The sequence below is a fragment of the Archocentrus centrarchus genome, chromosome 8 (assembly GCF_007364275.1).
Source record: "Archocentrus centrarchus isolate MPI-CPG fArcCen1 chromosome 8, fArcCen1, whole genome shotgun sequence".
NCBI lineage: Eukaryota > Metazoa > Chordata > Actinopteri > Cichliformes > Cichlidae > Archocentrus > Archocentrus centrarchus.
The window spans coordinates 22,523,911-23,033,385 of record NC_044353.1 but is presented as its reverse complement, the minus strand read 5'-3'; the positions used below and the strand labels follow the sequence as shown (position 1 = coordinate 23,033,385).

At 41.3% G+C, this 509,475-nt stretch overlaps 23 protein-coding genes across 35 annotated transcripts; 11 read left to right on the top strand and 12 right to left on the bottom strand.

Moving 5' to 3' along the window:
• The first annotated feature begins 72,707 nt into the window (after positions 1 to 72,707).
• Positions 72,708 to 169,332, top strand: adgrl1a (adhesion G protein-coupled receptor L1a). The gene is made up of 26 exons (XM_030735191.1): positions 72,708 to 72,842; positions 109,290 to 109,467; positions 124,877 to 125,090; positions 126,662 to 126,771; positions 133,218 to 133,232; positions 141,267 to 141,474; positions 141,692 to 141,956; positions 144,446 to 144,773; positions 147,997 to 148,290; positions 149,623 to 149,726; positions 150,677 to 150,862; positions 151,064 to 151,102; positions 152,811 to 152,991; positions 153,314 to 153,436; positions 154,324 to 154,532; positions 154,625 to 154,798; positions 155,349 to 155,552; positions 156,072 to 156,292; positions 156,580 to 156,646; positions 156,818 to 156,909; positions 157,038 to 157,206; positions 157,490 to 157,645; positions 158,764 to 158,860; positions 161,518 to 161,640; positions 163,019 to 163,036; positions 163,129 to 169,332. The coding sequence occupies exons 2-26, from the start codon at positions 109,398 to 109,400 to the stop codon at positions 164,034 to 164,036; spliced, it is 4,575 nt and encodes a 1,524-aa protein (XP_030591051.1). The 5' UTR covers positions 72,708 to 72,842; positions 109,290 to 109,397; the 3' UTR covers positions 164,037 to 169,332.
• Positions 169,333 to 172,397: 3,065 nt separating this feature from the next.
• Positions 172,398 to 176,001, bottom strand: LOC115784134 (uncharacterized). 2 transcript variants are annotated; one of them, XM_030735240.1, is made up of 13 exons: positions 175,878 to 176,001; positions 175,561 to 175,670; positions 175,109 to 175,252; positions 174,981 to 175,020; positions 174,789 to 174,836; positions 174,564 to 174,669; positions 173,939 to 174,013; positions 173,743 to 173,832; positions 173,579 to 173,635; positions 173,432 to 173,485; positions 173,015 to 173,095; positions 172,617 to 172,710; positions 172,398 to 172,529 (listed from the first exon to the last, which is right to left on the bottom strand). In XM_030735240.1, the coding sequence occupies exons 1-13, from the start codon at positions 175,942 to 175,944 to the stop codon at positions 172,485 to 172,487; spliced, it is 1,011 nt and encodes a 336-aa protein (XP_030591100.1). In that variant the 5' UTR covers positions 175,945 to 176,001; the 3' UTR covers positions 172,398 to 172,484. The 2 variants fall into 2 exon arrangements, with proteins under 2 accessions (XP_030591100.1, XP_030591101.1); XM_030735241.1 differs by having other exon boundaries at positions 174,564 to 174,639.
• Positions 176,002 to 186,548: 10,547 nt separating this feature from the next.
• Positions 186,549 to 202,152, bottom strand: ppap2d (phosphatidic acid phosphatase type 2D). Of its 2 annotated transcripts, XM_030735242.1 has the most exons (6): positions 201,506 to 202,152; positions 191,656 to 191,813; positions 191,187 to 191,476; positions 191,027 to 191,084; positions 188,258 to 188,434; positions 186,549 to 188,042 (listed from the first exon to the last, which is right to left on the bottom strand). In XM_030735242.1, exons 1-6 carry the CDS (start codon positions 201,711 to 201,713, stop codon positions 187,941 to 187,943), a joined length of 993 nt encoding a protein of 330 aa, XP_030591102.1. In that variant the 5' UTR covers positions 201,714 to 202,152; the 3' UTR covers positions 186,549 to 187,940. The 2 variants fall into 2 exon arrangements, with proteins under 2 accessions (XP_030591102.1, XP_030591103.1); XM_030735243.1 differs by lacking the exon at positions 191,027 to 191,084 and having other exon boundaries at positions 191,192 to 191,476.
• A 6,836-nt stretch (positions 202,153 to 208,988) lies between these two features.
• tnfsf18 (TNF superfamily member 18) lies at positions 208,989 to 211,816 on the top strand. Its single transcript, XM_030735253.1, has 4 exons — positions 208,989 to 209,121; positions 209,839 to 209,892; positions 210,406 to 210,466; positions 210,721 to 211,816. Exons 1-4 carry the CDS (start codon positions 209,005 to 209,007, stop codon positions 211,101 to 211,103), a joined length of 615 nt encoding a protein of 204 aa, XP_030591113.1. The 5' UTR covers positions 208,989 to 209,004; the 3' UTR covers positions 211,104 to 211,816.
• A 4,035-nt stretch (positions 211,817 to 215,851) lies between these two features.
• On the bottom strand, positions 215,852 to 222,992 carry tnfsf14 (TNF superfamily member 14). 5 transcript variants are annotated; one of them, XM_030735247.1, is made up of 5 exons: positions 222,909 to 222,992; positions 218,250 to 218,466; positions 216,934 to 216,967; positions 216,781 to 216,846; positions 215,852 to 216,657 (listed from the first exon to the last, which is right to left on the bottom strand). In XM_030735247.1, exons 2-5 carry the CDS (start codon positions 218,448 to 218,450, stop codon positions 216,272 to 216,274), a joined length of 687 nt encoding a protein of 228 aa, XP_030591107.1. In that variant the 5' UTR covers positions 218,451 to 218,466; positions 222,909 to 222,992; the 3' UTR covers positions 215,852 to 216,271. The 5 variants fall into 5 exon arrangements, with proteins under 5 accessions (XP_030591107.1, XP_030591111.1, XP_030591109.1 ...); XM_030735251.1 differs by lacking the exon at positions 222,909 to 222,992 and adding an exon at positions 220,813 to 220,893; XM_030735249.1 differs by lacking the exon at positions 222,909 to 222,992 and adding an exon at positions 218,628 to 218,769.
• On the top strand, positions 222,676 to 225,887 carry LOC115784138 (transmembrane emp24 domain-containing protein 1). Its single transcript, XM_075074391.1, is given in 5 exon segments — positions 222,676 to 222,976; positions 224,023 to 224,120; positions 224,851 to 224,924; positions 224,927 to 225,036; positions 225,149 to 225,887. Coding segments are annotated over 5 exon segments (696 nt in total). The 5' UTR covers positions 222,676 to 222,781; the 3' UTR covers positions 225,368 to 225,887.
• On the bottom strand, positions 225,864 to 257,656 carry dnm2a (dynamin 2a). Its single transcript, XM_030735198.1, is given in 23 exon segments — positions 225,864 to 226,381; positions 229,722 to 229,985; positions 230,115 to 230,338; positions 231,610 to 231,774; positions 232,070 to 232,181; positions 232,321 to 232,430; positions 234,532 to 234,642; positions 236,842 to 236,853; positions 237,789 to 237,840; positions 239,627 to 239,697; positions 240,783 to 240,869; positions 242,729 to 242,867; positions 243,528 to 243,595; positions 243,728 to 243,863; positions 244,014 to 244,156; positions 244,288 to 244,448; positions 244,544 to 244,642; positions 245,599 to 245,802; positions 247,230 to 247,244; positions 247,247 to 247,312; positions 247,315 to 247,374; positions 247,608 to 247,681; positions 257,203 to 257,656. Coding segments are annotated over 23 exon segments (2,568 nt in total). The 5' UTR covers positions 257,364 to 257,656; the 3' UTR covers positions 225,864 to 226,347.
• Positions 257,657 to 257,865: 209 nt separating this feature from the next.
• On the top strand, positions 257,866 to 262,189 carry qtrt1 (queuine tRNA-ribosyltransferase 1). The gene is given in 12 exon segments (XM_030735220.1): positions 257,866 to 258,130; positions 258,132 to 258,164; positions 258,284 to 258,352; positions 258,493 to 258,631; positions 258,721 to 258,734; positions 258,736 to 258,838; positions 258,841 to 258,915; positions 259,956 to 260,094; positions 260,202 to 260,277; positions 260,377 to 260,486; positions 260,769 to 260,853; positions 261,609 to 262,189. Coding segments are annotated over 12 exon segments (1,251 nt in total). The 5' UTR covers positions 257,866 to 257,875; the 3' UTR covers positions 261,762 to 262,189.
• Positions 262,190 to 263,803: 1,614 nt separating this feature from the next.
• kcnt2b (potassium sodium-activated channel subfamily T member 2b) lies at positions 263,804 to 305,819 on the top strand. Of its 4 annotated transcripts, none has more exons than XM_030735194.1 (29): positions 263,804 to 264,038; positions 280,092 to 280,171; positions 280,898 to 281,000; positions 282,141 to 282,189; positions 282,666 to 282,725; positions 284,468 to 284,542; positions 284,813 to 284,896; positions 285,386 to 285,480; positions 286,176 to 286,356; positions 288,666 to 288,830; positions 289,456 to 289,592; positions 290,166 to 290,229; positions 291,191 to 291,299; positions 296,114 to 296,222; positions 298,480 to 298,632; positions 298,718 to 298,971; positions 299,394 to 299,429; positions 299,505 to 299,690; positions 299,768 to 299,898; positions 299,979 to 300,151; positions 300,644 to 300,715; positions 300,795 to 300,929; positions 301,049 to 301,160; positions 301,959 to 302,060; positions 302,161 to 302,244; positions 302,328 to 302,456; positions 302,977 to 303,322; positions 304,802 to 304,886; positions 305,001 to 305,819. In XM_030735194.1, exons 1-29 carry the CDS (start codon positions 263,950 to 263,952, stop codon positions 305,116 to 305,118), a joined length of 3,516 nt encoding a protein of 1,171 aa, XP_030591054.1. In that variant the 5' UTR covers positions 263,804 to 263,949; the 3' UTR covers positions 305,119 to 305,819. The 4 variants fall into 4 exon arrangements, with proteins under 4 accessions (XP_030591054.1, XP_030591055.1, XP_030591056.1 ...); XM_030735195.1 differs by having other exon boundaries at positions 299,394 to 299,432; positions 299,505 to 299,700; positions 299,793 to 299,898; XM_030735196.1 differs by lacking the exon at positions 300,644 to 300,715.
• Positions 305,820 to 310,140: 4,321 nt separating this feature from the next.
• LOC115784117 (tripartite motif-containing protein 35-like) lies at positions 310,141 to 315,675 on the bottom strand. The gene is made up of 6 exons (XM_030735211.1): positions 315,069 to 315,675; positions 314,604 to 314,699; positions 312,245 to 312,475; positions 312,140 to 312,162; positions 311,922 to 312,040; positions 310,141 to 311,720 (listed from the first exon to the last, which is right to left on the bottom strand). Exons 1-6 carry the CDS (start codon positions 315,600 to 315,602, stop codon positions 311,161 to 311,163), a joined length of 1,563 nt encoding a protein of 520 aa, XP_030591071.1. The 5' UTR covers positions 315,603 to 315,675; the 3' UTR covers positions 310,141 to 311,160.
• An 862-nt stretch (positions 315,676 to 316,537) lies between these two features.
• gipc1 (GIPC PDZ domain containing family, member 1) lies at positions 316,538 to 321,678 on the bottom strand. 2 transcript variants are annotated; one of them, XM_030735239.1, is made up of 7 exons: positions 321,630 to 321,678; positions 319,640 to 320,212; positions 319,359 to 319,544; positions 318,990 to 319,170; positions 318,477 to 318,589; positions 318,320 to 318,401; positions 316,538 to 318,241 (listed from the first exon to the last, which is right to left on the bottom strand). In XM_030735239.1, the coding sequence occupies exons 2-7, from the start codon at positions 319,937 to 319,939 to the stop codon at positions 318,090 to 318,092; spliced, it is 1,014 nt and encodes a 337-aa protein (XP_030591099.1). In that variant the 5' UTR covers positions 319,940 to 320,212; positions 321,630 to 321,678; the 3' UTR covers positions 316,538 to 318,089. The 2 variants fall into 2 exon arrangements, with proteins under 2 accessions (XP_030591099.1, XP_030591098.1); XM_030735238.1 differs by lacking the exon at positions 321,630 to 321,678 and adding an exon at positions 321,440 to 321,621.
• Positions 321,679 to 323,525: 1,847 nt separating this feature from the next.
• LOC115784114 (piggyBac transposable element-derived protein 4-like) lies at positions 323,526 to 326,267 on the top strand. The gene is made up of 3 exons (XM_030735207.1): positions 323,526 to 323,749; positions 324,099 to 325,762; positions 326,040 to 326,267. Exons 1-3 carry the CDS (start codon positions 323,646 to 323,648, stop codon positions 326,078 to 326,080), a joined length of 1,809 nt encoding a protein of 602 aa, XP_030591067.1. The 5' UTR covers positions 323,526 to 323,645; the 3' UTR covers positions 326,081 to 326,267.
• A 7,704-nt stretch (positions 326,268 to 333,971) lies between these two features.
• On the top strand, positions 333,972 to 336,737 carry LOC115784113 (piggyBac transposable element-derived protein 4-like). Its single transcript, XM_030735206.1, has 3 exons — positions 333,972 to 334,195; positions 334,550 to 336,228; positions 336,506 to 336,737. The coding sequence occupies exons 1-3, from the start codon at positions 334,092 to 334,094 to the stop codon at positions 336,544 to 336,546; spliced, it is 1,824 nt and encodes a 607-aa protein (XP_030591066.1). The 5' UTR covers positions 333,972 to 334,091; the 3' UTR covers positions 336,547 to 336,737.
• Positions 336,738 to 337,185: 448 nt separating this feature from the next.
• dnajb1a (DnaJ heat shock protein family (Hsp40) member B1a) lies at positions 337,186 to 341,750 on the bottom strand. Its single transcript, XM_030735237.1, has 3 exons — positions 341,184 to 341,750; positions 339,826 to 340,409; positions 337,186 to 339,703 (listed from the first exon to the last, which is right to left on the bottom strand). Exons 1-3 carry the CDS (start codon positions 341,392 to 341,394, stop codon positions 339,473 to 339,475), a joined length of 1,026 nt encoding a protein of 341 aa, XP_030591097.1. The 5' UTR covers positions 341,395 to 341,750; the 3' UTR covers positions 337,186 to 339,472.
• A 2,236-nt stretch (positions 341,751 to 343,986) lies between these two features.
• Positions 343,987 to 351,689, top strand: tecra (trans-2,3-enoyl-CoA reductase a). The gene is made up of 11 exons (XM_030735236.1): positions 343,987 to 344,404; positions 345,155 to 345,206; positions 345,435 to 345,479; positions 345,583 to 345,686; positions 349,558 to 349,673; positions 349,917 to 350,022; positions 350,153 to 350,225; positions 350,314 to 350,357; positions 350,448 to 350,505; positions 350,594 to 350,682; positions 350,977 to 351,689. Exons 1-11 carry the CDS (start codon positions 344,237 to 344,239, stop codon positions 351,148 to 351,150), a joined length of 1,029 nt encoding a protein of 342 aa, XP_030591096.1. The 5' UTR covers positions 343,987 to 344,236; the 3' UTR covers positions 351,151 to 351,689.
• A 219-nt stretch (positions 351,690 to 351,908) lies between these two features.
• samd1a (sterile alpha motif domain containing 1a) lies at positions 351,909 to 360,614 on the bottom strand. 2 transcript variants are annotated; one of them, XM_030735221.1, is made up of 7 exons: positions 360,091 to 360,614; positions 357,238 to 357,574; positions 356,739 to 356,878; positions 356,550 to 356,610; positions 354,697 to 354,775; positions 354,012 to 354,123; positions 351,909 to 353,778 (listed from the first exon to the last, which is right to left on the bottom strand). In XM_030735221.1, exons 1-7 carry the CDS (start codon positions 360,451 to 360,453, stop codon positions 353,632 to 353,634), a joined length of 1,239 nt encoding a protein of 412 aa, XP_030591081.1. In that variant the 5' UTR covers positions 360,454 to 360,614; the 3' UTR covers positions 351,909 to 353,631. The 2 variants fall into 2 exon arrangements, with proteins under 2 accessions (XP_030591081.1, XP_030591082.1); XM_030735222.1 differs by having other exon boundaries at positions 356,739 to 356,875.
• A 4,994-nt stretch (positions 360,615 to 365,608) lies between these two features.
• On the bottom strand, positions 365,609 to 384,464 carry prkacaa (protein kinase, cAMP-dependent, catalytic, alpha, genome duplicate a). Of its 2 annotated transcripts, none has more exons than XM_030735229.1 (10): positions 383,693 to 384,464; positions 372,773 to 372,834; positions 371,553 to 371,681; positions 371,235 to 371,333; positions 371,039 to 371,121; positions 370,830 to 370,956; positions 370,600 to 370,695; positions 370,287 to 370,409; positions 368,865 to 369,029; positions 365,609 to 367,242 (listed from the first exon to the last, which is right to left on the bottom strand). In XM_030735229.1, exons 1-10 carry the CDS (start codon positions 383,736 to 383,738, stop codon positions 367,117 to 367,119), a joined length of 1,056 nt encoding a protein of 351 aa, XP_030591089.1. In that variant the 5' UTR covers positions 383,739 to 384,464; the 3' UTR covers positions 365,609 to 367,116. The 2 variants fall into 2 exon arrangements, with proteins under 2 accessions (XP_030591089.1, XP_030591088.1); XM_030735228.1 differs by lacking the exon at positions 383,693 to 384,464 and adding an exon at positions 375,802 to 376,190.
• A 545-nt stretch (positions 384,465 to 385,009) lies between these two features.
• asf1ba (anti-silencing function 1Ba histone chaperone) lies at positions 385,010 to 389,421 on the bottom strand. The gene is made up of 4 exons (XM_030735254.1): positions 389,059 to 389,421; positions 388,343 to 388,458; positions 388,021 to 388,197; positions 385,010 to 385,752 (listed from the first exon to the last, which is right to left on the bottom strand). The coding sequence occupies exons 1-4, from the start codon at positions 389,165 to 389,167 to the stop codon at positions 385,561 to 385,563; spliced, it is 594 nt and encodes a 197-aa protein (XP_030591114.1). The 5' UTR covers positions 389,168 to 389,421; the 3' UTR covers positions 385,010 to 385,560.
• A 4,209-nt stretch (positions 389,422 to 393,630) lies between these two features.
• crb3a (crumbs homolog 3a) lies at positions 393,631 to 397,563 on the top strand. The gene is made up of 4 exons (XM_030735256.1): positions 393,631 to 394,161; positions 394,485 to 394,689; positions 396,447 to 396,493; positions 396,575 to 397,563. Exons 2-4 carry the CDS (start codon positions 394,548 to 394,550, stop codon positions 396,782 to 396,784), a joined length of 399 nt encoding a protein of 132 aa, XP_030591116.1. The 5' UTR covers positions 393,631 to 394,161; positions 394,485 to 394,547; the 3' UTR covers positions 396,785 to 397,563.
• Positions 397,564 to 398,537: 974 nt separating this feature from the next.
• tubb4bl (tubulin, beta 4B class IVb-like) lies at positions 398,538 to 401,348 on the bottom strand. Its single transcript, XM_030734985.1, has 4 exons — positions 401,155 to 401,348; positions 400,266 to 400,374; positions 400,005 to 400,115; positions 398,538 to 399,914 (listed from the first exon to the last, which is right to left on the bottom strand). The coding sequence occupies exons 1-4, from the start codon at positions 401,209 to 401,211 to the stop codon at positions 398,857 to 398,859; spliced, it is 1,335 nt and encodes a 444-aa protein (XP_030590845.1). The 5' UTR covers positions 401,212 to 401,348; the 3' UTR covers positions 398,538 to 398,856.
• A 1,534-nt stretch (positions 401,349 to 402,882) lies between these two features.
• On the top strand, positions 402,883 to 406,134 carry LOC115784895 (zinc-binding protein A33). The gene is made up of 6 exons (XM_030736297.1): positions 402,883 to 403,468; positions 403,639 to 403,734; positions 403,824 to 404,054; positions 404,138 to 404,160; positions 404,240 to 404,358; positions 404,456 to 406,134. Exons 1-6 carry the CDS (start codon positions 403,076 to 403,078, stop codon positions 404,992 to 404,994), a joined length of 1,401 nt encoding a protein of 466 aa, XP_030592157.1. The 5' UTR covers positions 402,883 to 403,075; the 3' UTR covers positions 404,995 to 406,134.
• A 226-nt stretch (positions 406,135 to 406,360) lies between these two features.
• LOC115785175 (G-protein coupled receptor 183-like) lies at positions 406,361 to 407,326 on the bottom strand. The gene has a single exon (XM_030736667.1). The coding sequence runs from the start codon at positions 407,324 to 407,326 to the stop codon at positions 406,361 to 406,363; it is 966 nt and encodes a 321-aa protein (XP_030592527.1).
• A 16,295-nt stretch (positions 407,327 to 423,621) lies between these two features.
• gcgra (glucagon receptor a) lies at positions 423,622 to 468,415 on the top strand. Its single transcript, XM_030736842.1, has 14 exons — positions 423,622 to 423,915; positions 455,801 to 455,939; positions 456,406 to 456,502; positions 458,364 to 458,471; positions 458,607 to 458,701; positions 458,822 to 458,916; positions 459,030 to 459,219; positions 460,759 to 460,918; positions 461,084 to 461,144; positions 461,568 to 461,637; positions 464,132 to 464,220; positions 464,321 to 464,465; positions 466,422 to 466,463; positions 466,555 to 468,415. The coding sequence occupies exons 2-14, from the start codon at positions 455,895 to 455,897 to the stop codon at positions 466,918 to 466,920; spliced, it is 1,563 nt and encodes a 520-aa protein (XP_030592702.1). The 5' UTR covers positions 423,622 to 423,915; positions 455,801 to 455,894; the 3' UTR covers positions 466,921 to 468,415.
• Positions 468,416 to 509,475: the final 41,060 nt, after the last annotated feature.

Here is a 509,475-nt window from a genome sequence, read left to right as displayed (position 1 = left end):
TCTCCAACAACACACATCTCATAGAATGACCTAACCCTTCTATCTGCCTGTCTGATGCTGAAGTGATACACTGAGATGACTAAATTTGAGGTGGGAGGGCTCTCTCTCTCTCTCTCTCTCTCTCTCCCTGTGTGTGTGTGTCTTTCTCTCTTACTCACACACACTTGCACACACACACACACGCACACACACACACAAAAGATTGGGCCTCTGACGCAGAGGTTTTTTCTATGGGAGTAAAACCAGAAGCTTTCTTTTAGGAACTGCTGTTTTTGTTGGGGTGTGTGACAGAGGAAGCCCAGTATTTATGACAGCTCACTTGATTTCAGACCAATACTCTACATTACTCTACATTACTCAACACTGATAATTTATGTTTCTCATTTTGCCTTAGCTCACTTGTCATTCGATCTTTCTCCTCAGTTACACAGAGTGTACCCTGGGGGCAGACGGGGGTTAAGACTTTAGATTGTGAGGCTAGTTATTGTTTTACAGTGTCCTGCTGGCTGGCATATCCTCCCATAGTCCCACAGTGTGCTGATTATGATGATGACATATACATAGCTTTTGCCCCTGACCACATCTTTTTTACACAATATAACAATGGTAACAGCATTTAGCTTTATTTAGAAAGAATTAAACAAAGAAGGCTTCTACTATTTTGTTTCCTGTACATAGTATATAGTCTGTATTTAATTTCCCATTCCCAGAGTGAGGCTTACTGCACTTTGATTCAATAAAAGGACAGATTAAGCACTAGGGCCATGGATAAATGCATACAGTACTGAATGACAACACCAAAAATATACCATCTGCTTCTACAAACCAAAATCTTTATGAGTTTCCTGTTACACTGCATTCTGAGTAACAGCAGGAAACATAGCTTTGGAAACTCTGTGAGGGAACTTGATGTTCTTTCTTCTTTGCACATGTGTGTGTGTGTGTGTGTAATATATATATATATATATATACATACATATATAAATATATATACACACTAGGGCTGGGACTTTAACGCGTTAATTTCGATTAATTAATTACGGGGAAATTAACGAATTAAAAATTTTAACGCTTTTAATGCACTTTGCACCGTGGAACGTTTCTCAGTGCACGAGTTCCAGGCATACAGATTATATCGACGCACAATGTCCAAATTCAGGGGCCGCATCCTGCGAAGGACCCGGCCCACTTCCTTCAGAGCCCACGAAGACCGCAAAGGGAGGAAGTGAGCGGCTGGCCTTCATATCAGTGTCACCTGCCGTCACCTCTGCGTAGCTCATGTCGCCTAGCAACCGTGAGTGTGAAGCCCAGCTGTGTAAAAGCAGCTGGTTAAACGGAAAACGAACTTTTTCTCCTTTTGTGGTTTAATTTTAATTATTTTATTCAAAATAAGCTGTTAAAACAAGCATGACACATTTCAACATCAAGGAATACAGCTGAGAGAATGATTAATTTCCAACTATAAAGTGAGTCATTAATGTTGAAGAAAACTGTCCAGTTATGATGCTTAACTTTAATTTCAGGAGTTTGCTTATCACAGGAGCACTTCCATCCTTCGTTGGTCTGTGTAGTAGACTGTGGGAAAATAAACAAAATTTTGAAGTTTAAGCTTATGATATTGATTCATTCATCAACCAAACTTAAATTATATTTCTCATGTCAAATATTGAAATGCAATTAAAATGCGATTAATTTTGATTAATTAATTACAAAGCTTGTAATTAATTCGATTAATTTTTTTAATCGAGTCCCACCCCTAATACACACATACATACATACACATATATATATATATATATATATATATATAAAACACTGACAAAATGACACTTTGACACAATGAAAAGTAGTCTGTGTGCAGCTTATATAACAGTCTTCATGTAGAGCAACAATTCATCTTTTAAGGTCCTCAGAGAGTTCTTTGTCATGAGGTGCCATGTTGGAACTTTCAGTGACCAGTATGAGAGAGTGTGAGAGCTGCACTACAAAATTGAACACACCTGCTCCCTATGCACACCTGAGACCTAGTAACACTAATGAGTCACATGACATTTTGGAGGCGAAATGGACAAGCAGTGCTCAATTTGGACATTTACGGGTGTAGTCTCTTAGGGGTGTGCTCACTTTTGTTGCTGCTGGTTTAGACATTAATAGCTGTATATTGAGTTATTTTGAGGGAAGAATAAATTTACACTGTTATATAAGCTGCACACAGACTACTTTCATTGTGTCAAAGTGTCTTTTTGTCAGTGTTGTCCCATGAAAAGATATACTTAAATATCTGCAGAAATGTGAGGGGTGTACTCACTTTTGTGATAAACTGTGTATATATATATTAGGGGGTGGGACTCGATTAAAAAAATTAATCGAATTAATTACAAGCTTTGTAATTAATTAATCGAAATTAATCGCATTTCAATATTTGACATGAGAAATATTAATTTAAGTTTGGTTGATGAATGAATCAATATACATAAACTTAAACTTCAAAATTTTGTTTATTTTCCCACCAGTTTACTACACAGACCAACAAAGGGTGGAAGTGCTCCTGGATGACAGATGACCAGGATGCATGAAGAGAAACATGGAAATGATCTGATGTTAGCATAACCTATTTAAAAAAAAGAAGAAAAAAAAACACTGCCTGAGAATTTCTCTGAACAAGAAGTTATTAATTTCTTCAGCTAGTAAGATAATTAACAAATTCTTTCTAGTGCTCCCTCTAACAAAATTAAGTGTAAATTAAAAAGTAATAGACATTAAATGAGCGTGGAGTCAGGTCTGAGATATTGGGCCCTTACTGTAAATAATCAAAGAGCTCATATTCAGTCTGGAGCAACTACTGCTACAGCTATCTTTAAAAAAAAAATCCACATCAGTAAGTTCCTGCAAAACTAATTAACATCCTGTCATATTTAAATTACCATATCGTTGCACCTTTGAGTGCAGCTTTCTGTACTACAGCTCAGCCACTGTGTAGTTGCTTGTACTTTAGCTGTTTGGTGAGGCAGGTTATTAAGCATTAGTGTTGGGTTTTGACTAAAAACACAGAGTAAATTAAAATGTAGCTGATGAAGATGGGAATCTGGAGCTGTTTTTAGAAGATGGCTGTCAATAACAACAGGAAACCCTGTGTACATTTATGATGATGACACCAAGAATCTATGAAGGTAAATGTGTTGCAAAATGTGAGAAAGTGTAAAATAAATGTGTAGAAAAAGTTCGAACTTTTGTTTCACTTGTAACATTTTTCACACACGTGTTCTAAATTTACAGAAAAATTCACAAATGTGCAGATTGATATTTATACAATAAACTGAAAGCTGCAAACTTTTAATTCAAATCTGACTCATATTTATTTATTTTGTTTGCTACTTAGAACCAAACGCTGTGATTACAATCCCTCAAATCAATAAAACTACCCAATTGCTCTCGAGTCACAAATTCACAAATTTGCGAGCTTTGGCTTTTGCCACACTTCGTGTGGTAAATGTGGTGCGAAACTGACATTTGTAGCTGAAGCCGAGGGGGTGTAAGGGCCAGGAGTAGAGGTCGGCCAGTCAGAAAGCAGAAGACCAAGAGGTCTCATTCCCCGCTGTCCTCTGTCCACCATGCTGGATTCACAACCACAGAGCACACGTAACCACGGTAAGACCCCTTCAAAATAGTGCCGTTAGTTCACTTCTTAGCCCTCACTCTGAACCACAGGACTGTTACTCAGGGACATCAGAATACCCCCAAACCAGAGTCTTCCTCAGTACCTTCATGCTAATTTACCCTTATTTATTATGATACAAGGAAACAAGTGGTGCCAGACACAACAAACCCTGCCTCCGCACACCATTTAGCTGATTTGAACATCTCACAAACATGTCACTCTCCAAACATTGAATCACCAAGATAACACACAGGTCCTATTGTCAATGCCCATAATTTTCCAAGGGTTAAAAACTGAACTAAAATAACTTTCCCTTTAGCAGCTTGCAAATGCAGAATTTGGATTGGATCACATTTACTTTTAAACTAAAGCATGAAAAGATGCTTTCAGTGACTGAAAAAAAGAAAAACAGTCAGCTGCCAGTGCCACCCCTCAGCAACTTGGCAGTAGGTGGCACAAATCCCCTGGAAGTCAACAGCTCACATAATTACCAGGTCTCAGTAGATCTCAATGGGGTGCATATGAGCCTTAGTCACTTGAAAATGTCTAGGTAAGAACCAGGATTAAGAAATGCTAAAATCATAATAAATATAAATCACTGAGAGTACTGCCACTTTCTGTGATTGGCACTATTATGGTAACAGCTAAGTTGTCTCAGATGTGGATGCATCTATGGTATGAATTTGAACATGCTAGTTAGTCAGGGGCTACTTTGACTACCATCAGAAAATCTGCAACAAGGAGGAACCAAATAACAATAATCCCAGCCAATTTGTTTATTCCATTTACCTAATGTCAGAGGCCTCATCTCATTTCTCAATTTTGTGGCTCCTATCGCTTCTGTATCTTGAGACCCAAAATTAATTTCAGTTTGGCATTTTAGAGTATGTCTTGCATCTGGAGGGCAGAGGAGGCTTGCTGGATAAGTGATGACTGAGGAGGTACAGGTGTATGCGTTTGTAAGTGGTTTTACCTGTGCTGCATAGAAAAAGAGCAACAAAAAAGCTGGAATATATAAATCACAAGGACTATAAACTGAGCATTTCTTTGTATTCTTAAGTTTTAGTTATTTAAGATGATCAAGTATGTGATCAAACTTTCTCTGCTTCACCATTTGTGACAAAAAACAGTGGATATTTGTACATTTTACACTGTGACACTTAGTAAGCTTAATCAAAAGGAAATATTTAAGTTGTCATCAGCAGAGGTGGGAAGTAACGAAGTATCTGTACTTCGTTACTGAACTTAGTTTATTGTTATGTGATGAATTTACATGTACAGTAAAGCTCTGTGTTGGACTGTTGCACAGCAGCTGTGATGTTATTGGTCAGAGTTATGTTACAAGTGTAGCAGAGATGAATTTGAATATAAGCTGACGATGCTTAGATTAATTCACTGAATTCAACCTTTACACCAGCTGTAAACTGTCAGTATAAAGAAATTATAAGCCGTATATTGTCAGTGTAGGGGATGAAAATCAGCCAAGATACTGGGTCACATCTCATTGAATTCAGTTGTGTAAATCAACAAAGATTGGCAGCAGCAGCACAGCTCAGCTGATCACAGCCTGCACAGAAAGAAAATCTACTGGAGCTCACAATAGAAAGTTGTGATTCTTTTCCTCACGCAACTATAACCAATCTTAGGGTTCCCCCCACCTGCTGAATCTCACTTTAACCCCTGATTAGACTAATTTTTAGGCAGAGATACCCTCTAGAATGTTAACAGCAAATAGAGCTTCTTCATGTTCTACATAACAGATTTAAGCTGAACACATGCATTAGAATTCAAATTTAGATTGAATTATCATATAATAACATTGTATTATTATTATTACATTAATTTAGCACAAGGTTCAGTTAGCTTTGCATAATGGTAGAAACGTCCTTCAAAGAGCTACTTTCACTTTCTTATTTTGAGTACATTTAACAGTATGTACTTTTTCACTTTATTTTAGTAAAGCAGTTGAATCAGTACTTCAACTTTTACCAGAGTATTTTTAAGACAAGTGTCTATACTTCTACTTAAGTAAAGAATGGCTGTACTTTTGCCACCTTTGGTTATGAGTGATGTTATTCTCATCTTTCAGAGATCATGAGACACAGCAGTGGAAAAGACAATGGACATATGATACAAATTTGCAACACCTCTTTTAATTGGCATCACATTAAAATGAGGCTCTAAAATAAAGATGTTGTATCACTAGAATGATGCTGACTGGACTCCTCTCTCTCCTCATGTCTCTTCCTCACCTCTTCTGCTTGCATTTCTGGTGAAGGTACTGACACTGGTTGGAGAGGCGGTGAGGAAAAGAACTGAGGATATACAAGCTGAGAAATAAATGGTAAATGGACTAGTTCTTATATGGCACTTTTCTACTCTAACTGAACACTCAAAGCGCTTATGCAACACGTTTGCATTCACCCATTCAAACAAGCACTTCCATTTGAAGCTAAGCTAAGTGCTTACTGTCTACCATTCAGGCACATTCACACTCCAATGCTTGCATCAGAGAGCAACTTGGGGTTCAGTATCTTGCCCAAGGATACTTTGGTATGCAGCCCAGAGCAGCCAGGAATCAAACTGCCAACCTTCTGATTAGTAGGTGACCTACTCTACCTCCTGAGCCACAGCCACCCCGTAAGAATAAGAAGAGAGGTGTGTTCTTCAATTCCCTTTCCCCAACCTGTTACAACAAAAATAGAAACAGCACACACACACGACCTCTGGTAGACTATGGCAGAGTGGCTCAGTCCTGAAACTGAGCAAATTATCACCTTCTGTGTTCATCCACTACACTGAATGTGTGGACAGCAGCATGAAAGAGGTTCTCAAAAACATGGGAAAATGAAGAATAATACATGGAATGAGAGTTGACCCACACAATGAGGACTTTTTAAGTGAGCAACTTGCAGAGGCACTGAGTTTCAACACCCTGTTCCTCAATGGGCTTGAGCCCACAAAACATGATGTGAGGTATTTACAGAAATGGCTACAAATCCAGGTATCCAGGTTTACAGTAGGAGCTCTTTGGTGTGTGGACCTCCTCCTTTTTTTATTGAGTTTTGCTTGGATCCAGCACCCCGGTTAATTTTTGGATGTGTGTGTTTCTCTTTTACAAATCCAGGTATGCCATAGCAGGGATGAATAAAGGCTCACAATAACAGGCATGCACAGATCATCTTACAGACCCACACAAATATTTGGTGGACCCTAGCCAAATTAATTTGGCTAAGCTCTTTTTTAATTCTTCAATAATTAAACCTAGCCTACAATAATGAGTTAATAGGTGTACACAGAACAGACCTAAATTGGGAGCACTACATCTTATTGAAACAAAACCGATACAATTTCACAAAAAACTTGAAAGTATCTGATATTTAATGGAAAATCAAGCATGTCAGTGCAACAAGGGGACACACCTGAGTACTAATGTGATGTACCTAGCCCGCATGTACAGTACCAATTATGGTCAATGTCAGGGTTTGTGGGTAAGGATGTTTCTGAGGGAGGATATTTTGCATACCACAATCAAATCTGTGCCTAACATGGAAAATCCACATGAGCAGTAATGAGTTCAGAGCTCAGGCGTGCCTTCGTACATACTTTGTATTCAAGCATTGAATCTGTTCCACTTGAGTTGGCTGACTGTCTTCCTACAGTACTGTTAATTTTGGCTTCTTTTTCACAGAGTGATTTTTACCAAGAATGATCTTGGCAAGCATCCAGGGCTTATCCTGTTATCTTGTTACCTTCCTGCCCATAACAAGCTAGTATAATTACAGAATTTTGTGTGTTTTGTGTTAGTTGTGTTTGTTTTTCTTAGTTTCTTTCTGGATTCTCAAACAATGAGGAGGGACCTGAATGTGGCCCAGCTGTCTCAACAACTTCCTGACCTACCCTGAACCTAGAGGTCAAAATGGAGTCTGAATGTTTTGGTTTCGTGTCTGTGTCTTACACTGATGAATATAGCCTCCTAAGACCCAGCGGTTCATTTTTTTCCTCTGTAGGGGGCCTGAGTCTGAGACCTGCACGCTAAGCACGCTTTATGCCATTTATTTGATTCTTGAGGACATCCTGCGCTTTATGCTGATGCCACATTTGTGGGTGTGTGTTTAACAGAGCAGATTAACCTTCGTTCAAAATCTGGAAATTGTAGCATCCGCATTTCATGCAACAAGGGAAGTTTAGCAATACGTTTTTTTTACAGATATTATTTTTGCGTCACTAAAAATCAACTTGTTTCTTCAATGTGAGATTCTTAAGATTTCAGAAATGTAAAATCATTTTAACCCCTTCAAAACAAAAGTCTTATTCATTGTCCTTTGTGGCGGACAACAGGACTCACTACCTCCCATTTTCAACCTATGCCCATACTTCAGGAAGCAGAGGGCTGAAAGAGGCAGAAGGGGAAGGGGAGTTAGAGCCTTCAGGAGATGAGGTGGAGGAGGTCTAGACATTAGAGCAGGAAGGTGACAGCTTGGAGGAGGAGATACCAGCTTTCGAACAGCCTGAGTAGGGACAAAGTGACAGCACCCACCCTCCTTTATATGGATACTGTGTAAGCTAGAGCCCTGGAGTTGTGGGATTTGGTTTCCCTGGCACAAGCTGCCATACAGGACACCAGCCTGTGAAGGTAATCATCTGTTCATCTACACAGGCGTTGCATGATCTCAGCAGATTGAGGTACCCTTGGTGCACACTATTTAAGAGAAGTCTAATCAATATTTTTTGCTAAGAGTGCATTAAACCATTAAACTCTGCCACTTCTTTCTTTATTAATTCAATTTCAACCCTTTTGAAATTGGGTTGAAATTGTTTTTAACATGAAACATGAAAACAGGACAACACTGGCCACAACCACCAAGACTCTTTTTTATGTTAAACAAATTTGTAAAAAGACAAACAATAGAACAGGATTTCATAAGGTGATAGCAGTAAAAATGTCTGAATACTAACCATAAGACAGCAGTAAGAAACATAAATTACATATCGAATCAGCATCAAACCTGTGGAATGATGGGAGCAGGTCCAGCAAAAGGTCCTTAAAGAATGAAGTGTGTTTTTCCATGCCTTTGCATATTCCTTTTACAGAAGACAAGCATCAGCTCCAAAGTGTGCTGAACAGTCAAACAAGTCTCAAAATATCTGACAGGTCAGACTGGCTTTATTTATACAGAGAAAAATGCGAGTTAACTTATTATTGAACAGGTAACTTCAATAAGAAGGACAAACAGGGCAATAAAAAAATATATCACTAAACGGAGGTCCCACTAACAGTCTGATATCTCTGTGTCAGTATTGGTGTTGTTCCTACAGCAACATAATTATTTTTTTCTAGAACCAACATTCAAACTGATCAATCACATTTTGGTGACATAATGTGACACTTTGCACTTCAGGGAAAAGAATTGGAGAAATACTAAATGCTTAATCTAATCCTAACCTGAAAAACAGTAAAACTGCTGATGATTTATGCAACAAATGGTTTAAAAATCAAATCGTATTTGATAAATGGGTCAGTCAGAAAATGCATGTCTGTGACTCTGTTAGTACCCGGACTAATTTGCTAAATGAACTTGCTATTACCATTAGCTATTGTCTGTGCCATCTTTGAAGAACCGCATTTGTACTTTCTTCTCCAAACAAAGCCCACAACTCCTGTTACACAACATAAGGAAAGTATTAATTTACAGAAAAAAAAATTCACATTGTGATATTTGTCTCTTGAGTTTCATGCTGCTCTTGTTTACTTGATTGCTGATCTAGAACTTTCTAGATGTGTAAGTGTGTGGGCGGGGAAACGTTGCTGTTGCTGGGAAGAAATTGAGGTAGACGTGAAAATCAAACCCTAGTCTGTACATTTAGTTTCTATCTGGCTGAAAGTAGATTTAGCTAAGCATAGCTCACTACCATGACTCTGGTGTATTAAAGAGCACAGCAACATAACCTATATAATGTAGCTTAAGCAAATTCAAGCAACACACATTACACCAACTGTTTTTCTCAGGAAGTATCCATTGCTTTTCCTTCTTTTCTCATTTTCCACCATTTGGATAACATTTTTATGAAAATGTTTTATTCTTGTTTTATTGAGCCTGTTTGAACTTTTTCTTTAATCTGTTGGTTTGGTTCTCTGAGCATCAAGAACAAAAGAAGGTTAGAGAACGTTGTGAAACTGGGTCAGAGCCGCCCAAAAGGCAGAAAGGATTCGGGGTGACAGCACTCACCCCCTGTCCTCAAAGTATCAGTTATTGCCTTCAAGAAGGAGGTACTCTCTGCCACACTGCAGAACAAACAGATTTGAATTCTCATTTATTCTCAATACTATTAACATTTTGAATTCTTTTAGATGATTGTGTCCTTGGTTGTATGTGTTGTATGTTTGATTGTTTTACTCATTTATTTATTCTTGCTGTTGGCTGCAATTTGCCCCTCGAGGATAATAAGTATTTTGATTGATTGATTGATTTGTCTTAAATCATGGTAGTGAAGTTTGATTGGATCAGCTCAGAAAGGTGAGGGTTTGTAGTGCTGTTGCCAAGCAAAGCACAAATGTCAAGGAAGCTGGAAAACTATTTGTTAAAAATTCTAACACTGAAAAAGAAAAAGATTTATTTTTAAACCCACCTTCTAGCTTTCAGTGATCTTGTGTTAAAATAACAACATAACTACAGTTTAAACTAAATTTTTTCTTTTGTAATTTAAAAAAATGACATCTTAAAGATGGGGACCTTCTTTAAGATGTAATTTTTCCTTACATCCCATCCTAGTAGAACCTCAGATTCAAGAGGAACAATGCAGTTTTCATCCTGGTTACAGAACGCTGGACCAGCTCTTCATCCTCACGAGGACTTTCGAGTGTGCGTGGGAGTTTGCCCATCCAGTCTACATGTGTTTTGTGGACTTGGAGAAGGCGTTCAACCACATCCCTTGGGATATCCTGTGGGGGGTGCTGTTGGAGTATGGGGTGTCTGACCTGATGTTGGGGTCCATTCAGTCCCTGTACAACCGGAATGAGAGCTTGGTCACCGGCAATAAGTCAGACTTGTTCCCAGTGGGTGTTGGACTCCACCAGGGCTGCCCTTTGACAGGCTTCTGCTTCGGTGGCCTCAGAAGGTCATCTCTGCTTTTGTGCGGATGATGCAGTCCTATTGGCTTCATCAGGTGGGGGCCTCCAGCTCGCAGTGGAACAGTTGACCGCCGATTGTGAAGTGGCTGGTATGAGAATTAGCACCTCTAAGTCTGAGGCCGTGGCCCTGAGCCAAAAAAGGGTGGAGTGCTCAGGGATGAGTCGCCACTTGAGGTGGAGGAGTGTAGCCCTTTAAGACCTATAATAGAACAAGTCTGCCAGACCATATCTTTTTTTTTTTTTTTTTAAAGCCTGTCATGTCTGGCAGATCTTGCAAACAGAATTGTGATCTGAATGCACTGTTGTGCCAAACATATTTGCTATTTCAAGATGAGCTCTATAGGTTCGCTATAGGCATGCGAAATTCAAAATTGTGTGGGGGGGAAAAAAAAAAAAAGGACGCATGGTTATACAAACCAACCATTTTGTGTTATGATTACGTGGGTGTTTGTGTCATGACCAGACCATATCTTTACAGTTATACATACTGTAGAACCATCTTGTGGAATACTGCAACTCACTATACATTAATAGAATCCTCAGAACCCTAATTATAATAATATGTATGAAGGAAATCCATAGTAACTACATAAGGTAGCTAAAAAGTGCACCAACCCATAAAGAAATTGAAAACCATTTTCTGTATCTACATATTATGGTAGATACAGAAATGCCACAGCTCTACATGCTTCTGTTGTTAGCACTTTCGAGATTTTTGCGCACCTGTTAGAGCAGTGGTTCTCAAATCCAGGCCTCCAGGACTCAGGACTCAGGTGTGTTGAAGCAGACAGACATCTAAAACCTGCAGGACACTGGGCCACGAGGCCTGGATTTGAGAACCACTGTGTTAGAGGAAGTATACAGTGCTCTGGGACACACTGAATGCATTATATGTGAGTGTAAGTCCTCTGGTTTTATTTATTTATAAATTATTGCTCTATTTTATGTGGTTGCAATTCTACCGGCATTTAAAAGCAGTTAGCAGCTGGGAACAGTTGCCTGGTAATCTGATAGCGTGAATAAAACTAGAGGACCAAAACGTAATATTTCAAAAATAATTGCTGTTTATATTCAAAAGAAAATGTGTTCTAGTATTTACTTTACGTACTTGTTTGTTCCTCTTGTCAAAGGAATTGATTCCATGTGTTCCCTTGAATGGACGAACCAGATTTCCAACTGTAGGTAATTTGCTGGCGCAACTCGAATTGATGTGTTCATTCATGATGTATATCCCAGGATTGTAAGAGTGCAATATAATCTGTTGATTTGACTAAGGGAGTTATAGCAAGTTGGGCCAACAATAAGCATAGTCAGGAAATGGTTGTGTTAATTCATTATCGATCTTCAAAGATTTTTGATAACACAGAGTTAAAAAGCTTGGCAAACAATAATTCAACATTAATCAGGTTGATGTTTTTACAGTAAATATTTCTACTTGTTTCAGCCCTCTGTGATCACCGTTAGTGCCATGTGTGACGTGGTCTAACAATCTAGATTGCAGTGACAATTAGATGAGCACAATGTAGTTTAATCAAAAAAGTTTGACTATGAGAAGTTAAAACAGTGTCTTAGTGTTCAGCAGAGGTGGCAAAAGTACTGACATTCTGTACTTAAGTAGAAGTACAAGTACTTATGTTAAAAAATACTTTAGTAAAAGTCGAAGTACTGGTTCAACTTCTCTACTTAAGTAAAAGTAAAAAAGTACAGGCTCTGAAATGTACTCAAAGTAAGAAAGTAAAAGTAGTTCTTTGGAGGATGTTTCTACAAGCTATTTTTGTGTAAAACTAACCGAACCTCATTACATATTATTGTAATAATATAAAATAATATTACATGAGAATACAAACGTTATTCCAATCTAAATTTTAATTCTAATGAATGCACTCAGCTTGAAACTGTTATGTAGGACACAAACTGTGAAAGGGAATTTAAACACAGCTCTGTTCTCTGTGTCCTCCATAGTAGAGGGTGACTGTGTCTCCACCTAAACACCAACATGAGGATACTCAGGGGTTACAGTGGGATTCAGAAGGTGGAGGAACCCTAAGATCAGCTGTAGTGTCTCTGCATGGGGAGAAGAATCACAACTTTCTATTGTGAGCTGCAGTAAATGATGTTGGTGTGCAGGCTGTGATCAGCTGACCTGCTGCTGCTGCTCTGAGGTTTACTGCTCTGTGTGGATGAAGTGAACTCACAAAGATGTAACCCAGTATTTCACAGCTCTCTGAGCTGATCTCCATCCCCTACACTGACAGCATACAGGCTGTAGAAATGTTGGATTCAGTGAATGAATCTCAGCATCAGCAGCTTTGATTCAAACTCATCTCTGCTGCACTGATGTAACCTGTAACTCTGACCATGAACACAGTCTCTGTGCACCAACACAGAGCTTTACTGTAAATACAGTACAACAAGCTAACCTAAACTGTAGTATTTTCATAGAATCTTTGAATTACACAAAGTCAGCATACTTCAGTTTATTTTCCAGTCCTTACCTTTAATTCTAACCTCTCTTCTTCCTCTCCTGTCCTCTTTCTCCATCTCTGAGTGAACTTCTCTCTCTTTGCTCTCCCTGAAATACAGCAGCTCTTCTTTTAGCTAGCTGTGTAACAAACTGCACACACTTTGTGTGTTTGCTGATATTTGTTGAGCATTTAGAAACGTTGCATTTACCTGCCACACGTTACTCCCTTCATGCTCGCTCCTCTTCAGTAGCGCTAGCTAAGCTGTTTATGTGCCGCAGCGCAACTTACGGACTCGGTCCGGCCCGCTGTAACCCCTGATTATAGCGCTATAAATGATACATTAATTATATGGGTTTGCGTATTTAATCCCTTTGTACGAGATAAGCCCCGATGATGGAGGATACGCCAGTACGATTGTCTCTAATGTGTTATTATTCCTCCGTTTAGGCTCAGATCGTTTGATGTTTGACGGCGCACTGACCGGAAATGCAAACTTCTTCTGACGTGTTAAAAAGTAACGAGTCTGTTTGAAAATGTAAGAAGTAGAAAGTACAGATACTTGTGTAAAAATGTAGGGAGTAAAAGTAAAAAGTAGTCAGAAAAATAAATACTTAAGTAAAGTACAGATACCTGAAAAATCTACTTAAGTACAGTAACGAAGTATTTGTACTTCGTTACTTCCCACCTCTGGTGTTCAGATGTGTTTCCTTTATCTAACTGCTTTAATGTTCATGAAATAAAAATACATTTTTACCATATATCCCAGTTTGTAGCTGTCTGTGTAAATAAAATGCTAAAAATGGCTTTACTGTTAAATTTCCACTTCCTCCTTTCTCTTCTGCTTTCCTTCTTCTACAAGAACGTTTTGTTCAAACAACCCTTCTACTCCTTACTTGTAACAGAAGAGAGGCAAAACTGTAACATTTAATGTAACCAATTCAATAGCTTGTTGGTGTCTCAAAATCTGTTTCTTTTTGGTTCTCTGAGGTGTCGAGTTACCATCAGTGACAACCCCGACCCTAACACTAAACCTAGGCAAACAGAATATGTATTTTCTTTGTATTAAATTGTTTTCTTAAGTCATGCATTCAGGAAATAAAACAAACAAACAAAAAAAAAAATCATTCTAAAACTATTCACATTTCTTTTTCAAAAAAGTAATAGTAAAAGTACAGGGTCAATATTGTTTTCATCACTTTTAGCCTTGCAGTATCAAACCTATGACACACAGGATGTGGTTGAGGTTAGCAACTAAATAGATATCACAACTGGGGAATTCGGCACATGTAGACCTCTAAATGAACCACTAAAACACCAAATAACTTACGTTTTCACCCACATTTTATTGTGAAAATGTTGCTGAAATTACATTGCTTACTCTTTCATTTAATTGCTTAGGCTAATAGTTTGATCATTATTTTTTTAAAGCTCGTATCACGGTCTATGTGTTTAGCTGTACATACAAGGACTGAGTGGCAGGTCTAATCCTGACTTCCTTTCATTTTTTTTTTTTTTACGTTTGTACGGTTGACAACTTGATTTAGTGTTAATCTTAGAACATGTGGGTAATTTTGACATGAATAAATGTTGAAAGGCTATTCATAATGAGTCCCAGAGTTTCTGAATGCAGCGTTCAACGCTGCCATTCTGTACTGACTGGTGTCACAATATGTGCAGAGACTTTTCCTTTTATAGCTGTGAAAAAATAGCTCTCATGTATATAGAGGAAGTGTGCTCATGGTGTCACCATCTTTTCACACCTACTGTACGACCTAAGCTTTTATAAAGTGCTGATATCAGGGGTGGGGGGAAGTTAGGAAACTTTTTTTGGTTGCAGCTTGTGTTCCGGTTTGTTACATAATCTCTTTTTGTGCTTGTTGGTCTTTTGGTGAAATTAATGCAAATTTAAAAGTGAAGAAAAGGGATGAAAAGCAGAATAATGACATAGAGGGAGGAAACAATAAGTTTAGAAGAAGATCTTAGTTGCATTTTATTAAGCAAATGTATGCTTTACTATCCTGTTCTTTCAGTCATTTGATCTCTGCTGTATGAAAAGCTCCTAAAAGTCATTTATGTTTAATCCAGCAAAGTCACCCAAATACTCGCCGATTGTTAATGAATAAGTCAAAACAAATCAAATTATGATGAAACATGGTAATTTTTTCTTGACTTTACAGACAGAAAATATCATCATTATTGTTAAAACATACTTTAAATCTGCTCTGTCTGGACAGAAACATGTCCAAAATTTTCTTAGTGCCAAAATGGCGTGTTAGTGCTCAGTGTGAATGTTTTGTCACGGTGAAGTTGCATAATCTAGTGGAGAAATATAGGTACTACACTTTTACTCATTTCCCCCCCACTACTCATTCACTGGGCTGGCAAATTAAGTTGCAAATCTTGGAGACATCTGGCGTGCATCATTTCAGTTGTTGTATTTAAATATCTGGTCCAAATCTGACTTCTGTGCCACCATGCATTTTTATTCTCACAATCTATGGATCTTGCTATATGCAATAATGCATCTCTTATGCCTGGGGAAATTCAGATGTTTGATTGCCTTAAAAAAAAGATTGAAACTCTACTTGGTGGTGCAGATTAGGCCAGTCAATTTCTCAGTAGAGACTATATTAGATGAAAGATAATTTTCAGTGTTGAGAATTAGTCTTATCAAGTGCACAGTGGAAAGAAAAAACAATTTAACTAGTGCTGTTGGGCTGGAAATTAAGGTGGATCCACTAACTCAGCATATTCAGCAAGTTTAAAGAAAACTCTTAAATATGCTGACTTAAGTATTTTAAACACAGTGCTGGTTTACATGTAAAGCTCTAAAGCCAGAGGGCTGCTTTCAGGCAAATGATAAAACCACGTTTTATGTTAACACCCCCTCTAACCACCCAGGTCCAAAGGGGACTCTTTCAGACTGTTAGTTTGGATATTGCATTGGATTATTAGACAGTATGCACTGAGATTCTCACACAGCATGTCACTGTTAAGTACCATTACCCAAGCTGACTACTAATTTACAGGGTCTCTATTCAAGAACTGTAAACTTACAGCTTCCTCCACAGTCTTGCACCAAGACATTTATCTAATCATACTGAGCAATTTGATTTGCAGGCAACCCTACTGTAAGTGCATTTCTTTATACAGATATGGCATATTAATCATATTTAAATATTTACAGTGCTTCATTTTAAACACTGTGTAATACTGTTTTGCTCAGCTCAACATGACACTTCATGTCCGATATTTTTTTTTTATGTCAACAACAAAGGAAGCAGGTGGAACTAATGAATCCCATATGCTCTTACTACTGTGAGAAAGGTTTATTATTATTATTATTATTATTATGAACAATAGTCTCATTCTGTGACTCCTTTTGAGTTGCTTATTTTGAGCTAGTCTTCTGGAAACATGGAACAAAATGGAGCCAGTTCATTAGCAGAAGCTGTTGTTGTGTCTTTAGCCCCAGGAGGACAGAGCTCCTGACTGAGTGAACCACCGCTATTTTAACCAAATCAAACACGCCCACGATGTGATGCTGTTCGACAGGTGCATGCTGGGTGTATCAGTTACAGTAAAAGGCCCATTGTGGGTCCTGTAATCAGGTGATCTTCCTGTTTTTGTTTCTTTTTTACAATTCTATCACATTTGTAATTTAAAATGTCTGAATTTGAGGAGTGCAGTGAGATGGTGGAGAATTTTGTGGTGCACAAGTTTAACAGAATGCCCTGCAGAGTGGTGGGTACATAAACACTGTTACAGCCTTTTAAGAAGAACATCATCAACAACCACTGTGCTGCAGGCTGTGTTCTTCTATGCAAGAATTTAATTCTGTATAATAATTGTGCAGGTTCTCTTTTTTCCTTTAATGCAAGTTCATGGTTTGAACCTAATGTATAGTGAATACTGAAAAGAGCTAGACCTCACCTCCACCCCCAGATTAAAATATAACACTTTAATGTGGGTTTGAGTAAATTTTAACTGAACTACCTTTTCATTTTATTTGAGAATCTATTTTTTTTACAACCTCAACAACCTACATACATCATAGAAAAGGGTCTTTGACTTTTTAAGCTGTCTATTTGACTTGAATTCCTGCATGTCAAGATTCACCATTGAAGACTGTCATTTACTGCTAATAGAGAGCTGCAGAGAGTGGCAGATGCCCTTTTAATTCCCCACAGACAGACTGAACTGGACTCCTCTAATTTGCTCCAAGGCCCATGAACCACTGCTTCAGAAGTGGATAGTAGATGAATTTTGAATCATCTTACAATGCAGTCTGGCCTGAATAATCAGTTCAGTTCGACCACAAATTAGAGACAGGATACATATATTATCCTGCCCTGCGCTGTCATTATCAGGGCAGCCGAGAAAAGCTGTCTTTTGTCACTCACAAAAACCGTCAGGTCTGCTGAGTCATTTGCAAATTGGGTACTAAAGAGACTACAGAACTGTTCAGCCAACAACAGTCTGGTCTTCCATTTAAATGTGCCCACAGAGATGTGCCTAGCTGTAAAATCTGCCTGGCCCTACATATGAAGTTCAATGTAGAGGTTTCTGGCACAACTTCACTTACTTCCATGGAGCATGGAGAAGAACAAGTGTCTTAAGAAGTTGAAGCTCCAGCAACACCGGTGCATTTTGGCCTGTACTGTACCCTGACGAAGGCTACAGGATAAACCCCATTTGTCAAACATTAAAGTTGTTCTTCATACTTCAAGTGTTGCTGGAGCTTCAACCTCTAGACCTGTGTGAATGTCATCCATGAGAAATACTTTATATTATGGGCATGCTGCTTGGGCCTCAGAGGTCATGTTCTGTCTCTGAGGTGCTCAGGCTTCCTGGAGGAAAAAAAGAGAAGTTTTTTTTTTGTACTCCTGTTTGCCTAGGGCTCTAGTGAAACACCTTCTGTGCTTGGATGGAGATGAAGACAGGCAGGAACTGCATGTTCATAGTGTGGCAAATCTTAACAAAGTATATTTGTCCTAAAGCATACTGCAGGTAAAACTAGACAGCATTATGGGAAAAACTACAGTCTGAATACTTGATACTGAGGGTGAGAATGACACTTACCTGGGACAGTATCTCATATATGAAGTCTCAGTACATTTTGCTGATTATGGGAAAGACTGCTATTTTGCACTATAGTATGTTATGTTTGGATATATTGTTAATCATATTAATGGCAGCCTACTCATAGATAATTACACCCTCATTAACACTGTTAAAACTTTTTTCTTCCCCAGAGTTGTGCATTATTCACAATTCCTTCATATTTTTAAGAATATTTAATAACTATAGTGTTTACTAAAGTCTATGTGTAAGAGGCCATTACCCAGATTAGCTTGGACAAATTTATGCATTATAAGACCCATTTTATTCACAGTAGTTGAGATCTGGTAATTTTAGGCTTTTTAATGGTTAATAATAAGTATATTTATGTTCTTACTGTGCCAACTGAATAGCTACTGTGTGAGTGTTGGCAGAGTGGTAGTTTTCAGCAAGGGGCAAAGCCTTTAAAGAAATTATTGTTTGGAGTTGCAAGATTCTGTGTAAATTATGGAGTAAATCATTACAACTTAATCACATTAAGGTGATCATTATATTATTATGGGAATCTATGCAAGTAAGTGCTGTATTTAAAGCTAGACTGCATCACTAACAGCTCAGCAATTGCTCACTTCAGAGCACTGATGTCTTTGGCTAATGTTGATTTAAGCATTCACTGCTGTCAGCACCAAGTCTGAGATAGCCCATTTGTTTTAAAGTAAATCCAGCTAGACCAATTCACCATCACTAAGTTAATAATCACAGATGGATGTACTTCATATTGCATGAAATGCATTTGAACTTGATATCATAATTTGATTGCAAGTGTTAACAATACAAATGTGACGCATTTTCACTTTTTGATGAGAGTGAGTAAACAAAACGCTGCAGGGATGCTTAAGGGACAATACAATAATTTAATAACCTCAGGGTAATTGCATTGCTCTGTCTTCAGTCAAGTTCATAACGTCATACCGTTGTGTTTATCTGTGCAAGTGTGAAGGGAAAAGTCACAGAGCTGCATTCATAGGTATTTTAGGAGTCATGAGTGCCAAAATGTTAGGATCCACCAGAATGCTCAAAAAATATTTTTGCTTATGCTGTAAAAAAAATAAATTACACTGGAAACACTGTTAAGGAGCAAGCTCTAAATAAAATGCTGGAATTGCCCAGAACTCAATACCAAAGATGTATTACCCACTATATAAGGTTATCAGTGCCAACAAAAAGAAATTAGATTTTTAAGACTATGTGTGGATCTCTCTCTCTCTCTTTTATTTTTATCTGCTTTTTGTCGACTATAATACAAAACATGACATTATCAAAATGTACAGTAAAGGTCTGGCAATTAGTGCTTGAAAACAATACTGTAGGTACACTAGTTGCAGTCCTAATTCCCATGGATCAGTTTGGAAGCCGTATGTGCGTTCTGTTAGTGTAAGCATTTTAGAATTCCTTTGAACTCACATCTGAGACATCAAGATTTGTTGATGTTCTTGTGCTTTGTACATTTGTCTTTATTGTCCCAAATGCTATGCAAGCATTGCATATATTTCTCTATGTACAATTGATGGAGAATAATTTTTTTTTTCAGACATCAAAACTCATCAAAGGAATTGTTTTTGGAGTTGTCTCAGCAACGGCAATAGCACGTTTCTCGTCGGTGTGTTTTATGCAAGAACGGTGCAGTGGTACTTTAATGTGATAACAGCTGACATGTTTTGGAATTCAAAGGCTGTAAACTCTACAAATAATAGATCATATTCAGTCTGTGAGTTAGGCAATGGTAAAAGAGCTTCAGAGTTTTATCAGTGCTGCTCAAAATCAGGCTGTGCATTCCAGTTTGGCTTCAATCAGGGCTGAGTTTGCAGAGGGCTCCGGCTGTAAATGAAAAACTGTAGATAAAGCACAAGTTGGTCAAGCGGCCACATATGATAGAGAGAGGGAGAGGCTTGTTGTTTTTATTCTCAACCAGCAGGATGCACTGCAGCCACATCAGGCACTAACTTTAATGCCATGAAAACCATCAAGCTCAAAAGCACCATTTCAGTAAGTCTGAGATGAATATTTATGTATGTGGGAAAATGAATACCATTTTTCACATAAATGAATATCTGCACTCAAATTAGAGGTTGGAGAAATGACTGAGATTATCTTGTTGCTTAATACTTAATTGAAGCCAGCTTCTAATTAGCTTGGCTATTATCATCCAACTTAGGAACAATTCCAGATTTCTTAAACTTTTCAACATTGTGAGAATAGAATTTGGCCCCCAGAAATAAATTTAAACCTACTGCATTATGAACAACTCTAATCTGTGTCCTCTTGTCATAGCCTCACCCACTGTGACCTCTTTTTAATTCTCATCCTGCTCAACATTAATTTAGCTAAGAGCAAAATCTCTGAATTAATGCTCCTTCATTTCTTTTTCTAACTGTGTCACCTTCATTACATGCTATGTAAGTGCCGGGTGTCTTAACCTCTCACAAGCCAAATGGAAGTTCACTATAGCTGCAGCAAATTTTCTTCACTTTAATTCTGAGCACTGTGCTGCCTAAGACAAATGACACACCGTTTGCTGTACAGAATGGAGATGTGCTCTGAGCATTGAGGCTATGAATAGACTCCCCACGGTTTTTGTAAGAGTATAATTCCTCTGGTTGTGTCTGCACTGCAGGCTGGTGGCAGCTCTGATTGTGGCCATACTGCGTCGCTGCCAGTGTGAATGAATTGTTCCAAAGTGATGTCCTGCACAAAGAGCTTACCTGGGAACAAAGCCCGATAGATTTCCTAGCACTGTTAGAGTGCCAGAAATTCCGGTTCTCAAAAACGTCCACCAGGACACCCCCGAAGGTGTTTTTTAACATGTCTGACATCCATATGCACACGAAAAGCAGTGGTGGTGTTGATAATTTCTAACTCATGGGCAATGAGCACTCACGCACTGGCCCTCAGCCCTCTATATAAAATATATTTTAAATACCTTTCAACTAGAAGTTTGCATTCTGTCACCTTCTTTTTCCACATCCACATTTGAATTATCGAGCTCTTTCTTTCAAGGGGACCAGTTCCTCTCCTCAGATGTGTAGGCCATCAAGTTTGCTTCACCGCTCCTTCACCCGAGGCTGCAGCCACCCCCATGTTGCCTCATGACATTGAGGAAATCACTCACATGTCCCTCACTTACATTTCACTCACTCAGCCACTTGGTCCCTCTCAATCTTTTAACAGGCTTCTACCCCCCTAACCCTGTCTTTAAATCTTTCCCTTTTGCTTTCACAAACTCCATTCCTTTTTCTCCAATGTTCCTACTTCTATTTCATTCAAACCACCCTCTCTTCCCCCTTTCCCTCCCTTCTTTTTTTGCTCTGTTTTTCTGTAATGTCACGGCCCACTGCAGGGTGTCACTGAATTGATGGAGGGAAAAAATGGAGGAGTGAGGCAAGGGAGGGGCTTGACAGGAGTATGTGCATGCATGGACATCTTGGTATGGAAGACGGGGCAAGAGAGAGAGAGAGACATACAGAGAAGCAGAGCAACCGACATTGTGCCTGGGGGTGTGTCTTGTGTAAAATGCTCAATTCCGGTGAAAACACGTTTGGCAGTTAGTGCTCCACTGTTTGCAATAAAGCTATACAGCCTGGTGCTTGTGACTCCTCTAATGGCATTCCATTACAATCTCCCAAAGGACCTCTTTTTGTATATAGACACACAGACTGTCGTAAGCCTCCACTGTCTTATTATGCAATTCTGTGCCAATCTGAAGCCAAGTGCATTGTCTGGCACTAATGTATACACATGGAAAACCGTTGGATACCGATTAAACTGTAATACTGCATCACATGTTTATCTTGCAGACAACTGCCACATCACTGCCTCTATCTGACTTTAGAAGACCGCAGCTGTGTTTGTAGCACACCTCTATTGCTGTAGGTTCATTTTATGCCACAGCAAGCACTGAAGCGAACCTTTTAAAGATCCCGTTTAAGACCAAAGGTAGCAACACATGACCTAAAACCTAATCAGAGAGACATTTCAGCTTGGTACAATTGGAGCATTATGAGAGTCGATAAGACCTTACTGTTTAATACAGTGATTTTCACGTGTCATCTCTCTTTATCGTACAGGTCAGTCAATAGAATTGATTCAATCAGCAGCAAAGAACAAAAACAGCAATTGAAAAAAAAGGAAATCACCCATTCAGTGGCAAACACAATTCACACTGATGGTAGCAAACATGTCACATCTCCATGTTGCACAGACACGCATGCTCACACAATTACTAAACAGTGACTTGGGGATTGGGGTTTGAAGGTGTTTATGCACAAAGGATTTGGACCGTGAATTGGGTGTGAATTCTGTTTGAGGAAAAGACAGATGTGTGCTCAGCCACCAAGACAGTAAATTTAGTGGGAAGTGCTTTTGGAAAGCCCCCCACAGCTATTCAAACAGATTAACGGCAACAAACAGCCAAACAAAGCACTATAAAACACTGACAGTGGATGGTCGCCAACTGACCGATGGCAACAATTGATTAATGTTTCATAGGATGCTTTGTATGGAAGGTTGGGAGTTTCGCCAGAGAAAAAGAAGACTAGTAGTTTTGTGTGGGTTTCCGTGTGTAGGATTAGGGTTGGGAAATGTCTTTGGCATGAGTAGGTGGTAAAATGCCCCAACTCCTGTGATATGTGATGATCTGAGGAGGAAGTGGGAAGTGGCTGATCCGGTCCATGTTATTAGTTGAGCTCTGTTAGACCATGTAATAGCCTCATAGCGCAACAGGGAGTCGCTGTTCCAAGAGCCAACTCTGCCCAGTATGACATCCTGATATGGAAGGTAACAGTACTACAGCAAAACTCACTGGATTGCTGTGCACAGGTGTGCGTGTGTGTGTGTGTGTGTGTGTGTGTGTGTGTGCGTGTGTGTGTGTGTGTGTGTGGCTAGTTCCTCAGAGTGTTTGCATAAGTGCTGATTCTGCTCTTCCAAACCCTTCAACTCTGCATTTTTTCACAGACTTTCCCTCCTCTGCTGTGCCCTCATCTCCTCTCCTCTCTTCATCGACACACAGCTTGCCTCCTCGCCCTTTGCCTCAATTCGTCACACATACCTTTTCATTACCCCTTTCCGCCCCTTTGTACCCTGCCAAAAACAGAAAAAGGCCCTCTACCACTTTCTTCTATCACAGGAAGTTAAAAACAACAAGAAATAGAGGGCATCAAGCAACAGCCTATGGAAACGTGATGGCTCCACAAAATAAGACAGCTATGAACAATAGTTATGGTACACTTGCAGTCAAAAGTTTACATGCACTCATCATGTGCATGAATGTTGTGCGTAATTTTGGGTTTTTAATGATTTCTTTCAACTGTTCTTTTTCCAGGGTGGAATTGTACAGCATACATCTTTAATGATTTCTACCAGACCTTGGCAAAGTGTTGACACATCCAAATAACTTTTACTTAAGTACAATTACTTGAACTGATGATCTTGGAATCTGCAGTTGTTTAGAAATGACTCCAAGAGACCTCCCCAACTTGTGTAAATCTACAGTTCTCCTTCTTATATCTTGGACTACTGCTCTGAGTATCAGCCAAGTGCCTTGAGGTGACTATTTGTTGTAATTGGGCACTATATAAATAAAATTGAATTGAATTGAATCTAATGAGTGCTGTCAAACAAATCCTTTTTATGCAAAGAGAAACTACAAGTTGTAGTCAGTCATGATCTCTAACGAGAAGTTAATAGGGCTTGGCCTTTTTTCAAGTTAAAAGACACTGTAGAACCGTCAGCACCACTTATAATAAGATTTAAGTGAATGTATGTATATATTTGAGCCTATATGAATACTTTTGACCCTGTGTGGATTAGAGAAAATCCTAAATAAATTCCAATTTGCGTACCCAATTCTTGTTTTTTTTTAAGTAATTAAAAAAATTTATGCTGTATTCCACCCTGGAAAAGGAACAGTTTAAGGAAATCATTAAAAGTCCTAAATTACCATGACATTCATGCCCATGATGAGTGTAAGCTTCTGACCACAACTGTAAAGAGAACAAATGTCTGCAGTTTGGATGCACTAGAGTTTGGGACTGGAATCAGGTGATAAAAGACGGGAACATCAGTTAAGAACTAATGCGGGACAGTTATTTAGGGTGGGAAACAAAAAATAATTGAGAGGAGACAGAGATCCTGACAAAGGGTGAAAAAGTCAAACAGTTCTACAAAATAACTCGAGGAAAAAATGGTTATGTATTGGTGTTAAAAGTAAAATTAAAAAAAAAATACTGACAGAGCATATTGTATGATGAGTCACTCCAGGTCTGCCTTAGTGCTCAGGAGAATGTTGATCTTATTTCTCTGGGGGGCACGTCACCCGTTTCCTGTAGTTCAGATAACAAAAGGTTGCCAAGTAGCAGAGAAGCATTATCACTATTACAAGATTACACTAGGAAATATCTACCTGCGGATCTTAACAAAGGAAGAGTGTGCAGCTTAATCACAGGCATCATACATACATCAGACATTGCTGTTTAAAAAAAAAAAAAAAACTTTTTCAATTTCTACAGAAAAAAAATGGAATGGGTGTATTGCTTCTGCAGAAAGCAGCTTAGATACAGATCATAGCATAAATGTACACATACACACATGCTCTCACTCCAAACTGTGCTCATGCAACCATACAGCATATTTAGCTAAGTAATAAAACAGCATTGTTTAAAGAGAGAAAATACAGCAAATGAATCAATATACGGCCCTCATGCCAGGGCATTTTTTGTGGCATCTGTTTTCCATTCCTTTGCTCGGCACAGAGAGTTGGCTGGCTGCCGCACCATTGCAGCCAATCTCTCTCAGCCAGTGTTGAGGTATGCAATCTGCATTAGGCTTCATCTCATTTGAGCTCACAGCGACCTCGTTCAACATGCGCTTGTCTGTTGCCGGGAGTTTGGATGTATATCTGTCAGAATGGGCACAGAACAAATAAAAAAAGCAACAGTTGAGCTTTACTGGAGAGGTATAATGCATTTTACAGTGAACTGGTGTATCCTCAATACTACACTCCCTCTGATGTTGTGATCCATAACTCTTATTCTTTTCCCATGTTTCTTTGCTTGCTTGCATCCCTCTCTTCCTCTTTTCCTGAAATTGTCTCCCATCTCCCATCTCCCTCTCTCTCTCTCTGTTTGCTTCATCTTTAGTTATTGTAGTACCACTGGGATCTCATTAAGCCACTAACTTCAAATAAATAAAACAAACAGCAGAGACAAAATGAGGAAAATATATATTATAAAAAACTGACTTGTAATGAGTTTTCCTTTTCTGTGTTCTGACACCTTTCTGACACTCCTTTGTCACTTCCTTTTCTTTGTCTCACTGGTTGCCTCTGTCAAGTAATTTAATTTCAAATAGGCTTTATTGGCATGGCTGAGGCAATGTAATGGTGCCAAAGCTTTAGAACCTCCCCCAAAAAAAGAAACACTATATGTGCCTCTCCATGTTTTCCTCATTTCCCAGCCTTAGTGCATCCTCACTGTTTCCCTGCCAGCAGAAAACAAAGCTACCTCGGTTGTTTCCTAACTGAAATACACTATATTGCCAAAAGTATTCACTCATCTGCCTTTACAAACATATGAGCTTGAGTGACATCCAATTCTTAATCCTTAATTAATATGATGTCAATCCACCCTTTGCAGCTATTATGTCTTCACCTCTTGTGTTTATGGGAATTTTTAAACATTCTTAAAAAAGTGCATTTGTGAGGTCAGACAGTGGTGTCGGATGAGACATCCTGGCTTGCAGTCTCTGCTCTAATTCCTCCCAAAGGTGTTCTGCTGGGATGAGGTCAGGACTGTGTAGGCAAGTGAAGTTCTGCCACCCCAAACTCACTCATCCATGTCCTTTTGGCCCCTGCTTTGTGCACTGGTGCGCAGTCATTTTGGACCCCACTCTGCAATTTTACGTGGTCTCCACTTTGTGGCTGAGGTGCAGTCATTCACAATCGCTTCCACTTTTTTTTAAATAACACCACTAACAGCTGACTGTGGAATATTTAGTAGCAAGGAAATTTTTGACTGAGCAGTGGACTCTGGACAGGTGGTATTCTATCACGGTACCACACTGGAATTTACTGAGCTCCTGAGAGTGACCCATTCTTTCACAAATGTTTGTAGAAGCAGTCTGCATGCCTAGGTTCTTGGTTTTATGCACCTGTGGCTGTGGAAGTGATTGGAACACATGAATTCAGTTATTTGGATGGATGAGTGAATATTTTTGGCAATATAGTGTATTCCAGTTGCCTTTCTTGAGATGGAAAAGATGTCAATATAAAATGGATATAAATAAAGATGGAAGGTCAGAGGCCATGGTGCCTACATCTCTCCTGGTTTCTTCCCCTCACCCTCTTTCCCCCACTTCTCCAGTTGGCCCCTCTGTTTTTTTGCCTGTGTTCATGCACAGTAGCAGGTATTTTACCATCTTCTTTGGGCATTAGTCCCAGCTCATCTTGCTGGATTCTTTGTCCAGGGGCGACAAGAGAGCTGAAGCTGATCCCGGAGTCACTTTCGTAGAGGCTGAAAATTGGGAGGCTTGACTTGCTGTTGCAAGGGTCAGTCTTGTTTTACATAGCTGAACTAGGATTGAACCTGACAAGAGTAGAAGTGTGGGTCATGGAAATGAGATAAGCATCCTGGGAAAATCTCTTATTTTTTGAATTGATCAACTGTTAGAGGGTGAGTACCACCAAATGTCTGCCAGTGGAGTATCTTGTGCCTTGTGCTCCTAGGACTTCCACTGAGATCAAGAAGCTGCTGATGTCGATTGAGAAAAGGGAGAGAGAGAGAGAGAGGGGGGAAACAAAGCAATGGGAGAAAGCAAAAGGAAAAAAAATAGAAGGATAAAAGAAATCTTGATTTTGTCTGAGAGAGTATTGATTTTTTCCTCTGGGTTGGCCATGTGCGCACAGCCTGTTATTAGTTTAGAAACAAAAAATGGAATTGTGTGTGTGTGTGTGTGTGTGTGTGTGTGTGTGTGTGTGTGTGTGTGTGTGTGTGTGTGTGTGTGTGTGTGTGTGTGTGTGTGTGTGCTCTTGCTGCCTGGCTGTTTGCATATATTTCTTCTGTGTGAGAGTTCCTGTTGCCTGAGTGCAGCACTTGTGTATGAGGTGTGTGGGTTTGTGCATTGAGTGTTTGTGTGTTTAGGCCTGGCTTTTGGACTGGTGCATGAGCCCGTGTGCTTTGGAGCCTCTGGCTGGTTGGAGATGTTGGGATTAGAGAGAGATTAGAGCGGTGATTACACAATGTCTTCGCTCTAATGATCCCAACTGTTTGTTCATCTTATCAGCTGCACTGCACTGGATTCCACGACTGCCGCTGATATGAGATAACACTCGGATTACTTCCATACCTCCGACTCTCCAGTCCCCCAACTCCAACCATCACACCAGTCAGAAAGAGGAGTGACCCTAGCGAGGGGGCACACAAGCCTTCGGGTAAAGAGAGAGCAAGAGATGGACATGTACTGTAGGAAATTCATACTAACACTAGGTGACTCTCAGGACTGACCTCTCAAGTCCATGTAAGCATTAGCCAGAGTACTCATTGTTCACTGAGACAATACACTGACCCCCCGGAGAGCCCTCAGTATGCAGTGCAATGTAGCCACACAGCCACAGCATATTACAGAGGGAGCAGTGGGTGGAAGCAGTGATAAGGTGTCCAATGTACTCTGGTATACAATGTAGTGTGAGTGTACATTTTCTGGCTGTTGGGGAGAAGTATGAGGTTATTAGTGTATGTGTGTGTGTGTGTGTGTGTGTGTGTGTGTGCGCATGTGTGTGTGTCATATATTTCTCTGTAAAAGGAAAATGTACTTGGTTTCTGTTGGTGTGGTGGCCTGTGAAATAACGGAGAGCGTGTGAGGATGGGTGTGCGTATTTTTTATTCTTTTTTATTTTTTTAATAAAGTAAGGATTCACAGATTTGTGTGCTTAAGTGTGTTTGCCTAAATATGACTATGTGCATGACAGAGTACAGTATATGTGTGTATCACCATGTGTGTGCGCACTTCTCTTCATGCCTGCATGGCACTCTGATCTCCCCATTACAAGGTCGATTAAGCCACTAATCCCCAAAATACACGCGTCCAACAGCACGACACTGGAAAAAAGTCTCTACCAAGGAAAAAAATGGCTGAATCTTCCCTTTCCTGTTGCTCGGAGCTTAAGCCACACACCAGTGCTGCCTGCTACAGAGCAAGAGCACGGAAATGTGTTTCTACCTCCATAACCACACAGGCAGGGGATTAACAGACACCCTAAACCCTGGAAAAGCAGCTACTTTTACACTCCTATGGCTACAGAAGAAAAAAATTGAATACACAGTCATGGTGACACAGCAGGATTTTGAGTCCTACATATTGGGTATCTTTTATGCTAAGTAAGATTCACAGGATAACTGATTTTCCCAAGTCTTTTACTATAGGTGGCATTCGCTCAAACATGTCCTCCAACTAAAGCTGGGATTATACTCTCTTGTGGACATGGACAGCTGTGGCCACCACGGATGACAAGTTTTTCCTATTATATAGTTTTTTAGTCAGTTTGGTGTCTGCCTGCAGGATGTAGGTGTAGTCATATTGTAGTATCATGTCTTCACAGGCAAGTCCATGCAGTCACAACAAATTGGAGGGCATGCAACCTTCTACATGGAGCCTTAAGTTGTTCCTCTGATGACAAAATTTAACTCACCTGGTCCCAGGTGTAACATACAACCCATAAAACGGTTCCTGTAACAACTTACAGCTGGATTTCCAGTTAAAAAGACTAACACCTCTTCAGGTACAGTGCGGTTAAAAAGTATTTGCCCCCTTCCTGATTTCTTGTTATTTTGACATATTTGTCACACTTCAATAATTTAGATCACCAAACAAATTTTAATATTAGACAAAGATAACCCAGAGTAAAAACAAAATGCAGTTTTTAAATGATGATTTCATCTATTAAGGGAAAACAGCTATCCAAAACCTACCCGGCCATCTGTGAACAAGTAATTGCTCCTCTTTGTTAAATCATTAATTAAACTGTGATTAACTACAGTTTTTGGAAAGCTGATTTCAATTTCACTAGCCACACCCAGGCCTGATTACTGCCAGACCTGCTGGATAAATAAATCACTTAAATAAAACCTGTCTGATAAAGTGAAGCAGGCTAAAAGAGTTCAAAAATCAACACACATGCCACGATCTGAAAGAGCAGCGGAGAGACAAAGTCATTTGTTTCTGACATCTGTCAATCTGGAAAGAGTTACAAAGACATTTCTAAGGCTTTGGGACTCAAGCAAGCCATAGTGAGAACCATTATCCACAAATGAAGAAAACTTGGAACAATGGTGAACTTTCCCAGGAGTGTCTGCCCTACCAAAATTACTCCAAGAGCACATCGATGACTCATCCAGGAGGTCACAAAAGAACCCAGAACACCATCTAAAGAACTGCAGGCCACACTTGTCTCGGTTAAGGTCAGAATTTATGATTCAACAATAAGAACGAGACTGGGCAAAAATGATATCCATGTCCAAGTTTCACATTTGCCAAAAAACATCTGGATGAGCTACATGTGTCTAATGTTAAAAAAACTAAGAAATCAGGAAGGGGCACTACACATACTTTTTTAAAGTTACAGCACTGCTTAGTAAATTTAGGCTCCAAAAATACTTGATTAAAGTTAAGAAAATGTCATCGTTGGAGTCAAACGATGACATCTTTAAACATTATTACAAAGCTCCAGTGTGACACACTGTGACACCGGCAACACTTTTTTTTTTTTTTTTTTAAATGAAGGTTCTCAAATCCATCAATTAGTAAGTGCTTTTTAGCATGCATTACCGTATTATTTTTAAACACCCTATCCTAAATGGCCATGTTTTACAACTAGTCTTTCACTCATTAACCGCTAAAAAAGGATCAAATTGATATAATCGGTGTATAGTAATCTTAACCTGCTTTGCTCTCATGGGCCTTACAAGGTGGTAGTCATTTTCACCCACTAACACTCAGTAAAAATGGTTTACTGAGAATCTTTTTTTGAGTGATGGGTTAAAGCTTGAAAAATGTACTGGGGGTTACTGGGGGTGCAGGTAACCAAGCTTTTTGTTTTTGTTTGTTTTTTTTTTAAATGAAGGATACTAAAGATTTGTTAATAATCATCATGTTAATTATCATATCAAACCTCTTTGGGTTAGTAAGTGTCAAATGTCTAGTGAATGGGTGATAAGCAAAACCTCAGTACTGAAAGTACAACGTATTGAATTATAATGATTATTCTGTAGTACTACCTCCTCAGAAGGTGCATACTGGGCAAAGGATATTGATATCATATTTTACTGTATGACAACTTCCTTTTCTCAGTTGTAGAACATGATCATGCAGAAAAACCCATTACTTCTTCACAACAAATGATAAAGAGCCAATATCCTACTAATATGCCCGCCATCAAGCAAATAGCTATTGGGGAGCATGTGTGCATTTAAAGTAAAGTGGTACCAAAGCTTCTTATGTCTTTTTTTCCAACACAGGCTAGCACACATGACCTTTCATATTATCCTTTTCTCATGACTACATGCTGGAAAATAGTAATTACTGGACTCTTTTTGTATCCCTGTTGTGCTGCCCTGCTCTCTGCATGGGATGTAGAGGAATCTGCATAATGTTTAATTAGAGTGCTGGTGTTCAGAGCTGAGGCTCCATCAGGGAATTGAAGCTGAGCAGAGGACCAGGGGCCCTCAGAGCCATCCTGATTCCACAATCTACTGCCTAATTTGGCATTATTCACTTGGTGCCCTCAAGTCGAGCGTGGCCTAACATTTATACTTCTCCAATCTCTCCCTTAAATTTGGCGTTGCAAGGTGAATTGGACTTCTTTCCAGAGGAACAGTATAATGTAAAGAATGGTTTATATTTAATAATTTGGGTCATTTTAGTTGTTTGCAAAAGTTGGCTTAACTAGGTTAGTAATATTTTTTTCTTTTGTGATGCATAGTGCTCTTCACTATTATTAAAATGATCTAGTGAACTAATTGGCATGCTGGGGACCAAATTTCTGCAGTGTCAATCATTTTCACAAAGAAGATGTTCCTGTAAAAGTTCTGCTCCAGTGTCTTGCCGTTTCTTTCTATCTCAAACTGGGTTGCTGCACACACTAAAGTATGGAATTTATAATCTGCCTGCTCTGGATCAGACAAGTGTTTTATTTATTGCTATGAGTGTTGCTCAGAAAGAGTCAGTCTTAGCTGCTAAATGTTTTCATGATGAATGCCAGCTTGCTAACCCGAATGACCTCAAACATTTGTATAACAAACAGTGGTTCATCTGATGCTCGAGGAGCAACTGTGAATATAAATATGTATTCAGAAAAAAAAAATCCAGTGTGATTTATTTTATTAAAATCCCGCTAGATAAATTGTTTGTAATGGTTATGCTCATGCTCAGAAGGTGGGGACTGGGCATGAATTGTTCTGAGCTAAAAGACAAATGGTTGATTTTGGAAGACACTGAACCTTATGCTCCTGAGAACTGCTTTAACCTGGTCCAACAAAATCCAACATATTTAACAACAATCAGCTTCAAGGTTTCATCTTCTGACAGCAACACTAACATCTCCTGCATTCATTTGTTTATATATTTCAGTTAATCTAATAACAACAATGACCATCCCTGACTAAACTAAAAGTGATCTTAAACTGAACTGCAACACTAACAAGGTTTATCTGTGTGTCCACAGTGTGTTATGTGGCTTCTTGCTGTTGGACACTGCAGTTCGCCTCCTCGAAATGAAAAATCCCATCAATATACTAGGTAACACCTTCTATCATGAAAAATATGGCTAGAATAATTTTTTGTTAAACCGCTTGACCTCTGTAGTTCTGTACGGTCCTGTGGTGTCTGCTGTGATATGCTTGGGTCCTGTCGCAGCTGGAGGTCTCGCAGCTTGCTTGTGGGGTATAGATCTGTTCTGCTCTCCAAGGATCCCGTTAACATGGCTGACCTCTGCCTCTGCAGGTTGTGTGCTCTTAGAGATTTCTGTCTGGGACTGTCTGGCTGCACCTTCAGGAACTGCTCGGGAGAGTTCCTTCTGTTGTGACCCCATCCTAATTGAATTTCCTAAATGTCTGCATCCACTGAGGCTGCTGGAGACAAAGTCTTATACTTATAACACCATATATCCTAATAATATTAAATCAGATCATGATACCAAATCATAGATTTGCCAGTTTTGTACATTAAAATTAATCATATGGATGGTAATAAGGGTAATTAGCATCTGCCTTACTGAGGTAATTAGTATGAAGCAATGCAAGCACAGTTGGTTCATTTGTCCTGTTTACTTATGGCCCATCAATGCATAATTAGCCATGGTAAAGGTGCAGGTGATGTATTGTAGCTATCCAATCCAGTCATCAATAATGGATATGTCCCACCTTAGCTAAAATGAACTGCAATATGATGGAATCCACCTCAAAACTTTATAATGAAATGCCATATAAATCATCAAACTCTCTCAAATGCTGTAGGCAATACTATCTTTGTTGTCATAATCCCTTTTAATGTAATGATTAAACTGTGTTTGCTTCATTTGAAATAAAACAATCCAAAGGGCTAATGTTAACTGTATTAATTATGTAATCATTCTTAGTGCTAGATCTATCCCAATCAGTGCTCAATTTAAGATAAACACCTGGTTTATCCTTGATTATCTGCTAATGAGAAATTAATTAATGTTTTTCAGAAACACAAAACAGGAGCACCGGGTCCCTTAATTATAATCTACCAGTTGGCTGTGACAACCTCAAAAACCATCTTTGCACCATGGTGTCTTCTTCATGAAGGAACCAGAAAGAAACAACAAATGACACAGAAAAATGCCGTACATAAAAAGCTAATACAAGAGGCTCCAAGGAGAAGTATTATAATGGTACCTACTGTGAAAGATGAGTGCATTGTTCCTACTGAGACAGAATTCATTCAAACACTTTACTGTATTTTTTCCTCTCTGCCCTCAGAAAATCTCCAGAGTCCAGGTGTCGCCTGTGGGTGTATAAGTATGTGTGTAATTTTTTGTTTGTTGAAAGTATTATTTTTTTTTCGTGTTGTGTAATTATAAGGCACACTTTGCTGAATGGTGCTGCTGCTCCAGCTGACCAATCAATGAGTAATGAGAGGCCCAGAGACCTGTAAGAGATTGACTGCAACCGCAACCCCTTCTTCTTATTCAGATCTTAATCACAGTGGTCCCTGAGGATCCTGTGATGCATGCCTGGAAATGTTTGGACCTGTTTGACTCGATAGGGGTATGAACTGCCCAGACCTCATCCTTCTTTCCACTCTGTGCCCTCCCTCCTCCCCCTCCAATGCCTGATGGAAGTGGGAGGATGGAATTGAAGCCAAGAGCTGGACTGTAGTATACCTGAGGGGGGCAAAGCAGTTCTTTAAATGGAGAAGTGAAAAGGCTCATGAATAGCATTTTAACCCGAGGACAAAGTCTGCAGGTTAAAATGTCCACTTTCACAGGGTCGCGGTCAAATCAAGAATGGAGGAGAGATTCAGTGAAATCCTTAATTAAATCCACTGATATCTACAGGCAACCTAATTAAATCAGGGCCATAGTTTAATTGCATTTTCAAAAGGCTTTTCATTTGATTGGTATATTTTCGCCTTCTTGAAGCAGAAGGAGAGTAGACTGTAAATTCTCTTCCATTCTGTCACTTCTTATGTATGATTAATATTCAGTGTTGGTTCTCCTCATGCATTTAATCTGTCTGGTCATTACGGCACACGTAGAAAACTGTAACGGTCCTGTCAAGCAATCATGGGACTTCCAATGGACTATTTAATAACCTATATAAACAATGTAAATTTGAAACACTATGATAAAGTATGTCACTGTCATTGCTGTCAGTCCCCAGTTCTGCTACTGATGTGGTTCATTTAGAAGCACTGGGAGAGCTGGTGGTGGGAAATGTGTAACTCTTTGCCCACATTATTCAGTGTAGGGTCAGTTCATTTTAAAAATAATATGTTTTAGACTCAAAATCTTGCTGGAATTATAGCACACATCTGTTGAGTGGGGATAAATAGAGACTGGGAGATAAGGATAAAGAGAGAAGACATTGTAAAAGTTACTTTAAGTGTTCAAGAAAAATTAAAAGGTATGAAATATTCAACAGTTAAGGACCGCAGGCAGTTTTATTACACAGACTTAGACACCTGGTCCCTGAAAATAGAGTGAAAAAGAAGTGAGAGAGATGATTGAAAGGCAGAGGGGGAAGGGGTGAATAGAGTGAGCTGCAGTGAGCCAGTCCCTCAGGAGCACATTAAGTGAACAGTTCTTTGGTGTAGGTGTGTAATGTCCCTTTGTAAAACCTGCCCTTGCTTCTATAGCAACACGCCTCTGTGGCTCGATGCACCAACGTGTGAACTCGGCTCTGCATGCTTACTGATGGCCACCATCCTCAAGTGTTCCCACACTCCTTAACAGAAATAACACTCTACTCCATTGTGCTTGTGCCGCTGCTGCCGCACTGTTGTCACTTCATTCTGACACTGGAAGGGCTTATGCAAGAGCTAATTTGTAAGTTTTTTTTACTCACACTGATTCATTTGTGTGCATTTACAGTTACAGTTTAGCCATAACTACCCCCCCCCCCCCAAACTGCCAAAAACAAACAAGATCTCTGCAGTATTATGATAAATGTTTTCCTCTCAGGCAGCAGAAAGATGATTTAAAGGTCTGTAAAATAAACTATGACCTCTATTGGCAACCAGCATCATTAGAACTCATCTTCTCCTACACAGTTAACACGCCTCCCTCCCCCCCACATGTTCCCTCTCCCTCAGTCCAACTGAAACAAACAACAAAGCCATATATTCACACAGAGATGAATAAGGTGGCTAATTAGACCCGAGATCCAACAGAAATAGCTTGTACATAGGTAATACATCACCATGCAAAATACAAAACACTGCAATAATAATACTGCTGTGTCACTTGCTTTTTTTTTTTTTTTTGCTTAAGCAAAGGGCTTCTCAGCCTTTGTAGCTGAAATGTTAATGCAGATGTTAAAACACTATTTGCTTGATTGTAGTACCATTCTGAAGATGTTTTGAAACCGACAATGAGAGTACAGATGACAGCTAATCAGGAGTTTCTTTTTCCAAGATATGTTATGAACTGGATACTGGCTAGGTAATTCTTCTAAAAGCCAGAGATCATGACTCTCAAGGGAATAATCAATGAGCCATTTGTATTGATCAAAAACCATTCCATCTACTTTGTGGATATATTATGGTGCTACTGTGAAAATATGACAGCACTTATTGCCTCATTAAAATGTGTCATCCTTCAGTGTCTCTCACTGAAAGATTTAAAGCTGCAGTAGGCAGAAATCTAAAAATTGAAAATAGACAATTCTCCTCCTACATCTCACCCCTCTCCCCTCACTGATCGAAGGTCCTCCCACCAGAAAAGTTTAAAATACTCTTAGAGTAAGTCAGTGCTGAATCCTGGCTCCACACAGGACTAAAACCCCAATCTTCCAGGTGAGAGTCATCTACTTAACTCATTACACCAACACATCTAAGTGGACTTTCATGTTTTAAATGATCGAGTCCAGGGAACAGAGACTGACCAAGGAGCCTATCCCAGCTGCCACAGGACGAAAGGCAGGTTACAGTACAACCTGGACAGGTTGGCAGTCTGTCGCAGGGCTAACACAGAGAGACACAAACATCAGCTTATTGTATGAGTTAAACTCCCAGAATGGATACTGTGGAGCTGTCAGTGGAGTTTCCTGAGATTCACCCATTAGACAGCGTGCATGTTTTTGTTTTTGGCTGCAGTGCATATTTTAAATTCATGAGCTTCTTTGACTATGAAGGAAAGCGTCTGATGAAGCTGCTAAAATACTTCCCCAGATTCGTATTTACCCTAAAATATGTAATGTGAGGTCAACCTACAAGCCTCGGTAGCTGAAAAACTATTAGGAGGCTCAGTGTAACTCCTGCTTTTTAACGTCTACTGTGGTTCAAGAAGCTTTTAAAAGTGAAGGAACCCATAAGGGTTTTGTCCCATTTGTGTATTTAATAAATGATATTCCTCCAAAAGTGGAATAATGCATTTGCTTAAATGGTACCTCAGAACTGAGCAGACCCTTTACAAGAATAGATTAAGTTTTCTTCGAATCCTTACTTCCAGGGAAAATAAACTGGTCTGTGGCATCTGCTACCAGCCTACTTGCCAGAATTGTATCACCAGTGTCCATATGGTCACCGCCACCCAGAGTCAGTCTCTCCATAACTTAGTTTTCTTAATTAAAATAAATATTTTCATTTCTCCTACTGTAATCATAATTAAATTGGAGTGAGGGAGATGATGAGACAGGACAAGCAAGAGGAAAAAAGCTTATAATGAAGGAAATGTGTAAAAAGCTGAGAGGGCACTTATTGAGTGAAGTATGTGTGAAAATTGAGTCTGAAAGCTTTGTCTGTCGCTGGCAGTTGTGTTGAAAGGGAGCTTGCGTGCCATACTAATAGACTTGTCTGTTTTTTGGGAAAGATGAAAAATGCATCACGGCCAAACTACCCAAATAGTAGCATATTGTACAGTTACAAGATAGGTTTGCTTTTGCCATTTTTGCAGCATATACTCCTGAAATTTGACTGTCAGATGATATGACCCACTGTAGTTAAGTACAATCTCTTTGCATACACACCGACGTGAACCCATATTTGCACACACAGGTTGCACTAGATACAAACATGGTGCACTGCTTGTGTCTACCTGCTGTTTTTGGGGGGGTTTTTGGAAAGAACAAATAGGTCAAATTAATTTCCACTGCTTTCAGGGTTAAACCCATTTGATCCTCTTCTGTAGTAGTTCTGTGACAGCTTTGCCAAACCAGGTAAGAAATCTCTAATTCCCCCAGCTGTTGTGGATAGTTTTATCTTATTTTGTACATTAACACAAAGCATAAAAGAAAGTGAGATGCACTGATGCACGTGCACACACACACACACACACACACACACACACACACACACACACACACACACACACACACACACACACACACACACACACACGCACATTAAGAATATGATCAGACACCTCCCTCCAGACAGGTGACAGTACAATGAACGGCTTCAGATCAGGGTATTCTGTAGATAAAGATGTCCTCTGTTATTATTAATTCCTCTTGGAGAATTTCTCTACATGTTGGTTCCCTGTCAATTAAGTATACAACAATGAAGACAAACTCACCTCCATTGGCCCTCTGTTGCAAGCAAACCACTTTTTTTTTTTTTTACTTTTTTCTTTCCCAGGAATCAATTCTCAATGGTAGACTTCAGTAAGCTCATTAGGCTCTCACTAGGCACAGACTCCATTACAACTGCATAATTATCAGAGTTCTCCCTTCATCCCCCTCTCTGAAAGAAACACCTTCATTCTGGGTCTGACAGTGATTATTGTTATGATACATCACCTGGGAACTGAGAGCAGAAATAATTCTTTGCACCATTGTGTGCTTACGTTTTCACTCACATATAGTAGATGTATTACTAAAGCGTGGCCGTTTCATAATCTGCATTTGCATTTTCAGCTGTTTGCAAGCAGTAGTTGTGGTTACAGTATATCTTCATGCTTTCATCACATTTTCCTGCATTCACAAATTACAATAGATAATATTTTTTTTTTTTGCAGATGCAATTTCATACAATAGATATTTATTTGATTTACATATGTTCCTTTGCCCTTGCATATGCAGTAACATATAGCTGTTTGTTCACATAAAAGTGTGCATTTGTTTCTATTTCCACTGACTCTGTGTGTGCTGTGTGCAGTTTGTGCATGTGTGAATAAATGCACAGATGGGATTCGGGTGGCTAGAGCAGGAAAGGCTGCAGTGGGAGTAGCAGCCACGCTTTGCTTGTCTTTCTTTTCACAGGCGTTGCAAAGGAAGTGTAACATGACTTGAAGATAATTAAAAAAGCAGATCCATATATATTAAAAACTGAAAGCCCATGGTAGGAAGACTAGACTGAGCATCATTAGGATTCTGTCCATGCTGTAAAGTTAAACCAGGCCTTAACTAATCACCCCGAAGGTAGAGCAACCCTCTAAGAGAGCATATATTTCATTACTCCAGTCTGGAGGGACAGAGTGTGCCCCACCCCTAACAACCTCACCCTGCCTCACCCCCCAGCCTCTCTGGGTTGATCTGTACCTGGACACTCCCCATGGGAGTTTAGCTCATACTATCTTGAGTGGAAAAAGACATTTTCAGTACAACCCACTCATGTGAGGTGACTCAACAAGTACTTGAATCCTGTCGATGCTGCCTCTCCAAACATGTAATATTGAATGTTACTGCTTGCCAGGAAAATAAAAAAATTTCAATAAAAATTAATCTATCCAGGCCAGCTGCTATGAATACCAGCAGACTAAATTGCTACCAGGTAGATTTTTATTACTTTTAGGTATGAATTCACATGAGACAGACAGAAATGTGAGCTGCAAAAAAGGTGTGAAAGCTAACACTGTAAAGCAACAAGATGTATGTGTGCTGCTATAAGCTGCTGCTGCCATCTTGCTTGTATGTAATGGACAGTAGCCTTTCTACAAAATGCACCCCTTTGTGTGTGTATATGTCCTGAAGTGGACTGCTGTATCCATGTACCCCCTGGCCACCCTGAGAGCACAGGAATTGGCCATGATAACAGCTTTAACAACGGAGTATATGATCTAATAGGAGCCCAGTTGTTCGGAAATGAATATATTTCTTGAGGGGATGATTAAATGAGAACATTGCAGAGGAGGTGATAGATGAAAAAAGAGATAGAGATGTGCTGGGAAGGAGTGGGAAGCCAACAGATAGTGAGGGAGAAAGGCAGAAAGAAGTGAAAATTAGCAGGTGGGAGTAGGAGAGCTGAAATATAAAAAAACGAGAGTGAGGCAAGCTGAAAGTAAAAGACAGATCATGGAGCAAGAGGGAGGAAAGAAGGAGACGAGTCTGATTGCCGGGCAGAGAAGGCATAAGAATATTAGCTGTTTCATTACACAGAGCAAGAGAGCCTGAATCTTTCCACACAGAAAGGTTTAAGTATCTTTCATTAGAGGGCTACAGCTTCCAAACTGCTCCCAAAAAGGGACTTTCTGTTTGGCCCTAATTTTCTTTCCCATTCACCGTGAAAGCAGGGTCACAGTGGTGAAGACTTTTGTGTTACTGGCTATAAATTCCAAGTGTTTATGTCAGTACATCTTGAAAAAAAAAGAGATATTAGTCTGTCAAAGCAATGCAACTGTCATTTTTCCAATTAATGCTTGAAAAATGTCCTTATGTGTTGTTAAATACAGTATTTCAAGGAAGTAAAGGCAGGGTTTTGCCTCTGTGTGTGTGTGTGTGTGTGTGTGTGTGTGTGTGTGTGTGTGTGTGTGTGTTGTGTGTGTGTGTGTGTGTGTGTCTCTGTGTGTGTGTGCCTCCATTTTACTGTATCTGTGAAAGAAAGCAAGTGAATGAGAGGTGCAGGTGACTTCATCAGTCAGGGTGACGGGTGGGTTCCGTCAGTGTGACGGCCTCGTCAGCGGCCCATATTAAACACATTAAACACTGGGCCGAGCTCCTCATTAATCAGCCCAGAGGGATGACAGCCAGCTCTGCTATCGGCCCTATACATCCACGCATGCCCAGGGCTGTCTGGGCTCCAGGTAATATACCCTTCCCGCAGATAACACCATGATAGATCGACTGCAGTCGTTCTGATTGGGGCTCACTAGTGTAATACCACCTTGTCTGGCTTTATCAGAGAACTCCGTTGAGCAGTCATGGCAGATTGGCTTTTCAAAAGCTTCATGATTCAACTGATTTTTGACTGGAAGGGAGTGTCTGGATGTTCATGTCAGCTGATTTAGTATTAGACCTATAAGGTGATACAGGCACTTTAAAGGTACCATCCAAAGATAATTGTCATGGCTGCACCCTCTCAGAGAGAATAATGATGTCCTGCATGCAACCTGTCACATTAATTATAAGAGAATTATTAACCCTTTGAGAGACCCTCTACCAGTTTGAAAGTTGTGATTAATTCTCACAGTTTCCTACTGCTCATTTGATACACACCAGAAAACATCAGAAATAATTTTTTTCTTTCGAGTAACACAATACAATTATGGCAGCAGAAAGTTGTAGTACAAGTTAACTATACATTAACTTTTGAGCACTGCCTTTATCGGGCTTCTCCAAAAACAGTCTTTTCCACTCTGACTTTAATTGATTTGTGATTATGTCACCTACCTGAGGGGCAGCTTTTAATCATCCTTGGAAGGTAATAAGAGTCTCATTCTTCATATATACCACACACATCAACCTGAACGGCCACCAAAGATTGAACCTCATCCATAACAATATTGTCCTTTCTCACAAACTACCCCAAGAAACAAAAACAAATCAACTGTCTAAGAAAGACTCTGTAGCTGATGGCAAGCAATGTGGAAATTACACCAATAACTGCTGTAGTTAGTGTTTCAATTAGATTAATGTGGCCTTATTAAGGGTCCTAAGAGAGGAGAAGGCATAATGGTGGTGTGCGGTTAAGTTAGTTGGGATAGAAAGTGTTGTCCAGGTTCAGTTGTCGAAGGCATTTCTTCTGCACCACTAGGTGTCTCTCTTCAGATGGGTTAGAGTCCGAGTTTGAAGCTCATACAGAGTAACTGAGGGGCTGAGAGAGGTCAGACCTAGAGAAGAGGGTGGAGAAGAAAGAAGCTAGGGCAATTCTACTAGGTCCTCTGCTTCTCTTTGTGCCCCTGTTTGTACACAGACGTGACTGTTTTTTCAGCTGCTCGTTGAGCCATAAGGCTTCCGTCTAGCTGTTTTTAGTTGTTTTTGAGAGCAACTCTTTAAGTGCATTCTGCTCATCTATTTGCTTCAACTCATTTGTGATGTAAAATTCAGAATGCACAACTGTCATCTATAAATTCTGCAGAGATAATATTTTCTTAAAGTCCTGAAGCCAGTGAATAAAATGTCTTCTTTTCATGTATTCATTTACTCAGGTACTTTGTATGTGTTATTTATTGCCCTCTTTTCACCTCCACGGACCTTTTGTTCGGCTTAATGCGCTTTGTCATTCTCTCCCTCTCTGGTTTTGTTAAGATATGCTGTCCGCTTTTCCATTCCATTGCCTCCCCCTTCTTTTGGAGGAACTCATACATTTCCTCCACACTCTTTGTTGCTCCTCCATTCCCTTGTATCAACTGCAGTCCTGAGCAGCAGAGGTTACATCAGTTTGTATTGGAGGGTCAGAAGTGCAGCAGTATGCTCGCCCACGGGCAGCTTATCTCAGCAACGCCATAAGACTGGATTCCAGCAAATCCCACTGAAACCACATAACATATTTGATCTTGGTAAAACACTTGCAAAATGAACCCGGAATGAAAACCACAGCAGAAAAAATATCCACAAGCTTTTTATCACCTCTTTGCATATTTGGTTTGGTCTTTTCACAAATCCAGACGAACACCATTTCCCCACTGTCTGCATTGCCTTGTTACAGTGTGCAGGCCCTTCTACTGTGATTCTCCCGAATGCATCGGGAATGTGGCCAATCAGCAGTGGGCATCATGTTGCCACAGCCTGTCTTTAATGCTGTGGTGTGGAACAGACATGGAGCCAGTGTAATTACTTCCATTATCACTGCCACACAATACAGAGTGACACGAGGAAGACAAGGATTGAAGTTGACTCATAATGGGACATATGAAATCTACCTTCAACTTGGATGTGCTGGCAGACAGAGAGTGTGAGGGTGTCATATAGGGAGGAAGGGGGATAGACAAAAATGATTCTGGTGTGCGTGAGTTTAGCTGTCTCTCTGCCTTTTTCTTTAACAAGTTTGCAGAGAGAGAGGGGGGAGCTATGAATTCAGCTTCTTCCCCGAGCTTGTAATCAGCAGGCATGTCAGTAAACACTGTTAATAGGGGTGGACACTTTCTCCCTTCTCACCCAAGACCCCTGCAGTAGCTAATTGGGATAAATGCAATGCCATGCTTCATTTACTGTCACCCTCTCTGTTTCTTTTTGTCTTCTTCCCCTCCTGTTTTCTTCACCTCCTTCATTTCTGCTTTAACCTCATCTTTCTCTGCGGCTCTGCCTTGTGTTGTTCTCTTTGCTTGTTAATAGCTTCCCGGCTCATTGATACCCCAGATGTTTTTTATAATCAAAACATGAGAAACTGCAGAGTGGACATGACGGTGTCTCATCCACCATGGGTGATTTGAAATGAGTCATTTGCTGCATGTGTTCAATGTTGACAGACAAAAAATGGACTGTGTAATGAATGACATATGAGATACTGTGAACAACTGGTAATTCAAATCACTTGCTTCCATTTTCTATCATTATTGTAAAATACCCTGCAACCAAGACACGCTGTACCAAAAGTTCCTGCATAATACATACTTCATGTACCTCAGAGTAAAGAAATAACTATTTGATTTGATATTATTCATTATGATTTATTATTTCGCTGCTACTTTCCACCCATACTTTGTGTATATATGATGGTGTAATGTATTCATGGGTCTTGCTGCACCATCATTGCTTTTGTGATGTAATCTCTTTTCCCTTGGCTTGGACCCCACCTGTGGGAGAAGGAGAGAGAGAGCTGTAAGTGCTTGTGTGATGTAAAATGCCTAATTTAGGGGGTGATTGATGGTTTAATATTGCAGCCTGCAACCTTGCTGCCCCCACCTACCCAATGAAGCTGCAGGCAGGTGTGAAGCTGTAGCACTGTGTGAGTATAATGTCACTTTCTATTCTCACATTCAAACCCAGTCGGCGGAATTAAACCAATTCTGAGTTTGTTTGTTTTGGGGTGTGTGTGTGTGTGTGTGTGTGTGTGTGTGTGTGTGTACACTGTGGGCATGCTGGAGCATTTCTTCCATCGTGGCAGAGCTAAAATCCACTTAGATGTATTGACTGTGGTTTAGAGTCCGTGGTCAGTTATTGCAGCCATTTCTGTTTTCCTCATTTTAACCAACCTTCCCTCATTTCGTCTGCCTCCTCTCGTTTCCCAAAGATACAGTGAATGGCCTGTGTCATTGCCATTTCCTTAATGTCATGAACAGCCCCCACTTTCTCTTCTTTTTTTTTTTTATACAGTTATATACCAATCCCAAACCCATATTGATTTCTTTTACTGACATCTCCAGGAAAAAAAAAAGTTTATCAATCAAATCTTACACCTAAACCCAGGCACAGTGGGGAGAGATTATACAGTTATATAAAATTTAGTATTGGCTATTGGCCGTTTCTTTTGGGAAGGAATATTTTTAGAGAAGTAATTTTTTATAAAGCTTATAAAACAAAACAGTTACAATTTAATTAAATATGGTGTGAAGGACATTCAGAACCCCTGCAGGACTAGGATCTCAGCCCATAATAAACAGAACCGTAATCGAAACCAGAGCCTTGTCAGCCCTTTCGTGGTTTTTACAGCTCTCCATTTCTAAAGATGTCTTATCTGTCGTTTTGTTGGAGGCCTTTTAGTCAAAGAATGCGATCCCTTTACTGAAGGAAAATCTGAAAGGTTGCCTCCAGCTGAATGTTTCAAACTACATTCTGCCATCTTGATTTTACAGTGCTGTATGGGAGGTCACTAGCCTCTTTATAAGCACCGGGAGGGACAACGGTCCAGCAGTGCATGCCCTAAACTGCATGCACTGCTGGACCAGTTTCAAAAACAAAAACACAGATTATGTATTTAAGTTACACTACTCGTAGAATGATTACATCTCGTTCCACAGTTAGCTATATAGTACCAGGTGTTATTCAGTACCCTAACTTTAGATATTACAGTCAGTTTTAGGAGACAAAAAATGGAATCAGTTAATAAGGTGGGAATAACTCAGCTGTAAAAGAAGTTGTGGGAGAAGAACAAGTGAAACTTAATCCAAAAAAGCCAAAAAAGAGGCAAACTTTGCCCAGACAGGTGGTGTCAGTTTCGACATATCACTACCCTTCTTTCTACTGTGAGAGAAATGGGCCAGGAAATGTTATCTTCACCAGATGTGGAAGAATATCTCTGCAGGAGAAGCTCATTAAGTTTCTGGGGTTCATTTATTATACGAACCTTACTACCAAAAAACAAAAACGAAGTGCTGTGTACCACAAAGCCATGCAAATTCCAAGGAAGAGCAGCAAGTTGCTTATTTACTCAATACTTACTAACAAGCAAAGTTTACCAAAGCTTTTGAATGTTGACATGCCCACAGCGCCAAGTGAGAGGTGGTAAAGGTGGTGCCATATGATTCAGTCTTTTTGGTAATGCAAAAATGTTGTAGTTGGGAAACTCTTGAAACCGTTTCCTTTTTGCATGTGTTGATGTTTTTGTTGTTTTGCCTTTCAGTCTTTCTATAGTTTTCTTTTTTTTTTTCTTTTTTCTGTCTGTCCACTTCCCCTCCGGTCAGCTCAAGTATCCAGTTAGGATGGACAACACCTGAGGAGCAAACAGAAAAATGATGATCAGTATCATTTTCAAAAGTTAGATAAAGTGCCTTTAAATCTCTGTGGATGTGTTGATCTGTATTCTATACAGTTCTCAGTGGGGAAATGAATCATGGTGCCATGCCTCTGAGTCATCTAGCCGTGCAGAAACTATGGTGTCATTATGTTGATATTTTGTCTACTATTAGCCACAAGGAACAACTGTTCACGCTGATATGCATAATGCCAGCCAGTGTGGACAATTGCTAAAAAATACATTGAGCTTACTTTTTCTGAATTTGAAATGCAGACACGCACACACCACATGTGCATGTGTATGGACACAGTCTCAAATGGTTGTTGTGCTAATATGTTTTTAATGTCTTTGGGATGCAGTCGACATCTCTAATTTGTTTTTGTCTAAGCTGTGTGCTTATGTGGATGGGGACATCAAAGCAGTAAAAATAGCATTTCTCATTAACCACCCTTTCCCTCTCATTTATTTTCCTCATCCTCACTTGCCAGTTTGTCCACATAAGTGTTTTTTTTTAGGGACAGCTTGTGAAGTTGTGAGGAGGAGTTGGTGAAGAAAAGATAATGGGCCGATGCTTGGTCTCCGTTTACCGTTTCCTATATTCAGTCCTCAGCAGGCTTTCATTAGAAACTCATCATCATTTGAATTTTCTGCAGCAAAAAACCTCGTGTGAAATCAAGTCACATAATGTGAATGAAACATCCAATTTAGTTATTCAAATGGACAGATAGCATGAATAATGTTTGAGACAAACATTAAAAAAATATTAATTTCATTTGCACTGTTGATTTCAGAAGGACCTTAACCTCTGCTGACAGTCAGTAAAACCTGGAGGGACCTTTTCTTTTCTTTTTCTTTTTTCCCCTTATTCACAATTGTACAGTTGGTATTCACTTATATCTTTATGAAAGATGAAAGTGAATCACTTGAGTAATTCACAATGTATTAGCAGAAAATGTATTAAAAACTTATTATTTAAGTTCATTTCAGTTAGTTGTCCACTGTAGAAGTTCATGACACCCTAGATCAAATAATCCAGCAAAATCTCTATCATGGGAGTCCATCTCTTGACTCACTTTATGCTGTACAGTGAAATTCAGTTTTACATTAGTTTAATAAATAAAGCACAATGGATGTTGCAGAGCCTTCATGCGCTAGTAAATTGATGCATCTATAAATATGGAAGTGCAAGGTCTGCAGACTTGAGTTTTGAACATCATATTCTAGACATTTGTTTATTTGTCTTGTGTATAAGGCTTGCAGCTACAGACAGGTTGCAAATGAAAGGAAAAACTTTGACCCTAACAATGAAGGGATGCAGAAATGTATTTTTCCCATAAGACATTGTGCTGGCATTCTGACATATTATATCCTGGCTGGGTAGTTGCATCCGCTTGTGTAGTTGAGTTAAAAACAACAACAACAAAAACATCTGAATTGTATTATATGGCTTTTGTAGTTACCAGATCCAAACCAGTTAATAACATAGAGGATATTTTGAATCAGTGTGAGATGGGATTCTCCATCACCATCATCAAACATCAAATTAGGAACAAATGGCTTTCCATGTCTCCTGTAGAGTTCCGCAGACTTGGAGAATCAATGCCAAGAAGCTATTTTGTTGGCATATGACAGCCCAACACCTTACTAAAATGTGGGTGTTTGTATCTCTATAAAAAACATTTTTCACTCAAGCAAGAAGAATAGATCAACTTTAATATATTAGTGTGATTCCAGAGCAAATAAACACCAGGTGTTTCTGATTGATCACCTCTTCCCTTTGATGAAATGTATCAATCTCGTCCCCTTCAGATCTTTTTGTACCATTCTATATTTATCCATGAAGTCAGATGACACATCAATTAGTTAAACTACAGCCATGTCTTGAAGATATAAAGACCTGGATGACCTTTAATTTCCTGCTTCTAAATTCAGACAAAACTCAGGTAATTGTACTCGGCCCTAGAAATCTTAGAAACATGGTGTTTGGTCAGATACTTAGTCTGGATAGCATTACCGTGGCCTCCAGTAACACTGTTAGGAATCTTGGAGTCATTTTTGACCAGGATATGTCCTTCATTGTGCACATTATTTTCATCTGCACAATATTGCTAAAGTTAGAAACATCCTGTCTCAGAGTGAAAAGCTGGTTCATGCATTTATTACTTGCAGGCTGGAGTATTGTAAATCATTATTATCAGGTCACTCTAAAAGCTCCCTGAAAAGCTTTCAGTTGTTCCAGAACACTGCAGTGAAAGTACTCACAGGGACTAAAAAGCGAGACCATATTTCTCCTGTATTGCTTCTCTTCACTGGCTCCCTCTTAAATCCAGAATTGAAATTAAAATCCTTCTCCTCACATACAAAGTCTTGAATAATCAGGCATCATCTTATCTTGAAGATCTCATAGTATCATATTATCCCAATAGAGCACTTCACTCTCAGACTGCAGGCTTACTTGTGGCTCCTAGAGTTTCTAAAAGTAGAATGGGAGGCAGAGTCTTCAGTTATCAGACCCCTCAACTGTGGAACCAGCTCCCTGTCTGTATTTGAGAGACAGACATGCTCTTTGCTTTTTGGATTAGGTTCAAAACTTTCCATTTTGATTAAACTTATAGTTAGGGCTGGATCGAGTGACCCTGAGTCATCCTTTAGTTTAGTTCTCATGATATACTAAGCATTTCTTCTTCACTCACCTCTTTTCAACCCCCATGTGTTTATACGTCACTATTGAATTTAATTGGTGTTATATAAATTAAACTGAATTGAAATGAACCAAAAATTCTACAAAGTCAAGAAGAATCGATCTACTTTACCATAACTCTGGTTATGGTCATGGTTAATTTTATGACACTTTAGCTAGTGTTACGATCTGCCTCAGCATGGGTGACAAGGATGGAGTCTGCACAAGAGGCTTAGCGATAAAATTAATTATTAAACATAAAGACACAAATATCTGGGAGGGTTGGTGCTGTTTAGAATGAAAGAGAGAGTGAGCAGTTTATCTAAGCCAGCTTTGAGTCTGGAAGGCACAGGTGAGTTGCTTTAGCTGATGACCTTCCCATGTCAGCCAATTATTAGTAAAAGTAGGCCAGGACTTTCTTTAGAAGTGGGAGGGCAATGGTCCCCCACCCCACCATACAGGCTACTCATACTCAGAGGTGGGAAGTAACAAAATGCAAACACTACTCCTTGTTACTTTAGGTTTAATGCATCTGATGTAAGTTTTTATTTCCTATCACTGTGCACTTTCAATCATTAAACCGATTTGAACCTAAATGGAGGCAACAAACACATAAAAGACAATGCTACTGGTGTATCCAGGGCTTACAAAGAGGTGAAAGAGCCAAATCCATATAATTTATACATCATTTATCAGTGGTTCGGAATCAGGAGACATACACCGTCTCTACTGTTAAGATTAGGCTTGAAACTTTCCTGTTTGATAAAGCTCATAGTCAAGGCTGGATCAGGTGAGCCTGAACCACCCCTTAGTTATGCTGCAATAGACCTAGGTTGCTGTTTCTTCTTCACTCACCTCTTTTTACTCTATGTGTTTATATGCCATTAGTTATTATTAATCTCTGGTTCTCTTCCACAGTGTGTCTTTTGTCCTGTCTCCCTCCCCTCACCGCCAGCTGACCAGTCATTAAAAATGGTCAGTTGGAGGTTGTTTTTCCTTCCCACTGTTGCCCCCAAGGGGGTTGTCTGATTGTTGGGTTTTTCTCTCTGTTAATGCAGGGATGTACCTTACAGTATACTGAATGTTGTGATTTGGAACTATATCAATAAAAATGACTCGAATTTAACTGAATTTCAGATGACGCTTAGATTCATTCACTGAATTCTACCTTTATACCCAGTCTTAGGGTTCCCCACCTGCCAAATCCCACTTTAACCCCTGATAATGCTCATTTTCCTGTTTAGGTGTGGAATCAAAGTTTAAAAAAAAAACAGTTTGTATTCCCATCTATTATTACTTTATTACTATATTAATATAGCAAGACGTTCAGTTGGCTTTGTACAAATGTAGCTGGAAGAAATCTCCTTCAAGGAGATGCTTTTTACTATCTTTCTTTGAATCCATTTCAGACCCTTTACTTTTTCACTTTTACTTGAGTAAAGAAGTTGAATCAGTACTTAAAAATTTACTGGAGTATTTTTTTTAATACAAGTATATGTATTTCTACTTATGTAAAGTGTGCCTGTATTTTTGCCACTTCTGCTCAGGCTCCCAACCAGCTCTAGTTTTCCTACTCAGTGCCATGTTTTTAAGCACAATTTAACATTAAGGGAAAGCTATGGTATGGTAGAAAAGGGTGGCTGCTTGAAAATGTAAAACTAGTACACAGAAGAGTGCACGTAGTATCTGATCCAACTGGCAGATCCATCCTTGCGGGTACATACAACAAGAAATTAGTTAACCTCAGAACAACAAGTACAAATCAAATTGTTGCTCCCTGAATGAGCACCAGAGCACATGTCTAATACCACATGGCCTGCAGCTACAAACAAAAACACCACACTGCTTTGCCGAAATTCCAGCAACGAAAGCACAAAACTGGAATTAAAACACAAGCAGCAACCAAAGTAGTATATTCAAAAAGATCCTCCAAACAAAGGTTCTCTAGCCAACCAAAACCATTCCCAAGACACCAGCCAAGAGGGAATCAAGCTACAACAAAGCTCAGACCAATTCAAAGTACAAGTAATTAAACCTAATCAGACAAGTATTTCTAATTAAAAGTGATCCATTCTCCTTTGTGCTAAATAAGCCGGTGTTGCTTCAGGTGTAACGATTATAAAAACGTTTTTGGCAAATTAAGAGAGAGCCACATTTGACTGATGTAGGTGCTGATGAAAATGTACAACTTTCACATGGCGTTACAGTACCAGCGTTTAGTTAATTGTTATGGTGTAATGTCGCCTCTTCTGTGTTTTTTTTTTCTCTCCATCCATTGGTTGTGGCTCCACAGCAACATAATGAATGTTACAGTTTTTAACCACACAATTAGGAAATTCTCCAAAATGCACCATCCCAAGTTCAATATTTGGCTGTAGATTGTTAATAAGAAAGACATAAAATTGCCTCTGCTCTGATTTTTTTTTTGTTTTTTTGTAAGTCTAGAGTTTAGCCAGCAGTGATGTTACAAACCTCTGCTGCCTTTCATTCAGCTGAAGTTCCATAGTTTAAATTTCCCTGGATTTTTGTATGAATTTGCTCACCTTGAACTTTTTTCATTTTTAATAAAGAAAGTTGTATTATTTGTGAAATTGTTCAATTGCTCACACTGTAATGTGTACGTTAAGATGAATTTAGACAAACTCTGGAATTAAGAAAAATGAAGTCAGTTGAATGTTGAACTGTTGAAAGGAGATATGTGCAAATGTCGGTTTGCTGGGGACTGGAAAAAACTGTTTATTCCTCTTGTCACAGATTCAGCCTGATTGTGAGTGACTCAGTATGGTCAAATGTTGGAAAATCGTCAGTTCTGAAAGATGTGATCTTGGCCTAAATTTCTGAATTGGATTTGGTTACCATAGTAATGGCCAGAGACTGGTCCATCCATTGAATAGTGCCAGTGGGCAAGCATTTTTATGACTGTTCAGCCGGTCTGTATAAGTTTGCATTCTTTCCATCTAACATTGTTATTCAAGCCAAACTGTTGCTCATTTTAAATCATATAGTCACACTAATGGCTGTATTATTGCATTGATTTGGTTACAGGCAATTCTGAAGTTCCTTTAAAACAGTGTGAGATGAGGAGTCTAACACTGATTCTAAAACAGAACAGGATCATGCTAATCATCCCCAGCCATAACTGAATACATTATTCTTAGCCACTTCATGTTGCTGTGGAAACTGTTTTAGAGTCAGTAGGTCTGCCAAGGGTGTGCAGATAAACATGTCATTTGTGTGAATGTGTGTGTGTGCGTGTTTGTATGGCTTGGCATACTATGTGTTTTATCAATTGAAATGTTGCACAACCCAGCTGCAATGCATGTTTGACAGGTTGATTTGAAAAACTGAGGAACAGATTCACAGAGATCCATGGTGGGTGAGAAATAAATGAAAAAGTAATGATGGAGAGAAAAAAAAAGTGACAGACGACGATGGGGGGGGGATGCACTAAGAGTTACAATGAACACAGAGCTAAAGGCGGAGTGAGGACAGATCTTTGGACAAAGGGGGAGACAACGACACACACAGAGAGAGAAAGTGCTTGATATGATTGTTGTGGCATGTATGTACAGTGTATGGGGGTGTCTGTTAAACCATCTCTGTGAGGTTCAATGAATTGGCTCTATTAATGAAACTGTGAACCACTGTGTGGTCACAGAGCTGGGACACGCACACACACATAGACATGCACTATGCCCACTCTTCAGACTCATATCATTACCCATCATTACACCCCCCATTTGGCATCAGCCGGCCAGATCGATCATGGCCGATAACTCTGTCTCACTCCAGGCCAGCCTATCTATCTCTATATCACCCTCTCTCATATCTTGCTCTGCCTGTATCTCTTTTTCACACCATATCTCCTCTCTTCCTGTCTCAACCCCCTCACACAACTCTCTCCTGCCTACAAACTGTATCAGTTTCAAAATTGCTTAAATTGTCCGCCTACCCTATCCTCGTTACTTTTTAGCTTTGCTTTCTAAAGCGTCTCTTCTCTTCACCTCTTGATGAACAAATCTCACTATCTAACACTCGCTAATCTCCTTATGACTTCTCTTTAGGTTCTGAACCACATTTTCCTCATTCATATCTCTAGCTTTTACCACTCTGACAGGCATAGCAGTCACCTTGTATTTTCATTTGTTGCTGACCTGCTTTCAGCCTCACTATAATATACCTCTTCTTCTTCTACTGTACCCTGCTGCATCCTTTCATCTTTCTCTCTGTCTCTGTCACCCATCTTGCTTTCACTTAGGCAGCCCAGTCACACCAGCTGTGTCTGCACGTGGCTCACCATTGCTTCGTCCTCCTTATCGTCTGCCATGTGCTCCTCTTCCTCTTCTAACTCTGCACCCCCCATCTTTGTCTTTTCTGCTAAAAGTGATGCTTACGTCAAGATTTGAAGACCCAAGGCTGGGCTCAACAGTCACTTGGAAAACTTGGGAGATGTTTTTTTGTGTGTGTGTTCACACAACCAAACAAACAAACAACATGCAGATGTAATGATGAACACTTCAAGAACAGAAAAAAATTTTTTTCTATTAGTCTCATTGGAAGGTTTGATGAGATAGTTGGAATGGAGAAGCGCGATCAGCTTAGTTTTGGCTTCTTCTATTTCACTGTCCCTCTCTTTGCTTACATCTCTTCATCTAATGATGCTCTTGCTTGTGTATGCTCCACATTGATTCTAATTCAATTTGGATGGAATGGGTCTTTCAGACAATTGTCTGCAGCGATGGCCCCAGATGGATTTTTAGCTTCCTCTGCAGGCATTAGAGATTAATGGGAGGAAGGCCACACTGGACAGAAGAGAGCAACAATCAATTTCTCAATAATTCCATATTTACACATTCTCATGTAAAGAGAGTAGTAAAGAAGAGAGAGGGAAAAAAAGGGGGGAATATGCCTCAACAGTGGAGCACCACTCTCCTGGGAGAAAAACAGTATTCCAAGAAGAAATTAATGCAACATTGTCACAACAAGGCGAGTCTGTGCCATTCTATATTTATGACATGCCCTTCTGTGCATGTCATAAATATGCATGCATGCAAGAAAAATCCTTGTTCATGAAACATGGGAAGAGAATTTGATGAATTGGTATTCAAGGATGATTAACGTTGACCTATAATAACTCCATGAAAAAACGTACTATTCCCATGTATTATTGTACCTCATTTAGTATTTTTACCGATTATAACATTTTCATTACTGATTGTAACATTTTGTGACTCACACATTTTGTGGTTACAGCCATGTCCCCTTCAGTTTCAAGCTGCATAACAAGCAGACACATGCATTATGTACAATTTTAGTAACATGAGTTACTAAAATTGTTATAACTTGCATAACTATTGGTTAAAAAAATCCAAAATAAGACCCAGCCTGTACATGCATGCTGCAGTCAGAGCTGTGGCTATTTGAATGCAATCATGTACTGACATGCAGCCTTTGTGCAACAGATTTGCTTTGACACAGCCTGTTTTCTTGCCCACTGTTGTGGCACTGGCCACAGGGAACTAAGTCCACGTGTGTCCCTTCATACAAATGTGCACAAGTGTGTTGGACAGTATGTGCACTTGTCCTGAGGCATATCACTATATACTACATTTGTCTCACGTCAAAACACTGGTGACTTGCCAGACGTGAGCTGTGTGGTGATGTCTTATAAAGCAGCATAAAGCAGCACATGCCTGCAGAATAGCAACCCTGGCCCCTCAATATCCCTGGCTGACTGTAGTGGCTATTGTTTTCTTGCTTTCCAACTCCTTGAGCATCTGGCTGAGACGGTCTCTGGAGGACATGCTATAAGCCCCTGATTCGCTCCCTGCAGGACATCTCTTTGACAGGAGATCAGACTACATCAGTATGTGTGAGAGGTACAGCGGGATCTGAGGGATGGATCCTATTTCAGCTGATCCAGCACACTGAGTGGTGGTTGCTAGATACTCACAAAAACTGACTTTGTGCACCTTTGTGTGTTTGTGTGGACATGTGTGTTCTTAGCTGTGTGTGATCTGTTAGATGTGAGTTTTTTAAAAGCAGTGAAAAACTGTTGAGATAGTGAGAGAGAGAGAGAGAGAGAGAGAGAGAGAGAGAGAGACAGAGAGAGAGAGAGAGAGAGAGAGAGAGATGGAAAATATGTTTGCCCTGTTCACACCGATCTGTTTGTGTGGGAGTGAATTAACATCTATGTGGGCTGGAAGGGAGGCTGAATATGCAAAACAGTTGGAACAAAGGCTAATAACTCTGGAGCTGCTGTGCAAAAAGATGGTACATTTCCTTGACTTTTGTGATAGCCAAACAGGCTTCGTTTGGAGGAGGAAGATGGGTGTCTGTTATTTTTGAGTAATTTAGAAAGCATATCTGAACCAAAGGAAGGAATTTTCAGCCTTAGTGGTAAACCGAGATGGTTGAATTTGAAACTACTTATCCTTAACATTTTAGGATCAATTCACTTTTAATAGAGTTCATCTGTTATCTGAAATATGTTTAAGTAACATATTTAATAATCAGAAAATGATAAAATGGTTTTAAATTGCAGCTTCTATTGCAAGATCGCTTCAAAGGCGAGGACAAATGAAATGAATGAAATGAAGGTGATAACAGTTATAATTGGAAGGAATTTGACTGTGTGATGTAAATGTTTGAGGGCACAAATTATTAATTCAATTAAATAAATTAAGCAATTTGAGGCTTCAAATTACTAAACTGAGGGGATGAGAAAGGATACTGAGTGCATAATGTGTTGGTGCAATGTGCTTATTTGAAAGAATAATTCATGCAAAAGATAAAACCCAAGTCTCGTCTGGCTCCTTAACAGTGAATCCACTCATTGTTTTCATGGTCACTTCTTAAATGTTTTGTTATTAGTGGAATATTTTTCCAGTCATTCACTTTAGGAGTGTGAATGGTGTTGCTGCCATTTCTGCACGGGCATGATCTAAAAATGTCAGGTCTATGTTGCGTTTTGTAACACTGTGTGTGAATGGGCATCTTTGTGTCTCTGTGCTCACGTTTGCCAGAATACACACAACAGGGTGTAATGATGTGTGTGTGTGTGTGTGTGTGTGTGTTTGTGTGTGTGTCCGTATGTGTGCTTTCTTTTATTTCAGTAGTGGAAGGTTGCTGGCAGTAAAGGGATTTGAAAAGTGCGATTTTGAACTTCTTCATGTTAGAAGTCAGTTTGATCAATGTCTGCTGCAGCTCTCACTTGCTTCAGGGCACAGTGAACCACTGATAGATGAATTCCTCTGTGTGAGTCCATGGACTGATGTGTAGGTGTACAGTGAGGAAAAAAAGAACAAAAGCAAATCAGAGTCTAAAAGTGTGTGTGTGTGTGTGTGTGTGTGTGTGTGTGTGTGTGTGTGTGTGTGTGTGTGTGTGTGAGAGAGAGAGAGAGAGAGAGAGAGAAAACATGTACAGATACCATAATATCTACATACTGTATCTTTTGTATCTTTTTAGTATGGAAGAGGTGTGGGTGTTGTGTATCTGTGAACTTCTGCATCTGTGTTGCTTGGTGATTCAATCACATATTGAAAGCCTGTAATTAGTATCATCTTACTTGTAGACTTGTGGTAGCAAACAAAGACACCGATGATTCTCTGGACTTTATCAGCACGTCCAGCGACAGTCCACTTGGCAGTCAGACTTCGGTGCTTAGTCTGGCCCCGGAGCCCAATGGTGTAGCGAGGAACCCATGTACAGAAACCTTTTAGAGCTCCAGCAATCTGATTATGGCATCTATTTTTCTGCAGCTCTGTTGATGCTGAGATAAGTGTTCTACTGGACTCCTCAGATCAATTGTAAAAGCACTATTTCATTAAACCAAGAACTCGAATTTCTGAGTGGATCATTTTGGTTTTCTTCATACATTTTGAGGAGGTTAGATGGAGTTGAAAAGCTTGCACATATGCGCACACAGAGACACACAAACATAAACACTGGGCATCAAGATGTGAAATAATGACGCCGGAGGAAAGGTGCTAGTGACAAAGTGAGAAGCGCCTGATGAGTAGGCATATTTTACACTTTAGATTTGCTGAAATAAATTTGAATTATGATTTTAGCATGCGCTGTGTTGGTTTATGTGGTTTCTAAAAGACAGGTACAACTTGAAAATCCTCCATATTTATCTCCAAGTGTTCTGGCAGAGTGTCAGTAGGATGATGGATGATGTCTTCATCGGTGGCCAATTCTCTGAAGTTGTGGTTTGAGCGCTGGACTGAAAAACAAGATTACATTTAATGGACATTCACTCCCATCCAGAATTAACTGCAGGCTAAACACATACAGCTGCTCATAACACTGCATCCAATAAACCATTTCGGCATCCAGTGTTTAAAGAAATTGCTAAGCAACAGACAGATAAATAAGATTACTTACAATTTTAAAGTCTTTTGTGGAGCGATGAAGAACATATCCTCGGCTCTCATCTGAATGAAGTTAAACGTATTTACTGAGCAACTGAAAATGTTTACATGAAATTTTCATGCAGTTTTTTTTTGTTTTTTTTTAAATATGTGCTTAACCCTGTGTGTGGTACTGTAGTGTAGAATAGTATTTGTATTGATAAAGTATTTCAATACAAATTCAACCTTGTCACGACTTTGTTCACAATGTCCAAATATGATTTAATTGTAATTTGCTTTTTTCAGAGGATAATTTTGAGACACTGAGGGACAGAAAATTGAAATGTATTTAGCAGAATTGATGCATTACCTTGAGCCGAGCCGTTAGCAGAAAAATGAAAAGCATGACAAGGTGCAATACTGGGTAAATGACAGAAAAGGCTCGTTACTGTATCCTTTGTAGCTTAAAAATACCTTACCTCGATCACTTCTGGACTCTAAGTAACTTAATCAACATTATCATAAATATTCTGTAAACAATTATTAATATATAAATAAAATATGTGGTTAATTTTTCCATGGCAGCATAATTAATCAGTATACATAAATAAGTATGTGAGCATGTAGATCAACTTAGTAATAATGTTTCAAGCTAGTTAAGATATTGGCATGCATAGCCACTTGCAGCTCCCATCTCCATCAGAGAGTGACCTTTAGCACGGCCCGTTCCTGTATAGTTTTCCTCAGGGTGCAAGGATGTGGGCAGAGCTTGGCTATATACAGTAGGAGTACTCAGTAGGATCGATACCTCTCTCTAAAGCTGTACCCAGACACATCTGCAGTACCTAGGGGTGGCCTTTGTGACACACAGATAAAGAGAAAACACTCCCCAGGCTGTTAGTGTCTACCGATCTCCTCCTGTCCCTGATTTCCCTCCTCCTCTTCCTCCGCAGCCCGCTCAGAGGAAGATGGATAAATCAAACTCGCTTGACAGAGGGGGAAGCATTGCTAATATTTCTATGATCCACAACAATATTGTTGTGACTTAACCTTTTCTTAAAGGGGAGAAAAAAATCCTACCATCCATCCATGCCAGGCTGTGCTGAGACAGCTGAAAGAGCTGGAGGGCGGGGTCCATGTATATTTACTAACTCACTGCTCCATCCATCAAAAGACACACCATGTTGGCTCCACCTGTCTGTCATTGTCCTCTCACATTCCCTGGCAACTTCCTCTCCCCCAGCCACTTCATGGTCTCCTTCACTTGATATGTGCATTTTTAAGGAGAGTGCTCCTCTCTTTGTCTGCACTGACTCTTTTCTGTCTCTGCTCTGTTGTTGCTGACTCCAGTCTTCCAACTTATACTGTCTTTTTGTTCCTTTTCACTCCCCTTTTCTTGCATTTTCTGAATGCTCCTGGAACTGTAGTGTGTGTCATATGAGTGTGCTGCCCAGGAAGGTTAGAGAGGGTAATTTGAGGCTCTGAGGGTGCCGCGAGGCTTGGATTTAGTTTTGGAAGGTGTGCTGACAGTCAGCAATCCAACACTGATCACACCAAAGTCACACAGATTGGTAAGATGTGTAAAATCCTGGTGGGAAGAGGGTAAGTGTAAATGAGTTAAGGAGAGAGTGCAGAAGAAGGAGTGATTGTAGTTTTATCCACACAGACAGAGTCGACAGAAATGTCACTTTCACCGTGGGCTATGTTAGCTATTGAGCTGAAGCCTATTTGCACCTGACACAATGGGAAAGCGAGTTTTCTGCCTGAATCCACATGTGTGCTGGCTGGGCACTGGCTCAGTGCTACCTGTGTGGGGGGGTGCAGTGTGAGCATATTTAGAAAGAAATAAGTCTGATGGGGTCTGCTGTTTAAATTTGTTTAAAAACAGCATATCACATCTCAGCTAAGAGCTGACACATACTCAATTGCACAACACACAAACACACCCAGAAAGAAAGAGAGTTGGAGTTGAAGTTGGAGTTTGAGTGGAGTAGACAAGCGTCTGGTATAGAAGCAGTTTTAATATGTTAGCCTGTCTCCCTGCTGGCTTCCCCTCCCCCTTTCAGGGACGGCACTAATGCCATTAAGTGTGGGACAGATCTGTTCCATGTCTGCAGGCCTGCCAGTCTACTGGTCTGCCCCGAGACCACTCTCCATCTAATCCTATCCTCTCTCTCCCTCTATCCTCCTCCTCCCCTCCACACCAGAGACAGGAAGAGGCGGCTGGGAGAAAAATCTAATAAATAAATGAGAGGATGCAAGAGGAAAAAAATATATAAATTAAGTTCTCCGTTCTCGTAAATCATGTTGCCAACTTCCAGTAGACAGGAGGGCGGAGCTTAGGGTAGAGAGAGTGAGACCATAGGTGGAAGGGCGAGTGAGAGGCAGTGAGTAAGAGAGAGGAGGGAGAGACGAGCGATTGTGAAAGGGAGAGAAAGAGGTGCGGGAAGCGTTTCTATTCCACCCTCAACCTAGGCTCGGCTCTGGAGACTCAGCGGCGAGGTGTTTTTAATTGATTTTTGATTAGATAGACATTGGGGGGGGGGGGGTGTCCATTAGCATGAGGGGAATGAACCTCTGAGAGGAAGTGAGTGAGAGAGGATGGTACAATGAAGGAGAGAGAGAGAGCGAGAGAGACAGAGAGAGAGATAGAGAGAGAGAGGGAGAAGAAGGAATTGTGAAAGACACAGAGGAAAATGACAAGTCAATAAATGGATATACATATTTGATATGCACCGATGGGATATAACTTTTTTAATTTAAACTGCTTTGCAGCTTAATTGACTAAATTATAAGCTTTAATTATAACCTATTACTCAGGGATTTAAGGCTTCTATTGATACAGGAACATTTTCAGGCAAGACACAATAAAAAAATTCACTTCTGGTCACTCACAATAATCTAAAAAATTCAGATCCTTTCTCCAAGGCCCCTCCTACTGAGAGACACGTTAAGCACAATCCAGGTAGACAGTGGTATTGATATTTTAGATGAATGCATTGTGTGCATCTCAACCACTAGAAGCATTCACCTACTTTTCTACTGTTCTGAAAGTGGCATGCTTTCAGAACAGGTGAATAGGACGTTAGTGGGAATAAAGCTGATGCCATTTGCCCTAAAACAACTTAAAGTACCATAAAAACCATTTTGAAGCTTTTATGTTATGGTAAAATAGATGCATATTATTACATTTTGAGCATAGTTGTGAGAAAAGCTTTAAGCCAAGCTATATTTTTCATGTAAATTAACAATAGAATATGAAAGCAACAAAACACTTCCATCCATTTTATGAGCACTTTTATTTGTTAAGTAATGTCAAATGGCTAGATTAGCCTTTGATCAAACCCACATTTTTACCCCATATAGGCCTGGATTGCATCTTCGTCAAAGGCTCCATAAACAGAGTTACAATTTAGATTTTAATGAACAACTTCTGATAATTTTATGGTCCTACTTTTTAACAAGTGTTTCATTGTGCTTATATTCACTAATGGTCTGTGGAGTATATTAATTTTGATTTGAGTCCACTATTGCACTGGAATAAAAAGCCTTCACAAGGTTTACAGTCCAAGGTTACTGTTATTTTTATCTAATTGAATTCAGCTTCACAGTTTACTCTTTATTTCAGAGCTGCATTCAGCTGCTGATAATGCAAGCCAAAGTGCTCCTAATACTAGTGCAAAAGAGCATTCGACTGACAAAACATGGGGTGGCCTTTATGGTCAAGCAGTTATAGGAAATATGTATTTCATATCCAAATACAAAGATGTATCCAAAGACAACATGAGTCATTTTCAACATTTAATCAGTCTCTGGATCATTTTTACTTTTTCTAAGTAATGAAACTGAAAGTAGCAGCTGATTAAAAGCTGCAGGCGACAAGCTGGTCTCTAAACTCCTCTGAAAAGTTAACCAACTGTTTATTTTGAGCTGCTGCTGTGTGAAAAAAAAAAACGACTCGTGCAATGTGCGGTGTAAAATCACGCCAAGGTACCAGTTGTTATTGAATGATTTCTTGATTAAATCAAGGTTAGTTTTATTTAGTCGTGCTGGAATCAAGTATAACAGTTGCTCTTCTGTTCACTGAGAATGCTTCCTGTTTGCAGAGGTATCGCCAGATCAGCGGGGACTGAAATCAACTGCAGCAATAAATGTGGGACCCGTCACCTACACTGGAATCTGCACCGCAGCTTACACATGTCCGCTGACATGAAGAGTCACTGTGAGTAAACTGTGAGAGTTTATTGCCCAGAGATCATAAAAAAATTGTCTCTTTCTATCTCGTAGTTAGCCCTCCCTCAGTCTCAGTGCAGTTATCCGCTGATCAAATGGCACTGTTTTCGCTCACAGTAACTGTTCCACAGTTCCAATAAAGCGCTCCAAACATGTTTGGTGTGATCGCACTATAAGTGTCCCTTTATGCCAGTAGCAATCAACACAAAAACTCCTGCCTCAGTCTCTGCTAACTGAGAAGGTGCTGAAGCTAAAACCTGGCCCACCATTTTATGCAACTGATTGCTTAACAGTAGAAATTTCTGCACATTTGCACAAATCTGGTTTGAATTTGTTTCTTAAACAGTAAACCTCAGTAAATATACATTGATAGATATTATTGAATTAAGATGCAACATGTACCTCAATAGGCAAGACATATTAACTTTGATGACTTATATCTTTGGTACTAAACTTAAAGTGCTGATTATTTTTAGCCTTGTGACTTTTTGTATTAACATAATTAAAAAAAAAATCAGCATTTATTAGTTGTTGCTTTACTGTTTGTGTAATTTGGTTGTATTTTCCCAGAGCAATAAGTTTGTAATTTTATTTTATCTTGACCCCACCTAGTCACAGATAACGCATGCTAAGACCCTGCGCTAATATGATGAAAACAGAAGGGAATTTACTGCAATCATTAGAAATGATTAGAGGCCCCATATAAGATGACTGTATTGCCATCAAGAAAAATGAACTACCTTCACCCAGGAAAAGGCACTGACAAATGACCTCTCACATATTGATCGCTGTACACCCAGAGCCTCACACACAGCATAATAACAACCAACAGCGGGCATAGCAGCGTTGATATTTGTTGTGTGTTGATTTTTTTTTTTTTTTTTTTTTTTTTATTTCCTATTTGTCCTCAGGTTTAGTTTTAATGGCTGAGTGAACCAAGGAGAGAAACACAACACGGTATTCTCCAACCATAAATTAGATTTGCACCTCCAGCAAACTTTCACTTTGCTACTTGGTAACTTATCTCAGTTCTCATAAGTTTTCTAGTCTCCAGACGCCCACCCCTCCTCTCCTCAGTTCTCATCCTCTTGGTCAGTGAAACCGGTCCCAGCTGCACTTAAACAAAAACCCAGAGCTGCGGACGTAGACACATTCACACACTCCCACTCCCACACCGATTCCCTCAGAGGCACATAGGGTTAGAGTAATATCCAAAGTGCAGGTGGGACCTCGCTTTTGTAGCGAGGCTGAACAGAGCAGGGCGAGAGCACGAGCCAAGTAATGGAGTGATGATCACTGCAGAGATTGAACAATCAAAGTGGGGAGGCCGTTGGTGGGGGCACTCATGGACTTAGGGAACTTGCACACTAATTGTATCTTATGACTAATTGGTAAATTAGTGAAACCTATTTCAAGGCGCCAGGCTTAGCTTTGGGGGACACCCACAGCTCATTATAGACTCATATTCTGGGCAGAGGAGGAGAAAAATAAAGGAAATTATACAATTGCTCAGGTGAGAATGGCAATTAAGCAAGTGCTTAAGAAGAGCAGGAAATGAAGCCTCATACACGCATAATTTACTATACTCTCTTGTGTCGGGCTTTAAATCACCGCTGATCCAGGGCATATATTTATGATGGCACGAAGAGGGAATAAGGACCGTATGTGTTTTTTGTGTACTTATTTTTGTTTGTGTGCATATTAACATGAGCGTAATATAATCGTACATAATAACATACGTTGGTGTTGTTTATCCTGCTAGTTTTAATCAATTACACAAATGAAAATTACCATTTTTTTTTTTTATTTTTAATGTCACTTCAAGGTCAACAAATGGCAAGTTTGCTCAGGGAAACTATGAAGACCCTTCATGAACATTTTTTTCAGCACATTGATATTGTGCTTTTGAGAATATTACATTATATGAAGAAATCAAAATTTTCAAAGTCCTGCAGGGAGAGGACAACTTTATTAAGAGGAATATAATGTAATGTAATTCTCTGAAGATCTGACTTTTCTTTCTTTCTTTTTTTTTTTTTTTTTTTTTACATCCAGGGCAGTTGGATCAAATAAAGCTAATTAAAATCGCAACTACTAAGTATTATTAGTCCATGTAAATAAATGGACACAGATGAGATCATTGGCTTTCAGGTTGAAGATTGCACAATTTAACTGCAAAGTGGGTTCTGGGGAAGATTTTCACTGCTCCCACTCCTGAGAAAAATGTAAGCCAAGTAAAATCCAAAAATACACATACTGGTACTGAGGCTTAGCAACAGTTCAGCTATTAAGAATTGAAAGTAGAATTTCTAGGAAGCAGATAAAAATAATAACCAGGAGGTGAGATTTGTGTACAAGAGACTTATTTTCCGTGTCCTTTATCTAAAGGCATACCTATCACACAATCACCTGGTGTCTGTAGAAGCTGTAGAGGTCAGAAACAGGATTGTTCTGGTTGAATTCTTAATCTTCAGTCCTGCTCATCTTATCCCTTCTCCTTCCTTCCCTCCTATAGCATGCCTCTTTTATACTGTCACTGCATGCTGAGTATTTGTTCACCCGGTTCTGGCTTTACATTATGTTCTATTGCGTCAACGCCATTTTGGGGACATGTGCAATATTTCCTCAAGGAGACAACTGAGCTATCCAAAACCCTCTTACCAAGCCTCCCTAACCAATTTGCCAGGAGTAAAACTAATATTGTCTTTAATCAGATGCAATTAGGTCTGCAAGTTAAGATCTTCTCCCAATTAAAACTCATTAGGCCCATAATGTCATTAGGGGAGTCCTGAGTAACCACCACTTGCTTTGGCAGCCTACTTGTCACAAACAACAGTGCAAGTCAATAGCTCTGTACCACATAATATGTTTATTACAAGACAGCACAGAGAAAAGAGGTTTGAGTGCAAAGGTTCAAGGTTGTTGGGGGGGGGGGGGGGGGGGGGGGGGGTTCAGTCACTTGAAATTTAACAGGAGAAAAGCAAAAAGTTCAGCCTCATGTCTGAGATGTGGGAAAGTTGCGCTGCACTCAGTAAGACTTTCTATATATAACTACAATCGTCTGATGGAGGGAAAAGGAACGCGGAATGTGGCATGTGTTCATTACATAACATTCATGAAATATGAATTAAATTGTGTGATGCTCTTGAACATTGCTTTAAAATACTGTTTTATTGTTAAAGCAGGACTCTGTTGGGATTGTTTTAAAGGAAGCGCTTACTAAAGTTTACAAATGTGTGTCTGCTTGTGCTCCCAGTACTTCATAAAGAATGTCTTTATTAATCACTAAAGTAGCTATCAAAATATATTTGCCAAGTTAAGATAACTCTGATTTAATACATTGCATGTCATGTGGTGTGCTATCACACAGTTTATTATACGGCTAATTTAAAAAATATTAAAATAGGTTTAAACAGTTATTAAGTAGTCACCTGTGTCTTCCGCATATGTGCAGTGCAACTGGGTTATGTGTGTTTGTCTATACATATTTACTTGGAGAAAAAACAATCAATAACATGGTAGACCATAGCCTTCTGTAATACAACTACAAACAAAAGCAGCAGCAGCAAGGTCAAATTTTAAATTTTCATTACCATCTGCAAAATAAACAAATAAATGGATTATGGTGGACAAAATCTAATAAAGCATGGATAACCACAGATGCACAACAAAATGAAAATATATGAAGTAACTGATTTTATGTTTTGCCTGAAATACCCTACATTAAGCTACAAAAAAAATGTTGAACAAACTCAGACAGCAAAACTGCTGAAGGTATATTGAATTTGTGGGTCTTTGTCGTGCTCAAAAGCAGTTCATCATTGATTTCTCTGCACACTGCCGAAGAGTTTTTCTAAAACCTTGAGACAGAACTACCTTGAAGTTAATGTGCTAAAGGCACACAGACACGGGGCTCTTGCTAGATAGAAATTCACACTGTCTCAGCCCTTCCTTTGAAAGCTTTCCCACTGCACTATATTCACTGAACATGTAAAGAAATCTGAAAGCATATTATAATTCTGCAAACTTTAAATGACCTGAGCAGAAATCCATTTTAATTCTAATTCGATTCCGTTTGTGATCAGAAGTGGCTGCATTGTAAAGGGACATTTATCAATATCACTGTGTAGGGTCTGTAAAATGACTGTGTGACACCAATCAGCGGTAATTACCAGAGGGGTTAGAGTTTTCCTCCTGTCTCTAATTGGCCTTTGCTGTCAATCAACAAGTGATTTCTGTTCACAATTGAACTAAGGGGAATGATAGAAGCAGCGATGGCGGGATAATTGAAAATAATTGAGCAAATTGCAGATTTGAGAAGTTGGCTTCATCAGCTCTGCGGGGGCGAAATATGAGCATGTGGAGAGAAGAGAGGTGAACAGAGATAAAGCCAGATCTTAATGATAATGAACAAAACACTCATCTCCATTTTGCCTTCACCCCCGAGGATAGATCTGCTTATCTGAATAATCAGCCTCTACATGTCTCAATGTCACATGTGCTGCTGAAGATGAGCATCTTTGATCTCTGTATCCTGAGCTTCTGCAGCTCTTCACCAGCCCTCAGGCTGGCCTATCTCAAAAAGTCCCTGAAGCATGTGATGCAACTATGTTGGTGGAGTAACTTCATGTAGATAAATGTGTATTCAGCAGTGGTGATGTCTGAGAGTGCGTGTTCACATATGGTATGCATGTGTATGTCAGCACCCCCCCCCCCCCCCCCCCCCCCCCCCCCCCCCCCCCCCCCCCCCCCCCCCCCCCCCCATAATTCTGTTTTTAGTTTTTAGAAACAGAAAAACTGCCTTCATAGATAAATGAACAAACAAAATACAAAAAAATAAACCTACAGTAACAATGCTACAGAGATGCTGTTAAACTAGTACATAAGAGTACATAAGATGAGAAGTAGTAGCATCATATTTAGTGAAGAGTGAGGACCCCAAGTGCAGACTCGTAGACAGGCAAGTATCCAGTGAAGCAATCTTTATTGAGGAAAAAAATCTAAATCCATAAATCACAGAGAAAAGCTGGTAAAACACTGGGACCTGGAAACTAAGGTGAACTCAGGAAACAGAGGGAACAGGTGGTAGGGTGAACAGGAAACAGGCTGAGGGAAGTTCCTGAGGGTTGAGGGAAACAGGATGACATGGCAAAGGACTACATGGAAACAAAGGCTATAAACACACACATAAGGTAATTGGGAGATGGAAAACTCAGGGTTCAAGACCCAGGGAGTGTGACAATAAAATATAGCCAAATTCAACAATATATGAATCCAATCCATGTACTTTTAGTCAAAAAATGTGGCAGTTGTCCACATTATCAGTTTAAATCCAGATTATAATCAACCCCAAGAAGTTCCAGTGGCCAGTGAGATTTCCACGTGGAAATAGAACAAGGATCCTCTCTGACCCATTTTACCATTATGGCTTTTCTTGCTAGCATTAAAAGAAACTGGATGGCATCCTTTTTTTCTTCAAGAGAGGCAGAAACCTTCCTAAGCAGAGACTTCCAAGCAGATTTGCCAAAATCTGCTGACCTATTGCTGTACTAACACTTGAACATACTGCAGTCCAGAATGTTTGAATTTTCATGCATTCCCACAAACAATGCAACCTGGTTCCTACACAAGATTTAAATTTGGAGCAGTTTGGTAAGGTTTCCATTCTGTGTATACTATAGATGTATGGAGATATGTAGATATGGTGCAAAATATTATATTATATAATTATATAATTCTTTATGTCAGCTTTATCCAAATCATAATTGGAAATATATAATATAACTAATGTACACTCTTTTCTGTGCAAACTTTTCTTTGAGCTTCACAGTGTGTATGTGTGTAGCAAAATAAATCAACTTCAGTCTACTATATTTTCTTCCGTGGGTGGATTTGTGTATCTGATAAAGTAGCAATACTGACAAGCTATTGGGACTAAAGGCAGCCCTTCAGTTTCAGTTGTTTGTCATCGCTTTCTTTTCTTCCTCCTACTCTCCCCATCCTCAAGAGCTGCTTACCTTCCACATCTTTCAAAAAAAAAAAAAGAAAAAACCATCTTGCCTGTAATTTACATTTCCATATGCTGCCAGTGGCGCCAGGGAGAGTGGATAATTGGGTTGAAAGTGGTGACGGTGAAAGCAGGATAGAAAGGGATACAGAGAAGGCCAACAGAAAAAAAAAAAAAACAAGCCATTACAGGATGGTTTCTTTTTTTCCCCCCCTTCACTCGTCATTTTGCCATGCTGCTCTTAACCACTTGTGCAGCTGAAAAGATTTACCTTGGCCTTCCATTCTCTCTCACTCTGTACTCGCCTCCCCCAGAGCCTCATTCCCTCCCTGCATCTGCCTCATCCATATTCATCCCGCATCTCTCTCTCTTCCTCTTTCTCTCTCTATCTCTCTTTCAACCTCGCTCTCTCTTCCTCTCTCTCACTGTGTCACCCACAGCATGGCGTTAATACACCAATTAGTACTAAGAGCAGATAATGGACGATGTCATATTGCAAAAGGGAAACCGAGACACAGAGCCACAGTGAGTGAAAATTAGCAAAAGAGCAAGATTGAGAGTATGAGTGAGGAAAGGGAAATGAGAGAGAGAGAGAGAGAGAGAGAGAGAGAGAGAGAGAGAGAGAGAGAGAGAGAGAGAGAGAGAGAGGTGGAGGTGTCTTTATGGATGCAGTCTCTGAAAATGTTGAAATACTGCTTTTACAATGATCATCCCAATGGAAAGAGTGATAGGGAGAGCGCTCTGGTGGTCACAGGTTGCTATATAAAAGCAGAGGTGTTACACCAACGCTTTGCAGGCTCCAAATACCGATGTCTGCTTTGTTAGACTCTTAAACCCCTTTCATTGGTTTCCTTCCCTTTCAGTACTGGAAATACCATACAGTTTTCTTTCCTGCTATTGTGTTCATTTGTACGCCCACAGGCCTTCAACTACACTACACCGTGTACACAGGGCATGCATGAAAGGCTATAAAGACTTCCTCCAATAATAGTGGTTTTCTGTAGTAGCATGTTTTTATTTGCCAAACAATATGGCAACCGGCTGAAAAGACACGCAGGTGATATCTTCATTAATTTATATTCATACACAAAGTGCATAGCAGTGATTTGTATGAAACTGATTAATTTTGAAGTAATGCATATCATGCTCTAATATATCACTAAGTAGCAACCTTATCTGTACAGAAACACATGCAAACATTATTCTGCTTATTATTTTATACAGCACATTGTGAAATGTGATGTGCTTTGATAACAAGTCTCGCAAAAATAAATTTTGGTTTTGTGGTTTGTGGTACAGGAGATAATTTGTCAATCAGTGCAAAACACAAAGCCGTATAACTGTGAAAATAAGAGCTATTTGCAAATAGGGTAAGGTGTTATGTAAATATGGTGCCGCACAAACATGAGCTCTGACTAGGAAGAATTGGCATTAATCAAACATGAGCTAGAACAAATTAAAGTACGCCAGCTGTATGAGTCCATTTTCTCTGCCTTTTCAGGAGAACACAAGAAAAATATTCAGGCAAACAGGAGCACTGATGCTTTGTTGATAAAGTCTGTCTTATCGAGCAAAACATCGCTGTATTGAGAAGCTAAATGCAACATGGAACACAAATGAAGAAAAAGAACGATTATTAACAGTGACTGAGATTTTCAGTCATGGTTGAGCCTGAATGAAATTATTCAGTGCTAGAACATCCTCACACACCAGTACAAAAAAATACCCACTACAGTGCTACACAGTTGCTGACTCTTATCTTGTGTTTTCTTTAAACGCCCCCCCCCCTTGTGCTCTGTGTTTTAACCACTACCTTTATCAACACTTATCTGGATCACTTTTTTAGGCGAAAGCATCAGAGTAATTACCATGTGGTCTCTGTAAAACATATTTCTGAATAAAGCTGGACTTTTGATTTGCACTCAGTTTCCTGTGTGCATCTATTTGTTTGAGAGCCTCTTAAAACAACACAACTATGCGTGGAGAGACAGAGGACAGGCGATATATTTGAGCACCATGAACTTTGCACTATAATGTATTATAATGCACCCTAAAGTAACTGTGTTCTGTTTTGTATGCACATGTATTAGTTTTATGATAAACTATTCATTGTATTTATAATGTATTTTAAACCACAGACCGTAACTATCATAACTATCAAATGCACACCGTTCTGTTTCTCAATCAAGAGCTTCAATAAAGCTCTATAATTCTTTATGTTTATTTATCTTTTATATCATTTGACTTTCAAAGATCGTATTATTTATGAGCAACGTGATCAAACAGCGCTTACGAAGCCAATCAGCCCTTAATCAGAGTTAGTGTTGTTGTTGCTAAGAGACCAGCGTGCAATGAACACTTGCTGAGACTTTGTAAAGCATGACTTGATGCTTTAACTCTGTCGACATTTGTTTTTAGAGGTCCGCAGAGGACCAGGTGGCAAGTTTTTCCTACAGCCTAATTACACAGTGTACTGTGACTTTGCATGAATAACATCTGTTTCTGAAAAAAATACTGATTGAGTGCAAGACCGCCACAGAGCACAAACTACATTATGCCTGTGTTTATTGACACAATGAGTCAGGCGGCCCGTGAAGGTCAAGTGCCTAGATTTGAGAGTAGTATGAAAGAGTAGATACCGTGTAACAGAAAGCTAAATGGCAAAGGCGTGTAGCGCCTATTCAGTAGAGTCCAACATTAGCTACCACAATAGAAACTGCCAAAAGGATTTTCAGAGTGAAAAGAAAAATTGCAACATGTACCCTGAACTGGTGCAATTATTGCGTGTGATATGGAAGTTAAATAATTTCATCTGGCACCGGAGCACTTACCCTGTGTTCACCTGGAGACAAAGAGTTCCTGGGATTAATCCAGAGTTATTACTCATGACAAGGACAGTCTAAAAAATTCAAACAATATAATATTATGATCGTAGTTCTCAAATATTTTTAGTAATTGGTTCAAGTTTAAATATACTTAATGGCTTTCAAGTAGATATAGCAAAATAGGTTTCCATTGAACACACACACACACACACACACACACACACACACACACACACACACACACACACACACACACACACACACACACACACACACACACACACCAAGGTGCACATATTAAAAATGCTTTTAGTGACTAACAAATAACTTCTTCTGAACAGGTGTATTTGAGAGATAATTGCAGATTACATTTTCTTGGGTTTCAGTTTATTTAAGCACATAAATATTAAGCTACCTCACTGAAAGCCAGAATATTTGGACCACAAATAAGGAGCTCTAAACCTACTGTGTGTCTGTCTCAGCTTCTCATTGTAATATTGTCTGTGACTGTCTGTGTGGGTAGCAGTAACACAGTGGAACAGTCTTAAGATCATGAATGATGAAGTAATGTAATTTATGCAATTTGTGTTTTAAGGCATCATTAGACAGTGTAGTCATGTTACCATAGACTGTACATAATGTATACATTTAAAAAAAAAAAAGGACAGTACCATATTTATGTGAGAGGATCCAGCTCTCACTAGCCAGTGGTAGGCCTGGCTTGCTAGTTTGCTTATCAAGTTACATCTGTAAAGTGGGATGCTAATTTTAAGTTTCCGTGAGAGAAACAGGCTTTAAAGAATATACTCACCAGAAAAAGTAAACAGCTGCTTCATCTAAGAGTGGCTTTTAGTGGAACTACCAAGATGCCGCAATACCTCCAATTTGTTGCTGTCCTTTTCTTCCTTCGTTCCTCATACTATCACCCGTCTTAGCCACCTGTGAACATCCTGGAGAACACTTGCCAATTTACTGATTCAGCACAGCCCAGCACACATTTTTTTTTTCAGCAAACTGATGTCAGAAGAACCAGAAAAGTAATCTTTTTTTTTTTTTTTAATCCCATCTATTCCTGGACAGAAGTACAGCAGACTGTAATCTTAAGTTTCTTTTGAACATTGGTGCTTTGACATTAGTTAGAACCATTTTTTTTTTTTAAAGTTCTTTAAAACTAACGGAAAAAATAAAAAGCACAGATGTGTTAATTCATGGTGCACATAAGTGAAGAATCTACAAGTCTTGTATCAGAACAGAAAACTTGCTGTATTTGATTTAAATGACTCCTACGCAAAGTTATTATGGCAGGTTTATTGATTTATTGTGCATGCAGTATGAAATTGTTATACTTTTAAAATAAATCTTTAACACTCAGTCAACATAATGTCCAGCTCTGAAGCTTCAGCCCTGTCCTGACATTAGACATTTAAGCTCTCGAGCAGCAAGGTTCAGTCATGCTGACACGCGAATGAAACGTTGTCATGACATATCTTCTTTTTAAAAAAAATTTGAAGATTTTTTAGTGAAACACCTCTTTAAAATTAATGCAGTGAAAGCATTTCAGTAGCAGGCTAAGTAGTTGGATTATAGCACTGGTTATATTTAATTTAAAAAATAGTTGCATGCAGTCTTAAATGAAAATCAACCCATTTCCAATGATTTGCAAATGGTTTACATAAGAACATAAATACAACATATCAAACTTGAAAATGAGAATTTTTTTTGTTTTATTTAAAAAAAAATTATATAGACTCATTTTGAATTTGATCCCAGCAACATTTCTAAAAACGTTTTTTCCAGTGTTTACCTATGTGTTGCATTACCATCATCTTCTTTTAAGATGACTCTCTAAGTGTTTAGGGACTGAGGAGGTAATTGCTGTAGTTTTACAAGCAAATTGTCAGCTGCTGCAGCAGTTCAGAGTCTTCTTTGTCATATTTTTATATCAGTTGTTTCTGAATTGGTAATTCTGCTGGAATACATGTGGGATGTGACCTGGCATTGTCTTGCTGAAATAAGAAAGTAACCTGGGTAGCAGCATATAATACTAAAAGCAGTATATATCATTCAGAAGTCATGGAGCCTTCACAGATTTGCAAGTTTCCCATGCTATGTGCAGTAATGCGCACCCATGCCATCAAAGATGCTGACTTGTTAAACTGTACTCGGACAACAAGACCAATGGCGTCTCCCCTCTTGAATCGGTGAATACAGCATTCATGATTTCCAAAAAAAAATCCAAATGCCAATCAGTCATTCCACAGGGCAGTTTTCTGCTTCAGTCAGTCTTTAAGGAGCTGTGGCACCAAGAAGAATCCAGTAATTCTGGATCTTGCTTGTATTTGAGGATGCAGTTAGACTCTGTTCAAGAAGTGTCACTGAGCCCATTTAAAGATTTGTCAATGCCATTGTGAAATGCCCTTGGCTGCAGAGACTGATTTTACTGTAGATTATGTAATTTTCTATTTTTTTAAATGTTATTTTTAAATTGCTGTTCTATTATCCATGTAGCCTGTTCACAGAGTGGTGAACCCGTCCCCACCTTTGCCTGTGAAAGACTCAACCTCTCTCATATGTTCCTTTTATATTTAGTTACATTAGTGACCTATTGCTAATTAACCTAATTAATCATGAGATGTTCCACGAGCTATTTTGTAATCATTACACAACTTTCCAGGACCCTGCCCCAGCTTTGGAACAGTTTGTACGGTGATACCAGAGAAAGGTGGAGAGCGGTTCTGAGCAAAGTTAATCTAGGAATCAAATATTCCGTGTCTTTTTCTCTTACAGGTACTTCGGGACGATTTGCTTACACCGTGTGCAATTAAGCTGCACCTAATTTGCAGGGCAATTACAAATGATCATTTAAAGGACCTCTGGCGGTTCCTGATGTCCACCTTGGGAAACCACGTGGGTTAGGCATCTGAAAAAAAAAAAAGGTGCTAATGTTATACAAAGACAGCAGTTTCTCTAGTGGGCGGGTAGACGTGGTGTAGACTACATTTCCCTAACTTAAGTCGGCTCAGGCTTGGTTATAAAACTGTCATGAAACTGTCTTCAAGGTCCCAAACTGTATGTGAAAGCCAGTGACGAATGCGCTAGGTTGTAATTGGCCTGATGCAGAACTGCAGAGGTTGAACATACCGTGTGGACGGTCCTGATGAGAGTGTGCGCTGCCTGTCGACAAAGAGGGAAACTGGAGTGATCCGTTCTGTGCGTCAAGACGCACAAGATAAACGCATATGGCCTGTGTAGACTGTCCTAATTGCAACGGATGATTTTCACACTGTAGAACTGCACGAAGTCGACGAGTCTACAGTTCGGGGGGGAAAAGCGTGTAACAGAAACACATCAGGCATTCAAGAGTCTGATCTGTATTACGCAGACGTTTTGCGACGGTGGAACAGTTGCTCAAATGCTCACCACCAAAACAGCGACGGACGGACAATTACAACTTGAATTTTGTTAATAATCCACTATAGGTTAACATTTCGGTCACCTTGAACGTTAAAGTGTTTCGCATGCTAGAATTTTTATTTTTTTCTAGCAGGATGGTGTCGTCGCTGTTATTTATTTTGATGCCCACACGGGCGCATTTTCGTGAGAATCTGTTTTGTCCGTAAGGATTTTCCCTCCACTGCCTTTATCATATTTTTTTTTGTCGGTGGAATTTTTTTCCCCTGTCTCCCGTCTTTCAGATAGCAGGCTATTAATTTTTAATTCTTATGCATCCGCACGAAGACGGCACCAGAGAGGAGAAAACGAGTGATAACCAGAGGGGCAGAGAAGGAGAAGGAGGCAAGTGAGGAGAAAAACGAGAATGAATGAGACACACTGAGCAAACAAGGAGAAGGAGATTGGAGGAATCAAGGTAAGATCGATGTCCAGTTTTTATGTTACACGTGTTCGAAATACGTGTGATACGAGTGCGACAGTAATAGCATGTAATGCGCAGTAGCCAGGCTTCTCGTGTCAGCCTGCGTGAGGTGCTCAGACGTGGTAATACGATTTATTTATTTAATATTTTATGTTTTGACAGCGAAGTTCATGTTTACGGAGCGTCAACAGCAGTCACCTCATAATTAAAATGCGTGCTGGATGTTCTAAATTAGTCGCATCTGAGAGTGTAACTCTCGGTCTGTGGGCCTGTGCATTGCACCGTGGCCTGGACGGAAACAGATTTTGGCATTTTTAATTAATACATAGGGTCTGTGAGCTTGAAAGTGACAGTGTGCTTGTCCTGCAAAAGTGAAGAAGTGGTGAAGTATTTTCAGCTGGCATTGGAAAATCGAAGCAAATCACGACTCTTTTTTAAAAGCCCACAGTATAAGCGAAGAGCTGTTTATAAGCCGAACAGAAAAGGGAGATAAGCAAAAAGAGATATCCTTGATACTGGTGACATAAGTGATTTTAGTAAGCACCCTGTTCACTGTTTTTGCTCTTTCTCTATCTCTGCAAGTTCCTCTCAAGAGAGAATGGAATAAGTAACTCATTGATTATTAGGGAATCGTATCAGAGCAAGTGTACAGCCTCAGTGTGAACTACTCTGTCCAATCCCCGTGTCCAACACTACATCATTAATCCTTACCTTGTCAAATCATTAACTATAGGCTAGCTGTTGGGAGTCCCAGGAGTCCTTGGGAAGTGTTTCTGGGTCTCCCCAACTAACTGAGAAGTTCTTTTAAATTTAGCCTACACCAAATTCTAATTATAGATTTTATACAAAAGGGCAAAAGGATAAGTTATTTTCTTAATACAGCATCACTACAAACCACTGGAAGCATACCATCTTTCATCCAAATTTAATCAAATGTTACCCCCTTAATGTTTAGGGGGTTCAAATCATGGTAACTGAGACCCCATTATAATGTTACTATGCTGAACTAATTCCCAATTTAATAATAAAATCCCTAATAAAAAGGAATCAGCAGCCTATATTGCAGTCATAGATAGATGAAATCAAGCCTTTTGTCTTTGTGTGTTGTTATGATAAAATTGAACCTGAGGAGGCACACAAGAAAGCCCCTGAAAACAGTTATTTTCCGTTTGTAATCCTTTCCCTCATTCTTTCCCTCATTTCACTGGGGTGCATTGTGTTTGCCCTGCCAATTCTTAGGGAAAAATTGGCATGTCTACTATTCTGAAGGGGCTGAATCAAATTTAAATTCTTCAGGTGGTAAAACAGCAATATTGCAACTGTCTGATTGCGTTATCTGGGCATTCAAGAAGCCAGACTTGGAATTGGTTTACTGCCAAACACACTCCCCGGGAAGACAGAAGGATTTATTTCCCCCTTGTCTGTGTGTCACATCACCATCAGAAAAATTATTCCCAGCTTTCAATGGTTGAATAATAGTCATATATTAGCATGGCATTAATGATCGTCACACATTTAATAAGTCACTAATCATAATAAGATTTACTTGAGTTTTCAGAGGTTTTGCAATGCTGTGGTCAGGATTCGCTCATTGTTTTATTTTGTTTAAAACACCAGCTGTGAAGAAGACACTGTCCACAGAACCTGCCTGATGGCATTAGCACATAAGAGTGTATTTATTTAAATTTGTTTTATCCATTTAGGTTTAAAGTATATTTATTGCATATGCATGCACATGTCAAAGGCACATACTGTTGCTTTCGTTTACGGTATGTGTGTCTGCATGCATGGAGGCACTCACACACACACACACACACACAGACATGTACAGACACTCTTTTATAAATAACAGCGCAAAGTTAGTGAGTACTCCCTTATATTTTTACTTTTCTTTCTGCTTCCCGCTGTGTAAACCATACAGCTCTTTGACAATGCTGACCAAATGAATATGTTGATAGAAAATAACCAGAAAGGAAAAGCCTGATGATTTTCACAAAATAACCTGTGTTGTTTTTCACTAATTATATTAAATTGACGCTGTTTCAAAGAAACATTAGAAAAATAACATTGACTGGATTTAAAAAAAAAAAAAATGCTGATACCTGTTCTGTCACTGTAATACTTAATTTTGAAATTTTTTTCTCACCACAATTGTTAATTGCTGCAAGCAACACATATTGAATGTTACATGCCAAAAGCAGGATTGTTGATTTTGACACTGCATGGAAATTTATCCTTAACCTGTGAAGGGCAGTGACATATTTTTCACGCAAAAGATGGTGTGAAATGAAAATGAGTGTGGCTTTTAGTAACAGTATAACAGTACATTGTTCTACAGTTTTAATGCCCTCTGTGGGAGCAAATAACGTAACTCAAAATACACACGAGCACATAATACAGATAAATACACAGTTCAATTAAATTTTCTGTTTTGTGATCAAATTATTTTCAATTTCCTGTTCTCAGTGGGCAATTATACACATTATTAAAATAATAATAAAAAAAAGCTAGAGAATAGAAGTGAGCAGTTTGGTCTGGAAATCTCTTAATTAAAGCCATCCGTCAGCCAAGACAAGACACAGAATTTTATATTGTGCGACAAACATAAAATTATTTAACTACAACTACACACAGTGACACATGTAGCCATTTAGCTTCATTTTTTTTGTCACAGTGAAAGCGTAAATCGTGTGCGTATACTTAAAGTAGATCATTTAAAATAATTTAAATTCATTAAAACTGTTGCAGAGCTAGATGAGTGCTGGTGGTGTTTTAACATGCACACTTAACAACACACACTTTACTGTGCACACACACTGCCACTATAAGATATTTCAGTCTCCAGGAGGAAAATATTTGTGCCAGTGCAGAAGAGTAGAACTCTACTGTGGCACTGCAGTATATTCTAATGATAAACGTAATCTCAGAATTGTCTTTTGATGATGGAAAGCTCCCAGATATGATATCGGATTAGTAAAAGCCTTGCACATATACCAGTTGCAGGCTTCTCATAATCTATTGAACAGGAGAGTTTATTTTTGGTTATGTGCATGGTCAAGATATAGATTTATCATAAATCTGAAGATTATTTTCCATTGTAATACATGGCAAAAAAACAACTTTTTCATAATCTGTTTTCTTCATAGCGCACAAAAGGATTCAGATGAATGATATAGCATCGTTACATTATGAGATTAAGAAGCGCTCTTCAACCTATTCCATCTCATTAGGGTGGAGGCGACCAGTGAGGGTTGTGGCAGTGATGGGATCCATGCCCATTTTTATTGTCTCACGGGATGCTGCCTGGGTACCTGTTGGGAATGGGCAGGAGTATTATTTTATTCCTCTTTTTGTTATGTCAAAATGCTGTGTGTCAGTCGGGCTGTTTTTCTCTGGACTGACCCAGAAACTCTGTATTTTGGAGTGCCAGTAGCTTTTCCTTGCTCCTTGCCTTTGTAGTTAGCAATGCTTACCTGGCAGTGGCAGTTCTGTGGTTGTCACCAGCCTTGTCCTGACTGGAAAACCATTATGATTATGACAGTTATTGTGTTTCAGTGTTTTACCACTGCTGACAAAACACACTGGAAATGGTTTTTAACAGCTTTTGTTGGACTAATTATTGCAATCAAAAATACCATATTATGTTTTCTAAAGCCATTTGTAATGTGTTGGCTGTTTTCCCCTTAAACGCTAGACTACATTTTGGAGGATAAACATGCAATAATGGATTGGAAATAAAGCGGCAAGAAGAGGAAGACAGGAAAGAAAAATACAAGGGATGAAGAGTAGAGGGTGCACTAGCCAGAGATACGCATAATGGCCAAGAAGCAGAGCCTGTCTTTGCTGTGGCAATGAGGTGCAGATGCGGTGGGCATTGAATGTCCTTTGTGGAGCTCCTGGCTTTTGTGCTGTGGAGTTATCTGTGATGTAGTCACGCAGCCATGCTGCAGCCTGTTGGTTATCGGCTCTGGCGTCTCTGCTACATCTGGAGAAAGTCTGGAGGTGTGGGTTTTGAGGAGCCAATCTTACAGGAACCCTACCACACACTAATTCAATTCAGTTGCTGCCAGCCTTGAGCACGTGTAGGCGCCGGCGTGGCGAAAATGAACAGGAGCAATAAGAGCACACGAACAGAAAAAAATCGATGAGGACTCTTTTTCATAAATGGAGTGGGTGTTAAATTAGCTGGATTGGCCCATGTAGCAACACATTGGATTGAGTGCCTGGTGTATTTGGGTTGTGTCTATCGACTGAGAGACGACTGGGTGTACAGCAGGGAAAAGACTCAGTGATGCTCATTCAATGTGACCAATCAACCTCACCAGCAATTCATTCAGTTTTACACTGATTTGTCAGAGGGAAGGGGATCTCTGTTAAAAATGTATCACTGGAGTTTCAGTGACTGTATTCCAGCTGTTGTTTGTAAGGTTTGTATTTATTGTAATTTTGCGCCTTTATTAGATATTCAAAGTTTAGTTTGGTAGGAAAAATATGCCCTAACCACCTGGCTATCCAATCACCTCTAATGTTTAGCCTCAATAGAATCTTTGAGCCTGTCTAATTTGCTTCTAACAGAATATATAGAAAACTTTAAATCCTGGTCATCAGATCACTTTGTTTTGCAGTTTTCATTTCCTAACGTCTATTTTAGAGGTTTCCAAAGCCCTATGCCAAGATACAATTTTAAAGGCACTTGAAAATAATGATCATAAATCAGTATAATTTTGCCCTGCGGGTTGTCTGGCATTTTGGAAAATCAGTTGTGGCAGCTCCTGCCAAAGGTGTATAATGGCAACGGTGCCATTGAGATCAACTTCAGTCCTTCTGTATAGCAAACTGTGGACGCAATCACAGAAAAATGTATGAATGCTAATATATGCAACAAAATAAACACAAATACTTATAAAATCCTTTCATGTAAACTGAATGCAAATTTTCAAGTAAAATCAAATACCCCAAAGAGCAGAAGGGAGAAACTTTGACTACTAAACTGACTGAAAAAAGGTGAAGCTTCAGGTAATTGGAGTAGGCTTCCACATCCAAACTGTCCATCTGAAAAAGGAGGAGCACACAGATGAAAGGAAACAGGGATCAATTGACCTAATAGCTTGTCCAATCAATCCTTATGTTTTCTGATAGCTTGATGGAGGGTGCAGACCGGAGTGGCGGATGAGCCCCTCTAATTGGCTTGGCCAAAATGGACAGAGCAGGAGACGGAGTGGTAATGGCAGAAGTAGTCGTCACTCCTCCTCACACCTGGTGCTCTCATTCTGCCTGCGTCAATACTGACACCTTTATCCTCATTACCTTCTGCTTAGTGCCATGTCCAGGCCCTTCATCTTCAATGGAACTTCAATGTTCCTTTATTACTTCTCCGTTGCGCAATCCACTTTCTTTCTCGCTTTCTGCCACCGGCCCCCTCACAGTCAATGACTGCAGGAGTTACTCAGTGTTGTCTACGCTTTCCCGGCATTTTGTTGGGCACTAGAATTAGGAGAGACATGTTTATAAACAGGATCCTTGCAAGCTGTGTTCATGCGAGACACACCTGAGTCATTCCACAGAGGGATGGCCCTAGTGGGTTTGTATTTGTGTCAGCAGCACTCCCCTTGGAGTATATGGTGTTGGACTGGTGTGAGCATGTTTGTGTCTGTATGTCTCTGTGTTCCGTGCTGTGAGTACTGAGAACACCAAGAAACAACATGGGACCGAAAGAAGCCGCTTGTTTTCCTGTCTGCCAAGATGGGAGCTGGAGGAAAGCAGATTGAGGAAAGAGAAATGAGGTAGGGGAGGAGGGGAATGGAAGAGGAGATGGAGCTCCTTGAGAAAGGTAGGAAAGGGCACATATATACATAAACAGCTGCAAAAACACCTAGAGCATTTTACATGATGCCAGATAAGACGGAGAGGGGGAAGTGCACCTTGATGGAAAAAGTCCATAAACACCTAAAGCAATGAACTTCAAGAGAGAGCGAGAGAGAGAGAGAGAGAGAGAGAGAGAGAGCACGCATCCGAGGTGGATTAATTAAGGATTATAATTATGTTGGGACTATGCATGTCTCACCTGAGACTAGCCTGTGCCGCGCCTCTCCAATCCTCATGCCCTCTGCTCCTCTGCGCATATGGACACAAACCAAAGTACTACCCACACTTGTGGTATCATAGATTCACCTCCCTGACACTGTGCGCAAAAGTGAATGAGTGCAACAGCTTATTAACCTTTTTGCTGCTGTTTTTTTTTTTAATCGGCCCAGTACAACATCATTTTTATAATGTTCACCTTTGTACTCATGCAGCAAATGTGCCAAATGTATCTGGACTGCACACAACATAGTACAATAAGACTGAATTAAAAGTGAATTTTTGGCCAGGCAATTTTTAAATTCCCAACAACTAGTTGATAGTGCTAAAGGAGTTTAGCACAATTTACAGTTTTCACCTGCTTTGCTTAATTTAGAACAGTGATTGAGTATCAGTTGACACGATGAACATGTTAACTAACAGCTGCTTCTTTACACATTTGGTACATGCACAGCAGCAATATTTATTTGATATTTTTCTGGTTACCTTATGAAATGTACTCTCTTTTTAGCAGCTAATTGCTTTATCGTGTTCGTTAGCAAGTTCGGTACTTTTCTGTTTTTTGTGGTGGAAGGCAGGTAGCATGAAGTGGGTTTATCAACATCTTTTCATGAGCACCTGCAGTGTATGGACATGGGGCTGATGAGGGTGATGAGAATGAACTGCAAAATCCAAGCTAATTCAGTGCTGATGAGCTATAGAGGCACAGATACATGTCTCTTTGCATTACAAAGATAGTATTGAGGCTGCAATGCCCCATTCCTCTGAGTGGACTAGAGCCTTGTGTTTTCCAGTGAATCTGCTCAGCAGTCAACAACTAGCACCCAGGTGTGGTATTAACAGACTCAATGTGAGGTAAGATGCTGCTAAAAATGACCATGCATGCTCAGCAAACCCTCTGTGGAAGGTTTTTTTTTTTTCTTGTCGTTTCTAAAAACTACACTGCTGCGCAGCAATTTTTAGTAATCGAGTGCTTTGTTACCTTCATCTGAAACGGGGACAAAAGAAAGTCAAATGTTGTTTTAGGAAAAATGAAAATCTAAAGATGGGCACGGCAAGAGGTGACACGGTGGATGGTGAAGGACGTGTTTATAATTGAATATAGTAGCTAGTCATTCTGCCAGAATATGATTGTGCTTTTAATCTAATAACAATTACTTTCACACCACTTGTCCTCCTGTAGTGCTGTTTGAACATGAACCACACATCATACGTCATCTGACCACAATAGGCAGTTGCTAGAGCACGACCTAGCCTCTGGTCACCTCACTTCCCCACAATGATACAGAAAAGACACGCATAACATAAACCGATCACCCAAAACACGCGCGCACACACATGCTTTCTGCAGCTGCAGAGGCATTTAGGGAACAGAATGGGAATGGATTTAATTGAGTCTTTGATCATTATAGAATTACCATGTGCCTTCTTGGCACCCTGGTTATTGTTTCATGGATTAATCATTTTCATTCAACAAATTGTGGAATCCACACAGTAAATCAGTGTTCTGCCTGCTTGACACAGATATGCAGTTGGAGCACGGGAATTCTAATGTGTCCTTGCCCTCCAATTGGCTGCAGTCGGCCATGCGACTTGATTTATTTGACAGATTGGTTTTATTGATTTACTGAATTAATGTGGTGCCTGTTTAATCAGTGTACTGTGGAACTATGCGGAATTTGACATCCCTGTGAACTCAAATGAATTGAGTGTATAATATTGATTTGGTTATCTACAGTATTTATTCAGCTATTTGTCTAAGAGCTGATTAATTCAGTGTTTACGAAATAATTTAGGTATGTGTTGGCTGTGCAGCTGATTATACATTTATCTCTGTGTGTCTTTCTCTCTGTAGCAATGTTTAGAAGGTATAACTTTTCTGCAAAAGCTTGCTGCCACTGTACGTTGCCTAAATGACTCATCACATCAAGGCTCGGCTCATGTGTGATTAGTATTAATGCATACACACACTGCGAGTACAGTATATGCATGTCTGGGGACTGTGCTTAAAACTGTGCTATGTGTGAGTTGTCCCTTTATCAGTACTACGCCTTATAATTGCAGATTGCAGATCATAATCATGAATATTTCAGGCAATGGTGTGGTCAGGATTATTTAAATGATTACTCTTCAAGTGTTCCCAAAAAGCTGAATGGGTTTTACCTTTCCTGTAGACCGAAGCCTCTCTTCCCTTTATCTTAGTTGGGGCTGAACTTAACTTGAGCCCTGTGGTGAATAAGTTTTGGGTTTTGAAAAGGGAAGAAATTGCACCACTGTAAATGAAAGCGGTGCACTAGATTTATGACACCAAACAAAAGCATCTTGTTATCTCAATTATCAGGCTTCATAATGGACAGAAGCCAAAATGATAAATGAAAATAAAATTCAGCTTAATTGCACTGCCCTAGTTGGAGCAGTGTTCAGCATCGGTGTGGTGATTGAGCAGTATCTGTCAAAGAAGGCCAGAAGAAGGAGCAAAACAGTTCTCTAATTAGAGCTAACTCGGGATGGATATGGATGCTTTCTGACAGCTGTCTCATCTGATTCTGCTGCCCCATGGAAGAAGCAGTTGTTTGGAGATGTTTATTTAAGCTCATTGTGGATAAAAGTAGAAGCTTTGCACATCTCTTTTCTCCTATTCCATGTTTTTGTTGTTACACAGATAGCTCAACTGTCAATTGGTTTCCGGTATTTGTAGAGCATCTTGTGTGTTCACAAGACACTTTGCAGTCCCAGATGTGATCCTGCAATGGAGAATGTGGGGATGAAAACATTTGAGTGTATTGAGAGATCATCAGTGATGCATTTCTAAGGCTCGGCATCAGTCTACAGTAGCGCTAGAATACTATAAGGTATCAAACTGTTTATGTGATTGAAGATCTATAGCTATTGTAGATTCTTGGAGAATTATCTAGCACGAAAAATGCTAACTTATTAATGAGGATACAGTGAACTATGTACAGTAAACTCTTACTCCATGTATTTATTCAGTCATATGACATGGACCACTGCTTAGGTCATAATTACCATACAAGCTCAAACAAATGCAAAGGGCAGCATTCCGTATTCCACTGACATTTCTGCTGTGCATTATTTTACACTGTATATTTAATGATGTCTGACTGAAAAATGCTGTATTAAAGAGGCTTATGGACAAATACGGTGGGGGTGCTGGGGGGGGGGGTGCCTTCATTCATTTTATAAGAAGAATTTCATTATGTTTTCTATTGTTGGTGGTTTTCACAAAGTCATGTAATAATTATGCTGTAGAGATTTTGGACGCCTTAAATTCTTTAACAGCTTAAAAAAAAAAAATTAACCACCAGCACTCAGTGCAGAATACATTATTTCTTTATCTTTCTTTTTCTTTTCTTTTTAGCCACTTTAACCCACCATGAATGCTAGTAACCTGATTAAATCAGATCAAGACGGTACTCAAATTATTGCAGCAGTCATGTAATCATGCTACTGTAACTGGATTATCTTAGCTAAATTACAGCCAGAATTGAAGAATGGCTAACTTAGGTGACTGACCTCAAAATCAGCCTTTTGCTTTGCTGTGTAATATACCTTCACTTGTATTTCTTGTTTCTGTGCAAAGCAGTGGGTTTATGTACAACACCAAGGCAGGACTAGAGGTAGACAGCCAACTGAAAAAAGCACAACACATTTCTGGGTGACAGAGAAGTGTCTTTTGTGTTTCAACGTCAAGTAACAGAGCCTGTGTTGCAGGGCTCTGTAAACTCATCATCACAGCAAAACAGACTCGAACATTTTCCTTGTGGTGCTAAAAACATGTTTTGCTTGGCTGCTTTGCATCAAACACATCATGTGAACACCGTCTACCGAGCAAATCGAGTTACTGCAAACCATGATCGTACAATCGCCTTGAGGTGGTTACACACAGTAAACGGGTTATGGTTTGTATTTAAACAAACTGTTTCACACAGATTCACTACTTTGGGTTATCTGTTGAGCTGTTAGACCGCATTTTAGACTTTTAGATGCTTTTCTCTTTTCTCTCTCTCTCTGTAATAAGTCTGAAAGCATGTACATTAGCCTATTTTTCTCTGCTCTTTTTGTTACCCTCTAAACAATTTGTCCTGCCCTCACAGACTCTGTTTGTCGACTAGTCTAAATAATTACGGTGCTTCAGCCCACATACATAACTGTTTGTTCACCTACCATTTGCAGTTTACAGGCCTAAATGTCTATGTGCTCACTGGTTCTCCTAATATGTGCCTGTTTACACTCTCTTACCCCATCATCCTGCGCTTCACGCACCTTTGTGGATTCTGCTTCCTTTTGCGAGTGTAGTAACGTTTGCCCTACATTCACCTTCTCTCCTGCTCATGTGCCCCCCTAACTCACCTTTTGATGCAAGCAGATATGGATGGAAATACAAATGACCCCTGATGAACCCAGATATTGAGCTGTTTTAAAGCCAGAGGCTTTAGACAATATCCCTTCCTTGCTCCAACATGCTGAAGAAGGAGGGGCCGGTGTTTCTCACTATATCTGGGTTTTATGGGATTTACGACCCTTGTCCTAGCAGACGTCTCTCCCACCACTGCCGTTTTTCCCATTGGGTAGAATTAGCAGGCGAGGAAAACAGGCAAATTAAAAGGAAACAAACACAACATCTAATAAGCATGTAGTGAAGGCTTTCAGCAGGATATGGGCTGAGGGAGGGAGAGAGACGGAACAGCAGTGTGTAATCTCAACTCTCTCCCCCGTCTTCTCTTTTTGCATTTCCCTCTAATTTCCTTCTGCCTCGCTGTCCCCTCCGCCCTCTGTGACTTGCTGGTGGGGCTCTCCGAGGAGATCATCTCCGAGCATGGGCAGTGTGAGACAGATGGGCGGATGATGGATCTGACGTGATAGACAGGAGGGTGATGGATGGCTGGCTGGCTGATAGGGGATTAATGCAGTGCTGGGGCCGCTGCCACACAGTGGATGGCTTAGTGATAGATAGATAAAACTGACGAGGAGATAAACAAGAGAGCACTAATCCACGCCCCCTTGATGGACAGAAAATCAAAGTGAAGGCAAAGAGCCACATAGGGAGAGGTGGACCTTTGTAATGCTGTTGCATGGTGTAGCGCTTTCATGTGAGGGAATGTAAGTTGATGTTGATGCAGGGCGAGATCAGGTAGAGTGAGGAGGAGAGTTAAGGAAGGGCACTGTGTTGCAGAAGTGTGTGTAAGCATGGTTAATAGCACATCTGTCAAGCCAGGCTTGGATATATATATATATATATATATATATGATGATGATGCTTTATTGATCCCACAATGAGGGAATTACAGTTAACAGAACACCCATCCAAGAAGTCAAACAAACATGGGGAGATAGGTGAACTGTGGCCATGCTGCCCCCCTTCTGGAGGCACTGCCATTAAAAAGACAGAAACAATAGAGAAAACATACAGGGATGAGTGAGGAAAAAAATCATCTCATACTTATATATATATATATATATATATATATATATATATATATATATATATATATATATATATATATAATATGTGTGTGCGTGTGTGTTTGTGATAGTTTCTTGATATGGCATTGCAGGTGACAGTGAGGGTTTTTGCTATGCTTTTTCAAGTGATGGTGAACAGTTTGACTTCAGGATTAGGCATAGCAGCAAATTGGCCATAGTGGGATGTGATGGGATGATTGGGCAGCAGAGAGTGTGCTGCTTGGTAATAGAAGATAACTGTGATTGTTGTGTCTGTAGGTATTTTTTAATGCACTTTCATCGGTACAACAGCTTAATCTTCTGTGTAATGTACAAAAATAAAGATTTTAGGTCAGAGATTTTCGTCTCTCTGTTTAAGTGGTGAGTTGAAAAGGTCTGTCATGATGAAAGGATGAGGAAAAAAAAAGTGAGGAGAGTGGAGGACAAACCCAGGGAGAGTACCTCTGAAAATAGGGAGCAAGCTACCTATCCTTGCGTTATTATCGAGTGCTAAGCTTTGTCTCTGTTCACCATTTCAGGGGACCCCAGGGGTTCTGGCATCGATCTAGTGTGCTTAGAATGCTCTCCAGTGTCACCTATTTAAACACAGCGAGCCGCTAGCCAACAAAGACGAGCCTTTATTTATCAAGCCTCTGATTTTGGCTGCACGGATGACAACCTGATTAGCACTTAAAGGAGCTCTTAAATCTAATATTGGAATGGGTGGAAGCAATCTATACATAGAGGGAGACAGCACTCTTGGCCAGAGAGAGTTAGAGTGGAGGATGAACAGAGAGGTGAGTGAGTGTGTCATCCATGAGGTTAATGAAGGGACGGGGAGGGATGGACTGGATGAGGGGTGTGTGACAGAGACAAGCAAAAGGGGATGAGAAAGAGAGTGTGTGTGACAGGGACCGATGGGTGAGAAGCGGAAGGAACAAGTGGATGAGAGAATGAGAATGTGAAGGAGGAGTGGTGGCAAAGATTGAGGGGACCAGATGAGAGCATGAGTGGCTAGGACAATAAACGAATGTCAAATGAAGGGGCGAGGATATTGTGAACAAGTGAAGGCCTGAGCAAATGAACAAATTGCTAAGCAAACAAGTGGGTGATGACTGTGTGTTTCTGTGTGTTCATGCAAATTGTGGGGGCGTTGTTGCACATGTGTGCTTGCAGCCAAATGAATGAGTGAGGCATGATGGAAGAGACTAAGTGAGTGAGTAATGGGGGTTAGTGATGGGTGTGTTGACAGAAAGTGTCAGCTTTAACCACACTGACCTGCGAATACAGGCTGCATGCACAAGTGGCTGAATTTGAGTGCCAGCTTGGACGTGAACTGACTGTAAAATTGGATGTGAATTTCGAGTTGGATGTGGAATGAATGTAAATAGGAAAAGTAGGTGGATGGTGTTTGCACATTTATCTCTATGTGTCAGTCTACTGTCGTTTCTACATCATTTTAGATGAGCCCAGGAGATGAGCATCTTTCTAGGCTCCTTGGCACAAAAACGCAGCTACATTTGAACACCTCATTTCATCTTCTGTGTAATTATAGCAAGTGGGTTTGGGCTGTGTAATTTTTCAGGGAACCTCTTCTATCCTTGCCTCTTGTCATCCAGAGAGTACCAAAATTGAGGCTTGTATTTTTAGTTCAGCTTAAACTCCATTAAAAAATAATCTCAAGCTTCTTGGCAAGCTGTAACTGGGAACCATTTTGTTTCATGTAATAGACAAGTTTATTTACTCTCCTAGAGAGAGGAACACTAAGCGATGCCAGTGCTCGATTAGAGAAGAGCTGTTACTAGAGAGCAGCAAAATAATTTATTCTTGCTTTCTTTCCCTTGGGATGCCAATGGCCGATTTGCTTTCAACGCCAAGAAGTGTGTGTACGTATTTTATGTGCAACACTGGCAGTGGGATGATGTAGGGACATTTGTGATTAGGCTATTGTCTGTCCAGCCTGTGCTGCACTCCAATCCTTCCCCATCTTACCCCATCTTCATCAGTAACCCAGCAGCAAACCAATACTGAGTATAAAATGTCAGGAGAATTTGCATGGTATAAATACACATACATTGTCTGCTGTCGCTCCTTCTTTATCAGGCTTTCACTTTTTTTTGCTCGCTTGTCTGTCTCATCTTCTTGTCTACATTGCACTGTCTCCTGAACTCTCCAGCATCCTCAGCTGCAGCATTCTTGCCTGACCGTGCCGTAGTCTCCTTCAGGGTCTGTCTCTTGGTGATCAAGCTCCATTATTTATGCTGTATCATGTTTCACCATCAATTCGTGCAGTGTAACAGTGAACAATTGAGACAGATTTCCTTGACTGTCACAACAGCAGTGAGACTCAGCAGAGGTTGGAAATGGGATTAGCCCTAAATGGAATTTAATTTACACCGTTGTTGTCTCTGAAACCTGCCTACCACATGATTCACTCTGGTAGTGCTTTCACCATTGTGTGTGTGTGTGTGTGTGTGTGTGTGTGTGTGTGTGTGTGTGTGTGTGTGTGTGAGTGAAAGATTACTGCTTTACTGCCCAATGGACACCGTAGAATTTGTAATGTGATGCACATGTGCAGCTGCTACATTTCTCCAAGGCACTGCAATTCTATTGTGGTGCAGCTTTGCTCAGTCTTGTTAAAGAAAGTCTTACTTTAACAACTTGCAGTTGTCAGTGTTATGTCTATCAGCTTACAGACTGAAGATGCCGAAGCCTCAGTCCATGATGCAGCAGAATATGCTTTGTTTTTTTTACCATTTGATTGATGGAAAAATACACAGCCCTTGCACAGTCTTCCACAACAAACAAAATAAGATATTTTTGTGTCTAATTAGTTAAAAAAAAAAAAAAGAAAAAGAAAGAAAGAATCATATCAAAGTTCTACATGATTCAATTACTAGTCTTTATCCATGGCAGCTGGCAGTTCTTTGACATGGAATGTATAAGTGAATGGATGAGTAAATAGATAAATGTATAAGAGTGAATTGAAGTGTGAATCAATGTTTATGGATCGGCATCCAAAGGCCTGCTGTGCTACAGATGAAATGAATGTGGTAGTGGTTGCAGTGTGTGCATGTCAGTGTTTGTGTTTCTGAGTAAGACGGGATCTGGGTATGGAAGCTGCAGTGATGCATTTCACTTGCATCGGCGTGTGTGTACATGTATGATGCATTTGTCCTTGGTAATTGAGGGGTGTGCGTGTCAGCAGTGTTTGTTTCCTGAATGGTAATGGTAGCTTCTGATGAATTCTTATTCGTGTTTTTCTGACTTCCCGGTGCTCTTTTTCCTTGTGCTTAACACAAACATAATCAATACTTGAATTAATGTGTAAGTAAAGAGGCAAAACATGTCACACTGGGCTTGGCGCAAGCTGTTGCCCTGCCCCCACCCTAGCAACCTTCAACCCAGCTGGGCTAAGCAAAGTCAAGGAAGAAGTGAAGAGAAAGAAAGAAAAAGTAAGTGTTCATAATAAACACATTGTGGAAGTAAATTAGAATGCATTCTGCATTCTGCATTCTGCAGTCTTTTCTTTTTTTTTTTTTTTGCTGCTGCTGTATTAATTTTACTAATTATTAGTCAAGAGGTAATTATGTCTTGCTGCATGGATGATGACTCTTGACAAGGAAGGAAGCACTGTGGTGAATGATGTGTGCACTCAAGTGTTTGGGTGAATGTAGTGTTAGGTGTGAGGAGCACTGACTACAGAATGACGAGATAGGCCACAGGTGTGGGTGTCAGCTCAAGGTAGGGTGTGTGTGTGTGTGTGTGTGTGTGTGTGTGTGAGCGTAAGCATTAGCATTTGTGTGCAAGTGATGGGTTGTGAGGCCTAAGAAGAAGAATGGTGATTCGTGAGTGTTGTACTCGTGTAATCTGCTCAGATCAGATCAACTATAGCCAATAATGCCACACTGCTCTTTCTTTATCTCTCACTTCTTTCTCTCAGTCTCTGTTTCTCCATCCTCTCTCTGTCTTTTTTCTTTTCACTGCAGTGGGAGCCAGCTTTGCTGCAGAGGGAAAGATGGGGTAAAGATGGGGGTAGAGAGAAAGACATACTAGAAAGAGTCTGGAAGATTGATGGTGAGAAATGGAGATAGGAGGGTGACTCAGGGAACAGAGGAGTAAGGTGGACGGGATTGAACAGTAAACGATTACTGCTTTGCTTGTGTGTGCTCCTGTTAGAGCCTGATACCAAATCAAACAGTGCTCTTTCTTTCTATTGACACACACACTCAGGCACAGACACAGGCACAGACACACACACACACACACACACACACACACTGGCCACAAGCATTTGAGTTTGTTTTTGGCCAGTTCTGGGTGGTGCTTGGCAGAAGAAATTAAGCCTAACAACCGTGGCATCTGTCTCAGCAGCAGGAGAGTCCCGCCTCCCCACCCACACATGACCTGCCCTGCTTTCATTCACTGAACTGCCTGCTGCCAGCCTCAGGATGGGCTGCTGCCTCCGCCACTGCCCACTACCCCTCCCGTCATCCTCCCTCTGCCCCGGCCTCTCTGTACTGCCAAGCACTCTATGCCCGCACCCATGTTTCCCCCTCAAGCCACAACCAGGAGCCTAGTGTTATGGCTGCTTCAAATATTCATAACGGCCACGCTGCAACATAGAACTATCCACTCCCCTCCATTTTGAGAGGCAATTCTTATGACGTAGCTTCTCTTGGCCCGAACACAGCGCTCTGAGTCAACTACTCTGTGGTCAGTCTGTATGAACAGTACAGTAATAATCAGTGCTTTCAAAATTCAGTCTAGTCCCCCAACTTACTGTGTGCTGAGCTAAATATAAACATTCTTCTTTTCTCTTTCACACTGTCCACTATACTAACCCTGCCCCTCTCCCAGGTCTGGGCACAACCATCAGTTGCTAAAGGGTTTGCGCTACTTAAACTACACTGAAGCGTAGCCACAGCAGTCAAAGGAAACCTATTATGCATGCAAAAGAGACACCAATGCTATACTTAGGCAACAGCACACTACTGGGCCGGTGTGTAATACATGCGAAGATTATTAGGAACAGAAATATATTTCAGCTTTTTTTGTGCACACACAAACACACAGGCCCATAGAGTGATGTGAGAGGCAGCTTCCGGTAAAAGTTCTACTATGTGTCTCCTAGGAAGCCACAGGCTGGATAAACATCCATGTGGAGCAGCAGCAGCAGATGCCTCCGTCTTCCTCTAATGCTTGCCCCCCCTTCTTCTCTTCTTTTATCACCTCACATACTACAGTACCACCTACTCATTCCTCATTCTCTCCTTTCTGCCTCTTTTAATGAAGCCCCCCCAACACCTTCCCCACGCGCTCCCCCTTCCCCATGCCCTCCATTTCTTTACTCATTTCCTCTATTGTTGTCTCCAGTTCTCATTTTCTCTCCATCTCTGTCCCTCTTTATTTTATTTTCCCTGTCTTCTCATCATGCAGGCTTTCTGCTAGTGTAGGGCCATGCTGCTTATCCCCCTGTATTCACTCATTGTATCTGCAGATTATTTCTCTGGGGGGCATCCTGTGTGTGCTCTCCAACATACTGTGTTATCTACCTCATGAAGTGGGATAGAGTGGATCAAGATGGGAGAGGGTTAAGACTTGATGCTCTGGGTTGCGGCAAACAGGTGGCTCGTAGGGATGAGCACTAACAGTGATAGAAAGGCATGGAAAGATGATTTCTGAACATTAAGGCATTGTTTATAAGGGTGTGCCACTGTTATGATTAAGTTGTTAAGCAACACACTGAGCCCAACAGCAGCCAGTGAACTAAAGATGGATGAAATAGCTGCTGGAACTAATGTGGCAGCTAAGTCTCAGAACATGAGCCTGAATAATATTAGCTGTTAAGTTCTAGAGATCACCTTTATGTGATTATTTTAACTGCATTGGGGCACCCACAAATTGGCATTGATCATTGTTGGCTGGCTAGCTTTTAATGGCTGGGCCAGTGTTAATGTTCCTGTCAGGGAGGGGTTATCATGTAACCTGTTTCTCCTGTCTCCTGTCCTTGCAACTGCTAAATGGCAAGCCATCTTCCTAAGAGAGAAGGCGAGAGAGCATGAAAAAGAGAGCAGTGCAGCACAGAGCCCTTATTAAAGCTGTCCTCAGAGGCTGCCCTCTGTCTGATTCCCCCTGTAAATCTCACGTTTAATTGGAGAGAGTACAAAAAGAAAGGTGGTGGCTCAATCACAAATGTATCTGTGTCTAGAAGAATGAGTTGGCGAGAGAGACAGGCAGAGTGTGAGACAGTCATAGTTCTGAATGTAGGGATTGTGACCAAACATAAGTCAGCTATAAATGCAGTGAGGGTTTGAGAAGGAAGATGACATATTTACATTCGCCTGGGATGTAGGAGCCTGGAGGTGAGAAGATGAAAAGGTAGCATAGTAATAGAGAGAGACGGGCAGAGAGGTGTGCCAAGGGTGATGCAAGGAGAGGAGGAGAAGGACAATGGGTGAGGAAGGCAAAAGTAATGGAGGGAGACAAATAGAAATGGCTGGCAGTGAAAGAAAGGGAAGGTGTATGTATGTGTGTGAAAGAACGAGAGAGAGAGAGAGAGAGAGAGAGGTAGAAAGGAGACAGGATGATTTCACCAGAGTTGTTGCCTGACTGTCCTCCCTTAATGGGGTTGCCATGACAACAGTGTATAAGAGAGTGAGGCACCAGTGGTGTGTGTGGTATGAGGATGTGTGTGTGGATTTGTGTGCGCGTGCCCTGCTCCTTTAGTGACTGATTATCTGCGAGACAATATACAGTATGATACTATAACACAAGTGCAGCTTAGTCAGTTTTTGTTAGAAGGTGGGTGAGAGTTCATTTTCTTTACCTGCTTATTCGGTTCCATGTCTTTGTTTGAATGATGAAATGAGGGACAGATGCAGTGAGGAGGAAAGGAGAAGGTCTTATCGTTGGCCATAGCGTCACAGCCAAGTAGGTGTGTAGTAGCTGTCGTGCAGCGGCCATGTCACTTGTACCATGGGCAGCCACGTTGAATGAGGTTAGGTGATGTCATGCCAGTCAGGTGACAGCGTCTGGAGGACCCAGCTGTCACGAAGCAGAGGCGGTCCCACAGGAGCGCCAATCTGTCATCATTATATTAATGACACGCGTAACACTGCAGTGTCATTTCTTACGTGTGCCAAAGCTAACGAGCAGTGCCTTGATTGTAAAATTAATTAAAAAACATTTTGATTAAAGACCACTCTCTGCACCCAGGCTTCCTCCATCTTCATCAGTTCCCTTTTCGCTTTCTCCTTCTTTATACCCCCCACCCCCTTTGAGTTTGAGGCCCAAAGACTCTCATTCACACAATTTCCTCACTGTCTTTTCTGTCTCCCTCTACATTTGCATCTCTGACCTTCTTCTCTTTTCCTCTGTGTTCTATTTCTCCTTCAACCTATTGCAACTCACCAACATGTTCACTAGCCCATCATTTTCTCCTCCCCTCAACATACTCATTTTCCACTATCTGTCACTCTCTTCTTTCGTTAGGCAAATTACAACTCTCTTATGTGCTCAATCTCTATCCTCATCCCTCCCTCCCTCTCCTCCTCTTTGTCTTTTCCCATCAGGCTTCCCTCTGTGCTGCTGTCTCTCTTGTTTTTCTCCCCGTGTCTCCATTACTCTCTGTTTTACATCCGTAGTATGCCTCCGTATATATGTTTGTATTCCGTGGTGGAGTTGTACGGAAAGGAAAGGACAGGAGTTGTTGTGGTTGCTATAGTTGTCTGTGTTCAGCTTTGACCTTTAACTTTGGCCCAGCTACCCCTAAGTCCTTTGTTTCCTCAGAGAGTGGTCAGCTGTTTCTCCTTCTCCCCTCTCTTGCAAAGCCTCAGAGCCCCAGGAAAAGAGGGAGAGAGGGATATGGTGAGTGCATTTTCTAACATCCCCTCACATCTTGCCTCTACTTGTGTTGCTCTCCATTTTCCCCCTGGTGTGCTATGAGGTCAAGTTTATCATTCTTCCACAGACTCCACGAGATTTCTGCCTTTTTATGTGTGTGCTTTTTGCACATGTCATTATCTAGAAAAGAAATGACGCATTAGCTATTGTAGCTTCTTTTGTGTGCCTGAGAACACACAATGTGTGTGATTACAAAATTTAAAGGTGTGAGAATAAGAACATATATAGGCCAGAATGATAAGAACACCATTCTTCAATAATGTCATTTCTTGCAGTAATGATACTGAAAAAAGAGGAGACATTGATCATCAGTGAATGATCAATAATGGGGTGTACTGATCAGAACAACAGTTTGTCACTGTGCAGATCGGCATCCCTGTAGGACACCAGGCTCTTAGGGGAGGGTGTTACTTCCTCACCACAGGCTCTTATGTTCATTTATTCAAGAGGAAACATAGGCACAAACAAATGCCAGTCTGATGAATGTCTGTTTTGTGCATAATTAGGTAAAGATAGCTCTTAGCCAATAGTAGAATGGATTCATGAATTAAATCTTCCAGTGTGAATAATGTGCTCTGAACATGGGTATTGAACAGCTCAGGAAAAACCCGCAAACTTTTCATGTTGCCATAATAGCTACGCAGAGAACATGAGAATGTGAGGAAGGTAATGTTAGGGAAAATATACACATACAAAACAATATCAGGTGCCTACATGGGAGACTGGAAATGGCTCTCTCTTCCTGGCTAGCTTTTCACAAACCATTCCTGTTGGCCATTTTTCCAGGGCCTTGACTGTTTTTGGAGAATAACTGGCAGTGAAAGAAAACATAACAAAATGACTGTAATACCGGGTGGAGTGTTACCATAGAAACGCAGCGTCACAGCTCCTAAGCAGATAACACATTCAGTGATATTCCCTTCATCGTGATTCCCACATCTGAGGATGAAGCGGGAACAGGTGTGATCAACAGCTTTCTTAAATATAACAGGGGAGGGGTAAGGGAGTGTTTGGCACCAGGACGGACAGTCGCTCTCAGAATTTTAAAGCTTGTTTTGTTGTAATGACAACCTTGGGGAACAAGCATGAGACAGGTCTGAAAGCAGCGCTTGCGTGTGTTAAAATGCAAAGCCAGGTGATCTAAATGGAGGTACATTTGCAAAGCACATATTACATTCTAGCAAAAGTTAATAATGGTAACAGTTTCTGCTGCTTTCTGCATAAAGCAATTTTAAGTCAAACACCATCTGTTATTTACCACTATCTGATTAGCTGGGGCCATAATTTAATTTATAATCCTCCATGTACACACTCCCCTTTACACTTTTTTTTTTGGTTATTTAAGACTAGAGAAAAAGAGGAAATGGCAATGTTGGACAAGATGTTCAATGTGTTACTCTTCACATTCATGTTTGTTAGGGGCTGGCCCAAAGGCAGATCACCAAACAGCTGTCTGTTAGTGCCAGCGAGTACACATTTGGTCCACTCGACCTGTAACGCTGGCACAGAGGGTGGGGAACGGTGTCCAAGTCTTCCTCTCAAATCCTCGGTCCATCCTCCCATCCCTTCTCATTGTCCCCGGGGCAGCAGGCGGGCTCAGCTAAATACTGATCTGCCTGAACGGGCACAGGTGCAGCAGGGGGTCTGTTCCTCTGCCAAATGTGGTGCTTCTGTTTCCTTTTGGCTTTTGAGAGGGTGTTGCTTCTCCCTCTCTCACTTCTGGAAGGATTGAAAAAGCTGCAGATGCAAGTGTTTGATCAGCCTGGCGGTACAACAGGAAAGTGCATAAAGAAAACAGAAGATATTGAAACAACAGAGAAGGGAAATTTTGATGAGGATTTTGAAGGACCAGAATAAATAACAACAGTAATGCCACTGTTTGAAAAGTGTGCAGCCCTGGGACTCAAGAAGTGAAATGGTGGTCTGGTTGTATGGATGGACACTGCAGAATGCCTGCAGCTGTCCTCGGGGAGCTGTGTTTGGTGAGGATGTGTGTGCCAGGGGTATCGTTAGAGAGCGGCGCTGCAGGCATCCCTTTGGGTGTGCAGGAAGAGGAGGGAATAGAAGAGAGCTCTGGTTTCATGTCTCAATCAGAGAGGCTTCAGGAGTGCCTCTCAAGGCTCAAGTAGAAGCTAACGTCCATTTGTACTGTATTTAAAAGAGAATGCCTGCACTTAAGGGTTGCTGATTGCTTCGTGTAGCTGAATAGAGACAGTGAACGAAAGTAGATACATGCGTAAAAGCCTTGATACACTTAGAGTTGGACACATAGCAAAGCAAACCATTCTCTCTCTTGCTCTCTCTCTCCGAATGCCCTTGCTTTCTCATACACTTTATGTCTCCCAGGACAGTGCTCAGAAATCTTGAAATGGGGCCTAACCCGCGAAGCAAAGAGGGAGAGTCGTTTAAGCTAAGTTAAACAAGGGCACTTAGATTTTAAAGGGCCATAATCTTCAAAAAGGAGTGCTTTAAAATCAATTGACAAGACATATAAAAGGTAAAGACAGATTGAAAGGAACAAGGTATAGTTGTTGGCAGTTAAGTGACCTATTTTTATGAATGGACATGTTTAATTGAATGTCACTGTTGTGTGTGTGTGTGCACGTGCATCTTTGCTCATTTGTGTGTGTGTGTGTGTGTGTGTGTGTGTGTGTGTGTGTGTGTGTGTGTGTGTGTGTGTGTGTGTGTGTGTGTGTGTTTGCTGGGTAGTGCAGGTGGGCTGGATCAGCATCCAGAGTAGCACTGAGCCAGTGATTCAGTCGGCACAGTTTGGGCCAGAATCCAATCAGGGCAGCCATCTGGTGACCAATCAGGGCCCTGGTTGTGATGTCACAACAAAAGTGATCTGGGTTCCATGGGAGCTGGGAGGGGGAAATGCCATGAATCACACTGGACCTCTGTGCTGGTGGAACTGGCTAGTTGGGCTGCAGAGCAGACTATCAGGTCAGCGGATTGGATTATGAGACATGAGTTTGGCGGACTCTGCTGCTGAGCAGGATGTTGTTGTGGGAAGTGCTGTATTTGTGCTTCCGCACTAACAAACACGAATTGTTGGCCTGTCTACAAGTTCCTTTTTTTGGTGGTTGAACAGCATAGTACACATACTTTTATCTTGTGGAGAAAATATGGCATTTCTGTCTTTATTTCACATTGCAGATGCTGGCTGTGACACTGGAGCCCAGGCAAGAGCACAAGGACAATTTACTGTAGCTGTTGTGATTGACAGCTCTGTTAATTCTGACGTGATTAATATTTCAAGGCTCTTCTCTGTTTGCCTTTATAATGTTAAACAGTCTGAAAGAGCAAAAGCCACATCTCTGGCACCCAGTGAGTCACCCTGACCCAGGCGTACAGTAGAAATGTTGCCAGCTTTCACACTACTTGCATTTAGCAGGAAAAGGGATGGCGGATGGCTGGGTGACAGAATGAAGTCACAGGAGAATGGCTGTCACTACCAAAAGGCCTTCTACAGGATCTGTAGGCAAAACAGGACAGCCTGGCAAGAACAGGTCTCAGTGAAAGTTGACCTTAAAAACCTTCACAGCTCCAGATATTGCTGTAACACACTGGTTTGTGAATATTTCATTGGCCTTTAAGCAAGATGTAGAACGTAGCAAGTTGGCTATGATGGCACACCTAGTAATGAAGTGCTATACTGTAAAGTAAAATGTCTGTGTATTTAAAAAAAAGGCAGGCTTATCTTGAAATGGTAGTGGACAAACTAGTATACGGTTTGAATGCAAATCCCTCAGTTGGGGTGTACACTAACATCAGAGGGGAATGGACTGTTGTGCATACTAAAACCAGTTAAATCCACCCACCATCCCACTGGTACTTATTTGATCAACCATCAAGCCCCTTAGCGTGGGATTTAATATCAAACACAGGCTGTAAGCCATGTTCAATGGGCATGACAAGGATAAACATCAGTGGAAATATGCAGTATAGTGATGCCCTTGCTTGCAAATGGGCAACAGGGGTGAGGCAAGTGCAGCATCTTGACATCAGTGCATACGTAGGTAAACAGGGGAGAGCCCACGAGCTGGACCTCACTTCATACTTCACACAGAGAGTGTGAGTACAAAAAAAAAAAAAGAGGGAGAAAAAAAAATTAGGGAACAGTAGAAAAAGAGGAGTGAGAGGTGGAGGCAATCATGCAGAGACAGACAAATCTGAGGGCCTTGCATGGAGGTGCAGGGGGTGGGAGGTGTATCGGCTTGTGGGACTGGCTGTGTGTGAGTATTTGTACACTGTGTGTGCGTGTATGTGTGTGTGTGCCTGCTCTCCACCCTGGTGACTTCAGGTGTTATCTTCTTAGCCTCCAGACGTGACAGTGAGATAATTAGAAATGTTAACACTCACTGGAGCTTGTACTCCTATGAATTCTCAGTTTCTTTCTCTCTCTCTCTCTCTCTCTCTCTCTCTCTCTCTCTCTCTCTCTCTCTCTCTCTCTCTCTCTCTTTCATTTGCTCTGGCTTTCATAAACACACATGCACACACACACATGCACATGCACACTCTGAATATTATTATCTCTCTTACCCCTAGCCGGTGTTATGAACAACACATGCAAATCATGGCATGACTTGGCCATGTGGCAGTGGAAGGCATCTGTGGAAATAATGTCCTGAGTCCTCCTCTCTGCTCCTGTTTAATAAGGAATATGGAATTTAATCAATTTTTATGTCTTTTTGTCAATTGGGTTAATAATTCATGTGGTTCATTTTATGCAATTTTGATCATTTGTTAACATGATGATAATGACAGAATCTTTTTAAAATCAACAGTAAAATAGGTGAAAATGGGATGATACATGTGATGTCACGCATTCAGAGTTGGATTAATCACCTTTAGTATAAGATTTAAGGACTGTAAATAGCAGATGTATTTTGTTTTCTTGAGTAGACGTAGACAATAGCCATCTTTTTCGAGGCAGCCAACAAACAAAGCTCGATTTACTGAAGCAGTGGACACTGTTGAAATTCTGACAAATGTCTTGGCTCACAGAAGAGGAGAGGGATACAGAGAAAGACATGCTCACTGGAGTGTTTCACATGGAAAAATGAAAAGTGACAGAAAGCTGATGGAGGGATGACAACCTTGTTTGTCCTTTACTGGATGATCAACACATGTTATGTGGATATGGGTCCCAAAGGTGGACACGGGCTAGCTGATAAAGATAGTTCCATGCTCCGCTGGAATTCCCCTGTCTTTAAATTAGCATCCTAACTCCGCTTACTCAGCTAGCAGTGCAAGCTGTGGAGCAGTGTGTGAACACTAGTGAAAATGAAACTGCACACCGTTGACATCATTAAAGATAATCTTGGCTCATTTTGTGCTGGGACACATAATCCTAGGAAGGTGCCATGCACAACAGGAGCTAATTTTGCCCAAGCAAGGCACATAAATGCCTTCCTACTATCATCTCAGTCGCTCCCATCACCTTCCACACCTCTTGTGCTTTGTTGGCATAATACAGTACTATAGGTTGGTGTGCAGGAAACAGATCCCAGGTCAAGGCAAAGACTTGTCTGGAGGCGTCTCCAGCGTGTGTCTAATTGAGCGCTGTGTAGTTAATTGTTTGTGCGTGGGAGGGGAGAAATCAATCTGTTTTCACACTGCCGTGACTTCTAGGCCCTAGGGTGAGAGACTGAAGCTGGCAGACACAGACACACACATCAACAGCTCTGCCAAAAAAGCCCAAAACCATGCCTTGCAAGCACAGACTTGCACATGCACACCCATAGCCTCCCTCTAATGGCACACACACTCAAACACACACATGCACACCCACTCCTTAGAGGAAGAGGATGTGCATGAAAGGTTATTGAGTCAGGGTAAAGTCAGATCCATGTATCGATTGGCTGCTTGCTGGGAGAGCCATAAACGTGAGACCTGCACAGGTCAGAGGGCCAAGAGAAAGTGGGGATGAGATACAATAAAAGAGAGAAGAAGAGAGGGAGAGAGAAACCTACAGAGCTTCCCAGCTAGCAGGCACTCCCTTCACACCCATCCTCTGTGAGTCCAAAATAAGTATTCTTCTTTGACATGTTCATAAAAGCTCTGTTCAGTTTCATGAACATTAGAATGAGATTTTTCTCAATTTGTAATATGGGTCAGTACCGTATGTCAGATCAGTGGGACAGAGAGAAGAGAATAAAGACACATAATTGTTATCTTTTTATCTACATGCATTTCAGTAAATTACTCTGCACTTAATGTGTACAGTATATAAATAATTATCCTCAGTGAGCCATGTGTCAATTAACATATAAATGCCTTCTACAAATAATGAATTAATTTGCATATTTAGCTAATCAGCTCATTTGCATGTGTTTAGTTATCTTTAAGGGTGTTTCAGTTTATGACTGACTGCTGCTGTCAGTGAATGCCCATTTGCATTTTAAATTTTTCACTTTGTGGAAAAAAAAATGTTGTGTTTATTTATTTATTTATTTGATGAACAGGTCTCCCGAGCAGAGCAAAAAAAAAAAAAAAGGGCTGGCTTAGAAGGAATTTGCTGCAAAAGTGAGTGCCACCTGAATAATTTACTTTTCTTTCAATGGCCTCACAGCCCACACTCACTTCTTATATGAGCCATCAAAGCTCTGTTTCGCATTGGTGCAAGCATCTAGTGGAATGTCTGTAAGTCCCCACTTGATTGGCTCAGAGTTATTTATTTTCACCCAGTCAGAATCCCTTCCATTATTAATGGGAATGAAGCAAACTGGGATATGGTGATGAGATGTGAAAATAGGATGAGAACCACAGAGCGATTCAGGAGCATGCAAGCACAAAACAGGGGCATTAGGGTGTGCGGAGGGGCAGAAATGTGAGGTTGAAGAGAGAGGGGTGGAAGGGGAGGGGTGATAAGGTGGATGAGTACAAATAGTACTATACTTCTCTTGGATAGCAGCAGCAGGCGCCATGAGATGTCTGTTGATTCATCTCCCTTTATGCGCTTGGTTCCCTTTCTATGCCGAACCTTTTTACCCGAACAAAAGCAGACGGAGGGGATGATTCAGAGTGACCAGACGCCTGAGACTCCCAGAACGAAGGGGCAGAAAGGTCACATCAAACAGGAGGCTCCATAGAGACCACCGACCAGAACAAAATGTGTCGATGAACTGATGTACTCGAGCCTCCAGGGACAGGAGGAGATGAAGGGAAAAATGTGTGTCTGGGTGTACATCTCTGAAGGTGTAACCATTACACCAGTGACCATAACTCAGAACTCTACAATTGCATGTACTATGAGTGCGTAGCAGTGTTTGTGGGTGTGTTTTTTCTGGGTTCACATGTGTGTGTAGTTGCTTAGCTTCACTCCATGATTGGTAGTTGGAGAGGTGGTCTGCACAGACCCTCTGGGTACTCTCCATGCACTAATGGGTGTTCACCTGGTGTGAATTCCGGTAAATGTTTCCAGCACTGCTTTGTTGATAATTAACAGAAGCAGACAGTGTAAAGTGGCACCTGTTATGCCCGGATTGACTGAAGTCCCGAGCTTGGGGGCTTTTTCTCCCACAGGTCCTCGCTAATAATCAGACCACCACTTTTTCCTCCTTCCGCCTCATAGCATGAATGCATGCAATTGTGTGAGTGAAACAGAATGTGGCAGAACCATGAACATGTCTCTGATCTGTTTGCTTCAATAATTTGTCACCAGTTTTGTTCTTTCAGTTTACAAGTACATATTAACTTGGCATTTAGTTGAATAGACTGCATGCATTTTTGTGTGCGTGCCCATGCCTGTGAACACAATTTCTGCAGGATTGCATCCCAGTACCTAATGGCAGTCAGGTTGTTGTTGCTAGCCTGTAAAGGTCTGTGCCTCTCTCCCTGTCTATACCTCCCCAGACTATCACTGACCCACCACCAAAACGGTCTTGCTGACTGATGTTACAGGCAGCATAATGTTCTCCACGACTCCTACAGACCCTTTCACATCACAGGACGTCAATGGTGGACCTGCCAATTCTGTTGTCGGGCTGTTCCTCCTTGCACAAAGGATCAGATAACACTTCTGCTGATGGGTTAAGGACCTTCTACAGCCCTGTCCAGCTGTACTAGAGTAACTGCATTTCTCCTGGAATCTCCTCCATACTCTTGAGACTGTGTTGGCAGACACAGCAAAGCTTCTGGCAATAGCATGTATTGATGTGCGTGCGCGCACACACACACAATATATATATATATATATATATATATATATATATATATATATAAACATTTTGCTTTTCAGGGTGTGTGTGTATGACGAGAGCGAGAGCGAGAGGTACACAGAGATGGGAAAAAAGAAAGAAAGTGACTGACAGCCATGTTTTAAAATTGGGGCAGTCAGGCCTGCTGTGTCAGAATCTCTTGATGCCCACTCGGCACATCCCTAAGCTGGATAACCTTGGCAGGCAGATTGGGGTCACTGGTATCAAATCAGATACATCATTCATACACACACATAAACATGCACTCACCCCATTGCACAATACAAATCACTCTGACATATGCATTTGGAAAAGGTAGATATGTTTGCATCAGCATTACACACACACCCACACACTCTAGTCCTGTGACCCACAACAAAATAATCTGTCTGGATAACTCCAGACAGGTATAGATGGAGGAGATACAGTTAAAGCTGAAGTTTGGTTGAATTTAAATTGGCCTAAACTGGCTAATCTACTGCTCGGCAATCATGAGGAGAGAAAGCAGTGGGTTGATAAATGTCCAGATGTAATCATCTGAGGTTTAATTAATGTCCTCTCATACTAAAGGCTAAAAAACACAGTTAAGTGCTCTCTCTTTTTCTGTGTGTGTGTGTGTGTGTGTGTGTGTGTGTGTGTGTGTGTGTGTGTGTGTGTGTGTGTGTGTGTGAATCAGACATTAGGGCTGTTTAAAAACAGCACTCTTGAGCTATTATGTTAGAAACCCAAACCATCAGTCTGGAAAATGAATTAAACACTTACTTTCTCAAAAGATAATCACAAATTCGGTAGCTTCTACCAAAGTACAACTTTTTATCAGATGACTGAAAAGTTGAGTCCAAAATTGTCTGTTAACTAATCACAGCATAACAATGTACAAAACAAAAGTCAATCAAAACATAATATTGGTACATTTTGCTACTTACCATGTGGTCACATTGGAAATTAGAGGGAAAAAATAGTCAGTAACAAATAATTGCCTGTTTTTCAATAAAATGAATACATTTATAGACTTTAGTTGGCCTTTCTTCTGACTAGCTAGCGTCATTCAAACCAAACTAATGCCTATGTAAAGAGTGTTGATCTCTAAAGTGGCAGGTTGAAGATGTAACAGAATAATTAGTCGATAGTGCCACTGACACAAAAGATGGATATTTCCATTGTATGGGCCTCAGCAATGAGATGAAAAGAATGTCAACCTATTTTTAAATGTCAGTGTCTCTTTTTGTTCTGAATCCCTGCTCTACTTTGTGCCACAGATCTAAACTGGGTCAACATCACATGTGGTGCCCCGGTGGGCTCTTCTGTGTGTACATGTGTGAGTGTGTGCGTGTGTGCGAACATGTGTGTGAGCGCTCCGAGCCCTGACAATGTGCATCTTAGCATAAACCTGCACTTGGGAGGAGGTGTCTACAGTTTGCCTTGGGTGAATCCCAAAGGTAGCTAAACAGCTATGAATTCGTTTTTTCCATGTCTCACTTTGTGTTGTCTGTGGATTATCTATCTACCAAATTGTTTAGGTCTGTTTTTAGAGAAAGAGAGTGGACACACACTCTCAGTGTGTTTGGTTTACATCCATAGCGTGCTTGTTCATAGCATGTGCTTTGCTGTTGCGAACTGTAGTGCAACAGTGAGACAGGGGTTGCCTTGTTGGAGCTTTCAGATTAATAGGCACTGATAATAATACACACAACTCACAGTGCTATTGTCCTTAATGAAGATGGATCTAGCTGAGCCTGGCGGTGCACAGGCACTTGGGGTGGCAGCCTGCCAGTCACAGCCAAGTGACATCTGGGAACAGCTCAGTGAAAAGGGTGGGATGGAGCGTCACTAGAGAGTACAATTTCATAACATTATCATGTTATATCATAATCCATTGTTGGTGGCTCATAAGATTAATGTCAGAGCCGGCAGTTATCACTCTTTTTGTTTAGACTTAATGGTCATAGTGAATTATTCATTTCATTTCATTGATTTGCAGTGCAACTCGCACTGACAAAGTTGACAGCGCAGGTTGACTGATAGCGAGCATATTTAATCTGACTGTGAGGTTAGGAAGCATGGGGAAGGAAGAAAAAAGCATTAGAAACAAGATAAAGTTATGTGCTGTATAAAAATGGGGCTTTGCCATTTGTTTGTTGCAAAATTGACTGAATGAAACGGAATTCATTTGTTTAAATGGTTAGCACTGGTTAGGGGATGACTGCCAAGCTGGGTCGGGGGTTTAATCCCTGTAAGATATTAGAGCTCATTAGACTTTGGCTGCAACCAGTATTTGTGTGAGAAGACAGGTGGGTGCTAAGGTCACTTCCTCTGGCAGCCGAGGCAGGCGTCACAGGGCAAGCATTGATGGGTAGTGGCATTGCCTCCTGTTGCATCAGTAATAATGAACAGTGACAAGCTCGCCACAGCCACAATAAATCACAGGCCACACTGGAGACACTGAAGACCAGGCTGGGGAGCATGCTTTCTCTTCAGCGCGGTGTCAGTGCTGACGAACAGACTGAGTCGCTGGCTAGCGGCAGACTATCTCTATCACTCATTCACAGATGCAGCACTGTTATCGCACACAGTCAGCCCCCTTCAGATATTCATGCACTCTGGTTAGCATGTACAGCTGTCCCTCAGGAATATTGGGCTCTTACCGGCTGCTTTATAGGTACTGCGACTTTTTAAACAACTACTACTGTTGCAGAAATAATATTAATAGTCAAAGCATATACTCTAGAGATGAGGAGGTGTGTGGGTTGGGGTTTGTGGAGAGTTACATCCAAGGACTGATACTGAAGCAGGAAAAAATGAAGAGGAGTGTCTGTTGAATAAAGTGAGAATGGCTCCTTTTTTTTTTTCTCACTCCCCATTCCCTTTGCCTTTACCTCTTTGGCAGCCACACTAGCCATGTTTGATATCTCTCCACTGTGTTCTGCAGCTCTGCAGATTCCCTTGTCTCATTTGCATTCCCTTAAAGCGCACTTCCATTAAAGTCTCCCCCTGTTTTTTGTCTCTTCCTTCTTTCCTTCTGTTTCTTCAAATAGGTCTTTCTTCCCTGGGTTGCTCTTTTGGAGAGAGTCTTATTCCCTGTTGACTACACAGCCTATCCCTGCTCTCCCTGAGTCAGTAATCAAACACATTGGCCCTAATACACAGGCCATTACAAGAGCTCTGATGTTCCATCTGCACACAGACGGCACAATGGTGTCATTATATAAACAGCCCTGCTGCTGCAGCCAGCGAGATACTACCACACCAGAGCTTCGCCCTTAACTGACCTACCCCAGTAAATGGAGGTGTTGGGATGATCTGACCTGAATGTGCTTGTGTAGCTGCTGCTAGCTTAACAATATTATCCATCCTAAATTACTGCTCTAGTGTTAACATTACAGTAGGCTATCAGTTCTCACTATGGTCAACCAAGTGGGCTGCTCAGCATCAATGCAAATATAATAAAATCAGGTGGTTGTGTAGGAATAATATCTAATGCTATTATGTTGTCTTTGCTAGCATGCTAGCTTCACCAAAAAGGATAAGGGAGATTAACAATAGGCCCGACTGGAGGATCGCAATGAAGAGGTTAGGAGGGCAGCGGTTTATTCAAGGTGCTATTAGATGCTAAGTATGCAAAGCTGATATTGTGTTTTGTGGAAAATGCCAGTTATATGAACGTTTTATGAAATAAAAATTCAAATGCCAAGATTTCCTTTTCTTTTCTGTCACTTTTCCTCAATATAACTCTTAGCTCTGAGATGAAGACCAACTCAGATTGATATGATTGAATGGTCTCCATTAATGGTTAATTTTGACATGCAGCTGTAACTGTTAAGTCCAAGTTACCAATTTGGTTAATTTGGATAATCATTAAATTTGACTGTCATACCTCAGCATCCTGGAAGACAGATTCGTCAGTAGAAGCACAGCCTCCCACTCAGCAAAGCTTGATTGCAGATGGTGGTGGTAATGATATTTCATGGTATGTCTGGTACGTTTCGAAAGGAAAAGTAGGATAATTATATTCACTTTGGCGAGTGATTAGTTTTATGGAGGTGAAGAAGTAATTAATGAATTCTATCTCATCCTAATTTATTGTTACACTTCCTTGTATGGCTCCCTCTTGCCTAACTCAAGACAGTACAAAAGAGTATCGAGTGTGACAAAGCTTCAGCACCAATGAGTCAGAGGGAGAATTACTTAGAGGCCCCCAGGCAAAGCACAGGTTTTTGTCTTTCTTTGCAGTCTCATCATACTATACACAATACAGCATAGATAACCTCAGCTAATAATACTTTCCTCTGAAATAAAGTGCCTGCCTTGGACATGACTGATGCCAAACCCAAGCAGCACGGAGTAAATAAAACATGTAGTTGTTTTCAATTTATTCCAGTTTAAGTGCATGTCTTTTTGAACTGAATTTTTACTTGATTACAAATATTTAATGCAGCAGTTTGCATCACTTTCTGATTTGTAAGTGAGTGATTGCCATTCGGTTTTGCACGCTCGGCTGTGCCGGTTGCTAGGAGGCAATCATTTCCTTCATAGCGGGAGCTTTGCTACTGAACCAACTATTTGTTGTTGAAGCATCTGAGGCATAAACATCAATCCTAATAGTATGGGAGATGCTGGTTCTTCATCATCAGATGTAAAGACTTCTCTTTGCATGAAGAAACTGACCATCATAATTTATGACTGTCAAATCTTTAAATCAATCACAAGTGTTTTCCCAGCTGAATAAATTTGTGTTTGTGTTTTCATGATCCCCGCATCACCCCCCTCCCATTGCGCTGCATGATTTTAGCTTGTTCTCTCAGCATACCTCATTTTCAAATGAACTGAAATGTTAATTAAGATGTTAGCAGGTCCCAGAACACTTTATGGGTACAGATATTTTTGGATTTTTTGGAAATTGACTTTAAAAGCTGCAGCGTTAGTCCAATCACCGGCGTAGTAAGAAAGTCTTCTGTCGATGGGCTGGCCAGTCACACACGCACACATGTAAGCCGAATTCAGTCACACTTATCATACTTGTCTCCTGCACCTTGATATCAGCTTCCCTTTTGTGAGAGAAAACAGGCGAGAGAAAGCCTGAAGCTGTAGCAGCTCTGAGAGTTGCACCAGCTTTTCTAATTATGCAGCAAAAAACTGTCTATGTAAACTCTTTGTTCTTCTTCCTTTTGATTCTGGTCGGCTAGTGCTAGTAAATGCCTCTTTCTTCTGCACAGAAATGATTTGAGCGATGGGGTTAACATGAGTGGTTCATGTGACAGGCACACAGCGCTTTTAACATTTCCCCCACTCTGTATTGAAAGGACTTGTGTCACCCTGTTCTTGATGAGCATGTCTGCTAAAGCAAACAGATTCTAATGATCATGGTGATTATCGTAATGATCCAATAGAAGTGGATAATGAGGTTATTTGCTTTGGATCAAGGCGGCCTGTAAATTAATAGCTAAAGAAACAGAATGTAGCATGTGAAACAAGATAGCAGATCTGTGTACTTAAATATAAATCTGCTACATTTCCATTTAGACAGCCACGTTTGTCTTTGTGTTAATACAAGTGACCGTCATTTGCCTGGCTTTCCTTTATTCTCATGCTCATCCTCCTCACCTTTGCACTAGTGCTGTGAAATTGCCGTCCACTTTCCCACTTTGTGGGTTCCAGTCTCATAGGGATATGATGTTCGGCTCTATTAGAAGAGAAACAGTGATGATAATAATGGTGGATGTGATCAGTGCAAAAGGTCAGCCTCTGGCCTCAGGCATGTAACATCCTCCAAGTAGGGAGAGCATGAAGAGAGAAGGCACCCATCTCACACCCTCCAAAGAGTCTTAACCTTCCTCCACCCAGAGGCACGCTGACTCATAGACACAAGCAGAAGAAATACTTTCCCCTTTGCCTTTACTCCTGCATTTTTACTATTCCTTTTGCCGTTCTCACTTGGCTATTTTCAGCAGTTTCCCCTCCCAGTCTCAAGAATTTATTCTCCCTTTACAGAAACTCATCCTTCACTTCACTTCCCTTTCTCTTTTTGTTCTTTATTTGTTAGTTACTCGGTTTGTGTGATACTTCCTCTCTTTTTATTTCTTGATCACCTCATTCCTTTGTTTTGTCATCTCTTTTTGTCTCATTTTATTCACTTTGGCCTTGCATTCATCCTTCATTCCTTCTGTTCTCCCTCCCCATCACATTGAAAATGAGCATTTCATAATGCCAGCTTTCTTTTTTGTCACAAAATAAAACCAATTTATCCACCCCGCACTTTCTCTCCTTCTCTCCCTCAATCACCAGCCTTCCCTCCCTCCTTGCTCTCTTTCCCTGGCCCTCTTCAGAGACCACAGGAGAGCTATTGTTGAAAAGCACAGAAAGAAGCACAATCAAAAGAAACAAGAGAAAAGACAGATTTTTCTTATATTGAAGCACAAATGTTGCAGGAAAAACAAATGCCTGTCATTGCACAGAATGGAATCACTTTTTGACCATCAATAATAAAGTGGGATTGGGGATGGGGTGGGGGCTGTGGGAGAGTTGGAGCTGGAGAGTAAATGCTGTGAGGCTTCTACAGTACTGCTCCTCTACATTTTCTTTGTCCCTATTGCCCTCCCTCTGAGCATGTCCTTTTCTCTCAACTGCTGGTCATAGAGGGTGGTCACACAACAACTCAAATTAAGGCACAAGCTCCATTAGTGCAGAGGTTGTGTCTGCGTGTTGTGTGTTGTGCATATGATAGAAATAAACGCTGGTGCAATGAACAGCTGCTGTGAATGTGCTTGGCACTCTGTTCTGCTTTCATTCTCTCTCCCTCTTTGCTATTTGCCCTCTGCATCTCTCTCACTCTGTCTTGCTTGTACTCTACGATATCCAACATACTAATCCATGCAGCGACACCCAGGCAGGTCGGCGGCATTGCCACTGGGGAAGAGGTTAAATATCAGAGAAGGTCATGAAGAGGAGGGGCTGGCAAGGTCGAAGGAAAACCAAATCAGCGATGATAAAGAGAGGGGTGAAACTACCTAGTCACTCACGGCCTGCCGTCCATGCTCGCATGATGTTGTGTGTGTTGACATATTTACTAGGATGAAAAGCTTAGATAAATGAAAAATGCAGAGACTTTTATAATCCTAACTCTCTTTTTTTGTGTGTTTGGAGTTCAGGTTTATAATCAAGATTAGGATTATGTTTATTTCCGTACAGATATATGCATAGTAAGATAAAAATTTCTCTGAACTCTTTGAGGGCATCACATGTTCTGCAATATGCACTTAATCTGCCATCTTTAAGATTTATCACACACATAGATTTTTATGTTGATCTTTTGTGTATGATTAAGCATGATATTTTGGACAGTTTGGCGCTTGATCAGGATTACAGAAGTTTCTCTCACACAAATACGTGGAGCTAAAGCTGCCCAATACTCCAGTGACCACAACAGTCAAACTACTGCCAGCCAAAGTGAATGAAAAAGCTTTTCTTTTTACAGTGCAATGCTCTGCATCTGAATGTTACCTTGACACATCCCATGCAACTAAAGAGTTTTAGGAGGCAAAGCACCCTGCTCATCGTGATGGCACTCCCTGATAGCAGAGGCCTTCCCAAGGTGGAAAATGCACGCTGCTATACCTCAAAAAAATGCCTGAGAACACCTCAAAAAGTACAAGGAAAAAACCCAAGCCACTGATCCCACCTCCAGACTCCCCGGATCATGCGCCAGAGCAAGAAAAGTCCATAACATCACCGCCTCTACCACAGTCCCAGTCCCAAATACTGCAGGACATGTCCAAAAGTCATGTATCCAAACCCTGATGAATCAAAAGTGTGCGTTTTGGTGGCACGCCTGAGTGGACCTACATAATGTTAGGCATGTGATATTAATGTTGTGACTGGTAGTTAGGCTGAAGTGCAGGCTAGTTAAAAGTGGTATAGAGCACATGCTCAGGAAATGAATGGAGTCAGTGGAAGTCAATGAAAGCTCCATACAGTATCCCAACTTGTATGTTATGTATGAGTGTATGTGTGTATATCATGCACCAAATGAAACAAGACAAAGCAACCCCCTCTCCACTAAAAGTAAACAAACAAACAACTAAAACACTCATACAACACACAGAGATGCAGACCAATCTGTCTGTTCCATCAGCAAACTCAGCAGGAGCAGTGTTAGCTGTAACAATACCATCTTTACTGTTTCCTGCCTTTTAGCCCCTAAAGGGGCAGAGCAGGCTCCACTGTCAAAAAAATCAGAGCTCAAGTTCCACATTGTGATTTATTTCATTAGGCAAATGAGATGTGTGAGCCCTGCAGCACTGCTGACTGAGTCACCACTTTTCACTGTCTCGATTTGTATGCGTGCCTGTAAACACAAACGTGCACACATAGAGAAGACATGCATTTTTCACGTGAAAATAGCTCAGTTACTCAGTTAACAGCCCCAAAACATATGTAGCAAGTCTGATTCAATCAAGCGTCCAAACACTTGAGAGTGATGAGCTGGTAGTGGCAACAGCTGTTGCCAAGCCATCCTGCACAAAATGGCCTCAGATTTCCCAACTGATCATTCTACCTGACCACCACAGGGGGAGCCTCTCTCCTCTCCTCTCCTCTCCTCTCCTCTCCTCTCCTCTCCTCTCCTCTCCTCTCCTCTCCTCTCCTCTCCTCTCCTCTCCTCTCCTCTCCTCTCCTCTCCTCTCTTATTAAAATGCTATACAGCGAAGAAAATAATAATTTCCTTTTGCTGACACAAATTTTACAGAATTTTAAGAGTCTCCTAATTCTCTGTTCATTCTTTCCTCTTTGCCCGCAGGTTCACCCTCAGGGAGGGTGTAAGCTGAGGAAGTGCCCCCCAACTCACCTGTGCCTGCTGACCACCTCTAAGTTTTAGACCACTTCCTTGCACTACTCAGCCTCAAACATGGCTCTTGCAGTCTGGATCGTCTTCACTTGTGCTGTGGCTTCCAGCAATATTGCTCCATCCTCACAGGGTATGGTATATTAAAATTCTCTAGTGTTGTGTGTATCATGTCCACATGATACATAGTACTCATGTGTGGATTCAGAATTCATACTGTAAGATTTTGTATTAATTTACTGAGCCAGCTTACACTGTTTTACAAATCTTGAGAGCCTGTTGGTTTCACTGTTACTTGTAACTGGATGCAATATTTAATGAGGATGCAATATTTATACATGTGATGAAGGTTGTAAGTATATTGACTTGCTGACCAGGCTAGAAAAGCTGCACTTCATTAACTGAACTCTCTCTACAGGAGACAGAAAGAGAGCGAGAGAGTGTGTGTCTGAGCAAGGTGGATATGAGAATGTCAATAAAATTTCTCATCATCTTGATGTTAGTTGAAGCGTGGCAAGAGAATAAGGGGGAATCCGTGCATGTAATGGTGCCATATGTGTGACCTCCTTGAATGTGCCATGTACCATAAGATATTTTGTTTTGTGTCGCGTGTGTGCTAGCTGTTGTAAGCCTGGCAGCAGGTGACCTGGTTGGGATGAAGTGACGCTGGAGGGTGTTGTGTATTTGTTGGAAGATGTGTATGAGGGAAGGAACAGGAATTGCAGGGGTAGGCAGCGGGCCGAGGAGGGAAAGGAGGGGCTGCTGGGTGTCCTGCTAGTGGCCTGCCACACAGACAGCAGCACACCATCTGCTGTATGTTCTCCGTCAACTCAGTGCCAATGAGCCGCTGGGTGATGGACAGCCAGGATGAGCAGGAGGAGCTTAAGGGATACATGGTTACCACAGGGAGGAGCTAGCGATGAAGAAAGTGGGTAAAAGTAAAATGTGTTTTCATATTAGAGTTGGTATTAGTATTTGCTGTAACATTCCCCCAGTGAAGGCTCTGATTGGGTGGGTGTGGTTCTAATTTGAGTTTTTTTTTTCCCTTTGGTAACATCAGATCTGTGTAGCCCATGTTGTGTTCCATTAGGCGTCTGGCATCATTTTGCTCTGTGTTGTGCATGTGGGTGTATGTATTTGTATAAAAATAAGCCTCCACCTATCTGTGTGACCTGGCACTTTGGGAATAGTAATAATACATCGATAATCAGTCACAATCGCTATCAGCGCACAGGCAGAGCATTTGGTTGGATGAAATTAAGAAGAATCTTTTTTCTATTAGAATTAGGCACGTAGCACATTTACATTGGCTCATGCTCACCCACACTGTTTTGGTGCACATAATTTTGGCAGTCCAATTTTGGCTGAAATTCATCCTGTCTTTTGTAGTGTGACCAGGGGAGCAGGAGAGAAAAAGAAAAGAGAACAAGGGAAGTAGAATTTAAAGGAAGAGCGCAGGGTTTTGATGTGATGAGATCTGCTGAAATCCCTCTTAGACTAATCAAAGCTCATTTGGAAACCTGCATGATCATCACACATGGCTTCCCAGTCTAATGTGTACTCCTGCTCCTCCTCCGTGTCCCGACTAATCTGTGATGCTTTAACCTCACTCTGCTCCTGGCTGCACATTCTAATATTTACCCTTAACACACACCCATTTATTCTCCTCTGGAAGTAGCTCTTTAGTGCAAATGTTCTTAACCAGCATGAGCTTTGTACACGTACTCCTTCCGCTCACTTGCCCATCTCGCACAGTGAATATTTATCCCCTGAAATCACTGTGCAGTTTTTCATTTTTCTTCGTAATCCAATGGCTGTGTGAGACAAAAAAACAATATTTTCATCTGTGAATACAAACTCATACTAACATGAGCAAATAAAGTCATAATCGTACTGGTATATAAAAACCCTTCCACCCCTTTGTCGCGGCAGTCTCCCTGACAGCCTGACATGTGTACCTTGACAAACAGAATGTCCCGCTGATTCCACCGAATGCATGAGAATGTACCACCCTTCATACACAGTGCTGCTGATCTGAAAGCCCATTAGGCTTGCTTAATGTGGCAGGCATTGTAGGCAGCTGCGCTGTACGTGATGAAGCCCTGACACAGAACTTTCATTTAGCACAGTGAAAAGCGTTGGTGTGTGCATGTATATTTGTATTTATGTGCACCAGCGGTGGCAGCAAGACCATTACAAGGCTATTTGTAGGTCCTTTCAGTCTGCAATGTGATGGGTATGAATTTGCGAGCGTACAGTGTAGTGCATAATGTGCCTGTATGTCCATGGGTACATAGTGATGTGTGTATGCGAGAGTCTGTATGGATCTTTGTGTTTATGTGAGCGCGCTGACATATCCAGATAGATGTGTGCAGGAGCGTTTTTGTGTGTGTGTGTGTGTGTGTTTGTGTGTGCCACTCATACCAGGATGGCAGTGCCAGCTGACTGGTTGAATCTGTTCTCATCTCCCCTGTATTTAAGCCTTTGCTCTCAGATCAGTCATGTGGAAAGGCCCCTGGTCCTTTAGTGCACACACAGACATTTTTATCTGTCTTCCCCTCCTCTCCCTGGTTTTTTTCTTCCCTGCCTTTTCCCCTGAACAGTAGCTATTATTTAAGGATAGGGGACTAGCTGTTTTTACACATCTTCTCAACAAAGTGCTTAGTCTCTTGACTGTTCTCGGAGGGTGACACAATGTTTGAATGGGGAGTGTTCTCAGTGTATGCTTTTGCTTTCTGTAATGCAGGGCTTGGTAGTTTTTTGTTTTTTTGGAGGGCTGCATGAAGAATTCACTATGCTGTTGCAAGCCAGATGCATTTTTTTTTATGACTGAGGGTCCAAATGTTGCTCAATTCTAAATGTAAATTCTGAGGGAAGATTTAAAAAAAAAAAGAGAGTGAGGATTTAAAAATCCAATATTGAATTTGCACAGTTAAAGACGTCTCTTTCAGTCCTGCAATAATATTAAAATTGTAATTTTAAAACAGTGGCCTACTCATAAATTCATAGGAACTGGCAGGCTTATGCCAGTAATATCTAGAGAAGGCAATAAAACATTACCACTAACCTTGCTGTATACGCATGGCTGTTTGTCGCGTGCAACTTTGAGGCTTCCTAAACAGCATTCTGCATTGCTTTATTCTTTTCATTTTGTAAACTCACAGCTGTACACTTCTTGCTTGAGCATATGTCAAGCAGAGCATTAAAGCTGTACATGAAATTAGTTGATTAGATTCAACAGCATTTAAACGAGTCACTGATGTGAACATTGTAAAAATCCCTCTCTTGTTGAAACTAATTCTTAAGGCAATTCATTTGCATCCATAAATACTTTTAGAATTATAAAGGCACTGAGAGAGTGCATCATTCAGTAAAGTCAGTGCCCTGCCTCAAAGATTTAAAGAAAGTGCTCCACTGCTGTGCCAGGAATTTATCAGCTCTTCCTTTACTTCACATCAAGTGTCACTAAATTTGTCCTTTTTCTTCCTGTATGATTTTTTGCTGGAAATACCCACTTGCAAGTTTTTTATGGTGATATTTAGGCTCTCACTGCACATTTTTTGTGGACAGAGATCAGAGAGACAAAAAGTATGTAGTGCTCAATAAATTTACTAGACCACCTGTCAAAAAAACAACACACAAATAGTTAAAAAAAAATCTTCCAAAAACTTGTTTAAAACTAAAAATTATATTATTATTTATTAGCACTGAAAACTGAATTCATGTTTTTATACCCAAATTTGAGCCATCTCTGAAAAGCAAATTAAGCATAACATAACATTATATCAAGCACAGCATTCAACCACTAAAGCTATTTTTTCTGTTAAGGAATTCAAGTTAATAACTGTAATTTGGCCTCTTAATCAAAAATAATCATGTACTTTACTGCTTTTTTGTAAGACAGTGAATTTGAAAATTGATGGATAACAATAACAATAATTTAGCATTTAAAAAAATAACATTTAAATTAAAGAGCTTGCACATACTGGTGGATTACAGAAACATAAAGAAATTATATTGGTAATCTTCAATACTGTTAATTTAGGGCAGCTGTGGCATAAACCTTACATTGGGTGGTGGTCTTATACATTTGTTAAGCATGGTACATTTGACCAAAACCCCCATTTTTCCCCAACAAAAGTTCCTTTGTTGCTTGAACTTAACTGAAGATGGGAATCTCTGGCTTCACTTATCCTGGCAACTCGGGCATAGTTTATGAAGGTTATTTTTATATATATTTTTTAAAAAAGTGCCTCTGAACATAATCTAGGCAGTGACTGATTACATGTGCAACAACACTGTAATTGGAAAAGCCGAATTTCTTGGAGACAGGGTTGTTATATCCCATCAGTTCACATTGCTTCTGCTCACAACACCTGGTACTTTGCAGTGATTTATTATTTGTAATTAATTCTACACAGTAACTTTGGTGTTATGATCAGGTCCAGTCTTGTGTGTTTCGTGTCCCTGTGCTATGTGAGTTCACATGGAAGGATTCTCAATAGAAGAGTACAGTTACTAGCTTTGGCCAATCTTCCTTTGACAAAAATATTAGTTGCAGAATCACAGAGAGGCAGTTGACTGTTGCTGGACTTAAATGGCATAAATAATAAATTATAGAGGCAAGTTATGTTTTCAAATTTCTAATAGCTTGGAGTTTTATAGACCAAGGCTATCCAAACAGCCTAGTTGTGTGTTCATTGAGACAAGTAAACACTCCCATTTTGTCTGAAAATGACCTTTGAGTATGTTTTACCATGGTTTTTCTCTTTCATAAAGCTGAAATCCACAGCCTTCACTGACACTAATTGCTAATCTAGTGGCTTGTGAATATTGCATATCATCTGGATTTTGCAATAAAGAACTGCTCTAAAGTCTTTTTTTCCCCCTCCCTATTCTCTCTCAGTGCCCCTTGTGTGTGTTTTCAAGCTTTTGTTGCTTTCTCATCTTATTTGCAACAGTCAGTGCTTCTCACTTCTCTCACTTCTCTCACTCCTAACTCTCGCCTCTCATTTTCATCCAATCTCCCTGCCCCCCCAACACCTTAGCTATTATACCCTCTTTCTGCGTTGTGATGTACTTCCCTCCTTCCTACACTCGCTCCTATCTCTTTCCTGGCCCCATCACAGTTCTGCCTCCTTTTTCAACTCTCAGCTCTCCCGATCACTCGACCCCACTTTCTGTCTAGCCTCCATCATTGAGATTAACCCTGCTGCCTTGCGCAAGCCACACTTTCCTCCTTTCCTTACCCTCTGCCTTCCGTCCGTTAACAGCACACATCTCTTGTCATTGTTATTCATTTCTCTTTGCCTCTTTCTGCCTTCTGTCATATCTCGTTTGCTACCTTCCTCGCTCCCTCTCTGGTGCTGAGAGTTGCTGTGCTCTTCAAAGCCCTTGGCTGAGAGCAGTAGATCACAGAGAGGCCTGTGTGAGTGAAAGGTTAATGGATGGCCTTTGAACATATATTGGGAGTTGGGGGTGGGTGGTAGAAGGAGGGACAGACCGGGCGGTGTGGCGGCGTGTTCTTTCAAATCTCACTTTGAAGATGACGCATGCCGCTCTCATGTGCTTGTGACTGTATACAGGGGTTGTGCCTTTTTGTTTATTCATTTGTTCAGAGTGTTAGTGTACGTGTGTTTGTGCCCATTTTGTTTGTGCGTTTGTGTTTGCTTGTAGTCGTGTGTATGCAAGGGCATGTTAGTTTGTGTACATTGATTTGTGTACTGCAAACAAGCTCTTACATAAAGGATTGAGGACTGTGTTCCTATTTGTGCAGTCGTGTGATAGCTGCCTCTTTCCTCTCAGGGCCGTGCAGTGTAACTTTGAAGCTGTGCATCCGTGAAGGACTGTATGTGTGCGTATACAAGAGTGCTGGTTTGTGACTGTGTGCAGAGGTGCATCTGTGTATGTATCAAGCATGTCATGTGATTAAGAATGTGTACATTTGCTTATCTTGTGTTTTTGGAATGCAGATTGATAATTATTAGCAGCAGCTTACGGCTAGAAGCCAAGGGCAGAGAGAGTAGAGAAGCGAAGAAAAAGAGAGATGGATTACAGGGGAGAGGCTGGCGATACAGTGAGTGGGAGTAAAGGAGGAGAACGGAATGGGAACAGAAAACTGGAGGTGAAGGGTTGGGACAAAAGGAGAAACTAAGAGGTGGGGAGAGTGAGGGGAAGGTGTAGGGGGCAAGTGAATAAAGGTAAATGAGAGAGTTTCCAGGTGAATGAAATTAGATGAGGGATTGAGGGATGGTGTGAGGTGAAAAAGAAAAACCCAAAGAGAGGACGAAACTCACAGTGTATACTCATTGCATTGCAAGTGAATACAATAGCGTAGTGTAAGTGTAAGAGGAATATAATGTGGTTTTATTGCCAAATCAATTTTTTAATTCATGCTGTAGATATGAAAACATGAAAGTACAGGAGTGCACAAAATGCCGCATGCTGCGGTTAACTACATAAGTATACTTGCAAACAGATCGATCAGCTCATAAACATGCAGAGTGAAAATACACTCAGACACACATACTGTCCAAGCCTCCAAACCTTTGGCTTAGTGTATAAGAAGGTTAATTAAGTGTCTAATGCAGTGGCAGGGCTGGGCTTTGACACTCATCTTTCTTAACAGGTCTCTGGTTGTAACTTACAACTTTTCCAAATGCACGCACACGCACACACACACACACACACACACACACACACACACACACACACACACACACACACACACACACACACACACACACACACACACACACACACACACACACCTTATTTTTCACAAGCTACTCACTCAGTCTTCCCCTCTCTCCTCCACACTTTGACTTTCTCTTTTCTCATCACTTTCTTGTCTTCATTTCCTCAGGAACTTCTCTGCTTTCCCCTCTCTGCTTCTCTGTCTCTACTCCATTCCTCCCTCATCCCTGTGGCTGTTTCCCTGCAGCACCTGCAGTTTTACTCCAGCACAGTGTTTATATGAATCTAGGTCTGACTCACTGTCTGCTGGCCTGCCTCCTGTGATATGTGCTGGAAACAGAGAACAGAATAGAGTTGTGCTGGGCCTGTAGCACTGCACTCTTCCCTAGGGAGATGGAGGATATTTTACACCCGGTGAATCTCCTACTTTTTAGGCAGGCTGATTTTTATTTTGGGCTATGCCGATTCCCTGTGTTGAGGCACTTTTATTGCATAATTAGATGCCAAGGCCAGCAATGAAGTGGTTTGACAGTATGAGCACGTCCTGTCTCGCCTCCCTCCTCAAGTTTGTGTGTATGTTGTTCAGTGTCTCAGCGGTTTTTTTTTAACCACCCATCTTAATCTCTATGCAATGCCTGCTAGTTCCCCCCACAGCAAAGTTTGTCAATGCACACAGAGAGTTGTTGAGGTTGAGGATGGATGATGGGTAGGGCTTGTGTGCATTTGCCTGCAAGAGTTTGTGTGTATGTGCGTGTCCATAATTGCAAATGCTTGAGTTTTGCATGAGGGTGTACGTATCCCATTTCCAACAGGGGCACATTTAATTCTCTTATGAATGATGTAATGTTATGGGCTATGTTGTAATTCAGTTCTGTTAGAGGACGGGGCTGCTGAGGAGAGAGGCTGTCTTATTGAGCAGATCCAAACAATAGGAGGTCTCCTCTCCCACGAATCTGTCTGCCTCATTTCTTTTATGTCACTGACCTTGTGCCTCCACAAAGAATAGTCGTTATGCTCATCTGCTGCCAGCACTTTGTTTGAAGGTTTCTATCTTTTTCCATTGTTACCCTGTCTCATTTGCTGTGCCATTCCATTTCTTCCTCCCGTGTGTTGGGCCACTCAGCTCCATCACAGTGGATGTGTGTCATTTTGGCACTGCTTTGTGTTCTGACCTTATAGCAAGACTGGTGACTCCCTATTCAGTCACTCCTCATCTCATCTCCTCCGTCTCCTTTGCCTGCAGCAGACAGGCGGAGGAGTCAGAGATGAGATAGCATCCTAGCTTTGAGGCCAACATTTCTCCCAACCATCCAAAAGCGCACACACATACATGCATACACACATGCACTGTCCCACAAGCTCAGGCTACCCCCCCCCTCATGTTAGGCCTTTAGGTTTGTCTCAGCATGTCACTTTGTCACAACTCCTCAGCTTGAAGGCTGCCTGAATGTGACAGTTCTGGCCGCATCGCCTCAGCCTGTCTGTGGTGACAGGCCATGCTCCAGTGAGTCATTACGCTAACTCGCAGTGCTAAGTGAGTCGCTAAGATGCAGCACTAAGCTGATAAGGAGCTCTAGAAATTGGTAGGGATGATTCTCAGCTGGAGAGGGATCCCCATCACTGAGGCCTCTCAGTTCTGTCCAATGACTGTAAAATTACTTGTTCTTCCTCGCCAGCTTTACTAAGGAACTAACCTGAAAGTTAGGAGGGAGTTAGCTCTTTGGGGTAGTGCTGATGTTGAGGGCATATGCAGATGTAAGAGGTATTTAAATAGTACTACTGGTTTATGTGGACAAAAATAGGAAATGACCTCTTAGCTGTAAAGACTTACCATACAGTTAATGTTAAGCACTGTGATATAAGAAGAAACCTCTCCACTACTGGATAACATGTTCTCTGGTTTTATGCTTCGGTGCTTTGCTAATGAGTAGCATTAGGAGATGGGTGTTGGATCAGACAGAGAGGCTAAAGGGCTGATCATATTTCGACCCCCAAAAAACACTCTGCCACTTGACTAGTCAGCCACAAGGCCATGATGGCTCCACAATTATAATCTCTTATTGTGACTCAGTCGCAAACCTGCTGGCTACCTCCAAGGCCAAACCATTTCACTGAGAAAGACACTATAGTCTCTATGAGAGTCTTTAATGATAACACAGCTCAAGGTCAAATTGTCTGAGGTGGTGAAATCAAGATGCTTTAATGTTTGAAAGCATGTTGCTGCTGATGAAGATAAATCTTTGTCTTTTCATACAACAAACTTGATATATTTTTAAATGCCACCTGTTCTTGTCATTACTGATATAACAGACTACAGATTTTCTCTTAACTTTTCTCAAGTGTTAGTCACGGCTCCAGTTGTAGGTAATAGTTTCTTATCTCATTTTATCAATTATATCGGATTTGCTTGCACGTTTGTTATGTGCACTGCATCTACATACGTAAGATTAAGAATCGATGTAAAGACTAACAGCAATAGAGAGCGTATGAGCATGTAAAATCTAGATTGACTTGTGCAAAATTATGTTCTTGTCTGATGGTCCAAGCATCTATCCACCCTCAGGCTTTAATTACTGTGTGAGGATAATGAGTCAAATCCAATCAGTTCTCTCTGTTGCTCTTAATTTGTATGGAGCTTCTATTTTGAAGCCAACCGCTTCAGCTCTTCACACCAGCTGCCCTGGAGTGACACCAGGGCTCTGGCTTTGTGACTGTGTGTGCGTGACCTCTGTCACTTCCACACTGCCACATCCATGAAAATCAGCTTGTATAATTACTGATTTGGCCCATTATCAGTATGTGTAACAATTGGTAGCATTTCTTGAGCATGGTGGATATTAACGCAGTTTTATATACCACAGGAGATAAATCATAGTCTCAGTGTGAGAGATTACATCCACCTATACATATGGCTGCTGCTGAGGAAGTCACTTCATTCGGCTATTATGAGACTGACAGACAAGACTAAATGGCCATGTGTGTTATTGTGTGTGCCTGTGTGTGCTGGCTAAAGAGACCCTGAAACCTTAATGGATTCCTGCAGAGTGAAGGACAATCATAGCCCATGGCCAGTCCAAGCTTATCCTCTGCTCATCTCATCTCGGCTCAGCTCAGAGCCAGCCACAGCTCCAGCTAGGCCTCGGGCCATCTGGCTGGAACACTACCACATACACACACCCTTTCACACACACACATAGACACTGAATCCCTCAGGTTGAGACCCATGCTTGTTGTGAATACACCATTCAAAAATCTCTGCAAGATGGATCCTTCTGTATAGCTACACTTTAAAACCCACCTTAGACCTGCAACTTGTCAAAAAGTGGTTGCGTTGGTTTGAAATATGTAGGTGTGAAATATTATATATTATGGCAGAAGCAGAGATTTGTAGGGGTGCTAGAAATAGGGTAGTTATTTAGCTGCCACTACTGAAATGTACTGACTCAATAATGGCTGTGCTCAATTAAAACTAAATATATGCTATAACAGCTGGGCCAGAGAAAGATATACTTGAAAAAAAAAAAGATAATGGATTTAGGTTCATACAGCAGTTTCCGCATATATTTGGTAATGTTTCGTAACCAGCTACACATCATTGGGATTCAGTAGACTCATTATATTTTGTGTAGCTGTTGACTAAAGAGCATGTGACTGTCCATGCAGTAAGGTATAGGTGAGATGCCAAAGATAATTATTGGCACTTAGATAAGCTTATCAGTGCACATACAAGGAATGAAAGTGTGTTGTTGAATTTTGAAATTGTTCAAAAAGTTATACAGTGCTGTGCAAAAGTCTTGAGCCGTCCCTCATTTCTTTATATGTTGCTTGCAAAATTGGAAATAGGTGCAGTGATTTATTGAAACATGCCAACATCCATGGAAATACAGTGTATGAGGCAAAAACAGAGTTTGTACGATTGTAATGAGCTTGAAAGTCAATATTTGGTATAATCACCTTTATTCTGCAACACAGCCTGAATTCTCTTTGCCAAGCTTTTTTGTAATTTATTTAAGTAGTCTGCAGGAATAATTCTCCAGGCTTTTTGAAGAACATTCAAAGTTCTTCTTTGGCCGTTGTCTGTCTTTTGTCCTTTTGTTCCATTTTCTGTCAAAATGACCCCACACTGCTTCAATAATGTTGAGGTTCAGATTGTGGGGAGGTCAGTCCACAATTGATAGTGTTCCGTTGTGTGTTTTTTCTATCCAGATATGTCTTTACTGCATTGGCAGTGTGTTTGGGATCATTGTCATGCAGAAAATTAAGCTGTTGCCCGTCAGATACTTTCCAGATGTTATGGCATGGTTGTCTGACAGTATCTGATGGTACATTTTTGCATTCATAATTCCATCAATTTTGACAAGATCCACAACGTCACTGGCTGAAATGCAGCCCCAGACTGTGACAGAGCCTCAACCATGTTTAACCTTTTCTATCAGAGAAGGACTATTAGGAGGATTGTGTTTTTTAGTCTATGTGTATATGTAGTGTTTACATTTACTGTAACTTTTTTTTTAGATATACCATTTATTTATTTTGGGTGTATGAGGGAATCACTGAAAATAGACTGGTGCGGCCAGTTATCAGGTTAACAGATAGCTGTTTTCCCTCCCTCCTGACCTCCAATGTACATTGATTTAAGAGTCATCATTCCATACAACCTGTTGCCACCCATTTTCAGTCCAGTTCTTTTGTAATTTGGCATACCTCAGACTTTTCTTCCTGTTTGACTTCTTGACAACCACCCTTCCAATGACACTATTTCTGATGAGGCTTCAGCACAAAATAATGGATCAAATGAAAATTCAGATGCATTTCTCAGGTCCTGTGTCAGCCCCCCACCCGCCCTTTTCTTAAGGACATGACTTTCAGATACTGTTCATGTGCTGTAGATAGTTTTTACACCTGCCACTTCTTCTTGTATCCTCCACTTGTCCAGTTTCCTCAGTTTTTGTGGACACACTGCACACCCTGCCAAGATGTGCCAGGTTTTCAGCTACTAGTTCTTTGGGAAACACCTCGTTGATGCAAAAATACTATTTTATGCCTGTCGAACTGTTATCTTTGGCATTTTTCATAGATTTAGCTAAAGAAATGGGAACAAATTATGTGTTTTTGTGACAGGCTGCTAGTGACAAAGTGCCTAAAGATACAATTTACAGTTGGTTCTTTGCTAAGTTGTCTGTTATGTGTAGAAACAAACAAACAAACAAAAACCCTGTCTGGCTCCTTAGAAGCAAGACATAAAGAAATGAGGGGTGGATAAAAGGAGATGTTCTCAAATCAGTGGTAGTAGATGGACCTGAAAAGTCAGAAATACTGCACCATTACCATTTCAGTTTGCTTGATATGTAAAGTGCTGCCACTACTGGTGGGGACTAATATTCTTTGCATTGGTCTAAAGCGTAAGCAGACTAAGTGTGATCACTCCTGGTGGCCCCCTTCACTTTTACTTCCCTTTTGGCTCATTGTAAGGTTCTAATCACTGGCCAGCTGTACACTGCTGTGTATTCACACCACAGGGTAGTTAAGACGACAAGGCCACACACTGACACTGCACATTGTGTCCCCACTGTGACACAAGAACTCTGTGTGTATGCATGTATGTGTGCAAGTGTATGTGTTCTTTACTGTGATCATGTATACTCGTCTGCTCAGTGCGTCTGCGTATGTGCTAATTTGCTTGTGTGGGCCTTTTGCGTTTGAGTGTAGACTTGTTTGTCTGGCCTCGCCTGCTGTTTGCATCTCCATGTGCTTTAATTAGTATGCGCTTTTGCATTTAGGCCTTTGTGATTTGGCACTGGCACTGCATTCTGGCGAGGCATAAAAGATTCGAAGTCTGTCTGTGCTAGTCATTCAGCCTTAATGGCGTTAGTTACACAACTGAACTGAAGTCTCTGCTGCATAAATGGGTGGCATTTAGAAATATGAGCAAGTCCAGTGGCAGTGAATCATGTAGCACAGTGCTGCAGAGCATGTCTGGAATGACTGACATTGACATTGACCCAGATGGGCACTCCTTCTGAATGGACAGTGGGTGAAACTTAAGCAGTACTAGCTCAGTTTCAGCAAAGGAAAACAGCCCTGCTCTGTGGGTTTCAGCACTAACAGTAGTGGGGGAGAGGGGCTGACTCAGTGCCCTTGTCTGCTGCTGAGCCTGTCTAGCAAGGCGAAGTGCTGTGCAGTGAAAGCCTTGGTTTATAAAGAACGTGGACTGACCTACCACCACTCTGTTTAGATTTCACAGTATTCCCTCCATCAGTGTAGTGTGTGCCATGCCCTCCTTACTGACATTGCAAAGGAGATCTCGGTCAAAGCCTTCTGGTCCTTCAGGACAGCGGACAGCTCCATACCTAGTAGTCTCTGATGCAGCTCCAACTCTAGGGATGCTATTTTCCCAAAAGAAGTTTTAGTTCAGGACCACGGATAGCAGCTCTCACAGTGCCTGGCATGAGGCTCACCAGAGGGACACTGGCTGTCCTTCAGCTTCACTTTCAGATCACTCACTCCACTTCTGTCTACTTCTATTCTGTCTCCGTGCCCCTGCCTCCACCTGCACTGTGAACGAAGCTGGCAGCCATTTTGTTATTTTTTTTTTTTTAGGCTGAATGGAGAAGCAGTTGGAAAGGTATGCAGTTATGGAGAGAGCTGGAGAGGCAATGAGTGTCTCTCTCAGCACCTCTTTGCAGGCCTCTTTCATGCCTCTCAGCCTGGCTCAGTGATTAACCCTGAGTACCCCGCTTTCCCTGCTGACCCTTCTCCACACAGAGCCGCAGCAGTACATTGACATGCCTCTCAGACAGCTGATTACCAGCAGTGGGTGTGCAAATGGTGTATACACCAGAGTTGAAAACGCATACAGATGCTCTCTGTCTCTTTTTTCCTTCTTCCACCCCTATTTCCTCTCTTGCTCAGACCTAATCCAACATTTCTGATAGGCAGAATACACCAAAAGATGCTAGAAAGTACATTGGGACGAGTATGATAAGCTGCTGCCTGGCAGTGTGTAGGAGTTTGTTAACATTTGAAACTCTCACAGTTTGTTTCACAAGTGGTGCAATATCTCATTGGAAAAGCTGGTATGGTTGTAAATTCTTCATGCCAATATGTGGACACTGGTGGGCCAGGCTGTGCATCAGTAGCACTGAAAAATTCCCATTGAATGAAGGCAAGTCAATAATGGCTCATTTGTGTTTTACACGAGAATAACAGGAAGTACTTTCATACCACCTGCTCCTCTCAAACACTGCTCAAAAAAAAATTAAAGGGACACTTTTTAATCAGAGTATAGCATCAAGTCAGTTAAAGCACTGGGATATTGATCTGGTCAGTTAAGTAGCAGAGGGGATTGTTAATCAGTTTCAGCTGCTTTGGTGTTAATGAAATGAACAACAGGTGCACTAGAGGGGCAACAATGAGGCAACCCACAAAACAGGAATGGTTTTACAGGTGGAGCCCACTGATATTTGTTACCTCCTCATAGTTTTTGACTGTTTTTTTTTCACTAGCATTGCATTTGGGTCAGTGTCACTACTGGTAGCATGAGGCCGGACCTGGACCCTACAGAGGTTGCACAGGTAGTCCAACTCCTCCAGGACGGCACATCAATATGCACTATTGGTAGAGGGTTTGCTATGGTTCCCTGCACAGTCTCAAGAGCATGGAGGAGGTTTCAGGAGCCAGGCAGTTACTCTAGGAGAGCTGGACAGGGCCGTAGAAGGTCTTTAATCCATCAGCAGGACCAATACTTTCTCCTGCCAGAGCCCTACAAAATGACCTCCAGCAGGCCAATGGTGCGAATGTCTCTTACCAAACAATCAGAAACAGACTTCATGAGGATGTCCTGAGGGCTCAACATCCTCTAGTGAGCCCTGTGCTTACTGCCCAGCATTGTGGAGCTTGACTGGCATTTGCCACAGAATACCAGAATTGGCAGGTCCACCAATGGCGCACTGTGCTTTCACATATGAGAGCAGGTTCACCCTGAGCACATGTGACAGACTTGAAAGAGCCTGGAGAATCTGTGGAGAATGTTATGCCGCCTGTAACATCATTCAACATGACCAGTTTGGTAGTGGGTCAGTGATGGTCTGGAGTGGCATATTCATGGAGAGACACACAGACCTCTACAGGCTAGGCAACAGCACCCTGACTGCCATTAGGTATCAGGAAATCTTCGGTTCCACTGTCAGACCATACGCTGGTGCAGTGGGTCCTGGGTTCCTCCTGGTGCACGACAATGCCCAGCGTCATGTGGCGGCACTTCCTGGAAGATGAAGAAATTGATACCACTGACTGACCCCTATGCTCACCTGACCTAAATCCAATAGAACACCTCTGGGACATTATGTTTCAGTCAATCCGATGCCAGGTTGCACCTCCATGAGCTCAGTGATGTTCTGGTCCAGATTTGGGAGGAGATCCCCCAGGACACCATCCGTCATCTCATTAGGAGCATCCCCCGATATAGTCAGGGATGCATACAAACAAGCATATGGGTGCCAAACAAGCTACTGAGTACCATTTTGCGCTGCTGCAATGACATTTTGGCAAAATGGACCAGTCTGCTGCCTCATGTTTTCACTTTGTTTTCAGGGTTACTTTGAATGTAGCCCTGAACTTAGTAGGTTGATTATTTTCATTGCCATCAAATAACGTGGCATCAGTATAGATATTCAGCATGATTTTTTTCCCCATTGAGATGTGATGTGTTTTCAAAGTGTTCCTTTAATTTTTTTGAGCAGTGTATGATTTACAATTAAACTGAACAATGAAGTACCTCTTAAAAGTGTATATTAAGGATCATTGAATTATCAATAACTGTGACTCTCTCTCTCTTTCCACTTCAGCTCTCAGCCGGTCAATGATGCCCTTCGGCTTGATGCGCCGGGAGCTGGCGTGTGAAGGCTACCCGATTGAGCTGCGTTGCCCTGGAAGTGATGTCATTATGATTGAGACAGCTAACTACGGCCGCACTGATGATAAAATCTGTGACGCAGACCCCTTTCAGATGGAGAATGTGCAGTGCTACCTGCCCGACGCCTTCAAGATAATGTCACAGAGGTGCCTATTGATCTGTTTAGATTTTGTGTGTATGTTTGTACAGAGTAAGAGCCTGTTATTGGCAGAGGAAACAAGATTTTATTTCACAACACAGTTCCTCTAGAATGCCTTGCTTTTCCTCCTGAGATCTATGGTTTGGGCACCCCTTGGCAAATTGTAGATTTGTGGGGGTTTTTGTTGTTGTTTTTTAAAATAAAACTGATATCAGATTGAGCCTTTCCTTATTAAACTTTTCCATTTTTATGTAATTAATTTTAAAAAATGCCATTAATTCTAACAGGTGGCAAAATTTGGGAACATGAGTGGGAGAAATTATCAGTTGCCTATGACAATTCTTGGGAACATATTAATGAAGTTTGAGACTTTACAAGTGGAAACGTTTCCAAACTTTAGTGTTTTCCAATTTAAAGTGCATGAAGTAAGAAAAAAAGAATTAATATTTGAAGGATGCTTAGTTTTAACATATGCTTGCTTCAGGAATTTATTTACTTCTCTTCACGTAAAAAAACAAAACAAAACTAACATGCAATTTGTCAGGGGGTACTTGAACTTCTGCATTCAACTGTATCTTTTGTGGAAGATACTTGACGAACACCACTACATCTTGGTAAAACTTCCATTCGTATGGTAGTTCATGTGTGTACTCACTTTCGTGTATGCACGAGAATCTGTATGTTTATTGCCGGAGTATTTGTAGTGCTTCCTACAGCTGCTCTCTGTGTTTGTGCTCAGCATCTGCTTCCTTTTAGCTCAGATCAATGGAAGCTCTCTTCCAGCTATCCATCACGCTTGTAATGGAGGCACAGGGTGCTAGCTTGAGCAAGGGAGGGAGGGAAGTAGTAGGGGGTGGAGGAGAAAATTAAGGGGGTAAAAGAAGAAGAAAGACTTGTAGAAATGATGGGATGATAGAGAGAGTGCGGCAGAGATTTGAGATATGAAGGGTGAGAAAGACTGCACAGTGGGGAAATGCTCAAAGCTGGATAGAGAAGGATTATGTGTTGAGAATAACTAAGTACACGTGCATGTGGATGTGTATCGCTGCTTCTGTGTGTATGTGTGCAACCGTGAGAAGGCATGCAGCGATGTGGTTTAGATGTAGGTATTATGTGCATATGAATGTTTTCCCTATGCGTGTGGTGTAGAGTATCTGCCTTAGCCCCCCCCCCCTCGTCCTTCCCTGTTCTCTCACCTCTAATTGCTCCCACTCACAATCCCCCAGGAGAGGAGGCTCTTACGTCACTCACCCTCTCTCTGCCTCTTACCTCCCTCCTTGCCTCTCTCTATCCTTCAGCACCCCCCATACTCTACCCCCCACCCCCCAATTCTCCCTCCCCCTCTGTTTCCACCTCCCTTCGGGTGCAGCTGTCACATGATCTAGTCTAGTGTGAAATTACTCCCTTCCCTACTGTTCCCTCTGTCTTTCAGAGCCTGAAGATGTTTTTTTTTTTTTGGGAATACAACCCCTCCTCTCTGTCTTTCTTACAATGGCACTCATCATTATTTTTATTGCTTGCTTCCTCCTTTCTCTCTCTTTTTTCTTGCTTCCTGCCCTACTCTGTCTCATCTCACAGGTGTAATAATCGTACTCAGTGTGTGGTGGTTGCGGGGTCAGATGTGTTCCCAGACCCCTGCCCAGGGACCTACAAGTACTTGGAGATCCAGTATGAGTGTGTCCCCTACAGTGAGTACCAAGACCCTATCATACCTTTCCACCTCCCCGCCCTCCCTCACCCCATTCACCACCCCTCCCATCCTTTCCTATACCCTCACCTGAGCCTCTCTACCCCTCTTCAACCCCCTCCCCCTTCAAAAAAAAAAAAACCCTAAAAAAGATGGCATTCTTACACTCGCTTGTGTTCACTTGCTCTCTCTGGATTTTCTCAACACAATCAAAACAAAACAAGACAGACAGCCATCCTCACCTGCTCTCTCTGTCTCTCTTCTTTCTCATACACTGCAGAGGCACACACGTGCACACACTCACAGAGCACTAAACCTTTTTTCTTCATCGACAGATTGACGCACCAGTAGCTGAGAGGGATTTTCACATGGGGGAAGGTGCTTCACAAATACAGAGTCCGATAAGCACTTTACGCACACCCACAGCAAACATGGGGTCAGCCCTTATTGGCAATCACAGCAGTGTAACGCACACCGCCCCACACTCATGCACTGATTAACCCAGGGGCAGGCGACTGCCTTTATCTGGTGCCAAACACCTTTGCTGTCCCTCTGATTTCCAATAAAAATTAAAATTGGGCGCAGTGAGACTTTAAGGCAGGGGGTGTTGTGTGTATGCCACACCTCACAGTAGGAATGGTAACACAAACGGCAAAGGGCTTATTTTAGACCACATGACCTGGAGCGCCACGCATTTTAATGTCCCCATGGTAATGGCTGGCTTCCTCACTGTTTTGCTCGAAACTATGTGGCAGGTGTGACTCGCACACATGCGACACACACACACGCACACACACACTTGCTCAAATGGAGGGCACATAGTTGCTGTCTTTCTCTCTTCTCCTGAATCTTCCTTTCCGAGCAAGCATGCACACACAAATGAGAGCACACTCACACAGCCAAAGGAGCAGACACAGCAAGGATTATACGGTGATGTGTTGATCCTCGCTCATGTGAAAATCTCCGCTCAGTCTCCCCTCCTCCCTCTCATGTATTATTACTCTCAGCATTGATCCCCTCACTGTGCAGGTGCACCTGGCTGGAGGGGAGGAGCAGTGGCGCTCCCCTCCACTGGGTAGAAGCAGAATTTCGGGTTCAGGAAAGGGTGATGGGGAAGTATGAGAGTGTTGTGTCAGAGGGGTGGAGAACAAGAGGACATTATTGGGGTGGGGGAGCTGCTTATTTATCATTCTGGGTGTGGGATGACTGTCTCTACTTTTTCCTCAGGTGCAGTTGAAGTGAGCCATGGGATCAAGACTACACCAAGCTGCTAACTTCCTTTTCTCTTCGTCTTCCCCACCTTCCTCTTTATCATTTCTCTCTGAGGTCTCCTACTCATGCTCACTTTGCTTATTATTTCTCACTGTCAGCATCACCTCTGTTTTTTTATCCCTTTTTCTTCCTCTCTGACTTTCAATCTTCACTCCATGGTCTTAAATCTTTATTCTTTGCCCTACGCCTCTTATATCTCCTTTACTTTTTACTCTCTGACCACCAATCTGTCACACTAGCTTATCATTCCACTCTGTCAGTTTTCTTTAGCTGTCCCTGTTGTTTCTGGGGTTTCTTTCTTTCTTTCTTTCTTTTACAGGTACAAATATGCAAACCATCCAGGGCTCTCCAAGTGCCACTTTTCAGTCCCTGCCCTTCCTCTGCTCAGTGCTTTTGTGGACTCAGTTTAAGTTATGAGAGACTATGTTGAGTCAGTTTGTTGCTGCTGTCATAGATCAGAAGTTTGGTTTCGTACATTGGACAGTATTTTCTGGTGTGGCTTTTATTCAAAGCCTTCCTAGTGGTAATAAACACTCTTCTCGGCTGTCCTCCGTTTTTGGTTTTTTACTCTCTTTCAGCTGATGTTTGTGGCGGTCATATTTTTACTCTCCACGGTGATATGACTTTGCTTGTTAGTCCTTTTTATAGTACTGTGCTGTTGCTCGTTTTCCTGCATGGCATTGTCCGCAGAGGGTCAAGGTAGCATTGCTTAGTTGTGCCTGCTTTCCTCTCTTCATGCATTCTGACCTTGTCTTTTTCCCTCTGACTGCACAAGGGAGCTTGTTCTCTCTCTGCAAGGCAATCAAAGGGATGATTAAATAGCTGCTGACTTGCATTTTTCCTCCCTGTGTTTGGGGAGAAAAAAAAAACACTTTGTTGATTGTGTCTGAAGTATGGCACGACTTAGAAAACTGAAAGCTGATCCCCCTATGATGTAAAGTCTTGCTTGTCTGAGGTGACAAAGAAGAGCCAATTACCCCTGTCCACTGCCGCTTTCCTCCACTAGAAAAGCAGAAACACTTAACTTGTGCATCCGCACAAAAATAGAAACAAGTATGCATGCACAGGCAATTGCACACTATTCAAACTGCAGGCTGCTCTACGTATTTGTGCTCATCTGACGAACTAAATACGACCTGACACATTCAGACTCGGAGCTAGAACCGTTCATCCCAAAACCTAGTCACCGTCGCACCACACGCCACTCAACTCGGCCACTTTTAATTACCAGGAGAGGGGGCGCGTCGCTCTCTTCAGTTCTGCCTCAGCAGAGATTTGTCAAGATTAATTGAATTTGCTGCAGCTAATCGCTCTGGTAATGCCCCATCATTCACGTCTGGTTGGGATTGCCGGGCACTCTGGTATCATCTGAGGCTGACACATGTTTTTCATTGGTTGTCTTGACAAAAAGGTGAACAATTGAGAGATGATATGTAAAGGCTGTGTGTCATAGCACCTGAGATGGTGTGCAGCCATGTTGATGGCTACGCGCGATGTTTGCTTTTGACAGGGTCCTCTGCGTGAGAGCTGTGTTTCCAGTCACCTGAAACGGCAAGGTGACAGCCAGTGCTGAGCTGACGAGCGCGTGCGCGCGCGCACACACACACACACACACACACACACACACACCCGCACACACACCTCTGCTGGCTGAGCTCCGACAAGGGTCTTGAACAAGTGTGTGTTTGTGTTGCTGTGCGTGGGATTGGCAAAATACAACAACCGCCAACAAGTCAAGTCATATCTCATCGAGCCAAAAAGCCCTGCAAGACCACCCAGCTGTTGCCATGTAGCATTGTTTTTGCCATCCGGAACACAGGACGACAAAATGGCTCAAATGAACTCTCATTTCACACTGTCACAGCCTGCCGTAGCCTGCTAGATCCCATTAAGACATCACAGATCCATGGATACAACTGCAGGATATGTTTACTGCAGTGAAAACCCTACACTGCAGTTTTAGCATAGATGTACGCAGAGTCAAAGTAAATCTATCCCAAGAGAAAACTCTTACCTGTTCCCCCCTCCTTCTCCCGGACACAGTGCTACATCATTATTGATTCCTAATGCTCCCCATTGGGATTATCCATGCTAGCCATGCCAGAGCCAGTAGACCTTGTGTTGTGGTTCTTCTGTTTCATCAGCTGTGATTTATCTGGCTTATATGCACAGTGCAGGTAGCTGTACAGGCTGTTTCTTAGCTTAATTTTATATCCTCCAGTTTTTCATTCATATTTTGGTACTCTGCCGCTGTTTCACTTTATAAAATTGATTCTTCCCCAGAAATGTATTCAGCGCTGCCTATTCATTACAAGACATCACTTCTTGGACACAAAGCCACTGGAAATGATAGTTGACTTGTCGGAAAGAGTTTGTCAGTTGCAGGGATAATGGCATTGTAATATGACAAGTTTTCAGGGAAGGAGAGGAAACACTTTGATGTAGCTGAAAATGAAATTCTATTAATATGTATAGGGACACCATTAGATGAGCGGCTCATACATGTCTGGTGAATGAGAAGCAGGAAGCTTTGCTTGGGCCATGGAGAGAGATGACTCTTCACTGTGAAAAATGTGACGGCGAGAAGGAGAAAAGAGAAAGGGAGCGAGGGGAGAAGAAGCAGAAGAGGACACACTAGGAGGAAGCTAAGTTGTCCTGCAATGCTTCAGCAATATGTGTGTGTATTTGAGAGTGTGTGTTTTAGCTGTACTCATTAGTGTGGGAGTAATTGATAGGGTTGTAGAGAGCACTGAGCAGAGTGATTAAGGGTAGAGGACAGTGGCTTATTTCTCAGAAGAGCCCTGAAAGAGAAATGTTGAATGAATCAGACAAACAACCAAGGTGGCCTTAAACTAACCTCCAGCTCACCGTGAGGACAGTTTGATGAGTTTCTTTCTCTTTCCTCTGTGTTTATGTGCACGCGTGTGCATGTGTGCGTGCGTGTGTGTGTGTGTTTCATTTTAGAAATGTTGTGTGTGTCTTTTCTTTGTGTCTATTTTTCAGGACAACCAAGAATGGAAGAACGGTGTCAACAGAAGTCTTCCATCTCCTTTGTTTTTAGTCTTCTTTTCTGCAGCATTGAAGAAATTTCATTTCCCTCTCTGTCTCTGTCTCTGTCTCTCTCTGTCTCTCTCTCTCTCTCTCTACATGCCAGAGCATCATTTCCCTCCTGTTCTGAAAAACATACTCAGTGGTGCATTTATAATATTGTATTAAGCACACCAATTTTTTAAGGACTGTAGTCTTACACTTGCATGAAGTGGTGAGATTCTGCAGTCAGTAGATTCCTATGGAAAAACTCTGTATGTTTGAGGTCTGTTGAATTCTGGTGTCCTCATCTACCCCCCTGCAGCTGTTACACAGAGAGGATGAAAGCTCTGGATACTCTGTGGCCAGTGTCAGCCTCCCCTAACCTTGCTAATGATTGCACTCACAGTTGGTGGCAGGGATGTAATGCTTCTTTTTTTTTTTTTGGTCCCTGCCCCAACATCACAGGACTTGACTTGCACTCGTTTCTTTGCCTTGTTTACCCCTCTAGGCTGAAAGTGGCTTCCATTCCCCAGGTCTTCATGGAGGTTGTTCGTCCAGTTTGATCTTGGCACACGATGATAAATGATCAGTGTGGCTGCTGATGCTGATGCCGCCTCTGCCAAGGTGTATCCCCCACACAGCTAAGGCAACTGCTGCTGTCACTCCTTTTTTTCTTTCTTTCTTTCTTGTTTTGCATTCTGTTTTGTCTTTGTATAAGCTCTCTTTTGCTCTGCCGCTATCACTTTTTTTTTTTTTTCGGTCTTTATGGGCAACCCAGTGAGGTGTCATGACAATTTCACAGTGCTCCCGGGAGACTTCCCATGACACATACACGGCAATCACGCTCGCAGTGAGGATCCACCAGCCATGTGCCTTTTGACACGTGTCTTTCTCGAGATGAGAGGAACAACTCTCATGGCACTTGTGCCTCAGCAAACATGGAGGAGAGGCGAGTGCCAGTGCTGTAATGTGAAAGGCGGAGCTGAAATTGTAGCTTGCTTCTCCAATAGTCTCCAGCTGCTCATGGAGCCCCCTCAGCACCACAACACAAGCAGGTGCCTAACAGCATCATGGATATTGAGGGAACCACGCCTTACCTGCCTGTGTCAGCTAAGGGCTTAGTGTGACTCAACACACCAATCTATTGATTTGTGTGTGATGAGCCCGCAGTAGATATTTCTCTCATCTCTCTTTTGTCTCTACCCTCCTTTTTTTTTCTCCCTCCCCTTCCCCTGACTGTGCCTCTTGGTTTCTCTCTGTGTTTCTGAGGCGTTACACTCTGTCAAGCCCTCCCTTTCCCCTGTTGTTTGTTCTTTTTTTCTTTGATGAGCCAGTCTCGGCCAGGGAAGCCAGCAGCTCCCCATTGATTGGACGGTCGATGGGTTGAGTGTTTCTGCTGGCTTCTATAGCAGGCATCCTGACTCTGTAAATTGAGCAAAGCCAAAAGCACCGCTTTCTGTAGATCAAGGGACCGCTCTAATGTCAACACAAACTGTGCTTGGAGAGAGTGGAAGAGAGACAGCGATTCAACGGTCTCTCCGAAGATAACTGGTCACAGATAGAAACATATTCATCACCACCTTTCCATCTACCATTTCTCTGTCTCTTTCTCTACCTTCTCCACTCCTTGCTTATTTCCACAGCAGAAGACAACTATTGCATAAAGATGCCTGTCTCACTTTTCTCTCTCCGCCAGGTTTCTGAAGCTGCACTTCGGCCATGAGGGAAAGTGGGGATGCGGAGAGGGAGGGGTGTAGCAATAAAGGGTAGAGGTGGGGTCGAGAGTATGTGGTTGGGGGTGGATTGTGTTGTTGGGGGGATTATTGATAAATCTGAAATGAAATGGAAATGGATTTAAACCCAGGTCAGGCCATTTTCCCCTTCTCATTTTCCATTTGAGCCATCCTTTCTCTGAGTAGCCAACCATAACACAGACAGATAACTTGCTTTAAAAAAAAAAAAAAACAAAAGAGAGCGAGAGAAAGGACAGCGCTTTATTTAATCTCAATTTTCTCTTTTTTCCTGCACCTGTTTTTTCTTTCATTCCCTTTACTTTTACTCTCTCTCTCCTTCTTACTGTCTTTCTCTTGTATCTTTCTATCTCCTTCTATCTCCTTCTTTCTCCTTTTTCCGATGCTTGAATAGAAGTGGATCAAAAAGGTAAAGACCACAATGAACATAACAACCACAGCTCGCCCCTTCCTCCCTCCTCCTCCTCCTCCCTTGTCTTCCTTCCTCCCCCATATTCCCTCCTAACCCAGCACCTTGTGTAGTGGTCATGTTTGATGTTGATATCCCTCCCTTTTCTTTCTCGATCTCTAATCGTCTCCTATCCTCCTCTCTTTCTATCTCTCTTCAACTTGTAACCAAAACTCTAAAGTTCTTCTAGATTTCCTCCTTGGTTCTGATGACACCAGCCTGACCTGCACTCACTCACGCACACACATGCACACACACAGAGAGAGAGAGAGAAGGTCAGTTCAGTATCTATGAGAGATAAACGAGAAATTTACATCATTCCTCTCCTGTATGAAGAAGCACATCTCAGCCTAAATGTACAGACAGCATACATCTGCGTCATTTCATGGATGGCATATTTTCCTCTTTTCCCATCCCTTTTAGAAACCATATTTCATGTTCACTCTGTTGCCTCACACGCTTGACAATATAAATGTCTCATTATTCAAATCTCATATTCACATTTCGCAAGTAGCTCTTCACTCATTTCGATGTATCTGTCCCTACAGATCTGAGAAAAAACAAAAAAACAAAAACAACTTCCTCTTTCTCTTCACATTATTCAGCTGCCTCTTTTCTCCATGCTTTCTCTCTTACCTCCTTTTTTTAGTTTCTCAGGACAGATTCAAAGTTTGGCGTTGTTGGAATCTTAAAGCAAAAAACATTGTGTTAAGATAAAGTAACTGGGCAAAGTTGCTGTCAGATCATTGCCACAGTGTCCCATTTCCAGGTACTTCAGTGTCATTCTTTCTCTTCTCATTTTTATTTAATCACATTTCCATTAACTCCTCTTCTCTCACTACCCCTTACTTATAACACATTTTTTTCTCTGTTGTGTTTCTCACCGTTTCTTTCTCTTGTTCTCTTCCCTCTGCTTGGTTTATCTCTCAGATCACATCTGACCATCACAAGCAGCTGCAGGCTCTTTTATCTTGTCTTACACTTCTCTTCCTCCACTTCTCTTTTCCCTCTCTACCTCTTTGTAGAGTTTGTCACTGCCACCTCTCTGTTTTCTTTATTGCACACACACAATAAACCCCCCCCACCCCCCCCACCCACCCACTTTCCCTTTCTTCACCAATATATGTCCACATCAGTCCATCCCTTCCGTCCACTTCCTTATGTGTTCCAGGAGAGGGGAGGAGATGGGGGAGGGAGGTGTATCCCCTGTAGGGAGTGCTTCAGCTTCTCGTAATGGCTTCTCTGATGCAGCCGGGCCTTGCCACAAGCTCTCTTAAAAAGCCCCAATCAGCATGGGCAGGCACCACAATCACAAGCTACTAAAAAGGAAAGATAGACCTGGCACATATCAGGTAGAGAGCAGTGACCATCATTTTCAGCTTTCCCATGAGGCTATGCCCCCTCCCCTCCCCCCGCCATCACACACACACACACACACACATACAGGTCCCCACCCTTCTCAGCGCTCTCTGAAACCCCCTACTTACATTTCTCTCAGTCGTTTCCCTGCCTGGCACCATGTCTTGATCCATAAGTTGGAGGAATTAACTCCAGTAAAGGTTACCATTAAGTGGTTTATGGACTCCTTTGTCTGTTGTGTTTGTGGTTTTCATTAGCATAGATCATTGTCACACTTTTCTCACACCGCAAGCAGCCATTTTAGCTCACTCTGCTGCTTGCAGTGGAATATAAAGCTTCAAAACCCTCCTCCTCCTCCTGCTCCCACCTCAGCCAACTGGTTATATTTATTTACTACTCTTCTTCCCACTAACAGTTAAATAAATAACCCTTTCCTCTGTCTGCCCTCCTACCCATGTCCACCTTATCCATTTCTCCACTGCTGCTAAATATACTTCCTTTCTCTGTTTATGGCTGAATTAATATTCCAGACTTGTGTTTTGCCCGTGTCTGTCAAAATAATCTCTACTGATTCATCAGCTAATTGACAGATTGGGTTCGGGATGACTTGTATCGCTTGGTGATGATGCCACTGTTCAATGAATGTCCAGCACACTGTCAGCCTACCCATTATGAGGCAATTTTATGACCATGTTGGCATCAGCCTCCTCTCCCATCCTGTCATTCCCTCTGTCTCTTTTCTCACCTTTTTGCTGACTATCGAATAGGGTACACTACCCACATCATTATAGCATTTCCTTTATGACCACTGACAGGACCAAACAAGTGTTTTCCTTACCCCAAGTTTGTTTGCTTCTAAAGGAAAAGAAGCAGGAAAAGGAAGCAGTGTTAGCCTACTGAGCACAATCCCAGTATTACCATGGATGGTGGAATCGGGGGGGGGGGGGGGGCATACAAGGACAGAAACATTATTTACGCAAACAGCTCTACATGTGACTTAGAAAAGTGAGAGGGAATGAGTGAGAAACCACTGCAATGTGTGACAGGAAAAATACAAAGAATGGCTGTGAATGGCAAAAGGGAGGAAAAGCGGTTGCTATAGAGACGATGAGTCAGGCAGCATCCCCTCATTAGGAATGACCCACCACACACAAGCACAGTCATGTGACCGTGGCAGCGCAGACACTCTTTTCATTGGCACAGGGAGAAGATTGTGAGGATTGACTGTACATGTAGAAGTCATTGCATTGTTAGAGCCAAAGAACAGAGACGTGAGTGAGTGAAGCAGCTGGCCATGAATACAAAACACAGTGGCTGGTTTCAGGGCTTTTATGGAGAGACAGTATGTCTGGGAGACCTGATTCAGAGCAGAGGGAGGGTGAGGGTAGGTAGCAGGCTCAGTTAATGTTTCAGCTGTGCAGGCTTGTTCTTTCCCTCCCTCTCAAGTCTCAGTCAGCTTGTACTGGATATGCCCCTCTGTTGTCTACTGTATCTACTGCCTGTAGCCTTTGCAACCGTGTCCTGATCAACTTTCCTGTCACTCAGTGTCAGCTACACTCCATAGAAAATACTTTGCTTTCAGTGGGTGCTATCTCTTGCTGTTGCCCGCTTTTGGTCTCAGTGAAGGGTATTCTCTGGGGTGAATGTTTGGGTTGATAAAGGTTCAGTTTGATACCTGCCTCTTCAACTGTCTGGACAGTGTGTTCTTGCATGCACATTTCTGAGAGAGTGTGTATGAGTGTGTGTCCTAAAGCTTCATGTCTGTGTATGGTTGCTGTGCTGTACTGTGTTTTTACTCCCAAAACCTTACGCCCCTTATAGTCTAAAAGGAAGCGGAAACACAAGGGGAGCCCTCCCTTCTCTTTCCTTATTTTTCTCTTCTCTCTGTCACTATCTGTCACTCCTCAGCAAATTAACTCACTCCTAATTCTCATTTCACAGGAAATAACCTATTTACTCTCTCTTACTCCACTCTCTTCTTGTTTGCACACACAGAACACACTCACATCCTTCTTCACACTTCTTCTCTCTTTGTGCTTCTTTCTTTCTCAATATGCATGCCCACACACACAACGCACACAGATGTCCACATACACACTGAGACACATCTACACACACTAATGGGCTAATGAATGCACCAGCGTACCATCAGGAGACTCACTGCACACTCATGCACACACACTAACTCTTAAAGCCCATTAACTTGTCCAGCATGGATGCAGGTTACCATGCCATGCTCCATCCTGCCCCCTGCTGCCTATTTGCTGCACCTGCCAGTAACAGGTGGGGGATTCAATTAGAGCAGCATGCTCACAGCAGTCAGTCCTGTGAGCATGCCATGACTGTGGACTGGACTGGGCAAAGGCTTGGGCCAGCAGAGCCAGCACAGTCCTCAGATCTCTCTAGTTAAAATAAATATAAATATATATATAGTAGAAAAAAAAAACACCCACAAGGATGCCACTTAGGAAACAGCTGCCAACTATTGGCAGGGGGTGTTTAGATCATCAAAGTCAGACATTAACCATCACCATGAGGCTGTCACACTGAGCGTTGAAACAGCATGGATTGCTTAAGACAACGAAAATGAAAAGTCTAAAATTAGCCTAAAGCTGTCAGTGTTCAGTTTTAATTGTGTTACCAGTCGATCACAAATGGGTGCTAGACGCTAATGGGAGAAATTCACTGTCATTTTCAGGAAAGTTCTGGAGCTTTCATCACTTTACACTTCAGCCTCATATTGACATGTAACAGCTGACCTGTGCCTCCACGGGAAAGGGATTATGGAGATAAACAGTCAATTATTACAGCAGCGTTTCCTAGTATGTGTGGTGGTAATTGGCATGCTAGAGTATGATAGCTACAGCCCGGGTTTTAATCCTGATAAGGTAAGTTTCATTAGCCATCTGGCTAGTTTATAGGGTAAAGAAGTGTTTGTGTCTTTGCTGCCTGGTTACTTCATTGGGATGATCATGACGCCAAGATTTCCATCCTCACCCAAACAAGAATTAATCTATTAATCTATTTATCTCACATAATCCCAGATGGCTCTACTACAGCTAACCTGATCTAGCCAGACTAGGATAATACCTAATCTCAAGACTTATGCCTAATGCTTATTGCCTAATGCCTAATACCTCATTCAAACTGTGGTCATAATAGCCTATTGTACTATAGACTCTACAGCTAGTTTTTTTTGCTGTTCTGGCTCCCTGTTGCTACAATCCCCCTTCACAGTTAGAAGGAGGGAAAGAAAGGCAGAGCAAAAGAGCCAGAAAAAGCTGGTAAACAGGAGAGCAGTCGGGAAGGCTGAGGAGTGCGGGTCAGAGTTAATGAAGCCCCCTAGGCAGGTTTTGCAGGGTGTGAAGCGTGGCCACTGTTTTTGTTTGCCCTGTGAGTGTGTGAATGGGTGTGTGGAAATGTGTACCTCATGGCCTGTGTATACAGCCTAAAGGGCCTAGATGAGCTCCTTTGACACTAAGCCCACCCAACAATCAGTTCATTAGAATAAACTGATGCGCACTGATTGTACAACAAAGCACTGAAAGAGTGGAACATGGGGAAGGAAAGCAAAGAATGACAGACAGAGAGAGAGAGAGAGACTCTCTGCTGAGCTGCAGTGTTATTGGGGTGATGAGTCCAAAAGAGAACAGACTACTGCCAATTTACTCCATGGCTGGAAGGTTAGGTGCAATAATGAGCAGAATCACATAGTATTTTGGGGAGAACACTTTGGTGGGCACAATTTATTGAGAGTAAATTGTATTGCACACAGTAGCTATATTGGAGACATAAATGATTCTTGTTCTTCTCTGTCTGTTACCTGCATGTAATAAAGCCAGCCATGACTCATCTTCACATAAGTCATCTCCAACCAAAGCTCCAGTCCCAAACCTTTTATTACTGTCGATCAAGGATTTTAATATGCATACTTGTATAACAAGGCATTAAATGCAAGTACTACAGAGGTCAAAGCTGGTATTCACAAATTGTGAAAGAAAAAAAAAAACAATTAATTGACATTTAATATTTGTAATGTTAATTTGTTGGTTAAAGCCAGTGCAATTTGATGATCCCAATAAAGATAGCACCAGCAAAGGTGTATCGATTTTATACACCTGAACAGCATAAATCCAGTAACCAAGATAGGTTTAGATCTCCATCCATCCAACCATCTATCCATCCATCCATCCATCCATCCATCCATCCATCCATCCATCCATCCATCCATCCATCCATCCATCCATCCATCCATCCATCCATCCATCTTCTTAACTGCTCATCCAAGCAGGGTTAGTGTTATTTTTGTGACTTTCTTTAAATTCCAGCCATCCCCACCAACTTGTGTCATGCAGTCGAGTGGCTCTCCAGCTGCTGGTTGTGTGTCAAACAGATTACTTAGCAGTCACCCAGTAGAATCAAAAAGCTCTGATTTGCCCTCATTCAGTCATGCTGTTACTATTATTTTTTTCATGTAAATTGATATGCTTTATTGGATATGGGACTGTGAGTCATTACAGATTTACGCTGTCCTCTGCTCGACTGCTCCTTTCAGTTTCACTGTAATATGGCAACAGAGATGAATGCTAGCATGCATTTTAATACTTACTTTTATATCAGGTCATCCTTTCAGTCACGGCAGAGACTAGGCTTGCATGTTTGTTTTTCATTGTCCTTTATTCTACCTTGAGGCAGAGTTGTTCCTGGCTTTGTTTATGGGTCACCTACATGCACAGCCTTTCTTAATACAGTCTATTTCTCGATTTACAGTACAATTGCAATTTTAAGGGGATGTCCTACTTGTGCACAGCAGTCTCCCCCCCTCCCCCTCTCCCCACTCATGTCTATCTACTTCCATAATATTTCACCCTTCACAGTCTTTGTATGAAAATATTTTGGAGCAGATTTAACCATTGCTCTGAAAAATATTTTGCATATTTCAGTCACCCACATTCATATTTGCAAAGCAAACAACTCAGGCATAAGTACCTTCTATCAAACATTTTGGTTTAACAGTGGAGCACGACAAGCTTCCCTCTTGTGAAGAGTCTGTATTCAGTGTTTGTTTATGCCTGAGTTTGATTAGATTCGTGTTTGGCTGCCAGTCTCAATCCCTGTTGGACTTCTCAAACAGAACAGGCTAATTCCTAAGTGGCCCAGCACCACGGAGCACCATCCACTATCAACAGCAGTACGACAGAAAGCAAAAAGAGAAGTCTGGATTTCCAGAAGCCTGAAGTTACTTCCATCTATCTGTTGTGATTCTCCTCCTGCACCAGACTCCATGCAATATTCAAGGCAGTTTGAGCCTTGTCTAATCCATCAGTCTAACAGTCACTGTGTGACAGTCTCTGTATGCTTGTGGGTGTGCACGTGCATGTTGTGTACCATCCTTGTGTGAATGGCAGTTTCTGCCTGTGTATCCGTGTGCTCTTTATGTCACCTGTTCAGAGTCCAGTTAGGCCTGAGATGCATTCAGTCATGAGGTGACCAGCAGGTGTCTGGTTCTGTTGCAACCCCAAGCCAAAGAGACTTCATAAATAAACTGGTAGGGAAAAATGTGGGGCCTCTTCAGATGTTTTCAGATGTAGTTCTGCCAACATTTTTACTCTTTTGCCCTCGCGCTCTCTTGTTTTCTGTTGCTGGTACTTCTGTGATGTCATAGTGCCGAGGATGCCAGCAGCTTTTCTCATAGATAACCTGACACACCCGTTAGTCCCAGGGCACTCTCACCATCAGGCAGGGACATGCGGCATCAACCAGCTAATTTATAGCAGTCCCCAGTGGGGGACCTCCACCTGCCTGACGTAGACATCCTCAGTGTGTGTGTGTGTGTGTGTGTTTGTGTGTGCGTGCACTTGTTTGTGTATGGATTGTGTGCAAGGGTTCCACTTGTTTTTGTTTGTGCGTCCACGACTGTTTGGAATAGGGATTTGTGACTGTCAGACTGTATTTGTACGTGTGTAATGTGTGTGAGAGTGTGAGGTTGAGTTGCAGTTGCAGAGGAAGGGGAGGCCAGCCAACCTTACATCTTTACCCCAGGATGCTTTTTTTTTTTTTCTTTGAGGCATTACTCTTGACTGAGAGCCAAATTTGAGTCCTAATAAAACAAGCTCCACAATTACTGTTTTACCACCCAGTGGCAGAGCAAAGAAGCAGAAGCCTTTGAAATAGAAAATGCACAATCAAATAAAAAGTAGGCCAAGATAAATTAGATTAGAGACTACATTTAAGCTGCGGCGGCAGCCAGAAATCTCCCATTTATCATATCCAAATGCTTTCCAGCCACAATGCTGAAGTTCTACAAATGAGCTTTTATATGTTCTTTCATTTAAAATCTGATAATGTGCCTCACCTTACTCCCCTTTCCCCATCTCTCCATTCTCCCCCTACTCTTTGTCTCCTTTTCAATTCTCAACTTATTTTTATCTACTCATATCTTTCTCTTGACCCCTCCATGTCTTTTTCTCCTGTTCTATTTTCAATGGTCTTTGGCCTTTTCCCATTTCCTCTCTCCCAATCCTCCCATCGCCATGATATCTTTCATTTTTTTCAATGCTCTGTTTTCATTTTCTTTCTCTTCCTTTTATTCCCTCTTCTCCTCCTCTCTGCTCCAATGCTCCTCCACTGCTCCAGTATTTGTGTGCCCGGGGACACTGCTGCGGGTGCAGGTGCCCAGCTCTCAGCAGGAGGCAGAGCATCAGGCAGGGGCATGGTGTAAGGACCCGCTGCAATCAGGGGACCGTCTGTACGTCATGCCCTGGACCCCCTACCGCACCGACATGCTGTATGAGTACGCCTCCTGGGAAGACTTCAAACAGGGCCGAGCCACCACCACCTACAAGTGAGTGCGCCTCCCACTGTCTTGGATGATCAAATGGCATCTGCCGCTGTATCGATTTATTGGCTTTTGATGTGGATATGGATGGCAATAGCAGAATGTTCCTGTTGTGGTGACTGTGCGCCTACCATGAGGCCATCTTGGAGGGTATTGCTATGAATTGATGAAGTGATTTCTTCATATGGACTCATGCACCACTCATGAGATTCTCTCTCAACAGGTTGCCCAACAGAGTTGATGGCACGGGCTTTGTTGTGTACGACGGTGCAGTATTTTACAACAAAGAACGCACACGAAACATAGTCAAGTACGACCTACGTACACGCATCAAGAGTGGCGAAGCCATTGTCACAAACGCCAACTATCATGACACTTCACCTTACCGCTGGGGAGGAAAGTCAGACATTGACCTGGCTGTGGATGAGAACGGCCTGTGGGTTATTTACGCCACTGAATCCAACAATGGACGGCTGGTAGTCAGCCAGGTGGGAGAGCAGTTTGCACTGAAGGGGATGAGGTGTGGATTATAAATGCGGGAGTGGATTATGTTAAAATCTCGTCTGACTAGTCAGGCAAAAGGTCATATGTCACACTTGAATTGAGATTACACAAGTGCACTGACAAATAAGATAAAGAGATGTTGTTGGCCCCAAAAAAATGAATCACAGAAACATCATCTGCAAAAGGTTAGGTTGAATTTCAAATCCAATTGAAAGAAAGAGTAATCCTCTCTAGCATGGTAAGTATTTCATTTACTTTGTAGTTGCGCCACAGTGTTTGATTTAATAACTTAGAGTCAAAAAACAGTGGGAATGATTTAGAGTTGTGTTCTGCACTTTAAACATATAATACTCTTCATCCTCTGTAATACAGAGTCACATTACTTTGCCCTGCTCACTCTGCAGTCTCAAAATGTGATCCATGACCGTAAACTTGGTGCATTCATATTTGATGTCAGTTAGTTCTTTGTTTTTCACCCAACAAAACTGCAATCAGGCAGAAAGTTCCTATATAAACCGAGTATAAAATTAATGTGTTGCTCAGATAGTCGGGTCTCATTTGTTATCACTATCTTTGACCTTACCAGGAAATTGTTTTTCAAAGCGTATATGTTAAACTATCAATCTAAAATATCAAAGCCTGCATGAGCTATTATGTGCAGAGTAATGGAGTGACAAAGTAGCAAACAAGAAAGTGATAACTTCCAACAGAAATAAATGCTTTATTTTCTGGGGAGTTTTGTTATTTATTATAATGTAAAAAAAAAATAAATAAATAAAACATGGAGGTCTCTGTGAGAGCTTGCATCATAGTGATAGGCATAAATGATTTTTACCTGTCATTATTTATTGCTAATGAGCCATATTTAATAGTGTTTCCAAAAACAATTCAAACACAATAACTAATACAAGGAAAAGAATACACATTTAAGAGGGCACGGGGAGACAAAGTCCTTTTTGCTTTTCTGAAAATCATAGAGTCAGGTTAGGGCTTGGGATGCACTTATCCAGCCTTTTTCCATTTCCAATCTCATGACTTGGCTGTGGGTATCTGCCAATACCAAATACCGATCTGTACTTCTCACTGTGAGGAATGATTCGTTTATATTTAAAGAAACATCAAGTTCAACTTAAACATCTTGCCTAAGTTTGTAAAATAAAATGTAAAAAAAAAAAAAAAAATGAGTACATCCAAGAAATTAATTTACTGAATTGCTGGTGATGAGAGAAATCATGAATGGCAACCGGTCTATGATAAATTCAATGAAAAAATCAAATTGAAAAAAAAAAATTATTGAGATTTTTAATCTGATTTATTTGCACCGGTTTCCTTTTGTTTGGAAATGAGAGTCATTAAGCTGCTGCGTACTGCTGTGATTCATCCAGCAGTACGCTAGGTGAGATAATAATAAAAAGAAATGAGTGAGTGAGTGATCTTTTCAGTCATGTGAACTCACTTTTACCACAGTTTGCAGTTAAGTGAAAACATTTGCAAGCATATAAATAGGAACTGTTAATGCAGTGCCGTGAAATACCTCGAAACTGCTGATTCTTTACTGTTGGCTTCCTCTGTTCTATGTTAGCTATGTCACTGGATCAGCTCATTGTCACCTATTTCCGATCCAAGTTTTTTGGATCACTATCGGATTGATTTCCGATAAATATTGGACTGGTGCATCACTAATTAGGGCGATCACCGGCTTAGGCCTCAGATCCACCATCAGTCATCTAATGTGTCAAAATGACAGACAGCCTTCAGATTTTTGAATCATTGTCAAGCTCTGATAACTTGACAATGATGTCATAGCTACTGTGATGTTACACATTGGTTTCTTGACTTGTCTTGAATCTCAAGTTCACCATTTTGGCTTTTGGCAGATCCACCGAGAAACAAACATAACTGCATGTTAATTCAGTAGTGAATTGTCAATCCAAGCCCTCAAGCTTCACTTGCTTTATCCAAGTCTATCTATTGAACTCTAAATGGGAACAAATTACGGGAACATTACGTTTTGTTAAATCTGACTTGAAAATACAGAATAAATACAGAATGAGATTGTAAACTTATTGGGCAGGAGAGGTTACACCAAGTAAGAAACAGGGTCATTTTCTCGTGAACTTCTATGAAATTAGACTTGTTTTTGCAACAAGATGAGTCACTCCCTGCTGGCATTAAAAGGAATGTAGGATTAAGGTACTTGAATATTGACTTTGAAGCTACATCCATCTTTTATATGCACTGTTTCTCCAACTGTATTTTTTTTTTTTTTTTGAGCTGCTATGTTGGGCTTTAGATTTTCACTAACTGAGAAATGTTAAGAAATTTAACATGAACCATTCAATTAATCTTCAAACAGTGCCAGTTTTCTAAACTTTTTAACAACCAAAAAAAAAGTAAAATCCTTTTAAAATGTCACTGATTTCTTCAAGCTTTCTAAAAGTGGCCAAGTTGAACACTTCCTCTTTGCCCTTAGGTGAACCCTTACACGCTGCGCTTTGAAGGCACCTGGGAGACCAGCTTTGACAAGAGGATGGCATCCAACGCCTTCATGGCTTGTGGAGTGCTTTATGCGGTGCGGTCAGTCTACCAGGATGATGACAGTGAAGCAGGGGGTGACCTGGTGATGTATGCCTACAATACCAACCGTGCTCAAGAGGAACCCGTCAACATTGCTTTTCCCAATCCCTATCAGTACATCTCTTCAGTGGACTATAATCCTCGAGACAACCAGCTTTATGTCTGGAACAACTATAATGTGCTGCGCTACCCACTGGAGTTTGGACCACCAGACCCCACCACTGGTAAGAAAAGATCCTATGGAGGGCTTGCAGAGACAAAGCATGTGTACAGTTGCAAATATTCTTGTGGTATGTGCATTTTTTTTCTAGCGGCGTTTAACTTTTAGCTTGTGAAATATTTTGAGTCATGAGTAGAAAATCTTGGAATTGTCACAAAAAGTATACAGTGAGGTCCATAAGTATTCAGAGAATTACACAGTTTTTTATCCTCCCGTGCAAAATAAATATTGTCGTCATACCGTCTGTCTGTGCGTCTGTTTGTGTGGTTTTACCTTTCCGGTCTGTAGACTTCAAAACCACAAGGTGTTGAGTCATGAAATTTGGCATATGTGATCTTTACTCTTCAAAGTTGTGCAAGACGAGATTCATATTCCTGCATGTTTAGTGCCCATTGGACACTTTGGGTGTATTTATCTGAAGCAGAGAACGTGGAGGACTGCCATGGACGATATATGCTAAGATGATGATATGCAGCTTTTTTCTCATGCCTGATTGGCTTAGCCTTATCCTGTGATCATATTCATATTGTGCTTTGAAAGATATTATACAGTATACACCCATGTACAAGAGTGCAATATGTACTTTCCCTAATTTGTTTACCTTGGAAATGTTTTGTGTTACCAAAACGTCCTTGTAAAAATGTTAAAGATAATCACAGAATTCTCATATCATGCTTAAAATTGTTTTGATTTAATGAGTATTGTTAATCTTGAAAGCATATTTTTGTTGGAACCTGTATTATATCTTTGCTGACCCAAAAGTATTTGGATAAAAGTTTAAGGCAAGGCCACCAAATTGGGGCAAAATAGTTTTGCAGAAGGTAATAAGCTGTAATAAGATGATCATGGGAAAATATCCTCATCGGTGATGGGTCTTGTTGTAATTTTGCCTCTGTACATTACCACGGTGGAATTTAAATTAGTCAAGATGTGATTAAGGCCCTGACTTTTAGATTTAATTAAAAGGCTTGAATTAAAGTATTGCATTAATTATTGAGGGAACATTTTATACATTGTCCTGTTTTCGGAGGCTCAAAAATAATTGGACAATTGACTGACAAGCAGTTTTGTGATCAGATGACACCCTTTCCCCTTGTTATTCCATGACAGATTAAGCAGATAAAAGATCATCTGGAGTTGTTTCCAAGTGTTGAACTTGGGTTTGCATTTGGCTTTTCACTGGAACTCTCAATGTAACTGTCAATTATATTGACAGTTACAATGAATGGCCTCCTTCACTTGCATTGACAAATGAGGGAGGCCATCATTAGGCTGAAAAACCAAAATAAACCTTTCAGAGAGATAGCACTTGAAGAGAGGCCAACTCAACAACCTTCAAAACAATCTTTTTAAGAAAACAATTCTTAAAAAGAATGAATGAGTTGGCCAGCTCAGCAACACCAAAAGGCCTGAAAGACCACAGAAGAACGCTAAAGTGGAGCATCTAAAAGAGCCTGCACAGTTACTGTATAGAAAACTAATTCTATGGACAGATTAAACCAAGATGAACTTTTACCACTATGATTCTGAGAGAAGTATGAATAAGGAGAGAAAATATGGTGGAGATTGTTATGGCATGGGCATATATGGCTGCCTGTGGCACTGGGCCACTGGTGTTTATTGATGATATGACTGCTGATAAAAGTGGCAGGATGAATTGTGAAGTGTACAGGACTGCACTCTGCTCAGATTCAGAAAAGCATTGCAAAAACAGTGCAAATGGATAAATGTGTTTCTCAGGGCAAAGAAATGGGATATTCTTCAATTGCCAAGTCAGTCACATGATCTCAACTCAATAGAGCATGCTTTTCAGTTATTAAATACAAGACTGAATGCAGAGAGACCCACAAACAAGCAGCAACTGCTGGTGGCTGCAGTAAAGGTCTAGCAGAGTGTCTCAGGGGAGTAAACTCAGCATTTGGTGATTTTATAGGTTCAAGACTTCAGACAGTCATTGACTGCAAAGGATTTTTATCCAAGTATTCAAAACAATCCTCATATTTAAAAGTATATCAGTTTATCTGATTAATTTTGGAGTATGTATAAAAATGTATGAGTGGCTGAAATTGCTAAACAGTTAATGCAATCATTAAAATGCTTTGTATTAAAAGTGAAAGTCTGGACTTTAATCACATTTTAAAATCCACTTTGGTGGTGTAAAAATGCAAAATCACAATTGTGTCATGTCCAAATCCTTATGGATCTAACCTGTATAGATATATGTTTTCCCCCTGACAAGCTGATGATGAGGTATTATTTTAAAATGGATTTTTTTATCCTAAAATGTGTGTGACAGCTAACATTCACTTGGGAATTATATTGGGCAAGATGTTTAACATGTGACTAAGTTGGACATGTTGAGTATTTATACTGATCACTCCAAATAAACCCATATGCTCTTGACACAAACACTACCACAAATGTTTTCAATAGAAAAAAAAAAAAAATAGGAGTCCAGGCCTCACTGTGCTTTCTTCCAGAAAGAGCAGGAAGATGAAGAAAAGCATTTTAGATATAAATTTCAAACACTGAAATCAAATCATTGTATTTCTAGCAGCTGCTCAGGTACGACTGCTGTAGCGCTTCATGTCAACATCACTGTGTCATGGGTAATGAACATGGCATTCAGAAATGAGGGAGAGGATGAAATGGGAACACCACACTGCATTTTGGCAGTCCATCAGTATGAGAGGGCGGTTTGGATGTACTGTACATCTGAGCTGCATAAAGGCCTGTATGAAGCTCGGATTAGGCCCACAGAGAGATGAGGCAGAGACAGACGGGCGGCAGCACTTTGAGTTGCATGCTGACTCTGCGTTTGATCAGTTAGGATTTTGTAGTTGTGATGGGTTGCTTTAATCTTCGCATTAGGTTTGGTTGTTAGTGATGGTGACTTCTCTGATACATTTGATAAATTATTTACTTCTCCCTGACTTGTGATGCCTCTTTCTCGCCATCTCCTCCCCTGCTTCTCCTCCTCTCTGCGGAGAACCGGCTTTGAGAGACTCAAAAAAGTATTTGTCACCCCAATTATTGTCAGGCTAACTTTTGAACTCAGCTTCTGAGAAACATCTTACATTCACATGCAAGTGTCCTTCATTATCTTGATCTTTGCTTTTGGCTTTTGCTGTCAGGTTTTGCTGCTCTCTAACAAATCTCTCACATCCCCTTTTAAGTCTCTCACTTTTTCCCATTTCTCTCTGTGAATTACTCTTGGGTTACCTCAGGCCCTCTGACTACCACCCAAGTGACCACCACTCTTCCAGCAAGGCCGTTCACCTCCAGTGCGAGTCCCTCTACTGCCCGCCCGCTGGCCCCCACCTCGCGCCCAATTGGTTCCATCAACAAGCATCCTGATCTTCGACCAATCACAGCCACTGTGCCTGTCACCCGCCGACCACCTAGCCCTCCTGTAGGCCCAGAGCCACAATTTTGCGAGACAAAGCTGATCCGCGGTGTCCAGTGGCCCAGCACGCAGCGAGGAGAAACAGTGGACCGTCCATGTCCCAAAGGATCTTTAGGTGAGGACACCTGCGTGCATTTATTTTGTGGGGTTTTTTTTCTGCTCCATGAAACAAGCAAAATAGGTGCTTCAAGCGTACTCATACATGAAATACCATGTGGGTGTCTGCAATATATATCAGTGCATGTGCCCAAGTGATAAGCACGTTTGGGCACTCACACTTGTATTTTTTTCTGCCGTTGTTGTCTTCTGTCCCTGCGTCGGTCCCACCAGTAGGCACAGCCCCCGGGGGACTTGCAGATGAAAGCTCGTCATCCAACGGAACAGAGCTGCTTGAAAGTGGCGAATAATGAAATGAAAGACGAGGCAACACAGGCTTCACCTTCCTTCATGCTAGCTACTTTACTCCTAAACATCCAACCATCAAAAAAAAACCCCCAAAAAACTCTCTAGTCACAGAAAAAAGACATCTCCCTCCATCTTCCTTTCCAGAGTGTTTCGCTGCTTCTTTACATTCTCTCTATGTTAAATCAGCAGCACGGCTTAATTGCCTCGTCTTGGCAGTGCTCTCAAACCTAATCTGTTGTCGATGGAGGAGCGTATAGAGAAAAATTAGAGCGAGAAGAGAAAAATCAGTGGGAGAGAAAGGAAGAAGGGAATATGAAATGCAACGCCACATCTGCTCTGATCCTTCTACAACTATGAAACGTTTGCTGCATTGTCTCTGTCATCTCTGCTGTTCCGATCTGCGTCTCTCCCTCTCGCTCGTTCTGGTCTCTCTCTCTTTTTTTTTCTTTTGCCGCTTTCTCTTTGTGACTTGACGTTGGTTATTTGTGTTAGCAGCTGCAGACAGACCCTCCTCTGGTTTTATCCCCGCATGCTGTCCTCTCTCTGAACCCCCATAAATGAACAGAAAAACCTAGTTGGAAATGAGGTTTGGTGGAAGGTGCTTTCCTTCAGGTGGTTTTATTTGACAGTGTGGGATCTGACTTGATGTCTTTGGTGTGTGACTGTGTGAACAGAGTAAATATGATGTCCTGCGTGAGCATATATTCCTTTAAATTCATTTACAGCATCAAAACCTTTTCTTCCTCACTTCCTCGATTTCTCATTAGCCTATACTTCATTATTTAACCTTTTTCACTTTTGACCCATTTTCTCTGAGATTTTGCTCGACCGCCCTCCCTCCTGCTTCTCTCTCATCATCAAACACTTTGAGTATTGCAATTTTAAAATTCATTTCCTTCCATTTTTCTTGGTTAAGAAAAAAAATCTCACACTTTCTAGTGTTCAGTACTGTCCTCAGCACTTTCTGTTTTAATTGCAGACACCTAATGCTTAATATATCTGCCCCCCACCCGCCCACCCCACCCCTTCTGCTTTTCTCTAGGCATTGCTTCATTCCAGTGCTTGGCGGATCAGGTCATGTGGAACCCACGGGGTCCTGACCTTAGCAACTGCACCTCCCCCTGGGTCAACCAGGTAGCCCAAAAGGTGAGACCTGGAGTCAAACTCCCTGGCCATGGGTTTGTCCCTTTCCTGTGCCCCACTGCCCCAACTATCTTCCCTGTCCACCTCCACACACACATTAACATATCTCTAGGGCTGTCCTGATTAAAATACAGACTCATTTCCAGTGGCTCTTTATTAGAAGGCATCTGCTCTTAATACTTAATTAACTCAATTTTTTTAGGTAATATACTTTAATTACAGCTAGGTTAATTTATTTAAAAAAAAAAATCAGGCATAGCCTCTCACAGCTTGCATAGAAGTCAGCCAATTCAATTTCATTTTGTTTTCCTTCGATCGTAGTCTCATATAATCCATTATACCTGTGCTGTAGCTAAACGTCATGGTCTCTAGATGATGCGCAGTGATTAACTTAGCTGACTGCTATTTAAATTTCCAAACTGTGTTACTAAATACTTTGTGGAAATCTGATCATTCCCCAATTTTGACAGTAATCAGATTTCACAGTCCATTCAAAGTGGAATTCAGAGTACACTCGTTAACACAGCTACATCTCTGCTGGAGAAATCCTTGATTATTTAGCCATGCATACCGTTGAGCAGCTTTCTTAAAGGTTTTTTTAAGTGTTTGCATGTCCCTGGAAGGGTAAGTAGCAGAGCTCTGAAAAGCAAAATCACTGAAGAATCCATTATACCGTCTCCGTTTGGCGAAAATCAATTGCAATTGCAAGGTGGTTGCTAAGAGTGTAATTTGCAAATGAAACAGTGCTGGGGAGAATAAAAACTTCATGATGTGTTGTACAAGGTCCATCTTTGTTTACGATGATGCAGGAAGGGTTGATAATGAAGACGGAAATCTGATTACTGAACAAACATCAAGCTGAGAGTTTTGTGTGCACAGCATGTGTGGCTTGCTGCAGTGGTAGTGTGCATGAGAACATTTGAGCAGTTTAGGGTTTGTGTGTTAATGTGCAGATAAAGAGCGGGGAAAATGCTGCCAACATAGCCAGCGAACTGGTGAACCACACTCGGGGTCGGATCCACGCTGGAGATGTTATCTCTACTGTCCGATTGATTGAGCAGCTGCTGGATATACTGGATGCCCAGCTTCAGGCCCTGAGGCCCGGAAACAAGGAGTCAGCCGGAAGAAACTACAACAAGGTAGAAGAGAGTGTCCACACTATGTGTGTGAATAAAGGCAAACATTTACTCCTATGATATATTTAACTCAAGGATTAGAAAAGAATGCTTAGGTTCATGCACATTTACCCAGCAGTGCATAAGCAAGAAGTGGTGAGTTTTTGATTTACAGTTTTTCTTTTTTTTTTTTTTAATTTCAAGCTTTGTTTTTCTCCCTTCCAGTTTCAGAAGAGAGAGCGGACCTGTCGGGCATACATCCAGGTAGCTTTTCTTTTTTATCTAGCTGCTTTACATGCCTGTGGAGTCTGACTGCTCTGTGACTTAGAATAACTGAGGGAAGATAAATCCTTGAGCAGACTAGGCTTGTGGATGAAGTTTTTTAGCTCTGTATTGTGATTGATGCTGCTTTTGGAATCATTACTTTTAGAATTTCTGGTTTGTTCTGGAAAGCAATGTGAGTAAGCTGTAGAATAACTGCTGGCAGACACTGTGTACTAAATGTTAAAGTGTTTTCAAGAGCAGTGCGAGCTGCTTTTATAGTTTTTCTACTGCTCGTGGTATACATATATGTGGAATTACATTTCAGATAACAAAGAAGTCATCTGTCTGAGTTTTAATCGTGGCTTTGTTGCACTGCGATAGAGCTTAAATGTATAGTAGTGGTCTTGGCTTCAGTGTTGCACAATAAGGGGCAGTATCTGTCGCTTTGAGAAAATGTAATTTGACAATAGTATGAAAGGCAGCAATTGGTGTTACTACACCCTTCTGTGCTTTTTCAATATTTGTGCAATATCTGTGGTTCTGAGAGAGCCGTAATCTAATATCATGAAAAGGCCTTGTGTATGCTTCCCTGTAATGATCAAATGCGGCACTCTGCAGCATAGTCTTTTATGTGTCTTGACCTGTCTGCAGCATATAGTAATATGACCCCACATCCTCTAATCTCGGTTGGTGCAAGATGAATGTAAAGGGTGCTGTGTAGTATGTTACTCGACCATTATTTTTTTGTCACTTACTGCAAGGTAGCTCACTGGTCCAAGGATAAACGAAAAACACCCTCTGTCTTTTTCTTCTGTAGCTGATAGAGTGCATTCTGATGCTGAATTCATTTTCTTAACAGCAATGGTCTTTATTCCACGCAGCAGTCAATCCTTCATTTTGAGAGGCCTGAGCAAGAGAATTACATGATTCATCAAGCAGGCTACTCCAATAAATTGGATAGCTGATACAACCATCAAAATTGCCATTAAATGAATTGTAAGTGTGAAATAGAATGGTAATGTGTCTTACATAGCAGAGTAATAAATGTAGTGCAGGGGAGTGGTGAGTTTCTAGGAAGTTATAGTGCAATAGACTTTGTACTTCGAGGTGCTAATGTTATATGGTTACACTTTACAATATAGTACACAAAATGGATACTTACCAAAAAAGTGACGACCAAATCAGGAACTAACATGGTAATCGCTAAATAGCTAATAAGTAGTTAATAGTTCTTTCTGAAACCTAAGAACACACTGCTGGAAAGAGTGTTAATGAACCAGTGTCTAATAATTAGTTACAAGATATCCAGAATTGGATTTACTGTGGATTGGGTTCTAAATGACACAAATTCAATAAGCAATAGTCATTACTGCACAATAATGAAAATGTTATTTCGTGTTACCTGGTGTGCTATTGAGTAAAATGCTAAGTAGCTGCTAGCGATGCAGCTGAACTTGACGATTACCTTGCTACTGCCTCACATTACAATTTTGCTCCTATTTGTGTTAACTAGACCAAAGAATTGAAGCGAGAAATACCTCTTCCTCCTGGCATCTACCTTCATTTAAATATTCAGTAGTTAACTTAGTTCCTCATTTGTCACTTTTTAATATGTATGTGCCTTATTGTAAAGTGTTCTTGCTATTATTGATTAGAATGTTGACGCTATTGATGCTAGCGTTAATGCTACACCTTCTGCACGCGCCAGGCGGTGGTGCAAACAGTGGACAATTTACTCCGCCCTGAGGCTCTGGAGTCGTGGCAGGACATGAACAGCACAGAGCAGTCTCACACTGCCACCATGCTGCTGGACGTCCTGGAAAAAGGAGCCTTCCTGTTGGCCAACAACATGTACGGGAATCGCTTTTCTGACCGAGCGGCCAGCATCGGTAAGGAAACTGCGCCGAGGTCAAGATCGACTTGTTTTTTTATTGTTACTCCAGTGATATATGTACAATTGTGCATTTTTAAGGTGGAAAAAAATCATTAAAAAGTAGTATTATTTTGCTCATACTATATATTATCACACAAGCCAACAAACAAACAGCACTCAGCTTCTACCATGGTGGAGGTTTGTTGTACACATGAGTTTAGGCAATGTGCAGTTTAACCCCAGATTGTGGCTCTAAATTTTTCCTGGATGTTTTTCCTTGACCACACAGAGATTTTAAATAAATATCTGCATAAATTTCTCTGTGTTTCTACCATCAGATCTCGAGGTGCACGTTGTAAACACAGAGATGGACCTGCAGGACTTGTCCTTCCCGCAGAATTACGCCAGTGACAGCACCATCCAGCTTTCAGCCTCTACTATCAAACAGTACAGTCGCAACGGTCAGCAACCCTTACCCCACTCTGTCGTCACCCGTAGGACTAAAAAATTGCACTGTCCTGTTCAGCACTCTCTCTTAATGTTTCCATTTGCATTTTCATGCAGGCTTAAAACAATCTGCATGCAGTTGACTAAGTTATTGGTTCATAATAATAGGCTAATCAGATTAACAAAAGCGCTGAGACAATTTCTTTTCTTGATGGTTTCTTAACAGCAGTCTTAATAGAATAGCTGGGGAGGCGTGTAGATTACAATCAGCCCCAGTCTGACAGAGCAATCTCAGCACTCCCTCTCTCCTCTCTTCCCCATCCCATTCCCTCGCTCCGTCTCTCCACCATCTTATCCCCCGCTCCCATCTCTCTTGTTTCTAACCCAGCACACACACATACACACACCCCTACCCCCAACCTCCATTGCCCCCCTCCTCCTCCCATGGCCCCCTCATCCCCATTTTCTGTTTTCTGTCTCTGCTCAGCTCTGCAGTGGGAACGAGATTAGAATGATTGAAACAAACGCACATGAAATATTCATATGGAATAATAAGAGATCTGTGAATGCTTGAGGGATGAATGTTCCATTGCCCTCCACATTAAATCTCGCTCTCTTCCACCAGTCAAAATGAAACGGTCCTTACCATCATTCTAACCTTCACTAACTCACTCTCTCTGTCTCCCTTTCACTCACCCTGTCACTCTCCACTCTCTATCTCTGCCATTCTTCCAGCCGTTTCCATATTATGCCCCCATTTCTGCGCACACACACACACACTTTCTCCTCCTCCCGGCTTTAAGATTCCATCTGTGTGTCTGCTCATTTAACATATGCCCCCCACACCCCACCACTCTTGTTTTTTTCTCTCTTAATTGTTCTGTTTTTCTTTGATTTGCAGGACAAGTCAAAGTGGTTTTCATTCTGTATAAAAATTTGGGATCCTTCCTTTCTACTGAGAACGCCACTGTGAAGATGGAAATGGAAGGATCAAACCTTGATAAGAAGCGCCTGGTGGTCAATTCCCATGTGATTGCTGCGTCCATCAACAAAGAGTCCAGCAGAGTGTTTCTCACTCAGCCAGTGGTCTTCACACTTAAGCACCTAAAGGTAGGCAAATTAAAAATTTGTCACTTGTCATTCTGAAAGATAAATTGCCATTGATGTTTTCCTTCATCCCTCTCTTCTTTTTTTTCCTGCAGTTGGACAATTACAACACTCCAAACTGTTCCTTTTGGAACTACTCTGAACGCTCCATGACCGGCCAGTGGTCATCGCAGGGCTGCAGGCTACTGGACACTAACAACACACACACCACCTGCTCTTGCAGCCACCTCACCAACTTTGCAGTGCTCATGGCTCACCATGAGCCCGACGTAAGTAAACAAGGGCGTGGCAGGCACACACTTAAATTGCGAGCTGGGTAATTTATGCAGACATTCGCTCGTGTGAGCATTAGCGCTCGCTCACTCTTAGTCACACACCCTCACACACATGCACATTAATGTTCCCTCTCAAGGCTGACAAGCTCTTTGTTTTGAATTTTCTCTTTTCCTCTTTTCACTCTGACATTCAGGGAGGCACAGGCTTACAAATTCATGTCCCTCTACTTCTAGCTGACATTCACATGAATTTGAATGTCATGTATTTTTTCAGGACGTCTTGTCTCTTGTCTTCACACTTTAGCTCCTTGCATATATTTGCAAATATTAAATAAGGCAATTTGGCTCTTTCTCTCCCCTCCCCCTGTTTTATCCATCCCCCTATTGTTTCTGCTGCTTATCTCCTATTCCACTGTCCTTTGTTCTATGTTTCTCCCTCTTTATTTGTCCAATTCTGCTCTGCCGTCTCGTTTTCCCAATACTGCTTTACACCCTAAACCCCCGCACCTTTGTTTTCCTGCCACCGTGCAAACCTGAACACCAGGGACAGATGCACGAGCTGATCCTTTTTGTGATCACCTGGGTGGGGATTGTCATCTCCCTGGTGTGTCTAGCCATCTGCATCTCCACTTTCTGCTTCCTGCGGGGACTGCAGACCGACCGCAACACCATCCACAAAAATCTCTGCATTAACCTCTTCATCGCAGAGCTGCTCTTCCTCATCGGCATCGACAAGACGGAATACCATGTGAGTTGATAGCCAAGTAAACGCTTTCTATGGATAGAGGTTTCCTTAGAAATAAAGTATTTTTACCACTATTATTTTTTTAAGTGCTATTACTTTTGTATTACACCCCTCCCCACCCTTTAAAGCTTAGTTGATGTGTCTGTTTCCATAATAAACATAAATCACAAGATCTAGTTAGTTTTTATGGATTCCAGTTTGAAAGTGGCATTAAGCACAACACCGGTGACTTTTTAAGTTTTTTTTATTGAATGACCATGAAGCCGAAATTGAGGCACTGTGTCATTATGTTACTCTATAAAACATTTACTGCACCGAGTAATGAATTACCACTCAATAATATGCACAGAGCCTGTGACCCAGGGGGCAGCTTTTCATTTTTCCCCTGTCAATGTCCAGCACTAATACCAGATAGTAGCTCTGTTTTATCCTCCTGTGGTTTTCACTCAGTTGTATGCCCTACTCTTAACTGTTCTTCTCCTCCTCCTTCCTGTGTGCTCTCTCTATGGCTGCCACCCTCAGATTGCCTGTCCCATCTTTGCTGGCCTTCTGCATTTCTTCTTCTTGGCTGCCTTCTCCTGGATGTGTTTGGAGGGTGTGCAACTCTATCTCATGCTGGTGGAGGTCTTTGAGAGCGAGTACTCCCGCAAAAAGTACTACTATCTGTGTGGCTACTGCTTCCCCGCACTGGTGGTGGGCATCTCTGCAGCCATAGACTACAGGAGCTATGGGACCAAGAAAGCGTACGTGTGAATACAGGCCTTTTGCACCTGCAGATTGAGAAGTAGGATTACACTGTTCCCCCACATGGAAATGTAATATGCAGTGCCGTGTAAAGGGCTCTTGCACCTCCCCACAGACTGGGTTCTCTGAACACACTTAGCCAAAGCCTGATGATTAGCCTTCATAAGATAATCCACTGAGACACAGAAATAGTGTGTGCATTTGCGTGCATGAGCTCAGTGTGAGTGTATGGTTGTTTGTGGGTTTGGTTGTGTATAACGCTCTCTTCTCCTCTGTGCCACTCCAGATGCTGGCTGCGAGTGGATAACTACTTCATCTGGAGCTTCATTGGACCTGTTTCATTTGTTATTATGGTATTAGCTTCACTGTCAAGCAGCATTATTAGCCTCCATATTTTGATATCCCACAGTCATAAGTATTTCACCAGTGTGCAATTTTTGATATTATTAACAATATAAAATCAGTAATTTTGGAGCAGAGTGTTCACTGCATATTATTTATTCCTTCCTATCTTCTTTCCTTAGCTCAACCTCATTTTCCTCATGATTACTTTGCACAAGATGATCCGCAACTCTTCAGCACTCAAACCCGACTCCAGCCGCCTGGATAATATTAAGTGAGTTTAAATTATTCAGTGAGAGTCACACGTCTTTACTTTTCAAGAAAAAATACATTCCAAGTTCACTTAGTTTATCTGTGCATCAACTCATTGTTAGTGAACATTTCGTTCTCCGCTTCCATCAGGTCTTGGGCTCTAGGTGCCATCACTCTGCTCTTCCTGCTTGGGTTGACATGGGCCTTTGGCCTCCTCTTTATTAATGAGAATACAGTCATCATGGCCTACCTTTTCACCACCTTCAACGCCTTCCAGGGCATGTTCATCTTTATCTTCCACTGTGCCCTTCAGAAGAAGGTAACAATTCCAAGCTAATTCTTAAAGTTACTTTAGATAAATTGAATTAATTATAACCAAGCAGCTGAAATGTTGCGCAGATGAATGAATCGATGGATGTGCCAGTCTGATTGAAATTCAGCAGACACGTTCGGATGTTCTTGCATTCGATACACCTTGCTGTGGCTGTGCGATAAAAGGCTCTGCTGCGCCACATTCAGTTCAGCCTATAGAAGCTAAGTGTTTGTGTTTATGAGTGACTCTAAAACCTGCCCACTGTGCCGGTGGTGTTATTTTTTTACAGGTCCATAAGGAGTACAGTAAATGTCTGCGTCACTCCTATTGCTGCAGCCGCACCTCTACCAACAGCTCCCACGGTTCTTTGAAGAACTCGGGCCTCCGTGCCAACAACCGCTACTACAGTGGCAGCCAAGCTCGCCATGCAGCAGCCCACAGACAGGTGCAGGCAGCACAGACCCACACATAAATACTCGCAAACATATTATCAGTAAAAACGCAGCTGAGTTTTAAAATGGTATTTTTCTAAGAACAAATGAGGAGTAAATCAGCCTGTGCAGCAAGATGATTTTACTTGTACTGATCAGCTTGTTTCAGTGGAACAAAGTGAAAAATGTTTTCTTGAATCAAATGACACACTTGATATTACCAAACTTTTTTTTTTTTGTCAAAAATAATGTAAAAACATAGCAAATCTTTTCAAAATTAGATATATTTTTTCACTCTGCGGCTACATTTTCTCCCTGTTTAAAAGGTCGCTTATGTAAGATTATAAATTACTAAATGAAAATCTGCTGGGATTTGATTGCTCATCAATACCAGTGACTCACTGATTACTAAATGCTCTTGAATTTAGTTATTTAACTTACTTGTCAGCCCACAGCCAAGTCAAAGGTGCAGCGTTTCAGTAGATCTTTTCCTCACTGACAGCAGATTTAAAGTGTGTTACATCATGATTTACAGCATGCGAATGATGAGCCAATCATTCAGCATACTCTTATCTGTGAAAATTTAATCTTTATGCTTTTGTTTGTTTGTTTGTTTTGTTTTATGTTTGACAATTTTCCCACCCAGTACTGGAAGCCGTGTGCATGGGAGGGTAGATGACTCATTTATAAAGCTATCATTTGAAATCCACGTGCTATGTATAGTCACAGGCACCATACAAGTCATCGGGAAATGCTGTACATGCTGGCAAATGCGCAGCTGCACAGACACATACACAAACACTGACGATTATTGCTCACAATCAACAAACATGCTTTTTCAAAATGTAATAACACTACCAAACAACAATTATATCGGCTGCAACAGTCATGTCTTACAAATCTCCAGCTTGTTAGCCCCCATCACGGTAACATGACAAAGCTGTGTTTCTCTTTACTCGACGCCTCGGTCTCTTTGTCTGGCGTGTTTGCCTATTGTTCTTTGCAGATTAGAGCGAGCCCCACAGTTTTGATTACAGCTGCCCCACTGAGTTACAAAGTCTACCCGCCGTGTTTCTATATTTAACTTGTTGTGTGTTTACTGCCACTCATTGCACCCTGCTTCCTATTCCAGAGTCGGATCCGCAGGATGTGGAACGACACGGTTCGGAAGCAGACGGAATCTTCTTTCATGGCGGGAGATATCAACAGCACCCCTACACTCAACCGTGGTGAGACCTCCCTCTCGCGCTTTTTCTTCCTCCATTAAATTATACGCACTCAAATTCTCAAAAACACGTGATGCACATACAGATTTACATAACTGAACAAAGAAAATCAAGAATGGAAATATAGTGGAGAGAGCCGAGGCGAAACGTTTTTTTTCTGTGTTAAATATGAAGATAAAATGATGAAATAGATGTCCATATCCTCAGGGTATTAAGATTAACTTTTGATACCATTTGCCTTTTAGCTTTTGAGCCAGCCAGCAAATAGCATTCAGTAGCAGCAACAGTTCAAATTGAATAACGTCATGGTTAAAGGCTGGTTTGCAGTGCACTGGCAGCTGCTTTTCAGTAAAAGCATTTAGCAGCTGCAGACCTGCATATACGAAGCTCAGCTGCTGTATTTTGTGAATATGTGTTAAGTTGGTCTAAGTGAGTTCATGATCCTGCATGAATCTCTCAGATGAGCTAATTAAGCAGATTTATGTGTAATCAATTAAAAAGGAAAAAAGAGGCGGTTGAGGCACTTGACTACAACAGATACTGAATTATTTTTCAACTTTCCTTTGCCATGAGAAATGGTTGTGAAGACATTCCCAGTAATTACTGCCGCAGTTGTGTTTTGCTTTGTTTCTTCATTTTACTTTGTAACTTGCAGTTTTTCAGATTAGAAAATTAACAGAAAATTAGACAAATCGCCTACTGTGTCAAGGTTTTAGAGACTTGTGTAGCGCTTGTTGTTCCCACATTTTGTGTTGCATTACGAAACCTTACATTTCCCCGCTTCCCTACGAATATAGCTCTGCTATTTTTTTTTTCTATATTTCTGTCCCAGTTTTCAACTCTTTCAGCTATTCCATGAGATCGATTACATCCAGACACACATCAGTACCCTCTTTGCCTGAATACAGTGATGCATGCAGTCCCGTCTGAACTCCACACGGCACACGAATAGGGCAAGATCAAATATTTAAGACCTGAAGGAGTAAAAAAGTATGTGTAGAGTCACTGATTGTCTCAGCCTAAGCAACTGGTGGCGTCACTGCCGCAGCAATCAGCGACACTGAGACGATCAAGGTTGGCTCAGGTTCAAGATTGGTTTCGGGAGGGGGTGGGGTGTTGATCATGACACAGAGGCAGTTGCTAAATCAGCCGTCACTCTCTATGCTAATTTCATCCATTTTGTTTTTAATGAACTGATTAGCGTGTGAGCGAACAGGGGGTAATTATTCTAATTGAGGAGAGTGACAGGAGCAAGGCAGGGGGTGAGGAAGAGGTGTGCTATGAGTGAGCTGGATGGATGAAAGGCGTATGTGTGTGTTGGGTGGGTCGCTTTCTGGGGCTTTTCGTCACGACAGAACAATCACCAGGCCTGGAGGAGACGCACTATGTGGATCACTCCGTGGTGCACTGTCAAACACAAACAACTGTGCTGTGAAGCCTTTATTTTCTGTGCTTCTCTGAAAAGTTTGGCAGAAATCAGAAGACAAAAGGGAGCACGGGAGACAAAAAAGAGAGATGTAGAATAAGGCGCTATCATGGAGGAGTAATTAAAAAGGCAGAATCTGGAGGAGAGATGCAGCGTTGCTATCACTGGCATCTCAGATCTCTTTGATTTTCCCACTTCACTTCTGTATGAACCGCAATCTCTTCCTGACAATAGTAATCGGTCCAGGAAAAAAAAAAAAAAAGGCCTGCAGTATACACACATACACACACAGAGCCTCATATGATTTTCCTCGCCCTACTTTTTCTCCACACTTAAAGCTGGTTTCTTTAATTTTCTACAGGATATTCCTATGTGGTGCACACAGACAGCTAATCCCAACTAATTTGGTGGTGTTTGGACAAAAAAAAAAAAAAACTGGCACGAGAAACTGAGAAAATGTGGTTGAACACAGCAAAGGGAGCCAGAAAATGAAGAGAGACGGGTTTGTGTAGCATGCCAGAAAGATGGACAGAGGAAGTGTAAGAGGAGGGGAAATGACAAATAAATAGCTGTGTGTGAGTGCATATTTTACTTTTTTAGAATTCCCTGCTCCCCTTCTGTGTGATGAACGGGTTGCAGGAGACCTGAAGGTTGCACTTTGCCTTGGACGACTCTCCGTCATGCTGTCCTATTTTTAATTTCATGGCATTTCTGTTCGAGGTGCCTCAGGCCAGAGCCATACATGGGCTTTATACAACATTCTCAGTGTGCCATTTCTTTGAATTATATTTGTCTTGTAGTGGCATTCACGTTTCACTGTGAAATTAACTGTTTCAATGGCTGCACCCTTAGACTACATAATGGCATGCATTACTAGTCTCTCCCATCTGACTGCATTGTCAGATGGAAAAAATGAATAGCGATGCTCTAAACAGTACCTTTCCCCCGCAATTGTATTTTTACTCAAAGGTTACAATCAGCAGGCATGAACACGGAGGAGAACACTGTGAAATGCATTACTCCATAAAGCACTGGCATAACAAAAATAGCCCCATCTGAATAAACAGTAAATATTTTCATGATTCCAGTTGTTATTAGAATCTGGAAATGTGAATTTCAGAATGTCACACCTATTGTGTGCCGTGTTTCGGCGTTTACTTTGCACGCGTTTGGGGCAAATTTATGATTATGTTTATGATATTGTTTATTTACTTTAAATGTTTGTGTCTTGCAGCAACCATGGGGAACCACCTTCTGACAAACCCAGTGTTACAGACTCGCTCTGGTACCTCACCTTACAACACTCTGCTGGCTGAAAGCTTCACCCCGCCCTCACCTGGTGTCTTCAACTCTACTGGTTAGCTCCTCCTGAACACTTCAGTCTGTGTGCGCAGCCTTGTCAGTGTGTGTGTATACAATATGTGCTCAGCTTGCAGTCCGTCCTTCTGTCTGTTACTCTGTCAGTAGTTTGGCACGGTATATACATTCAGTGTGTGCGTGTATGTGCGTGTGTGTGTGTGTGTTTTTTTTCAGGCTGTGTAGCTGTCAGACAGATTCACTAGGCTGAGCAGAACAGAGCCAAGCAGTGCCTACAGCCTAACCAGCCATCTGGTCAGATCTTGAATCTTCATGAGAACAGCCACAAATTGATTAGAAGTTTAGCTACAGCTGTGACTGCCAGAAATCTTTAGGATGGTTTTCTCTTTCCAGTCAGAGAAAGTCGGCTTTAAAGCGTGCCGGCTGTTGAAAGGGAACAGACAGCTCGATGGTACTGTACAGTCCATCTGGATGTAGGTTGTTCAGGTATCTGTGTATTTATGTCCTTGCATCTGTCTCAGAGTGGGACTCAGCCTAATAGCTCTGTTATTGCATTGTGGTGTTTTAGCGCGGCTCTTTGAATGCCAGTAGCTGCAGAATAAGACAAGTCTTGTTAATTGCTGCACTATAGTACCAATATTCACTTGGTAACTGAGACGTATTACTGTGTGTAGCTGTTTCCTGCACACCCGCAAAGTATCAGGACTGAAATTTAAGGCGGCGTTTCTGTTAAATATTTTAAAGCCTCTCTGCACAATACGTCAAGGCTGATGGCCACAGGCCTGGCAGCAAAGTCATTTTTAGAAGAGAGTGGTAGAGGAGAGGGAGAGCACTTCATTAGAATGTCTAATTACCCACACCACCATCGAAGAAGAACGTTGATTAAAGTCGCACTACACATTAAATTTTAAAAATGAACATGCTTCTCACTTTTTAGTGTGGCTTTTGCTTTGCTGAGATAGTGATTCGGGAGGGAGGGAAAAAAGCACAACTTCTTCTTTGGTGTGTGGAAAGGAGTTCATAAAATAAACATTACTGCTACTGTACAAGGTTTTGTATGAATTATGTATGTATCCAGGTATCACTGACAATGCTAAATAAATATCCAGAATATTTTTCTTGAACTTATATGTATGGCAAATGTTGAAGGAAGGTGTCAAAAACTGGACTAAGTCTGCATAAATCGGAGGTAATGTGACCGTGTTTGTGTTTGGGTGTTTGGCAAGAGTTGGTTGGATGCGAGCGAGAGAGAGGAGGAGAGGGGGAAGGGGATGGATTGACAAGAGTGCTTTCTTCTACCATCTATGTTTCCCTTTTGGAAATGTTTTGAAAACAAGTCAGTTGCATAAGTGAAGAGCGCTTACTTAATACTGCTTTTTATTTTATTCACCCCACATGACTTTCTCTGCAATGCACAGGAACCTTTCGTGACCCGAGTAAGTATAATGAACATTTTCTTCTCTTACTGGCATTTGATTCCCAGTGTATTATAATAATAACAAAACCCTCTGTGTATGTTTGGGTCCAGAGACTACATTATCTAAGCCCCGTGACCCCTGTGGAATGGAAACCCTCCCCTTGAACGGTAACTTCAACAACAGTTACTCCCTGCGTGGTGGCCCAGCCGGTGGAGGTGGGGGCAGCTGTGACTTCTTAAGTGGTGGGAGTGGAGAAACTCCCCCACCCATATTTAATCCCCGCAGCTCAGAAGCTCTGGGAGGTGGAGGCGTCAGAAGAAACCTCTCTGATGCTGCAGCCTTTGAGAAAATGATCATCTCTGAGCTGGTGCACAACAACTTGAGAGGTGGCGTTGGAGGAGGAAGTGGAGGAGGTGGGAGTGAAGTAGGGGACAGAGTGTATGGCAGCCTGGCCAGAGTACATCCTCACGGTGGGGTTGGCCGGGGAACAGCTGGGCCAGACCAGTCTGCGGCCATGGATGAAGAGGAGGACTTTATGAGAGAGGGACGGCAGCGTACACCACAGGATGTAGAGCTGCTTTATAAAGCTCTGGAGGAGCCTCTGCTGTTACAGCGTGCCCAGTCAGTCCTCTACCAGAGCGACCCGGAGGAGTCGGAGAGCTACACGGCTGACCTCACGGAGAGCCTGGGCCACAGTGGCCAGAGTGCTGGAGGGCAGGGAGGCAACAGAGCACCTGATTCTCCTGCCCATGACTCCCTGTACACCAGCATCACCAACCTGCGAGACTCACCCTACCCTGACAGCAGTCCTGAGCCCCTGGAGGTGGTGCCCCGTTCAGCTCAGCCCCCAGAGGAGCTGTACTACAGCTCTGGGAGGCCTGCCCTGGGCTCTCGTGGGGCCCCAATGCAGACCTTCTACCAAGCCCCACCCCGGAGACCGAGTGGGGAGGGACATCAGGCCCAGGAGCCTGTCCACAATGAGGGTGATGGACAGATGCAGCTGGTCACCAGCCTGTGACTGGAGCTTAAAGAGGAAGTTGGGGACTAATGTGATGGCCAGAGCCTTCTCCTAGCCCATCTCTTTCTCGGGTCTCTCCACTTTCTGCTTGTTTGGTTGCCTTTTTTTGTCTTGACTTTTATTTAACTAACATATGAGCAAACAAACTGACTTTCTGGGGGACACATGGCTGGCTCTGCAGACTCTGCAGGCTTTATCATCAACCCTCCCCAGTCTTATGGAGATGAGGGATGGGTGTTTTTCCACAGAGTGTTCATCAGCTCTGTCTAACCCCAGTCGTCCCGAGTTCCTCTGGTACCCTAAGGCCAAGTCCAGCACTCTGAATGTACCAACCCACCCCCTTTACCTTTGGATTTTTCAAAACTTTAAAACTTTGTTGAAGTTTTTTTTATGTAATTTCTCTTCAAACCTGCCTCCGGAGATGGTGATATCATTTTATATTTTATCTCATTTCCCTTTCCTTACCATCCATAGGTCTTTTTCGAGTCATCGTTTGATAGGAGTAGTTAGCTACGGAGACAGGGAATATAGTACACTATTATAACCTAAAATATGTCACACAGAAAGCTCTTCATTGTTGCCAAAAATATCTTTTATTGAGCCAGAACAGAAACTAGAACATTCACAAGGCAAACTCACGCACACATATATACTTTCACCCATCTACAAGTGCTCATTACTGAACATCAAAAGTAAAAACAGTACGCCATCTAAGTAAAAGGGAGCGAGTGCTTTTGTTCCAAGCAAGCAGGGGGAGCTGATTTAGGGTAGCTGCCTTCATTTTTCATGCTGTGAATTGCCAACTCTGTACAGTGGTGGAATAGAGGTGAAGACAGAGACTGAGGAGGCACTGCACCACCCCTCCAGAACAGGAGAGCCTGCACCCTTAAGACTGGCCAATCCTCTCCACTGTTCTCTCCGGGCGTTTGCTTTAGGCATTTGAAAAGTTAAATGACTGTCTTGCTGTTGTTTTGAACAGAGTATTCAATTTGTTGACTTGGTCTACGTCCTCGAGGGGCTGCGAGTGCGGATTGGCGTTGCCCCCCCCCCTCCCCTCCCCTCGTACTTTGCTGTTAGAGCCTAGCCAGTTGAAGTGGACTTGATTCCTGTGTGGTGTTGTGACAAGCAAGACTGTAAATGTCACAAACGCACTGGCCGACCAATTGGTATAACTGTGTACATAGGAACAACACATGAATCTACTTTATTCCTACTATGTAAATAGAGACACCAGATGATCAAAAGCAACAAAAAGTAATAAATACTATGAGACATGACTTCTTGTACTGCAACAAACTGACAAAAGTAAAAAAAATAAAATGTTTTGGAGTTTGTGACCTGAATGATACACTCTATCTCTCTCCCCCATTGCTTGATCTCTCACTCTCTCACTCTTCTGTGGCCCTATAGTGTTTCACTTAGTGAAATTCCCTAGCGATCGAAAGGAAAGCGAAAGGCAGAGAGAGAGAGAGAGATTAAGATGTGTAATAGGTTTTATTTATACAAATGAAAAATGGAACAAAAAAAAACTCCTGGCACAATTTTTATGTGATGTAATCCATTACATGTTGTTAATGTTTGACCTTTGACATTCCCTGGGTGGAATTGGCAAAGGCAACGGGAGTGGGAGGTGCGGGGCAAGTGAGATAGATGTTGTCAAATGTCATTCTGTGCCTCACAAGCACGATAAAGCATTGTGGGTGAACGACAGCATCCATGAAGTGATTTGGTTTGTTCTTGTATTATTTGAAAGATATAACCAGATTACGTACTTTTAACAACATGGGTTTTAGCATGTATGATAATGATTTGCTTTCAGAGAATATTGCATTTTGCTGTTTCTTAAAGATAGTTTCAGCATTACTCCAGAACCTAATGTGACAACTCCTTATTTTCCTGCGTGCATGTGTGTAAGGATGAATGTACCTGAGTGTCTGTGTGTGTGTGTGTGTGTGTGTGCGTGCGTGCGTGCGTGTGTGTGCGCGCACGTTTGAAAGGCTATTTTTGTGACTTGCCTTGAATGCACATCAGAGCAGGAGGGATACTCATCTCAGAGAGCTGCCATTACTTTTCTGCCTCAAATGGAAGTCGCTCTTACCGCTGTGTTCAGGTACAAGGAGGACAGGAAAATTCAGACTGCCTTGAGAGACAAGAGGTAACACTATAGCATGAAAATGACAAGCAGGGTTGACCAATCGCGAGGAACATGTTTCCAATATGCCACCTTATGCAAGCAAAATGAGCTGTCGAGGGAGAGCCACTTGTGAGACTCCTTTCATCTGGCTGAAATCTATTTGACCTTTAAAAAAAAGAGTTTGCTTTCTTTTACCCTTTATTTAAAAGTATTTGTTATGGTTTATTTATCAGATTCTATATATAGAATATTTATTTACACTGATTTATTCATGGTACTCTTTAACTATTGCCTTCCAAACCTGCAGCTACAAAAGAGTGCGATGTGTGGATACGACGTGAGCAGAAAATAGATGCATCTACTGCAGTGTGACATTTGGCTAGGGCCTGAGTGTCCCACTTCTAAGAGAACCCAAAGGACATCTTTTTAGCTGTGGCTCCTGGGGCTGAAAGGGGGGGGGGGGGGGTTAAAGACAGATAAGGGAGAGGGATTACAAGGATTTGCCACCGTTTTTCCTTGCTATTCTAATCATTTGTGTAAGTAACATTGTATGGGCCACAGATTGTGACGAGGCTCAAGGGGAAAGGTTGCGGTATCATCACTTGAGCCATAGGGGGAACACGTGCAATACTGGTTTGATGGTACGTCGCTTGGATTTGTAGCTTCAGAGCTGTCTGTTTACAAATGAAGAGACATGTGTTCTGCTCCGCTGCAGTGCCGGACAAGTGAAGCACAGATCTCATGGCTTAGTGGTGGGGCTCCATACCAAGGTAGCGCTCACTGGTCAACTGAGGACAACTGAATGTATTTTAACAAGCAAGACTGAAGATATAACAGTTCACTCCAGGGTGGAAATGTTAATGGGAATCTCAAGATGGCCATCATTATCCTTATCCTCGTTGTTCTCAACACCATCATCATTAACTCCATCCTGCACTCATTGTATCTGACATAACTTGCTGATGCTGATCTCTAGTGTTCAACTGGAACTCGCCCCGGGGAGAAACACTGTTTAGACAGACACTCCCTTTGCGAGGAGGAATGTGCGTCACCTTGGGCCTGCTTCTCTTTTTTCCTTTTTTTTTTCCCCCACCACCTCCCAGCCCCCCTCCCAAACTCATCCACATTTTAATATCAATCTCAGTGGACTCCATTAGTGCAGCACTTCTTTGAGAGTGTTAATTTGTTTTGTCAAAAGCTTTGTTTATCCCAGATTAATATCTCAATAAACAGTGGAGGGCCGCACTGCTGTAAATGATGGTGATTATACAGGAGAAGGTTCGCGGCCCACGCCGTCGGACGGAGGCTCTCACGATGGGAGTTTCTCCACCATTCAAAGCCCTTCAAAGCTCTGATTACAATAATAACACCGTGGGTACTAATTTATTGTTGTGAACTCGCACTCACTCACCTCCATTCTCTTACTTTCTGTCTCGATTTGCAAGCCTTCCACGCCAGTGGCAGGCCTGACGTGTGAGCTTTAGTGGTTATGTGGGAAGTTGTTTAAAAGGTTGGATGCTCAACCTTTGACACAGTACTGTTTCACCCCTGCAGCTTAGTGTCAGCGGAGAGTGAGCTGTGCCATTGTTCAGTCTATCATTAGACAGTGGTCCCAGCAGGACTGCAGTCTGTTCACTCACAGTTGACCCATTCACACACAGATATATTTGTGTGGACTATATCACACCAGGAGGGCGTTTCGTAAGCGGCAGGACAGTGGTGTGTGAATTCAACAGCAATGGAGGAGCAGAGGGTCATTATGTCTGCAAAGACTGGACCGAGAGGAGGACAGAGGAGGGACAGCATCAGCAGAGATGTCACAGATGTCACAAATACATAGCCATAGGCAGTGAGAGAGGGGGAGGGAGGGACGGCTGGTGAGAGGGGTTTGCAGTGAGGCTGCGCAGAAGCGTATCTGGAGATAAGGAGATGGATGTGCTACTTTGTTTCAGATTGCTTTCTGATGGTGGTTTGCAGACCAGAAGTTATTACTTTATGGTTTAAATTGATCAAGCTGGCATGTCAGATCTCAAGTTCATTCATAAAGCAAATCTGCCTGTAAAGGAAAGAGAGATGATGTGATTGTTTGATCAAATGGATGCTTCCTTTAAAAAAAAATGTGAAAATGAAACCACTGCCTCATCAGCCAATTAAAGCACGATTTTTACAGTGCCTGCAAATGCGCCATGATTTTCCTAAAGAGATTTTTAAAGAGCAAATATAAACAAATGATAAAGTAGTACTATTTTGTTATTGATTTCTTGTTACTTATCCACATGACTCCTATTCAGTACCTTTAAGGTAGTTGCTAAGATTCTTTAGAGGCATTGAATAAACAGTGATGAAGATTTTGCTCTTTGGCTCTTGTGTTGAGTATGTGTCTACGATCTTTAATACACAGTGTGGTACCAGCAACACCAGAGGCTCCTGGATAGCATGGGGTTCTCCAAATGATAAAAATGTAATGCCCATTTTCATAGAAACTGTAAGATTCAAAATTAAAACAATTGCTTTCAGCACATTGGCACGGCTGGAGCAGGCTGAATCTGTCTTTTTCTTTCTTCCTTGAGGCTGAGGAAGAGCCGAACCATTCCCACACATGCCTGCCCATGGCTGTAGTAATCTCAATCCATGATCATCCAGGGACAGGCCAAAGAATTCAGCGCCATGCAATGTCTGTCATCAGCGGTATAACATCTGGCTTCAGAGGTTATGGATGGGGTTCCCTGATTATCAGGGCCGTATTAATTAGCTCAGTACAGTGGAACTTGGTCAGTATTACACATCCCTGAAATGCTTAACATTAAGGAAGTAAATCATTGGGTGCTAGTGGTTTTTACACAGCAGGCTATATGGCAGAATGAGCACTGACATTGTGCCATGTGGGGTTCTACATATAGCACCATATCTAGAGCTTTCTGTGATTTTTCTATGAAATGGATAATTTAATATGTACTGCTGAGACATTTGTAAACTGAGGTAAATATAACACTTTGGTTTTCTTTTAGGAATCATGTTCATTTGTCTTATTTGATTTTTTTGTTTTTTTCATTGCTTTGATAGCTGTTTGGGCCAAAGGGGATATTTTCTGTGAGTGTTTCCATCATTGCAGGTCAAAGCGACCTTGTATCAGCACATATTAATAAAAAACTATTGAAAATATACACTGTTCATGCTTGAGGGTTTCTCTGGGAATGTCTTGAAGGGGCCGAACTGCGATGCGCACGTGTGTGTATGTGGTTGTGCACCGATGTACAGCATAATTGCTTCTGTACTTGTGTGCCAGTGTGCTAAAAGGGGACCAGCAGAGAGAAATTGTTATTAATCTTCTGCTTTTCTATATGCATATAAACTTCAATATACGGTTCGAACTGAAAATGAAAAGATGTCTTTAAGCACTAATACAGTGGTCATGTTTTATTCATGGGATATCTTGCAGGTTGCAACAATATTGTGCTGTTCATTTGAGAACCAGAGGAAGCGGGGGACTGAAGCCAAGCAACCCAGCCCCTTCCTGAGTCAGCCCCTTCCTGAGTCAGCTCCCCTTTGAACCACATAATAAGCGCACACCATTTGACCTGGTGGCTGGCATGATGATTTTGTCAAACGCTGCTGTGTCAAAAGCATACTTGTGAATGATCAAAGAGATGCAGAGAGAAGCAAGCTGTCAGTTTAGGAGGCAAAACTCAGACTCCTGGTGTTTGCACAGGGGCTAATAAAGGTCCTGAGGACTGATCCTATATTTGTCTGCAGAGAGCAAGGCTTTGTTGCACTACAGTAACCCTGAGTGATTATTACCAGACTCCAATGGTGCTTTAAACCGTCTCATACGTATGTGTATGTACATGCAGAGCAGTGGGCATACTTGCTCTGCTGGATCCGGCTTTACAAAGCATCAGTCAAGGTTAATTAATCATACAGTGTGGTGTGATCCCTGATGTAATCATTTAATAACTGCACTGTGAGTATAGATTACTGACTTCTGAATGCAACACCGTTTGCTGGCAGCAGTCTAGTAAGCTACAGCAGCACACAACATTAGACGGCCTTTAGCACACTCCTGAGTAAACTACACACCGTGATCAGCTACATCTGTCAGGTATGACACACGGAAGTGTCTGGGTTATTGCAGCCCATTTACTGTAGCGTCTCTTAAGCCCACTTATCCCCAATGTGTGATCAGTGTTCAGCTCCTACTGAGCTTTGTTTTTCTGACTGGTCGTAATCCTTTTCACAGCGAAGTGCGATTGGTAATATCAAATGATTATGTGTATTAGGGGAAGGACTGTCCATCCATAATTATAACATATCGACCACTTTGCCTTGCCCATATTTCTTTTTCTTACATCATACTGTACATCGTACATGTATGATGACATGCGATGAACCACCCCCAACCAGTCCACCCATCTGCCCAGCCCCTGCCTCGCTCATGTCCTTTCAGTGAAACTCCCTGAGAGGGGACGCTGTGAAGCCTTGACCATTCAATCACCCTCTTTTCACTGTTGCTACAGTAACACTTTCACACACTAACATATCAAACATGAGCAACAAAGCCTCTAACCCCAGCCACACTCGCTTCCTGGCACTCAGTCTGTCTGAGAGGTAAAAAGAGGCTTTTTCAAGGTCACTGCACATTTAGAAAAGCTTAAAATAGAGTCCGATATTGACAAAACAAGACTCACAGCAGCTGTCAGCAGATCCCGGGAGATACAGAAAAGAGATGTATTAAGTTCAGTCTGAACTGCTCTGTGTTCATGCGTTAGTGTAATTACTACCATACATCAAGCCACAGGGGCAACCAGTTGTTTAAGTGCTGTAACATACAGTATATAACACTTAAATTATCGAGTGAAGTGCAGTGTGCTTAATATCCCTTTAGTAGTTCATTACAAATCAGAGCACTATATTAGAAAATCTTCATGTGTTCAACCCAAAAAACCCACAATGACTGAGTAAAAGAACCACACAATAGTCAATCAACAGCACTGTGACGAAGGCTTGATCTATCGAAGAGCATTTTTAGCCCCACCCACAGTTATGGATCATAGAAAGGCCATATGTCTAAATATATTTTGATGGTGTAGGAAGTTACAGCAATCTGAAATACATAAGCATTAACTGTGTTGCCATTACTCAACAAAAGTAATATAAGGTGTAATTTGCTGCCATGCTACCTCAGTGTTGTGGAACTTGTGACAATTTACTGCCCCCTTGTGGTGCAAAGCTGAAAACTACTCTTGCCTTCAGTAAGAAATCAAGATAAAAATCAATGAAGCAGTCAAATCCAGGGTGAAATTTATTTCAGATTTTAAAGACAAGAATCTATTTTTTTTACATGCATGCAAAGTTTATTACTGCATTTAAACTAACTATGGAAAAAAAAATAAAGCCAATGATAGTGTAGGAAAGGAAAGCTAACTTAATATAAAATATGTTTAGCAAACTAAAAAAACCAAAAACAAAGTCAGTGTGTGTGTGTGTAGTTATATATCCCTCCATCCATCCATTCTCTAGAGCCTATCCCAGCTGTCATACACTCTATACAGGTCACCAACCTTATATGTTGTGTTTAAAAGTATTTATATACAATATAATAATATATTCATTATATAGATATTGTTAACATAATGTTGTATGTGGTACATTTGCTGGCATCCTGGTCCACCCATTCTTTGGTCAAGTCAAACAGTTAGAATAATCAGTCAGAAACCTGCCACTGTGCAATATTTTAAATGAAACTAGTATCTTCCATTTTGTTTATCAGCTATGCTGCGACTGTTGCTTCATTTTCACCTGTTGCTGCAAGGTACTGTAATTATCTGGCAAATAATTACTGCTCATCTGAAAGTAATGACCCTAATGAATATAATTTGATCAGCTGTATTGAATTGTTGTCTTATTTTTTTTTTAATTACTTTAAAATATGTTGTAATCACATAACACAGTGGGCTTAAAAAAAGAATAATACTAAAATTAGGCTAAAAATATGTTTTAAGTTTGTTCAGTGTGAAAGAAAGAAATAATTTAAACAAAATGCTGGACTTGATCCCAAAGTAGATGCATGCAAATGTACCTTATATATATATATATATATATATATATATATATATATATATATATATATATATATATATATATACACACACACACACAGTATCAGTCAAAAGTTTGGACACTCGTCCATTCATATGATTGAATGGAACTGTGTTGTTATTATTATTATTATTATTATTATTATTATTATTATTATTATTATTATTATTATTATCTGTTTTTAATATCAATACTAATATATTTTATTTCACACTCCTTCATGTTGCTTCTTCATGCTGTTTTTTTGACTCCACGTCAGTCTCCTGCAACAAAAATAGAAAAAAAATCTGAAGAAAAATAAAACAAAAAGAACATGTAAGAGAAAAGCACAAAGAAATCTTCCTCCTTACCGGTGCAGCACAGCACCTGCTGACTGGGTCTTGGTCAAAGCTAACCTTGTTCACCAATGGTGTAGCCTCGCCTGTCATCTCAAAGCTGGCAGCTCTGGATACAGAAACAGAAGGGATAAAGACGTGAACCTCTTCTCACTTACAGCAACGCTCAGTTTATGCTCACTTTCTGAGCAGATGTCAGACAAGTTCTGATGTTCAGACCGGCCCTTCACATTTGGAATGTGGAGGTGGAGGCCTGTTCATAAAGTCTGTCCAGACAGTAGAACATATAGCAGCAATAGGCCAATTTAAACAAGGTATGACGAAGACTGGGAATTGGAAAATCACACAGATTTCTCCTGGGTCACAGTTACTGTACGAGTGCGCAGTGGCAAAGCAAGCGAGCACAGCCTCACCGCTGATTGGAGAGCAGCGGTTGTCCTTCAGTCTCATCCTCCTCTGCGTGATTACCAGCAGCATCTCCAGTGTCCAGTTCACTGAAGATGAAGAAGCATTCGCAGCAATTATCAATTACCGAACGGGCGTGATAAAGCCTCAGGGTAAGATACTCAAATCACTACAAAGTGGTGCATGTGTATGCATAATTGTTGTAAAATCTGTCTAGTGTACCAGTTTTTATTGGCTTGTGTTACATTGCTTTATAAGCGCATGGTGGCATGCTGTTTAAATGGACTTTATATGCTACTGGTATCTTTGTTTTCATCATATTATGAAAGCAGCCTAAATTGAAGCTAGTACAATCTCTTAAAGAGTTACCGTAAAAGTAAAAAAAAAAAAGGAAAAATCTGTTCAGCTTTGATTTCGATCATTACCTAATGTCTTGTCCTTTGTTGCTATCCACTCCTCCTGGATCTTCCCTCAAGTTCCTGAAGACACCAGGTGTTATAATAGTACATACTGACGGGAAAACTACAAACTGATCATAAAAACTTGCAGCACAGCCAGAGACTAAAGTTTACCTGTTCATAGAGCGATGACGAGAGATTCTGCCGGCATTGTGGGCTCCTGTGTCCCCACTGCGAAACAAATGATAAGAAAAGCTTGCAATAATAAAACTTGACATAAACTTAAAAAACAAAATAGGCTCAAGACACACAAAAAAAGAACAAATTCTCATTCTCACTCTTTAGTTGTCTGAAGTCTCTCGTTGCTCAAGTTGCGGTCCAGACTGGAGGACTGAGTAGTATTGGCATCAGCCTCTATAATGTGAATACTGTGGAGACAAAGGCAGCTTTTAGCAGACTTTATATTGTTATGATTAAATATATGAAAAACAGGTCTTAGTGGATAATATTTTATTGTTAAAGTGGCAATCTAACCTGTGAACTTCCTCACTTTCAGTTGTGTCGTTCCACTCATGAACTTCACAACTTCTCTGTGGCTCCCCGTCAGAGCTAAGAATGACAAAGAATAAATAATAAAGTTGAAAAGAACAACAAAAAGTTGAAACCAGAAGCAATAATTAAAGCTTGATAGCAATTCAGTGGATGCATTTAATGTCACTAAGCTGTAATAAAATGTCACTTCCTGCACAGGGGTCGTAAAAGAAGTATTTTAACAAATTAGCATCCAGCGACATCAACATGCTTCAAGTTTAAATGAGTTAGTTTAATGGAAAGTCTTGAATAAAGTAGAATTATTACTGCCAATGACGTATCCCTATTTAAATTTTCAAATTCATCCATTTGTACGACTTGTTAATGTGGAGGCACTGAAGAGGACTGGACTGTAACTTAAACACATTTATGTTCTCTGGTGAGCTGAAACATGCAGTATGATAAAAGTGAGACAGCTCTTGTTCCTTCTCCCACTTCCCTCTTTTGGAGACATAAGCAAGTGAGTGGGTGGACTATAAACCCGGAAACACAAGCTATAATACAAGGCACTGTAAGTAAATGTGTAACAAGGCATTAATAGTTTGTTATTACACGCAGTAGAACTCACTTTAGTCCTGTTTTCCTGGATTGGAAACATCGCCAAGCCATCACAATTGCACCCGCAATTACCGCTGCCGTCACCACTATCCCAACAACGGCGGATGAAATGTAAACTGTGTTAATCACGAAAGCATTTTATTAATTCATTCACATTCGTTTAGAGTACTAACAATAGCTATGTTGTAAGGAAGTAAAATATGTGTACAGGATAAAAAAAAAAACTTCCACTCACAGCTGAGGGTCAGCAAGTCTGAATCACTGGGGTCAGTCTTAGTTTGAGCTGTGGTGTCATTTTAAGAAAAAAAAAAGAGATGATTGATTTTGTGCAGTATATTACATAAACATAAGACATATTTAAATAATTATAATGGGGCTGGAAAAATAAAATTGAAGAAATTATAGTATAAAAAAGCGGTATGCTTGCCTTGAAAATGGACGCAGGTTTCTTCGACTAAAGCCTTTCCCTAACAGGAAACCGTTATCAGAGGAACCGGTAAATACTTTAGAGTTACAGTTAAACAAGGCTTAAAGTGATTGAAGTAATATACATACCTGGATGACTCCATGGGGAATTATCACCAGTATGGTGATATTTCGGCAGCTCTTCGTGGTGACCGATCCGTTATCCAGGCGCAACACTTCGACTGACAAGCTCAAGGAGGGCGGATTCCCAAACGAAGCGTAGGCCGTACACGTCTGTCGGGAAAACAAAAAAACACACAAAAAAAAGAAAACAAAAAAAAGAAAAGAAGGCAAAACAATTATATATTCGCCTCATAAGCCAAAGATTCCCGGTTCGAACCCGAGGAGGAGACGGATGTCTCGGGGGTTTAAATCGGTCAGACCTGCAGTACCGATACCTTGTGAAGAGGAAGCCACCAACTTTCAATACTTAAACTTTCCTCCACTGAAAAAAAGCTACGCGGTCACAAAGACTTTATTTTACGACACAAAACGGGGACAAAAAAAACTTAAAAAAAAAAAAAAAAAAAAAAAAAACTTACCCCGTTATCGTAGACGTAAACTTCACTTCCCTCGGGACTAGATGCATGTTTGAAGTTGAATCCGTCGGGGGTCTTGATGTCGGAACATGAAACGTTTATCTGTTGGCATCCTGCGAGGCAGCAATTAGAGCAGCCTCTCATTAATTACATTTTAAAGTTAAACAAAAAGGAAACAGAACGCAAACAAACAAGAAAGTAACATAAAAACCATCAAATAAACATTAAGGAAACGATGGCACAGAATCAAAAATTGCGAAAATGAAAGCGTTCTGTAAAATAAGTCAACAGATGAGAAAAACATATTCAAACTCGCTTACCTGATGCTTGTCGGACCCGGAATAATATTATTATGAAACTCATAAAGATGAACGAGAATGGATTCATGGTTTAAGACTAATTTTGTCGGAGACTTTCAACGCAAACACCTCCACCTACGATTAGTAAAACAGGAAGTGACAGTTTACGCAAAGTGAACTTTTACCGGGGTGCCCAGATTGCTGAAGATGTTTTTTTTTTTTTGTTTTGTTTTGAGAAAGTTTATAACATAGTAACTATAAACGTTTCTTGTATGAAAAAAAAAAAAAAAGCAGTGGCGGAATCAGTTCAAGTAGCGCGCTAGACGTCAAAGTTCACGCACATTTTATTTTATTTTATTTTATTTAAAAGTTGCCTCAGGAATAGTTCTGCAGGCTTTCTGAAAATCTTTCAGATTATCTTTGGAAACGGCTTTTTCACTCATTTCCGGCCCAGTCATTGTACCTGACCATTTTCAGAGGAAATATTTATTTATTTACAATGAACTATGAATCAGTCAAGCATAAAAGAGGCACCAACTCAAGGTATAAACCAGGGTTGTGTCTACACATAACAGGCACCATAACAAAGAATCAGTTTTAAAGTGTGTCTTTAGGCACTTTGTTACCTGCAGCCTGTTGCAAAAAAAAAAAAAAAACAGGGTGGCGGCTCTGTCATAGTTTGGAGCTGCATTTCAGTCAGTGGTGTTGGGCATCTTTTCAAAATTGATGTAATTATGAATGCAGAAAAGTGCTGTCAGATTTTGACCCACCATGCAATAGCATTTGGAAATACCATCTGATTGGCAGTGATCCCAAACACACTTCCAGTAAAAACATAGCTGCATAGAAAATTACATAATGGAACACTATCACTCATGGATTGGTCTCCCCAGAACTTGGACCTCAAAATGATTGAAGCAGCATGGGATCAGCTTAACAGATCATGCAGTAAAAGGCAGCCAAGAGTTTGAACAATTTTAACCTTGTTAAAATTGTTCAAACTCAGTTTTTGCCAGATATACTTTATTTCTATTTATGTTTGCACGTTTCAATACATTGCAGTGCCTATTTCCCATTTTCCTTTTGCAAAATACTGTGAACAAGTCATATTGTAGCCTCATGTAAAAACCAGATTAAACAAAGGCTATGAAACATCACCTAATCCTGATGGTCACTGACACAAAGCACAGACCCACGTGAACATTAAATGAGACTGTAACACATTTGGGAATACACATGGGATTGTTTTGCACAAAAAAGGGAAACGGTGTCTTGTAAATGATTTAAAAAATCGTGAAGAGTGGAGGTTTGTGGTGTTTATAATCTGCTGCTGAGAGAGAACGGTTACAGTATGTCTGGAAGTTCTCACCTTGACAGGCTGTAGCCCCTTTTAGAGTGTGAATAAGCTATGCACAGTGGGTAAGGGGTCTAAAAAGGCCAATCTGCATTTCTCATAAACTTACTTTGTTAGATAACTATGATTCACACACATCTTTTAACATTCTTTTGAATACTCAGAAGTCTGTGTTCTTACACAGTGTCAGTGTTTTTGTAGCCGTATATATAGTACAGCTAAAAATATTAAAGCAGCTTTTTTACATACTAAAAATCATCTTTTATACTTTAATATACAGGACTGCATGCTAATGCATTTGGAGTATCTGAGCCATTGTTGTTGTGGTAAAGTGGTAATATTCAACAAACAAAAAGATGTGGTGTCCCACTATGAATTTTGATACATTTAAGATATAACATGTCTCATTAACATGCTGTTGCATGTACAGTGCTCTTTGGGACTTTGGGTTATTTTTACTTGAGAGAAAAGGTGAACCAGATCAGAACTTCTCCTTCCAGCCCACAGGTGACCTGAAACCCTAAAGATAAAAGTGTTTAGGGAGTGCACATATACAAGTGCTCAGTGTCTGTTATTTACCGCTGCAAGTGTCACTGATCCCATTTCAGAATCCTGATTTATAAAATATTCTGACCCCAAGGTGAGAGATGATGGTGGCGGCTGCTTCTGCTTGTTTGTCTGGCTGTCTGTGAACAAGATTACCCCTCAAAAAAAAAAAAAACCCCAAAAAAACAAGAAGGCAAATTTTGTAAAACTTGGTGTGAAGGTTGTGCGTGGTTAAAGGAAGAACCTAATAATTTATGGTGCAGATCACTTTCTTTGAGGTTGTGAATCACTGCTATGGACTCTCTGAGTACCTTTTTAATTCATTGCTTTTCTCTTTAAGTTTTCAACTATCAGCATTTTGTACAGTGTCGATTGAAAGGCTGGATACAATGTTAAAATACCAAATTCTCCTGCTGTTGGATTTGTAGTTTTGCACACTAAACACAAGGGGAGGCCCTTGTCAAATGGGTCAGACACACTGAACAGTCTGTTGTGAGGTGACATAAAATCACTACAGAGGGTTGTTTTCATTATTAATAAAGCTTAAAGGAAAAAAAAGAAGACAACAAACAACTGCTCACGTCATGTGGGCTGCATGAACCCTGTATTGTGTCATCTTACCACACAAGTTGTTGCATTTGAATTACTCTACATTAAAGTTATCCTGCTGAAATCTTGGGGAGTCCTCCCAGCACACTGGAACCACGAGACAATGGAGGCATCTGAGTACTCAAAGAGGCCCCTGTCATTTCACTGTCATGCAAATACACACACACATACATACGGTGCAAAGATAAAGCAGAGGCTGCCATGGTGCAGCATGCTTCATTTGCACTGCATCTTCTCTGGTCCACCGAGAAAACACAGACTGTATTCTGTGTCACTCGATGCGGGCCCCTCTCTCTCTCTCTCTTCATCTTCTCTTTTGTCCTGCTCTGTTTAGTACATGCAATAATTCACCAGCATATTCCAGCAAATGCGTGTTTTTGAAAAAAAAATACTATTTAGTTTTCACCTTATACATAATTATCACATTGGCTTCAGTGTGGAAAAATTTAATATGACAGTGAAGATGAAGAAATGTACTTATTAGCCAGTTTGGTGTGACTAACTAGCTTAACACTGCATCATTCTTCATCACCTCTTGACTACATCCTTAATGAATAAAGATGACAGCATCATAACAGGCATGAATGAGAGAGTAAATGAACTTGGCTCAGCTCCCTTGGGGGGGGGGGGGGTAGAAGTGTACTTGTCCAATCATCTGATCCATTTTCTGTAGATATCAAGTGACAGTGGGAGGATTTGCTACTCTGCTGTTGCTCACCATACCCATGGAGCCCGTGCAGAAACGAAGCAGAACAGAGATGACGCAGGACGGTCTGAAAACACGCAAACCAAGCTACAAACTTATCACATGGTTCTTGCTCTTATAAACACCATGCATCTCGTCTCACTGAGTAGATTCCAGACAGTTTAAACGGGACTTTCAGGGTGAATCAGTGATTACAGTTCTGAGTCATCTCATCTTCCATCTGAACTTTTCACTTCTTGTCCCGTTCATAAAAGCCGTGAAGAGAGATAAACACTCTCTTCCCGTCTTGCTGCCCTCAACTAAATTCCTCCTTCTCTGTGAAGGGTAGTTCCGTTTTTTGCCTCTGGTTTGTAGGAGTCGGTTTTAAAGAGCAAAAGATAAAGTGAATTAGGCGTAATAAAATTGCAGTTTATTCTTCTAGACCTCAGCTGAAAACAAAATCTGGGTGCGCTATGGGGTGTGTGAGTTGTGGAGTCAAAGCTGAGGCAAAGCAACGTCCCAAGAATCCTGAGTAGATCTGAAACAATAGTGCTGGCTGCTCAGTACCCTGCTTGTGTTTGCATAGCTCCACAACGGTTTTTAAATACCCCCGCTGTAAACCAAAACAGTATATACTATATAGGCCAGGAGTAACTGTTTTTAAGAAAACAGTATCATGTTCACAATAATACAGTCTACTTTGGCTTTCTTGCAAAAAATCTTCTAGTTAAGTTACATGAGCAAAGTGCAACTTCACAGTCATTTTCATGCCATTTTCCATTTTCCTGGCTTCAGAAGTGAAGGCACACAGTCAGCAGGGGTGTATTCAAATAAAATGGTAAAAAGTATAATCTCTCATTCTGAGTGCAACACCAAAGGAGAGGAGAGTTTGGAGAACTCTTGTTGCAGAGGCATTGCTGCAAAACTTTAGTCTGTCCATTTGGCTCAGTGTGAAGCCTGAAACCCCCACTGGGACAGATTTGATATCACGGAGGGAAATCTGCACTTTGCCAGCACACAAAACACCTCAATATCAACACACACTGACATACTTACTCCCTTACTGAGAAATATGTGTGCAGATGTGGCATCCATCTCATTACTTACAGGGCAGAAATGTATCACTGTGCTCTGTAATGCACAAACATCCAATGTGATTCCATGATGGCACACACAACCAACAAATGAACAATTATTAAAAACACATTTGCAAATCTAAACAAATATTCTTCATGTGTGCAAGGAATCAAAATGCTAATGGAATATATGACTCTAGATAATCACAGGGCCTCACACAATACTGTGTACACCCAAACCCACCTTCTACAATGCATGCATATTAAACCCCCTTAAGTAAGCCAGCTCTCTCCTTCCAAAACCACAGCTCCCCTCCCCAGAGTTTGGTAAGATTGGGCACAGCAACCTGAGAAAGTCTTATAAAAGGAAACAAATAAAACAATCAGACTGAAAACATCTTTCCTCCACGCTGCTAAACTTTATATGTGTGAAAGATGTTTGCTAACATGTAATTCCCTGCCTGAGGGCCTGTCAGTGTCCTAATACAAAAGCTTGGTGGGGCTGCAATAGGCTTTAACACACGAAAAAGTCAAAGCACCATACAGCATGATGCACAGCAGCTTTTGTTCACATGGTGCCGAGGCACATGTTGCGCAACTTGGACAGGCTCTATAACTGTAATATGTTTTCCAGCCAAATCTCCTGAGAGGGATCGCTGTCAAAAAACAAACCTCTGTTTGAGGCATGGCCTCCAGTTGAAGTTGCTCAACTTCTGCCTTTCTCTGTATATTTCTCTCCCCTCCTTACTCCCTGTTTTCTTTCCCACTTTCCCCCCTCACTCCACTCACTCGATCTAGTGTCAACTCTTTGCTCTCCTTTTCCCTGTGTTTCTTTTTCTCTACTTTCTTCATTCCCCCCCTTGTGATTCGCTGGTGTAGTAACTCAGGATTCTTAGTATTTGGCTGGGCGAACCCAGGGCAAGCGTGTCTTGTTACAGCAATCGAGGCTTTCTGATAAAGCTGTGCATTGTGAAGGATAATGCCTCAGAAACAATCAGGATTTTTATATCCTGCCCTCTGTTGTTTCTGTAGCCTCACACACACACATTTCACAAACACTACCATTTGTTCTGAGACAAACACACACAAGCACATTTACAAGCACTGGCATGCACTGCACATTAAGTAGACTCCTGAGAAAGTATGCAAGAAATTCACATCAAATTACTCATTTGGTTAATTTTGTTTAGAAGCTGCTCTCTGTACTGTTTCCTGTGATTCACAACAGTATTGAGTTTCTTGCCCACACTATGAATTGAGTTTTTGGAGACAGGGATTTGTAAACAGGGGGCTGCTGGTGTGCTGTAAAATGTCAGTTAAGTCCATATGTCTATCAGTGTCATGTTTGGTTAGGCCAGCTCTTGTGTAGCTGTTCACACTTGGCTGATCCTTATTGTTAAATAAGCAAAGCCTTGTGTTTGACTGTGCTGTGGATCAGTGAGGCACTCACCTGAAAAACTGGAGAGAGAATGGAGAGAAAAACAGAGTAGCACAGCAGAGCGCTACAGAGAAGGCACATTTAAAGTTTCTCATTAAAACCAATGTGCCACTTGGCCATTTTCACAGCAGTCACTTTGACATGTAGTAGCATAAAAAAACCCACATTAACATTAACAAAGGATATGTGCCATTTAGGTGCCTTAATTCCAGGGCTCCAGCGTTTTACCAGGATATTCAGATTGAGCGGGGCTGCCATTTGTGTTATTAGTTCACCCTGTGAATTTTCTCCTTTACATGTCAAATATTTATGGTCAAAAAAACGCCAGTTTTCACTCTCAACTCTTATGGCGTTTGAAAAGCACTCAGTTCGGTGAAGCCCGTGAAAGCAGGTGATTTGCAATTTCAACAAGTTAAGCGTAACCACATTACATTTTTAACATTTTTCAGCGTGCCACTTCTAGCCAGCTGTTTAGTGTCTAGCCAGGTAGATGCTGCTGTGATTCCTGGCTTGGGGTTGTCAGCCTGTCACTGCCATCAGTCCTCATTTTCCAACAGGAGGTTTTCACTCATGGTTTTTCCACCGCTGTCATCATCTGCCACCAAACCAAGGGGGAAGGAGAAGCATAATTATAGGACAGAGGCAAAGAGCAGAGTTGTAACTGTCAGACTGTCATTGTTCGACAATTACATGAAATAAGTGTAAACAGTCTATTGTAAAAGTGCTTGTAGTCCATCTGTTGCCCAGTAGTGTCGGTTAAAAAGATCTTTTCTTTCAAGAGATACTAGAGATACAAATTACAAAAGAAGATAAGACAAGGCGACAGATATGATAATGAGTCACTGCTGTTGCTGAATATAATATCAGCTTCTTACTGTACTCTAATGAGTGTCCTCAATCTGCCAAGTACACACAAGCTTTCCTTGGCAAGTGATGCTAGTGGATCAGTATTACATACACAAATTACTCACAAGCTCACCTCAGTCATAACTAGGAATTAGAAGAATATTGCCTGTGTGCTTGCTCATTAAACTAGTGCCACTAAGCTATCATCATACTTACATGCACATAAAATAGATGAAAGGATACACACATACACACTGGGGCACGAAGATAGAGAGGCCTACACTGTACTTAGCAGTTTCCTGAGCTCCATCGAGCGCCTTTCATTTGCTCCCCGAGGTATTGCAGTGCTGTGTGACCTCAGCGCCTCAGGTTTTTAATTTTCACTCATACTGTCCACACTATAATGCTTCACAAATATTATAATTCCTCCTCTTTACTGTTTAATCCTGTACTGACACACAGTAATCTCCTCTTATAAGATTGTTTAGCAATCTTTTTCTCATACACCATATGAAGTATAATAAAGGGTAAAGTGGTATGGTGTAGGAGAGTATATGAGAGAGTGTGATGGTATGTGTAATGGAAGGAGTGATTCATGGACTAAATGAGCTCTTAAATATAAGCAAATGTGTATATGTGTACACAGACTGAACTCATACAGAGATATTATTGCATAAATGAAGGCACTGACGTGATGTACATTCACCCGGTGTGTTACCTTCACACTAAGTCTTATCAGCTCCCTTGACCTATAGCAGTGAGGTTAGTTGTATAAGGTACATTCAGTTTTATGTAATATACTGCACTGTGCTTAAGTGATAAATGAGCTGTTTCATGAGTCGACTGCATGTACCGACAGAGGCTGAGTGTCGTGCCACTATTATATTACTGCCGCATGCGACTGTGTGTGTTGCAGGAGGTTGAGCTTGTTGACCTTGAAAGCCAGGATCCTCCTCCCACCTTCCACTGCACTCACAGACGCTGACACCCAACATGTCCCGACTATTGTTTTTACTCCCATGATGTTGTTTTTACATTCCAATCTGTCTTCGGGAACCTTATGGAGTTAGGGAGAAAAAAAAGTGAACGCTCATCCACACACACTCACTTAACATCCCTCGTTCTTTACGCTGCATGAAATAAACAAAACGGTTGGTATCTCCATTGACAACGCGTCTTGTCTCAGCCCTGTTAGATAAGTTTGTTTTACTGAAGAATGTTTTGTCAAACTCCGACTCGCTTGTTACGACTGTGAGCCAGATTTTTACCTGTCAGATTTGGCAGACCTGAAAAGCTATGTGTGTATTTCTGGTTTGTTTTATAGATGACACAGATAATGAGAAAGAGGTAGATCACTGGCTAAAAAGTCCTCCTCCTCGGAAAAGAGAAGCTGCAGGTAACCACACATTATAGTGTATGGTGTTTCCAGTGCATTCAACTCTATTGACTCTTCCTGACTTTTACAAAGACAATAATATAACCTTTAAAATGGTAAATAGTGGTTTAAGGGCATGTCATGATGAGCTGAGGAGGAGAATACATTGTTGATTTTGAACAAATATACTACATCATGTGTGTACTGTATTAACAAGGTAACATTGGCACGGAGGAATCCAGTGTTTGTTTATTATTTTACAAAACCAACAGGAAACGAGGCTCTCAGGAGGCTGTGTCTTGTTTCTTGATTCTCTTATGATAGAGACCTTTATAAAATTGGGTTAAGTCCCTCTTTGCCTCCCTGTCTTGTTACCAGTTCATATAAACTTAAAAAATAGCTCATCTGACCTCCAGTACTGTATAGTTAAGCACGTAACAGTGCCAGGATTTGCTAAGGGGCGCTATCGTCATCAGTTGGCACAATTACATTGTTCAGATAGCATGTGCCCTATCTGTGTGTACATATGTGCCTGAGTGATAAATAAGTCATGCATTTTACTGTTGGGCATCAAAAGGAATGCACACAAACATAAGTAGGTTTTCACATTTGGAAGTGACTGCAGCCCAGCTGTCTACCTGTAGTTCCTCGTTAGTACTTTGCGGATCAGTTTTAGAGTTGATTTCTTAGCTCACTCAGTGAGTCAACATGGCTGGGCACATCCTAATCCCTGAGGAGCACAGAGAGAGACGAGAGGAGAGGCAAGACAATTTATCTAACTGGGAACAGGGAAAGTAATGTTTTTCATAAACTCATATCAGGACTTGATGTGCCTAATGGCTACAGCTTGTGCATTCAGTCACTGTCATTACCATAGGAGATTTAAAAGTGCACATAGCAGCGAGGCTGGGGGGGGGGGCTGAACTCAAGCACACAAAAGAGCCCATTAATCATTTTTAATTCTATTAAGAATTGGACTACAGCTGGATAAGAGGCCAGCAGAGTTCCAGAGACTAGGTCTGTAATGCCTTGAAGACATATGGTAAATACTTAACAAAAACTCATGTGTAAGGAAATGTTCCCCTTTACACACTATTTACAGTCCTAAGCAGCTTTTAGTTTGTAGTAAACAAAGACAGTTTACATTAGGACTGTGAAAAGAGATATTTCACAGCTCCATTAGACTCCAAGGGCTATTTCATTGCTTTAAATATGGGCAAACAGAAATTGGATAATCTAAGAATGCCTTGATGATGTTATCACTATCAGAAAAAAGCCCCATAGATAACTTTACTCCTACACAGCCTTTCCTCTCACACAAAAAAGATACGCAGGTGAGCTACGTGCCTTCCCCAGCGCACTTATCTCTGTGTTGATGTGGATCCGCATCAGCATCCACCCTGCTATTTTTGCTCCTGTCCAATTTCGCAAAATCATAATCTTATCAAGGAATTCCCCAAAGTTAAGTATGAGGAAGAGGGAGAAAGTGGTTTTAATTTTCCTTCACAGTGAAGCGTGCGGACAATAATGGCTTTCACCTGTTGAGATAAGAGTACAAATACACCCCCTCTCATTCGAAATGAACACAGCGCTGACCTACTGTGTGAACAATCGTGGCAGTGCAAATAGCGAGGCCCTTCTGACCGGACCTCAGTAATGTGAACACAGAGAGGAGTCTGCCTCTGCTTGTTGACTCCCATTCATTTCCATTAGGGCTGAAGGGTTAGAGAGGAGCAGGCCAGCAACAGTGTAAACGAGATGTCATGTTTGACAGGGCGTGTAAGCTCAGCTCAGTCACACACACCTAAACATTAGACAATAACAAGTAGTGAGGCAGACACAGATAGGCAAGGAGCTGTCACAATACCAGCTCTATATATATATATATATATATATATATATATATATATATATATATATATATATATATATATATATATATATATATATATATATATATATATATATATGCTCAGAAATGAAACAAGGCTTCTTAGTTATAGCGCTATAAAACAAAACAGGGCTGAAAACCATGATCACATTCGTTCCCACCCTGATGCCCACAACCATTATCCTTACTCTCCCCAATCTACCACCCCATCTGTTCTGCCAACTGCTGTGTTACGCTTTCCCCTCATTACTGGACCACTTTCCCTGCTCGTCCCCTTACCTTATCGTTATGCATACAGCCATTACTGAAGCTCTCCCTCTTTCTCTCTCTCTTTTGCCCTCTCTGTCTGTTCGGAGCTGCTTTTTATTCTCCTCTAAGTCTGTAAGTGGACTGGAGAGAGTGAGAGAGAGAGAAGAAAAAAAAAAAAAGAAAGAAATCAAAGAAAATGCCTCAGACGCCCCGACCTGTATCTGGCTAAGCATCTCCATGGTAGCACGACCTCCTGAAACAGCCCATCATGCTCCACTGCACTTGAAAAGCATTGAGTGCAGAGAAGGGGCAGAACGAGGAAGGGTGTGAAGGGGGAGAGAGATGAAGGAAACTAGGAGACCACTGGAGTGGAAGCTTCAAAACACCACATGGTTAAACCACTTTTGTGATTTTGAGTTAAATGTTTTCATCTCAAATGTTCTTACTTCCGCACACTGTATGGTGTCCTTTGTGTAAATAATGAATGGCTGTATGTTGAACGGGATAAATGGCTTATTTTTTACCAGCCCTAGATGAGACTCACAGACGTTGAGATGTGTATGTGCCCTACAGACTTTTCAGTCTGCTGATGTTAAAAATAAAAAAGGACAGAAGAACTTAGAAATATTCAACATTCAATGGTTTAATGGTTTGGTTTTCTTGTGAGTACAGTGGTTATTTCTGCCATTGTGGCATTCACAGACAAATAAACAAACAGAAATATCTGGGAACACAAAAAAATATAGCTTTCTGATAACATCTGTGGCTCAGTCTAGTAGTTACAACAGGTACACAAGCAACTCTGTACCTGATCGACATACAACGTAAATACAAACACTTAAACATGTAAAAACTGTCCTAAACTTGAACTAATACTTTTGAAATTCTGTGGTTCTGTGGTTTATAAAATGAAATTGCTATTTACATTCAGTTTGAATAATTATCTTTCAAGAAAAGAATATAGTGTATGAGTCAAACATTAACAAAAATAAACACTGATTATTCAAACTTGTGATAAAATATATAATATTGATTACAATTAGAGGGTTCCACTATGTTCAAGTGCTATTAATAAAGATGCACAGGAGGGCCGCTGGGATCGCGGCCACACGGCTCCTGACTGAGTGGCATAAATCAAGGTGCAGCTCAGAGTTTGGAGTCCAGGGGCAAAAGGCCAGAGGTTAAAAAATTCAGTCAAAACTCCACCTCTGAGACACGATCAAAGTGGTTAGTAGCAGAAAAGTGGCAGTGAACGGGAAGGGAAGTTACCTGGTCAGATTGCTCCCAGTCACTGCCTTGGTTACTCAAAAGAGAAGGATAGCATTCTATCACAAACACTGTTGCTGTTCTTTACATGCATGTTATTGTGTAGTCATAGTGCTGTAGTGTAGACTTGTTAGATTAGTGGCACATCGGGCGAATGAAGGCAAAGATCATTAGGAACTGAAACCTGTGCTTGTTCTGTCACTTTGCACAGAGCTGTCTTTACATCCGAGGTCCGATGGTCTCAGTTCACAGCTGCTGGCTGATGTTTTCCAAGATGAGCAGGGAATCAGAAACAAAAAAATAGAAGGCTGGCATTTTCTCATCGCTAACCCAAGACCAAGGAGTGACTGTTCTGCTTTGAAAGCTAACCAAATGCACTTGCCTAAGGCCTCCATATGAGAAGAAAACTAACTTTCAACTTTAGCAGCTTCTACAAATCATCTTGAAAAATAAACATTTTTAATCTTTTCTCATATATATAAAAAATATTTCTAATATTACTATGAAGTTCTTTTCACTGGGAAGGTTTGATTTATAGTCTTCTTGTATTTATATATATGTTAGATGACTGTATGTTTGCATTTATATCAATATGCCCAAAATTATAAGCATGTTAGATTGTACTCTCAATCTTCTTCTAAACTAAAGTTTCTCTCTTCTTTGTGCTCTTCACGTGTATCTACTGCTCTCCCTGTATTTCTGCAGTTCATCTTCTCTCCTCTGACTCCTGAAATGACTGCATGCACCTGCTAACACACAGTTTGGCTGGACAGTGGACTCTCCAGGGACACACTGGTGGGAGACTGGTCGGAACGGGCGCAGGGCTTAAACATGGGGGAGATATAGAAGGCCTGCAGGCACAGATAAAAAAAACAAATGTCAGGAAAGATACACAGACCACAAGTGCTGCCAATCGCTCGCTGTTTATAAACAGAGTGAGGAAATTGAGGGCGAAAGCATAGTGTTTAAGCTAACACAGTCAGCAGAAAGCAGGGAGAAACAAATCCTGCGAGGAAAAGGATAACTGTTATTCTGAATATTTAGAGAACAGTGACTCTTAACATACCACCCAGTATGCGGTAAGTCCTCCTTGAATAAAGCCCGTGAGGACGTCGGTGGGATGGTGAAAGTAGTCAGAGATGCGGCTCAATCCGGTGTAGATGGCGATCATCACTAAGAGGAATTGTATAAGTGGGCGCAATAGCCGAGCTCCTCGCCACGACAGCCGTGCCTGCAGGTAGAACTGCAACAAAGAAGATAAATACCGTTATTATTTCCAGTACTAAGTGAATATAGGCCTATGGGCACTTATGTGCTAATGTATACTGCCGCAAACATAAACTGATGGTTATGTCTAATGACTGAAGTTTTCTAAACTATGTGAAACATGAGCATCCATTTAATCTGCTGCCCAGAGGGGAAAAAGAAGTTTGGCATGGTTTCATACACTTTTTAAACCCAACTTCCTGCTTTTGTTCATCCTCATCCCGTGCATCAGCACTACAGTATACAGGCTGTGCCTGTGTGCGTGAAAATGGGGTCACAGGTTGAGCTGAATGCAGATGCAGGGCTCGCTTTATGAGGTGGTTGGAGGTATGTCTGAGTCAAACAGCCACCGGGGAGCATGTGGCCTACATTCCTGCTGGGAAGCCGACCCTCACCGTCTCTCCTTTTCCTATCTTAACTGAGAGCAGGTGTCACTCTTCCTGCCATATACACGAGCAGTTGGCAGGCTCTGGGCGGCGTGTAGCTGCAAGTTTGACACATTCTCACCAGGTCGTCTACACTCTGTTGAAATATTAGTAAGCAGCAACCTCTGTGTGTGCGTGCTTGTGTGGAGGAAAAAAAAAAAAAAAAAAGGTTTTTGTTTTACTCAAACCAATTCTTGCTTTCAGTTCTCTACCCTTTCATTCCTCTCAGGCAGTCCCGCCATACCCATCCCTTTCTTTCTCTTTTTGGTTTGAAAGGAACATTTTACTGCGGACTGCTAAAGAGCACTGTGCGAGGGTCTTTGTTTCTTTATATTTTGTTAGGAAAACAGAAAATAGGTGCAGTGATTTATTGAAACATATACAAACATAAAAGGAAATACAGTATATTCTTTATTATTCTTCGACCTAGTCTGAACTGTCTTGGGCGTTCTCGTAATTTCTGTAAGTGGTCTTCAGGAATAGATCTCCAGGACATTCAAAGCTCTTCTTCCACCATGTTGTACTGATAGCTGTAGACATACATATTGATGATGATTTGAACTAAATATTTCAAATTTGGATTCATCATGCCATAAGTTCTGTTTCCACTGATCTTCAGTCTAGTTCTTGTGTACTTTGGCATATCTCAGCCTTTTCTTAAGCCACCCTTCCACTAAGACCATTTCTAGTAAGGATTCAGCAAACAGCAGATGGATAAAATGAAGTGCCAGAGGCATCTCTCAGGTCTTGTGTCTTGTGATTTTTTTTCCTATTTAAGGACATGACATACTGTACTTTTAGATACTGTAGTTGTTTTAGGCAGAAACCTCTTATTTTGTCCTCCACTTATCGAGTTTCCTCAAATGTTTTACAGATACACTGCAACCATACCGAGATACACCAAGCTTTCAGCTGAAAGCTCTTTGGGAAACATCTTGTTGGTGCAACATTACTATTTTATGTCTGTTAAACAAATCTTTGGTTTTGTAGATTCAATTAAAGAAATGGGAACAAATCGTGTGTTTCCGTGACAGGCCACTAGTAACAAAGTGTCTAAAGGTACAATTTATAATTGGTTCTTTGCTACGTTGTCCCTGAGTTAGATGCCTTTTTTTAACGCATGAATGATTCATAGTGCAGTGTTAAGTGGCCTAAAAAACAAACAAAAAAACTTCCCTCTGAAAATAGTCAAGAAAAAACTTTGAAAGACCTTCAGAAATCTTTGAGAACTGTTGCTCAAGACCACTTAAAAAAAAATAATAATTCTGGCTCTTCAAAAGCAAAATAGAAAGAGGTGGCTTTTGCACAGCACTGTACAAATAGAAGCTCACTTTCAATTTTGAAGCACAACAACTTATTTTATTCTCATTCATCTTAGCTGTAGCTGTGTAAAAATATTCATGTCACCTGAAAACTATCAATTGAGGTTTAATGACGAGGGCTATATGAAGTATGTGACGATTTCATGGGAAATAATGTGCTTTTGTCTCCCTCTAACTGTCATTTCTCACTCACAATGCACCCATGACTACTGGGCAATGTACTGTGAGAGAAAAATGAAGAGATTGGGGGGGGTGGAGGGGTGGGAGGGTTGAGAGGGTGTCTATCGCTGAAAGAAGCCTGTCGATCTCTCAGCAGGCATATTCAGCTCTCCCCCCCTCGACTAAATGAGACCCACAACAAGGCCTCCTCTGTCTGTGGAGTCTCTTCATCTATTCATGTTCCCTGTGGAAAACATTCTCGCTCATTCTCTACCCCACTCCAAATCCTCCTCCTCTTCTTTCTGTCTCACCAGCTCTTTTGGTTGGAAGCTGGATGCCTGTAGAGAATTGGTGCTCTCAAAGATCTCCTCCCTCACGACCGGGAAACGTGAACGTATTTAACAGCACATGATTTGGTGTGTGTTCGCGCATGTTCAATTAGCAGTGTTCTCGGCCTCTAGGGACTGGTGTTGTCTTTAATAACTGAAAAGAAAGTGAGAACTGTAATCTTCCTCCAGCACTGTAAACGCAGTAGTGAATACTGTAATTACACAGTTTGAGGTCAGGTGAATGTGGAGGTCACTTTCCAGATTTGTTTGGAGATAGTGTGGGTGGGTGTGTGTGCGTGTGTGTGTGTGTGTTTGTGAAGCAGAGGTGACTTACTGCCAGATAGAGCATGGTATACATTGCGAAAGAAGCGTGGCCGGAAAAAAAAGACTTCCTGAAAGAGAGGATCCATAAAAGAAGCCGAAGGTTACACATTAGCTTAGGTTTTTGCATACCCCGCCCTTAGTAAGCAAATGACTGCACACAAACCGCACACCTTGCCTCATCCACAATCTTCTTCTCCTGATTGCAGACTAAGTCGTCTGCAGAGACGTAGCTGCCTTCCTTGCAGCTGATGGATGCGTAGGTGATGTTGCACACAGACAGAAAGCTGGGTCGCAGGCGACCTACGCTTAGCTTGGCCATATTGGTGAGAGATTGACCGACACAGCAACCAAACAGGAAGCTTCCCAATTCCTTGTACAGGCACGACACATAGTGGTTGCGAACAAAAGCTCGTGAGTGCACGCCTCGGAAACGTACACGGTAGCATTCACCTAAAGCGATCTGAAAGTAAAATTAAAACAAGGACAGGAGAAACTTTTTAACTGGTCACACTACTAAGATGAACAAATACTGTGAAAGTATGTTTGTTTTACTTGTAAGCAAACATTCAATTACACTACATTAAGATGACGACAGCTTGAACTCACTGCCCTAAAACATAAAAGGAATTACTGTCTTACCGCTACACCAGTGATGGCGATTCCTCCAGCGATGAGCAGGCTGTCAGGGATGGCCTCGCTCTCTACATAGGGGTAGGTGATGCTGGGGTCTCCGCAGAAAAAGCCTCGTTTGTACGGAGTCACAGCCTTCAGCTCGCATGCAAGAAATGGGATGGAGGCTGATGAAATGTGGGGGGGGGGGCAGACAAAAAACAAAAGATGGCTTGATGAATGTCTGTGATGTGGTCCGTTTAACAATGATAACAAAAAAAAATAGAGACAGACAGCGAGATACACAGACAGCGATACTGTCGACTCACATAAAAGTGGCCTTCCAACATAATAAAGGGGGTAGCATAAAAGTGTCAGTCATTTGGTGATATGATTTCCAGATTCCCGGGCATCAGGGAATTCCACGCATAGCTGCTTTCAACACAGGAGCAGGGAGAATGAGAAGGTTGACAGACATGGAAAGCCAGAAAGACAGGCAGCATGATAGTGGAGAATTCAGATGAGGATGATATTAGAGAGCACGCTACACAAAAACTTCAGTGTGCTAAAAGACAATAAGGTCACTGTGTATTGTTTAACAAATTCCAGGCAAAAGCACTGACTCACAGTTTAATCCACCTAAACTTATATTAACCACTGTCCTACATTATGTTTCCTCGTTGGTCATTGATTATAAGAACTCAGGTTATCGGGTGAAAGTGGCCAAGGTCTGGCTCGCTTAAGTAAACATTACCTCACAGTCTGATGATCAAAGTTCACTGGATAAATTTTATGCTTTAACTGTTTTTAATGACAAACATGAAGACGGTGTTTGTCCCTCCACAAACAAGAGCTGAGCTGCAAAGCTTTTGTTCTCCATTGTACTTCACACTAATAGCCAATATCCCTCTAAAGGCCCAGCGTGCTCTATTTCTCTGTCCCTTATCCCATGTCCTCTTGTCACCCCATGGAATGCAGCAAGGACATGGGACTAATCATTAACCTCTGTGACTCTCCCTATCATCCCAGGCCTGCTTGTTGGCTGGAACGCTCCCAGGCCAAAACACTGCTCCTGCCAGGGAATCTCTCAGACTACGTGACTGAAAAGAGCACAGGATACACATTTAAAACTAGGCCAGAAGGATTCTCATTCAACTACACAAACAAGGGCCTGAAAACATGTCTTTAATCATGATAAATCAGGAAATTTTAAAAGAAAAAAAAAAGTGGGAAATTAATATCTGATGAACAGCAGGTAGCTACAGTTTGTCATCTTTAAGATCTGCCAAAACTGGCTTTGGTTTAGCTTTAGCCAAACACGAGTCCACTGAAATCACATGCTGTTCATTCAGCTCCGCTGAACTTAACTGATAAACGCAGTAGCCACGGTTACAGCTGGGATACAGTAAAACATAAGCTAAGTGCGTGCATGCGTGCGTTAAAGAACTCTGCAGTCAAAGTCAAGCTGCCCTCAAGGAAAGACAAAACAAAGACAAAAAACACGCTCACGTCCATACATTTCAATGGTGTTAAGGCAGGGAAGGAGAAAGGGAAACATGCTGCAGACAGATAGCAGAGGCTGTGACGCCAACAAAGAAAGAGAGATAGGAAACACCTCACATCTGACCCCAATCTCTCGTAACGTCTCATACAGACGCCACGTCTGCAGATGCCCCTTCATATACATATCCATAGGCTCACTGATGTGCCTCATGTAACAAACACATTCACATGCATTTCATATACAGGTGCCACCTATTTATTTATTTTTTTAATAAAATCATTTATGATAATGCCTCCTTCATTTATTTACCTTGGAGTTCTTGTCTTGAACTATTATATTAAATTTTTTGCTGTATTGACACAGAGACAATGATGAGAAGTTCTATTAAGATCCAAACACCTTGGAAAGTGCTGTTCACAAGTCTTATCTAAGACTTTTTAACAGCACCGTTGTCAATACACGTGGGCTAAAGCAACACAAAAGGAGGCAGAGGCCGGGCAGAAGCTATGCCTGACAGACTGGTATTGGTTCCCGAGTTTTGCATGCAGTCCATGGACAGACTTGCCCATGGGCTGCATGCAAATGGTTACTAAACACAGCACAACAGTTTAGAGGTTTAAAACATTTCTTGATAATATCATAAAAAAAACCTAAGAAAACATACTTGAAACCGCATCAAAGTTATTCAGTATGTGAAGTATCAAGCTCATATGTCACAGTCAACCTCTATGCTTTACAACTACATTCAAAATGTTTTCACAACACGACAGAAAAACACTCCACAGACTCTCACATCATCTGTCAGGCAGCTGTGAGCCAACCTCTGCACCTGGCCAAGACATGCTTAAAAGAGAGCCAGACCAGGAAGGCCTGCAAGGGGACACAAAAGGAGGCAGAGGAGTGGGTTGGCTCTAAGAGCCAAAATGTGCTGCTAGCTGGGCCTAACATTCAAAGCAGGAATGCTTTCAAATAGTCAAAAGGATAGAAAGAAGAAGGGGAAAGAGGGAGGGAGGGAGGAAAAGAGGGGATATGTGCCTCTCTCTGAGAAACTCTTCTGGTTCTAATTTACACATCTATGACCACAGCCCAGAATGAGCTCACTGTGAGAGAACAACAACAACTAAAAGCAAGAAAAAGAAAAAAAAAAAAACCTATGAAAAAAGTGGTTTGAGGAGGAATGCAAAGAAAAGAGGGCAGATGGTAGGTATTCACTGACATACTTTAAGGTCATGTTGCTCAACATCTACTGATCAATTCATTGTCGGACTAAAAGCTAGGCTACAATCCATGGCCAGAAGGCCAGAAAATTGACAAATGGGGGTGAGGGCAGTAAAACCAGAGTGAGAGGAAACTGGAAAGATGGAGCCAAGAGAGATGCAGCTAAGGTTCCTCTTTAAAGAACAGCAGACGGAGGCGATTAGTGGGGGTTCTGGAATGTGAGGGTCAAAGATCTGGGCTCTGCTGGGACCCGCTCTGTAAACACGACCCCGCCTCAACCAGCAGAATACCCCCCGACACATACAGACTGAACACATTCACATACACATAAAAAACCACACTAAGATGCAAACAAACCAAATCCACAGCCGCACAGATTAACAAGACAACCAAACACATCACAAAAAAATCCCCCAAAAAACACCTGGAAAAAATTAACCAACTATGCTAGAGCCCTAAACCACAAATAACCCTAACAATCCAAAAACACAGGCATTAAGGCAGACGCCACATTCACTATCACAGAGCTAAATTAACTCCTATGGATGCTGCTGCCGCTATCACACAAACAGCCTGCTTACTCATAGATTAGCATGACATATCCTAAAGCTATCTCCAAGCCACAGTACTGTAATGGTCATCTGTTTCATTACACTCAATAATATTTGACTGCACAGGCCTCTTTCTACATTTGCCCTTTGATAAAACTAGAGGACAGACTGTCAGTGACCTGTCAACACAGGTCCATGTGGCCTGCAGGACTCAGGACTGGGATGAGCCTGGGCTGTGCAGCACTCTTCACGCGTGGGCCACCCACACTGAGCTCCTGACAAGCTTTGAATGTGCCAAAATTTCTCAACCAAATTTTAAGCTGCTTATTTATCTTCAAGTCAACCTTTCAAAAACAATAAGCCAGTGAACTGAATTGTGCAGTGTTGTAATTTGGATCTCTGCGAGTTTGATAATCCCCAGCAACAGCATTGCAAGGAGCAGCGTGACAGCATTCCTAGTACGCTCATTAATGGGAGTCTGCAGATGGACTGGGTGGGATTTTACAGTTATTTGTGCAATAAATACAAATCTATCTCCATAAGATCGGCTATTTTATCTAATCCCTGTTCAGTTTGAGATAATTACAGAGTTGAGAACTTGTACCTGATATAAAAAACTCCTCTTTAAGAGTAAGCATAGGGACTGATTGTATGCCTCATGGCACACGCTCAATCACACAAAAGAACAAACACACACAGACAGTTGGACTGTAGGGCAGGTAACATTTCAATAGTAGGTGAAGTCATTCACACCAAGGCTGTGATTATTATTGGCAACCACAGACTGCAACAAACCCAATTAAAGTGTTGTGTGTGTATATGAGAGTGTTGGTTCTTCCTGTTCTTCCTTGGTGGCCCAATCCAGGTGAGGGAGGAATAGGACAAGAGTAAGGGCTGGCCTCCTACACTTACTGACAAACACACACACACACACACACATACACACTATTTTATTTTGCCATAATTGGCCGGATTGTTCTGGGAGATGGGTCTGTTTTGTCTGCCCTGATGGTGTCATCCAGAGATTTTTCAGTGAAGAACAAAGGGGAACTGAGAAGTCACAACAGTGCCAGAGTTTTGTTAACCATCTGCTATCATCAACATCTGCTGCAGCTGGATTCCACACACAAGCTGCTTAAGCATACTCACCACTTCATTTATCAGCCCATACACAACTCATTAATGGAGGCAAAAACACGGGCCCCAGAAAGAAACAGAAAGAGCTCAGATTACCTCACTGGCCAAAAATGATCACATTTATGGAGGTTTAATCTACTACATTAATAACTCGACACAGAGCAAACGTAAACTGTGTGGCTATATGCCCCTGAAAACTAAAATACAATGATGTTTAAAAATGGTAGCTTTTCCATCTCCTAACAGTGCACCAGGAGAGTTCTCGCCTGCCCTTTCCACTGTTACTGTTGCCACTGACCAGTACAGACATGCTTCCCACAGTTGCTTCTGTTCTCTCCACACTTCAGTGCCTTGCTTCCTGGAGCCTGACTCTGGAGTTCAGGGCCTGAGTGGGGAAGTTTGAAGCAGTCTGTCTGTCTGTCTGTCTGATTCAGCAAGAACATAAAGAATCTGCCACTGTGGTGTGTAACTTGGAAACTTTAAAGAGTTCCCTGGTGGTTTTTGTGGCATGAAGGTAAGGCTGTGCATTGTGAGGTGAGAACTGCCAGTCTGCAATGTGAAAATGACACGGGGTTTTGGTTTAGACTGCTGGAATGGTATTTAGCATGGTACAGCCTGATTGCAGTGGCAATGCAACATGTATGGAAAGAGTCCAGACCTGCAGGGCTGTTCTGTCAGTGTGTTTCCGTTTGCAGGGAATGTGCCGTTAGAACAGTCAGAACTTGAGGTAATTAAGGGAGGAAAGTCTCAAGCAGGTGAGATGTGACACAATGATAAAATGTACCCCATGATGGGTAGCCATGCAATGGCACCAAGAGGGGATGTCTAAGTCTTTTTATAAAGGGGACAGACAGAAGACGAGTCATTAGTTCTAACAGACAAAAAGGCGGCATTACAGCCTGTATTCAGAGTCAGGTAGACATTCTTCTGGTAAGCCTCTCCAGGCCCATTGGAGCTAATGAGCACTGAGGATTAGAGTGATACACACATCTTTATTCACTCATTATGGCTAATACCTATGGACCACCCTGGGCACTTATGGAACCATCATCTAGGAGAAGATTACAGCTGTCTCATTAAAAGTACATTTGAAGCTATCTGCTGTCTGAACATTTCCTATCCGATTCTGAGTACTACTTCCTCATTGGGACATAAACAGACAGCTGTGTATACGATCCCTCAGGCACCCTAGGGTCTGACCCCTGCCCCCTACTGTAGATCCTTGGCCTCTTCACTCTTTCTCTTTCTGTATCTAACTGCTCTCCATCTCCAGGGCTTTTTGCTCATTCAGGCTCTCACTTGCCCCTCAGCCTATAGGCATCTGGGACTTAGTCGACTCCAGCGTACTAATGGGTGAAAGAAGATGTACAGAAAAGTGCAGTGAATAGGCCCATGTGGTCTGTCTAAGGAAGGGTGTACTTAATGGATTCCTGTAATTCTGCAGCACTGTCAAACGGGAAGGAGATGCATTAATAGACTAAGAAGGGACAGCAAGCGAAATCAGTTATTCCACTAGCTAATGATTCGACTGAGCCATCTTTAATGGCGCTCCATCTGTCAGCCACAGACTGACGCCAATGTTTTCCATAACTTCAGAGAGTCAGGGCCTAAGACGCTCAGCAAAACAAGACCGGCAAATTTGTCAACAAACAGCAAGCACATGGCAGCTGTAGTAGGGTAGTTAACAGTGAACAGTGATGACTCATACACATACAAACACCCACACCCACGCTTTTACACACACAATTTTATTTCTGAGCCTATACACAATTACATGCTGTGACATGTCAGCCTCTTGCTGCCTGACTCACTCGACAGCTTTCTCTGCCAAAAGAGCATAACCAAAAATCCTCTAACACAAATCCGCCATCCGCCCAAAACACATGCAGACATAAAACACACTCACACGCCTCACTACATCACTGGGACACCTTTGCTCTCAGAGTAGAGCTTAAGAGAAGAGGAGAAAAACAGAAGGGGACATAAGTGGATGTAGGCTAGGAAAAAGTAGTCCTTTCAGTGCTCAGATCACTTTCGTAGATACCTGTCATCTCGTTCTGGCATGCTGCTTCATGTCTAGACACACACAGCAGCAATCAACTGTTTCCAACTTTCTCTTTCTATTATACACAAAAACAAGAACATGTAAATTGTATTATTTTAACCAAGTCTTTTATCTTTTGCGTGTCAGGCATGTGTAAAAATGGCACAGCTTTGTAATCAACCTCTACAGAAATGGCATGCCTTGTGGCATTCTTTATATCTCACTTTATATTGTATGAGCTTTTATTGTATAGTGAGTTCCTCATTCATTATCCAGTTACCCTTAAAGAGAGTCAATAACTGCCTTTATTAGGATGATAACAAAGTCAGGGCCACCTGTGCAGGTGGTGCAGCAGTGCAGTCTGGAAGTCCTGTCCATGCACGCTCATCAGAAATGACAAAAACCTAAAACCTCCTGACCTTTGGGTGACTGGACTCTGGCCCTTACATGCAGCCACAGGCAGGAAAACTCTCGCGTCTTTCTTTGAGTCACAGTCCCAGCAGTAATGTATGCACACACCTTAACACACAGGCAAACAATTGAAAACAAATTCAGCCATTTGCAGTCTGCAAATTACATGGAATTTATTGGCAATGAACTGATCTAAAACAATCTATCTCTGTCAAGCATCTACATCATGTACATGCCCAAACAGCCCCATAATCAACACTGCCTTATAAGTGAAGTACAACAATATTAGACGAGGTGTTGAGAAAGAATCAGATCAGGTAAACTCAGCTAAAGGCTCAGTTAATGACTTCAGTATCCCCGCATCCCACTACAGATTAAAGCTCATTCAGCACCACAACATATTAGCTTTATGTCGCCACTTCAAATGTGAAGTAAACACTAAAGAGACTTGGAGAGGCAGTGATAACCTCAGAACACTGCAGAATCCCTCTTCAGCTGATCGCATAATGAGTGGTGGTGCTTCAGGGCAAAACTCCACTTTTCCAGTTGTGAATGAGCCCTTTTAAAGGATGAATAATGCTGGTGGGTCAACTGTCTGAGGGAATCTGATAAAGACACTTTAAAGGGGAATTTTGGTTAGTCAGAGATATGAGGTTTAAGTGAAATGAAGGGTCCAATTCATTTCCAGCAAGTGATGACATTCACTGCCAAATGCCCATGAATGATTCAATGTCAGGCCTCTGTGGGGCACAGACAGGCAGGATGGAGTAATCCAATATCGGATACACCATCACACGGAACAATGGGGTTGGGTGGGTGGGTGGGGGGTGATGCCTTGTAGTGTACTGTAAATTACATCTTATTTCAGGACATTTGATTGATATCTATGACATATAGTAGCTAGTGTTGTTGTCTGAAAGCCTATCTGACTGTGCTTAATAAAACTGGAAAAGAGTGTTATTCTCAAAATTGGTAAAACTCTTTAATCCAAATACCTCATCATCATTACTGTAAGTCATTATTTGAAAATGTGTCACAGTATGTTCTCAGACACTTCATTTTCAAAGTGTACCAGGAACAAGAATCAAACCAGGACTTTAGAGATTGCTGAGCTTTGCCTTGAACATTTTAGTCCAGCAGACTTTCTAAATCCTCTCCGCTGTGTTCAGCCTGATGCCCAGCAACACAGGCTCAGCACTGTTATCTGTTCAGAGAGGGATAAGAAGGGTCAGAGCACACAGTTTTTTGAGAAAGCCAGTGGCGTGCTCAGTTTATGTCTTAGGAGAAGAACTGAAAGAGACCATTTCCTCACTTTCCTGGCTGATACTTGATTGCTAGCCACTTCCTAAACCCAGAACAAAGCTGCGGAAAAGTGCGCAAACCGAACAGCTAATAGTATACCTGCAGGGGTTAAGAATAACTCAGTAAAAAAAAAAAGAAAAAAAAAAGTGACTCCCTTAACCTGTCATCCAGTTAGCCAGGCTACTTCCTATGATTTAACGGCCAAGTCTAAGACCTGTTGGTCTGCCTAGACGGGTTCTGGGTTCAGCTGCAGTTGGTCTAAATAACCACTCATTCACACAACATGATGTTCCCTTCCCTATCGCAGTCATGTGAGATGACAACATGGAACTTATGAAATATATATTTTGTCTCAGAGATTAGTAGGTGCCAAACGACACCAACAAGGTTTCAAATGATTTCTAATAATGGCCAGAGGTCAAAGTACATTTACTCAAATAGTTACAAGTAAAAGTACCACTCAGAGGTACTCGTGACTATTTTCATGTTACAAATTTCAGATGGAAATAGTTTTTTTTCTCTACTAATGCACTTCTATAGTCGCTGAAGTCTTTATGAATCAGCATTGGCCCTGAAAGCATAAAAGTCCAAAAATGTTGGTGCATTAGATTATAAAACAAAACATGTGGAGCACTTCTAACTTTGTAAAGGTGTCATTAAAATTAGGCCTAAAGCACAAATAATACTTTTACTTTGATTCTGAGCAATTATAACTCATCGTCTTCAGTGTTTGAGGTTTTGTTTTAACATTCGAAATTCTTGCTCGGCTTCATTAAAAGTTCAGTCTCACTGTTACGATAATTATTAGATTTTAAGAATACGCTGAGAGAATATCATTCTGATCTTAAAACAATCTGAATTTATTCAACCCTTTGAATAACAGGATGACAATTAATCCGCTCCTTACTGAATCAAAGCAATTTGAGCAAATCTACTCACATGTTATAGCCAATGTGTGATTATGACTCAGTGCATCATTTATTTAATATTAATCCGCGTTTTTTTTTTTTTCAAGTTTATTTTTCTCCATACTAAATGAACTTTTTTTTGTGGTGGTGGTGGGGTATCCATGTGTGTTCTCATATTACGACTCTCCTTGCTGTCTTTACCGTGGCGATGGCTGTTTTTATTACTTGTAGTGAAGCCTGCTTATTATATTAAAGCATGCCTTTTCAGCTCACCATAGTGAATGATTTGTTATTAACAGTAAGCCTAACCCTCGGTGAGAGAGGCTAAAGTGCTCTGCGTAGAGGTAATTCGGCACCAGATCATACGCATGTTTTTGTCCTTATTCCCACGTTCTTCTCCCGGGAACTCTGGGAGTTACCATGGGAACAGATGAATTCCCGGGACAACTCAGCTGCTGCCAGCTGAGCCCCCACCCACACTTTCCCCGGTCCTTCCCTCCCTCCTGCCCCCACGTGCACGGAGAAGGGACCGAGCTGAAGTTTTCTGCTCCAGTCTGAGCAGTTTCCACTTGACTTCTGGAAAAATGCTTTGCAGCTTCGTTAACTTTAACAAATCCCAATCCAGTGCTGGATAATTTCTCCTTTTTTCCTCCCTGAAACCAACTTTGTTCGTGACGTTTAAAAAAACTGACTCATGAAGAAAAAAAAAAAAAAAAAACACAAGCAGATACTGAGATCACTGATGTTGGTGTTAAAAATTCAAAATTGTGTACTTGTTTAATTAAATAGTAACACCAGTTCTTACCGACACAAAGGCACAATACATCCAAACAAACAAGCATCTTCCTCTTGGTGCAAAACGAGCTCGTCTCCTCAGGTTTGGAGAGGAATTGTTTCCCGGCTCCGTTCTCCTTCCCTTCCCCGGATCCTGCGCTATCAGCTAACCGCCGCTGGAGCTCCTCGTCCCGGGGAAGCATGCTGTCGTGAGTGCCGGCGGAATTTAACTTTTGCATGTCTCTAGCGTTTTCAAAGTTAATGACAACCTGTTCAAAAGTGGTTGCAGTTAGTCCTTTATGTGTGTAGTCGCCGCCAAATGATGAAAATTCCAAAACTTTAAGTCCATCCGTCGTCGGTGTGCCAAATCATGTCACTATAAGTTTGACAGCGGGAGACCCTGATCGACCAACCGGCCGCGAGGTGAGGTAACGTCGGTCATCCAAAGGCAAGGGAGAGAGAGAGAGAGAGAGAGAGAGAGAGAGAAAACAAGGAAGGAGGGAACACAAAACATCCGACTAAACCGAGTCACAACAAACTTCCAAGTGGGAGCCTGCTACTTTCAAAAGTGAGCGAACAAGCGTGCCACCACACATTAACGAAAGCTTGCGGACGAACTTTCAAAATAAACCCCACGCCCCTCCTATCCCGAGTCGGGTAGCACTGCTGCATTTTTTACTGGGTGCAATGTTATCTCTGGTGGGGAGGAAAATAATAAAATAAAAACTTAGAAAGTCAATATATAACGATCAGACTGGAGCTTATAACATGTTCGATCCGACTGACCTCATGACCCGATACATGTCCACGGAGATGTCTGACGCATTAAACTGTCCCACTTATGTCAGGACGTGGCCCACATGCAGCTTCTGAAGTTTTAGGCTATATGATTTTTTTTAAGTTCATAAATTTCGCACACACACACACACACACACACACACACACGCACACACAAAACAAGAGTAAAAATAATCTTTATAGTACTGATATGTAGTGCGTCCTTGTGAAAATTAATCTAATATCCTTTGTTTTGATGACTTTTTAATGACCTTTTTTTTTTTTTTTTTTTTTACGCTGAGCCTTTATAGCGTAAACCTTTATAGGTTTACGCTTCCTCACTATACAACTAATTTAATTTCCATAATATTGACTGCTGCTTGATTGTCTGTCAGACCGCTCAATAAAACAATCTGCATTTTATAAATCTAGTCTTTGCCCCATTGGTATGAGGGCTTTATGAAATATCATGATATTAATATTTGGATGTTAATCCAAAGCTGTATAGGGCATTTGATTCTCTAAGTTATTAATGCCGAATAGACTTTGGGTTGGAGGTATCCTGCCACCTGCTGTAAAGATCGAAGTACAACTGCTTCACCCCTGAAAAGTTTATCAGCTTTTTGAGATCATTAATACTTTAAGCTGCACATCCATCTGCTGCTGCTCAGGCTGCTGTTTCTATTATGAATTAATCACCTTTCATATTCTTTAGTTATTAGGTTTTGAATCAAAAGCACCCATTATAATTTCCCATCTAATTTTCTATGGACCAATCGACCATTAACCTAATCATTTAGTAACATTTAGGAGCTGTCTGGATATGATCTTCAACTTCACCACGACATGAACGTGGAGAATGAATGAAAACCAAAGTGCCAGGATAATTGGACCATTACTGAATGCAGATCATAGATGTTTTTGTTTATCCTGTAATGGAAAATGGAGAGCCCTTTTTAAACTGAAAACTGAATATCACCTGGAAAATAGACAAGTAATTTTTTTGTTGCTCACTTTTCTATTTTTCTACCTTTCATGCGTCTTTCAATTTGTATTGTATGAGCTGCATGAAAACTAGAAGTTAAAACCTGTCGTGAGGAAAAAGCTTGAATTCACTGATGTTTGGAGTTTGCCTTTCTAGCATTCTTGGGCTTACAGGTAAACAAACAGATATAAGCCTTAGCTTTTTTTCTGACTCAGTTCTTTTATTGAAAAAGTTTTACTGCGAGTGCTGTGCACGCGAACTGCACAAAAAGTTTATGATATAGATCTAAACTGGCTTTTGGATTAGCAGGTAAGTCCTCATTGCCTACATAAAGGCTTTGCACATTTGCAATGAGCACCAAAAGCAGGATTACAGCAACTGCATCACATTTCTGTCACTGCTTTATTTCAAAAGCCTTCCAGCAGTGCTGATTTTTATGGATGTCTTCAGATTTCTTTAGTTCTTGTTCTTTTTGATGCAAGTCTGAGAAAATGTGTATTAATATGTGCACAGACCCTTTGTAAGAAGAGGAAAGCTGACAGTGAGGAAAACAGTGTGGTCTTAATTAATAATCATAACATTTTCCATCCATCCACTTAGCTGCTTCTCCACTTCAGGGTTGTAACCTATCCAAGTTGTAATTATGCAGGAATCAGAGTACACCCTAAACAGGCCACCAGTTCACGTTCACATTCACTCTTACAGTACTGTGCAAAAGTCTCGAGTTACCACTAATTTCTTTATGTAGTAATTTATTGGAAAATGTGCAAATACAGTATCTATGAAAATGCAGTATATCAGGCAAAAACAGAGTTTGTATAATCCTAATGGGCTTGAAAGTCAATATTTGGCGTGACCACCTTTATTCTTCAACACAGCCTGAACTCTCTGAGGCAGCTTTCCTCTAATTTCTTTAAGTAGTCTTCAGGAATAGTTCTCCAGGCTTCTTGAAGGACATTCAAAGCTCTTCTTTGGATGTCGGCTGCCTTTTGTTCTGTTCTCTGTCAATATGATCCCACACTGCTTCAGTAATATTAAGGTCTCAGCTGTGGGGAGGCTAATTATGACTCATAATGTCCTACTGCATGTTTTTCTATCCAGGTATGCTTTTACTGCACTGGCAGTGTGTTTGTGATCATTGTCGTGCTGGAAAAGGAAACCACTGCTAATCAGATGCCTTCCAGATGGTTTTGCATGGTGGATGAAAATCTGACAGGACTTTTCTATGTTGATAATTCCATCAATTTTGACAAGATCTCCAACACCACTGGCTGAAATGCTGCCCCAAAGCATGACAGAGCTTCCACCATGTTTTATGGCTGTAGACACTCACTGTTGTAGCTTTCTCCTGACCTCCCCTGTGCATACTGATGATGATTTAAAGCAAAAATTTCTAATTTGGATTAATCACATCATCAGACCTTTTGCCACTAATTTTCAGTCCAGTTCTTGTGTAATGTGGCACACCTCAGTCTTTTCTCCCTGTTTCTCTTCCTTAAGAATGGCTTTGTGACCACCACCCTTCAATGGAGACCATTTCTGATGAGGCTTCAGTGAACAGTAAATTGATCAGCTGAAGGGCCAGATGTCAGGCCCTGTGTCAGATCTTTGTTGTATTTATTCTTATTTCTTAAGGACTTGATGTTATTAGATACTGTTCATATGCTGTAAAGCTTTCTAGACTTTCAACTTCTTCTTTTGTCCTCCACTTGTCCAATTTCCTCAAGAGCTTTAAGGATACACTGCATAACATGCAGTGAAGGTTTCAGGTAATAGCTCTTTGGGAATCACCTTGTTAGTGCAAAATACTATTGTATGCCTGTCAAACTGCGCTATCTTTGGTTTGTTTGTTTGTTTGTTTGTTTATTTGTTTGTTTTGCAGATTCAACTAAAGAAATGGGAACAAATTGTGTTTTTGTGACAGGCTGTTGGTAACAAAGTGTCCAAAGATACAATTTAAAATTGGTACTTGTTCTTGAATGATTCATAGGTCAGTTTTAAATGGCTTAGCAAGCAAGAAAGAAAATTCCTCTTGAAATGGTCAGATGGAATGACTGGACTGAAAGTGAATGAAAAGGCAGCCAAAAACCCCCTACAGCTATTGCTTAACACCATTTAAAAAAATTAAAAATAAACAGAAGAAAATCTGGCTCCTTGGAAGCCAAATATAAAGAAATGAGGTGTGGCTCAAGACTTTTGCAGAGTACTGTACAGCCAATTTTTCAACTGCAACCATATCTTTGAACTCTGTGAATAAGTCAGAGTATACTCTGGTGTAGAGAGAATACTCACAAAAAGAAAGAAAAACATATAATGTATGTTGAACTGGGAAATCCTCCAGTGATACAGTAATAACAGTGAAACCCCAGTTTCAGATGCTTGGAAAACAGTATTACAGTTTTGAATTTACTGTAGGGCAATAATAATAAATACCCATGAAAGAAAGTGTGATTTTGTTTGTTAGTCTTTTATTTGCTATTGTTGTTTAGGATGGAGTGTCTACGTTTTGTGCATTATTGATTTACAGCCACTAGATGGCTGTAAATCATCATAATCTCAGTGAGAACTCAGAGGAAGTCCCACCCTTATATCATTGATCTAAAACAGCTGCACAATACTTTCTTCTCTGCTGATTTGATGCTTTCATAATCTTTAGCATGTAGTTTTCTATTAATATTTCCATAATGCTGCGTGATGTGCTTTATTCTTTCACTCCTTATCAGAGACATAAAGATCAATTATTACTCTGATGGACTGTCTAATCTTGAAGAATCTGTCTCGATTTATTGAATGGGCTATAACTAGAAACCAGTAAATTTGGATCCTAGGTTATCTGAGTCATTCTGTGAGCGCAGATTATGCTGAAGAATGTTTTCAGGTCCAGAATCTTTTCATTTTTATTGCTACCTTCAGAGATCTCTGGAGCTTGAAAAAAAACAAAAAAAAAAAAAAAAACTGTCCAGTCGCCTTTTTCAAGCTCCAGAGACTACTATGACCTGGATAACTGAGAATCTACACAGACATACCTTCAGAGATGAGCACCTCCTTCTGGTTTGTGTGCGCTGACCTTTTTTTTTTCTTTTCCTCAAACCGGGCTTCCTATTTTCTGTTTGATGTAGTCAGAGGACCACTTGTCTTGGCAGTTGTGGGTAGCACACAGAAGAGATAAAGGAGAGGTGCACTTTAATGTACTTTTAGATTATATATATAATTTATTATATAAATCAATATGGTAAAAGAAGAAATACTTTTAGCTGATGTGCATGTGTGAGAATTCAGCTGAAAAGGTTCTTATTTCCTCTTCTAGAAATCATAATGCCTAAAACCATCAGAGCCCAACATTAATCACTACATCTAATAACATGCTACCACAAAAGCTGGTATGTCCGTTTTTGAGCTTTCGCCTTCCTGCTCTAATGTCTGGCCTTCCTCCACCTCATCTCCTGACTTTGAAGTCCTTGCTGCCTCACCCTGGCACCTGCTTCCTGAAGGATGGAAATAAGTTGAAAATGTAAGGGTAGTAAGTCCTGTCCAGTTTTGATTTGGGAGGGGTAAAATTACTATACTAAATCCTACTAAATCAAAGTTCAGACCCTCAAATTGAAGAAATAATTTGAGAGCAATAGAATCTTAATATATGCAAAAAAAACAAAAAAACAAAAAAAAAAATCACTTAACTGACCTTGGGCCATGAAATGTGGAGACTGTAGTTCCCTCCATCCATCTTCTTCTGCTTATCCTTTTCAGGGTGACAGGGGGGGGGGCGGAGCCTATCCCAGCTATCGTAGGGCAGAGGGAGGATACAACCTGGACAGGTCACCAGCCTGTCACAGGGCTAACACAGAGAGACAGACAACCATTCACACTCACCCCTATGGGCAATTTAGAATCACCAGTTAACCCAACCCCACTAAGTGCATGTGTTTGGACTGTGAGAGGAAAACAGAGTACCCAGAGAAAACCCAAGCAAGCACTGGGAGAATATTGCAAACACCACACAGAAAGCCAAGGTCTTAATCTTTGAGACAATACTGCTAATTACCTCACCACTGTGCTGCCAGCTGCAATCGTTTTTCAAATGAAAGTCCATGTGCTCTGTTAGCCCAACCCCCACAACTGTGGACTCAATAAAAAGTCCTTGATGTCCACTTGACAGTACAGTAGGACTCATTTACAGTGGATTGCACAAATGGGGCTTGATGCAGAATTATGTCTTCCATGTCTCGTGTCTCATATCTGTGATATTTCCTCCTGTAAAAAAACTATTGGACCAAGGTTGTTTTGAAACGTTTGTATTGCATAAGGTTTCCTGTGCACCTCAAATTATACTATGATTTATTATAAGTTGCACAAATTTTCCACAGTGGAAGTTGGACACATTGCAGAAAGAATGATTTCATTTGTGTCATATTATTCATCAGAAGCTGAGACATAATAGGGATTTCTCACAGTACTTTAACCTTACACATGACTGCTGACTCGTAAAAAATACAATTGCTCATCGGCTTTCCCCATTTAATCAAAAAAAAAAAAAAAAAGTTCTGTTCCCTTTTTTTCTCCTCACAATGAAATTATAAATGTAACAAAAACAAACAAAAAAAAGCCATAGCAACAAGTCCAGGCATGTTGTTTGTAAGTGTGTTACTTGACCATTCCCAGTCATAAAGGTACCACACCACAGGTATAATTTTGTCTTTGAATCCTCTGCTGAGTCTGATGACGCATACCTGAACCAAAGCCCATCCTGTTTTGCTGTCATTAAATTTTCCCCAGTCAAAGTACAAACAGAGAAAGTGAAACCACATGTAATGACCACAAGCAGAATTTAGATGCAGGTGGGACTTTTCAAGAAGCGCAAATAGTAAACAGTATCTCACAACATTTTTAGAGTTTCACTGCTAATTTTACAGTTACACCATGTTTGAAGCATATGTGATTATCTTGGTAAGTCAGATGGAAGATAAGACACTGATAGTGACTTGATATAAATACAGTGATGAGTTAGCTGAACTGTTCAGTCAGCAATATGTGGTTTAAATATGTTGCAACACTTCTTATTTTGTATAGTGTGTACTATTTTTATCTCTAGTTGTGGTGTGAAATGTTTTTAAGGAAAAAAACGTACAGAGGCAAAACGCTTCAGAGTTTAGCTTTACAATAAGAAAAGTCCCCAATAACTGAATCATATACTAATACAAAGTATCATTATCTTATTCAGTCTTTAACTGTATTATCATGTTGTTACACACCTTTAAGCTTCCGTTTTGATATTAGAGGAAAAATAAAGATAGAAAAAAAAATTAGCTGTGTTGTATTATACACAGAAAAAAATCCTAACATTATAACAGCTTCTTCATAAGTGAGGAACTGAATAATTTATTTCAACATATATTTCATCATAGAGCTGAAACTCTCTCCTTCTCTCCCATCTTGTTCCTCCTGTCTGTGTAACATGCGGTGAATAGGAGAAAACAGGGCCAGTCCCTGTATGCAGATTTAATCTGTTCCTGCTGTGTCTGCCTTCAGTAACATACGGGGAAAGTACCATTTGGATTACTCTCTGCTCTTCAGATACTTAGGGCACAGCCGAACACAGTTAGACTATAAAACATCATCATCACATGTACACACTGAGCTCAGGAAGCGAACTCACACACATCAGTGCTCAGCAGAGGAAACTCAGGACTTGTACAGTCGTCACTTCGTAACATCTGTCTTCCTGCGTTCCCCGGGCTCAGAGCGCTCTGAACACTGCTGTCAGACTGACAATGCCACAGCGCACCCAAAATTTCCTGATCCATATCCTCCTGTTGTGGACCACCTTAATTTCCATAATCCAGATTGCGATCATCATCTTCCTCTTCACAGCTGGACAGAAAGGCTTGGTGAGAACTCTTTGAATAGCCTCAGGTTGAACTTGTTCTGCTGCATTAATTATGGTTATTGTTGATTAGACAAAAAGTGAACTTTTTAAACTTTAGTCTACAGCGTGGTCATTTTTAATCAAATTATACGAATACCAGAAAATATCAACACCTGTGCTGTACATCTGTTCTTTTTTTTTTTTTTTTTTTTTTTTTTTTGCGGTTTTGGCAGTAGCACAGCTGGTGAGAAAGACACCTTTGCCTGTGGTCTACATTTGGTTACAGACCCCTGTAATGACACACCATAAAAGAAAGCTTTCGCATAACATTCAGGAAGCTAACAGTTTTAGATCAGTTGGTTTAATAAAACAAAACTCTGCAAGAATACAACGATGGGGTTGCCTCACTTCATTCAAAACGCATGTCAATTACTGGGGTGATCTAGAGAAAATCTAAGTCTAGCTTTGTGGTTTTACAGTAACTAAACATGTTAAATGTTTAAACAGTGGAGAATGCTTCTTATTGGCAACAATTACCTAAAAGAAATTGGACAACTGATTTGGCAGCACTATTGTAAAAAAAAAAAAAGCAAAAATTGCCTAAATTGCACCTAAATTTGGCTCAGTTTCAACAGCAGCACCCCCCCACCAAAAAAAATAAAATAAAAATAAAAAACCTCTCTTATACTAATTAGTATAAGAATATATTTTTTGCTTTTGTTTCCTTTTCCAATCTTAGGACAGTAGTGCTGTAGAACCATCCCAAATGCCATCTGTGGGAACTGTTAATTCGGTAAGATATCCAGAGTTTCCGAGATTTGTTCAGAGTTTCTGCGTCTTCTCTTGACCTTTGTGTTAAATATTCTTGGAACCTGTATACTTTGTTTGTTTGTTTGTTTGTTTTTTTGGTCATGGAGATGTTCTGCTGATGTTACTTATATTCACAGTGCAGATATTCCAAATGCACACCTCCTGCCCGATCTATCTCAGATTAATTCCATTTCTTATGAGTTACGTATGTCAGACAGTCTAACCACTCTCCTCCTCTCTTGGAGGAAGCTCAGTGACGTCATTGCCACATTCGGGGAAATGCCACTAAACTCAACTGTTGTCTCTTCATTTTCCTTCTGAAGATAGTTCACAGTCTATACTGTTCTCAGTGTGGAGACAGAGGTCCCATTGTCTCACATTTGATAAACTGCAACCTCTCTGGGTTTAAATGCGTCTCACTGGAAGTCATGTTTGCACCACATTAAATGTTACTATTCTGAGACTGATAAATCTCTCCCTCTTCTTCTTTCAACAGTTACCTTCCAATAAGCTTGTCTTAGGCGAAGGAAAAATGCTCACCTTTAAGGCGACTAAAGGTAATGTTTCTTTTCTCACCTGCAGTTATAAAATTAGTCATGTCACCAATCAAAAGTTGTTGCATTCACAATTTCCTCATCAGAAGAAACATGTAATTATATCAGCTACAGCTCAGTCAAATGTACTTTAAGGACTAATTACAGTATGCCACCATTTGCTTCAGGGAAGACTGTCTCTTTCAAAATAGGATATTGAGAATACAATTCTAGGAAACCAAATTCACCTCCTGGAGCATATTTTCTGTCATTCACAGCCGAAGGTCAAATAAAGTGGACTGCAAATCGTCCAGACGACGCTCTGATTTTAGAACGCGACAAACACCTGATGATGATGGTGGATGGATACCTTTTTCTAAATCTTCAGGTTACACTGTCTGCAAAGGCAGGGTGTACAGGATCCAATAACTGTAATGTGAGCCTGGTGAAAATACAACCGGAAAAAACAGAAGTTGTCCTGCAGGGCTTGATCAACAAAGAAACCCTCAGCACAGGTATTCTCAGCAAGGTGGAAGAGCTGGGTGCTGGAGAGAAACTGGTAGTCAACATGACCTCTTTATGCGATTGTGTTGATGACAACTTAAGTAAAACTCACCTGGATATCATCTTCATGTTACGGCCTCAGATGTCAGTTAAATAATCTAAATTCTTGGCATGATGCAGGTCACCTTTGCAGCTCTGGAACCAAACCTGCTCTGACTCTAGTTGAGTGTACTTGTTGTTCACTTGGGACTAAACAGACTTTGATTTTGGCCTTTTGACTGCCAGACCAGCAATTCACCTAATTTTTCAGACAGATGCATAAAAAAGCTGAATTCAACAAGAGCTTGTTTTTTTTTTTGTTTTTTGTTTTTCTTTAATCTGGAGGTTGGATGAAAACTTTGTCCCTTTTCACATTCAGGTCGACAAAAAAGAAAAAAGCTAACCAAAACCAGCATTTAGAACGATCCAATGATGTTTAATTTTGTAAAGTAGATATAGCAGACCTGGAATCGGTCTGTCGTTGTATCATCACTACAAATCTGTTTCTTTGCTCATATGATTGTACGATTCTTTTCTTTTTGTTTTTTTTCAAATTCACACTTGAAAACACCGCTGTATGACACAACAGCATGCTGAAGGTTGCTGTTTTTTGGGGTTTTTTTTTACATGTTATTGTGTGTATTTAATGAATTAGAAAACCAAAGCTGTAATGTTTTCATTGTTCTCAAATAGCTTTGGTTTTTTTTTAAAGAAACCTTGAAGCAGGTATTTCAGATTTGATAGCTCTTACTTAAATGTTCAAACTGTATTTCTTTGTTAGAGCCTCCTGTGTTTAATATATCTAGTAGTTAATTTCAAGAATGTATTCTAAGGAAGTGCCACATTTAGTGGCAGGAAATTGCTTTTTTTTTTTTTTTTTTTGTTTGCACAGATCATACTTTCTAATGTCTGATATTGTATGAATTCTGTATTTAAGTTTATTTATTTATTTCTAGCACCAAAAATATGGGCAATATATGATTCAGACACATTATGGATGTAACAAAAACCCATAGGTGTGTCAGCTAATTATCTATGAATGGCTTTACAGTCTGTGCCATTCATTTCTTGGTAGTGAGTCACTGGAATATGGATACAGAGTTTTACTTGTTTTCTGAAAGAATGTAGTTCATATTTTAGAAATCTGAAAAAAGAACAAAGGTTGGGATTTACTTGATTAGATGTGAGCAACGACATACCTAGGTGTTACATTTTAAGCCAAAATTTAAATGTGAAATGACTTGATAAGCTCCAGATATCTTTGACTACTTGTACTATACATTATGACACGTGAAAACACAAGTCACGGTGGTTAATGTGGTAAGTTTCGTGTGTTGAGAGATTTGAAAGAAATATTTGCTTTTGTCACTTTTTGTCATTATTAGTTTTTTCAATGCAAGAGTCAGCTGCTTATGCATTCAAAAAGATATTTCTGGGAACTGTTAAATGCTTGTGTTTAAATCTGACTTCAGCAATGTTAACTGCTGTAATGGAAAAAATATGAGAATGTCATAGTTAAAATGTTTACTGTCTTTATTACATTTGACATGACTGTAAAAAAAAATTAACTCAATGTGGATCAAATGAAATTATAACAATGAAAAAGGGTTTTTGGTTTTGAGTCATTTTTGAGACCCTGGAGGTGAAAGTGAGAGGTCATGAGTTAACTTTGGGTTACCGCATGATCACTAATAGAAAGCTACAGCGGGACCCTCCCTGTCTGCATGCTGTCGAAGAATATGCCCTCCAGACTCTGACTATACAAACAAAATAACTTTACTGTCATCCAAGCATTCAGTCACATCTACTGACCTACATCACAGTGACAGAGCTACAGTAAAGCAGCAAAAAAGGTCACTGGAACATTAGTCATCACGATCGAGAGACATATTTTCCAACTTTCATTTGAAAACTTTTGTTTTCCAAACCTCAGCCACAAATGAGTCCTGTATCTCTCAGTGCTCTGTCAATTAGCTGTTGCCAACACAGCTTTCGATTACACTGAAGAGGTCCAGGATGTAAAAACTGATAGCAGCCATACTAATCTTCCACCCACTCCAGCTCTTTTATTAGAGGCCTTAGATGCATCTGCATGGGTTGGTGTGTTTGCTCCCTTCCCACTACTTTCCACTGCCCAATGTCAATGCAATAAACAGTGTATCCGCACAGAGAACGTTAATAACCTCTATACATAATTTTTGCCCAGATGTCATGGAGAGAACTTGTGTGAACTGTTAGCCACTATAAACATGTTTACAACATGCAGTTTTTGCCTAACACTCTCACACTTTCTTCTGGTAACTCCTGTAAGAATCTCAAAGGATTCATCAGAACAGAAAATGCCTGAGATGAGTAACAGCAGAAATCCAGTCACTGCAACTTTGACCGTGATTCAAAACGGCACTGATCAAATCTTTGAGGGTTCAAATTTTCTTCACCTCACGTATTATTCTCCTGGCCTGTAGAGCATGTTGTGTGACTCGCCCGCTTTTGCAGATGTCCACTACTGAGCTATAATAGTGCAATGCACAGACAGAAATATCTGTTATTTAGTGACAGACTAAAAAATATTAGTATTTCACTCGCCAAAACTAAACAGCAAACTTCTCAGATGGTTGGCACCACTCAACAGGCCACATTATTTCCACATAACTGCCATTTAAATGCTACTAAAGACAGCACCGCACAAACACAGTGGAAAGGTCCAATTCAGGTGAAACCTAGCACACACACAGACTGGCTACAGCTGTCTGTGGGCACATGCCAACCAAAGTGGCACTTCTGTATCCACCCTGTAGTTGCTATGAAGGAGCAAACTATCCATTTGGGCCCAAACTATTGTTTTAACCAAGCTGTAAATATGCTTTTTAAAGCTGTAAAGTTGGGCCTTTTCACATGGGAGCCTGTGGGGGCAGACTCACTTTTGAGGACAGCTTCAAGTGGCCACTACAGGTACTGCAGCTTTCTTTCTTTTTTTTTTTTTTTAACCACTTGACTAAAACCATCAACAGTAAATAAGATGGAGATGGATCACCCATTGATTTTGGACTCCACATTTCAACAGTAGTGTTATGGGCACATTTTTTTTTTTTTTTTAGGGGGACTAAGGTTGGATAAGTAGTACTGAGTAATGTTCTAATAAAATACTGGAATTTTACACATCAGAACTAAAAGACAAACTTGTGGGATGTCTGCACCTCGCAGCAAGCCACAGTATTAGTCAGATAATCTATTAGAAATGCTCCACGAGCACGGACACTAAACTCTAACTCCAGTTTCCTAATGGATAAGCTGTAATTCACCCCACTCAGAGTTGTTTTGAGGGGGGGAAGCACCCACCTGGTCAGAATTGTTATTTCTACCAACACAAGGGGACAGCATTTAGCTGTGGACTGTTTGCTGTGCTTCTCTTTCAGTTTTGCTTTGCATAGAAACATTACTCTCTATAAATGACGTATCATTATATTAAAACAAATTTTTAAAAAAGCAACAACAACAAAAAAAACATACATCTACATAAGAGACAGATTGTCTTATTTTAAAAGTAATTCATAAAAATCGACAGTGTCACACCATATCAATATCTGAGACAGACGTGCTTTATAAATGGAAAATGTTGATTTCGTATGTGGAAGTGTAAAGATTTTGGCTCATATCATAACCAGTGATAGAGTACTCCCATCCCACACAAATTCTCTGTACAAGTCATGTTTAGCCTCGAAACTACACAGCTGATACAGCTCGCTCTGCTGTGCTTCTGTCGTCTCTCACACTTCACAGGTCAGCCAGCGCTGGAAGATCATGACTCACACGCATGTTCGTGAAAGACCAGAAGACGTCTGAGCGGTAGCCACTCATTCAGCCCCATGGATAACTAAATTCTAGGCTGTAGTTCAACTTTCAGCTGTGAAGTGTGTTTTCCCAATTTGAGTAATCCATAGTTGCCTAAGGGAAAATTAATTAGAGAAATCACTCAGCCTACACACCCACCTGTATATATTCACACATACACACACACACACACACACACACACACATGTGCATGTACGCACACGCACACACACACACACACACACACGCAAAACGTTGTTTCATTACATTTTAACCAGCCATTGCTCTCTGGGTCTGGGGTTGGAAAGTGAGTCAGGCAATCTGCTGCTGTCACCCCCCCCCCCCCCTCCCGCCCTCCCCCCCCTCCAGCAGCCCCCACTACCACTTCCTTTTCAGTTTACAAATATACAACTCTGTGGGTGTCTTCTTCGAACAGACACAGATGAAGGGAAAGTATAACAGTGACTGCATGGGAGATTCGAAAAAAGGGAAAGAAAAAAAAGCTTCAAAGAGCTTCTTGTTCGAACAGACCATGTCATGCTTGGGCGTATGAGGTATGACTTGAAAAAGATTATGTAATGTAGTGAATTAAAGTAAATCGTGGAGTAAAACATACCGACCTGAATGTGTAATAATCCTCCCAACCCTGAAGAAGATGGTATTTTCCACATAGACCTTAAAACTTTATTAATGCTGCTGCAAGAATACATTCAAGTAAGAAGCAGTTGATATGAGGACATTTCACTTTGTGGGCCACTGTGGTATTAAAAATAATGTTATTTCCTCCCGTCACTGCTGTGTGGTTGGACTGAGTTTACTAAATGAATTTACTAATATAGAGACCACTCAGCCTTCAACATTGCCTCACCTTACATGACAGGAAGTGAATAATTTACTGAACATAGCCAAAGAAACAGACTAGAGAAACCAAACAGTACATTACATTATGATCTGTTTATTTCATTGCACTGTATGCATTACTGTATATAAATACAGCAAAAATTAGGTCAGTTATATCATTAAAAAAAAAAGACTTCATAAATAGTGTGCAGTATGTGTTACAGCAAGTACAGAAAAAAGGTTACAGTTTAATATGAACACTCAGTTCATATTAAACAGTTTTTTGTTTTTTTATATATCTATTGGAAATCATCTTTTAACAATCAGACTTTGAATTTAAAGCGAATACACAAGCATGTAAGCATATAAAATTACCCTGATATCAAACTGTTGTTTACACTGCTAAAACAAAGTCGAGAGTTACATGTGCAGAAAGAAAGCTGGCAGCACAGTCCTGCCCTTTGCAGCGTGCTAAGGCACAAAGAGGATTTCACACTTGCTTTCTTTGTGGTTATGGACCTGCCTTTACATAACGGAGAGAATCAAAACCACCCCAAGAGGACTTATGTGTTTTAATTTACTCTCACTCAGAGCTTTTAAATATCATCCTGGCATTTATATCATATAAGCACCAAAGATGTTCTCAAAGGGCTTGTGACGTACAATTTTTGAGGTGTCACTGACTTGCACGGAAATACCATCACCCTCGTAAAAGTGAAACACTCCACCCAGGTAACTGTTGGATTCTTGTTTTTTGTTTGAGTGTAAAGAAAATTTCCTGGACTGCAGGAGGGTGATATTCCCATCATACTTGTTGGTATGCCAGTTAATATGATGGCGAAAAATGTCGTTGTCTGAGAAGAAAACCTTGGAATAGACATAGTAATAACCCTCTTTCTGAATTATAAGCTTTTTGTCTTCGTAGGTCATTTCATAGAGGAGAGGGTCTGCATTCATGCTCCATGCCATTTTATGTTTTTCATGAGCTACATCTTGTCCATCTGAAAAATATGAGGACAAAAGTGATCAGTGAAGACCTGTGAAGAGCAATACGTACTTTGTTGGGTGTCTTGGCAATAAATTAAACATTACGTTTATGGCAGAGAGGGAAATACTACTTTTACCTGTCAGATGTGCAACTGGTTTGGAGGGAGGGATACCATGTTTAGCGGGAGCTGCAACACTGTCATCTGTGAGAGGAACAGATATTATGTATCTAATGTGGGATCAGCAAACTCGAGGTGCTCACCATTTGCATAAAAAGCGCTGAGCCTCACCGCTGCTCTGCTTAGAGGATGATGCTGAGGTGGTCTGCAATGAAAACAAAAAAGTTAATGTCTCAAATCATGTGTTTGCACTTTTGAGTGTATGCATGTATGCATGCATGAGTGTATGCATGTAGACACATAGAAATGTTTGCAATTGGTGGATAACAAAGTTACAAACTGAGTGTAATCTTAACGGGCACTGTTTCTCTTTTTTTTTTCTGCAGTAGGACAGCGGAAAGCAGATCATAATCATGGTACAGAAAGTAGACCACTTCCTTTTCATAACCATCCCTTGTTTGTACACTGTGTGTACAAAAAAATTATCACGTTGCTTCTCCCCATCCCCCCCCACTGCCCCTAAACTCTATAGTGCGTGACTGACTGCTACCCTAGCACCGGTGCATCAGTGCTGACAGGAAACTGAATCTGAACACCCACCGCCTCCGAAAGCATGCTGGCCCTTTCCCCACAGGGATGACAGACAAGTTGTCTGTAAATGGGCTGGACTTTAGAGTACTTCTGCATATGTACTCAGCCTTCTTCCCCATAATAGTGGAAAAAGTTCACCATCAGCGAATTTTTGCAGAAAACAAAAAAAAATTATCTTATTGGAGTTTCTATCACAAGAGCTCTTCTCTCTGCATCACAAAACCTTCCAGATAAACAGACATAAATGCTGTGTAACGAAATGACCTCATCAGCATCTTGCTTGGATCACACTGTTATTCTGTAAAGACTCTAACTTCACTATGAGATCGCAGAGCATATTCAAGTTTTAATTATTATAGCGCCAACTCTGAACAGTGGCCTCAACGTGCTAACATACAGCATAGAGTTTACACACTTTGTCGTGTCTGTTTAATGAACAGAAATCACACTGAGTAAATATTACATTTCTAGTAACTAGCTCATCTCCATCACAAAGTTTTTTTATTTTAAATACATATTTTTGCACCTACATCGTTAAGTATGAGGACATCCATGATATATAAAAAAAATAATGTGCTCAGGTTTCAAGAAACTCAAGACCTGTAGAAACCCGGTGTAACCTTAGACCAAAAGATCCTGATTCCGCACTTCTGATTAATTGAAAGTGTTATTAAAATGACTGACAGAAAATAAGTAGGAGAATGCTGTGAAAAGCAAGAAAAGAAAACTGGAAGTGAGAATAATGTGGTAAATGGTGAATAAGCTCTTGCAATGAAAGTGAGATTCAGAGGCGTTGAAAAAGATATTTAATGGAACAAAAAGATGTACCGAGACAGTGAGCTGATAATAAATCATAGGATGACATTGCATAAAGTTACTGAAATGGTCATACTTACAGGATGGCCTACAGGATGGTAGAGTCCGTAGATGAAGCATGCTTCTATGACCATGCCGCACAACGCCAAGCTCACCAGCATGAACAGCAGGATCTGAGCCACCCCGGATTTTCTTTGCATCTGGTTCAGCCTGGGGGGCACTGGAGGCCGTGTGGCGTGGGTGTCCACCACGCACACAGATGGATAATTAACCTTCTCCATCCTTTCTGGGCTTTTCCTGTAAATGGAAGACAATTTAGTGAGGCGCTCTCCTTCGGAAGTAAAGGCTGTTGCTTCAGAGACCCGTCAAAGGCAAAGAGACCTGAGAGGCAGATAAGTGTGAAGATGTTTCAGAATGGGTGGGCTCACTTCTGGTTGGTTCAAGTGGAGAAGGCTCACCAGCAGTCACATGCAGAAGTCTCGAGATGTATCACCAAAGCACCTTTGAGAGCTTCAGACGTGCACTGTAACTGCACGCTTCAAAAGGATACTCTGAGGTTAAGGGGATCTTTCCAGTGTAGTCAGTATATCAGCTTTGAAGTGTAACGGTACAACATTCAGTGAATGGAAGACCCGGCACAACGCATTTTGACCTCCCCATTCACACCCTCCCACTTCAGTGCTGAAATGTCTCCAGTCCCACTTCCTCCCTCGTTCATACTGTCTGTGGTCTGACAGCAGCTATTACAGACCAAAGTTTAAGACCCAAATTTAAGAATCAAACCTAATTTCTTTTGTTACTCAGAGCAAATTTGTGACTCAAAGACTGAGTGCGGAGTGGTGAACCTGCCTTAAGTGGTGAATTTAAATTTAAATCTTTTCTCCTACAGCTTGGTTATTTCATGAGGAAGTATTTTGATGTATAAATGGTGTGCATATTCCATGCAGCCATGATTCATGCGGTAATGCATGACAATGGTTAATATTATTTCTCATTAACTCCAGTAAGCAGTTAGCATCCCGGTGGTTAGCAGGAAATAAGAGTTTAGCTTGTAAAGATGGGTGACGTTAGTCTTGGGGAAAAATATGTACACACAATGGAAATTGTTTGTTTATTTATAAATTTGTGGAATATTTATCTTGATCCTCTCTGGATACTTTGCCTGATGGAAACTTCCAGTTTACAGATGGCCTCATATTATGCAGAATTCATAGCTGAATGACAATGTCAGAAAGCCTTTCAGTCCCCATGGAATCCAAGCAGCCACACAATTTCCACCACCATGCTTCAGTACATATAAAGCTGTCTTTGGTTTGTCTGCTGTTAGTGCTGCCAAACAACGCGATCTTTGTTTTCTCTGTCCAGAGCACAATACTCCAAAAGACCTGTGCGATCACTGGCAAACTGCTGTTTCACTCTAATGAGCTGCAAATGTGATTTAATGTAGGTCAAACGTGCAATCTCTTACTGATTGTAGATGCATGCACTTTTACACCCACAGCTGCAAGAGGGACCCTGCAGTTCCTACTATGACATTTTGGGGCATTTGCAGACTTCTTTTTCCATTAAACAGTCTCTTTTGGGGATAATTTGCTCAGCTTTCCCAGATAAATTGCCATTACTTTTTGAAGACTATACTTAAGGTCACAGAAAGCTTTTGAAAAAAAAAAAAAAAGGATTTAAAGGTGTGAGTTTATCTATTTAAAAATTTTATTTAAGGTCATCAGAAGTAAGAATACACGAGTGTGAATGAGAGGCAGACAGATGGAAAGGTAAAGGCAGGGTGGAGTGGGCGGAGACGAGTGTCAGAAGTGATTTGTGACAGAAGGATAGCAGCAAGAGTGAAATGGAAGGTTCACAAGATGGTAGTGAGACCTGCGGTTGCACCAACAGAAAGACAGAAGGCAGAGCTGGAGGAGGCAGAGTATAAGATGTTAAGATTTTAGTTGGGAGTGACCAGAATGAACAAGATTAAAAACAAGTATGTCTTAGGGACATCTCAGGTTGAGAGTTTTGGAGACAAAGTTAGAGAGATGAGACTGCGATTGTTTGGACATGTTCAGAGGAGGGATGGTGGATAGAGTGGACAAAGCGCTGCTGAAGATGGAGCTGCCAGGTAGGAGGAAAAGGGTAAGGCCACAGAGAAGCTTCATGGATGTAGTGAAGAAGGAAATGCAGAGAGTTGGTGTGAAAGAAGAAGATATAAGGGATGGGGAGAGATGGAGGCAGATGATCCGATGTGGTGACCCCTAAAAGAGAGCAACCGAAAGAAGAAGAAGAAGAAGAAGAATTTTTGTTTTGAATTTAATATGTTATTGATGCGAGTGCATCACCTTTATCCATTTGCACTACTTAGAGTCAAGAGGGTTAAAGTTGAGTTATATTTTTCACTTGATTGCATAATGAAGTTTTGGCTGCAGTAAGACCAGTGAGGGGCTGATTCATAATCTGCTGGGAAAAATATGATGGAACGACATCTTAGTGGCTGAGTGCTAAAAAGGATTCCTGACCTCTGACCTCATAGTAGACTTTTCATGCAAATAGAAATAAGTATCACATTACTGTTAAATACTGTTAAACACCATAAAATACATTTCACTAGAAGGGACCACATCCTCATTCAGATCTGACAACAGTTCTTACGAGAGAATGGCAGATGGAATAAGCCTGGATCTGAGGCTGTGGTTTGGGGAAGGCCTCAGAGAGGACTGGTGGTGGCTCCCGGGCCGGGTAGATCCCCGTGTACTAATATGAGAAATGAGAAAGGGGGAGTGAGGGTGGGGAACAAACCGCTTGCAGTGTGGGAAAGCATATGTAGTTGAAGAACCAGAAAAGGAGTACATGAGGTGTAGTCCTGAAATTTAGATAAACTGTTTCCAATATATTTCAACCAATTTTGACACATTTGTATTATTTAAAAAAAAAAACAAAAAAAAACTTCTAACATGTTTCCATGACCTGCTTGCTATTTGGGTTCTAAATCAAATGTGTACTAGAGTCAAAAGTTAAAGTAATGCATATGATGCAGTTGTAAACATACGCTAATAATTGACAACACGATCAAGTGGTTTCGAGTAAAACTTTCCAAACACATGCTTAGAATACATGATGCATACTGCATAATGCATACATGTACAGTAAAAGTGAGACTGTAAGTAGATAGGGTGAGTCACAGGATGCAAATGTAGATATATGATGACAAAAGCATTAGAAACAGAAACAAATCATTGCAGGAAGCATTAGAAAAAAAGAGAGAGTGAATTTGAATTTGATCGGATGTTTGTTTTCTGATGGCCCGAGGGACCTAAGACAGATTCATGAATTCCTATTACCATTTTCACGAGTAGGGAATACATTGTCAGCTAGATTTCAGGGTGTTTCTTGAAAGAGAACAGCAGGGGGAATAAGTTTAGATCTAGGCTTGAGATTGCGGTGTGGGGAAGGCCTCAGTGAGGACTCCTGGCAGATCTCCGTGCACTGATGAGAGGCGTGAGAACTGAGAAAAGGGGAGGCAAGGTGGGGTAAGAAGATGAGAACCATCAGCTTGTAGTGCAAGAAGGCATATATAGTCACAGAACCAGAAGGGGAGTGTGTGAAGTGTGGTCTCAGTTCTAAAAATCAGATAATCTCCAACTGCTGTTATTGTTACAGCTCAAGATGTGATCAGGCAGGGATGGTTTATAGGTGAAAACATTAATCAAGTAGGAAAATAAAGAGTGCTTCACACGCACATTTCACTAGTCACTCCGAAAACAGTGCAGGAAATGCTCTTACATATATATGGAGCAGTTTTTAGTCACATTCACAGCAGTATTACACAATTTTCCTTCTCACTTTATTACAATGAGTTCACTGCTGTCTGTTCTGTCTGTCACCTTCCAGTGAGTTGTAAATTGGCACTTGTTAGGTGATTTAGCGTTTCTTTGATTATTTTCCCACTTCCAAAACAATGTCAAGGATAAAATAATAAAATGACATATACTCCCCTCAGCCTGTAAATAAATGACCTGCAGCAACATTTTCTGTGACCTCTGAGATCAAAAATCACACTTCCAGTCTCAATAAACTGAGGACTTCATGTCATAATGGAAAACAAGAAACAAGGTTTTATGATTCAGTCTACTTTTATTTATTCATGAAGTCCTAACACATCACGGGTTTTTTTTTTTTTTTTGCCTTATTATTTTATGCTATTCACATGTCATCAAGCATGTGGCCTGCTTTCAGTATTTTATTTTTATCAACAGCTCCATCTACTGGACAATGGCAGGTAGTTCGCCTCCAACATTTGTGATCACACAGGAGTACAAACCAGGAATTAGAGAAAAGGGAAATGAAAAAAAAAAATACAAAATTAGTAATTTTGTCTTCGAAGTCATTTTGCAGATCTTTTTAAATGAAGGCTTTACTTCCAGTCAGCCTTTGTCAGCTCTGCTGTTCAGACCGCAAAGCGCTATTGGTCGCAACAGTGGCTCCACTCATTGAGCTTTTAAGGAAACCATCTATTGGCTATCCTCCAGCCGCCGGAGTGTGAGTAAGCAATTGCAGATATGCAGAAAACTGTGTAGCACATGTGTAACAAGTTGCTCGTAGAAAGTAGAATAAATGGACTATGCACTGCCACCCAAGCATGAAGACTGCGTCTGCACAGCTCTGTTTGTTGGCATATTTAACTCTGACTGTGGGGTTGACTTTGGGTTTGGGCCCGAGCAAAAACACGGGATTTACGTTTCTCTTACCTGCTGGAAGCACAGAGTGTTTTTACCAAAGTACCGCAATGAACGACAGCATGGAAGTTGAATACCAGGTAAGCAGAAACTTCTCTGTTGTGTGTTTTTTTTTTATTTTTTTTTTGTCCTTGTCTGTACGGGGACAGTGTTTGTTCTGATGTTTGCAATAGCTGGAAAAAAGTTTGTGTATAATATGTAACTGAAAAACAAGTGAACGTGTTGGACTTTGGTCTTGCATACAGAGAGATAAGAAAACCAGAAGATACCTGCTCGGTACTAAGCAAGCCAGAAACATTGGGGGGGGGGGGGGGGGGGGGGGGGGTGGGGGGGGGGGGGGGGGGGGTGGGTGGGGGGGGGGGCAGCCCTAAAAATGATTACTTCACCTCAAGGCATTCCCCAAAATGTGCACCTGCGCAAACTCAAAGGAACCATCGACACTTTCATTTCCAAAGCTCCACCATTACCTTTGTGTTCACTTTCCTATATTCAGATCACAGTGAGTACCGCGGCCTCTCTGTGGCTGCACCCTCTTGGCAGCTGCAGGTGGTGTGCTCTTTTTGAGTCGTGACTATTTCTGCTCCCCCCCCCCGTGTGCTGTCGTGGAGCCAGAATCGGGTCTCACGGGGCTAATTCAGCATCGTCACTGGAAGGAGAAGTCTCATTGAAAGCAACACCTCCAGTGTCCTGTTAAGTTTCAGTGCGAATACAGAAGTAAACTCCAGACACAATCTTTTTTTTTTTTTTTTTTTTTCCCAGCCAGTCAGTGACAAAATTAATCAATTCCCTACAAGGGTGCTGAACTGTATCTGATCCTGAGCTTTTCATTAACTAGTGGGTTATTTAGGTGTTGAAATAAAGACTTTTAGCTGCTCAGAACTGTGTGGCTAAAGGTCAAACGCTGTGAGATAATAGGTGAGCCACTATCAGGGCTTTAATTTGAATTTCAGGCAGCTGTTGCAAATGAACCTGTGAAGTAGTAGCGAAGCTTCAGCTGTGAACTGCAGGCCTGGGGTGAAAAGGTGAAAGAAAGGAAAAAAAAAATTGTAAATGTGTTAGTGAATTCTAGGTACCTGAAACCTCAAGCCTTTGCAGTTACTGACTTCAATCCTTGTCTGTTTTACAGGTGATAGCAGGGTCAGGTCTGGATGTTGGCTTTGCCCTCATCTCACCCAGTGGACACCGGCTGGTCTCCGACTTCAGGAGGTCTGATGGCATCCACATGTGGGTAACTCACCTAAATGCTTTCCTTTCACCACCTGCTACTCAGTCTGAGATACTCAGTCTTTCTCTCTCTCTGTCTCTAGTGTATATACTCACAAGCCACTTCATTAGGTACACCTGTTCAACTACTTGTTAATGCAAATATGTAATCAGCCAATCACAAAGCAGCACTCAGTACATTTAGACATGCTCAAGGTGTGGGAGATATTTTATTGGTAAAACTCTGAGTCCCTTAACACCAGCAGAGCATCGTTTAAACACCACAGCCTACCTGAGGATTGCTGGTGACCAGGTCCACTCCTTTATGCCTGTCTTCTAATGGCTGCGTTGAGCAGGATAATACACTATGTCACAAAGCTCAAATAATCTCAAACTGGTGTCTTGAATGTGACAGCGAGCTCACTCCAATGACCTCCACAGTCACAAAATCTCAGTCCAACAGATCACCTCTGGGATGTGGTGGAATGGGAGCTTCACATTATGGCTGTGCAGCCGACAAACTCTGCAGCAGTGTGACGCCATCAAGTCAGTGTGGACCGAAATCTCTGAGGAATGTTTCCAGCAGCCTTTTTTGAATCTATGCCATGAAGAATTAAGGCAGTGTTGAAGGCAATAGTAAGCCCAACCTAGCACTAGAATGGTGTACCTAATAAAGTGGCTGTAAGTGATTTTTTTTTTTTTTAACTTAATTCATCTGACACCTGTCTTCAAAATGTTCTTTTTCCTGCAGGGTGGATCCCACGGCTGATGGAGACTACCGGTTGTGTTTTGACAACAGCTTCAGTAAACTGTCAGAGAAGATGGTGTTTTTGAGGTGGTCATTAATAGTCAGAGCAGTGCAGGCGGAGGCCAAGATGAGTGGTTAGACATTGTAACATCAGAGAGCATGGTGGACTACAAAATGGAGGACATCAGGGTGAGAGGGCAAAATAAATTTGAATGTTCTCTGGATCTATAATTACTCTCCAAATGGTTATCATAATGACATTGTTCTCTTTAATCCAAGTGATGTCTTTCAACTACTTCAGGTGAGAATGGACTCTGTGCACCTGTACCTGGAGAAAAGTCGTCAGGTCCAGGCCGTGTTGAGGGCATTCGAGGCAAGGGACCGTTACCTTCTGGAGGACAACTTGTGGCGAGTGTCCTTTTGGTCCTGCCTAAACCTGTTGGTAATGCTCACCGTTGCCGTAGTTCAAATTTACACCCTGCGACGCCTCTTTGATGACACCAAACGGGTCCGCACATGACAAAACCGTCCTTCCCTCCATCTGTGAAAGACTGGCAGGACACACTCAACTGACACGAGCATCACAAGCTGAATTTAAAGGGAAAGTTTACACACAATTTAAAGCTGGTTCATGCACTGGATTTTTTTTTTTTTTAATGGATACTCGTAGCACCGATATTCATTACAAGTTTCATTAGGGAAGCTAGAAAATCAGCCGATCTCTCTTCAATGTTTATTGAATTTCAGATACTGCATTTGACACTGACATTTTAAAAAAAAACTAAGCTTATCAAACCACCAAACACAAAAATATCAGAAACGTCACCTCCTGACAGTGCATCGGTAAAACACAGCTTTGCAAAAGCTTCCTAAGAACTGACATTTATTTACAATCACAAAAAAAGCCACGTCCCTGATTATTCTTGCTACGTTCAAGTTAAATATTACACAAAACAGTGATGACATGCAGATGGCTCAATTAGCTTTGGCTTTTTTTTTTTTTTTTTGTACATTAATGTACATTAAGTAAAACCTGTTGTACCCATAACTGTGAGCCATCATTAATGATTCTGTTATGAATCATTCATTTTTTTTGCGGTAATGTGCCACCACTTGAAAGGCATATTTCTTTTTCATCACCAACAGAATCATGAAAAATTATACAAATCTCCAGCTGCACTTTGTGACTTGGCACCACGTCTGCTAATCTAGAACTCTGAAATGATACAAAACAAATGGCCCAGGGTCTACTGGGGAAATCAGAATGGAGAATTGAAAAATTTATTACGAGATCTCACACCATTTCAGCTTTTGTGCCCCAGAAAAAAAAAAAAATAAAATTAAATATGATTCCCCTCTGTTTGGATTCTTCAAAGTGTCAAGATTACAAATGCAGGACTGTAACAGCAATATTGGAGTGCTTCTATATTTGACAAACTAAAAATTAAATGTGCTCTTCTGTTCCCACCGCTGTCACTGATTGGAGTCATTCGTGTCTGGTCAAGGCCACTGGTTTCGACGAGGAGCCGGGCGCCTGTTCAGGACAATCAACCAACAATCAGTCTCTAAACTGGGGACACAAAACCCTTCAGGATCCAGTTATCAGAACAGCAAGGCATCGTATTGTGGCAGATGTCAAACTTTTTGTTTAAGCAAAGAGAAATAAAAAAACTTTACAAAAATGTTATAAGGGAGCTTTAAGTGTATTTAAACACTGCTTGGAGGGGGGAAAAAAAAAAATCTCAACTAAAATGAAGATCAGCTTTAATCTTTCATCAATGTGAAAAATGTATGAATATACTTGAATTTGTGCTTCAAGAGAAAACCTGAGAAGCTGTTAGTGAAAGTTGATTTGTCCCACAGAGAATCACAACCATTAAAGGCAACTGTGCTGCATGTGCTGCGCTCTGTAGTGTTCCTGCTCATCACTGAAGGGTTTGTCAGAATGCATTTCTGCAGCCTGCTAACAGAGAGTTGCCATAGGAGCGTGTGCTTGTTTTAGCCTGAGTGAGAGAAAGGAGGACACCAGGAAAAAAAACACTACATTATCTGAGAGAAAGAGAGAAGATCACACAAGACACAAAGAGACAACAACCACCAGAGCCAGTCCCTTTATTGTACACAACACCTCTTTATTTACTTGCCTTTCTAAATCAGTTCATGTTTATTCAAATCAATTAATTGCTACAGAGGCACTTGACAAGGATTGGTGAAAGAAAAAAAAAAAGTTTGCAGGGTGGTTTCCAAACCCCGTCCTCCAGATCCGGGGGTGGTGGGGGGGGGGTGGGGGGGGGGGGGGGGAGGGGGGTAGCATGAATGGTACCATCCATTAGGGAGAAAGGCAGCATGCCCACAGCCAACTATATGACAGGCCATTTACAGTATAGGCTTTTCAAGGGCAGGCTGAAGTGACAAGCACAGAGATTTAAACTCCTGCCAGTGAATATTTGTTTTAGTCGTTTCAATGAACCACATTTGTGTGGAACTGTGCAAGCTCTATTATTAAAGATCTTCAGTATAAAGAAGTGGATAGGAACATTTTATTCTTCCTGGCACTGTCACTGAAAGCCAGACCTTGGGGGAAAAAAAAAAAAAAAAAAGAAACGGCACATTCTGTCTCAAGAGCCAGTGGTTTGGGATATTTCTGCATTGTTTACAGTTTCTTCAATTTGTCAGCTGGGCTAATTAATTATCTTCCCTCGATGCAGACTGAAATCTAGGGAACTTCTCTTGACAGGATGTGCCTTCATAAACCACAACTCCCAGCACCCGCTCACCACTACTGATCAAACCGAAAACAAGAAAACCTCTAAGTGCCTGATGTAACCCCCAGTTTCCCCTTAAATGCTTAAAAATATATATATAGTTTTTTTCTTTTAATTATGGTCAAATATGTTCAAAGAGCAATCCAAAGATATCAGCAAATAATCACAGCTGAACCAAGTGCACGTCCAAGTTTAGACAGCTAATCCCTGTAGCAAAACCCCAATAACAGAAGCCGAGGAGCTGAAGAGAACATACGTGTAGAGAGATGATACAATTGCTACTAAAAAAATAAAGAAAAAAAAAAAAAAAAAAAGCCCACGATATAAATAAAGCACAAGGAGATGCTGACCCCCTTCTACTGAAGTCTAATCTATGACACGAGGGTTAGTGCCTTCTTCAGTTCAATGACTAGTTGCATTTTGGGCTTTGATTATGATCGATAGCATGCTGTGTCATACACCCTACAGTAAAATGAGATATAATCTAACTCCCTGGTTTAGGCCAGCTATATACAATGATGTTTTTATGCATGGAAGCATAAGTGATAGAATATTTTGTTGAAAATTAAGCCCAGAAAGAGACGTGACATCTGCTCTATGCTTAATACCATCTTCACACTCTAAGACACAGATCTGTCTTCATCCACACACCCCTCAGCTTCATCAAGTTTATCCTCTCTGAGAGAGAGAAAACTGTACCATGTGCGCTGTTCTGTTTGAATCAGCTAATCCAGGAATTAATTCTCCTCCAAGGCTGTAGGGCCTCACTGAGGTATGACTGAGACTGAAAGGATTAAAATTCAAGGCTTCTCAATCTCCAAATTAGTGGAGCAAGCTTCCCCAGAAAGTGCAGACAGCCTTCAGTCCATCTTTTTTCCCCCCTCTGCTGGGGTTTTTATGCATAGTGTTACGGTAACGGGCTGCAGCATCCCGCCTGTGAGTGGTTTAACGTAAGGCTAGGTGGTTAGATCAAACTGCTTGACATCTTTTCATTATGGAACTGAAGCCACTTCTCTCAGTCTCAGGCAACCCTGCCCTGTCTTTTTACGCTCTGCTGCGATTAAGATTTCATTTTAAAGCTACATTTATAACTGTCATTAAAAAGGACAAAGTCACTCAAATAAAATAACACAAGGGGAGGAAAAAAAAAATCTGAAACCACCAAAAATGAAAAATAATAAACAACAACAGTGATAACAAGATATTGTTTTTCAATATGAAATCAGAAGACCCAAGAGAACGTTAACAGCAGGTTATGAGGGTATATTACAAAGAGAAACCTTGACTTGAATATCCAGGCATATCCACAAAAAAAAAAAAAAAAAAAAAAAAAAAAAAAAAAAAAGAAAAAGTGGAGGGGGGAGAAGAAAGCCAGCCTGTACCAGTTAATAACTTAATAAATGTACTTCTGCTGGGAACCTTGCCAGGAAATTAACCAGTTATTACATTTAAAAAATATTGAATCATCTCCTAGTGACAGAAGCTGAATACATCTCACAGATGAGCGGAGTTTTTTCTCTTTGATAGCAGTCAAATGCAATATTCAAGTGGTTAAGGGCTTGCGTTCGTTCCTGCGCACTTATAAACACATAATTAGCAGCTTATTAACATTGCTTGAACATATATCAATGCGGCTTGACAATGCACGTTATGCACTACTATCAATCAGCCCCTCCCCTTGAGCCCCTGCCCCTGACTATAGTGTGGAGATACACACATCCACACACAGACACACACACTTAGGTGGACTTGGCCACAGGTCTAGTCTAGCAGGGAAGGCTCAGCAGGGCGAATAATGGTGGGCCGGTGAGAAGGAGCACCAGGGGGTCTTCGGCTGTAACGAGGAGAGAAAAACCAGGACAAGAAGTGAGATGTGCTCACAAAGAGGCAGTGAAGAAACCAAACAACCCAGCAAAGAGAAACAAGGGAAGGACTGAGAAGAGAATGATGCGCATAGAAATAACAGGTATGAATACAGATGGCAGACACAAACCATGCCTGTAACTCTCGAAAGAAAGACAAGGAGATGTCAGAGACAAATGGTTACAAAGTCAGCGCAACAAAATTACAGAAAACACCTGCTGGTCATATCATAAAAGTAAAACGTACCTGGGAATATTGGGAGGGCCACGAGCGGGCCGGGAGGGGATCTGTGGGGGTGCGCTGAAGGGATCCTGACTGCTGTTGAAGGCATTGATGGGTGGGCCTGGGCGGGAGGGGATTGGGGGTGCACCAAAGGCTGGAGAGGGATTAAGCGGTGCTCCAAAGGCAGGAGAAGGGTTCAGGGGTGGTCCTGGTGTTGGGCCTCTCACAGCAGGGGGACGGCTGGGGGGCTGGGTGGCTGCAGGAACCGGCCGGTGCTGAGGGGTTGGGCTGAGAGAAAGAAATTACAGAGAGAGAAAACTTTTACATCATTAAAAAACAAACAAACAAACAAAAACCAGTCTCCTGTGTTCTTCAAGTGTGTCCCAACTATTATATATACAACTGGTCAACCCTCACCTGGTTTCCTGGATCCAGGTGTCATTTACAGGTGGTGGCACTGGCGTGGTGATTGTGTTGGCGCTGATGTCACCAATAATGACCAGTGCTTCCTTGAGTGCATGATACATGCGCAACATTTCGTCTCTACGCTGGGCCTGGTCAGCTGACTCCTCCATGAGGCTGTTCTGGTCCCCAGATGAATAGAGGTAGGCCAGTAGCTCTGAGTGGATAAAGTCCTTCGCCTAAAAGGAGGACATATCGATCAATGCAGAACTTAGATATGGAGCAGCAAAGTGAGATAATATCATGGCTGGAATAAGAAAAATACGGTGTTAATAATTACTCACAAAAGCAAAAATGTGTGTGGATCTGTGACCAAATATATTAGAAAGTCTTGGCAAAGGCGCTGCTTAGTAAACAGTTGTGTAGGAGTTTGTTAAAAAGAGTGTCTGTGTGTGTGTGTGTGTGTGTGTGGGGGGGGGGGGGGGGGTTGCTGGACTGCTAAAAAGCACCAAAGTAGGCTTGCTAGAATAATAAATCACAATAAATGGACAGTAGGCAAGTTACTGTGAACATGCCTCATAAATTCTCTTCATTAATGTCTTCAGGTTGATGACTGTGTCAAAATAAAATGCATGACTAATGCTGCTACTAAACCAACAAGAAAACTAAAAGCTGTTCTCCAAAGCTCTATGGTACAATGGCATTTAGACCTTAAATACAATTAAAAGCTTGTTTTTAATGTCAGATCTCTGGTTTTGTCTAATAATAGAAAGATAATGATCAACAGAACTAGTAACTCACATGCTACATCCTCCCACAGTGCACAGAAATACACTGAGTATACAGGAGGGATAGTGTGCAGAGCTGCAATCTTTTAGGCCATGCATAGTGCTGCAAAAGGAGATGCTCTCATTTAGAGTTTAGGTTGAGATACAGCTACTGCCAGCATTTATCACGGCACATATCCACACAATTAGGACACACTGTAACCAGTGAGTGTGCCTGAATGTATTCTGCACTGTATGAAGTGGCTGTCACAGCTTAACTGCCTTCTTTTCTGCAAATTTTCTATAAGTGAAATACAGTGCAGTGTTGCAATAACAGAGCCAGAACATGCAGACACTGTTGGGATTTATGTATTTCAGATGGTTGAACAGTGTGAGGAAAAAAAACACTTCTTTCCAACATTAAATAGAATGTGTGGGTGTCAACCGTTTTCTGCAATTATCAATTGATCAAACCCACTTCATGCTACAACTGCATAAAACTCTGCTGAGGCATTTTTCATTTTGTTACTCAAATATGTGTGTCACTTCCCCTGATGAGGCACAATGTAAAGAGATCAGTGCCTGCTCTGAGAAATTGTGCCCAATTTATAACCAGGAGTCCTCCACACTCTAACGATCAGCTTTCCAGTGTGATTGAACAAATATCTTCTACTTCTAATGTTATTACCAATTCTGAGCCTAGTCAATGACTTCTGTCTGGTGCTGAGAACTGCCAAACTTACGTTGTTGATCATGAGGTGCATGATGGTCTTGGGCACGAGATCTCTGATGGATTTGTTTATGATGCCGATGTACGAGTCCACCAGGTTGCGGATGGTTTCCACTTGCCGCTCCAATTGAGGATCCATAGAGAACGTGTCTGCAGGGGCAGCGTCCTCATTCTCCACCTTTACCACAACATCGATAACACACAACAGCAAACATGAAGCAGAACTAAAGCCTTTACACATACACATTTGCTTCCTGAAAAAGGAGGAAATATAAAAACTGTCCTAAAATGTAAACCGAGAAAAACAGAGGTATCATGTGTCCATGGTTTCACATTAAGTGCAAACTGTGGGCTTGATGAGGAATTCTGGCTCTCTATTGAATTCCTCATCAACCAGATCAAATAATGTTTGCTATAATGTACCATTTCCAAATGTACACTTTTTAGTCAAACAAGAAGTCCATCTCACATACCTGGTCCTTCTCTGGATAAACTCCTGCCCTGAGGAAGGACGCTTTCCAGCTGTCCACATCCTCTTGAGAATCACAGGCCAGTTCTATTTGGCGAAGATCCTTGTACACGTTCCTGTAGAGATAAACAACAAGTGGCTGTGTGTAGCCTCACTCCAGTACACAAATTCATGCATGCACAAAGTCACAAAGAAAAGATAGGCCTGCAGTAACACAGGTCAACAAGTATGGGTCCTCTTAACAACATGACTTACCTCTGCTCAGTGTTGAAGATTCCAAAGATATGCTTTGTAGACATAAAGCCTTTCTCCACATCTCTGATTTTCAGGTTATCCAAGGGCAGCATATACTTCTTTTCTTTTTCCTAGCATGAGACCGAAGAAATGAGTTTTTACACAGACCAGAGTAAAAATAACAGGCAAACCTTGAACATGTAACACAGAGCAAGTGAAGACTTCTACACACAGCTGCAATCACATTTATTGAACCTCTTCACAGTCAAGACATTTATCGTGATGTGCACAACGCGTAATGAAATAAAAGCATTGGTAAACAAACAGAATTCAAAAGTGTATTTGAGTAATTTTGTTTTTTTTTAGAAAATGATTAATGGTACTAAAATAAATAAAACCTTCTTCCAAACAGACCCGTAAGGGGGGGGGGGGGGGGGGGGGGGGGGGGGTCAGGATATTGAGAGCCTCCTTTGTCCTTCATGGCTTCTGGTATTCCCCAGAACCTTCTGAAGCCACTCTTCAAATTCTAGTTTCTCTGTGAGGAAAATGGTCATCTTACAGTTTTCTTCTTTTTCAGTTTTTCCATTTGCTTTCTTTAAATACTGCAGAAAGATCAGATGCTTTCAATTTGAATATTTCACTCAACTCCCAAATGTTTATAGAATTTCTAAATGATGAAGAAGCCTATAATGTGCAAACCCTTAGGTCTCTGTAAGGTTGAAGAGCTCTGACTGCAACTGTACACTGTAGACGAAAAATCAGAGCATTGCTCTAACACTTCGGCACCAATGAGCAGACATGATGGAATGCATTTCCTCTGTGTGGATGACCACCAGGCTGGTGGGATGAAGAAATGCATGATGACTGCGAGGAGGAGGATAAGAAGAAGAGGAGGAGCATGCTGGAGCTCTCGGGGGGGATGGGGTGCCAGCTTTCGCTGTTGAGCAAAGACATCTGGAAGCATTTATGTCTGCACTACCGCAGAGAGCGGCGCAGGCCCAACAGTTACATCACTCTCAGTTCCTGATGATCCCCCGCCCTCACCACACATTTACAATTTATTTAATAAAAAAAAAAAAAAAAAAAAAAATCTCTAACCGCACGTGTAAAGACAAACAAACACAGATGAACCTAAATAAACTGAAGAAATACATAAAACCGATCTTTGGGTGTGTGTGCGTAACAACGCGCTCGCACAGATACACCCAATTTCTCAAACATTTAGGCTGACTCATGTGAACAAGCGCCTACACACATGCACACTTGTACACACAATCACCCCCCCACCCCCCTCCCCCGTAACCCAGTACGATTTCCTGCAAATTCCAAAGTCAGATCCCGGCTGGAACATTTCAGCCCGCCTGCCACGTCAGTTTGCCTCCACCATCGTACCGCGCTCCTTTCTCTTCGCTTTTTCACAAAAGGCTATTAATGTAAACTTCACCCTTTCCGTTAGTGTTCGTGCACACTAACGTTTTTGTGGTGACTGTTTAAGCGGGATTTTTATTTTTTATTATTTTTATCTTGGTGAAAGAATGGATACAGCTGAGGGCTAAGGGCCATCAAGTGGTAAGTAATCCAATGATTTTTATGCATTTCATGCAATCAAAATAATATGAGACAAACTTTCATTTTTGTTAAATCAGTTAAGCCTTTTCACTGATCATTTTAAGTTTATCCATCAGTGCACTAATGTGTTTCTTGTAGTGAATGTTACTCTCCTTGTCCTTAAATTCAAGAGTCTTCTGTATAAAACGTCAGTGTGCGCAAACACATTTAGACAAGAAGGGTTGTCGCATGTCATCTGTCTGACTCACTTTAAACGTATTGTTATAAAAGGTTAAAACTTTATGTTGTATTTTAAATGCGTTTAACAAAATACAAGTACTGTATTACTTTGATAATACTGACATTACAAACAAGCAGTTTTCATATATACTTGGCGTTTTCTTCATATGTACCATTACTAAGGTAATATTTGCTCTTTGTGTCCTCTGTCCTCCAGTAGCAGCCTGCAGACGCAATGACCTCTGGGTCCTTCCTCCCATCAGAGACCTTCTCAGCCCTCAACCCCCACCTCGCCTGCCCAGTGTTCAGACTACCTGTTCATCAGGCTCCAGCTGAACAGTAGTCTGCACATTGGTTAGGCTAGGCTTGGAAAAAACACCAAATGGCCACTTGGGATAGTTTACATCAGCTGCAGTATCTTAACAGCGCAGGAATTCCTCTCACCTCCTCATCTTTGTACCAGGACAGGGACTCAGCAGTCAGGACAAACCAGTATTCCTTGGAGCCTCCTTTCATGATGCTGATGTTGATGGTTAGCCAACCTTTCCTGATCACCTACATAGCGAGGAGGAGGAGAATATGAGGGAGAAGGGTTGTAGGGAGAGAGGGGTACCAGAAGGATGGAGGGAAAGCTTTAACAATGAGGCTAAAGCACTGGTGAACTGTGGGCCGCATAAACTGTGGGTTTGCATCATTAATTCTGGGATTTAACTAACAACAATAAAACCTTACCCACTTACCTGTTAGGTCATAGTATGTTTTCTTGTGTTTTTTTAATGTACTCATTAAACATGTTAACTAAATAAGTCTAATATTTACTTAGCTAGGCATTACAAGAAAGAAACTTATAAAATGAAGTGACCAAAAGGACAGTAAAACATGCACATATTACATAGCATGTATTCTATGTAATATGGATGATTAGTTATAAGAGTGTTAAGATTAGCTGAAAACTGGGATGTAGGCCTTGTTGTCTACAGTCCACAGAAAGGAAATCATTAAAACAAAACAAACAAAACAGGACCAGATGGTACCCAGAGCACGGCCGCTCTGATACAAAGTCAAAGACCAAAGGTCGACGGTGGTATGTTAATGTCAGCGGGTCAGGAAAGCATAGCCTATACACTGGAAGTCAGAGAGCGGCATTGTCAGTGGGGTTAGTTGGACTCGGAGATACAAGCGGTAAATACTTGATTGTAAAAGAAAGAAGTAAAGAAGGAGAAGTGAAGTGCAGTGAAGGAGATTAAATGCAGAGCCAAGCAGACAGACAGAGTTGGCTGAGATCACAACTTAAACAGCAAAGTGAAAATCTAAAGTGGAGAGCTGGAGAGGGAATCAATTTGAGGAAAATGGTGCATGCATTTTAGAGGAGCCAATGTAACCACAGCTTCTCCATTTTCTCACACAAGGTTTCATGCATTTCAAGTACAATATGGGAAACTATCTTTGAAAAGTGTGCTCTTTCGCAGAGTACATCTAAGTGGAAATGTCCATTTCAAAACCTGCTTTAGACCTCTCTCCTGCACTCCCTCTCCATCCAGGAGAGGACTGGAGTGAATGATGGGGAAGAAAGGTTAATTAGTTCAAAAGTGCCAACATAAACATGGGACAGGAGGCAAGAATGCAGAAGCTAAAAGTGGTAGTTTGCCTTGGCGAGGACATAACGCAACTTTTCAGAGCACGAAAATGACTTAACCCCAGTGGATTAAAGTCAGGTAGAAATATTGCTTCTTTTAACATCAGATGAGCAATGGGAAGGTTTCACAGGGGAAATGTTTTTGTTTCTATAGTCAGCTAATTTAAGTGTTTGTGATGCAATGGTTAATTTAAGGTGTTAGACTACAGCAAAGCTTAACACCAAGTCAAAGGAAAGAAATTCATGTGATTGGAGTGAAGCATGCCACTTTGAATTTGTCTTGTTAAATAGTAAGAAAATAAAGATGACAAAAACATTTTGATTAATGAATTAAATCCAAAAGCCATGATCAATCACAGTACAAAACACAGCTTTGGTTAGTAAAAAACTATTTTAGCATGAATTAAATCTAACAATCAATGCATAAAAGAAAAAAAAACAAACAAACTGTGTCATGTTTCTGATTTAATCGCTCCATTCTCACTACCCGTTTTGTCCCCAGTGACATGATGATTTCAACAAGGCAAACTTTTACGTCACCGTGCATGAGGCAGCAGCAGAGGTAAAAACCCAAAGACAGGAGAACTGATGCCTCCACGGTCACTGGTGGAAGATTTCCTCATTATCTTCCTCTGCTCTTGACAGAGAGAACAAACGCACTACAAAGTGCCACAACCTTTAACGGCCACGAAACAATTCATATCTTCTTCATAATAATCAGTGGAGAAAATGTTAGTAGCAAACCAAAATGTAGAATTAATGACAATTACTGTCATATTAAAGAGAAGAATTACGAGTGTTGCTCTGGAGACAGTCCAAATTACTGGACTGTGTGCGGATGACAGAATTGTAATCGATATCACTTTAGTCAGTCTGGAGACTCTACCTTCTCCTCGTAGACTTCTCCTAGCGTGCCAAGCTGCAGAGGGGTAGAACAATTCATTATGATGAAAGTATAAAGTTTTATTTGCAGGAACTACCTGTTCAACCCGTTATTTCATAGCAGTCTGTCTTTGGAACCCTAACTACACCAGATGACCTTTCTGTGATGGCCTCAGTTCTTCTGCATGGGCTACCCCTGCTGCCCCTGGCAGGGTGTGGGTCTGAGGGGTACTTACCAGAATCTCACCCTGCAGTAATAGGAAGGGGAGGGAGATTAAAGCAAAGGGGGGGTAGTAGTATAAAATCAAAGCCAAAATAAATAATGTAAGGAAGCAAAGAAGCAAAGATGAGGGACAAGATGTAGGAGGAAGGAGGAAAAGAAGAGGAATGAAGCAGTAACACAGGAGGAAACATGGAGGAAATCCATGTGGCAACCACAGAAAAGCAGATGAAGAGAGAGGAGAAAGAAAGAAAGAGGTAGAGAGAGAAAGAGAGAGCAAGAGAGTTACATGCAATTAGAATTACTTCAATACCACAATTTGGTTATGTCATATTTGTCGCTCAGTTGATAGGTGCAGGATCCATGCACAGTCTGTATTTTAATACAAAGGATGCTTGAGAGTTAATGAGAAGGCAAAACGATCAATATAATTCTCTGATCCATTGCTACTTTGCTTCACACCATCATGCATGGGTCACATGCAAACAGCAATTAATAAACAGCCAGAGACAAATGCTTAAAAAAATCAAAACAAAACAAAAAAAAAGAAACAAAGCAGTGAAGCGGGGTGTTCTTCAAGTTCACTAAGGCAACGCTCCCCTTATTGAAACTGCCATTGAGGCTAATTAGCAGGAATGCAATAATAATACAAACTGCCTTAAATACACTTTACAACTGTACAAACCTGACTGCAAAACACTCTGAATAAAACAGAGATGGAGATGTACCAGCTTTATAACACTGTAGATAAAGACCAGCCAGCTCAACATGAGAGTTAGAAAAGACTGTATCGTTAACAGTTAGGTAGGTCGAGACAGATTAATGGCCAAGGTTCTTAATCATTGCTAAGTTATGTCAGGTATGCTCACTAGGTTGATTAATAGGCTGGTAATGGGAGGCATCAGTAAAGGAAGATTAAATCTGGGATTGGTGAAAAGGACAAAGCTGAGTGATCAAACATACCTGGTTGGGAATGGCCCTCTTCTTGTTTGCAGCTGTGTTCCTCTGCTGAGCACTGTCATTACACAAGGGAGGGGGGATACTGATTACCACACACCTTACACCATCACTCAAATATTCACAAGTCACCTCTATTTATTCATTTTGATGGCTATGGTTGTTTATATTTATATGTTTAGAATTCACCTGTCTCAGTTTAGTTAGTATTATCAAACAAATAAATACACACACATGAATGTGGAAGTGGGCTGCAGAGGTTTTATTTATTATATGACAAAACCCTCAAACTTTTTTCGGTTTGCCCACCTGTTGTTGCCGTACACGGGGGAGCTACCATCATCCAGCCTTCTGTAGTCAAGACTGAAAGTGATGTCACGAGAACCGTTAAACAGCCCTTGCTTACCGCCGACAAGTTTCATCAATCCACTTGCCATGCAGAGGCTAAACCCGCACACACGCACACACGCTAGGGCTTGCTTTGTTATTGGTCAATGACACAACCCACACAGAGCAGGGGAGCTCCACTCAACTACAAGCTACTCTAACGATTACGCTAAAAAGAACACGAATTCAACCACAAACTGCTTAGGAATATACCACAAACACAGTGAAAGCTTTGCAATGTGCAAATGAGTTTCGAGTGCACAAAAGCAGCTAGAAGTGAATGCAGTAAAACGTCAGCACTTCCCTATTCATTGCTAACATAAGCAGTGTTTACAGCAACAAACAGTTTACAGGAAAGAGGATAATGTATCTGTCAAACAACCAAGCATGCTTGACTTTGGAGGGAGTAGTAACGCTGCATGCAGCGGGGAGAAGGCGGCATTTAAGTGACCTTGATCAATGTGACATCCACCTCACTGAGAGGGAGAGATGTGTGCTAATAATGCTACATCACTAATTGGCATGCTACATCACACTGAGGCACAGCAGTTTACAACATGTATGCAATTATAAGCTGGAGCTGGGCACTCAATACTCCAATCATCCTATTGCAACCCTGTGAGCTTGCCAATGTCCAATATGATCAGCGGGACGTAACAGAGACGTGGGGTCTAGCTCGAGTGTTTCCCTCTATGTCGCCTACTTTGGTTTGACACAAATTAACACTTATTGAGAAGCCTTTACCAACTCACTGACCTGCTGCTGACTCCAGTAAACTTTACTTTTTCTGTCTCTCCTCTGCTTCACATTGTGAGCTCTGCACAAACATGGAGAGAAACTAGAGAGTAGAAACTAGCACCTCTGCAAATGCGCAATTACCTTACTCTCCTATTTCAAACCAAACCAGCAGATGAAATATTCTCCTTTTGCTCTCTCTTGCAATAGCTCTGGGCATCCAATCCACACATGCACATTCATTTGAAAGTGTGCAGAGCTGTGACCATGACCTGTGTGTGTGTGTGTGTGTGTGTGTTGTCTGGCAATTATATGCCAGTGTAGCCAATGTGGAACTACAGAAGGGGAAACAAGGAGGGGAAAACAAGCTACACATTGCCTTGGCTGGCATTTTTTTTGAGGATCACTGAACACAGCTGACTCCTCTGGCCATCACCTATGGGCACAAACTTGTTACAGGAAATGCCTTGAATGAGCAGCAGCAAAGCAATTGTGAAGGCTCTAAAGTGGCAGCTGGGTTGCATGTTATTGATTGCTGAAAGTTACGGATTACAGGTCTTTTCTTTAAGAAAGAAGAAAAAGAAAAATCAATGGAACCACAAGTTCAGACAAAAGGCAATTTAAACTTAATCAAACAGCACAGTGCCAGCGCTGAGACACGGGTCACAGACAACAGGCTGTAAATTGGGGTAGAAGGGTGGAGGGGGGGGGGGGGTACATACTTAGCAAAGCCTATGAAGTCCTCATGGTTGGTGTTGATGTAGGACAGCTCAATGTCAATCAGCAGCAGAACCTTAGAGGCAGAAAATTATGATTAAGAGGGAGAGGTCTCAAACACCAGTTATAGCGGGCACAAAGTTGAAAGTCTCACTTGTGACATTACACAGTGAACAAAACAAAACCCTGTCATTTAAAGCTAAATTCACAGTTGTGTTGAAACAGGCCGTCAGGTGTGGCAGTGGAATCGAGAACATAATTTTCAGGTCAACATGTTTTGATTCTTGTTTGAAAGTGTTGCTACCCAGAATGAAACTCCAACATGGACAATTTCAACCTGAAACTAAATTAATACAGTTTCTGATTTTCTAAGCAGAATTCTGCTTAGCTGTGAAAATTAATCAGAAATGACTAAAATTAAACAGGAAGTAGGAATATATTTCTAGCATATGTGGCTGATTAACCTTTTTTTTTTTCCCCTCTTAAGAATAAGCAGATAATTGTGTTGACTCATTTGGTCATAATACTGCTTACCAAACATTTACCAGTGATGACTGGGGAGATAAGCTTTTTCAGGTTTCTCACAAACACATTCAAGAGCTTGTTCACAGTTGCGATCCCTTCTGATTAAAAAAAAAATAAAACCTTAGTGTATACAATGTTCTAATATACGGGATGTGAGATGCAGCTGATGTTGTGATCTGTACGTCCACCTGTAGCTGTGAGAACCGCAAATATAAACACACTGCAAGGAAAACAGTTTAGAATTTGTTTGCGCATCACTGGTAAGCTTGCATGCTGCACCAACAGATAAACTAGCATAGCATGATCTTAGATTACTGATAAAGAATGGCAGGGAGACAAAAGCTGCCCTTAAATGGAAACAACATGCTCTCTCATGCTTCAGACAGAAGAACAGCAGACACAGAAACTGACGATGGCAGATGACTCATTAATACAGTTAATGGTAGGTGTTAAAATGTCAGCTATATTTTTCTCCTTTCATATAACATCACATGTCACTTTATCCTACCAGCTTAACAGAACATTGGACTGGGGAACTGTAGATTTTTGCATTTTTGCAAATGAAAATGATCAAAGGATGACCTGAAATTACTCTGCGCTAGAGAGACCCGTTTAATCAACATGCCAGCAGCTCACCTGGTCCTTGCTCTTCCCTTCTCTTTCTCTGATATGAGTGGTGACAATTCTCTCAGTCTCCTCTCTCAGTCTGGGGTAGGAATTGAGCTGAAAGGGAACACAAACACATAACTGCGGCCTTGAACTGAGACACATGCACACTTACATGTGAGCTTGAGCTTAATAAGACTTACCAATAAGTATCAGAGAGAAACAGGAGTGAGAAGTGAAAATAAGTAGGAAACAAAGAAAAGGGAAAGAGATAGTCAAGTGACATTGCAGTGTCACACATATCCAGGCAGTCACAATCCAGCACACACGCACAAACGGACTTTAAAAGGCACAGTGAGAGCCTGTTATATAAGGTGGCAGAATCAGCCAGGGATGACTACAGGTACAAAAAAGATCAATTTTGCAATGTTGGATGATTGCTATTGTTTTAATCATCAGTTTGTTTGTTTGTTTTTGCCATTTAAAACATCTCTAGCTGATTGTAGATGGCTGTATTAGTGAAGACTGGATGAGAAAGAGCAGGGTGGGTGAGGCAGAGAAAAAGACAGGGACTATGGATGTCTGGGTAACTGAGTATTTTTTATCGTGTCTTGTATGCGGTGACTTCGTCTGTCCACAAGATGGTATTGGAGAGCCGTTGCTATGGAAACGCTTCATTCAAGCTGTCACAGCACCCACAGAGCCCTTAGGGCTCTGAATATAATCTCAGCCCACACCCCCCACCCCACTCACATCATTCCCTTTCCATCCGGTTCAGCAGATAACAGAATGTCAGTCTGCCATGTGGGTCAGCGAGGGAGCGGCGGTAGGCTCGCCTCTGCTCAGACAGACCAGCAGCGATGTGGAGGTGGGGGGGAAAAAAAATAAATGCTTTAATGAGCTGATGCTTAGGTCAGATGGTATGTGGGAGCCAGCTGGTGGAAATTTTAAGTTGTGCTTAAAATTTCAAATGTGGGTAAATCCGACCCGCAATCAAAATGGGACTGCAACTTCTAGAAGTACGAAGGCAGCAGGGACAGGACGATGCACACATTCAACGCAGTGGACACAGATGGTGTGGTGGCAAAGGGTCGTTTGGAGCTTATTTGACTGGGGTGAAAACTTCATGACAGTGATACACATTTACAAAGAAAAGGAATCTTCTGCTTTTAATGCCATCTTCCCAGCAGGTGTGTCCCTGGTTACCTTGACGGCACACTTCATGACGAGTGCAGTGAGCTCAGACACCACAAGGTCCACACATTTGAGGCTGGGCTCTTTGAGTTTGAGGATCTGCTTTTTGACAATTGCCTCGAAAGCCAGGTCAGGGGTGAAGAGCCCCGTTCTGAGAGGTCATTGGGTCAGAGTGAATTTGGTTAAGGTGGTAGAGAGACAGGGAAAGGTGGGAATTGAAAAAAAGAGGAAAATTGGAGACAGGGAGGAAGAAAAGAGGAAATAAAAAGAGAAGTCTTTATTCAGTTAGTCACTTCTAGTTGCAGACAGACAAAATCAAACAGTGGAGAAGGACAAGCTACAGGTTCTTCACATTCTCTTCCTTCACTAGCCAGTCCCACTTGAACTAGGTTAATATGGTTTAGACTTAAGTCAAATTTACACCTTATATCCCACGCTATGTTTTACTGGCATTATGCACCGAGTTGTGAGACCTACAGCTTGTCCAGGAGAGACTTGAGATGTTCGTTCCTGAAAACATCTCATATCCACAACAACACGTCACCTGTCACAACACTCCAAAACACGACAGCGCTGCCTGCACACAGAGCTCACGGGGCTGGGTGGAGCCGAGAGCAAACTGCACAGAACTATTCTCCTTTAAAAAAAAAATCCTCAGCAGAGAATTCTCCAGAAGAAGATTGCTCGACTAATGTCCTGTGTCAGTTCACCCTCTGGCACACCCATGGTTTCCCCCGCCCTGTGTCTCGGCTGGGTCGGGAGATGCTGGACACCTGCAGTACCTTGTTGGTGCACTGCCTGACTGTGTTGATGAGCTCCTGAATGACCAGATCGATACATTTGAGACAGGGCGTTTTCAGCTTAACGATCTGCTTTTTCACGATGGCCTCAAACGCCAGGTCTGGAGTGAACAGCCCCGTTCTGAGGATGCACAGAGAGACAGAGGCACAGTGGCAGACAGATGGGACAGTTAACGGACATGTGGGTGAGAGGGGAAAAAAAAAAAAATAATAGACAGGCAATGAGACAAAAAGACAAAACAGGCAGTTGTGAAGAGATATACTACTGACGACGGCAAAGACAAATGAAAAATTTAAATACTGACAAATAAGACCGGAGAAGTGGAGATGAAGTGCCAAAGACAGCCGAATGTGCATATAATTAAACAACAAGGACAAATGAGATAAGACAGACAGAAGATTTTCATTAAGGAATATATGACAACACAAATGCAGCTGATACAGATACATGTAACACAAAATCTCATTATAACTGAATGCTTTAGCAGACAGAAACAAAAAAGGAGTGGGTGGTTTTGCAGTGAGGAGATAAAGGGATTGAAAGAACACTGAGGAAAAGTAGAAGAATTATAGTTCGCATACAACACTTTCTGAATACACCAATTTTAATTGGTGCTTTTAGTGTATGTTTCCAAGGCTTGATTATGGAAATTTGAATTGTAGTAGAATAAAAGCTTTGATGAAGGGAGAAAATCAAGTGTGTGGCTACAGCAGCATTTAAATTGAAACAGAAAAGAGGCGTTTTTTTAAGGGTTTTTTTTATTTGCCACATTCCACTTGCCTGACACCGTGGACATTCTTGATTGCGTGACTGATTTCCCGTCGTAGCTCCTTCTCATCAAAAACAATCTGAAAAAAAGGGGAGATGACACACACAAAAAAAAAAACTTTAGATGTAAAGTAATCCTTTAACCCAAATTTTACGAGTACACTAAGGGAAATATGAAGGATACCCTGTGTCTGCTATGCCTAAGTACTAACCTTGACTAGTTCGAAGGGGAAACGCTCATGGAAGATGCGGTTGATCTTGGCACCACCTGACAGCTCATTGGTATCCACCTGATCCCCAGAGCCTTCAATGCACTTCTCAAAGTCCACACCAAACTGCTGTACCATCCTGATCAAGAACACAAGACAAGCGGCTTTGAGAATACCCTGCTTGCTCTTCACTAAAACACTGAAGTCAAAGGTATAATAAAAAAGGTGCTTAGTTTGAGTAGCACAGCCCTATCTTGGGAACCTTTTTAATTAGTTCATTTGCACATACTGCAACAAAGCCTTTGTCTTGCGTGTTGGGTCATCCGGACGGAAGTTCTTGTACTCCTCGACCTCCTTCTCCAGGGAGAGGAGCTGACTCTGCAGCTTACTTCGCAGACCAGGCAGGGTATCCCTGATGTGATTGGTCAATTGCTATAGACAGAAGTAGCCTTTTTTAAGGAAATCACTGACATGGAAATAACGAAATAATATTTTACCATTTAAAGATTTTGTTTTTTTTTTGTTTGTTTTTTTTAAAGAAAGAAGAACAGCTGCAAGCAAACCTGGTTAAGTGATTTTTGTAAGTGTGGTGTACCCATACGCTCTGCCATGTGTCTATAGGCAGGATGGGACAGGAAGAATTTTCTCTCAGCAGCCAGAGCAGCACGAATGTCCTTCTTCCCATCAATATCTTTCTGACTGCGGTTCACCACACCTATGTAACCTAAACACACACACACACACACACACACATAAACAGTCATTCCAGGAGCAAAAATAAAGCCAGTAAATGTGTGTGAGTGTGTGCATTATCCTCACCCCTCCGCAGTGGCAGCAGTTTGTTTTCAAGGATGTCCCGTGCATCTGTCCCTTCATCCATGAGGTCCAGTTTTGTTATAACACCAATGGTACGCAGACCTACACACAATTATTAAGTGTAATTATACAATTTTTTACAGATTTAATATTTCTCTATTCCATACATCCTACAGGATATAACAAGGATGTCTGCATCCATTACTGCATTAATAAAATATTATAAGATAAACTTTTTTTTTTTTTGCGTCACTTACTTTTCCAGCCCTTTGCTTTAGAGATAATGTGCAAATATTTTTCATGCAATAGTAAAATGTCTCACTTTAAAATTTTGATGAAAGTTCTATTACAAATAAGATATGGGTTTATGAGATTTGTAAATCACTGCATTCTGTTTTTATTTACATTTTACACAGCATCCCAACATTCCTGACAACTATTCACACTCATGGCAAATTTTAAAATCACTAACCTAATAAGTTAACAGAGCAATTTGCAATCCTAAAACAGGTGAAAATGAAAAGAACCCCAAGAGCAACAACAGAAAACCTGCAGATCGATATAATTCCCTACAGTCTTTGTTCACTCATCAGAAAAAAAATTTCTCATCTTTATTCACGTTATAATGTAGCTACAGGAAACATCTAATGGATATTCTGTGAAACACGAGTTCACATTGTGTTTCAAGGAACTGGTTAATGTGCTCCATAAAGACATGACAATTAAGGCTATTTGTGTGTTAGTTTAGTCAAGTTGTGTTTGCGTATTACTGTGTGCTGATGATCAAACAATATTATGTGTAACAAAATCCCAAATCCTGGTAACTCCAAACAGTTCACCAACAATGCATATTACATCAGTGTCTTTCATCCCTGGCAGAGCCCTTAGCAAAAAATAAGATGTGTTCCACACTGAGCTGCTGATGAAACAGCAGCAGCAGATTAAAGGTAAGGTAATAGGTATCATAACATGCACTGTTAAGTGTACTTTTTAATTAAAACTTTGGGTTTGCCGGGCTGCTCTCTGAATGTTAAACTGCTAGAAAGATACATGCTTACCCTGCGGGTCCACCTCCTTTGCAATCTTCAAAGCGTCCGAGTTAGCCAGATCAGTGTTAGCAGGAGTGACTGCCAGGATCAGACAGCTTTCCTTGGTAATGAACTGCAACAGCATATCTCTGATCTGGTGCTCTATGTCTGGTGGCTGATCTCCTACAGCAACCTTAGTCATTCCCGGGAGGTCAATCAGTGTCAGGTTCAGCACTGAGTCACAAGGACAGAAATCGAAATAAGTCATAAATACACATTTTGTTTTTTGGGGGTTTTGTTGGCAGCTGCGTTGGAGTCAATCAGGTTTCCTGAGTGGAAAAAGTAATTGCAGATATGTCATTGTGTTTGCTCAAGTAAGGTGTTTCAATTATTTTTCAAACAGGGAAGTTTATTAGGGCCTGAACCCTATTATTATTTTTATTATTATTTGTATTATCATTAGTCACAAACATGGCTTTCTTATTTGAAAGCCTAAACATGCTCAAAAGCTTATGAACACTCAAGTACTTTGAGTCTCGAATTTAATACACAATTTTAGGTATTTTAACTATTACACACACTTGGCATTCTTCATGAGTTCACGCCTGAAAACATCTAAATACCAATACCACAGAGTCACAGTCAGAGCATCACATACTGGCAACAGGAACAGACATTATGTGAGAAAGATTATCCAACGTACATGACATTTTCATTGTGTGCTCTACACATCATACGGGCAACGTGACATATAGTTAGTGTGTGTTGTCTATCGCCACCTAGTGGGCACAAGAAGTCACACATAACTCATGTAATGCCAGGTCTTAAGAGATCAACAATCCCGCAGGAAAGAGCTGCAGCATTCCCTGATCACAGCACACCGTCACCGCACACAAAGGTGCAATGGCAGCTTTATTTTTCATTTTGTTATTTACATTTATATGATTTATAATTCATATGAAAACAGCAGTGAATTTAATTTTTTTCTGTTTCTTACACAAATGGTTTATTTGGAAGAACCACTGAGCAATGGAAACAATAAAAAAAACACACGTGTGTGCATTAAATGTTTGATGTTTTAACAAAATCATGTTGGTCCAATCCAAAACAATTCCCTGGCTATCGGACGACCACTTGCTAGTGCTAAAAGCCGCGTTTGCAAGTTGTGGTAATAGCAAACAGTTCCAATAGTGAACCAATGAAATTCTCAGTCCGGCGCAGTGCCAGGCGATCAACCGCTGGCTAAAACCCTGCAATATTTATATGAACATCAAGAGAGTGACTATGAAATAGATTTTAAAAACCAGCACGAGAAAGAAATTCTTCAAGCTGCACAGGTTTTCTAATACTTTATAAAATATTTCGTAAAATTCCAGGAATATTAAATGGTGATAACAATATACTCTATATAATCATTTTATCTATAGATAACATGACTGAATATACCTAATCTTCTGACTTACTGTATGAAATTATTGGCCTATCAGACAGAGTACTGTACTGACACAATGATCAGTTTTAAAGATACAGACACCAGAGGATGAACCGTATAGAGAAAAGGGGTTGACATATAAATGGTCTTAATATGTAACTGAGAGCAAAAAAGGTTTATGAACAAGACATTGTGTGATTATAGTCTCAAAAAGACTTGTGTCCATTACCATGTGGGGAGTACACCTCAGGTTAATTGGGATAGGAGAGATGCCTTTGTTGGAGCCTGTTATCCTGTCGGTCTCTGCCTCTCAACCCGCACTTCTTCAAAATCCACAAACTTCTTTCCTTTGCAGTGCAGGAATTCAGCATATTCTACACACAGTGACAGAGTGACGTTTACAAGGGGAAAGGAGGAGAGAAGGGGAGACAAATGACAAAGGGAATGAAAATAAAAGGGAACGAGAGGAAAATATTAAATTAAAGAGATGAAAGCAGCAAATAGAAGACAGCATGCCTGGCTTGAGGCATTGTGACCGAGAGGCCATTTGCAGGGCAGCAACAAAAGGAGACTGGGCTATGGCTGTGTACAGGACAGGCATACTCACCTGCTTTATTGTTGATCAGCTGCAAAATGAGAGGTCTGCGGGTCACAATGCCTGATCCACGTGGAAGGAAGTCCCTGAGTGAAAGAGAGAGAGAGAGAGAGAGAAAGGAAAATAAACACCAGGTATGTTGTAAGGGTGATAAAGAAAAAAATACAAGCAAGCAAAACAGAAAGAAAAAAGTTAGTTAAATTATTTATTGCACTCAGTGTCAATTTCCTCACAGTGTAGCCTCTGGCAAATTGATGAGCACAGGATAATTTCACACCTCCGACTTCTCTCACGACCAATTAAATGTGAAAGTTATTTTTCTCATCATTACAGCAAGAGACCAATGCAGGCACACCCACAGCTGCTACTGTGAGCAAAACACACCTTAAAATATATTTATGGTTGTTATATTGGAAATGATTTGCACTAAAATTCAGTTTCAATATATGGATTTGAACACGTCTCCTTTTATACTGAGACAAACAGGCTGAAATTACCGTATTTTTCGGACTATAAGCCGCTACTTTTTTCCCACGTTTTGAACCATGCGGCTTATAGCCCGGTGCGGCGTTTCTGTGGATTTTTCTTTAACCACCAGGGGGCTCTTTAGCAGGATATGAATCATGGGACGTCAAAGTTGGAAATCAAAGAAGAAAGCGCCAACAAGTGCTAGCAGCAGGCACAAAAGAGATTTTTTTCAAACTCCCTCATCATGGAAACCACAAAAAGAACTTCCTATGATGCCGCTTTTAAGTTGAGGGCTATCGACCTGGCACTACAGGAGGGAAATAGAGCCGCTGCACGTAAGCTCGGCGTGAACGAATCAATGGTGAATTGACTTGTTATAACTCAAATTTGGGGTTGTCTGTCCCCTCTGCTGAGTGCCGAGTAATTGTGGAAAACCGAGAGCGGCGGAGATACCAGCGGCTTATAGCCCGGTGCGGCTTATATGTACGTTTCCAGTTTTTTCCAAAAAATTTGTAGGTGCGGCTTATAGTATGGTGCGCTCTATAGTCCGGAAAATACGGTATATTGCCATCTAAGGCCAAATCCTCAGGTGGGTCCACAGACACCGATTTATGAGACAAGTCTCACACCATGAAGGCACAATGAAGGCACCTGTGCTGATCTTACTGATACTAAAGCATTGTGTGATTCACTGCTGAATGGCCTGCATTCAGTGAAACTAATATTTGATACAATGTTTTTTCTCACATTTTTTTTTTTTTAGACAGACTACATATGTACACATTAACAGGTAAACTGAGGTTTTTCAAAAACTTTGGGTCACCATGTACCAAAAGATTTGAGTAAGAAGACAACCCTTAGCCTCCAACTGTCTCTGTAATTCATTCATTTTAGATGAATTGCTAATTTTCCAATATTGTCAAATATCCAGCTGAATCTTTTATTGTTAGAATTACTTATTCAAACAGCAAATGGGGATTTTACCATTGCAGCACAACAGCTTTGGAAAGATTTCTAATTAGACTGTAGAGTTCAGCGGCTAAAATGTAATAATTGCTGTCTGACAACAGAAAAATGCGACTACAGTTTCAGTCACAATTATTCAACCTCTGTAACCTGGAAAACACTCCGGTGATGTGATTAAAATTTTATAAAAAAAACAACAAAAAAAAAACAACTAAAACATTTATGCTGTGCTCAGAAATAGTACCTTCCATGATGAAAATTTTTCAACCCCCAAACCAGGGCTGGGTGGTCTTACATATCATATGGCAATATACAATATGAGGGAGTGGTGCTGATGACAGAACACAGCAGAGGACAGACTGGAAAAGAGAAGATAACATTACCCGAGCTGTCAAAAACTAATTAGCCCACAGTCAGTGCATTAAAAGCTTCGCAAGTAGCGTTAATCCGTTTAAAACCAAAGTGGACAGGCGCCACTCTGAGTGGCTGCAAGTGTGATGGCAGGGAGATGACAAGAACCCCCCCCCACCCCCACACCCCCAGCACCCCCCCCCCCCCCCCCCCCCCCCCCCCCCCCCCCCCCCCCCCCCCCCCCCCCCCCCCCCCCCCCCCCCCCCCCCCCCCCCCCCCCCCCCCCCCCCCCCCCCCCCCCCCCCCCCCCCGTCGAACAAACACAGATGGACAGGCTTTATAGCAAACGCTTCAATTTTCATGAGGTTGGTGACTGTGACCTCCACCCTCCCAAAGCAGAGAACCAAGGGGAAACACTGAATTTAAGTTGAGCTGGAGAGAATGTCAGATACTAGGGCTGCACGATATTGGAAATTAGTGCGATATGCGATATGGAGGTCTAGTATTGCGATAACGATATTGTCGCGATATTTTTTCTTTTTACCTAAAAATGCAATATACATGACCAATAAGAAAAAAAAAAAATCTATAAAATGTATACCAACAACAAATATGCATTTCAAATGTTGCATTTATTTAACATATAAACAAACATGTTCACATGTTTGTTTGTTTTTCATTTAAATGTTATAGTACATTAGGGCTATATGTCTTGAGAGTAATTTTTTATCTTTAACACTTACCAATTGCCAGATGCAGGCGATGGCCAAAGCACTGCACTCTGAACCAGTTGTTGACCTCAGCAGCCTTCACCACGTTCGCTCCGTTATCTGTTGTGATGGCCACTTGTTTGTGTTTGGGCAAGTTCCAGTTGTTCAAAACATCCCGCAGGGCAGCAGCAATGTTTTCACCAGTGTGTGTCTCGGGGAAGTATGCTACTTATAGGCAGCGAGTAATGAGCTCAAATTTGCATGTCAAAAAGTGCACGGTAAAATTCATGTATGGCTCAGTGGTTCGACTGGACCACAAGTCAGTAGTGCTAGCATAAAAATCCACTTCACTGAGCTCTGCCTTCTCATAAGGAGCGGGAGAAGCGAAACTATCATTTATGTTAGTTTGTGAACTTGCCTTTCGTTTGCTTGACTTTACCGGAGTAGGCTGTGGGTTTTTAGATGTTAAATATACGTTGTAAAGTTCCTTGTGGTTGTATTGAAGGAGGTTTGTCGTGTTTCCTCTTGACATAGCCACGATTTTTCGGCATGACTTGCAAAGAACTTGTGTCTGTGACTCGTCCTGTGTGGAAAAACCGTAGTCGTCCCAAATGCTCTCTGTTTTCGTCTCGACTCGTCTCTTCAATTCCCGCCATGCTTGTTTTCCTTCTGTGTGTGTACGTGCTCCCTGCGCCGCTGAGAGCATGTGCTCGCTCTGGCCAATAGCGACGCGGCACCTTCACATTTAAGGTCGCGCGGGATTGGTCCAAAGTGCGGACATAAGAAAGACGTGATTTATACATTAAATAATTAGAAATTATCGTGCATTTTTTAGATATGCCTATCGCACGTGCCAATATCGTGATGACGATATTTTTTCGATATATCGTGCAGCCCTATCAGATACCCACCCCCATTCACTGAGTGTGACTCATTGAGTACTTCAAGAGTTTCCATGATTATTCAACTAATACTGTAACTGTGCTGATACTGCTGAGCAATTCTCCAAACAGAGGGGTTTTTTTTCTCCTCACCAAGTAGTTTTGCTCTTTCTTCAACATCCAGAAAAGTTTTCTCCTCTAACATTAAACTTGTGTACGATGCTTCCAGCCGTGTGTCTTGAAACATTTTGGTTGTGTAACAAGAAAATCGTTGTTGCTTGTGTTGTACGTTCTTTTATGTTTGCAGCTCAGCTTGAAGACCTGCATTTATCTGTATTACAGCTAAAAGGAAATTCTGTGTTTTTATGAGTATCCAAACGCTTAGTTCAATCCCAGGGAGAAGACGTGTGTGCAGCAAAACTGACGAAGCAAACTTTATGTTCTAACTTTTTTCAGTAACGATGTCTCATTATTATGCCTTCTTGGATTTTCCTCTTTTAATTTGTTTGCTTGTCTTTATGCACTTTTGGGCTTTTTTTTAAAAAAAATCATTAAAGCATGTAAATCTGTTCTAGCAGACTCCAAACATAAACCGATCAACATATAAACTGCCATAACATGAGCTCCTTAAATATTAACACAGCAAAGGAGCGCAACAGCACTCATTCAGCACTACTGTATTGATTTTAACTGGACATCATTATGATTTTTTTAACCATGAAATTAGGATTTGTTTGTTGGGAGTCTTACAAATGTTGGCTTTTGCAAGTGCAATGTTTGTCAACTGAAAAAAAGAGAGAGGTATCAAACTATAAAAAATAAACATCCTGTTTTAAATTTAGACAGTTAATATAAACATTGTTTCACTATCTATAAACCAGTTGAAAAACATGCCATGATCAGATTCAGAGGCCTACAGTTTCGGCTGGCAGCTGTTAGGCTTTTGTGTGGGGCATGAGTGTGTCAATGCCAGAAATATCAGACATGTAACGCCTTGACCGTGATGAATAGGTGCACCTACATGCTCGCATCATGCTAACTGCAAAATGTAATGCAGTGCATAAGCTTTAGATGACAGTAAACAAACAACTGGTGCAACATTGCACAACCGAGACAAAGCTTTCAGGAAACAATGAGAAGTTTCTCACAGTGTGCTTGTTTGTTCCTCTTAAAGTGACAGAGCACCTGTGGAATTTTTAAACCACATGGACAACGCTGCTTCGTCAGCCTTCAGATAAACGCCTCCACCCAGTTTTCAGCAGTCCCGTATAAATTCTGAATGTCAAGTCGGCTGTTCTACAAACATAATACATCTGGTGGTAATCAACACTCCCAGCCCAGGAATATTGCTCAAAGTGCTGAGCATGTAACTAACCCACATCCTCCTTTTTCTCTTTACTATCAGACCTGCAGCCCTCCTCAAGTAGTGTTTGTGGAGGTCTTTAGACCTATCATGTAATGACATTATTAATGTCATCACACAGCCACAGCCATTTATGCTCGCCATTAATACACAGGTAGCCGTTGCAGTATTCTCCTTAACAATAGGTGTTGCCACTCAGACAATACCGCCACTCATGTCTTCAACCCAGCAGTGGCAGCAGTAGTACAACGTGCCAGGTTACAAAAATCGAAAGGTGCCCTAGCAGCAGAAACAACTAGCGACATGACGTCAACTTTGTCATACGGCGCACCGCATAACGGGTCTAAAATGGCCCTAAGGGGACTGCGGTGCTGCTCAGCCTGCCTGCTGACTTCACACTGAAAGCAATGTGTCACCTACTGGACAAGTTAAAAGAGGGGAGCTTCCATACTAAACACTGCTTGCTATTCCTAGACTGTAGTCAAACAGTGGGGAACATCCAGAAACTTCTCACCATTTGACCAAAGGTCAGCAAAAATCCACAGGTCAGTGGTTCAGCACTGGTGCACTGTGAGGCACATAATACAGGCATTTGTTCACATCATGTAAAGTACAGAAAGCAGTGGATCCAATTTTTTATTTTTATTTTTTTAAATGTAGAAAGAGAAGGAGAGAAATAAAGAAAACCACTTTGTCAGGTGTGACTAGATTAGGTTGGATGTGGAAAATGATGGGAGGATGCTGTCTAGTTATCACAGCAAGCAAAGACACTGATGGTACAGGATACTCGCCAGTTACAAGTTACTCTCACTGGCTTCTCTGTAGTGAAACACCATCTCACTGTCTTCACAAGTGGTCAAGTGAAATGCCCACAATGTCTGGTTCAATCAAAGTGCTCTTTTGAGGAGACATAAAGCAAGGACAGAATTGAACCAGTCAGTCTGCGCAGACAGAATGGATAAACTGTGGTGGCATATTGAAAAGAAGCAAGAGGCCAGGGTTCCATTATTGATGCGCTGTAAATGATAGAAGAGGCTGAGCAGATTGTGTATCATTTGATGCATTATGCATTGCCAAGCAAAGAGCATCAGTCTATGTGCCGCCCTCCCTCCCTTGAACACAAGAGAAGCAAAAATCAAGAGAGTAGGGCAGGGAGAGAACGAGAGCGCCAACTCCCCTCCCCCTGCCTGCCTGCCCCTATAGCCTCTGCCTCTTACAAACAGACAGAGCAACTCTGTGGAGCCACAGCTCACAGCTGGTCCTCCTTCTCCTGCCTATAAAGGGCTGGAAGGTCTCATTTTTCAAACATGCAAACCAGTGTGTGAAATTCTGAGGTCACAGCAGGTTCTCCCAGGAGGACGTAGTACACAAAAAATGTGTTTGTGGTTTGGTGGGACTTATTCAGCAGGTCTCTAGAGTGGCAAAGAAATATAATTATGGCAACACTGATTCCCACTCCGCAGTTTGTCAATGAGAACGCGAGGAGCCATTGCTAGGCAGCAAAGTCTCCTGAAGCACTATGAAAATCCAACTGCTTAGCGGAAAATCCCTTCAATCTCTGCCATTCAACTGTGTGTGCTTCTTCTTTACAGACACAAAAGCATCCACACTTCTGCTAAAATTCTTCCGTATATTCCTGCCATCATGCCGGGGTACTTACAGAGAGGACAGCAAAGCTTAAAATCAGCATTCAATGAATAGGTTTATGTCAGCATGGTCGTATTTTGGTAAATGTGGCATGAAATTAGAGTAGGGCAATGGTTAAAATGCCTTATCACACAGAGGGAAAGGTTTAGGTTTCAGAGAGCTCTAAAAAAAAAAAAAAAAACTCAAATTCAGACAGTTACACCTACTCCTGGATCTTTATGTTGTCATAAAGACAAGACATCCTTAATTTGGTCACCTGTTCGTGAAGGGCAGCTAGTCAGAAAGTCATTTCAAAGGAAGGAACTCCTTGAAGGTAAAGATAAAACAGCTTGTTTCAGAGATGGCTGAATTGAGGAGCTGCACAAAAGAAGATAACAACAAAGCCACTTCATTCCAGTGTGCATAATAGGTCCCCTTTAAACTTAAGTGATCAAACACTTGGTTTTGCAGTCTAGATGTCACAGATCTGATAATAACCTCCACCCAAGCCAGCTTGCAGCGCAAGATATGCTGTCTTTACTCCCAACTAACACAATAAAATTGCAACACACCACAACCAAAACAGAGACAAGGGTGTGATCAGCATATCTGAACTGAAACTGCTTGCACTGTTCTATAGACATTTTAGTAATATAAAACAGAAAGAGAATTATAATGTACTATTATTCAGCAGAGTTCTTACCTTTCCAAATTACTTTTTTCTTCTTATTCTATTCACATATTACTAATAAGGAGCAGTAATTCAACTCAAAGGAATACAGCCCATCACAAATATTTATTTAGTGTATCAATAAAACCTGAGGTCCCTCTTTAGACACCTGGGTGTGTAATATAGTAGGTTTAAACATGTACCAACAGACTGAAACAAAGTAATTTATTAACCTAACTTGTGCCTCACAAAAATATGGCCCAACCATGCAAAACACACTGTTTTTTTTCCACAATAAAGTTATTGGAAACAGGGCCCGAAACCAGAAACTGAGTAACATCCAACATAATTACTGTGATGGTCAAACATTTGCCAGATTAATAGTGAAGTGGCACCCATATCTGCTCATGACATCAGCATGAAATTCAGATGGGAGAGAGAGAAAGGGAAGAGCTTTTACTGTCTGTGGCAGAATTATAAACTCTATTGTCTGAGTTGTGTTCCCAGCAATAAGTGACACTGTTTCTATTGTTGCTGGTACGGCAAAGGAAAAAAAGGGGGATTATTTTCATCCCAGAGGACACTGGGATGAAGCAAACCTTTTACACAGATATGCAGATCTCAGTCACTGGTGAAATTATAGAGCAGCCATTACTGAGTGTGACAGCAGCTCAGCGCTCATGGTGAGGGGAAGGAAGAAAAACAAAACAAAAACAAACTTTGTTTTCAGCACAGACAATTGCAAATGAAGTTCTTGAAACACATAATTTTCATCTGTTTTGAATACTGACAGATTCAAACAACAACAAATTTGTACAGGAGAGGTGCTGTACAACAAGATGTACAGCACCTCCCAAAGTGCATGTAGCCTGACATCCAACAGAACTGTCAACTTGTTGTACTGTGCTAAATGACCAGCACTGGGGGGTGGGACCACTGGTCTGCCTGAATCTCATGACACTGGTATACAGCCATGTCAACATACAGGTTTGGCAAGGGTTTTAAGTGAAGTAAAAACAATTAGCATGTTCCTCCATTTGTTGTCCAGTAACCATGCCTCAGAGGTACCAAAACAACCAAGTGCTGGCCATTCATAGCATAGCAAGTTGTGGTGCGCAGCTCACACCGGCACTAATCTTGCCAATAGCGCTAAATGGATATCATCAAGAAACTGCTGTTATATATAAAAATGCCAGATGGAGGGAAGAGATTTCCTTCAAGGCTGCTCCACCTTGCCAGCCCTCATCGAATTCGCCTGCACAGCATCAACATGCAAACATAAACACTTTACGAAAGTTAGATAAGAATGACGCCTCCATAGACTGCTAGAATAACTTTTCAACATGCAGATGTATGTTTGCCCTATAAACATGCACAAAGCGAAAGACCGACACGGCAGCAAAATCAAGGTGACCACAAAATGTCTTTGAGTTAACTGCAGCCGATTTGTGTCAAGTGCTCTCACAGCACAAAGTCCCACTCATCTGAATTACTGTGTACTGAGTGGAAGTCTAATCTACATGCATGTTCTTGCCTGCAGACAATGTGCCTTCTCCATTCTGCCGACCAGCCCTCGTGTGTGGGTTGGGTTAAACACAGATTGTCTCTCAAAGGGCATGGAATCCTGCTAAACAAGCTACTACAGAGTGAACTTGTTATGTTCTTTATCTGCAGGGTGATCTAACTCTCTGCTGCTGCAAGAGACAAGAGGACCAGCCTGCTGAGGATGATAGAGCCAGTCTGGAGGACCGCAGATTAAAAAGAATTGCATCTCAAAAAAAAAAAAAAAAAAAAAAAAAAAAAAAAAAAAGAGATGTCAAGTCTGTTTCTAAACTCTGGCCAAAAACAGAAAAAAAAGAGGAAGGTGGTAAGGGAAGTTGTGTCTGCAACAGAGACATATGGAGGAAATGTCAGCACTGTACAGTCTTGAGGTCAATGTATGATGTCATTATGCAAGAATAAGCTGCAAAAATGTGCTGATTTACCCCATACACCTTGCCAGTTACTCATTTGCCCTTTCATCTCTTAAATAAAAATAAAGTAAGCCTTCCTTCCCTGTAAAACAAGCAATTGTCCCTCCAGTGTATAAGCTCGTTGGTGAACGTTAATTCAGGTAGGACTCTGGGTGTGGCCTGAAGTTATACATATGATAACCAAAGAGGATAAGATGGATTCTAAAGATCATTGCACTAAGGTTTAACAAACCTTTAATGTACAATTAAAAAAAGGCATTTAATGGCAAATGCAAGACAACATTTGGGGGTACACCAAAGTTAAAAATAAATAAAAATAAAAACCCTAAGAAAGTTTCTTTGTAAGCTCGTCACGAAAATTTTACACTACACGGGTAAACAGAAACTGTGCGTAAGTCAAGCTGTTGAACCTACAGCCTAACCTAGATTTACGATAAGTGCGTAAATCAATATTGACATTACGTACTGGGAAAGTGACGTTAGCTTAGCTTTATGTGGCATTTCCCAAAAATGCCCTACATTGTTTGACAATGTAAGCTCAAGCACAGCCTGGGTGAAGGTGTAACGTTTAACTAACTCATTTAACCATTATCACTTACCTGCCGACGAAATTCTCCAAGACCGAGCTTTTTCCAGCGCTCTGCCCACCGACCACAGCGATCTGAGGAAGGTCTAAATTGCAACTCTGGCCAATGGAGCTAAATGCGTCTTGAAGCTTGTTGATGAGGGGAATCAGGTCTTCCATGCCCCGGTTCCCCATGGCTTCGTGAGCTTGGAGAGCCCCTTCAATTCAACACAGACCAGAGGCTAATGCTAGCTAACGAGCTCGGTAACGTTAGCTTAGCAGCAAGGTGCTCTCGGGTTACTGTGAAGTGCTAAATCCCGCCGCTTCTACTCGGGGGTTAATTCACTTTTTGAATACTTGCGAGCTTCACAGTAATGCAGTTCACATTAATATCATTTCTTCTAATAAAAGCGCATCAACTAAATACTCAGACAGCCGAAACGGACGGAAAACTCGCAAGCAAAACTTCCTCTACCCAAACACCATCCGGTCACAGAAGACGACATCCGATCGGTACCGGTGAGTATTGACCCGCCCCTTTTACAAATAAAGGCCGTTTATTGGCTAATTTTGCTGCAGCTTCACCAAAATTCACTTTGATTGGATGTCTAGAAGGCCTGTTCCTAGCTCGAAATCGATAATTAATTTTAATTGGTCAACGTGATTGTCACTTAAAGCTCCCGTCACGTCACGTGGTCAAGCGAAACATGGCTGCGACCATAGAGTGTGGCGCTGATACTGATGTTTCAGAGAACAGCATGTCTCTAAAGAAAGCTTTGTCTGTGGCTTCTCCTCTCTCTTTGCGGATTGTTGCTGAATGCTCAGTGACTAAAGCGAGAGCCTGTGATCTAATACTGCCGCACTGCACCGTCAGCACCCCGGTTTTCATGCCTGTCGGTACTCAGGGGACCCTGAAGGGGATCACTGTGGATCAGCTGGAAGGTCTGGGATGTCAGATTTGCCTTGGGAAACACATACCACCTTGGAATGAGGCCGGTATGCAAGTTTGCTATAACAGGAATTTAATTTTTTCTTGCATTTTTACTGGACTCGAACCATTTGTTGACGATTTCATGACAATTTCCTTGTGTAAATGTCTTTTATGCTGCCTAAAGGGTCCCGATTTGATCGAGAAAGCCAATGGTTTACATGGGTTCATGAACTGGAAGAGAAATCTTTTAACTGTGAGTATAGCTTTACATTCCCGAGTCAAACACAAATGAGAAATGAGATTAATCCATTCAGTTTTATATCCACAAAAGTACAACAGGTGGATGATAATCTTTGTCTTAAAAAAAAAAGTTTTTTTTTGCTCTGCTCACAGGACAGTGGAGGGTTTCAGATGGTGGCTCTCGTTGAGCTCTCTGAAGTTACTGAGGAAGGAGTCAAGTTCAAGTCCCCCTACGATGGCAAAGAAATCTTATTAAGTCCTGAGAAGTCTGTCAGCATACAGAACAGTTTGGGTCAGCAAGGAGTGAAATAACTGATTCAGCACATACTTTGTTTCTGTGCCTGATGGACAGCACCTCCATGTTTCTTTGTGCTCTTCCAGGGTCAGACATCATGATTGCAGCTGGATGATGTGGTCAGCAGTACTGTGACAGGACCACGGGTAGAAGAGGCCATGCACAGATCCGTTCGCTGGCTGGACCGCTGCATAGCAGCCAATAAAATCCAGACAAACAAAACCTCTTTGCCATCATCCAGGGAGGACTGAACGGAGAGCTGCGCAAGGCTTGTCTAGATGGTAACAAACAACAGATGCTGCTGCCGCCGCTGATGAGATGCCTATAATGATAAAAAATATATTGGCTGATATTCTTTATAAATGCATATTGATTTTATATATAAGGCTGATTTAAATTTGGCTGCTGACTCCTGTAAGGTCCCCTCCTTGTGATCAGATTGATCTACATACAGAAGATGCACACATTCTTAAACAAGCACTTAAGGCTCCATACACAATTTAAAACCAAAATCAAATTGATTTTTTTCTTCAGCATGTTTTTTTTCCTATAACTAGCTTTGTGCGTCAGTGTCAGAGAAGTATAAGAGTTTCAGCAGCAAGTCTCCACCAATTTAATATCTGTGAGAAAGAGAAAAGAGAAAGCCTTTTTGTTTTTTTTTTTAATAATTGAGACTGTGGAGAAAACTTAAACAGTCCAGGGTTATATCGACACATAGGATAGGTGTCTGGTCAAATAAGTTACAATCACGTGAAAGGGCTTCATTTAATCTACATTTTTATACCAGACTAATCTTCTGTTCATGATTTCTTCTTTGTCAAAATAATTTATATATATATATATATATATATATATATAAATTTTGATTGACTTCATGAAACACGCCAAGTTATTTTACAAAGAAAAATCTGGTTATTCTGAGCAGCTCAGGAGGGAGGTACTTCCTGATTTTACATTGAATGACTATATGCTGATTACCATTAGATCTGTAATATGCCAATATTGGTCAAAATTATCGGTCAGTTCTGTATCAGTTGGGCGCTAGTAACTAATCCTGCTCTGTGACAGTCCTTTTCCTCTCTTGCTGCCTGATAATTAGATCATATTTAAAGAGCCTTGGAATTGAAATCCAGTTATTTCAGTAAGTGGAAAAGAATGTTTACATGATGAAGTCTATTGAGGAAGCATGTATGAATCAAGCATCAGGCTCTAATGAGGTTCTAATCCAAACTGCATTTTGGCGAGGATGGCAGAATTCGCTGGTCTAAGACACTAAAGGGATCAAAAGTCACACTTAAAATATTGTTTCTTCTACCTTTAGAAATGACTAAGCGTGATGTTCCTGGTTTTGCCATCGGTGGTCTGAGTGGAGGAGAGGAGAAGGATGACTTCTGGCGGATGGTGACACTGAGCACTGACCATCTGCCTTCGGAAAAGCCCCGTTACCTCATGGGTGTAGGGTGTGTTTACCTGTTTATATTAAAATCCATCAGGAGGACTGGGCTGTTTACTGGCTGTGGTGTAGTTAACCAATGTAAGAATTCATGTGGTCCTCACCATGTTGCAGGTATGCTGTGGATTTGGTGGTGTGTGTTGCCCTGGGATGTGATATGTTTGACTGCGTCTTCCCAACCCGCACGGCGGTAAGCTTTCTTCCCCTCCTGAGAAATCACACTCAGATCCATATCAACAACTGATTTCAGCTGTATTTCACCCTGACAGTCATGGTTCTTTTCTCTCAGAGGTTTGGCTCTGCCTTGGTGCCCTGGGGATCTCTTCAGGTGAAACATAAGCAGTATGCCAAAGACTTCCAGCCCATAGATCCAGACTGCCAGTGTCCCACCTGCAAGAAGTAAGTCAGTTTGTCAGAGCATTTTCTTTGTTGTGACAGAAACTGAAGCTTTAAAGTTAAGAACTGGCCCACGGACTGCCTATCTGTTTTCAATTTATATTTATTTATTTTCAGGAAATTAAATCTCGATAATAAGATATCCCCGAAGACTACCTAAAATAAGTACTTTGGCATCACTAGGCAAAAAAACATCCTGACAACAAGAGCCGAATGTTCTGTGAGAGGAAGAAGCTCAACATCACTGCTGCACTTTGTAAATAATATGCGTGTTTCTTCTTTCAGACATAGTCGGGCTTACCTGCATGCTCTGTTTAAGAGTGACACTGCAGCCATGCATCACATCACCATCCACAACATTGCCTACCAGGTCAGTCTGAGAAAACTCTTTTATGATTGACAAAATACAGGTTTCTTCATTTTGACAGTTTTCTTACGTGCTTCAAAGGAGCTGATGTATTAAAAAAAAACATCACTTTCTGCCTGTAATGAATATGATCAAGCAGTTCATTAGTCCCCTGTAGCTGCCATCCTCACTCAATAAACCCGAGCTGCAACATAATATCTTTCGCAGGATATTTCATAGTGTAGTTACTCTGACAGAAATATGAGGGGAAAAAAATGTTTATCTTTTCAAATCTATTTGACTTGACAATACCCTCCCCTCAGTGATGGCTATTAAATGCTTCAGTGTGCTCTGTATGCCCGTGGCACAACTTGTTTTGTTGCTTTGACATTATCAAAACCACAAAAAGCCTCATCTTGTGACAGATGTGTCTCCATTATGTAATGATGATGTTAAGAATTCATAAGCAATACTGTCTGATTATGCAACCTATGTGTTTGCAGATTCGTTTTTTTTTTTCTTTTTAAGCCACTTGCGTGGCGGCTCTGGAGTGTCCAGGAGTGATGGTTAACCACTGGACGGTCACTCGGTTTGATCCAGAGTTTAAGGCCTCATTAACTTTTTAATGGATTGCTGTGAAACATTAATATATTACTTTGCTATGCTCAGAGGACGCTGACCTGTAGCTGACCTTGGGCACAGCAGAAGATGATTTCCCACTGGTGATCAATAGTAATCATATTATTTTTCCTCAGTTCATCAATCGTTTGTCTTTGCAGCTCACGCTGATGCGTTCTGTGAGAGAGAGCATTGTAGAAGGTCGCTTCCCCGAGTTCATACGGACATTCATGAAGCGACTGTTTCCCTCTGGTGACCAGTACCCCAGCTGGGCTGTGGACGCTTTAGCTTCTGTCAACGTGACTTTGGATTAGAAGCTGGAAGATGACTGTTTGATATTCCTCTCAACTTACAGATTTTATATATTTTTAAATGACCCTTTTTTTTTTTTTAAATGGCTCATTGTTTTCTACTCTTTGTTCATATTTGTATATGCATTGCTTGTTTTGTTAGTGGTGAGGAGAATGGCTTTTGATCCACAGGAATAAAGCCTGATTGTCTTTTGCAACAGGCCTCTGCAGATTGTCCTTGGAGTACACATTATGGTAATGTTAAACTGAATGCAGTTTAAATGAGGTTTGAAACACATGAACTATTTCCTCTGATATCCGCAGACAGTTTTGTGTTGTTACCATGGCTACACAGCTAGGCTCACCCACTTGAAATTAAATATTTTGCCTTCCTGTCAACATCTTTAATGTTTTAATGCCTAACTGTGCTGCAGAGATAACTTTTTTTTTGTCAGTGTATATATTGCTGTGTTTTAACTTTAATCTTAACAAATTGTTGCCAGCTTTTTGAATAGAAAATGAATATAGCTCACCACAGATTGTGTGCTTGCTTTCTGATTGGCCACCAGAGGGCGAAATAGATGCAACCACAGCAGGTTGACCAATAAAAAAAAAAAAACCCTGAATATGTTGTGCAAGTTTCCTAATTGGGTATAAAGTTAAGCTGTCTGGAAGCACAAATAGCAAACAGTTACATTTAGATTGCTTATTTTAGGGAACAAGCACAATGACATCAGCATGATTATAATTTCAAGCTCAACAGCTATTAGTCCCGAGAGGCTGAGGCTTTGTTTGGAGCCCACGGAGGTGCTCCTTTATCAATATTAATCCATGAAAGTTAATTTGAATAACACCTGTTGTCTGCGGCTTTGAGTCAACAGTCCTCTTAAGCACCGCATTTGAATTTCATCACCTCTTCAGTTGTGACCACAAGATTAAACCCGGGACAGGCAGACAGATATATAGCACAGTGGTGTAAGTGCTGCATTAGAAAACTGTCGTAACACCGCAAGTTTGCGACTGCTTATTCCCTTAATTACAAATATTTACTGATTAGTTACAGTAAAAGCTAATTATAACGTTCGTGTGGGAGAATGCAGAATTCAGATAGTGGCCTTTTGTAATGTTATATTGGCACACTTTCAGAAGAGCTTGAACCCGATTTCAATTTCTTTTCTTTTTTTTAAGGCTATGATTAATTGTGTTTCTTTTTTCGTTGTATATCTTCTGCTTTGATTGGGTATTTCGAATATACTTAGCATATGTATGCATAGTAAGAGCAGCAGCACTCAGAGCTCATTTGGCAAGCCGTGCAGAATCGTGTTAAGTGTCTGAAAATGAATATGCACGACAGAAGCCTTGCGCTAAATAAATTGGATGCGCTCTCGTGTATATTTTAGCAAGGCAGTTTCCAACATGGCAAACATTTCTCCCTGAACTGATTGAAAAGCATCCTCAGTTAATATTTAAGAAAAGAATTATTTTTTTATTTTTTTTTAAATGGAGAAACTGTAGCTCACCACGGAGAAATAAGCACCGCGATAGACTCAAGACTGAGATCCGCTCAGGTCTCCACGGTGCAATAGATATTTCTGGGGCTCACGCGTGTATGTGTCACAGTTTTATTATTATATCTATTATTGTTATTACTGGTTACAGAGCTCGTTGTCGTTCACAGTGTAGAGCAGATGTGGACGGAGAACGCCTATTGCTCACTCTTGTAAATCATATTGAGATCACTTTTTTTTTTTTTTTGGTCGATGTTTATTTTTGGATAGATTAAAAAAAAAAAAAAAGTGGCAACAGCACACTTCGCCCCAACGTTTCGTTACACATTTGCAGTCAGTGCGTCCATGTGGAGCTCAGGCAGGGAGGATGCTGGTGTTAGAGAGAGACAACCAGTTGCTCTCCAGCTGTCACAGAAAAGTGGAGCCTCCCCTACGCACCGACGGATGAACATCTTCGACCTGTTGCCTCAGTGTGAAGAAAAGTAGAGCTGCATTGTGACGGGTGGCAGAAAAGAAATCTTTTTCTTTTTCGGAGGAAGGACGAAGACGGTGCCATGAGGTGTATCAACGCGTTCCCTACTGATTTATGTTCTGAATAGCAGGAATAGGAACGGAGTTGGTTTAGGAGGAGACCACCTCCTCGCTGTGGAGGTGCGGTTTGCGGTGGTATTTGTCTCTGTCTCTGGGTTTTGAGGAGGAGGACCATGGTCGAACTGGAGAAGGAGGTGCTCCCGCTGCCCCCTCGGTACCGGTTCCGAGACCTGTTGCTCGGGGACTGGCAGAGCGACGACAGGTATGAATGCAGCTGCTTGTAGCGTTTACGCACGGCGCGCCGCATCCGTTGCGCATCAGTGCAACATGAGAACATTATATAAAAAGTACTCATTTGTTTTGCACCGACATCCGCTCCCTCTGATCTCAATGGATCAGGTGCATGAATGTGTCGGAGAAATTTACGGTTAGCTTTGCACTTCTGTTTTAAAGGATGCTGCTGCAACAGGTTTTCTTGCCTCCCTGTGTGCGCAGAGGCGACTGGTGCTAATACTGTTAAGACAATACTATCACACCACAAGCAATATGAAAGCATAACAGAAAACATATTTCTACAGAGACAGTGATATTAATTTTTATTCTCTTTTGGCGCAAGAGGCGAATTTGTGCAAATCTACACATAATAAGTGTTAAAAAATTCCTTTGGTGGAATCTATTAGGGAAGAAATGAGGAACAGTTAAATCAGAGGATACATACACTGGGCCATTACCTATTTATGTTTCTCCTAAAGCCGTAATTTCTGAGATTTACAGTGAAACATCTGCCACCTGGACAGTCAGTTTCAAATGGGTTCTCTCAGTAACTAGCAATTAACCTTTACTTACTCTCTGGTAGATTTCACAAACTATATATGATTTGCATTGCTTAATTCTACTGTTTCATTATGCTGTCTACTGGAAAAGCTTAACCTCCATCTCATGCCTGGCTTTTCTTGTTGCTAGGTGGTACTGAGGCCCAAAACCCTTATGTGTGGGCTTGTGTGGGTGTTTCTAATCAGATTATTGGGGAAAGTTGCTATTAAAAACATGGACGAGATAATCAGTCCATATCCAAACATCACCTGGATTTATAACTTGTATGTTTGGTCTTCTGTGGCCCTGACAGCCTGTTCTCTCTGGTCATAGCCTTCTGTAATCTTTCAGCTGTTGCCCTAGGACAAATGTTTCAGCCCAGTGTGACCTCAGTCACCAGATTAGGGAGGTCATGATGCTTGTTTCTCAGAAGTCCATGAGACACGAGAGGACCTTTTGTAGGTCAGATCCCTCATCTTCAATAAGCGGAAAGAGAAAACAAAACAACCGCTGACAACACAGTGGATGATTTAACCAAATTAATCTTTCAGAAACCAAATTAGTACACAGCTGAAGTGTGGTTGTGATTAATTTATTTGGAAGGGCTGGTGAAACAGTTGGAGAGCACTGTGTGTATGCTGGTGCCACAGATGTGCTGTAATAACCTGCGAACACATGATGTTGATTAGTGTTTCAGGAATATCCTTTAAGTGCTTTAGAAGACACACAGGTACTGATTAATAATGTGTATACTCTGCATATTATTTTGTCATTTGTCAAAAGCTGCAGTGTCTGGCGCACACACACTAGCTGTTTACCCAGTAGCTAGATAATGAGCATTTATAAACAAAAAATTCCTCCAGTGATTGTATTTGCCACCCTCCACAGCAAAAATCTATCTGTGTTTGTTTCTCTTAGCATCCGTATGCATGATGGCGTCTTATGCAAACACTCGGAAAAGAAAGAGCAGTTGAGCGTAGGGTCAGCATGTTGATCCCGGTTCCTGGGGAGTATCAGCAACTATGAAATGGAGTGGTTGGGAGAGCTGTGATTGACTGTGACATTAAGCTTAATTGCAGCTGAATCACACAGAGTTTTCCTGCCCTGGGCTATAAATCTATAGAAGTATCCTTATTCAACACAAGCATCCCGAATAAACTGACACTTCCCTTGGGCTCAGGTGCACAGATAGCTCTGTACAGTATAACTCAAACATATTTTCTCGCATCAAAATGTCAGTGTGTGTACGCATAACTTATCTCCTTGACACATATGGTACAGTGTGCTCTGGAAAAACATGCATTACTGAGCCCTTTAATCCCTCTTCTGTCACCCTCCGCTGGCCTTTCCCTGTCCTCCTCTCTACTCTGCGTCGCTCTGTGTGTTTGTGTGTGTGTGTGTATATATATATGTGTGTCCATAAGTCACCCTCATTTCACATTTCCCCGAACCCTCTCAGGTCTGATTGAAGTACCATAAATACTGTCCCCCCACTCCCACCCCCTTTTAGACATCTTCTGTAACTCAGTCGAATAGATTTTTGCCATAGCCTCTGAAAGGTCCTTAAGTGAAGAATTTCTAGACTTTTAAAGATGGGAATCGATTGAATAATTTATTTCACACACTGGGATCTGATCTTTCTGACTGTACATTTCTTGCTGTGGTGCATGGCTGCTTTTTTTTTTCTACCCCTGCTTGTGCTTCAGTTGGCTTTATGTATAGTCTCAAACTGCAAATATATCAGATTTTGTCTTTCACAATTCAGCAGTGGCTGCATTTTATTTCTCTCAAACTGGAACAAGCGGTTAATCAAACTGGCTCAATTTGTTTTTCTGTACACACTGAAACAAGAATTAAGTCCAAGACAGAATTTGATTAGGGGTCTGCTGTTGAAATTTTGGCTACAGCAGCCAATTATTGTTATCTCTGTCGCTCCCATATCTCCAAATTTTGATCAAGGTTGCGTCTGGTGACTGATCGATGCCTAAATGTGGGCCATTTTGTGTTGGGGGGCAGAGAAGTAGAAACATTTTATCACCACTCTTCTGATTATATGGTTGCCATTTATATTTTTTGGCAGTGAGTCAGAGGCTTCTGTTTATAGGAAATGCCAGATGACTAAACAATTAAATACAGATCTTTTGCAGGCTGATAAGGAGTTTGCCAGAGTAAGGATCTGTCTGGTTTTTGAAATCAATTTGATATTGAGTCCTGTAACTGATTAATTTATGGTATGCTTGTTAGTATTAGTCAAAGATTTACATAAAGGTTGTGATTTTTTTCACCCAAACTTGCCAAACTGATGTACTTTGTTGTTAAGTGAACGTGTTTCATTCACTTTGAGAATTCTCAACAGAATGCATTTTCCTGCATTGCAGAGCAATATCTTTTTTTTTATGCTAGAATGCTAGCATAAAGTTGCTAAAATGGTCATAACAGCATGTAAGTACACAGCTAATATATTACAGCTTCACCTCTATAATTAATTTGTTAAAAGTGAATTGAAATGCAACAGTCTCCTCTGCTCCACAATAGAAATCCTCAGTGGGAGCTTATGTCTGAGTCCAGGATTACCATACAAATGACAGGCTTTTGTCCTTAAAACAATTTCTTATTGGCTGTCGCCTCCACATATTCTCTCGCTCAATCTCTGTCTCAGTCTGCTCTCCTTTCTCCACGTGTCCCTATTCCCTTTTCTTCCCTCTTAATTCTTCCTGTCAAGTCTTAATCTAGTGAGGCCAGCATAGCGCATGATCCATCAATATTGTCAATATTCATGCTAGTTAGTTTTACTGTCCTTTGATTTGGCAGTAGGGTGGATGCCAGAGTCCCTTAGTGCATCTTTTAGAGCCCATGTAAGGTTCATTCATACCATTCATAAGGCAGATTAGAAAACTGATGACTATCTCTGTCCAGAACTGTGGAATCACAGATGTATTATGCATCATTGGTATCTTGCAGAACCAGAGCTGACATAAAGGAGGTTCACGGCAATAGATGGCTTTTATAATAAACAGAGTCACTTGAAAAAGTGATATTTATCAAATTTATGCCTGGACGAGAGAAAAGAGGTGAAGAGGGAGCAGGTACACCTCATCCCCTTATTCATGAATCCTGTACGTGTCTGCACATTTATTGTAGGGAAACATGTAGAGTGAACTTAGAAACACTCTGTTACTAGAAATTAATGGAGGAGGAGGGGGCGGGGTCTGAATAGATAATGGAAAGCTTGGAACATAAAGTGTAGTGGGCTAATAAAACTGAAGGATTGGGTCTCATGAATGTCTCTTCCTATTAATTACAAAGGTCTTCTATAAATGACACCCTAATTAATATAGGAGAGTGGGATGGGTTGTTTGTGGGGTGAACACTGATAGAACTGTTTCAGAACAAATGCGAGTGTGTGGTGTGGAAAAGGAGGGTGCATATGCAATCTGAGCATAATCCTGCTGGAAACAATATTTGGAACACGAGCCACTGCTCGCTTTGTGAAAAGGCTGTCTGCACTACAGGGAAGACATTACCTAAGGCAGAGTGAGAGACATGAGAGACGTTTCAGTTTGGTTGCAGTGTCATAGTTTATCACAGTCACAGTTTAATTTCTTTTTCCCTTCTTTTTTGTTACTGTAGCAACTCCTGCACCCCTTAGTGTGCGTGTGTGCGTGCGTACATAGTTGATGGTGTCAGGCAGGCAGTTCTGAGTATTGCAGGACTGATCTCCTGGGAGTCTCCAGCAGAAGAGCATCTCTGAATGTAGAGCACGTTAAACCTTAGAGCAGATGGCCTGCAGCAGCAGGAGACCACCCTGGATGCCGCTGCTGATAGCTGAAAACAGGAAACTGAGGATTGAAAAAAATTTGCATTCAGATGATACAGTCAGAATTTGGTGTGAACAGCATAAAAGCATAGATCCATCTTGCCTTGTTTCAGCAATTCAGACTGCTGGCGGTCCCTTTATGACCACAGTGTGCTGCTTCCAGCAGGATAATGTGTCATGTTATGAAGCTCAAATCATCTCAAAATGGTTGTATATGAATATGACAATGAGTTCACTGTGCTCAAATGGCCTCCACAGTCACCAGATCTTAATCCAACAGAGAACTTTTGGGATGTGGTGAAACGGGAGATTTACATCATGGGCGTTCAGCCGACAAATCTGCAGCACCTGTGTGACACTTATCATGTCAACGTGGATCCAAATCTCAGAGGAATGTTTCTCGCGCTTTGTTGAATGAATGCTATGAAGTATTAAGGCAGCTCCAGTGTGTATGTAATAAAGCGGCCATGATTGTACAGTTATTGATGTGATGCAGCGAGTGGTTAATTTCCAGTCAATTTCTAATTGTTATCCTCCCTCAGAAAGCTCCTCTTGCACCTTCACATATTACAGTGCTGTATTAAAATTAAAACGCTTTGTGTCTGTAGACACTTATAAAAAGAAAATCATAGTCACCTCAAAACTACTTTTTGGATTTTCTCCTAGATGTAAAAGGATTTTGATGCTATTCTAAGATTAGCAAAGTCACTGCCATCTAAAATTGAAAAGTGTCCCAACACAGCAGTCTGGGGGATTTTACAAAGGCAGTTTCTGCTCCTGTTTATTGTTTTTGATATATAACCTTTTTTTTTTTTCTTCATTTAGGCTGGAGCAAGAAGAGAGTGATGGCAGTCTGTGTCTCTGATGGTCATCTAGAGTCATGGTTATTTGTTTTTTAACCACTGGGTCTTAATAAACATGGGATTGAATTCCCTAACAGCCGTTCAGTTTTAGATGAGCTCTGTCAACACTTAAGTGCTTTCCTGCTGTGGACATTAACACAGCCACGGGGCTGGCTAGCATGAGTCTGACCGCTTCTGGGCCCCTGCCGTATTTGGATATTGCTGGAAGGCCGCATGACACCAGAGTGGGGGCAACAAGTTGCTCTGCTACGCTGTTGTGGGAGATCACAAACACAGTTGTCCACTGATTGAAGCTCCCCTATTCCCAAACTGTGTTAGTTTCATACACGGCAGGAGTTATCTTTCAAATCCAAGAAGCCCCAGAGACACCAGGGGCAGTGAAGAGAGATGATTCTTCTCATGTTTCACTCTTCTTTGCCTCTCACGTAATCTTCAAAGTGGTTCTTTGGCAGTAAAAAAAAGATTAATATCTCATGTTGATATAATTAAATGCTAAATGTCTGAGCACGTCTGAAGCTAATGGAATCTTAAGGGACCGGGAGATAGGATGGCATGGCGTGACTTTTAATGACATGCATCAATTCAGGCTATATTTTGTTTCATGGTAGAAATTAGTGGCATATTTTTTTTCCCTTTTTAGTGAAGAATTAGTAAGTGATAAGGCCAAGTGCTGCTTTTCCCTGAATTCAACCTTTAAAAGGAACCATTATGTTCTGTTCTTTTTTCAGGTGAACAAAACAGACAACATCTATGTGTCAGCAGATCCTCCCATTAGCAGTAAGCAGTGGATGATAATTTCAGGAAAGGGTGATGTAAGATGGGTACACCAGGAAACAGCGGTGGAAGATGGCTGAATCACGCATACTCATAATGTGTGGAAATTTTTAAGCAGTGGGAAACCAGAGGTTGGTCAGGAAGTGGTTCAGAGAAAAGGCTCCAGTGGAGTGCACATTTTCTTATTGTCAGTATGCTCTAAAATGCCATGCACATTTCTTAGAAATGATGCCTTTTTTTTCCTGCAGTTCTTTGTCCAGGTTAGTGGGTTTAAGTCTGTGGAAATATGTAGTAGCTGAATCAGTCATGGCATAGACATGTTAGACTGGTGGATTCTTTTCCCCCCCTCAATTATGCAGTGAAAAAGGCAACACTTTTCAAACTTCAATCATAATTAAGTGATAATTAAAGCGCAGGTTTTTGTTCATTGGTGTGGTAAAATCAGTTCCTTAGTAGCTATGAGCCTTTCATGTGACTGCAGTCGGCGTGATCTCTTGCATTGAAGTCTTCAAAGAAAAAAATGTGCCTTTCACCACAAGAAATGGATTTTCCTTTCGCAAGGATACGGACACGCGTTCTCATCTCATTCTTTTCTTCTATTCTTTTTCACCTGCCATCAACACCGTCTAACACATGTAATGGTTGTGTATCTGGGTCAGGGACAGACTGTCCTGCCAACCATTGGTTGGAAGAAGCAGAGTACACCTCACCTCCTTTAGGGTGTTACAGCAACCACGAGATGATTTGCAATTTATTTCTCTTTTATTGTCGGTGTGCTTTATGATTTCATGTTACAAAATCTGTCCTATTCCCCCAGAAACACAATAATGAACATCAAATATATTTAGGGCCATCGATGATTCTCCAGAAACTGTTTCTTTCGATCAGCGGCTACACCTTCTTTAAAAATGTTTACACTGTATCCTCCGTGCACTGATGTCAGCCTCCTTTTTAGAGATTAAAAGCAGTTTATTGATTGTAGCACTTAGTACAACTTAGAGGTTTGTTTTTTTTTGTTTGTTTTTTTTGAGGGGGGGGTTCCCTGACAGTTATTGCATGGTTTGTTTAAACCTCTTCAATTATATGAAATTGAATTCAGCTTTCTAAAAATGAGGTTCTTCTCTTGTCAGAGGTTGAATGTAGAACAGAAATCACAAATTCTTTATTCTTTCTTTTATGGACTATGCGGCCTTTTTTCCAGCATGTGGTAGATTGATGGAAGGTGAAGAATTGCATGAGAAAGACTTTGTGAACTCATGCCAATACACGGACCTATAGTTTTACCTCTGTGGCATATAATTACAGGCAAACAAGGCTTCAGAATAGAAATGTACGGGGAAAATAATAACGAAAATGGTGGCTTTGTGGCACATGTCCTGCACTTACCCCCAAAAAGCTGCATAGCAGCCAAACCTGTAAATATCAAGCCAATCGTGTTGCTGCGCTCTGAAACACAAGCACAGTCTGGAGGATCTGCTGCCAGCGTTTCTGTGCCAGACATGGCAGGACACCCCCAGAGGTTCCTCATCTATTGCCCCACAGGTCAGAGCTTTTTTGGAGGCTTTGATGTTTTGGCTGATCTGTGTAAATGTCACCTGCATTTGGAAGTGCTTCAGAACTGTTAATTGTCTGCCAGTTTGATCATTCACTCTTTGCCTAACACTGTAATCTTATCTGATTCACTCATTTTGGACTTATCAAAGTAAAGCAACTGTATTTATTAAACACCTCATGGAAAAAAGTGTAATTAAAGGACTCATCTATGGGCTTAGTGGATGCTAAGTGTTTGTACTGAGAGTTGTTCAGGTAAAATAATCTGCAGGTAAAAGCTGTAGTTTGCAGTTTACTTCAATTTTTAGCCTTACTGTGTCTGAATTATGGGCATGCCAAAAAAAGTAATTGAATTGGATGCAAAACCCGGTTCTAAAAAAGAAAAAAAAAAGCCAGCACTATTGTTCCTAGCTGACCTTTCACCCAGCGGATATCTTGGCTTATCACAGTAGGGAAAGCACAGGTGGAATTAACAAAGGCTCAGTTCTCTTTAGTGTCCCACTAACCATGGCAGCGTGCACAAAAGCAGGACCTCCACTAAGTAGAATGCAGCCATCAATAACACACCCGAGCATCCCTGCTGTGACACGAGGACGGAGGAGCCAAAGCTTCCAAATAAAAAAAAACCCACTTCCACAGTATCTTTCTTAAGCAACATTAAATGCTTGTAATGTGCGCTAACCTGGATTCACTGTGTGTGAAACAGTGTGACATTATACCACAACATAGATGAGCTCACAGTCTTTCATGTGTGTTGGTGACCACAGCGCTTACAGTAAGGTGATATAATCAGGAGACTAAATATAATCATATTTCAAGTTGATTGTGAAGAATAAAAGTCCATGAACTTCAGATTATTTCACCTCCCAACCAGTGCTTTAGTGACAGCTTGCTCTCAACCTGGTGGGACTCCACATCATGAGCTAACCCATGTTATCCCAGCATGAGCTCTCATTGCTCTGAAAAGCTCCTTCCTCTTTACTCATTTAACCTTTATTTAAGCCGGAAAAACGGGACTCAAGATTTCAAAATCTCTTCTGCTAAACTCAGCTGTGCAATCAGCTCATTGATGTTGGGATGTTTGGCTTACTGATGTTTAGGTGCAACTTCAACCCTCATCCTACACACATATATAACATACATAGGTTACTCTGGGGACCCCAAGCATAAATTACTGTAAGAAGCCAATATAATAGCAAAAATAATAATAGCTTAACTTAGATCTTCTCTGGGAATTATTATTCACGTAATAAGCATCATCTAAAAAAGTTTATTGCTATTATTATTGCAAAGTTACAATTAATTTGCATATTTTACAAAACTGAAATCTATGCTTTTCTTTAATGCAACCTGCAGCTTTTATCCAAAGTACAAATCAGTTTATTGTTTACCATCCTGACATCATTTAATTCTCAGTAATTTCAAGTAAACATTATTTGTTTACTATTTAAAATTCTGTCAACAAACATTATGAACAGAATCTTTGACAATGTGCAGCCCTGGGGGGAGACCAGGAATGAGTATGACTTTTTTTTTTTTTGCTGGTAATGTGAACCAGCTCTCACTGTGCAGGAACTGAAAACAACTAAAAACGACAAAAGTTAAACACACACCACAGGCAGTTATAGCACACAGCTTGCGTCATGCTATGCTCACGGCATGCTGGCATGTGACAAGAGGAGCAAATAGTTGTGGCCTTCTGGTCTGTGTTTCAGGACCAAAATTACAACTTTTTTCAAACAGACTTTCCATTTCCAGAGCGCTGGATGGCCACATCAGCAGGTGGAGTTCTCCTCACTCCCAGGAGGGTCATTGCTGCTCGGACTGGGCCTCGGGGCTCCAAAGTTCTAATAACTTCCTGAATGAGAAGTTCCCCATCCAGATGATGAATGCAGCGATGGAGTCTTTCTTCTTTAAAATGACCTACAGAGTATTTCTACCCCCCCCAGTAGTGTGCAATACTTTGATTTAGAATTCACGTTACAGTTACAGGTAGCTGTGTAGTCTATATATACTTTATGATCAGCCAATCACATGGCAGCAACTCAATGCATTCAGGCATCAAGACAGCCTCCTGAAGTTCAAATCGAGCATCAGAATGGGGGAGAAAGGTGGTTTAAGTGACTTTGAACATAGAGTAGTTGTGGGTGCCAGGTGGGCTGGTTTGAGTATTTCACAAACTGCTGATCTCCTGGGATTTTCCCACACAACCATCTCTAGGGTTTACAGAGAATGGTCTGAAAAAGAGAAAATATCCAGTGAGCAGCAGTGCTCTGCATGAACATGCCTTCTTGATATGGCCAGGCTGCTTCAAGTTGATAGGAAAGAAAGAATAACTCTAATAATTTGCTCATTTCAACCAAAATAGAAGAGCCCACAATGTGCCAAAACCATGAAGCAGATGGGCTACAACAGCAGAAGACCACACTCAGTGCCACTCCTGTCAGCTAAGAGCATGAAACTGAATCTACGGTTCACATGGGCTCACCAAAATTGCCCAATAGAAAATTATAAAAGCATCAGTCCTGATTTCTACTGCAACATTTGGAAGTTGGGGTCAGACTTTGGCATAAACAACACAAAGGCATGGATCCATCTCGCCTTGTATGAATAGTTCAGGCTGGTGATGGTGTAATGGTGTGGGGGAAGTTTTCTTAGCACTCTTTGGGCCCCTCCGCACCAGCTGAGCATCGTTTAAACATCACAGCCTACCTGAGTATTGTTGCAGACCACGTCCATCCCTTTGTGACCACAGAGACCCATCATCTGATAGCCGTTTCCAGCAGGATAGCATGCACACAAAGCTCAAAATCTCAAAGTGATTTCTTGAATATAACCATGCATTCACTGTACTCAAATGACCTCCACAGTCACCAGACTCCAATCCCGTAGAGGACCATTGTGATGTGGTGGAACAGGAGATTCACATGATGGATGTGCACCTGACAAATCTGCAGCAACTGTGTGATTCTATCGTGTCATGGATCAAAATCTCTGAGCAATGTTTCCAGCGCCTTGTTAAAATCTATGCCAGAAAGAATTAAGGCAGTTCTGAAAGCAAAGAAAGGGTCCAAACTGGTACTGACAAGGTGTAAAGTGGCTGGTGAGTGTATATAGAAATGTTATTGATTTTCATAGCAGGTAGCCAGTGTAATTTATTATGTACATCCCTATGAATCCCACAAAAGCACGTTTTATTATTTACTTTATATTTAATTTTCCAAAGGCATGCTCCAACTGGGATTTTTTTTCTTTTCATTCATTAAACATAACAAGCTTTGATAATGTTGATATCATTTTTGCCTTGATTACTTTATGTCCCTGTTTGTTCTATTTCACTGGTATGACTATTATTCCAGAGTTTTAGTGTGGAGGTCGTAATGAGCCGATGTTGTGCTGCTGTGTGCGCATAGATTTGGGTTTCTTTAGTCTGTTCCACTGTGTCATTAGACGGCCAATGCTGTGTCATTATGGAGCTCAGGCATGGGTGGAAGCAGCAGGAGAACGAGGTTCAGCTCTCTTTCTCTCTCTCTCTGTTTCTCAGAGATCCTCCTCCGCATGTCCCCTTCTGCCTGTCTGTCCATCTGTCTGCGTCTATTTAACTACATTTATCTGTCTGTATTTTCGTCCTCCCTCTCTCCTTCGCTCTCCCTCCCTTTTGCACTCTTACATGCAAATGTGATTTCTCTCCAGGCTCGTGCTTGTTATGTTTCTTTATTGATGTGGTCTTATTTCCAGCTGTTAAAGCTGCTAGTTTGACTTTGCTTAAACTTCAGAAGATAATCTTCACTGGCTGTAAATAATTAGCTTGATAAATCGACGTTGTGACTGAGCGTCAGAGCAGAGAATGAGAGGAGGGTACCTCTGTGGGAGTTTCTCCCTCATGGTGAATCTTACATGAAACAGCTGTTCCCCAGTTCAGTGACATATGTTATTTTCTGCACAACATGACCGAAACCAGTTTTTCTCAACAATTATCCAATTGTTTATTTTCCTTTTAGTTTTTGGAGGGCCTTGGGGGCGGGAATGAGGCTCTTGCCCAGGGGTACCATTGTGATGTGATTGTTTGTCTTTTGTTTTGAAATAATGCTCTTTATGACTTTTTAATGTGTTTTTCACCTCCACCTTCCCCTTAGATTAAAGTTCTCGACTTTCAATCTATCCTACGGCTCAAGTCTTTATTGGGCTATATTTCCACTTTACTTTTCATCCTCTATTGTACACTCAAGTGGAAAAGCTTCTGCTTAGAGAAATACATCAAGGCTAGAATGACCTCTGAAATTAGCCTCTTCTCATCTCACAAAACATGAAGAGGCTTTGAGGACTTTCTGGTATGAATAAATACTCAGATGGCAGGATTTAAGGACGTATGTCACCTAAATTGTCTTAAGGCAATAACAAACAGGCACTAAAAATGGGAGTTTTGGCATAGGATAGAAAAACTCTGTCACGGTCAGATCTTAAAGTGCAGTCCGTGATGTATCTGGTTGTAAAAGGCAAAATAAATTCAAGGGAAAGTAAGCATTGAAATGTTTACATTTTTTTATGAGGATCATAACCAGAAACTTGACACAGAGGAGCTTTTCAGAAGAAGTGCAGCTCAGAAGTGTAAGAGCAGCTGATGTTTACTTGCATATAGTGTAGCTTTAGATATAGTTGGGGAGGTCTTTTGAAACATGAAAGTAATTCAGAAACTTCTGTTAGATGCTTTTTATTTAGCCCATGTGTGGAGTTCGGGTCTCTTGGAAATTATGCAATTTATTATTATTTCAACCTCAGACTCCTTGTCTTTGGCTCATTTCCTGTGAAGAGCATACAAAATAACCAGTTTTGAATGATGTCACACACAAACACACACATTTATATTCCACATGTGGATTTCAGGATTATGGAGGTCCCTTTACTTTGTCTGCACTCTGTCCTCCTCCTACATGGCCTGCTGTGTGTGTGTAGTTTCTCACACTTTATCCCAGCTTCAAATCGGGGTTGGGAAATAACAAATAAACAACTTTGCCTGTGTGGCTACTTATCGAACAAGATGGCAAAAATATTCCCTGCTCAGAGAACCTCAGGGGTTTTAGAAGCGAGGGACGATGATGAAGACAGTTTTCAGAACTTGATGTCTAGTTTGGATAGGACAGTGCAGACGGTAAACAGGAAGGTGGGGAGAGAGTACGACACAGGAAATGGTCTGGGGCAGACTCAAACCCAGGCCCCTACAGTAAGGACTCTAACCTTCATTAATGGGTCAGCTTCTCAACCAGGTGAGCTATATCAGTGCTGACAATTCAATCTGACAGTCAGTTTGAAGACAAGCATGAGACTGACAGTCTGCTCTAAAACAAGCCCGTCAGCAGCCAGCAAGGGCTGTTTCAGAGATGTGCCTGATCTAAATTCCGTTCTGAATCCAGTAACAACAAAAAAAGAGCGGCAGTGTGTCTGTCCAAGTCGGACAAGAAGACACAATATACATGCATCAAGTGCAAGAAATACATATGAACCACACACACACACACACAGTAAAATGGCCCGTGTGTGTATATAGGCTGGTACAAATAGGCCATTTGTTCAGTGGGACTGATGTGTGGTATAACATGAATCGGTTCAATTTCTAATTAACTTCAAAGAAGTAAACTCGAGTAGTGTTGAGAAGCTTTGCTTAATTTATATTTGTTCTAGATAAACATGTTTTTTACGCCCATATGTTTGTTATGATAATATTTTTCTTTTTTATTAAATGTTATCACAAAAAAAAACAAATGGCACTTTTATTCATGCACCAACAGAGGCGATATCTAAATATTAGACATATGTGGGGTTTAGATCGCTTGGAATTGGGATAAAGTAAACATTTGTTAGGTATTTTTGAATAAATTTTTATGGGTGTATTGATTCAATAAACCAACAATACAGTGGGTCCACCAGACCTGCGAACACTGGCTGTAACAGTAACATGAACATCACACAAGGCTTAAAATAAAGAAGAACAGTTTGCATAGACAAACAAAAAGCTAACTGTAGTTACTGAACGTGACCTTTAAAAAAAGAGGAAGTGCTAAGTGAGTCCTCTGTAGTGTGACCCGGCACTGGATGTAAAAATTTAAGCACAATTAAGGTTATAAGTTCTTGTTGAATTATCCAGTCCAACACTTTATAATGTTAATAATGTAAAAATTATTAAATCTTTTACACTTTAGTTCCTGTAATGGATTTTTCTGTTATATTTGGTAATTAATTGTTTGTATGAACATAATTTGAATAGTGATGTAAGGTTGCAACTGCACTTTAAAAAGCTTTAAAGGCTGGTTGAAAAATACTGTGCAATGCATCTGTAAACATTATTTTGATGCCTGTTATAAAGTTGAAACTGATGCTTATGCAGTGTGCTCGGGCTCCTTGTGAATACATGCTCGTATTTAGCCCTATAAAGCACAATAAAGTTATACTATTTGAATATGTGAGCTTTGGGTTGGTCTCCCCAGTTAATGGAACTCATGGAAAAAAATTAAGTAACACACACTGAAAGCTGCTTACATGTACGAGGTCATTTCTCTCCATAATATAGGGTTAGGGTGCTTCTTATCATAGATGATGACTCACACCTCAAAGCGCATGTAAGTTGGCAGATGGCTGTAGCGGTGGCAGCACTCTGCATCAACATGTAGATAGCAGTTCATGAACTGTTTCACATACTATTTAGTTTCCTTTTCACTCACTGTTTAGATTTAGGAAATAAAGCTTCTTGGTTTAGGAAAAGACTGCGATGCTTAAGGGAACCGGATTGAGATACGATGCCAAGGGGTCCTGCCCAAGCGTCCAGCTTTGAGGAGCAGGAAGTGATACCTTTCCTCAAACTGCTGTGACAGGTGCATCAGGAAGCCTTTGGAGGCTTGGAAAGAATGGCAGTATTTGACACCCTGATCAATGAGAAAACCTTTATTAGAAAATTACAATAACAAGGTAACCATTAGCAAACACATATTATAGTATAAAAAAAATGTTGCATGCCAGTGTCTTCAAATTCTTCAAATTATTATATTTTATAGTAAACTAATTACACAGTAACACAAATTGTAACATTACTAATGAGCAGTAAACATTTTGTAATTTGTTAAGAGTAAAATAACTATTTACTAAAGTTTAATTAACTAACTACACTGAGTTTTACTCTATGGGGGATACAGTATCCATATTGCAATCAAAATGTGCCATTACACATCACTGGGCTTTTGTGAGCCCATGCTCATCTGAATTTTTTTGTGTGTGTGTGTTTTTCATCATGTGTTTGAAAGCATCATTGTCGGCAATCTGCTCAGAGCGTGGGGAGCCGTCGACAAGTTGCAGCGGGGCTATCAGCTCCGGTGCCTGAACACTTTCCACAAGCGTGTGTTTGCTCACATGTGCTCATAGGAGAGGCAAGGAAAAGACACTGAATTCTTACGTTGCCATAGTAACAGAGAGGACAGTTACACCCCCCACCCCCACCCCACCCCCCCGAAATGTTGCTGGGAAGGTGTGTGGTTTCATCTTGGTTTGTGTGCGCCTTATGGTTGTATAACGTCACTCTGGAACCCCGGGAAGGCTCCCCCACCACCGCCGCCGCTGCCGTCACCTCTTCCTCTTCCTGCAGACAGGAGAATAGATTGCAGTTGTTCTGCCTCTCTTTCATCTGTCTGTGTGTTGTGTGAGACCACCAGCGTGCTGGGGCCTGGCGTTTTTTATCCTCGACCTGAGTCATCCACTCTTCCCTCCATAGGATGAAAGGGGAGCTACTGAGAATTCTTCCCTGAGGTGGTCAGACAGGAAATACAGTCTGTGTGACAGTCTGCTTGATTATGTGTCTGTACACGTGTAAGAGCTCTGTGAAGAGTGGCTCTTCATCATGTCTCTCCGCAAGAATCCATGTCAGATGGGCGCATGAATGGTCTAATAATACTAATGACCCGGGTGCAGGTGTGTATTTCAGGTCTGTGTGTGTACAGTAATGTGTGTGCGTGTGTGTCCCTCTAACAGGAGGGTGCCAGAATGAAAAGGGAGAAAGAGCAGTAATTATGGCCTCCCATGTTCAGCAGAAACATCAGAGGGAAGTAATTTGTTGCTCTATATTTAATCAGTGGAGATAACGAGAGTGACTGCAGCTGTCTGGGCCTATGGGCAGGCCGACAAGCAGGAACACCATTTCCTCTAAAACCCATTAGTCTTTAATGCAGCAGGCCACAGCGTCTTATTTACATACTTTTCCGTGGTCACATAATCATTATCACCCTTTCTGTGTTGAATTTGCTCAGTTGTGCAGTTTTTCTTCATCACCTTTACCCTCTTTTATCTCCCAGCACTTCACTCACTTCACTCAAGTCTCATGACTTGACTCCAAGTATTTTATTTCCTCAGTCACCTGGAGCGTCTTCCTAGTACTTTTCCTCTGGTTTCTTTTGTGTCATCATTATCCCCATTTGCCTATTACTGACTCTGCCCATCTTTCCATCACCTCTCTTAGGGTGCAGGTAGAGTTTTATGTGAACGAGAACACTTTCAAGGAGCGCCTCAAGCTGTTCTTCATCAAAAACCAAAGATCGAGTAAGTTGCCCGTGTTTGGGATCATACTTTCTCTGGTTGAGTGGATTTCATGTCTGCTGTCTTCATTTCTAAACCAGTTGTTCGGCTGAAAGCGTGTTTCGTTTTAATGTGCGATGTGCTGTCATTCTTGCTCCGTATTTCATCACAAGTTATTCAACTTGACCACTTTCTGTGCCTGCTTAAATGTCTGTGTAGTGAATTTGATTATCAGTGTGCTCATTTGCAGAGATGGTGTACAGTGATATTATGTCATGAGGTTTATTTTGGAGGTAATTGGCTTATTGTGAATTATCAAAGGGTTATTTACTAGTTAGACAGTATACTTTAGATCTTTCCTGTAGATATGCATGCACTTCAGCTCCATTAGGCCGAGCATTATTAATCAGCCTCGGCCAGAGATGCTCATTGAAAAGATGAGATGAATCGACTTTTGGATGGACTAGCAAGCTTTGTGGTAGAAATAATTAGTGGTATGTGAACGGCTCATTGTTCCCTAAAGGAATGCTTTCTTAAAATTTTTGTCATGTCTCCACTGCAACTTTAATCATGACAGATTCAAAGAGCACTGCACTGTTTAAAAGAGGCCCACAGAGCTTCATTCAGTGTCACATTTTTAAATCATGCATTAAGGATGTTGATAGCATTAAATAAATTGTATCTTTATAAATTCTGCGGTGGCTGTTTGTTTTAAATTAGCTGGTTCATTTATTTATTTTTGAACTGCAGGTCTGCGAGTGCGAATGTTTAACTTTGCTCTAAAAGTGCTGAGCTGCCTCCTCTACATCGTCCGAGTCCTGCTGGACAACCCGCAAGAGCAAAGGCATGACTGGTGAGCAAAATGGCAAGAGCAGGGGCTTAACTGGGTGAAACAGCAACGAGAGCAACAGGTCAATAGCGGGGATAGCAGTGTGTGTGTGGAGTAACTCGTAAAAGGAGTGGATGTGACTTTATGGTGGGGGAGAAAAACAAGTCAGTCTGGAAACTGAACTGTTTAGTGGGTCAGTCCAGTTTTGATGAGAAGATGCTTGGATGAATTCTTTTTGTTCATTGCTGTTCATGTGGTTTTGCCCCCTGCAGTGTGAGCGGAGTTAACTGCACCAAGCAAAACACATCATCCCGTCTCTGGAGTGAGTTTGACTGGTAAGCATGCAAGGTTTTAATTAGGAGTGATGACTTCAGCCTGGAGACAAGAACCATGAAACCACCCTGGAATACTGTGATCCACGACACCAGCTCTTGGGACGGAAATGTTGTATAACATAATCAATGGTTCCTCACTTAACTGATGCAATCCACAATGCTGATATTAAGCATTACCGATCCACCTTCATTTATCACAATTCAGCTGTATAGATTAACTGTCAACGTAATATGTATGCAGTGCCTGTGCAGCCTAATCAACAGCGATCTAGTGAAGACAGAGTATCTAATATACAACAGCAGAGAGAGAAACCAGAAGGTATACATGGACCTGGGGCCTTGCCCTGTCTCCTGCTCAGGGACCTATTGATCTAATTGGTGGCTGATGACACTGGCTAAGCTCTGGCTCCAAATGAATAAGGAGCCTGACAGAGTGAGCTCAGGAAAGGGATGAGCCACCTCCTGCTCCAGGCAGCAGTGTTGGAGAATCGTGGCAAGCAGCCCCAGGGTCTTTTTTGGGGGGAAAGAATCGGCCTTTCTCTCACAATAAGGTTTAAATTTCCATTTGATTCTTACAATAAGATCATTGCTCAGTAATAATCATTCTCCAGTATTATCAGTAATTATTAATGTAGTTTTTATTTTAATGGTGTCTGCCTGTTTTGTTTTGTGTTGTGTTGTGTGTGTGTGTGTGTGTGTGTGTGTGTGTGTGTGTGTGTGTGTGTGTGTGTGTGTGTGTGTGTGTGTGTGTGTGTGTGTGTGTGTGTGTGTTTCTTTGCAACATCTGCCTTCTCTACTTTGTATTATTTCCTTTTCTTCACCTCTGCAGGAAACTGATCATCTGGGTTGACAGACCTCTACCGCTGTGGGCACTGCAGGTCAGATAGATCGGTACACTCCTGTGTAAACGCGCCCTCTATTTGTTTCCACTCATTTCTGCATACATGAATGCGCAGAGGTCAAAATTTCTGCATTTCCTTTATTGGTTTATTGGCAATTAAATTTAGGTCACATTCTTTCAGCTCTCGCATACTGAACTCATTCTTCCTTGACATATATTTACACTTACAATGTGATTACCCACACATACATATAAATGTACATCAGACACCAGGCTGTCTCTTGCTTCACTTAAACCTGTTCCTTCTGAAGCTCAAACATCAGCACACCCACTGATTCCACCCACGCTCCCCATCTCTGCGACTCCTAATTTCTGTGTCTGCTTTCCCTCTGTGCCTGTTTCTCCACATTACTCTCTCTCTCTCTCTCTCTCTCTCTCTCTCTCTCTCTCTCTCTCTCTCTCTCTCTCTCTCTCTCCTCTCTCTCCTCTCTCTCTCCTCTCTCTTTTTTGCAGGTGCTTGTGGCTTTCATCAGCTTTTCGGAAACTATGTTGCTCGTGTATCTCAGCTACAAGGTGAGCTACTCACATGGCCCCCAGTGGCCGTCCTGTTTGTGGTGTTGCATGTGGGGGATTTGCATGGATTTAAGATGCTTGATGGTGGTGATTGTTCACTCTGCACTCCTGCTGTGTCATTAAAGTTAAAGCGATGGCATTCTGTCTTTCAGACATAGATCATTTTTGCACTAATGTTCTTCTAACCCAACTCAGTGACAGAACGAGCGACACTATTTATGGAATATTATGTGCAGTGCAAGAGATTTGCATATGTGACATAAAATTAGAGAGAGTTTTAGACAGTTTCCGTACCATGATTTTTACAATTTGATGGTTTGAGCGGCTACATCCTATATATGTAGTTATTGGAAAAGATCCACACATATTTTAATAAGCTTTAGTAAACAGTTCAGACACTTTAAAAAAGGCAGCTGGAGCTCATAAACTGTGACCTCGTGCAGCATCTAAACTCTCTGTAATGAATTAAACATGGTAATTTCAGCCAATAAAATGGTTTCAAAAGAAGATTTTTTTTCCCACCTACAGCAATTTATATTTAGTGTCACTGCTCTGTTTTTGGAGTCTTCCCTGCTTTCCCTAAAAGCGGGAATGCGCATCCAGTGTGCATTCACTGAAAGCTGGAATTTGAGAGAGCACAGTCAGCAACAACATGAAAGGAGGAGCTGTGATAGATGGTGGGTTGCAAAGTGGCTTGCAGATGAGGTGCAACTGTGGGCTCTATGTGAGATTTGCTGCTTGGATGTGAAGAAGAATATCATGGCTGGCTGCTGTGACAGCAGCTGAGTGCAACCTGTCTGAACTAGTGCTTGATTTGCTGGTAGATTTAGTCTCCATTTTGGGTATAATTATTATGAGTAAATTGGCACGTGCGTAAATTGCCACAACTCTCTCACCTTGGAAACATGCATGGAAGGATCCTGCTGCTATCTGATATCTGCAGGCATGTAATAAACTCAGAACAAGCAGCTGGAAGCATTAGGCTTCATCTCCTGTTAAGGTTTTGTCAAAATCTCAGTTGTGGTCATTTCTGGTGAGTTAATCTGACCTATCGCACACTCTGTTTTTTTCATGTCATTGCCGTTTAGGGCACTCTCTAAAACAAGCATCTCTTGTAGTCAAGTGAAAGGAGCATTTGTAGGTTTACTCTATTAAAGTGCCATTTTTTGTTCTGCCCTGACGCTGCTTCTTTGCCCTTGCATCTGGAAAGAACCGCTGAGCTCCTTGAGGCTTCCTTAGCATTGTCCTGTTATGGACAACTCAGAAACACCTTTGGGGTGGCCCCCCCCCCCCTCCCCCTCTTCTTCAGGCAGAGGGAAGGCAATCCATCACTGTGTCTGCATCTGAAACTATAAGCTTATAAGGAGCTCTCTCTCTGCAGATTGCTCTGGAGGCTAGAGGCCTTAGCATTTAGAACTGACTGATTCCTGCGGACATAGCCTGTCCACCTACACTAGTCAGATTCAGGTCAGCCGTATGCAGGCGGCAGAGACATAAAAACAGCTATGGCTGACATCTTAATTGAGCAGAAAGGCTTAGTGGAAACTGAGTAATGCTGCCTCCTTCCTCAAAAGGCACAAGGGAGTGATACAACCCTTACACACCCCAATCTATTGTATGGTGCAAAAGCTCATCAATTTGTTCCCTTCCACTTGCAGCAAGTGGGCCTGTTATGTGTTAATCTCCTAAGGTCGCCAAGACAATGGAGTTTCCTGACCCCTGTGTGTGGTTTGTGTTTCCAGGGCAACGTTTGGGAGCAGGTACTACGTGTCCCTTTCATTCTGGAGATGATCAGCGCTGTTCCCTTCATGATCACTGTAAGTGGAAGGATACGCGTTACTGAGCACTGACAGCACAGGGAGTCTCTGCAGGCAGCCATTTGTTTTGGGCTTCAAGCACTGCAGTCCCACCTATAGAAGCTGCATGTCACTATCCAATACCTGAAACAGTGAAGATATCACAAGATGCACAGAACCCACTTCACTGCCAGAGACCATGACTGTGTAACATATGCAAAAAAAAAAAGCGATAAAAGCTGAGTAGGTTTAAGCTTTTCTCTCTCTCTCTCTCTCTCTCTCTCTCGGCAGGTGATTTTGCCATCCTTCAGAAATCTCTTCATCCCTGTGTTTCTAAATTGCTGGCTGGCCAAGCATGCTTTGGAGAACATGATAGTAAGTGGAGCACAATGTCCCTGTCCATTTTTTTTTTCATTGCTATCATCTCAGCATCTCTGTTATGGTATTTTGTTGGCATGCAGTTGCCCCTCTCTGTCTCCCATTTCAGCTCACCAGTTTTATCTTAAACACTCTTCCACAAAGGTAAATCAGTCAGAAAACCTTTATAATCATAACATGGGTATTGTCCCCAAGGCACTGAACATTCCCTCTCTCAGTCAGTCCAGTGACATCCAGCTAACTAAGGCTGCTTCAAATTATTTAATGACCTGCCTCTCCTGCTGCTTTTTATATTCCAGTAACTGGCCAAGTTTATCTCAATTTTAGTGCATTTTAATATTTCATCACTATTTTTTTTTTCATTTGATATTTTTCCTGCTGTCCATCAGCTACATTTTATCCTCATTCCACACTTAAACAATGCAGCACTTAGCTTGTTGTCATTTACATGCATTAACGCTCAGCGGTCGCTCCATCTCTCTGCAGAATGATCTCCACAGGGCGATCCAGCGGACGCACTCAGCCATGTTTAACCAGGTGGTGATACTTATCAGCACGCTGGTCTGTCTCATGTTTACGTGGTACGTACCCTTACTGCTGACATTACACTGAGAGCGGGGGCAAAAAGAGCAGGCAAAAAAAGGGCATTAGATAGAGGTTGAGTGGGAACTGAAAGGTGTCACAGCCGTGGATGGAGTGAGAAAGGAAAAGAGGGCGAGATGGGCAACCATTAGTGTGGTACATGCAAGGGGAAAAAAGAGAGCTAGAGAGAGGAGAATGGAAAATGCAGCCACTGGAGCTAAGAGAGAGAAAGGCAGAGAGCAAAAAGGTAATTGGTAACTGTAAGAGTGAGATAGAGTTCTGAGATGACAACTGGCAATTTCTTCAGTGCAATGGAGGATGTGACAGTTTGCTGGTGTGAAAGCCTGAGCTAATTCAGAAGTTCATACACACAATATCTCCGACCATTTCAGGGTTTGACATTTGCCTGTTGACTCATCTTGTCCTTAAAGATTATGATATTACGCAGAGCTTGCAGTTGCACACCTATTCCTTTTAAAATATACAATGTTCTACAAAGGCACTCAAGCATGCATTCACTCCCAATTCCACACGTCCAAAGTCACACATATAGGTACAGGTGTGAAAAACAGTTCTCCCTGGATATTGCCCCCCACTGGCACCTATACCTCGCTGAGTGAAGTAGGTGCCTATGGTTTAGGTGTGAAGTCTCGATCTCAATAATGCCCACTCCCTTTTCTTATTTTCTCATCAGCATTTGTGGCATTCAACACCTCGAGCGAGCGGGCAACAACCTGACTCTGTTCGACTCGCTCTACTTCTGTGTGGTCACCTTCTCCACCGTGGGCTTCGGAGATGTCACCCCACAGATCTGGCCCTCGCAGCTCCTGGTGGTCATCATGATCTTTGTGGCACTCATTGTGCTTCCCATCCAGGTGAAGAATAGTAGTGATACAGTTTGATTGCAGTGCAATCCAAGAAGATATCAGTTTAAAAACAGGCTTAAATGGGCCTCTGGTGAGTTCAGAGGCAGTGAAAGCAAAAAAACCCCATTCCTTCATCTCATATTTTATTTTCAGTTTAACTTTTCAAGCAACCACCAGGCTGGAGCTCTCCTCCAGATAAACCAAGCACAAATGTGTCTGAACCTCATCAGAAGTAAACTTTAGTTCTTTAAATTAACATTCGGGATGGTTTTCCTTGTTACACAACACTTAAACTCTTCTTTCTTAACACTAATAATTCTTGTGTTTCCCCCCCATCACACAATAACATGATGACTCATTGCAGCCTACATAGATTTACAACACTATTTTTATTCAGAGAGCAACAAGAGTGTCTTCCATACTCACTCAATTCCCCAAATCCCTCTCCTGTCATTTAACTGCTCCACCGAGGGAACCTCATGACAGAGAACTAGAGCGACCGTTTACCCACACAAACACACACTATTTGTGCAGAGACTGATAAAAAGGACCCTGACAAATGCACCAGCCTCACTGTATCCTTGTTTCCATATTTGTGTAAAGCTTTTATCCCCGAGGTAGCTGCGGTAGCTGTTTGTCTCTCAGAAGACATGAAGGTGAAAATAGGATGAATTTCCACTGTGTATGAACTGTACCTGCAGTTAGAGGAGGCTTTTGTAGGCAGGAAATCTCTCACGCACTCACTACTGATACACAAGTGATGACGCGACAAATCACTGGTAACTTTTCTCTTCTTTTTTTTTCTTTGTTTTTGGTGGCATCACACATACTGTACTGTAGGTGTAGGACTGCATCCTACACACACATAATCTCACCATTTTTTTTGTGTGTGTTTGTTTTCCATCAGCCAGAAATCAATAGTTGCAAATATCTTCACAAATTATGACCACAAGGACACTTTTGTCTTAAATTTGAACAAGTCGACTTGTATGCTGTTGATCACTGACGTGGCTATCATGTCATCCTCTTCAGCCCTTCACTCCATCTTTCATCCATAAATACCCTTGACATTTAGAAACTGAACCCCCCCCCCCCCCTTTGCCCCAACACCAACCCCCACCCTATGGGTGTGAGTGTGTCTGTCTGTCTGGCTCTGATCCTGTCATGACCAGTCTCCAGGTTGCACAGGGGAGCCACAGAGCACATCAGGACTCAGCTACGGCTCTTGTTCTTAATGCTGCCTCTGTTGGTTTTTCTTGTAACTGTCCACAACACACTAGAGATGATGCACCTCTCCTGACAGATCATTTTGTGCACTTTTGAGCCTCAAAAGTATAATTAAATAATTTAAATAAGATTTAAAAAAAAAAAAAAAAGTGCGACATATGAGTAAATTCTCTTATTTAAAATTCAGATTGCCCAGTTTGAAGACTTTACTTGAAAAATCTCCATACTTTCATAATAGAGTCTTGATTGTTACTTCATCAAAAGAGGACGGAATGAAACACATTTGTTGCAGCCTGATGATGCTTTTATGCTTTAATGAGCCAACATTATCTCAACACAAAGGTGGTCACATTTATCTGGGGCAAAATGAGCAGTTTCCAGAGGAAAAGCTGAACACGAATGAAACGTGCCCACTGAATTCTGATAGATGCGGGCAAGGAGTGTATTCAGAAACATCAGCGATTCACTGTAACGGTAGCTGCAGCACAAAATTTTTTTTTTTTGTTTGTTTGTTTTTCAGTAGACTTAGAAATCATAAAAAAGAAAATGTGTTTCGACCAACAACAGTATCAACCATGATTTTTGGGGAACTGCTTACACGGAGTGAGACAAAATTGCATCATCACAGTTCTTTCTCGACCTGCTGAAATCACCGGGGGAAAAAACAGGATAATGAATACTGTTTTTTTTCCCCCCTCAGACTCAGTGAGGTGACAGGTGTAAAATTTCTGATTTTTCTGTGAAAATCTGCAGGAAATTAAATTACTCTTACAGCTGTTAAAACTGCAAACTACCTACCTATCAGCACAACCTTCCTGAGCTCAGAAAAAAAAAATGTGTGCAGCTTTCTTCAAGCCTCCTCTTATTTCCATAATCTACCTTCCCATGTTAATATCCGTTATCATGTTCCATTAGGCTGCTATGCTGTACTTATCTTAATTCCCCTCAAACACTCTCCCTAATCAAATGGAAACACTATAAAGTACAAGGCATTGTTTTCTTTTCATATACCACATGGCTCCTCCCTGTATTCCAGCTAACCTAATCCATTTTCCATCTGTTAAATGTGATGGATGTCTTTCTCAATGCAGTTTGAGCAGCTGGCCTTTCTGTGGATGGAACGACAGAAGTCTGGAGGAAACTACAGCCGCTACAGGGCACAGACGGAGAAACACGTGGTTCTATGTGTCAGCTGCCTCAAGATCGACCTCCTCATGGACTTCCTCAATGAGTTCTTTGCTCACCCCCGGCTACAGGTCTCTCCAAATGGTTTTAAGTAGGCCAAGAGGGGGTTGGGGGGGTTCTTGTTGTCTATAATGATACTCACCAGGAGCCAGATCATCTTAGGTTAAGGCAGTGAGTGAACTCTGAAACAGGAAGGATTAAACTGCTGTCTTATTCATGTGAATGCATGTGTGCATATTTACTTGTTTGTCTGGGGTTTATTTTGATTGAGCCTCTCCTCACGGGGGGTAAAGGAGTCTCAATATGCTTATTGCCAGATCCATATTTTTAATCTGGGACTCCACCAGGGTAGCTTTGCATTATTCATAGTCTGAAATAAGCAGTTTTGGCACCAGTCCAATTTCTTCTTATTTCTTAATGGTTGTTCCTGACCTGGAACCAGTGCTTGTAAGCCTTTATGTGTACCCAAATTTGCTGTTCATTCATAAAAACATATATAAATAAATATATTCTAAGTCACTGCATTGCTGCTGCAAGCTTGATAGCATTTCCTCAATTAGTGTTACCTAGAAGTTATAATGTATTATAATCCCAACCTAAACACAAGTGGCTCCAGAAGACATCTTTCTGACTTCTCACATGTGGTTAAACCCCATTCTGTCATGGCACAAACTGTGTGTGTGTGTGTGTGTCTAGGACTACTATGTGGTGATCCTTTGCCCTGCGGAGATGGATGTCCAGGTTAGGAGGGTCCTTCATGTCCCTCTGTGGGCCCAGAGAGTCATCTACCTGCAAGGTTCTGCCCTCAAAGACCAAGACCTGATGAGGGCCAAGTGAGTCACTGTTATCATCTGTCTGTCTGTCCATCTGAAGTAGCCTATTATTATCATCACATTGATCAAACCCTGAAAAAGAAAAATCCACAATAAGCCTGAATTTAGACACCTTGAAATGAAGGGCCTCACGTCTGGAAACTCAAACTCACAATTAATTGCTGTAGCACCATCGGCCTTTAAGTAAGAGCTGTGATTGCGGTTTGAGTCATATTGCTTATTGTTTGGCCCTTGGCTTTTGATAATACAGACGCAGCACCCTAGGCTAGCTTCACAGAGAAAGAAAAGAAAAAGGAGCACAAGCCTGTTTGTTTAATCTCCCCGTCTCCTCGCCTCCTACTATCTCATCTTTAAATGGCGTGGGCTTGAAAGACACATTGGTACATTTGTTGTTCTATTGTCCCACTTTTTTCCTCTTTTATCCTCTCGCTCAATAACATGACAACACCCTCCTTCCTGTGTTTCATGGCTTCCCCAATTCTCTCTCTCTCTCTCTCTCTCTCTCTCTCTCTCTCTCTCTCTCTCTCTCTCTCTGGCACTCCCATTGCTACATGCTGCACTAACTCCCTGCAGGATGGACGATGCTGAGGCCTGCTTTATCCTCAGTAACCGGTTTGAAGTGGACCGCATTGCTGCTGTACGTTCCTCCCTGCTTTCCTGTATTGCCATGACTCCTCACACTGCAGAGCATCAATATATTAAGTCTAAGCCAAATAATAGTTTTTACTTTGCTTTATGATTTATTTCTTTTAAGCCTTAATTCATGGCTTTATTACTTCCACTAACATATTAATTGCAGAGTAAAACAACTAGAACTGGGAGAGAGAAAAACGTGCTTGATATTACTGAGTAACTCCTTAATATTCAGATCTTGTAAGCTGGTGTATTGCTAGAGTAATATCACTATCTCGTTTTGTTAAATATCGGTTTTCAGACATTCAGGCATGACTGTCATGTGGACTTTGGAGGTCCGGGGCAAATCACTCTCATTTACTCTTTTGTTACCACACCTTTATCAAGAGGCTGACATTTTTGAGCTTTAGTGAAAAATATTAACAAAATTTGGCACAGAAGTCATGCTTCCATTAACATGTAGCAACAATGCACCCCCCACCCCCTAATCCGTGAGGCCAAAATTTCAATTTAGCCATTACTTTGGTTTGTTTTTGGTACCCACAAGCTGACATGCCTATCAGCCACAGCTACTTTGTGTTTTGTCCTTGTTAGCAAATGTTAGCAAGATAACCTTTTAGTTCAAAGCACCGCTGTGCCAGAGTGCAGCCTCATGAAGCTTTAAACTCCTGTTTTTCCTTTGACTGAATTTTCAAAATTTGTCTCAGGGCTAGTCTTCCTGAGCTCATTCTCTCTATGGTCTTGCCACAGCCTGTCATAAAATGTCAGAATTTTATTACTCTGAAATGTTGCATGGACCATTCAGTTGCTGCATGCAATCAGTGCTTTAAGGGGATTATTATAGCTGAGCTAATGATGGGTTTCTTTCTCTTTTTCTCCCTCTGTTGCACTCTTACTCTCTGTCTCGCTCTTTCTCTCTCTCTCTCTCTGCCACTCCGTTTATCTCACTACTCTTTGTTTCTCAGGATCACCAGACCATCCTCCGAGCATGGGCGGTGAAAGACTTTGCTCCAAACTGCCCTCTTTACGTCCAAATTCTGAAGCCTGAGAACAAGTTCCATGTGAAATTTGCAGGTGGGCAGTGAGTGTGAAATCAAATAATCAGTGAAAGTGATTTCTGATTTGTGTAAAGGTATGTGAGTCATTTGAGTGCAGTCACTGGTATTTGATCACATCAGGATGTGGAAAATAATGAAACGGTACCTACTGGCAGTGATTCTACAAGTGTCTGTCTTCCAATGGAAGAAACAGCAGTCCTTCAAAAGGGTCTTCCCTTATTTGGTGGATGTCTAAAACATAGGTTGAGATCTGGTGACTATGAAGGCCACATGAAGCCATTCAGTGACCCCTCATGTTCTATGGATGGTGGTATTGTGTCATGGCAGTATAGAGGGTTGTGTGTTGTATATTCCTTCCTTTGAAGGGAACATGTTGACCTGAACCATGCCAACAAAATGCCCCCACAGCCTAAGAGAGCCATCAGATCCCCTCACTGTGGGATTCAAGTGTTCAGGTTTTTCTTTTAATTCATCACCTGCCTGTATGTTCTCCTGGTTGAATTTGACAGGTGATTTTGCCCAGTATGTGACTGGAATTGTGTTGTCACCACTGATGATACATAGCTGTGTAAAAGATGGGCGATTAGGTAAGCATTTTTACTTTGCTTCCGCTGAGAACATTATGTTCATTTTGGAAATTTCACTACAATTCCAGTGTGCGTCAACAACTGTCATGTCCCATTTTCTACTTGAGTTCGTCGGGCTGATTGTTACGTCTGGATCCTGTCTGTTCTATCAGCGGGCTGCAGCAGCAGCAGAGCTCTCTGTCCTTTCCTGCTCTAAAGAAGTGCTGTGCAGATTGGCACAGCTTGGCTGTAAGCCTTCTGAGGGTTTCTGTGAGTTTTTACATTGCCTTTTGGAGAGCTTCCCTTCTTCTCCGGCTCAACAGAAGACACTAGTCAATCATCTGTGAGTGAAAGAAGAGGACCCAAACTCTCCCTGTCTCTCTGTCTCAGTCTCTCTCTCTCTCACTCACTGTCTCTCTCTCACACATCTCTCTGCCTACAGCCCTGGAGAAAGTCAAACTCAATTCTAGCTTGCCGCCCTCATCCCAGCTGTCTCTATCAATGATTAATGTTTTACTTTGCTACCTTGGCAAAGAAAATCCCCTTCATTTGATGAGGTCTGCTGTTACGCTAACCTGGCAGAGGAGCTCTTACTGCAGGCAATCCTCCTGCGGTGCTGGTTCAACACCACTCTGCCACAGCCAGACATTTGTTGGCCTTTGTTATAGGCAAAAAGATAAATTCATGAGATATAAGCAGTTGGGTGGTTCTCCTGTTCCCATGCTGAGAGTTCAGCTGCTGTAAAATATATGTGACTTGCTTTGATGTGCTAGCTCACATAAATCTGGTTTAGAAATCCTCCTTATTCATTTCAAAATATTGATTTAGCATTGGGCTATGTGGGTATTGTTCCTTATGAAATATTCAGTGCTGAATGCGAAATGCTGGAAGTTCTGGGTAGGACTTTGGCAATATCTAAGGTGCACCTCTTCATAATAAACTGAGTTTAATGTCCCCTAATCCTCAAGGCCCAGTTGGTAGACTCAGAGAGCAAATGGCATGCAGTCACATGTGCATTACTCTAAGTACAGATGCTGTGTTTTGACACCACTTAGAATAGACTCACTAAGCGATGGTGTGGGAGGCATTAATGAGCAAGAGATACAAGATTTAATTTGATTTGGAAAAGTAGCTTAAAAACAGCTCAAGGTTCATTAGAAGAGATCTGTGGGTATGATGCTGCAGAGGGGCAGAAAACCCCTGAGGTGTTTGAATAATCAAACAGATTTGGGCGAGGGTGTCCAGGTTTTTGTTTTGAATGACAATAACCAGTCTCCCTGCTGAGCACAACTTATTGTAGCTGCATGGTGTCTATAGCAGCTGACTTACACAAACAATAAAGACCCACTGATTTAATTAGCTTAACCGGTGGACCTGTGGTCAGGTCATAATTGCACTCTTGCAGGGAGAGCAAATAACCACATTTACATACAGATATGCATACTTGTACAACCAGGGTTGCACCTTTAAGACCAGTCTATAACAGAAAACCGAGATCTTCAAAGTCGGCATGGCAGGAAGCGAAAAGTGTGTGTGTTGCTGTGCGTGCGTACGTGCGCGCGCAGTGTGCCAGTAATTGGTTTCACTCCTGATCTGGGTCTGTGCACCTGAAGGCGAGAGGGCAGGAAGGAGGGCTGTGCTTGAGGGTAGAAAACTGGAAGAGAACGGGGGGTGGTGAAGAAAGGTGCGAGAAGGACACTGGAAATTAAATACTGGAAAAATAAAATTCAGTTTGATGCATGGCTCCCACTGTGCATTGGGAGTTAAGGAAATGTGTACGTATGTGTGTGAGAGACTGAGAGAGCGGGAAGAATGCGCATCTAACAATAATCAGCACTGTTCCTCTGTAGAAACAACATCAGTGTTTTTGTCTTTTGCTCTGCGTGCTTCAGATGCCCATTTCTCTATAAAAGCTTTGAAAGGAATTCACAGGCAGAAAAGCAAGATGCTACAGTGTGTTTGTGTGTGCGCTGCATCATGATGTGCTGAGCCAAAAGAACATTAGTCCTCCAACAGAAGCCTCGCAATGGGCCGTTTTAATTGTCATGTCTCTCACCTGCTCAGCTTCAGGCACACACACACACACACACACACACACACACACACACACACACACACACACACACACACACACACACACACACCCTGCTAATTTATCACAAGCTGCATTTACATCTTAGCTGGCCTCCTGTTTCTCACACTGGTGGCTGAGTTGGTCGGGATCTGACATATCACACCAATTATTCAATGATACACAAATTGCGCTTTCAGGACTGAGCTCAGCATTGATGCTGAAAAGGCAGCCTTAATATACCTGTGTGCTCATCATTGACGATAATGCAATCAAGAATTACACAGCAGGAGAAATGTACACTCTGATTGGCTTGCAACAGACATTAATCGCTCTATTGGTTTTTCTTTCAAAGAAGAGGCTGAGCAGCAACAGGTAAACGAGGCACTGTCGTCTGTGTTTGCTCAGTTTGGCTTGGTTGGCACTCAGGCTCGGCTATGTTAAGTGCTCAATGATGCGAGTGAAAGGTGGCTCAGTAGGGCTGACACTGAACCACCGGCCTGTTGCCAGGTCCAAAAAAACCTGAGTGGTGACATAAAATTGATCCCATCTGAGTCAACGGGGACGCTGAAGAACGTCAGGTGACATTTAGACATATTCCAAAGTGAGATAGTGACATTTGATTGTGCACTTGTGTCCTTTAATGTTAAGCGTAGAGCCACAATAACAGTCTAGTGTGTAAAGTGCGTGCTACATTTTGTGTGTTTATAAGAACTGCAACACAAATGAGACCAGCAGTTTTTATTTGAGAATATTAATTCAGCACGAAGTGAAACTCCTGAGTAGCTGGTATATTTATTACAGACAGATGTTGTTTTTTTTTCAGATATTCTTTTTTGGTGTTTTGAGCTGATAATTACATCAACATCAAACCAAATTATTTCTGGTTACCAGAAAATGAATAATAATTTGAATGAATATGTTATATACAAAGAAAACTGCCACCAAGTCACTGCTTGCAGCTCCTCAAAGGATTAAATGTGCTGTTTGTTTTTTATGTAATTGTTTATTGAATATCTTTGAGTTTCAGACTGTTGTTGGATAAACAAAGCAAATTTGATGAGCTCTGGGTTTGAACTCTGGGTACATGTAGTGGGGATAAAGGTTTATTTTTTTTAAAAAGCATAATTCAAATGAAAATATTCATATTTAATATGTTTTTAATGTGATCTTGGTGGACTGACCCTTTCAGAGTCTGATTATTAATCTTTGACCCAGATCTATCGATTTATAGACTTTTGACAAATTAAAGTAAAAAGTGAAAGCTTTGACCCCTGAAGTGAGAGTTTGGCGGTTTTGGCCCACATTCAGAGGTAAGGGTCACTGCAAATCAATAAAACAAAAAAGCTGCTCTGAGCGATTACTTTGATCTTCCAGGAGGACAATGCAGTGACCTTTTCCACTGAGCACGAGGTGTCAGCAAATGATTTGCTGGTATGTTAAATGATGGGAATCAAGTCTTATGGCCTTTACTCTATCCAAATAAACACATCTGAGAAATTTGGAACGAATGTGTTGGGCAGCTATGTTGACCTTCATCATCAAAGCACTAAATAAGGGAGTATATTTTTCAAGAAATGTGTTTATATTTCCAGTAGAGCTCCTGAGAATTAATGCCTGAAATGTTTCTGTTGCCACAGATTGTGAGTTTTTATTCAGTTTTCCAGGTGATACCTGGACATATAAACTTTTAAAAGGAACCTAGCCACAGGGAAAGGGGCACATGTCAGTGTACTCCTAGTGCCGGTCACAAGCCCGGATAAATGGGAAGGGTTGCATCTGGAACTGAATCCAGTGTAAAACCTTGGGCAAATCAAATATACGGATCATCAGGAATGAGATTTTCCATACTAGATTGGTCAGGGCATGACTTAACGATGACCGCAGGGTGTCGGTGGGAACTGTGTTACTTTTGGCCAAAGACAGAGGAGGAGGAGAGGGGGCACGTTTGGAGAGAAAGTGAGAGAGGCGAGGCTGAGATGGTTGGGACGTGTGCAGAGGACGGACAGCAGATATACTGGACACTGGATGCTGTGCCAAGCAGGAGGGAAAGAGGAAGACCACAGAGAAGGTGGCAGAAGAGGATGCTAGGGATGGGGTCAGATGTAACAGCCAAAAGAAGATCAAATATTAAAAATGACAGTGTGATTTTCAGATGCATCCTTTGTCCCTGTTGTCTTTTTGTGTTTGCAGACCATGTGGTGTGCGAAGAAGAGTTTAAGTATGCCATGCTGGCTTTAAACTGTGTGTGCCCTGGTACCTCAACTCTCATCACTCTATTGATCCACTCCTCCAGAGGACAGTGAGTTCACTTGCTTTGTCTCTGAATATCATTCTTTGGATTTGGCTGTCCACAGCACACTCTAGCAGTCTTGAAATTCAAAAAAGCAGTAAGCAGTAAGATTCAGCTGCTTCATGTCGCTTTACTGTCGCTCCTCTTTATTTTTTAAGAACGGCGCACCAAGAGGCCTTCAAGCAACGTGTCGGAGCCTTTCAAGCCCTCAACAGGTACACTTTTATTTCTACATTTGTGCTCAAGGTTATCCCAAATTCTCTGTCAACTTCCACAGTTTGCATGCTGAGCTAACTTTCATTGTTTAAAGGAGTAGCATGTGAAATATGCATGCTCATATTTGTGATGCTTTACCACAGATCTGATACTGAAACAGTGTTTGTTTGCATGTTTTTGCATGAAGTGGCTCTCTTTTTTTTTCTTCTCTTAAGTTTCTAGTTTTCCTCTCATGATCAGTCATTGTTATTTTAGCAAATGTGAGCAAATTAATGGAGAGGTTGTTCAGTCCACCGGTATGTTGATATAGAAGTAAAACACAAATTTTTTTAATGTTATTATTAAAGAACTGAGACTTCAACAATAATGGAACATTTTACTGTAACTTTTCCTGATGGGTATAGTGCCATAATTTGACACAATTGTTGTATTTTTGCCTCTGTGTACTAGCACAGTGGGTTTTAAATCAAAGAGTCAAGATGTGATTGAAGTGCAGACTTTGTTTTAATTGAAGACATTTTTAAAAAGTATTACATCAGCTTTTTATACACAGTTCCCATGTTCACAGGCTCAAAATTAATTGGACATACTTTAAATATAAGGATTGTTTTTAATACTTGGCTGAAAATCCTTTGCAGTCAATGACTGCCTGAAGACTAGAACCCATGGACTTCACTAAATGCTGTGTTTACTCCCTTGAGGTGCTCTGCTACACCTTTACTGCAGTCACCTTCAGTTGCTGCTTGTTTGTGTGTTTTTTTGCATTCAGGTTTGTATTTAATAACTGAAAAGCATGATCTTTTGAGTTCAGGTCAGTTAGATGATTTGGTCATTGAAGAACATCCCAGTTCTTTGCCTTGAGAAAGGCAAAAGGTTGCTTTTGCAGTACGCTTTGGGTCACTATCCATTCACACTGAAGCTTTGCAGCATTTGGCGGAATCTGAGCAGAGAGTATAGTCCTGCACACTCCACAATTCATCCTGCAGTCACATCATCAACAAAGAGCGGTCCAGTTCCACTGCCAGCCATACATGCCTGTGCCGTAATATGACATGATGTGGTATGGTTGGAGTCATTATATTTATATTTAAAATGACACTGAAAAGCTACAAAATAGAAATGAAACACTTCAAATCAAAACCGTGTCTGTGCATGAGTGTCGTTTCAAGAGGAAACATTACAGTTGAGTATGATGTTTTGCAAGCTTTCAAAAATTTTATATTCAAATATCACAATAAGGTCTTACGCCATTAAATATGTGCAGATTTTTATAAAGTAAAACATAAAGCTGACTGTGTATTTTGAACATTTTCTCTCAACACACACAAAAAAAAACAACTAGTGACTCTTAAAATGTTAAATATAAAGATCTAAATCAGACAAATAAAGACTGCAACCTAACTCACAACACCAACTGTTTCTCTTGTTTAAAGCTTATTCAAATGTTTGTCCCAGTAATATCTGCGCACAAGGGAGTGCAACAAACATATTTTTCAATTAGGAAAAAACAGAAAACATTTAACAGTTCAGGAAAACGGTTCAACATTCGAAAACAGGGTGTTTCATAAGTTTGCTTCTATATCTGGACGTGATGCCATTTGGTTTATTGGCTGTGACGAGGATTTGTCCTCCTCCTCCCCTGCCTTGCACTTAGTTCCTGTAAACTGCAAATTTGCTGTAACACTTTTTTATGTAATACGGTCTTTGTTGCAGGCCTCCCACATTCACACTACCCCCACACCCCTGCTTCCTGTTATCACCTCTTTAGCCTCCGCGTCTTAAGCCATATCCCCCTGAGAAAACTGTTGTCCTCCTAACTGTGTGAATGTGTTCATCTGGGACCCATTGTTCAGACAGGCTGGATGTCTGTGCCTACATCGCTGTGCTGAAGTATTGATCAGCGGCCATGACATAGACATAAGATGTTACCTCCTCAGCCTTGATGGAAAGCCTCTGGGTGGTTCTAGTGCTGAGCTGGATGTTTGGTGTAACGTGTTCTAAAGGTCAGTCTTTCCCCACATGGTCAATGAATCCCCTTTTTTCCTCATAGGGAGGGCGGCGCATGCTCAGCGGACCAGTGGCACCGGACCTATCGCCGCTGCTCAGCTAATGAGGTGCATCACATCCGTCTGGAAGAAAGCAAATTCTTTGGGGAATACCAGGGCAAGAGTTTCACTTTTGCCTCCTTTCACGCTCACAAGAAGTAAGGATTTAAAAAAAAAAAAAAAAGCTTATAAAAGCACATGAAGCTGCAGAATTCAGAGATGATGTTGTCTGTGTGGCTGCAGGTATGGAGTGTGCTTAATTGGAGTACGCAGGCTGGACACAACCAACATCCTGTTAAATCCTGGTCCGTGCCACATCATGGGGGCCTCTGACACTTGCTTTTACATCAATATCTCCAAAGAGGAGAACTCAGCATTTGTCAGGGGCCAAAGAGAACCATCGTGGGGTGGCACAGGAGGAAATGCCAGGGGAGTGCACCAAAGCATCTACCATGGACTCACCCGCCTGCCAGTCCACAGTATTATCGCCAGCATGGGTCAGTCAGATGGGCACTGCACAAAGACTGTGTAACATTTACACACTGACCTTCTGCTTGCAGTTTCTGTGTCGGTCAAAAATGCAAACCTGTTATTAAACTGTTTTAGAGAGCAGCTCAGTCACAGCTGTCAGAATTATGCACTTTCCAAATCTGAAATCTATCCAGGAGATTAAAAAGAAGCAGTCATAGCTTTGCAGGGGTATTACCATTTATTTTATTATGCAGTAAGTCACACTTGACAAGAGTTACCACCAAAAAAAAAAAAAGTCAGATACTGTGGTTTTACAAACATACCACCTAGTGGACGACAAGGAAACTGCTCAGATCTACAACTTAAATAATCTATGTGTGTGTGTGTGTGTGTGTGTGTGTGTGTGTGTGTGTGTGTGTGTGTGTGTGTGTGTGTGTGCGTGTTTCAGGCACAGTTGCCATTGACCTGCAGGACTCCAGTGACAGCAGTCCAGAAGGCCAGGATGCAGGAAGCACAGGACCTGGCAGTGGGAGAGGAAGCAGAAGCAGCTCCAGGACAGAGACGGGGGGTGCAAACACCTTGGCTCTGCCCGCCATGGGAGACTCAGCAGAGGAGAGGCGACACAGCATCGCCCCTGTCCTAGAGCTAGTAGACGGTGTCAACAACCCCACCTTTGACCTCCTGGGAGACCAGTCAGAGGACGAAGGAGGAGAGGAAGGCAAGGACGACAGTGACAAAGATGAGAGTGCCCACTGGTGGGGTCGACACTGCGAGTAAGTACAGTGAATGAATATGTGAACATGTGGAACGGAGTAAGTTCAGAGGTAAATGTGGGCTTGTGCTGCAGGTGGGTGAAGGGATACCCGCTTAACTCCCCGTACATTGGCAGCTCACCTGCACTGTGCCACCTTTTACAAGAAAAGATGCCTTTCTGTTGCCTGCGTTTGGACAAGGTATGAAATTTGTATGGCACATGGTCTCTCTATTTTATAAGGTGACATAGCCATCATCATCCATCACTGCTCTTTTCCAGGCTTGTCACCACATCCCTTTCGAGGATGCTCGCTCATACGGCTTCAAAAACAAGCTGATCATTGTCTCTGCGGAGAGTGCAGGGAATGGTCTGTACAACTTCATTGTGCCTCTGCGAGCCTACTACCGACCGAGGAAGGAGCTAAACCCTATTGTGCTTCTGCTGGAGAGCATGTGAGTGCAACATCTCTGTAGTTCTTGTGATGCGGTGACAATTATTGTAAACTTGGCTTCAAAGTGAACATGGTAGTGTTGCTGTGCGCATGACAGCTGCATCTCAAATGTAGGTTTCAGAGGATGGTAGAAGGAGTCCCTCTGTAAATAGCAAGCGGAGGAGAAAAGCGGGTCACAGCAAACATGATTTGTGAAACGCTGAATGCTTTCAGGACAATGCTCTCCACAATCCTGTGTCGTGTTTTGTTGCTGGTACACAAACGCAGTTGGCCAAATGAGAGTGGAATCCAATAAAAAGGCAATAAAAAGCTGAGTCACTCCAGTGTAGTGCTGTTATTTTCAGCTTTATCTGCAGGCTGTTTGGTTGTGCCGTATTTTTCAAGACTGAGCAAGGAGGGGTCTGTCACTGTGGGAACGTTAGCTCTTCATCATGGTGTGTATAAATCTCTACCGGTGGGACTCTCAAGTCTATTTGTGTTTTGATTGGTTTAGACCCGAAGCAGACTTCCTGGAGGCAATCTGCTGGTTCCCCATGGTGTTCTACACAGTGGGCTCCATCGACAAGTAAGACAAACCAAATCTCCAAGCTCATTTGTTTTTCTTCTTTTTAGCATTTTAGTCATCTTTCTTTCTCTTTGCACAGTCTGGACAGTCTGCTGCGATGTGGGATCACTTTTGCCGACACCATGGTGGTGGTTGACAAGGAGAGCTCCATGATTGCTGAGGAAGACTATATGGCTGATGCAAAGACCATCGTCAATGTCCAAACACTGTTCAGGTCTGCTTTGCCCAAACTTGTTCTTCAATCTCACTCACTACTTCAAATTTCTGCTATTTTTTTATGTATTTTTTTTTTTTTGGACATGCTATTCTCTCCCTGTGCTTTTTTTCTCTCAGGCTATTCCCAGCTCTTAGTATCATCACGGAGCTCACACACCCAGCCAACATGCGCTTCATGCAGTTTAAAGTCAAAGACCACTACTCTTTAGCTCTGTCCAAACTGGAAAAGGTACACATTTTCTTTTGCTGTCATTTTTTCCCATCCCGATATTAGTCATCATAAAGGAGGAAAAACCTTGCAGACTGATTGGCATCAGGAAAGCCAGTCTTTCGTTTGTCATGAGTGCCTTTTGAAATAAATTGATTTGCAGTGCTCTTTTGCCACAGCTCCTCTGATGATCCTGGAGTAAAATGTATGATTCACAGTAAGCTTGTGATTTTTGTTCCTTTCGCCCATTACATCTCGCCGTTTTTAATATCTGTTGTTGATAATGTTGTTCTCTGTGTGAAAGCTAATGAATCCCTCTTGGGCATCAATAACATCAATCAACAGAGCAGTAAATTAGTCACTGCTTGACATCTTAAAATGAATTTCAATACAGAAGCAACAGTGTCATGAGATAAATTTAAATTTCTCATGAATGGCATCGCCTCACAGTTGGAAAAAGGCCTTTAGTGGATTTCCAGCCGTTTTTTGTTGTTTTATTTATTTTTTTGCTATGCATGGTGGGAGTTTAATCCAACATTACATGCTGATCAGATGCAGAGGAAACTCTAATGTGGCCGTGAGAGTGAATGTCAGCTTGTCAGCACTAACTTTTTTATCTTTATTCCCGTGACAAGAGGCTTGATTTTTATAACAGCATAAAGAAATGAGGTTTTGAAAAGATGATGGTGCTTACAGTCTCACCTTTTTATCGCCTTTAGGGCTCTTGTAATCTGGAAAATGCGTGTGTGTGTGTGTGTGTGTGTGTGTGTGTGTGTGTGTGTGTGTGTGTGTGTGTGTGTGTGTGTGTTTGATCTGCAGAAGGAAAGGGAGAAGGGGTCTAACCTGGTCTTTATGTTCCGCCTGCCCTTCGCTGCTGGGAAGGTGTTTAGTGTTAGCATGCTGGACACTCTTCTTTACCAGGTTTCTCAAATAAACTCTTACTGAATAACAAAGATCCTCCTCCTCAGTCTGCCAAGTATGATCTGTGTTTACTGACTTTTTTGTTGTAATGTCCTGCCAGTCGTTTGTGAAGGACTACATGATCTCCATCGCCAGGCTGCTGCTTGGTTTAGACTCCATGCCTGGCTCAGGTTTCCTCTGTGCCGTAAGTAGTGACACAAGCAGCTGGAACAGTGTTTGGGCTGGGAAGTGCTTCTGATGCTGATGATCGTTTTGTTTGTTTTCCAGATGAAAATCACAGAGGACGACCTGTGGATCCGCAACTACGGCAGGCTCTACCAGAAATTATGCTCCTCCACTGGAGATATTCCCATAGGCATCTACCGAACAGAGGCCCACAAGCTTCCGGTCTCTGAGGTAAGCCGCTTCTCTTGTTTTTGGTGTTCTAAAACCCCTTGACTATGAGGTTATTAAATTCTCTGCAATACATATACTCTTTTAAATTCTGATCAGCCTTTCAAGATTTTCCTCACTCTAAAAATCAGTCTGAATTTTCCCTTAAGATTAGTTTAAATAGAATCTATCTTGATGCTAATGCAGTTTGCCCCATGCTATGAAGACACGGATAGATGTGAAGAGAGTCAGCGCTTAGTTTTGATATGTTTCCATGAAATGAGACAGACATAGCTGAATGAAATCTGCATATTAAACATGACACTTTGAGAATTGACAGCTTTGCCAAAAAACACTTATGATTATATGCAAAGAATCTATCTTTTATTCATTTGTTTCTAATAAGATAAGAAAGTGTTAATCCCACTTTGCTTTGAGAAATCAGAAAACAGAACTGCCGTAGAAGAGATTTAATGAAACCGGTGTGATAACAGGTTTGTTGCACGGAAATGAAAGTGTGAACATGCTGTTATGTGTGTCTCAGTCCCAGGTATCTATCACAGTTGAAGACTATGAGGACACCAGGGAACCCAGGGAGCCCCTGCTATCCCGGACCAGCACCCACCGTAACTCGACTTCCTCGGAGCCCATTTCCACCTCTTCACATTCTTCAGACCACCCGCTGCTCAGGAGGAAGAGCATGCAATGGGCACGACGGCTGAGCAGGAAGGGGGGTCGGAGTTCCAGCGGGGCCAAAGGAGGTCCCGGCAGTGCTGCGGAGAGGATCAGCCAACAGAGACTGAATCTTTTCAGGCGCTCAGAGAGGCAGGAACTCAACGCGCTGGTGCGGACAAGGATGAAGCATTTGGGCCTCTCTCCAAGTGGATTCAGTAAGTCTGCAGCAATTTGTGTAGGAATCTAACTGTTCCTGTTTTTGAGTGGTGGATGGAGTACACACAGACGGGAGACAAGTAGGTGTCGGGTCACCATGTGCTACCAGAACAGCTTTAGTGCATCTTGGCACTGATTCTCCAAGTCTGTAACTCTACTGAAAGGACCATAGACTGTATGTAAAAGATGGGCACAACTTCCGTTACATCTACTGCAAGACAAATGCATTTTTTTTAAGCCTCAAGCTGACAGTTTTTCTATCACTGTCTTGGTGGTGTGACAAGTGAGGATGGATGTCACTGAGAAACTGAGCAAAACTGTATACTTGTGAGCAGCCCCCCCCCAAAAAAAATTTTTTTGAAACTAATTTGGGGTATAATTTACAAAATAAACATCACGTAGGTTTTTAATAAGATTTTAAACCTGAAACCACAGGAGTCGCCCTCTTCTGGCCAAAAGAAATAATGTAGGTTTAAGGTACTTAAGCAGGAAGCGACATCCATCTTTTATATACAGTGTATACAAGGGACTAGCAAAATAAAACAGGAAACACTAAACATGACACAGAAATGCGGACATGGAGAACATGGAAAGCATAAAAACTGAAACTCACCAAAATTGGACAATAAAAATGTTGCCTGGTCTGATGAGTCTCAATTTCTGCTGTAACATTCAGATGGTAGGGTCAGAATTTGCTAAAACAACACCAAAGCATGGATCCATCCTGCCTTGGATCAGCAGTTCAGGCTACTGCTGGTGTAATGGTGTGGGGGATTTTTTTTTTTCTTGGCACACTTTGTGCCCCTTAGTACCAGCTGAGTGGAGCCATTTTCTGATGGCTGCTTCCAGCAGGATAACGCACCATGTCACAAAGCTCAAATCATCTCAAACTGCTTTCTTGAACATGACAATAAGTTCTCTGTACTGAAACTGATTTTCATTTATTTATTTATTTGCAAATCTTGACTTAACTAAATAAACATATTTTATAAACTACAGGGTATCATTAAAGCGTAAGTTACACCAGTGTGTTTGAACCTTTCGCAAATAATCTGAAAATACTCCCTTTCATATTATTACCAAAATAATGGAACATTATTCCATAATTTTCCCATTTTTGCAACCTAATTTTAACTTTTTGTCCACAGTTTGTCAAAATTAGCTTCACCTAGACCATTAATACACTAGCAGTAGCAATTTAATCATGTCAAATGTAATCATACCAGCCATTTTTTAAACTTTTGTTTCTACTTATGTTCTTTTTCTTAAGTAAAGGATCTGAGTGTGTCACACACCCCAGTGTTTGCTATCTGTCATACAGTTTTTCCTCAACTTGTATCCATTTTTATTTAAATTCCTGTTGTGTGACTCGGTGTGACATAGAGCCTATTCTGCGTGTGCGGATGTAGCACAGCCTGCCGTGTATCCTGTGCCTACTTCATTTCCTGCCTCACTAACCTCTTTTCTTCCTGTGTCAGACGGGATGACAGACCAAGGGAACAGACTGTCATACATCCTCATCAACCCTCCTCCAGACACCAGACTAGAGCTGCACGATGTTGTGTGAGTATACAGCGGCACACTAATAGTGCTATAAAGTGAAAACCACATCACAACTACAAATATTACAGGAGTCTATCTGCCTCCCCCCACCCCCCATCTGTGCCCCATCTGCAGGTATCTGATCAGACCAGACCCCCTCTCCTTGGTACCTAATCAGGGGGGCAGCAGGAAGTGCAGCACCGGGCTCTCAGAGAGCCACAGGTTCGACACGCAGGACAGCACCCATCTGTAAAGGACTGGAAGAAAAAAAAAGGACTAATGTACTGTCTAAACACTGCCAGAGAGTCAAACAACAACACAATCATGAAGAAGAAGCATAATTTATGAAGTGGTGAGATGTGGATACAGCCAGATGGCATATAGCCCTCGTATTTCCTCCACAGTCAGTCTCGGTGAACCCAGAGCTGCCAGGCATGCATGGACCTTTTCTATAACAATAGGAATGTTTTATTTATGCACCTTCCTATTTTCAAAGCGGAGAGCTGCGGACACAGAAGTGCATTTAAAGAAAACCTTTACGTATTTATATCTGTGTATGTGCATGTCATGTACTGCATCATGTACTGTGTGTGTGTGTGCGTGCGTGCGTGCGTGCGTGTGTGCTTATGGATTCAGAGCGAGACACTGCCAATTTAACCTGGACAGCCAAAGGAAGCTGCTGCCAAATGAAAGTCAAGGGATGTGTTGTTGTGTCCTTCCCTGTGTTGTTGGTGTGTTTTGTCACACTTCTGTCATTTGGCGTATTTCAAAGTGACACCACAGTCTGCACCCCCACCCCCGTGAGGTTTTCTGTTGTTTTTGGTTAAGCCTTTTTTTGAAGGTTTTTTTACCACTCACTCACACACTCAGTTTACGCTCACCAGCAGCGGAGGAATCCAAAGAGCAACAGTCTCAATAATGGACATAATTAGACAGCAAGCTTATAACATCACTGCAGGGCATTCAGTCACACTGTTGTCTGAGTTTGTCATAGTTCTTTTATATATATATATATATATATATATATATATATATATATATATATATATATATATATATATATATATATATATATATATATATATATATATATATATACACATATATATATATATTATGAGAGTCCTCTTTGAACAACTATGACCCACGTTTGTTGTTTTTTTTCCTAATCCTAAAAGTCCCGCTCTCTCGGCTTCTGTTGGTCAGTGTGAGCCGTCCTGCTGCCAGCTTGCTTTTGCTGACATGCATGTTAGAGAGGCAGGGGATGGACAAAATAACAGGTGCATATACTCCAATATCATGCCATCCGGTCTAAGATCCCTGCAATAAATACAACCTTTGTGAAACTTATAAATCGTAATTTGAGAGATTGCCAGTTTTAAAGCTAAATTATAAACTTTACAATTCCATTTTTTGCTGTATTTATTGCATACTGCTATAAATATCCACTTTAGCAAGAAATTTCCTTAGAGTTTAAACCTAGTGTATAATTTGGTTTCAGAAGAAGATTATCCCTCTAAACACAAGTGAAAAGCATGCTGTTCTGCTCACTCTGCGCAGCCTAGGTTAATTTTTCTCATTTGAAAAGTAAATTATTTGTTATTTTGTTTATCTATGAAGGATTTGCAAGCCTCTGTAAATCTTTTACCAGACATTCAGAATATGCCGTTTCCCACAGAAATGGCACAACCACGTGCCAGGAGTACAAATCCCTGCCAACACCACTGTTGTAGCTTGAGTGCCATTATAACAGGTGAAAATATGTATATATTAAAGTCATTCCATACAGCTTTGTCATTGTTTATTGCTGTTTTTTTTTTAAATTAGTTTTTGATGCTATACATGGAATCCCTTCACTGAATTTAACCCAAGAGATATACTTGACATTAATGCATTCACATTATTTTTGTATCTAAATGAATCACTTAATTGTCTGACACACTAATTCTTTTGTGTGGTTTACTGAGTTCACGTTCCCGAGCTATTTTTGCTTCGATACATCAGCGCTATGCATGACTCACACTAAATGGCTCTAAATCCTCTACTGTAATGTCACCAAGCTCACGGACGACTGCATAATAACTGCTGCATGTGTTATAGCAGTTGGTCTGTGGACCCATATGGCTTTCATAAGTCTGTCGTGGACCCTCGTGTGTATGCTGCTAGTTAAGTTAATGTGGACAGTGTGTTTTTAACCAAAGGTCATCTCACTGGGTAAATTCCTTTCTGTTCATAACCACAAAGCCCTTTGTTTGCACATGTGCTTTTTTTTTTTTCTAAGTCCTGAGAACAGGACTTAGAAAAAAGCCAGCACGAATCACACTCCTCCTCATCCTCCTCCTCACCTAGCATGTTTTACACATTATCACCATCATCATGTCTGCTTCTTTTATTTCCCATCATGCGTGTCTTTGCTTGCTATTATCTTATTTTATCTTGTTTTATGGAAAAGCGTCGACACAGGCCCACCATAAACATGTTTTACTTGTCATATTGACCGAATAATATGCATACAAAGTGAGAGAACAAACATGGGTGTGACCAGGCTAAAGACTAAACATTCAACTGAGGCTGAATGGAAGAGCTCAAACTGTGCAAACTGAGGCAGAGGAAATGGAACTTCAGCCAGTCAGCATACTTAACACTGGAGACAACAGAGGACCCCCACCCAGTGAGAAAACTGTTGCAGGAAGTCACTTGGATTTAGAGCTGAGGTAACAATCTTAACTCTTTATGCCACATAACAGGAGTCTGTAACCTACTCCCTAACTGTAATAGAAAATGTATTTACAATGATCTTACTGGGAAGAAGCAAAAATGTTGCAAAGATAAAAGTGAGTATAACTGATAAAGAGCGTGTGCATCTTGTGAATGTTTAAACTGCTTTCTCTGTATTTATAGACACTGCAAACAATGATGAAACAAGCATCCTGTCATCCATCTGGGTAAGAGTGTTACAGCTGTGGTCAGGAGTTTACATACACTCATCATGAGAATGAATGTTGTGGTAATTTTTAGCTTTTAATAATTTCTTTGAACTGCTCTTTTTCATGGATGGCTGTATGTACAGTATACATCTTTAATGACTTTTAAAAAAACAAAAAAAAAAACAAGAATTGGGTGCACAAATTTGAATTCATTTTGGATTTTCTCTAATCCACACCGGGTCAAAAGTATACACCTCCATTAGTATTTGGTTGAATGTCCCTTAGCCAGTTGCCCCTCAACCAGACTCTTTTGGTAGCCATCAAAAAGCTTCTGACATAATTCTGGCTGGATATATGACCACTCTTCTTGGCAGAATTGGTTCATTGGTTGAGTTTATTTAAATTTATTGGTTTCCTGGCAGAGACCCAGTTTTTAACCATAGTCGGGGCTTTGGGAAGGTCATTCCAGCAGCTTATGTTAGCCTGCTTTATCCATTCGTAAAAAAAAACAAAAAAACATTCTGATGTGTGTTTGGGATCACTGTCCTGTTGCAACACCCAGCTGTGTCTAGCTGTTGATTTGAGGTGAAGCTGAAGAATTTGGAAGTAGCCCTCCTTCTTCATTCCTCCATCCTTTTTGTGCAATGTACTAGTACCACTAGCAGCAGCCCCAGATCATGATGCTTCCCCCACCATGCCTGACAGTGGGCGTAGGGTTCTTAGGTTTGAAAGCCTCACCTTTACTCCTCCAAGCATACCTCTTGTCATTGTGGCCAAATAGCTCAATCTTCGTCTCATCTAACCATAAAACTGTTCTCCAGAAGGCATTTGGCTTGTCCATGTGGACATCTGCAAATTTCAGTCAGGCTTGAAGGTGTGGATGTTAGACCAGGGGCTTCTTTCTTGATTGGCACCTTCTCAGTCCATGGGAATGTAAACTCATTTTGACACTGGTTTTCCAGCAGTTTCCAGTTCATGGAAGATTTGAGTCTTAGTGGCTCCTGGGTTGTTCCTGAACATCCTAACCAATTTCCTCTCATCTGAGGGTGAGTTTGGGTCTTCTTACAGACCTTGGCAAAGTGGTGACACATCTGAATAACTTGTACAATTGTTGGAACTGATTATCTTGGAATATGCAAATGTTTAGAAATTGCTCTCAGAGACCTTCCCAACTTGTAAAATCTACAGTTCTCCTTCTTAGATTTTCACTGAGTTCTTTAGACTTTCCCGTTGTTCTGAGTATTGGTCAACCCAATGAGTGCTGTTAAGCAAATCTTTTTTATACTGGCAAAGAGAAACTACCAGTTGTAGTCAATCATGATCACTAACAAAAATAGACCTTCTTAATTTGAAAGACACTGTAGAACCTTCAGCACCACTTATTAAACGATTAAAGTGAATGTATGTATATATTTGAGCCTGTGTGGATTAGAGAAAAATAAATTCAAATTTGTGCCACCCAATTCTTGTATTTAAAAATCATTAAAGATGTATGCTGTACAATCATTCCAGCCTAGAAAAAGAACAATTAAAAGCCCCAAAAATGATCGTGGCATTCATGCCCATGATGAGTGCATGTAAACCTCTAACCACAACTGTAGATGTTCTTCTGTTACAGTCTGCACATGCCTGGGAACACACAGGCCTCTGATATTTATCTGACTGTTCACTATTGACCGCCCCTGATGCTCCACTTTCTTTCTTTCTCTGTCAGACGCCACTGACCTTTGTTGAATAAAACAGTACGCTCAGCAGGAGGTCTCCCTGGTGAATACAGTGGGTCTCAACCTGCTGATTAGCAAAGCAGGGGTCTTGGCCAAAGGCCCCCTGCAGGGAGGCAGTCCAGAGAACATGCAGACTAGCCTCCACAATAATGTTGAGCAATAAAGTAAGGGCTGAGGACGATGACATAACATTTTGTTTCTTTTTTTAATTACAAAAAGCCGACTTTCTCTTTGCTCCTTTATTCATTATTAGTCTGCTTCCTCTTTAGAAGAAGCTCTAAAAACACATGCATCTTCATCTCTCCTGTCACTTTTGCATCATTTGCAAAGGTAAGTGATCTGCTAGTCAAAAGCTTCATCTTACTGTCAAATAAATTCCAACCTTTTTTTGTACCATTCCTCTCCTTTTGGGCAGGAGTTGATAAAGGATAGGATTCTTTTCAGTGTTGCACCCATGCTGGCTTCACACTGACGTGGGTGGAGAAAAGGAGAGCAAACAAGTTTCCACTGACCTCTTCTATAAAGGGCACAATGAAACAAGAGGAAGAGGAACAAGAGCGGTCTCAGAATAAGATTACTTTATTAATTAAGGAAAATAATATTACCAAGAAATTAAGTCATGATGAAGTTAGCATTTTTATAAACAATGGCTGAGTGCTCATATAATCATTATATGGTTTCTGGAAAACAAAGAAACTGCTGCAGGAGTCACTGTTCAAAACTTAGTGACTGCACAGTTAGGTCAGATCTTATTATCTTATAACATTAATATAACTTCATCCTGAGGGAAGCATACACATGAAAGAGGGGTGCACTCAGCTCCAGTGTTTAAAGGGTGGGATAATAACATTAAAATCTTTCTCTATTTAAAATGAATGTGCAGCGCCACACTGATTTCTGCATTAAATGTTCATCAGTTAGTTTTAAGCCATTTACTTCGCAATTTCCCGCATAATCACCCTGCATAATCAACTGTTTTCACACATGCTTTCTACTCATGCATCATTCAAAAAAATAAAACTGAACTTGCAGTTCCATATTTTGCAGCTATCCTGTATGCATTAAAGACGGGATAAAGCAGTTCTTGTATTGCCACCAAATTCAGACTGATCACATTAGAAGGAAGTCCAGGTCAGGGGTGTGAGGGTGTGTGTTTTAATGTTCATACTGGCAGCGAATGACAGACCTGTGTCACATTTGAAGAAAAAAAAAAAAAAAAAAAATCAGAACTTGACTCATGTGTGACTCGTTTTCTGAACTAAGAATGAAAATAATTGTGCTCCAGTGTGAGACATCTATTAGCCGTGTTTGTGACCACCAGGGGGAGATTGATGTTCAGGACAGTGTGCAAGAGATGCTTAGTCTAACAGCCTGCCTGGCTGAGAAGTATAATGGAGCCTTGCTGGGTAATTATGGCAAGTGCCTCCCCCTGGTTGCTTCGCCTCTTTTGGTGTCATAACCTGCAGTCAATCAATAAATGAACCCAAGTGAAATAAACCAGTCAGTGCTGTAATCACTCTGCTTGTGTCATCCTCATTTTACCAACAATCATACACTGGCATAATTTGGTTAATTTTTTGATTTACGCTTGGGTAATATCATGAATTTTAATTGCACTAATGTTCTTTGTAAGGTGCTCACTAATCACCATGTTGCGCTGTTCCACACAGCCACCTTGGAGCGGCAGATTTTAAGAGGTTTGGGGTTATTTCCACTGATGTTGGCTCCAGGGCAGAAGAAGGGGTACATCTTCTCAGTGAAGAAGTCATTGAAAGTGTAGATGGGTGTCATTTTGACAGGGTTAGAGAAGATGACCTCTCCAGAATCATAGTTCAGCTGCACCCTGACTCGAGTCGGCGTCTCCTCCAGCTGCAGTGGGGTGCTGGGCCTCGTCATGGCTGAGTACTCCCCCTCAAAGTACGAGATCATCCAAAAGCCGACCTCGGGACAGCCCGAGATGCGGCCCTTCCTGTCGATGGACTCTTTGACCACCCCAAGCATCCAGTCCACCTTGTCGTCCACCTCTACTTCCCAGGCGTGACAGCCTGAAGTAAAGCCCTCTGAGCCTAAGACGAACACAAAGTGACCAAACCGTTCAGGATTGTCTGGGAGCTGCAGCAGGGATCCACTGTTGGCTACACTGGTAAGGTCTGAGGAGAGGGACAGCCAGGAGTATGCAGTGTTGGGATCCAGGGTGATGGGTGCTAAAAGCAAAAGATTAAATCCAGATGGTGACTTAGAAGAAGAAGGAAATTCAAGACACATTGCTTTGTTTGAATACAAAAATCTCTAAAAAGTTATTTTATTGAATTTCCTACATTATTAAATACAAAGTCTTCCTTCAGGATCTATACAGTAACATCTGGTTATATATCTGTCACACAAAGAGTCCAGTGAGTTCTTACTGTACTGAACCAGATCCGCCATTTTCTCCCACACGTGGTACTTGAGGGAACTGAGATGTTTGGCCACATTTATGAGAGCGCCTGACATTTTTTCTGGATTCTTCTGTGGGATCTGTGCTCTGTGAGAGGTAAAAGACAAACGGGTATGAAGCAATGCTGAATAACTAGAATGTTGAAGCCGGTACAACGCTGACAATTTTTTTTTTTACATCACCTACCTTTTCTTTGTGTTTGTATAATTCTGAAATAAGAAAACAGAAAGTTATGAGCAGTGTTTTATGATCAGATGAATTCAGTGCAGAAAACATTTAACATCTGCTCACTTGAAGGAAATTAACATCACTGGATGCAATCTCATTCTCAATGGCAATGACAGCATGGGAGACGGTGAGGATCTCTCTGGTGAGGCTCTCAGATGACTTCTTCACTAGCTCTTTTTTCTCCGTATCCTCCTTCTTCAGAGCAGCCAGTCGTGCATCTTCTTCCTTCTGGAGAAACGCCCGCAGCTCCTCAAACTCCTCTTTGATCTGCTTTTCTGTGGCTTGAGTCTGGTTCTGGATATGGATCAGCACAGAAATACACTTAATGTAATGCAACTAAGTTCTAGTCTGTTGTTGTAGTCTACTTTGCTTGCCCCATCTATGATAACTTTTGTTTTTCCATATATCCTAAAAAAGAACTTCCTTCCACCTTGAAAGGAAATTATCCTGAGAGGTCTGAAGATCCACCAGACCAAGATGGGCTGCATGAGGAGTGGGGAAGTTGAGCAACACACAGTGCCATAGTTAAACACTGTCCCTGGTGAGAAAGAGGAGGAGCAGGACCTGGAGGCACCATGTAGTGTCCAGAGACTCCAAGCCTGGTTTGCAACACCTCGCAACCCATTAGAACATCGCCAGGTACTATGACCTGCTGCACATAATGGGTCGGAGTGGCATCAGTTTGACGAGGATGTTGACTCAGTTCTGGAAGCATTGTCAAGAGGGTGGAGTGGATCAGCATCTCTGACTGATGTGCACTTTTATCATCAACACTGGTGCAGAGAGATATGGCATTAAAGAACAGAAAGTCAACGCAAGAGACATTGCATCAGTCAAACCAAAAAAGGTGGCAAATCAAGATCACCCAGCTCAGGAAACAGCTGGAGGTCCCTGAAGCTGCAGCACAAGAGAGCAGAAGAGGAGGAAAGACCAGCCCTTAAGTTCACTTGCAAGGAACTGAAGACCTGGCTGAAAGCAGCAGAGAAGCCGGCACTCCCGGGGAGGTTCAAGGTGTGGTTTTACCAGCATGGAATGCTGCCTCCACTTCTCTGACCACTGCTGATTAATAGTCTCAATAACCATTGTTATCGAGGGCTTTGACGGAACCATCAGTCGGTTCCCTCGTAGGTGGCTGGGCTTGTCAAAGAGCATTAGAAGCATTGCCCTTTATGAGCATACCAACACGCTCCAGCTTCCCTTCACCAGCCAAACTGAGGAGTTCAAGGTCATTCGAGCCAGGGAGGCGCCTCAGCAGACACCGAAGTTTCCTCTTCCAGTTGTGAAGACTGGAAGGAAGTGATGGACTTTGCAGGCTGTCAAGCGACCCGAGGCTAGGCTGAGGCACAGTGACCTGGTGGGAGCGATGGCAGTCGGACGAGCTGGGCTGGGCTGGGGATTTATACTAGACCATGCTTTGGCAAAGCTCAGGGGAGGGAGGAGGCTGCTGATTCAGGAAGAGTTCTTCACTGATGATGTGTCAAAGTTGCCTGTCTGTGCAGATGGTGTTTCTTTAAACTTAATACTAGTATTTTGTACTTTAATTTTACTCTGCAGACACAAAACAAAAAGCAAATAACCATCACATCCTGTTACTACACCATTATTACTCTCCCTGTTGTCATTTGACATTTCAGAGCATTAACAGTTCAATTTTGTCTCCTTTTTCTACTTTTGTCACAGTACATGCCTAGTATTCATCTAAATAATATTTCACTGACCACTTGCTTAGTTTCATCTTGCTAGTGCAGGAACCTTTTTGCCTTCAGAACTGCCTTAATTCTTCATGGCATAGATTCAACAAGGTCCGAGAAACATTCCTCAAAGATTGTGGTCACTCTTCTAGGGCTTTCCACAAGGTTTAGGAGTGTGTTTATGGGAATTTTTGACCATTCTTCCAGAAGCGCATTTTTGAGGTCAGACACTGATGTTGGACGAGAAGGCCTGGCTCACAGTCTCCACTCTAATTTATCCCAAAGGTGTTCTGTCAGGTTGATGTCAGGACTCTCTGCAGGCCAGTCAACTTTTTCTCCATCAAACTCACTCATCCATGTCTTTATGGACCTTTCTTTGTGCACTGGTGCGCAGCTATGTTGGAACAGAAAGGGGCAATCCCCAAACTGTTCCCACAAAGCTGCGAGCATGAAATTTAGTAGCGAGGAAATTTCACAGCTGGACTTGTTGCACTGGTGGCATCGTGTCACGGTACCACACTGGAATTCACTGGGCTCCTGAGAGCGACCCATTCGTCCACAAATGTTTGTATTTCACCTACTCTGTGACCTTATATGAAAAAAAAGGCAGTTTGTTTTTGTAACATCTCAGCTGACATGTTTACACATTTAACACTGTATGGCTCAACTTCAGTCACAGTCACATCAGCAGCCATGTAGGTGTTTCGTGGTATGTGAGTGTTTATTGATACCTTGATGTGTACAGTTGTGTCATCACACTCCTGCTTGGCTTCATACAGGCGACGCAGGGTTTTCTTTAGAGGATTCAACTCATTTTTCAGCTCTGCCTGAAGGGTGAGGGTAGAGAGTCAGTAACCGTATCAGATTACTTTCATCTTACAGTCATGTTTATCTTGTTTTAACTTGAATAATGTCACCAGTTTCCTCAGTTTGCAAAAGTACCACCATCTCCAGTTTCAAACCACTTTAAAAGGGGGATTAGCAGGTGCTTTATATAGTAAAGCAGGCTCCATGATTTTAGAGAGACACAATTATTAAATTAACCCCTGTAAGCATGCACTTGGTGATAGTAGGAAGGAAAAACTCCCTTTTAACAGAGAGAGACCTCCAGCATCTGGGATCTGGAAGGGGCAGCCATCTACTGCAACCGGGTGTGGGTGAAAGGGAAAGAGAACGAAAGGATAAGAGTACATTACCTTAAGATCCTGAGCACCTTCTTCTATGGGACACACTCTGTGTCCCTGGTGCTTCTTGGAGGTGTGACACACACAGCACAGGACTTCAAAGTCATCCAGACAGAAGAGTTTGAGAACTTCTCCATGTGTGTTGCATTTAATATCCACTATCACTGCTTCCCTTGCACCGCCGGCCCCAGTCCGCGCTGCGGCTCCCCCGTGCCCATGCTCCCTCAGGAAGGTGTCAGCAACATTCTTCAGTGCCAAGCTGACTGTGGGCTCCGTCAGCAAGCACTTCCTCCTGCAGACGGGACACTCGCGCTTGGACTTCTTGATCCAGAACTGCTGAAGACAGCCCCGGCAGAAACTGTGGCTGCACTTCAGCACCACAGGGTCCTTGAAGATTTCACAGCATACAGGACAGGAGAGCTCATCTTCCAGCATGGAGCCTGACTGTGAAGAAACAGCTCGAGGTCGCTGGCATGAATTTAGCTTAGGACTCTGGAAGAGAGTAAGCTTTAAAGGCTGGGAGGAAGCCCGCGGGCGCAATGCCATTGCAAATTCCTGCTGTAAGGTGTGGGGGTGGGCAGGTTGTCCGTAAAGTCTGTTAGGAAGAACTGCTCTACTGGAAGTCTCGAAAGTAATCTGGACACAGTTTATGAACAACCAAGGTTATAGAGCAACAGGGACTGGAAAAACTGGTTTACTTGACTTTTTAGTAAATACAGGACACGTCACCACCCCTCATCTGACAGCCAGTGAAGCTTTAAGAAATCTGGTCAAAATATTTCCATGTAGAAAAAAAGTTATACTTAACTAAAATTAAACTTTAAGCTGTAACTAGTCGAGGAAAACACTGCAGTTAACTGGACAAATTTGCCAACACAAGCTGCCTCATTAGGCTTTAATGAAAGCTTGTTTCAGCCAGTGGAGAAAAAATTCATACTAAAATACCTTAAAATAAAAAAAACACACACAACTTGAAATTATTATGAAGTTATTTTGAAATTTTGTGACAATAACCTGAAGTTTTGACTTAGGAAACAGCAAAACTATTTTTTTCAGCGATGGAAATGAGTTTTCATAGACAAGTCCAGACCCCACTGGATATGAACTCACAGGGACATCCGCAGCTCTTTGTCACCTCCCTTCGATGAGGCCTGTAAGTGACCCCACCGAGCTTGACCAGAACTATCAGGTTGACCCAGGTAGATCTTATTACCTGCTGACACCCAGTGATTTCACCGTCTGGTTAAATGTCATATATATTTCAAGAGGACACAGTGAGAAGAAACACAAACACAGAGAGCGCCCTTGGGCACGGTTTCTGAGAATCTTGGAAGCGACTCTGGCTCGTCACAGTTTTGTGTCTTTGTTTCACAATAGTGGCTCAACATGTTGAATAAACTCATGCAAATAAAGATTTTTCAGACCAGGCACCGCAGAGCAGTGTGTTGTGCTCAGGAAAGAAGAGACAGAAGGAGAGCTGCTGCGTGGATGTTATTGCATTATATTTGGACACTGACATCGGTGTAATACAAAGCCATCAAAATAATGTATTCTCCTTAGTGTTACAGTATTCTAGCATCATAACCCATTTAGATATCCATGAACTCTGAAAAAATGAAACTAAACTACAAAATAGCTTCAAACATTTGGATATACTGAAAAGGTTAAACACCAAGAGTTGTTTTTTTTAAGACGTGTGTTTACCTAAACCAAGTAGTTGGTGCAACCATTGCCTGTTTTTTTTTTTTCCTTTCAATGAACAACACAAGTCACTGCAGCACAATGGAAGTCATTTGGTCCCATTCTGCTTCGAGTGTTCTCATTTTTCAACAGCACGCCCCAGAATGCAGACTTCTAACAAAATATATAAAATGTAAGAAATAAAAAGAAATGAAGGCAGATCTGTTGTCTTTTCTTATTTTACACAACTCCTCCATCTCATTACTCCTTTCTTCTTCTTTAATACTGCTCTCTGTAACAAAGCAGCTGCGACGCAAGAGCAAATTATTCGTCTGTTATACAAACCTTGTTTTAAAATAGACATCACATCACCTCATATAAAAAAAGACTGGCTATAAAAAAAAAACAAAAAAAAAACAACAAGTCGACACAATCCACAAGCTGGAGACCAGCGTTCTTCTCTTTCTCATATAACGACCTTCAATGAAAGTAAATTAACACTGATTTTCTCTAACACTGTCAAATATGTGAAAGACAGTAACGTGCTGCCGTCTGCACTTCATGACATCATGGAGTGTGTTAACGCTAAACAAACACCACTGGTCTTTTTAGTCAGGAGCTACAATTTACTACGACCCCTCTGCAATCACATTTGTTTTTTAACCTTGACCTACAATGAAAAAGAAAAAAAAAAAAGAAATAAAACCAGCAGAATTAATTATGAAGATAGAAATGTAACAGCACATGCTTGTAAAACTGATCCATCACAGTAACATCAAGTGGTTCAGGATGTACACTGTACTTCAGGGAGGCTCGTGCTTTGTTCTGTGCGATAACCGAGTCGCTCACCAGGTTGAGGTACAGCGCAATCCACGCTCACTTCTGGTTTACAGTGCCGTGCAATACAGTGCAACATGAAAAAAAAAAAATTATACATATATTTCAAAGGTTTACACTGTTTTAGCCGTTGTTTCTCCATTTCTCCCAATTTAGAAACCTGCGCTGTTTTTGTTCCACTGCCAGCAACTACAACAATGACATGCAGGTTCACGTGATGCGGTTGAAGGAAATGCTCATCAGCGTGCTCAGAGTTTCTGGGAATAGCTGGAAGACAAATAAAAGCACTTTGGAAGTCCTCACAGTCACCTTCCTCTCCCATTAACTGGATTATCCTCTTTGTTTAGGCCGCGTCTCCCAAAATGGTATAAACTCAGAAAAATTGGAGTATACAGTGGAATAAAAACAAACTCATGACAGTAGTGTTGTGGTTTCTAGTAGTGCTGAATGTTGTGGGTGTAACAAGCACGCACGCGCTCGCACACACAGGTTGCGCCGCTCCACTTGTTTCTGTAGTTAAACCCGCCCGACCTTAGCGTCGCCGATGGCACCCCAGACATCGAAAACAAACTCATCGGGGAAGGCAAAGTCTCCCAGGGTTTCATCTAAAGCCTCGGCAAATTCATCTGGGTTCTTTTTGTCTTTTCCCAGCTCCACCATGGTAGCCGCTGAGGGGAGACACAAAATATTTAGCTCACTCCTCACTAAAAGTGAAACCCACATAGCCATTAGGGGCCCACACTCACCCAGCTCACTGTCTCTGATGCCCATATAACTCTCAAGCAGGTCATCCACCTTCTCGATGGCCTTTTCCTCAAATGCAGAAGGCTGAAGAACAAGTGAATTTTATTTTAACAGTACAAACACCAGTTATTAGTCCACAGGTATTGCAGGCATGCTCACCAGTTCCTCCACAGTTGCAGGACCTTTAGAGCGAAGTCGAAGGGTTCCTCTGCCGGTCCCCAGTTGAACCCCTGATGCAGACCTAGATCCTCCAGACCTCTGGCTGATCATGTCTACACAAAGCATTAAACTTGTTCAGAAATACATCAAGTGCTGGCACAGCCCCTCAGTTCAACCCTTTGTCTGAAACTAGCTATTTGAGCTCCCTTTGCCCTCCCTTTAAGCCAACTTTTCTCTGATTGGGTGCCCCTCGTAAGAAGATGGTGGCTGAGCCTGAAAAGACCAGATTAAGGATTTCCCCTCCTCACTAACGTCCAATAGATCAAAGAGAAGAAAAAACTCAGAAGTTTGATGCTTTTTGTACCTAATTATTACAAATTTTGGCCATGTTTAATATGAGCTTTCACCATTATACAAGTGTATGGCAGAAAATAAGGAAAAATACACAGGTCCCCTTCAAAGTAGGTTTTCTTTCACTGATCAGGCTTTCATGCAGCCTCTTCAGGCACCTACCAAAGGCTTTTAGAGGCTCCACCAGCTTGATGGTGAACTCTTTTCCTTTGGGAAGCTCCTTTAGCATCTTCGCCACTTCGTAGTGTCGACAGCCGATAAGGCGATGGCCATTAATTGACTCTATCATATCGCCCACGTTTATAACCTGGATCTGGTGGATGATGCTGCCCTCGCGGATCCTCTGAAAAAAAACACAAAAAAAAAAAAAAAAAAAAAAAAATCAAACAATAAATCCAATTCACTATCGAGCTCATAGCTTTCTCCCTGCAGCAAGTAATTGATTCACATTTCATTCCAGGGTCATGCCTTTACCCATGGGTGCTTGAGTCAATAGAAAAACACTTTCTCCATCATTTAAACATTCCTCACCTTGATGAAAGCGTAGCCAGCTCCATTATCAGTGATCGTCAATCCCAGTGCATCCTCCCCTTTGAACACCTCTATCTCCTTTCTCTGGCCTTTAATGTGGGCAAAAATAAAGTCCTCTAGCCCTATCTGACCTCCCAACAGTTTATCCATGTCCACCTTGTGGGTGTTCAGAGTGCAAAACATAACCTGTGAGGGAAAACAAGCGTCAAGTAAAATTTGTCATGATCACATCTGGAGCACATCCATCACTGTCAGCAGAATGTCTCCCCAGAATGTCTCACCTCTGACGGCAGTATCCCAAAGGCCTCACCAATCTTGGCGTAAAGCTCCCGCACATTACTGAAGCCCTCAATGCGGCCTGTGGGGCTGCCGTGAGCGAGCTGGGTGTGGAAGATGAGGCGAGGTCGCATGCTGTTAGGTGGAGGCGGCAGGCCTTCAGAGGTGGCACCTTCTCCCAGCCCAACAACACCGCCATCTATGCCTTCCATACCTGGCACATTGAGACCTGCGCGGATGGGCTCTGCTTCCTCGTTCTCGACTAACGGGGACGCCTTCTTCCTTCTTCCCAATCCCAGCGGCATAGTAGTCCTATGAGGTGTGTGCAGAGGGAGAGGAGGGGAGGATGGAGGCAGTTCTGGGGGGGGGTTATGCTACAATCCTGACCAACATACACCTGTTCAGCCAAATCAGCTGCAGGTCTGCTGGATATTTCTGTCACAGCAACAGTGTTGTCCTCCAGACCAGCTTGAGAGCCGTCTCAACCAGGCACTGTATGGATTCAGGAATCCAAACATCAGAGCAGCTCACATAGCTGGATCTGTCAAGTCCAGCAGCCTGCAGTGGAAGGTTTTCAGCTGTAACACAGAGACAAAAAGTCTATCAACTTTATGAATGTACCAAAGCAATGACTGTTCCAATATTCTGTGCCAATATATAGTGCTGTGCAGAAGTCTTGAGTCACCCTTAATTTCTTTAATATTATGCTTCCAAAGAGCCAGACTCTAAGAAAGGCACCTAACTCAAGAGATGTTGTGTCTATACATAACAGACAACTTAGTAAAGAACCGATTTTTATTGTAACTTAAGGCGCGTTCTCACTAGCAGCCTGTCACAAAAAAACAATTTGTTCCTATTTCTTTAGATGCACCTAAATAAAGATCAATGAAAACTTTCAAGGACAACAGTATGACAGGCATAAATAAAGTATTTTTGCAGAAACAAGCTGATTCTCAAAGGCCAAAATGACTGGCAACAGCTTCATTTTTCAGCATGACAATGATCCCAAACACACTGCCTTTCCACAAAAACATACCTGGATAGTAAAACACACAATGGAACACAGTCAGTCATGTACTGGCCTCCCCAGAACTTCAAAATTACTGAAGCAGTGTGGGATCACCTTGACAGATCGTGCAATAAAAAGGCAGCCAACATCCAAAGTAGAGTTTTGAATGTCCTTCAAGAAGCCTGAGGAGCTACTCCTGAAGAGTACTTAAAGAAATTATAAGCAGCCTGATGGAGTTCAGGGTGTGCTGAATTTTTTTCTCTTTTGGTCACACCAAGTATTGACTTTCAAGCTCGTTAGAAATACACACACTGTTTTTTGTCTTGTATACTGCATTTCAATGAATGTTTGTACGTTTCAATAAATCACTGCACCTATTTTCAGTTTCCCTGACAAAATATACAGAAATGAGGTTTGGCTCAAGACTCTTGCACAGTGCTCTATAAAATCACTAAATACTAAAGTGTGCACTGCTTATCCTTAACATGTACTGAGTGTTCAAGCTACACGTTGTAGCATGAACACTCCGTACATTAGACAAAGCCAATGTTAGCTGCTAGCGCTGAGACGCAGCCTCACATCTTCCACTTGTAGCAACAAAAATCGCGAATAATAAGTAACACCCCAGCAGCCACCAAGTCAGTTATTACACCTGAAGCGGACTCACTGACTGGCAATCCCCCTTCCCCCACGTTAGTGAGTTACTACGTTACTATTTGTCAAGGCTGGTTAGCTATCCAGCTAGCTGAATCAAGATCGCAGAAAGCTGTAAACATGGAAGGCGAGTCATTCTTACCGGAGTTTCGGCCAACTATCGTTAGCCTGCTAACGCGGCACTCAAAAAAGAACGTTACACCTGCAAATTAAGTGCTTGAATATCTTTCGCTCCTGCGTCCCGGACAGGCTAACTTGGCCTGTTAAGGTTTAAGTACAGTGTGTGTGTGTGTGTGTGTGTGTGTCGGTATGCTGCTGTTAAGTTAGCTTACTGCCAGCCCAGCAGGGGTGGAACAATGACACCTTCAGGGTTCCTCGTAAACACCGACCTTCCCTGGAGCGACTGCTTTAAAGTCCCGTTTTTAAAGTTTAACCAGTAAGAATAAGAAATGCGTGAGTTAAAGCAGTGTTTGGTCAAATATAATAACATTTCACATTATGATATGGTCTGCTATTTTGATTACATTTTTTATATTATCTTGGCGTTGGAAGTACATACTGTCATTATCTTATATACAAATGAATACAGTGAATGTGCAACGCCGCGTTGTTTAGTGTGAATGGGTTGAAGGGGTTCGTTATTCTTTACAAAACGTTAGTATGTTGCTGTGTACCTAAACGTTTGATATCAGTGCCATTTCTTGTGAGAGCGTTGTTAGCTGCGAGCATACATCTCCCCCTGGTGGCAAAAGTTCATCGCAGCAGGCTGTCGAGTATAAAACATCAAATTTGAAGTATTTAGCTTCTCTGATGCTAGTTCCTTAATAAGTTCATTACAGGGGAGAAAAACAATTCCTGTAGACACTGGCCCCTATTCCAGGAAGCATGCTAACAAACTCTGAGTCAAAAATAAACTGAGTTGATTAACTGTGAGATAAACTCAATTTCCCGTCCCGGAACAGCTGAACAGGACTAGTTAATCAACTCTGAGTGTGTTCACCTTGCCCGAGTAAGGAAAGTCAATGTGAACACGAGTGCTGACAGAGATATTTATCTTAAGAAAAGAGTCATCTGAATCAGCTCGACCTTCTCTGTCATCATCATAGCCAGAATACGAGTTTGATAGAAAATATATTTCTTTTGTATACTTTGTGTTTTTTTGTATATTTCTCTTCTTAAAGAGAATTTCAATATTTCTGCCAGTACTGGATAAAAATGTTTCATGAAACTCAGAAAAAAACTCTGCTTTCATTTTCCCAGTTTAACACAAAGAAAAAAGCCCAACAATCAGACAACCCCCTACAAGCAGCACGTGGCGGTTCCACTCAAGGTTTCTTCCTGCCTTTTAACAGGAAGAAACCTTGAGTGGAACCAGGCTCAGGGAAGAGCAGCAGTCTGCTGTGACCGACTGGAGCGAAGGGAAAAAAGACAGAAAAGGGCTGCAGAGAGACAAGGAGAAAACAAACAGGAGATTAAGATTCCGTAGGGAAAAGAAATGAAACGTTCAGAGCATCACGGGAAGTCTCAGCAGCCGGAGCCTATGGCAACATAACTAAGGGGTGGTTAACAGTCACCTGATCGATCCCTAACTATAAACATTAGGAAAAATTAAAGTTATAATCTGAAAAGTAAAGAGAGGGTGTCTGTCTCTCTAATCCAATCTGCAAACTGGTTCCACAGAAGAAATACTCCCGCTGCAGTGTTTTGGATCAACTGAAGACTTTTCAGGGAGCTTTCAGAGCAGCCTGATAATAATGAATTACAATAGGAACAAATGCATGAGCTAGTTTTTCTGCATCACTCTGACAGGACAGGAAAGAATGCAGTTAAAGGGCATATAGTGGTGAAAAATGACTCCACGGTTCCTCACAGTGTTGCTGGAGGACGACGTAATGCCCCCAAGTACCTGGCTAGACGCCATGTTTCTGAGGTCAGAATTTAGAAAGAGCGCGTTTCAGGTCATGGAGACTTTTGTCTTTAAGACTCACCTCTAGTTTAACTAACTGATTTGTATAATCTGGCTTCATGGATAGATAGAGCGAGATATCATCTGCATAGCAATGCAAATGAATGCAATGTTTGCTTTTAATAATATTACCTAAGGAAAGCACGCATGACGTAAAAGAACTTGCGCTTCACAGCCAACATGTGGTCATTACGGTAATTTCACTCCTGCTGTTGCCGTAAACCCGCAAATCCCCTCTTTTGTGCCCCCGTCCCTCCTCCAGTCCCTCCCGCAGACACACACACACTCACACACACTCAGCATACTCGGCTCGGTGCAGAGAGCGCTGCAGCGAAACAACAGTGCAGAGAAACGGAGCAAAGAAGCGAAACATATTTAACAAATGTCTGAAGAACAGTTCTGCCCGGTGATAAACCCACCACTGATGGCTGGAGATGGATTGGAGACCGAAGGAGCAGCGGAAGGTGCAGCTTCTGGCGAAGAAGGGTAATGTTGACGCCCGGTTGAATTTCTGGATGAATGGAGCTCAGGTCCACATGGCGAGAGCTTGTTTGTTTTACTTTGTGTGCGTTTCATTGCATGTGTAAATCGAAGCTTGCATTGTGTGCCGACTGTTTTTGAATAGTTTTCTAAGTCAATAAGTCTGCACAATGTGTGTGTGTGTTTTTGGACGCATTTTTACTTGTTGCGTAATTTTGCGTATGGCAAATATGGCACATGCATTTTATGTTTGGTGACTTTTTCTGTAGAGTGTAGGCTGCTTGCACAGTGTGCCATGCCTTCTGTGTACTATACAGGTTGTGTGACCAGCTGAACATGTCTCCACTACTTTCAGATTCCCTTGTGATAAGGAGCAGCCATGCCCAAGTGGAGGAGACGCTCAGGGCCACAGAGAGAGGGGCCGTAGAGGGAGGGGCCATGTGGCTGCTGGAGGCTCTAGTGGTACAACCAGAGATCGAAGCCGCTCACCACTCAAGCTGAGATGGAGGACTGAGGCAGAGCCTGATGATGGAGTCCCTCAGCCGCTGAGGTTTATCCCCAAACGGACCCCTGGTGTCCAACCCCCCCTCAATAGTGGGAATCCTTCCCCAGGGGAAATTTTTTCACACTTTTTTGATAGTGCAGTTCTCAAACTCCTCTGTGATAACACAAATAAGAGTGCAGCCTTAGGGAAGGAGGACGGGAAGAAGTTCAACTGGACTAAAATAAATCCAGAGGAAATGAAGAAGTTCATTGGCTTGTTAATATTCATGTCAGTCTTGCGCCTCCCTAAAATGAGTGACTTCTGGCGTAGAGAAACCATCTTTCACGTGCCATTCCCTGCCACCATCATGGCCCGAGACCGGTTCATGGCCATTCTAAGCAACCTTCACATTACCGACCCAAAACAAGATAAGATAAATGAGGCGAAAAGGGGCACAGGGGACTACGACCGTCTCCACTGGGTCAGACCTCTTATGGAGATGATATCCTTAAGGTGCAAGGCCGTGTACCACCCAAGACAGCACATTTCAGTGGATGAGAGGATGGTGGCAACAAAGGCCAGGCTCAGATTCAAACAGTACATGAAGTTCAAGCCAACAAAGTGGGGGCTGAAGTTTTTTGTCCTTGCTGACATAAATGGCTACACCATCAACTTCCAGCTCTACTCGGGTAAGTCAAAAATGGCTTCAGGAAGGGGGCTCTCGTTTGATGTTGTGACAAGTTTGGTCAAAAAAGACTACCTGGGGTCTGGGTATATTGTTTATACCAACAATTTCTACACCACTCCCCGCCTCTACCGACACCTGAGTCAGCAGGGATTCGGAGCTTGTGGGACGTACAGGGAGGGGAGAAGTGGTGTCCCCACCGCCTGCAAAAATGCCCTCACCAAGAAATCCCCACGAGGCAGTATCCGGTGGCTCAGGGATGGGGATCTTCTCTTTGTCAAGTGGATGGATAGCAGGGAAGTCTCCCTGTGCTCCACCGTCCACTCAGTGTACAGTGGGGACCAAGTGGAACGCTATCAGAAGAACGAGGATGGGAGAACAGTGCAGATCACAATCCCCAGGCCCACCATAGTGACTGAGTACAATAAGTACATGGGAGGAGTGGATACCTCTGACCAGCTGATTGGAACAAATTCAGTCCACCGGAAAACAAGGAGATGGCCTACCACTATTTTCCAGCATATGGTTGACATTGCTATGACAAACTCCTTTGTCATCCATAAGGATCAGTGTGCCACAATACAGGAGAAACCTATGACGCATCAGTGTTTTGAGGAGGAGCTTGCTGCATACCTCCTGGGAGTTCCTCTGAAAAATGAGCCCAAGAAGACCCCAGGAGACAAACACTTCCCTGTCCCCACGAGGACTGGGCAGATCAAATCACAGAGAGCCAGCATGGGGAGACGACGTTGCAAAATCTGTCACAGGAGCACTGCCTGGATGTGTGCGTCCTGTGAGGTGGGCCTGTGTCTGCAGCCAGATAGGAACTGTCACTGGGAGTACCATCAAGGTCAGTGAAATGTGAAGGTGATCAGTGATCAATCATTTGTCATGTTGCAAACGGTCACACTGATGAAAACATGTCAGGATCTTGGAAATGATGTTGAAATATTTTAAGACTTGAAAACTGAACTGTGTGTATTCAAAGGTACTTTATGAATGCAGCAGCAGACAGTGTGTCTAAATATTTTTCTGAAATCTGCTCACAGGTTGAGATTCATGCTGTAAGCATTTTAAAAGTTGGTGTCTGAAATTCAGAATATGAATCGACATATTTTTTTCCACAGGAAGTCACTCTGTGAACCCACTCCAAACCGAATCCCCCTGAAGGGATCGTAGGCACAGCAGGTGGGATCCAAAACAGGAAACGGATCACAGATTCAGGTCGGATAAGACCCAGAATCAGCACAGGCTCCAGCCATGTCCCAGCTCATCCCGTCTGGATCCGTTCATAATGGCTTTATTTTTCTACTTCTTATAACATGTTATTAATAAAACTTTACACTCATTAAAGACTTGGAAAGGTGCCCTTGTATTTTTTTCAGTTTACTGACTCAGTAAAACATCTCTGCTATGGCCGTCAGAGAGCCAGCATCTATCAGTGAAGCTGAGATTAGGTCAGATTAGATTCATGAAACATTTTTATCCAGTACTGACAGAAATAATGAAATTCTCTTTTTAAAAACCTGATTACATGAATTAGGATTACAACTTTGCACAAAACTATACAAAAGAAATCATATATTTTCTATCAAACTTGTCTTCTGGCTATGATGATGACAGAGTGGGTCGAGCTGATTCAAATGACTCTTAAGATAAATATCTCGGTCAGCACTCACGTGTTCACATTTCCCCATCCACTGGATCGAAATGGAGGCTCTTTGTTTACCTGTTGCCATGGTGAATCCTGGTATCGACGCTCCATTGACTTTCCTTACTCAGGCAAGTTGAACACACTCAGAGTTGATTAACTAGCCCTGATCAGCTGTTCTGGGACAGGAAACTGAGTTTATTAATTTATTTATTTTAATTTTTATTAAACAGAGTTCAAAAACAATACAATAACAGTATAAAAACAACTTTAGAATACAAACTCGTGGAGGATAACAAGCTAGGGGGTATGCAATAATAATGAAATGAATAAAAAACTGAGGAACAGAACCATACAAATACAGACTTAGAACAGAAAATTTTTAGCTATCTGTTGTGAGGTGATTCTCGCAGTTTTCCATTTTTTAATCTTACATAACGATGAATAATATAATTTAAATTCGTTCATGAAACAGGCAAAGGAAGGCTTATAGGAAACTGAGTTTAGCTCACAGTTTATTCTTGACTCAGAGTTTGTTAACATGCTTCCAGGAATAGGGCCCAGTGTCTACAGGAACTGTTTCAGTGTTCAGAAGAGAGGGCTCAGATATTGTTTATCCTGAAAAAATATCTCTTAGAAAGGTAAGAGTAAATGTATGCGGGTATGTGTCTAAAAATATGTCGAGAGCATGTGTGTATCCTGTCATGTGACTGAAAACTACCAAAATCTTACTGCATTCGTACCCAGTTAAGATGCACAGAGAAATTGATATTTTATACAGATATCATGTATGTGTGATATTTTAATTCCTCCTTATTGTTATTCTAACGCTGTCTGTCTGATTGCATTCTGGATCAAAAGCCAGTGTGTTTCTGATTTCTTGTAGCCAACATATAAACATGGTACATGGGTGTGCTGCCATGATAGTTCACAGTAAGCTGTGAAAAAGAAGTTGAAGCCCCAGCTTTAAAGGCCTGCTGTTAAGCATATTTTGTTAATAGGGCAAAGCCATGTTTTTCAGCATCCAATTAGACATGCATGATGTGATGACGTCAGTGTCCATGCAGGTGCCCACGCGCACCACTACCTTGTATATATGTTTTTTTTGAATAAATGGCTGAGTATGCAGCGTGAAGAATGCCAGCCAACGGAGAAGATGTTGTCGAGTGTTTCTCTTATGCTAAGTTAGCCAAGTAAAGTTGTTCACTGTGTAACCTAAGTAAAACGCAAGTGCTGCTACGCAGGGATGGCGAATATCCCCACAGGTTATGGGCCCAGTCACTTGGGGCACAGGTGGAGCAGACTTTTGTTCGACGGCGAAGAGAAAAGTTACGAACTTTGGGAAGCAAGGTTCCTCACGCACATGGAGCTTCGTAATCTCAGGGAAACCATTACAGAGACGCCTGAAATCGACGAGGAGGACGAAGTAGCTCTCGCCGAGGACGAGGCAAAGAATGGTGAGGCTTACGCGGAACTTGTGCAAGTATTGGACAACAAAAGTTTATCGTTAGTCATGAGAGAGGCTGAACGAGACGGAAGAAAGGCGATGGAGATTCTTTGAAGGCATTACGTTGGCAAAGACAAACCACGGGTCGTGAGTCTTTACTATGAACTGTCCTCACTCTGTAAAGTTAGCGATGAGACAATTACGGAATACATAATTCGAGCAGAGACTATTTTCACGTCATTAAGGAGAGCAGACGAACAAATTAGTGATGGACTTATGATTGCAATGGTGGTGAAAGGGCTACCAGAGTCCTACAAACCATTCGTTGTGCACGTGACACAGTCAGATGAAGCCGTGACTTTTGGCGAGTTTAAAAGTAAGCTACGCAGTTATGAAAGTACAGAGAAATATGGAAGAGGAGACGTGACCGAGGACAACGTGATGAGAACAAGCGGGGCGACGAAAGCGCGCGGCAGAGGCCGAGGAAAGAAGGTGGACATGGCCGAGGTGGAGTGCTACGCGTGCGGGAAACGAGGACACATGGCCCGAACATGCCCCAACGACGTGCAACAGAGGAGAGAGGATCGAGCATGGGACACACCACAGCGTGGAAAAGGGCGCGGTCGTGGACGCGGCCGAGGTCGCGGCCGAGGTCGTGACCAACTCAAGAGAGCGGATGAACCGACAGATGCACAGTCGTCATTTTTCTTTAAGATGAGTGACTGTCAAGTGCAAGGAGAAAACAAGAAAGGGCTCATGGTCGACTGCGGAGCCACATCACACATGATCAATGACGCCACCAAGTTCAAAACGGTGGACAAGAGCTTCAGACCAGAGGACCACATGATCGAGCTGGCCGACGGAACCAAGGTGAGCGGCATGGCGAAGATGAAGGGAGACGCCGAGGTCTACTTGCTGGACAGCGAGGGGCGACGAGTGAGAACGAGACTCAAGCGGGCGCTCTACATCCCATCGTTCCTGCAGAACATCTTTTCTGTCAAGGCAGCGACAGGCAACGGCGCAGAGATCCGATTCAAAGACGGTGATGACTGGCTGGTCAACAGGGACGGTACAAAGTTCAAAATGGATGTGTATGGTAGGCTGTATTACCTTAGCACAGTTGAAAGTGAAAACATTGATGAAGTGTATGGTTGTCATGATATGCAAACGTGGCACAAAATACTAGGTCATTGTAATTTTGATGACATTGTAAAGTTAGAGAATGTTGTTGAAGGGATGTCTATTAAGGGCAAAAATAAGTCAAACCAAAATTGTGAAATATGCACGCAGGGCAAATTCACACAAAACAGAAACAGACAGGCAGATGCAAAGGCTACATCCATACTTGAGCTAGTGCACACAGACTTGTGCGGCCCAATAGAACCAGCAGATAAAGATGGGTACAAGTATGCAATAGCATTTACAGACGATTACAGTGGGATGATTTTTCCATACTTTCTGAAGGCAAAAAGCTATGCAGCGCAAGCTACAGAAAAATTCATGGCCGATGTAGCTCCATATGGAAAGATTAAGTGTATAAGGAGTGATAACGGAACGGAATTTACAGGGCAAGAGTTCCAGTCCTTACTTAGGAGTAATCGGATAAGGCACGAGACAAGTGCACCCTACTCACCCCATCAGAACGGAACGGCCGAAAGAGGATGAGAACCTTATTCGAGATGGCAAGATGCATGCTGTTGGAGAGTAAACTCCCAAAGCAGTTGTGGACATACGCAGTGCAAACAGCAGCTCAGATTCGCAACAGGTGTTACAGTAAGCGTCTAGAGCAGACACCTTACTATGTTTTTACAGGGAAAGCACCCAACCTGTCTAACATGAAGGTATTCGGATCTGAATGTTACGCGTATAAGCAGGATAAAAAGAAGCTGGATGCTAGGAGTGACAAAGGAATCTTTGTAGGCTACGATAAGTATAGCCCAGCTTACAACATCTACTATCCGGACACAGGAAAGGTCCTAAAACATAGACTGGTGAAAGCAATCACTAAAAGCAGCGCAGATAGCCAGACACAGACCAGCTATGATTTGGAGGATGATACAGAGAGCTATGGAGATGCAACACCAAAGGTAGTGAGTCAGGATCAGGGACAGTCTGAGGAGACTAGAGAGCCTAGTGTGGAGACAACTGAGGCAGGTCCAACCCAGACAGATGGTACAGAGAATGAGCAGGTAGAACAGAGGTATCCTGTGAGGGAGAGAAAGGCTCCTGATTACCTAAAAGAGTATCAATGTAAAGCAGAGTGTGATGAAACAGAAGATTTGGATTATTTCTACAGAGTGACCTATGGTGTACCTAAAACGTTTAGTGAGGCAATGAATTCAGAAAAATCTAAATTGTGGAGCGATGCGATGAAAGAAGAGATGCAATCCTTAACTGAGAATGAAACTTTTACAATGACACCACTGCCACAGGGTAAACAAACAGTGGGAGGTCGCTGGGTATATGCAGTGAAAGAAAGTCCAGATGGATCTGAGACTTGTAAAGCCAGATATGTGGCAAAGGGGTACGGTCAGGTGGAAGGGATTGACTACAAAGAGACATTTTCACCCACTGCCAATATGACCTCAGTCCGAGCATTGATGCAGGTTGCCGTGCAGGAGGATCTTATCCTTCACCAAATGGATGTAAAGACTGCTTACGTGCATGCTCCCATGGACTGTGAGGTATATATGGAGCAACCCGAAGGTTTTGAGGTCAAGTCAAAAACAGGAGAAAATCTTGTGTGTAAACTCAACAAATCATTGTATGGGTTAAAACAGTCCAGTCGCAACTGGAATATGTTACTGCATGATCACCTTACAGGGAATGGTTTTGTGCAAAATGATGCTGACCATTGTGTCTACACCAGGGAATCTGGGAATGAGAAAGTCATGCTGTTAGTGTGGGTTGATGACTTAATCATAGCAGCCAGTGACAACACTATATTGAGAGATGTGAAAGAAATGCTGAAGAGAAGGTTTAAGATGAAAGATATGGGTCCACTTAAACACTTCCTAGGTATTGATTTTAACTACAGTGATGGAGAAATCAAAATGACACAGAAGAGACACATTGAGAAAATGTTAGCCAGATTTGGAATGTCTGAATGCAAACCGAGAGCCACCCCATCTGAGCAAAAGTTACATTTTGACAATGATGGTGATGTAATTGATTCATCAGGCTACAGAGAGATAGTGGGTAGCTTGATATACATTATGACATGTACTAGGCCCGACTTGAGTTGGATAGTTAGTAAACTATCACAACACTTGGCAGAGCCAAAGCAACAGCATTGGACTGCTGCAAAACATTTACTGAGATACTTAAAGGGTACTATGGATCAGGAATTACACTACAGGAAATGTGACAAAAACCTACAGCTTGAGGCGTATAGTGATGCTGATTGGGCAGCTGACAAAAATGACAGGAGAAGCACCACTGGATATTGCTTCAGCTTAACTGAGACCGGTGCAGTAATCTCATGGAAGAGCAGGAAGCAGCCAACAGTGGCGCTATCTAGCTGTGAAGCAGAGTACATGGCTCTAGCAGCCGCTACTCAGGAGAGCATGTACCTTGTTCAATTACTGAAAGGGATGGATGGTAATAACCAACATCTACCAGTCAAAATTTATGAGGATAACCAGTGGGCAATAGCGTTATAGAAGAACCCAGTATGCAGGCAGAGAAGCAAGCATGTGGATATAAAATATCACTTTGTACGGTCTGCACACACAGAGGGGAAAATTAATGTTGTTTACTGTCCTACTGCAGATATGATTGCTGATGTACTTACCAAACCAGTGTCAAAGGTCAAATTTGAGAAATTCATGGGTTATTTGTTTGCAGAGTAATGGAAGCTGGCAGCGGAAATAATGTAATGAAGAAGAATGTTTTTCTTTTAATTAGTTTTTTTAGAACTGTCAGTATGTGAAATGTTTTGTTTTCCACTTAACAGTAGAGAGAGCTGTAAACATGTTTTTGAGTGGGAGTGTTAAGCATATTTTGTTAATAGGGATAAGCCATGTTTATCAGCATCCAATTAGACATGCATGATGTGATGACGTCAGTGTCCATGCAGGTGCCCACGCGCACCACTACCTTGTATATATGTTTTTTTTTTGAATAAACGGCTGAGTACGCAGCGTGAAGAATGCCAGCCAACGGAGAAGATGTTGTCGAGTGTTTCCCTTATGCTAAGTTAGCCAAGTAAAGTTGCTCACTGTGTAACCAGAGTAAAACGCAAGTGCTGCTACGCAGGGATCCCCACACCTGCAATGTATATTTGTGTTTGACTATTCTGTCTTATATCATGACTCTCTTATGCCCAACAGCTTTCACTCCAGCATGTACAGAAGCTGGCATTGCGTGGCTTCAGAGTTGAGGGACGATCCTAAAGAATCAGTTGATGTTTTTGACTGATGATGATGATGAAAGCCGGTAAATCACTCGGGTCATTGTGCGCATGCAAAATTATTTTAGTGCTGATGTGACCGTCAGAGGAAAATGAGCACTGAGTTGAGAACTGCCGCTTTATCCTGCCTCTGCTGAAGTTTCTAACTTACACAAACATGTGGTGTAACATGAATGTAGAGATGTGTAATCTCTCTAATTTTTTTTTTTTTTTTTTTTTTTTTTCAGAAAAACAAGCAGATGCGTTCTTTTTTTGTTTACCTCGTTCATGTTTTGAAATTTCTCAGGTTGGGACACAAAATTCTTTGATTTTTTTTAACAATAAAACTTTTCTGAATTCATAACAGGAAACACTGAAATTTCTACTTGGCCTTTCCTATGCTGTGATGATTTGCATTTCCACAATAATAAAGAAACTGGCAAACCAAAGCGGCAATTACCGCATCACTTACTGTCCAGTGTTTTAATTATATAGCTCATTTTAACAGCAGATTCACTGTGCGGTCCTTCATCTAGGGAGCTTCATGCATTTTGGGCTTGAGGACAGTAACACCTCACAGCATCATTTATTTCAAGGTGAAGAAAGTGCAGCATTGGAGAAAAAAGCCCAACAATCAGACAACCCCCTACAAGCAGCACGTGGCGGTTCCACTCAAGGTTTCTTCCTGCCTTTTAACAGGAAGAAACCTTGAGTGGAACCAGGCTCAGGGAAGAGCAGCAGTCTGCTGTGACCGACTGGAGCGAAGGGAAAAAAGACAGAAAAGGGCTGCAGAGAGACAAGGAGAAAACAAACAGGAGATTAAGATTCCGTAGGGAAAAGAAATGAAACGTTCAGAGCATCACGGGAAGTCTCAGCAGCCGGAGCCTATGGCAACATAACTAAGGGGTGGTTAACAGTCACCTGATCGATCCCTAACTATAAACATTAGGAAAAATTAAAGTTATAATCTGAAAAGTAAAGAGAGGGTGTCTGTCTCTCTAATCCAAACTGCAAACTGGTTCCACAGAAGAAATATTCCCGCTGCAGTGTTTTGGATCAACTGAAGACTTTTCAGGGAGCTTTCTGAGCAGCCTGATAATAATGAATTACAATAGGAACAAATGCATGAGCTAGTTTTTCTGCATCACTCTGACAGGACAGGAAAGAATGCAGTTAAAGGACATATAGTGGTGAAAAATGACTCCACGGTTCATCACAGTGTTGCTGGAGGACGACGTAATGCCCCCAAGTACCTGGCTAGACGCCATGTTTCTGAGGTCAGAATTTAGAAAGAGCGCGTTTCAGGTCATGGAGACTTTTGTCTTTAAGACTCACCTCTAGTTTAACTAACTGATTTGTATAATCTGGCTTCATGGATAGAGCGAGATATCATCTGCATAGCAATGCAAATGAATGCAATGTTTGCTTTTAATAATATTACCTAAGGAAAGCACGCATGACGTAAAAGAACTTGCGCTTCACAGCCAACATGTGGTCATTACGGTAATTTCACTCCTGCTGTTGCCGTAAACCCGCAAATCCCCTCTTTTGTGCCCCCGTCCCTCCCCCAGTCCCTCCCGCAGACACACACACACTCACACACACTCAGCATACTCGGCTCGGTGCAGAGAGCGCTGCAGCGAAACAACAGTGCAGAGAAACGGAGCAAAGAAGCGAAACATATTTAACAAATGTCTGAAGAACAGTTCTGCCCGGTGATAAACCCACCACTGATGTCTGGAGATGGATTGGAGACCGAAGGAGCAGCGGAAGGTGCAGCTTCTGGCGAAGAAGGGTAATGTTGACGCCCGGTTGAATTTCTGGATGAATGGAGCTCAGGTCCACATGGCGAGAGCTTAACTTGTTTGTTTTACTTTGTGTGCGTTTCATTGCATGTGTAAATCGAAGCTTGCATTGTGTGCCGACTGTTTTTGAATAGTTTTCTAAGTCAATAAGTCTGCACAATGTGTGTGTGTGTTTTTGGACGCATTTTTACTTGTTGCGTAATTTTGCGTATGGCAAATATGGCACATGCATTTTATGTTTGGTGACTTTTTCTGTAGAGTGTAGGCTGCTTGCACAGTGTGCCATGCCTTCTGTGTACTATACAGGTTGTGTGACCAGCTGAACATGTCTCCACTACTTTCAGATTCCCTTGTGATAAGGAGCAGCCATGCCCAAGTGGAGGAGACGCTCAGGGCCACAGAGGGAGGGGCCGTAGAGGGAGGGGCCGTAGAGGGAGAGGCCATGTGGCTGCTGGAGGCTCTAGTGGTACAACCAGAGATCGAAGCCGCTCACCACTCAAGCTGAGATGGAGGACTGAGGCAGAGCCTGATGATGGAGTCCCTCAGCCGCTGAGGTTTATCCCCAAACGGACCCCTGGTGTCCAACCCCCCCTCAATAGTGGGAACCCTTCCCCAGGGGAAATTTTTTCACACTTTTTTGATAGTGCAGTTCTCAAACTCCTCTGTGATAACACAAATAAGAGTGCAGCCTTAGGGAAGGAGGACGGGAAGAAGTTCAACTGGACTAAAATAAATCCAGAGGAAATGAAGAAGTTCATTGGCTTGTTAATATTCATGTCAGTCTTGCGCCTCCCTAAAATGAGTGACTTCTGGCGTAGAGAAACCATCTTTCACGTGCCATTCCCTGCCACCATCATGGCCCGAGACCGGTTCATGGCCATTCTAAGCAACCTTCACATTACCGACCCAGAGCAAGATAAGATAAATGAGGCGAAAAGGGGCACAGGGGACTACGACCGTCTCCACTGGGTCAGACCTCTTATGGAGATGATATCCTTAAGGTGCAAGGCCGTGTACCACCCAAGACAGCACATTTCAGTGGATGAGAGGATGGTGGCAACAAAGGCCAGGCTCAGATTCAAACAGTACATGAAGTTCAAGCCAACAAAGTGGGGGCTGAAGTTTTTTGTCCTTGCTGACATAAATGGCTACACCATCAACTTCCAGCTCTACTCGGGTAAGTCAAAAATGGCTTCAGGAAAGGGGCTCTCGTTTGATGTTGTGACAAGTTTGGTCAAAAAAGACTACCTGGGGTCTGGGTATATTGTTTATACCGACAATTTCTACACCACTCCCCGCCTCTACCGACACCTGAGTCAGCAGGGATTCGGAGCTTGTGGGACGTACAGGGAGGGGAGAAGTGGTGTCCCCACCGCCTGCAAAAATGCCCTCACCAAGAAATCCCCACGAGGCAGTATCCGGTGGCTCAGGGATGGGGATCTTCTCTTTGTCAAGTGGATGGATAGCAGGGAAGTCTCCCTGTGCTCCACCGTCCACTCAGTGTACAGTGGGGACCAAGTGGAACGCTATCAGAAGAACGAGGATGGGAGAACAGTGCAGATCACAATCCCCAGGCCCACCATAGTGACTGAGTACAATAAGTACATGGGAGGAGTGGATACCTCTGACCAGCTGATTGGAACAAGTTCAGTCCACCGGAAAACAAGGAAATGGCCTACCACTATTTTCCAGCATATGGTTGACATTGCTATGACAAACTCCTTTGTCATCCATAAGGATCAGTGTGCCACAATACAGGAGAAACCTATGACGCATCAGTGTTTCGAGGAGGAGCTTGCTGCATACCTCCTGGGAGTTCCTCTGAAAAATGAGCCCAAGAAGACCCCAGGAGACAAACACTTCCCTGTCCCCACGAGGACTGGGCAGATCAAATCACAGAGAGCCAGCATGGGGAGACGACGTTGCAAAATCTGTCACAGGTGCACTGCCTGGATGTGTGCGTCCTGTGAGGTGGGCCTGTGTCTGCAGCCAGATAGGAACTGTCACTGGGAGTACCATCAAGGTCAGTGAAATGTGAAGGTGATCAGTGATCAATCATTTGTCATGTTGCAAACGGTCACACTGATGAAAACATGTCAGGATCTTGGAAATGATGTTGAAATATTTTAAGACTTGAAAACTGAACTGTGTGTATTCAAAGGTACTTTATAAATGCAGCAGCAGACAGTGTGTCTAAATATTTTTCTGAAATCTGCTCACAGGTTGAGATTCATGCTGTAAGCATTTTAAAAGTTGGTGTCTGAAATTCAGAATATGAATCGACATATTTTTTTCCACAGGAAGTCACTCTGTGAACCCACTCCAAACCGAATCCCCCTGAAGGGATCGTAGGCACAGCAGGTGGGATCCAAAACAGGAAACGGATCACAGATTCAGGTCGGATAAGACCTAGAATCAGCACAGGCTCCAGCCATGTCCCAGCTCATCCCGTCTGGATCCGTTCATAATGGCTTTATTTTTCTACTTCTTATAACATGTTATTAATAAAACTTTACACTCATTAAAGACTTGGAAAGGTGCCCTTGTATTTTTTCAGTTTACTGACTCAGTAAAACATCTCTGCTATGGCTGTCAGAGAGCCAGCATCTATCAGTGAAGCTGAGATTAGGTCAGATTAGAAATGGTTAAAAGGCAGGAAGAAACCTTGAGTGGAACCGCCACGTGCTGCTTGTAGGGGGTTGTCTGATTGTTGGGCTTTTTTCTCCAATGCTGCACTTTCTTCACCTTGAAATAAATGATGCTATGAGGTGTTACTGTCCTCAAGCCCAAAATGCATGAAGCTCCCTAGATGAAGGACCGCACAGTGAATCTGCTGTTAAAATGAGCTATATAATTAAAACACTGGACAGTAAGTGATGCGGTAATTGCCGCTTTGGTTTGCCAGTTTCTTTATTATTGTGGAAATGCAAATCATCACAGCATAGGAAAGGCCAAGTAGAAATTTCAGTGTTTCCTGTTATGAATTCAGAAAAGTTTTATTGTTAAAAAAAATCAAAGAATTTTGTGTCCCAACCTGAGAAATTTCAAAACATGAACGAGGTAAACAAAAAAAGAACGCATCTGCTTGTTTTTCTGAAAAAAAAGAAAAGAAATTAGAGAGATTACACATCTCTACATTCATGTTACACCACATGTTTGTGTAAGTTAGAAACTTCAGCAGAGGCAGGATAAAGCGGCAGTTCTCAACTGTCATGAAGTTTTGCTCATTTTCCTCTGACGGTCACATCAACACTAAAATAATTTTGCATGCGCACAATGACCCGAGTGATTTACCGGCTTTCATCATCATCATCAGTCAAAGACATCAACTGATTCTTTAGGATCGTCCCTCAACTCTGAAGCCACGCAATGCCAGCTTCTGTACATGCTGGAGTGAAAGCTGTTGGGCATAAGAGAGTCATGATATAAGACAGAATAGTCAAACACAAATACACATTGCAGGCCTTTAAAGCTGGGGCTTCAACTTCTTTTTCACAGCTTACTGTGAACTATCATGGCAGCACACCCATGTACCATGTTTATATGTTGGCTACAAGAAATCAGAAACACACTGGCTTTTGATCCAGAATGCAATCAGACAGACAGCGTTAGAATAACAATAAGGAGGAATTAAAATATCACACATACATGATATCTGTATAAAATATCAATTTCTCTGTGCATCTTAACTGGGTACGAATGCAGTAAGATTTTGGTATTTTTCAGTCACATGACAGGATACACACATGCTCTCGACATATTTTTAGACACATACCCGCATATATATATATTATAATAAGACAGGGACAACTATTTGGCACATTTTTCCTCCACAGAATATTTTACATAAACAATCACTTGTGCATACTTCTGGTTAAACACAAGTTTGGAAAAGTAAACAAGTGCCATCTTTACAGCTGCAGAAGAAAAAACTCCCAACACCTCCCTCTATGTTTTCCTACATTATAAATCTGGGAAATACTGCACACTGACGATCCATCAGGGGTGCATCCTGTTATTAGTAGTAGTAGAAGTAGCGCAAGGGCTGATATTGGCCTATCTCCAGAAATGTTAGCATCTGCACATAATGTTTTCTGATATTAAGAAGGAGTAATTTATAGTCTCACCTTTGACTCCATTTTTTTTTTTTTTAACAATACTCTGCAGCGAATGAAACAGAGCAGCGTCACAGCTGAGCGTACTGTGTGTGGAGACCAGACGAGTCTTCAATCTGAGTTGGTAACTTAATAAACAATGACTCCATCACTTTCTCTTTTAAATAGACCTCTAACATAGTGTATGCACACACACTGATCAGCCACAACATTAAAACCACCTGCTTAATATTGCATCCTACCCCCCATGTTTGTCACCAGTATAGCTCTGAGCTGTCAGATTGGTCTTCAGGTCTGCATGACCGGGGCCTTGAGTGGGTGTTACACACAGTAACATCCGCATGAATGCAAAGTCCCACTTCACCTGTCAGTGGATTTAAACTTGTGGCTGATGTTCTTATGTTTATAAAGAACATCACTTGATACACACACACACACACACACACACACACACACACACACACACACACACACACACACACACACACACACACACACACACACTCCCTAAGAATCATACTGAGCATCAATCCTGGTAGGGCTCCACTGTTTTCAGCCTTGAGAACACTTGAGGTGTATTTTTTCCCGGTAGCTTTATATTACAGCTTAGTGTAAACTACAAGTAAAAAACACAGGATTTTTTTGTTTTTTTCCACATAAAGAGAAAACTCTACTTAATGCCAAAACTCCTAATAAGACCAGTACTGGTACAGATACCTCAAAAGCGTTCACCTTTCAGGATCCATGCAGCATCGTAATTTTACCTAATGGAAACTAAAATCACGTCCTATGAGTAATGTAGTTATAGCCACATTCAAGCATGCATCAGTGCACCTGAGGCAATGTTAAGCAGCTGACTGTGTGTTACCTAAAGCACTCACACAAACATCTGCTATGAAACCAAATCCTCAGTTATTTCCAAGTGGTGCAATTCATTGAATTTTTAAAGAACACCTGCATGTCTCTTTCACTCAAAGCCAATTTTTTTTTTTTTTTTTTTTTAAAAAAGCTGTTTTCTGGATTTTGAGTTAAGAGAAAATTAAAATTAAACTCATCTGAACACAAACCTGCCCTGAGCCTCAAAAGTCCAGGTAGTACACAGGAGAGTGCCGCTGGAAATGTTAACCGTTTTTGATTCTGAGTCACATGAAGTCACAACGGGAGAATCTGCTCGAGTGTATCACGTGTGTTTTGGGCCAGTTTGTCAGGAAATTTAATAGTGAAGTCCAGGATCATGTCACCTCTCTTCTCAGGGAACTTGGACAGCGGCAGCCCTTCTCCACTTATTCGCTTTTTCATTCCGGGTTTAACAATGTCTCTGGAGGTCACAGTGATGGTTCGGCCGTCCAGCGTGGGAGCTTTGACCGTGCATCCGCACAACGCCTGGAGACAGAGAAGGAGCGGTAAGCAGATGCTTGTTAAGTTTTGATAATAAGCGACTTTAAAAACATAAACAAGCGTGATTAATGTTGGAATGATATTTTCCCACATTTGTGCTCTCTTACCTCTCTAAGAGATATTTTTGCAGGATAAACAATATCTGAGCCCTCTCTTCTGAACACTGGGTGAGGCTTGTCTTTGACCACAAACACCACATCTGCAGGAATGTTGGAGGGAGTTTCATCTCCCTCCCTGGGAAAGGTGATTTTTGTTCCCTCTTTCCAGCCACGCTTTATATCGACTGTTAAAATCTTGTCTTCGCTGCGCATGGTGCAGCCGTCTGGATTGAGCCTCTTACGAGAGATCCTCATCTTTTTCGTGCAACCCGAGAACACCTCCTCCAGGCTCACCTTCAGCTCGTGCACCACAGGCGGGTCCTTCTTCTTCTCGTGCGCTCTGTGAGCTCCTACCGGGTGGGGTTTAAAGGACCGGTGAAACCCACCCATGCCGCCCATTCCTGACATGCCAAATGCCGCAAAGGGGTCGTTGACGTCCGCGTCGTCCTCCCCGTCCTGGAAGAAGAAGTGATCGAACGGGCTGCGGCCACCAAAAAACTCAGCGAAGATTGCATGAGGGTCCCCATGGAAGCTGTAGTTGTAGCTCTGACCGCCGTGTCCTCCGCCTCCAGTGTTGGCTGAACCCTTTAATCCTGTAGAAGAAGAAAACACGGACAAACACCCACGTTCATTTAACCATAATCATTATCAAAAGCTGACTTTCTCAAAGCGTTTTCGTTGCACCATCTTTGAACACTAAGTCAGCACATATTTGTCTTAACACAGCAGATACACACTCATTAGAGCTAATGATGATGTCAGGTCATTATCAGAAGATATCAGCTGATATCAACTTGGTTATTGATTTGCTTGCTCAATATATTCGTGCCCATCTGTTGAATAACACTTCATGATTGCTGGTTTACCACTAATAACACTGACTTATATTCACTATTCAATTTTAAACCCTGTCTACAAACAATCAAACAATCAAAACACTGACTAATTAAAAGATGAGTAATGCTCAGAAGGAGAAATATTTTAAATTTTTCTGTGCTTCTTGACGTCTCAAAGTTTGATCTCTGTCCCTCCCTGTACATGAGGGTGTGGGCAGGGACGCCAAAGCCTGAAGGCACAAATCTGTGCATGTTTTTAACGTTGGACAGAAGCACACTGACAGGACAGACAAGAACTCGCTGTTTCCAGCAGGTTCTCCAGCTACACCTATTGTACACACGCATCCATTGTCCGATTACTGATGCAGAAAGATGACAGAAACTACACTAAGGAGGATAACGATGCTTAAGTATATATCGATTAGATCCAGCAGAATAAGAAAATGCATGCTTTGCTTTATAAAGGATTAAACTCAGTAATGGTAAAAGCTGTAAAACTTCGTGAAACCCCGAGGGGAGGAGATCAGTTACCTTCTTCTCCGAAACGATCGTAAATGTCCTTTTTCTTGGCATCGCTGAGAACATCATACGCTTCGGCGATCTCCTTGAATTTGTCTTCGGCTCCGGGAGATTTGTTCTTGTCGGGGTGATAACGCAGAGCCTGCTTTCTGTACGCCTTTTTAATTTCATCTTCAGATGCTCCTTTGGCTATTCCCAACACTTTGTAGTAATCTTTACCCATCACACTGATCGGTCGGGACTTCTTTCAGTTGCTTTTGTCGACGTTTAGGTTTAACGTCGACAGAACATCCAGCATGTCTCGTGTAACGAGGGTCAGCTTAACGGGCTCCGCCGCCTCACGCCGCCGCCGCAGCTGTCCCCTGCACCGGGTAGTAGCTCAGTTCGCCGTCCCGGTGCTCTTCCAGAAAGTGTCACAGCCGCCGAGCAACTTTCAGCTGTGTCCCATTGACGAGGACGAAAATGTCACCTAGCCTGTTTACGCTTGCAGAAGTGTGTCAGTATGCCGCGCTCGAAACCTTGCGAGGAAACTTCTGGAAGAAGCTGATGCTGCTGCTGCGGGTCATCACTACCGAGTCGAGAAAATTCACCCCCGTCAACTTCCGGTTTCGCCTGCACCGTGACGGACGTTCAGAAGCGTCTTTGAATTAAATGTTTTGGGAAAATGTGCTTAGATGCGGGCAGCTGACGAGAAACTTGTCAATACTTGGACTACTGGAGTTTAAAAAAAAAAAAAAAAAACTGCTTTCGTAAACGCTGTTGTAATAATAGCAATAACAATTAAGTACGCATGCGCAGACTACTTACTTTCGAGTAAATTTACTCATCTTTTCATTTCCTATCTGTACATGCAGTGAAAGAACAAATATTCAGGGATTTATATAATAAACCAAAATGAGGAAACACACACTGGGCAAGTTTTAAGCATCAAACACTTCATTTCCTGCATTCTGGGTTGGTTTTATGTAGCAATTTACACGGGTTGTGTGTCATTTTATGGTTAGAAATATCTTTATTTAACCAAATAATAATTCTCACTGCTGGTGATAAACTGCAATCATTTTGGCACTTCTATAGGATATTATGGGCTACTTTGTGTCTTTTGTTTGGAAAGGTAACCAGCTTAAATGTGCATATGCCCCCTATTCACATCAATAACAAATTAATTTATTTTGATTATTAATAGCTTACATGTGTTTGAGCAATATTTTTGTTCATGTTGAAAACTCCATGCACTTTCAAAACACACGATGTTGAATCTGGACATGTACTCCTGATATCTACACATATGCATCAAGCTAATATATAGGCCACGGTACAGGCAAGTGGAAATGAAACTCAGTATAAGCAGCAATAGTAGACAACATACAACATACTGCTCCTGTTATCATAAACTTGTGTACCGAATTTTTGTTTTTTTTAAATTAATTAGAGATGTATGCTGTACAATCATTCTACCCTGGAAAAAGAAAAGACAAACATTACCATGATTTTCATGCCCCTGATGAGTGTATGTAAACTTCTGACCACACCTGTACGCAGACATATTTTACATGCTCATTTTAATGGATGCTCAGACTGTACAGCTTCAGCTAATGCTGATTTTCCCTGTAAGTGCAGAGCAGAGGTAACTTGCATTTGCAAGATCATTTCACAGGATCTGATGTGGCTAAATTAACTATTTATGTGTGATAATACATGGAAAGAAACTCTCTTTCAATCAGTTTATTAAGTGCTTTCACTGATTATGTAGTGCTGCATGCTGCCTAAAAGAGAACACGTGTTGAAATACATACAGGACTGAAGGGGTCAGCAGTGATTTTCTTGCCCGTTGCCTGACTCAGGCGGTGCTGGAGGTTTCCTAGGTGGACTTCTCATTAATCAGGATACAGACACAGAGATATGCCCAGAGTAAACTTAAAGGCTTTCTGACACAGTTTCCACAAAAACAAAAAATTGTAACTGTTCCTCGAATCATTGTGAGGGATCATCAAACATCAGAAGATCAGATCTCAGTGTAACCACCCTGAAAAAGACGCAAGTCCAGTTCAACACGTATCTGAGTTTATTAGTATAAAAAAGGATCAGGGTTTAAGCTGGAATGTGTGTAATCTAAGACTCAGAAGTGATCTTGGAATGCGTGCATAGTGCTGCTGCCTGCTTACACCCTGTGCCACCCTTACTTGTTATAAATAGACCATAGACTATAGATACACAGTTGGCTATTTGCAATGATGAGCTGACCCCGTGCAATGAAAGGCAACTCTGATCTTCTCCCTATCAGCATTTTTATCACCTGCCTCTCAAAACAAAGTGTTTCAGAATCTGTTTGGCACACAAACTGTGAGCTCACACAGGCCCTGAAATAAACAGGTTTGTCTTTGTTGTGGTTTTCAGAAAGAGAAAACAAGCCTCACAGGTGGTTTGGGGGATAGAGGGTTGTGTGGGCATGTGGAGATCTTTCAACTGATTGATCAGGTTTTCAATGGGACCCCTCACTGTGTGACCAAGCGAACAGTAGAGCCAGGAGCAGACGTGTCTTATAGGTCTAATGAGAAAATGTTGGCATCTGTCACTGACTAGGGCTGTACTGTATGTGGCTTCCCAAGGTTAGCAAGCTGGAGCAGAGCAAATCAGGCGACTTATATTTAGCCTTGCAAATGGCGCGCTATGGATTATGTCTTGGGCTTCTCCAGTTTCGTCTTCAGTGCATTTTGTTGTATGAAGGGGGGTGGGGGGGGGGGGGGGGGGGGGGGTTGTGGATCTTGAACAGGATTCTGTTCAGGTGAAGAGCAGGTCTGCTTCATGGTATTAAGACCAGCTCTCCTTTGACTTCTCCTAACTGTCTTTCCTTCTTGCTCAGCACCATTGTCTCAGGTATTTATGGTCACTGTTCCTCTGAAACTGGAAGGATATTCGGTGAAAGGCACAAAGGAGCTCTTGAATCAGACTGACAGCTTCTTTGGGGAAGAGCTGTTACACATACCAGTGGAGCACAACCAGCGTCACTGGACATATCACAGATTATTTCACTACGCTGTTGAGGTTTGGGATCAACCAGTGTCATGGATGTACTTGCATTAGAGGCAAAGAAGGCAGATGGAGCAGAGCCTGAGAAGAAAGCTGCACCGAGGCCAAAAGCAAAACCCCCCAAAAAGGCCAAAAGGATTGTTTACTTTGAGGTGGAGATTGTGGATTTAAAGACTAAGGAGAAACTACTGCTGCTGGACAAGGTGAGTGAGAGGATGGCAGAGGGGTTTTTATTACACTCACCTTTTATATTGACCATAATGATTTTTAAAAAGATCGTTAATTGCCAGTGGATGATTCTGACTGTAGCTACATAATTTAAAAACTATGCAAAAGAAAGGCCCAAAAACATTCCTTTGAATTTTTTACATGCCATAGATTTTATGCTACTTTATTACCTCGCCTTGCACTCCTTTGAAAGTTTCATGTTTTATACATCTTGTGTCTGTTCTGAAAGCAGCAAAAGCTGTTATTACTCTGCAGAGAAGCCATGAAACACGTTCAGTGCAGAACCATCACATCGAGCACATGGATACTCTTTAAAGATAATCATCTGCTTCACAGTTTACCCGGTCAAGTGCAGCCATAATCAGTTATGCTTTTATTGAGCTAGGGTTGCAGTTAGGAGGTGAGAATTCCCTCCTCATCTGAAAGGAATTTTCTGTTTCGGCTACAGCACATGCCTGCATTGCAGATAGGCATGATTAGCAGCTTGCATAAATGATACTAGTTATGTCCACAGAAGGAGAGTTCATAAAAAAGTTGAAAATGGAAAATAAAAAAAAATAAAGTCTGACAAATTTCACAGGAAGTAAAAAAAAATCACTTAAGACAGTAATGATTTCTGTTGTATTTTTTAAGTGCTTGTAAATGTCAGTATGACAGCCTGCAAACCAATGCTGCTGATAATAACAGAAGCATTAACATGTTTTATGTTTATATTTTGATTTTAGGTGGAGCCAACTGCCACCGTTTTGGATATTAAAGCACTGTTTCACAAATCCTGTAAGTTAATCATCCGACAGGTGAATCCTGCTGTCTCTGGTGAATCCCAGAAGTCTCCTTTATCACCATAAGCAGGCTGATATTTTGAGGTTTTGGTAAAATAGCTCAACACGTAAATTAAATGTGGTAGCGATGTTCGGTACAAAGACTAAAGCAGCTACTGCAGAAAGAGACTTGCTCTACAAAGAATCTCTTCAGAATACTAATAGTTCCTCCTCATTTTGACAGATCCAAAGTGGTATCCAGCCCGACAGTCCCTGCGCTTAGATCCAAGTATGTCTGCCAGCATGTGTGTATGTGTATATATATATTTACATTTATCTAGATTACAGATCTGGTCTTGATGTCTGATGGTTGTGGACTGTTTTTGTCTCAGAGGCAAAGTGTCTCAGGGATGAGGACATTCTTCAGACACTTCCTGTGGGAACCACAGCCAGCTTTTACTTCAGTGACCTGGGGCCCCAGCTCACATGGGGAACCGTAAGTCCACCTGTACACATGCGCACAACATTTGGATCCAGTGTTGCATGTGAAGTCATGCCTGCTTTATATTACTGTGTACAGTATGAAATGTTTGCTCCTCCTCCTGTGGAAATAAAAATCCCCTTGCTGAGATTTGAATACACTCTAAAGGTGATGCATGATTAGTGTTTGGATATGATTTGGCTACCACTGCAATGTTTTAAATCTGCTGCCCATCTTGGTGACACAAGAGATCTGCTTTACAAAAACTGCTCTGCACTTATTATGCTAAAACATGCAAACCCCTTGGCATGGTCTTTTAATACTCTTGCACTTTAAATATACAGAGACACCCTTTCACCCCTCAATAACTCTTGAATATAAATATCAGCCCACAGTGACAGGTAGAGGTGATTTGCGGAGGTTCGTTTTCACCCACCTCCTGCACTGAATGTCCTCTGTCCTAGGACATTTAATCTCATGGCCTCATTTCCCCTAGAGGTGTTTATCCCTCCTGACCACTCACTTGCGTTTCATTGCAGCTCTTTACTCACCCATGCCCACCCAGTCTCTACATTCCCTGTCCTTACCAACCCTGAGACAATCCCAGAAAAATGCCTTTAGTCCGATGCCAGGGTGGGTGGAGAACCAGAGATCAGAAGTAGCTACTGGTCAGGCATGCTGAGCCAGGGCTGTGCCTGAGGTGCTGATTCAGGGATCTATTTCACTGTCAGCTGTGTCACTTGATCATAAAGTGGGTATTACAAGGTGTCCTAGTATCTCATCTGTTCTGTGGGCACATACTAAATACGAGGAGGATGATTACTGTAACTCATTTGTTGTTAACGCTGAGGAGAAGTAGATGGACTTTTTTTGAGCTAACAAGTGAAACTATAGAAACCAGAGTGACACTGGTGTCAGCTGTTAATGAGCGGGTGAGGATGTCAGGTGTCGGTTGCATGTTCTCCCTGTGGCAGAGGGTTTAGATTGACAAAGCATTGTTCTAATAATGATAACATATGTGACAATCCTTAATCAGTGTATTTTAATGTCTGTATTTTGAATGCTGCTGCAATTAATGGTAGATTTGTGTGCTGTTATGTACTGGGGTACAAAAAAAAAACATTTAAAGCTAGAGTTCTCAAAGTGTGGCATGAGTAATAACTTATGCAACCACTGATTTGCATTAAAAATGAATACACAACTGTACATTTAATTCATAAACAATCACACGACCCCTATGAGCAAGCAACTGGCGACAGTGGTAAGGAAGAACCCCCCTTTTTAACAGGAAGAAACCTCCAGCAGAACCAGGCTCAGGGTGGGACAACCATCTGCCACGACTGGTTGGGGTGAGGGGATGGATGAGAGGACAAAATACATGCTGTGGAAGAGAGTCAGAGATTAATAATAACTAATGATTAAATGCAGAGTGGGGTATAAACACATAAGAGAGTGAAAAGAGGTGAGCGAAGAGGAAACATTCAGTGCATCATGGGAAGCCCCCAACAACCTAGTCCTATTGCAGCATAACTCAGGGAGGGTTCAGGGTCACCAGATCCAGCCCTAAGCTTTATTTTATCAAAAAGGAAAGTTTTAAACCTAATCTTAGAAATTGAGAGGGTGTCTGTCTCCCGAATCCAAACTGGGAGCTGGTTCCATCATAGAGAGGCCTGAAAGTTGAATGGTTTTGCCTCTCATTCCACTTTTGAAAATCAAGGAATCACAAGTAAGCCAGCAGTCTGAGAGTAAAGTGTTCTGTAAGGGAAATGAGATACTACTAGGTCTTTACAATATGACGAGGCCGATTTTGAAGAGAAGGATTTTAAATTCAACTTTAAATTTAACAGAAGAAGAGATGTTAATATAGAAGAAATATGATCTCTACTTCTAGCCCCAGTTAGTATTCTCATTGCAGCATTTTGGATCAACTGAAGGTTTTTAAGGGAGCTTTTAGGGTGAACTAATAACAATAAACTACAATAGTCCAACCTAGAAGTAATACTATAATAATGTAATAATTAGTTTTTCAGTATCACTCTGAGACAAGATGTTTCTAATTTTACAGATTTTGCGCAAATGCAAGAAGTTTAATATGTACACTGAAGGATATATCCTGGTCAAAAACGACTCCAAGATTCCTCCCTGTGTTACTGGATGCCAAGATAATGCCATCTAAAGTAAATATCTGGTTAGACACCCTGTTTCCAAGATTTTTAGGACTGAGTACAATAACCTCAGTTTTATCTAAATGTAGAAGCAGGAAATTAAAGGTCATTAGAGGTCTTTATATATTTAAGGCATTCCTGCAGTTTAACAAATTTGTGTCTCATAATAGATAAAGCTGGGTATCATCTACATATCAATGAAAATATATGCTATCCCTTCTAATAATACTGCCTAAGGGAAGCATGTATAATGTAAATTGAATTGGTCCTAGCACAGAACCCTGTGGAACTCCATAACTAACCGTAGGGTGTGAAAAAGACATGAACAAATTGGAGTCTATTAGATAAATATGACTCAAACCCCTGCAGCCCAGTACCTTTAATACCTATGGCTCTAATCTCTGTAATAAAATATTATGTCAACTGTATCAGTATAGGTTGGATTTTGTGCTATAATTAGCTAAGACAGCTGACAGTTAATGATTTAATTCCTGCCATCATAAAGGCCTATGGTATATAGTCTGTTAATAAAGATAGATTAATCATATTTAAAATTGAAGCATTAATTAATGGTCCAACTTCTTTGAGCAGTCTTGTAGGAATGAGGGCTAAAAAGCATATTGATGGTTTAGAGGAAATAATTATTGAAGTTAAGTCAGAAAGATTGTTAGGAGAGAAAGAGTCTAGGTAAACACCAGCAGTTATTAATGGCATATCTATGGGACAGCTGTGAATAATTTTTCTCTAATGGCTAAAATTTTATTTCTGAAGAAACTCATGAAGTCATTACTAATTAAGTTTAAAGGAATACATAGCTCAACAGAGCTCTAACTCTTTTTTTTGTCTCTTTTTGACTTTTCCAGTTAGGAAGGCTAAGAGTCAGGCTTTCAACTGAAGTAAAACTTTGTGTGGATCCTTGGCTGACTCATAGGGTAGAGCAGTGGATCCCAAAGTCAAGAGTGCTGCGGCCCACTTAAAAAACAGAAAATCCCATGGGCCCACCTCCCAAACAATTGACTTACTCTTTAGTGCAGTTGAGGATGTTTTGTCGTGAATTTTTATACTTAATTCATTCTTTGCTGATTTTTGGTTTATTTTTTGATGGCATTTTTCACCCAGGGAACTGCCCCTCACTGAAAATTTTCTCTTTAAACCCTAGAGACGTTTGTGTGGGAAAATCCCAGTAGATCAGCAGTTTCTGAAATACTCAGACCAGACTGTCTGGCACCGACAGGCATGCCACATTCAACGTCACTTAAATCACCTTTCGTCCCATATTCTGATGCTCTGATTGACCTCCAGCAGGTCATCTTGACCATGTCATCATGACTAAATGCACTAAGTTGCAGTTGTACCTAACAAAGTGGCCACTGAATGTAGAGCCCAAGGGAGCATTTCCAACTCCATTCCAACTCTTCAGTTTCAGCTATCATATCTGACTAAACCCTCTGAACCTACAGCTGCTGCCAAGGAATGTAACTGCCACCTGACTAATGGATAAAAACCACAAACAAGTACAAAAAAAATTAACTGAATGAAATGAACAAATACCAAGACAAAATATTACCTAGCACTGAAAAAACTAGCAAACCTTAACCTCAATACCTGCATTTATTTATTTATTTGTGCAGCTCGTCACGTGACTCCCTAAATTGGCCCTTGGTCACCAAAACTTTGAGGACCTCTGAGTTAAAGCATTTGTGTCTCCTCACTCACTTCAGGTGTTCCTGGCAGAGTGTGCTGGTCCACTGATCATCTACTTAATGTTCTACTTCCGCCTTCCCTTCATCTACTCTCCAAAGTATGACTTCACCAGCAGCAAGCACTGGGTCGTACAGTGAGTGTCGGCTTTCTCATGTTTTCAGGGATCTGTTGCGATGTTAGTGCCGTGTTTCACACAATCCCAGGCTTCACGCAGACACCCCCAGCCCTCCCCCGCCGTCAGCATGACAAACAGTTAGGAAGCATATTGCTATGTTGACACTGAGTCAGCGCCAAGTGTAATGGACTGCAGCGGAGCAATGTATTAATCACAGCTAAATATGTAAGTGTGTCTTTGTGTTTGTGTGTCTTGTTGCAGTTTGGCCTGCATGTGTCACTCCTTCCACTACATCAAGAGGATTCTGGAGACGCTGTTCGTCCATCGTATCTCCCATGGGACCATGCCTCTCAGGAACATATTTAAGGTGACTGTGCTGCACATTTAAAGCTTTGTGTATCATAGTTATTATTTTGTTTGCAGTTTCTATTCTCAGACATCTATGTGCAGCCCCATCTAGACACTTTGACTTATTTTAGTCCTGCTTTCTATGCCAGAACTGTGGCTATTACTGGTCCACTGCAGCTTGGATGGCATACTACATTAACCACCCTCTGTACACCACACCCTGTAAGTGCTGACCACTATAATTCTCACTTTAGCTCATCAGTCAACGCTGACTTCTATCTTAATCCATTTTTCTGTGACGCGCCAACAGATTATGGGCAACAGCAGGTGAATACAGGTCTTTACATTTTCCTGGTAAGCATCATATCTCTGGGAGTCACCTTCCAGATAATAAACCCATCATCCTATTGTACGCTCACCTTTGAATTTTTTTTATTCCCACAGTTCTGTCAGATAGGGAATTTTTCCATCCATGTTGCACTTCGTAACCTCAAAATACCAGGTGAGTGTTTTCCAGCAATGTGTATGATTTTCTCTTACTAATTTCTTTTAAAATGCACAGTGCAGTTTGAGTTTACGCGTCATTTCAGGCTCAAAAACCAAGAAGATTCCTTACCCAACGAAAAATCCCTTCACCTGGATTTTTTGGCTGGTCTCTTGTCCGAACTACACATATGAGGTAAGCTCAAATCAAACTCCACTTGGTAAAGTTCAACCCTTTTCTTTATATACATGAATCTTTAACATCTGGTATTTACCTGTAAGGAGAATTTTGTTGGTCCTCGCTCATTTCGGTGTTATTTGTTTTGCTGCAAGTATTTTCTAATGTTACTCTAAAACACAGAATGCAGCTGCTCATACAGTGCTGTATTTTATCCTTGCAAAGACAGATGGATTGCCATCTGCTGGTTATGCCCTGTAAATGTACCATCAGTCTCAGTGCACTGTGTGTGTGTAAACTTCATGTTCACAGGTTGGTTCCTGGATCGGCTTCACAGTGATGACCCAGTGTGTGCCTGTGGCTTTCTTCACTCTCGTGGCCTTCATCCAGATGACAGTTTGGGCTAAAGGCAAACACCGCAGCTACTTAAAGGAGTTTAGGGATTATCCCACCTTGCGCTCCTCCATACTGCCCTTCATCCTATAGAGCCTGGCACAGACAACAACAGCTGCTAAACCCATCCAGCTCCTCACTGGTAGAGGCCCTTTTTAAGAGTCTGTCCATCCAACTGGATGTCAGGGAGTGTGTGCCGAGGTTAACAAAGAGTGACATTTACAGTGCTGGATTGGTGATTGCAGGACTGTCACGGGAAAAGGGAGCTAGTCAAATGCAATAAAGTCTTATTTTAATGTTGTGTGTGATCTCAAAGAGAATATAAACCTGTCCTTTTTATTTATTATTATTTATGAGTTGCAGAATACTCAAAAGTGACTGTTTGGTTTATTAAAAAAAAAAAAACACACTTAATAGTTTTTTTGGCAGCCCAATCAGTGAAATTTTACCAAGAGTATTCTCAACTACTGTGCAGCCTGGAGCTGAAAACTCGGTGGTGTCATGCAGCTTGTGCATTATTCCACTGAAGTGACTGATCCTGGACTGACCTTTACACTAAGCCAGCTCTATTATCAAATGTATTCACTGTTATGAATTCTGTTTCCCCTGAATGTGCCTTTCATACTGCTCAATCGACTGAATTTGAAGCTTAAATTAGGACATTTGGTACTGAAAACAATTTGCAGTTTTTGTAAGGGACAAAAAAAAAAATGGTTGAGTGGGAATTTTTATGGAGTGGAAGGTTTGTTTACATTATTTTCAGTCACTGATCACTGTAACTTGCTTTTTCGGTGCACTGTTGAGTTATGGGTAATAAACTCTCACAAAACAGCTGAACGGAGACACCAGTTTTATTTGCAACTCTGGAAAAGTGTCTGTTGTGTTACAGATAAAACGTGGAGGGGAATACACTTGAGATGCAGACTACATTATATGGAATGTTACAATTCAAGTGGCTGGCTTAGATCAAAACACAAAGAGAGACGAGACAAATTATAAAGGAATAAGATAAGATAAAATATTGCATTTCATATCTGTTTGTAAACAGATGCTGAGCAGCTCCACTGAATGTCTTGCAATATATTCAGTATTACAATAACATTTCTTGCAAATGTATTTAGGTATAAAAGCAAATTCCATTAGGTTGCACATATCCTGGTCACATCTATTTGCAACTGCTATCCAAAGTGCAACTGTTTTGTTGGACCACAATAACTTTTAATTAAGGGTTGGGGGGGGGGGGCATCAGGTAGTAGCATATCATGTCGGTTATATCTCAAGCCTCTTTCAGACATGCACTGGAGGATGTCCTAAAGAGCACACAATGACATTTTATCTCCATAACCCCATTTGTGATTCGCAATAAAACACTCCTCTGTGACGCACTGCTGCATGTACCACAGCCCTCTGTCACAGCTGGGCGCTTGTCAGAATGAAATCATGAGGAATATTAGCAGAACAGCGACGTATGTTTGAATGACAAAAACGCCATCACGTTAAATGAAATGTCACACATCCCATGTCTGAAAAGGGCCTCAGTGTTATAAAAGATACCAAAGACATTATCCAAAACAGCAGCTATTGGTGGCGTGAGGAGTAAGGAATCAGACTCTGCAGATTAGGGCTGCACCCAAATACTCACATATTAACTTTTTTTTTTTATGTGGAAAACAAAACAAAACAAAACAAAAAAAAGATCTGAGCTTGAGCTCTCTCACTCTCAGCACTGACTGGCACCCTTTAGTTCACCTCACTGCTGCTAATTAGTGACTTTTAATACCTATTTAGCAAGAGTTTCATTTAAAAAAAAAAAAAAAAGAAAAAAAGAAAAAAAGAAAAAGAAAAAACTATGAACAGTACCATTTTGCTATGGAGCTCTAGCTCCCATTGCTCCCCTGCTGATCCTTTGTCTGTATGGCACCTGTCAGATGATGCTGTAGTTATAAAAATCAGCAACTATTCACTGTTGATTACCATCGAATCACCAAAGCTTTAAAAAAAAAAAAAAAAAAAGTATTCAGGGCAGCCCTAACAATGCAGATACTTGGATAGTCTGACTTCTCCAGCACTCAGCACATGGAACAAAAAAGGAAACTGCACAATAGATGTGCTTTGTTTTCTGTGATTAACAGTTTCTGGGTAAACAGAAGGTGTGGTAACAGAGAGAGAGAGGACATCCAAAGCTGTGACAGCACTGTGGCCAAAACCACGTCTGCGGAGGTGGTCCACTTGGTACGAAGGCTCAATCCTCTTCACTTACCCAATGTTTCACTATTGCAGAAAGGTCACTGTTGCGCCGCTTTAAAAGACTGTGAATGCAGCAGTCTATTACCTCCAACAACGGGGCTGCATGAGTGAAATGAAAACCATCTGAAAACTAAAGACCGTAATGAGAGGTAGGACGACAATCTTTCAGTTTCTGGTCGTTCTCACAGTGAAAGTCAATTCCACCAAAACCCTTTCCACCCTCCGCACGCCCTCTACACATACTGTATATGAAAGTGGGCGGTAGAGAGATGGCACTGCATGCAAGTTTGAGTTAATGCAGTACAGCCTGCCATGTCCGTCGCCACTTCAGAGGTCTTCGCATTCCAGGAAATGGGTCCTCTGAAGCACTTTTACGTGGCGCTCGTAGATTTTGAGGGCAGGGCCGAGTCGGATAGACAGCCCGGTCAATACGTCGCTGCGCTGCATCAGAAGGAGAGACTTCCCATCAATTTCCTGCAGAGGAGAAAAATGAAACAAATTAACGTCGCTCTTTGGTTTCTAAAGGTATGCTCTGAATATTTAACCTGACAACACATTCCACTAGCGACCAGGAAAAACCATTCTCTAATGCAACAGACTCACACAGACACTGCCCTAAAAAAAAAAAAAAAAAAAGCATGAAGTGATGGAATGTGTGAAGGTAGACTTTGATGTATGAGCAGTGCTCTCTGTAGTGCTGCACTAACCTGCGTTCGAAATGCAACCGCCTGCTCTGGAAATCCTGCAGCTGAGAAATAACTGGCCACATCTGCCACAGTCCACTGCAACAGGTTCTGGCTCATCTCCTTCTTCATGGACCTGGAGGATTATATGATTAAAACAAACAAACAAACAAAAACATTTAGAAGAGTAAAAAAAAAAACAAAAAACAAAACAACCTACCCCAATATGGCCTCTATATGGAGATAGTGCCTAGCTTTTACATGAGCCACAGTACACCTTCACTATAATTATTCAAAGTGTTGTCCCTCAGCAGAGGTGAACAGATAATCTGGACAATCTGCCAAACACTGTGGACCAAACACTGTGAAGGGCTATCAGCATGCTGAGCGGAGGCTGGCAGATTAAATGGCTGACAGGTAATTATGGTTAAATGCTCAGATCCTGCCAATTGCTGTATTTTTTTTTTAACTCTTCAAATGAAATGCGAGCAGTTTTATTATAGTATTATTACTATTATTGTTAAGCTTTTTGATTTTATGTGATGTTAGGAGATTCTTGCAGAGATATATACACTGTCTATTTAAATATGAAACAGCATGAAACTGATATCAGTTCTGGGTCAAACTCTGCGCTCCACACAAATGTATAAATGTGCTATTCAAAAGAAGCACAAACAGGAATTTCTAATGGAGACAAGAGTATACTCACACTTCATCCACTTTACCGCCATTCACAAGATTGTCGTCAGCTGCTGTCAAGGATGATGTGTCCATCTTCTTAAATGTGCCTGTGGACAAACAGAAGCCACATTATTATAAATCTGCAAAGAATTCTCCTCAAATCAGAATGAACAAGCACTGAATGGCTGCAGAGTGCATCACTCCTTTGCCAACTCATTCATAAAAGCTGATCTGAAGCTCAGTTCATATGACTAACAAACTTATATTAACTATGACTTAATATATAACAGTCTTAACATGACAAGCACAGCTCTTCTTCAAACTTCTTTGCTTTTTAAAAAAAAAAAAAACAGCTCTGAATTTTTAAATGTGCAAACTCATTCCACTGAGATCCAGCAGTGCGACGCTGAACCAGCAGCAGCAGAAAAAGATGCTTTTTCCATGCTTCTAGTGGTCGTACTGGGGAGTCTGCAGCTACGGTATGTTTTTTCTATTAGAGCTGCTTCACGGCTCAGTTAAGTGAGGCCTTGGTGAATGAGCGTTGATGCAGCTCCTTATTATATCAGACCGCTTTCATGGGATGCTGGCAGGCCTGCTGTCATACACGTGATGCATGACAGGGACGCAGCCACATTTTAGATGGATACCACTCCTCCTAGACGAACTGCATCCCAGCTATGCACATGTACAGTATGTAGTGGCAATGTCTCACTTAGAAGAGAAAAAAATATATATGTTTAGCACTGATATTCAGACATGAATTAAGGTCACTGCACATGCCTAGAACCATGAAATTATTTTTAAAAAAAATAAAAGAAGAAAAGAAAGTACAGATCTGCAATGAGACAATGATCCTGTAATAAAGATCAGGGCAGCAGGGGCTCCACATTTGAGCCTGACTGAGCTCAGGTCAGGATTAGTTAAATTCAGATTTAAATAACCCACACATATGTAGTGTGTGTCTAAGTGTCAGATTATTGTGGCGCAGGTGGGCACGTTGACATTAGCAAACAGCTGGCCTTCACAGCAGCTTCTTGGGGACTCAGCATTAAGAACAAACATGGTGCATTTCAAGTTTTAAGCTTGAAGTTTCTCATTACAAACACAGCTGCACTCAGGTGTATACACTAAAGACCTGAACTAACATCTAGCAAGAACGGAAGCCTCGGTGTCTGCTGGACAGAAATTTTAACCCCAAAGACTCTTAATCAGATCCTATCAAAATCTGAACGTTTACCATTTTCTTTTTTTTTATCTGCAAACACAGATTTAATAGGGCCGCACCAACAAATCAGGATCACCCAATGACTGCTACTGGCCTATTGGCAATTAAGATGACAAGATTTCTTTGTTTTCCTCCAGCACGAAAGATGGAATAAAAGGAAATTCAAACAGAAACAAAAATATTAATGCACAACATCTTTCTGAATCTTTGAGAGCAGTCTATAAGCATGATTACCAAACATCATTATAATTATGTGGTGGTAATGCAGTGATTTTGTTTTTCTTGACTGAATGTTATGTATCTGTGCAAAGTGTGCCTTACTACAAGCAACTGCTGTCTTAGTGTTGCACAAGTACAGGACTAAGCAACGACTTTTAGCCAGAGTGGGCGCCACCTGGATGGAAGGTAGCAGCACAAGCTTGTGAAGCATTCAAAAAATCTTAAGCAAGCCTCAAGGCAGGCAATGGTAGAAAAGGCCAAACAACAACCAGAATGGAGCCTTTAAACTTAAGCTGCTGACAGCTAACTTCCTTATGATGTGTGTTTTATTGCAAACTGTTCCAAAGTAAGAGAATAGTTCAGTGATCAACCTCTGCAGAACAGATGGAAGCTGCATGGAAGATATTAAAAAAAAAAAAAAAAAAATACTAACTCACAGTTGTCAGATGGCAAAGGCAGTGTTTGTGATCTTCCATCAGATGCATTCCTGGTCTCATCCTGTTGGCCAAACAAAGGAGAACAAAGTAAATTCGACATGAAAATGTCAGGTAGGAAGCAGAGAGATCAAAGAAGCAAAGGAGACGCACACAGATGCTGTTTGTCAGAAAAGGAAAACAGGCCCCTACCAGCCGTGATGCCGATTCTGGCACCAACTGGTCAGACGAGAGGCTTCTGTCCTCCACCTTGCCTCCGTCGTCTTTCTTTATGTTGTTTACAGCACAGGGGATGGCAGCTACAGACTGGGCTGCTGGCTTCACAGCCACTGCTAACACAGAGTGAACCAATTAACACCAATTATACACGATTATCATCCACACCTGACTTTATTCCAGCCAAATTCTAATTAGTCTAATAGGATACATTTAAAACAGCTAAATGGATGAACGCACTTGAAACTGGACCATCACTGAGCTGTGAGAATACATTATTTTCTCCTGCATCTCTGCGTCTGGCTTACATTAAAGTTGCTACTGTCAACACCCAAGAATTAATCACACAGGTGTTTAAAAGCTCCCACCCCTTCTTTCATATCCAGCAAAGCTAAGCATAAGCCTGCACATAAAACATTAGAGTTCTCTATGATGCCAACTGCGCACGTTACCCTGTGTGTAGCAGCGTGAATACCTTTGTCTCGCTGCATTCCTGGGTGCTGGCGCTCTGCTGGGCAGACAGCAGAATCATAAGCCCAGTCATTGTGTGCAAGGGCCCTGGGGCTGGAGGGGGGCAAGGAGTTGGGCCTCTCACCAGCCTTCTGGAAAGAGGCGCAGTCCAGACCAGAGCCAGGGCTGGGCCGAGCGCCAGAGGGAGAGCAGGGGGCAGAGACAGCTCGCACAGGGGCACAGTGCACTGTGGCATCTTCATGTGTGTGGCTGGGAGAGGGTCTTTCCTGCCCATCCCGGCTCTCATCACCCCCCTCTTCATCTGCATTGCTATCTGTGTCCATAGCTATTGAGGTGTCAGCCTGCAATACAGAGGAAGAGCAGGAACATATGATTTCACATTTTATAGAAGCTTTCTAAATATGTCATAGTCTTTATTTGGGCAAAAAAGCTTGATCAGACATCAAGTTGTTATTAGGAGCAACTTAAAAAGCTGGTGAGCCCCGCAAGGTTACAAGGGATTGTTGTCAAGACTGAGCAGCACTGACTGTAGAACGAGGGTGTCACATTAAAGCAAGCTCATACTGATGTCGCAATTTGACCGCCGTTGTGGTAAATTATTGTCTTTGAACGCCTCCGTCCCCTTCCCCGGTACAGCTTTCCCCTCCGCAGAGCGCGAGCCGTGCCATCACAAACATATCCCCATGACATTAATAACATTTAAAACCCAATCTTGTCTTTTTGTCTAGCCATGAAGAGTTCTCACAAACGCACTCATTCCTTTCGTTGGAGCGGTCTGTCGACGGCGCCCCGAGTGAAAAATTACGCTGTGTGTGCGACTGCGTGTCCAAGACCCAGCAGTCGAGCACAAGAGCGCACCAAAGCCCGCCCCGCTCCTGAGGAAAGAGCCGCTTGTACGGCATTCACCCGTCGCACCGCATTTCTCATAACTTTCACCGAGGCACGGCCACAAAAACATCGTGCCCCGGGGGATCTCAGCCCAACATGATTTACATCTCGGCTCACAAACAACGCCGCTGATGTGCTCGGTGCGTCCCTGTGTTTTTTAGAGGCCTACTTGATTGATAATTTTAACACGCGAGAGCACAAAAGGGGCCGATGGGAGGCGTTTTTTTTCCCTCAAATTTCCTCCAAAGTGCGCATGGAGTTGGGAGACGCGGTAAAGACCTCGTCATTATGTCTGTGCTCTTAAAAAAAAAAAAGAAAAAAAAAAACCCAGAGCGCTTCCCAGGGCCGAGCCGCTCGCTGAACAGCGGACCGGTCGGAGATCAAACCGAGCTTTAACTCGACGGGCAGATCAACGCAGCCCTCCGATTAGAAAGAGCACCAGTCGTAACGACTGCCAGTCTACTTTGACTTTGGATCGGGTCAGCGATTTTACAGCAAAAGCGACTGAACTGAGAGTAACACGAATGAGTCCGTTATCGGACACGTCACTGTACATTTGACCCCTCGTATCCTGGCAAAACCTGGATAACAACCCCCCGAAAGGGGTCTGTTCAAAGCAATCAGGCGTAGTCGGTCTGTAGCAACACATACGCCTTTCACAGAACAATTTGATCTCGGCTTAACCCAAATCGGACGGGCGCATCCGCCATCTAGCGCCGGACGAACAGTTTGCGGTCGCTTTATGTTACTTCAGGTCTTACAGCGTTGCCGGCTCTTACATATTTCAGAGCTTTTTGGTGCTGTTTTTCCTCCTAAAATGCTGTCAGTGTACAGATGGCAGACACAGAGACGAGATGTCACTGCTGCACGGGACGTGAGGGGCAATAAAAACAGCCAACACCACGGCGTTGGACGTGACCGGGCTTAGCAGTGTGTCCGATAATGGATCTAGGGGTTCGACTTCAAGCACTGCGTCGGCAATCGCCCATCTCTCGAAGGATAGATGCCGTTTGCGTAAATGAAGTGATTACACTCAAAATATGACTACTTTGTCACCGCTTGAAGTCGATTTTTTGTCTGTTTTAGCACTCGCGACAGTGCGATGGGCATATTTTGAAGTCTAGACGTAGGCTAACGGTGGAAATCTCGTCATGGGCGGACAAAAATATGAATGAGGACACGGTTGTACCGACACTGTTTACAATCGGAGTCCCAGTTTGGTTTCCTGGTATAAAACAACCTAAAACGCAACAATGACCCACAGTCACCCGTCAGGTTTCTACATTCGCAGTGTTTGAGACTTTTCCCCCCACACACCTTCACCCACCCCCACATTGACCGAGAATGAAAAGACAGACATCCGGCTCTCCTTTTCGAAATAAAATTCTCACCGGTGGGCGCATATTTTGTGCCATTATTATGAAAGTATATTTGCTCAACTTCCGGACTACCTATACACCCATTGCGGAACCTTAACAGCCCCCCCCCTACACACACACACACACACACACCCGCCCCTCCCCTTCGCCCAACGCCGAGTTTGGGGCTTGAAAAGCGCTTTCTGCTGCCGATAATGGAGGCTCGGATTGTTGCGGACGAACAGGACGGTGCAACTTTTCCCCTTCTTGCGTTTGCATTTTTACACCACCCGTTTTAAAGAGCTTTAAAACTGTCGCGCTGTAAAAAATGTGCTACACTCTCCCCACACGCGCACCTTCTGTTTTTTTCCCCCCTACCTCGGTAGCGCTCGAGCGAGGTCCAACCGCCGCTCCCCGTCTGCGGCAGTTTCGGGTGCACTTGCAAATCACTCCCCTCTCCGTTCTCCCCGTTCACACGCAGACAAAAACATGTTTTTACACACTAAACAGTGGCGGTTTCAACCCCCCCACCTGTTAATTTGGTATGATGTGACACGACAATGAAACGTGAACTCGCCGAAACGTGCCTCCTCGCATCAGCCTCCACATACCTCCAAATCCTCCTCGTCCGGGTCAGCGGGACCGAAAGCGCTGTCCCCATTGCTCAAGTCAGAGTGACTAGCTTCTTCCACGGCGCTCCTTCTCGCAGCCGTTGTTAACGATACATCATCTTTTTTCCTGCTTCTCCGCTGAACCTTGGCGGCGTTTCGGTATGAAATGGAGCCCTTGTAGTTAACTTTCAGCACGGTTTGTTCCTGGATCAGTTTTTCCAGTTCTGCGCAGGTTCGGTCAGGCTCGGACCCGTGTCGTCTCCGGACCATTCGGCAAATCCTCTCCAAGTCCGGCCGAGCTTTTCGAGACCGCAGCGAGTCGATAGTGTCCAGAATCCACTCGCGGTACTTGGATTCAGACATCTTTTCTGCTCGCTTGTTTTTTTTTTTTCCCCTGCTTTTTTTCGTACCTTAGTGCGTCAACCTTGCACGTTACTCACGGTGATTTTCGTGAGCCGCGGTCCGAGCCCTGCTGAGAAGCGGAAACCTCGCTGTACGCCTCCTGCGTTTGCGTTTGCGCTTAAGGTGGAGCGAAGGAGTTAGAGCGAAAAGTTTTACTCGAGAGGCGTTTTAAGGTGGAATATGTAGTCCTGAACGGGAACGAGCGCCCGCACTCGGTACTATGGTCCAGTGGGTGCGAAAGGTATTTTTATATATATATATATATATATATATATATATATATATATATATATATATATATATATATATATATATATATATTAACAAGGAGTAACCACAACTAGTATTATCGTTCAACCTTTGATTAGAGTAAACATCGTGTAACGGAAATAATACTAAACACGTGACCCGCTCCTTCGCCTAGCTTCGCAAAATCAAATCAAAACCAGAGACGAAACTGAGACTTGGGGGCTTCGTGCGGTGCATCGTTGTGAAAACCGTAAGTATGAAATAAGTATTACATAAGGAGGTATTATATACTTTATCCAGTTAACAAAAAAGGTAATAGCACATAAGTTACAAACAAGCTGTGCAGATATCAAACACTATACTGATGATTGTTTCTGATAAGATTAATGCCATAATTCTCTTATATTTACAGTACGGTGCAAAACTCTTGAGTTACCTCTCATTTTTTAAATATTTTGCTAGGAAAATGGGTAATAGGTGTAGCAATGTATTGAAACGTGCATGGAAATTCTGTATATAAGGCAAAAAAAAAAAACAGGTTGTACAGTTCTAACAAGCTTGAAAGTCAGTATTTGGTATGACCACCTTTATTCTTCACAGTCTGAACTGTGGCAACTTTGCTGTCATTTCTTTAAGTGGTCTTCAGGAATAGTTCTCCAAGCTTCTTGAAGAGCATTCAAAGCTCTTTTTTGGATGTTGGCTGGCTTTTGTTCTGTTCTTCACCTCACTGCTTCGGTAATGTTGAGGTCCGGGCTCTGGGAAAGTCAGTCCATGACTGATCGTGTCCCATTGTGTGTTTCCTGCCCAGATATGCTTTCATTGTATTGACAGTGTGTTTGCACTCACTGTCATGCTTAAATATGAAGCCAGACGCTTTCAATGGTATCAAAATCTGATAGTACTTTTCTACATTCACAATTCCATCAGTTTTGACAAGATCCCCAACTGAAATGCAGCCCCAAACCATAACAGCACCTCCACCTTGTTTTACAGATGGATGTAGACACTATATTGTACCACTCTCTCCTGAACTCCTCCATACATATTGTGGAATGTGGCATACCGTAGCCTTTTCTTCCAGTTTCTCTTCTTTAAGAATGGCCTCTTGACAGCCACCCTTCCACTGCGACCATTTCCGATGAGGCTTCAGTTGATCCATGTACCGTTCACTGAAGGGCCAGATGCATCTCTCAGATCTTGTGTCAGGTCTTTGCAGGATTTATTTTTCCCTGTTTCTTAAGGACATGATGTTCAGATACTGTTAATCTGCTGTAGTCCTTCAGGCCTGACATTTCTTTTTTTGTCCTCCACTTGTCCAGTATTGCCAAGTTTTCAGCCAGTAGATTTTTTTAAGAATCAAGTTCTATTATATGCCCGTCAAACTGTTTTCTTTGGCATTTTTCATAGAATCAACTAAGGAAATGGGGAAAAAATGTGGTTTTTGACAGGCTGATAGCAACAAAGTACCTAATGATACAATTTTAAAATTGGTTATTTGCCAAGTTGTCCATTGTGTGGATAACACTCATTCATCCTTAGTGTTAGGCACATTTTTTTAAAAACTTGAATGATTCATAGATCAGTGTTAAGTAGCTTACAAAAATAAATAAATAAAAATCCTCTGAAAATAGTCAGAAGGACTTGACTTAAAATGAGTATATATTTTAAATATATATAAAAATTAAAAAAAAGCAGCCAAAAAGCCTTGAACTATTGCTTAAGATCACTTAAAAAAAACTAATAAATTCTGGCTCTTCGGAAGCAAAATGTAAACTGATAGCTGGCTTGAGACTTTTACACAGTAAAACCATAAAAGTAGTCATCTACAGTGTTTTATACTTATATTATAACTTACAGTGTATATGTAAACTTGCATCTTGGTAAGGTTTTGGGCTACCGTGTGCCATCACATGGCACCTTGTTAATGGTTCTGCAAGACTTTAACAGTCGATGCATGGAGCACTATTGGAAAGATAGCCTGATTTGGTGGTGGGGAGCATCGTCAGCTAAGAAACTACTATATGTGTTCAGCTGGTGACCGCAAACGCTGTAGTCTGAATGACTCACATTATTTTCATACTCAAACTATACAGTGACCCTTGTCTTGTCATCCTAAGAGAAACCACTCCCATAAAGATAGAAATCATCACTCAGGCCAAATTTATACAGATTTAAAGTGACCATTGCCCCCTGAAAGGTGTCCTATTTTGTTTTATGTCCCATAATTGGTCAAATGTCACATTTACTTCATGGGTTTGTATTCAGTAGATACAGTGACTTCATTATGAGGGCTCATATTTCTAGGCCTTTAATACATATAAACATCTGGGGAACCCTGTACAAATTCCTCTATTTTACAGATGATTCACTCCAATGGTTTTCTCTCATTCATGGTTTGAGTCTTTTAATTTAGACATTTTGAATCCATTTCTGCTTTGCAGATTGCTGTAATCTTTGAGAAAACTCAATATATGGTTTTTTCCAGTCACGGGAAAGGCTTCAGCTTGAGCTCCTTGAAAAAGTTTCATGGTGGATTATTGTTGTCAATATGCAAGCCATTAAAAACAGAAATGTTACCTGAGGTCTCATTATAAACCTCAGCATCTGATCAACATCTGGCTAGGCCAGACTTGTATGAAGAACAAAAGTTGAGCGCTTTAGTCATATTTACAGAAGCGAGGTAGATTTTATTTTTCCTTCTTCTTCAGATTAAGAGGTGAGGTTGGGTGGGGCGTTGCATCAATCAAAAGGACACCTTGGGGCTGGGAATATTGTGAGCTGGGGTGGTGTCACAGCCAGTGGCACAGGAAAGATTGCACAGAGAAAGGGAAGAAAAATTTCACTACAAATCAGCAAATTCTGGATGCAAATGTCATGCAATCAAGTCAAGGAAAGTGCAACTGAAAAAAGGCTGACTTCTGCAAGACGACGATCCACGTACGAAACCTGAGCTGAAGCTTTTCAAACTGCACATGCCCATGAGTACTTTTTATTCCATTAAATAAATCAAAATGCGAGAGCGCATTAACATGTGGAGAATTCATTTTTGATGTGTGTTTGCTGCAGGAGTCATATTTATTGGTCTCCAGTTCAAAAATCGACAAAAACGTGTAAATCGCCCCAGGGTGCCAAAACCTTTGTGTGTACAATTTTATGACTTATGCAGATAGATGGAAGCTGCAAAAAAAAAAAAAAAAAAAAAAAAAAAAAAGGGGGGTGGGGGGTGCATGAGGGTGGGAATACATTTGGAAAAGGAGCGCTAGGAGCTGGCTGGTAACTGACACCATACTGTGACAGGATAAACAACACTGCATTATTCAATTGCGCCTGCACGTCTCTTAAAGCATTCACAATGACAGACAGGACAGTGAAAATACAGCAACCAACACGCACATCCCTCTAATCCAGCTGTGACCCTTCGACCGTCTTCTGAAAAGTGAAAGAGAAAGCTTAAATATAACCCAGACATATTAGTCTTAACAAGTAAAACTTTATTGGAATGATACATTTTGCAAAATATTTTTATGTATATATATTTTTTAACATACTCATTGTGTTCTAAGGGTATCTGTCAAGTTCTCCAGAAGAGGGTAAGATAGTTAAGACTGTCGAAGGCAAGGATATACAGTATTGTTTCCCAAAAGGTACAATAGACTACACAATCACTGTACCCAGGTCATGAGGAGAAAGATTAATGTTGTTTTTGCTTTTTTTTTTTTTATTTTTCTGAAAATACAATTAGAAAATATGAACGCAAAACATCTCAGATGTGAAAAGTGTTATGTTTGTAAGTGGAAACTTGATGAAAAGAGAAGGCAGATGGGAGAAAAAAAAAACCCTTAAAAGTAGCACAGAGCGGTTGATAGCTGATAGAAAAGTGACAATACATTTTGTATTGGAAAAAAAAAAAAAAAAAAAAAAAAGTATGATGGCTTCAGCGTCTGAAGTGGATCAAGTGGCGTTACCATCTACCCACTGATGACAAAATCATTGGTGGGTAGAAAGACATTACATGTGCCCTCTTCAAAGCGTTACAGTGTGTATAAAGGATTCAGATATTTAGCACATGTGAACTGTGTGGCCTGTGCTTCACTGTGTTCAAAAGGCTGGACAGCTTGGTTAGTGATCCACTTCACTGTTTAGTGTGTCGCTCAAACAAATCAAACAAAGTTAAACAGCAACTGGACTGTTAGCAGTGGAAACAATGCTTTCTCAAACACGTCTCAGGTCCAGGGGGAAGTCTTCCCTTTGGGCTGCTTTACCACGTGCAAGGAAAACCAAACTCACCAAAGAAGCATGTATTATATATATTAAAAAAAACAAAAACACATCAGGTCTCCAAACTGCACTGAAACACCTGTATTTCAAGACCCCCCCCAAAAAAAAAAAATCTGCGATTGATCTGAATCATATTAAGACATTACCAAAATGATCACTCAAGCTTAGTGAAATCAACTGGAGCCAAAAAAAAAAAAAAAAAACATTCTAAACGTCATCTTACACGACTGTATGACAAAGAGCTCGATGCACAAACAATTCACACAAACTCGGTGAGATGGACAAGGTCTAGCACCTAAGGCCTATGGAAGGTGGGTGGGCGACAAGTCCTTCAGTGAACCAAAACACTGTGTTCAGTCAACAAACCAGCAACAAGATTTGGTCTGCGATTGTCTTGCATCCACGACGTAAATAAACTTGGCGCAAAAAAAAAAAAAAAAAAGGCTTTCGGTTTGCTTCCTTAGCTTTAATTTGTTACAGAGAAAAGCTGGAAAAAAGAAACAAAACAATCCCACACCAGCTGAAAAATTTGGTTTGACTGTAAATTGATGAAGATGTTACATGTAAGGTGCGGGGGGCTGGGGGGGGGGGGGGGGGGGGGTGGGGGGGTGGTCAGGGAAGAGGAGAAGCACAACGTTAGTGACAATTTTCTGCAATCTGCTGCCTTACAACTGAATAATGAACACAACCCAGGAGGACTTGAGCACATTTATCTGGGTTTGGTTCCATCTCCAATAGAGCATTGACTGTCCTTTTTAGTATTAAACATTATTCATGATCTCAGGTACCTCGGCACGACTAAAGCACAAAGCTCTGCCATCTTGCTTTACAGGTGATATTGTACAAAAATAACATGCACATGTTGAAAGGTTTTGCTACTGTTTTGCGTATTAAAATCCACCACCATCAGAGTTACATACAGGAAACTGCATTGTTCTCAGTTTGCAAATTTGGCAGAATTTATATATTTGTTTATTTATAAAATCTTAAAGTCAGTTTCACAGCTATGAGACAATGTTGAAAAAAAGATGGATATTTTATGTTCTCTATCATATATTTATATATCAATATACATGTATAAATGTACTATGAATTAAATAAACAATAGTCAGGAGTGTGACCACAATGTTAGCTGCTGCTAAGTCACAGCTTTTTAAACCCACCCATGAGCACTAAATAACACACAAGCACAGAGATCGACATAAAAAGGACAAAATGAACACCGACAGGATTTTTTTTTTTTTTAAAATGCTCTAATAAATTCAGCTAAGAGAAAGACAGACTTAAATGCAGACCTCATGTTCACTTCCCGCGGGTCCCTACAGGAACAGGACCGCAGTGAAGTTTACTGTGATAAATCATTTTCACTCTGATCAATGAGGTCACCGCTGCTTCAGCGGCAAGCAGCAGAGTGCATCATCTACCCAATAATCATGCCACATTGAGCAGACAAAGGCAGGTGCAGAGAGTTTTTCAAACTTTTAACCAAAACGGGCACGAGGGCCACCGCCACCGTAGCCAAAGCTCTGCACCGACGCTTTCGACACAGTTTTCCAACCAGTTGGCATTATGATAGGCACTGCTGTTGGACTTGGTATTGCTTGGACAGATTCAGGATGGAGAGGTGGAGGGGAGAGGAGACTGGGGGGTGACGAGATACAACGATCACTCTTAGAGAAGCTTGAAGAGAGGGCCCGTTTAGAAAAAAAAAAGAGCCTTAGCAGATTTAGTACCTTAACAGAAAAATCAATGCCTCAACCTGAAGAGACTGAAAACATGTCATTTACACCATCAGAAAGAAACAAATCTAGCCGAACAGCCACGGCCTATGCCTGTTCTTGTCAAGCCCCTGCCACAAACACAAGAGGGATAAATAAAGTGAAAAGGTAACAGTTGAGAAACAATCAAAAAGGCAACACTGCTGGTTCTGTTGGATCTTTTATCACCTTGCCGCTTTCATTGGGGGGGGACTTTACATTGTTTTCCTCATCACAAATAAGCAAGTTATCAGTTCACTTAAGTGCTTTCTGTTTTCAGACCCCCTTTAAACTTTCTAAATCCCTGCCTCTGTCATATATCACTACTCATGGTTGGTATCTAGAACTCAGCAAACTCCTTTGCACACTTCTCTGTGAAGGAGACTCTGATTTCTTCTTCATCGTAGTCATCAAAGTTGCTTGTGTCACCAGGGCCTTTGCACTTAGGAATAAAGGGAGCTTCCACCTGGAACACAGACAGGAAATATGCACACAAAAAAAAGAGCTGTAGGGCGTGCCTGTAAATGCAGTCTTCAATAACGAACTCACAGGTGAATATTTGTGATGTTTGTCTAATAATCTGTGGTAACCATGCAGGACCATCAGTGTGGTCATTTGCTTTGCCAGAAGCCATTATTTGAATTTCAGCTGGTAATTTCCTTGATCTCTATAAATGAATTTCATCAATAGCCAGAAACTTAGGATGTTGATTAAAGGCAAAAAATATTGCAATCCTGATTATTAAAAAAAGTATTCATCAACTTAATTAACATATCAGTTTTTATTTTAAATAAATAGGTGAGGTGGTGGGGGATACAGGTTCATCCACTAGGGGAGTTAGGCCCTCACTTTTGCCCATAAATGCTGTGTTGAAAGGGCAGCTGTCCTTGATGATGCTTTTACACAGAGGTATTCACATTTTGTAAAGTTCTTTGACAACTGTAATGCAGATATTAAAATCTACAACCAAGTTCACAAGGATCAAAAACCTCTGTCTGCATTCATATTATAGGCAGAAGTCAGTTTTATTTCTGGTCCGCTTGAATTTTTTCAATTTTGGTGCAGTGCTGTTGTAATCCTGCAGATCCAGAATTTTACAGTTTGTGCTCTTTTAGATATTTTTCCCACTAGCCTCCAATGAAATACCCTCTGCGCACATGAAGAACAGATGGTGTGAAATTATCCATAGCCACAAATGTGGACAAAAACTAAGGGAATGAATTTTATAAGGAATTCTCTAATAACTTCAAAAAGGAAGTAGTACTTGTCAACATTCACAGACTGTATATAAAAGATGGATGTAGCTACCACAGCAGCACCCACTGTTTGTGAAGTCATTGTTGAGTATTTTGTAGGTTGCCCTTTTGAGATTTGGGGAAACAGATGTCACGAGTGGGCAGCTGTGGCACAGGTGGTAGAGCAGGTTGTTTACCAATTGGAAGGCCGGTAGATCAATCCTTAGCTCGGCTCCTCCACGTGCCCAAGTATCCTTGGGCAAGCTACTGAACCCCAAGTTGGCCCTGATCCATCCAACGGAGTGTGAGTGTGTGAATGTTAGATAAGTGCTCAAAAAAAAAAAAAAAAAAGCATCGAATGACTGAATGTGTGTATGATTGGGTGAATGAGACGTGTGGTATTGGTATTTGCTAATACCTAATACTGGGATTTGAGAAAAAGTTCTCTCGGGTCCTACCCACTTTGTGCCGCCAGTTGTTTGAAGTTACTGAATGTCTTTGACTTTCTACAGTCTCCCACAGGTTCCCACATCACGGCTAACTGCTTCCAGTGTGGACACAGCTTAAAACTCATCGTAATTTACAAAATGATCATACTGTGTTCAAAACTAGTCGTTGAGACCGTAACCTCATAACAAAAGTGTTTACAAATGTCATGAATAAAGTGAGCAATATGGCCGTTTCTATATAATCAGACTTCACAACCAGAAGCGTCACTGCCTGCTGGTCATCAGAAGGACGACAGGTCGGAGGCACATGTGCACTGCCTTCTGTTTTCAGACCCCTAGACCATGTCTATCTTTTATAAAGAGTCTATGTGAACATTCCTACTGTATGAAGGCTGGTCTCTTACCTTCCTCTGGTAGATGGCAATCCAGTCGGTGGTGGCAAACCACTTGTGGCCCTTGATATCACTGACTCCATTCCTGAGATTGCCAAAGCGCTTGGTCAGGTCCACCTGCAGCAAATTTCTCAACAGATCTTTCAGGTCTGAGCTGAAGTGGGATGGAAAGCGAACCTACAAACAGAAGAAAGCAATTAAGAGTATGTGATATCAGGCCTAGGGCTTTGGTCTGATTGTAATTTTTCTGACATAATTTTCTAAAGCTAAAGTGTCAGTGTAATAAACATTCATTACTCTATATTCCAATGCAACAATAAAAACATTTAGAATTTTTTGCATTTTTTTCCCCCTGTAAAAATGGCAACTTTGGTATGAAATAAACTCATTCAATCATTTTTAAATACCCTGCAGGACTTCAGGTGGAGAATAATGCCCACTAACATGTCTACAGAGAAGGTGTTCTAGCAGCCGTTTTCAATTTTCCATGTCATGTGCATTTCCCAAAGCAGATACATTTATATTTTAATCAATCCTTCTACACAAGCATAACAGCTTGCATTTTAGTTGAGTGCCTGTATGGCCCAAAGCATATAAGTATATTGATGCTTCTCATTTTGCTAACAAGCATTCTTGCATCCTCTCTCCTCCAGTGACCCAGAAATCGTTTCCCCCTCTGCCATCACGGAGGATCTTCCAATATCACAAATGCACCTTGAAGAGAGGAGGCGGCTACTGGAGGGGCAAAGATGAGAGAAACTGATCCAAGTAAAGGAAGTGAGGAGAAGTGTTAGCATAGTGAAAAGCACCCCACTCTCCTGTGCTTAAAATGTGCACCTACAGTGTTAATGTACCTACGACTCACTAAAGTGGCTAAATCCTCCTGTGTGTAGACAAAGTGTACAGTGACATGACAATCAAATTTGATGGTTCCCTGGTTGCGTCTATTTGTTTCATTCTCTTTTGACCCCTCTGCTGCACGACACATTTTTGTAAGTAGTTGCTTACAGCTGCTTGTTTTACTCTTCTCACCACTGTTTAAACCATACATAAAAGTCAGAGACGACCTTTGGAAACTGTACCTACATATTATATTAAACAGTTTTTACAGAAGACTCAGTCATGCAGGAATTCATTATACTACAGCTTGTGCTCCGCGCTGTCTTGTCTACATTTTGTGTTCTGAGTTTTGTGTGCCTTTAAGTGCAAGATTAAATTGTTCTCTTGACTCCCATTTCTTGGAAATGAATGCTTGAAAAGGTGATGCATAAGTTTATACACTTTGTGAGACAGAATGGCTAAAATTCAAATGGGAAAAAAAAAAGTGTGCATTTGAAGCAGTAGTAGTGAGTCCTTGGTTGGAGAAGAGTGTAGAATTCTACATACCTACACAAATAAAAAGGGATTTTTCCTGACAGCCTTATCCAAACTCACCTTCCCTGATACAATCTTTTCATAAATCTGAATAGGCTGATCTGCAAAGAAGGGTGGGTAACCAGCAGCCATCTCATATATCAGTACACCCAAAGCCCACCAGTCAACTGCTTTGTTGTAACCCTGAAAAATAAGAAATAAAGGGCATCAGATGTCTCCACTAGCAAACATTTCATATTACAATGTTGGCAGCAAGAAGCAAAGTGCACCACAGTCTGAAAGTTGATGTGCAGTGGCAATGAGATGATTTCCTAAATTAAGCCCCATGTTGGTCTCTTAACTCTCACACTGCAACTAAGAGCTTACAGCTTACCTTACTGAGGATGATTTCTGGCGCTAGGTACTCGGGAGTCCCGCAAAGTGTCCAAGTTCGGCCTTTCACTCTTTTTGCGAATCCAAAATCTGTTACCTAAGGAATAGAATAAACAGCCCTGAGCCCTGGCCTGGGAGAGTATTTGTACTGGGAGTACTAGGAGAGCACTTTTATAAAGATTAAGGAGAAATTGTCATCAATGGTTGAAAACACAAACATGTAACCCTTGCCTGTATGTAACCTTGATGATCAATGAGCAGGTTCTCCGGCTTCAGATCTCGGTAGATGAGATCCAGCGAGTGAAGGTATTCGAAGGTCAGTACAATCTGGGCTGCGTAGAATCGGGCGTGTGGTTCACTGAAAAAACATGTAAGCCTCAGTATTTACAGTTTGGCAACAGCACATGGAAGTCTGTAGCAAAAGTTAACTCAAAACTCACCTGAATCTACCAATCCTCCTTAAGTGTGAGAACATTTCACCCCCAGGCACGTACTCCATTATCATATACAGATTGCTGTTGTCCTGAAGTGAGACGAGGAAAGAGTTACGCTGACATGCAAAACATGCACATAAACAAAGTGACCAAGTTATTACAGCTAAATGCAGAAAAACATGATTGACACCTAAATGCATACCTTAAAAGAGTGCTCCAGTCGCACGAGAAAGGGAAAGCTGACAGCTTGCAGGATACGTTTCTCATTCAATGTGTGTTCTATCTGCTTCAGCTTGACTACCTAGGAGGAATCAGGGCATAGGCACAAAAAGGTAAAATATGCTGTCAAAAAGGCAACAGGCACCCCCCCCCACACACACACACACACAGAATTATTACTAAAACAGGGCAAGAAAAATGTTCTACAAGAAATGTTATTCTGTTACTATTATAAATAATGCAAGCCAGAGCATCCAAGTTAATCAGCCACAATTATTTTGCACATGAAAAAAAGCCGTACCTTCTGTTTGTCAAGTATTTTCATGGCATAATGCTGGCCAGACTCTTTGTGTTTCACCAACATGACTCGACCAAACGAGCCCGTGCCTAAGGTCTTCAAACGCTCGAAGTGGTCCAATGCCGCAGTTTGCTGAAGGACAGAAGACCGTGCAAGTTAAAAAAAAATGGCACACAATCATTTTGTCTTTACATATACCACAAGCCCCACATTTCCTTTTGTAAAACCTGAACTAAAATGGACTGTCATGTCAATAACAGGTATTCACAAATTATTTTACTATGAATTGGACATATTGCCTTTTGTTTGAGGCCCACTCATTGTAAAATTATAAATGTACATATGAGCCCCCTTTCATTTATTCGACATCCCCTAAACGTGTTGTGGCGCTTCAGCTCTGATTGAGAAACCTCGGCAATTTTCCATAAAAGGCGCAACAGCAATCTGTACACACCTCTTTCAACATGGCACAAATCTGAATGGATGCAGTTACATCAACAGGTGGGCATGTGCAGTCATACTCGCGTGCACCTTTGTAAGCTGCTCAGCTCACTAAAGAATGCCTTAAAAAGCAATAACATGTTCATATTTAAAATTTAATTTCACCAAGTCTCTTCTAATTGCATTAAGTTTAAGACAACTGTCTATGATGCATGTCTCTCTCAGACAGGGGTGGGGTACATTGTTAACTGTAGCACTATGCACTGCACACAGAGACCCTGCTCTTCTTGACAATGGCAAAAATAACCGTTCAAAAATGTGGTTACACTTCACAAGAGTAGGTTCCACATCAAGTCTTGCATCAAGTCTTTAATGGATAAATTGCACATGCTCTGCAGCACTTTCACACACTGTTTTTTGGTCTGAATGAAGCTCTGAGGAACATCTGCATAAGTGATCCGTGTCTGGATGACAGAATGCCATCTCCTTAACAGCCTGATGAATCCAGCAGGGTTAACATATTCTGTGTCTGAAAGGGGCTATCAACAGTATTATTACACACACATCCAGCAGAGGGCGCAATGCCCAACTAAAATAAATAGACTTTTATTAGTTTAGGGGCAGGTCTTTTCCATGATTCTGGCTCTCTGAGTAAACGAGCAAAAGAAACACAAGTCAAGATTCATTATGAAATGCACTCTAACACTACAGTGCCTCAACACAACTAAAAACTAAGACACTGTGCAATAACAGAGACAATAGTCTCTGTTAACTTATCTCACCTGTGCTGGATTCTCCCATTTTTTCAGAAAATCTTCTTTGGCTTTGGCAAGAAACTCCTTCACTGCAAAGAGAAACAAAGTGCACATTCAGGCAGAGTTTTTATAGTACTCACTCTAACCTGACAGAGGTTTTTGTTTAGCAATTTAAAAAAAAAAAAAATGGAAGCATTGAGAAAATTATATGTAGATTAACATAAATATGGCCTGTGGTGACATTTCTCAGTTGCTGACAGCTGCTCCTATCCCAACAAAGAAAGAGAAGTTGAATAATATGTAGCAGAGAGCTAAATTTGTGAATTAAAACAGTGTTAAAGAACTTTACTCACAGAATAGAGAGAGAGAGAAAAAAAAAAGCAAAACACACTAGTACTTGGAAGAAAACCATGTGGACACCACTGATTTTACAGGCGCTAAACAACAAGACAACCCAAAACATAAAGGCAAACTGAAAGAGTAAAGACTTAAATACACTAAATGAAGCAAAAAACAAAAACAAAAAACAACACAAACAAACCAGCCAAATCGGTGTAAAGAAAAATCCTACCTAGGTTGTGTGTTCCAAGCATTTTTTTAAAATTATTGTTCATTTTTGGTCTAACAAGTCATCAGTTTCAAAGAATTCCCGGTTGGTTTCGTTAAATCAACATTTCTGCCGTCAAAGCGCATGAGAAGAACTTTCTGAGGCATCACTGAGGCCTTCAGGCTTACACGAAAGAAACTAATTTTCAGAAGCCTGAGACTTGAAACTTTGACTGCACGGTGGAATAACAAGGATGGAATAATAAGTAAAATGATGGATTTAAGAGTTCAATAACTCAAAATACTGCTCAAATGTCTGGGCTCATTTTGAATTATCCTTGTGTTTGAAAGAATCTAATAAAACCTGATGAGAAACTGTAAATGGTTATGATTCCTGAAGATCAAATCAAAAGTAATTTATGGTTTTAATTAAATAACAATATTGGTGTAAAGAGGCCCATTTTCAAGTGCACTGCTGTTGGAATCATGTTTCAAAGTCTTACCTTTAACATAATAAACTTGCATTAAGTAACATAGATCATGTTACTACTTGAGCCTGACCAACATAGGATTTTTAAGGCTGATACGATACCAATATTTGGTGATATAAAAGTCTGATATTCTTATATACTGGCCTTTTTTTGTGTGTGAGGTTTGGCACTATATAACTAAAACTGGATTTAATTGATTAGATCAGCTTCTGAGAGTTTTACTCATCTCAAAATGAAGAAGAAAAAATAAAAGTCTTTGGACACAGACTATTCCTTGGTCTAAAAAGTGAAATTTTCCAGAACGCTCGAGTTTTCATACAAAGGTGTGTACTACTCCCTTCACAAACCATTTTCAATCTTACAGGTACCATTTAATGACGCAGACATTTCAGAGCTTGACTGTTTCTCAAACTAAATGTACTGGCTTTCTCAATTAGCTGTGCACTGAGGCCTGCTGTTCTGTCTAGCGAGTCAAACTCTCCTGCTCTCGGGGAGTAGTACACACTTTTGTATGTAATCAGCCAGGTTTCTTTATCCTGCATAAAACAGGCTTCATTTATTAGAACAAGAGCGCTACGGGGTTTTGGAAGAAATGTGTCTTTTTTGGCTAATTCAGGACAGCAATTAACCAACTATGGTTGATGCATTAAATAAATAAACCAATAATATGAGTACAATTGCACTTGTACACAGCTTAATGGTATAAAGAAGGAAAGAAAATTGTTTTTCCTTTAGTGAAAAAAAAAAAAAAAGAAGAAGAAAGTGAAATTCCTAATTGGCTCCAAACATATGAGTGGTAGTATCATTCTGTGGACAGACTGTAACAACTTCGCACACACAATGTCATTTGGAGAAGTTTATTCTTTACCCTTATCTTTATGGGGTTAATCTCAGTGCTCTGTGGGAACATGCAGATAACCAAGCCTGCCTCATTCTTCCTTACTGTCTGTGCAACAGGCACAGCTGCTGAGCTGAGGTGTGCTATTTATACTGCCAGCACTGGAAACAAGATGGTGCCAGTTGTAAACGAACAACTGCTTTTAGAAAGTTAAAATTAAGTCCACTTTTCTGTGTTGTTGTTACTATTGCAAAAATAATCAAGGACAGAGAACTCCTCCATGACTTTAAATAATCAGAAACTGAATTCAAACTGAATTCAAGTTAGATACAGTGGATAATTACTTCAAATCAGTAGTAAAACTGCAAAAATGTATGGCTCTATTAAAAGAAATGTTAAGGCTTTAATGATCATGTGGAATTTCTGTCTGCTTAGGCGATCAATAAAACAGCCTAGGGCGCGGTTTAAATTAAACCAGTCAGCTGTCAATAGTGAAAGTGCTCAGTCATTTACTCATCAGCTTTGTGACAGGGTGATGGGGCTAATGTCCATTTGGAGTGATGTCTGAATCAGAAAACTGAAAATATGGAGGAAAAAACTGCCCATTTATAAATGTCTCATACAAGCATTTATGCATCTCTCACACACACACACACACACACACACACACACACACACACACACACACACACACACACACACACACACACACACACACACACACACACACACAAAAGACAAAAGCTTAATCCTCATCTAGCAAACAATTTCCTGCAAATTCTCAAAAGACCAGCAGCTCCAACAATAGGATGGGAGAAGGCAAGCAAGAACGCCAAAGACTAAAGTTCCCATAAACATGTCAGGAGCACTGCGGCTCTCATAGCGAGCAATGGAAGCAGAACAGCCACCAGGGAGAAAACATTTCCTGTGAATGTTCCACAACTTCCACTTCCAAATAGAAAGAGCCATTACTGGAATAACTTGGAACTACACAAAGGAAAGACATGGATGCTGCAGGAAAAAAAAAAAAAAAAAAAAAAAAAGCAGCTGGGAGCTAAATGACCACATCAACAGGATTGGTGTCTAGGAATACCAACGAAGTTGCAGGTGATCCAAAAAAAATAAAAAATATATATAAAAAATAAATTCCACACTCATTCTCCTGTAGCTCCAAATCTTACCATCTGGGAGAACTATGGGTACCTCTGGTGCTGCAGCATCTGCCGAGCGCGACCCCGATTCACTTGAGCGTGAGGATGACTCCCTCTTCCCTGCATGCCTTCTGGAGCTCTTCCTGTCACACATTAGCCCAGCAAAGTCTCCCCTATACTTCTTTTTGGCCTCTTCCTCACAGCTACTGACTCATGACCTATCCTGCTCCTCTGAGAGCACTGTGGTCAAATCAGCAGCCCCGCGCATCCACAAAAATCCAGTCAAGTGTCCCTGCTGGCAGCCTGTCTTCAGTCTTTCCTGTGTCTTTCACTTTGCTGGAGACCCAAGTTCAGAAAGCAGCATCCACCTCCAGTGTGCACTCAAACATAGCATGGAGAGCAGTGCTGCTCCCATTAGACTCATGCAGATCAATTGGTCCCTTGCTTGGTTTGTATCAATATTTATCCTGTACACAAAGTACTCACTGCTGTTCCCTCTCATGGCAGACACACACACACACACAGACACACACACACTGTATATTGATCTAAACAGGGGCATAATCACCAGGGGGATGGGGCATAAAACACTAGCTGGTATATTTATCCAACCCAGAGAAGTCCTATGGAAAACTAGGCCTAAGCAAAGACCCTTGAGATGAACTAGACACATCTAGCTGCAGCTAAAACTTTCCCCAATTAGCAGAACCAATCAGATGTCACTGATGAAAAACTTTCAGAGAGACGATCTGGGTGTTTTCAGAAACATAAAAGTGGCGTTCTCGGGAGACGCTAGCAAAACAGGAAGGCACAAACCACAGTGACCCCCCCCAACACACATACACAGCCCAAAAGCACCAGAGTCTGTTAAGTGCCAGGGCTGAATTGATCCTCCAAAAATCAATCCCACACCTCTCCCCTGGGCCTCAGTGGCCCACTCTGACGCAGGAACAGAAGGGTTATATTAGGGCGAGTTGACCGACATTAAACCGCAAAGTGTGCCAAATAAGGTCTGAGTCTACACCAGGCCTTGTTCAGACAGCATACAAGCCCTTCTCATGCATAAGAAATCAGTAAATGGGAAAGAGAAAAAAAAAAAAAAAGAAAAAAGAGCTGCATGTAAACTAGAAATGAGGTTGGATGTCTGTAAAGGTGAGAACTCAGCTTTCAGCCATGAAATGAAAACAGGCAGGGTACATTTACTAACAAAGCCACCAATGGGGCATGTTTTACTATCTTAAACAGAACTGCCTGGTTAAATTACTGACCACTTCAGGAGCAGGGAAGTTGACAGCCTAAGTTGACAGCAATTAGACCAATCTTATTTACATGCATGATATGCATTTGTCAAATTTTGCAATACCAGAGGGGGGGGGAATAAAATAAAAAAAAACACCTACTCTGGTCTTTTAAGTGGTTTTAATATAATGTATTAATGGTCACCAGGAGCGCTGTAAAGTGTTTTGAGAAGGGAGCTGCAGTAATGGCACACCCTTCTCTGATGGCTCTAATCACGAGACATGAAATTAATACAAGTCAACCTTGCCAGGTAGCATAATAATTGGTCAACAGACGAGAGTGCAGTAAAGACAGATGAAAGATGAAGAAAAGAGAGCAGAGGTGCACCAAGAGAGGAGCTTTGTCTGCTGGTTAGACTTTGAGGTTTTGTAAGATGAGAATCTTTTTGCTTTATTTCTTGTCACGCTGCTTCTGTGCTCAGACTTTAACTGTGGGTGGGGCTCGGGCAGCTCCTCCACACATAGTGACAGGAAACCAGGTGAGACACAGGTAAAGTGTTACTTGAGGCTAACGCGTGTTTTTTCCTGACAACAGAATGTGTGCCACCAAATCCAGAAGAGTAAGTCCAAGAGACGTTTTTATTTACATGCATGATATGCATTTGTCAAATACTGCATACTGTTATATATTCAATATACACTCCCTATAGGAATTAGCTAATGTAAACCTACACTCAACCACTTTATTATTAGGCACACCTTGCTAGTACTAGGCTGAAGTCCTTTTGCTGTCTGTGGTCTTCTGCTGCTGTAGCCCATTTTCTTCAAGGTTCCATGTGTTGTGTATTTAGAGATGCTCCTCTGCATACTCTGCAGTGTGGCCATTCACCTCTGACCTCTGGCATCAACACGGCATTTTCGGCCAGAGGAGATACACTCACTGGGCATTTTCTCTTTTTTTTAGACCACTCTCTGTAAACTCTAGAGATGGCTGTGTGGGGAAAATCCCAGTAGGCCAGCATTTTTTGAAATACTCTGACACTAACAACCATGCCACGTTCAATGTCACTTAAATCACCTCTGAACTTCAGCAGGTCCTCTTGACCTGACTCTAATAAATATAAAATGTTTGCAGAGCAGGAGCAAGTCATAATTGTGTCTACATGCCTATTAAATGCACTGATTTGTTGCCATGTGATTGGCTGATTAGATATTTGCTTCCAAAGCAGTTGAACAGGTGCTTTATAAAGTGGCAAAATGTTAGAATCTTTTAAAATAAATAAATAAAATACAGTGATAAGTTTTAGTCATACCACCTGGCACTACTTTCATGCACTATTCACTTCAACCGCAATGCATGTCACAGGCAGGTGAAATGCCTGCAACCACCAGTTTCATTGTGTAATTTCAGCTTTACAACTGCTACATATTGCAATGTTCCAGGGCAAACAAAATTAAGCAGCAAGGGAAAGTATCCCAGATTCTGAAATAGCTATAGAAGATATTGATCCCCCCCCCCATTGTTCACAGCAGAATGTTGAATCTTTTCCACGTGTGGCAGCGTCCCTGTGTGCCATCAGTAATCACTGTTTGCTCCCATACTTTGACATCCGGGCTGACTGTGTGGCCACACTGGGCGTGCAAAGGTTACAAAACAATGTGGCAAACATATCAAGCCAAAAATGACTACTACTTTTTTTTTTTTTTTAATGTTACTTTTGGTGTTGCTACTGTGTGAAAGGGCAACAGTGACAAGAATACTCCACTCTGTTTATACTCCACTCTGCATTTAATCACTAGTTATTATTAATCTCTGGCTCTCTTCCACAGTGTCTTTTGTCTTGAATCTCTCCCCTCAGCCCCAACCGGTCACCGCAGATGACCGCCCCTCCCTGAGCCTGGTGCTGCCGGAGGTTTCTTCTTGTTAAAGGGGAGTTTTTCCTTCCCACTCTCGCCAAGTGCTTGCTCATAGGGGGGTTGTTTTGACTGCTGGGTTTTTTCTGTAATTATTGTAGGGTCTTTACCTTACAATATAAAGTGCCTTGAGGTGCTTTATATTGAATTGAAGCATACACATTAACAGAGCCAGTCTTCCTCCCTGCGAGTTTTGGCACTGTGAGGCTAAAAGCTAACTGGATATATAAACTATATAGCAATATTTTAAACATTTCTGCTGTTCCTCTTGAGGCTCTCATTCACATAGGATTGCATTACAATATGCCACGGAGAGCAAGTCATTTTAAAAATCAATAAACACACAGATTTACACTACTATGAATGCCTGTTGATCCAAAGAAAGCTCCTGTTGCTTGTCCAACCACAAAGTCTCAGCAGTTTTTCCTGTGCATGCTTCTGGGTCTCAGGATCATTCACTGCTGAGTGTCAGTTTGCCATGCTGCCAGTTCAGTGCTGTAAGCTCATCAGAGATGGCTGATTGGCTTTCAAAAGTAAGGTCAACCGATAAGCAGTGCAGGCTTACAACAAAAAAACCTTTAACTGTTACACAAATCAGCTGCATGCAGAGCAGGGGCAGGTCATGAACCCCACAGATATTTATAGATGGAATTGTACTTGGATTGAGTGCTACCTCATTATACTGTCACGTTTAAAAACACACACACACACACACACACACACACACACACACACACACACACACACACACACACACACACATCCTGTGTCACAACTGGCTGTGACCAAGGTCTTGCTCATATTTACAGAGCCCGCATTTCACTCATTTACAGTTTCAGATTTTTTTTTTTTTTTTAACAACAACAGCCTTACATACTTTAAAAAAAAAAAAAAAAAAAGCAGTTTTTCCCTGTCATCCTTTACACTGCACCAACACCTCTCTTCAACAGGACTGCACACAACTAGTCAACTACACGTTTAAACATTGTTGCCCTTGCTAGTCGGCACCAAAAATACTAGCCAGTCAAACATTATTTGATAAATGTAAAGCATTAATGGTTATAAGACGTTCCCACGCCACCCACCCCTGACAGGTCCTGCAGCTCAGACAGATGGCTGTGGCCCTCTCTCTCTCGTTGTGATGGGAAGTTTTAAACAAGCGAGATGGGAAATAACAGATGAAGCAGTGCAGTTCTGCAGTACTTTGATGTAGAAAGTGAATGACTGTGTACCAACTGTGTCAGAGTAAACTGGCATATAATAAACATGTGACTGAAGCCTGCAAGAAAAAAGGATGTTGGTGCCAGCACTGTTAACTAACCTGATGGTGTGTGTGTGTGTGTGTGTGTGTGTGTGTGTGTGTGGGGTGGTGTTATTAATGCTGCTTACAGACTGGTTGACTAGTCTGAGTTTTTTCTCCCGTTCATAAGACTAATTAACTACACACCACATCACTACTTTTCACCCTGTCTGAAACTCCGTTTTAGCTCATCTTCCTTTAATGCCACCCTTCACTAAAAGTCCCGTCTGCTCTGACTGGTGAGCAGATCCAGCTAAAATGAGGTAAGATGATGCTACATTTGTTTGTGAGCAAAAATCGAGAGATTGTAACATGGGCACAAGGAAAGAGAGACAGGACCAACATTTTTATAACTGCGATATAAGACATTGGTATTGACCTTGAGTGTATTTCCTAAGACACCTTTTAATTCTCCACACATGTATTAAGGGGTATGCCAGCTTAGTTTAGGTTGCTCTGTACTATAAAAAGCACAAAGGACACAATAATGCCCAGCCCTTATTTACTGGGCTCAAATCTGTCTCAAAGAGTTTGATTTTCACCAGACTTTCACTTGGAATAAGATTTGAGATCAAGACTTTTTGGGGGATTTTAACAAACCATTTCTTTTAGGTGGGTGCTGAAGGTTTTCATGGTTTAAAATCACAGAGATCCAATCACTTGAAACTTATCCAGGCTACCCATCGGCAGCTATGTAGTTTGAAGAAAAAAAAAAAACATTAGATTGACAGCCAAATCCAAAGCTGACCCGCTTATGATAATTACAGAGCCATTATGTAAATATGTTACACAGTGATGTCATTACGTTACAGAGGAAAAAACTCAACTGCCAACAAGGCTTTTCAGACAGTTCAGAAGCAATGTTTCCTGTGGGAGGGAACTGAACTTTGGGGTTTATAATATGGCCGACCTTTTACATGGACAAAAAAGCTTTAAAAACACACTAAAGCAAAGGGTACGTTCTGCTGAACACAATGGGAACACTTGAAATATGAAGATATAGAAAAAAAAAAAATCTCTTAAACTAGAGTCAGGAAGACAATGACAAAAGCAAAAGAAAGTCAAAGAATGAAATATTCATTTTCTGCTGTGTAGTTGCAGGCTGATAGCATTTTGCTGTGCAGCATAGCACACAGAGAAATGCCCTCCTTTTCACTGTAACTATAAAAAACATTTGGTAACTGAGCAGAGACAAACATCAGGCTGCTCTGCTCTGTGTATGTATTTTTATACACGAACATCAGACACTCAATCCACCAGTTCATGGGATTAATTTAGCGAAACGTTATCAAGAAAACACAGCTTGGTTATCTGTCAGATGTTTCCCCTCTGCCTGTGAAAGACTAAGCTAATGGGACATAGCATAAGCTACAGCTCCACCCCTAACCCACGTTACTGTCCCGCTCCAGAATAAAAACTCACTCCAGTTGCAAGCCTCTAGCTCCTCCTGTGGTTGGTCATGTCTGCCTTCTCCACTGCCTAGATCCCCTAGACAGGGTCCAGCTCGATGAAACAGCCTTCCTGCCAGCTTGTGAATAACAGACATCATACAATGCTGGAGGGAAGCCAGCTGATGTGCTGTGTAGACTTTTAAAAACTGCAGTACGTCCAGATATTTTACCAAGGAGGAATTCCACAAAATACACTACAAACTGCGTCTTAAAGGCCAAAACTTCAAGCTATCCTTGTATGGCTGTGTTTAGTCTATAGAGTAGAAGAGGCGATAACCAACTGTGCAAGCGCCTGGGCTGGAACTTCCTTGCTCCTTCACTTCCTGCTGCTGTTCACTTGTCTGTCCGCCCTGCTTCTTCCTGTGGGTCAGCTCCGCGCAGCAGTTCAGCGGCTCTCTTGCCTGCCCAGCCTGGAAAGTTCGGACGCAACACGTGCTAGGCACCTGGACCTGCTCTCAACACTCTCCTTTCATTTTACGCAGGAAACAAAGGGGGCTGCCATGTTGTCCTTAATCTCCAGCCGCTCTGTGGAAAATTAAGCTCCTGGGTGTGGTCTTTCAACCCCTTGCCTGCACCTGTCTCTGTGGATCACAGAGGGGCCCCACAGCGATCAGGCTGATAAAAATGTTAAGTATGACATATGAACAAACTGTCCAACAGCAGTACCTCCTCTGCTTATGTTTTGAACCTACTAATCCTTTAGTTTCCTTTACTTCTACAACCCTGAGATAAAAAACAAATAAACAAAACACACAAACAAAAAACAACTTTGATCCAGGGCTCCTCAAAGTCCTGGCCTTGCTACATGGATAACAGTACAGAGAGACTGGAGGCCATTCTTCACACTTACTCGCTACCAGCAGCAAGGAGCTGACATTCATTTAACAGGTACTCGTTCAGACTTTGCGCACTAGAGCGTCATTTATGATGTTATGGAAACATAAACCGGTGTCCTCCCTAAACTTTTCCTCAACTCGTGATGCAGACTAAAAAGGAACCTCAAATGTTTGGACTGAGTTAACAAGTAAGAAATGCACTCATTTTTTAAATGCCCATTAACTGTAAATAATTACCATTTATTATGGTTGCTTATTTCTTTTATTTAAAAAAAAAAAAAAAAGTGGGAAAACAAAAAGCGATGATCCTCTCTTTCTCCACATTACGCACACAAACATGCAGATGAACACATATAAATGTCCTTGTTCTAAATGCTGCTCATCACATGTTGTTCAAGAGACTCCTCATCTTCCAAGTTTGTGCCTGGAGAGAAATTACCCTCATGCATCATATGACCCCATCCTGGTGGCTTTTTTTTTTTTTCCTTTTTCCTTCCACTGATAACAGCTAATCTTCCTCTATGATGAGACTCACTGCACTAAGATCCCACTCATCACTTAGTGTAAACATCCTGAAACAGTATGTGCATCTCTTCTGTTGCTTCAAACACAGAGAGGAAAGCTTTGTCCTGAAGTTATCAGAAGAGGTGCACAAGAAAGCAGCTGCACACTGGGTTTCGTGTTTGCAGTGTTACTGCCGCCTTTCATAACCCGATGTGAGGACCTAAAAAACGCAAACCGCAAGGAAACCTATGACTGTTGTATGAGGCTAATTGTTGTCATCCGCACTGGTAACTCTGAATATAACCTCGGGCTCGCAGTCACGAGCTTTCCCACAGGATGAACAGAGAAAATGAATAACATCCCCTGCTGTGCCGATTAGATGACCACGGCCTGACAGTAAAACAACTTGGCTGAAAGTGCATTTGTGGAGGTGTCTTTCGTGGCGTTTCACCCATAGGTTAACAACCCCAGTGAATTACAGTTCTCTACATTAGGAAAAAGTGTCAAACCGTTTTAATATGGTCTCATTATGGATGCACTGTACATATGTTAGGTTGCATACTTTATATGTCGCTGCCATTATGGGAAACAGGAAATGACTATAGCAAATGGATCTAATTAGGCAGGCGGCATGATACAGCTAGCTGCTGTAACTTAGGGGTAAAGGGTACAACTCACCACTCTCCATCTCATTGCCCTTCTTTGCTGTGGGCGTGTTGCCCATGATGGCAGGCTGATGGTGGAGTCCCTTGGCTCGTAATCAGTGTTCCTTTACAAGTCGCTGAGTGTTGCTACACTGTTACCGCAAGCCGCTGGACACAATGAAGCTGACAACTAGCTACTAGCTAACAGCTATCATTATTGACTAACTGTAAATGTAGTTCAAAGCAGCACGCTTCCTTAGTGATTTTGGGGAAACTCAAAAGTCTGCACCAAGCGTTATCCGCTGTAAGTTAGCTAAACTTAGCGTCTTAGCTCGCAGACAGCCAGCGGATGTCAGCTTGGTAGCGTTCGCTCGTCGATTTCCCAAGCAAGCACGGACAAATCAAGTTGTCAGTCAGTTGTTATTTATTTCCACAGAGGGGTTGGTTTTATCCACAAAAGAAAAATCTAGTCCGGACACAGACCGTCGAAAACCACTTCCGTCTGTCTAACTAGCAAGCTAGTTAGCTTCTAAGCGTTCCTCGCAGTCTGGCCTTAACTAACCAGGTGCTATCTCAATGTCTGCAGGCCTTCTCACTTGAGGCCTGGATTTGGGGAAAAAAAATGTCCAGTATTGTCGTTTTTTCCCCCGCTCTTTGTTATCCTGGAAGATTTTTCTCCATTCGTTTCCAAAGAAGCCGTCAAGTGCAATGGTTTCCTGGGACCGACCACCTGATAGTCGATTCCTCAGATCAACAGACCCCTTCCATTAATCTTCAGACCGCAAGGGAAACTCCAGTCATCCATCCACCCGGTCCCGCCTCTGCCTGCTTCTGATTGGCTCCGCTCACAGACACTTACGTGCGAGGCGTCGCTACTCGAGCGCTGATTGGATAAGCATCTACACATTCAATCATTGCATTCATGCGATTCGACTGTCAAACGGCTTCGTCCCGCCTCCCCGACTTGCCAGTAGCCAAAATGCCAGTATTTGTAAGTTTTTTTTTTTGTTGCTGCAAATTAACAGCTGTTTGGATTTATAAGGGAGATTATTTAAAAGAAAATATATCAGACTCGATGTTTTTGCAATAATCCTCATATTTTCAGAGCAATGTTTTCCATAGTCATTTCAGTGGCCTAGCCACCCCCTTTACCCGACCAATCTGTGATTGGGTGTGACGTTAATGCATGCTATTTTTAGTAAAATGTGAAAATATGAGGGGATACACTTATATTTGTGTCACTGAGCTGGCATATGATAAAAGTACACATGCACAATATACTTGAAAACTTGGATAACAATTAGCGACTGAATCCAAGTAATTAGGAGAAACACACTCATACACAGATACATACCAAAAACACTGTTCTTTTATTTGGAACACAAAATTACAAACTGAAAAAAAAAACATGAAGGAAGTGATATAACCCATACAAAACCCCACTGTCAAGCGGGAAAAGGTGTAAGTGCATTTTGAACACAAATATAATGGTAGATTATCAAATTGCAATTTAATTGCCTATTGCTTCAGCGCTGAAATCCTCTTAAATGGTTACAAGTCCCTTCTGCACCAAGAAATGGTGTAAGGTGGATAACTCGACAGCTTTCTGTTACGGTTCAGTTCAGCTTTATCACTTCATAGTTGAGGTTTCCTGCAATATTGCTTTCAACACTGGAAGGAACTATCCATCTATAAATAACACTCATGCCAGTCAGACGCTTATAATTTTCCTTGGAACAAATGCTTGTTTGAAACCCAGGGTGAGAGTTTCAGGAAAATAAAGGGCAGCTATAAGGCAAGGATGTGTGCACATCCATTACTCACACTTGAATGTCCATAGGCATTGTTCAAAAATAAGGTTTCGTGCTGTGAGTCGTCACCTTTTGGGGGCAGGGAGCATCTTTATAAGCAGTCCATAGAATTATCTGGGAGTACTCCCAGAGGTGGGGCCTTGCCAGGGAGACAGGATGGCGGGAGCATGGAGTTTGAAGTGGGATCTACATTTTCAGAGTCTTCCATTCGCTCTGCACACCCTTCCCAGTTTATATGGAATCTGGTAACACGTGGGTTTGATGCTAGAATATTTCTCTGCAGCTGAAAAGGGAACACATAAAAATAAATACTTTGTGTAAGTTTAGGACTACCCATCACAATCTTTGTTTCTAGAATCATTTTGCATCATAATTTAATTAATTAACAGGAAGTTTTCTCTCTCCTAAGTCATTTATATTATATCTGCATGTTCGTGTAAATCAGGGGTCTCAAACTCGCGGTCCGCGGGCTGCATCCAGTCACGCCCCTTACTTCTGGTCCGCGATTTGATGTCAAAAATATGACAATTTGGCCCTTTAAGTTACTTTTTTTGACATTTCTATAACTCCTCTTAATTGGAAGGGAAAGCGAAATGTCAAAAAAGTAACTTAAAGGGTCAAATTGTCATATTTTTGACATCAAATCGCGGACCAGAAGTAGGGGGCGTGACTGGATGCAGCCTGCGGGTTTGAGACCCCTGGTTTAAATAATGTAATTTTTAAGCAACAGTAATATGACATTATTTAATATATAGTTCACTACTGCAATACAAGTGTAACAACAGGGACCAATTTTATATGAACACTTTAAAACCTAAAAGGAAACATAAACTTGTTCTGGCAGCATTTGAAGAGCTATCATCCACCCTGACTACTAAATACTTTTCTATTTTTTCACTCCATGTGCTCTCTAAACTCAAGGCAACAAAGAGTGAACCCAGTGGTACAAATGCATGGAGTGGTATCCCCCCTCCCCCCAAACAGTTAATCACATAAACTCCCACAAGAAACAACAACTTCATAGCTGTAATCAGTGTAATCTGTTCTGATATTTTTTGCGAGTGAAAGGTTTCGTTACAAATGTCAGCCACCTTAAAAATGTGACACATACAATCAAAATCCTTTGTCATAACCACAAATCTCACAGTGGCTTATTACTGAAGGAATAATTACCACGGCTTATAGAACAGTAAAATATCTGCTTAAAAAATTACATAACCCGGGGAATGTGATAATCAAACCACAACTTGCCCAATTAAAGACTTCAACTCCAAGACACCAGCAGGGCACCACACTGCATAATATGTACCTTTCTGTTTTAAAGGTAATAACTGCAAAGTGTATTACATATTTAATTTTCACTTGGATATTTGATTGAGTTTTAGGGTCAATTTTTATAGCAAAATCCAACTGAAAGAATCTATAAACAGAATGTTCTTCAAATTTTAAAATGCCATCACTTGCTACTAAAAATCTGGAGTTAGTCTTGTCACAATCTCAAAAAACGCACATCTCTAGAGCAGCAAGGAAAAGGATAACCCTCATGAGTGCAAAAGAGCTGGAAATTGTGTCCAAACAGGATCTACATGGAAGACTCATTAAAACAAAAAAAAAAAAGCTTACCTGCAAATTTGTCATACAAGTCAGTGTCTGACATATGCAAAGCAACACCTGGATTTGCCAGGAAACAACTGCTGTGGACATATTCATAATGAGCTCTATGCTGGCAGAGACATGTTTGTAGCAGCATTTAATGATAAGAACACGGCTAACCACAGGAGCGAAAAAAATCTGATTTAGGGCCGCTTTGCAGCACAGCAAACATTTCAGAAAAGGAGGAAATAAACTTAGTCAAAATCAACAAAATCTGAATGAAAATGAAGCTGCAATGAGGCCAACCTCTATAAAGCATACCTCAACCTGCCCCAAGACCTCCTTTAAGTAATGCAAGTTGCAGCCTGTTTAACAATCCACTGTTCACTGACTTGGACATTATCCAAACTATATATATACAAAACAAATATCTCACAACTTAAAGTGATCGGCACATGAGCAGGTGAAAACACCTAAATGGAAACAGTACTGATGTAGAACTGCTTGTAAATGTTTGCACAATACATCTGTCTTAAATAGTTTCTATTTTTGGTAATTCAATAAAATAATTGTAAGTGTCCACTACAGCTTGCTGCATTTATTTCTTTCAACTTGACAAAATAATCAAAATGTTGCAATTGGCCAACATCTTCCATGTAACCACGGGAAGGCCTGTCCCACTGCATATTTCACAATGAATGAGGCTTTTCTCACACTGATCCTGATGCTCCAAAGTTTCAACTGTCAACCTAACAGGTCAGTGAAAGTCTGATCCAAAAAGGATAAATCTTAGATATTGAGGTTACTTAAATCCAACTGTGGCTTTTAATTTGACTCCAATCATATCTGTTCACTGGGAACACATCTTTATAGTGTTATTTAAACCAGTAACATAAATATTAGGCACTCACATCAGTATCACATATCAGATGATCTAGAAATCAACCATGAGTCTAACCTGTGTGTAGTCTGGCTTGATCGGAGGATTTTCACGGAGCTCTGGGTCTGTGTATTCATTGTTCACGTAGTAACCGATGCGAATGAACTCCTGGCTACGGTACGTGCAGGTAATCAGCACCACAGTAACACCAACCGCGTCGCTTTCAGGAATCAATCCAGTGTTTGGGGCATCCGCCTAATAAACAAACAAACAAACAAAATGATATTGCTGTTGAGCTTCACTGCCGTTATGTGGTCAGATTAAAGTGTAGGCTCTGTTAAACAGCAATATTCCAAGTCACAAACAGCACCCACGTTCTCTGAGCTTCAACTAATTATACCTGAAACACAAACATGTGTCTCCCAGCAGGTACTGGGCCAACCAAGACAGAGTCGAGGATTTGGTCATACTCTTCGCTCTCCGCTGAGCCGACATAGATGATCTTCCACTCCAGATCTATAAGCAGGAAACAGGAGTTATGCTTCATTAGAAAAATATTATGCTATCCTTGTGCCAAAAAATACATGTATATTTTTTTTAAATGACCCCATTAGACAAATTAATGATCAGCTGAAACACATATTTAGGTTAATATGTAAAATGGCTGCTAATAGTTTAAGAGCTTCTAATAATTATTTTTGATAGTGTACCCTTACAAAGAACCTGTCCACATAAGATAATATGACTACAAAACTAATTATTTTAGATTTTAATCCTACAAATAGATCCAGATTTTTTTTTAGTATTTTTATAGTTTCGCCGAAGTCATTAAAAATACTGCCGGCTAATCAACTTGTTTTTTTTTTCCCCACTAATGGAAATAAGCTTGCTTTGGCGTATTCATAAATGTCCTTGCAGGACCCCGGGATGACTGAGAAGCGTCCACTCTGATGTTGTGACTTTAAGCCATGCTGTTACGTAACTTTAACACTGTCTTCAAGAAACAGTTCAACAAAAAGTAGTTAGCTGTCGGAGCTAATATTGTGTAGCTGTTAGCAGACTCACGTCTTGGCTTCAGACAAGCGATAATGACAGCCGTTATGCAATGGTACCAACCTTCAGCGAGGTCCTCCATGCACTCAAAGGTTATTTCAAACTGAAAGGGGTTTCCAAAAGGACTCGGGTTGTCTAGGACAGCCACATTCAACACCTGTACCTTCGCCATATTTTCTGGAGCGGTAAGAAGGGGCAGTTTCCCGGGGAAACCTTTAAAAGCAACACTCCCGCAAAACAAGCGGTTAACACAATTATTACGGACCACACACCTGTGGGTTTACCCAATGTAACCCTTATTTACAGGACTAACCTCACACTATTCACCAAAACAATATTTCTATGATAATATTTAATAAATCTGGGAATAAATTGCCGCTCTCCCGCCGCTTTGACCGTACTACCCAGGTTTCAACGCGCCTACGGCAAGCTGTACGTGCGTATGATGGAAACAGTGGCGAGGGGCGGCCTCGATCAAAAGGAAGGCAAAGCGCCTCTACTGACCCCTAGTTGCACAATAACAAAAGCCCGGAACCACATTAAACAATATACAGATTGGTTATTACTGTAATCATTTTAACCACAAACAAATAAATCAAGTTAATCAGACTGGAAATATTTATGTAACGTGGCATGAATATCTGATGGACCCACTCAGTGTTGCAGGCAGTTTATTAGTGCTGTTAATGGCTGTAGTGCACCATAAATACTTGGGCAGGGAGGTGATGAAATTATAGAAACTTTATAGAGACACACCCAGTACTGAAGAGTAGTGAATTGCGTGCTATTAAACTGAAAGAAAGATTAACTACATAGGTATTTGCATATCACAATGAATGACGGTAATTGGCGAGATGAAACCCTCATCATGCTCCTTTGAGATTTTACCTCCTACTGTCCTGCTCGGGACTCTCACCACTATTGGTCCTTCATTGTTATCATAAACAGTTCACTGAGTCAAGGTCATGTTCCACATTATTTTAAACATGCTGAAGTAACTCCCCTATTAAAGAAGCCTAACCTTGATACTAGCTGTATTGGCAACTATCGACCTATTTCTAAACTGCCATTCGTCAGTAAATTACTAGAGAAAATTGTAGATAGTCAATTTAGAGCTTCACTATCCAATTTACAGATTCTCGATCCTTTTCAGTCTGGCTTTTGAAGGCAGTACTCCACTGAGTCTGCTCTGTTGAAAGTCTATAATGATGTTTTAATGGCCTCTGATGCAGGGAATTGTTCTGTCATCATTTTACTTGATCTCAGTGCAGCCTTTGATACCACTGATCATAACATTTTGCTTAAGGTTTTGGCTGGTATCTCTGGCTCAGCACTAGACTGGTTTTCTTCTTATTTATCTGATAGGACATTCTCTGTTAGGACCAGCAAATTCACTTCCACCATTGCCTCCCTAAATTGTGGGGTCCCACAGGGTTCAGTCCTGGGTCCATTATTATTTTCTTTTTATATGCTCCCTTTAGCTGGCATCATTCAGTCTTTTAAGGTGATTTCTTACCATTTATATGGTGATGATATTCAGCTGTATATGTCTTTTAAGCCCCAGCAGCTGGATAGGTTGTCCACCCTAGTCCAGTGTTTAACCCGGATCAGTGAGTGGCTCTCCAGTAATTACCTTGTTTCAAATGCCAATAAGACTGAGACTATGATTATAGCTCCTCCTGAGCTATATATAAAAGTCAGTCAGGCTCTTGCCTCTTTTTGTCCCACCGCTAAGTCCAGCATCCATAATCTTGGAGTAATATTTGATTCCTCTTTGAGCTTTGACTCACACGTAAGAGCTCTGTCTCGTTCCTGCTTCTTTCATTTAAGGAACATCTCTAAGTTACGACATATGGTCTCCAAGGCTGATCTGGAAAAAATTATTCATGTATTTGTGTCTTCGTGTTTAGATTATTGCAATGCCCTGTTTACTGGCTTGGACAAATCATCTCTTTCACATCTCCAAGCAATACAAAACGCTGCAGCCAGATTATTAACAAATTCTAGCAAGCAAGCTCACATTACTCCAATTTTACGTTCCTTACATTGGCTCCCAATCGATTTTAGGATTCAATTTAAAATTCTCGTTTTCACATACAGAGCATTAAAGGGCCAGGCTCCAGATTATATTTCCCAGCTTCTCAAAAAATATACTGCTTCTCGCTGTCTTCATTCGCAGGCTCAGAATTTGTTAGTTGTTACCCGCACACGACTAAAGACTAGTTGGGACAGAGCCTTTCAGTCAGTGGCACCAAGGCTGTGGAACAGTCTACCCCTACATCTACGCTCAGCTGACTCTGTGGATTCTTTTAAAAAGCAGTTAAAAACTTTCCTTTTTAAAAAGGCCTTCTATTGAGAAATTTTAATGAATTTTTAGTTTTAGCTATTATGGTGTTTAATTATTTTTAGCTTTACATTATTGGTTTTTAGATATTATGGTGTTTATTTACTGTCTGTTTTTGTGTGTTTTCTGCATGTACAGCGCTTTGTGACTAGTGTCTGTGAAAAGCGCTAAATAAATAAAATTTACTTTCTTGCTTACTTACTTACTAGTGATTCAAGTGTATTTGAAACCCCTTGGACCACAAAGAAAATACAAAATCCAGCTATGTTTACAAAAACACATCCAGTTATAGCAATCTGTGCCTGTGAAAAGCCCGGGAAGATTGTTTAAAGGACAAGTTTATGGCCATGGGGAAGCTGTGGTTTCAGCTCACCAGTGAAAAATATTTGGCTCCAGTTTTTATGGTTTGAATTTGAACTTGTAAAACCTGAATTAATGAGATGCAGCCAGAAGCACTAATTATTGCTATTTATTTGCATTTTTTTTTTAAATAAGCTGTTGCACGCTATTTTAGAAGGTGAGACAGGGCCATGTTTACCACTGTACAGTGTCCCCTCTTTTTCTAAAAACAGTTCATAAACATCTGGGAACTGAGGTGACCAGTTGCTGGACTTTTAAGAGAGGAATACTGTCCCATTCTTGTCTGATATAGCTCCAAATGTTTTCAGCTGGTGAAAGATCTTTTTCCAAGAATAATTTCTTTCTCTTTTTTTCCCCCTTCTTTTAGCTTGGGTTCAGAGAAGCATTTTTGGATGATGTTCACATATGGCCCTGCGACAGACTGGCGAACTGTCCAGGGTGTATCCTGCCTTTCCCCCCTATGGCAGCTAGGATAGGCTCCAGCCCCCAAATCAATGCATTTGCTAGGCATGTAGAAGTTCAAAGGTGATTTAGGTGACTTTGAACGTGGCATTCTTGTTGGTGCCAGCTTCGGAGTATTTCAGAAACTGCTGGTCTACTGGAATTTTCCCACAAAACCATCTCTAGGGTTTACAGAGAATGATCCAAAAAAGAGAAAATATCCAGTGAGCAGCAGTTCTCTGGGAGAAAATGCCTTGTTAATGTCAGAGATCAGAGGCGAAACCAAGAGTAACTAAAATGACCACTTGTCATAAAAACACATTGAACCTTGAGACCTATGGGCTACAGCAGCAGAAGATCACATTGGGTGCTACACCTGTCAGCTAGGAACAGGAAACTGAGGTTACAACTCACTCAGCCTCACCAAAATTGAACAATAGAAGACTGGAAAGATGCTGTCTGCGGAGACATTTGGATGGCTCAGAATGTGTAAAAAACATGAAAGCATTGTATCAACGGCTCAGCCTGCTGCTGCTGGTGTAATGGTTTGGGGGATATTTTCTTTGCACACTTTGAGCCCCTTAGTACCAGCTGAGGTTCATTTAAACACCACAGTCTACCCGAGTATTGCTGCTGGCTATGTCCACCTCTTTATCACCACATCTTCTGATGGCTGCTTCCAGCAGGATAACACACCATGTCCCAAAGCGCAGATCATGCCAAACTGCTTGCTTGAACATGACAGTCAGTTCACTGTACACAGTCACCAGATATTAATCCAATAGAGCACCTTTGGGATGTGGTGGAATGAGCTGAATCTGTGCCACAAAGAATTAAGGTAGTTCTGAAGGCAAAACTCAAGGGGGTCCAACCCTGTTCTAGCAAAGTGTGTCTAATAAGGTGGCTGGTGAGTGTATGTGCATTATGAATAGACAGTTAGGGTAATGTCAGTAGCTAACTTTCTCAGGCCTAATCAGTCCTTTGCCTAATAGATAAAACACTATGAATCATATGGCAGCTGCAACTGTGATCACTGAACGTTGTATTACTGAAACAGAACAGATATCAGGCTGCATACAAAATAGCAAGGGGCACCTCCTCGGTGTGACTCACTGCCGTACTATAAGAGTGATTTTCCACAGCAGGCCTGTGCTTTTCAAAAATGCTTCAGTGCTTTTACAGACTGTCCACATGAAACTCTGACCAGCACAGATTAGGCCCAAAGCAGACTACATTTTCTCTGCCCCTCTCAGTCTGAGAAGGGGAGATTAGGTGAGGATTAGAGCCCACTGGACCAGCTGGCCTCGAAATTCATCCTTAAAATATCTCAGGAATGCTGAGATCCTTTCTCCTGACGGGAATCATGAAACCTGATGGAGGCGCTATTTCATGCCAAGGCCATCAGCAGGTTGCTGCTGTAGGTAAGAGCTGGGCAGGCGGAAAGCTGCAGTCAGATTTAAGCATTTAAGACAAACCTGCTATCTTAATCTTTCTTTCTTTCTTTTTATTTTTAATCGAGTGCACTTTATAGGAAGGATCGGTAAATAAATATTATGGCACAAATGTGATTAAGAGCTTTTGGGCCTCATGGTGATGTTTTAAGAGATGGGGACAGGAGAAATCGGCTCTGTTCAGCTTCAATAAACTGCGCTTTTATTCGACTTTGTACAAAGGAGGATCTGTTCGCCCCGCTGCAGGTAGATAACTGCGCTCAGGTATTGTAACACGAAACTCAACCACGTGACCAATGGCGAAGTGAGGAGTAGACGGAAAAAAAAAAAAAAAAAAAAAGCTTTACATGAAAGACTTGCTGATAGGACAGCCGAGGATGTAGTCCAGTGCTTCAGGTGGGCTTGTTCTGGTAGAAGAGGGCCGAGGATGTTACCTGTGCTTTTCGCCGCACTCACATTTGTTGCGGTTTCATTTTTGACAAGGTGAGGCGGAAGCAGTTCACTTCGTGAGGAATCAACCTGTTCTCGTTTTGTCTCGACTATCTGGAAGCAGTCGGATGACGGGCGTTTGTAAGTTTTTGAAAAACAAGAATCACTTTAGAGCAGATTATCCTCTGATAATAATGATACAGCAAATGATGTGTGTGAGAAGGTTTTAATGCTAGAGCTCTGTTCTGATTCACACCAGTAAAAAACAAACAAACAAACCAAACAAAAAAGACATTTCTAGCGCTCTGCGCAAGTTTAATGGTGATTCAACATCAGGCTGTATGTGACTCAGTAGTTGTGGTGTTGTCTGCCTGACTCAGCTTGAGATTAAAGCAGTCTATCACTGTCTGAGTGAACTCTAGAGGATATTTGCCTTTGCATTGCTGATAGTTGTGTGTCTTTAGCTGTTCAAAGTGAGGCAGTAAATCCTCACAGCGACTGTCTGTGAATGAAATGGACCCAAGCTGATGCACCCGCTGTACCAGTCTGCCGCCATTTGGCCCTGCTGGTCACGGGGAGAGATGGCAGCGCGCCTGGATGTGCTGGCCATACCTGGAGCTGTGGTTGGGAGTGTTTTACTGCTGGTACTGAGCAGTAATCCTGCGTGGGGTGAGTTAGAAGCCTTCCTCAGCACTCCCATACAAATAAGCCAGCGTTTAGACCACACCTGTACACAAGCGCACATAGAAAAACCATTGCATCCTGGGATGACACATAGGAAAGCTTGTGAAACATGCAGGGGCATGTGAGCACTGCCTGATAACATGAGACTAAGATAAGAATTTACAAGAGTAGGAGGAATATATACAAAGCAATTCTGAAAAATGTTTCATTTGTAGCGATCATTTTGAAATCATTTTGACTATTATTTTAAAACTGAACATCACCTGACCTGCTGAAGTGGAGAGGGACTGGACAAAACTCAGCATCTGTGATGGGTGTAGTCCTGGGGGGGGGCATTAGTGCACACTGTGTGATACCTGTTAAATCATTTGGAGCATAATGACCTGACTAATATGACAAAGGAAGCCCTGAACTGTTGAACAACTGAGATCTTATATCAAACATGAATCGTTCTCCTCAATTCCCAAACACTTAAACTGGTAACAGTGGGAAACATGCCCCTGTTCCACCTTTTTTAAAACATGCTGTTGGTGTTAAATTCAACATATATATGTATATGTGTGTAATATAGACAGATAGATACTGTACACAACACTTAGATTTCTCAGTTTGTCACTGAATGCTACTTTAAGTTGTGACCATGGCTGCCCCATTTGTAACTTCTGTTATCAAGTCATACCTTTGTCCTTGGGAAGTTTACTGTTTACCCAAGTGAATGATTGACTCTGAAACCCCAGGAGGGTTTAAGTTTCCAAAACAAAACTTTCTCATTGACATAATTCTTTGAATGCTGAACACGCACACACACACACACACACACACAAATAGATTTCTCTTTCTCATTTCAAACCAGCGTTGTGTTTGACTCAGTTAATTGTCGCTGCGGTACACGGGGCATTCCTGAGCTTCTCCTCCTCTCTGGCCGCTCTCCTGGTTAAGAAGCTCCAGCGGGGGCTTCGTGATGTAACTGAGTAATCACATGGCTGGTCATGGATGAAATGGTTGGTGCTGATTGGTGGGATATTTGGAATGCTTGCGAGTATCAGGTGCTTTGAAAGTGCACGAGGTTAAAAGTAACTTCTGCTGTACTGTGTGTTCCTCTCATTTGCGCTCTGTTTAGCCTGTGTACAAGGCTAGATAAAATCATGTTAATGCTCCACGAAGAAAGGATTCATTTTTGTTGTGCCAGTTTTAAAGGTTGTTTTTTTTTTTTTTTTTTTTTTTTTTTTTTTTTTTTTCCACACACCCCTTTTAGCCATTATCATGTGCTGTGACACTCATGTCTCAGTGATTCACAAATATTTTTTCCACTTTGTTAAGCAGTTAGGTTTTAAAAATTTGTCTGCGTATGAATTCTTGTGTTAAACACTTTGTTTCGATATGAAACATAGTCTTAATTACTTCTTGCTGAGAGTTAGCTGTGAAGCTTTACTTATATGGGTACTTCCAAAAGTCTCCTCCAGTTTCCAAGAAACTGATCAAACAAACACACAGATTTCAGACGTGTTACTTCAGGTGTTGGATGCATACACACACTCACACGTGCTTGCAAGTAGTGAACTGGTTACTTAAAAAGTTAAATTGCTCTAGCCAATTAAAATAATAGATCTTAGAATAATTTGAGTATTTAAATAAATCAGTAACCTAACAGCTCACCAGCAGACAGCAGTGCTGCAGTAGTTGCACAAATAAGGCTGAAAATATCAGATTCAACGTTCCTGATGTTTCTGCGTTTTTCACAGGGAATTCGACCCTTTCTGTAAATAGCAGCCAAAGCAGTAACACTACGGTAAGTAAAAAACCTCTATCATGATCAGTAAATAGCATTTGCATTGTCATTAGACATTGTTAACTATTTTTCTGTTTGCAGGGACCCAACATCGCAGCCATTGTGGCCCCTACAGTCACCCTGGGAGTGCTGGCCTTAGTCTCGGCTTTTCTTGTCTGGCTGTTCTGTGTGGTGAAAAAGAAGAGGCAGACCGAAGGGACGTACAGACCCAGCGCTGAGGAGCAGTCTGGTGTACGCAGCGTCACCGCGCCAGATGCACTAAAATTACCAAAGGAGGAAAGACTCATTTGAGGTTTTGTGGAAAATCCTGTAAGGACGCAGGCTGCAAACGCGCCCCTGCGAGATGAGGCTCTCGGCTTTGGGCTGACTACTGGGAGAAAGCTCTCTCCAGTTTAAGAGAGGACAAAGAGAGTTCTTTGAAACCATATAACATAATGCGTTTTCTTGCTGCTCCATTTCAACAAGCACCGAATTGTTCCTGCTCGGTAATCTGAAGAGAAGCACCTGAAGGGATCTTCTTGTGGCTTCTAAGAACAAACGAACATTTCAAGGAGGTTTAAATGTTTATTCTGCACAAGTGAAAAGAAGAGCTACAGTATTTTATCACCGCTAATGATTTTAGTTTCCTTAAGTTACAATTACTTGTTTCATTTGATCTGACTAAAATTTCAGTGGCAAACTTTATGCTGATCTTGTACCTCAGACTTTTTTTTTTTTTTTTACTCTTTTACTCCAGCACATTTGCAAAGATCTTTCTTTTTTTTAAAAAACCCTATTCAAGAATTTAATCAAACATCTTATCCTAGTCCAAATGATTTTGTGATTTTAGGAAGCTGCCATGTGCTAAAAATCAGGCTATAATTAGAAATCAATAGCAACTGTTTACACTTTACATTTTTTGAGCAATGCTACTAATTTAAAGGCACATTATGGACATTTCACCAGATTGTATGTGTTGCGCATAATTTACTGTAATCAAACAGAGATATTTTAGTCAACAACTTTATTTATGCTTTTGTTAAATAACAAAATATTTGTTTAATATTTGTGTAATTAAACCTTACAAAGCATTTTAAAGTCTCACGCGTCTCCAGGAGGAGCAGGGGAGGTGTTTATGTATGAAATCGCAGTAAAAATAGGGTATGGGGTGCTGGTTTAGCTCACTAAAATAAGTGCAAAATTAGATGGCTAAAAAGTTTAGGCAGTTTTGGAAAAAAAAAAATGCAAAAAAAGTTCCTAACTATTGCATGTATTGGTACACAGAGGCTGGTGATAAAACAGATAAGTGCAGATAAGCATTCCTGGTAACCACAGAGTAAAAAGTTCAGCCCCTCAGTGCACCTGAGAAAAGCACCGGAACACCGGGCTCAGTGTGGAGTGAAAAGTTTATCATCTGTTCGATGCAGTGAAAATTCAAAGGGTCTCGTTTTTGTTGTTTTAATTAGGTCTTTTTGCCTTATTCTCTACACACATGCATGTCCGGGTTTTCAGTGGTTTCTGTATGTAAATGACTCATGGAAATGCGCATCCATGTGATGTCAGCATTACCACTGCAAGGAAGGAAGGTTTCTCACGCACTGGCAGATCATGTTAATTATGAGCTATGAAGAGACTGGACCTTTTGATGAGCCTGACAAGAAGGGAAAACAAGGGATTTATTTAAAAATGTATGAAAATTAGCAACACTCTAGAGGAAATATATTCATATTCTGACACTTTACTCTGGCAAAAGAAGCCTGCCTATAATTTAGCTTATTTCAAATACAGGAAATGTTGTTTTTTTTTTTTTTTTTTTTTAATTTATACAAATAACCCAACTGCACACGCTCAGGAATTTCATATAGAAACTGCTGAAAACATTTTCGCATTGGGAGCTGCGTTTGTTTGATCAAAGGTCTTTCAGATGCTTTGAATTCATGCTGTACTTATTATTATCTATATGCTGAAGAACAGACTTATTAACTAGGACTTTGGTGCTGTAAGGTCAAGAGAAATGTTGGCTCACACGTCGAATGAATCAGTGCAAAACACAGAGGCATTGATGTGGCATTTAAATGAGATTTTATTCGTTCTCCGCTTTCGAGGCTTCACAGTTAAAATCACTTGCTTTTTCACTTCGGCAAGGCAATGACAGGACAGATGTGAGGATGTCAGTAGTTCAGTGCATTCACGACATACAAAAACATTTGAACCAAAAACATCACTAGCACCAGTTAACACCAATGTCTAACACTAGAGCAACAGTGACTGTTCAAGTGTGGCGGACCATTCAATTCATGATGGGGGGTGGGTGTGTGTGAAAAGGATGGAATTAGGGGATGGGCGAGGTGAAGTGGGCTCTTTGAGCCATGTGTGCTGAGGTTTTATGCGACTTCCTCCTCTCCCTCTTCCTCGAACTCGCCCTCCTCAGCGGTGGCGTCCTGGTACTGCTGGTATTCGGACACCAGGTCGTTCATGTTGCTCTCCGCTTCGGTGAACTCCATCTCATCCATACCTTCACCTGTGTACCAATGGAGAAAGGCCTTTCGACGGAACATGGCAGTGAACTGCTCGGAGATGCGCTTGAACAGCTCCTGGATGGCGGTGCTGTTGCCGATGAAAGTGGCGGCCATTTTGAGGCCACGGGGTGGGATGTCACAGACGGCGGTCTTCACGTTGTTTGGGATCCATTCAACGAAGTAGCTGCTGTTCTTGTTCTGCACATTCAGCATCTGCTCATCCACCTCCTTCATGGACATGCGTCCCCTGAAGACTGCAGCCACGGTCAGGTAGCGGCCGTGACGCGGGTCGCAGGCAGCCATCATGTTCTTGGCATCAAACATCTGCTGAGTGAGCTCAGGCACAGACAGTGAGCGGTACTGCTGGCTGCCCCTGCTGGTGAGTGGGGCGAACCCTGGCATGAAGAAGTGCAAGCGGGGGAAGGGCACCATGTTAACAGCTAGTTTGCGGAGATCGGCGTTGAGCTGGCCAGGGAAACGCAGACAGGTGGTCACCCCGCTCATGGTGGCGGACACCAAATGGTTGAGATCTCCGTAGGTTGGAGTGGTGAGTTTGAGTGTGCGGAAACAGATATCATACAGGGCTTCATTGTCAATGCAGTAGGTTTCATCTGTGTTCTCCACCAGCTGGTGGACGGAGAGGGTGGCGTTGTAAGGCTCCACCACGGTGTCGGACACTTTGGGAGAAGGCACCACGCTGAAGGTGTTCATGATGCGATCGGGGTACTCCTCGCGAATCTTGCTTATCAGCAGGGTGCCCATGCCAGAGCCAGTGCCACCACCCAGAGAGTGAGTGAGCTGGAAGCCCTGGAGGCAATCGCAGCTCTCAGCCTCTTTCCTCACTACATCCAGGACGGAGTCCACCAGCTCAGCTCCCTCAGTGTAGTGGCCCTTGGCCCAGTTGTTTCCAGCTCCACTCTGGCCTGTAATCAAAAATATTCTAGTTTATGATGTAGGATGTACAGGAAACGCATAGTAAGGCATACTTGATTAACAAAATTCACCCAGCTCACCAAAGACAAAGTTGTCTGGTCTGAAGATCTGTCCGAAGGGACCAGACCTTACAGAGTCCATCGTTCCAGGCTCCAGATCCACCAGGATGGCTCGGGGAACGTATTTTCCACCTAAACCAGGCAAAAATGGGTGAACAATATAACTCCCTCTAATTTTAAGAGACACACTGCATGTGATGTAAAAAACAGAAATATGTATGCAGATCAGTCTGTACACTAGCAGAGTTCAGTGTGTAGGCTGCAGCTGAATCTGCAACCAACCTGTGGCCTCATTGTAGTAGACGCTGATCCTGTCTAGCTGCAGATCGCTGTCTCCATGGTAGGTACCAGTGGGATCAATGCCATGCTCATCACTGATCACCTCCCAGAACTGAGGGGAAAAAAAAAAACAGGCGTGGAAGAAGAGGAGGGAGAGATGCAAGTTATTTCCAGCTATCTATGTGCTGATATACCTTTATTTAGCATTGCAGGTCAAAAGAGCAGACTATTAGTCTGAAAAGCTGTGGCAGGAGTAATCAAGCAGATGGCAATAATCTGATAAGTAACAAGTGTCTTTGGAGCTATACTGCCAACAAGATTAATTATACTAAAGATAAATCCACGCCAGTGTTAAAATGATAATGCTGCAGTTTGATTCAGTGTAAAGGAAAACACTTTTTCAGCAGCAAGTGGCTTGAAAAGAATCACAGGCAAAAATAGGTCATAAATATGGAGGGGGAGGGGAAGCTGCTCCTTCATCGACAATAAGGTTGCATTACTATTCCGGTCAATCGCTCATACACTTGAATGCAAAATTCGACAGAAAGGTGGAAATATTAATAGCCAATTTTGCATGCAATTATCAAAGCGAAACATCGTTTCTATGTCGCATGAATCGTAGTTTCTCTTGCATAAACCAGTGCACGAATAAATCTTGACCACGGTGTAACCTCTGCACAGAATATCAATGAGCAAATTGTCTGCGGATTGATTTTCTTCTCTCTGCAATGCAATGAGAGTTAAGAAGAAAAAAACAAACTCCGCATTGAGTTTGTTCTAGAGAATTCCTGGTGGATGGATTAGAGTGCTCCTCAGAGTGCCTGCACGGCAGCCGGCACACGTCTCACTGACTGCAAATCCGGAAAGGAGAAAAGAAAACTGAAAGGAATACCTTGGCTCCAATCTGGTTTCCGCACTGACCGGCCTGCAAGTGCACAATTTCGCGCATTTTGGACAGATGGGTAAGAGGATGGTCGAGTAGGAGACGGGAATCTGTGCAGAGGAGATTCACAGGATGATGGCTCCTGCAGTCGATTGTCCGCGATTTTGTTGCACCGCCTCAGAGACCGTCTACTGGGCTGAAACGGTGGTGCAACTTGACGTCATCGCCATGGCAACCAAAGACCGGAGGAGAGAGGGAGGAACCAAAAGCCGTGGAAATGGCGGATAGGATGCGAGGAAGCTCCATCAGTCGTCAATAAGATTCTCGTTAATTCTCACGGACTCAGTGACCCCACATCCAACACGCATCAGAATGATACGTTTTATGTCTGTTATTGGTGCATATTTTTACACTGCCGTAACAGTGTAACCCGCTGAGATTATGTTCATAGGGAGCAACATAAGTCATGCAGCTGCTTGAATGAGAATGACAAAAAACACAAAATGTATCAGCTTGAAATCTGAAGACTATTTGATACTTGACTTGTGAACGCATTATCTTAATATTCCAACATTTCAAGGATTTTTCAGTGCAATGTTGCAACTTAACAAAAAAAAAAAAAGAAAAAAAGCCCAGGATGTGGAGCCTTGGAGGGGCTGCACATCCTGCTTCTCTCCATGATAGCGCTGCTTGACCCATTTCTTTCTGACCCAGAATGGCTTTTACTATGCTTATTTTTACTTTTACCTACAGTAGCTGAATATGTGTTTGCAATGCAATTTATACTTATGGGCTGCAACGGTCACAGGAAAAGCAGACACAGACCAGCCATGAATCTAAAGTCTTACATGTCTGTTGGTTCGAATGAGCAAATATGCGAAGCCTGCGGCCTTCTGAAAATGCACCAACACAAGGCAGTCATTATGGAAGTAAGTTTTTACTGTTAACTTTATGCAGGCTATCATGACTACCCATTTATATATAAAAAATCCTTACATTAAAAATAAAAAAAATACACATATATTAGCTACACCTAAGGCTTCTTACAGAATAAAAATGTCAATGCATTGCGGTGCACCGTCTCTTCAGCCTCAACAAAAGTAGGTTTACAGATTAATACTGGCTGTTTCATCTATTTTTGACTCCTACCTATTTCATATTCTGCCTATCTTCAGTTGCATGCTCTTCTCTTTCTTTCTTCTTGTTTTTTTTTTTTAGAATATAAAAGCAGTCTCTGTTATTATCTTGTATCCAGCACATTAATTTTCGTGAGTCTTGAAATGTGACCTGCTGTTAGCACAAGAACATCTTGTCACTGCTGACAGCTGGCTTAGCCAGTTTGTATCAAAACTCACCAGCTACAACATCTAAGCCGTGCGGTGAATGGAAGTAGGGAGGTTGAAAAACACTGCTACAGTCACTCAGATCACTGATATATGGATTTGGGGGCAGGTTTATTTTTATTTAATTTACTTTTTTTAACCTCCCAGTGTCTAAGTATACTATTACCTGCTAAATTAGACAAGGTAAAGATAAATGTTTGCTGGTGCCTTGGGCTCTCAATGCTAAAACAGTCACATCCTGAATGATTGCATTCCAGACTTGCTCTGAGTTAGCAGCCGGCCTCAACTATTCTCCAACAACTGGCCAATAGGGCTTTATTTCCTGCTTCCCAGCTATGTTACATGCAGGTTTTTTTTTTTTTTCCACGCTGCTACATAATTCGAGTTACTCCCACAGTAGTCATGCACAGGAAAAACAAGACCATTTGCTACTTCATGACAGGAACAATAGATAAGCAGCCTGTACACTTTAAGGCTTTCTGGGAACGAGTTGTTGCTGTTTACAGTGGAGTCATTAAGGACTTAAACTCGAGGACTTGTAGTTTGGATTTGTGGATTTATTCTAGATACGCGACAAGCTCTTGGCCATGTCATTCCCAGAAGAGGATCTTACATGCCCAGTGTGCTGTGACATTTTCACAGACCCCGTTCTGCTGCCGTGTAGTCACAGCTTCTGCAGGGGCTGTCTGAAGCACTGCTGGGACACGGGCATACGCGAGTGTCCAGTTTGCAGGAAAAAAGCCACGAAGTACAATCCTACATCCAACTTGGCTCTTAAAAATGTCTGTGAGGCTGTTGTTCAGGTCAGGAGGCAGAGTTCAGTGGAGTTGGAAGACAAGATGAACTGCATTCTGCATGGGGAGAAGCTGAAACTCTTCTGCCTCGTTGACAAGCAGCCCATCTGCGTGGTGTGTCAGTCTTCCAAACTGCACAAGACCCACGACTGTTCGCCCATACAAGAGGCATTGCTGGACTGCAAGGTGAGGCAAATGAACTTCCAAGTTTGTTTTTAAGGTAACACCTAATGGTGGAATGCTGCTCCACAAGTCAGTCCTGAATGTGATGGACCCTTTGATGGATTAATAAAGTATTTAAAGTTCTTATGACATTAAATTTAGTCTCTGCTGACTGAGGCCTGCTTTACTTACAGGACGAACTTGCTTTATCCCTCAAGAGCCTGCAAGAAAAGCTGGACAGCCTCAGAAGAATTAACATGGCCTCCACTAACACACTGAAGTACATCAAGGTAGCCTGTAAGAAGCTGACAGATATTTCATATTTGTTAGGAATAAAATGCCCGACCTATTTAAACAGTCTGTGCCAATCTCCTCTCAGGGTCAAACCCTGGCAACACAAAAAATGATCAAGAGCCAGTTTGAGCAGCTGCATCAAGTCCTCTACCACGAGGAGTCGGCTAGATTAGCAGCTGTGAAAAAAGAGGAAGAAGAAAAGACTGCAGGGATGAAGGAGAAAATTAGAGAAATTTCAGCCGAGGTGACGTGCCTGACAGAGACCATCGCCCTCATACAGGAACAGCTGAAAGAAGATGATATGGTTTTGTTGAAGGTTTGTATTGTACCATTTTAAGCTGTTTTCCTATTGTTTTCAAAAAGTTTCTGCCTTAACATATTTTTTTTTTTCCTCCCCAGAATTTTAAAGACACTCAATTGCGGTAGGTTGAAGAAACATTCGCTGATTTGATGAATTCACTGTCACATATTCTCAGTATAAGACATCTGTTGTTATCACAGATGTAAAGACATAGTGCTTGGTTCGGACAACATGTCTGGGTTGCTGATTGATGTGACTAAACACCTCTCCAACCTCAAGTACAGAGTCTGGGAAAAAATCCTGGACCATGTTGATTATAGTAAGTATACCTAAATATTATTCTTCATCTTTAGGTATAGAATTGTAGAGTTGGATTTTAATATATTGGTTTTTTTTGTTGGTATATTTCCTTTTAGCGCCCATAACTTTAGATCCAAACACAGCACACCCTTGCCTCATCCTGTCTGACGACCTCACTTCCCTGCACTACTCAAAGCAGCCAAACGCTTGTCCTGACAACCCAGAGCGCTTCCATCTGAGCGCTGAAGTGGTAGGTATGACTGCACTAGGCTCAGGAAGTCACCACTGGGTCGTGGAGACAGGAAGTAATCATGACTGGCTCCTGGGTGTGGCCTCTATGTCTGTACCAAGAAACACGGAGATCTCTGCCAGGCCTGAAAATGGCTTCTGGACTTTATGTTTCCGGGATGGAGGCTTGAGAGCGATGACATCCCCACCCACTCTGCTGACAGTTTCAAGAACACCCAAACAGGTCAAAGTGCAGCTCGATTACAACAAGGGAACGGTGTCCTTTTTTGATGTCACTGACAACACACTCATATATACATTTACACAGTCTTTCACAAAACCTTTATTTCCATATTTTTACACACAGAGCAGTCATCCATTGAGAATAATACCAGAGAGGGTACTTGTCACAAGGTTGCGGCAATAAGTGGATGACTCATTTATTCTATATCAAGCGAGAAAATGTCATCTCAGGATAAAATAAATGCCAAACAGTCATAGTGGGGTGGACTGACCTGCTGCAATGTTACTGCTGAGGCAGCCAGTTTACTGTAGATGAGAATAAAATGTTTCTTCAAGCTTGATATACACTCACCAGACACTTTATTAGGGATACCTTGCAAGTACTGGGGTGGACCCATCCATCCAAATGTCGCAGCAGAAATCAAGACTCATCAGACCCAGTCTGTATGAATTTTAGCTTCAGTTTCCTGTTCTTAACTGACAGGATGACACTTGGTGTGGTCCTCTGCTGCTTCATCTGCTTCAAGGTTCAATGTTTCGTGCTCTTCTGGATACCTCGGTTGTAATGAGTAGTTATTTGAGTTGCTGCTGCCTTCCTATAAGCTCAAAGCAGACGGGCCCATCTCCTCTGATCTCTGGCATCTCTGGCATCAACAGGGCATTTTCGTCCACAGAACTGCGGCTCACTGGATAGTTTCTCTTTTGGGGGCTATTCTCTGTAAACCCTAGAGATGGTTGTGTGGGAAAATCGTAGTGTCATGCCCTAACTTCACAGATTAACAGTTTCTGAAATACTCAGACCAGCCCTGTCTGGCACCAACAACCATGCCACAGTCAACGTCACTTAAATCACCTTTCTTTCCCATTCTGATGCTCGCTTTGAACTTCAGCAGGTCATCTTGACCATGTCTACATGTCTAAATGCATTGAGTTGCTGCCATGTGACTGGCTGATGAGATGTTTGCTTTGACAAACAGTTGAACACGTGTATCTAACAAAATGGGCAGTGAGTGTATTTACGTCTAATGTCTGAAGCTGGGTAGCTTAGCACAAAGCTGGAAACACCTATCGTGGTTTTGTCTAAAAAGCAAAAACAATAAAATCCTCAGCACAGTTGACTTTTATATTGTGTTAATTAAGTTAGTCCAGAAGTGTTGGGTTATTTGGTGAGGGTTTTTTTTTTTTCAGTAATGACAACATTATTATGTTGAACAGGTATGTGGAGAATGTAAGCAAATAATAAATTGGTAAATTGGTCTGGGTATGAGAAAATTTATTGATGTACTTTTTCCACATGATGGCGCCAAACACAAGCAAATAATTCACATGCGCTTTGTAGAAATCTATCCACCTAATAAAACATGAAATTAAAGTGGTTACAGTTTTAACATTATCTACTCGTTGAGCCATTATTGATTTGTTTTTTTTTCCCTTGATACAGATTTCTTTCACTGACTATGAGTAAAAAAATGCATTTAAATGACATAGATTAATTTAAAAGATAAATTGGGGAAAAAAACATGTGCTTTGTATTTTTAGATACTATAAATCTAAGCAGGTGGGTCTTGCACCTTTGGAGTCTGGTTCTTCTCTTGAGTGAAACAGGAGGAGATCTTTTTAATGCAGGCATCAGAGAGGAAAGGCACCTTCTCTAGACGGGACAAGTAGACAATTGGCTGAATCGTGCTGCTGATGTTCAGAAAGGCAAAGCCTGCGGGCTGCACATAGCAGCGAAACACATCAGGGGAATAGTGGTCCTCAAATGGAAACATAACAACAAGTGGCAGGTAGTTGAACACAATGATACAAAGGATAGAGAGCACCGTCTTGAAGGCCTTCTTCTTCAAGGGGTGCATTTCATCTTTTCCTGCACCAGTGGACTTCTTCAAGGCCCTCAGGATGCTTGCATTACACACCAACATCCATGCAAATGCTGCCAGTATCTCACCAGTGAATATTTTCTCAAAGTTGGGGAGCCCTCCCACCATCTTGGCTGCCGAGTAGGCAAAGGTGAGGCAGAGCACCAGCACTGCGAGGCCTAACCTGTACTTGAAGTGTTTAAGTTGCCCAAACACAATCGGAAGGAGCACAGCCACAAAGCGATCTAGGCAGATGCAGGAGAGGAACAACGGGCCACTGGTATCTTTCACACCATAGGAGAACTTACGGGCCGACCACACCTCTTTGCGCTGCCAGAGGTATAAATTAAAGAAGGCCAGGGGGGTCATCGCACCAAAGTAGGCATCCATAAAGGCCAAGCAGCCCAAAAATATGTCTGAAGTGGAGGGCTCTTTGCGATTGTGAATAAGAATAACAATGACGAGTAAGTTGGATGGGATACCCACGATTACGTTGATGGACTGGACAGCCAGATCAAAGAGAACAGCCTCTATCATATTTTCACACCCATCAAACACACTGAAGGGTTTCACTGTGGCATTCATGAATGCTGTGGTGTTGAGGGGAAGTTGGGTCGGCATGGATGTCGAGCTGAGTGATGAGACGTTTGTGTCCATGTTTGTGATACCACCAAAACCAGAGCTCTGATGGGAAAGGAATAAGAAGAATTATTTAGCTTTTTCTGACCAATCACAAGCACAGCAAACTCCAAGTGGGGCAATTAAAGGCACAAATTTATTAAAGTGTTATGATTTCTTTTACATCGGTAAAGCTACAGCCTGTCTGTTAATTAGAATCCTTGTTTCTGATCTGCAGAGATGTTTCTTATGAGTTGAGATAAAGTGGCTCCAGAGATTGTTCCCAGACAGTAAAAACATGTCACAAACACCGTCAGGGCTTCTCCTCAGGCTGTTATCCTGTTATTGTGTCTGTGCGGACTCTCCTCTGGGAAACGTGACTCCCTGTAGGAACATCTAACTCACTTAAGAGAGTCATTCTAAAAGCACCACCCTTTCACAGGAGGATAAAAAGGGCAGCAGTTGCTAAATTAAAATGGAAAAGGTCATATTCTGCTCAAAGACAACTGCTTAAGATTATTTTAAGTAATGTCAGTGGGAATTTGGCCATTTCTTGGAGCTCTTAAAAGCCCATTTCTGGCATTTAGCTCTTCCTTAAGCTAATTTCCAAAAAAGAAGGATGTTAACCTGGAGAATGAATTTTATTAAAGGTGGACTGATGAAATAAAAACTGAAGTCAGACATGGAGCAAACGATTATGAGCCATAAGCTTAGGTTCTCTGTCTTTGGGCCCTACAAGGAGACCACATGCGGATGTTTCTTCTGCAGTTTTTGGTAAATATCAGGTTTTGTTATGGGCTTTGGGAATCTTTCTAGCAGCTCCGAGTCAGGCTTATTTGAACAATGAGAAAGTGCAAGAGTTTTCAAATGGAGTACATCTGTGCTACCTCCAGTAATGGACTAATAAAGCCAGAAGCTGTGACTGTTCCTTGCCATCAAGGGAACTGCTATGCTTTAATATGGACCTTTCCCCACCTCGGCGCCTCAGTGGATGTTGTTTCTGACCTGCTTCTGCTGGAAGCTCAGCCTCAGGCCACACACGCTCCTGTGGGACTAATCACGCAGGAGTGACGTTCTTTCCAAAGATGCTCATCCTTGGAAATGTCAGACCTAATCAATTGTATTTTTCTTTGGAGGAAAATGAAGATCTAAAGATCTGAATGATCTTAACATTAAAAAGAGATGATTTTTGCTCGCTGCAATTAAGTGCCTGCAGTAGTGTTTGAAAGCATCGGCTGTTCACTGTTTAAGTTGAATATTCGGAGCACCGATACTATAATTAACCAGAAATGTTCTTTTTTTAAATCTCAGACTTACTCTTTGCAGCTTTCAGATTGAGATGCTCATACATGTTTTTTAAATAGAAACATACATTTTTACAGCTAAAACACACAGAAACAAGGAAGCAAGGATAAACTAAACCAACGTCTGTTCATCTCTCTCTTTAACAATTTCTTACAAAATAGAAGTAACCACTTACCACTCAAATCTGAATTAGTAGTCAGTTGTTTTAATAATAACAGATTTTAATCAACATGACTTCAAATGGTCTGTCAGCCCTGCTCTTAGTAAGCATATATATATATATATATATATATATATATATATATATAAACTCTTGGATTGATTGAAACCTCTTAAAATAAAACCTATTTACAAAATCTGGTTGACCTTTGCAGCATTTTTATTTGTCTAGATGTTCGACTCACCTGTTTGAAATACCCTCGATGCTGAGTAGTAAGTGTGACGCATTGCGTGTTACGAGCATCCATTTATAAGTTCTCAGAAGTGTCGCGGATTCAACGCCAACCAGGGGAGGTTCTGTTTGACATCACGAGGGACTAACTCTTCAGTAGAAAGTGGGGGAAGCAATCATCACATGTCTGGAGATATGATCAATGAAGGTTTCTGTATTGCGTCGATAGTTTTACACAAGCAGGGAATCTCTGAACGGTGCCAGAGGTTATAGATATGCTTGCCAGTGTCAATTTGCTTGACAGGGAACATCACGGGACCGGTCTGATGATGATCTCTGTTCGCTGGGAGTGATGTGTGCCATCCTTAATCACTGAGCACAAGTGCAGAAGAACATCGGCAGCCAAGAGCAGATGTTAACTGTGTTTGCTGGGTTTTAGTGCATCTGTGTCTTACTCATGCGTCTGAAGAAAACAGTTAGTTTAAGCTACCTCTGGAGTGTTCATCAGTTGTAACAAGTGAAGGTGAAAGAAAGAAAGACATGGTAGGTGCATAAAGCCTGTGTTTGTGTGTGTGTGTGTGTGTGTGTGTGTAAGTTATGAGTCAGGGTGTATTGGGACTGATTGTTTCACAGAGTGGTTTGAGGGTCTGCTAAGTAGAACCCAATGTTCTGTTTCCGTGTGAAGACACGAGGCAAAAATCTCCCACACTGATCCACTGTTGCACTGATGTGCAGCTTACACAAGGGAGTGAGACAGAGAAAGAAAGGAAAGGGGTGTGATTTGTTTGCATTACTTCTTGTTTGTCTAGGGGGGCAGCAGAGGATCATGTTGCCTGTCTGACAAGCAGAGCAGGTTACTGCAAGCAGAACCCGAAGCTTATGCAGACGTGACATGATATTTACATTCTATTAAATTCCCCAGGACAGTCTGAAATCTCTCCTTTCCACTGTCGTATATTATATAAGCCCCCCCACCAACTGAAATGTCTCATTTTTGTCTCAGATTTATAACTTTATGGATCAAACACATTCCCATGGTAGTGAGCTTTAGGATATCTGCACCAACTGCAGATCTATGAATATCGCACTCACCTCTGTTCATATTCTCGAGGTTCTGCTCTGTGTCATGTACGTTCTTTCTGCTCACCGTGACCATCTCTGCCTCTTTCAAATTAAAATACTTGGCCAGTGCTTCTCTGCCCTCGCCATCAGTGTAAAGTGTTGCCAGGGCAAGCGGAAAAAAATAGTAGAACTAAGAGAGCTTAATCTTAAATAATTACATATACAGAAGAGAATGTGTTTATGCAGAACCAAACAAATCCACAATAAAATCCAATGCAGGACAAATTTACTCCAACGTAAAAGGATTACATGAAGAATAATCTATTTATGTCAAAAGTCTGTGTAACACAAATCATAATCTTGGCTGCTCCAGTGGCTCATATAATTGTAGTAAAGTTGAGTCACATCTTACATAAACACAAGCCGTGAGGAAATCTTTCCCCCTTTCTCTTATTTCAAGTCTCAGTTGTAGCAGCTTTTGCAAACAGGCACAAGGAGACAGAATGTAGCACTGTATGTGGTATTAGTCAGGATTGGGCATTAGCACGTGTCGGCCAAAAGCAAAATTATATAATGTTGTACAGAAACCCCCATCACAGCATCATTAGCAACATGCAACATATCACGATAATTAACATAATTAAAATTTAACAGCAACTGTGTGAATGTGTTTTGGATGCTATGCGTGTCAATGTGATATTCTATATTTTAACCTTGACATGTGTGCATACGGTGGAGGGACTTTCCACAGGCATCCACAGTTAAGTGAGAGCCGCCTCCACTCTCATCTGTATGAGAGAGATGCAGGTAAATTCCCAACAGTACACACACACCCACTCACTTCCTCACACATGCACACACTCATACACACATAAGGGCAAAGTGTAACAGTGTTCCCAAACAGCGGTAATAATAATAATAATATTAAATAAAATAAATACGCATAAGAAACTGTTGCAGTTGTGGCTTTACTCTTAATGAGCTTTAAACACAAAACAATACTGCCCACCTCTTCTTAGGTTTTTTATATATTTTGCTGTAGTTCTTCTGCTGGACATTGTGAGACCTTTAAATTGGCTGTGAAAGAAAACGTCCCTCAGAGCATTTGGGAAAAGGACAGCTGTACATAAAAAAAAGCAACACAAAAGCTTTTCTGTAAATGTCCACACCCTGGAGATACCATCCATCAAAAACACTGCTGTGAAACTCATGAAAGCAGAAAACAAAATGAAGACGGGGGAAAAGCAAGAGAGATGAAAGAAAAGCGGAGAAGGAAAACCCTTTTTAAAATGGCATTTAATGTTTCAGGGAAGTGCCGTCATTATATATTTGCAGCAAAGCGCAGGATTTCTGTTTATTTCTACACTGCTGTGAACTGCATGTGCTCAAGAGGATGAACGGGCATTTGGACATGACTCCTTCTAATGATATTTTGACATGGATGTACAGTGGAACTAAGTGACTGCCTTGCAGCTAAAATAGGGGAAATGGGCATCCACCAGCTTTCCACTAATTATTACAGTTAAGCCCTTCTAAATGTGAAGTAATCACCATAATTACAGCCCCTTAGTCTCGGGCGACTAACTGACAAACAAACAACCCAGAGTTTCATTCAGCAATCGCTTCTTAATGGAGTTAATTATGGAGCAAAAAAAACCCAGGATGCAATTATTTTCCAGTGAAACTCATTTGAGTTAGAAACAGGATGAGCTTCTAAATTTGACTGAATGGATAACAATAACAGGTGTTTACGAAAAATTAAATCTGATTGGCTTAACTCTGAGAGAGACACAGTTTTATTAAGAAAAATTAAAATGGGAGACAGCTCTAGTACAACATGATTTGCAGTTATTTGCTCTCAGTAGCTCTCAGTCAGAGACCTCCAGATTGTTCATAAGGAAATTAGATTTCTATTATTTCCATTACATATCACATTTTTCAAGTATTATAGAATCAGCCAGGGTAACATTGAGCCATGGTCCAGCTGTTTTGTATATCCTCCTTTCCCTATCCAGGTCGCTTGAGCCTTTGTCATCTCTTTTCTTCATAAATCATTTAGACACTGCTTAATCAATCAGTTAAGGAAAACTCTGTTTAAGTAAAAGATTAAACATTTATCAGCCAAGTTAAAAAAAACAGCGATGGACATCAGGTTGCTTTCCTGTTTTAATTGCTGGATATTATATTTTGAAGCAAATTACAGCTAAATGAGGATTGGTATATTGCATAATTAAGCTATACAACAGATGTTTTTAATTACTGCAGGAGAACCTGGTGGTATAGTGCTCACTTTTCATAATATAAAATGTCCCTAACCACCTGTAATTCAGGGGTGTCAAACATGCAGCCAGTGGGCCAGAAACGGCCCACCAAAAGGTCCAGTGGGGCCGACTGCCTGGCTTTGGAAAATGTGGAAATTTCACAGTAGGAAGGCATAAAGTTTAGATGTTTAGTTTACAGTATTTTTGCAAAAGCCATGACCTGCCATATGCCAAAATAAGAAAATAATTTAGTTGTTTTCAGTTTAATGATAATGAAGTCTATTTTTTCACTAGTTACAACAGAGTGTTCCATTTTTTATTTTTACACAATACATTCTGTGAAATTACAAGTAATATTATAAAATAATATTTTTAAAGTGTTGGGATTGTTGCAAGACAAAAATGCAAGTATATGTTACTTTTTTCTTCATTTCTTGCAGCATAAAGCTCCGTTGAGCAGTGCTGACAGGTGTCTTCGATTTAGTACAGCAGCATTTCTTTATAATGTGGAAAAACTGACACATACGATTAAAGAATAAGTTACACTTAAAGTATTTGGAAATTATTTTTTTCTGCACTGTTATTAGGCAGTAGCTTTACTGACTTATGATACGGCTCATGATGGAAAATTTATAGAGTTTGACACCTCTACTCTAATTCGTCTGAAACACAAGCAATAATTTAAGTAAGGCAAAGATTTCTGACCATGCTGACGTAAGAGGTTTGACATACAGTATAATCGTACAGTACATCAAAGTCAAACTCTTGGTGTCTTTTGGATGTATTTTTAAAACAGCAGTCCACTGCACTGGCTGTTAAAGGCTTGTAAAGCAGCAACATCACATACCATTCCTTTTGGATCACTGTTCATGTTAGTTTGGACTTTACTGAGTTTCTAAACAGAATAGCATCAACATACAAATGAGCCGTGAATGCAAAACTCTCAGACACTGTTCCTCTTTTGGGTTTGGAGTATATTTAGATGTGTGATTTGTTAATGTGGCACATACAGAATTCATAACCCGCCTAAAGTTTTGCTTAGTAATTTGTAAGTAGAGGTACAGTATTTGCTTGAGATCCTGTCTGGAGTAAACTGTGACTTGTGCAGGGAAAGCCAAATACTTTAGCCATGGGAACTTTATGAATGCAAAACAAAGCCCACCCTTTGCTAAATGAATGTTAACCCCTGTGTTTATGATAATAACATACAATTACATCGCCACAGACATACACATTTAAACAAAACTTTTAATCATCTAGTTCATTGTTGCTGCTCAAAATAATTTTTTAAATTGTCTAACAATGTTTGAATCCCACTCTGGGATCTTTGTCATATCAAGCAGTTTGTGATCCACTTTTTGTACCTATGTGATGTTCATATAACCAGTTTCTCCTATTATGTTGTGAAAAATTAGAAAAACAAGGAGTTTTATTTGATTTTTGCTTTTGAAGGAGAACTGGCTTTGACTTAAACATGCCTTAGTATCTTCTTCAGATTCACAAAAAGCTGTGCTGTGAAGCCAACTGAAACTAAAAGAGAAATGGTCTGGCTTCAACATGAAGAAAGCACTGGTGGGATTACAACCGAATGCTTTTGCTGCTAAGTAGTTGTGTGAATAGGCAGATAACACCATTGGCCAGATGACTATTTTTACACTCAGGGACATGGTCCAGCTCTGTGACATGAGCTGCTGTGCTCTATTGTACCTCTGCAACTGCAGGAATAAACACCTGCTGCTATTCTCAGAATAATTATACACACTGTAGGAACTGCCCTTTCAGTGAGTACGAAGCTCTCTGTCAAGGAAAGACTTCAGCTATTTGAATGCGTAGTACAGTCTTATGTTTACTTTGGCATGTTTTGTACTTTCTTAAAAGTTGAATTCTGGAGGTTAAAATGTTAAAAGTAATGACAAAAAACTGTATTTGTACAGATTTAACTGCTGTGATATGTTACCTACACTCACCTGCCACTTTATTAGGTAGACCTTGCTAGTACTGAGGTGGATCCCTGTTTGTCCTCAGATCTGCCTTAACTCTTTGTGGCATTGACTCAACTAGGTGCTGGAATGTTCCTCAGAGATTCTGGTCCGTACTGACATGATAACATCACGCAGTTGCTGGAGATTTGTTGGCTGCACATCTATAATGTGAATTTTCTGTTCCACCACAGCCCAAAGGAGCTCTGTTGGATTGAGATCTGGTGATTGTGGATGTCATTTGAGCACAGTGTCCATTCCTTTATGTGGTCATTAAAGGATGGGCACGGTCAGGTAGGCTGTGGGGTTTAGACAATTCTCCTTTGGTTTGCAAAGTATTGCAAAAAAATATCCCCCACATCATTACACCAGCAACAGCAGCAGCCTGAACCATTGATACAAGGCAGACTGTTACATATTCAGAGATGTTCTTCTGCATGCCTTGGTTGTAATGTGGTTATTTGAGTTACTGCTGCCTTCCCATTAGGTGGAATCAGTCTGGCCATTCTCCTCTGACACTAACAAGCATGTCACATTCAAAGTCACCTAAATCATCTTTCTTCCACATTCTGATGCTCGGTTTGAGCTTCAGCAGGTCGTCTCGAACATGTCTACACATCTAAATGCATTGAGTTGCTGCCATGTGATTGGCATGTGGCGAAGCAGTTGAACAGGTGTACCTAATGGAGTGGCCAGTGAGTGTAGTAAGTAAACTGATATCTAAAAAGATCATATTATAGTAGCACAGCAGTAGCTATACCTTCAGAGAATAAGTAATGACCTCTGAAAATACTCTACATTAATAACCTGTTAAAATGTCCTTGTATGTGTTTACAGAAGGTGAATTACTGCTAATATTAAAAGGGGTCAGCTGGATAAGTGTTACTGATCAGTCTACCTATGTGCAATTACGTAATAGGTACTCGTAAAGTTGTAAGAACCCACTCCATTATAAAAGCCCTTCCAGGTTGAGTACAGCCAGGCTTTTCTCAGGGAAGGTCCTGCATATTTATTTGACCATGTGGAGGGAGAGCTGACATCTGATAAGAGGCATTGCTTGCTACTGCCTCAGAAGAGGCCTCCCCAGGGAAACCCATGCTCTGGCCAGCTGGCGGTCAGAGGTAGCAGGGTGAGAACACAGCTGATAGCCTTTAAACTTGACTGTACATATACCAGCTCCTTTCTGACACCCTGACAATAGTGCTGATGGAGATTTGGCTGAAGAATACTCAGCTCATCACATGAGAGCTCTTGAATGGAAGCATACACAGTTTGGCTCTTTGCAGTGTGTCTTGTGTGTGTGTATTTTCTTTGATTTATAGTTTAATGTCTTTCCTATAGAGTCTGGAACAGTGAGACAGCGGCAACACACTTAAATTCTAAAATTACACATAATATTTTATTAAAAACCATGACAAATATGGATTGGGTTTCATGAAAAATCATAACACACTATATAGCACTGACAGGAAGGAGACCTGAGAATGATAGCGTATCTCTGATTCAGGATTAGATCGGTTTTCCTCGTATTTTTCTGACAGGAATTTTTCTGTTAGAGCAAGCAGGTTCTTTTCTACGACCGCTTTGCCAACCTGTGGGGTTCCACAAAGCTCAGCCCTGGGTCCATTATTATTTTGCTTCTACATTCTTCTTGTAGCTGGCATAATTTGATCTTTAAATGGCGTTTCTTATCATTTTTATGGTAACATTCAGCTGTATATGTCTTTTAAGTCTTACCAGCCGGATAGACTGTCCATCTTAGTTGACTGTTTAATCAGGATAAGTGACCGGCTCTCCAAAAGTTACCTTGTTATAAATTCCAACAAGACTGAGATCATGATTATAGTTCCTCCTGAAATATATTCAAGGATCAGTTGAGCCCTTGCTTCCTGTTGCTCATCTGTGAAGTCCAGTGTTTGCAATCTTAACATAATATTTAATTCCTCTCTTGTCTTTGACTGTCATGTAAAAGTTATTTCACGTTCCTGTTCTTTGATTTAAGAAGAAATTTCTAAATTGCAGGCTATGGTTTCCTCAGCTGAACTGGAGAAAATTGTTCATGCATTTTTGTCATTGCACATTACTGTAAGACCCTGTTTGCCGTCTTAGATAAACCATCTCTTTCACACCTCCAAGCTATAGCTCCAAGTTATTTTGCTTGGCAAAATCATGCAACATTATGCTTGGCTGGCTGGATCCACAAAGCAGACTTGACACACAGGGATTTTTAATTAAGAGAGCTTTATTGTAAAGAAAATGACCAAATAAGGATTTATGGCTGAGGAACCTGAATGGCTTCAATGCAAGAGGGATCATGGTAGCTCTGCCAGAGGAGAGAATGAGAGTTAATTTGCTGTCCAGGAAGTGGATATAGTTGACTGATGTGAAGACTGAATCAGATCAAGGCTTACTTGGGAATAAGAAGAGGCAGAGCATGGAAGGGGAACTGGGTCAGGAGGTGGGTATCCGTGGTAAGCAGATGGAGAGTGGGCAGACAGACTGAGTGTGAGTTGCTGATATCCAGAGACCCACGTTGTGGAGAGGAGGAGCAAAGCAGCTTGAGTTAGCACCAGGTTGTGGGTAAGTTGATTCCTGAGCCAGTAGATTCCAAACGAGGCTCTTAGACGAGTGAGTATGAAAAGCACAGGGAGACAAAGGTGAGAACCAATAGGAGTTCAAACAGGTGACAAAGAGCCTGAGACTGAGAGTCACCATAGCAACGGGAATTGTCTGGCAGGGACCTGTGGCACCACCTGTCCCTCTTATACTTGACACCTGATGTATCAGTTGCCCACAGGTGAGGAGGGGTTGACCCACACAGAGAGACTCCGCCCTCAGATGGAGACCAGAGGTGAAACCAGCCCAGTAACTCCAGCTAAGACTGAAGATGCATTCTGGTAAGCAAGTTCACATTGCTCCTATTTTATACTCTTTACACTGGCTCCTAACAGATTTTAGGACTCATTTTAAAATTCTTTTACTTACATATAGGACACCAAGTGGATAAACCTTTTCAGATTGTGGCACCAAGGCTTTGGAATGGTATCAGGTTCCAACTTTGTTCAGCCAACTCTGTAGACGCCTTTAAAAAGGGATTAAAAACATTTTTGATTAATGAGACATTCTTTTGAGATTTTTATTTACAATCCATCCATCCATCCATCCATCCATCCATCCATCCATTCATCCATCCATCCATCCATTTTCTTTCCCCTATCAAATTCAGGGTCATGGGGGGCCTGGAGCCCATCTCAGTTAGCATAGGGCAGGAGGTGGGGTACGCCAATCCATCGCAGCGCTAGATAAAAGTATGGATAAATTATTGTTTTTTATTAAGCTAATTGTATGTATAAACAAAACAAATAGCTAAACAGAATGAATGTTATGCTGTTAAATGGAGTAGCTAATACTAGTGCATGAATGCCTGAACTAGTACAGCTCATTAACCATAAAGGATCAGTGGTAATATCAAAGTTGTCCAGATCTAGCTAAAAATAAATTAAATAAATCCCAGTGAACACAATCAGAAGTGTTGCTAGAGGGTTTGAACAGCAGATAATATAGTAAGTGTTAAGTGAAGCTTGAAACAGCTGTAGGATTGTATCACTGCCCTGACACACCTACTGTATGTGCTGGAGCTGCCTTGAAATGAACTGGAATGTAAAACCAGGGGTTTCTGTCCAATTACTGTCCATTAAGGAAAAAAACAGGCACTGGATCAAAAAAAAACTCCAGTCGGCTTCCAGTATATTTGAGCACTGATATCATCATCGGGCACGCAAAGGAACAATCCTGCCAAATGCCAGTTGAATGGCCAGATTCAAAGAGCATAGCCAGACTCTGAAAACAACCTTGTCTCAAAAGGTAGGGAGCACTAGAGGTCAGCCCACAGCTGACCCAACCATACAGCACACAGCTACCACACTCTCATCTGTCTATTTCCTCTACAAGCTGTGCTTTATTAGAGTGTTCCCGACACCACGAGTCCCCAGTGTTCACGGCAGTAATCGATGTTCATCTGAAACTTTTTTTTCTAATATCTTGTCAGAGAAATGTTTATCTTGGCAGCAGTATACAGGTATTCTAGGAAAATGCTCAGTGAAAGAAATTTGCCTGTTAAATTACCGTGAAGTGCTGGTTGTTAGTTCCAGTTTTTAATATTTATTTTAAAACACACCCACTCTAATCGACAACAGTTTCTTTTGTAGAATAAAAGATGCACAGCGTTATACTGTCAGCTGTTTGGTTGCAATATACTGATATTTTAGTGCTCCTACTGTAATATCCACAAACAGTTTATTACTTTAAATTATGACTTCATGTGATCAGCTATGTTCCCTGAATTGTTTCTTGTATTTCTGGAACCACAAGATGTCGGCTTGGTTCCGATTATCCTACTCTTTTCATTCTTTGCACCACAAGCTTGCAGAATTTTAAACCCTTTAAGAAAAATGTGTCTCACTAATTGTTTCAGGAATCTTTAAATTAATTATTTAATCATTAAACTAATAAAATCAATATTTAAGGCAACATTAATTAATATTCCTTTCCTCAAGATTTTCCAAAATTAGCTTTCACAGCCTGCAAGAGCAGTTATATGTATTTAAAAGTGAAAGTAACATCTGCTACATTATCACATTTATTGCATGCATGGAATGTATATTTGTACCTATATTGGTATGTATATTTGTACACATAGATTAATTGGACCACAATTGCAATTTCATGGGGTTATGCACTTACTAGTTATTCTGTTATCCAGACTATAATTTGTTTTTGTAATTTAAGAGTGCCAGCAGTATTTTCATTCACTGACCTTTTAATAAAATGTATACATGAACGTTTGCAGAGGCCTTATCTATCTCTTCCAATATTTACTCTGCATGCAGTTGCTGACAAATGTGTGTCTTAAACTCTAACTAGATTACATAAAACATAAAATATAGTCTGCAGAGATAGGGAAAGAGAACTGGAGTGAGTTCAGATGGAAAAAAACAAAACAAAAAACGTATGCATATGTGCCATATTTTAACATTTGTAAATAAAGCTGTGTACTTGTATGGCTTTGCTGCACTGGCTCCCTCTGTTGGATGGTTTTGGAAATGCTCTGAATCCTCCTTGCACTCCTCCCACCCCTAACACACTCACACAGACCACAATCACAGGCATGCACATTTCTCTGTCATTTGGTTAATACTATATGGCTTATTCTGTTTCCAGCCTGAGCACTCTTGAATATACTTAATACGTTTTTCATTTAGCTTCCTGGGTGTCCATTCTAAAGAGCAAGGAATATGCCTTAGTTGTTTTCTTAGGTGTTTCTCTTTTTTAACAGCTTATGAAAGGATTCTAGAAAAAAAATATAGATGGTGACAAAAGCAAGAAATCTTTGATATTTAGAGATATAAATTCTATACATGTGTCAAGCCACTTCAGGTCCTGGTATATACAATGTCTCAGAGGATGGGGTTGAGGGGGAACGTCATTTAAAAGCATTTCGGCACCTGTGCAATGATGCCTGGCAGTTGGATACGATCATAGTATTTTGTGGCCTCAGAAAGCTTGAAGCAGTTTTTAACATCAGTGCTCATTCACATTGGGTTTTCGCAAATCTTGTGTTTCACGTCTCGGGGACAAAGGTCACAGAAGCTACTGCTTGCCTTTTTTTTTTTTTTTTTTTTTTTTTTACCCCACTCAAAGCTCGACAGCTGTTGCGGCACAGGACTGATAAAAATGTGCATGTAGAGAAATCTTATCTGCTGACACTGCCCGCTGCTACTGGCGATTTATGGCTTTTCTTATCAGCGCACAAAAAAGAACGATTATTTAACAAACTAAGCAAACTGTGAAAGGGTTAATGGGTCAAAAACAATAAGCATGATGAACTGACAGAATAATAAACCAGGACAGACTACTCTGTAATAGGTGTATACTTATTACTTTATATCTGAGAGAGAAACCAGTCATTGCTTCAGTTGAAGAGAGCTTATTGACACATGCAAAAGGTCTCTGAACCCTTTTTTTACGGGCAAAGTTCACTGTTCAATAATATGTGTTTTGCAAGAACAAGCACAATGTTTTTGTTCAGGCATTTAGTGCAACAGCAAACAGGAGACTTCATCTCCTTTTAATTTTGATGTTTCATGCAGTCACTTTCTCCGAAGGCGAGGTGACAGATTAGTTGGTTGAGAGTCCAAGAAGCCTGTAAGTCTCAACAGTGAGATAGGATTTTCCCATAAATTCTGAAAATGCTGACAGCACTCAATGCATTTTCAGCAGCTTGCTGAAAAAGCGAGTTAATCCTTTGTGAACACATTCATCTCAGCTCACTCTAGAAAACAGCCCACATTCTGCATGTGATGGATCTTCTCCTCAAAACATAAATCCAGATTAAGTCAGGGATGAATATCACTAAGGAAGGCAATCATTTTGGGGTCTTGCCACGTTGTTACGCCAAATTTAACCCTTATTTGCAATAAAGAACATTTACTGCCCCAGATTTCCTCACGAGAAGCATTAGTTCTGCTTAGTATAGCAAATGAAGTGACCTTGCAAAGGATAAAGACTTACAGCAGTTTAGCGAAGCGACTACTGAGAGCACAAGGGAAACATGAAACATCCAGAGGGAGCAGGACAAAGTTCACCTCAGCCAATATGAAAATTTGACCTCAGTCTCCCAGTAAGACACACAAACAGGTCTCAAAGTACTACAGTAATACTGGAGAACAGCCCACACAATGAGAGCACAGTGCAGTCCCTGGCTTGTCTTAACTAATAGTACATATAGAACATAATGATGCGAATGTGATCTTCATTTTATGGCTCTGCATCCTTCTCCTTCTGATTCTTCAGACTGGTTGCTTTTTGTGTGAGTGATTATATAATCTTTTAAATGCATGCTTTCCTCATGGTTAAAAAAAGGAAACCATTTTATCTGAAATGGTGCATTATAACTGTGTTTGTTTACGCTCACGTTTGATGCTAATCTGATACTACAGGGCTTCCACTACTCTGGGGTGAATCCACAGATCATAGTTCCCATCCTGCAGCTCAGCTTCTCTCCTGCTGCTCCTGCTGGTGTGGCTGCCATCATATACAGTCCGGTGGAAAAAGGGGGATCATTGTGCTGTTACAGGACTCTATTTTGGCTAAGCTTTAGCTCTCACATAGATCCCATCTGACTATAGAATACTTTGGTATTCAGAGGCATTCATGGCCAACTCTGACTGCAAGGTGGCAAGGTGCTGTGTCTGCAAGACAAGCCTAAATTAACACCCCTCCACCGCTGTGCTTGACAGTTAACATGAGGTGTTTGTGATGATATGCTGTGTTTGGTTTTCTCCAAGCACGGCACTGTGCAGTATGGCCAAACAGATACACTTTGGTCTCATCTGTTCAACGGACATTGCTGCAGTAGTCTTGTGATTTTATCAGATGCAACTTTGCAAACCTAAGGCTTTCTCCTGGCAACCCACCCAAACAAGCCATACTTGTTCAGGCTTTTTCTAATTGTACTGTCAGAAACTTTAATATTTAACATGCTAACTGAGCCCTACGAAGTCTGAGATGGAGCTCTTGTGTGTGTTTTTGCAATTTCTCTGAACATTTCATAGCCTTTCACCTAGGGGTGAATTTGCTGGGATGTCTGCTCCTGGGAAGATTGTGGCATTGTGTTAACATACACATGAATGCTCCAGACCAGCAAACTGCCAAAGCAGCTGCTTTTATAGAGTTGGTCACACTTGCTCATGATCAGTTAATCGAGTGCATTTAACTAGCAGCTCCTGGCTGCTACTAAGGGTGCGCTTAATTTCTCACAGGACTGAACAGAGTCCTTTTTCACGTGATTGTTCCTTCTTCGATGACATCACTCCTCTGTGCTTTCAGGACAGTTCAGTTTTTATCTGCACAATACCATTTCTCAACAACAGACATCTCAGGGTACATTACATTGTAAGGTACAAAAGGATTCCCTCTGAGCAAGCACTTTGCAGCAGAGGAGAAGGAAACTCTTTTAAAAAGAAGAAACCTTGGGCAGAACCAGGCTAAGGGAGGACGAGCTGAGGACAAACTGAGGGTAAAGCAAAAAGAAAAACACAAGGAAATGACAAACAACATAATAAACACTAACTAAGTAATACGGAGCTCCAGAGCCTTCCACCTTTTTTCTGATTCAGGTTTCTTTGCACCTTAATATCACCCAAACGTGCAATGGAAGCAGGGTGGCCAGATCCCAACAAACTAAATGTGGGGCAAACACAGTGCTTGTGTGTGGGAGAAAGTGGGACACATTAACAGTAGTCAAACATGTTCTATTTGAATGCAACTTTTGCAGTTCTCTTGCTAAGTAAACGCAATAAGAATAAAAGAACACTGAAGTTTGTCCTCGTAGTCTTTTTTTTCTTACCTATAATTTCACCTGCTCTGTCTGGTAACAGTCTTTGGGTTTCAATAGGGATGCATCCATAGACTGGCATATCTATTTTTATGACACACATAGATAATGTATTACTTCACACCATATTTTCCCTTGTGCAAAATGGAAAAATAACTTGGAAAAAAAAAAACTAGCAAAAAACAAAAAGCAAACATAAAAAAAATATAAATTTAACAATGAAGAACTCTATTTCTCAGTATATACTGCTGCTTAATTTTCTTTGTGATAGTTTCCATCATATTCACCAACATCTGGGAAGCTTGAGACTTTTTGGCAACTTTTAACTTTCACAGATGGGCACAGCATTAGAAAGGCTAACCACCTTTTAACTATAATAATAATTAAAAAAAAACATTCTCTTCACATTTTACCCAATGTAAAATCCAGACTTTCGAACAGTGCATGTCCTGCAAAGTCACCATAAATGGAAGTAACATAATAAGGCCACTAGTGCTTTTCATCACACAGCTCAATAATATTAAAGAATTACTGGATTATTTACCCAAATCATTTGACCTTCCACTAAGAAACACGTTTATTCATTTATTTCTATTTTAAAAGTCATTTAAGGTGTGTATGTAGGCAGGTTGAAGCTCTTGGACAAGAAAGTTTGCAACTACTAGATAGATAAGACATGAGAACAAGTCAGTCCTAATTAATTAAGAGAAAAAGAGAGCTATAAACGGAATAACAAAGCCGGGAGTCCATTCTGTAATTCTAACAACCCATGTTCGCCAGAAACCTTTAAACCTGCTTAATAAAACATGACATGACACAGACAAGCGCCGCAACACCCTGACCCGGTGTTTAAATGCCCCCCATCCCGCCTCCCGTCTCCTTTTACGTCACGCGGGTACAAGGAGCGCAAGTAAGCAGCTGTGCGCGAGCGCTCACTCGGCCACCGGTGGCAAGTACACAGACAGAACCAAAGCGTTCACTTTGATATCTTTGTTTAATATACTTGTATTCCTATTATTATTATTATCCTTTTAGAGTTTCATCAGTAGCCGCAAACAGTTCTTCTCTGTAGAGCAAACAAGAGCAAACAACTTATCTGCGAGGCGAGCTGTAATTTATTGTGAAAGTTGGATTACAGCGGAGCCGCGTGAACTCACAGGGAATACGCTGCTCAGATGATGAGCAGCGGGGAAAGATCACATCTGCGGAATCGGCGGGATCCCGTGCTGTCAACGGTAATTTGTCTTGCATTTAATTTTGATATAGTTTGATATAGTTTGATATTTGAGACTGACACGCGTGGGCGGCTCCACGTGAGCTCAGTCTTATCATTCTGGCTATATTGTAGGCGGTGGTAGACCTTAAAATATATTTTTCCTTGAAGGTTATTAATAAAACTATGTTATTATTATTATTATTATTATTATTATTATTATTATTATTATTATTATTATTATATTTTTAAAAGATCATGCACTGATTTACAGCCTTTGTCTCTAAGGGTTTCTCTCTTTTTTGCTGCATTATGGGACACATTTAAATTTCTAGAAACGTTTTCTGGATTCCAGCAGCTGCACTTAGCGTCACTTATCGCTCCAGTTCAAAGGCCATGTTATCTAAACTGTCTTTTATCTGGAATGTTGAGTCCCACATGGTAAACCCACAAGTGTGCTCTGGTTAAATGGTTGTGCAAAAATACACAAATGGAGTGTCACAAAGTATCTGCTGGGGGCTTTGGTGTTACATAACAGCACCTTAAAAAAATATTAAAATTATAAGAACAAAAACTGAAGGATAAATAAAGTTTTCTGACACCTCATTTACAGCTGTGATTATTTAAGCAAAACTTTGTGGAAAAACAGATATAGTGAATTAAAAAAAAAAAAAAAAAGCCGTATAACTAAAGGTAGACTTAAATTAAAAGCGCGTGCTTAATTTGACGTTAATTCTGATTTTGCTGCTTTGCATTCTGCGGTAGCCCGTAGCGCTTCTGTTTCTGTGTCCACGCTGTACGAGTGGTAGTCTGGAGACCTTATCAGCTCAGTCAGACTAAACCTAGTCCACTTCAGACCAAAACAACTCACCACTCAGCTTAAAATAGTTGCCCTCTTTGTACAATTATTTGCAACTGTCTCACAGGGAGTTACAAAATGCACGTGGAGAAGCTGTAGATTTGAAACAGATTTGAGGAAATTTCTTTATTTTTACAGTGGTTTTAAATTTCAAGGCAGCAGCAAATTAACCCAGTCACTCTGTTCTGTATGTGTAAGCATGTATCTAATAATGTACCACGCAGAATAATTACAGCAGTGTTTCTCTGTGGGCACAAAATACACAAGAATTTAATTGTTAGGGGAGTTAATTGTCCAGGAGCGATTCTGATACTAATTAGACCCACTTGAGCAGCATCACAGAGAGCAACATGTGGGTCTTCAGTCCCTTGTGGCTTGTGCATTTTGCATAATGTAGCTAATAAATGTGCCTATTGTTAGGTAAACACCTCTTGCACATTACTAAACAAGCATTTTCATTACTATCACAGCTGCTTCAGTAATGCATCAGAGATGCATGCTCCTCAATGGGCCTGTGTGTGCAGGTGCACTCTGTGAATGAGTGGTGCCTCACTGGAGGATGTATTTACTCTTAATTTGCAAACATTAGTGGGTGCTACAGGAGTTTTGTTTCAGTGCATACAGAATACACATTACTGAAGTTTTACTGAAGTGATGATCTGCTCTGTTAGTGCAGCTACAATCAGCAGGACAAACTTTCCACGGTCATGAGTTCCATTATGTCTACGGATAAAAATGCTGAATGGTAATACAGGGATTGCTGCATTTGTTAATAGGTTACATAAATATCTGACCTTCATATGTATGCAGCACATTGCGGTTTGGAACAGCTTTCCAGCTAAATGATTCAGACTGCGATCCGGCCTCAAGGGGCACAAACCGAAAGCTGGGAGTGCTTTCTGATCTTTTCACCACCCCGAGTACTGCTACCAGTACTGTACACCGCGTTCAGCTGCAGTATCCCGAGCGCTAACGGAAAAGGGTTCTCCAATGAGAAAATGAAAAAAAGGATTTGTGTTCCTTGACTGATACTCCACTCATTATCACTGCTACTGTATGTCTGAAAGGTAAATTTTGTTGGTTAACAAAAAAGTGTGATCTTAGCTGTGGGGCTTTTTTTCTGACTGGAAACTGAGGTGTTTTCTTTTTCATTTCCTTTCCATTAAAATAGATCAGATGGCGTTCTTAATAGTCTCTATGGTAAGGTGAAAATAAGCATGTTTTGTCATGTAGTCCCTTTTGTATCTTTATCTCGCAGTCAAATGATATAAGTTTACAATCAAGGAACAAAACTAAAGGCACTATTAGTCAGTCTTGACTGGAGTGACAGCTTGGCAACATCCACACAACCTTCCATCTTAGTAATAGTAATAGTAAACCCACATGTGCCGGTTGCTCCCCATGAGATTCAACTCAAGCTCAAGCAAAACTTTTGGACTCACAGTTAAAAGGTTTGGATTCACATTTTAATCACAAATGTATTTGTACAAATTTAAGTACAGTAAAGGATGTTTTCTTTTACTCCAGGAAAACATTTACCCCAGAGCCTATATTTTGTCTCTCAAATGTATGTTTTTACTTCAAACCGGCTCTGTTTGGTTGTGTTGAAGTCACTTAAGTAAGGTCACTGTATTGTGGTCAGTGTCGTCATATAAGCAGTCAGAGATGAGTAATAACAGGCGGTACAGATGACTTACAAAATAAACTTGCATCATACTTTATTTAATGACAGTGGAAAACATTAATATGTTTAACCGTCGTCCATCCCAAGTCATTCACTCTGTTTAGTCTTTTATTTTTCATAGGAAAGCAGAATGGGAACATTTCTATTGAATACAAGTGGACGAGCGTGACCCAGCCGGCAGATGTTTTTTGAAAACATAGGAAAGACATTCAGTTATGGATAGACGGCATTTAAAAAATAGTTGTGGTTTCCTAATTATGAGCCATCTTAACAAGATAAGGTTGAGAATGTCAACAAGAAGAGAGAAACACAGCGGCCTTGCTAATTTCTTGCTGTTCTCGTTTGTACTTTTCCCTTGGCTGCAGTTCAGATAATAGAGCCGAGAGAGGGAGTAATAGAGAAGGCAGAGAGTACAGCGATAACGACAGAGCGTATCTGGAGAGACAATGGGAGCGAACGTGCGAGCGAACACAGGAGACGGAATGAAGAAGGTGATCCGGAGAGCCTCAGCTGGATGAATGCTTGTGGGGGGGTGTGATGGACAGGTGTGAGTGTGAGAGTGTGAGTGTTTGTGTCAGCGCCAACAAGGGACCGTGGATGTCTTGCGTGGTGCTACATCCTCCAATTCAATTGGATACCTACAATTGACCCAGGGGCTCTAAGAATAGCTTCCGCTATAAAGAGCTGTCACTCTGGATTGTTAAAAGAGAAGTGATAAGAGTCCATCTAGATTTTGCTGCCAGGCTCCACTTAGTCCTGTGTGCCCTCCAGCTTATAACAACTTGACCACAAAAAAAAGAATAAAAGAAAAAATAACACTATGCTGGCACACTCATACCTGCACGAGCAAACAAAAAATGCTTCAAACAAAAAATAATTCACTGTCTCTATCCTCAGAACTAAGAAGTGAAAGGCATTACTCCCATGGCTCTGTGGAATTAAGCAAGTCAAGTGTTATTATACTGTAGTCAGAAGGCTTTTGAAAAGAAAGAATAAGAAAAAGAAACTGTAAATGTGCAGTTCCTTTTTTTTTTTTTTTTTGCATATTTAGGGGGAAGTTTTCATTCTGTTTTTTTTTTTAGACCAACTACGTTATTAATATTCTTACCTGCATCTCATTTAAAGCAAGTCCTTATTAAACACAGACACACAAATGTCATCACCCATTTTCACATGAAAGATAGTCACTGAAATCTCTTTGAAGTCCATTCATAAAGTATACATTATGTGCACTCTTTCTTTTTCTGTCTCTCCAGCTCAGTCAACAGCAATAGGTAAAAGTGTTGTGCACTGCAAATCTATTATTCATGTTGGCACTAAAGTAATGGACCCAAAAGCTGCTGTGGCATCATCACAAATTTGAATTTGCTGCATTATTGTGCCTGTGTGTTCAGTTTTTGTCTAAAAAAAAAAATAGAAGAAAATTGCAGAGTGTCCTGTCAGAGTGTATCTTTTTAAAAAGACAACTGAAACAGGCAAATTACTGTTGTCCTAACCTGAACCTTCAATTTGCTAGCTAAGAAAATGTAAAAACAACAACAAGAAAAATCTAAATTGCAATCTCTGTACCATATTGTGGCCGCTGGGTGCTAAGGCCATGTGTCATCTGAAGAAGCCAGGATTGGGGATCAAATCAGTAGCCCTGTGCTTAGGCAACAGGGCTCCTACATGTGAGTCAAAGCAGCCAAGAGAGTGTAAAATAACAAGTGAAAAGCTTAAAATGCATTGTGTTTATGCAAAATCCAGTGGAGTGGAGTGACTTTTACTGAAAGGCAAGCAGAGGTGATACTCCCCCTCGTCCCACCACTGTTTAACAACCCGACACAACAAATTCATCGAGATTCAAACATATTCAACCGTATTTTTATCCTTTTATGTATGACGTTCTCCTGCATCTTGCTGCACTCTGTGTGGAAGATTTCTGCACTTGTTCCTGGCTGAATAAATCTAATATACTATTACTTATCCATCCATCCAGCCAGCCATCCAGCCATCCATCCGATGTGGAGGAGTAGCACAGTAGTACCTCACTCGATCTCTAAGACCAGCCACCCTTCGGAGGAAGCTCATTTCCATCGCTTGTATCCTCTATCTTGTTCTTTCTGTCGCTACCCAGAGCTACGTCTTTACAGTGACCATCAAAATATATACCATTAACAATAACCAGTGATAGAAGAATTATTTAGAACTGTTCCTTTAGTATAAGTAGCAAAAACACAGTATGAAAACAGTCATGACTCTGTAATATTAGCAAATTGTACACAAACTAACAAAAATAAAAGTACTTATTCTGCATAAAAATGTCCTCCATGAGTGTTGAGTGGGTAATATTGTTACTGCAGATACTTAAGGTAGAGCTCATTTTGTGTACTTTACGCACAGCAGCATCATATTGTGTACAATCTTAAGTTTGTAGTGTGGCTGTCCTGTGAGAACCGGATATCTCTCAAAGAAAGAAAAACCTTTTAACCAGTCTAGTTAAAACAGTGCTTCACCTTAATAAAAAATTAAATATGATAATATAATAAAAAAAATAGCTGAACTGAAGCTTGAGCATTGTGCGACATGGTTAGATAACAATATCTACAGGGGTATTAAAAATATTATTGAAAAATGAGGGTGGTGTATTGCAAATCAACAGATTAAAGTGCATCCAGTCAATCAAATGATTTTTTTTACAGTATGTGTCAGTCTGAAAAAACACTGAGGGAACTAATCAAATAACAGATATATTCTAGAACTATTATATAACTAGGACTTAAGGCTCTCAATTCTCAGGAATAAAAGAAAATCTAAACCATACTCCGACAAACTAAAAACCTTCGGACCACCCAAAGAACAGAACACCCTCTTCATTATTTGGAAATTCTTTGTGAAGGCTTTTCGTGATAAAACTCATCTGCTAAGATGATAAAACACAGAGTAAACATGCTCATTTACTTGTTAATTCTCCCTCTGTTTCCACATGTGCAGATCATAACTGATCTTAGAGCAATGAAACGCTGTGAACATGTAGTGCATAAAGCGGAGTGAAAGTGCAAAGAACCACTGCTTGCCTTTCATTTGGCTTCCAGGACGCACCCTTGAAAATGACGGAAACTACAGATTCCAGTGTCCCAGAGTCAAGTTAGCGTCCAGAGACAATACCCAACTGCGGCCACAAGATGGCAGCAAATTTTAGTATGGATGCAAACGGGCAACATGCTTTACAGGACAGAACGTTGTTTGCGTTGTAAGCCAAACTGCAGGCCAGTAATGCAAAGAATTAAAGTTTTGTATCCATGCCAATACTTCATTACATTTACACGATCACACACACAAAAAAATAATTATTGGATGAATTATTGTCGGATATGGTTGATCTCTAAAATCCGTTAATGAATCTGAATCTGTGTTTTTGCATTTTGATGTAATGCACTTTTCATATACTAAGAGGCAGTAACTTATAGCTTAATTTATTCAGTCAGTTAAGTGCAGGCACTTGTGATGCGTGCCAGGTGGGGTATATTGCTCTTTTGACTGTGGTCACAATGTGTGCTGTTGGTGTAGCCATGACGCAAATTTGGTTAGGCTACACAACCACTCAACAGGTGATATTCTACCTGGATACAGCTTTGTAACTATCTTTAAGCAAAGGAAAATGTGCGGACATTGTCATTTTTTTTTTTTTTTTGACTGCAGCTCAACACGTGTTGGTTAAGTCTGCCATCACGCAGAACCTCAGTGACCTATTGGAAAGCCACTACACTCGCACATGAACATGCCCAAGTGCACATACCCAATCTTTATTTACACAATTAAATGGGAAAAATTAGAGGCAATCCCTTCCTGTTAGCAGCAGGAAACATCTACTGCTTATTTAATATACATCGACTTCCATGTTGCTTCGAGCCACAGTCTAATGGCTGATTTTGCTGTTCCAACTTTCAGGTGCGTACTGGGTTAAACTGATAAGATAACAGGTTATTAAATCTTCCCAAGTATGCCCAGCAGTGTGTCAATAACAGAGCACCATCTCAGTTCCTTTAATGAAACCTCTTCAACACTTGTAGGAAAAAATGTAATTACTGATATGCTTTTAAAGAGCAATAAACTGATACACTTGCTATAGCAACAGAACAGTGGTTGCCTTGTACCTTCCCTCATTTTTAGACTTTTTTATTTAGACATCAAAAAAGTCTTGTGTCTGCTTTGGATGCTCATTGTTGCTTCTTTAGTTTACTCCACACAAGTCACAGTGCAGAGTGGATTGTGTTCTTGTTTCGTTGCCAACATGTGCACATTTAATGTCTTGGCTAGAAACCATTTCCCTTGCTGCCCATCTGGGTCGTGTCCTGATGTTGCTCTCTGGTCTCTTGGTAGTGTCTGTTCGCTGCTCAGTACCCACACCAGAATCAGATATGAAGTGCAGCACATTCCATCACTTACTGTGGCCCATGTGGCTGCTAACATTGTACCTTCCCGCCCCTGTGAACAAAAGACAATCAATCTTACATGCCAAAAGAGTCCACTCATGGTGCGCAGACTGAATTGTTTCTGCAGTCTCGACCAAAAGCGATCAGCGCTTCAGTGGTTGCCAAGAAAACAGCCAAACAGTGGTTTTCAAATTTGTTTAATATATAATTGTGCTTCAGTGTGTGCCTTACGGCCTCAGTCAGAAATCATTGCATCATCTTTTTTTTTTTTTTTCCATTTTCACACACGCTGAACATAAGAAACCCATTATAATGAAGTAAATAAAGCAAAACCAGAGATGCAGAGCTCAGAAACCTAATGCATCACTTCATTCTTGGTTCTCTAAGAGCTTTGCTATTTCAGCTTCACAGCACGAAGATTTACCGCATTCCTTTTGGATATCAGCCACGCGCTGAGACTTGTAAATTATATCCTTCCTGTCTTCATTCCGTCAGTTTAAGAAAGTCTCGTGGAACACTTTGAGGATTTATTCTCCCAGTCTATATAATTCTATTAAGGGTAGTCGAGAGGTGTTTTCTTTTCATCCTTTTCAGTCAGTACTTGTTTGGTGACATCTAATAGAAAAACTGTGAAATTAAATTTGTTGCAACCGTGCCTTTTTTCACCTTTCATTCATACCTCTTGAATGGTTAGCGGAAGGTTTTAATCCTGTGGTGACTGGAGCACACTGGGCACCCATCCATTCATAAAATGTTAAACATTTGGGTGTCTGATTTCACTTACATGCATTCATTTAGTTATTTAAACACCTACTGAGTCACCTGCTGTTAGGTCTCACTCTCACATGCGTAGAGCAACATGTCCAAACATCCAAAGGACCCTCAGTATCAGTTGTTCCTGCAGGCCCTAAAATATGACCTGCATGAGCATTTCCAGAAAGAGTGCTCCCACTTGTGGCTTTGCGTGGCTTTGTGTGTCATGTGGTCATGTCAGTGGGTAATGTTGCCATAGCTCAGAATTAATCAGAAGGTTGATGGTTCAATTTTAGGCTGTTTCAGTCGGCATGCCAGATTATCCGTGAGCAAAATACTGAAGTGCTTGTATGAATAAGGAATGTTGCATAAAGCGCTCAGGTAAAGTGTTTTTTTTATTTATTGTTTTTCCACTTTTCCAGTTGCATCTAATGCCATTTAGTCCACATAAATGTAGATATGAACCGAACTAAAATACAGACATTGTCAATCAAAGCCAAAAATTCACACCCCTAACCACAATGTAAAAATCCATAAACAATAATAACTGAACTAATAACTAAATAATTCCCACAAGCTCTTGATGACTGCTGTCTAAATCCGATGGCTCAACAGAACAGCTGAGTCCAAGGCGAGTTCTGTCACAGTTAGTTAAGACATGTCTGTAATAACAGCAGGACAGAAAAGACTGACTGCTGTGAAACTTTTTAGACAGAAGAGAATAAAACCAGATTTAAAAAAAAAAAAGATGTTAGAAGAGAGTGATAGCACCAGGGTACAATGACATGAGTACAATGCTCGCAGGGTGACACATACTGCCATGTCTCAGAAGCCGCTGGCTTCACAGAGATATCCTCTGAGCTAATGATCTAGTTTTCAAGAGCAGCATAGCGTGGATGTCTGTATGAGGTGCGGCAGGGGGTTAAGTTCGTTAGAGGTGTCTCAGTCAAGGGACTGCTTTGGCTTCTGTGTGTTTCGCTTTGTTTTACTTTGATTTCACTAACTGCTTAGTTTTGTTTTTACTTGCTTAGCAAAAGATTGTGGTTTGGGTCTCAACATTAACCCTGCATGTTGAAAAAGGAAGAGTAGCCAATGAGCCAAGAGGCCCTGGCCAAGCGTACATATGTAATCCATTAGGAGTGAGATGCAGTGCATCATGGCCACCTCTCAGATGCCACTGTTTTGTTTTATTTATTTATTTATTTTTTTTACAGAACAGCAATATTTGATACTCCAGGAATGAAAGCAGGCCTGTATTTATCTGTTATTTTTTAGAATGTTAGATAAAAGAAATACTGAATGAGAGATTACATTGTACTGATTTCATATAAATGGTTGTTAGGATTGAATTAGACTTTGATATTGTTTTAATTGCCTTGTCTAATACACCAGCTCATGAGATTCTTTTGTCTTTGTAGATTTCCTATAAGGAGCCATTATGGCTAAATGAAAAAGAAGTATTTTGAAGTCACATATATTTGCCGGTCACGCACAAGTCAGTAGAAGCATATCTATGAGTAAGAGCGACGACCAAAATGCCTTTGATGTTTGAGCCCAGCAGATGTGGATCAGTAATATTTCAGCACTCTCTCTCATATGTTAATACTTAGACTAAATTCTTAGGGTCTCTGACAAATACTATACAGAAAAAAGAAAAAAAAAAAACCTGCCCATTAAATGTAATCAGAGTGTTGGATTGGGATATATGACCTCATAAGCTAAAGGTCATGACTGGAATTATCTCTCAGATAAGTCACAACAGAAGTCAGTGGGTTGTGATGATGAAAACTTATCACTCATGCTGTCTTTCTCCAAGATGAATCACGCTGTCAGACTCATGTGATTATACACTAATGACCAACCTACACGCATCAGCGTCCGCTGAACAGGGACATTGTGCTTGTAGCTTTTCATCTGGATTGCCATGGGTCAAAATGTGGATCAGATTCGAGGTGGCAGATTTAAGGTGGCAGATATGTTCATATGTCAGCGGGGGGAGATAGCGTGCCTATGCTGTATGAAGTCAATTCCACTTCAGTGCACACTGAAACATTTCCATACAACATGGAGACTGGAGCGAAAACAGTTATCAAAGAGGAATCGATACCTGCAGAGGAGCAGCAAACGATTTTTAAAAAGATCAAAGAACACAGCAATGCTTTTACTTTTGTAAACCCCGAAGCAGGTTAAGGTATTGAGCAATTTTCTGTTTGTTCAGATCCACATTGTTTAGGTTCTAAAAATACCCTCTACTCTCTTGTTGTATGTATATAGATTGAAGGTGAAATGTAGCAACTTTTGCTCCCCAACACAGCCTATTATCACAGTACAGAGCACAAACAACAGTTGCTTTATCTCAGTGACTGCTCAGCTGGAAACTGTTGCAGCCATGCTTTCGCTGTGGGCTTTGGGTCGCACACCACGACAACTTTTCTTCACCAACAAACAAGTGATCTATAAATTCTGGTCCGCTGATCATTTCAGAGTGAAAGGTTTTGTAGTTTTTTAATGACTTTATTTTTATTTTTTTGAAGGTTTGGCAAATTATGAGCTGCTTTCATCCTGCTGTTTTGCAAATATAATTTTCTGAGTATATAAAATAATAATAATCTTTGTTTGAAGGCCCAAGACATCTCAGAAGTAAGGCAAACACTTTGAATAGAGTCATGCATGCACTTGTCATGTTAAATCAACATAGTTTACTCAAAGTGAGGTCTTCATGCAAAGAGCACGGCTCAGAAAATGCTTCAGGTTACAGAAAGCAATCTGGGAAAGTGCAGCGACTGGCTGCCTCCTCCACATAATGTGACCCCTCAAGTCACAAGGTAAATAAACAACAAGCCAAAGTACAGAGGATTAGACAAAATGAAAGCACATTGCTGTGTGTTCATAAAATGTTCTGGATTTTAAGGATTAACCAAATAATTTCTGGTTTTCCTCATGAAAAATCTGGCAAATGCTTTTTTAGTGTTTCCTTGTTTTAATAAAAAAGATGAAAGAAGGTATTGATACGATTTTTTTTTCAAACCTGTTATGTATGACGTTAACAATTAACAGCTTTTGCTGTGTATACTGTATTAATTGTGTGTCTACATTGGCTGTACAACTATTCAGGTACGATATCAGTGCTCATTCAATCTATACATGATTGGTTATAGATTTCACATTAAACAGAGCCAAAGTGTGTACGTGACCCCCTGGATTCAGTATAGGACATAAGTCAGTATCATGTTAGAGCTCATGCAGGCAAGAAGAAACAGGTTTCCTCCATAAACTGTGCTGTAAATCACAGTGTTCTTCCATTTTGTCTGTGGGTCATGTGACTGAGAAAGAGCTTCTCTTATGAGCTGGGATCTGCTCATATCTCTTATGAGCCCCCAAAATAATAATCTTTGCTGTCTGTGAACATTCCAGTGGAACTGAGAGTGTTATTGGTTTTCTCATCTAACTCCCTACTTAAAACTATGACTTTAAAGCAGAGCGCACACACGAAAGCCTCGCATGGTCTTTCTTATGCTTTTAGCCAACACATTTTCAACTTTTCTTCTCTGGCATTAGCTGCTGGGTGTGTCTGACAAATTCTAACAGAACATACATCTTAAAACTTTCACAAAACCAAATGTTGTCACTGCTGCTTGTTGTTAGTGCTGTAATGGGTAAATGGTTTGGAATGAGGGGCGTATGTAAATTGAGGGATTTGAATTGGAGACGGTGTCAGACTAATGCCTTCCAGAGGAGTTTTTTTTTGTCTGTGCTACCTTTTCCATGAATGAAGCCTTTCTCTTTGGTTTTCAGTGGCGGGGATTGTTAGAGGGAGCTGAAAAACAACATGTCCTCCTCCGTCACCGAAGAGACCGCTGAAGTCAGTGTGTCTGTGACCCACGGGAGGCTGGACACGGGTGTTGTGTACACAGTGAGAGACATTGACCTCTCTCCATACGTAGCGCACATTCAGACACACACAACACGTTGTTGGCTGTTATAAGAATAAACACAAACTTTAGTGTTGATTTTACTGATTTATTAAAAAAAAAAAAAACATACAGGGCAAAACAACAACAAAAACAAAACTTTTTTGCAAACAATAAGGCTGTGTAACAGGATCTTTTCAACACTAAACAGATGTTAATGTCACAGCCAGCTTCAGACTGGCTGTGATAGTAATATGGTATTATCACATCCAGTTACATCCAGGTTTTTTTTGTTTTTGTAGAAAAAATATAATACCAAAAATAAAAACAAAAAGCTGATGACATTGCAGAGGCTTTGGTGCACCAGGTGATGGTCCAGTTTGAGAAAGAACAAGTTTGTCAAAAGTCATGTGTGTTAGGTTACCTGGTGTAAGTTAAACTGGATAAAATGGCTGCAAGTGCAAATGTGATGAGTGTCCTGTGACAGACTGGCGACCTGTCCAGAGTGTCCACTGCCTTTTGTCAATTCGTCAAGTTCAGTTTTATTTGTATAGCACCAGATCACAACAACAGTTGCCTCAAGGCACTTTATATTGTAAGTTAAAGCCCACAGTAATACAGAGAACCCCCCCCCCCCCCCCCCAAGTACTGACAGTGGATGGAAAAACTGCCAAATTCACATAACTCAGTGGTCCTGTTGCTCTTGTGGTCATCTTTGATCTCCTTCAGCTGCTTCAGCAGTCTCCTCTGCTGCAGCGGGACATATTCAGACTCCACTCTTTTGGACTGCAGTCTTCTGCTCTGGAGATGTGCTGCAAATTGGAGGGACACTATAACTGGAAACTGGGACAAGTGGAGAACTTCTGCTGCTTAACAGGGCCTATCATCATCAGGTGGAGCCCAAGAATGAGTCAGAGACTCGCTTGAGAAGCAGCTGATCTGACCGCAAAGTTATTTCTTCTTTATTTTCTTGGCAAGAAAAAAAAATGTACAAAGCAGAAACTTATAAATGGTATTTTTAAAATTGTTTACATTTATGTGTGCACCTCTTTTCGTGGCACACACATGCAGGGTATTAGTGATGTGTCGTTCGCGAACGAGCCGGCTCTGAGAACCGAGTCTTTGTAGTGAACGAGAAGAGCCGGCTCTCCATCGGGGGAGTCCTGACTCTTTCAGCCTCTCCTGCTCAGCACTAGTGCTGGTTAGTTCCTTAGTCACCCTGGTTAATGAGCCAGATCTTCCTAATAAATTATGAATCACGAATCTGAGGTTGCTATTAACCCAGATCATATGAGTCCTCTGAATACCTGCTGCTTCTAAGTACAAAAGGCGAGTGAGTGAGTGAGTGAGTGAGAGCGGAGAGCAGAGTAGCAGACCCACTGGAAACACCGCTGACTGACGCGATTCAGTGATTTAGGTGAATAATTAAGTAAATAATGTGTTAAGTGCTGTAAACCTTCACATAAAGTTGATGCAGCGTGTAATGGTCGCATGACCAGAGTCAAGCTGAGAGCACTATCATGACATTGTGGGTCAGAAGTAGCGTGGATGCAGAGGAAAGGCATACAACCACAAGACGACCTTATTGTCAAACTTATTGTGTATGTGGTCCAAGAGGCACAAAGGGTAATGATTTTTGTGTATATTGTATGTAATGTTGTTTACATGCCTTTGGACATTATGGACAATATGAGAATATTTTCAGTAACTTCTTTAATTTGGGCATGTTTGTGCTGTGGTAGCTTGAGACTGTTAATGGATGCCAAGAAGAGAGACTTTGAAAGGTCTGAGATATTTACGTTGTAAACTTTAGTCTTTTCTTTAGTTTTCAGGGTGTCTGAAGAGAGAGAGAAATAAAACTGTAAGGACATCAGTATGATGCATTGGCATGTTTTATTGGACCTGTGTAGTTACTGTAGTAGTAGGGGTATATATTAATAATGTAGCATATTTCCTTGTAAGCAAAACAACAACAAACTATAAATGTGTAACCTAATTCATCTTATTTTGGGGGTGGGGGGGGTGTCAAGTGACTCAATTGATCAGGATCACATTACTGAATGACTCAGATTGACTTGAGTTGAAATAAAAGGAGTTTTTTTCTTCCCACTGTTGCCAAGTGCTTGCTCATAGGGGGTCGTTTTTATTGCTGGATTTTCTCTGTTATTATTGTAATTTTTTCTTACTATATAAAGCACCTTGAGGCTACTGTTTATTGTGATTTGGTGCTATATAAATAAAACTGAACAGAATTTAGTTGAGTAAAGTGAACCCAGATTACCACCACTACTCAGCACTGCTGAGAATCCATGCAGGCAGGGGCGGGACTTTTGATGGGCACACCATGCTGCCAATCACATGCAAAGACGGACTAGGATCTTACCATTATATGAAAGAAGCAAGTGGGGCGGATGCTTCGAAAACAGTGAGTGTATTGGTACAGGCCAGATATATACAGAGTGACAGAGATCAGGAGCCGGATTTTAATGCAAGTGGCCTTTATTTACTTGATTTGTTTACTATGGTTCTTTATTCACTTCTGTCTGTCAATCTGTCAATTGACAGATGGATTGGGGCTGGCTGCAGCGATGCAGGTGCAGCACCAGTCTGTCGTGGTAAAGCGAGAGCTGAGTGTGAAAGCGAAGCTGTCGCCGGTCATAAGCTTTGGGTAGTGACCGAAAGAACAAGATCACAGATACAAGTGGCGGAAATGAGCTTCTTCTGAAGGGTGGTTGGCCTCTCCTTTAGAGATAGGGTGAAGAGTGCAGTTATTTGGGAGAGGCTCAGAGTGGACCTGCATCTCCTCCACATTGAAAGGAGCCAGTTGTGGTGGTTAGGTTATCTGAGCACGAATGCCAGGCTGGCCTGGGAATGCCTCGGTGTTCCCCCGGATAAGATAAAGACTGCTGCCCCTGTGACCCAGCCCAAAATAAGCGGAAGAAAATGGATGGATAGATGGATTTAAAAAAAAGCATAAAAATAAGGTTTACCAAGGCACAAATCATTCATAATTGCTAAATTAGGCTAAAATATAAGACTCCAAGTGGTACTAAATGAAGAGCCATTTGGGAGCCGCAGGAGCCAGCTCTTCTAAGGGAGCTGAGCCAAAAGAGCTGAATCTTTGAAAAGAGCCAGACCTCCATCACTACAGGGTATGCAAATGCATGCATGTGTGAGTTGGATTATGCTTGTTAAGGAGAAATGTGAAGCTATGGTTTTTCCAAAAAGCCACATTAATATAAAGGTAGCAAAAATGCAAGAAATGAGGAAACTTTTTTTTTACATTCCCTATGGCTGCTTACTTAATTTAACACACAGAGCTGACCTAGTCGCTGGCTTCTTTTTTGCATGTCATGATTCATACCTCGGGTGTGCAGTTCACTCCTGTCAAACCTCATCTTCTTTAAAGGGTTATCGTTAATTAAGCTCACTGTTGTCTTTGAGACATGTCATAAACTGAACACATCAAATATTCATTACACGCCAACAAGCTACTTCTGTACAGTATTTATGCTCTCCAAAGGCCTGTGCCGAACTGCTCAAGGTCTTTTAAAAGCTCAAGACATCCTTGCGATACATCCATCACTGACTACCAGCACAGCAGATTCTACATGCAACACATGTCACAGCAGGTTAAGCCTCTTTACATGCTACAATTTGCACTTTGGGTGGAGAACTCTGACCACACATAAGGGTAAAATATTAAAATATTCATTTCTAAAGTGCTTTTAGAAAAACACACAAAAGAGGGAGCTGGGCACATTTAAAATGATGTATTAAAACTCGGTGTCCATTAAAATGTGTGCATGCAAAATAAATAGAAACGAGAAGCTAGACTGACTGGGGTGACTGTCTCTTTGTGACTCAGTAGCACCCAGTTCACAAAAGCACAAACACAAATCACAGTCAAATCTAAATGTTCAGGATTACAGTACAACACTAGGGAAAATCACCTCAGCCTCACTTTCTCTGAAACTGGAGTTGCAGTAATAGACTGTTTTGCTTTATAAGGTTTGTAACTACAGGTGTGTTTTTTGCCTCTTTTCCACTAGAACCTATCCGGATTGACTTGATTCAGTAATTTTCCATTACGATTGAGTCCCATCTCAGCAAGGTGGCCCAAAAGTCCTGTGACGCCATTTGTATGCAACACAAACATCAGCCACCAAACAAAAAAACATCGGCAACTTTTCTTAGTGTGTAGCCATTTACCTTGTTGCTGGGTCTAAAAAAAAAATGACGGGTTTCATTCTTGTGAAGGATGAAATGCTCTCATGTCTCATCTAGTGACATCACTCCCTGGTCAATCAGTGGCATTCAGTCTGTTGACGTTGGCTTGACTCAGCTCGCTTGGAACCCTGGGTAAGTAGGTACTAAAAAAAGTACCTTGTACCAGATACTACCACCTAATGAAAAACCCTTTAAAGTGAGTCGAGTTCAGTCAAGTCAGGCTGAGTAGGTACTAGTGGAAAAGAGGTATAAGTGCCAGCTATAAATGAGAGCGAATCAAATTCACAAAATCGCTGTTTCCTTTTTAGTTAAGACGAATGCTTTCACTGCTTCCTGTCCACAAACATACAAACAAGTGCAAGAGTGACTCTTAAAATTCAATCTCCCCCACTCGTCTTTGTGTACCCTCTTCTGGTCCGTTACACTATCATCACCGCAGGGCGTAACCTTCTTCCAGACAAGCTCTGAAACAGATACTTTTATCTTCAGCATTGTGTTTTTGTTTTCAAGCGTGTGAGTGCCCCTGTATTTGTTATAACACATTTATTAAAAGTTTTAAAGATTTTTGACTAAGTGAAGTTATTTCAGGTCAGTCCTCGGTTATTTAAGACAAATGATGTAGTTGCAGAGGAAAATTAAAAACAAGATAAATATAGAGACTACACAAAGGTCATTTGGTTGGATAAGAGCCAGTGAAGGGTGCTCGCACGGACAGGAGTATGGGAAAGAAGTGTGAGTGTGTGTGCTCATCTCTTTTACTGCCTAATTAGTCTCTGTTTGCTGATTACGTTACCTGTATCACACACTTCTAACAGGCTTGTTTGTGAAGGCTGAGATAACTGCGGCTGTGACGCAACTGTGTTACAGTGTAGCGACATATTGTGCTCCATCCAAAATTTGTTTGAGCTTCTTTTTCCAATAAAAAGAGACAAACAAAAATTTAAATCTGGTTAATGTTTGATTTGAACTGCAAATGTCATCCAGATGTTTTTACTTAATTGGTTTTTCTCCTGTAAATTTACACTTTTTTAAACTTTCATTTAACATCCCTGATCAGATAAGAATTTGATAAAAAGGCATTTGACTATATAAAAAGTACTGATCCAGTTACTTCACAGGAAGTCGGTGCAAAGATTTAAGAAAGGGCAAAACATGATCACGTTTCCTTGTACCTGTCAGGGGTCGAGCAGCAGCACATATTATGAACTGCAATAATTCAGTCTAGATATAATAAAAGCATGAGTAGCATTTTGTACTCTTATACACCATAATCCACTTTCCCCCATTCAGAGGACCTGAAGCCTGTAGTGCGAAGCAGGATTTGAGCTTGTGCAGGTAATTTCATTGTTATTATTAAAGTCGTTCACTTCTTACCTGGGTACATTCATATTATGTTTGAGATTAGAGACCAACAAGTCACTGCTTAACACTAATCAATCCCCTAGCAAATAGCACCACCAATCCTGGAAGGTGCCTCGTATCTCTGTGCAGTGATAGCAGGAGTGTCCAAAGCCTTTGTCTTTCCCCGATGAGCATCAGTAAGAAATATAGAGTCTTAGATGTAATTTTATTTCCTGTTGGCAGCAAACAGGTTTACAGCAGTTTGTTCTATAAGCCTTAACACATGATCCTCAAACAGAACACCTATTTGTACCTGTGGACCTTAAAACCCTCATAGCCTCTGTTTGGATTCTGTTTTTATATTTAATTGTCAGTCTGAGACTGCTGAACGCCACTGAACCTGCCGCAGAAAGTAATCCAAAATAAAAGGGTTTTATGCCCATCTCAGTATTAATTTCATGGAATATCAATTATACCCATCAGATTCAATGTGTCTTAAAAAAAAAAGGCCATTGATACCTACACAGTCTACATTTTTGCAGAGTTTCCTTCCTGGCTTCAGCCCATTTCAGGAAAAGTCATGAAATATGAGATGATGGGGTTTTAACTCAACAGAGTTACATAATTTTTTTAAATGCCAAGGAGTCAAAATGATCCCCTTGGTGATAGTGATAAGCAATTAGTAGCTAGACAGAGACCTGGTCCTAATATCATAAACTAGAGCTGCATATTAATCCTGGAACAGCACAGAGACCCTCAATGATATGAGGAGACTGTCGGAGACCTTGGATTTATTCTGAAGTTCCTGACCTATATTACATCAACAGCTTTCCTTGCAGCAAGCAGCACAGTGAGCGAGGGCAGTTTGCTCGCTGCGTGACACTGTCTTGTTTGCCCTCGACCATATTTTCTCACAAGTGACTGCAGCGTATTTGCCAGTGATGAGAAGCAGGATATGGTTTTTACAGTCTATAACTGTACAGACATGGGAGATGATAATGCTGCAGGCCACTGTGTACATGACAGAATGACACATTGTCTGTGTTCATGGCTCAGCTGTCTCTGTGTTGCTTTTGTGCTTTATATTAAGCTTTATAGATAATACTTGTTTCTACAACCCAGACTGTTTGCGTCGTTAATTCTATCATAAGTGGCATCAGTTGCAATCAGTGAACCCTCATGTTGTCGTGGGAGAAAAAGTGACATTTGACGCCTACTTAAGACGTTGCTGAAGTTCAGGAGAGAGCAAACGCTGCCTTGCATGCGTCACGGTGTTCTTGCTGTTAACAAACAGCTGGAGTCGAAAACAAATCAACGACTTTGCTACACATGAAAAAATCCAATCAAATGCCTCTGGGAAGGTGAAATTATTATAGGGAGCATTACTGAGCACTAGAGGCCAAGTTTGCATAATGACGGCTTTAAGGGTGGCTTTAAGGGTGTCATTCAGCTGTGAGTGTGTGTTTATGTAGGTGTGTTATAAGTACGTGCATGTAAGAAAGACTGGAAGGGCATAATGCACGTTTAACTGAGATGGAGCTGCAGATAAGATGCTTTGCTTTCTTGGCCAAGTGGTTGTAAGATTCCATTTATTTTAGATTAAGGATGAGCCAGATGCTAAGCGGGGGAAATGGAGTGCGATAACACAGATGAGGAATATGAGCCATGAATAGGAGGAGGTGGGCAGGAGACGTGGGAGCCAAGTGACACTGAAACAAATTAGCTCGGCTTGCTTTGGGTTTGGCAGAAGGAAACCCTGCACAAATTTTTCAGTGTGCCACACAACTTTGAGCCTCTGCTCATAATCTATGTGGCTCTTCCAGCCATCATTAATTTGTCATCACTGAGCCTCTCTGTTAACAATTTGGACAAGTTTTGAAGTGCTTACGCTAATTCATTTTTTTTTTTTGGCCACGTGCAATAAAAACTGTTACTGTAGGCTCAAAGGTACCTCAAACTCAACTCACACATGTGCACTCACACACAAGCATGCAGAAAATGAAATATCTTAGCGAGCAAAGTAATTCACACCTATTTCCTGTTTCCGTTTTCATTATTAAGAACAAGTAGCACAATGGTCTTTTAATAGTACGTGTAATCCCGTATACCTTTCTGCAGTTGACTTGGAATAACAGATTATGTCTTCAGTATATTTGTTAGCAGCATAAATTTAGGAACTGAATCAATTCTGGTGTAATCTCAGAAGATTAAAAAAAAACAAGGTTTATTGTGATATTGCAGACATAGCACTAGATAGAAACAGAGCTTTGGGGCCGAGGCTTGCGAGCGTTGGCAGAAGGACTGGGCTGTGGTTGATGAAGGGAGCTGGAAGCAAGGCAGGAGGACAGGCTGGTAGGTCACAAGTGGAGAAATGAGAAGGACATGCTGGGTTTATGCAGAGCGACTAGACGGCACACCGACGAGTGAAGCACAACACGAAGCAAGGAAATAAAGATAACTTAGCAATCAAATAATGACATGAGGACACAGACTGAAGAATCTAGGCGAGAGATGAGCTGGTGTTTAAATCAAGGCCAATTCGAGACATGATGTCAGAACCATAAACATAAACAACATCAGCTTTAGCTTCACTATTACAGTAGTGATTGACATTTGGTTACCATTAAAAGCTTCTTTATTGGCTTCAAAGTCTAATCAAAGTTTACACCAACAAGGCGATTCCCAAAGAGTTATTAGCTGAAAATATGGCATATCTCAAGATGGTGAGCACTGTGTCCTCAAAAATCTGAGGGAACTGGATAAGTGGAGGAAAAAAAACAAGTGGCAGGCCTAAAAGAAATGTGCCTGAGAGAGTTCAGGCAATGTTGAAAAATAAAGGTGGTCATACCAAATATTGAGGTTCAAGCTCATTAAAATTGTACAAACTCTGTTTTTGCTTTATAAACTGTATTTCCCATTTTCCTAGCAAAATATAAAGAAATGAGAGGTGTATTTAGACTTTTGCACAGTACTGTATTTTTTAAAAATCTGATCTTGTGGTGTTTCCTCAGTTATTAATGCTTAAAAAAGTATCCAAAGTCAGTCGTGCGTGATTACCCTGGGTGTGGTTTAATTAGTACTTCTCAGATATAAGAAGTCTAAGCAGACTCTGAGGACATGGTATGACCTCTCCCCCAGCAGCTTCTCCCTCATTAATGGATGTTATTTTTTTCTTATTTTGGGCTGAAGTGCCTCAGCCTGTCTAAATAAGGCTTGAGAGTTTCAGTCTATCTTTGTATGGGGTCCAGTGTCCCGGGTTGCATATGACAGACCACCTCAAATGATAATTTCCAGGCTGATGGCAGAGTGACAAAACAGTGTAGGGGATCTCAGAGGATTACTGCACATAAACACTGCCTGCGTTCATCCATAAGAGCTCAATGTATAACAGAGTCTTAACGGTATGATGCAGAGGACACATGGTTCAACTGTCACCTGGGTGATTTCATAATTCAGTTGGTCTATTTAGAGTTATCTCATAAACATTAAACATTACTTAGGAAATTGAGGCTTGCGTGTGGGGCACATGCAAATGAAACACCATAGGACGATGTCAAACACATTGTGTAACTCTTACAACGCATCTTTTGTGTGTGTCTTTCTCCTCTCGATCTGCTTCTTCTCTCTGTTGTGTGTTTTGTTCTGGAGTCTCATTTCCTGCAGCCACTGGGACTCAAAAATTAAGCCAGTGTGACTCTGCAGTTCCTCTAAAGGCCCACAGTCCATGATTCCTGTATAAAAATCATGTTTGTAACTTGGTACAAAAATAGTTTAGGCTCCTTTTTTGGATATTTTCCCCTTCATAATATGGCTTGCTGCATGACAGTGAAGACTGCTGAAGAAGTCTATGGAGGCTGAGTAATCGCTAGTGACAATTTGTCATTTTATTTGTCTGTTACAAATCAGTAATTAGCAGATATATATGTTTTTGCATTCCACTAGTTTATTACAAATGCAGACTTAGGTGATTTGCTTTATGACTGTGTATCTGTATGTTTTCCTTTCCTTTTTTGTATGTTTCGGAATCTCAACTTAAATGCAGAAGCTTATCATGGGGTCTTGGCTCAAATAACAGTGTTAGTTTGTCAAGCTTCTCTTGTCCCTGAACTCCAGCCTTTATCATCCATAGTCCACAAACCAAAACATCCAGAAGCAATGTTTATTGATAGTGAAGATGAGAGTAGTAATGGATAAATGGAGGCTAATCTGGATGAGAGGCTGCTGTTTGTGAAGGGCTCTGTTGAGGATTGGCTGCGACTCCTAAGCTCAGCCTACAGTATGTGAGGAGGTGAGGGGGGGGTGACAGTAACAACAAGCAGTAGGAGATCTTGTAGAAGATCTAGAGGAAAAGGAGTGTTTTAGGTGTGTGTTTGCTCCCAAACAGGATAAAATTATTTCCAATAAGTGAAGATTTTGAGTCCCAAGCTGCTGAGACACAGACACACAGGTGCGAAAGGATGCTCTTGTTTTGGAGAAGAAATAAATGAGCAGTGTCACTGGATCCCTTTCACTCTTTACTGTGCTATATCAAAACCACATCCCTTTCACATGCTGTGTTGACACAACAGGATTCTGTGTTCAGTTTTGGCGCAGACAATGCTTTTAGTAAATGTCACAGCGAGGATTGTTTTCTATTCACAGACAGCTGAAGCGATGTGGTTGGCTTGCCATACTAACTTGCAAGTGTTGGCAGATGGAAATGCTGTGTTCGCGTTACTCCGTTCTCGATGTTTACAACACATTTCAGCCAACTGCTGCGCATGTCATCACAGGGAGATTTATTATTGTTACAAGGTCTTTTTATACTCAAGGGAAATAGGTTAGCAGTTTTTTTTTTTTGCTATGTGTGCTGTTTCATGCAGAAATATCCACTCGCAACTCACTGTTTGCAATTTCTGTGACAATGAATTCTTGAAGCAGATTTTGACTGGAGTTATTGATACAGGTTATATACAGTATGTGTCACAATTTTGATGTTCAGGTGGGCTGAGGTTATAAATTGCATTTGTAAATAGTAAATGAAACAAACATTAAAAAAAAAAAAGACAAACTCGGTAAATGCCTTGTTGTCCTTGTTACTGACCTACATATGAATCATTCAAGCATTAAGAAAGGCGCCTAACTCAGGATATGAACCGGTGTTGTGTCTACACATAACTGCTAAGTTCTTTGCATGAGGCTCTTTGTTACAGGCAGAAGGGGTGGGCAAAATTCTATCAGGATGTTCCAAGAAAATTTGTGAAAACAATAATTTTTATAGAATAAACATTCTGAAAAATGTTTTATTGATACTTGCAGCCCCCATACAGTAGTACAGAGAGGCACAAAAATAAAAGATGGCCAAACAAAATATTGAGTTTCAAACTCTTTAGAACTGGACAAACTCTGCTTTTGCCTTAATTACTGTATTTCCATATATATTTCTGCACGTTTCAATAAATTGCTGCACCCATTTTCCTTGCAAAATATAAAGAAATGCGTGATGACTCAAGACTTTTGCACAGTACTGTAAATCTTCTTGACGTCACATATTATTATTATGTAGTTTGCCTCAACTTCAGCCTAAACTGCAGTACAGTATATTTAGTAACTATAAACACCTGTGTGGGCATGAAGACCAGTTAGCTGTAAAATATATAGTCAGCAAACATTCAGACTCAAACGCAGAAGCACAGAGCAGAAATTCAAAAGGTTTTAGCAATTCTTCCAGATCAAAGTTTGACCAGGTGATCTGTGGCAAGCATTGGAGCCGTTGGTGTAGAGTGGGCATGCAGATTGAAGACTTAAGAGACGAGGTGCTGACAGACAGAACTAACAGTGGGCTGGCATATGCCGGAAATCCGGACCATACAAAGAGCAGGAAAGCAAGGAAAACTAGAGAGGAGCCTGGACTTTGTCTACTGATACAGCTGATGGAAAGCTGTGTAAGAGGCCAGCTTTGTTTGAATCGTATGCTTGTTCTGTGATTCACACAAATGTGAGATATAACAGCACTAAATCTGCATATCTGTTGTCAGAAGGAAAGGAAACGAGCCGCAGACTTCCTTACCTGCTTCAGAGGCACCGGGCAAGGCGACAGTAATAACTCTCTCTAATTGTTAAATGAATATAGCAGCATAAAATGTCAGCATTTTCCTGTAATGTCATAAAGTGCAAGTATAAAGTTGTAGAAAGTAGAAACACTTAAGTAGATATCCGTGTAATTTGAACCATAACTGGCACGGTTTGATCCACTTGAACCATCTGTGGTAATCGCTTCAGTGTTTTTGTCGGCTGGTATTTTCCTGCACACAGTCACAATATTACAGGCACCATTCAGGAGACTTAGAGTTTACCGCTTTCCTGAATACGTTAAAATCCTCTAATCATTTGCAGCCTATCATGAGAAAAAAAAAAAATAAATCAAAAGCATGTGTTTAAATTGAACATTGAATCTGCAGTTGGAGGTGGTGGGTTACCACAGAAACGGTGACTGCAATGCAGAACCACAAGTGCAAAATAGTGTTGATATTTCCTCAAATCTTTTTTCCTGCGTCTCAGTGCCAGCTTGGTCACCGAATATCAGCAAGTACACGGCCAGAGACAAATAAGCTAAGTGCCCTCCGCGACTGAAGCACACACAGCATTATTCCTGCCAAGCTGAAACCACAGATAGCATCGACACAATCCCACTCCTGCTCTCTGCTCTAAAGTGGCAACGCTGGTGGACTGTCATTATGCTGTCGTCTTAAAATCAGGTTTATAATCTCAGGAAACTAATCATTGTTCATTTTGTGGTAAGAAGCTATAGCACAGTAGGAGTCGCCACGAGGCTTGGCTCGTGATCAACATAATCCTCTGCTTCGTGTAATGGAAATCTTGACAATTTTGTGATGAAGAGCACAGGCCTGGTTACGCCACGAAATAAGTCCTCCCAGGAGGAAACTGATTTAGCTGTGCCGGAGCTGACCAATCGCCTAATGCGACTGTTTCAAGTGAAATAAACAGAGGAGGGCAGATGATATCAAACTGAGATGGATGAACTTGTTTTTTCTTATTCTTGGACTACTAAAATTTTATGTAATCACATAATTCAGGTGAATTACCAGCGGTTAGCAGCAAGAATGAGGGGAAGATTAATTGTAGCTACAGAGTGTAACACAGCATAATGGATTGATTTATTAAGGGTGTTATTGTATATATATCAAAGTCATTCATATTAAGATTTGGGACAATTGGAAGGTTGTTGCGCCAAAATGTAACCGTTGACACAAAAATTGCACTGCAATAAGCTTTTTATTGTTGCCTACACAGTTACACAGGTGCAATCAGGTTCAGTCGCCAGAGTACACAAGGGGAAAGCAAGAGAAAAATGAACCACTATCTGTACAGATTTTATAATGCTAATTTAAAAGCACAAATCCTGTCCGCTGGTAAACAGAGACTTCACTATTCATATAAATGAACAACTACATTACTTAGTGTGACTCACTGTTTCTTAGCCAGCCTGCTCGTTCTCATTTTACATAAGACAAATGATTGTTTATTAGTATTTTTTTTTTAAAGATTATTTTATTTATTAAATTTTTCCAAATTGACATACATAAATTAACATAACAGATCAAATTTCCACCCATCCCTTACCCACACAAATCGGCACATCATAAAACTCTCACACAGCCAAAACAGCATGGTCAATACATCACAAATTGATATACAAGATAGCAAGCAGTGGCGGGTCTGTAACTAACAGTTTTTCATTGAAGGAATTTTAGTACAGGGTCCCATATTTTCTCAAACACATTGACTTTATCTTCATTGTAATATCTCGTAGCAGTTTTTTTTAATGCATCTGATATATTACCTAACATCTAATTACTTAAAGGTTTATGAGCCAGATAATAAGAAAAAAAATCAATTTTTTGGTGTTGTGGTGAAAAATTGTGCACAGGAGTTAAACTTAGTTTGGCAATTAAACTCATCCTCTGCTGAAACAAGCACAGCAGAAAGACTGTAGGAAGGCCGAATGCGGTTAATGAAAGACTCCCCGTAGGGCTGTTGTTGCTTCGTAGCAGGCACGGTTCGTAGGTCCACAGTGCCTCATAAAAGTGCGTATGAAACAGCATCCAGCCAGCACCAAGCACTTCCCACACACATGCTCCTGCAGAGCATCACACGAAGCGAAGCATCAAACATTCACACACTAACAAACACGCGCAAACACACACACACAATACAGGTATGAATCAAATGTTACACAACCATTTTTCATTGTTTCCCACCCACATTCAGCTGATGTGGCCTCTAAACAGGAAATGTTTACCAAAACATGTAAATACCCAACGCGCAGAAGAGGCTTCGAGCATCCAGCTGCCAGGTCCCCGTAGCTGCATCCAGATGTGCCACTCTCCGAGCTGCTCTCCCACATTGCGACAGGGTCCGTGTATTCAGAGGTTAACCTCGTGACAGAGCTGTTGCAAACTGAGCTACAAATTTCATTTGTTTTTGAGGCTTAACAATACCTCATCTTCATGCATGTGCACCCTGTTACTGTTACCAGCTGGAGATTCAGTATAATTATGTTTTATAGATGTAGTAATTGCCCACCAAGTACAGGTAAATCAAATGAAATTGGGTTCTTTTTTTTTTAATTGCCATGCCAAACTGAAAGGTGTTACTGATCTTTCAACAAAAGTAGCATAGTGTTCCCACTGACACATTTGCCTTACATATTTAGTGAACGGTTCTGCTGACATTTTGACACATAATAAAAATGCATGAATGGGAAAACAATGTTATCCAGTGGTGCAACCTTTTATGACACATTTAATGACCCTTTTCGAGAATTTCAGTAATCATACTCCCTGAGGCAATGTGATTTTTCTAAAATGGATAAATGAAAACTTTTTCCACTTTTTCCAGTCACCATTCAGGAAGATGACCAGCAGCAGTCAGCAAACAAGCACCACCTGTCATGTCAGCTAACAAACCCGACAGTTGAGATATAATAAATTAGGCTACAATGAGGTAGGCTACTTGATTTGTGAGACTAGAGAAACTGAGGGAGAAGAAGCTGAGGTCGAGACCAGGATACCAAGTTTCAGTTTTGCTTTAATTCCCTTCAGTCAAAGTAACATCTACAACAAATGGTTTTCATCTGTTTTGCTGTGCAGTGGTGCTTTTGTTGTTGCTACAGCACAGCTGTAGTGCAGTTGCAAGATGTTCTTTTTTTTTTTTTTTTTTTTTGGAAGACATTTATAGCATCAATAGTAAACTTGTTTGGCAGCAGCTCTTTGGTATCAACGACCAGCCTTTTTTTTTTTAATATACACATAAAATCACAGATTTTCATAAGTCGCATGGCGACAAGCCTATTTAAATGGCCAGATGCAAGCTGAGAGAAGGGCTACACCAGGACTGATTTGAATGCAGTGACAAAAGAGGCAAAAGATTACCCTGATACATGAACTGCCTCATGTTGTTTGCCAGAGATTTACTAACAAAAAGACTTGGCAGCATTTTGCATATTGTCAAAAGATTAACAGAGGTGGTTCTCATCTTGCGTCTCTGAAAATGACAAAGAAATTAAAAAGAGGTGATACTTTCTATGCTGCTGACTACTGACATGGATGGGTCTGTTACTGATCGAGGACTGATTTTTTAATGATGCATGCAGCGGCTGTCCTCTGTGTGTTTAGGCCACACTACGACACTGACAGACCTGTAGCCAGGGAAAAAAAAGAAAAAAAAAAAAGAGGTTTTAATACACTTTTAATCAGTTGCAGAGGAAGAGCTGGCTCTTAATTTTATACATGGCTGGAAGACTTTCAACTGAAGAGCAATTCTGGCCTCTATTCTAGCCAGAAAGTTAGACTCAGACTACATCCAGCTGGCAAATATCATAGAAGGTGTTGGCATGGACAGAATCAATAATTCAGTGATTCTATCCTGAGCCACTTTGTTCACACAAACAAACAGATTGCTAATTCTGTCAATTAAGGCTGTCATAATATTAGTTTTTTTTATATGAAGGCCGAAATAATTCACTTTGTCGACATCATGCAATACTTAATACAGGAAAAACTGTCATCTGTGAAATTTATCTTTGAATTTATTGTGTTTTCTTTCTATTTGGATAAATGAGTTACACTCAAAATACAACTGAAGGGCGTGTAACCATTCATGGACAAAAGTGTGCAAAAAAAAAGTTGCACAATTATTTAACTTATTATGCATGCACTAACATGAAATAAGTACAAGTTTTAAATCTCCTGATTTAAATAGCAACACCTTTGCACTGAAATGTGTGCAGTATGTTCACCTAGGATGGTGCTAATGCATATTACAAAAGTAAAAAAAAAACAATCTATCTATCTATCTGAACTCTCATTTTCAAGGTCATGATGGCTATGAATACAAACCGGGAATACATAATCATGGCCCTTACAAATGTAAAAGGCCAGACACACAAAACAGTTTTTAATCTCAGGCTGAGAAACGGTTACTCATTTATCTTTGCTTTAACACTGGTGCCCAATCTGACTGTTTACTGCAGGCTAAATCAACAATGAGCCAACCTGGAAACGTCCCAATGCTCCTCCACTGTAGGGCGTTTTATCGAAGCTGATTTAGCCAGCCTACAGCTGCTGCTTCCTCTGTAAGCCTCTTTGCAACGTACCTCCACATCAGCTCCTGCTTTGTAATGTGTCTGGTTTAATCATCTTTGATGTCATAGATGCTCTGTGCTGTACTCACAGGTCTTGTGGCTCTCATGTATGTTTCAAAACAGAGCCATACCTCCACCATAAATTACTGCAGACGGAAATAACAAAGTTCTTTTGTGGTTCTGACTAAAAGTGGCTAAAACCCAGTTTATGCATATCAAACAGTCACAGTGTGGAAATACCTCTTAGTTCATGTCTGACCTGATCTGCAGTAATTAGAAAAAGATTTTGAGATACATTTGTTATTCAAATGCCAGCTGAGTATTCAACGCAGACTTTGGTATGCCCGAACAGACTCACTGATCTGCTTTTATTTTATATTTGCTGATATGTGTTTTGGTAAAGTAGGAAATAAACGGGAAGCTGTCTGTCAAGATGAACTTCCTGTTGAAATGGTTGAAATGAAATATAAGTTTATCACTGTGATCGACATCTTGCTGATTTGGTATATAAGGATTTTGACAATAGCTATTGCCAATTGTGCCAGCTCCTTGTGCAGTAAGAGGGACGCAGTGTGCCATTTTTCAAAAGAATTCCTGAGAGACATTGGAAATATGTGACTGAAGAAAAAGCAGAGAGATTTAAGAGGTCAGAAATGCATATCCACTGTTGTGCATTCAATGGTATGTGAATGGTTGCAGAACATCACAGAGAAAGAGGGGGAAAGTCAGGCTGCTGAGTTTGACATTTTGCACAGGAACAGATTAGTGCGCTATCGTGCTGAACATCAGGTAAGTCAAGCAGAGCTCGATGCCTAGATTTAGGCAATATCTCCATTGCTCCAAACAAGTAAAAGAGCGTGTTGCGGCATAATGCTTATCTTTCCTGAACTCTGTGTCACCCTGTTGTCAGATACTGGGGCTCTCATGCCTGAGCACTGAGCATGTAACATCTGCAGCATTGGATGCATTTGTCAAACTGTGGGAAGCAAGAAGAATATATGATGCATTTGCTGAGGTACTCATTGGTTTGAGTGAGTTTGTTGTTTGATGTTCCAAAAACTAAAGATATATCACTGAATATATCTGGGGCATATTTTTTTTAATTGCACCCAGACCTCATCTGTGGCAAGCAAAGCTGTTGAAGTTGGATGATGTCAGACAGTTTTGTGTTTACTCTCACTAGAGCCTGTGCACTTGGAAAGCTGAATGATATACTGCTGCTCAGGGGCATTTTCTGAGCTGGACGGCTATTGTGTTTTTCAGAGAGGCTTGTTTTTAATCCTTGCCGATCCCCTCTGCCCCGCATTCATGCATGCATAGTCTTTTTTTGTAATTTTATTTGTCAGACAATGTAATCAAATGAAAGGTAAGCACTCTCCAGTAAACAAGAGTAATTGTTAGTGGCCATTGTATTAAGCCATCGAACATGCTCTTGAACACGGAGCGGTTTTTTAGGTTGTTTGGGACATTCGGGTGATTTGCGTCATTCCCTTGTGTTTTTCAATTTACTTCTTTCTCTCACAAATATGAATAAGTGACCAAGGATTTGTTAAAGCAAGATACTGTTTATCCTGTGTGTCTAAGGGGACAATAATCTCTTAGTATTTAGGTTACAATTGCATCTATTTAGTATTTTGAAATGAATGTAAAAGGAACCAGACCCAAACATCTCAAGAGAGCCATCTGGCTCGAGACGCTTGACTCTCAGCCGTTGTTTCACCTCTTACATCAAATGTGCAACAAAAGTGATAAAAGCTCCAGATTATTTCCTGGAACAGAGAACTACAGAGACCAGAGAACTTGGGGCTAAAAGCACGTTTCAGGGGACCTTGACTGGTCTGAAGCCACAATGGACTGAAAAAGCCAAGTGGGAACAGTAGTGCTTTGCTCCAGCAGGCTATCATAACAGCACAATATAGAAGCCTAATTAGCCTCGCACCTCGAAGCCCATTAGTTCCACTCCAGCTTCCACCAAATGGGCAACGTGATTTCCCTCTTCCCGAATTAAAGGCATCCAAGCAGACACATTGTACTTGACAAATCGGCACCAGTAAAACAAGGGAGTTCTGTGAATTTATGTCCTCGGGGTATATCTTAAAAACCTTCTTGTGCTCTGACTTCGCATTCTTTCTGAGTGTAACAAGCAGTGAACGTTCATTATCGAGAGAGTCTCGTTTTGCCTTCTGCTGTGGGGCATTTGGTGTTATATCTAAAAATAAGCACATATGATTGGAATGAAAACTGAAAACTGTGCAGCTGGGCTTCTCAAAGAGAAGCATGCAGTTTGTTGCAAAGGTCATCTAAAGGAAATTTAATTACTTAAGTTTTTATTTTCCTCTAGTGATGAAGCTGTCTAAATTTCAGATATTATCTGGGTCTCCAGCCATACTCTCAATTTGAGATGTCATTTTCATATTCACCTCATAACTTCACAAACATGTAATGACTGGAATGTGTCGTGTTGCAACATAGAAAAGGGGTCAAAAGCCAGGTTTAGGAATCTTTGTTTCCTGTAGTAAACCCTCTCGCTTTGACACATCCTCACTCCCCCTCCTGCAGGACTCAACTCAGTTTGGTTAATCAGTGTTCGCTGCTAAGTTGCAGCGTGGTGCAGGCTGGCAAAAGAGTGATGGAGTAAGTGAGCGATAGCACGTGAAAGAGGGAAACCCCTGGAAAGCCGTCACACATGGTGTAATGTATTAGCCGCAAGGAAGAGCAGGTTCTCAGCCGCTCTGCTGTACCGGGACACGTGCTGAAATGTCATGCACTTATGAGGTCTGTCTGGTAAGGACTAAGGTGAAACACTTACAGTACAGATGTTTGGCAGAGCAGAGGTTAATGCATAGTCTGCTGTGATGATGTCCCTTTAGTTTCAGGTTTACATGAAAACATGGTTTGCATACACTCAGTTTTCTAATGACCTATAAGGAATGCAGGAATTTTTGAATGGATGCCATTGTTGCGAATCTCTTAGCAATCAGAACATAGAGTGTAACAGTCATAGAAACAGGATTAAGACTACAACAAGTCTGAAGATGTTAGAGGCAGCGCTGTGATCTGAGCAGGACCGGTCATGACCTGATGCCAGGCCAGACAAGAATAGCACTGATCTCTCAGGCGCCTATGGCAATCGGTCAGGTTGTACTACAGCTAATGCTAATTGTATCCAGTTGTTATTACACTGAGCAGTCCATTAAGAAAGGCTTTGGTGTAGATTTTATCAAGTCCGATAGCATGGACATTTAGATTGTGACTGGAACCTCCAAGCTGCTGTTTACTCCACATTTTAGAAGCTTGATGACATTTTCAGTCAAAACAGAGACTGAAAAAGTTGTGAATTAAGCTTTCCCATCCAAGTACATTACGTACTTTCCATCTGTCATGACACATTGTGCTCTTATTTGTTGAAAAAAAAAAAAACAACCTACCTCCAAACAAAAGAAATTCCTAACACAACATCACAAACTCGTCCTCCTACCCCCGCAGGACTGGAACAGAATGGAATTTGAAACGTTTTAGCCAAAAATGTTTCCATGGTCAAGGTGTTTTTTGCAGAAACGTTTCAGATTTCGTTCCGTTCTCCGGCTTCAGTCAAATCTGTTGGGAGTATTGTGGCAGTCGACGTGAAGGTGAGTGACCTCTGGCACACACTGACAAATACTCAACCAAACATTCACTGGCTTTAACACGAAAGTGGACAGCTGCCAACAGAGTCACTGACTGCATGCAGCTGTCTCACTAAAGGAACAAATAGCATTTCCTGGAGTTTTTTGGCCTGATAATGTTTTGGTTTGTCTTGTATAGCCGTAGACCTTGTGGACTATGGCCATAATTCGATGAATAAGCAGGACTGGCATGGGACTGATCAGGTTCACAGGGAATACTTGTACACTGCACAAGTCAAAAAGACATAACTTATACTTCCTCATCGGCATACCTTCTAAATTTGGTGTAATTGTAGTGTGAACGATATGGCCCAGCCTTTTCCTGTTTTGGTTCTCTTGTTTTGCATTAACAAGAATGTGTTTGCAATGAGCTTTGATGGCTTGTGTGTCTCTGTGTCATCCAGGCAGCGTGGCCAGTGTAGATAAGCCCCTTTATGAGGTGAAAACCCTTCCCAGCCCTGCAGTATCCCCTCCCAGCACCAACAGCAGGAAGAAGGGATGTCACAGCTTTTGGCAGTGCTCATTGTCTCCTGCAGCATCCAGGTGGGTTTCAAGAGCATACTCAAAAGCATGCACCTACTCTTTCACATCTATATGCATAATGGACATGCAGAGCTCAAGAGCCTCTGAGCAAGTTGTCTGTGAACTTCCATTAGTCAGTGACCTTCACAGTAAGGACCTGTTTCTTTAGCTCTGTCTCCTGAAACAAGCCAGAGAGTCAGTGAAGACTAAACATTCTGTACAGTAGCACGTCCAGTATTAGAGTGTGACAAAGTATTATTTTGATTGATTATATCCCCAGTATGAAGACCGGTTGTTTACAGCTACAGTATTTATAAAGTGAACTGAAATAAATGAAGTCAGTTGGCCAAATGCTTTGCATGTGAGGTTCACTTTCTTAACATACTTCTTATCCACCTGGCTGAAAAACATCCATTAGTCACCAGAAAACAAACCTTCCAGATTTTTTTTTCTTGAATTGTCCTCTGTGTTCTTCACATCTCCTTAGGTTTCTGCTGTTGCTACCCTGGATAAGCTGATGGAGAGCTGGAACTTGTACACGGATGAGTGTAAACACAACAACAGCAGAGATCCACCAAGCACTGGTGAGTTAAACACTGTATTAGACCTGTATGTTGTAAGTTTAGGCCATTCCACACTGTTATTAAAAATCAAACCTGCACCATTTTCTAAAAGTTTCCAAGTGTAGCCCATTCAGTGAAGATGACACCCAGTTTTGGGGATTTCACTGGTGACAAGGACACACTATATCCCAATTAGGGCTGCAACTATCAATTATTTTAGTAATAGCGTATTCTATTGACTATTCCATCGATTAATCGGATAATAAATACTTTTGTCTTATTAACAGATCATCTGCATATTTTAATTTCTGCAGATTTACTGCAGAACTATAAGCTATAAGCTTATAAGCTATTAGCTACAATGTCATATTCTTCAGTACAGCTATAAACTTGCTAGTAAAAACTTTTGGATTCACCCATCTTGGGAAAATTTCTGGCTTTCTCTTAGCTCTGGTTTTGGTCTCCACCAGCTCACACACAACCATCTCTGGAGTTTACAGAGATATCTGAGAATGAGAAAATCATGAGTAGCAGTTCTCTGGGTGAAAATGCAGATAGTAAGGCAACAGTAACTCAAATAACCACTCTTTACAACCAAGACATGCAGAAGAGCATCTCTGAATGCACAACACATATCACTTTGTCAACCTTGTGCTACTCTTGTCAGCTAAGACAGGAAACCAAGGCTGCAATTTGCTTTGGCTCACCAAAATTGGAGAACTGAAAACAAGTTTCGATTTCTGCTGCAATGTTCAGATGGTAGATTCAGAATTTGGCATAAACAACGTGAAAGCATGGAGGCATCCTGCTTTGTATCAACTGTTCAGGTTGCTGGTGGTGGTATAACGGTATGGGGGATATTTTCTTGGCACACTTTGGACCACTTTGTATCAAGTGAGCATCATTTGAACACCAGCTGAGAATTGTAAGGAGGGTGTACCTAACAAATCGGCCAATCTATGTCTCTTGGGTTTCTGACTGTCCCGCCTAGATGGTGACTATGAATGGTCAGTTTGTTCTTTGGTATGCCAAGCAACATAGGGTTGGGCTATGAGAGTGAATCCACAGAGAGAGGAAAAAACACAGAGACAGATAATAATTATTTATTTTATGACTTCCCGTGACTCCTTACATGAGTAATTATATAATGCCTCTTTTATATAAAACTATTAAATATATCTACTATAACAACATTTATGAGCAAGGTTAATGAGCCCTTTAATGTGGCAGAACTGGTGATAATTCGGTCACCAGTCCATGAGGCAGCAGTGGTTTCCTCTCCATGCTCAGACCACTGCATAACCCCTCTGCTTGCAGACATTCACAGTCACACGATTGCTGAACCACACTCACTTCCTCCTCATGCCTGGAGAAAAGCAGCTCCCATCTGCTCGTTCAACAAAACTTTTAACTACACCGTAAACGCTGCCCTTCAGTGGCATTGAAGCCTGTTATCATGTTTTATGCTTGCTGGTTAGTGCAGCAGATTGCTCCAACTTTCATAAAGGCTACTTCCCACACTGCATGCAAAATCACACCACTTTGGAGCACTTGCATATCTTTTCTGTCACCCTCCATTAGCGTAAGAGCAGCTTAGCCTATACATCAGTTCATGACCATCCATCTGACCGTACAGTTAGTGTTGTTCATGTCCTGTTTTCCGAAACATGATTAAAGATGTGATATAAGTGGGAGGTCAAGACTCTGAAGCTAAGATAAATGACCCTGATGTTTTCAAATCCCATAAAGGCTACAAGCAGCCATCAGTCCAAATAAATGTTACTGTATTCTGTAATGCTTAGGCTATCAGAGATCAGTGTGTACGGGCAGTGAGCGTATATATCGTGATTGCTTTTGTTTTGTGTGTTTTTTTTAAACACAGGCCTTGTGTGCAACAGGACTTTTGACAATTATGCCTGTTGGCCCGACGGACTCCCTAACACCACTGTTAGTGTGCCATGCCCGTGGTATTTGCCCTGGCACCATAAAGGTAAGAGACATGTGAGTTTATAATTATATTCATGCTAGGTCACTTAAAATACCCTGCAGAGAAAGACAGCTGCCTATGCTGACTGGACTTTCCACTAAATCACAAAGGCCTGTGTGTGTGTGTGTGTGTGTGTAGTTCAGCATGGCCTGGTGTACCAGGAATGTGATGCGAATGGCCAGTGGGTGACTACAAAGAATACCAGCGAGTGTGATTCTCATGAGCTAGATTCGGTAAGAATTGTCTTTTTTTTTCTTCTTGCTGGAAGAATATGAAAAGAAAAAGAGCACATATATTGTATAGTTTCACTATGAATTAAAAAAAATCTCACAAACATATGCTCTGATTTGCAGCAGTACTATGGCCATATTCGGATCATGTACACTGTGGGCTATTCCTTATCCCTGGTGGCTTTGGTTTTGGCTCTTGGCATCCTCATATTCTTTAGGTAATAATAATTTACAGTTGAAATCATTTTGAGTACATTTTAAGAGAACAAATCCAGCTGGCTGATTACCACACAGATGACCTCGTGGATGATTCTTGCTTCTTTTTGGTCAGGAAACTACACTGCATGAGGAACAACATCCACATGAATCTTTTTGCCTCCTTCATCCTGCGAGCCTTGTCTATCCTCATCAAAGACGCTCTGTTGGAGGCCAGCCACACAGTACAGGGCCTGAGCAGAGACCAGGAGCAGGGATTCCCCCGTGCATCTGTAACTCCAGTGGAGATGTTGGCCAGCAGCGAGGTCAGAGTTGCTCTTCAGTGAAGCAATACAACTGCAGTATACTGGACAATGTTTGATCAACAAGGGAGTTTACTCAGATTACTTAAGGTGGAAAGAAGACAAAGGCTTTCTTATTTCTGACCTTTCCAGTATTTTCTTTTTAGTTAAAACAAAAGTGCCAAACATTCCCAAATTGAATTCTAATAGATACAGTATTTTCACAGTATGTCATTAAGGTGAACTTTGAACTCTGCAAAGGACAACACCCCCTGATTTTGTTTAAAGAATTTCTACACTCACTGACCACTTTATTAGGTACACCTTGTTAGTACCAGGTTAGACCCCCTTTTGCCTGCAGAACCTTCTTAATTCTTCATGTCTTAGATTCAGCAAGGTGCTGGAAAATTCCTCAGTAATTTTGGTCCATACTGACATGACAGTATCACACAGCTGCTGCAGATTTGTCAGCTGCACACCCATGATATTAATCTGCTCTTCCACTCCACCCAAAGGCACATCGAGTGATTGTTCAGGCCATTTGAGTACAGTGAACTCACTGTCATGTTCAAGAAATCCGAAATGATTTGAGTGCACTGTGGTCATAGAGGTATAGACATGTCAACAGCAATACTCAGGTAGGCTGTGGCATTTAAACAATGCTCAGTTGATACTAAGGGACCCAAAGTTTGCCAAGAAACTATAACTCACACCATTACACCACCGCTGTGAGCTGCTGATTCAAAACAGGATGGCTCCGTGCTTTCATGTTGTTTACACCAAATTCTGCTCCTACCGTCAAACGTCGCAGCAGAAATCGCAACTCAGACCGGACATTTTTTTCCAGTCATCTGTTGTCCAGTGTTGATGAGCCTGTCTGGATTGTAGCCTCAGTTTCCTGTTCTTAGCTGACAGGAGTGGCACCCGGTGTGGTTCTTCTGTTGTGGTCTGTTTTACGAGTCGATGTGTTGTGTATTCAGAGATGCTCTTCTGTGTCCTTGGTTGTAAGAAGTGGTTATTTGAGTAACTGTTGCCTTTCTATCAGCTTGTAGCAGCTGCACGAGATTACATGAAATACTTGAATAAACAAGTATTTGGAAAGGTTTACCTATTAAAGTGGCAAATGAGTGTATATTCTAACTCACAAAATGTTTTTGTTAATGAAAGTGATTTTATATATTGTGCATATGTATGTTTAAATGTTTTAATGGTAAAAGAGTTGCATTTACAAAGATTTTGATGACTTACTTATGTTAGTTATAATAGTTATAATAAACTGTTATATTTCAGGATTTTAATTGATAATCCCAGTAATAACCAGAAGAGACATACTTAAGGGAGGACCACACACGTTTGGGTTGTGCTGTGTGTCACAGCTGGCTGCGATTTGGTTTAAAGTTGCTGCAGTTGTAAAATCTGTTCGCTGTAGGCACAAAGCCCAAATCTCACTGGCAGAACGAGCTCCCATCTGCTGCAGCGCCGGTGTCACTGTTCACATTAGCTATACAATGTGTCAACTCTCCTTGATGGTTTAAAATCTGTAACGTTAACCTTTTCTTGCAGACAACGGTAAGCTGTCGCGTTGCCGTGGTCATGATGCAGTATAGCATAATGGCTAACAGCTACTGGCTGCTGGTGGAAGGCATGTACCTCCAGAACCTCCTGGTCATCACTGTGTTTACAGAGAGGAACTACTTCAAAATTTACCTGTGCATCGGGTGGGGTGAGCTGGCCTGTTGTGTATCTGTGACGTCATAGGGTCAGGGGATGCAAGTTAATTATGTGCTATATGATGCTTTCTGCATTGTGCCAGATGAAGTCAGAGCAAATAAATGCAAAATATAACATGGCTTTGCTAATTGGCCCTTTTGCATTTTTTTTTTCACAGGTACCCCATTAATATTCCTCGTGCCATGGGTAGCAGCTAAATACCTGTATGAAAATAAACTGTAAGTTTCCTTCTCTTTTCCGCTTCCCCCTACCCCAGGTGATGTAACAAATGTGAAAACCTGCCAAACGGTTTCAATTTTAACTTGCAGCATTTATATCAGGACAATATTTCGAGAAAAGTTGGCAGACGACGTTTCTTCTATAATTGTGACACTTGTGGTTAATTTAACACACAATTACTACATGAAGAACTGTCTGCAATTAACCTTTTCAAACAGGCATGTTTTATCTCCTGCTGGATGCCAGTTTGGTTTAGCAGCTTTGTTTACACATTTTTAATATATTAACACTCAAAAGCACCCATCCAGGGAAAGGAAAGCAGCAGTTACAAATGCAGTTTAACAGCATGTTTTACAGTGTGAGTCGTGTCCACATGCAGAAATATCTCACTGTTATTTAATTCAGTGCTTTCTTTTTTTCAGTTGCTGGGGGCAGAATATAGACATGAATTACTGGTGGATCATCCGCTCTCCAATACTGCTAGCTGTTGTGGTAATTTCCTCCTCCTTTACTTTATGTTTTGTCATATCTTGTTATGCTATTTCCTGAAAATGTTTTTGTACATTATTATTATTATTATTTCTACACGTAAAATGTGGTGGCAAAAAAAAGCAGCTTCACCTTAAAAATGCTACATGTGTAAATGCCAATCTTGCATTTCCAGCTATTTTTATCCCCCTGCTCATGCACTATACAATATTAAACGCACCTCATTTATTCATGAGGTGTTAAAGGCAAGATGTGCTTCAGACCCAATATCTGTGAAGCATGTCAGGAGTCAAAGATTCTTGGATTAAATAAAATTAATATTTGCAGTGTGATCAGCTCTACACTCTCTATCCATCCTGTGACCAAGCCTTTTATTTAAGGTGTGTTCGGCAAAGGTCACTTCCAAGCATTTACACAAGTCCAATTTGTCATGGCTCTTAAGCGAAGCCAGACATCCTGGCACTTTCCATGCATTTATCGTCCAGCTAAGTGACCTGTATCCCACAGGAATTCCTGTGTTTGAGTTGCTGTAGGAATGGGAGGGCTGGTCCCTGTTTCACTATTTCCCTCTTTATCTTGATCCCACCATTCTGAAGCTTCACGGCAGAGTAGAAAACTACACTGTAGTATTCATAAAGATTGTGTGTGTGTGTGTGTGTGTGTGTGTGTGTGTGTGATTACTCCACGTCTGACAGATATGCAACTTTATTCAAGTCTGTGCAAATATAGAAATGCTGATATAAATATACAGATAAATATGCAGATAGTTTAATGTGCAGTGTCAGTCTATAGTTGTCATGCATCTGTTATATACACTCACCAGCCACTTTGTTGGGTACACCTTCAAATGCTCACTGGCAAAAATAGCTAATCATAGCATCTGCTCAATGCAATAAGGCATGTAGACACAGTCAAGCTCATCATCAAGTTCAAATTGAGCATCCAAATGGGGAAGAAAGGTGATTTAAGTGACTTTGAACGTACCATAGTTGTTAGGGCCGGACGGACTGGTCTGAATATTTCCTGCAGAACCATCTCTAAGGTTTACAACGTGATTTGAAAAAGGGAAAATATGCACTGAGCAGAAGTTCTCTGGATAAAAATGTCTTGTTGAAGCCACAGATCAGAGGAGAATGGCCAGAGTCCTTCAGGTTGATAGAAAGGCAATAGTAACTAAAATAACCACTTGTTACAGCCAAGGTATGCATGTCTGAATGCACAACACTTTGATCCTTGAAACTACTGCAACAAGAGACCACACCAGCTGCCACTCCTGTCAGCTAAGAACAGGAAACTGAGGCTACAATTTGCACAGGCTCACTAAAATTGGACAACACAAGATTGGAAAAACACGGCCTAATCTGATCTGGTGCTGCGTTCAGATGGCTCAGAAGGGTCCAAATTTAGTATAAACAACATGAAAGCATGGATCCCTCCCGTCTTGTCCGAGTGGTGTGGGTGATGTTTTGCTGGCACACTTTGTACTAAGTACCAGCTCAGCATCATTTCAAAAGGCACAGCTTAGCTGAGTAATGTTGCTGACCATGCCCACCCCTTTCTGACCACAGTGCGCCCATGTTCTGATGGCTGCTTTCAGCAGGCTAACATGTCGTGTCCAAAAGCTCACATCATCTAAAAGTGGTTTCTTGAACATGACACTACACTCAAATGGCCTCCACAGTCACCATATCTCAATCCAATGGATCACCTTTGGGATGTGGTAGAATGGGAGATTCACATTATAGATGTGCAGCTGACAAACTTGACAAACAAGCAAGAACCCAGATCTGTGAGGAATGTTTCCAACACCTTGTTGAATCTTTGCCATGAAGAATTATGAAAGCGAAAGGGGCTCTAAACGGTAATACAAAGTTGTACCTAATTAAGTTGCCAGTAAGTGTATATTTATAAACGATTAAAAATTTATCATGCCCATAGCTAAGGTCCTTTATTAAATAATACAAGTGATGTATGTTTAAATGTTGAAAATAAGTGACATTACATAGTTTCATTCACCATTAAATTCTCATACTGGTACATACTGAGATGCTGATATGAAAAACCGTGACAGCAATTAAAAGCACACATTAGGTCCAAGCACCACAAATTATCCATGACAAATTATTTTAAAAATGTTAAAGGTCACATCATAAGTGATTTCATCAGAGGAACACCTACTGTTGTTTGAAATGCCAGCTGTTACGAAACGGTTTCCTGATATACTTGGAAAACACTTTTTTTTTTTACAGCTGTTGGTACTAATGTAGATAATTATGCTTTTATCTGGTGATCTTTTGTGAGATCTATAGCTGAGATTTCTACCATTTCTTTCATTAAACATTTTTTCTGGGCCTGTGTGTTGTATCTGGAAGCGTCACACATCTCCACTGTAGTGAAGGAAGATGAGTATGATGGTATCATAGACCAAAGCTTTTTTGCTTAAACATGCTCGAGAAAAAACTATTTCCATTAACCCTGGCATATCTGTCCTTCACAGATCAACTTCCTTATCTTTATCCATATTATCAGCATTCTCGTGTCAAAACTTCGAGCACATCAAATGAGATACACAGACTATAAGTTCCGGTGAGTGTGAATTTTATGTTATTTGCTGTTGATTTGTCTTTTCTTTCTCTCTACTTAGTCTGTACTTTTTTATTTTTTTTGTTTCTATCCTCCATCTCAGGTTGGCTAAGTCAACTCTAACCTTGATCCCATTGCTGGGAATCCATCAGGTGGTCTTAATCTTTGTAACAGATGAGTCCACAGAAGACAGCAATGGCTTGCGTCTCACCAAGCTCTTCATTGACCTTTTCTTCTCCTCCTTCCAGGTTGGACTTTGACAATAAAAAGAGAAAAGGCTGTCGGTCATGAACTATAAAATATGTCAATTTCTTCACAGAGGCAACACAATTTCTGAAATGACTCAGCATTATCACTCATTAATCACTTTAAGGGGAGTTTGCATGCTGTCATAATTCACTTCAGCTGAGGTGAATTATATATGTATAGCTTGTATATGACAAAAAGTCAAAAAAAAGAGAAAAAATAAGCAGCATGCTTTCACCGCTAAGTCAGTAAGTACAGGTGCTGGTCATGAAATTAGAATATCATGAAAAAGTTGATTTATTTCAGTAATTCCATTCAAATAGTGAAACATGTATAATATAGTCATTCATTACACACACACTGATATATATTTCAAATGTTTGTTTCTTTTAATTTTGATGATTATAACTGACAACTAATGAAAACCGTTGGGGAGCCAGTGCAGAGATGACAAAATAGGCGCCGCATGAGACCACTTAGGAGATCTATTACGTTGCCTTGCAGCTGCATTTTGAACCAACTACAGGCAATCCAAAGATGATTTATTGAGATCAATGTACAGCGAATTATTGTTGTCCAATTGTGAGGAGACAAAAGCATGAATAATCATCCCTAAGAGCCTGGTCAAATGTAACACCTAAATTTCTGACATTTGGTCGAACCAATAATAATAAAGAACCAAGATTATTGATCTTGTGTGAAACTATCAAGGAAAGGTTAAAGTTTGTCTGAGATACATACAACACAGCTTTGATGCTACAGCCATGCCAAGACGGGATGCCAAGATCTAATGGTCCAAATAGCGAAGTCCACATATGGAGGCAGTTAGGGTGGCAGTAGCTGGCAGGTTTCTGAGGCAGAAAGTCATGGTCCAAATCCAGTTTCACTCTGATTTGCTTACCTTGGTTAGGTACCAAAAAGGTGAGGTTTATGGAAAAAAGTTGTGATTTGGGGTAAAATACAGTCCTTCACACTTTCCATGCAATTTGAAGAATGCTTAAATACACTTAAAAGCACCCAGTGCCTATTATGAACTGGCGACTTGTCCAGGGTGAATCTCACCTCTCTCCTTGTGACAGCTTCAGGGTTAGGTTTCAGCCCCCCTCTGACCCTGAGTTTATTAAGTGGCAGAAATGCATCAATGGATGGTAGCCAGTGTATTTAGATGTTTTGACAAGGACCTCTGAACAAGTGCCAATATGTGATGAGATGGAATCAAACCATTGCCGTGACCTGATTCATCACAGAGATAATGCCAAAGGTTAGCTCTGTCGGGCGGTTTTCAGAAACCGCCATGGGAAAGAGAATGGGCTGGAAACCAAGTGTTTGTGTGGAGAGATGTGACAAAAGGGTTGAAACAGCAATTTTAATGTTTGTTTTTCTGTATGTTAATATTTGTTACCCTAATATAACCTAATATGTGTTAAATGTCAGAACCATAACTGCATTACAACTGCATCTGAATTCCAGTTGCAATTAAACCTAAAGCTCAAAATGCATGTTGTACAAAAAAAAACTCAAATTGTGTAATTGTCGCTCTCTGCATCTCTGAGTTTTTCTTCTCAGAGACAGTCGTGATCTATTTACTTATGTGTCAGAAGGGATTACATTAACAGACTATGAGCACTGCTAAATGACTTTGCCATACTGTGACATAATTAGAGTGACCTTTAGGCTCTGGAAACAAAGATGACAGATGACCAACAGAGAGAGCAAAAGAGAAGGAGATGCAAAGACTATTTCAAAGTCAAAAGATGACAAGTGCAGCTGTGGGGCCTACACCTTAAGACAGATGTTGCTCAAGGGCACTTGTGGTTTAGTTTTAAAGAAGCAAACTTGCAGTTCCTTCCTGGAGTGCAGTGCATTCACTAGAATATATTCAGTTTTGTAGCTTCAAAGTAACATGTAAGTGAATATTTTAGGTGCCATGAGTTACTTCAGCATTGTTTTTTTCACAGGGTCTCCTGGTGGCCATCTTGTACTGCTTTGTCAACAAAGAAGTGAGTCACCTTAATTGTGCTACAAAAACTGCCCAACTACAGATTTTCTACAGATATTTAGTGTCTACTTTTATCTCTGTTGTCTCCTCAGGTGCAGTCTGAGATCCTAAAGAAGTGGAAACGTTGGAAGCTAGGGAGGAACATTGAGGAAGAGTACCGCCACACCTACAGCAATATCCCCAACACAAAGACAAGCAGCCTCTTGAATCACGTCCCTCAACTGCCTCACCTCCCGGACATCGCCAAAACCTCTGACCCAGTCTGTAGCCCCGAGGAGAGGCACATGCTTGTCACTGGCGACCACAATGGTATGGTCCACAGTGCGGGGGAAGAGACGTGTTCCTCGCTGCTGCATGAGGGAACCAACAGCAACGGCACCCTAGTGGAGGATATCAGCATTACGGACAAGTTGCAGTGTTACGAGGTGCAGAGAGAGAACGTGGAGAGCCACCTCTGAAACCTGCTGGGAATTTGAAAAAGGAAGTTTGACTGACCTGCTCAGCTGCAAAGAGCCGAGTAAATAGCATCACTTTTCAGGTCCGCCCTCTGAGATCTGTGTCACTGAGGACATAGCAGCCATTGCCACAGTCACAGAGAACAGAGATCAGTAGGACAGACATCCACACTGAGATTTTGAATGTGGAGTGAGTCTCGTGAACGGATTACTTTAGATGTTTTTCACACAGTGTAAGAAGCTGCTGCATGTTGAACAATTTGCGCAACAGCATCCCAGTGCAGATAAACCATGGAAGATAATAATAAATGAAACCTGAAATAACAAAACAAAACAACAAAAACGTCACAGGTCCCGTGCTTGAGCCTCTGCTTTAATTCATGCTTTCTGTCAAATTTGTGGTACTGAAGATTAAATACAAAGTGAGCAGTGAACTGAACACACACACACACACACACACACACACACACACACACACACACACACACACACACACACACACACAAAGACCAAAATACACACAGAATAATATGAAGTAGGGACAAATGGGAGTCCTTTTTTAGTTTTCCTGTCCATGTGATTTAGATGATAATGTGCAGAAAAAGAAACATTATGTTGACTATACCTCAAACAGTAAGGCAACCACAGTGTTGTATAAGTGACCTCATTCAGGGCTCATATGGGAAATTGGCAGCTTCTGTCCCCAGGTCCGTCTCAGCTTGCGTATAGACATTAAAGGAGGTCAAGAGATGTATAGGATGAATTATAAATAAGCTAATATAATCATCACTTGACTTTCTTATGTATTTTGGATTAAAAAGCCTCTTTTTTATATATTAGTTCAATACTGCTGATTGCTATAGTTGCAGCTGTTTAAATGTGCCATGTGTGTTTTTTACAGTGATAGTTGAATTCCTGTGCCACTAATTTTCTTTGCCTCCTTTACCATCAAGATGATATCTGACTCACATGCCTTGGCAAACTTCTGTACCGTATTCCGCTCAGCCTCTGGATACAGTGTTGCTCTCAAATCAAGGATAAAAATACATATGTGACCTGTACAGCCCTATATATGTAAGGTATGACTCCAGCATCAATGCTAAAAATGGCACATAACGCCTGACACAAGGATCGCCTTGGGATGTCATGCACGAAGGTTGCGTAGATTTTTGTGAGCTTAACTTGTGAGTTGTGTGACTCATTCACTCTACGGTGCCATCGCATCAGACGAAACGTCCCTGCTAACGACTGCATCCGCCCAGTTACTGTACAGACAGAGTCTAATGCAGCTGTACCACGACTGCAGCGGCTGTGGACACTTTTGAATGAAACTCTGCACCACAAAAGTTGAACCAAACCTCTTCAGCAAGCTTTCGAACAGCAAACAAAGTTAGTCAGGCAGTGGTACGTTTGCGCCTGATCACATTTATTTTCAAAGAAAGGAAGCCTCCTGCAGAAGAGAAATTAATATCTGAATTGCTGAAACAACAGAACTGACTGAACGTGACTTTGTATGTATCTGTTTGCACAATGTTAATTTATAATTGGTAAATATTGTGTATATATATATGTGTTTATACAGGTGATTTTATTTGATTGCAGTCCATATTTTTCATGCATGTGTGTGTGTGTGTGTGTGTGTGTGTGTGTGTGTGTGTGTGTGTGTGTGTGTGTGTGTGTGTGTGTGTGTGTATTATCCGAGCATGAATGTGTGTAGTTCCAGTATTCTAAGTTTGTGGCTGTAGGATGAATAATAGGCTGCCACCAGAGGCTTGACAGAAACAAGTGGAACTGGCTTGATGCAGAGCACAGAGGTCAGAGGTTATTCCAAGTCAGTCTCCCTCTAGCATATACACTATAGCACCACAGGACATTCCCACACATCCTGCCTGTATAAGGCATGAAGACACAGCTTTGTGTTTTATTATGGAAACTGGTCTCATTGTGATTCCACAGTGTCATTTTGTAGCTTAGAGCAGCAACGTGTTTCTCATTCATGTCTGTGCATTTACACTTCAGTCAGTTCCTTCTGTTGAGGTGGGAAAAAATTGCAGGCTGAGGTTATTTTTCATCAACATCCTCTGAGGATAATAATAATAGAGCAGGTAGATAGCCAATATTTGCTAGGAATACATCAAGTGTAGTTCTGCTGCTGCCCAGAAGTGACTTTGCAGTGTTTTTCTTTATTGTTTTGCAGACATTTCACAAGGTAATGTTGTACATGTCAAAGGAAATAGGATTCAGTAGGGCTATATCCTAATTTAGTTCCAAAGTAATACCTGTATTTTAAGCTGTGACCATAATCATGTTTGTATTTGAAACTAGGAGCTTGGGTCACTCCCTATCCTGGACCAAAGTGGTTCTGTCTGAATGTATTCTTTGAAAGGCTTAACTCAGTATGTTCCTTTTTCTCTTCTCTTAAAGGTGGTTATGTAAAGTATATGTGGTGAATCAGTCACTATAAACCGACTGTGTCCAGGTGTATACAGTTCATCATATATTGTGTCCGCTTTGTGCAAATGGTAAAAGAATAAATAACAGTGTATACAAAAGATGATTTTTAACTTGCAGTGGCTTTTTGTATTGGTCAACATTCACGATGTTACAATAAAAAGGAAGGAGACATGTGGAGATCAACTCTCTTGGCTTGATGGTGATGTCATCTGCTTCTCTGGCTGGCCAGGCAGCTTTTCTGGCTGAATGCCATGCAAAGAGGTGAGTATTGATTCTACCCTCAGGGCCAGGTGCTGTTTGGTATGGCACATTGTTCCTATTATGGCTAAGACACTAGTCTGTTTCATCTCACCAAGATCTCCTCTTTTTCAGTAAACTGTGACGCAGGCTCAAATGGCTTCTGAAAGCAACTTCCCCAACATGTTTTTGGGAAAAAAAAGCTGCTGTAACTTTCCAGAACATCGACACCTTCTACGGTGGTCAGCGGGGTGGAGATAATCTTTTTTTTTTTTTTTGCTCATTCTTCATGTTTATAATGTGTATCACCAAGAATCATCAGCGAACCAAGAGAAGCTCCTGATATTGTCCTCTTATTCACATTTTAAACAGTATTGTATCTCATCCCTGTCTTGGACTCATGTCAAAACAGATGTGCTGGGGCTCTTAAACAGTGTCTCTGAAGGATCTTTATGGGCACAATCAAGACATTTGGTTCATTAATAGAACAATATTACAACATTCTGGGAAGCTACAATGTAATGTCACTAAAGGCTCTGTAAATGTTATGGGAATGCAGTGTGGAGACACAGAGCAAATGTTTTATATTACTGGTCCCCTAAAGATTTCCAGACTGTCCTGAATTTCTCCTGGATGCATGCCAAATAACATCCTCATCCACTTTAAAGAACTCTAAGTATTAGCTGTCTGGGAACATTTTAGGGAATGTTACAAGGTGATGTCCTTTACGCCAGCGGGAATGTTCTTTGAAAACCCTGAGAACATTAAGTCTCTACCAGCAAGAGTATAAACTAGTTTGGTCACGGATTAGGTTGGGCGCCACCTTGTGAGAACAGCTTTTATAGCATAATCTGACACGTATTGCGGTTACTCTTTCTATCATGTGTAACAACGAATAACACAAAGACTACTTGGACAATGCAAAGACCTCAGCAGTGTACAATGTTTCAACAATGTAGTAGGCAAGTTGCACTTTGTATTACAAAAGGAGAGTTATGTTCTTAGGTGTGCAGCTCATTGTGTTCAATCAAACAAAGAGAAAAATATCATTAATGCCAAATAGACACATGAGACCCAACACAAGCATATTGTGATTTTCAATCAACATGAAGGCAGTATTGGGCAGCACGGTGGTGCGGTGGTTAGCACAGCAAGCAGAGCAAGATGGATTTGAATCCACCTTGGCCCGGGCCTTTCTGTGTGGAGTTTGCATGTTCTCCCCATATCTGTGTGGGTTTTCTCAGGGTGCTCTGGTTTCCTCCCACAGTCCGAAGTGGGGTTAGATTAACTGGTAATTCTAAATTGCCCATAGGTGTGAATGTGAATAGTTGTCTGTGCTAGCCCTCCGACAGGCTGGCAACCTGTACAGGTGTATCCTGCCTCTCACCGTATAACAGCTGGGAAAGGCTCCAGCCCCGAGACCCTGAACAGGATAAGCAGAAGAGAATGGATGGAGACAAAACTAAATAAGGCAGAATCTTTGTAGATTTAGCATAATATGAATGCCTTTCTGCAAGAAAAGAACACTGGCTTCTTTATACAAACTTTCCTTTGGTATAAGAAAATGGCAGGAGGTTCATCTTCTGGTCTCTATGCACAAGGAGTAAATATAGTGAGGGTGGGTCAATAGTCGTTGTGTTTGTCTTTTCTCCCTGAGGCCTGGGAACTGATGTGGACAAACAGATTATGTGTCACTGGACCATAAAGCGCCCTTCAGCTCACTGACGGAGTGCTATCAGCGCTTCCCAGGATTGTCAGTGTGTCACAGCTGCAGAGGCAACGGGGCGCAGAAGGTGTGCATTTGTGAATGAATATTTTATATTTACATATCTTATCTCTTAGCCATGTGTGAGAATAGGGCTTGCAAATTAGTAAGTAAACTGTGACGTGTTTTTGGCCTGATGAAACCATTGATTAAGAAATATTTTGACCCTTATTAGATAAAAATGGTGTATCGTTTATAACTCTATATTGGATAATATCAGTGCTGTCTTCTTGATGGCTAAATGATAAAAACAATGAGTGATATAGTTAATGTGTATGTCTAATATCAGTTCAGAGCAGCACAGTCACAAAAATGCTGAATAGTAAAAGATAAAAATGTTTTAAACAAGCCGTAATCTACAGTTAAATATGAATCTGCCCTGAGCAGAAACATGACAAAAATATCAGATATCAGACTGTTAAAATGGAAATTAACAGTGCTTATATGAAATGAGTATGAGTATGAGTATATGCTCACTGAACACTATATTAGGCACACTTTTCTAGTACCCCCTTTTTGCCTTCAGAACTGCCCTAAATCTTCATGGCATAGATTCAACAAGATGCTGGAAACAGCTGCACATCCATGATACAAATGTCCGGTTTCATCACATCTCAAAGGTGCGCTATTGGATTGAGATCTGGTGACTGTAGAGGTCATTTGAGTACAGTGAACTCACTGTCAAGTTCAAGAAACCAGCTTGAGATGATTTCCGCCCTGTGACATGGCACATTATCCTGCAGGAAGTAGCCATTAGCTGTGGTTGTAAAGGGCTGGACATGGTCAACAACAATGCTCAGGTAGGCTGTGGTTTTTAAAAAGATGGTGCTACAGAGCACAAATGGTGCCAAACAAATACTGTTATTACAATCACACTACCACCGCCAGACTGATCCATCGATACAGGTTGAGTGGGTCCATGCTTTCATGTTGTTCACGACCCTACCATGCAAAAGTCGCAGCAGAAATCAAGACTCAGACCAGACCGTGTTTTTTCCAATCTTCTATTGTCCAATTTTGGTGAGTCCCTGCAAATTACAGCCTCAGTTCTAACCTCTGGCATCAGCAGGGCGTTTTTGTCAGGAGACCTGCTGCTCATGGTAATATTAGATACTCCATTCTGATGCTTTGTTTGAACTTCAGCAGGTTGTCTTTACCATGTCTACATGCACTGATTTCCTGCTATGTGATTAGCTAATTAAATATTACATTAACAACCAGTTGAACAGATGTACCTAACAAAGTGGCTGCTGAGTGCACATCCCTTTCTCTCATTTTTTTCTCTCTCAGCATTTTCTTGAGCGTCTTTTGTGCAAGAAGTTGCTTGAAAACTACTAAAGACAGTTGAGACTTACATAGGCTTTTCTGTCTGTCTATCTAAGTAGATATTGATCACTGCAAACTCTAGAGTCATCAATTATTACAGCACCGTTTGTTGCTGTGCTCCCACAAAGCAGATTCTATTTATCACACACTACACCCTCACTGAGTGTATGGGCTTTTGCAATGTCACAACAGCACTGCAGGAAAAAAAAATTGAAATAATACATAAAACTTTGTTTTGATTGGCAGCCTCATAATTGGAATGGTTAGCACTTTCTGTACCCACAGTTGGCCAAAGCACATATTACAGCTGCTTTGCCTCAAAACGAGTGGAGCCCAAACAATTACAATTACAACAGAAGGAACATCATTTACTCACTGACTGATTTTAACCAAACTTCAGCCTTTTCCTTACCCAAGCCAAGAGTGGAAATGAGCCCCCCCAAAAGATTACGATCAATAACTACATTCTGCAAATGTTTGTCACGTCATTTAGATCCCAGGATATGAACAAGTGGCACACTGCTGATACAAAATCATAGTTGATCCATGCAAAAACCTTTTCCTCATGTTTCAAGGCTGGCAGGCTGCTCGGCCAAATTGGCATCATTCACTCAGTTTTATAGGACGTAGGAGTGAGGAGAGAGACCGGATTCATTGGTTTGATTAATGCATGAGCATCATCACTCAGGTTGTTAGTGCTCATTAGCTGTGTTTGAGAGGTTGCGTTATCATCTCTCTCAAGCAGAGTAGCCTCCCATGGGTGCACATGGTCTGGGAAGCAACCCGTCCATGTAATATGAAGATGACTCTCTCAGCTTACACACACACACACACACACACACACACACACACACTGACACTTTACACATGGCCTCATCTCAGAGATATCCCTCACCAGCGCCTGATGATCTGTCAACACCCCTACAACCCTCTTAAATTAAATAAGCGTGCAATCAGATTGTAGCCACCAAACACACACTAGGCTCAATACAGTAAATCCAATATCCAAGACAGTGTGGTGGTTTACAGCAGTAGCTCTGAAGCAGAGTCACATGGCTTTGGGTAAATTTTACTGGCCTGGATGAACGTCTAATTACTACAAGCTTCTTTGAAATTGAAAATTAAAAATGTTAATGTTGCTAGGAGAAATGATACTAAATAAAATTACAGATTAAACAAACAAACTAAAAAAAAACACAAACAGTGTGGTGTGTTTGTTTGCAGTGTTTATGCCATCTTCTGTCCATCTTAAGTAACACCGCCAGAAGATAAATATGCATATTTCCAAAGTACTAAACGAGTCCCTCAAACCTTAAATCAATCAGCTCCGCAACAGTTCCACAAAAAGTTCATTCTTAATTTAAGATGTCAGGTCAGCTTAATAGTGCAAGACACATTGTTTTTCAGCTCCTCCAGTTTTTTATCATTTCCAGAGGAGATTAGAATATGAAAAGACTCCCGGACTACTTATCGTAATTTGCTCAAATCAGGATGTAACAGCTAAATTAATAGCCTAAAAAAAAAAGCCTGCATTGACAGAAAAACAGTTTTATGTGCTATAAATAGTTCCTGCAATTACTTTCATCCTGCCTTAATAAAAGAAACTGATTCACTTTTCTATAGTTTGAAATCCACATCAAATTAACCTTTTTTTAAAAAAAACCTGCGAGTTATAAATAACTAGGTAGCAGCTTGTGACTGTCACACATGTACAGCTTAAAGCTGAGGGAATGTGAGTCCTGTTTTTTAGCCACTTTGATTAAAACTGATGGACTCCATACTGAGGGGAAATAACTCAGAATACTGTAGCTGCAGAACCAGAGGGTTCATTTGTAATAGCCAGAGAAGCTCCTTTTGGCAACGACCGACCTGCATCACTGAGTGGAAACAATGGTATTAGACAAACACCCGAAGCCCTTTTTCTGACCACAGAAAAGGCAATGTGGAAAACGTGTGCAGACAGCTGAAAAAACCCGAATTGCCCAGGAAAAGAATGTGTTGTTTTAAGTTGCTGCTCAAAAGTTGGTCCACAATTCAAACTGACAACTGGAAGTTCACTCAGAGAGCGCCAACCACCACCAGTGCCCTATCTTACAATATTGGAGTGAAAAAAAAAAAAATCCTGGAACTACTCATGATCTGGATCAGCACCAAAATTCAGTGGGTTCATCCTTTGCTAATGCGCCTTCTCTCTATTAAGTTTCATAAAAAAATTAGCCCTGTGATTTTTACATAATCCTGCTGACAATGAAAGCATAACCTACTCGCCGGAAGTAATGAAGCTTCCCCGAAGCTGCAGGGGAACACAGACTGTGGTGTGCAGTCACTTTACATAGCTCTGCTCCAAATGAATTTGTTCTTGTTTCTTAGTCATTTCACTTCACATCCGCTGTGTTTTATCTGAATCAAAGAGGAAGCTCAATCAGCAACAAGGAGACGGATTTGTCCACTTTGAGTCTCAGTGGAGGCTGCAAGTTGAGGTCAGGAAGTAACTTTGCATGAGGATTAAAAAAGAGGAATGTTTTCCGGTGTGGTGATTTCACCTTATACCTAAATTATTTTATTTTATTTTATTTTTTTAAGTAACAAGCTATGGGGCTTAATTTTTATTCTTTTTTTAGGTACTCTTACTGTTTTTTTTTGTGGGCAAAACACTCCATAAAACACTAGGAAAGAAAAACAAACAGTTTTTCATCACATTTCAATAACATGGATTTCTAGGTATTTAGTAGTGCATGCTTAAATTTGAATTACAAAACCTTGCTGCAAGGACATTGGTAATTATGGTGTGTGGCAAACCTCCTAAAGGGTTTGGGAAACCACACTAATGCTGTTGTATTTCATGCTTTTACTGGGAGATGACAGCAGTCATTACAGGCTGGGCAACTGAACAGAGTTTCCTAGACAGGCATGTTCTGCCTCACCTCAGGGAAAGCCAGTGCAACTGCTGTAACTCACAGACAGCTCAGTGTTTTCAGAAATGGTGTTCACGTCCCTCCAGGTTCTAATTAAAGCTTTACTTTTACAATTATCACACTCTCTTAGGGCACACTTGCCCTGACAAGTAGCTCTTAATACAATGGCACTGAGCCCCTGTATGATAGCATGCAGTCAGGTTTGTGTGACGGTGACGACTAAGCAGCAGCACCCTGGCTCAAATGGATTTTCCCGACTTCTGAAATCAATAAGCTTTGCGACCAGAAGAGGACAGCTTGACATCGATGTGACCTTCTAAATGGGGCTCTCTGACTGGACTGTGTGCTTTTTATTCCACCCCTCGCCTGAAGGACCCCACGTAACATCCTGCCCAAGGGTTCATGACCACTTTGATGGCCGTACTAAAAAGTTAGCAAGGACATGCCATTTCAGTATTGCCTTGTTGTACTTTGCGAGACTGTTGAGTGAGACTCTACATTAACATCATGCTCCTCTGGTACCTGCTGCAGCTTCACATTGAAGAAACAGGTCCAGTGAACTGAAGCTGCCAGGAGATTAAAGCTGTTGTCCCAGCTCTCTGCACATTCTTTTACTTAGCAGCCCGGTGAGTGAATACTGATGCGCAATGTAACTCTGCACCCCCCCCACCCCCCCACCCCAGCCCATGGCAGGAGATGTAAAAAAACATACAAGCAAATTAATGATTACCCGCTGGAGTTGAACTGCCTGCTTATCTACAAATCAGTTGGTTTGAGTAAAAAAAGGAAAAGCGAGTGTATAGAATTCATGTCTGCTCATTAATCCTCCTCTGCTTGTGCCAGGACCCACGAGTGCACTAAATCCCCACTGCCAGTGGCTCCAGCAGCCAAGAGGAGTTCAGCAGAGTGACAACCTGAGTGTTACACTCTACAGAGAGGTCATTTGCTTTGTTTCATTAGCCAAACAGGATCTGGCTAATGAAAAAAAAAACTCTTCTCACAGATGAGTTGATGCACAAACAGTAAGGGAAGTACTAAACCAGAAACACTGCAGAATTAAATAAATAGCAAATAATTTCAGGGTAAAAAAATTTTTTAAAAAAAGGAAGAGGAAAAACCGCACCACAATACTCCAAAAGTAAAATCTGTCTCAACTCCTCATTAAGTTGAGTGAAATATCTTTGGCGTCTGATGCTGCAGTTGCTTTTCAGAGAATGAATGTGTTTATTTCACATTTACATGTTCTATTACTTTCTTTAAAGGAAAAAAAAACAAAAAAACAATATTCTTGTTGGACCAGACGTGTTGAAATCCCACAAAGAGAGCCATGAGGTCTTCTTCTATGAAAATGGAAAAACAATTTATCTCTAAGCCATTTATTATCTCTGTGAAGCCCATCAAGTAAAAGACCCCTGATTACAAAACAAGCTATATCCCCCTCACCATGAAACCACATCCCCTGACCACAGACTCCTGTCTCGGTGTTCAGCCCCTCTCTGGTTGGCATCTGCTGTCTGCCTGCAAGCCTTCGTAATCTGAGCGAGAAAGATTAGGCTACTCACCTGAGACATCCACTGATTTATCCCACATCCCACCTGCAGATGCAGCTGGATACATGGACACTTCACTCGCTAGGCTATCAACCCTACCTACCCAGTGTCATCCACCAGTATGAGCACTCATGTGCCAAGGATTGCTCCTCTGCAGTGAACTACAATATGCCATTATTGTGGTAATAACATGCCTGCCATCTGCCACCTAGCAAAAAAAAAAAGAGAGAAACTGCTGTATCGAGCCTCTACACTACAGCTTAGTACCTTAATATCTGAGGCTCTTGTCAGCTTTGTCTAAGCCTGTAAAAAGTCACATAGGTCCCATAGCTTATCTTGTGCCAGACACCAAAATTTTAATGCTTCAGGAAAGATGAATTAGTGTCTGGCTTATATTTTTATGGTAGCACATGATTAAAAGCATACAACACATTTATTATCAACCTCGTGCTGTGAATGGTGTCATCTCAGATGCTCCTAGCTGCAATTTTCTACCTTATTTATGTGTCTTCGTCATGCTCCACCTCACAGGCTCACCGTCAGTGCTGCTGAAGGTCAGCAAGACACTTTGTAGCAAATCATTATCACTAACGGTCAGAAGCCTGGCTATTTCTTCATCTTTGTCCAGAGAATTCTGTATGTGCATCTGTGTGGTTTAGAAATACTTAATTTACAGAACAGCTTTTTTGTCAGCCATCAAGATCACACTCACTTCTCTGTCTCTTAAAGCCTTTTTTTTCATGGTTGCCTGGATTGTCAACCAATGTTGTTGTAACTCTTAAGACAGCTGCACTGATCACACTATTGTAGCTGAGGGAATTTAGACCAGTTTTAACCCTCAGTGGTGCTTCAGTGTTTGTTTGTATTTGGGAACTGAAGGCCGGACCCAGGATTAAGTCAGACTTAACAAGCGGATTTTCTAAACCACACAGCCTTGAGAAAGATGGATGAACTAGAAGCAGGCCAGACATGACTACATGAGTCACTGCAGTAGTTTGGGGTCTTCGAATTGGAGGAGGATTTACTGTTGTGGCCAATTCTAGAGAAACTGGAAGGGTTAGACAGTCTTTTTGCTGTTGTGTGTTTTTCTGTTAGATCTAATGAATTTTGCAATTGCAGCCACATTTGTGAACAGGAGTAAGAATCTAATACAGAAGTACTACCCTGTATTTAAGGCCAGTGGCTCTTTGAGCTGAATGCAACACAGTAAGAATGATGGAAATGGCAACATGGTAAACTTTAACATTGTTCGTCGGCTTAATTAAACAGTTGCTGATCAAACAGAATGTCTAGGTTAACATAATGAATGCCACTTTTTTTCTAGGTAATACACAGTAAAGCAAAGCATGGGACAAATGTTGACCTGATGGTGGTACTGTCTGCATGCACTCTACCAAAGGTCAGACTCCAGTGTTTAGAACTAGTAAAATATAATATGAAACTCACAATGTCACCATGAAGAGTCAGGGGTCAACGAAACCCCTGGATTTTTCCTGTCAGGGAACAAGACACACATAATGATGCCTTTGTGTCTCTGTAAGTAGAATAAGGAATCCTGGAGTATATATAATGATTCAAGGGTACTTACCGAAAGCTAAAATATTGCTCCAGGGGAGCCCGATTCAAGATTGATTAAAAGTAACCACACTTATGAACCTTCAGTAACACACCTACAACTGCGTATTCAAAGCCCCACTTCTCTTGCTAATGACGTGCATCAAACACCCCCCCCCCATCGTTTTCTTCATTTCTGTACGTATCAAAGCAACACAATCCTAGAGTGAAGCAAATTCAGCCTGCTTACAGTCAAGCAAACCAAAACATGTCTGACCGGGGGAGAAAAAACTGGATATTGTCTACTGAAGGGAAGTAGTGGTTTTCACCCTGTGAGTAAAAGGGACATCACGTCTCCACTTATATAAGGACCTGGTTTGTTACAACATCTCTTCTTACCACACATTCATTTCTTTCCTTGGCATGGCTCTCACAGAGCCTGTGGATTTACACAGAAGATGTGACAGCTTTGGGAAGACTTCATCTGTCGTCAACATGCAATGGGCAGGCACCTTGGCAGTGAAAAAAGCAAGGCACACTACATCTCTACTGACAGTTTCTCATTTGTTACTTCACACCATACCATTATACCATGATACATCAGCAAACACAACATTTACTGAAACATGAAGCACAACAGCAAGCCTCTGGTTTTTCAAGAACATTTCGGAACAGACACGATGTCTCCTTATTTCAGCAATGCGCCACATTTTTCTTGCCGGACTCACCAATAAACCAAATGCCAGGAGAATGCACTTACATGAAGAGCTGTTTTTTTTTTTTTCTATGCTCAGACTAATCGTACACACTGGGCCCTTTGAAAGCCAACCAGGCCCGATGGCCAACATGTTCGCTAATAGGACACAGGACTGTTATCATTTGTAACAATTGTCGTTCTGTCCTCCAAACAAAAGCCTGTTCTGTGCTTAATTTCCAATAATGGTCAGTTGGCTCAGTTGGTTACAACACAATGCCACGAAGGCTGAGATCATGAGATTGATAAGTGTTTGGGCTATTAATTGTTTTTCCTACATCCTGAATACAGTACATCCTTGGGCACAGTTTTGTCCTCAGTTCCTCTCTCACTTGTCTCTCTTTTCACAGCATCGGGTGTGTTGTTATGTTCAAGGGCTTTACGGTCCTGGATATTCAGAGAGAGCAGTGAGGGCAATGGTTGTGATGCTACTTATTGTGCAGCAGATAATGTATTGTATTGGTTCATATTTTGTAAATTGCTTGTTTGTTTTTTTGCATCTCCGTAAGTTCCATGAATGGCAAAAACGTTCTACGTGTAAAAAGTCACACTTGATTTGTATAAGGGAACTGTAATGCATATAAATGAAAAAAAAAACATGCTAAGGAACAAAGCTGTTTTTTTTTTTGGTTTTTTTTGGTCTAGTGTCACTGCTGGTAGCATGAGACAGTACCTGTAAGACCATTCAGGTTGCACAGGAAGTCTAGCTCCTCCAGGATGGCACTTCCATGCATACCCTTGCAAGAAGCTTTGCTGTGTGAAAGCAGGTTTACACCCAACACATGACAGACATGAAATAGTCTGGAAATGCTGTGGCATCACTGGGGCAAACACCAGTTGTGTTGGACCTGTCCTCGGCTGTTGAGCACAAGCCCCACTGAAGGATGCTGGGACCTCATCCACCCTCATGGAGTCAGATGGAGGTCACATTGCAGGCCTCTGGCAATGCTCCTACTGTTTCTCCTTGCACAAAGGAGCAGATACTGGTCCTACTGGTGGGTTCATGCTCTTCTCTTGGTCTGTCCAGCCTTGATATCTCCTCTATACTCTCCATACTCTTACATCTGTGCAACCTGAATGGGCTGCAAGTACCATCTCAAGCTCCTAGCAGTAACAAGAACACTGGCAAAAAGCAAACTAGAGAAAAAAAAATCACTTTCATTCTTCTTAATCTTTTTTGGGCAGTATATTTGTTTGTATTCTGGGTCTCAAATTCATTCAGAAACATGAAAGTGGAGATATGGGGGAAGACATGCAGGAAAGGGCCACAGGTCAAAAACACAGTTGGGCTGCCTTCACCACAGGCATGTGGTATACATGGTCCCCTGCTCATCCACTGAGCCATCCTGGCACCCAGTTCAGTTTTTAATGACAGCAAGCACGATGCTGTAAATAAAGCATTTCAATAGAAAGCATATTTTGCATCTGCAGCACATTCTGTCAAGACAAATGCCACATGCCAAAACCACCTCAACCTCAACTGGCTCCTTTTTATGGAAAGGAGTAGCAGATCTTCTCTGAGCCCCTCTTGAATGATTGCACTCTCCGCCCTGTCTCAAAGGGAGAGTCCAGCCATCCTTCAGAGGAAACTAATTTCCACTACTTGTATCAGCAGTCTTGTTCTTTCGGTCACTACCCAAAGCTTGTGACCATAGATGAGGATTGGTAAATCGAGAGCTTTGCTTTTATGCTCAGCTTTCTCTTTACCACAACAGACCGGTGCAGCATCCGCGTCACTGCAGCCGCAACCCCAATCCATCTGTCAATCTCCACTCACTCATTTACAATACCCTGAGATACTTAAACTCTTCCACTTGGGAGAGCAACTCGTCCCTGACCCAGAGTGGGCATGCCACCCTTTTTCAGCTGAGGACCAAGTCTGAGGTCATGGTCCTCAGCTGAAAAAGGGTGGCCTCAGACTTGGAGGTGCTACTTGGCTGTGAACTGCACCAGTGTGAGCTGGAGGTCACCACCTGATGAACAGAACCACATCATCCGCAAAAAGGAGAAGAGATTCTGAGGCCACCAAGGCAGAAGCCATCCACTACTTGGCTACACCTAGAAATTCTGCCCATAAAAATTATAAACAGAATCAGTGACAAAGGGCAGCCCTGGCAGAGTCCAACACCCACCAGAAATTAGCCTGACTTATTGCTGGACTTATTGGCGATGCAGACCAAGCTCTCACTGTGGTTGTACAGGGACTTAATGACTCAGGCTAGACACCCCATACTCCCACAGCTCCCCAAATGGGCTACCTTGAGGAACGCAGCTAAATGCCTTCTGCAAGTCCACAAAACACATAAAGACTACATGGGTAAACTCCCACACACGCTTGAATATCTTTGAGAGGATAAAAAGCTGCACCCACTGAGCTCTTCGGCAACCAGGATGAAAACCGTATTGTTTCTCTTGAGGTTTGACTAATGGACAAATTCAGTATTTATCTGGATGGGTGTTTTTAGGCAGTTGACAACTAAAGTCCTCTCTGTTCTCTTATCAAAAGCTCAAGAGAATAATTGCTCTTTTACTGCAAAATACACTCAGGCTACTTGCTGTCTCTGTTTGTGGTTGAGCTTTGGTAGTTTTGTAACATTAAGTTTCTCAGAGCTTTTTTCCCCGCTGATCAGCCTACACCTTTGAAAACCCTGAGATGGTCACATGTAAAAAGGCTCAGAGTTCAGCAGAGATGAGCAGAACTGCAGACTCGGCCGGTACCTTTTCAAGGTGTGTCACCAAGCACAACCTTTTACATTTAAGTCATTTCTTCATGTAAAAATATTAATTATTGAGGCATTTTATATATTAAGCCCCCCACCCCCCGCTCCTACAACAGGTGAGACATGTCAGGCTACATTTTCACTATTTTCTCACTCAGTCACTTTTCATCAGGGCACGCTCATCTGTTGGGCTAAAAATATACCAGCTGCTCGTACTGCTCGCAAAAGCAAAACACTTCATCTCACTTAAGAATTCAATAAACTAATTCATTTTCCTCCATCATAACTAACAAATAATGTGCAAGTCTAATTCACATTTAAATTGCATACAGATAAATCTTAGAAGGCTGCACAGTTGCTTACTAGAACATAAGAATTTGATTAAGTGCTCACTGACTGAAGAGATCATCCCTGTGACTGGGCTGGGTTGTCTCAGGGGCCGTGGAAACCAGACTACTGTAATGGAATTGCTCACAGTCAGTGCAGTCAGACCATTTGATTGCAGACAACATTAACTCATTATTGATGCCTCTCTCTCTCTCTCTTGGTCCCTACATCCCTGTGTGGACAGGATTCATGTTGTGGCCTGAGGTTAAATGTTTCCTAAGTGCACTGTTCTGGAGTAATAGAGCCACCCAGGATTTTCGGGGACAAGACTTGACTACTCTCTTTTGTCTCTCTATATATTTTTGACCATTTTGCACACGTGCCACATGTACAGTGTGCTTTGAATATCAGCTATCTAAGTAGAATTAAACCTGACTCCCTCCCAGAAAGGATTAACGCACAACTGAAGGCGCTTCGCATTATGAATGTTCAGTTCCTCAGAAATCTTATTTGAAGCACACAAAAAAATGCAGCAAAAGGTGGAATAGCCAAAAGCAATTACCGCACATTTTGCACTTATTCTCCTAACAGGATGAAATGCTATGTTAAGGATTTTATCAGGATAAAGAGTAGTTGCTATTGAGTTTAGGATAATGTTGGCTGCTCTGTACTCGGTTTGGGGAACTTCACAGAGCACCCACAAGCATCCTTAGTGGAGATTCTGTGTTAGCCACATCTGCCAAACACATCATGCCGTTGTCATCTTAATAGCCTCAGCATTTCTAATGCTTGAGGTGAAATCGTATCATTTGAAAATGTGAACAAGATAGCTGTAAACAGCAAAATACTGTTATGTAATAAATTAATCCAAAACAGACCAACGTCATGCACATGTAGTAATTTAGACAAACAAGTCCAGGACAAGGAAGTCCAACAGAAACCAAGAAGATAGGAACAAGTTAAACAATAAACCATTCACTAGGCACAAAAGCTTGACAGCTAGATTTAATAGAAACAATATGGCAAAGAAATGAAGAGAAGCATGAGCACGCACCAGGGTACTGATTAGCTGATTTGGAGCAGGTGTGGCAGATAAAACACAGGTGATCCTAATGAGGGCAAGGCAGACGATACAAAGGAGGGAAACTAACAAAGACAGGAAGTAAAGCTGGCAGGAGTGCAATAAAACTGGAAATAATTTATCCAAAATTCAAAATCATCACATGGGGTTCCCAAGCATCATCAATCTGTGACACTGGAATCAACTATCATTTATAAAACCTCTTTCTAGAACCAGACATTGCTTTGAGCACTTCATCTAAAACACGTTCATGGCTAATTTAGAATCACCAGCTGACCCAAACAAGCACGTCTTTGCATTGTGAGAGGAAGCCTGAGTACCTGGAAGAAAGCCTTGCAGGCACAGTGAGAACATGCAAACTATAAACCTAGTAGGCTAACCCAAGAAAGTGTTATATTTACTGATGATATTTTTACAAACGTTCATGACTGTGAAACAAATGGATTGCTTTTATGTAAAATTAGTAATCGGCTTTCTGTTTCTGAATGATAAATTTTCACCTGTTGTAAGTGAACCATTATATAAATAAATTATTAAGACTAAGGACACCAGAAAGAAAGTCTAACAGATGAATCTGACAAATCATAAAAGTGTATCAGGTATATCGAGTATACAAAAGATCCCCAGTTCATGCCCGGGAGGAGACAGAAATCCTTTGAGGGTTGTGTCAGGAAGGGCGTCCAGCATAAAAACAATCTGCCAAATCAAAGATGCTGAGCTACCTGCTGTGGGGGCACCTTGTGGTTAAAGAAGCAGCCAAAAGTAGCTTCTTAGAATTATATGATAAACGTTGCACTATTTGGAAAAGTTAGTCGAAATATAAATACAAAGCCATGGATGACTAAAGGTCTGCAGAGGGCATCAAAAAAGAAAAACATTCTTTATAAGTTTTCATTACAGAGAACCAGTGAAAATAAAATGCAAATTGTATAAGAATAAACTGAAATTACAGAAGAAATGGAACAGATGTTACAAATCTGAATTCCCAAGTTATTATTTAAACAGCTGTAATGCAACAGTGGACAAACACTGTTGGAGAGCTCAGTGGTTATTTTGTGAGTGTTGTTGGTTTGGGTCATTATCCCATTGGAGGATCCAGGACCTGAAACTGAGACAAAGCTTTCTGACACTGGGCAGCACATTTCACTCCAGAATGCATTGATATTCTTGATATTTCATTGCACCCTGCACAGATTCACGACACCCTGTGCCAGATGCAGCAAAGCAGCCCCATAAAGTAACTGGGCTCCTCCATATTTCACAGTAGGTACAGTGTTCTTTTCTTTGTAGGCTACTTTTTTTTTTGCGTCTGTGAACACAGAGCTGATGTACTTTGCCCAAAAGATCTAGTTTTGTCTCATTTGTCCAAAGGACATTCTTCCAGAATCCCTGTCAATATGAATTTTGGTAAATTCCAGTCTTGCTTTTTTATGATTTGCTTTCATCAGTGGTGTCTTCCATGAAGTCCACTTTGGTTCCAACAGCAAATGATGGTGTGATCTGACACTGATGTACCCTTTGGTTACTATTCGAATTATCCATCTCATTATCCATCAATTTTCTTCTTGCAGCCATCTCTAGGAAGGTCAGCTACAGTCCCGTGGACCTTAAACATCTGAATAATATGTGCACCTGTTGTCACAGGGACATCAAGCTGCTTGGAGATGGTCTTATAGCCTTTACCTTTGACATCCTTGTCTTTCTCATCTCCCGAGACACCTCTATCCCTGGCTTTCTGTGGTCCATGTTCAGTGTGGTACACACCATGATACCAAAGAGCACAGTGCCTACTTTTCCCCCTTTAAATAAGCAGACTGACTGATTCCAAGTTAAAAGACACTCATTATGGTAATTACAGGACACACCTTAGTTCAACATGTTCCTATGGTCAGCTTATTTTCAATCTTTTCAATTATTTTTGTCCAGGCAAGTTTCATTAGTTATTTTTCAGTAAATTATTTTTCAGTAAATTTTGTATTTATTATTACTTTTGTCAGTTTCAAGTCATTTCATTGACCATTAATTTTGTCCACGTCTGTATAAGCTACCGCACTGAGCAGCTATGAACAGTGAAAGGGTGGCGATGTATCACAGGGAGTATTATTGATGAAGCACATTCAGAGAGTTCTGCTGTGTTAAAGTCTGACAGATTAGTGCTAATTAGCCACTCTTCAAAATGACCTTAGGGGGGTCTTAATGTTGAATATGCTCAATGATCCCAAATCTGCCATTAAGACAATCTGTTGTCATTAAGAGTTAGTGGGTATCATAGGAGCTCACAGTTATTAATGGTTAACCACTGCAGTTTTCATTTTCTGAATAATTGTTATTGCCTTTTAATATTGCAGGAAATACCAAAGCCTTTGGAACTTTAATCGCAATAAAAGAAAATGATTTGATTATAAGAAAATGAGCACTTAGAAACAATGAAGGACTGCATGTGTGTGTTTGCCCATGTCTGTGTGTGTGACAGCTGGATTCAGGGAGGGCTGCAAGAGGATATTTCCAGAATCATCACCATCATTTTCATCATCATTATCATCATCATTTATCTTTTCCCTCAAGAATGAAGGGATCTTATGTGGAATGGAATAGAAAGATTATATGTCATATGTCTGTAAATCGTTATCTTCAGATATGCCCCCCTTTTTGTTCCTGCTTACATTACAGAATAGGTATGATTTTCACATTTCAATCTATATCCATCAAGAGCAGCACACAGAAAGTAAAGTATCCAGTTTCAATCTGAAGTACATTTAATATACGCGTTGAAATGTTTGTTTTGTTTTTATGATGCTTAAATGTTTGAGGATCCTGCTGTGCATAAGCAGCAAATGGTTTCTGATTTTCAGAGAGGTTAAATGGGACCTATTAAATTTTTGTCCACCCGCACCTTAATAAGTGCCACTATTGCAACAGTATATATGTAAATGGTGGAAAATAAGGAAAAGCACAATAGGTTTCTTTTAACAATAATTCCCCCAACCCCCCCCCCCCCCCCCTTCCTTTTTTAACTCTACTGCCGTTGTGTCTCAACTTTAAACCTCCCTGCTGTTTTCTCAGTCACAGCAGAGCTCAGAATGCCTTCCTTCTGTTCTGCTACAGTGCTCACAGCAGTATTTTATTTTTCATTTTTTCTAACTCCCCAACTGCTCTTTGTGTCTTCGCTGATCAGCAAAACAACTCAGGCAGAGACTCAAAGATTGTGCAGATGGTTTGGTTTATATAGTTTCATCTTTCAAAATGACAGACAATTTTAGAGTAGAACTAGATTAGTTTATTTATTTATTTGTTTTTTTTCATGGCTAAGAAAGTACAAAAAAACTGTTACTTTATTTAAAAAAGAAATGTTGTTCTAAGATATATATTTATGAAAAAGGGCAAACATGGAAACCAAAAGTTCTCATTTAAATCTAATCAGATGTTTTAAGATGCTTAAGCTCCTGGCAGGTCTAACCAAGCCGAGCAGGTCTCAGGGTAGAGGCCAGAAAAAACTCAGCACCTGGTCCTCCAGGTTGGACGTTGGATGTAGGGTTAACAACCCTACTTTGTAAAAACAATACTTTGTTACAGAAACTGCAACAGATGCCAACAACAACAACAACAATGGTTTCAATGTGGATTTGAGCCAATTATATGGCAGAATGACCACTTCTGAGGAAAGCCTACATGTGGAAGTCAGAGGTGCGACAGACAATTTACTCAGACCAAAACATAAGATCCACATTGGACCATGGAATGTATGCACCATGTATGAGACATCTAAAGCAACTCAAGTCCTTAGTGAGATGAAAAGATACAGTCTGGACATACTAGGTATTAGTGAATGCCGCTGGACAGGTGCTTGAAGACAGGTGACAAATAATGGATCAGTTATACTATACTCAGGGCACCAAGACCATCACGAACATGGTGTTGCCAGTATCCTAAAAGAATGTTAAGACCTTGCTGGTGTGGGAACCAATAAATGAAAGGTTGATCAGAGCTCACTTCAGCTCTAGGCACTGCAAACTCACTGTACTGCAATGTTACTCACCAACCAATGAAGCTGGAAGAGGACAAAGACCGCTGGTATGAACAGCTGCAAACAACAGACTCAAAGCATGATATGCTGTTGATCATGGGGGACATGAATGCTAAGGTTGGGAATGACAAGACCAATTTTGAATGTGCTATAGGGAAACATGGCTGTGGTGTGATGAATGAGAATGGCAAGCTATTTGCATACTGCATGATTGGTGGCACACTATTTCCACACAAAGATATCCAGGGGAAATAAATACTGTCTGTAGCCCCTTAACTGGCCAGGGCCCGCTGACGGGCCGTTTGTAGTCCTTTTTATATGGCAGGCTAGACCCTCCCATTTTTACTGACATCTCATTCAGCCAATCATGTAACTGGCTGCACCAAATCACCTGACAAAGCTACGTGACGCCCTCTGAGTATCACTGGCTCTAGCAAACCCATTTCTTAACATGATTGGCCAAATGAGGTGTCAATCAAAATGGGAGGGTCTAGCCTGCCATATAAAATGCACTTCATTCAGCCGGCGGTCCAGACGCAGCCAGTTAATAGGCTATGAAATGGGTTTTTCAGAGCCAATAATAACCAGAAGGCGTTATGTAGTTTTCGTCAGGTGATTTTTTTTTGCTGCCAGTTAAGGGGTTAAAATCACCAAACAGTTAGTCCACAAGACCACCAGCCAGACAGCCCCAGTAAAAGATAAAGATGGTTGCATATTAACAATAGAGCATGAACACACAGCTCAATGGCTCTAGTATTTCCAAGAAGTCCTCAATAGACCAGAATCAAGTGACCCTGCAGATCCACCACCAGCCTAGGGCATCCTTGACACTGACATCTGTCGGCCCAAAAAAGAAGAGGTATGGTATGCCATTAAAGCCTTACAGAATGGAAAAGCCCGCAGCATTGATAACATACATGCTGAGATGCTAAAGGCTGATCTAGACAACTCATCAAAGATCTTTACAGATCTTTTTTCAATCAACATGGGCCGAGGATACTATACCGAGGACTGGTCAAAAGGACTTATTGTGAAGCTTCCAAAAAAAGGCAACCATCACTCTCCTGTCATTATCATCAAAAGTCTTCTGTCGAATTCTTGTGGACAGAATCAGCTCAGCTATTGACACCAAGCTGAGACAAGAACAAGCTGGATTCAGGAAAGGAAGAGGATGTATAGACCAGATATTTTCTCTCAGAAACATCATAGAGCAATGCCTGGAATGGATAAGATAAGATAAGATAAGATAGTGTTTATTTGTCACATGCACAGTTATACACAGTACAATGCACAGTGAAATGTATTTTGTACCTTATATACACACACATATAAATAAGAAGAATAAAAATAAAAAAAAGTAATTCACACTATACACTATACTCTATATACTACACACTATACACACTTTTTAAATTATGATATTTACACTGTGCAATAATGGTCCAGTTAGGGCTCAGAGTTGAGCAGACGGATGGCTTGTGGGTAAAAACTCTTCTTCAACCTTTCAGTCTTAGCCCTCAGGCAGCGGTAACGCCGGCCTGATGGGAGCAGGGAGAAGAGAGAGTGTCCGGGGTGGCTGGGCTGTTTTAGGATCTTCATGGCCCTCAGCCTGCACTGCTTGGTGTAAATGTCCTGCAGGTTGGGGAGGGTGGTTCTGATGGTCCGTTCAGCTGAACGAACCACCCTTTTTAGGGCCATGAAGTCCTGCTTGGTGCAGTTTCCCATCCAGGTGGTGATGCTCCCACGCATGATGCTCTCAATGGTGCAGGTGTAAAAGTTCCTGAGCACCTTGAGTGGGAGCTTGAAGTCTCTCAGCCGCCTGAGGAGGTAGAGACGCTGTCTGGCCTTCTTCACAGTGATGTTTATGTGATGAGTCCAGGACAGGTCCTGTGAGATGGTCACTCCCAGGTATTTGAAGGTGTCCACTCTTTCCACCTCAGCACCACTGATGACAAGTGGATGGTAGTCCCTCTGCTGCTTCCTGCTGAAGTCCACGATCAGTTCCTTTGTTTTGCTGACGTTGAGCAGGAGGTGGTTCTCCTGGCACCAGTTCTCCAGGCGGGAGACCTCTCTCCTCTAGGCTGTCTCCTCATTGTGAGAGATTAGTCCCACAACAGCAGTGTCGTCAGCAAACTTGATGATGACGTTGGACTCTGACGTGGCCTCGCAGTCATGGGTGTACAGTGAGTACAGCAGAGGGCTGAGCACACAGCCTTGGGGGGATCCAGTGTTGAGGGTGAGGGAGGATGAGGTGAGGTGACCCACTCGTACCACCTGTGGTCTGCTGGTCAGGAAGCTGTGAACCCACCTGCACAGGGATGGGCCCAGGCCCAGGTCCAGCAGCTTAGAGACCAGCCTGGAGGGAACTATGGTGTTGAATGCTGAGCTGTAATCTACCAACAGCACTCTCACATAGTTCCCCTTACCAGTGTCTATGTGTGAAAGAACAGCCCACTCTACATCAATTTCATCGACTTCCAGAAAGCGTGCACCATGAAGCCCTATGGAAGCTCCTAAGGTCCTATGGACTACCTCCTAAGATAGTTACCTTGATAAGGTTGTTCTACCATCACTTTGTGTGCTACTTTATGGAAAGCTGTCAGATTGGTTCCTGGTAGAGTCTGGTGTTAGACAAGGCTGTATCATTTCTCTAGTTGCCATTGACTGGATCATGTGAAAGACCACAGCAGACAAACCAAGAGGAATCCAGTGGACTCTATTTCCCCATCATGAAGATCTTAATTTCACTGATGATCTTGCTGTCCTGTCCACAAAAGTGAGTCGCCTACAGGAAAAGACAAACAGACTGCAGTGCTCTGCTCAACAGATGTATTTTAGTGGTGCTGATGATCAGGCCTAAGTCATGTGTATCAACCCAACATCAGATGCACTTGTCAGTGTGGATGACAAACCACTCAAGGTCATTCAGGAGTTTTCCTACCTTGGAAGTCTTATGAGCATTGACAACACAGCCAGCAATGACATTTAAGCATGGCTGGGAAAAGTTCATGTTACTTTTGCCAGACTTCAGCCTATCTGGAAGTCAAAGCAATACCACCTCAAAGCCAAGCTGAGGTTGTACAACAGCAACGTGAAATCTGTTTTGCTGTATGGCTCCGAGTGTTGGAGAGTAACACAGACCAGCATGAGAAAACTGGACGCCTTTTACAACAGCTGTCTGAGGAGAATATGTGGTATATTCTGGCCCATGAGAATGACGATCTATATCAGAAGACCAAGTGCGCAAGTTTGTGGGTGGAAATTAAACGCTGTTGTCTCAAATGACTGGGCCACATACTGAGGATGGACAGTCAGCCCGTTCCTAAAGTAGCATTGCGGTGGACACCAACTGGTAAAAGGAAACAGGGAAGGCCAAGAACAACATGGTGAAGGACGGTGACATCAGAGCTGCAGGAGATGAACCTTACCTGGGGTGAAGTGCAACATGTGGCTAATGACAGGAACAAATGGAGGCAGCTGATAGCGGCCTTATGTCCCAAAACGGACTAAAAAAAAAAATAGATTTCTTGGGAATCAACTTCAAGACATATAGATGATTAAAAAGGAAACAAGAGAATGTGTCATCCTTTTTAATTATTATTTATTGAAATTTGCTTTGGTTTTGTTGTTTGTTTGTTTTTTGTTAAACTGATTTAATGAGATGAAGGCTGTGACTGTGTCTCTGAAATCAATGAAGTGGTCATTTATGTAAGTCACACTCTGTCTACTAGCGCTGTCAGAGCTTCTGCATCTTTTTTTGCTTGCCCTTTCTGCTTAACAGTTTCAGTTCCCAGGAATCCTCTTTGCGACAAAACAGCCATTTCTTTGGACTCTGCGGTTTCTATATTTCATCTGAAGCTGACGTCAAAATAGTTCACAGCTGTGACAGTTCGACTCTCCAGCTTGAACCCTGTAAGGCATGTGGGAGTATTGTGGTGATGGGAACTAGACACCTGGAGAGAACGAAGAAAGGGAGTTATCTTTGGAAGGCAGGTAGCAATAATTCAGTACTGGCAAAGGAAATGGTGCAGCTCACACCTCACTGCAGATTGAGTGGTATCAGGTGAGCTGTCCAAGAAGTGTGGAGTGGAAACAGGAGTGCAGGATAATGTCCGGCAGCTGATCAAACATGCCCAACAAGAAGAGAAAAGGGTGGGGTGTAATCAGTTTCTGTCATGCTCAGGTGTGACTCTGCCAATCTAGTGCTCCAACATTTGCTGTCGACTCACCATCTGGGCCCCTTGGACCACACAGCATAAATAACTGTGCTTTTCTATGTGTGTAGTCTGTAAGCTGGAACTGGAACCTATCCCAGCTGTCATATGGTGAAAGGTAGGGTACACGCAGTACAGGTCGCCAGCCTGTCGCAGGGCTAACACAGAGAGACAGACAACCATTCACACTCACATTTACACCTACTGGCAAATTAGAATCACCAATTAGCTTAACCCCACTGACTGCCTATCAGCATTACCAATTAAAAATGTTAGCATATGTTACTACTCAGAAGGTTATTTATGATTATTTGGTACTTTAACTTCACATTTTTAGTTATAGTTATAAGGTTAGGGAACCAAAAAAAAAACCAAACAATTTTTTATATTAATTTCATCACCAAAAAAAAAAAAACCCTGAACAACTGTGAAGTGAAGGAAAAAAACTAACTATTAGCATGTTTGGGCCTTCCTTGAAACGGAGTCTCTATAAAGCTCTGCATACCACTTTGCACATGTGTACAAATAAACTTTGGTAATAGATAAAACACATAGTAACCTAATAGTGAAAGAAAGAAAGAAAGAAAGAAAGAAAGAAAGAAAGAAAGAAAGAAAGAAAGAAAGAAAGAAAGAAAGAAGTGTCTATGTCTTTGATAACCTGGTTAGGTTGTGAATGGTTAGAAATAGATCAAAAATAATGTGGAGAACAAGTGCACATTATTTAGTACATTAGTCTTTATTTCAGTGTCATTAATATCACAAATGAACGGGCTGAATAAAATGTCTCACGCCATCATCATTATAATAATCAAAGCTATAAATACATGAAATCCAAACATCATTACACAGTTACAGCCTCAGTTAAAGCTTTTTTGGGCATGCTGTTCACCAGCAGGAGACTTTTGATGGAGAAAGGATGTTTACAGTTGTGTCTCAAATGACTACAGTCAAATGACTACTTTTAAATTGTTTTTTTTAAATGCTGATTAGACAAACCACAAGTTTCTCACGGTATGTTAAAAATCACAAACACACAATCAAACGTACAACAAACAAAACGCACACAAAAATACCAACCAAATGTATCTGGCAGGGTTCAGAAGAGCACCTAGATTTATATTTTGATACTAAGCTTTTTTTTTTTTTTTTTAAGTAGAAAAGAAAAAGGCTCCCAGACTTCTCTGTTGCCGTCTCAGCTGCTTAAGTTCTTCAAGCTTGAGCAAACTTTACACTTTTGCCTCATTTAGTGTGTAAATGTGGTTTGGCAGGTTTCTTGAAGCAACAAGAACTATAACTGCTAGTAATGCAAAACACTGTGCACCTGTAAGTATAACCGCTCCAGGAGCTACTCAGAATAATGAATCGTGAGTGTGGTTGTATCTCTGATGAATAAATGAAACATTCACTTCTCAGTTGCTGTACTGGTACCAGGAAACCAAGTGTACACAAAGGATGGTATGCAAATTTCTCACACTGTGTCACAGCATACACCAAAGATAACCAGAACACCACCGGGGTCCTAAAGTTTACTTTTTCACAGGCCTGTCTTGCTAAGATGTAGTATCAGAGGCTAGCAGAGACATCCTCTGCATATTATAACTTCTACCACTCACAACGCTGTCCAAGTATTTTCTTTAAGTTACATAAAATGTCATTCAGCTTCTGATTCATAGCACTGTGTCAATATCTTGAGCCACCACTCATTTCTTTATATTTTGCTTCCAAGGAGCCAGGCTTTCTTGTATTTTTAAGTGTTCTTGAGAAATTGTCCTCTGGGCTTTCTGAAGCTCTTTCAAATATTTTCTTTAGACATTAAAATCTTTAGACAGTCCTTGTACCTGACTATTTTCAGAGGAATGTTTTTTCATAAGTCAAGCCACTGATGAATCATTCAAGCATAAAAAATGGCACCTAACTCGAGGGATGAACCAGTGTTTTGTCTACATATAACAGCAAACTTAGCAAGGAACCATTTTTAGGTTTTATCTTTAGGCACCTTGTTATTTGTGGCCTGTTGCAAAAACATATCATTTGTTCCCGTTTGATTTGCTGAATCTACAAAAAATGTTAATGATAACACAGTCTGACAGGCATAAAATTGTATTTTTGCATGAACAGCGTGATTCCCAAAGAGCTATTAAATTGGACAAGTGGAGGGCAAAAAAAAAGAAGCAGCAGGCCTAAAAAACTACCTGTGGCAGATGAACTGTATCTGACAGTTGAATTCTTATGAAATAGGGAAAAAATCCAGAAAAGGACTTTCAGTTGATGTACTGTTCACCAAAACCTCATCAGAAATGATCTCAGTGGAAGGGTGGCTGTCAAAAATGCTATTTTTTACATTCATTCAACATCAGTATGCACAGACTTGATATGAGATTGAGTGTGTACAGCCATCTGTGAAGCACGGTGGAGGCTCTGTCATGGTTTGGGGCTGCATTTCAGCCAGTGGTGTCGAGGATCTTGTCAAAAAATATGAAGAAATTAAGGGTGACTCAAGACTTTCACACAGTACTGCAGCTTATATATTATATTAAAATGTTTCAAATGTTTCAAAGATCACTGACAAATTATAATGATTGGTTTCATTTCATGTAAGCGGATCAGGAATAATCTGAGACGTTTTGTTGTCATTAGCTTTAGCTGAAGCATGGTGGAAGTTTAACCCAACATTACGCACTAATCAGATGCAGATGAAGCTCTGATTGGGCCATGAAAATGAATATCAGTTTATCAGCACTAACTTCTCTAGTTTTATTCTCATGTTGAAAGGCTTGATTCCAACAGCTTAAAGAAATTAGGCTGTGAAGATCTAGAGGTGTACACAGACTCATCTCATTATCTGACAGATTTTAAGGCCTATGTAATCTGGGAAATGTGGGTTTGGGTGCTTCTGTACGTTTGATCTGCAGAAGGAAAGTGTTTATCCATGTTTGATGTTAAACATTAAACATTTATCCATGTTTAATGTTTCTGCGTATTGTTGGATTGGTTGCTGCCGTTGTGTGAGGACTGAACCCAGCTTCCACATTAATGACTCATTCAAATAAGGAAATGTATACACTTACCAAAATAAATAAATATGCATAAATATCATCATCATTATAACCCTCAAAGTATTTTGTAATGACTTTTGGGATTTGGGCTTCCAAATATCTCGGAGCAGTTTTTGTACTGTGGTGGGGTGCGTTGTCTTGCTGTTGGGGAGTGTCATTGCAATCCGCAGAAATGTTTATGTGGTTTTTACACATCAAAGCAACTTTCACATGAGAATCCAAGTTTTCCAAACCAAACGCCACAGTATTATGAGATTATTATTATTATTATGGTCGATCAGTTTGTCTGTGGTTTCAATGTTGTGGCTCATCTTTGTATGTAAATATTCTAAATATAAGATTCAGTAGTTGAATTACTAGAAATAAGTTTAGCCAGTTACTTGCAGATACTATAAAAATAGAAATGAAACATATATTTATTAATGATAGTATAATCTTTTTTTTTATAAGACTCGTACAGGTAGCATGAAGTTTCCCCAATGATTCTTAATATTAAAATTATTTGCTGTACATGCACATAAATTATGTCCAAGTCATATACAGTATGTATAATGTTTGTAAATTACCATCTTCAACTTCTGAAATGTTACCCAATTTGCCCACATCAGAAGGGCCCTGTTATGACCTTTTATGTTTTCCATGACTATCTGTAAAGCTACTCGAGATTGCTCATCTGCATTTCATTATGTAAAGGTCAAACTGCTGTGCTTTCTCCAATCCTCCACTTTAGACCGTCAAGAAGCCGCTTCCTACTTTGAGTTCAAAGCATGCTCAAGCACTATTTTCTCTGGTCTGTTTTCCCTTATGTGAGCCTGTGCTAACAGCGCTGGTCGTGCCATGGCACCGACATCATCCCTGACAAGATGATTGCCCTGCAAGCTAAAGGCTCTCCCTGATTGCAAGTTTTTACTCTGTTTTCATTCAGCACCATGCATGCTATCTGGATCTGGGGGCATGTGAAGGTGAAAAAGGTTCTGCTAGGATGTACTTAATCTTTCTGCGTTGCTGTGATCTTCAGTGTGAGGGGCTGTGCCCAGTGCCCATTAAAATCAACAGGGACCTGAACAGTTATGAAAGCAGCAGGAGAGTGAGCGCAGAATGATTAGTAGAGAGTTGCTGGGCATCTTCCTGTTGCTCCAAATTGCAAATTGTATGCCTGTAAAGTAGCTTACACCCAGGCTTTTAATTATTTGCATGAACATATGGAAGTGCATTTGGTCATCTCTACTGAAAAAAAAAAAGTTCAGACTGGCTTGATAGAAGGTTTGTGCAGACTGTATAATTACGCACTTTGTGGTATAAAATAAAAAGCTAGTCTTGGATGAGATAAAGCCTGAAAAACAGCATCTTGTTTTTTGTTTTGGTTTTTTTTGCTGCCAGAAGAGACTGTTGTGGTTTTGCAGACATATGACCACCAACTACATGATGTTAACTTGTCCGAACTGTTGGCTGCAGCAAGGAGGCACAACTTTTACTTTGAAGGCTAACCCTCTCCATTTCTGGTGTAGAACTTTTTCTAGTTTCACTACTGCTCGGGTAGTAGTTAGTGAGTATTTGCAGACAAACATGAACGATTACAGCCAACCTTTGCAATCTGATCCCAACCAAACCAATCACTAGGAGGTTTTTGGTGCAGCACCTTTGCAACCATCTTTTCACCTAGCAAGAACCACCAACGTCCAGGAGCCGCTGCCAGCCAGTCAGGAAATACACATTTTTTCCTAGCAACTGTTGGTTGTATCGCATCCACTGTGGCAGATAACTCTCGAGCAATGTTCGCATGGCATCGTGTGAGAATCCTCAATATTTAGATGAGAGACTGGAGTGCTACACTAGTGAGGTTTGCCAGAAGCAGCCGAACTGATTCCTACTAATTAGTGTTAAATGGCATGCAAATAAAATATGAGAATTTCAGTCTCTAAAACCAGAACACCATCGGCCTCTTTGGATGTGTGTTGGTGTACTTCAGGGAACAAAACAGGCACCAGATGGGAGGTCCAGTTCATAGTTCCAGTTAACTGAGGATAGGCTTAGCATAGAGCTAGGAGCCACACAACTTTATACTTTAATAAAAATTAAAGTTGTGCAAAAGAATGTATATTTGTAAGAAATGGGTAAATTATGTGCAGAGATCAAACTTTTAGAGAAAGCAAGGTCAAATGTTTTTTGTCATCTAGCTAGCCAACTACTGGTGGTAATTACTTAAGACATTAGAGTACTCTCAGTTTTCTATAACACTCATGAATAAATAAACTGTCCATGGTGTACCTTGTCTCTCAACAAGTCAACCATGAACTGGATAAGCAGTTAAAAAAATGGATGGATGGCTGCATAAATAAATATACTGGTATTTTCCCAAATCTCCAACTCTTTTTTTTTTTTTAAGCTTGTGTCTGTTTCTCTCTTAAAGTGCAATCTGAACATTTTCAGGTTCATTTCATCATGTGAGAAATGGAAAACAAACAATGGTTCATATTGCAAAAAAACAGCACAGTTCTGGTCTGGTTGCGTGATCCGTCTGCATGTAAGTGAATGTATGAGGAAACAGATTTCTGCTGCCCTGCTGCCCACACATGCAGTGCTCATGCAGTGAAAGGTGAGAGCTCCTGCCTGAGCCTCTGCTGACTTTAACCACATAAATTGTAGAATTCTTGTGGTGCCTGCTGGGAATCATTACTCGGTGATGGAAGTTGGAAAGAGATTGCCAAGCATTAACATCCCACCACCTCATTACACACTCTCAGGCTACATCCACAATAATGCATTTATAAAACAGTGTTTTAAAAGAGGAGATAATGTCACAGATTATCTCCATATACACTGACACCTTTAAAGACATGTCACCCTCACACATTAACAAGCACTGGTTATGCATGTGTTGGTGCAACCAGTAGACAGAGGGTTAGTTCCGTGTGGAAATACTGAAACAATGGGACAATAGCAATGGCAAATGACTTACAATGAGGTGTTACTGCTGCTGAATGTAATGCACCCAATTCAGATGTTATCAGCCGATTGAATGACCATTATCAGTTGTCACACATGTTTACCTCTGCCATCTATTTGGCAATCCATTGCAAAGAATGATAAACAGAGGAAAAACATTATGCATCAGACATCTAGAAAAGAATCTGTGTTAAATCGCCAGTGGTATGCGGCAAATACAGCTTTGTAACATCAACAAAATGTTTATTTAAACCCAAACTATGATAATTTCCTAAACAGTAACATCATTGAGTGGGGCTGATAGTTCATTATCAGTCCCACCACTGACCAATACCAATCAACCGAAACCAAACAGAAACATTTGGATTTTCTAAATTAAAATGATGTACTGAGAAACTGATTTAATCCACAATATAAAACTTGTGTTTCTTTTTTAGTGTATAGTTTCCAAATATCTCAATTTCTGGTCATTCAGGCTGAAACAAGATCAACAGCGTTTCAAAACTCTCCTTTTTAGCGGTCCTTTTTAGAAGATACTGGGAAGTGAACCATCAAATTCATAATTATAAGCTATCAGCTGAGGGATAAGACCACCTATACACTAACTTACATGTGCATTGTGTTTATGTTTTCAACAGTTCCACACATCAGGTTTGAATGCCCTTTTTGATGGTGAATCTCAGCAGGGATAATTAATCAATTAGAGGTTTAAGTGGCTTTTTGTCCTCCACTGGATGGGATTAATGGGAACATTTATGTGATGACGAGTCCAGGTTTTCATCAGGAGCTCTGGAGCAGCAGTAGATGCTAGATCCAGACAGAAATCACCTCGTTAGTCTGTGAGTCTGTAGTAATCATGGTCTACTGGCTGCAGCTGATAAGCACCAGCAATATTCCAATGCAGGCCGGGTCATATCTCACAAGTGTTATTTTGGGATCATTTACCGGTTCCATTCCTTCCCCTGAGAATTTTTCATCTGAGTACCATAAAATATAAGTAACCCCAGTGATAAGAGAGGCTGATGTTCAGCATCAACACAATCATACATATCATCCACTCCAGCCACTCCTGTGTCTGAATGAAGAGCCCACGGTGGGAAATGTGCCCACAGAGTACACCGCATTCCTTCACCTTTTTTGGCTACATCTGTGTGCAACAGAAAAACAAGGAGCACTTCATTAGTTAAAGTATCAAAATCAAATGAAATCAAACACAGTGCTGAATTTTAAACTAAACACAGCAATAAATCAGTCTAATTATAACATATAAATGCATAAAACAGATATGTGCACACAAATGCTAGCTGATCATTGTTTTATAATAGGAAAGTACCTTGTACGAGTGCATCAGTGCTCACAACCTTCATTAAAGTAGAACTATTAATACAACATAAAAATAATCCATAACATGAAGTTCTGTGGCTGTATCACATTACTGTTGCATCAATGCTCAACTAGCCTTTTACTACTGTAGCTGGTCAAGGTTGTGCTTATTCCAGCTGCTTTATTCAAAATGTAATTCTGCAGTTCCCCAACTAGGGGTTGGTTCATATAAAGCATCAAGGGATTCATTTAGTTCAGTATTCACTAATGATTTTTTTACATTTTTTTTTTAGAAAAATGGAGTAACATAAAATGCTGCAGATAAGGAGAAGCAGGTAAAATGATGCCTTAATATTACAGACTAAGTTTAACTAAATGGTCACTGTTGAGGGACCTTCAGGAAGGATCTCAGGTTTCATTTAGGCTCACAGGTAGCTGACTACATATTCTGGAGCTGATCCTTTGAAAGAAGAAGAAGAAGAAGAAGAAGAAGAAGAAGAAGAAACAGCCTTTATTGTCCCACAGAGGGGAAATTTGGGTGTAACAGCAGCCGCAGTTATTATAAATATAAATAAAAATATAATAATTTACACTATTAAGAAAAGAATATATATATATATAAAATCAACAAACAAGATTAACCTTAATACTACTAATAATAACACTATATACAATGTACATGATGTGCCTGTGTGTTGAACCTTAACAGGCCGGACTATTTACAGTATATTATATATTATCCTACAATGTGTAGGTTATTGTGGTTTTTGTTGGGAGCAGTGATGGTTATAAAGTCTTACAGCTGCTGGGAGGAAGGATCTACGGTAACGCTCCTTTGTGCATTTAGGATGCAGCAGTCTGTCACTGAAGGAGCTCTCCAGCTCAGCAACAGTTTCATGCATGGGATGGGAGACCTTGTCCATCAGTGATGTTATTTTGGTTAGAGTCCTTCTGTCTCCCACCACCTGCACTGAGTCGAGAGGACATCCTAGGACAGAGATGGCTTTCCTGATGAGCTTGTCTATCCTCTTCCTCTCAGCTGTAGACAAGCTGCTGCTCCAACATACTGCTGCATAGAAGATGGCTGATGCTACCACAGAGTCATAGAAGGTCTTCAGGAGTGTCCCCTGCACTCCAAAAGACCTCAGCCTTCTCAGCAGGTAGAGTCTGCTCTGACCCTTCCTGTAGAGCGCATCAGTGTTATGAGTCCAGTCCAGTTTATTGTTTAGGTGAACACCCAGGTACTTATAAGAGTCCACTATCTCAATGTCCACTCCCTGGATGTTCACTGGTGTCCGTGTGGTGGGTCTGCGCCTGCGGAAATCCACCACCAGCTCCTTGGTTTTAGCGGCGTTGATCAGGAGGTGGTTCCGCTGGCACCAGTCCACAAAGTCCTGAGTCCACTGTCTGTACTCTGAGTCATCCTCACCTGTGATGAGGCCAACTATGGCAGAGTCGTCAGAGAACTTCTGCAGATGGCAGCGTGGGGAGTTGATGGAGAAGTCTGCAGTGTAGAGGGTGAAGAGGAACGGTGCCAGCACAGTTCCCTGTGGGGCCCCCGTACTGCAGACCAGCCTGTCAGAGACACAGCCCTGTGTCCTCACGTACTGTGGGCGGTCAGTGAGGTAGTCCAGTATCCACTCGGAGATGTGGTGGTCCACTCCTGACAGTTCCAGCTTGTCCCTCAGAAGTCCTGGCTGGATGGTGTTAAAAGCACTGGAGAAATCAAAGAACATGATCCTCACAGTGCTTCCAGGCTTCTCCAGGTGGGTCAGAGCTCGGTGCAGGAGGTAGATGATGGCGTCATCCACCCCGATGCCAGGCCGGTAGGCGAACTGCAGCGGGTCCAACGAAGACGACACCATGAGGCGTAGATGGTTGAGGACCAGCCTCTCGAGGGTCTTCATCAGATGCGATGTCAGGGCTACCGGCCTGTAGCTGCTAAGATCCTTTGGATGTTTGGTCTTTGGTACCGGTACCACACAGGAGGTCTTCCACAGTTGTGGTACTTTCCCCAGCTTCAAGCTCAGGTTGAACATGTATCCCATGATGCCACACAGCTGATCTGCGCAGCACCTCAGGAGCCTGGAGCTGATGCCGTCTGGACCAGAAGCCTTTCGCACCTTGATTTTACGTAGCTCCTTCCTCACATGATGAGTTGAGAGGGACAAGATGGAGGTGGGGGATGGGGGTTGTGAGATGGAGTCCTCAGAAGTGAAGGGGGTGGGTGATGGCTGAGAGCTGAGAGGTGTGAGGTCCCAAGAAGAAGAAAGGTTGGCAGTCATTAAAGATGGTGGGGCTGACAGCAGGGGGGACTGGGCTGGGGGAGGGGTGGGTGGCTGGTCAAACCTGTTAAAGAACTGGTTCAGGTTGTTCACCCACTCTAAGTCTCCCACAACCCTAGGGCTTGGTTTGTGGCCTGAAATTGAGTTCAAACTCCTCCAAACCCCACTGATGTTGCTCTGCTGTAGCTGGTCCTCCATCTTCTTCCTGTAGATGTTTTTCCATCCCTGATTTTCCTTCTCAGATCCTTCTGCACGGATCTCAGCTCCTCCTTATTTCCTGATCTAAAGGCTCTCTTCTTCTCCTTCAGGAGAGCCTTTATTTCAGAGTTGATCCAGGGTTTGTTGTTTGAAAAACACCGTACCCTCCTGGTGGGCACAGTGTTTTCCACGCAGAAATTGATGTAATCAGTGATGCAGTCCGTGATGCTGTCGATGTCCTCCCCATGAGGGGCACAAAGCTCTTCCCACACAGTGGAGCTAAAGCAGTCTCTCAGAGCTTCTTCAGTCTCCTCAGACCATTTCTTCCCTGTGTGTGTCACAACTGGTTCTCTGTGTACCAAGGGTTTGTACACAGGCTGGAGATGAACCAGGTTGTGATCTGAGCCCCCCAGGGGAGGCAGAGGTGATGAGCTGTATGCCTCCTTGATGTTGGCATACAGTAGATCCAGTGTGTTGGTATTCCTGGTGTGGCAGGTGACATACTGGGTGAAGGTGGGGAGAGTGGAGGACAGGGAGACGTGGTTAAAGTCCCCTGAGATCAGAAAGAGGGCCTGTGGGTGCTGTGTTTGGAGTCTGCTGGTAGTAGCATGGAGGACATCGCAGGCTGCAGCAGCGTTAGCAGAGGGCGGCACATACACAGTTATCACAATAACATGTGAAAACTCCCGAGGAAGATAGTACGGCCTCATACTAACAGCGAGCAGTTCAATGTCCTTACTGCAGAGCGTCTCTTTGATGGTTAGATGTCTGGAGTTGCACCATCTATCGTTCACAAACACAGCCAGACCCCCGCCCCTCTTCTTACCACTCTCCTTGGTTCTGTCGGCACGGATCAAATGAAAGCCGTCCATGTTTATGTGTGAGTCCGGGGTTAGCTCGGTTAGCCACGTCTCCGTCAGGCACATGAGGCTACTCTCCCGGTAGCTCCTTTGATGTCGCGTTAGCGCCGCCAGCTCGTCCACTTTGTTGGGAAGAGATCTCACGTTTCCCATGATGATGGACGGGATGACGGGCCTGTACCTTCTCCCCTGGCAACGATGACCTATGCCCGCACGTCTCCCGCGTTTCTTCCTTCTCAGTTCGCGGGGAATATCAAGTCGTTCTGCAGGAGTAGGCACAGCGGAGCTCCCGATGGAGATCAGCTGGTCCCGAGAGTAAACAATAGGAGCGTGGCCACTCTCGCAGTCTCCAAACATAAACACCATAAAAAGGGTACATAAAAACAAAGTTTTCCAGAAAAAAGTCCGCTCCATCATGAGGAAAAAGAGCAGAAGATACAGAAACACAAAAACACATCTAATACTAAACAAAATGAGAAAAAACACGGAATGAGTGCGGAGCTGCTGAAATTGGCTGCCTGCTCGCGCGGCGCCGGAAGTAAGTTCTAACCTCCAAAGGATCACTGAGCTCCTGGACAATCTGTTGGTGCCAAATAGACCAAAACATAATGTCCCAGAGATGTTTTATTGGATTTAAGTTAGACGAGCGTGGGGGCCAGTCAGTGGTATTAATTCCCTCATCCTCCAGGAACTGCCTGCATATCCTCGCCACATGACACTGGGCATTGTCATGCACCAGGAGGAAGCCAGGACCCACTGCACCAGAGCAGGGTCTGACCGTGGAACCAAGGATTTCATCCTCATATGTAATGGCTGTCAGGGTGCTGTTGCCTAGCCTACAGAGGTCTGTGTGTCCCTCCATGAATATGCCTCCCCAGACTATCACTGACCCACCACCAAACTGATCATGCTGAACAATGTTGCAGGCAGCATAATGTTCTCCTCTGCTTCTTCAGACCCTTTCACATCCGTCACGTGCTCAGGGTGAACCTGCTTTTATCTGTGCACAGAGCACAGAGCACCAGTGCTGGACCTGCCAATTCTGGTATTTTATGGCAAATGCCAATTGGGCTCCATGGTGCCGGGCACCAGAGCACCGTCATGAAGTTTGTGTTTGTTTGGTCAGAGACAGTTTTTTTTTTTGTGTGTGTGTGTGTGTGTGTGTGTGTGTGTGTGTGTGTGTGTGTGTGTGTGTGTGTGTGTGTGTGTGTGTGTGTGTGTGTGCATGATGCTCCAGTGCCTTTGTTGGTTCTCTTCGAGTATTTACTACCACAATCCAAAGACATGCATATTAGGTTAACAGGTGATTGGCTGTAGCTGTGAATGTGATAGTGTGCAGTTGTCTATCTGTCTGTCTGTCTGTCTGTGTTGGCCTTGTGATAGACTGGTGATGTGTTCAGGGCATACCCTTCTTTTTGCCCAGTAACAGCTGGGATAGACTCTAGCCCCCCTGCAACCCTGAATTGGATAAGGGGTTAAGAAGATGAATAAATGCCTGATAAATTCCACTTTTCTTTACAGAATGAAACTCTGAAATGTTGAGAACAAAACCTAGCTTAAATCAGACCTGAACTGACAGCCCATTTTTAAAAAATTATTCACTTAATGTTAATGACTGAGGACAATCCAGCAGTAGTAGAGAGACAGAGAGAGGTAGAAAGACAGGTGAATGTCATTTAATATAAGAACACTCTTTAGTGCCAGTTCTGGCTTCTGACCTACCCTAAAACCTGATGAAAATTTCTCAAATAGACCATTACTGTATACAAAGGAAAAGTAGATAAACTAATTCATGCTGTGTAATTTCTGCAGTAAAATGTTTAAGATTTAAATTGAATGCTGAATACACGGTTTGAACTAATGGGTTACAGAAACAGTTGTTTCACTGTGAGAACAAGACAGAGTCACTAATGGATGCAAAATAATGCCACACTTGAATTATCTGTCACCTGTGTGTGGCCTTTTGCAGCTCACTGTGTCTGTCACCTTTTGACCTGTCACATTTTGGGCAGAAAATATTCAGTTCCCCATCAATGGCGGTTGGTACTGCTAATGTCTAACATCCGCCTCCCTCGGGATTGCTTCTTTATCAGAGGCCAAAGTGTGAGCAAAACAATATTCCACTAACTCCGTTCTTCCGCTGTTTAATAGAGGAGCCATATTAGGTTTGTAATATAGTTTGTATCCAAAAGAACATTTCAGCTATAATGCCAGGTGTTATTTCTATCATCTGGAACATGCATTTATAGGTGAATTTTAAATCAAGTTGATTTGGCCACAGGGGGAAAAAACATAGAAAGGAAATGAAAGCAATTGTTTCATAATGTGGTGACAAAACAATATCTGACTGTTCTCATGCGCTAATGGATAAAGAACTGTCCTCGGGCACATTCATGCAAAACATAAAACTTTGTCAGACGCAGGAAGACGCTGGGTAAAGTGACTGTTTTTTTATTTTTTTAGAATTCAATCTGAACAAATGTCAAGCCGGTTTAGTACAAACAAAGCTCAAGTGAAGGGAAAACTGCTGTGTTTGTTTTCATTTAAACCACAGCATGTCTCACAGAGATGCATTAGCCTTTTTAGAGAAATAGAAGCAGGTGGCAAAAAATAAATGAGCTCTTTGGGTTTAATACATTCTGAATTATATAAGTAGGGAAAGTGATTGATTTTGTGTGTTTGTGTGTGTGTGTGTGTGCCATGCTCCATTAAAAGCGGGATGATGCCTAAAAAGGAAAACTTGGGAATGATCTCCTCTACATTCCTTAAAACATTAAATGTGTTTAGGCTGATACAACTGACATTTAGGTTGGTAGGAGAAGATGATGGTGACTGTCTGCTGTGTGTGTTTTTGCAGTTGGAGAGTTGTTGTTTAGCAGCCTGAAGAAATTCAAATAACCCATGCTAAGAACTGAAACATTTGTAGATTTATACTACAACTGAATGCATTTCACCATTTGAGCCTCTGGGAAGCTACTTTTAGATTGAAAGCTGTGAAAGTTAAAACCTACTACACGAATAATAACAATCTAGGACTGAGTCAAGCCCCAGTTAGACAGGTATAGAGACAGGTGAAATTGGCTGCAAAGAGGCATATGGTGCTGCACCAAAAACCTCCTTAGTCATCTTTAATTTGCATGGAAGACGCCACCGTGTCTGCAGACACTCGTCAGTGAAACTGTAAAAATAGTGTCATGCAAACTGGAAATGGAGACCATTCCCCAACAACAGCCACCAGCAGCTACTTGCCAACTGGTCGGTGAATATACATTTGGCTGGCACCCAGAGGTTGCCAGACTATAATCTTAACTAGTAATAGGCTAACTGGATAAGGATTGGTATTCCATAATAGAAAATAATGTTTTTCCACCTTTATCTTGTCAAATCCAGATAATTTTATGTGAATAAAATTTTCTACTGGCCTGAAATATTGTTGGATCACAGAGATTTGAAGAGTGCTCTGACATATGGATAGGTGGTGAAAATAAGCATCATGCTTAAGGGGAAAAATGCTTTGCAGGAGGAGAAGGCTCATTATGAGGTGAGCAGCTATTGGCATCTTTCAGAATCACCTTCAGAATCAAGATCTTGCTCCATCAATCATCAGAAAAGCTCCCACTTCAAAGCCAAATTATTTCTTAATATGGCTTGAATAAGTAGTGATTATGTGATAACATAAAAAGTCATTGGTTAATATTTGCTCATACAGCAGCTGCACTTAAATGAGCGCAGATGGGTACCATTACAAGACATCTGCAAGTGGTTTAAAAACATTGTTTTTAAAGTTGTCTGGGTCATTAATCAGCTGACTTTAATTAAAGTTAAAAGCTTAATTCTATTATGAAGCAGGAGCTGTTTTAATTTCCTCCCAAAAGTAAAACAAGTGGGAACATTGATACATTGATTATAACAATGCACACAATGTGCTGGGGGTTTCAGATAAATGTCATACATGCTTAATTTTTGAGACATTTAGAAATGAGAGTCATTACATAATGGAAAAATATAAAGAATGTGAGATGGACCTCCTGTGGAAAAAAAATGCAGATCAAAATGCTTGAATGATGCTTTTTTTTTCTTCTTTTCACATAAAAAAAAAAAGCTTCTCACTCCACAGTTGTCCCTGTTGTTCATTTATCTGAAAGCGCATAAAGGTAACAGTGTTCATTTTTACTCAGCGCCTTGGCTACGTTGAGCTGATAAGCACTATGATTACTGTGGTCCAGTAATGGTTTGTGCAAATCCGCTGATGTTATTAAGCACTGTGATAAATGTAAGCTTGCTTATTTCAGTCAGTCACTTGGGTTGCACAATTTTGTGCTGCACACGTGAAAAATGAATTTAAAAAATGTAAAGCAAACACTAGATAGGTCTGACTGGGAAAATCAACCTGTATCACGGATGCAACAAGTACATGTCTCTATCATTGCACTTTAAAAAGGTGACCCATTGAAGTAAGCTGGATGACAGAACAACAGAAGGCTGCTGCGCCTTATTAACACAAAAATCTTCAGAAAACAATAACAAGAAATTCTGCGAAACTGTTCATCTGTGATGCCTCAGCGTAATGTCTGTTTTTCTACACTCTGATCGGAGTTTTTCAGTTAGAACACAACCTGCTGTTTTTAGTCGTTATCTTTATTACATGTCACAGCAGCTTTTTGGGACCTTTTTTCTATCATCAACAGTAAAAACTCCGCTTCACACGTAATCTACAGATAAACACAAATTAAGCCGTGGCGCACAACTTACCAAAACTTTTGCTTTTATGTGGGAGTAAATCTTGTAACAATTCTAAATTATAAAAGTAACAATTCTGGTGTAATATTTTGTTTGCTTGCCACCTTCTTGCCAGTCACTTCAGTTCTTATGTAACTTTTTTTGTGATGTTTTCTTCCTTGGTTTTTGCTCCTGTTTATGCAAAGATCGTTCTTCTGGCTGCAAAGGGCTGCAGGCCGGAGCAGAGAGGGGAAGCACGCAGGCTCGGATCCACAGTCAGACCTCAAGAGAAAAGCCTGGCTTCCACACTCCATCCCACAAACTTTTCCATAATGTGAAACCATCGCTCATTCTCTCAACTCTGTCGTCATTCCAAACCAAGGAGATCAGCGCTGTTACCACCCAGTATGAAACTGGCAACAAATGAGCTTTAAGACAGGAAGAAAGGCAGATCACTATTGTCGAATCAAAACCAGGGAACTGTAATTTTGGTTATTTTTCTATTTAAATATAATTTTGCAGATTTATGGCCCCTCTGTTGCACACATTTGGTCTCATGAAACCCATTTGAAAGTGGTTTTGAAGCACCTTCAGCTTTCAGCACAACCTGCCATGGCCAACCAGGGATGCCACAGGTGGTGCCGTGACCCAGTCCAAAGCAAACTGGCAGAAATCCCTCAGACATCGTGAGTATAGGGGAAAAAATCACCTCCAGCTGGGAATACCGAGTTGATAAGAGAAGGATTCATTAAGGAAATTCACCAAACCTTGCCTGTAGTAGTGGCAGTGAAAGGGGCTCACGAATAGTTCGCGGTTATCATTTACAAATTATAGTGGTAGCAGATCAGCTGCTTGAAATTGCAGGAAATTTCCAAAAACCAAGTCCATGATTTAAGACAGAGGTGGACAAAAGCGAGATTGTCATTTCTGGCTGTTGACTATCCATTTTGTCAAGTAAAATTACAACTTTTATCAGCTTTAACTTTCTAATAAAGAATTCATCCATTCATCCATCCATAGTGCGAGAGGCAGGGTACACCCTGAACAGGTCACCAGCCTGTCGCAGGGCTAACACAGACAGACAACCATTCACACTCACATTTACACCTATGGGCAATTTAGAGTGACCAGTTAACCTAACCCCAGTAACTGCATGTGGAGTGGACTGTGGGAGGAAACCGGAGGACCCGGAGGAAACCCACACAGACACGGGGAGAACATGCAAACTCCACACAGAGAGAGGCCCCAGCCAAGGTGGAATCGAACCCGGACCTTCTAGATGTTATTGTGTTATTGTAAAGAATATATTTTAACACTGAAATATGAAAATCAAACTTTTTAATGTTTCCACCTGACTAAAAACTGTCATTGTTTAAATAAGTATTAAATAGGTTCACTTTATGTCTGCATGCAGCAACCAGCTGCTGAAAAAGAAGATAAAGCTACATTATAATACCCAAAGGAAATGGCAGCACTTGGCCTGACAAGGAAAAAAAATCAGAGTAAATCTGACTTACTCCTCTTTATCTCTTAATTATAATGAAATAAACCAGATTTATGCTTTATTATTAACAATATGACTCACTGTTTTGTTTGCTTTTCTCCTTAAAAGATAAAAGGCTCGCAGGATGAAGAGCTCTTTTTGTGAACACTTGAAACAAATGTACAGGATCAAACTCGTAATGCTGTTACTGTTTGTCTGCACAGTAATTTAAAATTGCCCCTTTTTTCTCTTGCAGGCCAGAAACTGCTGTTGTGTGCTATGAAGTAAAACTGGCCCAGATGCAAATATTGCATTTAATCACATCCTTGCACTTCTGATCCAACTCATCTTGCATTTTTATTTTAAATCAAATAAACACAGCATAAAATCATTATACGTATGGCTTTGCTTTTCTCTCTTTTTTTTTCTCGCTGTGGTCACACTGCTTAAAAACATGCAGAGAAATCTAAAGTTTCACAGGTCTGGTGTTTTTCACTTGCTAAGCTGTTTGGTTCATCACTTTGGTAACTGGCAGGTCTAGCCACCTTCACCTCACTGAAGTCTAACATTGTTGCCTGCAGTGCCTGAGCTGACCAGTCTGTGGAAAAACAGAAGTCACCCATGAAAGGAAGAATTTGACATTTGAAGCAGCTGGCAGCAGAATGCAGAGAAGAAGAACAGAGGACTGTCAACCACTTTGTGAGAGTCCAGGAAAACTGAGGAAAATGCTGATGGATCAGTCAGATAAAAGGAGGGAAGGAACTGGA

What these genes read in the sequence shown, in the direction of transcription:
- adgrl1a (XM_030735191.1), top strand. Translation starts at nt 109,398, where the DNA reads ATGGCTCTTGCAGTCTGGATCGTCTTCACTTGTGCTGTGGCTTCCAGC. An exon ending in AGCTATGGGACCAAGAAAGC is followed by an intron (nt 156,293 to 156,579) that starts GTACGTGTGAAT and finishes GTGCCACTCCAG; the next exon opens with ATGCTGGCTGCGAGTGGATA. An exon ending in CACCCCTACACTCAACCGTG is followed by an intron (nt 158,861 to 161,517) that starts GTGAGACCTCCC and finishes TGTGTCTTGCAG; the next exon opens with CAACCATGGGGAACCACCTT.
- crb3a (XM_030735256.1), top strand. Translation starts at nt 394,548, where the DNA reads ATGCACCCGCTGTACCAGTCTGCCGCCATTTGGCCCTGCTGGTCACGG. An exon ending in GAGCAGTAATCCTGCGTGGG is followed by an intron (nt 394,690 to 396,446) that starts GTGAGTTAGAAG and finishes CGTTTTTCACAG; the next exon opens with GGAATTCGACCCTTTCTGTA. An exon ending in GCCAAAGCAGTAACACTACG is followed by an intron (nt 396,494 to 396,574) that starts GTAAGTAAAAAA and finishes TTCTGTTTGCAG; the next exon opens with GGACCCAACATCGCAGCCAT.
- prkacaa (XM_030735228.1), bottom strand. Translation starts at nt 375,925, where the DNA reads ATGTGTGACAGGAAGAGCTCCAGAAGGCATGCAGGGAAGAGGGAGTCA. An exon ending in ACCCATAGTTCTCCCAGATG is followed by an intron (nt 372,835 to 375,801) that starts GTAAGATTTGGA and finishes TTCTCTTTGCAG; the next exon opens with TGAAGGAGTTTCTTGCCAAA. An exon ending in AAATACTTGACAAACAGAAG is followed by an intron (nt 371,334 to 371,552) that starts GTACGGCTTTTT and finishes GATTCCTCCTAG; the next exon opens with GTAGTCAAGCTGAAGCAGAT.
- tnfsf18 (XM_030735253.1), top strand. Translation starts at nt 209,005, where the DNA reads ATGCCACAGCGCACCCAAAATTTCCTGATCCATATCCTCCTGTTGTGG. An exon ending in CAGCTGGACAGAAAGGCTTG is followed by an intron (nt 209,122 to 209,838) that starts GTGAGAACTCTT and finishes TTCCAATCTTAG; the next exon opens with GACAGTAGTGCTGTAGAACC. An exon ending in CACCTTTAAGGCGACTAAAG is followed by an intron (nt 210,467 to 210,720) that starts GTAATGTTTCTT and finishes TGTCATTCACAG; the next exon opens with CCGAAGGTCAAATAAAGTGG.
- samd1a (XM_030735221.1), bottom strand. Translation starts at nt 360,453, where the DNA reads ATGTCTGAATCCAAGTACCGCGAGTGGATTCTGGACACTATCGACTCG. An exon ending in GCCTTTGCCATCTGACAACT is followed by an intron (nt 354,776 to 356,549) that starts GTGAGTTAGTAT and finishes GTTTGTCCACAG; the next exon opens with GCACATTTAAGAAGATGGAC. An exon ending in CGGTTGCATTTCGAACGCAG is followed by an intron (nt 353,779 to 354,011) that starts GTTAGTGCAGCA and finishes TCTCCTCTGCAG; the next exon opens with GAAATTGATGGGAAGTCTCT.
- dnajb1a (XM_030735237.1), bottom strand. Translation starts at nt 341,394, where the DNA reads ATGGGTAAAGATTACTACAAAGTGTTGGGAATAGCCAAAGGAGCATCT. An exon ending in CGATCGTTTCGGAGAAGAAG is followed by an intron (nt 340,410 to 341,183) that starts GTAACTGATCTC and finishes CTTCTTCTACAG; the next exon opens with GATTAAAGGGTTCAGCCAAC. An exon ending in CAAAAATATCTCTTAGAGAG is followed by an intron (nt 339,704 to 339,825) that starts GTAAGAGAGCAC and finishes CTCTGTCTCCAG; the next exon opens with GCGTTGTGCGGATGCACGGT.
- gcgra (XM_030736842.1), top strand. Translation starts at nt 455,895, where the DNA reads ATGTCACAGCTTTTGGCAGTGCTCATTGTCTCCTGCAGCATCCAG. An exon ending in ATTCTCATGAGCTAGATTCG is followed by an intron (nt 458,702 to 458,821) that starts GTAAGAATTGTC and finishes TCTGATTTGCAG; the next exon opens with CAGTACTATGGCCATATTCG. An exon ending in TACACAGACTATAAGTTCCG is followed by an intron (nt 464,221 to 464,320) that starts GTGAGTGTGAAT and finishes CCTCCATCTCAG; the next exon opens with GTTGGCTAAGTCAACTCTAA.
- tecra (XM_030735236.1), top strand. Translation starts at nt 344,237, where the DNA reads ATGGATGTACTTGCATTAGAGGCAAAGAAGGCAGATGGAGCAGAGCCT. An exon ending in AGCACTGTTTCACAAATCCT is followed by an intron (nt 345,207 to 345,434) that starts GTAAGTTAATCA and finishes TCATTTTGACAG; the next exon opens with ATCCAAAGTGGTATCCAGCC. An exon ending in CCCTCTGTACACCACACCCT is followed by an intron (nt 350,226 to 350,313) that starts GTAAGTGCTGAC and finishes ACGCGCCAACAG; the next exon opens with ATTATGGGCAACAGCAGGTG.
- tnfsf14 (XM_030735247.1), bottom strand. Translation starts at nt 218,450, where the DNA reads ATGGAGAAGGTTAATTATCCATCTGTGTGCGTGGTGGACACCCACGCC. An exon ending in ATCCTCTAAGCAGAGCAGCG is followed by an intron (nt 216,847 to 216,933) that starts GTGAGGCTCAGC and finishes TTCCTCTCACAG; the next exon opens with ATGACAGTGTTGCAGCTCCC. An exon ending in ACCAGTTGCACATCTGACAG is followed by an intron (nt 216,658 to 216,780) that starts GTAAAAGTAGTA and finishes CATATTTTTCAG; the next exon opens with ATGGACAAGATGTAGCTCAT.
- LOC115784895 (XM_030736297.1), top strand. Translation starts at nt 403,076, where the DNA reads ATGTCATTCCCAGAAGAGGATCTTACATGCCCAGTGTGCTGTGACATT. An exon ending in ACACACTGAAGTACATCAAG is followed by an intron (nt 403,735 to 403,823) that starts GTAGCCTGTAAG and finishes ATCTCCTCTCAG; the next exon opens with GGTCAAACCCTGGCAACACA. An exon ending in ATGATATGGTTTTGTTGAAG is followed by an intron (nt 404,055 to 404,137) that starts GTTTGTATTGTA and finishes TTTCCTCCCCAG; the next exon opens with AATTTTAAAGACACTCAATT.
- LOC115784117 (XM_030735211.1), bottom strand. Translation starts at nt 315,602, where the DNA reads ATGGCATTGCGCCCGCGGGCTTCCTCCCAGCCTTTAAAGCTTACTCTC. An exon ending in GTGATGTTAATTTCCTTCAA is followed by an intron (nt 312,163 to 312,244) that starts GTGAGCAGATGT and finishes TTCTTATTTCAG; the next exon opens with AATTATACAAACACAAAGAA. An exon ending in TATACAAACACAAAGAAAAG is followed by an intron (nt 312,041 to 312,139) that starts GTAGGTGATGTA and finishes TACCTCTCACAG; the next exon opens with AGCACAGATCCCACAGAAGA.
- gipc1 (XM_030735239.1), bottom strand. Translation starts at nt 319,939, where the DNA reads ATGCCGCTGGGATTGGGAAGAAGGAAGAAGGCGTCCCCGTTAGTCGAG. An exon ending in GGAGCCTCTAAAAGCCTTTG is followed by an intron (nt 318,590 to 318,989) that starts GTAGGTGCCTGA and finishes TGCTTTGTGTAG; the next exon opens with ACATGATCAGCCAGAGGTCT. An exon ending in CATCAGAGACAGTGAGCTGG is followed by an intron (nt 318,242 to 318,319) that starts GTGAGTGTGGGC and finishes GTCTCCCCTCAG; the next exon opens with CGGCTACCATGGTGGAGCTG.
- kcnt2b (XM_030735194.1), top strand. Translation starts at nt 263,950, where the DNA reads ATGGTCGAACTGGAGAAGGAGGTGCTCCCGCTGCCCCCTCGGTACCGG. An exon ending in CGACAGTGACAAAGATGAGA is followed by an intron (nt 299,691 to 299,767) that starts GTGCCCACTGGT and finishes GAGTAAGTTCAG; the next exon opens with AGGTAAATGTGGGCTTGTGC. An exon ending in ACAAGCTTCCGGTCTCTGAG is followed by an intron (nt 302,457 to 302,976) that starts GTAAGCCGCTTC and finishes TGTGTGTCTCAG; the next exon opens with TCCCAGGTATCTATCACAGT.
- LOC115784114 (XM_030735207.1), top strand. Translation starts at nt 323,646, where the DNA reads ATGTCTGAAGAACAGTTCTGCCCGGTGATAAACCCACCACTGATGGCT. An exon ending in GCAGCTTCTGGCGAAGAAGG is followed by an intron (nt 323,750 to 324,098) that starts GTAATGTTGACG and finishes CACTACTTTCAG; the next exon opens with ATTCCCTTGTGATAAGGAGC. An exon ending in TCACTGGGAGTACCATCAAG is followed by an intron (nt 325,763 to 326,039) that starts GTCAGTGAAATG and finishes TTTTTTCCACAG; the next exon opens with GAAGTCACTCTGTGAACCCA.
- LOC115784134 (XM_030735240.1), bottom strand. Translation starts at nt 175,944, where the DNA reads ATGAATCCATTCTCGTTCATCTTTATGAGTTTCATAATAATATTATTC. An exon ending in AACCTGCGTCCATTTTCAAG is followed by an intron (nt 174,837 to 174,980) that starts GCAAGCATACCG and finishes ATGACACCACAG; the next exon opens with CTCAAACTAAGACTGACCCC. An exon ending in AACAAAGGACAAGACATTAG is followed by an intron (nt 173,096 to 173,431) that starts GTAATGATCGAA and finishes CTTCATCTTCAG; the next exon opens with TGAACTGGACACTGGAGATG.
- asf1ba (XM_030735254.1), bottom strand. Translation starts at nt 389,167, where the DNA reads ATGGCGAAGGTACAGGTGTTGAATGTGGCTGTCCTAGACAACCCGAGT. An exon ending in GACACATGTTTGTGTTTCAG is followed by an intron (nt 388,198 to 388,342) that starts GTATAATTAGTT and finishes TTTGTTTATTAG; the next exon opens with GCGGATGCCCCAAACACTGG. An exon ending in TCAAGCCAGACTACACACAG is followed by an intron (nt 385,753 to 388,020) that starts GTTAGACTCATG and finishes TTCCCTTTTCAG; the next exon opens with CTGCAGAGAAATATTCTAGC.
- tubb4bl (XM_030734985.1), bottom strand. Translation starts at nt 401,211, where the DNA reads ATGCGCGAAATTGTGCACTTGCAGGCCGGTCAGTGCGGAAACCAGATT. An exon ending in GAAACCAGATTGGAGCCAAG is followed by an intron (nt 400,375 to 401,154) that starts GTATTCCTTTCA and finishes TTTTCCCCTCAG; the next exon opens with TTCTGGGAGGTGATCAGTGA. An exon ending in ACCAGACAACTTTGTCTTTG is followed by an intron (nt 399,915 to 400,004) that starts GTGAGCTGGGTG and finishes TTTTGATTACAG; the next exon opens with GCCAGAGTGGAGCTGGAAAC.
- LOC115784113 (XM_030735206.1), top strand. Translation starts at nt 334,092, where the DNA reads ATGTCTGAAGAACAGTTCTGCCCGGTGATAAACCCACCACTGATGTCT. An exon ending in GCAGCTTCTGGCGAAGAAGG is followed by an intron (nt 334,196 to 334,549) that starts GTAATGTTGACG and finishes CACTACTTTCAG; the next exon opens with ATTCCCTTGTGATAAGGAGC. An exon ending in TCACTGGGAGTACCATCAAG is followed by an intron (nt 336,229 to 336,505) that starts GTCAGTGAAATG and finishes TTTTTTCCACAG; the next exon opens with GAAGTCACTCTGTGAACCCA.
- ppap2d (XM_030735242.1), bottom strand. Translation starts at nt 201,713, where the DNA reads ATGCAAAAGTTAAATTCCGCCGGCACTCACGACAGCATGCTTCCCCGG. An exon ending in TGTATTGTGCCTTTGTGTCG is followed by an intron (nt 191,814 to 201,505) that starts GTAAGAACTGGT and finishes ACATTTCATCAG; the next exon opens with CCTCCATCCCATTTCTTGCA. An exon ending in GACTTACCGCATACTGGGTG is followed by an intron (nt 188,043 to 188,257) that starts GTATGTTAAGAG and finishes CTGTGCCTGCAG; the next exon opens with GCCTTCTATATCTCCCCCAT.
- LOC115785175 (XM_030736667.1), bottom strand. Translation starts at nt 407,326, where the DNA reads ATGGACACAAACGTCTCATCACTCAGCTCGACATCCATGCCGACCCAA.